Source organism: Pongo pygmaeus, chromosome 6 (assembly GCF_028885625.2).
Source record: "Pongo pygmaeus isolate AG05252 chromosome 6, NHGRI_mPonPyg2-v2.0_pri, whole genome shotgun sequence".
Taxonomy (NCBI): Eukaryota; Metazoa; Chordata; class Mammalia; order Primates; family Hominidae; genus Pongo; species Pongo pygmaeus.
In genome coordinates this window covers 138,400,628-138,977,343 of record NC_072379.2, presented here as the reverse complement: position 1 = coordinate 138,977,343, position 576,716 = coordinate 138,400,628, and the positions used below count along the sequence as shown (strand labels likewise).

General features: G+C 45.9%; 4 protein-coding genes, 1 long non-coding RNA gene and 2 pseudogenes across 14 annotated transcripts in view; 2 read left to right on the top strand and 5 right to left on the bottom strand.

Annotated features, from left to right (window-relative positions):
- Positions 1-189,413, bottom strand: part of TBXAS1 (thromboxane A synthase 1) — a 190,096-nt gene extending 683 nt beyond the window's left edge. The window contains exons 1-12 of one of the 3 annotated variants that reach the window (XM_054493971.2): positions 189,197-189,413; positions 146,894-146,987; positions 143,575-143,627; positions 108,384-108,480; positions 83,581-83,697; positions 66,769-66,857; positions 64,636-64,784; positions 62,478-62,608; positions 57,985-58,299; positions 13,446-13,537; positions 3,705-3,842; positions 1,764-1,926 (exon numbers count right to left, since the gene is read on the bottom strand). In XM_054493971.2, the coding sequence (XP_054349946.1) occupies positions 1,764-1,926; positions 3,705-3,842; positions 13,446-13,537; positions 57,985-58,299; positions 62,478-62,608; positions 64,636-64,784; positions 66,769-66,857; positions 83,581-83,697; positions 108,384-108,480; positions 143,575-143,627; positions 146,894-146,987; positions 189,197-189,288 (1,530 nt within the window). In that variant the 5' untranslated portion in view covers positions 189,289-189,413. Of the gene's footprint in view, positions 1-1,763; positions 1,927-3,704; positions 3,843-13,445; positions 13,538-57,984; positions 58,300-62,477; positions 62,609-64,635; positions 64,785-66,768; positions 66,858-83,580; positions 83,698-106,585; positions 106,640-108,383; positions 108,481-143,574; positions 143,628-146,893; positions 146,988-189,196 lie in introns of those variants that run through there. The other 2 variants (XM_054493972.2, XM_054493973.1) reach the window with 2 other exon arrangements.
- Positions 189,414-218,583: 29,170 nt separating this feature from the next.
- On the bottom strand, positions 218,584-237,642 carry LOC129040085 (uncharacterized). The gene is made up of 3 exons (XR_008503542.1): positions 237,578-237,642; positions 227,387-227,475; positions 218,584-218,843 (listed from the first exon to the last, which is right to left on the bottom strand). It is a non-coding gene; the product is annotated as an uncharacterized LOC129040085 (long non-coding RNA).
- On the top strand, positions 236,789-457,339 carry HIPK2 (homeodomain interacting protein kinase 2). 5 transcript variants are annotated; one of them, XM_054493968.2, is made up of 15 exons: positions 236,789-237,213; positions 297,459-298,542; positions 383,340-383,463; positions 383,781-383,900; positions 386,031-386,117; positions 388,253-388,437; positions 394,483-394,645; positions 404,561-404,687; positions 405,650-405,771; positions 414,755-414,894; positions 418,381-418,560; positions 421,977-422,258; positions 434,868-435,115; positions 443,662-443,822; positions 445,566-457,339. In XM_054493968.2, the coding sequence occupies exons 1-15, from the start codon at positions 237,195-237,197 to the stop codon at positions 446,034-446,036; spliced, it is 3,513 nt and encodes a 1,170-aa protein (XP_054349943.1). In that variant the 5' UTR covers positions 236,789-237,194; the 3' UTR covers positions 446,037-457,339. The 5 variants fall into 5 exon arrangements, with proteins under 5 accessions (XP_054349943.1, XP_054349942.1, XP_054349941.1 ...); XM_054493967.2 differs by having other exon boundaries at positions 414,752-414,894; XM_054493966.2 differs by having other exon boundaries at positions 404,480-404,687.
- Positions 457,340-472,168: 14,829 nt separating this feature from the next.
- On the bottom strand, positions 472,169-493,475 carry CLEC2L (C-type lectin domain family 2 member L). The gene is made up of 5 exons (XM_054496903.2): positions 493,043-493,475; positions 480,792-480,866; positions 476,660-476,826; positions 475,028-475,128; positions 472,169-472,915 (listed from the first exon to the last, which is right to left on the bottom strand). Exons 1-5 carry the CDS (start codon positions 493,230-493,232, stop codon positions 472,804-472,806), a joined length of 645 nt encoding a protein of 214 aa, XP_054352878.1. The 5' UTR covers positions 493,233-493,475; the 3' UTR covers positions 472,169-472,803.
- Positions 482,602-482,947, bottom strand: LOC129041388 (enhancer of rudimentary homolog; annotated as a pseudogene).
- Positions 493,476-512,626: 19,151 nt separating the features above from the next.
- LOC129040963 (hsc70-interacting protein-like) lies at positions 512,627-513,983 on the bottom strand (annotated as a pseudogene).
- An 18,081-nt stretch (positions 513,984-532,064) lies between these two features.
- Positions 532,065-564,483, top strand: KLRG2 (killer cell lectin like receptor G2). 4 transcript variants are annotated; one of them, XM_054495561.2, is made up of 5 exons: positions 532,065-532,852; positions 535,192-535,293; positions 535,667-535,812; positions 561,473-561,576; positions 561,980-563,487. In XM_054495561.2, the coding sequence occupies exons 1-5, from the start codon at positions 532,096-532,098 to the stop codon at positions 562,098-562,100; spliced, it is 1,230 nt and encodes a 409-aa protein (XP_054351536.1). In that variant the 5' UTR covers positions 532,065-532,095; the 3' UTR covers positions 562,101-563,487. The 4 variants fall into 4 exon arrangements, with proteins under 4 accessions (XP_054351536.1, XP_063523950.1, XP_063523951.1 ...); XM_063667880.1 differs by lacking the exon at positions 561,473-561,576 and adding an exon at positions 561,350-561,421 and having other exon boundaries at positions 532,079-532,852; positions 561,980-562,031; XM_063667881.1 differs by lacking the exon at positions 561,473-561,576 and having other exon boundaries at positions 532,079-532,852; positions 561,980-564,483.
- Positions 564,484-576,716: the final 12,233 nt, after the last annotated feature.

Sequence of the window (576,716 nt, the reverse complement as noted above, 5' to 3'; positions counted from 1 at the left end):
CAGTGGCTAATGTGACAGCAAAGAGTCACCAGGGTCTTAGTGCTTGGGGCTGCATGTGTCTCCTGTGGGAACCACAGCCCTCAAAGGCATCTGAAAAAGCTGCAGGCCCCAGCACTCGTCTGAGCAGACAAGGAAGAACGGGGAGCCCTCGACTCCTGGCTGGTTCTTAAGCCGGGGAGTGCCAGGCATAAGCAGCGTTTTGGGAGACTGGTCTGGCTGCTGTACTGTACGTTGAGGTCATGGGGAAGTGAGACAAGCCCCGCACATGTGGAAGCCCCGATGCAGTGGGGCTGCTGCTCCGTCTGCCCCTTGACCTCACTTGGTTTGGCTCTGCTCTGCCCATCTGCCTCCACCTGTCTCCAGCCCAGAGTGTGTGGACGTGTTCAGTTTCAGTTCACTTTCAGTACCTCAGACTCTATGTCCCCCATCCAAGCTCATTATTCCTCCAGGACCAGCAGCTGGTCCCAGGTTCTCTGTCAGAGGCACTGCCGGTCTCAATCTAGAATTGTTGCTATCTGTCTCTCTGTCCTTATGCCTTCCTATGCCTGCGTGTCCAGGTCTGCAGCTGAACAGTGGGTTCCGGGTGGCAGGACCAGCATGAGGATAGGTGCAGGGGACAGCAGTGGTCAGGATGGGCAGGGAATAGCTAACGCTGTGCAGAGACGTAGCCAGATGTCAGGAAGGAGGGAGAGCTTGGGAGTGAGCAGGATCTGGGTGAGGACCCCCATTTCTCTCATCTCTGGCTGCTTATCCATTTGCTCATTAATGTTTGTTGAATGAATGAGTGAGCACTGTCATGCGCCTGGCATTAAGCTAGATGCTGGAAAGTCCAACAATGAATATGACAGGCTGGGTCCCTGCCATCATGAAGCCTGCAGTCCTGCTGTGTGGCCTTAGGCAAGTTATTTAACCTCTCTGAGCTTTCATTCCTCATCTAAAGAATGGGAATAGTCACTCCTACTCTGCAGGATTGCTGTGAGTGTGAAAGGGGGGGATATAAGCTCCCTGACCTGTTGAGGAATTGGTCTGCTGGTTCTGGAGTGTGTGATGTGGGGGGGAGATAGGGCTGGAAAAGTGGGTGAGGCCCCATTTCAGGAGAGCCCAGCTCTCTGGGTGAGGACAGGGTCTGTGCACCAGTCTAGGACCTCAGGAATGAAGGCATATGTTGTTGGGAAGAGGCTGTGTCACCACCTGTGTGGCCATGGGGACATGTGAGTGTCTGCACGGGGGGGAAGGCAAAGTTGGGGGTACCCTTCAAGGAGCTGAAACCCCTCAGCTTCCCCTCCAAGCAGACAGCACCTTGCTCTGTCAGGAGGAGCCAGAGGAAGTGTCCCCAGCTTCTGTAGGACCAGCCATGCACACCCCACCCCGTAAAGGCAGGCACATGTCACAACTGCAAATGCCATTGTCTGTGTGCCCTTTGTGGGAGTGGGAAGAGCTACAGCAAGGTGAGGTCCAGCCCTGGTGTGCAGAGAACAATACTAATAATGGTTAGCATGTGCTCGGGTTGGCATGCCAGGGCTTACTTGAGTGCTGTGTGAACTCACTGGATCCTCACAGGATGTTGAGAGGTAGAGGGTGTTATTATTATCATCCTCACTTTACGAATCAAGATACTGAGGCCAAGAGAGGTTAAGGAGCTCGCCCAAGCTCACGGAGGCAGAGCCTGATGCTGCCCCCAGGCTGGCTTGCTCTCACGCAGAGAACTGGGGTGGCCCTCCCACCCCCACCCCTGCCCCTGCCTCTGAGCAGTGGGGCCTCACCTGGGTCTCAGGGCAGGCTTGGAACCGGAACTTGTGCAGCACGTGGAGCAGCGTCAACTTGACCTCCAGCAGCCCTAGCCGCACCCCGAGGCAGCTCCGTGGGCCGGCCCCGAAGGGCAGGTACGTGAAGGGCCGGTGCTGCTGCCGGGCCTCAGCCGTGAACCTGCAGGTCCGTGTGGTCAAGGCTGGCTCAGAACACCCGCTCCCTTCCCTCCGCAGCCCTGTGCTCCAGCTGAGCCACCCCTGCATCTGAGACAAGGATGTCCCCAAGGCTCTGGGAGCTGATGGCTGCTCAATCCTGAGCCTCAGTCCCTCTCTGCTCCTGACCTGTCTTCCTGCACAGCCCCGGAAGCAGAGCTGAATTCACAGAATCACCTGGAATGTCCACAGCGCCCTCCCTGCCTCTCCTTAGGAATTCGGTGTGTGGCTAGTAAGCCCACAGACTCACCATCACCCACAATCAGAGTCTAAACACGGCATCCCTGAACCCCAGGGCTTGGTGATCACCCTCACCTGGGCCCATGGCAGCACCTCCCCTCCCATAGGATGCCCCAGCCACCACCTGCTTACTTCCTTGGCAGGGTACCGGGCACCTCAGCACCTCCCAGGCCCTCCCTGGGGGGCGTGTCCTGTTGGCTTGTCCTGCAGGTCTCTTGAGCCACACTGGCAGCCCCTCTCCTGCCCATGCTTGCTTTGCAGGCCCCTGCACTGGACACTTGAACCATTGGAAGCTGCAGTACCTGGAGAGCTGGAGGCCCTTCCTCAGAACTGCTGAATCTCCTACCAAGTAGTGCATGTGCCTGCAGCGTGTGTCCCATGACAGTGAAGCTAGGTGGCACTCACTCTTCTGTAACAGCGAGCTCACTTTTTACTATCCCTGGGCTTTATTGTGAGGCTGTAAGCCCTGTGGCTGCAGCGTGTTCAGGAGCTGCTGACTGTGGAATATTGTTTGTGTAGATCCCATTGCTCACACTTTCCCAGTGACTGGGTCGTAGACTTGGGCTGAACTGGTGCCGGGCCAGCCCTTCCCTTGCCAGATCACACACACACGGGATATTGACTGGTTCTGATGAGGACCACAGTGTGGGCCGCCTTCTCAGATGTCTCCAATCACGGAGCCCAGAAATGAAAGGAGACAATGAACCAAAGCCAGGTGGTAGAAGGAGGGGACCCAGGTCAACCAGCGGATCACATGAATTTAGATTCATGGAGACATTAGCTGAAGCTGCTGTTTTGGCATAGATGCCCGTTTTTTAAAAAGGAAATGATGTTCTGTTACTTTCCAGTGCAGACCTGAAATACAATCCTGTATCCCATGTCCTGGCTTGAATGAATGGAAGACAATCATTTGAAATTGCCTTGTTCCTTGCATGCAGGGCTGCTGAAATGCTAAATCTCTGGATTCAGTTTGGACCTTGAAAAAATGGTATAATTATTTATTTATTTATTTTTATTTTATTTATTTATTTTTTTTGAGACAGAGTCTCGCTCTGTCACCCAGGCTGGAGTGCAGTGGCACCATCTCGGCTCACTGCAAGCTCCGCCTCCTGGGTTCATGCCATTCTTCTGCCTTAGTCTCCTGAGTAGCTGGGACTACAGGTGCCCGCCACCATGCCCAGCTAAGTTTCTGTATTTTTAGTAGAGATGGGGTTTCACTGTGTTAGCCAGGGGGGTCTCGATCTCCTGACCTTGTGATCCGCCCACCTTGGCCTCCCAAAGTGCTGGGATTACAGGCATGAGCCACTGCGCCTGGCTAAAAAATGGTATAATTATTTCCATTGGAAATTATGTCTTGCAAACATCTATCTGAATTGCCATAACTTTTGACTATTTGGGGACAATTTTGCTAAGTCTGTGCTTCCCGGTTGCTGCCTCCACTGGTAAATTTCTATCCCACACACTCACATCCCTTCAGAGCTTTTTAAAAGGGGCAGCACTCACCTTTCAGGGTTGAAGGTCTGCGGGCTTGGCCAGTGCTCAGGGTCATGGTGCAGGGCACCCACAGCCATCTCTAGCACAGCGCCTGCGGGGATGTGCTGCCCCAGCACCTCGCAGTCTTGAGCCGCCTCCCGTGTGAATCTGAGGGAAACACCAGGTCGGGAGGTGGGTGCAGAGTAGAGACGAGGAGCAGAGCTTGGGGCGTGCTGGGCAGGCAGAGTCTGAGTGTGAAGGGGATCGGGGCAGGCAGCATGGTGTGTGGAATGAGGCTGGGGACAGAGGACCCCCTGCTCAGCCCCCTTCCCAGGGTGACCAAGCCCCCACCCCATTACCACTCACTGCCCAGGAGCCTGCAGCCCCGAGGCTAGGCTCGCTTGGTCCTTGATGAAAATGTACTCATCCATCTCTTCATGCATCCATTTGTCAAGCACCAAAGGGCCCCTCTTGTGCCCCATGTTGGGGTGCAAAGTGCTTTGGAAGGGTTGCTTTCATAGTGGGGGCTTGGAGGGTCATTCCTGGGCCACAGCCTATCCTATCTTCCCATTCACAGCCAAGCCTCTTAAAATTGCCCTTGCTCACCCTCTCACTCCCTCTCCTCCCATTTCACTGACTAGCCCTGCTGCCTGGCATCTGTCCCCTCCCTCCTGTGGATGGTCCCCATGCCAAGATCCCCAAAGAACATTTATGGGTACGTCTGATGAATACTCCTCAGTCTTCATCTGACTTGGTCTGTCTATGTCATTGACTGTCTTCCTCTTGCACATTTCTTTGTTTTGTTTGTTTTTCTGTTTTAATTTTCATTTGGAAATAATTCTGAACTTACAGAAAAGTTGAAGAATAGTACGTAAGATACCCATGTATCGTTTACCCAGATTCACCTGCTGTTCTTGCTGTATCCTCCTCCTCCTCCTCTTCTTTTTCTCCTCCTCCTCCTCCTTCTCTCTTCTTCTTCTTCTTTTTTTTTTTTTTTGAGACAGGGTCTCTGTCACCCAGGCTGGAGTGGCACAATCTCTGCTCACTGTAACCTCTGCCTTCCAGGTTCAAGCGATTCTCCTGCCTCAGCCTCCCGAGTAGCTCAGACTACAGGTGTGTGTCAACAGGCCTGGCTAATTTTTGTATTTTTAGTAGAGATGGGGGGCGGTGTCACCATATTGGTCAGGCTGGTCTCGAACTCCTGACCTCAAGTGATCCCCTGCCTCGGCCTCCCAAAGTGCTGGGATTGCAGGCATGAGCCACTGTGCCTGGCCTGTGTCCATCATCTTTACCATTCTCTGCGTGTGTGTGTCTCTCTCAGACACACATACACACACACACACGCACACACACATTTCTTTCCTTGATTTCTCCCTCATTGGCAGGCTCTTCTGCATCCACCAGCCTCTTAAATCCTGGCACTTCCCAGGGATTTCGTCCACACCCCCAGATTCAACTTCCATTATCTCCTAAGCCTCCTACCTCAGCCCCAGCCTGAACCCCAGGTTCCAATTTCTACCCACAGACCTGGCCTCTTCCCTGGGCGGTCCACAGAATCCTCGAAGTCGGCCTGAGCAGCAGCAGGTCATCAGAATCTTCTCCTCCTTCTGTTTCCCACATAGGCTTGAGAAAGCCAGAAACCAGAAGCCATCCTGTACTTGTCCCTCCCCGTCTGCAGATTCATCACTGGTCTTTCGTATGGTGCCATCTCTCCAGTTTTACTGCCATCTCCTTAGTTTAGATTCTCGTCTCTCCTTGACCTCTTTGCAATCCAGTCTTCTCATGACAACCAGAGCCATGTCTCTGACATGCAGTTTTGTCTGCTTCTTCCCAAGGATGGGCTGCCTAGGACAGGGAGCTGGAGCTGGGGCGAGACCCAGTGCTTGAGGCTGTGTGGCCCCAGAGCTGAGGCTAGAGTCGCAGTTAGCTGGTGAAACCTGTAGCTCAAAGTCAAGGGCAATCAGTGGGTGAAGTGAGGCCATGAATCGGAGAAGGAAGCAGATCAGAAGTCAGGAAGATGGGCAGTGACTTGCGATGCACAGTGAGAGGTAGTTTAGGACCTGGGTTTGGGATTAAGGCCATGAGCAGGTCAGGTGTGTTGGAGGCTGCTGGTGTTGATGCAGTCTCCAGGTTTGCCTGGTCAAGCTGCATTCAGGGCTGAGCCTCAGGCTGGTGTTCAGGGCTCCTGGTGCTGTGAGATCACACCCCAATCTGACTGCTGGAGCCACTGCAGCTTGTGAACAATCTGAACCACCTTCCAGTCCCCCAGCTTGGGTCTCCTCCGTGAGGCCTGCCAGTGAGAGCCGTTCCTGGTTCCTGGGAGAGTTCTAGCTTCCTTACCTCACCAGTTTCTTACAACTAACATCCGTGACTCAAGAAAGCACCACTGAATCTCTCTTCCTTGCAACTTGAAATCCCGGCATGGCTCTCTTAAGCTTGTACCTTGTTGATTATGGCCCAGCAGGTGACCCTGGGAAATGAGTCTGCCTGGAGCCACACAACTCAACTCTTGGACTGAGCATTGAGACCACCTGTGTCAGTGACTTCCTCTCTGCGCCAGAAAATTCTTGCCGAGGAAGATAAACCTCTGAACCAAGAAATAGCTTCACGGTTGGCTTCAGGAAATTAATGCAAACTAATTTGTCTGAGCAAACCGCTTTCCTATCAGGACAATGGTTTGCTCGCTTGAGCAAACAGTTCACTTACCAGACAACAGTCTTACCTGTCAGAACTCCCTTCAACTCACCTACCTGTATTCACTCATTCCTAAATTGTTATGTCATACATCTTGCCCCAGTTTCTTTCTTTCTTTTTTTTTTTTTTTTTGAGACGGAGTCTTGCTCTGTTGCCCAGGCTGGAGTGCAGTGGTGCGATCTCAGCTCACTCATCTTGCCCAATTTCAAACATTCCTTGCCTCAAAAGACCTACCTTAAACCGCTGTAGCCCAAACTCCAAACCTTATAAGTGTCCTTTCCTGATCTGCTGGCTTTGAGTTCCTGTTCAACAAACGTGCTGTCACTCTTCAGACCTACATGCAACATTCTAGAAACAAAATTCGAGGTGGAGAGGTGAAGAACTGCTCTCTTCCTGAACTTGGGTAGACTTTTGGACTTCGAGTGTTGAGCACACCCTCTTAAGAGTTCTGGTCATGGCCGGGTGTGGTGGCTCATGCCTGTAATCCCAGCACTTTGGGAGGCAGAGGTGTGTGGATCACCTGAGGTCAGGAGCTGGAGACCAGCCTGGCCAACATGGTGAAACCCCGTCTCTACTAAAAATACCCAAATTAGCCAGATGTGGTGTCGTGCGCCTGTAGTCCCGGCTACTCAGGAGGCTGAGGCACGAGAATCGCTTGAACCTGGGAGGAGGAGGTTGCAGTGAGCTGAGATCGCACCACTGCACACCTGAGCGACAGTGCGAGACTCCATCTCAAAAAAAAAAAAAGTTCTGGTTACAGGTGATTTGGGATTTTAAAGGATGAGATAGAGCCTTTTAAGACGAGGGCAGAATTACAGCCCCAGCTTCTCTTTATCACCTCCTGCACCTCTCAGCCCACCCCCTTCCCAACTACTTCTGTGACTATAAGGTTCGACTGAGAAATCTCTCTCTGAATTCAGCATTATCACACTCCAACAGATCTGGCTCACAGCAAGAAAACCAAGCCCCACTTCCTGCCTCCTACCTTCCAGACTTCAGGCCATTTTCTATCCCAGGTAACATGGGGGTTGGGAGGAGATGCTGGTCACACCCTCTGTCAAGGCTTGTCCTCGAGATACCCTCCCTACATAGCAAAGTTCTGTTTCCCTAATGAATCCTGTACACGGGCTCCCACTCCTGCTCCTGTCTGTACCACTCCCACGTGCCTGGAATCCATGAAAAATCTTCTGAGTCTTAAGTCCTTAACACAGGACATGAGAACATCTAATGAGGACAGGCTCAAACCGTCCATCAGCTGCCATGATAATTCTGGAATATTGGAACATCAGAATTGGTCCTGGTGAGGCTGGGTTTATTTAGTTATCTGCTCATCTATCTGTTTATTATTTCATTGTGGTTATATATATATATATATAAAACATAAAATGGACCATTTGAACCATTTTTCAGTGTGCAGTTCTGTGGTTTTAGTACGTTCATTGTGCAACCAGCACTGCCATCCATCTCCAGAACTTTTTCCTCTTCCCCCACTGAAATTCTGGATCCCTTAAACACTAACTCCCTCCCCTCCCCTCTCCCTGGTCCTTGGCAGACAGGCTTCTACTTTCTGTCTTTGTTAATTTGGCTCCTCTGAGTGAGTCCTGGTGAGGGAAGGAAATTTGGGTTTGAAGATCTGTTCCCTGTTGTCTATGTCTCTACCGATAGCTTCTTCTCCCCGAGAGGAAAATATTTGATCAGATTGTTCATTTTACCCAAGGGCAATGGCACAATCTCATTTATGCTTTACTTTTAAAGGGTAGACTATATATGCTTGTATATGAACATAACATTTCTAGAAGAATTCTTAAATTTCTATCTTTCTCTTCTCTAGGGGATGGGATTGGGATGGAGAATGGCAGGGGGCCTTTATTTTTTTTTTTATTTTTATTTTTTATTTTTTTAATTCTGCATTGTTTAGGGAACTGTTGTTTTTTTTTTTGAGACAGAGTCTTGGTCTGCCACCCAGGGTGGAGTGCAGTGGCACTATCTTGGCTCACTGCAACCTCCACCCCCCAGGTTCAAGCAATTCTCCTGCCTTAGCCTCCCGAGTAGCTGGGATTACAGGTTTCTGCCACCGTGCCCGGCTAATTTTTGTATTTTCAGTAGAGATAGAGTTTCACCATGTTGGTCAGGCTGGTCTTGAACTCCTGAACTCAAGTGATCTTCCCTCCTTGCCTCCCAAAGTGCTGGAATTACAGGTGTGAGCCACCACGCCTGGCCGGGACTGGGTGGTTTTTTTGTTTGTTTTTTTTTTGTTGTTTGTTTGTTTTTTTGTTTTTTTTAGTATAAGCATGCTATTTTGGCAATATAAATAATTAAAAATTAAAAATAATTCTATGCTGGATTTTACTTCAAGCTGTAGGATTGGACTTCCCTAAATATCCTAGAGGAAATGCAATGATTACATTATGTCCTGTTCCTGCCCGTAAGAGATTAAGAGCAGCCTGTGGCTTCTTGCTGCTCCCTCTCTCTGTTATGAGCCTTTCATGTAACAGAGAGGAACAGAAAAAGGCCAGGGCGTGGAGAACCCATTGAGATGCTAAGCTGCTAATGCCATTATATGTGCTTGGAGCTGGTAGCAAACACCAGCACTGAAACCAGGACAGGCAGCTGGGGGTTGTGATGTCTGTACCCTCAGTTCCAAAGGGGTCAGATGAAGCTGTTCCCTGGCACCCTGCTTTTTCATCTTTTCTGGAAACAGCCTGGACCTGGAGGCAGACCCCCAGGAAGCTGGAAAATAGGGCCTTCCCTTCCCCATAGACTGAACCACGTAAGAGATCAACAGAAGCTTCAGAACTGCACCGCACAGCATCCCGGAGTCACCTCAGTGGCGCTCAGACAGGGCTGCTTTGCTTCCCACAAGGGCGATTCTCATTTTCTTTTATGAATAAGTCCAAGTTGCGTCAGCACTTGGGAAAAGTCAACACACTTTTTGAGATGAAATAAAATAATAAAAATGCTCACTCTCCCTACATTCACCCCCAAATCCTTTGAGCAGAAGCAGATTGTCCTCTGGTCTGGGTGAGAATTGTGACACCTTGTCTCTCTCATATCTGGTGATCAATAAGAAAAGCCAGCAGAGCTGACAGGATGAAAAATGCCCATGGAGCAGGTGTGGAGCAGCTGTGAGGCAGGTGTGGGGCGGGTGTGGGGCGGGTGTGGGGCAGGTGTGGGATGGATGTGAGGCAGATGTGGAGCAGGTGTGAAGCAGGTGTGAGGCAGGTGTGAGGCAGGTGTGGGGTGGGTGTGGAGCAGGTGTGAAGAGGGTGTGGGGCAGGTGTGGAGGTGTGGGGGTGTGGGGGTGTGGAGGTGTGAGGGTGTGGGGCAGGTGTGGGGCAGGTGTGGGGGTGTGGGGGTGTGGAGGTGTGGGGGTGTGGGGGTGTGGGGGTGTGGAGGTGTGAGGGTATGGGGGTGTGGAGGTGTGGGGGTGTGGGGGTGTGGGGGTGTGGTGTGGAGGTGGGGTGTGGAGGTGTGAGGGTGTGGGGGTGTGGGGGTGTGGGGGTGTGGCAGTGTGGGGGTGTGGGGGTGTGGCGGTGTGGAGGTGGGGTGTGGGGGTGTGGGGGTGTGGAGGTGTGGGGGTGTGGGGGTGTGGGGGTGTGGAGCAGGTGTGGGGCTGTGGAGCTGTGTGGGTGTGGAGGTGTGGGGCAGGTGTGGAGATGTGGGGGTGTGGAGGTGTGGGGGAGGTGTGGGGGTGTGGGGGTGTGGAGGTGTGGGGGTGTGGGGGTGGGGGTGTGGGGGTGTGGGAGTGTGGGGGTGTGGAGGTGGGGCAGGTGTGGGGGTGTGGGGGTGTGGGGGTTTGGGGCAGGTGTGGGGGTGTGGAGCAGGTGTGGGGGTGTGGAGGTGTGGGGGTGTGGAGGTGTGGAGGTGTGAGGGTGTGGGGCAGGTGTGGAGGTGTGGGGGTGTGGAGGTGTGAGGGTGTGGGGGTGGGGGTGTGGGGGTGTGAGGGTGTGGGGGTGTGGAGGTGTGGAGGTGTGAGGGTGTGGAGGTGTGGAGGTGTGGGGGTGTGAGGGTGTGGGGGTGTGGGGGTGTGGAGGTGTGAGGGTGTGGGGGTGTGGGGGTGTGGAGGTGTGGGGGTGTGGGGGTGTGGAGGTGTGGGGGTGTGGAGGTGGGGCAGGTGTGGGGGTGTGGAGGTGTGGGGGTGTGGGGGTGTGGGGGTGTGGAGGTGTGGGGGTGGGGATGTGGGGATGTGGGGGGGTGGGGGTGTGGAGGTGGGGCAGGTGTGGGGGTGTGGGGGTGTGGAGGTGGGGCAGGTGTGGGGGTGGGGGGATGGGGGGGTGGGGGTGTGGAGGTGTGGAGGTGTGAGGGTGTGGGGCAGGTGTGGAGGTGTGGGGGTGTGGGGGTGTGGGGGTGTGGGGCAGGTGTGGAGGTGTGGGGGTGTGGAGGTGTGGGGGTGTGGGGGTGTGGGGGTGTGGGGGTGTGGGGGTGTGGAGGTGGGGCAGGTGTGGGGGTGTGGGGGTGGGGGGGTGGGGGTGTGGGGGTGTGGGGGTGTGGGGGTGGGGCAGGTGTGGGGGTGGGGGTGTGGGGGTGGGGGTGTGGGGGTGTGGAGGTGTGGAGGTGGGGGGGGTGGGGGTGGGGGTGTGGGGGTGTGGGGGTGTGGAGGTGTGGAGGTGGGGCAGATGTGGGGGTGTGGGGGTGTGGGGGTGTGGGGGTGTGGAGCAGGTGTGGGGGTGTGGAGGTGTGGGGGTGTGGGGGTGTGGAGGTGTGGGGCAGGTGTGGAGGTGTGGGGCAGGTGTGAGGAAGGGGCGGCTCAGGAGAGCGAGGCTGGATGGAAGCTGTCCATTCCACTGTCTGACCAGTGCCGGCGCTCCTCCCTGCACACCTCATGCTGCATGCAGCTGAGCGGGCACTGCAGTTCCACCTGTGCCACCCACTGCCTCTCGCCCGCTTCTGCAGGGCCAGCCAAGCAGGTGTGTGTCCCCATTTAACCTGTAGGAAGGAGAGGCACGGAGCAGCATGAGGCTCACGATCACGCAGTAAACCAAGGCCAGGGCCGAGATGGTCTTCTGATATGCCCTCTAGACATGTTACATGAATTCTAACTACTTCATCCAGGTTCTCTAGTTTCTGTCTGGTCCTCAGGTGAGATCACCAGCTTCCTGGTCCACTTGCACTGACTTCCTTTTCTGCTCTGCTGTTTATAACCGGTCAGTGGAGAATCGGCCACCGCATTGTCATGTTGAAGAGCCTAACCCCTTTGTTATTCAACATGACAGCTATATAAGGTCTTGTCTGATGGATTCGTGGCTGGGTTTAGGTCCAGGAAGTACTGTGTCGATTGATCAGTTTCTGTGCTGTCCTCTTGCTGGAGAACACACCTGTTTGGCTTGGCTGCTCTCCCTCTTGGCCAGGAGCCCTGGTCACCAAGCCACAGCTGGACCCCAGCTACCAGCCAGCTCTGGGGCCCTGTAAGGCCTTCTTTCCTTTAAATGGCCTTTGTTCTATTTGAGCCCTGAATGCTTTATCTTCAACTTCATCTTAACATGTACACCAGCTGCCCACAATCCCCTTGGAAGAAAGCTGGATATCAATTATGAAAAAAGGCTGGGAGTGGTGGCTCATGCCTGTAATCCCAGCACTTTGGGAGGGCAAGGCAGACAGATCACCTGAGGTCAGGAGTTTGAGACCAGCCTGGCCAACATGGTGAAACCCCGTCTCTACTAAAAATACAAAAAATTAGCCAGGCATAGTGGCGGGCACCTGTAATCCCAGTTACTTGGGAGGCTGAGACAGGAGGATCTCTTGAACCCAGGAGGCGGAAGTTGCAGTGAGCCAAGATCACACCATTGCACTCCAGCCTGGGCAACAGAGCAAGACTCCATCTCAAAAAAAAAAAGAATAAAAGAAAGAATTGGATGACAGTTTGCAAGAGGCTCCGAAGGAGATCAGGGAAGGGCTGCACATCAGGTCTTAATGCTGGCATGGGGAGAGGGGGCACAGAGCCCCTGAGTGACTGGCCTGCTTCCGCACTGAGACCCAAAACCTTGCGTGCTTGAGGACAATGCAGTTCAAATCACACCACCGGAATTTTCTGTATTTGCTTCTGGACTTGAACATTTGGACAATATCTACAATTGCACTCTTTGTAATGCTTTTGTGTTGAAATATCATTTTGAGATACCCTCAAATCATCCACATATTGTCTTTAAAAATGGCGAAAGGTATTTCCATATGGTTTATGTGATCTGTTAATTCATAAAAGTGTTGAGTGGAATTTATCACATACGGTTAATGCTTTGTGCTGCTTCTGTTTCTAGAGCCTGAAATCTGGCTGTTATTTCACTCTCTGTAAGGGTCTGGGGACATGAATTAAGATGCCCTTCTCTATGGAGTGCCTTGTTTGGGAGAGTTTGAACGAAGCACAATAGTTGGTTTTGTTATCAAGATACCCACAGGTTGGTGTGACCGGTTGGTTGGTGTGTACATTAGTGAAATGTCATGGAATGGCAGACATGCGTCCAAGAATATAACATGAAGTATAGTTACAGCTCAAAGTGCTGAGGAGGAAGGACAGGGAGGACCAGGTGAGGCAAGCCCAACACAGACGTCTTGAGGGGCGGTGAGACGTTTTGGAGGGTGAGTCGTGTTGGAGCTCCAGGATGGGACAGCTGGGGGTGTTGGATGGCAGGAAAGAGCTCCCAGGACTCAGACAGTCCCCTACTGTCTGAATGCCAGCTCCAAGATCGGTCAGGGACTTTTATCTGCTTTATATACAGCTGATTTCCCAATGCTTGGCACAGAGTAGATGCTCAATAAACAATTGCTGAATGAATGAATGAATGAACAGGCAGGGGAGATGGCAAAAGCCAGCAAAGGCTAGGAGACCAAAGGGCCGGCTTGGGCTGGGGAGGAAGGTGGTGTTAAGAAAAGGCCAGTGAAGCTTTGAGAAGGTTGTTAACCTATAGGAAAGCAGGCCAGATATCTGAGGTGCCCTGGGGGATACAAAGGAAGCCAGGACTCAGGCGTTGCCCTCCAGAAACACATGTGGTAACTGATGGAGGAGGGCCCTGACCTGCAGGATGGGGCAGGGGGTAGGGGTAGGGGGTGGGGACTGGAGCAGGGGAGGGGGCTGCCACACACCTGAAAGCTGGTGGGTACATCCTCAGCGTCTCTGCAATCACCATGTCCAGATAGGGCAGGCCTTCCTCGAGGCTGCAGAACTCAGGGGCCATCTGATGGAGGGGTCGTGACAAAGGGAGAAGTTCGTGTTAGCCCAAATCTCACGGCATTTTGTCTTTTCCTTAAATTTCAATCTCGTTTCCAACTTTGGCAAACATTTAAACAGAAACCCCACAAAATGGAAAGTCAGCATGACCCAAATTGCATCTGATTGGCGCTCAGTGTGTTCTATTGTACTTATATTTCACGGTGTTAGCCTGGGGCTCAGGGGTCTTTGTAATACAGAGAAGTTTGGTTATAAAACTGCAGTGGCAACCACAGCTGCCAGCATTTATTGGGAGCTGCCTGGGATCTCAGCCAGCTCTCAAAGTGAGCTCCGGGATGGGCAAGGGTCGGCAGCAGCAGCGTCACCCAGGAACCTGTTAGAACTGCATCTCAGGTCAGAGGGGGTGGAAGGGCAGGGGCCAGGACACGTGGAGTCTTGAAGTCTATAGCCAGTATCGTAGCTAATCTATGATGACATAGCCATTCAATATAATGCAGCTGTTTAATGATGCCCATAAGCCAGGTTGCAGAAATTATATGTAGTTTAATCTCATGTCTGTGACTATTTATGAATTTAGAGAGCCAGGGTGGCATTCCTACTTTGTCAAAAATAACAAGGTTTGGATGGTTTTCCCAAAGCTCTCCTATCTGCATTTCTGGGAACGGTTCTAACTTTAGAAGGTTATCACCCAACCCCACACTTCCCACTCCCATCACAGGCCACTGGGGCAGCTGGCTGAGCAAGTGACCAATGAAAAGAGTTCTGTGCGCGGGGGTTAATGCTCTGTGGCTGCTGTCTTGAGAGTCTTCATAACTTTATCTTTTTTTTTTTTTGAGACAGTCTTTTTCTGTTGCCCAAGCTGGAGTGCGGTGGTACAATCTTGGCTCACTGCATCCTCCGCCTCCCGGGTTCAAGTGATTCTCCTGCTTCAGCCTCTCAAATAGCTGGGATTACAGGCATCTGCCACCATGCCTGGCTAACTTTTGTATTTTTAGTAGAGATGGGGTTTCACCATGTTGGCCAGGTTGGTCTCGAACTTCTGACCTCAAGTGATCCGCCTGCCTCGGCCTTCCAAAGTGCTGGAGTTACAGGCGTGAGCCACTGCACCCGGACGTAACTTTATCTTTGAATCTGTGCTTTGGAAGCCTGGCTTATGCATGGTTCTACCTGTGGCGGCTTCCCACGACCAGCTCTCAGCTGCCTGTGCTCTCCACCCCCGTTTCTGCCGTGACCTATGGCCACTGTTGCTGTCCACACTTCACAGGGTCCTGGGTACAGGTACAGAGAGGGCCAGGATAGGGTGCATACACCCTGCAGCATCTCGGGTGGGCATGGTGGTGGCCCTCCCTGCCCTAGGCTGGCAGCACACAGTGTATGTGGCGGGGCCGGCCGGAGGCTGTATCTCGATGGGGGCAAACCTCTGCCCACCCCTAGCCCAGGTACTGGGTGTGTCATAGCACAGAGGTTTAGAGATCCTTGGAGGTTAGTCTGCTGTGGCTGGCTGGGGAAGGCTGTGGAAAGGGGAGACAGCTGGACCAGTTTCCCTAGACCCTGCCTCCCTGGCTGGGTCTCAGTGCATGTGTCTGGTGCCTGACAGGGCCCTTGGATGCCTGGAAGGGTCTGGACTCCCCCAGCTCATCCGGTATGTCCAGGCCTGAAAGAGCATCCCCCTTGGGCGAACCTGGAGGCACCCTGTCTTCCTGCTTCCAATCTTTATGAGTTTGGTTTGTGTTTGTCTCTTCTGCCCAACAAGTCACAAGCACCAATTGTGTAATTTCAGTGGTTCTGCATATGAGTTAAACGCTCTGAAATTTACATTTAAAACTGGCATTGTTTGATATAAAGATGAATGGTAAAATGCTTGCTAATAATTTAACATTGAGTTTTCTTTACTTAGAACAACAGTAAATGGAAAATAAAAAGAACCATGACAAGTCGAAAAAGACTGCAGAAGAAACGAAGAACCTCGCTGAGTACCACGATGGACACGTCCCCCTGCTTTGGGAATAAAGGCTACCACACTTTCATTTCTCACTCGGCCTCACAGATCCTGTAGCCGGCCCTGCAGGCCAAGATTGACTGGCCCAAAGGGACCAGTCTGGAAATTTGGATCTGGGACAAAGAAAAAAGTTTTTCTCCAGCAGGCGGCGATTGAACACAGGGAAGTGGAGACCCATTGTTGGCCACATTCGGCCTTGTGGATTAATGAGCAGAAAACAGCAGCTGGCCTCAGGAAAGAAGAAATGAATCAGATGTATACAACAAAGCAGAAGCAAAGGACGGAGAGACCATTTCTTGGTGCCCCATAAAGTTCCAGTTCCTGTTTGCCATCTGCTCCTGGCAGGTAGCCCTGTGGGTGGCATCTTGGTACCTTCCAACAAGTTCTCACTTGTGGCTGAAGTTAGCAACATTCTGAATTCCATTGTCTGCAACCAAACGAATCTTAACAAATGCAGGAATATACATGTATCAAATAAACAGAGGTGCGGTACACAAAAATAGGGAACTGTATCTCAAAAAGAAAAACTGGATCTGGAAGCAGCATCCCTAATGGGTAAATGGTGTTGGTTCCCCAGAGAAAACTGTATGGCTTGTAAGTTGTCATGGTTTGTCAAAGAAAGAAAAAATTTTTAAGATAGGCTAAGCGAATTTTGTATTAGAAAATCAAAGTCTTTATTTACTCTTTCCCTAGATGGGCTTTTATTTTTTTTATTAACTGTGCTTCTAGGCTTTTAGATCAAGATACACATGTAGGCCAGGTGCGGTGGCTCACGCCTGTAATCCCAGCACTTTGGGAGGCCGAGGTGGGTGGATCACCTGAGGTGAGGAGTTCAAGACCAGCCTGGCCAACATGATGAAACCCTGTCTCTACTAAAAGTACAAAAAATTAGCTGGGCATGGTGGTGGGTGCCTGTAATCCCAGCCACCCTGGAGGCCGAGGCAGGAGAATCGCTTGAATCGGGAGGTGGAGGTTGCAGTGACCTGAGATCACAGCCTAGGCAACAAGAGCAAAACTCTGTCTCAAAAAACAAACAAACAAAAAGATACGTATGTAAAGATCATCTTGGTTCAGCAGTTCTCCATGTGGCTGCATGTTACAAACAGCCAGCTTCTTTTTTTTTTTTGAGACAGAGTTTTGCTCTTGTTGCCCAGGCTGGAGTGCAATGGCCTGGTCTCGGCTCACTGCAACCTCCGCCTCCTGGGTTCAAGCAATTCTCCTGTCTCAGCCTCCCAAGTAGCTGGGATTACAGGCACCTGCCACCACACCCAGCTAATTTTTGTATTTTTAATAGAGATGAGGTTTCACCATGTTGGTCAGGCTGGTCTCGAACTCCTGACCTCAGGCAATCCACCCACCTCGGCCTCCCAAAGTGCTGGGATTACAGGCGTAAGCCACCGCGCCCGGCCAGAAACAGCCAGATTTTTATATGTTTTAATATAGATGGATGCTTGGGCCCTACTCCCCAGTGTTGGTCTGAGGTAGGGCCTGGGCACCAGCTCTCCCTTTATTGCTCCCTGGCTGTCCTAATGTGCACTCAGGGGCATAGGTCTTTCTGTCTGTCTGAGACCTACCCTAGCGCTTCTCCACACCTGAGAAGCGAACGGATGAGGCGGAGGGACGGACGCACACACCTCCATGTCTTAGTCGAACCAGCGAGACAACAAAACTCAAGTCCCTATCCCACTCACTGGCTGGTCCACCCAGCAGTTGCTGGCTTTGTCTGCAGCTTTCAGGAATAGCGGAGACAGAGCGGTCCTGAGCAAATTCTGCCAGCAGAGGGCAGCAAGCGCACACTAAATGAGGACTCCCCGTCCCGGGAAAGGACCTTGGAAATCCTCGCTGCCATCCTTCATTGACAGAGAGGAGAAAAATGTGGCCCAGAGAGGAAGGCCTGTGAATCCAAAGTCTCAACATAGAACTTATTCTAAATGTCCTCGTTCATTCAGCTGTCCCTCAATGGGCACCTTGGATGGGTCAGGTGCGGGACCAGGTGCTGGGGGTCCAAGAAGGCTCTGCCCATTGAGGAAACTGATTCCTAAACAAATCATGACATGGATGTGTAAAGTGTTATCGAATGTGCTTATGAGGAGTGCAAAACCAGTTCTGTTTAGGAGATCCTTCGTTTACATACTCAGGGAATACATATGGAATTGGCGAGCGTGATTCACCAGGCACTGTGTTAGGCCCGGGAGACGTAACTTTAAAATGCATGGACATGTCCCAGCCTCTTGGAGCTTCCAGTCTATCAGGATGCAAACAAGTGGATAAGGGTGAGATGGGAGAACAGATGAGGGACACACATCGCCCACATTTGGGATCAGGGACTCTGCCAGGAGGAAGCGACAATTTCCAGGCTGAGATTTTTAGGATGAGTGAGAATAAGCCAGTGAAAAGTGGATGGGCTTGTTCAGAGGCTGCTGCAACCAACCTAAAACAAATATGAATCAATCAGGGAACTGTGAATCCAACAGGATATTTGATGCTCTCAAGGAATGAACATTCATTTTGGTTTTAGTTGATAATGGTATTGTGGTCACCTTTAGAAAAGAGTTCTTATCGGCCAGGCACGGTGGCTCACGCCTGTAATCTCAACACTTTGGAAGGCCGAGGCAGGGGTGTCACTTGAGGCCAGGAGTTTGAGACCAGCCTGGGCAACATGGTGAAATCCCATCTCTACTCAAAATAGAAAAATAGCCAGGTGTGGTGGTAGGCGCCTGTAATCCCAGTTACTTGGGAGGCTGAGGCAGGAAAATTGCTCAAGCCTGGGAGGTAGAGGTTGCGGTGAGCCGAGATAGCACCACTGCACTACAGCCTGGGCGACAGGCCCTTGGCACACCCGGTCCTCTGTCAGCACCTCCAGGCACCAACATTACCAACAGCTAGTGAGGGTGCTGTGGGTCTGCTGGGCCTGGAGTGTCACGAAAATGTGGGGGGACTGAGCAGAATATTCTCTTATTTCAAGCCAGGAAGCACCTGAAGCTTCTATGTTTCCAAAAGATAACATGAAAAGCCATCCCCCAGGGTTCTCTCTGCCTCCTGTTTCAAAGGCCAAATTACTGAGAATTAGAGTTGGGGGGAAATCTCAAAATCAACCTGTGCTGTCCACACCCAATGAGGAAGCCCCCCCTGCAGCCCCTCCCCCTGACCTTTGCCTGGCCTTGGGTCCCACAAGGGAGGCAAAGGGCAGGGTTCTGTTCCGGGTCTGTAACCCTTAGCCATGGCCTTGGGCCAGTCATCAGGACAGTATCGACAGGTCCGCTCGTCTGTAATGCTGTCCCACCCACCTTGCAGAGTAGGGTGAGCAAGAAGATGAAGGTGGAAGTCTTTGGCAACTGGAAAGTACCTCATAAGCAGGTAATATTTCTGTTTGAACACATTCAGTGGCGGGAAAGCTTATTTCAACATGAGGCCCTCTGCTCTCTCTATTGAACTAGACTAATAGGATGTGTTAAGGGAGAAAGAAATTCTAAAATCCTATCAAATTCATTTCAGCTGGGACTTATTTTATAAAATAACTGCTCTTAGAGGATTGAAAATTAAATATTGGGAAACATGGAAATAAAGGAATAAATAGAATCTTTACCTAGTGGTTTACATTCTCAAACCAGAGTTTCTTCATTTTGGGGGAGACTTTTTCATATATATTTGATTTTCAATGGGCAGTAACTTCTAATTTTATTCCTAAGATTCTTGGTCTCTTAGTCTTTCCATCATATAGTTTAGGATCTAGAAACCAATATGTGTTTGTTTATTTTCTTGCTCTGTGGCCCAGGCTACAGTGCAGTGGTGCTGTCATAGCTCACTGCAGCCTTGAACTCCTGGGCTCAAGCGATCCTCCTGCCTCATCCTCCAGAGTAACTGGGACTACAGGTGCAAGCCACCATGCCTGTCTAATTGTTTTTTGTTTGTTTGTAGAGAGGCGGGGACATCTCACTATGTTGTCCAGGCTTGTCTTGAACTCCTGGACTCCAGTGATCCCCCAGTCTCAGCCTCCTAAAGTACTGGGATCACAGGCATGAGCCACTGTGCCTGGCCCAATATTTAAATACATTTAAATACAATAGATTAACCTGATGGTTTAGGGAACTAACTCTATGGGAAATCTATTGGTAAATCCTTTTATGTAGGAAATAACAGTACTGCCCTCTCCTATTAATCTCTTTTCTATATTTATCACTTTGTGTATCATTTTCTCTGAAAGCTAGACACATACACAGTCACACACCTACACATACGCCACACATTGGGTGTGTGTGCAGATGTCATCTGGAGTATAAATGAGAAAAAGAAAATAAAAATGTCATTGCTTTCACAAAGATTTTTCCTGGAGATTCACGGACCTAATAGAAAAATTATCATTTTCTATGTTGTTAAAGGAAATAGAAGCAGAGGTGGCTTCAGTTTTGTTCTTCAGAGCAGTAGGAACAGCAGCATCTGTAGTAGTTATACTTACCCAGCTGTCACTAGACTTGGTCTTACACTAAGAAGTGGGCCAAGTGATGCTGGCCCTTGCCCTCTAGAAGCGGGAGCTGGAAATCCCTTAAGCACAAGGACAGCTTGGGGCAATACAGCCATATGAAGAATAAAGATTTCCATTCGCTCTGATTCTCCAGGGACCGTGGGACTATAATATGAAACCAAGCCGTGGAAAATGGGATGACCTTCGCTTTGCCCTTCTGACCATAAACCAGAGGCAAAGCCCCTCACCCTTGCAACTGGTTTCCAAGAGGAGCCCTGAGTTCTATTTTTTTTTTTTTTTTTTCTGGAGACAGAGTCTTGCTCTATCCCCCAGGCTGGAGTGCAGTAGCACGATCTCGGCTCACTGCCACCTCCACCTCCCGGGTTCAAGCGAGTCTCATGCCTCAGCCTCCCAAGTAGCTGGAATTACAGGTGCCCACAACCACGCCCACCTAATTTTTGTATTTTTAGTAGAGACGGGGTTTTACGATGTTGGCCAGGCTAGTCTTGAACTCCTGACCTCAGGTGACTCACCCACCTCGGCCTCCCAAAGTGCTGGGATTATAGGTATGAGCCATGGCGCCCAGCCAGCCCTGAGTTCTTATGGCAAGGCTGGGAGGGTGCTGAGGTTCTCTGAGCTCTGACAGTTCACCTTCTAGATCTCATAGCTCTGTTGTCTGAGTGGGTCCAGTGAGCAGTTTCAAGGCTTGCAGGGAGATACGATGGAGGTTTGGTTACGAGAGGGGGTGATAAATCTTTCCATCCGCATTGCTGGCTTCCCTGGCCGATGCCCAGAAAGTCCTCCGTGCTAGCTTCAATAATTTGGCAGATTTAGATGTTGAAATTCATCCATACTCGAGAAAAAGTAATTAAGAGAGTGTACATGGCATCTATTTATACCTGCTTTAGAAGGGGACAGAACCCGTCTCATAAAAACACAGTGATTATTCCAGGTGTTTTTGTACTCTGAGGCCCAGGCCATTAAGGGATTAGGTGCAGAGATGTAATGAAAAAACATAAACCAGGCTGCGTGTGCACACAAACACACACCCCACGGGGTGTCAGTCCTCTCCACGATGGCTCTGGCCTGAGCTTCACTGACAGTGCTGACCTGCTGCAGAAACTGCTGTCTGCAGAGATCTAGAATAATAATAGTGTTTTGCCTTGTGAAGCACTTTATTGCTCACCAATGGATTTTTACATCCATTATACCATTTGGTCCTCACAACCACACGGTGAGGTAGGTAGAGCAGCTTTTGTTGTCTGTTTTGTAGACGAAAAAGAACCAGAGGTTTGGAGAGGTGAAGTGACTTGTCCCAGGTCGCACGGCCGGCTAACGGTAGAACTGGAACTGAATCCAGCTCTTCAAATTCCAAGCCTTTTCCATTACCTGGGCCTACCTGGTCTTATCTTCCCTCCCTCCAGCCTTCCCTCCCTTCCTTTCCTCTTGTACATTTTATGGAAGAATAACACGCATATGGAAAAATATGACACAAACACAAACGTAGAGCTCAGTGAATTTTCACACCGTAAGCATTCCTGTGTAACTGGCACCTAGACCAAGACAGAACCTTCCAGCACTTGGAAGCATGCCCGTGGCCTCTCCCGGTCACACGCCCCTTAAGAGTAACCACTGCCTTGACTTCTAACACGAGAGATTACTTTTACCTCCTTGTCTTGAACTTCCTATAAATGAAATATTTCCATGCAGGCTTTTTGGTCCGCCTTCTTTTGCTCAGTTTCATGTCTGTGACAGTCATCCATGTTGTGTGTTGTGGTGTGTTCATCCTCATGATTTGGTGCTCCATTGGGTGAGCTGCCCGGATTTATCCATCCTTTTCCTTGTCAATGGACATTTGAGTTGTTCCCAGGTTGGGGGCTACTGTGAATAAAGCCTTATGAACATTATTGTTTATGGCTTTTGGTGAACAGAGTACAGGTTTCTGTTGGGTGTACGTCTGGGCATGGCACTGCCGGGTCATGAGGGATGTGTGTGTTCAGCTTTAGTAGATATTGCAAACAGTTTGACAGATAGGTTGTTCACACTGCCTAAAATTTTAACAGTGAATCAGTTGAAAAGCAGCCTGTTGAAATCCTGGTTTCTTCTATTTACTCTAACTGCAGGCTCCTCCCCAATTTCTTCTCCCTCCCTTGCTAATATTCTGAAATGTAACCACTATCTCTATTCCAGGAAAGGACTGAGAGAAAGAAATAGGGCATTGTTTTGGGAGCTGAGTTATTTATTCATATAGTGTGTGTGTGTAGTGGGGGGAGGGGGAAATAGGAACAAATAAAACACATCTAATTACCTAATTTTAAAAAATTGCCCCAATTATCTGACACAAGCACTCAGCACTCATAAGCAAAAACGCATTCCAACATCAACTAGATTTGAGTCTTTGAATTATCTGCTGTTTGGTAATATTTAGGATTCTGTTTTTTCCATTAGTATGGAACATTCACAGCTGACCGTATATGATGTTGAAAGAAATAAGCCTGTAAGTGATAGTTAAATCACCTAACCCACTTTCTCTGCACTGGGAAGTGAGTGGACCACATTTAATTTGCAGAGAAAATGCTTTTGTTCGCTCACCCCACAGATCCTGGTTCCCTCTATTTACTCTGATTAGCAGAGTGTGTGGGGTGAGAGGCAGGGAAAGAGAGGGGATAGGATACGGTTCTATGCCATGTAGAACTTACTCTGTATTTGGGAAACCATTTATTTGTTCATTCACAGATTTATTTTTATGGTAATAGGGAGCCACTGAAGGTTTTTGATGAGTCAAGATAACATACTGAAAATGGCTTTGTGTGATCTGACAATGACATGTAGGATGGTTGGGGTAGAAAGAGTTGGGAAACAGGTCAATAAGACAGGAGGTTCTTGCAATAGTCCAGGCAAAAGTGAGGCGCTCCGATCACAAGGCTAGTAGTCAGAATGGGAAAAGGGGCTGAAAGAGAGAAGCTGTATCAGCAGTGGCTCTCTATCTTGGCTGTTCCCTATTGATGCTGGGGCCCATCCCAAAACATTTACATTAATCGGTCTGGATTGGGGTGCAGGAATTGGTATTGTTTTAAAAGTCCCCCAAGGGATTATCATATGCAGCCTGGATTTCAGAATCACTGTCATAAAGGAAGCTCTACCAGGGGAGGTGAGGGTCTTGGGATTTAACGGGTCAGGGAATGAAGAGAGATGAAAAGGATTCCCTGGTTTCATTCCTAAGTGGCTGAGAGAAAGACAGAAAGAGGACCACATGGGTGGGGCAGCATCTTCCAGGGGAAAGAGATCAGCTTTTGCAGGATTTTGCTGGAGACCCCACCACCACCCCACTGTGAGCAGCTTGGTGTAGAAGTGGGGAGATGGTGTCGGCACAGAGGGGGATGAGTCCTCTGGAATAGGGGTAAGAAAAACAAGCACAGAGCCAAGCATTAAACCTTAATGCTTCCCAGGGGAAGGTGGCAGGGCAACTGGAAAGTAAGGGACCTTGGACAACATCTCAGATCTCCTGGACAGTGCCTGGGAGATTCAAGATTAAGAGAGACCATTGATGGCTGGCACGGTGGCTCACGCCTGTAATCCCAGCACTTTGGGAGGCTGAGGTGGCAGGATTGCTTGAGGCCAGGAGATCGAGAGCAGCCTGGACAACATAGTGAAACCCCATCTCTAAAAAAAAAAAGCCAGACATGGTGGTGTGCACCTGTAATCCCGGCTGCTCGGGAGGCTGAGGTGGAAGGATCACCTGAGCCTGGGAGTTTGAGGCAGAGTGGACTATGATTGCCAGTAATAATAATGATAATAATAAAGAAGAAGAAGAAGACGCACCATTATATTTGTCAACTGTGGCAGGGACAAGGCCAAAACCAAGTCAGTGGGGTTGCAGGATGAGTAGTTAGAGAGGGGATGAATGAGAGGGAGCGAGGGGAGACTGGCAGACTGCTTCTACCAGGCACACTGAAAGAATTTGGGAGAACAGAGCAAACCGAAGGGAGGCAGGAGAGCATCGTCATCCATCTGCAGGGCAAGCCCATGGCCAAGGAGAAGGCAGTGCTGTGCCATGCAGGTATGGGGGTGGAGCCAGGCCCCATGGCATCAGTCCCAGAAAGAAAGATTCTGACTCCACGTGGGGCAGGATTTTCAAAGGACTACAACTTCACAATGCAATAGGCAAGCCCAGGTCCACCCGGGCTTTTCACACGAGGTTATGGAGCATCTGAAAAGGTCGCTGTAGGATATTCATAGGTCCCTCATCAACAGGAGAGCAACACGAGGGACCCCAAGGTGCCCTCCACCTCTGGACTGGTCTGATGCAGCATGGCTACGCCCCCACCCACCCAGGGACAGGCTCGTGACCTTAGCAGATCCTGGTCACTCTGCCAGGCCAAATAAACGTGACGGGAAGGCGGAGAGCCGCCAACTTGCCCTCGCCACGCCCCTCCTGCATTTCCCATCCCTCATCTTCATGTGCATCTCGTTGATGATTTGCTGTAGGAGTCAGAGAGCAGGTCACTAGCTGTTTGGGGAAATGGTAAACAAAGATAAGAGCTTTAAGCACTGGAATTTATTTTTTATCCACTGGCCTAAAAGCAACTGCATGTTAAATTTAGAAAGCTGGTGCCAGACCCCTCCCCGCCCCTCCTGCTTCCTGCTCCTCTTACCGCCCATGCTCAAAGCATGGTCTCAGCTGACTATGGAATACGAGATGTGTTTGTAAAGCCCAGGAGTCTTCAGAGGCTGCCTGCCTGGATGTTTATAAAAATGTATCATCTGAGGGCCTGGGAGAAAGGGGCCATTTCCTCCGCTCCCCGGCTCTGCTCACCATTCTAGCAGCAGCCATCTCTGCCCAAATATTTACCCAAACGTCCTCCCTGGTCAGGGCCCTGGATGCATCAGTCCCCCACTGTTGTCAGGTGGGATACCCGCAAGGGAGGGGGCAGCATTTTCAGCAGACCACCGATGGATTTATTAATAAGGCCTCCCTCACGCCTGGGAATCTATTATTGAACAGCTCTCTTTTCTCTGTGGGTTAAATCCCTTTGCTACCAACTCTAAGAACCTGCAGAAATCCTTCTATTGACCTGGAATTCTGTTGTATTGAATATTGTCTGAAATAAATGAGCCATTGTCTGGGCTCAGAATTTTCTGGTTAGAAAGAGATCTCCACTGTGATGCAATTTATTGCAGCAGGATTTTTTTTTTTTTCCAGCTCATCCTGAATTCCCTATTGCCCACTCGGTCCATTTTCACAGTCCAGGATATAAATGCGGAGGGCTAGGCCCAAGCTAAAAAAAAAAAACCTCCTTTGCCCAAGGATGATGTCCGGAGGCCTAAATGGTGACTGGTACCAGATTTTAATGGCTGCTGAGTAACTGAGGTCCATTTGTGTGACCAGCTTAGAAGAAAAGAGATCGGACCAACACTCTCAGCTGGCATTGGGAGACCAGTCATAGGACAGTAAAAAGGGAACAGCAGCTGGACACGATGGCTCACGCCTGTAATCCCAGCACTTTGGGAGGCCAAGGCAGGCAGATCACTTGAGGTCAGGAGTTTGAGACCAGCCTGGCCAACATGGCGAAATCCTGTCTCTACTAAAAATACAAAAAATTAGTCGAGTGTGGTGGCAGGTGCCCGTAATCCCAGCTACTCAGGAGGCTGAGGCAGGAGAATCACTTGAACCTGGGAGGCAGAGGTTGCAGTGAGCTGAGATCACGCCATTGCACTCCAGCCTGGGCAACAAGAGAAAAACTTCATCTCAAAAAAAAAAAAAAAAAAAAAAAATCAGCTGGGCATGGTTGTGCACAGCTGTAATCCCAGCTACTTGGGAGGCTGGGGCAGGAGAATCACTTGAACCAGGGAGGCGAAGGCTGCAGTAAGCCACTGCCCTCCATCCTGGGTGGCAGAGTGAGACTGTGTCTCAAAAAAAAAGAAAAAGAAAAAGAAAAGAAAAGAGCAGTTCAACCCTCCCATTGGATGGATGAGGAACCACAGCCCAGAGAGGTGAAGTGACTTGCCAAAGCTGCACAGCAAATGAGGGGGCAGAGGCAGCGTTAGACCTCAGGCCTTGGGACGCAGGTCCAGAGCTGTGCTCACTGCTACAGTGCATTGGAGACAGAAGGGTTTAACCACAAAATCCAGGAGGAGAAACTAGGCATCCCGTAGCCAAATGGGGTTTTTAGTGTTCAATTGATAAGAAATTGTGGAACATGCTTCTCGGGTCACGCTGTGAGAATCTCAAGGAAGACAAGGCCTTGTGGAGAAGGGGGTCCGTTCTAGGCCCAGGCAGCAGGGCCGCAGGGTCAGCAGGAGATGAACTTGAGCAGTGAGCTTTGGCATTTCTTAATACCGTGTATTCACTGATGGGTACCTTGATTTCTCCAGCCTCAGGGACTTCGCTTACAATCGGGCAGTGTAGGCTTGCCCAATACAATTTGAATTTTTGATACGTTGTGCAATGGACTGAATGTGTGAGTCCGGCCTCCCCCAGGTTTATGTGTTGAAACCCTATTCCCCAACATGATCATACTTGGAGATGGGGCCTCTGGAAGGTTATTAGGGTTAGATGAGGTCGTGAGGGTAAGTGGGGACCTCATGATGATACGACTTCCCATTTATTTATTTATTGAAACTGAGTCTCACTCTCTCCCAGGCTGGATCAGCTCACTGCAACCTCTGCCTCCCGGGTTCAAGCAATTCTCTTGCCTCAGCCTCCCAAGTAGCTGGGACTACAGGCTTGCGCTACCATGCCCAGCTAATGGTTTTGGTTGTTTGTTTTTAATTTTTTTATTTTTAGTAGAGACGGGGTTTTTCTATGTTAGCCAGGCTGGTCTCAAACTCTTGATCTCAGGTGATCCACCCACCTTGGCCTCCCAAAGTGCTGGTATTATAGGCGTGAGCCACTGCACCAGGCCTAATTCCCTTTTTAAAAAGAGGAAGAGACACAAGATCCGCTCTTTCTGTTTCCTTTTAACTCTGAGAGGGAGATACCTTCAACGACTTCTCTACCTTACGTGGCTTCTCGTGAAACTACCAGGTTTGTGCAGAGCTAATCACTCCCTGTGCCAAGAACCGAGCTGAGTGCTTCTGAGGGCAGCTCCTTTTGCAGGGAGGAAACAAAGGCCCCCAGGGCTTGGGGAGCTTGCAGACGACACAGGCAGATGGTGGGAGAGCTGGGATGGAAACCAGGCCTCTCTCCAGGGCCGCCTCCTCCACCTGATGCTATTTCAGCCCTTTGCCTTCTTCTGCAGCTGATGGCTTTTAGTGAAAAAGGCTTCTTGCCAAGAGTGGCCTCTACAGTGGCAAAACAAAGTAAAAACGGCCCCCAGAGACATGGCTCCGCGAGCTTCCCCGCTAGTGTGGGCTTTTGTACACAAGAGAGCAGCCCTCCCCTCTGCTGGGAGCTGGCAGGGTGGATTAGGATACATGAGAATGAAGTTCTTGAGGAGGGAGGTTTTTTAAAAAATTAAATTTGGGGGTGGGAAGAGATTTACTTAATCACAGATAGCACATGCCTCAGAGCCTTGATAGCCAATTTCTTATCTTCCACGGACCTGGAGTTTGCATGATTTCTCAAAGCAGTGGAGATGCTGGTCCATGCCTTACCCCCTGGCTTGCTAGTTGTGAGCAGGTGAAGGGGGGCTGCCAGCTGGCCTGCAGGTGGTCCCCACCAAGCCTCTTAAGGGAGAACTGGCAGATCATACCCCCTTGTGCCATATTGCTAGAGCAGACAGGGAGGGCTCACCTCCCTTGGCTGGGCGTTGGAGGAGAGAAAGGCCATTCCATGCCATCCTTCTTCTCATGTGAGGGGTTCCCACGAGGCTCCCCTGCAAGTGAGACCCACACTCCAGCTCTCAGGGAATGGGAAGGGTCTCCCCTCGAGCTCTAGTGCCTAGGCTGGGGGCCAAGTGCTCCCAGCTAAAGTCCCTCTTGCCCCACCTGCTACAGAGCTGCCTGTGCTCTCCGGGGCTTCAGTCCAGTCCTGACTCTGTGCCCAACTTTTGTTACCCTTTTTTGGTTTTCTTATCTCTGCTATGGGGCTGCTCTTCTAATGTGGGACAAAACCCCAAAAGGGTGATTATGGCCCTATGAGGCCAAGTCACCACTCCCCATCTTCCATGTAAAACGATTCTCTGTTTATGCGTTTCTAGGTCTTTATGCTTTTATTTTATTGATTGATAGATTTTTTGAGAAATCAACACTGACTCTTTCTAATAAGAATTTCATCTGTTCTGCAAGGGTCCCCTTAGCAGCCTACGTGCCTCCCTTGATATTCATAAATGACCTCTCCCTTAACCTTGACAGTCATTCCATTGGGCCTGTGTCACCTGCTGCCTGCTATCTGCTGTGTACAGAGCATTGTTCTGGGGTGGGGTGGAGACAGGCGATGCGCAGTCCCTGGGGGCGGAGAAGCCAGGAGGACACTGGTGGTGACAGGGAAGTGTGGGCACCATGGCAACATAGGGGGGCAACATAGGGGGGCAACATAGGAGGGCATCGTGGGAGTCACGGACCTGCATGGGGTAGGGATGGGAGGGATCAGAAAGACTTTCTGGAGAAGGTGAGGCTTATGCTGAAGCAATTTTCAAAAAGCATTTGTGTTCTTTCGCACAGAAACAATAAAAGCACTTAAACAAGGTTTTGGAACAAAATCGAAACGAGTTCCATCACAGCCGTGCCATTTATTGCCATTTTATTGGAGCGTACGCTCTCTGTGGTTTCTGCTTCTGCGTCGTTCCAGCCACGTTTCAGCCCATAGATCATGGCAGTGGCACGTGTTAATTGCGGCAATTTGTTTTGGCCGTGGATCTTAAGGAATCATTTGTTTCTTTTGTCTTCGTGTCTCTGCTCCTGCAATGTCCTGCTGGCTCTGTGCCCCCCCTGCCTGCACCGTAGGGAGGCTTCTCCAAGGGGGTTAGCCTGAAGGTGGGGACACACTGGACTGGAGTCCCTCCAGGTGTCACAAGTGACTCTGCCGCACCAGGGAAGTCCTGAGGGGCGGGGCCAGCTGGTTGGAGGGGTTTTTGCAGGATCGTAGGCCGAGGCAGCCAGTGGTAGAGGTCAAGTTCACAATCATGGACTGGGCAACCAGATGCGGGTGGTAGTGAGAGCAGGGAAAGCACAGTGTCGGGGGTGGGGAGGGTGGCAGCAAAGAAGCCACCAGAGCGGCCCTGAGAGGGGGCACAGCTGAGCTGGACCCTGTGGGCTCCAGGACAAGAGGTCTCAGGGGTCAGAACCAGGGGTAGTAGATGACTGCCCAGCAGAGATGAGGAGGCTGGGGTCCCTGGAGGACAGGAGGGTTCCTGTGCCCCCAGACAGGAAACAGGTGCTCGAGGCTGGCTGGCTCTGGGTGTGGCCAAGTCAAAGCCGGATCCCTGAACTCCACACTCCTGAGGCTGCCCCTTCCACCAGGAGACACAGGTGGCTGCAGCAGTCGTGTTGGAGTGAATCTGCTGCCCTTCAATACCAGGCCCTGTGCAAGCTTAGGAAGGAGGAATGCTGCGCTGGGGCGAATGCGCCCTCACGCCCCCTGGATGCCAGCCGCCACCGCCAGCTGTGCTCACCCTTGCAGATGGCCTTGGGGTCTCCCTTCAGAGCCAAGGCCCTGAGTGAGGGGCAGGGAGGTGTGGGTATAAGATGAGGACTAGGGAGGGGAGGCCTGGCCTGGGGGAGGAGCGGAGAACAGAAGCAATGGGCCATTTATGAGAAGAGGGCAGGCACCAGGTGAGTTTCACTTGTGTCATTTCATTGAGTTTTATTTTACAGACAAGCAAACTGAGGCTCAGAAGGGTGTGTGCTTAAGGCCGGTGGGCAGGCCTGTGGCGTTTTGCATAAGGAGGAGCTCATAGTGTTAAGGCAGTGAAAAGCCAAGTCGGCTTGATTCTAAAACCCATGACGATGATGAGCAAAGATGGGCAGGACACAAATAATTGTCTCTTCCTTATAAGGCAGGACAGGCAGGGATTCACTCAGCACCCTGATTGCTATAGGACCATGGCATCGGAGTGACCGAGGGAACAATCAAAGGTAGAAGCCAGATAGGCAGGACATCCACCAATCTAGGAATGCAGAGATGGGCCCGCATGGGGCCAAAGATCTCAGGAACAGGAAGGATCTGGGTGGGCCACAGAGGACAGGACTATGTGTCTTGAGTATTCTAAACCCAGGCCAGGGAGATGAGGAGGATGCTGTGAGATCTCTTCCCAGCTCAACTGGGTGAAGCCCTTGCAAAGACCACAAGGGTCCTCCCTGTGTCTTGGGCAAAGTGAACAAGGTAGATTGCTCTGGCTAGTGAGGGCAAAGCAGTGGGGCAGCCCCTTGGGAAAGAGGAGGAAGCCACGTGGGAGGTCTGCGGCCGTGCTCACGATGTCATTAGACATGGGGAGTTTCAGCCTCGTTATTTTCCTTAGCCTTGGCCCTTCAGCCCTCTCTGAGCCTCTGTGGAGCTGTCTGGCACTGGGCCCACAGAAGTGGCCACGACCCTTGCCTGTCTTTGCAGTCTGATTTGGGGGTAGCAGCTCCCCAACCTAGTTTGCTTATCCCTCTTCTCTGACTCCCACTGATGCTGACTTCTTCTCAAAGAGCAATCGCTCAAAAACTGTCCCCAGGCCAATGGGGGCAACCCCTGAGGGTCTTGGCCAGACCCATGAGTCTCTTTGGAAAGTTTCTGGAAAATAGCACAGTGCCCACGTGTTGTTGATTTCTGCTAAGGGTAGGGCAGGAGCAGGAGGAAGAACACCAGGAGGATCTTCTAAAGGTTTGCTAACCCTGCGATGCGCTGCCTCCTTCCTTAGAGATCACTGAGAGCTCTGCCTCAGCCCACTTCGGGAGTTGCCCTGCGCAGGCACAGACAGCTGGGTGAAACTGCCTCTCCCCTCACACACCAGACCTGCTGGAACTACCTACCAATGGCCCACCGCACAGCACCCTGAGCAAGAGCGTTCCTGCTCCCGCCACACGGGATGCCTGCTCCTTGTCCTCAACTGTGCCTTTTGCCCTCCGGCCTTGACTACGGATTTTCAAGTGGCTGGCTGGGGTCTGGAGTTGATTGGAGGTGTGGTGGGACCACTGGGGCAGACTACTTTGTAAACCAAGACCAAGAAAGTGCTGTATGTGTCCTGGGCATCCATGCAAGCTGGACTGACGGTCAAAGGAGGCTTTGGAGGGGCCAGGCAGCTGAGGCGAGCAGAGGTACCCCATCCTGCAGCGTGGAAAGGTAGGAAGGAGAAGCTGGCGGGGAGTAGGGAAGAGAAACAGCCCTCAGGGGTCTGGGCAGGACCACGGCAGAAGTCAAGATGCAGAAGCAAGGAGCTGGGGGCTGGTCAAGGTGAACACAAAGGGAGCTGGTAGGCCAAGGAGCTTCTCTGTGTCATTAGATGACGGTGCAAACCCGAATGTCCACGGGGCCAGGTGGGACCATGACTGTGAGTCTGTGATCAGAACAGCACAAGTGTGATGGGTAAGGGCCACTGCATCTGAGCCTTGACGGGGCGGGTGGAGGCGCTCGGGCTAAGCTGCAGCCACGTGCTTGGCAGGTGACTGCCAGAGGTGATGGCCTCAGGGTGGCCTGAGCTTCCGTTGTCTTCAAGAAAAGCTGGTACCTAGATTTTTGTGGAATTCCCCTGCGTTTAAAAGTTTGGCAATTAATTCAAATGTAGTAAGCAAGCTAAAACTCCTGCAGCTGTGCTCAGCTTGTGGGCTGCCTCTTTCTGACCCTGTCCCCTGGCGTCCTGCTGGGACAGGCCTCTTTGGGCTGGGCAGTTCCCCGCAATATTATTTTGATGTCTGCCCACTTTGGCCCAGTCCATAGGATGCCGTGATTATTTTTCTAATGAGCTAAGAAAAGAAGGACCTTTCCCAAAACCTATACTAATACTAGTTACTGGTGGAGTTCCGTTATTTTGTGGAACTGGTGATCTGCATGGTGGTGCCACTGCCCCCCAGGGCCTGGGAGGTTCCCGTGGCACCCAAAGTCTTTTGGGCCCCCAGATTACTTAGTGTCCCAATGTGGTTTTTCAAAAAGTAAATTAAAAATAGGGCAGCCATCATACAGATTTAAGGCAAAAAATGTCTGGAACTAATTTTAGAAAGCTCTTCATATCCCTGCGAATTAGCTTCCTCTCTGATGATTAGTCTTGGCGGGAGGGTTCCATTAGAATAGAATCAAACAAGATTTATCATTAGGTGACTGTTTTAGGGTCGGGGGTCCTGACAACTGATTTATGGCAAGCGAAGCTGGAAGACACAGGGTGAGATGGGACATGCGTTGTGCTGAGGAAGGGGCCTTCGGTCCTGCACGTTCCTGCAAGAATAATGGCCAGACAGGCTGGAAAGAGTAAAATGCAGTTAAACCAAAAGGCCACGTCCAGTCCCCACCCCAGGGGAACAGAGCTGTTGGCCAGTCTTAGCCAGAGCACACTCACTCTGGTCTGATCCATTCTGGCCTCTCAGTGTGTGGGGATGTGAAGCTCCCGTCTTGGTTGGGGGAATAGAAATAGACCCCAGCTTTAGTCTCCCCGGGACCCTGGGGCTCTGGTGTGGAAAGGGCAGGTGAGAACAGCTTCCTCTTGCTTTTCTATTCCCAACGGTTCTCAACCTCGGCTGCACCCTGGAGTCACCAAGGAGCTTGTGAATATCCCAAATGCCAAATGCCCAGGCCGATGACACTGGAATCTGTGGGGAGCCCCAGGCATCAAGCTCCCCAAGGTGGCTCTAGGCTGCAGCCAAGCACGACAAACTCTGTGACAGAGACCCAGGCAGAGTGCTGGCTCATGACTGCACTGCTAAGCTCTCAGGGCACTGCACAGGCCGATTGCTTCTAGAACATCATACCGATTCTAGCTCTTAAAGATAGCCTGGGGGATTCTTCCAGGGCCTGACTCTGCTTTCCACATCAAACTTCCACCTTGAGAGCCAAGATCGCATAATGGTTAAAAGCGCATTTGCACACAAATTCGCAATTGCAAAAATGTGGAACCAGCCCAAATGCCCATCAACTAGTGGATAAAGAAACTATGGTGTGTGTGTATATATATATATATATATATATATATATATATACACACACACACCATATATATATATATACACACACCATATATATATATATACACACACCATATATATACACACCATATATATACACCATATATATATACCATATATATATACACCATATATATACCATATATATACACCATATATATACACCATATATATATACACTATATATATACACCATATATATATACATCATATATATATACACCATATATATACCATATATATATACACACCATATATATATATACACACTATATATATATACACACTATATATATATATATATATACACACACACACATACACCATATATATATGATGGAATACTACTCAGCCATAAAAAGGAATGAGTTAATGGCATTTGCGGCAACCTGGATGGAACTGGAGATGATTATTCTAAGTGAAGTAACAGGAATGGAAAACCAAACATGGTATGTTCTCATTCATAAGTGGGAGCTATGAGGATGCAAAGGCATAAGAATGATACAGTGGACTTTGGGAACTTGGGGGGAGAGGTGGGAAGGGGGTGAGGGATAAAAGACTACAAATTGGGTTCATTATATACTGCTCGGGTGATGGGTGCACCACAATCTCACAAATCACCCCTAAAGAACTTACTCATGTAACCAAATACCAACTGTTCCCCAATAATCTATGGAAATATTTTATTTTAAAGTATATGGGAGTCAGACTGCCCAAGTTTCAATTTGTGCTTCACCACTTCTCAGCTGTGTGGCCCTAGTCAACTTAACTCTGGCAGCCTCAGCTTCTCACCCAGGAAAATGGGGATAATCCTAGTCCTACTCCACAGAGTTGTAGTCAGCAAAAAGCATGGCCCATGGACCACACTTAGAATAACACTGGTGCATAGAGAGAACTCAACGAACATTCACTACCTCTGCTACTACAGACCTTGTAAGGCCTCCCCATGTCCGTTCTGTGGTACTCCTCTGCCTGACAGCCTGTTTAGGTGAGCCGCTGCTCCGGTGGGCCTGGCCAACACTTTGATTTGGTTTCTCCCTGAAGATGCTCACAGAATGCTCATGTAGCACCTCATGCCACACCTGGAGACCAGGCCCTGCCATGGGGCCATGTTGGGAACAGGCTCCTGGGTGCTACCAACCAGGACCTCAGTTCTAGGCTCCCTGATGGTCCACACACTATGGGGGAGGGCATGGAGCTGGACAAGAGGAAGTGGCACCGGAGTCTGTAAGAGCCGTCCACCCATTCATTCCTCAGGGCACCTGTGATGCCCCAGTTCCGTGCTGGACATTGGGGGATGCTATAGTGGGTCCCACCCTACAGGGAGCTTCCAGTCTAGTGGAGGGGGACAGATGAATCCCATCGACAGAAGTGAAATCACCAGTGCTGAGTTTTGAAGATGTGAGGAGGGTAAAATAGGAAACTGGTCACCAAACTCTAGATTACTTGAAGGAGTTAATTTTTTAGAACAAATAATAGGAAGTAGCTTTTTCATCCAGTGTATTTTATACTTTTAGGGCTTATCAGTCTACATGGTTACAATAATTGAGATAAATTTAGATACATTCAGAGATGACAACCCGATAATGGGTTATTAATGATGCACTAACGACCACCCTGGCCTTTGGAAGCAGCTGATAACAGGGCAGTGGCTACCGTTCTGTACTCCACACCATCAGCCCACACCAGGATTTGCTGGCATTCAAGGCGTGTCACCCTCTAGAGGGACACAGACAGTCGGACTAGAGGGGTGGGGGGTGGATGGGCAGGGGAACTGAAACCCTGCCACACCAGGAAAAGCTGCAGAAGCCAGAGGGATATAGCCTTCAGCTTTGTAAAGGGCTACTGTGCTTTGGGGTCCCAGAGTTTGAAGCCATGGATGGAAGCCATAGGGAAATGAATTAATGGGAGGACATTGGTCTGGTCTAGCCTTGTGGAAAGTCCTGCCTTAGGAAGAGGTGAGCCCCTCGCTCCTGGAGTGACTGGCAGAATGATCTCCAGCAGAATCCCGGGGAGGGCATTTGAGCCTTAGTTACTGGGACTGACCAGCGATTTCTGAAATCCTCCCAGGTCCTCAGATCCTGGTAATTTGGTCTTTTCTTTCTTTCTTGTTTCTTCTTTCTTTCTTTCTCTTTCTTACTTTTCCTTCCTTCCTCTTTCTTTCTTTTTCTTATTTCTTTCTTTCTTTTTCTTTCTTCTTTCCTTCTTCTCCCTTTCTTTCTCTTTTCTTCTTTCTTTCTTTCTTCCCTTTCCTTCCCTTCCCTTCCTCCCTCTTCCTTCCTTTCTTTCCCTCTTTCTTTTTCTTTCTTTCTTTCTTTCTTTCTTTCTTTCTTTCTTTCTTTCTTTCTTTCTTTCTTTCTTTCTTTCTTTCTTTCCTTCCTTCCTTCTTTCTCTCTCTCTCTCTCTCTCTCTCTTTCTTTCTTTCTTTTCTTTGTCTTTGCTTTTTGATTTTTGATCCCTAAGACAAAATAGTTTCCTGGGGAAAAGGGACACATCAAAAGGTCATTTTGGCTGGAGGGGCGGGAGGGTAGACAAATTTCTGAGTTCAAAAGGAGAGAGCAACCCAGGAGTGGCAGGTGAGGGACCTGGTTACTGAGGGGCCAGAACGCAGGTGCTGAGGCTCTGGGTGGAGCAGAGGCATTGTGGCAGGGCAAGGAGGGACATGTGGAAGGGACACATGGAAGGGACACGAATCTAAGGTTTCTGAGATGGCTCTGTAAAAAAGGAATAATAGGAAGATCTGAAGATTTGAAACAAAGTAGCAAAATAAAAAAATAAGTGGGTACCAGGCTATGTGCTAAGTATGTTATTCCACTTAACCAGCCCTCAATCTAACAGAGCAGATGCTATTATTATCCCCTTTAAACAGTGAAGAAGCGAGGCTTAGGGGGAATTGTGTCATGCCCCAGGGCCACATGGCCGGGTAAGGGGTCCAGCAGCTTTAAGCCAGGGAGGTGGGCCCAAAGTCCATACCCTCAGCCATCTTCATCCTACTTCATCACAGGGAGGGGGAAGATACAAGTGATGAAGGCGCTGTGGGACCTGCAAGATGCTGTTTGTGCATCTCACTGGCCCTGAGGGGTGCTGAGCCTAAGGGTTGGAGAAGACTTTCTCCACTGGCAGCTCAGGCTGCAGCTGAAGGACCAGGACAGACAAAAGGAATGTGGTTCCCTGGGAGGGAAGGGGAGCTCCAATCCACTTCTCTGTGTAAACTGATCGACTGCTAAACTAATAAAAACATTGGAAGGAAGCCCTGAGTTTGGATACTGCAAACCAGGATGAACTGTGGTAGAGTCACAAGAAAGGGCTCTGGAGAAAATGGCTTTCTTTGAAATTTGTTTATGACAACTAGAAAAAAAAATGTGTGTGGAGTGGGTGGCTCCTGGAGAGGATCCAGAGGACAGTACACTGAATGATGACAAGATCCCAGAAAGTTCTGTATGTTATTTGAAAATCTAGACTGAGTAGGTGAGAAAAATCTACAAAATACATGGAGATCTCTTGGATTGGTGTCTTTCTTCCCACCAGTTTACTCATCTGCAGGCATCTCAGCTTAGCAGCCCCTGCATCCTGATGACAAAGGGTAAGAGACACAGCAAGAAGACTGGAGTTCTGTATTTGCTGTGTGACCCTGAGAAAAACACTTAGCCTCTCTGAGCCTCTGTTTTCTCGACTCTAGAAGGGAATCTTTATAACAGATACCCCACCGACTTCATAGATTAGGGAGAACAAATGACAACAAATAATAGTTTTTCTTATGTTTTTATGTTTCTATGTTTTTCTTATGTCACGGATGGCGCCAATCCCAGTGAGAGCACATGGAAGGTTCATGGTTGAGACCTCCTGAGGCACCAAAATAGTGAGCCGAGGTTGGAGATGGGGCAGGGCAGTAAGATGCCAAAGATCAGAGGGTGCGTACCAAGATGATTTAGTTTAAATGTTGATATCGGTCAGGAATGTGCTATAAGCAATGATGTAATCAGTTTGGATCAGAAATGATATAAAACATGGAAATTTGAGAAGAATATGAAGTGATAAGGAAATAGTATACAAGTAATATAATTATGTAAAATAAAACAAGTAAATGTGGATCCCAGAATGTGTATTACAACGTGGAGACAGGGAAAATTGATACTAGAAAGAGTGGTGGAAGGAAACCAGAAAACGCAGGCTTGGGAGTTGGGGGACCTAAGTTTTATTTCGAGTTCGGCCACAAATGAGCAAAAATTGTCCTGGAAAGGCTCTTAAGGGACCCGATACCTTTCCTCGTTTGTAAAGTAGATTAAAAAAACCTCCTCATTCATTTTCCTGCACTGTGACCCTCTAACCCAGTGTTTTTCAGCATGTGGGCTGTGATCCTTTAGGGGACCATGAATTCAATCCATGAATTCAATTTAGGGGGTTAAGAGTGGCATTTAAAGAAATGAAATCAACTAGAACAGGATGTCGAGCAGATTGTACATAGAAGGTGACATGTTTCATAAAACTTTTTGTTCCATTTACAAGGAATGTGTGTTCTGGGTTGAATTATAAATTATATTTCTTATGATGAGGTTGTAGTCTAAAAAATCTGAAAAACAGGGCTATAATACCCCTGGTGCTGTCAAGAAAGCCCAGGCATGCTGCCTGCCTCAGTTTCCCCCTTTGCACTGGCACCTCTCTTGTCTGATCTCTTTGACTCTGTTAGTGTTCCTAGGAGAGCCAGCCTCCCCCACAGTCTAAAGATATCAAGGTCCCAGCAGTAAGTGCCTTTCTGCATAAAACAGCCCCCCTCTGCCCTGCCAGAGAAGAGCCAGTAGAGAGAGGTTAAGCTGCTTATGAAATACAGAGTTGCCTGATTTATCAAATAAAAATATTAATATAACCATTCAGTTAAATGTGAATTTCAGATATACAATAAGATTAACTTTTTAGTATAAGTATGTCCCAAATATTGCATGAAATACACTAAAAAATTATTTACAGTTTATCTGAGATTCAAATTTAGCCAGACACCTGTATTTTATCTAACAACCGTAAGTAACTCATAAACAAATAACAAACAAGAGGGAAATTTTCAGAAGATTAAGACATTTAACTGCTTCAAACTACAAAACTTTGTGTTTTAATATGATCATAAGTTAACAGCTGTATTGTATTATGCAAATTTATGTTAAGTTATTCACTATCTGTCATCACGCTCCAATAAAAATTGTATATATGACATTTAGGGGAAAAAAATGACATCTTTCTGATAAGAGTTTTCTCTGCATTTTGGTGGCACTGACACCTTTGGCTCGCCTGGATGCTGCAGCCACAAACCTTCAGGGCCAGGTCCTTTGCGAGCGACTCAATGAATTACTTATGGTCTGTCTGGAATCCTCAAGAACAATCCCAGTGAGGGGCCAGTGGTTGCTTTCCCTCCATTTTAATGCCTAAGAAACACAGCTTGGTACCGAAATAACAAGGGAGACTGTCTCTGCCTTTCAGCTAGAAGTTGGCGGCCTCCAACCAATCAACCCTGTGCAATAGGAAGGTGAGCTTGACCAGACGAGCAAGGGGAACGCATTGTATTTTGAATCTCTGTGCTGTCCCGCGTCTTGATGATCACACACAAGGGATAAAAAGCCATTCTACTTCACTTTTCCACAGCACAGCTGATGTTCACCGGTCAGCTAGTTTAATATTCAGAACATCCTGGCCGGGCACGGTGGCTCATGCCCGTAATCCCAGCACTCTGGGAGGCCGAGGCAGGCGGATCACCTGAGGTCAGGAGTTCAAGACCAGCCTGGCCAACATGGTGAAACCCAGTCTGTACTAAAAATACAAAAATTAGCCGGGCATGGGGCATGGGTGGTACATGCCTGTAATACCAGCTACTCAGGACGCTGAGGCAGGAGAATCTCTTGAACCCAGGAGGTGGGGGTTGCAGTGAGCCGAGATCACGCCACTGCACTCCAGCCTGGGTGACAGAGCAAGACTGTGTCTCAAAAATAACAAAAACAAAAACAAAACAATAACAACAACAACAAGCCATCTGTAGATATGTGCTTTCAGCCTATCTTCAGGCTGCTTTGCTTAGTTTTGTTGTTGTTGTTGTTGTTTTTACTGATGATTGTCATTCTCTTGAAGGGAAAAAAATATACTACCAGTATTTTTGGTTTCACTTTTATAATTTTTTTGTTTTTTTCATCTGTGGAATACTGCTTGTGGAAGAAATGCCTGTGTCTGTTCTGGAAGGGAGGGGTAAAATGTTGCTGAGGGCACATGACAGTTTCCACTCTGGTGCAGACAGTGAAGCCTAGAGGCAGACCGGAAGCCAGGTGGCCTTAAGGAGTCTTTGAAGAATGCCAGGCCAGGCTCAGGAGACAGGCTGGCTGCAGAAATGACAAGGGGGAAGGCAGGTGAGACCCGTACAGGTAAGAGGGACTCTTTGTTTATCTAGAACAGAAAATAGAGACATTGATGAAGGACTAAAAGGAGAGGACGGGGAGGAAATGAGGGGAGGAAGTGGAGGAGAGATGATAGGAAACTCCTTCTTAAGGTTGCCGACTCCCAACTTTCTGAAAATGACTAAGGAAGAGAAATTCCAAGGGAGAGAAACGTGTTTCTTTCCTGGTCTCTGGTTATCCCACCTGAGGAGAGAGGCCTCTGATGACCAGACACGGACAACAGGGAGGTGCTCGTTTCTGGAAATGTGTAACCAAGATGGGGCACCAGCCGGGATGGATTACAGCCACGGGCCACCTCTCATTTCAGACGATTCGCTTTGATTCTCAACTCATCAGAGAAACCCGCCTTGCATCTCCAAGGGCTTTGAAATTTGATACAGGAAATAAGATGTGGAGGTATGGGTGATGTTTCATCCCTTCTTCTAGTTGTAGGCCATAACTTTAGAAAAGAAAAGCACGTATGGAAATTTAACAGGATACCATTTAGGTGCCCGCAATGAGCAGGATTTGTTTTGCTAAATTATGGCTCATATCAGCAGAAGTCTCATGGAGTCTGAGGACCCGCACAGGCCTTATTAAGTGGTCTTTAAGCTAAATTTTGAGGGCAGGGAGAAAAATGCTACTAGGTACAGCAATAAATCAATAAATGACAGGTTTGACATATGAATTATTCCCAAGGGAAGAAATCCAGGGGACGGAATAAATAGAGGAATTCCTGATATGTGGATTTTATGTGAGGGGGAAAAAAAAACCCAATGTTACATGGAAATATTGATAGAGTTTTATTTTAAGGCACCCAAGGCAGACAAGGAAAATGTAAACTTGTCAAACGTTACATAAAAGAACCCCAAAAAACACAATAGTATACTTCTTAGCTGAGGGTTTTTTCTTTCTTTTGCTATTTATTTATTATTATTATTATTGAGATGGAATCTTGCTCTGTTGCCCAGACTGGGGAGTGCAGTGGCATGATCTTGGCTCACTGCAACCTCCACTTCCCGGGTTCAAGCAATTCTCCTATCTCAGCCTCCTGAGTAGCTGGGACTACAGGCTCACACCACCAAGCCTGGCTAATTTTTGTATTTTTAGTAGAGGCGGGTTTCACCATATAGAGGTCAGGCTGGTCTCAAACTCCTGACCTCAGGTGATCCACCCACCTCCGCCTCCCAAAGTGCTGGGATTACAGACGTGAGCCATCAAGCCCTGTAGTCTTTTGCTATTTATTTTTCTGTTGTTTGATCTGTTTATTGGTTATTGAAGCCAATTTTTTTTTCTTTTTATGGTAAAGATGGACACATCTTGACTTAATAGCATTTCTTTGTTGCTTAAAGCTGAATTTAAAAATGCCATTTATTCTGCTCTAATGTCGTTAGGGATTTAGTGGCAGCAGACAGAGAGGAGACACTCTAGAGAGGAGAAATGACTTTGGGAACTTCTCATCACCCTAACAGAGACCTGGCTCCTGTGGTGGTAAGAAAATAGAATTCCTAATGGTATGTCAGTGTGTGCCATTCCACTTTAGATAAGCACCTGCTCCTAAAACAATCTACCTCAGACCTTGCAGTCCTTCCCAAGATAACTCCCAGGAACTCTGGGGCCAGAGGATTGAATTAAAATCTAGCCTCTGTTTCTGCCTCTACCTTGAAGTCACTTACTCTCTGAATTTCAATTTCACTCTAGTCTCTTTTTGTTTTTTTGAGACAAGACTATTGTTTTGTCACCCATGCTAGAGTGCAGTGGCACCATCATAGCTCTCTGCAGCCTCCAACTCCTGGCCTCAGGCAATCCTCCCACCTCAGCCTCCTGAGTAGCTGGGAGTAGGAGCACGCACCACCAGGCTCAGCTAATTTTTGATATATATATATATTTTTTGTAGAGACAGGGGTCTCACTATGTTGCCCAAGCTGGTATTGAACTCCCTGCCTCAAGTGATCCTCCCACCTTGGCCTCCCAAAGTGCTGGGATCGCAGATGTGAACCACTGCGCCAGCCGCTTTAATCTTTAAACTGGGGGAAAATATCTCATTGGTGTTAGAATTGCCTGAAATAGCACCAAGAGCACCAAGAACAGAGTGCGTGTTCAATGAATGCTAATTCTTCTTCTTATTCTTTCTTTCTTTTTCTTTTTCTTTTTTTTTTTTTTTGAGACAGAGTCTCACTCTGTTACCCAGGCTGGAGCACAGTGGTGCATTCTCAGGGAACTGCAACCTCTGCCTTCTGGGTTCAAGGAATTCTCCTGCCTCAGCCTCCCGAGTAGCTGGAATTACATGCGTGCACCAGCATGCCCGGCTAATTTTTGTATTTTTAGTAGAGACTGGGTTTCACCATGTTGACCAGGCTGATCTTGAACTCCTGGGCCCAAATGATCCACCTGAACTCTGCCTCCCAAAGTGCTGGGATTACAGATGTGAGCCACCGTGCCTGGCCTCTTATTATTTCTATCATAATTATTATCAATATTATTTGATATTGAAGACTTGACCCCACAGGATCACTGCTTGAGAAAAACATGTTAGAAATGAGATGTTTCTGCAGCAGGCCTTAACACAGCCAACACAGACCCCACAGAGGAACAGCTGGCCACAAGCCACAGACTGAGCACTGGGAGGTGGACAATACCCCTGACATCGTTCAAGTGACCCACAGTGAATCAAGCCCAGAAACAACACCACTGAATGGTCTGTGTGTTATGGAACTTGAGATCCTTTCATCAGATGCTTCTAGGAGACTTTTAATTTATCCAATATTTTTGGTTAACAGGGCCTATTTCTTTATAGAACTAGGTCAGATTTATTTAACACATAAAAATTATTATGAATAATTATGGAGCTCCATAAATGTTTACTGTTACGATGGTTGTGGTGGTGGTGATAACTATCATTAGCATCTTTCAGGTCTACAAATCTTTAATTTGCAGCTGGACTGCGGAATCATCAAATGAGATTTTCAGAGAAAGGGGAAAGGATAGAGGTGGTGGTGGGGGGAGAGACTCTGCACCCTACCCCACCCCGCCTCTGGCAGCCAGAAGCATTTCCTCTTAATTCTGAGACAAGGTGTGGGCCTGTGATGGAACATCCCTAGGCTTCAGTTGCCTTGTCTGTAACATGGAGAAATAGCCCCTCACCCTCTGATATGGTTTGGCTGTGTCCCCACCCAAACTCATCTTGAATTTTAACTCCCACAATTCCCTTGTGTTGTGGGAGGAAACTGGTGGGCGGTAATTGAATCATGGGGGCGAGTCTTTCCCGTGCTGTTCTCGTGATAGTGAGTAAGTCTCATGAGATCTGATGATTTTAAAAAAGGGAGTTTCCCTGCACAAGCTGTCTCTTTGCCTGCCGCCATCCATGTAAGATGTGACTTGCTCCTCTTTGCCTTCCACCATGATTGTCAGGCCTCCCCAGCCATGTGGAACTGTAAGTCCGTGAAACCTCTTTCTTTTGTAAATTGCCCAGTCTCGGATGTGTCTTTATCAGCAGCGTGAAAACGGACTAACACACCCTCCTAGAGTGGATGCATAGACCAGATGACCTCTTGGGTTTGGGTCTGGTATGATTCTGAGATGATTTCAAACAGGCTTGTCTGCTGAATGTTATCAGAGCAGTCATCTCGTGGGGCTTGCCAGGGATTTGGGTTTTGTTTGTTTGTTTGTTTTTGGCTCTCTGGTTGGGCTGGATCTGACCACAGCATGATCACAGAAAACCCACAACTTCCTGATAATCTGATGAGGGACTCTTCTAAAAAGCAAACAGCAGCTCCAGTAAGGATGAAGAGGTTTATAAAGTCAGTCCTGCCATTGATAATGCAACCCAATGTCACATGCACATTTGCATCTGTGCCTCATGGGATTCTGGCAACCGTTCTTCCTCCTGGCTGCATTTTAGAATCCGCTGGGGCTTTTAAGAAGCCCAGGCCTCACTCCAGACCCACTAAATCGAATCTCCAGGGGCGGAACCCAGTCAGCTACAGTTTGTAAAAGTTCTTGAGGACATGGAAATACCCCTGGCTGCTCTTGGGCCTTGATTGGCATGTGGCCTTTGGTCTGACTGGTGGCATGCATAGGAGAAGGCATATACGGGAGTTTAAGCTGTTTTAGAGTCTTTTGCTGTCTGAAGTCAGATTCTACCTACAGGAAGGCTGGTGACTATTTTATAACCCTGAGTTGATTCCCCATTCAAACCAAGGACTGGCTTGCTTCAGTCAGAGAATCTGGGAATTTGGTGAGGGTGGCCGATCCGGTCTCCTTCCAGCTGGGAGTGCAGGGAGCGCCTCCCTGATCTTATGATCTCAGGATGCAGGGCTGTCCCCCGGCTCCCAACCACTTCCCAGGGACTTTTCTCAATGGAGATGAATATGTCACTGGGCAGCAGTGAAGAGCTGGCTGGTGACAGCATCAAGCCTGGCCCCTGACAGAGGCCCCGGAGTGGGAGGAGAGTGACTCCTCTGTGCAGAGGTAGCTCTGGCAGTGAGCAGAGGGGAGGCCGGGGGCAATCAGGCTGCATGCCAATGTCTCGGGTGCATGTTGAATGTTCCCTTACAAGGAACATGATGAAAATGAACTACAAGGAAATGCAATTCGTGGAAAATCCCAGAGGGATGGAACCCAAAGAGAAAGCCTGGAATGGCTGAAAAACTTTCTAGAGGAAGGAGATAAGATCATTTACAAATGGAAGTGAGAAAGGCACCAAGCAGGGTGCCTGCTGTGGCAGAAAGCAACCCTGGGTGACGTCTCTTTTTCAGGAATGTTCTTCCCTATGTGGGTTAAGCTTCAGGGAGGTAGGGGTGTCAGGGGAGAAGCTGCCCATGCACTCTTCATCTTGTGCCCCATGGGCCACGAAGAAAGATAATTCACAAACTCAGAGGATGGACCGTGAAAAGGACACGGCAAGAGGGAGAAAAAGCTCCAACAAACCCAGGACCTTCGAGGGAAACTTATTATCCTCAGGGCTCAGAGCCTGGATGACAGGTCACCGATGATGCCTGCAAAGGTGACCAATGAAGATGCGGGCACTGTGGCGAGGACAGGGCTGCTCTGTCCTCCTGGATGACTGGCATTTTCTCAGTGCTGTGAAGGTGCAGTGCAGACACAGCTTCAAGCCTCCCTCCCCAGCAGGCAGCCCTGATATCCCCTTTATAGAAATGCCAGAGCCACCATTGATCCAATTGGTCAGGCAAGAATAGCAGAGCACTGAGGAATGGCATCAGAACCATGGAATCATGGAATATTAGAGACAAGGTTGAAAAGAACACAGACTAAGGAGTCGGGAAATGTGAGTGCCAATCCGACCTAGACCCCGTCCTAGGGTATTACCTTATGTTCTCAAGTTATTTAGCATGGTTAGTCTTTTGTGTCAATTTGGCTAGGCTATAGTGTGCAGTTATTTAATCAAACATGAATCCCAGGGTTGCTGGGAAGGTCTTCTGTAGATATGGTAAACACTTAAAATCAGCTGACTTTGAGGAGATTACCCTCAATAATATGGGTGTGCCTCATCCAATCAGTTGAAGGCTGTAAGAGCAAAAACTGAGGTTTTCTGGCGAAGAAAGAATTCTGTGTCTAGACTGTTGCATTGACTCCTGCCTGGGTGTCCAAACTGCCAGCCTGCCTTGCAGACTTCACACTTGCCAAACTCCATAAATTACATGAGCCAATTCAGGAAAATGAATGTCTTTCTGTCTCTGTCCTATGAGTTCGGTTCCTCTGGAGATCCCTGACTAATCCAGCCTTTCTTTCCCCACTGATGAAATGGGGATGGTGATGACTCCCACTTCATACAGCCATTGTGAGGATCAAGTTAACTTTTGTTTAGTTTAGGATCTGGTACAGAAACATTCATTTATCATCATCATCATTAAGAACAGTGGAGAAGAGGTCTAGTCCAATCTTTTTCTTTTACAGATAAGGAAACTGAGTCACAGAGAGGCGAATGAGAGTAGCTATATGTACGTAATGCTGGCGCTGTTCAAACATTGCACGTGTATTCTTAACTCATTTAATCTTGGTGACAACCTTATGAGCTACACAATGTTACTATCCCCATTTTACAGACAGAAAAACTAAGGAAGGGATTATGTGAGTGATCCACATCACGTTGCCAGTGGGTGTCAGCTCAGGGGCCCCGTGTGCTCTCATGGCGGGGGTGATGCCAGTACCGAGGTCTCGGGGTTCCCTGCCAGGATCTTTCCACCTTCTCGCTTGGTGGGAGGCATGTGCTCTTTGGTCAGAGAGAAGTCCAGGTTGGCCCAGTGTGAGGGGAACCATCCCTCAGCACAAGCTTCTTTGCTCTGGTGCCAGCTGAGTGTCCCAGAGAGAGGCAGTGCCTGCCTCTGGTGAGGGGTGAGAACTGCCTTAAGAAGTGGGACTGCAAAAACAGTGACTGACTGGGGGCCGGGATATCTAGCTATGCCATTTTCATGAAAAAGTTGGTTCATTTTAAGGAACCACCCTCCCTCTGGACCTCCCTCCTTCTCAGCCACTTGAACCAGTTACTCATTCAGTTGAAGTTCTTGCCTATAGCTAGGGAGGTGAGGAGTTTATCCCCTTCCTTCCAGTCTTAAATTACTAATTAAAATGTCTTGGAGACTAAGCCCATTGCAAAAAGAGCCTGGGTGGCTTTCTAAAGCTTCTTGTTCATAACCAGAGGGAAGTTGATTCTCTTCTCATCTTTATAATAAGGATTCTTTTGCAGGATATCTGTTTTATGCTCCCTACAGCTCTGGCCCCTGTTTGGTCCCAGCAGGGGGAGGCCAGTGGAGTTTAATTACATTCCTCCTATAGGGAACATTCAAGGAATGAGGCTTTGAAAAACAGCTTGTGCGACCAAAAGAAAAAAAATCAAATTAAGTGAGTGAGAAACAGGAATTGCCTTTTGTGTCCTAGCGACCCAATCTAAATATTTAAATTTTAAAGACAGATTTCTAAATGCTTAACTTTATAAACCTTCCGCATTGCAATTCACAGGGGAGTCACACCTCCCTTGTGATCTGGAATATTCATATGCCTGGACTAACAGAGTCTGGTAGCTGATATTTTCACACATGCCATATTCAGTTATAAAATATAACCTAAAAAAAAAAAAAAGAAAGCTCACCAAACAAAACATAATGCTGTCCACAGTCCTGGAGCAAAACAGACTTCCCAGAAAACCTAGGGTTAAAGGAGTGTCTGGGCCATAAGCTCACATTTTGGAAAGGCCCCTTATTGTAGACTGATTTTCCAATTTTCCTTCCTCTCTCGGCTCTGAGATGCCCAGCGATTGGCTATTAGTGGAGTGTGGAAGTAGCCCCCAGGCAGAAGCTATTAATTTGCTGATTTAGTAGGTGCTCAAATACCATGAGCTGACAGAGGAAGCGGACCATAGCAGCGGTAGGGGACATAGGTAGTAAGTTTCTTGTTGTCAGCAGGATTCAAGCCCAGCCTCATGATCTTTCAGATATCTGTCCTGGATGGGAAGCTGCCCTAGATGTCCCCAGAGGTCTCCTCGGAGGCCAAGAGCTGAGGCTCCCTCCTTTTCTTAGCATGATATCTTCTGGGCAATTGCACTGCAATTGTAGGACTATAGGGACTCCAAGTGTTGCCTTCAACCTGCCTCCATCTCCCCCCGCAGTGCCTTCTCTCCTGACTCCACTGACTCCTTTCTCGCTGGGTGCAGTAACTCACAGGCTTTATCTGCTGTGCCTCCCTGCTTGTCCCCCCTCAAATCTGTGCTTGGAGTTAGTCTCCAGTTAGAAAAGAAAGAGTGAAATAACTTCTCTCAACACCTATTTCTCACGTGCCAGGCACTGTGCTCGGCCCTGGGACCTACCAAGGTACCCAGCGGATGAGGCTTCCTAGTCATGGCGTTTACATCCTAGCTGGGACTTGAAGATATTCCCCTCCCAAAATTAGTGGTGTGTTAATAACGGATCATGTGTCAAAACAAAGCCAGGGCCTCCCAATGGAAAATGGTTAAGCCTAGTGATGAAAAGATTTTTTGGGGACAAGAAGTCTTTAAATTCCCACCAGATGATACCATTTTGGAGCTTCCACTCCACTGGTATGAAAGTGACTTTGGTCAACAGAGTCTGGGGAAGTTAAAAAAAAAGTATGTTTGTTCTTTTATTTCAAGAGCTAATTGTTGGGAATAAAACCCATTGTTTTGATGTTTTAAGAGCCCATAATGTGTGCAATAGTTAAATAAATGAGCCATTCAGTTGCGAATCTAGCTCCATGCCAAGCGGGTGCACAGAAGGTTGAGCTTCACCTGTGGAGCTGACTTTCCCAAGTTTATTTTTCATTCTTGCTTTTCTGGATGGATGTGAACCAACCCCACAAGCTTATTTGCTTAGCAAAGCTTGGTTCCTCTAGAGGCCCAGCTATTGAATATGAAAGATTTGCTACATGAAAGACACCACATACATGCTGATTGGTGTGACCCATTCCTGGGAGAGACTTCTCTTTGCAGGTGCCCCTCCGTCTGCTCTGCAGGGACTCAGGGGGAGGGGGACTTGGGGCATTAATTGCTAAAAATTCAAAGTGCTGGAGTGTTGCACTTGATGAAGCCAGGCAGCCCAGAAAAAACACCTGCAAGTCGGTCCTGCTCTCCACCCTACCTCCCCCGTGCCACCATGTCACCATGCCACCCCCATTGCAGGCATGTGGGTCTTGGCTGCTGCGTGCACTTACAGGCTTCTGGGATGACCAGGGGCTCCCAGGGGGCAGTGGGTCAGGAGGTGGAGCAGGAGCAGGGAAGATTCTGGGCCTCTCTGGACCTGGGAGTAGAGTCAGAACAAGAATAAGGGAAGAAAGAGAGGAAGGAGACCAAATAGTGCTGTGAACAATGAAGAGAGGAAAGAGGAAAGAAAACAGAGAAATGGGGTGGGATGAGAGGGAGAGGGCGGAGAGGGCGGGCAGGGAGAGGCGCAGCAGGTCTCTAAGCTCCTGGCTGCCACTGCTGAGGCTCCTGGGAGCAGCTCCCAGGCAGAGCGGGTCAGTTTCCCTACGGGTTACTGTGGGCATGGGCTTTGAGTATCTCCAGGGAATGTGGAGGAGTCCGGAGTCCTGAGTAGTGGCAGAGGAAGGTCTTGGCACCCATTTGCAGCCCAGATGACCTCTGGGAGGCACAGCCTGCCTTCCCGCAGGTGTCCCCAGGACAGGAACGGGCAGATGGCCCAGATCTCTAAGATAAGTTTGTATGCATAACAATGAAATGGATAGTTAAGATCCGAGGCCCTGCCACCTGATCCAGATCGATTGGTCACCCTGCTTTGGGAACTTGTGAGTTGTCCACTGATGGGGCACAGAAGTCCCTAGTATCCTGTGTCCTGGGAGTTGGTGTGTTGGTAGCAGTGACCACAAATCTTAACTTCCAAGATAGGGTTTCAGGTACACACCCAGAGAGGCCCCTCTTCACGGGCTGGGAAGAGGGGCCTCTCTGATATTAGTGGTCGGGATGCGACTTTTCCTCCCTTTGCCTGATATTAGTGCCCTGATATTAGTGGTCGGGATGCTACTTCCCAGGGCCAGATGCTTCCAGAAAGAAGGACAGGAGGTGGGTACCTTGGATACATTTCCAAGGCCCCCTGCTGAAGCTCCTATTCCTCTAGTGAAAATAGCACAGATTCTGTTCTAGGCCACCAAAGAAATGGCATCAGAGACATTCTCTTTGGCTATAGTTGTTTGGCATGGCCTCCCACCTGGCACCCGAAGCTACTGTCTACAACCAAGGGGCGTAGGGGAGTAGGGAAGCTAAGGGGCCGGGTGGAGCTCCCTGCTTAAAAGGATTGGCCTGATGGGTCCCGTTGGATGTGATAGGTCACCAGTCCACACACATGTCCTGACAGAAAGCTCAGGTTGCCATCTTCATCTGCTTTGAAAATGACTTTAAATAAACTCAAAAGCTCCCCCTAACCTCCCGCCATGGAAACAATTATTGAAGGAAATAGATGATTTTAGGCTTTATTTAGGATTAATATACTTCTAAAATGTATTAGGATTGGCTCATTCCTGCATCACTTCATCTCCCACTCAATAAAGTGAATGCCTTCATGATTATGGAATAATCCGGAAACCATTGAGATTTATTAGCAAAAGGTAAACCACTGCAGAACATGAGCACGTTAAATGTCATGAGGAATACATACTTGCCACATCCAGCACACGTGAGAGAGACACAGTACGTATGGTTCAGAACCTGGCTCCTTGTACATAGTGTGGGCTGTGGACCGGCTGTATCAGCATCACCTGGGAGCTGGTTAGAAATGCAGACCCTTGGCCAGGCACGGTGGCTCACGCCTGTAATCCCAGCACTTTGGGAGGCCCAGGTGGGCAGATCACCTGAGGTCAGGAGTTCGAGACCAGCCTGGCCAACATGTTGAAACCCTGTATTTACTAAAAATACAAAAATTAGCTGGGCATGGTGGCGTGAGCCTGTAATCCCAGCTACTCGGGAGGCTGAGGCAGGAGAATCACTTAATCCTGGAGATGGAGGCTGCAGTGAGCCAAGATCGTGCCACTGCACTCCAGCCTAGGGGAGAGTGAGATTCTGTCTCAAAAATAAAAAATAATAATAAAAAATAAAAATATAATAATCACAAAAAAGAAATGCAGACCCTCAGGCTCGTCCCAGACCTGCTGAATCAAAATCTTCAGACTTAACGACTCCCAGGTGATTCCCATGTACCTTAAACTTTGTGACGCCCTAACCAAGGGCCGGTGCCGCAGCCCGTTGCCACTTTTCTCACGCTGCAGTGTCACTGTTCTTTGTTTTAGATTTCAACATTAGGGCTGTAAGGCGTTCTCTGTTTTGCCTCTTCCCTCGTCCCTGTGGCTTTGTGCTCTGTTGTCCTGTTGTGCTGTTATGGGGTCTGTCAGAAGGCAGAGACTCAGCAGCACCTCTGACCGCTGTGTGGCTGGGGGACTGAATTGATGGGGAACTCCTGAACTTACTCCTTTCCAACTGTGGGTAGCCCGACCCCAGCAGACCTGGGCAAAGGGGAGGAAACCTTCCCCATGGGGAAAAACCCATTTCCAGTTTTTTACTTGTTCTCAAAGTCAACCATGCCCTACTCCCTGGGTGAGATCCACATGGGAAGACATTTTTTTTTTCCATAGTGAGGATAAATTTGTGTTAAGCTATTCACTTTTTTTCCTGCTCAACCCTTCCTCTGTGACAAAGGATGTGTATTCATGAAAAAGCTAGTTGAGGGTAAAATGGCTTTTTTTTTTTTTTTTTGTAAGCACATAATGTGCTTTTTTTTCTTGGAGATCCTCTGACTGCTTCAAGGAACAAATCCTCAACGTTGCTCACACAGCAGCATGAGCTAATAAGCTGAAATAACCAGCACAGAATGTTCTTTTATCCTTAAGAGAAAAAGAAAGAGTAAGTTGTATTTTAATTAGATATTTATAATGGTTACAAAGCAGCTCTTCAAGAGAAGTTTTAAGAATTTGGCCTTCCTTCTAAGGCATAACTGTGTTCAAATTATCCTAAAGAGAGGCTGTATATCAATCCAATCCAGTTTGTGATAAATTTACAACTGGGTTCTGCACAGCAGATTTATAACAACAATTAAGCAGAAGGAAAATGGGTCATAAATTTTGGCTGGCACAGTCCGGCACCAAAGAGAAGAAAAGAGAATGGTTTAGCCAGATCAAAAGTCAATAATTTCAACATAGAACACTAAAGCTAGAGAAGACACAATTTATATGAAAAGAAGTTGGTTTTTTTCCTTTCTCATCCTTTTCAAAATTACATGAGAACACAATGAAGCATCCATATAACAAAGGTCTCATTAAATAGATGGTGTGGTTTTTTCAGCTTTACGAGTGGTACAAATGGTACAAACCTTTTCCCACCCATCCACTATTGAATTTACTGAACGTACTACCTCCTTTTCCATAGACCAAGGCAACGTGGGAAAAGAGAGACTTCTCCAAGAGATTGGGGGACTTGAGAAAGAAGATTTTACACTGAATTTTGATGGTGGGACAAGAGGAGGGGAGGCCAGATAAAATTCCCAAACAAGACGATTTGGAAGAAAACGCATGTGGCCCAGAAAGAATCAGTCTGGGGGCATGAATTAAAAAGTGGATTGAAGCTGAGCACGGTGGCTCACGCCTGTAATTCCAGCACTTTGGGAGGCTGAAGTGGGCGGATCACTTGAGGCCAGGAGTTCAAGACCAGACTGACCAACATGGAAAAATCTCATCTCTGCTAAAAATACAAACATTAGCCAGGCATGGTGGCACGTGCCTGTAATTCCAGCTACTCAGGAGGCTGAGGCAGGAGAATCACTTGAACCTGGGAAGTGGAGGTTGCAATGAGCCAAGATTGCGCCACTGCACTCCAGCCTGGGCGACAGAGCAAGACTCTGTCTCAAAAACAAAACAAAACAAAACAAAGCAAAAACAAACAAAAAAGTGGATAGTAACTGTTTTGGAAGCTGGAACCAAAATCTGTACCCTGAAAGGAGAACTGCAATCAAGGCTGTATGAGATGAGAGATGGGATGTTGCCCGACAGGATATGCGGAGGCAAATCCCCGATAGTGAGGGAGACCTTTGAGTATCTTTATATGCGCCAGGGGTTTAGAACTGCTAACAGCAGAGAATCTGAATTATTGACTTTCATGCCTGACATTTTCACTTCTCAAATGGTGAAGGATGCAATAAGGCAAAACTGCTGAGCTGGACCGACTGGTCCTGCAGAAATCACAGAAAACTTGGGATGATTTGCAAGAAATAGGCAAGAGCAGGCTGTTCCAGGCACTGCCGTACTTATACCTTCTAATTTGGCAAGCTGGATTTTAAAAGTTCAGAGGGAAGGTGAACATGATCACATAACAGGAAAATTGAGAAGTGGGAGCTTCTAATCTGGGGGCCACGGATTCTATGTACAGGGGTGGGCAAACACACTGTTTCCTGGCTACCCAGAAGCCATTTACCCCACTTTTAGTAAGAGCGATTTGGGGATCCACCTCTCCTCCACTCGAGAGCTCAGTGGTTTGGGTAAGGCCTCACCTAGACACCAACTCCAGGGATGGGGCACATGACCCAAGTCTAAGCCAATCAGGGGATCGTATTCCTCTGGGGTCCAGAGATTGGTTGAGAGGCAGGTGCATGACCCTCTCGAGGTCACTGGGATGCCAGGAGGCTTTTGCTGAGACTTCCAGGAAAGAGACTCTTGCTTCTTCCCGTTGAACTTGAACCTACTCTCTCCTACCCCCGTCCTCAGCCTATAAAGACATTAGAGGGATTTTAAGAAAATTTAGAGCAAGGAGTCATTGGCCTAGGGAAGAGGGTCCTCCCTACTCCCAAGCCAAGGAAGAGGGTCTTCAGCAGAGCCACTCATAGAGGTGGGCCATTCTCCTTGGCCATCTGCTTATGCAGCATAATTGCTGATGTGCCCTGTCTGCCTATTTGAGCAAAGGAAAAGTACTTGGAGAGACATGACAGGGTGGAGGGAGGAAGGGGAGGGCAGAAGGTGGCCACTGTGGGTGTGGCCCAGTTGTGTGTTTCCCATAGGCTGGGCGGACACTGGGGAAAGCATGGAAGCTGGAGCCATTTAGCTGGTATCCTGCTCAAGATTCCCCACCAAGCAGCCTTGGGGCAGGAGCTGGTAGTAGGAGCTGGAGCCTGTCTCCCTGGCAGGGAATTATGCAGTGAGGACTTCAGACCTGGGAGCCATCCGAATACGTCTTGCATCTACCCCACGTCAGAGGCCCCCCGGGGAAGGCACTGAGGGCAGTTTCAGGTAGGCAGGATTTGGGGATCGGTTCACAGGCTCCACTTCTGGAGGAGAAAGGGGCCCAGCAGGGGTAGGGGAGGGGTAGAAGGAAGGGAAAAAACACACTTCTCCTTCCCAGAGTAGCGTCCTCAGGCCACAGGTCAGCCTGAGCTAAGAGAACAGAAGAGCGCTGATTGGATTTGAGACTGAAGTTTTCATCTGGGCCAGACTGGCCTGGACTTTTTAATGCCCCCCAAAATGACCAGAAATCATCGAGATCTGTCCAAGGTATCATCACGGACAGGGAAAGGAGATTCATCAGAGCACATTTAAAGGAAAAAAATGAAACAAAAAACGCCAAATGGTTTCAAGTTGGTACCTCACTGAGTTCAGACTGTTCAAAACACTGGTTACACAGCTGTCTTGAGACCCCTAGGGGAGATCTGCCTGAGAAGGGCGCATGCCCAGAGAAACTGGAGCTGAGAAATGGGGGGAGAGAACAACTTGGACAGGGCTTGAGCCCCTGAATCAAGCCATACCTGAAGGCAGCTCTGCCCTCTGGAGTTTTCAGTTATAGGGGTCAGTAAGCTCCCTGAGACAATCTGGGCTGAGTTTTTTATCACTGTCCACAGAAGAATCTGAACTGATGCCATGCACATATCTGCTCTTTCTTGGAGGAAGGCATGTAGCTCTCATCAGATTCCCATGGTGCACTGCTATGAAAGAAATTGCTCAGGGAGAAGAAACTCTAGAGCTCAAATTAAGCAATCTCATTGACAAATACAAGGGAAGGCCATCTAATGAGGCATGGGGATGCTCTACAGGGATGTCACAGAAGAGCTAGACCAGAACACCCTCGTGCGTAGGGCTGGAGCCCCAGAGTCTGGCATTAACTGGCACTCAAGAAATATTTGTTGAATGGAAACCAGCAGGAAAATTATAACAAGTCATACTTTACATGCAAATTTTCAGGAATATTTTCAGGAAAATATCTAATGTGTGAACATCTAATCTGCATTTCCATGTCCTGACAGATGGCCCATATTAACAGAGCTCTGATTATAGTAAAAAAAAATTAAAAAAATAAAAGGAGGAAAGAAAGAAAAGAAAAAAAGAAAACCTACCAATATTCATTGAGTGGGTGCCATGTGCAAGGCTATGCAAAGCAACATTATTGTGACTACCAAATGTATGTTTTTAAAAAGACAGCTGTAGATATTCCCATTTTTCAGAGACTCCCCCCCACAACCAGCTATTACATACGGGAAGAAAATCACCTTGGGGCTTCCATGGCTTAGGAGGGCTTTGGACCCTGATTTTTTTTCTTGGAAGGGGAACCAGGGACCACCTGCATCAGAATCACTGGAAACATTTATTTAAAACGTGGGTTCCTCAGGCGGCGGAGGTTGCTATGAGCCAGGATTGCGCCACTGCACTCCAGCATGGATGATAGAGCAAGACTCCATCTCAAAAAATAATAAATAAATAAAATAAAATGCGGGTTCCTGGGTCCCAGCCCAGACTTATGGAATCGGAACCCTTGAGGTCAGGACCCTGGAAAGTGCATTCTAAGCAGTCTTCCCATATGGTTTTATGCACACTAAACTCAAAAATTTGACCTGCTGTAATCTGTTTATTTGACCAAGGGGTCCCAGTGCTTTGCAACATTCTCTACAGCCCCATATGTGGTCCTTTTTTTTTTTTTTTGAGACGGAGTTTCTTTCTTATTGCCCAGGCTGGAGGGCAATGGCACAATCTTTGCTCACTGCAACCTCCATCTCCCCGGTTCAAGTGATTCTCCTGCCTCAGCCTCCCGAGTAGCTGGGATTACAGGCATGTGCCACTACACCCAGCTAATTTTGTATTTTTAGTAGAGATGGAGTTTTACTGTGTTGGTCAGGCTGGTCTTGAACTACTGACCTCAGGTGATCCACCCGCCTCGGCCTCCCAAAGTGCTGGGATTACAGGCATGAGCCACTACTCCCGGCCTAACATGTGGTCCTCTGGGAGGAGAAGCCCTGCTCCTAGGCTGGGGGGATTGAAGGAGGCCAGGGTTTGGTAAGACAACACCCTCCTTGAGGTCATGGCCAGTTAAGGCCGTGCCAGAGGTAAAGGGTGCCTACATGAGGGCCTTTGAATGGAAACACTTGCTATGTCCTCCTGGCAGATTGACATAACTGGATGTGACTATGGTTATAGCTGGTGGGACAGACTCCTATGGCCCCGTGTCTCTCTAAATGACACCACACATTCTAGACCTGATTATCTGCTGCCTTCTACTGCAGGCCTGTGTGTGGAAGGAAGATATTGTTTCATAGACGTAACATTGCTTCTCAATTGGCGATTGAATTCCTGCAAGATGAGGATCTGACTTCTGTCTCTTAGAGCTTCTGCCCCCTCTCCTAGATTCTGCTGTGTCTACTAAACTGCTGGACACTCATTAGACGCTTCAAAGCCCTTAATTTGATGTGCTTTCTGGTTTACTGAGACCAGAGTGCTGGGCTTCCCTCTAATGCCTTCCTGGGATAGCATGCTAAGCTTCCCTTGAGAAGTCACCTTCCCAAGTTCTCAGTCATGTAACTTGAGCATGATTGACTGAGGGCTGGAGTCTGATTGGTGTAAGCCTATCAGAGACCCCATTCCCCTTGCTTCAAGAGTTGGTTCAAGAATGGGCAGCAGGCCAGGCGTGGTGGCTCACGCCTGTAATCCCAGCACTTTGGGAGGCCGAGGCAGGCGGATCACCTGAGGTTGGGAGTTCGAGACCAGCCTGACCAACATGGTGAAACCCCGTCTCTACTAAAAATACAAAATTAGCCGGTTGTGGTGGTGCATGTCTATAATGCCAGTGACTCGGGAGGCTGAGGCAGGAGAATTGCTTGAACTCGGGAGGTAGGGGTTGCAGTGAGCCGGGATTGTGCCAATGCACTCCAGCCTCGGCAACAAGAGTGAAACTTCATCTCAAAAAAAAAAAAAAAAAGAATGGGCAGCGACCTAAACATTCCTGTCAGAGTGACCCTCATGACTCTGTCTGGGAATTTTAGGCCACAGACCCTCTCTCCTCCATTGGTTACAAGCAAGGAAGTGTGGAGTCCCAGACACTCTTGACAGGCTTCTTGGGGCTTTGAGAGGAGAGCATGACGGAGGATGGGGCCAATATAAGAGAGCACAGCCAAGAACTGGCGAGAGAGAAACAGACCTGTGCACCAGTTTGAGACCTAGACAAAGATTTGCCTGGAGCCACATCTATTCCTGAGCTGCTCAATTAAATGTACTCAGAAATACACATTTATGAGTCTTTTTGTTTGTTTACTTTTTGTTTTTGTTTTGCTTAAATCAGTTGGGTTGGGGTTCTGTTATCTGCAACTAAATGTATCCTAATAGATTGCCTTGCTTCCAGCTCCTTTTACTTCTTTTGCACTAATGAGCCCCAGTCACTGTTGGTCCCTCCCTCTCCCCTTCCCTCAATTTAAGAACAAATACACAAACCACTACGTATAAAACAGAATAAGATGGGTGGCAGGGTTATTTGGATTCATGGCTTGTTGAGATTCCCTGCCCAAAGAATATTGATTAATGGATCAATGTCAGTCTGGAGGGAAGTCCTGTCCTGTTCAACATTTTAATCAATGACTTGGATGAAATAGGAGACATGCTTAGTAAGTCTCAGATGACACGAGGCTGGAGGAATTGCTAATATAACAGATGGCAGAATCAAGATTCAAAATTATTTTGACTGACTTGAACAGTAATAAGGATAAATATAAACTCTTGCGTCTAGGCTCAATAAATCAATTGTGTAAGCTGGGTTTGGAAAGGCCCAGCTTGGCAGTTGTCATAACTACTTAGAACTTGAAGTTGACCATAAGCTCATGTTGAGCCTAAAGTTAAGACAATTAATTAGTAACACAGTGAATGCAGTTTTCAAATATTTAAAAACTGCTGTGAAGAAGAGACACTGACTCCTTTACTTCCCCAGTAGAATAAAGAAGTAGAATTTCCCGGGAAGTGGTTTTCAGTTCATTGTATGAAACATTTTTTTAATGGTTCCAGTAACAGAACAGACCACCTTTCAAAATGGTGAATGTAATAGCCATCATATCAGAATGTAATAGAAAGGATTCCATTGTGGTGGTCTTCCTTTTAAAGCACAGATTTTAGAAATGAATCTCTTTAACAACTCATGGGTCAAAGTTATACACACACAAGCATCCAGAGGAAAAAAATGAGGTGATAAAGTAGCCTTGCTCAGCACCCCCGTTATATCTGCTACAAACAATCGAGAGGGGCCTCATCTAGAAGAAAATGCCCAGAAGCTGGCCTGGGCGCTGACGGGCCCCATCTTCCCTTATACCATTTGTGAGCCTCCTCCTCAGCTTCCAGTCTTCAGTCCAGCTTCAGCTTGGCCTGTCCTTTTGTCCACTCCTGCCTTCTAGCTTGGCGTTCTGTTCTGGCTCACACCTGCCTCCCTCCGTGTGAAAGCTCCAAGTCAGATATTGGGAAGCCATGACTCCTTCCCCATCCCTGCCCTTTGGGCCTGACTCCTTCCTGGGCTTCCACAGCTTCCTGGAGCCAGGCCTGGCTTCATGGACTACCCCAGACAGTGAAGGTGCACACACAATTTATCTGTTTGTTGTGGTTATTGTTCTCAACATTTCATTTCACTTCCTAACCCGGAGAGCAGGAGAAGCCGAACAATGACCCTATTTCATCTTATAAGCTTAGAATGTGATATTAGCAAGTTATTAAAAATAAGTTTCACTCCCACAAACACCAAATCAATTGTCCTATGGATATCCCATGGGTAACTGGACCCAACTTGTACTCACGTGTTTCTCCTTAAAAAGGTCCACCTCTCTCAGAAGCTTCTCTTGGCAGTCAGGGTTGGTGGCCAGTAGGTAGGTGGCAAAAGAAAGTGTGTTGGTGACGATTTCATAGCCAGCGATGAGGAAGATGAAGGCCTGGCCCACAATCTCATCCACAGTCAAAGGCCTGGCCATGGGTCTGGGCTGGTGTTGCCGGGGAGGGTTCGGCTTGCACCCAGTAGAGGAGAAAACGTCTCTGACGATGTCAAAGTCTTGCACGCCCATGGGACTTGCAGAATGTCGGGCATCCAGGACCATTTGGAGGAAGTCTCTCCGCCTCTAAGGAACAAAAGGAGAAAAATGCACATTTTGACCTTACAGTCATGAAGAGTGAGGCTTCTTGGAGAACAAAGGAGGGAGATACGTGGGCATAGCTTTTGAAGGGCTCAGTAGCAACAAGGTTCCTCATTGTTGGGTTATCTGGGACGGTGAGAACCTGGAAGCCACCTGAATGTCCCTTAGTATAGCACTGGTCAGGCAGGTTCTGGGGCAGTGAAGAGCAGCCTGGGCTGCTGCCCTGAGCAAGGCAGAGGCCATTCTATCTGGGCTGATTTGAAAGTCATTGAGCCACTTTGTTAAGTAAAAACAAAGCAGGTCATGGAACAGTATGCACTGTGGCTCTTGTTTCTGCAAAAACAGCAAATGTACTAAATATATCATCACCTATATCTGTCTACACATAGACAATTTTAGCAACGTCCACACCCAACAGTTCATAATGAGCTGGAGGAGGTGGGAAAACCAGGAGGGGGGCTTTTATTTTTTACTTTATACATTTTTGTACTGTTGGTTGGTGGTTGGTTTTCCAACAATAAAACAATGGAAACATCACATAGTTTAAAACCAAGCATGTGCTGTATTGCTCACTTCTGTGCGGCTTAGGGCTTAGATGAGCAGCCACCAGTTTTTCTCACACAGTAGAAAGTTAACAGACGTGAGGGCAAGGGGGAGGGGACTAGTTTGGCGGTGCCTGTCTTCAGAGTCTCTGGGCTTTGCCTTCTTCAACCCCTAGCCTTCATATCAGATCTTCACATCGGTTCCCTCTATTTCTTAGTAATCCCCTGCCTCCATTTAAGAAGTTAGAGCTTTCTTTCCATTTCCCCCTACCTTCTTTATCAGTCATTTGCATATTCTTTATATTTTCACTATTGCTAATTGTAACAATAGCAGTGTTTCTATATCGCCTCTGTGTTGACAGAGCTTATTCCTAGAACATCCTTTCTTTGAAATGCTCTTTAATGTCATGAAGGACAACCAACACATTTCCATTTTCTGAAGTTTATGGGACTAAAATGGCAAAAGGAGAGTATCAGAATCACCAACAGAAAAATATTAGAATTTCATGCAAAGTACTCTGCTAGCTGCAGCATTTTCTCAGTTCACTGGCTTCTGAATTTTGATTGCATTAATAATCTATGCCACACACATGAGCGTCTGATTTCATCTTTTTTTTTTTTTTTTTTTTTTGAGATGGAGTCTTGCTCTGTCACCCAGGCTGGAGTACAATGGTGTGGTCTTGGCTCACTGCAACCTCTGCCTCCCAGGTTCAAGTGATCTTCCTGCCTCAGCCTCCTGAGTAGCTGGTACTATAGGTGTGTGCCACCACACCTGGCTAATTTTTGTATTTTTAGTAGAGGCGGGGTTTCACCATGTTGGTCAGGCTGGTCTCGAACTCCTGTCTTTAGGTGATCCGCCTGCCTCGGCCTCCTGATTATTCCGTCTTTTAAGATTGTTGTCGTTTCATGTGTGGTTGCTTTTCCTCCTCCATAAGATGATAAGGAACTCCAGGGCAGTACCCCACCCTCAACCCCTGACACCAAGCCTAGTTTTGTGCTGAGCACATGTTAGATGTGCAGTCCATGACTCAACAGATAAAAATGTAATGCAGTGCGTGCATTTGGAGGATGGGTACGCTGAATTTGATGACAAGTGCATGCTCTTTAGAGCGGGAGTCTTGGATGCTGACACCTTTGCAGCTCTACTGTGCCCTAGCCTTGTGACTTTGGAAAGTGCCTACTGGGATCCTAGCAGTGCTCAAGGTTAAGACTACAGGTGCCACAGACCTTGAGTCTAAGGAAGCAAGGCCTCAGCTTCCCATCAGCCTGCTGGGTTGTAATAGCTGAGAAAATGGTGAAGGGTCGGAGGTAGTTGGTGACTTCATTCCACCCTGGCCCTGCTCGTTCTGATTTTCAAACAGCATCCTCAAGGGCTGGCTTTCCCCAGCTTCCTTCCTGCTGCTCGGTCAATGTCTGGGCGCTGGTGTGGTCCCACTGCTGGCCTTGTTCCCATGGAGCAGAGCTGGGGCAGGGTCAGACAAGATGGCACACAGGAGAAGTGAGCATCCCCTGCTCCCTCAGCTCTGGGACACCAGCACAGGACCCCAGAGCACCCCCAGACCTCTCAGTCAGTCCCTCTGAAAGTCCTCGGGGTGTGATATCGTTGTGGTCTCCGAGGCTTGGCTATGGCTTTGTTGAGGTGGTGTAGGAGTAATGATGGGAGGGAGGGCACAGCCACCTCTACACCGGGTATTTTTCCATGGGCAAAACTGCAGCCAGCATCCTTTCCTCTTATCCCAGCCCAGACAGACTGCTAAAGGGCTTTCAGAGTCTTGCAGAAATCTATCTTAACCTCCAGCTACAGAGGCCAGAGGAAAGGCCACTCTCCAGGGCCCCTGCACTGGACAGGAACGTTAGTATAGATGGGTTTCTTTTATTCACATGGCATCAGGGAGGCTATCTGAACACTGCCCGTTGAGGACTGAAACGGTGCTGGTTTATGGTCCTATCCAAGGAAAATATGCACCCTGATAGATGTAGGTGTCTAATCCACCCATCGGCTAGAGCTTAGAAAAATATTTACCTTTTAACATCTGTGCCGCATTTTCACTGCGCAAACACACATCTGCTTGATGGAATGTATACAGACTTCAGATGGTTTTAAAGCAAGTTTTCTTAGTAACCGTATAGCTCTGTCTTGACATGGCTGTCCTGGATTTGTGGTTGGGAGGTTTTTCTCAGATCAACTCATTGTTTGAAACAAATAGCACTAGAGTTTATAAAAAGAAAAGCTCTAGGCAATCCCAGTAATTGGATCTTTAATAACCTCTCACCTCTTAGTAAGTCATTCGGTGCAACAGCTTTAAGATTTTTAGCCTGATTCCACAGCCAGGCTAGGGATGCGTGTGTGTGTGTGTGTGTGTGTGTGTGTGTGTGTGTGTGAACACTCTCAAAAGGTGGCCCTTAGTAGCAATGTTGAGGGTTGAAAATGGTTCTTTCTTTATCCCTTCTCCCCCTGGCTCCATCCTCACTCTGCAGAGAAACATGAACCTGGATCAGAATGTTCTGTCCTTTTAGGCTTCAGAGCCGGGGCAGGGATGCCAGTTAGCTGCTTCTTCCCACACCTCCAAGGACATGCGAGTTGAGTTCACAGTGTGTGGGCCGAGGGGGCTGCAAGCTTGCCTATACCTTCCCATGCCTTCTGGATCTAGACACGTTTGCTGCACAGTTCTCAGGGTGTGAAGCTGCACAGGACACGGTTGCTGCCCAGGGCCGCTCAGTGTATCAAGCCACTAATTGACCCCTGATTTCATTCCAGGCCAGTGCCTTAACAATTGGACCTCACCAATTCCTCTGAGCCATCCAGTCTTTGAGACAACCCTTTTAAAGTGGCATCTTGCACGAGTCAGCTAAGGAAAAGCCATTTCAGCCCTGTTTTTCCTTTTTAGTAACTTTCTTTAATGTGACAAGGGCTTTAAAGCCCAGATTTACATATGCATATGCATATCCAGTATTGAAATGACCTTTCTTCCCACTGAAAACTCGTCTTTCTATTTTAGCCAAGTTCAATCAACAAATATTTACTTGATTCCTACTATGTGCCAAGCATAGTGCAAATCTGCAAGGAGGAAAGAAAATGCTAGGTCTCACATGAATCGTGCCAAGGAGTCCAGTGGGCCCTCAACCACGAGTTTTGTAGCAGCATCCTCCATGCTGAGCGGGAGTGTGGGGTTGACTGACAGTTGCCGAACTCTCTAATAAATATGCTGTTCATGCTGGAGAACTCCATCTTGCTGGGTTTTCAATATAAAGAATATGCTCATGAAAATTGCATGTGGGCACATTTACCCAGAAAATTCTTCTGGGCTAATCTAACCTGTGCTTGGGGTGATGCTTGCATTAGAGAGACAGTTTTGGGGCGGCTTTAATTCTACCTGTCCGTGTCAGAGGACGTACACATTGCTTTAGGCTCCTCTCTGCCATCCCACCCTCCCTTTCTTGTCTGACCTTCCTCACCCTTCCTCTGTTCTCTCCACTGTCCCTGGAAGCTGTAAGTGGTGGGTTGCTGAAGGACAGCACGGAGTGATGTGCGGGGCTGAGAGGGAAGAGAAAGAACAGAGACAGTGATGCCAAAGTTGGCTCCATTCCATTTCAAGGCTGTGTCCTATTAAAATACGTTACCTCTTCGGCAGCTTGCTGGTCCCGCAAGGCAATCACATTCCTAATGAGTTCGTTAAAAAAGCCATTCAGTTCATCTCGGTTCTTATTGGGCAAAATCCGGGCCAGTGGGACCATTATGGATGGAAATGATACTTGAAAGAGAAAAACAAAAGTGGCATTGAAAAGGGGGTGATAATAAACCAGGGCCATTAGACGCCTGTTCCCGGGAAGCAAACGCGGGCCTGGAATTGGAGCCGTTTTGGAGTCCTGCCCTCCCCGCCGCACTGCTACTTCTGAGAGCAGGGGTGATGTCTCACTCCCTCTCGGTACTCCTCACCATTCCTGGCACATAGTAAGCACTCAATAAACGTCTGTGCAATTAATCGAGTCTGCACTTCCATCTGGCCCTCAAGAGGTCAAGGTCACCCTTATAAATTAATGTTTCAGGTCCTGGGGATGAGAGCTCAAGGTCTTTGTACTTCATTAAGAGAGAAAGGATTACAGGCTGTTTCAAGCCTTAGCAAGTGGTAGAAGCTGATTTACTTTTTACAAACTTTCTGGTCATTTGAATTTTTTTTCTGGTGGATAATTGTTCCCAGAATGACCTCCTGAATTGCTCCCAAGAGCTGCCACTGCAGCTGCTGACAAGGATACTGACTGTTGCTGCTGTGGGTGCCTCCCTTGCCAGCCCCTGGGTGCAGCATGGGCCCTTGCTGCCATGTGCTGGGGATCGGGCTGCCAGAGTCGGGAAACCTTCGTCTCCCCTGGAGAGGGGCACTGGCTGGGTTCAGCTTCTCAGTTTCCATGGCGGGTTTACCCTGCACCGGGCTCTATGGGAGCTGGGCTGGGGAGAACATCTCCAGACACACACGCTCTCAGAATGTGCAGGCCCATTTTCAAGAGCCAGAGTCCGAACCAGTGTGATACAGCAGCAGGAGGGCCCTGCAGAGGCAGAGAGGAGGAATAGAAGGGATGGCACAACCGAGCCACCTGCCCCACAGGCCTGGGCCGTGGTTGAGGCACAAGGGGCAGACACAGCCTGCGCTGCCTCCAAGATCAGTGGAAAGGGTAAAGGAAGAGACTGCTGGACACTCAGAGTGACTCTGCCCACGATTTCAGGGCAGAGCCAGTGGGGTGACAGGGGCTCCCGTGAACATTGGCTCAGAAATGGGAATGAAACTGGTCAAGGAATGAATGGAATTTACCAGCTCAGCAGAATGGTTAGAAATCATGGCAATAATCAATACCAAGCATAACAACACGTCAATGCTCCTATAAAAGCAAGAAGATACTAGAATTGGCCAGAGGGCAAAATCTCACTTCTACAATAAAAATAAAATAAGGCCTGGTGTGGTGGCTCACACTTGTAATCCCAGCAATTTGGGAGGCCGAGGTGGGCAGATCACCTGAGGTCGGGAGTTCGAGACCAGCCTGACCGACATGGAGAAACCCCATCTCTGCTAAAAATACAAAATTAGCTGGTCGTGATGGTGCATGCCTGTAATCCCAGCTACTCGGGAGGCTGAGGCAGGAGAATCACTTGAACCCGGGAGGTGGAGGTTGCGGTGAACTGAGATCGTGCCATTGCACTCCAGCCTGGACAACAACAGTGAAACTCCATCTAAAAAAAAATAATAATAAAAAATAAAATAAAATAAATAGACCAGTCCCTGTGTATTGGGTAACCTAGTCCTCATCCACCACACAGGATTTCTGTGTGTTGGGCTTCAAGCGGAGAAGTCTGGTGAAGAGGATTTTGCTGAAGGAAAGAAATATGCCCTAGGAAATGAAAGGCTTTGGGTTCCAGTCTCAGCTCGGCCTTTCTAGGCCTGTTTCTCACCTGAGAAATAGGGACAAGAATATTTTTCTCATAGGGTCATTACTAGGACTAAGTGAGGCAACGCACACCCAGTGCCTAACACGGTGTGTCCCCACTGTTCTCACCATGGCGGTGGGGCTGCTTATTACCAATGCCAGGGCTACAGCATTGCTAATAAGTGGCCCTAGGCGGGTGACAAGAGGAACCCGGTGGCTCCATAAGACAAAGCCTCTGCAGGGGAACACCCCGAGTGCCCTTTCCCAGTGGCAGGGACAGAGCCCCAGAAGCCACCCCAGGTGTCATAGGGCCTGCCCAACTTGCTGGAGTCATCGCAGCGCCCCGGGCTGCAGCCGCACTTACAGAGTAAAACCAGGATAGGTCTCGGGATGCAGAATTCGAAGAAACGCTTGCAGTGTTTCACAAAGGGATCCTCAGGGGCCTGCCAGGAGTCCACCGGGGTGCCAAAGGCAAGGCTGGCAACCACATCTGTGGTGTAATTGCAGTAGCACCTATGGGAGATGGGAAACAGAGATTTGAAAGGACTCTGGCAGGGGCTACCTGCAATGCCCCCGTCCAGAGGAGGAGGGCCTGAATTGCTTACACTGGCTTGCCCAGCCCTGCAGATGTGCCCGGAAGAGGAGCTTCTGCAGATCTGTGGGGAGGTGGAGGGAGATGGGCTCCTGGATGGGACACTCTGAGCAGTGACGGCAGAGGGCAGGAGGAGACACGAAGACCTGGCAGCCAGCTCGTCTAAACAAAGACCTGGGAGGAGAGGAGGGCGCTGCCTCTTCCACCTTCGAGCCTCAGGCAGCCGTGGTCAACCAGAACACAGCCAAGTACTAAGAAGGATACTTTATATTTTCCTCCCTGGGAAGGAGAGCAGACAGGTGACCCAACGCCTACATGCTGTACCCAAAGCTCTGCACAGCCCAGCTCAGGCCAGTATCTAATGATTAATGGATAGACATCAAATTGTCCTTGATGAATTAACAACCTAATTATCTAGTTTTATTAACTTTCTCTCCCTCTTCCTCTTAATGATTTTACAGTTTTCTTAATAGCAACAAACAAAAAGCAAGGGCTCTTAGCACGCAAATAAATACAAGACAAACTTTAAGGCAGGCTTCATGAACATCTGTATATTATTACAGAAAACATACATTGCGCTTTAGAAACAAACAGAAGGAAAAGTGTCTGGCAGGAGCTCCAGAAAATTTAACCTCTTAGGCTATAGGAAAGCTGCCCCCTCAAAAGGCCATTTTAAACTCGAATGATTCCTTTTTGTTATCTTATAGGAGTAGTCAGATTAAGTTCTTTTCCAAAAAGCTAAAAACTGGGTTATTAATATCTTTTTATAATTAAAAAGCCAGTTTTTGTTCTCAATGTAGGCACACACTTAACTCCTCTTGTACGTAAGTTCTATAACCACTAACTTATCATTAAGGAATACATGACGTTTCCAGATGACTTTTAAAATTCGCACTGCTTTTACTGAAAACATTTCTACAATTGATTACACATTTCCCTGCTAGAGTGAAAACAAGAATGAGACTACTGAATGTGATTTCATCTGATCCTGATGGTTGAAGATTTAAGGGTCTTGAGGGTTATTTACTTTGCTTTTATAGCTGATGAGACCACCTTATCTTTAGCCAACTCATGCATCCTATAATAATCAGAGAGAATGTGGATGAAAAGACTGTGTAAACTGGTGCAATACCAGTGTTGGTGATGATTATGTTATTATTTTATTAGCAATGATAATAATGAGTCAATTTCTGGATGATTCACCATCCCACTTTATTCTTTATCTGCTGTAAGCCATGATTTGGCATAAAATGACTAAAGCAAAGGTGGCTAAATCTTTTGGCTTGCCTGGGCCCCATTGGAAGCAGGAGCATTGTCTTGGGCCACACATAAAATACAGTAACACTAACGATAGCTGATGAGAAAAAAAAACTGCAAAAAAATCTCACAATGTTTTAAGAAAGTTTATAAATTTGTGTTGGGCCACATTCAATGCCATCCTGGGCTGCTTGTGGCCCGCGGGCTGTGGGTTGGACAAGCTTAGACTAAAGATGTTTTTTTAAAGTAAAAACCTTTTAGTTACAAAATGACGAAAAGCCAGATAATCAGTTATTTAAATTTGGTGTCCACCACTAAGTTACGGCTTCTGGGCTGAGGTGCACCACAATTTTTCTTGAAGTGAAAATGCTTGAACCTTCCCCCCCGTCCCTGTCCTTCGGCGCACGCCTGTCCTGCCCGTTCCTGGGCCTGTGTTCAACAGGACGCACGTACCCTGGCTCTGCTCACATCTCTTTCCCATGTTAAGTGGGTTTCTTTTCTTTTTATTAATCAGTCCATCCATGCTTTTATGAGCTTCTAGCGTTTCCACAGTTTGCTAGTCCCAAGGTAATTGTCAGCAATTATGGACAGTTACAAGAAGCAGTGATTCAAAAACTCGATTTCTCATCTGTAGTGCAGCAGCCTTACCTCTGGATGTCAAATGCGTCCCCAGATTCCGCATAGCGTTTTAAATGAGCCAGGAGAAGGTCGCAGGCTTGGCTGATGAGGGGAACCATCTGATAATGGATAACAAAGGTGTAATTAGGACACCATGCCGGGAGTACACCTAAATTGGCTGCAGATGAAGAGGTTATATGTGGTGCTTTCTGGGAAGATGAACACTGTTTGGAAGATATTTTTCACACAGCTAAGATTCAAGAGGAAGATTCTAAAATTCGCAAATATTCATAAAATACAATAGCTCTAAACGTCTATTTTAGCTTAAGCATTTTTTATCTTTGGAAGCAAAAAAGAAGAACAGATTTACAGTGAATATGGTGAAATAATTATGAAAATGATCATTAAGTGCTTAGACAAAACTGAGAATCAGTACTCAGTTTCATGACATTTGGTTAGCATTAGCGAGTAAATAAAGCCTAATCCATATGCACGATCCCTGGAATTAACCCAAGTCTATGCTTGTGTATTCCGATTGTATTTTAGATCTTTCACTAGAATATTGAATCTTAGTATCCAAAGGAACCTGAGGTCTTCCATTTCAACTTCTTATTTAACACAGAAATTATTTATAGGGCATTCCTGATGGATGGTTATTCATTTGTGCTTAAGCCGCTAAGCTTTCGAATACTGGGAAAACCTTGACTTCAAGATGCCTCCTATGCCCACATGGGGCAGTTGTTGGGTTTCTTTTTTTTTTATAGGAAAATACTTTTATGTTAGAAAATTCCTAACCTACACGGAAAGGTAGATGGCATAATGAAGATTCACATAGATACCACTCAGCTTCAACAAACAGGTGGCTGGAATTCTTTGTGGAGCCTGCTGGCCACCCATGTGACCTTTTATTCTCTCTTGCATGATTCAAAGGCCAAGCTGAAAATATCGAGCAGAATCATTTTATTCGGTGCCCATTCTAGAATAGCATCACAGCTAAAGCAACGTGCTCTAATACATCATTCTGAGCATTTCTCATGAAAGACATAAAATGTAACCTATGTTTAGATTTGATGATTTTGACACTAGAATACTGAGTTCTTGAGGTCAGGGAGATCTTAGTCTGTTTCTTCATTTTTATAAACCCAGCACCTAGAACAGCGCCTGGCTCATAGTAATTATTTGTTAAGTGAATGAACGAATCATGGAATCGTACTGATTATGTAATACCCACTCTTTCCTCCTAAAGTCTTGAGGCACTGGGAAAAGTTATAAAGTTAATCTGCTTATCAGAAGGTATGTTGTTGTACTGAGGCAAAATCTGACTTCGTCTAACAATCTTTTGCTGGTTTCATTTCTGTTCTCTTCTTCGTGACAGTGCACCCAACTCTCAGACAGCAAGTACCTATCTGCTCCCTATCTTCTCCTAGACAACTGTTCCCATCCTTCCTTCCTTCCTTTCTTTTCTTTCTCTTTCTTTCTTTCTTTCTCTTTCTTTCTTTCTTTCTTTCTTTCTTTCTTTCTTTCTTTCTTTCTTTCTTTCTTTCCTTCCTTCCTTCCTTCCTTCCTTCCTTCCTTCCTTCCTTCCCTCCTTCCTTCCTTCCTTCCTTCCTTCCTTCCTTCCTTTCTTTCTTTCCTTCTTCTTTCTTTCTTTCTTTTTTTTTTTTTTTTAGACAGAGTCTTGCTCTGTTGCCCAGGCTGGAGTGCAGTGGTGTGATCTTGGCTCACTGCAACCTCTGCCTCCCGGGTTCAAGCGATTCTCCTGCTTCAGCCTCCCAAGTAGCTGGGATTACAGGTGCGTGCCACCATGCCTGGCTAATTTTTTTGTATTTTTTTTTGTTAGTAGAGACGGGGTTTCACCATGTTGGTCAGGCTGATCTCAAACTCCTGACCTCGTGATCCACCCACTTTGGCCTCCCAAAGTGCTGGGATTACAGGTGTGAGCTACTGTGCCTGGCTGCCCCCATCCTTTCAATGGGGGACTGAACCATATGGCTTGCACACACCTCTCCTGCCTTATTGCTCTTGTCTTTATCAGGGCCACTCCTAAAGGTGGCCTCATAAGTGGAATACAGTATTTCAGGTGTGGATTGGTGTATGGTAAATGAATCACTTCCTGAGATCTGTACCCTACACGTCAATCGCAAAGCCAGGTTTATGTTGACTTTTCTAGAAGACAAACAATGCAGGCAAATATTGAGGTTCAGGTTAATGAAAACCACGAGGTCTTTTTCCATGGATGATAACCACGTACAATTGCTATTTCGATTTTTTTAGGGACCATTCATTACAAAGGCATTAGTTGTCCTGCTGTGTGTTCTGAGCAGAATGATCTCTTATCTTCTCTGGAATATTCAGTTGGTTGGAGACACCTGGTAGAGTGGGACAGCTAGGTGGCTATTGACAGGATGTTGGGAGGACATGCAATTTTATAGGACCCCTCTCCTCTGCAGTTTCCTCTGAGTCAGTCCTGTGTGCTCTGGGTGTAAGGAAAGAATTGTGTCACCAGGGGCCCAACTCCTCTGCTGAAGGAGTGGGTCCTGTAGATGGAGGGTGAGGGGGTCCTGCAGATCAAAGCTGCAATGGCTCCATGAAGGCTGCCACGTGGAGGCAGTAACCAAGGCAGGGACAATGGCCTGGACAGCGCTATGGATGGCTGCACAACAGCTCAAGGAGCAGAATGTTCACAGCATAACACACCCAAGTGGAGAGATGGCAGAGCATCTGAGACCCATGAGTCCCCTGTTGCCAAGGCTCATGGAGGGAGAGCCATCTTGGGAAAATGGATTTGCTGTTCATAAAGCCACAGGGCTTAGAGCGCTGGGGTGTTTGAACACTGTGGGGAAGCAAAAGATGTACTCACTCATTAAAATCTCATTACCTGGCCAGGCGTAGTGGCTCATGTCTGTAATCCCAGCACTTTCGGAGGCCAAGGCAGGCAGATCACTTGAAGTCAGGAGTTCAAAACCAGCCTGGTGGGCCAGCAGAGTGAACCCCCTCTCTACTAAAAATATAAAAATTAGCTGGGCGTGGTGGCAGGCACCTGTAATCCCAGCTACTCGGAGGCTGAGGCAGGAGAATCGCTTGAACCTGGGAGGTGGAGGCTGCAGTGAGCCAAGAATACATCACTGCATTCCAGCCCGGGTGACATCACCCGCAACACTGGCTATTCTTTCTTTGTTCTATCGGCAATGTAGTAAGTGTGGCTTCTAAGCCTTCCTTCAGTTCATCGGTCTCTAGACAGGCCCTGGTGCAGAGCCTTGTGCCCCTCCACTGGACAGCTATTTTAGGTAGCCACAGAATCATTCATCATCACTGTTTTTGGATCTTGGGCTATATGTGCATGAACCTAAGTAAATAGCCAGGCACCGCTTTACTGGTGAGTCAGCTGGGGAAGGCTTTGTCAAATGATTTGCAGAAACAGAAATGTGATTTACCTCATCTACCTATCTGGAAGTCCACTCAAAAAAGAAAAATAAGTATGACTATCCTGATTTATTCTTAGTATCTCTGTGTTGATGCTTCATGACTACTGCATGCTTTTCTAAATTCTCACAAACCATCGATTTAATAATCCATCAGTACCAAAGGGTGTGCAAATGGGTCACTTAAAATCGTCTCTGGGCCCCAACTTCCAAGAAGTCTCAGTCTACCCTTAACATTGGAAAAGTCAGTACAGTCTAAGCCACATTTTTATGACTAGCTTTACTTGCTATCTTCCTTCACTTATCTTAATAAGTTCAGTGGTACAACTGAACCCTAGTTTAATAAAATCCCACAAACCTAAATACCTTTTAGATTTATTTCAGAGGAATAGTAACATGGTAAAAGAAAATCTATCTATCTCTATATATGTACTGTTTGAAAGGAAGTCTTTTTAGATATCAAGCTTGAAGCTTTCTTAACATAACAAAAGAGATGGAACACAAAATTTGATTTACACACAACTCTTCAGAGGCATGCCCTGTGTATAAAGAGGGGGCCACCCATTCTGAATCCAAACATATTCCTGGACAGTGCGAAAGGGATCCCAGGCCAGCTGCCCACCATCGGGTCTTCTACGTGCCTTTGACTAGAATCCTTTGTTGCTGCCTGACGTGATTGTAATTTTCTGCGATACTCTGCCTGCTGTCTGTTGAACTGAATAGATAATGACATTTTTATTTGGGTTAATGTGATATGAGATGGGGCATGTAATATGAAAAATGTTTTAAAAAGCAATGCAGAGAAAATATTATAAGACAGCGGAGCATAATCTGTATGTTGGCCAATAGCCATCATTTCAGGTTTTCTTCCTTGCATTTTACACAGCAGTTACGGAATATTTACTTTTACATGAGTTGCATACAAACAAAAGCTCTCTTTGATGGGCTTGCATAATCTTTATACAATCCACAAACCCTGCAGTTCTTCTCCTAGATTTTTGAACAAGCAGGCAAACGTGGCATGTGCACACACACATGCACAGATGAATACACAATACTATTATCACTCAGATCTTACTAAAAGACTCATTTGGTTGTTACATTTCATCTTCTTCATGGGATAATGAGTAATTTTTTTTTGTTTTATTCCAAATTTTTCACAATGCACATGTATTACACTTATAATAAGATAAAATGTTAATGTTATTAGGTTTATAAAAAGTGATTTATTGGGAGTTCTTATAGACTGAATGTTTGGGTCACCTCAAAATTCATACATTGAAGCCCCAACTCCCAGTGTAGCTGTATTTGGAGATAGGGCTTCTAAGGAAGTGATTAAGGTTAAATAAAGTCGCAAGGATGGGGCCCTGATCCAATAGGATTGGTGTCCTTATAAGAAGACACACCAGAGCACTCATGCTTATTCTCTCTCCCTCTCTCTCTCTCTCATGCACAAAGAACAGGTCTTGTGGGCACAGAGCAAGATGGCGGCTACCTACAAACCAGAAAGAGAGGCCTCCCTGGAAACCAACAACACAGGCACCCAGCTTCCAAAACTGTGAGAAAATACATGTCTGGGCCTGGCACAGTGGCTCGCTCCTGTAATCCCAGCACTTTGGGAGGCCAAGGCAGGTGGATCACTTGATGTCAGGAGTTCAAGACTAGCCTGGTCAACATGGTGAAACCCCATCTCTATTAAAAATACAAAAATTAGCCGAGTGTGGTGGCCCGTGCCAGTAATCCCAGCTACTCGGGAGGCTGAGGCCAGAGAATCACTTGAACTTGGGAGGTGGAGGTTGCAGTGAGCCAAGATCACGCCACTGCACTCCAGCCTGAGTGACAGAGCAAGACTCCATCTCAAAAAAAAAAAAAAAAAGTCTGTTGTTTAAGCCACCCACTCAATGGTATTTGGTTATGACAGCCCAAGCTAAGACCAGGGTTACGGTGCAGCAGCCAAGCTAGGGGAGAAAGTTTCCCATTTTGTTTCTCTCGCCTCTCACATTGGTTGTCCCTATAGAGGTAATGCCGAGTGTGAGGCTGAGCACCTCTCTGGTAACCAGTGGTAACCATTCAGGGGAAATCACTATCCTCACCCTGAGTAGCAAATTCCCCAAGGAAGGAAGGTTCTGCGTAACCTGGAGATTATTATATAATTAAAGTATCCAGTTTTTTAAAATTTTATTCTATTTTAAGTTCTGGGATACATGTGCAGGACATGCAGATTTGTTACGTAGGTAAATATGTGCCATGGTGGTTTGCCGCACCTATCAACCCATCACCTAGGTATTAAGCATTAGCTATTTATCCTGATGCTCTTCCTCCCTCTTCCCCCAACAGGCCTTAGTGTGTGTTGTTCTCCTCCTTATGTCCATGTGTTCTCATTGTTCAGCTCCCACTTGTAAGTGAGAACATGCAGTGTTTGGTTTTCTGTTCCTGTGTTAGTTAGCTGAGAATAATGGCCTCCAGCTCCATCCATGTCCCTGCAAAGGACATAATCTAGTCCCTTTTTATGGCTGCATAGTATTCCATGCCATATATGTACCACATTTTCTTTATCCTCTCTGTCATTGATGGGCACCAGTTTTTTTTAATGGATTTTCTACCAATTGTGTCTGTGAAATTTTGAGTCAAGGTGCAGACAGAGGGCAACAGAGTGAATTCTAAAAGGAGGGAGGGCCTGATGAGTGGGCAAAGAGAGTAATGACCAAGAAGGGCTGAGAGCTTCTGCTCAAAGGTCTTCTTCACCTCTCCTTTTGGGTGACTCCTAGAATCTCATCACTGAGTTTCCTTCCTTGAGTGTAAGATTCCGACCTTGTTGGAGAATACTTGCCCCAAGCATAGCAAATACTCAAAGTCACTGCAAATTAGTAGGTTTCCTCCCCCTGACACTTTATAGCTGTGTGATCTTGGGCACATTGCCTAACCTCACTGAGTCTAGTTCCTCGTCTGCAAAAATGAAAATAATACCTCCTTTGAAGAGTTGGGACAAAGATTAGAAACAAAATATGTAAAACACTTGGCAAAGAAGGCAGGGAGTGGTGTAAACATGGTAGTTGTCCTCTGGAGGGATCCATCCTCCCAGGCTGGTTTGGACTACTGGAATCATTCTCTCCTCTTTTCTTGTTCCTCAGGGACAACTCCCCATTGGAGCCATCTGTTCTTGCCTCATCATGTTAACATTGCTTCCTTTCTTTCATCTGTTCTTTCATCTTTCTCTCCCCAGTCACCTCCTAGTTCAGGTGTTGCTACCTGTCACCTGGAATATGGTTGTCATCTTCCTTCTTGAGAAAAAAGACTATAGCTTAAGCATCTTTGTAGTCTTAGGACTTTGACAGTGCCTGACACCCAGGTGTACTAAAGAAAGTTTTTTGAAAGAGCCTCCTGGCCTCTTTTCTTTTCTTTTGAGACAGGATCTCACTCTGTCACCCAGGCTGTAGTGCAGTGGCATGATTATGGCTCACTGCAGCCTTGCCCTCCTGGGCTCAAGCCATCCTCCCATTTCAGCCCCTCAAGTATTAATATCTGGGACTACAGACACACACAACCACAGCTGGCTAATTTTTTAAATGTTTTGTAGAAACGGGGTCTCCCTATGTTGCCCAAGTTGGTCTTGAACTCCTGGGTTCAAACGATCCTCCCACCTTGGCCTCTTGAAGTCCTGGGATTACAGGCATGAGCCACCATGCCTGGCCGGAACTTCCAAAAATACTTGTTATTTCAGTGATGCTTTGCTGAAACCTTTGTAGATCCCCACTGACTGAAGGACACAGTACAAGATTCTTATCTTATCTTCCAAAGTCCATTACAAATTGAATCCTGCTAATAACCATGTGATGAGGCTTAGAAGCAGATCTTCCCCCAGTCAAGCCTTCAGATGAGACCACAGACCAGGACAGCCATTTGACTACTACTCCAAGACACCTTGATCCCTCTGGACTCAGCCTTCAGTCCCTCTGGACTCAACCTCTGCACTCAGCTAAGCCATGCCAGGATTCCTGACCCACAGAAACAATGAGCTAACAAAAGTTTGTTTTACGCCACTAAGTTTTGTGGTAATTTTGTTACACAGCAATAGATAACTAATACACTCTCAATATTGCTCTTTTGTGGTAACTATTGTATGTTGTCATGGATTAATGAAGTTTTTGGTATTTGTTATATCAAGAATGAGCACAGCACACCCCATTCTGTTGATTTTCTAGAAATACCTGTGTGATGACTGATTGACCAAATGTTCCTTGAGAGCCTTGACACGAACAAGAAACACGAACAGATTGAGGCACTGTCTCTTAGCATGAATACAGTGTGGTTTGCTGAAAACTGGCTCTGAAGGAGAAAGCTGAGACTCATGCTGGTCCTATGTGTTACTTTGGGCCTGGCATTTGAATCTCTCTGAACATGGGTCCTCACCCCTAAATGAAGGGCTGATCATAATGAGCTATAATGTCCCTTTCCACTGACATTTGAGGATTCCAAGGAGGTCACAAAGCGTCAGGTTGAGACAGTTGCTTGAAGCCATGGAGAGAGCAGCCAAATTCTTAGCTCAGTACAGGGAAGTGTCAGATCATTGGTCCATGTACTTTCAGCAACACATCCCATTCCCAAGAAAGCCTTTTGTCATTTCTTTGACACATCAACTTCAGAATACATAGGGACCTAAAGGGCAGAATCTGGTTATTTTTGTGTTCAAATGAGAATTGGAACCCCAGATCTCCTGACTCTTGGCTTGTTGCTTTCCCATAAAAATCAGGCTCCACATTTCCTTTGCTTTAGTTTTATTCACTTCTAGGTCATTCTATGCAGATCTTATGTCATAAACTTGAGAAAGAAAAAACCCACCATCTTTAGGCCTTTGGAGTTCCTGAAAGTTTGGACAATGCTGAGTGCTAGGGAAAACATATTTCCTACACAGAGAGAGGGAAGGAGAGGGTCTCTTTTGCATAACCCTATCTATCTAAACAGAGATAAGCCCCAAACGTTGATGGTGTGTAGCTTGGGTGACTTGTTGATCCACACACAAAGAAGGACTCAAAACAGCCACAGTGGACACCGCTGCCTTGATGTCATAACATGGCCCCTGGGAGCCTGCCCCTACTTGGGGCTACTGCAAAGAGGAGACTCCTCCAGACAATTCACAGTTCCCCTCATCTGCACCAGAAAGATTTGCCCCATGGGTCTGGGAAATGGCTGGCTTGGGGGCTAAAGAGCTGAAATGAAACTCTTTTTCCTAACACAGAGTTCTGAGCAGGTCACTCCCTCACTTTCAAGTATTTAATAGCTCCTCGAGCTCTAGTGAAGTGTGCACCAAACACTCCCTCGGCACAGAACAGTGAACTCTACGTGCCTCAACCTACTTTTTCAGCTTTCTCTCTCACTAATCCCTTACATGTACTCTGTGTTCCAGCCAATTTGTACTCCCCTATTCCCTGAACACACCCCGTACTTTTCTGTCCAGATGCCTTGATTCCTGCAGCTCATTCCACCTGCAATGCACCTTCTCCCTCTGTCAAAACAGCAAAATCTTCAGGGCTCAATTCCAGTGCTACTCGCTGCTCCCTCCCTGCCAAAGCGGCTTCTGATGCTCAAAGCAGGACCCCAGCTCTGTCACCACCTTCCACGATTGGTAATAATGCAGTGATTTATGTATCTTGTTTCTCTTCTGCATTATAAACTCCTTAAAAACAGGAAGTAATAAATATTTGTTGACCTTTATAAATTGAACATTTCATCTGATTTGGCCCTTGGTGGACCTGGGGGCAATATTTTGGGGCTGATGTCAGAGGATGGTTTTCTGAATAAGTAAGGGTCAGCTGCTGGGGGTGGGGGAAGGTATTTAAACGTATTTCTGGTTTTTTTAAAAAATGAAAAATTAATGCCTTAAAGTGCTCTAAACTGGTGACCAACAAATGAAAAATTAATTCCCACTAATGAAACTTATCACTTCCTTCTTCCACTACACCATTGCTAAAAGCCACCCAGATATTAAAAACATCCACGACTCATTTTTATGCAAAATTTCCTGCTGCTAAGTATCAGCTCTAGCCATCTAGGTGAATAATCAAGTGTCATTTCTAATAAGTCAGTGGCTCCTGTCAAGACTTGTGACCAATTAGAAGTCACCCCAATGAGGAGGTGGCTGCTGGCGTTGCCAAGCAACAGCCAAGCTGTGAGGCACATTTAGATGCTCTTTTAGATTTAACCAGCAGCAAGTCAGAGTGACATTATAATTCTGGCAAAGGAAAGCCAAATTATAACCCAGGCTGGGGTGCCCATGATGAGGAGTGTGTTTTCTTTTAAATGCAAATGCAAAAGGAACATTTAAACCAGAATTTAAACAGTCCATCATGATACTGATTTTAATTAGCAGCTTAGGTGTCAGTGGAACACGACTGTGTCTCAGGATAATGGTCTCTCGCTGCTAGATAAATACCCAGCTATTCTGGAAAATGGGCAACTGGTCAGGCAAGGCCAATGTATTTTTGGACTCTGAAGTATTGATGACTACAGCCACACTTGGTTATAATGACGTTCATTTTTATTGTTCAGGAGGATTAAGAAATAAAAGCAAATATTAAAAATAGACTGCTGGAAATGGATGCCGCCTAGAGAAGGCTGCTTGCTCTAATGTTATTGGGAAGCGTGTTCTGCCTTAGAAGCCCCTGTATGTGACCGTCTGGACAGTTTACAGTGAAAATTTAAAGGCCAAACTGAACTGTGATGATGACTGTAATTCTGAAAAGACTTTTGCACTGAAATGCATTTACTCATAAGCGGGCTATATCAACTTAAATTTTTAAAAATTGTAGTCATTCTCGAGTAACATGTCGTCTCCAAGTCAGGAAATGCCTACAGGGAGTAATAACCACATCTGCCTCTGCCTTTAAGATTCATACATTATTGACTGCGCCTTCTTGACAAGGAACATCTGGATGAAAAGTGAAAAATTAGGCAGAGAGCCGGATCAGTGCTGTGCGAGATACCAGCCTCCCAGTTTATCTGACTTTTCTTTAACTGAGTCCCTATGCATAGCAACGTGATTGGCTCATTTACTCTTGAGTGACACATACATCCTTAGGCACTCTTCTATGAAGATTCATTGTCTCCCATATCTGCTCAATGGGGTACCATCAGCTCTTAGTTATCTGGGTAAATGAAGAAAGCCCATCATTTATATTGGGCTTTGAGAATGGAGAACATACAAGCTGCCATATTGGATTGGATCCACGGTTCATGCGGTTTGAAGCTTAGTCTCTGCTAGAGGCACTCAAAAACTGGATTCTTCATGGAAGCTACCTGCAAAGGATAATTGCTCAAGAGACTCATTTCTCTCAGTAGCCAACCAGGAAGTTAACAACCCACGTTCTCTCCTTTTGAAAACCTATTTGAGCTCAGAATAAACAAAGTTAAGCAGGTTTCTTTACTGCAGGCCTTTCTCAAACCTTTCATATGCTCAGGTACATGGTGAATCTTGAAGAATATAGTTTGTAATATTTCACCAAATTATTTGACTGTGGGGCCTTTTCAGTCCTCCATATTTCAAATCCTTTTCCCTGGTAGTAATTCATAGCTTGAAATTCATCATCATATAAGTACAGTTTAGATGCCTTTCTCCTAAATGTATTCTTTTATTCTTGCTTACTCTGAAGGTTACCTGCCACTTTTGTGCTGACTTACACAATCTTACAAGAGTCTCAGAAAGTTATTCCTATTGATTTAATATCTTTCAAATAAGAACAGCTTAAAGGAATATACAAATATATAGATCCCACTGTGTTCTCTCTCTTTCAGGTGAGTTATAAAATTTAAAAATAAAGCTAGTGCTAACCTGGGTCCCCAGGGGATCACATTATTTATACATTTTCCCTCAGAGAAGTACTAATTTAGCCCCAGTTTTATTTCCTGAGATGAAACCTATTTATTCCCTGATCCTTAATAAAGTTACACACAATCCCAGGGTTACTACTCGCTAATAGTCTTTGGTAAAGAATCTAGCAAAAGACTGTGAAAATCTAAATCTACAGTTGTGCTTTTTTAAAACGTTAATTCTTTGGGGGATGGAGTGAAAACTCTGGCCAGTTAAGCAGACAAAATCTTCCCTAACAACAACAACAACAAAAAGTCAGTTGTTTTTCCAGGAATGCTCAGCCATCCTTTTCTATAAATCCCAATAACTTGTTTGTCACTGGCTATGATTCCAATAGTCTCTTTTTCCTGACTTGGAGATGCATGAATCACATTTTCCCTGGTTTTCTGTCACTCTACATTATCCCTTGTATGACATAAGCAAAAAAAAAATTTTTTTAATTTAAATACAAATATGGCTTCATGATATGATGCTCATTTTAAAGCAATTTTCAAGTATTGTTGACTGAGGCAACCTAATATCCACATAAACAAAGACAACACCATCCAAAGCTTTTGAATATTGACCATACTTAAAGACACAGGTAGAGAGGGACTTAGGCTGCCAAGATTCTAAAGGAGAAAGCCTCAGAATTCCAAGGGGAAACAAACTTTTGTTTCAAGAATAAACTCTGATGTTTGATAACAAAAGTCCAAAGGCTACTTACAAATTCAGAAAGACTAGAGATGCTGGTATTTCAAAGCTATTTCCAGGAAAACTGACTCAGGTACCCACAGCCGAGTATCTGTGGCTCAGAGTCTCTGAGCTATCTCCTAAGCCGTGGCTCATTTCCCTCTTTGTGTATGTGACTTTGTGTATGTGTATACATATATGTATGTATATTGGTGACTCTCTAAAGGAAAAGCCAGTTTGCTGTATCCTCTTATTTAATTTTTTCTCAATAGAATTATTTCCCTTTCTTTTTTTAGCTTAGTTTCATCATGTATCCTTAGGTAGAATAGGTAGAAAGCTTCTCGGTTCTTTGATTCTTCATACATCCATTCATTAATTGTCCCTGAATGTCTATTATGTACCTAGTGTGTGCAGTTAACAATAAAGAAAATAAGAAAAAAGCAAAAAGACTTTGTCCTCCTGAAGCATCCATCTAGCAGAAGGGGACATACAATAAACAGGTAAACAAAATGGAATGTGAGCTGGTGATAGTTCTACAGAGAAAAATAAAGCAGTGGAGGGTGGGGGTTCAGGGGCCAGGTCCTTCGAGCCTGGAGATGCAGTCGGTCTGAGATGGTCAGAGAGGGGACCAACAGGAACACTCACAGTGCCAGGGCTTTCCACGCTGGCTCTCAGCAGAATCTTTCCAGGGAACTCGTGACATGCGAATTCTCAGTTACCCTTAGAAATTCTGATTCTATAGATCTTGGGGTGGCTGAAATTACGTATTTTTAACAAGGGTCCTAGGTGATTCTCATGCAGCCCTTGTCCCACAAGGTTTGAGAACCAGTGACTTAGAGAACAAAGGCAGCTGGGAGGTTGAAGTTTGAGGAAGCATCCAGAAACCAGGAGGTTTTGGGGAGGAAGATAGGACACTTCTCATTTTGTCACCTCCACCCATCTTCCACAGCCCAGAAGCAGCCCCCCCTGTCATTTCCTGCATCCTGCCTACACCACGGCTTACAGCCTCAAACCCTCTGCTCTTCATATGCAAAGGGAAGCTGCTTTTGGAATTAGGAAAACTCTTTTCTCTCCTAATAAAGCTTGCTAACGTACAGTTCAAAATCAAGCAACTACTTCCTTGTTCTGGATGGCACCTACTGTCTTCCTCAGAGGCACCTTCAGGAGCAGTGGGTGCCATTGATTCCGCGGGTGTGGGAAAATTACAGGGAACACGATCTATGAAGCATGAAACAGACATACACTGGTTTCACGTTTCAGAAATATTATCTTTGCTGTGCACTTTTCTGTCCTCGTGTTTCTTTCCATGTGAGCAGCATTTAACACCTCTGGCTGCTCCTTCCTCTTTGAAATGCTTTCCCCTTCCACATTCTGCTGGTTTCCATTTCAGGCTGTTCTTCCTGAGTCTTCTTTATAGGTTTCTCCTCCGCTCCTCCCTTAAATATGGTTCTCCCCAGAACCATATCTAACACATATGCTACACGTCTCTGTGTTTTGAAGACCATCTTTCTTCCCCCTCCCACCTGAGCGCCATCTGCACGGCCAATTTCTTCTTGAAGGGTCTCCTTAGGGGCCTTCCAGTAAACTTCAACTCGCCAGTTCTAAAATCTCCAGAGGTGGGGAAAAAGTTAACTCCTCCTGCCTCTGGGATGGAATCCTTTCAAATGGAAACCCAAGAACCTAAATTGAACTATATGGAGTAGAAAAAAATGCCTTTCAAGGGAATTTCAAGGTTATTGATAGTGTATGGTAAATAATGGGCTCTATGAAATCTCTCTCTACCTCTTGGCTTTTTTTTTTTTTTTTTTTTTTTTTGTGAGATGGAGTCTGGAGTCTCACTCTGTCACCAAGGCTAGAGTGCAGTGGTATGATCTTGGCTTACTGCAATCTCCGCCTCCTGGATTCAAGTGATTCTCCTGCCTCAGGCTCCTGAGTAGCTGGGGTTACAGGTGCCTGCCACCACACTGCTACTTTTTGTATTCTTAGTAGAGACAGGGTTTCACCATGTTGATCAAGCTGATCTTGAACTCCTGACCTCAGGTGATCCACCTGCTTCGGCCTCCCAAAGTGCTGGGATTACAGGTGTGAGCCACCTCACCTGGCTTCTCTTGGCATCTTAATGCCGTGGACATATTGAGGAACTGTATTTTCTGCAATTAATTCAGGCACTATGCATTTGATTTCTGGACTAGAGGGAGAAGACTGGACCCCAGGAGCACTGGATTTGCTTGGGAAACGACAATGTATCACTTTCTGAAGTATCCCCTGTAAGGGATTAAAGGAATCTAGACCATGATAAAATTCCTTATCAAAGAATCATAGCCCAGGACTGCTAAACCTTATTTTCCTTTCCTTGCTTCCTTTTCTTCTTTCTCTTTTCTTATTTTCTCAGATACTCTTTACCAATTTCTTTTTCACACATGAGGTTCTTTCTACTCCTATAGTGCCACGAAGCCATTGCTTTTGAATAAAGACATATACGCTAGTGATGCCAGCCCTAGGCTCACCTACCTCTCCTCTCTTCCCCTGGCCTTCTCTTGGCTAACTCAACCTTTTAGTGGCTGGGTGTGATAAAGGGGCACACTCCAGGCAACTAGTCTACATGGTTTAGAGCAGTGGTTTCTAGCTTTAAGATGCAGGCCCTTCCTTCACATTCTCCCGTGAATCCTCAATAGATAACAGAGATCAATGTGAGCAGGGCTAATTGCTGCAGTGGAAGCAGGTGCCCCTTTCCTCGCGTGTCCTTGTGGGGAACTTCTACTGGTGGTGGTTCCCAATACTGGCTTTACATGACAATCACCTGGGGAGCCTAAAAAAAATATCCTCAAACCCAGGCTGCATCCCAAAGCAAACCAAGCGAATCAGAATTTCTAGGTGTGGGACCCAGGCAGCAACAGTTTTCAAAGCCCCCCAAGTGATCCCTGTGGGCCCCACTGGCCAACGGCTGCATCTAAGTCACTCTCATCTCCTGCTGTCTACGCTGTATCAGACCCAGTCTTGGAGGAAGGAACTGAGCACATGTGGGCCGCGGGCCAGCCCCGATGGCATCTGCCACCCCCCTGCAATTGTCCAATTCTGGGTGAAGTATTAGCATAGCAAGCCCATGTGATCAGATGCGGACTCTATTTTTCAAACAGCTTTACCTGTAAGATAAGAGAAAATTTTATTTCCTTTGCCTAAAACCTCTTTCCATACCTCAGTTGGTTCCAAACTTAGGCAGAAAATAGAGAAGTGTTGCTTCTGACCCTCCCCAACCCCCCAGCTTTCCGCCGAGGCCCCATTTGCTACACTTCCCCTTCCTGCACCCTCCAGACAGCCCCTGGCACAGTCCTAGGTGGCCTCCGAGCACCACTGGAAAATCACATGGAGGTAGCAAGCAGTCAGGCAGAGAGGTGAAGAGCACTCCGGAGCTGGATTCTGATTTTGGCTCTGCTGCTTACTAGCTATGAGACTTGGAGCACACTACTTAATCTCTGTGTGCCTAGTTTCCTCCTCTGTAAAATGGGATGGTAATAATAAGGATGATAGTATCTGTCTTGCAGGAATGTGGTGAAGAGGCAGTGTGTTAGTCTAAACAGGCGGCCCTTGGCACCTGACTCTGAGTTGTGTGAGTGTGAGCTGGCGCTGCATACAGAGACAGGCTCTGCCCCCAAACACCAACAGCTACCCATGGAAATGCAAATCAAAACTTCATAAAAATTGGGGGGATCACTAGTTTCTCAGTGAGTTTAATCAGATATTATGAGGTGTGGAACCCCCTCCTCTTCTGGGGGACTTCAGAAGATTAATAGGAATTCAATCAGGACCATATGGGTGAGCATCTTGAGCTTCAGCTAAAAGTAGCTTTCATTTTTATTGAACTGAAGACAGGCTACTCTGGAACATCCAGACAGGGTGGATGGCAGAAGCCCAGGGCACTCCAGCCAAGCTTTGGAAGCTCCCTTGCTCTAGAGATGCCTGTGTACCTGAGACTGGAACTAAAGAAGCCCTTTAGCCCCTTCACATCATAAGGGCTCAAGTTCTCTCTCCCTTGTGGTTGCACGATTCAGAACAGCAAACACCAAAGCCAGACCAGCAATTGAGGGGGCTGTCAGGCTCAGATACAAAACACAGCAGTCAGGATCTGTTGTGTGAGAAATTGGTCTGGAGGCTGTACAAACACCCAGTTTTGGGTGCACAGCTGATAGGACAGAGTGAGTCACTGAGTAGGGGAGGTATAGTGTCCAGGGCCTTAGAGAGCTGGTAGCATCTTGTGGAGGCTGCCCTTCTCTTGAACTTGGCCTAGAGGTTAACCTGGGTGTTCCTGCCTGACACAATCGCCCACTCCTCCCCAGTCATTCACTGCCATCACCTCCCTATTTAAGATTCGATTGGTAGCTCACCTTTGTTTCATGCTGTTCTCTAGTTTCTTGCTATGTAAAGTGTGGTTCACTGTCCAGTAACAACAAAATTACCTGGCAGGGTGTTATAAATACAGATTCTTAGGCCACCCTGGCCCTCTTGAATCAGAGCCTGCATTGTAGCCAGATCCCTAGGTGATCCATTATGAATGACAGTCCAACAGACACTGTTACAGTTTTCTCCTGGGGCCCCCAAAGCACCTCAAGCTCTGTCTCTGGACACAGGCAAAAGCCCTGTGTACTTGTTGACTCACAATTCATTTATGGCAACTGGGGATGTGGGAGGCTGGAGAAACGAAAGAGACTCAACACAGAATCCGGTGCTTTCTGCATAATAGAAGACCTTCCACTGAAGGTCCCAGTGGGAAAGGCATTTTGATGTGTCACCTGGGCAAGTGATGCAACATGAACTGGCTCTCATCACGATTTGGAGAGAAGAAACCTGCTCCGTAAGAGAAGAGAGTTTGCATTTCTCATGTCTTACCTCGTTCAGCTTTTCAGGACTGAAAGCAGACATCAGGGCACCTCTGACTTCCTCCCATCTTTTGTCACGTAAAAACAGAACGCTGTCGGCTACCGACTTGAACTCCAAACCCGACGCCTGTTGGGAAGTAACAAGCAGAGGGTCAGGACTCAGGGAGCCAAAGCCATCTTGGTGGCAATACAGGTCCATGACAAACACCCTGGTTAAAGTCCATCAGTGGCCAAAAAGTTAGGAGGTTTCTCTTGCAAGGATACAGAGGAAGACTATAAAGGCTCACAAGCAATGACAGAAAGAATCATGGCCGGGGCCCAGAGGGAGCAGATGGGCAAGCTCTGGTGGCTCAGCTGTACCCTGCTGCGATGTGTTCATCATCACAGAGACAACTCAATGGCTTCTGTGTGTTCTGCAGTCCCCCTACTGTGCGAGGGTTCCCTGAAGACAAACAAGGCAGGCTTCCTGGAGATGGCCTAGTCTTTCCTGGGAATTAGTATCATGTCTGAACTTCGTGGCACAGGGCTTTGTGTGACTGGATTGGTTAGGTTGGACCCGAAGTTGACAGACTCACTTGTCTAGACCCTTGTATGGGTGGAGGGAGAGGGAAGGGGGAAAAAGGAAAGGCCTTCAGAAGCATGTGCCAGGAGAGTTGCTTCCAGGAGCATGCCTGCCATCATGTTTCTGTGTTCTATTGGTCATTCATTTTTTTCTCAGTCGGCAAACAGTGGTTGATAGCCTAATATTGTGTTATGGGATGAATTCGGCCCCCCACCCCAAACTTCATATGTTTAAATCCTGACCCCAAGAACCTCAGAATGTGACGGTGCAGTCGGCCTTCTATATCTGGGCGTTCTGCATCTGTGGATTCAACCAATCCTGAATCAAAAATATTCAGAAAAAATTCCACCAACTTCCAAAAAGCAAAACTTGAATTTGCCCTGTCCAGAGAACTACACTGAATCCATGTACATGAAGTGATGTGTAGGCATTGTATGAGGTATTATAAGTAATCCAGAGCTGATTTAAAGCGTACAGAAGGATGTACGTAGGTTATATGCAAATACTATGCCATTTTATATCAGAAACTTAAGCATCCACAAATTTTGGTGTCCTGAGCAAGGGTGGGTCCTGGAACCTATCCCACGAGCTACTGAGGGATGGCTGTATTTGGAGATAAGGTCTTTGAAGAGGTAATGAAGGCTGAGAGTGGTGGCTCATGCCTGTAATCCCAGCACGCTGGGAGGCTGAGGTGGATGGATCACCTGAGGTCTGGAGTTCGAGACCAGCCTGGCCAACATGGCGAAACGCCCTCTATACTAAAAATACAAAAATTAGCTAGGCGTGGTAGTGGGTGCCTGTAATCCCAGCTACTTGGGAAGCTGAGGCAGGGAGAACTGCTCAAACCCAGGAAGCGGAGGTTGCAGTGAGCTGAGATTGTGCCACTGCACTGCAGCCTAGGCAACAGAGCGAGAACTCCATCTCAAAAAAAGAGGTAATTAAGGTAAACTAAGGTTATTAGTGTGGACCCTAATTCAACATGACTGGTGTGCTTATTAGAAGAGGAGATTGGGACACAGACACACACAGAGGGAGGACCATGTGAGGATATAGGGAGAAGACAGTCATGTGCAAGCCAAAGAGAGAGGCCTCCAGAGAAACCAACACTGCTGACACCTTGACTTCAGGCTTCTGGTCTCCAGCACTGTAGAAAAATCAATTTCTATTGTTTAAACCCCCAACCTATGATTGGTTGGTATAGTAGCCTAGTAAACTAATACAGGGTTCAAGAAGTTGTCTATACCATGTTGAATGAAAAAGACTTTGCTGCCGGGCATGGTGGCTCACGCCTGTAATCTCAGCACTTTGGGAGGCCAAGGCAGGCGGAAGAATCACTTGAACCTGGGAGGCGGAGGTTGTAGTGAGCCAAGATCACACCACTGCACTCCAGCCTGGGGGATAAGAATGAAACTTCATCTCAAAAAAAAAAAGAAAAGAAAAAGACTTCGCTTTGGCCCTTATGGAATTGGCAGTCTAGAGGGGAAGCAGAGAATAAGCTCATAAGCTAACAACTAGACGGAAAGTGAATTTTCCTGGAGGGAAAGTGTATTTCTTGGAGAAAGTATATTTTCCTGGAGGGAAAATGGGGCAAGGTGGGACATCGGTGGGGAACATATTTGGGAGGCTTCTCCGAGGTGAGGACTTTGGTCTCCTCATCCCTTCTTCTCAGGCCATTCTGTTTCTTTCTAAAACCAGCTGTCCCACTAAGTGGTCAAAAATGGAGCCCCCACCATTGGTCAGAGTGTCCCCAGCCTGCAGGTTGCAGGGTGTGGGGAGACAGGCGGTTGGGGGACCAAGCAGTCTCAGAACCACATGTGATGCATGGTGACGCTATTTCTTTTCACTGTTTTAATTATAGCTGAAACATGAAGCCAGTCATCAGAATTCAAAAGCCTTGTAAAAACTCCTATTTAGAGGAAAATTATAATTTTCTGATAAAATATGAACTCTCAAAATAAGCCATAAAACGTAACTGCAAAGTATCTAGAGAGGAGTTAATTATATATTAGAACCAAGATGCTGGGATATTTTTTTCTGCAGAGGAATACCTCTCTATATTTAGAAAGAAATTCTTTGAGAGCGCCATGGCCACTCAACAGAATTATGGTTTTATGGAATTTGGGGAACATAATCCATTTGTTTAGGTTCCAGAGTTGAAGGAGGAAATCATACATTATGTGTATTTATGTAGTGGCAAGATGCAGTCCTGTGGCACACTACATGGAATAAAGCATTTAACTCCAAGGAAAGTGCGGTGATGGTTTCTGGTTCTGATAAGACAGAATAAACTAGAGATAAGAGTGAAGACTGATTGGATCTTGTACCTATCCTTAAGACTTAAGGGTGAATTTACGCTATTTTTTGTCTTGCTCCTGAAAGGCCAATGTAGTCCTCCTTGCAATATGTCAGTGTGGCCTTCAAGTATCTTTCTCACCAGCGTGCCATGACATTGTGCTCACTTAGGCCTGGAAATTCCATTAGAATCCTCCATTTTTTGATGAAATCATTTGGGGCTATTGATACTGTAATGTTTTTATTTCTGAAAACATTTTATTTATTTATTTTTTGAAACAGGGTCTTGCTCTGTCACCCAGGTGGTAGTGCATTGGTGTGATCGTGGCTCACTGGAACCCCAAACTTCCGGACTCAAGTGATCCTACTCTCTCAGTCACCTGAGTAGCTGGTACTAGAGGCACATGCCACCATGTCAGAATAATTTTGAAGTTTTTTTGTAGAGATGGTGTCTCACTATGTTGACCAGGCTGGTCTTGAACTCCTAGCCTCAAGAGATCCTCCCACCTTGGTCTCCCAAAGTGCTGGGATTACAGGCACGAGCCACTGTGCCTGGTCTCTTTTCATTTCAGATGTCCCATGATAAAAGGAAATTGATCATTTCAAAAGAGCAATCAGATGGTGAGGGGACATTAAATCATGTCATATATGAAATAGTTGTCAGATTTTGGAATTTTTAACTGGAAAAGAGAAGATTTGGAAGATCAGATAGTGGTACTTAGGCATGTGCCTAATAAATATTTATTGAATACATACTGCATGGGAGAGGGAATTTAGGTTTTTTTTTTTTGTGACACTAAGAAGTGGAATTGGGTTTAATAGAGGAAGCTATGGGGAAAATTTCAGCTCATCTGAAGGAGAACTATCCCAATAGTCAACAGACAAAATTATTCAAAGATAAGATAACCTGCCTTGAGCGATGAACTCCACACCCCTGGAGACTGTTCCACTTCTTAGAAATCCTGTACCCAAGGCTTGAGCATGCAGAGGGGTTTGGTCTAAAAGCCTTCCAATTTCAAACCTGAGACTTCATGTCTGGAAAGCCACTCCAGACACTCTTTTTTCTATTAGTTTGCCTACATATTGATTTAAAAAATTGTGGCAAAATACATGTAACATAAAATCCACCATCTTAACCATTTTTTTTTTTGAGATGGAGTCTTGCTATGTCGCCCAGGCTGGAGTGCAGTGGTGCAATCTTGGATCACTGCAAACTCCGCCTCCCGGGTTCACACCATTCTCCTGCCTCAGCCTCCCAAGTAGCTGGGACTACAGGCGCCCCATCTTAACCATTTTTAAGAGTACAGTTCGGTAGTATTAAGTACACTCACATGGTTGTGCAACTATCACCAGCATTCCTCCACAGAACTTATCTCATCTTGCAAAAGTGAAACTCTGGGCCTATTAAACAATATATTCCATAACCCCTCCACACCTCCCGCTTGTCCACATATGTTCATTGATGAGACTTACTGAGAGATACCTTGAAAGAGACAAAGGATTTTCCCCATAGGAATGAGTGATATGGTTTGGCTGTGTCCCCACCCACATCTCATCTTGAATTGTAGCTCCCACAATTCCCACATGTGGTGGGAGGGACCTGGTGGGAGGAAATTGAATCATGGGGTCACGTCTTTCCTATGTTGTTCTCGTGGTAGTGAATAAGTCTTACAAGATCTGATGGTTTTATAAAGGGGAGTTTCCCTCCACAGGCCCTCTTCTCTTGTCTGCTGCCATGTGAGGCGTGCCTTTCACCTTCTGCCATGTTTGGGAGGCCTCCCCAGCCACGTGGAACTGTGAGTCCATTAAACCCCTTTCTTTTGTAAATTGCCCAGTCTCAGATATGTCTTTATCAGCAGTGTGAAAACGGACTAATTCAATGAGTAACAAGACTGGTAAGTGTGATGGGAGCCAGACTGTGTATGTCGTACAGGAAGGGGACTCTGCAGAAAGGAGGTCCAGGGACATAGCTTTCGAGGCTCCTGTCTGTCAGCCTAGCTGTGTCCCAAGCCTCCAATCACTCTCTGGTCAGGGGCTTCCAGACTGCAAGCCATGGTCAGTCATGAAATCAAATGTCATGAGTGGCAACCAGCATTTAAAAAAAGCAGAGAAAGAGACGAGATAGACAAGATTAGGAAACACAGAGGAGCATTTAACGTCAGGGAAAGTATTTTGTGGTTGTTGAACTTGTTCAAGATGTGTGTGTGTGTGTATGCGTGTGTGTATGTATGTGTGTATGTGTGTGTGTATGCGCATGTATGTGTGTGTATTTCTGTATGTGTGTGTGTATATTCTCTGTCAAAATGTGAATGTGTTTCTTACTGTAGATCATAGTCAAAAAAGTTTGAAAAACCAAAACTAACCCAAACCCCAAACCTGGGAGTTGTTCTCTCTCTCTCAACTACAATCCTGTCAGTCACAACTATTAAATCTCTCTTTGGCCAACTCTTTCCATCCCCACAGCTGCCACCCTGGCTAAGGTCACCATTATCTCAGCCTCTAACTGATTTCCCTGCCCGCAGCCTTGTCACACCCATCCATACTCCACCCTGTAGTCAGTGGGATCTTCCTAAAGACAAATCTAGCCCTATCCTCATGCAAACTCCCTAACTTGTTTTATGAGGCCTGGTATGTGCTGGCCAGTTCCCCACCCTTTCTGAACACAAAGCCTGAAGGAGTGCCTTAACTTCCCAATCCCTTATATAGTCTGAAGTCACAGGGCCTTCTGGAAGCTCGGGTTGCATTTGCTACTTTGGGCTTGGCAGGGTAATGCAGTGGTTAAGAACATTGCCTCTAGAGTCAGATGCCTGGGTTCAAATATTGGCTCCATGTAACTCTGAGAGCTGACCTCTCTGGTTTGACCTCTCTACAGTTTCTCAATCTGTAGAATGGGGATAATAACGCTACTGACCTCTTAGGATAGTTGTGAGGCTTCACTCACTTCACAAATATTTATTCAGTGCCTGGTATGTGCTAGGCCCTGATTTAGGTGCTGAGGATACATCTGTGAACAAAATGAAGCTCCGTGTCCTCACAGAGCTTGCATTCTAGTGGGAGAAGGTGGACAATAAGCATGAGAAGTACACTGGACGGTACAGTGGGATGGGGCGAAGCGTGTTATTAAATTGGTCTGTTGGCACTGGGCTCCTGCATAGGTGAGATTTGTGCAAAGCCTTGAAGGAGCTGGGGGTTTGGTGGGCGTGGGAACCATTACAGCAAAGGCATCATATGCGTGAGGACCCTCAAGGACGTGGCACAGCTGGAGGGGAGGGATGGAGGCAGGCCAGAGAGGGCATGGGGGCCTGTGTGTGGAGGGCCTCCAGAACCTTGGTAGGATTTGTACTCCACAAGACACAGGTAGTCATAGCAGAGTTTTGAACAGAGACATATCTTGAGCTGACTTCTGTTTTAAAGAATCTCACTGTTTGGTGTTGAGAGTCAACTGTGAGGAGCCAGAGTGGAGGCAGGGAGAGCCGTCAGGAGGAAGCACAGTGGCCAAGAGAGAGTGGGGGTGGAGGCTCAGGCCAGGGAGCTGGACACAGATACGGGGAGAAATGATCAGCTTGGCATGCTTTGAAGGTAGAGCCAACAGGATTTCCTGATGGATTGGATATGAGGTGGGAGAGAGAAAGACAGGAGTCAAGGATGACTCCAAGGGTTTTGGACTGAGCAATTGGAATGATGAATGCAGTTAATACATTTATAGCTGTTAGATATGAGTTCTAAATTTCTTTTCAAAGAATCAATATGTCAGTATGTTTAATTCTCTGCCTTCTACTTTTAAATTTAACTTCCTCATAAAGCAACATTTTTCGATTACCTACTCCACCCTGACTCATTTCAATCACCTGCTCCACCCTGACTCATTCCTATTACCTGCTTTCTCATAGCCATTTTTTTCACCAAACCACTCACTCCATCACTCTCTTTAAATTAGCCAATCGGAATTAGTTTAGCCTGTGTGGTCTAACCCCAGCCAATAGGGGAACGACACAACAGCAGGGGCCACGTGCGTCAGGGATAAGAACCCCTTCCCCTCCCTTGTCCAAGTGTGTGCTCACCATTGCTCCATCTATAAGGGCGCACCCTTCTATAGAAGTAACTTGACTTGCTGAGAATTAAAAAGAAAATTTTATATTCGAGTGCTATTTCTTTTGCGGCATCAAAACTTTATTTATAACACAGCTTTCAGGACAGTCCTTGGCACATAGTGTTGAGATGATGTCACATTATTCCGTTAGACCCTTGACCATGTCATCTCTCTAGGGTCTGGTCCTTCTCATGAGCTGTTTTTCTCTTTCTCTGAAACTCTAGATCCCTCTCCAACCCCCTTTCTCCTTTGCCTGCTAACTCCTATTCACTTACATGAACACAGTTTAGAGAACATCTCCTGAGGGAAGCCCTATTGACTGAACTTCACCCCAAGGTCTTTGTGCAGATAACAGCTTACTCCCATTTAAAAAAGATTTTTTAAAAAAGTGATCCTTAGGAACAAATTCACTGATAAGTTATGTTTACTCATTCTTTTCTTTCCCCCCCATAGGGACAGATCTATAGATGTGGGAAACAAAACATTTTGTGATTTCCAAGGACATTCTTATGGGGAAAGAGGAGAAGCAACTGGTTGGTGGTTTCATGGCTGACAGAACACCAAAGACAAATAAAACTCTATTAATCTGGAATCAAATAGAGACCCACAGATTTCTACACTTATCCCAGTCGAATTGAACATTTTATTTGTTATTTTCATAATGAACTACTGATTTGCAGAAATCACAGCTGAGAATAATTAATGTGCACAGAGTCACGATTTAACATTAATCTGGATCATCTCATGAGCCAGCATAAACTGAGCCCCAAACCAGATAAAGACTTACAAGAAAGAAAAATTATAAGCCAATGTCACTCGTGAACATAGACACAAAAGTCGTAAACAAAATATTAGCTAATATAGCTCAGTGATAAATTACAAGAATAATTCATTAACACCAAGTGGGACTTATTCCAAGAATGCAACTTTGAAAATCAATGTAACTTGTTGCATTAACAGAATAAAACAGAAAAACACATACAATCTCAAGAGATGCAGAAAAAAATTGATAAAAACTGACACCCATTCATAATAACAACTTTCAGTGAACTATCAATACAAGGAGACTTCCTTCACCTAAAAATGACATTTACAAAAACACCTGCAGTTAACATTATATTCAACAGTGAAATAGTTAACACTTTCTGAGGCTGGAAACAAGACAACTATGTCCACTAGTACACTTCTATTTGACATCATAGAGAGGTCAATAAGGCAAGAAAAATAAATAAAATTTGTAAAAATTGGAATGGAAGAAGTAAAACCCTATTTATTTGTAGATGACATGATTGTATAACATAGAAAATTTGAGAAATCTCTATAAATAAACTTCTAGATTCAATATTGAGCTTAAAAATATTGTTGGATACAAATTTAATATACAAAAATGTATTTCTACACAAGGGCAACAAACTACTGAAAAATGAAATTTTAAAAATATAACTTACAATAACAGTAAAACTATTAAATACCTACAAAAACATTTGACTAAGGATGTACAAAAGACCTGTAGTCTGGAACTACAAAATATTGCTAAGATAAATTTAAAATACCTAAATATATAGAGGTTCCACATTCATAGTTTGGAAAATTCAACATTGTTATGATGTCCATTCTTCCAAACTTAGCAAGATTATTATAGTACTGTAGTTGTGTTGTGTAAACTACTCATATCTTAAGTAGAAAGATGAAAAGATGAACCAACTGAAAATAATAACTACAACAACTTTTCAAGATATAGACAGTACAATAAGATATAAACAAGAAAAAGTTAAAAAGTGGGAAGATGATGTTAAAGCGTAGAGTTTTTATTAGTTTTATTTTTGTTTGTTTATGCAATCAGTGTTAAGTTGTCATCAGTTTAAAATAATGGGTTACAAGATTATTTGCAAGATATGATAACCTCAAATCTAAAAACCTACAACAGATACACAAAAGTGTGTCTTTTTCATGCCTGTAATCCCAGAACTTTGGCTGAGGCAGGCAGAGCACTTGAGGCCAGGAGTTTGAGATCAGCCTGGCTAACATGGTGAAATCCTGTCTCTATGGAAAAAAAAAAAAAAAAAAAAAAAAAAAAATAGCCAGGCGTGGTGGTGCACGCCTGTAATCCCAGCTACTTGGATGGTTGAGGCATGAGAATTGCTTGAACCCAAGAGGCGGAGGTTGCAGTGAGCTGAGATCATGCCACTGCACTCCAGTCTGGGTGACAGAGTGAGACTGTCTCAAGAAACAAAAAACAAACAAACAAAAAACAAAAAAAAACCTAGAAATCAATAAGAAGAGGAATTTTGGAAACTATACAATTTCCAATTAAACAATGCTCCTCTATGACCATTGTGCCAATGAAGAGATTAAGAGGGAAATTGAAAAATTTCTGGAAACAAATTATAATGGAAACACAATGTACCAAAACCAATGGGATATGGCAAAAGCAGTACTAGGAAGAAAATTTATAGTTATAAGTGCCTACAGCAAAAAAGTAGAAAAAATTCAAATAAACAACCTAATGATACATCTTAAAGAACTAGAAAAGCAAGAGCTAAAGCCAAAATTAGTAGGAAAAAAAAGAATAAAGATCACAGCAGAAATAAATGAAATTGAAATGAAGAAAACAATACAAAAGATCAACAAAACAAAAAGTTGGTTTTTTGAAAAGATAAACAAAATTGACAAACCTTTAGCCAGACTAAGAAAAAAAGAAAGAAGGCTCAAATAAATAAAATCAGAGATGAAAAAAGAGATGTTATAACTGTTACTCAAAGGATCATTAGCAGCTACTATGGGCAACTGTATGCCAATAAATTGGAAAATCTAGAAGAAATAAATTCCTAGACACATACAACTTGTCAAGATTGAATCACTAATCCAAAACCTGAACAGATCAATAACAAGTAATGAAATCAAAGCCGTAATAAAAAGTCTTCCAGCAAAGAAAAGCCCAGGACACCATGGCTTCACTGCTGAATTTTATCAAACATTTAAAGAAGAACTAATACCAATTCTACTCAAACTATTCCAAAAAAGAGAGGAGAAGGGAATGCTTCCAAAGTCATTCCAGGAGGCCAGCGTACCCTAATACCAAAACCAGACAAAGTCACATCAAACAAAACAAAACAAAAAATCTACAGGCCAATATCCCTGAAGAACATTGATGCAAAAATCGTTAACAAAATACTAGCAAACTGAGTTCAACAATACATTAAAAAAATCAATCACGATCAAGTGGGATTTATCACTGGGATGCAAGCATGGCTCAACATATGCAAATCAATCAATGTGATACGTCATATCAATGGAATGAAGGACAAAAACCCTATAATCATTTCAATTGATGCTAAAAAAGCATTTGATAAAATTCAACGTCCCTTCATAATAAAAACCATAAAAGGCATAGATGGAACATCAATCGGCATAAAAGCCATTTACAACAGACCCACAGCTAGTATCATACTGAATGGGGAAAAACTGAAAACCTTTCCTCCAAGATCTGGAACATGACAAGGATGCCCACTTTCACCACTGTTATTCAACATAGTACTGGAAGTCCTGGCTAGAGTAATCAGGCAAGAGAATGAAATAAAGGTATCCAAATTGGAAAAGAAGAAGTCAAATTATCTTTGTTTGCAGATGATATGATCTTATATTTAGAAAAACCTAAAGACTCCACCAAAAAGCTATTAGATCTCATAAATGAATTCAGTAAAGTTGCAGGGTATAAAGTCAACATACAAAAATCAGTAGCATTTCTATATGCCAACAGTGAACAATCTGAAAAAGAAGCCAAGAAAGCAATCCCATTTACAATAGCCACAAATAAAATGAAATACTTAGGAATTAACTTTACTGAAGAAGTAAAAGATCTCTACAATGAAGACTGTAAAACACTGATACAAGAAATTGAAGATACAAAAAAAAAGGAAAGATATTCTATACTCATGAATTGGAAGAATCAATATTGTTAAAATGTCCATATTACCTAAAACAGTCTACAGATTCAATGCAATCTCTATCAAAAGAGTGACATTCCTCACAGAAATAGAAAAAACAATCCTAAAATATGTATGGAACCACAAAAGACCCAGAATAGCCAAAGCCATCCTGAGCAAAATGAACAAAACTGGAGGAATCACATTACTTGACTTCTAATTATATGACAGAGCTATAGTAACTAAAATAGCATGGCTCTAGCATAAAACCAGACGCATAGACCAGTGGAATGAAGAGAAAACCCACAAACAAATCCATACATCTACAGTGAACTCATTTTCACAAAGGTGCCAAGAAGAAACATTGAGAAAAGGACAGTCTCTTCAATAAATGGTGCTGGAAAAAGTGGATATCCATATGAAGAATAATGAAACTAGACCCCTATCTCTCACCATATACAAAAATTGAATCAAAATGGATTAAAGACTTAAATCTGAGTCCTCAAACTATGAAACTACTAAAAGAAAACACTTGAGAAAATATCTAGGACATTGAACTGGGAAAAGATTTCTTGAGTAATACCCCACAAGCACAGGCAACCAACACAAAAATGGACAAATGAGATTGCATCAAGTTAAAAAACTTCTGCACAGCAAAGGAAACAATCAGCAAAGTGAAGAGACAAGCCACAGACTGGGAGGAAGTATTTGCAAACTACCCATCTGGCAAGGGAATAATAACCAGAATATGTAAGGAGCTCAAACAACTCTGCAGGAAAAAAACCTAATAATCCTATTAAAAAACATGCAAAAGATGTGAATAGACAGTTTAAAAAAAAAGACATACAAATGGCAAACAGGCATATGAAAAGGTACTCAACATCACTGGTCATCAGAGAAATGCAAATCAAAACTACAATGAGATATCATCTCACCCCATTTAAAATGGCTTATATCCAAAAGACAGGCAATAACACAAGCTGCCAAGGACGTGGAGAAAAGGGAACCCACATACACTGTTGGTGCAAATGTAAATTAGGACAATCGCTATGGAGAACAATTTGGAGGCTCCTCAAAAAACTAAAAAAACTAAAAATAGAGCTACCATATGATCCAGCAATCCCACTGCTAGGTATATACCCCAAAGAAAGGAAATCAGTATATCAAAGAGATATCTGCACACCCACGTTTATTGCAGCACTATTCACAAGAGCCAAATTTGGAAGCACCTAAGTGTCCATTAACAGACAACTGCATAAAGAAAACGTGGTACATATATACAATGGGAGTACAATTCAGCCATAAAAAAGAATAAAAGCCTGTCATTTGCAACAACATGGATAGAACTGGAGGTCATTTTGTTAAACAAAATAAGCCAGGCACAGAAGGACAAAATTGGCATGTTCTCACTTATTTGTAGGAGCTAAAAAGTAAAACAATTGAACTCGTGGAGACAGTGGAATGATGGTTACCAGAGGCTGGGAAGAGTAGTGAAAGAGTGTCGGGGGAGGTGGGGATGGTTAATGGGTGGGAAAAAATAGAAAAAATGAATAAGATCTAGTGTTCGGTGACTATAGTCAATAATAATTTAATTGTAGGTTTTAAAATAACCAAAAGATCAGCACCATAAGACAGGGCAAAAAATAAATGATTATAATTGTATTGTTTGTAACACAAAGAAAGGAAAAATGATTGAGATGATGGATACCCCATTTACCCTGATGCAATTATTATACATTGCATGCCTGTATCAAAATATTTCATATACCCCATAAATGTATACACCTACTATATACTCACAAAAATTAAAAATTTAAAAAATTTAAAGAATTGACAAGCTGATTCCTGTAAACAGGTATATGGAACCAAAAGAACTAGAATAACCATGAGAATTTACACTACCATCTCTCTCTGTTTCTCTCTCTCTCTCTCTCTCTCTCTGGGACAGGGTCTCGCTCTGTTGCTGAACCTGAAGTGCAGTGGCAGAATCATGGCTCACTGCAACCTACACCTCCTGGGCTTAAGCAATTTTCTCACCTCAGCCTTCTGAGTAGCTGGGACTACAGGCATAAGCCACCATGCCTGGCTAATTAAAATTTTTTTTTTTTTTTTTTTTTTTTAGAGACAGGGTCTTGATATGTTACCCAGGCTGGTCTCAAACTCCTGGCCTCAAACAATTCCCCCACCTTGGCCTCCCAAAAATTATAGGTGTTAGCCACCATGCCTGGCCACACTGCCATCTTTCAAGATCAATGATAAAGCTATACTATTTAAGAGAGGGTGATATTGGTGCAAGGATACACAAAAAGACCAATGAAATGGAATACAGTCCAGAAGTAGACTCACACATATGATCTCTTGATTTATGACAAAGGTGCTATTCAGGGGGGAATGGGTGGTCTTTTCAACAATGGTACTGGGGCAACTGGATATCAATACAGAGGGAAAAAAAATCAGCCTTGATCCATACCTTACTCTATACACAAAAGTTAACTGGAGATAGATCAGTCTCAATAGTGAAAGGTAGAACCATAATGCTTCTAAGAGAATATCTTTGTGATCTTGTATATAAGGCAAGAGTTCTTAAAGAGAATGCCAAAAGCAATACCACAGAAGATTTTGATAAATTGGACTGTATTATCAAAGGATATTATTAAGAAAATAACACACAAACCATGGACTGGGAGAAGATATTCACAACACATTTATCTGACAAAAGACTCAGGGCAGAACATACAAAGAACAACAAGTCAATCAGAAAAAGTCAAACACCTTAAAATAAAAGTGGGGGAGGGGGCAAAGAATCAACAGGCACGTTGTTAAAAAGGAGACTATTCAAATGGCCAGAGAGCATATGAAAAAGTTCTCAGCCAGGCGCGGTGGCTCACGCCTATAATCCCAGCACTTTGGGAGGCCAAGGTGGGCAGATCACTTGAGGTCAGGAGTTCGAGACCAACCTGACCAACATGGAGAAACTCCGTCTCTACTAAAAATACAAAAATTAGCCAGGCAGGGTGGTACATGTCTGTAATCCCAGCTACTCGGGAGGCTGAGGCAGGAGAATCGCTTGAACCTGGGAGGCAGAGGTTGTGGTGAGCTGAGATCACCATTGCACTGCAGCCTGGGCAACAAGAGCAAAACTCCGTCTCGGAAAAAAAAAAAAAGAAAAAGTTCTCAATGTCATGGTCACCAGATAAATACAAATTAAAACCGCGCTGAGATACCACTACTACCCAGCCCCTGGAATAGTTACAATGAAAAATAATGGCAAGATGAAAGTGCTGGCTAAGATTGGAACAACTAGAACTCCACTTTATGGGAGTATAAATTGGCTCAACCACTTTGGAAAACTGTTTGGCAGTATGTACAAAAACCCATCATGCACCTACTCTCATGGGCTAGCAATGCCACTTCTAGGTGTTCATAAATGCCTGTTGATATAATAACCTAATTCATAATAGCACAAAACTGGAAACCTAAATGTTTATTGACAGAGGAATAGATTGTGGTGTTTCTATACATTGGAATGCTACACAGCAATGAAAAATGCAAACGATGTTCACGATCTTGCTCTGTCCCCAGGCTGCAGTGCAGTGACATGATCATAGCTCACTATAGCCTCAAATTCCTGGGCTCAAGGCATCCTCATCCCTCAGTCTCCTGAGTACCTGGGACTACAGGCACACACCACAGTGCCTGGCTAATTTTTAAATTTTTTTTTGTAGCGACAGGGGTCTCACTTTGTTGCCCAGGCCAGTCTCAAACTCCTGGGCTCAAGCAATCTTCCTGCCTCAGCCTCCCAAAGCGCGAGATTACAGGACTGAGCCATCACACCTGGCTATATTAATCTTAATACGTGGTATGGATGACTCTTACAGACATTATGTTGAGCAAAAGATGCCAGAACAAAAGGATACATACTCTAAGTTTACATTTACATGAAGTTCAACAGCAGGAAAAGAGAAATCTATACAAATCAATGTCAGAAGAGTGGTTTCCTCTGGATGGTAGGGATGGGTTGACTGAGAAGAGGCATGAGGGAACCCTCTGGAGTGCTGGAAATGTTTGTATCTTGATCTGGGTTGTGGTCACATAAGGGAATACATAGACGATAATACATTGAGCTTTACACTCAAGATTTGTGTATGGAAGTGACTTCAATTTAAAAAATACTAAGGAATTATAAACATTTAATTTGGACAGACTTGAATGCTGGATGAACACCAACAAGAACACCAACATCAACAGATGTAACTACAAGGCTTCATATTTAGGTTTAAAATTTAGTTGTTCAGTGCATGTGATGGAAGCAACCTGACCTGCAAAAAGTCGCATTAAAAAGATCTGGGAACCTTCACTGAGCACACGCTTGTTGGGTTGTATTGGGGTATCATCGTCAGGAACAGAGGAGGTCTGTCCTACTGCACTCATGGGAGCAGTGCCTGCTCTCAGGAAAGAGTGTCCTACGGTGATGTGTAATGAAGTTAGACCTCATCAACTAAACGATGGTTTTCATTCAGTGGCCACATTTTAAGAGAGGTGTTAAGAGCTGGCAGGAATCCTTTGGTCCTGTTTTAATTTGGGTTTTTAATCTCAAGCTGGTAACTGTTGTTGCCGCCCTTTGATGACCACATGTTGTGGGTGGATTGCAGTTTCTCTCTCACAGGCTCCTGTTAGGCTGCCTGATTTGGGATGATCACACTGCCTTCCTTGGCATCCCTTGCAAGTGTCCTCTGAGACCAGGTTAAAAACTTCCTTTTTTAATATGGATCCCATTAGGACGTCAAAGGGTGACATTTGTGGTGATGTCTCCTCCTTCAAAGGGTGGCCCCTTTTAGGGCCTATGGGCCCTTTGGTTCCCATCTCCTAAAAGAGGCAGGAAGGAGAAGGTGAACAGAGAAAGTGAAAAGTCATTAGAGGAGTGACAACAGGTAAGAGAGGAAAGTGTGGTTTAACTTTGCCCCTTCTGCCCCTCTTCAAAGGGTAGATTAGTGCTGGCAGCCAGAGGGGGACAGAAAACCCAGCAGAGGGGCCCCTCGTTGTCTTTACTTGCTCTGCTTCAAAGCCATGCCTTGGGCATTTAGGAAGATGTGGATGAACCCCACACAGAATGTGTCAAGACCACAGTCTCTGGCCCTCCCTGGCAATCCCACAGCAGGAGCTGAATGGCTGCTATTTTCAATGATCTTGAGCTGGGTTTGCTGCACTTTATGTTTAGGGCTGAACAAGCTCTGCTCTGAATGGTGTCTGTGATTATGCTGTGAATAATCATGGAGCAACTACTGTGTGCCAGGTGCTGTACTGGGACTGGAACTATCAAGACAAAGAATGGAGGGTGGAAGTGGGGTGGCCCATATCACCAATACTTGTCCATCTTACAGCAAACACAGTACTTTTCATATTATTTCATCAACTCTTGGGTCATTCTCCAGCAATTAGGAAACACTGTCCTGAGGAGCAGGTTATTGAAGAAAACCAACACCTCGGCATTCCATGGGTGCATGAAGACAGCAGCCACTTATTGAAGGTTTCTCATGGGCCAGCCCAGTGATTCTCAACTGGCCTGGTAAAGCCACACAAGAACCACTGGCTCCTTCCAGAGTGTTGCAAATGCATGGAATGCATTTCTGCTGTAACCGAGTTCATGTATTATCGGGAGAAAGGGATGAAAGGCATGATAGAATATGAAGCTATAGCCAAAAATGTTTTCTTGTGTTCTGGAACATGCAAGAAATGGACTCAAGATCTAGATGATCTCTGGGATGCCTTGACAGATGATCAACAGTTCTGAAACAGCCACACAGGGCTGAGGGGCCAGCTGAATAGAGCGAGGTGCTTCTAAGGACTCCGAGAGATAGTGTTGTACCTCTGGTTGTAATGTGAGTAGAGAGAGCCAACTTGTTTATGCCAACTAGGCTGCAAAAATATTAATATCAAAAAGAGGACCACAGTCACAAAGACTAGGTACCACTGTTACAAACATTGTTTCTAATTCTCACACAATCAGGCACAGATGAGGACAGCCACTGTGCAACTTGTCCCCTTCCCACCTGGAGATGTGAAAGACCGGCACTGCCCACTCATTGTATTATAATCAACTGAGACTCAAGAATTCTGTCACTTGTATAACCCCAAATTCTATACTTGAGGCTATTTTCAATTTATGTCTATTGCTATCTGGCTGTACAAATATTTGAACCAAATAGGGCTTATATTTTGGTGGTTTGAAATAGTAAAGGTGTTCCTTTTACTAAAACTAGAGTATAAAAAAATTAAAATATGAAAAAAATACCGAAAATGAAAACAGTAGTGGTCTTACTATTCTACATGTCAGTTTTCATTCATTCCCTCTGCTGGTAGAATGTGGCCATAGACATAACATCATCTTCGCTCTCTCTGCGGGAGAGTGTGACTGGCCTGAGAGAATGGCCTCCGGGTGAGGTTGTGAGATGTGTCCACAGCTCGAGGGGTCAGCTCAGAGGCATGTGGTGGCTAAAAACAAATTTGGGCTCTATCTGCCTAGTCAGCTTCAGCCGCTGGAAAGGGGCCTCTTCTAATTATGGCAGTCTTGCCTGACAGAGTCCCAGCATTTTATCCACTGGGGAGGAGGAGGAAGCCAGGCGCTTGGAACTGTGCTTCTATCAGCCCCAAAGCTGACAGTGAGGGCCCTTCCTGAGTGGGGAAGGGAATCCGGGGGCTTGCTAACTCTTATCTTTTGAGGAAACTCTCCAACAGATCTCAGCAGAGTTTCTGGCCAGAAGCAGTGTTCAAGAAGGACAAGGGTGTTCCTGATATCGCACTTGACATGCTTGGCTGCGAGAATAAATTTTCCTGAGGGGGCCTAATAGGGAGCTTGTTCCCTGTACCTGAAGCTCCAAGTGGCTCTGTGGGACTCTGGTGGGACTCTGTGGCTCCCTGTGGCTGCCAACAGTCACGTGAACTGGGCACCAAACAGACCTTAGGGATTAGCTAGTCTAATGTATTTTACACAGGAGGAAACTGAGAATCAGGAGGTTAAAGGATTGTCTGAAGGTCACACAACTAATAAGAGGTAGCAAATCTGGAATCTGATTTCATTTCTTTAAACTAAAATCAAAGACATTTCACCATGCTACTGAGCTATGGCTTAGAAGAGGGGAAATGGGAAGAAGAAAAGGAATGTCATAAGGAGATTGGGGCAGAGAAAGACAGGGAGGATCAGGACTCAGTGACTTGATTTCCATGGAATGTTCTGGAATATATCCATTGAGAGACAAGAATTGATTTTATGGTTTATTTCTCTATTCTTATGCCTAAATTGTAGATATTAATCTCCTGGTTTACACGCTTACTTCTACTTCTGCCACCACAAAAGTTAGGGAAATATGGCATAAATATCAGAGCAAGCTTTTACTAATTTCTTTTTGTTAAAAAAATATATAAAGATAGCTTCCTGCTGAACCAGGAGTCTAGTAAGACAAAAAATATGAAATCATTTTCAACAAGGTCTTGAAATTTTAGAAAAACCTCTGCAAGGCAGAGAGAGAAGTACATTTGAGCATTGAGAATCAACACCACTTAACACTATTCCTGTGTTCCCAAGGCATCACAAGACACTCAGTACTTTTAAAGATGTTAGAATTAAAACTTAGCTACCATGTTGGAAACGAAGCTCAGTGTGTTGTACTGATTAAATGTAATGCCATGGATCTGGCTTTTCTAGGACTTAGCCATGTCCAGACATTAGAAAAGCAGGTGAAATGGGAGACCCGCAAGGGACAGGCATCCCATTGCGACTGTCACCTGGGAATTCCAATAGGGCAGCCCATCCTGCAACAGGAAGCTTCCAGTTCAGACTGGAGGGTTTCCTATGCACAGCAAAGACCTTTCACCATACCGCTGGGCTATGGCTTAGAAGAGGGGGAAATTAAAAGAAGAAAGTGGGTGTTAGAAGAGAAGATTGGGGCAGAGAAGGAGAGGGAGGTCACATAAAACAAAGAGGCCTCAAAATAGAGACGGGGGCAGGCAAATGAGGTTGCACACCTGTGTTTCTGGTTTCACTGCCCTCTGTAGTCTGTTTATGCTTTCAGGAAGAACTTCTGCCTTGCTCAGAGCTGTAGACCTGTAATGTGAGTTGACCTTTCTCAAGAAATGCACAGCTAAAAAAAGTTGGCAAAGTTTGACTGAAGCCATGAGAGCTTCCCTAGGTCATGCACAGCAACCACTCTCACAACTTAAATCTTGATGCACGTGTTTGAACATCTGACTGTCTTCATTTACTCAATGTTTGATTTAAGAGAAAGAGAACCAGGAACTCCAGGTGAATAGTTTTCAAAAGCTGTCAGTGGAGAAGTACTGGTTACAGGTGTAGGAATGAGTTCAAGGGGGGCGGTTTCAAGTCTGCCAAGGCCCCCTCTCTCCTCAATGGATGCCAGCAGGCGGGTCCCTGTGGCCCCCACACAAGGGGGTCTGACCCACCTGTAGCCCTGAATTGAGCTTTCCTTGCCAATTAGCTCTGCAATGAGCCAACATGCTATTTTCTTCCTTCAATAGGAGGCTGCTGCAGATACAGAGGACAGGAAGGTTTCCAGTGACTAATTTGCCTATAACTTTAGTCATCTTCACCAATGCCAAGCAGTTTGTGGTTTCACAGTGACTCATCCTGCAATGTTCACAGCTGTGTGGACAGCGAGTGAAGCAGCCCCTGAGAGGCTGAACCTGGGGCAGCCAGGGTGCCGGGTGTTGATGGTTCGGGATAAAACCACCCACCACGTCCATCACATGGCTTTGGATGTGACTCTTGTGTGTGTCAATGGTGTGGCTCAACCTGTGCCTGGAGACGTGACCTCTGTGTTGCTCATGAGGACCTGAGGGATGGCACTCCATGCTGCCACTCCAGACCAGAGCCCACATCTCCAAGGCAGTAGGCTTAGTGTTTTGACACATCCCTGACATGCCTATCTGACCAGACCAAGCTAACATGGGCCAAAGACTGGTCTACCTCTTATCACCCTTCCCATAGCTCCCGAACTTTAGGCCTTGATAGGAGGCCAAGAACAAGAAGTTCTGCCTCTGGTTGTGACCATTTCTGCTGAGTCATGTGGACTCAGCTCCATTTCCCACAGATATTTAAAAAAGAGCTGCCCTGTGGTTTCATTAGGTACCGTATCTAACAGCAAAGAAGAGCTCATTGAAAATATCTAAATAGAAACATCCAAGTCCTGACGTACCAGGACGACTGAGCTTCTATAAGTGCCAGGAAGATTGATTTGGGTTTAATGATAAGTTGTGGTTGCACCACCATGGAGCAGTTTCAGGAAGCACTGAGGACATTGATAGAGACCTACAAGGTCCACGTGGAAAATGAGCAAGATGAAGCAGAGACATTGCACAGACTCCACAGGCCCAAAAAACGGTGAATGGGAAAGCATGACGTTAAAAACTGCCACTCTGGATCCAACCCGTAGTCTGCTCCAGCCAGTGTTCTGGAGTTTGGAAAAGAATATTTCACAGGATGATATTTGAATTCACACATTTGTTCAATGTTGATGTATGTCAGGGAGCTCCCTGTTGCATCACCCCCACCTCCAGTGAATATGCTCTACGGAACCCTCATGGGATGCTTACAGCTCATGTCAAATTTCAGAGCTAAATCCAGCTTCCCAAATCAGGGCCCTTCTCCACCAGGCTGTCCAGGGACAAAACTCACGTAACTCAAGCCTGAATTTGTGAGCAGAGATGGGCTCTCCCTGTTGGAGAATGAGAGCATGCATTATTTAAGTTCCTTTTCACTTAATTTATCAAACTAATATGCCGAGGTATTTTCTGTATCACAAGGGACCGTTTGGTAGCAGCTTGCATGGAGTAAGCGTTTAATGTTTACCGAGTGAATGTATAATAAAGCTGAATTGCTGAACGCTTAAGTAAACATGGCCTATTAGAGGGAAGGCAACGTGGTGTCAGTAAGGAGAAATCACGTCTCACTAATCTCCTTGAGTTCTTTGAGCAGATAAATAAGCATATGGATAAGAGGGAACCACAGAACCCAATTTAATTTGACTTTCAAAAACCTGTGAGAAAATCCCACTTTAAAGACTGTTTTTTAAAAAATTGAGTCACTAAGGGTTGTTTTACCATCGATATGGAATTGGCTTAAAGACCATAAACAAAGCTACACATAAGTGGATGCATTCCCAGATGGAAAACTGTAAACACTGGGGTTTCCTGGAGATCTTATCTACGATGGGTCTTTTTACATGTTTGTGAATGACCGAGACGAAGAAGACTATATTGCAACTCCAGGTTCAAGTAATACCTCATTCTTCTGGGAGGAATGTCAAGTTGATGGAAATTCCATTCAGTTGGAACAAGAATATATTGGATGCTGAAGAGTCAATATGTGTTTATGTCATGGGGTTTAAAAAAAAAATACAAGATACAGTTCTTGGCCTTGAAGAGCTAATAATCAAGCTAGAGTGAAAGCCATATCCTCCTTTACTGTAAATAGTGGAAGGCACAAGGGGATCAACTGTGACAATGAGTGACACACATGGTGAGTGCTGCCAGAGTTCAGGGAAGGGGAAAAGTGCATGTGGATGGAGGCAGGGAAGGCTTCCTGGAGGAGGCAGAATCTGAGGAGTGTCTTGAAGAACAGCAAGAGTTTGGATGGGTGTGGAAGAGGTGGAGGGTTTTCTTGTGAGAAGCAGTAATGTGTCACCTGCCAAGTACTGTGTAGAGGGAGAGGTTATATGTATGATTCCATCTGGCTTTACGACAGCCCAGTAAGGTGGATCATATCCCCCAACTCCAGGCCTTGAGAAGAGGCTAAGAATAAGAAGTTCTGCCACTGGTTGTGACCATTTCTGCTGAGTCATGTTGATTCAGCTCCACTTTCCACAGACATTTTTAAAAAGAGCTGCCCCAGCTCTTTTTTAAATTAAGAAATGTGGCCAGGTAGTGGCTCAGGGCTATAATCTCAACAATTTGGGAGGCCAAGGTGAGAGGATCACCTGAGGCCAGGAGCTCAAGACTAGCCTTGATGACATAGTAAGATCCCATCTCTGCCAAATATTTTTTAAAAAATTAGCCAGGCATGGTGGCACACACATGCAGTCCCAGCTACCTAGGAGACTGAGGTGGGAGAATCACTTGGGCCCAGGAGTTTGAGGCTGCAGTGAGCTCTGATCACACCACTGAACTCCAGCCTGGGTGACAGAGCAAGACCCTGTCTCCAAAAAAAAAAAAAAAATGAAATGTGCTCAAGCTCACGTCATAATCAATATGAGCCCCACTGTTACACTGCCTTCAATTCTGAGGCAGTGTCAGCGTGAGCAAGGCAGAGGTCAGGCCTCTCCAGAGCAGGTGAGGGTGAGCAGGGAGAGGCTGGAGTGACGATTTGTATTGGGGAGCAGTGAGAGACAGGGTGGAGCACACACAATGGATCTAAGTCACAAGGGCCCTTAAATATTGTCTGGGGAACTTGGACTTAGTCCTGAAGGCTTAATCCTGTGCTGAGTGGAAGAGGAAGAAAATTGGAACTATACTCTGGAGTTTGGGGCCCTGGACCTAGTCTGGGTGGAGGGGTGGGTGAGGGGATGGTGAAAGAAATTAGGAACGGCAGACAAATGGCTTGGAGGAGAAATTGATCAAAGCTGAGGGCAATATTATTGGGTCCTCCCTGCTTGAACAGGTGCATTGAGTATGTCTGCCCCTAGCAGGCCAAATCATTGACCTCTTCTAGGTCAGCTCTGAGGGTCACATGTCCTGGTGTCATGGGAGGAAATATGGAGACACCAGTTGGCAAGTGCCATCTCATGGCTTAGGGGCTCAGATAGTCTCAAGCACTATGGCAGGCTCCTGGGAGTGCCCTTACTGCTTGCCAGGATGTGGCTTGGTGGTCCGTGCACTTTGACTTACTGGCTTCTCCGACTTCTTTAATCAGCACTCCTTGCTGAGGCTGATGGAATAACAAGCTACAGCTACAGCTGCATTTAATCATCAGAATCAGTTTCTTGACAGATGGCTTCCAGGGGACTTTGAGCGGGGAGATAGCAATGCAGTGTTTGGGAAAGAGAATCTAGAGGCGGCAGAGAAGCAGTTAAACTTCTGCAATTCCTTCGGCCATCCTGAAGGGATGGAGGTAGCAGGCCAGCCGCCTCCCTCCAGGTCACATCCCTCTAGAGGCCATGTGATGTCTGGAGTTGGGCATAATGCTCTGGGGCTGGAAGAAGATGAGCAAATTTTGGGTGAGTGGCCAATTACTCCACTCAACCTTGACATCCAGAAATGTCACTGAGGCAGCTGTCACAGCTGTGGCAGTAAAAAGAGCTCTAGACTTAAGTTGAGAGATGGCACATGAATCCCTGCTCTTCCTCGTGTTAAGCCATGTTACCAGGGTTGATCATTTAACCTCTCTGAACCTTAGTTTCTTTGTCTATAAAATAGAGATGATAATTGTACCCATCTCATAAGTTCTTGTGATGACGAGGACACACTCTGGATGGCCCACTTAGTTCGGAACACAGGGAAGGGGACTCTCTCTAATTTCTTTAAGACTCAGCCCCAAGCACCTCACACCCACTAAGCTTTCCTCTGTCCACATCCTGGTGGCCTGGGTTCCCCACCTCAGGAGCACTCGCCACACTACATTGTGCTGGTCCTTTTCCTTGTCTGCCTCCCTCACTAAACCGAGACTTCCTCGAGGGACACTGTCTCTTTACAGTCAGCACCTACACAGTGCCTGGCATATGGCAGGTATGAAAAAGTTTGCCAAATAATCAACAAAAGAATGAATACCTACTTCCCTAAAAGAATGAAAAGTGAGGTCTAATTGGAGCCCCCAAAAATGGTTGGCACGGTGATTCTCTGAGTTCTCACAAACATGTTTATTAATTCACTTTAGACTTTTTCCAAGAATCAACATAAAGGTTACTGGTCTTCTCTGCTAGAATGCCTATCTCCCTATTTTTGGAAAATGGATAACACTGATATCTGCCATTTTTTCATTATTTCTTTTATTTATTTATTTATTTATTTAATTTTTTTGAAACAGGGTCTCTGTCACCCAGGCTGGACTGCAGTGGCGTGATCTCAGCTCACTGGAGCCTCCCACTCCCAGCCTCCCAGATTCAAGTGTTCAAGCAATTCTCATGTCTCAGCCTCCCAAGTAGCTGGGACTACAGATGTGTGCCACCACACCCGACTAATTTTTGTAATTTTGTAGGGACAGAGTTTCTCCAAGTTGGCCAGGCTGTTCTTGAACTCCTGAACTCAAGCAATCCACTCTCCTTGGCCTCCCAAAGTGTGGGGACTACAGGCATGAGCCACTGTGCCTGGCCTGATCTCTGCCATTTTCTGTCACCTCTCCCATCCTTTGGGATTTCTCATCAAAGATAAATAGTAGGACATTTACTTTCCAAAAACAAAGGGATATGTATGTGCATGTAGGCTGGAGACTTGAACTAATATAAAGGAGCCCTCTTAAAGATTCCTTCTCTTACTAGGGGACAAATTTCTCTCATAATTTTGCTTGACTTCCCTTTCCAGCCTTAATACTCTTATACTTTCTGGGAAAGACGTAGGTGCAAGAACCTCAAAATTTTGCTTTCCAACTGATATTTATTAGCCTAGCTCATTCTCCGTCAGTTACTTGGCCTGTGCCCTCTGGATTCCCCCGGCTTTGAACCCAGCTGTAGAAAACTCTCTTGGTTTTAGCATTTTTAATAGCCTCGGCTTCCCTTGAGCTTTAGCTTTCTTGAAGCATTTCTTAAATGTAAATGCTACTCTTTTGTACCAGTCCCATAGATCTCTTTTGAAAAACTGAGTTCACTGAGGAGCTTAGTTTTGAGTGGAACTGACATAAACCTGATCAGAGGCCTGATTGCATCCCCATTGGATCTGACATGCAGTGTCTCCATCTGAGAACGATTCCCCATCCATCTATATGCAGAAAGAAAACTACGTACCATTCTGTTGGTAAAGTTACTGAAGTTCTCAACCAACACCTGCTTGATCATGTCTGGCTCAGAAACAACAATAAACATCCGACGACCAAGATAGTACCTGGGAGGAATAAAAATGCTTTAAAATGTGTTGCATTACCCATTTCTCCTTTCCAAAAAAGAAATCACAGTGGCTTAGAATGAGGGATAAAAGGTAACTAGGAAGTAAAGGTATGGAGACGATGAGGAGATGTATGTTCCAATCATAAGCAACCATACAGTTGTGATGATCTAACATCCAATTTCTTTCCATCAGCACTCATGGAATGCCACCTTGCACCGATCCCTGGAGACTCTGGGTTGAATAAGATACACTCCCTGCCCAAGGAGCTTATTACAACCTAATAGGAAAGACAGAGCTATACATGTAAATGCAATAATAAAGGGTTCATGAGATCCAGTAGTAAGACAAAGAAGGAAAATGGCAGAGGTCGGTGTTATCCATATTTCCCCAAAACGGAAAGATAGGAATTCTAGCAAGAGAAGACCAATAATCTTTATAACAATTCTCAGAAAAAGTCTAAAGTGAATTAATAAACAGATGCTTGTGAAGAAAGATTAAACCTGCTTGGGAAGAACTGAATATCTGGTTGCCACACCTATATATAAAGGAGCTCAACAGGTACTTTTTAAAATTTTATTTTTATTTTTGTGATGGAGTCTTGCTCTTTTGTCCAGGCTGTACTGCAGTGGTGCTGTCTCAGCTCACTGCAACCTCCCCCTCCCAGGTTCAAGTGATTCTCCTGCCTCAGCCTCCTGAGTAGCTGGGATTACAGGCACCCATCACCATGCCCAGCTAAGTTTTGTATTTTTAGTAGAGACAGGGTTTCACTTTGTTGGCTGGGCTGGTCTTGAACTCCTGACCTCAAGTGATCCGCCCACCTCGGCCTCCGAAAGTGCTGGGATTACAGGCATGAACCTCCGTGCCCAGCCCTCAACAGATACTTAATGACATTAATGAAAATGTGGATGAAAGGCTCAGTCAGTCAGCTGGTGGCGTGAACTCTACCTGGAGATAGTGCGTAAACACATGTCATATTATACTTACAAAAGTACTGGGGGCACGAAAGCAAATCAAGACCCAGTCACAGTTTCCAACGGTCTGACCATCTGACAGGAGAGACAATTAGGCAATTAACATACAGCGTGGTGTTCTGGCAGGCATGAGTGACCCTGGAGGCACACCCAACTCAGTGCTTGGAGAAAAGAGAGTGAAGGCTTCCCAGAGGTGGTGCTTCCCAAGCTGAGTTCTGGAAGATGAGCAACAGTTAGTCCAAGAAGAAGGGGTGACAAAGGAGGTGAGGGTGTGCTGGCTGGAGGAATTAGCTAGAGCAGTTGAGCCAGGGACAACCCTGCTTGGGGGAACCGTGAGTGCCGGACTACCAACTGTGCAAAGCAAGCCAGAGTGATGACAAGAGGCCCACTGTGTAATGACATGTTTTCAGTGTATGAAATTATACTTTCAGGGATGTAATTTGATTGCTGGTGTATCCAGCTCAGAGCAGTAAGGAACAGATTTTAAAGGGGAAAGTCACACTGAAAAGCAGCCAATTTTACTCTGACACTTATTTACCAAGAACTTTTCATAAACCCAAATGACATTAATTGTTTTAAATTCTTCTCCTTCCCATTAACTATGGAAAACAATAAAAATATTTGTCTGGCATATATTAGGCACTGGAAAACCTTTACCTGAGTCATCGTATTTTCCAAAATTGTCAGGAAAATCTTTGGGAAACAGGAATTCAACAGATGTGGTACAAAGAAAGAAAAGAATACTAACTACTTTTTGTGTTTGTTTGTTTGTTTGTTTTTACTGATTTTAACCAAGAAAACAAAAAACAACTCAATAAGGCCATAAACCAATTCTTTTATAAAATGTATGGTGAGGGTCATGGAGTCTTTTGAGAATCTAATGAAAGCTGTGGACACTTACAGCATTCTGCATACAATGTGAGAAGTCCTTGGATCTCTCAATCCCCCTCCAGAGCAATGTTTCTCAAATATACAATGTGCTTAAAAGTCACCTTGGCTTGAAGAAATAACAGCTGAAAATTTCTGTATTTTGCAAAAGACATAAACCTACATATTCAAGAAGCAGAGTGAATCTCAACTCAGATGAACCCAAGAAAATCCATGCCAAGACACCTCATAGTTAAACTTCTGAAAACCAAAAAAGAAAGAAAAACATCTTGAAAACAGCCAGAGAGAAATAATGTATTATCTATAGGGAACACCAGTTCAAAGGACAGCAGATTTTTTATCAGGAACCATGGAAGCCAGAAGGAAGTGGCACATTTTTCAAGTGCTGAAAGGAAATAACTGTCAATCACAAGTCATCTATTTGGTGAAAGTATCCTTCAGGAGAAAAGTGGAAATAATGGCATTCTCTGATGAAGGAAAACTAAGAGATTTTGTCACTCACATATTTACCCTTAAAGAATGGCTGAAGGATGTTCTCCAAACAGAAAGGAAAGGGAGATGATAACAGAAGAAAGTTTGGAACTTCGGAAAGGAAAGAAGGACAATGAAATGGATAAAAATAATAGACTATCCTTCTCAGGAGTCTCTTAAATCATACTTGATGGTCGAAGCAAAAATTTCACCACCATATGATGTGGTACTCAATGTACTTAGAAGATATACTTAAAACAATTATATTTTAAAAGTAAGGAGGCTAAAAGGACCAAAATGGAAGTAAGATTTCTACGTATCACTCAAAATGGCAAGGCATTTACACTCATAGATTGTGATAAATTATATATGCATATTTACACAAGAACTAAGAAAAACTATTTTAAAATTATAATAAGCCAAAATGGAATTTTGAAAAATGTTCAAGTTATCCACAAAAAGGTAAGAAAAATGAAACAAGGAGCAGAAGGAATAAAAGAGAACAAATACACTACTATAATGGTGAATATAATGTAATAACTAGATAATAATATATCAAAATGTGTGGCTGCAGCTAAAGCAATGTGGAGAGAGAAACTGATAGCACTAAATGCTACTTTAGAAAAGAGGAAAGATCTTAAATGAATAATCTATGCTCCTATCTCAAGAAACTAGAAAAAGAAGAACAAAGAACCTTATCAAGCGCAGGAAAGGAAATAATTAAAAAAAAGTGCAGAACTCTACGAACCTGAAAACAAAAACCATAGAAAAATTAATGAACAAAAAACTGGTTCTTTGAAAAATATCAATAAAATGGATAAACCTGAAGCAAGACTAACAAAGATAAAAGAGGGAAGACACAAAACACCAACATCAGGAATGAAATGGGATATCACTACAAATACTGCAGCTATTAAAAGGATAAGGGACTACTACAAACAACTTTAGACTAATATATTTAAAAACTAGAAAGAAATTGACCAATTCTGTGAAAATTACAAACTACTAAAGCTCAACCAAGATGAAGTGGGCAATCTGAATAATCTTACAACCACAAAACAATTAATTTTAATTAAATTTCAAAATTTAATTATTCATATTTTTTATTTGAATTCATAATTTAAAATTTCCTGAAAAACACACCTCCAGGCCAGGATATCTTGGAGTCTTTTAAATCATACTTGATGGTTGAAGCAAAAATTACACCACCATATGATGTGGTACTCAATGTACTTAGTACAATTCTCTAATATAGAATTCTCAATGGAGAATTCTACCAAATATTAAAAGAAGAATTAACACTAATTTTACAATATCTTCCAGAAGATAAAAGAGAAGGGAACACTTCAGAACTCAATTTATGAGGACAGGTTTACTCTGATACCAAAACCAACCAAAGATAGTACAAGAAAAGTATAGACCAGTATCTCTCATGACCTTAAACACAAAAATCTTCAACAAATCAAATCTAGCACTATATAAAAAGACTTATGTACCAAAACCAAGTGGTATTTATTCTAGGTGTCCAAGGCTGATTCAATATTTTCAAAGCAATCAATATAATCCACCATATTAACTGCCTGAAAAATAAAAAATTATGTGATTATATCAGTTGACATGAGAAAGCATTTGACAAAATCCAGCACTTGTTCACGATAAAAACTCTCAGGAATAGAGAGGAGTTCCTCAACTTGATAAAGGGCATCTACAAAAATCTTACAGCTAACGTGATACTTAATGTGAAAGACTGAACGCTTTTCCTTAAGATGGGGAACAAGGCAATGATGTCCTCTTTCACTACTCTTATTTGACATAGTATTAGAAGTTCTAACCAGTGCAATAAGGCAATAAAAATAAATGAAAACATATAGACTGAAAAGGAATAAATAAAATTGTCCCTATTTTGAGATGACATGATATCTACAGAAAAAATACTAAAAAATTAAAAAACAATCTTAGAACTAATAAGTGAGTTCAGCAAGGTTGCAGGATTCCAGATCAACATACAAAAAAAAATCAATAGCATTTCTATATGCTAACAATGAACATGTGTAAACCAAATGAAAACACATTGCCATTTACAATGTTGATGAAAGAAATAAAAGAAGACCTAAGTAAGTGGAGAAACATATCATGTTCATGGATTGGAAGACTCCACAATGTAAACATATCAATTCTCCCAAAACTGGCATATCAGTTTAATGCAATTCCAATCAAAATCTCAGCAAGAATATTTGTAGGTGTAGACAAACTTATTCCAAAACTTATATGGAAAGGCAAAGAACTTAAAATAACTAAATCAATTTTGAAAAAAGAGTAAAGTGGGAGGAATCAGTCTACTAGATCCCAAGACTTGGCTATAGTCGTCAAGACTGTGTGGTATTGGCAGAAAGACAAACACATAGATCAGTGAGATAAAATAGAGAACCCAGAAGTAGACCCTCATATATATGCTCAACTGATAATTTTGACAAAGATACAAAAGCAATTCAATGCAGGAAGGGTACGTTTTTCAACAAAAGATGCTAGAGTAGGTCAGGCATAGTGGATCATGCCTGTAATCCCACACTTTGGGAGGCCGAGGCAGATGGATAACTTGAGGTGAGGAGTTTGAGACCATCCTGGCCAACATGGCAAACCCCGTCTCTACTAAAAATACAAATAACTATCCAGGCATGGTGGCACATGCCTGTAGCCCCAGCTTCTTGGGAGGCTGAGGCAGGAGAATTGCTTGAACCTGGGAGGTGGAGGTTGCAGTGGGCCAAGATCAAGCCACTGCACTACAGACTGGGAGACAGAGTGAGAAAAAAAAAAAAAAAAAAAAAGATACCAGAGCAATTGACATCCATAGGCAAAATATGAACCTCACACCTTATGCAAAAAATGAACTCAAAATGGACTACAGAATTAAATGTAGAATATGAAACTATAAAACTTTTAGAAAAGTGAAAAAAAATCTTTGAAATTTAGAGCTTGGCAAAAAGTTCTTAGACTTGACACTAAAACATAATCCATAAAGGACAAAAATCAGAAAGTTGAACTTGATCAAAATTAAAAATTTTTGCCCTTTCAAAGACACTGTTAAGAAGATGAAAAGACATGCTACAGGCTCGGAGACAATATTTGCAAACTACCTACCTGACAAAGGACTTGCATCTGGATTCACAGCAGAATTCTACCAGACATTCAAAGAAGAATTAGTACCAATGCTTTTGACACTATTCCACAAGATAAAGAAAGAAGGAACCCTCCCTAACTCATTCTATGAAGCCAGCATCACCCTAAAACCAAAATCAGAAAAGGATGCAACCAAAAAAGAAAACTACAGACCATATCCTTGATGAACACAGTTGCTAAAATCCTTAACAAAATACTAGCTAACCAAATCCAACAACATATCAAAAAGATAATCCATGAACATCAAGTGGGTTTCATAAGAGGGATGCCGGGATGGTTTAACATATGCAAGTCAATAAATGTGATACACCACATAAACAGAATTAAAAACAAAAATCACGTGATAATCTCAATAGATGCAGAAAAAGCATTCAACAAAATCCAGCATCCCCTTATGATTAAAACTCTCAGCAAAATCAGCATACAAGGGACATACCTTAATGTAATAAAGGCCATCTATAACAAACACACAGCCAACATAATACTGAATGGGGAAAAGTTGAAAGCATTCCCTCTTGGAACTGGAACAAGACAAGGATGCCCACTCCCACCATTCCTCTTCAGCATAGTACTGGAAGTCCAAGCCAGAACAATCAGACAAGAGAAAGAAAGAAAGAAAGAAAAGAAAGAAAGAAAAGAAAGAAAGAAAGAAGGAAGGAAGGAAAGAAAAGAAAGAAAGAAAGAAGGAAAGAAAGGAAAGAAAGAAAGAGAGAGAAAGGAGGAAAGAAAGAAAGAAAGAAAGAAAAAAAGGAAGGAAGGAAGAAAGAGCATCAGTATCGCTAAGGAGGAAGTCAAACTGTCACTGCTGACAATACAATCGTTTACCTTGAAAACCCTAAGGACTCTTTCAGAAAGTTCCTGGAACTGATAAAAGAATTCAGCAAAGTTTCCAGATACAAGATTCATGTACACCAATCAGTAGCTCTTCTATACACCAACAACGACCAAGCAGAGAATCATTTCAAGAACTCAAACCCTTTTACAATAGCTGCAAAAAAATAAAAATACTTAGGAATATACCTAACCAAGGAATCGAAAGAACTCTACAAAGAAAACTACAAAACGCTGCTGAAAGAAATCATAGATGAAACAAACAAATGGAAACACATCTCATGCTCATGGATGGGTTGAATCAATATTGTGAAAATGATCATACTGCCAAAAGCAATCTACAAATTCAATGCAATCCCCATCAAAATACCACCATCATTCTTCACAAAATTAGAAAAAAGAATTCTAAAATTCATATGGAACTAAAAAAGAGCCTGCATAGCCAAAGCAAGACTAAGCAAAAAGAACAAATCTGGAGGTATCTCACTACCTGATTTCAAACTATACTATAAGGCCATAGCTACCAAAACAGCGTGATACTGGTATAAAAACAGGCATATAGACCAATGGAAGAGAATAGAGAACCCAGAAATAAACTCAAATACTTACAACCAACTGATCTTCGGCAAAGCAAACAAAAACATGAAGTAGGGAAAGGACACCCTTTTCAATAAATGATGCTGAGATAATTGGCTAGCCACCTGTAGGAGAATGAAACTGGATCTTCATCTCTCATATAAAAATTAACTCAAGATGGATTAAAGACTTAAACCTAAGACCTGAAACTATAAAAATTCTAGAAGATAATATTGGAAAAACCTTTCTAGACATTGGCTCAGACAAGGATTTCGTGACCAAGAACCCAAAAGCAAATGCAACAAAAACAAAGATAAATACCTGGGACCTAATTAAACTAAAGAGCTTTTGTACAGTAAAAGGAGCAGTCAACAGAGTAAACAGACAACCCACAGAGTAGGAGAAAATCTTCACAATCTGTATATCTGACAAAGGACTAATATCCAGAATCTACAATGAACTCAAACAAATCAGTAAGAAAAAAACAAACAATCTCATCAAAAAGTGGGCTAAGGACCTGAATAGACAATTCTCAAAAGAAGATACACAAATGGCCAATAAACAAATGAAAAAATGCTCAACATCACTGATGATCAGGGAAATGCAAATCAAAACTGAAATGTGATACCACCTTACTCCTGCAAAAATGGCCATAATCAAATAATAATAATAATAATAAAAAACAGTAGATGTTGGCATGGATGCGGTGATCAGGGAGCACTTCTACCCTGCTGGTGGGAATGTAAACTAGTACAGCCAGGATGGAAAACAGTGTGGAGTTTCCTTAAAGAACTAAAAGTAGAACTACCATTTGGTCTAGCAATCCCACTACTGGGTATCTACCCAGAGGAAAAGAAGTCATTATTTAAAAAAGATACTTGCATAGTATGTTCACAGCAGCACAACTCACAATTGCAAAATCAGGGAACCAACCCAAATGTCCATCAATCAATGAGTGGATAAATAAACTGTGGTATATATGTGTGGTGGAATACTATGCAGCCATAAAAAGGAATGACATAACAGCATTTGCAGTGACTTGGATGAGATTGGAGAGTATTATTCTGAGTGAAGTAACTCAGGAATGGGAAACCAAACATCGTCTGTTCTCACTGATATGTGGGAACTAAGCTATGAGGACACAAAGGCATAAGAATGATACAAGGGACTTTGGGGACTTGGGGGGTGGGGAGAGTGGGAGGAGGGTGAGGGATAAAAGACACAAATATGGTGCAGTGTATACTGCTCAGGTGATGGGTGCACCAAAATCTCAGAAATCGCCACTAAAGAACTTACTCATGTAACCAAATACCACCTGTACCCTCAATAACTTATGGAAAAATAAAATAGAAAATGGGCGAAAGACATGAACAGACATTTCACTATAGAGGATATACAGATGCCAAGTAAACACATGAAAAGATGTTTAACATTATTAGCCATTGGCGAAGTTCAAATTAAAACCACAATGAGATATCATTTCACATCTATCCAGAAAGGCTAAAATTTTAAAAGAATAGTGATAACATCAAAGGCTGGTGAACATGTGGAGAAAGTGGATCATTTATAAGTTGTTGATGTAAAGGTAAAACCATAAAGCCACTTTGGCGATTTCTTATAAAACTAACCATGTATTTATGATATGACCCAGCAATTGCACTCTTGAACATCTGTCCCAGAGACATGAAAACTTACATTCACAGAAAACATGTACATGAATGTTTACAGCAGCTTTGTTTGTAATAGGCAAAAACTGAAAACAATTTAAATGTTCTTCATTGGGTAGATGGGTAAACAAACTGTAGTACATCTATACAACGGAATACTATGCAGCAATTTAAAAAAGAACAAGCTATTGTCACATGCACAAATTTGGATGAATCTCAAGGGAATTTTGTGACTGAAAAAACAAATATCATTAGATTACATGCTATATGATTCTGTTTACATAACATTCTTGAAATAAAATTATAGAGATGGAGAACACATTAGTTGTTGCCAGGGGTTAGGGATGGGGGTGATGATGGGTGCATGTGGCTATATAGGGGTAGCTCTAGAGAGCTTATGGTCATAGGATAGTCTTTATCTTGGCTGTGGTGGGGGTTACACAAATCTACACAGGTGATAAAATTGCATAGAACTACACACACACACACACACACGAGTGCATATAAATCTGGAAAAAATATGATAAGCACTGTGGGTTGTACCACGGTCATTCTCCTGGTTTTGATAACGTGCTATAGTTACGCAAGAGGTTACCATTGGGGGAAGCTGGGTAATGGGAACATAGGACTTCCCCGTACATATTTTTTTCAACTTCCTGTCCATCTATAATTATTTCAAAATTAAAAATTTTTAAAAAGTCACTGGGGAGCTTAATAAACTCTAAATTCACAGCCCTGCTCCCCACTGAGACTAATCTAGCAGGCCTGGGTAGGGCCCAGGAATCTGCATTTTAACCAGCTCTCAAATTCTGATGCAAGAGGACTCTTTCCATACTCTGAGAAATGCTGTCCTAGGGCCATGGTTTCCAGCCTCGAGGGCTTGTCAAAACCAACTGCGGAGCATTCAGAAATAATAATGCCTGGCCCTACCCAGACCTACCAGACCAGAGTCTCTGGGGTGGGACCCAGGCACCTCCTACTTTAACAAGCTCCCAGGGGATCCTGATGTGATTGACTGTAACCAGATTGTGGACCCAGTCTGATTGGGTAAAAATCTGCTCTATATTTAACCAAAGTTCACACCCATTCTCATTTCCCTAAATTCTTAGATCTAAAAGGAAAGCAATTACACGGTAGGGCACACACATCTTTTGGTAATATATTTGTATTGATTTAGTTATTATCAGAATAATCTTACACATAATCTAGATTTTTTAAAGAAACAAAATAATACTTCTACTGTCAAATGAAAGTTGTCCTTCCAAGTAGTCACCTTGGGAGTCTTCCTGCTTTTTTTTTTGTAGTAATATTGCTAATGCTAAAAACAATTTTGCAACAATTCCTTTAGAATTGCTTCAGAGCTGGTTTATGAATCTCCTGAGAAAACTGGTCCCATTTTACATGTAAATTGTGTAATCTTGTGAATTTATATTTACAAAAATGCTCATCTGTAGTTTGAGGAGCTCCTGAAAAGACCTTGAATAGAGAAAAAATGTAAGGGAAGTGTGTCTTAGGCACACATAGCTTTCCTTTTGGGTGCCTGGGATGGCTTGCCTGCTTTTGTCTGCCCACTACGTCTTGGGGAACCACCCCCCACATTCCATGCAGTTCTGAAGGAGCTCTCAGTGATAGAACCCTGCCCCTCTGGTCATGGGGGTGGGCTCACCACCCAGGCATGGCCAATCCTAGTATCTCATCTCCTTGGCAACAGTGACTGGTCCAAGGGGTGGACACATGACCCACTGCAGGCCAGTATGGATCCTTCATTGGGATTTCTACATGGATGCTGGGGTGAAAAGCTCTGACTTTCTCCTGGAGCTGCTAAACAGAGAATATATTAATCTAGGGCTGATGGTGGCCATTTTTCTACCACATGGAGAGAGCCTGTCTGCAGAAGGAGCTAGTAGAGACCAGCAGAGATTTCAGATAGACAGACTGCCTACGAAGCACAAGATAGAGTCCAAACTTTCCTCCTGCAGCTCTTCATTCCATCCTCCTAGCTTACATTAGTTAGTTTGTGCTAAAGTTAGTTTGTGTTGGGTTTCCCATAATTTGAAATCAGGAAGTCCTAACTAGTATGGTGCCCCTTTTTCTTCTCAATCTTGTGAATTCCCAGTGCCATTCTGCCTCTCAAAGCTTACTTCCCTAGAAGGGCCTGATCTTGGTATTGCACAATGGTGTGAATGTGAGGCAGTGTCTTCCTGCTCCCTGAGATGGCGTGGGTCCTGGAGATTAATACGCAACAGAGCTTAGCAGGTGTGATCCGGGTTCATCCAGCCATACCACCCACACAGAAATCCGTTCCAGGCGCAAACTTCTGAAACTGTCTGGGCCATTGCTGAAATATGGGAGTGAAAACTAAGTTATCTCTGTAGTTCACTGGAACTGTAAATCCTATAATTCCTACAAATTTGAAAGGAAATTAAAGTATGGGGTGTTTGAATTTTAGATCTACTTCCTATAGGGTGCAAAGAAACTTCTCATACTAGTGAAATATTTGCAGAGGTTGTAGATTCTTCTCAAACCTTTGAGATTAACAACAACAATCGTTAGCATTTGAGTGTTTACTATTCACCAGGCTTCATTCTAAGTGCATTGCATGTATTTCCTCATGTAATTCTCATAGAAAATGGATAAGGCCATTATTTTATCCACTTTTCAGAATAAGAAACTGAGACTTAGAGAGGCAAAGTCACTTGCCCAAGACAGGGACTTGACCCCAGCCCAGGTCCTTGGTGGTGAGCATGCTGTCACCTATTCCAGTGACTGCTCTTAGCTCGGGTGGCCTGTCTTTGAACCCGCTCCAGTGCTGGGTAGGTGTGCAAGGGAAAGCAGGCAGGCTCCCAGCTATGCAGACTGTGGCTTTTAAAGGTGGAGATTTAGAGCATATTCTTGCTTAATGGAGCAGAAAACTCCCAGCCCAATTAAGGAGGTAAGGCCTTGGTTCACTCTAATCCAAACTTACATATAGACTCCTTTCTGGGCAAGAAATTCTTAACCAGTTATTCATCTATACTTAGCTATGCAATTAAGAATTCACTTATTCAACTCCAAAGCACCTGGTTGAAGAGAAAATGTAGGCAAATCAGTGAAGTATTGTGTAGACAAAAATAACCACTTGTTTGACTTGTTTAATTAGTGGTTTTCTCTCTTTTTTTAAACTGACCAGTCAGTTAAACCAAAATAGTTCACAGCCGCCTTCTGGGAACTTAAGTAGAATAGACTGTTGGGATTAGCCTGGGGGCTGCCTGGCCTCATTCCAGAAGGCCTGTCCCTGTTAGGGGTGACCGAGCTATAGACTGTTCCTGGTGGTGGTGGGCAGGGGGTCACCTACAGGCACGGACATGAAAAAATGTCCAAATGACACAGCCGAATGGAAAAGCACATTGTAAAATAGTATGGGGAGCTCTGTTAATAAATAATTGTCAGTCTTTCTATTAACTAGTCCCTTCAGAGAGCATTTATTGAGCACATACTCTGTGTCAGGCCCCCGGCTCACGGGGCATAGATCCGGAGCGGGAAATTATGGGGCACTTTCCTTTTCATCTTATCTATTTCTTGAATGTTCAGTGTTTTATAATGAGTGCATGTGACTTCTACAATGAAAAAAAAAAAAGAGGACAGGGAGAATTTGTCACTGGATTGGTCCCCCGAGACTGTCAGAGGCAGAGTGGTGGTTGGCAGTGCCAGAGTTGCAGGTGTTAGAGAGTCTTAGGAACTTGGGCTCAAGGCTTTGTCCTGTAATTTAACATCTGTATCACCTTAAGCAAATCAACCTTCTTGAGACTGTTTCTATGCTTAAAGAGTCCGTTATGAGGTCAGATGAGAATAGTTTGTCCAAACAGTAAAGTTTAATTAAAATGCTGGTAATGGTCACCTCCCATGGGCCACACCCTGCTGCTGCCACTTTGTCAGGGACGAGGAAGCTGAGCGAGGAAGTGCCCCACGGGGGCATCAGGAGGCCCCTGACAGGAGCCCAACACCCTCCACATCAGCAGAAGGAACAGAAAGGCATGCACAGGCCAGGCGTGGTGGCTCACGCCTGTAAACCTAGCACTTTGGGAGGTCGAGGCAGGCGGATCACCTGAGGTCAGGATTTTGAGACCAGCCTGGCCAACATGGTGAAACCCTGTCTCTACTAAAAGTACAAAAATTGTGCCATTGCTTTCCAGCCTGGGTGACAAGAGCAAGACTCTGTCTCAAAAAAAAAAAAAAAAAAAAAAAAAAAAAAAAGCCATGCACATTGGGAAACTTCCGATTTTCAGGTAGAACTGATGAGGGCTTTCAGCTCCTCTGACAACTGCTAAACGCCAAGCATCTGAGAACTTCTTGTCTCCTTGACAGTTTTATTTCCCAGCAGGCTAAGGATGCTAACAGGGTAGCTGCTGTCCTACCCTCAAGTCTGACCTTTGCCATGGAATGTCCATGTGGAAGTGGCAGGAGGCTCAGTGAGGAAAGGGGTAGACGCTACTGCAGATCACAGTTGTGAGAGTCTGAGATTCTCGACTTCCAGAAAGTTCAGAGAAAGCTAAGGAGAAGTCCAGTGCTGGGAGTACCTGGGCATTTGACTCACAGGCGCTCCTCCGGGGCTGGACGGTCCACAGGGTGCCATGGAGAAAGCAGGGTCCCCAGAGTCCTGGGGCTCTGTCCCTGCTTGGCTCATGGGGTGTCTTTCCCTTTTGGGTCAGCTCTCCCATCTGTCATTAGAGCAAGAGGCTTGAGTCAGCTGAATGACAGAGCTGACTCAGCTACCAGGGAGAGTTTTCTTGAGGAGCCAGTGACACAACCATAGGCCATGGAGTCTGGAGTTGCTTTCCCAGGGCTCCTGTCTGTCACTCTGAGTAAGGTCAGGCATCATCTGCCCATGTTATCCTCAGAGTACTCACGCCTGGGGTCCACCCTGAATTCACAGAGCCCTGCAGAGATCAATGGACTGAACCAGCCCTTTCTCAGCCCCTCCCCTTTCAGGGGTTTGTAGGGCCTGTTCAGCAACTTTCTTTTGCCCTTTTCAGGCTGGTACAATCCCTGGTCCTCTTCCTGGCCAGACTTTGGACCTCCCACTAGAGGTTTCTGTCTCCATCATTCTGGCCTGCTGCTTGTCCACATGTGGGTCCCAACTCCACTTATCCACCTAGGACTTGGTAAAGTGCAAATCTGAGTCTGCTGCTTCTTTACTGAACACCCTTCAATGGTTTGCCAAGATCAAGTCCTTGGGGAGTCTTTAGCATGTGGTACACGACGTCCTTCACACCCTGCTCCCTGCCTTGTTCTTTGGCCTTGTGCCTTCCTATTCCCCCCGTCTGCCCGCCCCTGGTCCCCCTCCCCACCCCACCGCCAAGAGCCAATCCTGATCATACCAACTGAAACCCTCCATGATCTCTCACTCCCATGCCTTTGCACATGCTGTTCCCCCTGCCTTGCCTGGCACAGCTCCCCTTTTCTTGCCTGGTTGACTCCTAGTGGTTCTCTAGTAATTGTAATTTTTTTCCTGACTGTCTTTCTGCTTGTTTGTAAGTGGTGGAAACACATCTTGTCTTCTTTTCTTTGATGTCTAGTGTTCATTATGGTGTTAAGCATGCAGTGGGAATTCCATGATGTCAATGCAGTGTGCTGTATTCCAGCTCCAACTTCTAATGCCAACTGGCTTCAGGCCCTGTCTGTCTCACCTGGACCACTGAGGAGCTCCCAGTGAAGCTCTCTGTCTCCAAACCAACCCTCCCGCCAAGGCCAATCACCTTTGTAAAACAGAAGCTGACTGTGTCGTTCTATTCCCTATAAATCTCTAGTGGTTCTCCATCATTTGAAGCAAGTTTAAGCTTCTTCACTTGTAACCAACCAGGGGCCCTTCAGGAGCTCCTGACTTCCCTCCTTACCCCATTCCTCTTATACCTGTGTTTCCAAATGTTCTCAGTTCACGGTGCCCTTTAGTGACTCAGTAATTTCTTCATAGCGCTCCCCCGGCCAAAAGAAGAACCCCACAGTCTCATTCCTAAGTAGATAAGTTCAAACAACTTTATAAGTATACATGTTCTAGCAAGTTAGTGGACATTTGAAGAAATAATACACATAAACTGAAAGCAGTTCCTACAGTGCCTGACAGATGTTGCCATATTTGTCATGAATGTTCAAAAATCCCATAGCCCAGGAAGCCCCTGTGAGTTCACTGTGGCACCCTGGGGTGTCTCAGCACACAGTTTGGGAACCACAGCCTTTCACTCTTGCTGTGAAAAAGTTATTTATGGTTCCCCAGATGTGCAGTATTCCCCCTGCTCTGCCTCTTTGCATGTATTTACCCTCTAAAGTGTCGGCTGCCCTCTTGTTAGTTTGGAAAACTTCAGACAGTCGGGTCACCTGTCCCCTCTTTGTGGAGGCTTCATGGACCCTTTGCTCCTTGTAGTTTCTGTGGCACCTGGTCCTTTCCTCTACTGACCTGGGTGACCCTCTGTTTATTGATAAGCTCCTGATCGCTCTGCAAGTTCTCTCAAGACAAAGCCCATCTTATCTGTCCATGCATCCCTGAGAAGCTAACAGAGCGCCTCACCCTTAAGAGCAAATGTAAGGATGGTTTTAAGCTGCCTTTCCAGGACTGGGAAATCATTTTATCCTCTTGGCTTCCCTATTACTCCTCCTGGCAGAAGGAGGTTTCAACTCTGAAGCCAGACTTGAAACTTCAGAATCCTTTTTTCTCTTTATCCACATTTATCTTGCTTCCAAAATTCACCCAGCCCCTGGTCATTTTCTAAAACCTGGCGCCTGCTCTATTTCACTCCTACCACCCTGGAGAGGTGCCCCCTGCAGAGGTGCCCCGTTGGCTTCATCAGCCATGGGCCTGCCTTTGTGGCTGGCCCCAGCCAGTCTCAGGTCTAGCGGGGCAAAAGAGTCCTCTGTGGGGAAGCTGAGCATACAGAACCCTCAGATCACCTCCCACTTCAACCTGGTTATTCTGCAAAAAACTTCATTTGAACTAGAGTTCCCATGATGTGATGACATCAAGACATGTCATCCAGATCCCCCTTCTGAGAAGGACGTGCTGTCCAGCAGCCGAGACTGTGGTCAGCAGAGAGCCTCCAGCTGTTAGCTCCTTCAGGGCTGGCCTCAGCTGCTGAGATCCATGTCACTGGGGTCACTCCCTTCCTGGTAAAGCCCACATCCAGTGGCCAGGCTGAGTAGGAATGCAGAGAGTTGGAATTTGTCCTACTGGGGGACAGACTGACAGCTTTCTCCTCCTTCTCTTCACTGATCCCTAGTAAACATCTCGCCCCTCAAACTGCATCTGTAGAAACTGACCTGCAAGACATGGTTTTAAGCAGCTTACAGGCCATTAGCAAGGATAACAAAAGGATAACAAACACGTCCTCAGCCCGGCAATGAAGGCTTTCCGGTGTGTGATGATGACCGGCCAATCCATCTGTGTCCCCCTCTCCAGCCGCAACTTCCATTCCCTGAACCATTCCCACCTCAAGGGCTTTTCTCTGACTGTTTTTACTGAGTGGAACGTTCTTTCCCCTCACCTCCCCCTTATTCATTCTTCAAGACCTGCTTCCACCTAGAAGCCTTCTCTGCCTTCACTGGTCCATGATTCTACCCAGAATCCTGTTTCCTGTTCTTTCTGGGTTTCCTATTCTTCTGGGTTTCTTTCTGGGTGTCCTGTCCTTCTCTCGTAGAAGTCAGCCGCTTTACTACCTGGCATTCTTGAGCAACTTGGCCCATGTCTGGGTTTTTCTCCTAAATTAGATATCAGCTTTCTTTGGGAAAAGAGGCATGAATGATACATTTTCTGGAGGGGATGGGTAGTCTCTCCCACCGCCATGAGTTCCATGCTGTACGCGTAGCAAAGACTGAAATATCTGCTGAGTGGACAACATCTGGAGCAGGGCCAGCAGTGAGCACTTCAAGACATGGGGAAACCGTCCCCTCTGTCTTTGTGCCATTGGAAGACATGGACATAGACCCCAAAGAGTGTGGGAAAGGGCAAAAGGAAGAAGGGGGACACGTCTCCCTGAAAGAATGGAGAACTGATGATAGAAAGAGCATTGCATTTCGAATTACAGCATGGTGAATTTGGACCAATCCCTTGAATATCTGGGTCACTGTCTTTATACCTGGTAGATTTCCCAAGTATCAGGGGAAAAAAAAGCAGGTCTCACTGCCCTTGTTTACAAATCTTCTTGCCTACTGCTGGGAATATTCTTGGTTGGTCCCTGGGTTGGTTTCTAAGTGGTGAGAGCAGGGGGTTAATGAGGGCTCCGGTCGCACGAGCCAGCCTGAGGGAGGCCAGAGAATCAGCTCCACCAGGAGAGTCCACAAGCAGGAAGAGACCCCACTGTGATTCTCCATGCCCTGCCCTTCTCCCACACCATCTTCTGCACACTTTCCTAACCACCCCAACCCAGCCACACCCATGGAAAACATGCAAAATGCTTGCTGTGCAAAGGACTGGGTCTGCAGCAATGGTGTGGTGCGTAGATGGTGGCAAGGTAGTCCCAGGAGGCCTCCTGCTGCTAAGGAAAGCCCCCAGGCTTGGCAGCCCAGAGAGACAGGGTCAAGCTGTGCTCTACTTCTCAAGAATGGTGCTGGGGCAGCTATTCTCCGTCCTTTCTGGAAGCAGGCAGGAAGATAGCCTCTCCCCTGGCCCTCAGCTTCTTCATCTGTAAGATGAAGTGGTCCTTCTCATCCTGGTGAGTTATGACTCTGTCAAGCTACAATAAAGCTTTCTTCAAAACAGAGCTATGGCTAAAGGAGAGAATTGGGCAGCAAGGGGGAAAAATATCTGAAAGAAACCTGTAATGATAAACCTCCCTACTCTATTGAATATACCCGCCCATCTAATTTATTCAGTTAATAAAACTTAGTCCCCAGAGGGGGACAGGCAGAGGTAAGCTACAAACCAATCTGCCCGTGTGAGCATGGATATATATGCATATCTCATAACAATAAAAAAAGAGTAATTAAGAGATGTATTGAAGTGTGCAGAAATCCTGAAGGACACTAAAGATTACAATTCAAGTTACTGTCCTTGGTGCAAATGTAATTCAATGGGGAACAGATAAATAAAAATAAAGAAAAAACAAATTCAGAACAGATGTTAGGCGAGCAATTTTTTTCACAGTGAGAATCATAAACATGAAGAACAGCCTATAAGGCAAAGTTGTTGATGCAAACAACATCAAGCTACTAAATAAATAGTTCGATGGCCCTGCAGGGACAAAGGAACATTGAAATAGTCATTTGGCTGTCCCTGAATATTTTTGCCCACACGTTATGCCCAGGCATGTATATTCGGCGGTATTGAAGGGAGCTGTGTGTGTGTGTGTGTGTGTGTGTGTCTATTCCATAGAATATGTGCAGGACATATATTTGTGAGAGTACATGGCAAAATCATCTCTCCCCAAATGATGTGTGGGCTTAGAATAGGAATACAGGGGCTGGGAAAAAGCTAATGTCACTCCTGAAAAGACAGTGAGGCCAGGGGAGGAAGCCCAGTGCCATAGGAAGAATGTGCCGTCCAGGACTAGGTATAAAAAGCCCAGATATGCGACTCTGAAAAAAGGGAAAATTTAATGGCAAAAGAATTTCAGACACAGTGGGAGAGAAATCAGAAGCAGGGAAAAAATAATAAAGCACTGATCATAATACTTTAGAGATGGAGGGAAGCTTCAAGATGATCATTCTAGCCCAACCCCCTCATTTCATAGCTAGGAAAATGAGGCCCAAAGAGGGGAGAAGACTGGATGATGTATGCTGTCTCCCCTTACCCAGGCGGAGGATTCCCTGGAGACATGAGGGTGAGAAGACCCACGTGCAGGACTCAAGAAGCTCACCCCGAGCTGGTGAGGTATGGGGCTTCTGAATTTGGCAGACTCCCCAAGATGCAGGCTGGCTATAAGAACACCAAGGAGCAGTGGAATCCCAGTTGGAATCCCTGAAACTTGGACAGTCTGCCCTGGGAGGGCTCTGAGAGCTCCTTTGAGTCTCGTGTCAGACCTGTGAGATAGGTAGGTGCTCAAGTTTTGTTGTTGTTGTTGCTGTTTGTTTTGTTTTTGAGACAGAGTCTCACTCTGTCGCCCAGGCTGGAGTGCAGTGGCATGATCTCAGCTCACTGCAACCTCTGCCTCCCAGATTCAAGCTATTCTCCTGCCTCAGCCTCCTGAGTAGCTGGGATTACAGGTGCACGGCACCACACTAGGCTAATTTTTGTATTTTTTTAGTACAGACAGGGTTTCGCCATATTGGTCAGGCTGGTCTTGAACTCCTGACCTCATGATCCACCCGCCTCGGCCTCCCAAAGTGCTGGGATTACAGCGGTGAGCCACTGAGCCTGGCCTCAAGCATTTTTTAAAGGGAAGAAAATGGTAAATGACTCATTCATTCTAGTCCCATCAGTAGGGATAGCTGAGCTAAGACCAGAACCCAGATCTGGCTCCTAATCCAGTGCTCTTTCTGGTATGGCCAGCTGACCCTGAGAATGAGGTTATGGGAGGTATCAGCTCTTCAGGAGTAGGATATGAGGCAGTAGCCCAATAAGAATCCAATTAATGACTTGGGTGAGTGGAGCCCAGCTAGTGTATCAAGAGAACATGTCCCTTATCTTCTCTTTTATCTTTTGGATCCCAAGGTGGCCTTACACAGTGTAATTCAATTTTGTACTTTGATGGGCTAACTACTGAATTGATAGAGCATAAAAGCCACCAATGGAGAAAGAGTATAAACTCCCCTCATCCAACCCTCTATTTTAATATGAGACCCTCCCCCTAATTCCTTTTATTTATCTCCAATAAAATAATACCATTACCAAAATTAGCCAAATAACAAGACCTTCCTGTTTGAAGTTTCCTTGGAGACAAATCTGACATGAAAGACATGTACTTAGAGATGATTCTTCTGTTCACGCAACAGATATTTACTGAGCATCTATTATGTGTCAGGCACCATTCTAGGCACTAGGAATAGCAGCACAAACAAGAGAGCAAGTCCCTACCCTCGTGGAGTTTGCATTCTACCAGGAAAGCAGGTCAATCAACAAATAATTATGTTATGTATTGTTATGGCAAACGTCCTAAGACAGGACTGTTTGGAATGTTGAAGAAATATCAAGAAGAGGCAATGGAATGGAAAGAACTTTGGATTAATAAAAAGAACCTGTGCAACTCTGCTCACACCTCTTACTAGCCACATGCCCTTTTCATTCTAGTCACTCATGTTTCTGTATGATTGAGGATAATGCAACTAGCCTGGCCAAACTCTCAGGGATGTTATTGGGATGGCCATGGGAGATACTATATTGGAGGGACATGATCCACACTGAGTGCTGGAAAACACTTTCAGATTATTAGCAATTAATATGTAAGTGGCCTTAGGGAACAAATATATATATATATATATACAGTACAATCATAGGGCAAGATGGATAGCCCACAGAGTTCCCCCATAGGTCCGTAAAGTTCCCATAAAAGGATGCCCACTGCAGGGATGCTTGCTGAGGGCCACTGGGTATCTCCTCCTGGGACAGTGGACAGGTGAAGTAGGTAAAGGCATCTGTGGAGTGTCAGGCAGCTGTGAGAAGCAGCAGACTCAATGGGAACTCTGTGCTGGACCTTGAAAGCACAGTGCTAAATGAAAAAACTAAGGAATAGAATGAGATCTACGGCAGTACTATTGGCATAAGCTAAAGATAATACCCACAAAATGATAATGCACAGTTTGCAAGAACATGTGAAAAAAACACATTAAACACAATTGGAATGGTTGACTATTGGGGATGGGAAGGGGAATGAGAGAACATTGGGGATAAAAGGAAATAAATAAACAAGCAACACAGACAACAGTGCTTTCCCAGCCTCTCCATAGCACTGCAGGATAAAAACATCCCCCAAAACATCAACTCGAAATGGAGGTAATTAGTAATTACTGGTTGTAATGTTGATAATTCACAATGGTGAAGTAAACTATTTCTATTAATGGTTGTCTTTTATGGGGAATTCTTTAGGAGTAAAATGCTGGTATTTATTAGATCAGTGTTTTCTCTCAAAGCCTGTTCTCCATATCCTAGTCCCAAGAGATACTCTGGGGGGAAAACTGTTCTGTGGTCAAATAAACACCACATCCTAAATTTCTCGCTTGGAGATTGTCGAAGGACATTGTTGCATGAAAGGTTCGGAGTCATTCTACACTGAAGAGACCTGTGTTCCTTTTGCTATTCCCCATGTAACAATTATTACTGTCAGTGGAAATGATGGTCTCAAGGACACACTGCGGGAAACACCCCATTCGATTGTTGGAGGATGGGAGGTGGAGATTCTGGATTCCAGGCCTACCCTGGAGCTCCCATTCCTCTCTCCTTCCTAACGCAGTTTCCTGATCCTCTGAGTGCTTCATTCCTAAGTCACCTTGGAGCCAATGTCTCCTTAGCAGCTCTGCCATGGTCTGAATGTTTGTATCCATCCCCCCGACAAATTCATATGTTGAAATCTTAAACCCCCAGATGACAGTATTAGAAGGTGTGGTCTTTGGGGGGCAAATGGGTCATGAGGGCAGAGCCCTCTTGAATAGGATTAGTGCTCTTATAAAGGAGGCCCTAGGGAGCTCTTTCACCTCTTCCACCACGGGAGGGTGCAGTGAGAAGGCACCATCTATGAACCAGAAAGTGAGCCCTCACCAGACAGTGAATCTGTTGGTTCCTTGATTTTGGACTTCCCAGTCCCCACAACTATGAGAAATAAATTTCTGTTATTCATAAGCCACCCAGTCTATGGCACTTTGTTATAACAGCTTGAACACATGAGGATGAGGATAAGCTCCAACGGATTACAAAAAAGATAAAACTATCTTTGTCTTTGCCCTGTTCAACCTCCTAATTATGGTGGAATAACCATGTTGTCTCCAGGATTTGAAGTCAGCCTCAGTGATTAATGTTGACTCATCTCTTATTTGTTACAATCAATGACTTGCTGCATTTTTCCTACAGGACATTTTCTTTTCTTTTTTTTTTTCTTTTTTTTAGACAGGATTACAGTGACATGATCTCAGCTCACTGTAGCCTCTGCCTCCCTGGCTCAAGTGATCCTCCTATCTCAGCCTCCAAAGTACTTGGGACAACAGGCGCATATGCCACCACACCCAGCTAATTTTGGTATTTTTTGTAGAGATGTGGTTTCACTATATTGTTCAGGCTGTCTCAAACTCCTGGGCTCAAGCAATCTTCCCACCTCAGCCTCTCAATGTGCTAGAATTACAGGCATGAGTCACCACACCCGGCCACTACAGGACATTTTCTCTATAAAATTCTCCTTCTTTTCCTTCCATTTCTGATAATCTAAGTCACTCTTCTCTCTCTCACCTGTGCTATTAGAATGTTTTTTGCTAGTTTTTTTTTTAATCAATTCCATCCTCCCCCTGCACCCCTTCTCCAATCTATACCTGCACAACTTTCTTCAAATAACCCACCTCCTTAGCACCAGTCCTGAGGTCTCTCTCATCTGCCACTGCCAAGGTTGTCCTCTCTACTTGCGCCCCAAACATCACATTTTCCTAGCACACATTTGGCCTCTACTCTTCTTCTTTCTATCTCAGCCAAAACCTCTGAACTTTCTCCCATGCATATGTGCCTGGATACACTCTTCTCCACAGGCCACCTGCCATCTCTCCTTTTTTGGATAGGTATAATGTGAGCTAACCTTTCCCAATGAGCACACACTCAGTGCAGAGACTGTGGGGTACAAGAGGGGAATTCAATATGTCATGAACAGTCAGGAAGCAGGAAGGTATGCCCTGTGAAATCGTGGAAAGACTGTGGGAAAAAAACCCAGAGGAAAAAAATTGAGAAGCCACCAATTGCAAGAGCAGGATTTTGACAAATTACTCAAGGTAGGAAGCCCAGAGATCGAAGGGTCAGTTCCAGGAAGAGAAGGAACAGTGCAGACCCAGGGAACAAGGAAGCAGAAGTCAGTAAGAGTTTCAGACACAGAAGACAAAATTTATGTGAGACACAAAGGCCACAGTGAGCTGGTGGGAAAGAGGAAACTTGGAGGGGGCTGAAGGCAGAACCGAAAGGCAGACACATAAATTGTAAAGGGTTTGGCAGCAAGGAGTGAGATAAGAGGAGAAGGAGCTCTGGGTGAGGACTACTGGGAATTTATTAAAGCAAACTGAATTTATCGTGCAGTGCAAGCATTTGTTGATAATGGGGTCGGTTTGGTTAAAAATGCACTCACTGGCCTAGCCAAAAGGAAGTTACAGGCAAAGTCACTGGGGTCATACATTCCAATTACAAATGTGTGGTTCACCTTGACCAGTTGGGATCCAGGGCACAAGGGGAAGTGTAAATTTCACCTGAGTTCACTCTCAAGGTTTGAAAACAAGAAGTAATGGCCACATAATCATGGTGAAAAGGGGACAACAAAGCATTGCTATAAAATGTCCTCCAAAGGTGAAATGGTATGGTCACTATGGGAAACAGTATGACGGTCTTCAAAAAGCTAAAAATTGATTTACTCTGTGATCTGGCCATTCCACCTCTGTATGTATGCCCAGAAGAACTAAAAGCAAGGTCTCAAAGAGGTATTTGCACATCCATATTCAAGTAACATTATTCACAGTAGCTCAATGCTGGAAGTAACACACTCTGCCATCTACAAACAAACGAATAAACAAAAGGCAGAATATGCTTACAATGGAATATTACTCAGCCTTAAAAAGGCAGTAGTTCTCCCATGTGCTACAACATGGATTAACCTTGAGGATATTATGCTAAGTGAAATAAACCAGTTACAAAAGGAAAAATACCGTATGATTCCACTTTATTGAGGTACTTAGAGTAGTCAAATTTGTAGAGACAGAAGGTAAAATGGTGGTTGTCAGGGCCTGGGGGAGGAGGGAAGGGAGAGTTAATGTTTAATGAGGACAAAGTTTCAGCTTTGCAGGATGAAAAAAATTCTGGATGTGAACGATGATGATAGCTGCACAACAATGTGAAGGTACTTAATGCAACTGATCTATACAATGAAAAATAGGAGAGTACATTTTGTGTGATGCATATTTTAACACAATAAAAATAATGTCCTCCAGCCAAATGTCCTTCATGTTATTCTCAATACCTAGATCTAACCGAGAAGTGGGAGACCATCAATTCTGAAACCATGGGTCACAGTGTTCCTCCTGCCAGCCAGGTTGTAGAGGCATGAAAACCCATTCCACCTACTCATATGAAACATTTTCCTATGAGTGTTAGCTGTGGGTTCTCGGGCCCTGAAGCCCTGGTACTCATGAACAGGTATGGATGTTGAGCAGGGCAGAACTCAGGATGCTAAGCGTCCATTCCAGATTGGAGATAAAGCATCCTTGTGAGCTCCTACGCAGAGGAGGACAAAGAGCTGAGGCTCCTTGCTCATGGGATGCTCCAAAGAACTGAAACTCTAGCAGAGAGAAGGCTAAGCCTTTGGGGGAAGCAGCTAACAATCTTTAGACTGGAGTCTTTGGGAAGAACCTGGTGGCCATGTCAATCATCAGTCACAAGCTGTGGTCTGGCAGTTAGATGAAGAAGAGAACTTGAAGAGTTACAAGCAATCTTCAAAGGCAAATGGAAGAGCCATTCAACAGTTGCCTCTTTGTGGTGAATATGCACTAGGCATTACATTAGCCACGGAAAAGATGGAGGCGGCACAAGCCAGGGAGTACCTGGATTTCCTTCCTGCAGTAGCTCTGTTGTGAAGTGCAGTAGTTTTGATTCAATCCTGGATACCCACATCTCCAGTAGGTCAAGTAGTATCAAGAGGTGCTGGGGGGTGTTTTAACACAAAAGACCACAATTGCCTCATCAAACTAACATGCTATGACAAGCCATTCACCAGCCATAGATTCTGGGCAAAGGTTAATAGGTTCCTCTTTAAGCTGAGGCCAAAAAAAAAAAAAAAAAAAAAAATCATCTGCAAAGAGTGCCTCCTTAGTGGTTAATGTGGGGAGCCTGGAGAACATGTCAGAGAGTCAGACCTTTATAAATAGGCCAATAAACTGACAGCCTTACTCAGGGTGGAAAAACTTCATAGAGTGGGTTGCAAAGTTCTTGCAGCTTGAGGGTGAGATGGAGGAGAAGTTGTTAGGAGCACGGTCTTGAGATGCGAAGAATAATCAAAGAACTTATTTTCGTAGTTAAGTTGATATTATCTGCCTTAGGCAAGCAGGCATCATAAAACTTGGCGGGGCCTTGCTAAGGAATTACTTTGTGTGCATAGCTATAGAAATGTTACACATAAGAGTGATCAGGAGTAATTGGAATGCACAGTAAACAACCCAAACTTTAAAAGATTTAAAGATCCTAAGGAAGAAAGAAGAATATGTTCCAGTTTAAAGGCGAACGTCAAACATTCAAAATTTAGTAGAATTTCAAACATGTATGCGGTGGTGTGTGACTTTTTTTGCTTGAAAGTTCACACTAGTATCTGGAGTTAATTTGGTTTTAGACATTTAGATTCCTTTACCTTTTGCCCTATGTGAGTAACAAGATTTAGAACTGGTTTTTAATCAAGCAAGGATTTCTAAGAACTTGTTTGGAAAAAGTTTCTCTGCTCACAAAATAGTGATGAAAGAGGAACTTTAAGCTCTAAGTGAATTGGGAACTCATTGCTTCTTCAAATTTAGTAATAATTTCTTTTAAATTTTGAAATCAAAGATGGCTTGTCATTCTTCTTTTTAGGTAGAATAGGAATGCTATTTGCATTCTCAATCAGAGTGAAAAGCCCTAAGAATTGGGTAAATGTGTGCACTTCTTGAGACTGTCTGTGCAAAGTTCTTGACAAAAGATATATGCATACAGCCATGTGCTTTCTGGACCTACTTCCAGATGGGAGAGTGCCTTGACAAATGTCACAGTGATTCATGACTGTTTTACATACTCTATTATGCATTTTGGGTTGAACAACTTGGATTTGTTGCAGGTACACTTCAATTAAATATGGAATTTATTATTTGAAGATATTAGCTCGAAATAGAGCTTTTATGCAACTTTAATTGAGACATTCTATTGATTGGGAACACATCTGTGCACAGCTGTCACTTAGAGGATAAAGAAGTTACTGATGCCATATTTGATAGTTACTAATGAGGAATGAGTTAGTTCCCTTCCACCTTGAACGTGATATACAGTTCTCCATGGTAGATTTTGGATGTGAATATCAAGGAAAGCAAAATTAAAAATCTGTGGCTGATGCTCCAGCCACTGCAGTCCTCTCTCCTTTCTAGCCAGGTGCTCTGTCCCTCACATGCAGGCCCAGCCCTGGCCCCAGAAGCAGGAACAACCTCCAGCCGAACATCGTGAGACTCGATGCCTCTCCAGCATGGATCTGTTCCAACCACGATGGACCTTTCCTCCCTGACTGATATCGGAGATTAGGCCTGGCTTCTGAGTCCTGGGCCTCACATGATGCTGTGAGTCTTAGAACTGAATGTCAATCCCTGATTCGTCCCAGATCCTTCCCCACTGAGACCCTGCTGTACTACCTAGACTCCTTTCTCAGGGCTGGGGGCTTCTCAAGTTCTTGAACCACCCACTAGTGGGGCCCTGGTGTCCACTGACAGCCTCCTCATCGCTGCTTTACTGGGTGCCTGACTACTGTCCAGCTGACACCTTCCCAGTGCACAGCTCTCTCCTGGACTGTCCACTGTGGCCAGTGTTTGCTGGAATGGGGAGCACCATCTTACTTTTTAAACGCTGCCCTTCACTCGCAGCAGGAAGCGGCAGGAAGCTGCTCTCTCAGTACCCACAGCCTGGTCAGTTTTCCATAGCTAGCTTACCCTGACAAATGGGATTATTTCCAGTTTCCAGGCCATTCCTTCCTGCTGCTCCAACTCCCTGGGAATAAGTAATCAGTTGGCCACACCTACCTGGGAGAAGATATCCACATGAATTACTTGGATATTTACACCCAATGCAAAAATCTTACAGAGAGATGTCTTAAATGGTCGATTAATATATTTGTGTTAGCTTCTTAGCATGATTCTGAGTTAAGGCTTGGAAATAATTTCAATAATAGTTGAACTTGTGATTTCAAAGAACAAGAAGGTGCTATTGGGTGGGAGGTGCCCAGCCTGGGCCCACAGTCAGGTGCGGGAGCCGGTCCCTGCAGGAGGGGGGCTTCCGCTGGAATTCGGCTTCAGCTGTGAACGGTGGGCTCTTACTGATTTTGTCAGAGGTTTCTCAGAATCTTAAACCACAAAGAGGCAAACACAATGGCCTCTAACAATTTTCTGATGCACACTGATAGGTGCTGTCTCATTGGCTTGTAGTCACCCAGTTTGTAACTGGAAAGGACTTCAGATATCATCTGGCCCTTTGCTTCTCAAATTGCTGATTTTGACTCACTAGTGGTCATGAAATCAATTTAATGGGCTGTGACCAACTTGTAAATGTTTTATTTTTTATGGATAGAATACAATACAATAGAATAGATCAAAGTGGTTCTTATACTGTGAATAAGGTGTTCTTCTGTAAAACTTTTATTTCAAGTGTATGTGTGTGTATTAGATAACAATGTGGTTAATATATTATTTACTGAGGTTCATGATTAAACAGTGTCAAAGTCACCGACTTAGTCCAAATCCCACATTTTACATCTAAGAGAACTAAAGCTGGAGAGGGGAAGTGATTGGCCTAAATCCATTAAGGTAACAAGCAGTAGAGAGAAAGAAAGTTGAAGCTGGGATTTTAACTGCAGATTTCTATTGTAAGCTATCATGCCCTGTTGGATGTTTCTACCCAAAGAAGAGGGAATTGATACAGGTTCTTGATCTTTATGAGGGTGGGTCACAAAGACTTAGACAGCAGTAGTCATTAAAATATGCAGCAACCATCACCCATATGCTGTTATAGAAAGAGGATGGGGGAAAATGAACTGGTATAAAATAAATGGGCTGAAAGAAGAAGTTAGAAGTCCAGAAAATTAGGTAAACTTCAGAAGGGTCTTTGGATCAAGACTGGGAAAGAAGGTGGTCTTAAATCATAAGAAAGCACAGAAGCTTTGTAGCAATACACTATTTGGTATAATGAGATCATGCTGGTGGCAGATAAGGGTGAAGAGTCTATTAATGGTTCATTCAAGAAAAGTGGGACTCAAATCAAATTCTTCTGTCTCTTTGGTCTAAGCCACTTATTTATCTGTGGACAATTGTTCCTTTGATAATTCCACCTGTTGGGCAGTGTGCTTGGCTTGGTGATAGTTGTCCTGTGGACAACTTTCTTCCTATTCTCAAAGGCCTCCTAAAACATCAGCACACTATGTCAGGGCATTCACTTTTAGAGAACAATGGCCCCCTAAAATGCAATAATGCAGTTTAGTGAATTCCAATCATTTAAAAAATGTGCTCTTACAGGCTTAGTGTTCATGATTAAGCTATTTTGACCAGTGAGAATATTGATATTTCACTCACTGAATGATGCTCAATAATTATGACCTACAGACCATCATGATGGTCTCACATGAATTTTGCTTTCAGATTCACATTATTGGGAACTGCAATGCACAGCTTTGCTTTCAACGCTTTCATGAAAGCCAGCTTTCACCAACCTAGGGGACCCAAATATTGCCCATAGTTTGGCGTCATGGCCAGAGATGTTAGAATAATTCAGGACTTCTGTGATTAATTCCACTGTTTCAAGGGTATTGTGTTTTCTCAATGATCATAGTATATTTTCATTTTCATCAATTCCTCTTAGAATTGAGCCACATTTTTAGGTCAAACATTTAGCAAATGAGCCTCATACCAAGGCTTGCACTTTTATCAGCAGCAAAAACCTAAAGTTTGACTCCTTAGCATCAGTGTCTGAGAAGCTCTTCCACAACGGTGGCTTAATTTCCACCATTCTTCAACATCTATGATTCTACTGAGCTCCGTCCAGTTTAAAAACAAGTGCCATCTCCAGGTGTCAGCTGCCCAATTTGAGTCTAAATACTTGTCTTTTCTTGGACAAATCAGCAATAGTTTCCACCCCACCCTATCCTCAGCCACATGTTCAAGCCCAGTGTATTCAGATGTCTCGTATCTTCTAAGTCAAAGAACAAACATGTCCAACAGGTGAGTCTTTCAGAGCTCTTCAATTCCCGTGGTTCTTGATCCATGATGGTAGGCCAGGAGGTCTCACATAGCCACCTGCCAGTATTAAAGTAAACCATCTCTATGCTGTTCTTCAACCCCATCTAAATAGTACATAAACATGATGGTTAAGAGCAATTACATGAAAAGTGTTCACACCTTAGTCACTTCCGGAACACAGACTCTCCTAATGGATGGCACCATGGAAGCTGAGCTTTAAAAAGTGTTGAAACAACCTTGTTATTTTGATTGCTGATGCCACATGCTTTTCCTTATGTATCCCAAAGTTCTCAACTTCCTCACCGCCTGGTGACAAGGTGCTATTAGTTCATGCATGCTAGCTAATTAAATTTAAAAAATGGTGCTAAAAACTTCCAACTTGGAGGCATATGAGACACCTCCCCCTCCTGTGGTGTGAACTTTGAAGCTAAGTGTCAGGTCCTTTATACCAAAGGCTTATTTATTTGCTAAGTTGATTTTTTTTTTTTCAGTATGGGACCTAAGGTTCCCTGGGAGATAGATTGCTTCAGGCTTTGATACTTACAAAGATGTTCTTAGAACACCCTCCTGCAGCTAGGTACAAGAAGCTACAAATGTGACATCCAAATGAGGATATTCAGTGCAGCCCTGGCTTGTGATTAAGCAGTACAACAGAAGAGAGAAGTCAGAAATACACCTAGAATTTTATTATTAGAAATATTGGATAAAAGTGACATTTCAAATCAATTGGAAAAGGATGAATTTCCAGATGGAACTCTACCCTCTGGGGGAAAAATAAGGGTGTGTCCCTAACTCCATCTTCCAGACAAATTCCTGATATATCAAACATTCTACATTTTAAAAATAAAATTTAGAAAAACTAGAAAAATGAAAGTTTATGAGAAAATATCCTTGGTGGAGAAAACCTTTCTCAGTAAGAAGCAAAATGTAGACACTGTTAAAATCAAAGTCAACAACACAAAAACAAATATTTTCTGATTGGAAGAAATATACGATAAGCAAAGTCAAAGACAATAAAGAGGAGAAAATATTTAAGGCATATAAAAGGCTACTTTCTTTAATATGCAAAGAGCTTCTACAAATAAAGTGGGAAAAGATCAATAACCCAACAGAGAAGTGGCAAAGGATCCCTCAGAAAACAAAATACATTGCATTTTAAACATATGAAAAGATGCTCAAACTTGCTCACAATTAGAGAAATGCACATTGAAACTGCAGCGATATACCATCAAATGGCAAAGATTTAAAATTGTGACCACACATTTTAATGACAAGTATGGGAGGAACATATGCATATTTATGGGAATCTAAACTGACATAATCCCTAGAGAGAGAAATTTAGTCGTATTTATCAAAATTAAAAACATAGACCATCTTTGACCTAATAATTCCATTTCTAGGAATTTATCTTGCATGCTTACCCCAGGCATCAATGATGTGTATATGAAAATCTTCACTGCAATGGTGTTTGTAAAAGTAAGAGATGTTTATCAATTGAGAACTTGTTTTAAAAATTAGGATACATCCATACAAGGAAATCCTTAAAAATACTACCTAATTTAACAAGAATGAATGAAGCAAAATGGGACAATTTCCCAAATACCATTAATGAACAAAGCAAGGTTTTGACTTTAAAGAAATTTGACTATAAAGAAATTTTTAACAGAGGTTGCCTCTGTGAAGGAGCAGATGGGCCCCAGGGTGGGAGCAAGTGTACTTTTTTCTTATACTCATTTGTACTTTATGAATTATGTACAAAGTTCATGCTTACCTACCTACAACTTGATGCTCTGATGGGAGTATATGAGGTTATGCAACAAGGCCGGCATCATGAAGAGATCCAGGGATGCAGGTGCCACTTACCAAAATGGAGCAGCATAGGTGATGGATGCCAGGAAGTGTAAAAGTCAAGTTCAACAAGAGGGAGCCAAGATCAAAACTAAAGTGATGTTGGGGAAATGGGGATGAGGCTAAGTAAAAGTAGAGCTATAGAGCAAGCATTTAAAAGACAATGAGATAGGCTGGATATGGTGACTCATGCCTGTAAATCCCACATTTTGGGAGGCCGAGGGAGGTGGATCACTTGAGGTCAGGAGTTTGAGACCAGCCTGGCCAACATGGTGAAGCCCCGTCTTTACCAAAAATACAAAAATTTGCTGGGCGTGATGGCACATGCCTGTAATCCCAGCAACTTGGTTGGCTGAGGCACCAGAGAATCACTTGAACCTTGGAGGTGGAGGTTGCTATGAGCTGAGATTGTGCCACTGCACTCCAGCCTGCATGACAGAGCAAGACTGCCTCAAAAAAAAAAAACAAAACAAAACACACACACACATACACACATACACACACACACACACACAAAATGAGATAAAGGGAAAAGGAGCTTTGAATGGCGGCCTTTAGGAGTTGCTAATGACCTGAAATTAGGGCACTGTGTAAATATTTATTCTTACTTAACTATAAGTAATTAATAAAGGTTTATCATCTACTGGGTTACAAAGTCCAGCTACAAATTGGAGGGGATATAATCTCTATCCAAACAGGATATATTGAATATATATCAATATATGTTTATATTCAATATTGGTATATATTGAATATAAACCATATTCAATCACCAATGTATAACGATAATGTTGATTCTGTTCTTACAGAGTTTGGGAAGAAATATAAATCCAACTTGGGGCTCATTCTCAGCCTGAAGGAGATAACAAGTAATCATTAATTGATGAAGGTTATCCAAAGCAATAAAGCCTTGCCTTCTTTGTGTTACATGGCCAGGCTGCTGTGCAATTCAGGAGAGTTTTTTTTATCAAGTACCACCATCACTAATAGCTGTATAGGTATCCACGCCAGTCCTCCTGCTTTACATTAAAGTTCAAAGAAGGCAGAGACACCGTGTGTAGTTTTATTTACACAGAACCTGGCAAAGCAGACTACATAAGTAGACACTTGGTGAAGATATTTTGTTCTCGATGATGGTGGTGGTGGCAGTGTTGGTGGTAATGATAAACATTGATGTTGTCTGCCCATCTTGATGGAAACCTTCTTCAGCCCTATTGCCCCCATGGCAGGGAGTGGGAGGGGAATTGAGTAAGGAGTCAATTTCAATTTCCAGTTTTAAGCCTCAAACTCTTGAGTTGCTAGGGTGACAACTAGATAATAAATATACATTGCCATCATAGTTGGCTTTCCAGTCTCAAGCAGTGAGGAGATTTGCCCTGCCCATTTTTCTCCCAACATTCAGTGCCAAGCTGTCATCTAAAGGCCCAATACATCTCTACATGGCATCAACAGTGTAGAGTGTGGCATTTCACTTGTCAAATGATGAATCAATCTATTATTTCGGTTTTTAAGAGGACCAAGCTGGGATTGATTATACTTCCTAGTAATAAAAGTAAAATAAAAAATAAAATAAAAACTAATGTAATTTAAATTGTTCTCTGCAAGAAGGGTCTTTGTTGTTCATTGAGCATAGTCCATTCCCAATCAGTGAAACTGTATTGCTAAAATTTAAGCAGTAAGAAAATAACATTTAGAGTTAGAAAAGACATTCGATTTAGATTGGTTCAACCCTTTCATTTTTACACCGCTACCATATTGCCTCTAAATCTGGGAGTAGACACACTTAAAAAGAAGTCAGCGTTTTATGGCTCATCTTTTTTTTTTCCAAAGGAGAAAAGTTGATAGCTTTATAGGAAGAAATTATGCCATCACCTTTCTTTTTTCCTTTTCACTAGAAGTGGGAACAAAGGATGGAGATGATACTGCAATTTTGATCTCCATAACCTCATTTGAAATCATTCTCTATGATTTAGGTTTTCTTGAAATGAAAAGGATAAATTGTGTTAACTTAGTTAAAGTTGGAGGAAAAAGTTGATTGGATATCCTGTTGTCAAGGAAACCAATTCGCTCCACCTCTCTCTCTCTCTTCCCCCCCTTCTGTCTCTCTCTATCTCTGTCTCTTTCTCTCTCCTTTTCTCTCTCTGCCTCTTTCTCTCTGTCATTTTCTCTCTCTCTCCTTCTCTCTCTCTCTCTCAAACACACACACACACACACACCCACACACACACACACACAATTAGTTCATACAGTGCCCTTTAAACCCTTCATCTGGCATTACAAATTATTTTTAAATACCCAAAGGCTCTACTTTGGATATCTGCACAAGAAGCACTCAAGAAAAGTGGTTCCTAGAAATCAAACTCAGTCAGGACTTTTTCTGATTCTGGTGAAGGCACTGTCATTCTGAGTCAGTGCTGTGTCTCAGAAGCATATGAGACAGTCTCCAAGTCATTGCCAAGTCAGCTGCAGAATGAGACTGTTGGAAAGAAAGAGCTGGAATGAGAACCTTTAAAAAGCAATAGACTGGGTGCAGTGGCTCATGCTTGTAATCCCAGCACTTTGGGAGGCCAAGATGGGTGGATCACTTGAGGTCAGGAGTTTGAGACTAGCCTGGCTAACATGGCAAAATCCCGTCTCTACTAAGAATACAAAAATTAGCCAGGCATGGTGGCGGGCGCCCGTAATCCCAGCTGCCCGGGAGGCTGAGGCAGGAGCATCGCTTGAGCTCAGGAGGCAGAGGTTGCAGTGAGCCGAGATCATGCCACTGCACTCCAGCCTGGGCGACAGAGCGAGACTCTATTGCAAAACAAACAAACAAACAAACAACAACAACAAAAAACAAAAACAAAAAGCAATAGAACCACACAACAGTAAGAGAAAGGTAGACAGTTCAATTTCTTGAGCCTTTATCGAGCACCTATCACGCTTAAAGCAAGAAGCTATGCACTAAAAAGTGAAAATGAAAAAGTAAGTGAAGGCCAAGTTGAAAGAGATCTTAGGGAGTCAAGCAGGGTTGCTTGTTATTTAAAGACACGCCTTGCCTCCCCACTCGTCCATCCGAGGAGTACACCTCCCTGCTCCATCAATGTCAGGCTGGGCCAGGCGTCTTGCTTTGGCCTCAAAGTGGCCACAGTGCCCTCCTGCCCACATCTTGGGTTTAGCCATGTGACTTGGTTTAACCAATAGGGTATAAGCAGAAATGATTCAGCAGAAATGTATAATGTTCTTGCACCATCAGGCTTGCTCTCTTGAGTCTTTGCCTTTACGGTGAGAACCTGACAGCCGAGCTTATACTTCCAAAGAGGATGAGAGACATGCAGAGCCTTGGTGCCCCACATGAGACCCTCCCTGGCAGATACACCCAGAAGTCCAGCGGAGCCATCCAACCAAGTGCAGCTTAGGCCAGCCAACTCCAGCTGACCCTTAGACACATGATAAATGATAAATTATTGCTTATGTCACTGAGTTTTGGGGTAGTCCATTATGCAGAAATGACTAATACAGAGAGCATCTTAACAGCTTAATTTATTACTTTTTCAGGACCACATAGCAAACCAAAAAGTAGGTAGTAGAACTTGACCAAAACTGTGGGCCTCCTAGGAGGGGCCATTTCCATAAAGAGGACAAGCCAATCCCTTTCAAAAATGGGTATCAGGAGAACAGACATCATGAATCCTATGGAGATAGGACCCCCAAATCACTGGAGCCCATTGGAATGTACATCAGCAACACAGGAGAACTTTAATGCACCTACAAAAGTGATCACTGACCCAGAGGTCTACGAAAAGCTGCAAAAAAAATCGCTCAGTGGCTGAAGAGAAGCTGTGTGAAAACCAACTAAAATGATTAGAACTTCAGTGTGGAAAGACACATGTTGAGAATCAATACAATTCAAGCCTGTTAAATCTTGAATAGAGTAAGTGGTCTGAACGTGGATTTGCTCACCAGAATCTGGAATTTTAGAAACAAAGGAGAAATTCAGAGAAAATAAAGAGAAGGGTTATATTACTTTACACAGCCAAGAACTAGGGTGACCATATGCCCCAGCATATCCGGGATAGTCTTAGGTGACACGATCATCCTGGGGTAATTATTAATAGCACTTCCTTTCACTTTCAAAAGGGAACTGGACTGGGTGATAAATTACATGGTGATGTTGCTGGCAGCACACTTTCCCCATGGGCTGAAGGACACGAGTCTGAGTAAGGTTCAGATATGCTCATGGGGTAAGACCCGCTGTGCACTGTCAAGGCAAGTTGGACAGTTTGTGCTCTGAGGCAAAGAGGCCACCACATCCCATGGCAACACCCCTCAGCACAGCAAGGGGAGATAATGCTGTGCCCGGCCCAGCAAGGCTGCAAAGCCTGGAAAGTGGTACTCTTTCAGGCCAGCAGAGTCCCCCCGTGGGCAACCCCAGGGTCTTCTCTAGAAGCCTTGTCTGTACGGCAGGACACCCTCTTTGTGGGCCCTTTGAAAAATAGAAACACATACAACATTCCTAATCTTGGCATTTCTTCCATATCAGTTCAACAGGTGAAAATCAAAATATCATACATAATAGAAATGTTGAGTTTCCTTCTTACCCACACAGAGGTCCATACAGCTTTCTGAGCTCCATTTGACTTTCCCAAAAACCCTGAAGGAAACACAGCACTATAGTAAGAATAAGATTAAGCAAAATTCCAACTATTCAAACTTATTCAGAAAAAAGTCTGGAACAGCAAGAATACAATTACAGAAACAATAAAAAAGAGTGGAAGTTATGTTGCTTTCAGGCACTTTGAAACATTAGAATAAACAAAGGCTTTAAAAAATTGCCATGTAAAAGTCTTGGACAGGAGAGATCACCAGTTCTTAAACTACTTATGTATACTTGCTGTTAAATATTCAAAAAGTTTGCTTTCTCAACTATAACATTGCCCTCTGAAATTTGATTTAGCATTATCATATGGCCCTTTTTACTGCCACTATATGTAACTTCTACTGAGTCTATCAAAATTATCACAAATTCTGAATTATCATGATCCATTCAAGTTAAACTTTAATTCAATTCAACATGTTTAAGATATATAAGACAAAATGCTAGACACTTTGTTGTTGTTGTTGTTGTTGTGGTTGTTTTGTTTGTTTTTTTGAGACAGAGTTTTGCTCTGCCACCCAGGCTGGAGTGCAGTGGTGTGATCTCGGCTCGCTGCAACCTCCACCTCCCGGATTCAAGTGATTCTCCTGTCTCACCCTCCTGAGTAGCTGGGATTACAGGCATGTGCCATCATACCCAGCTAATTTTTGTATTTTTAATAAAGACAGGATTTCACCATATTGGCCAGGCTGGTCTGGAACTCCTGACCTCAGGTCATCTGCCTGCCTTGGCCTCCCAAAGTGCTGGGATTACAGGTGTGAGCCACCGTGCCTGGCTAGACACATTTTATAATGGGAAAGAAGTGTAGCTGGGTTGAAGGAGGGGTGGAAAATGCTAGATCCATTGTGTGGTGGGAATGGACTAGACCTGAAAATACTCATGAGTTGGGGTGGGGGTGGGGGGTGGCAAATGGTAGATTTGTGTTGTGAGAATGGAATATGGGGCGGATACATAAGGGGTGGAATGAAGGTGGAAAGTTGGGGGTTAGAAGTGTGGATGTCCTGCATGGAAACACATGCCTTTCTCATGAAATCTACTGAATTCTGCAGCGTAAGCTTGCCATACATCAAGGAAAGCATATATGAATATAAAAATAGTCAGCAAAATTACTATGTTCTAAAAAGAACTTGGCAGGGCTTGTAGCTGTGAGGATGGCGGGCTGCAAAGGAGCATATGTGGAGGCTCTCCAGAGGTGGGAGCACAGCGTTCTCCTCACATCGACAGCTATGCCGTTTTCCTCAGAATGTTAATACCAAATTAATTATTCCACGGAATACAACTGATCATTTCCCCCCAGAAATGTGTGAAATGCATTTTCTTTAGCTTTCCGATCTGGTTTGTTGTTCCATCTTGACACTTAAAAATTTCTTCACACTTGTTTCAAGGGGCTAACAGGAAGCCTCATTGAGACTGTTGTTTGTGAGCTTAAAAGTTGTGAACTGCCCACCCCAGAGAGACAGATGAGAGGAGAAGGTGTTTAAAAATGCTAGGAAGACGGAAACAACAATGACAAATCATGGAAAAGGTGATGGACACAGAAAGGAATGGAAAAGAAATAATTGAGAAGGTGGGGGCAGAAAAGGACAGAAAGAGCAGCTTTCTTTTCTATCTAGTGCCAAAGGCCAGCCTTTCCGGAGGTAGGGATGGGGGAAATTCTAGAGATGTTGAAGGGATATTATCAGGATTGTCCCAAATTTAGTCTTCCTGCCTTTGTTTGGCTTGGTGGTTCTTCCCATGCAGGGTCTTCTGGCTCCTGGTGTTGGGTCTGGAGTCAGTGTCCCCGTGACTTAGCAGAATAAGCCATCTGGCTTCTGAGAAAACCCAATGTGAGAAAAAATAACTGTAGACCATAAAGTCCTGACCTATATCTACAAATGTCTGTTGGCCGTTTCCACTGGCATGTCACTCTGGCAAATCCCAAGCAACATACTTAAAATAAAACTTGTCTTCTCCCTGAACCACTCCCCCACCCAACGTTTTATTTCTGTCAACCCATGGCCATTCTCCCTGTTCCCCTGGTTCAAAGCTTAGACTTATGTTTGACTCACTTTGCCTTGAACTCTCTACACTAATTTGTCACAACAGTTCTTCATTTTGCTCCCAATTATCCATCTCTCTTCACTCTCATCACCGACCAGACCGAGCCATCGTGGCTTCACCCCTGGACTTCGGCAACAGTTGGGTTCTACAGCTCTAACCTATGTTCTTCTCTCTTGCAGAGTGTTGCCCATTTCAATGTGCCTCTCCTCAAAATGTTAACACACAAATAGTTCTTCACTTGCCTTCCTACCCTGTAAGCATCTAGTGCCCCTTTCTCTCACCCAACTACATTGCCCAGTATACCTTAGCATTTGGCCTCTAGTCAGTCCAGGCTGCTGGTCAACCTGTGCAGTCATTCTCATGTTGGTGCGCTCACATACATGGTGCTGCCCACCTGGTGTGTGTACCCTCGTCTCTATGTCCACAGGCCCTGAAGGACCTCCTTCTTCAGGAAGTTCCCTAGGATGATTCTAGCCCTGACAGATCGCCCTCTCCTCTGACGGAAGATTACAGCTACCATCTATACCACCCTATTTAGTGCTAGGGTGTATCTCATCTGGTGTTGCATGCCATCATTTGACAGTGCACTTGAGGGCACAAGTAACCTCTTCTACACTCTAGGGTCTGGTGTATTTAGACACGCAATATATGGGGTTTGGGGGAAATGGGTAAGTGAATGGATGACAGGACTCAATACATATTGATAGTGATGAGAGATGGATTCTTGCCATCACATAACAATTCATATAAGTAGAGGAGGGCTCATGGCATCACAGAACACCTTTACCGCTCAAGGTGTGGGGACCTGGACAAGACCAATGTTTCATGCAGAAAGCCTGTCCTGGGCTCAGCATATTTTATTTTATTTTATTTTATTTCATTTTATTTTATTTTTTGAGACAGATTTTTGCTCTTGTCGCCCAGGCTAAAGTGTAATGGCACAATCTCGGCTCAGTGCAACCTTCACCTCCTGGGTTCAAGTGATTCTCCTGCCTCAGCCTCCCAAGTAGCTGGGATTACAGGCATGTGCCACCATGCCCAGCTAATTTTTTTGTATTTAGTAGAGACGGGGTTTCACCATGTTGGTCAGGCTGGTCTTGAACTCCTGACCTCAGGTGATCCACACGCCTCGGCCTCCCAAAGTGCTGGGATTACAGGCATGAGCCACCGTGCCCGGCCCTCAGCATATTTTATGATGGAAGTCAATGGAACACAGCCCTTACCTGGCGGAAAAATGTCAAGTTCCCAATAAAAGGAAAAGGCTTGGGATGTCTGAGGCCTAACTTCTCCAGTCTTGAGAATGCTGACGTGGAGTACCTGGAGGGAAAAGCAGATTTCAAAAGCTGAGAAATGAAGTTGCATTCATGCTTTAGGCTCTATTAGGAACTGGAATTACTGAGCTCTCTGGAAGTAAAGGCAAAAGAATAGGTTTCCAGTCCCCACATCTAAGAACCAAAAAATTGGAGGCCTAGAGTTGAGTGAGTAGAATAGGAGTCCAGTCAACCTCCTGTTGAGTGACCGGCTGGAGATCAAGGAATCCTGAAACCTCTGAGCTGGAGATGGCTTAGAGATGATGTAGTCCATCTCTGACCTAGAATTCCTCTTAATAAATTGTTTTAAAAATGCCCCTCTCTCCAATTCCTTTCCTTTGCCTCTAAATCTATCATGAGCAATTGCTCAGAGGGCAAGGTAAAAAAACTAACAATGGCAAAACTCCCTGTGCAAATGTGTGTATTTTCACGGTCAAGACTAACCCCTCCCTGCCACACACATAATTTGTCCCTCACCATATTCCCTGGCCTTATAGAGAATATTAAAAATAGGAACGGAGGGAAGGCGCCATGAGGAGAAGACCTATCACCAAATGCTTACAACCTCTTTAAGTCTTTGTTTTCTCGGCCCGCAACCATATGGGAAGCATATTTTCTTAACCAAAAATCAGGAAGCGTGGTCCGACAGATTTCTGTGCCACTTCCCAGGAGAAAGCGGCAGTCTGAGAAGTGCAGTGTGGCTGTCAAAACATCGGAATTACTATGGTATTTCAACAGTTTATAGGAACAGAGGGATAACACAGTTAAAGTCAGAACTGGCTTAGAAAAACCTGCACATATGGCTCTGATCCCTAACCAGCAGCCAATTAGGTCAAAAGTTCAGTTAGTTCAGCAAAATTAATGAGTCAAACTGGTTGTTTAGCATCACGCAGAGATCAGCCAAATCACAATTTAAGGGCAAGGAAAAACATGGAGACTATCAGTACAATCTAGCTTTCTGTGTGTATTGAAACTCAAACGATTACTGCTATAAGAATCACTCTTTTTCGAAGGACAGAGTATTTGCTATACTCTTTGATCTTTCCCACCTGCAGTCAATAAGGAGCACTTAAAATAAAAATACTCAAATATTCAGGGAAAGGAAACACAGCTTAAGCGCTGGTTTGCATTATTCTGAGCAATGTGCTATTTATTTCTTTAGAGACAGGGTCTCTTTCTGTCACCCAGGCTAGAGTGCAGTGGAGGCTCGCTGCAGCCTAAAACTCCTGGGCTCAAGTGATTCTCCTGTCTCAGCCTCCCAAGTCGCTGGGACTACAGGTATGTGCCACCACTCCCAACTAGTATTTCAGATTCTATGTAGAGACAGGGTCTCCCTGTATTGCCCAGGTTGGTCTTAACTCCTGGCCTCAAGCGATCCTCCTGACTTGGCCTCTCAAAGTGCTGGGATTAAAGGCATAAGCCACCACACCTGGCCAATGAGTCAATTTTTAAAGTGGTCACAAGGGAGAACCAGGGCCGAACGGGAAGGCAGGATGTTCTCTATCCCAAGTTATCCTAAGATTTCCACCGTAGGGCTCCATTAATAGGTTTGAATGAATTCCCAGGACGTCACATTTAGGTCCATGTTCAAGTGTGATTACAAACCACACTCAAGAGCCACGCGCGAACGCCAAGGATTAGTCATACCAACACTCCTCTTCATTAGTGTGAGTACCGAAGGTTGACAGCACAGTTGGTAAAAGTTATTCTTTCAAGTGGACCACAATGTTTTAAATAATTCCCCTTACAACGGAGAGGAAAGACCAAAGGAAACTTAGCAGCCCACTTAACACTTTCTTTAACATCCTCAAATCGACGTCTATGTTCATTTCTTCATCAGCTTTTTTGAATTATTTTCTAAAAGTAATCTCTAATGGGTAGAAAAAAAGATGTAGACCTTGGACCACATAATTACATCTTAATTTTGTAATTAGATGTCTTGATTGTCTAAAGGACAAGAAGTCTGTGCCTAATTATACATTCTAATTATTATGCAAGTCCATGCCCTAATTATGTAACTCCACTTACGAAAATACTGCTAGTGTGTCTATGCACAAAATTCAGACATTTTCAAACATATGGCATCAGCAGAGTGTCCTAGACACCACCACAAACTTCCCTTTGTAGCCTCGACTCAAATCTGGAACTTGAGCATTTGTAGCCTCGACTCAAATCTGGAACTTGAGCATCTTCAGCTGGAAACTGGCCAAATATTGCCATCAGTAACTCAAGTTCCTGCACCCAAATCTGCAGGGACAGATCATTGCCACCAAATTTATGGGCAAAATAGCAACATGGGTTCCATTTGTCTCCCTACCACTTCCTTCTCTGCACTCTTGTTTCATATCCTCTGGTCTCAGGGTCCCCTTGCTGCCCTCTGACTGTCCCAACACGTTCTTAATCCAAAATCCATGAACCTCAGGTGTAATGGGTTGAATTGTATCACCACCAAAAAGATAAGTTGAAGTCCTAACCTCCAGAAGTCCTAATCTCAGAATATGACCTTATTTGGAAATAGGGTCACTGCAAATGTAATTAGTTAAGATGAAGTCATATAGGCTGGGCACGGCGGCTGATGCCTGTAATCCCAGCACTTTGGGAGGCCGAGGCAGGCAGATCACTTGAGGCCAGGAGCTCAAGACCAGCCTAGCCAACATGGTGAAACCCCATCTCTACTAAAAATGCAAAAAATTAGCCAGGTGTGGTGTTGCATGCCTGTAATCCTAGCAACTCGGGAGGCTAAGATAAGAGAATCTCTTGAACCTGGGAGGAGGAGGTTGCAGTGAGCCAAGATTGTACCACTGCACTCCAGCCTGGGCGACAGAGTGAGACTCTGTGTCAAAAAATAAATAAATAAAATAAAGTCATACTGAAGTACAGGGGCCCCTCAATCCAGTATGACTGGTGTCCTTATGAGAAGATGGCCATGCGAAGACAGAGATTCACAGGAAAGTGCCGAGTGACTATGAAAGCAGAGATTGGTGTCAGGCCACTGCAAGCCAAGTTATGTCAAAGAGAGTCAGCAAACCACTAGAAGCCAGGAAGAGGCAAGGAAGGATTCTCCCCTACAGATTTCATAGGGAACATAGCCCTGCAGACACCTCAATTTCAGGCTTCTGGCCCAGAACTGTGACACAGTAAATTTCTGGTGATCTGGGTGTGGTGGCTCATGCCTATAAAACTAGCAATTTGGAAGGCCAAGGTAGGGCAATTGTTTGAGCCCAGGAGTTTGAGACCAGCCTGGGCAACACAGCAAGACCCTCATCTCTACAAAGCATAAAAAAATTAGCCGGGTGAGCCTGGTCATGGTGGCTCATGCCTGTAATCCCAGCACTTCGGGAAGCCAAGGGAGGCAGATCACTTGAGGTCAGGAGTTTAAGATCAGCCTGGCCAAAATGGCGAAACCTCATCTCTACTAAAAAAAAAATACAAAGGTTAACCAGGCATGGTTGTGCATGCTTGTAATCCCAGCTACTCGGGAGGCTAAGACACGAGAATCGCTTGAACCCAGGATGTGGAAGTTGCAGTGAGCCAAGATTGTACCACTGCACTCCAGCTGGGATGATGAAGCAACACCCTGTCTCAAAAAAAAAAAAAAAAAAATTCGCCAGGTGTGGTGGCGCATACCTATGGTCCCATCTACTTGGAAGGCTGGGATGGGAGGATCACTTGAGCTCAGGAGTTTGAGGCTGCAATGAGCCATTTTTATACCAGTACACTCCAGCCTGTGTGACAGAGCAAAACCCCATCTCAAAAAAATGAAAATAATAATAAAAAATAAATAAATAAATAAATAAATAAATTCTGGAGTTTCCAGCCACTCAGTTTGTAGTACTTTGATATGGCAGCCCTAGGTAAGTGGTACACTAGGGATACCTATGAGTGAGTCTTACAGGGCCAATGAAAAGTTGTTTTAAAATATCTACCTATTACTTTAAAAATTGTCATTGTAAAAAAAAATCCTTTTATGTCAAATTGTGTTATTAAGTCCTGTGCCATTTTAAAAAGTGCAGGTGGCCAGGGATGCTACTGTGTAATGCAGGTAATATGCAATGATCAGATGATCACCATGTTCTGATGTTTCCAATGGGTTTCCTTTGATGTGAATTAATGCAAATGTATCCCACAATTATGGTTATGGACACCTGTTATTGTTTACATCAAGGATACTTAAGTTGGAAAATGACAACAGAAAGTATATATAGCTTCAGACAGCATCTTTCGGTTTTATTTTCACAACCAACGAGGTCATTAAATGCTACAGGACACAAATACTGCTGTGCCAGCAGTACAACTTACTGTCCATTCTCAAAATAAATCAGGCCGTTGGATCATTTTCAAAATCAGGTTCAATTTGTAAAGGCTGGAAAATGTCCTGTATTTTATCTTCCTCAAGGCTTTCTCTTTGTTTATTTATTTATTGTTTATTTTTGAGGCAGAGTCTCACTCTGTCACCCAGGCTGGAGTGCAGTGGCACAATCTCAGCTCACTGCAACCTCCTCTTCCTGGGCTCAAGCCATTCTCCTGCCTCAGCCTCCTGGGTAGCCAGGATTACAGGCGCCCACCACCATGCCAGGCTAATTTTTGTATTTTTAGTAGAGACGGGGTTTCACTATGTTGGCCAGGCTGGTCTTGAACTCCTGACCTCAGGCAATCCGCCTGCCTTGGCCTTCCATAGTGTGGGGATTACAGGTGTGAACCACCACACCCAGCCTAAAACCTTCTCTTGATGGATTCAACACGGGTGCTTAGCCCATTGTTTAGCCAAAGAAGCCACTCCTGATAAATTGGGGGTATTTTGATGAATCACATATTAAGGAGATGGTCAAACTGACTGACGTTTGGAACAAAAGAAAACAGAAATTATCTACCTCCAGGAATTGGCTTCTCCTGTAGTGTGCAGGAGAAGGATACAGCCGGCCCCTCCGTTTGGTCATTACATTCTCACTGTCACTACCGAAGAATTCCTACTCGGTGCACTGCTTTCAAAAACTTCAGTTGATGTATTTCAAATGGTGAAAGGTTCCCTTGGCAAACAGCGCTTCTCCAGGGGTAAACACTTGTGATGCTCCAAGAACAGGTGAAGCCCAGTGGTGCCAGGTAACCCACTGTCCTGCACATTGGAGAAGAGAGGCCCTTTGCTATGGTTACTCTATGGTTTCAACATGCACGCCCTCATGGGCTTTGCCAGCAATTCCATTAAACATCATGGCCACATCGGAAGCTTTATTAGAAACAGATCCTTAAATAATTGCCTTTTCAAAATGTTTTATTAAGAAATGGAAGCAGAGTGTGAGGTTTGCTGGCTTTCCAAAACACATTTTGAAGTGCTTCACAGAAATTTGGGCACAAAAGCTAGAACTATCAGGGAGAAAGCCTACTCTCTTTCTATTGTCATTCTCTTGTTTTTTTCCTCTGTGTATTTTTTATATGTTTGCTATTATACTCTCTCTATATTTTTCCTATGTCTCTACTTTTTTTCTTTTTCTTTTTTTTAGCATTTTCACTCTGTGGCCCAGGCTGGAGTGCAGTGGTGTGATTTCAGCTCACTGTAGCCTCTACCTCTCAGGCTCAAGTGATCCTCCCACCTCAGCCTCCGAAGTAGCTGGGACTACAGGTGTGCGCAACCACAAGTGGCTAATTTTTGTTTGTTTTTTTTTTTGTAGAAACAGGGTCTCACTATGTTGCCCAGGCTGGTCTCAAACTCCTGGGCTCAAGTGGTCTGCCTGCCTCAGCCTCCCAAAGTGCCATGATTACAGGCAAGAGCCACTGTGCCTGGCTTATTTCTCTACTTCTATTTGTCCAGATTTCTACTTTCTTCATTTAACATAAGGAAAAACATCTCCATGTTATTAATCCTTTATAAATATCATTTTTATGGCTGCTTAATAGTGCTCTTATAGACATATTATAATTTACTAAACCATTCTTATTGTCAAATACTTAGGGTGTTTTCTATATTTTAGCTACTTGGTGTTAATGCTGCTACAGTTAGCATTTCTGCACAGAGGTTTTCCCACACTTTGTGCATGAAGATTTTCTTGACCTGAGATCCATGAGTCACTGGTTTTAAACACTGGTATGTAATATCTAATTGCTTTCCTTAAAGTTTGTCCCAGCTAGTCCTACTGTCGGTGTATCCTTTGCACCAAATGCTCTCATAAAACTTTTTTCTAATTTGGTAGCTACATCAATGTATTTTGATGTCTGCATCTATTTTCTTACTAGAGAGAGAAAACACATTTTCCTATCATTTCTTCTTCATTCTCAAAAATGTTTCCCAACTTTTGACATTATTAACTAACTTCCTTCCCTTCTTCTCTCCTTCCCTCGTTTCCTTCCTTCCCTCCCTCTTTCCTTCCTTCCTCCCTCCCTCCTTCTTTCCTTCCTCCTTCCCTCCCTTCCTCCTTCCCTCCTTCTTTCCTCCCTTCCTCCTCCCCTCTCTCCCTCCTTCCTCCCTTCCTCCTTCCCTCCCTCCCTCCTTCCTTCCTTCTTCCTTTCCTCCCTCCCTCCCTCCCTCCCTTCCTTCCTTCCCTCCTTCCTTCCTTCCTTCTTCCTTCCCTCCCTCCCTTCCTTCTTTTCTTCCTCCTCCTCCTCCTCTTCCTCCTCCTCTTCCTCTTCCTCCTCCTCCTCCTCCTTCTTCTCTCTCCCTCCCCCTCACTCCCACAGTATGGTTTATCTAGGTGGCAGGTAGAATTGTGCTCCACTAACTGATTTAAAAATTAGTTGGAAAATGAGCAGTCATTGATAGGTGACTGCAAGCTGACTCCACGCGCATATCTGGGTGTGAAGAGGAAGATACGCAGATAAATCTGAATAGTTTTCATTGACTTAGCTAATAACTAACCACAGCCTTGTTAGTTGACTGTAAATTCCATTCCCTTTATCCTTGTCCCATTTCTCACCCACACCCACAACAAGAGAAACTGTAAGGATTGAAACTGCTTAAATCATGCCTCAAGGCTGATGTTCCTGTGGGGTCGGCGGGGAAATGGTGCAATACAGACTTTACATGTGAGATCTTCTCAGTTTCCCTTTTAGCACCTCGTGTCCATCCTGGCATCCTCACCCTCATGTTCAGCCCCCTCTCCATTCCCTTAAGACCTCCATCTCAGTTTGCCCTCAGGGCTGGAAATCATCTGATGCACACTCACTCACATGTCAGTAGTAACTAGGCTATCTCCTAAAATACAACCTGCAAACAAGACTGTTCATTTACAAATTTATAATAATGAGTATTTTTTTTCCAAGCAATAAGAATCAGACATCTCCTTCTTAGAGTACCTCCTTTCCAGGTACTTGAGAAGCCAAATCAATCATCAGAGGGTGTGTTGAGCCAGATTCTACAATGAGAGGTGGCTCAACAGAATCGGTATCTCAGTGAGACCCTGGTAAAGTAATCTTGTCCCACAGCCGATTACATCCCTCCAACGGGTTAGCAAAGAGATGGTGTGCCTGCTGCACTGCTCCCTTTTTCCCACTGTTTCATAATGTCACTTCTATTGTGCTTCTTAGTAGTATAGGTGCTTGGATCTATTCTGATCCATTTATCTAGCTTATGCTTATGCTTCACTATTTTAACTGGTATAACTCTAAAACACACTTTTTGTTTTTTTCTCTTTTTTCTATATTACTTCTTTTTATTCTCTTTTTTGTCTTTTTTTCTTACTCAAATTCCTTTTACCATAAAATACATTTTTATAACTTACTTTTTCATATTAATTTTAGAATTAGTCTGATTTGATGAAAAAATGCTATTTGGATTTTTTTGGAATTGCATTAAATGTATACATTAATTTAGAACATACCAACATTATTACAACATCAATTTGTCTCATCTATGAATGTGTTGTATCTCTCTGTTGATTTTATTTTCTCTGTCCTTCAGTAACATTTTATGACTTTGTGCAGAGAAGAGTATCTTTTTGCTATTTACGTACATTTGTTTTGGTGTTGCTCATGTATAGGAGCACCTTTTTTTTTTAATGCCAGTGTTGTAATCAATGATCCTTCTGAACTTTCTAATTAGTTTTATTGGTTTACATGTGGAATTTCTTTGATTTCCTATGCTGATAATTACGTTTTATGCAAATAATATCAGTCCATTCTCTTTCTTTTTAATCCTTTTGTCTGACTTCTCATTTTCTTTTCTTATTACATTGGCTAAAATCTCTAGTACAAAAAGGAAACAGAAAGAGTAAGCATCCTTTTCTTGTTCTTGACTCTGCAGGAATGCAGCTAATGTTTCAAAATTAAGTGTGAGGTTTTGCTTTAGAGTTTTCATAGATATCCTTTATTGGGTTGAAGATATTTCCTTCTATGCCTAGCTTGCTTGGAAAAGTTGTTCTTGATTAGTCATGCTATGGGTTTATCTATTTTATTTATCTTTTCAAAGCACCAACTTTTTCTTTGTTGATCATTTCTGATTTTTGTTGTTTTCTAGTTCATTGATTTATGCTCATATTTTGATTATGGACTTCCTTCTATTTTCTTTGGGTTGACACTTTGTTTCTTGTTGTTTTGTTTTAACTTCTTAAGTTAATAGTTTAGTTCACATGTTTTCAATGAATGCATTTAAAGCTATAAATCTTCCTCTAAGTAGTTCTTTATCTGCATTCTGTATATTTTTAATGTAGTGGTTTTATTGTCTGATAGTTGCATTCCAATAGGAAACTTCTGAATATCAATATGCTATAAGATGTACACATGCAAACCTCAGAAGAACAGATATGCTGGAGTTACAAGACCTTCCTATTGTTTTTTCAATTCTGTCCCGCCCTATATACAAGATTTAGTGAATGACAGCCATTATAATTTGTTGCCTAAGGAACCGCTTATACTCTTTACTCCTCTGGAAAAAAAATAGAAGACTACTCAATAAATACATAAATATCTGGCTGGTGTTCAGTTCTTTCACCAATAATGTAGGTACCACAAAGACATAGTCATTGCAGTCATTAGCCTGACAATAACTTTGTCACTGCACAAGAAAAATATATTATACATGTATATTGACATACAAGAGTTATACAATCATTACTATTATTGTAATTTACAATAGTTTTTAGTTTCCTGTGTCTCAGGCACTATGCTTAGTACTTTTTATATACTGTCTTGTACAAGCCCTCCAACAATCACATAGGATAGAAAGAAATACCATTCTTATATTACTGATTAGGAAATAAAAGCTTAGAGAGGTAAATAACGTACCCAAGGTGCTGCTAAGCAATTGAGTCAGAGTTAAAACCAGGTCAGCCACATTTCAGACAAGTGCCATTATTCACTAACCCTACTTACTGTCCCTTTCTGTCCTCTAGGCTAAGACTTTGTGGATAAACCACCACAAGAGAACATGTAGACAATATGCTGAGAACAAAGGCAGCCTGCTTAGAAACCAAAAGTGTATTAATAACATATACTAATGAACTGATGATTGTGATGAGAAAGAGAGAGAGAGAGGGAGCCTTTACCTACCTAAAGCCAATCTTGTTAGTTTTGCTCCTTGTCCTTACTCATTATTCTCAATTATTGTTCCTTCCTGTTGCATTGCTTTCTCCATTTCTACTGGATCATTCCTATCAGCATCCATATTCTAGTGTCTTCTATCTTAAAGGAAAAAAGGCAAACTCCTTGGATTTGGCCATTGCCTTATTTTTCTTCATTCCTTCCCAGTAAGTTTCCTTGAAAGCATTGTCTAGACAGCTTTCTCCCCTTCTGTGCCCTTAGTCTGTCCTCCCCCCACTCCAACTAAGCTTCTGTACCCACAGTTTCCCCGGGGCTGCCCTTGTCAAGATCATTGATGATTTTGATCTTATCAATCCCATTATTTCTTTACTGATCCCTCAGTAGGATTTTGAGAGAGATAAACATTCCTCCTTCCTGAAGCACTCTCTTCCCTGTTTCCATGATACCACTCCTCCTACCTCAAAGATTGCTCCTCACTGTCTTTGCTGGGTCCTTTCCTTATGTTGAGTCCCATCACTTCAATACCATCTATATGTCAATAATTCCACATTTTTAACTCTAGTTCCATTTTCTTCACTGAGCTCCAGTCCTCCTTATCCAACTTCCAACTTGATGGATGCTTTGAATGTCTGTTTGGCATTTTACACTTAATCTAAATCTGATTTTAATTTTCCCTCTAAATCTGTTGTCTCCCAATCATGTCTACATCACCATTGCAAACACAATCCACCAACTCCTCAAATCAGAAACACTTGAGACACAGTACATTGCATAATGGGTTAAGACATGACTGTCCCTCCCAGTTGGAGGATTATACATCCCCACCTCATTTACTTTGGGCAACGTGATGCCTGGAAGCAGAGATTAGAGTGAAGCAACCGTGAACCAAGGAGGCAAGAAACCAATATTCCCCTGGATCCCCGAGAAGGAACCAGCCTGCCTGACACCTTGACTTCAGGCCAGCAAGACTGATACATGGACAATTTGCTCCATAAAATAATAATTGCAATGGATCAAAACACATCAAATATATTTTGAATCCATGAGTTCACAATAATACAAAAATAGCATGTGTCACCATTGTCAGATGTTATGCACTTAATTCATGATACCATGTTTGGTACTTCAGCCACGTGATACCTGTGCAAAACTTGCATTGATTTTGAGACTTGTTAATTGAATCCTTTGCCATTAGAATTATTTTAAACAGGCCAGGCACAGTGGCTCGCTCCTGTAATCCTAGCACTTCGGGAGGCCAAGGCAAAGGAGGTCAAGGATCACTTGAGGTCAGGAGTTCAGACCAGCCTGGGCAACAAAGTGAGATCCTAAAAAAAAAAAAAAATTCTAAAAAGAAAAAAAAATTAGCCAGGTGTGGTGATGCATGCCTGTAGTACTAGTTACTTGGGAGTCTGAGGCAGGAGGACTGCTTGAGCCCGGGAGTTCAAGGTCACAGTGAGCTATGATCGTACCACTGCACTCCAGCCTAGGCAACAGAGCGAGACCCTGTCTATATGTATAGTAAGTGTCTTACATAATAGATCAAATGCAGAATCCTGTCAGAAGTGAAGAATTTTTTTTTTTTGAGACAGAGTTTCACTCTTGTTGCCCAGGCTGGAGTACAATGGCATGATCTCGGCTCACTGCAACCTTTGCCTCCCGGGCTCAAGCAATTCTCCTGCCTCAGCCTCCCAAGTAGCTGGGATTACAGGCATGTGCCACCACGCCCAGCTATTTTTTGTGTTTTCAGTAGAGACGGGGTTTCACCATATTGACCAGGCTGGTCTCGAACTCCTGACCTCAGGTGATCCGCTCACCTCAGCCTCCCAAAGTGCTGGGATTACAGGCATGAGCCACCGCGCCCGGCTGTGAAGGAATATTTTTAGGTAAACTTATATTTCCCAACTGTATTAGTTTTCTATTTCTGTTATAACAAGTAGCCACAAGCTGAGGGATTTAAAACAACACAAATTTATTCTTTGACAGCTCTGGAGGCCAGAAGTCCAAAATCAACCTCACTGGTCTACAGGCAGGGTGTCCGCAGGGCTGGTTCCTTCTGGAGACGGCAGGGGGTGTCCCCTCCTTGTCTCCCTGGGGTCATGGTCGTAACCGTCCAGTTCTGCTTCCAGTCCTCACACTGCCTTCTCTCACTCTGACAACTCCTGTGTCCTTTTTATAAGGACCTTGTGATTACATTTAGGGCCCACCCAAACAATCCAGAATACTTAACCCCTTTCATGATCTTCAACTTAATCACATCTTCAAAATCACTTCTGCCATCTAAGGTTGCATTCACAAGTTCCAGAGGCTAGGACGTGGACATTTTAGGGGGCCAATATTCAGCTACCACACCAACTTATATTGTATATAGATCCTGATTTTATTTTGAAGTGTGCCTGAAAAGAAGAAGTGTCTGGGGTGGGGACTGTGAGTTACCCTGAGCTTCCTGTTTCTACAGAACTGAACAGTACATGGTACAGTTGCAGGGGGTGGGGTGGGGGAAGGCCAGCCTAGAGCTCATCCAGTACCCAGCCTCTGCCTTGGGCAGCACTGAACCAGGCTTTGGTAGCCCCACCACTGAAACAGCCAAGAATATATATTTTTTAGTTTTGTTGTTGTTTTTGAGACGGAGTCTTCCTCTGTTGTCCAGGCTGGAGTGCAGTGGCACAATCTCAGTTCACTGCAACCTCCACCTCCCAGGTTCAAGCCATACTCGTGCCTCAGCCTCCCGGGTAGCTAGGACTACAGGCATGTACCACTGTGCTCAGCTAATTTTTGTATTTTTAGTAGAGGCAGAGTTTTACCATGTTGGCCAGGCTGGTCTCAAACTCCTAACCTCAAGTGGTCCACCCACCTTGGCCTCCCAAAGTGCTGGGATTACAGGTGTGAGCCACCATGGCTAGCCAAAGATATGTTTTATAAAGAAAATATTACAATTCTTTTAAAAAGGTATCTAGTTGATGGTTATTGTAATTCAGAGAGTTAACTAACTTCTCCATTTTTATCCTAACTTTTCAGGGCAAGAAAGCCAATTGAGTCAGTAAGTCTCAACGAGTATTAAGGCCTTAATCTTCTAAATTCAGTTATTTGTATAGCACCTTTATAATTTTGGCCATATCTGCAAGTTGCCTGTACATTTACTTACTTCCCAATTTCTTTTAGATAAATTGAAATGAATTCATTTTAAAAGGAAATTTTATGTCATGATCATAAGTGAAAATCAGTATCACTTACATAAATTAAAAACTAATGATAGGCCGGGTGCGGCGGCTCACGCCTGTAATCCCAGCACTTTAGGAGGCTGAGGCGGGCGGATCATGAGGTTAGGAGATCGAGACCATCCTGGCTAACACAGTGAAACCCCGTCTCTACTAAAAATACAAAAAATTAGCCAGGTGTGGTGGTGGGCGCCTGTAGTCCCAGCTACTTGGGAGGCTGAGGCAGAAGAATGGTGTGAACCCAGGAGGCAGAGCTTGCAGTGAGCCGAGATCATGCCACTGCACTCCAGCCAGCCTGGGCGACAGAGTGAGACTCCATCTCAAAAACAAACAAACAAACAAACAAACAAACAAACAAAACTAATGATAAAAAATGAATGCTTTGGGCCGGGCACAGTGGCTCACGCCTGTAATCCACTGGCGTGAGGTCGGGAGTTCGAGACCAGCCTGACCAACATGGAGAAACCCCATCTCTACTAAAAATGCAAATTAACCGGGCATGGTTAATTTTGGTGCATGCTTGTAATCCCAGCTACTCAGGAGGCTGAGGCAGGTGAGTCACTTGAACCCGGGAGGAGGAGGTTGTGGTGAGCCAAGATCACGCCATTGCACTCCAGCCTGGGCAACGAGAGCAAAACTCCTTCTCAAAATAAAAAATAAAAATTAAAAATTAAAAAATAAATAAATGCTTTATAATGAAAGATTTTTAAAGTCCATGTACCTTCTAAAGTGATCTCACTCGCCATTCAGTCTATGGAACACTGCCAAGAAGACATGACTCTCAAGGATGGTCATAATCAAAATGTGGTCTGCTAGGTTGCTTGGGCTCAGCTGATAGTTTAAAACCATGGCCAGAGAGCAGATACCAAGCATGGTGCTGGGGGAGTGCTGAGTTCCGGATACCAGGATGCTGCAGGGACCATGCCTATATGCCCTTGCCCTGTGGCACTTACAGCCTAGTGGACCAGACAGACATTCAATGGCTACTGACAAACAGTTAATTAAGCATTTACATTATGATCGTTGTGGCTAAGAGGCATCCCCTGTCACCTGTCAGTTCCAGTTTAAATACATGCTTTCTATTTTGATCACTCTTCTGTCTGACTACTGGATATTTGTTGAGCCTTAAAAAACGGTAAATGGTCTCCACTTACTATATCCCCCAAAGTTAATCTGGGAAAAAACAAAAACAAAGCAGGACCCTCCAAGAAGGACCCATCCCCAGAAAAATCATTAAACTGAGAACAGAGGTGTCAAAGCTGGCACAATAAATGAGAGCCGTGTTGTGGCACCATAGCAGGTGAAGGCACTGGAAAGGCTGCTGCCTTGGAACAGATGGGTCACCTGGAGGCCATGGGGAAGAGTGAGCATGGGGTTGATGTGTAGGAAGAAGCACTGCAAAGAAACTGCCTTAAAATGGAGTATGTTCTACTTTCTCAAGAGTGCTTTAAAATGCCCCTCCCACCCCCAAGAAAATTCAGCCCAAGGCCAGGAGTGGTAGCTTACACCCGTAATCCCAGTGTTTTGGGAGGCCAAGGCAGGAGGATTGTTTGAGGCCAAGAGTTTGAGACCAGCCTGGGCAACATAGCAGGACCCCACCTCTACAAAAATTTTTTTAAAAAATTGCCAGGTGTGGTGGTGTGTGCCTGTAGACCCACCTACTTGGCAGGCTGAGGCAGGAGGATCACTTGAGCCCAGGAGTTAGAGGCTGCAGTAAGCTATGATCAAGCCACTGCACTCCAGCTTGGGTGACAGAGAGAGACCCTGTCTCTTAAAAAAAAAAAAAAAAAAAAAAAGTTGAGAAGAAAAGAAAATCCAGCCAGTCAATCCCAGGATTCTGACCCTGGGAAAGTGTCTTGCCCTTCTGTCCCAGTGAGAATTAAAGGAGAAGAATGATGAAGGTACAGCAAACAGTAGTGCCACCATGCAAACACACACACAACCTGTGTTTCTATTGTAAAAACAGAACAAAGCAATTGACGTACATCATAAAACTCTTGAAGTGACTGATATTTATGAAACACTTCAGGGGTGGCTTTTGTTTGTTTAAGTATTGGTTATTTGACTGAATTTAACCAGACAAAGTTCCTCCACCTTTCACCAGAAAAACCAATGACATATATCCATGCAGCATAAAACCTTCCCCCAAAAACTCTTTCCTAGGATCGAGAGAGAAAAAAAAAAGAGTAATGGCTTAGTTAAATGTACAAAGATAAATCTATTTAAATAGAAGATTATATGATTATATATTTTAAAATGTAAAAAGCAGCCTCTTGTATCTGGTCCTTGAATTCTTTATGTGTCAGGGGACAGTAAGCACAGATGTAGCATCCCATGGAAGCCCAAGGACAGCTTCCAGGGGCTGGAGAATTTGCCTCTTGAGTAGGATGTTTGCTTCTAGAACTTGTAAACTAAAAATAAAATCCTAAGCCCCCAACTGACTGAATGGACCATCTCTTGGCCAAGGGGTCCCCAGAGTAAACTTGGAAACTGAGTTCTTGGCCATGATGGGATGGGGGGGTCTACCCCTCCCTCACTAGCCATGATTATGCTTTCTCCCCTAAGGGCTAAACAGAAAGCGGCCTTTTCAAAGCCTCCATTAATGTTGACACCATACAGCCCTGAAAGCGTCTGATCTTAAAAGCCTCCACCGCTGACATCAACCTGCCACCTGATGCTGCCCCTTTCTTTTGCCTGATAAGAGACCACCGACTATGGAGTGATTCTGGCCATTGTATGGAGGATGCTCAGTGAGGGTTTTCCTGTCTTCTGCTTCACCTTTTGAAGTCAGAGGCTCGGAAACTCCACCCTCAGATTATGCTAAGGCCGCCATTTTTTCTACATGGGCCCCATGAAGGTGCATGACTCTCAATTGCGCATGCACATGTTTCTTCTTTCATAAATATTCATGACTCCTCCCATAGCTTATTGAATATGTATATTTGGCCTCCCTGCTCTGCATAAATTCCCATTCCCTTTTCCACTCCATCAAAGTATCTTCCTAGCCTGTCAGAATGGCCACCCGAAGGCTGCAACCCTTTATAAGAAATAAAACTCTCCTTTCCAATTTTATGAACCTCATCTCTCTTCCGTTGACACACTCATCCCTCAGTTCTGAGTTCTGTGTCCTGGCCCATGAGAACGCCAAGTCAGTGGAATCACAGGCAGCTTCTTGGTTCTAGAGATGCAGGTCACCCAGGCTGCATTTTGCCTGGTGGAAAAATAACTCGATCACCCCAGAACAGCAGGAGCATTGCCACAAAACATTTTAAAGGACTCTCGCTCCTCCTAGAACAATTAAGGGTTGAAGCCACAACCTGGTAGTCCATTTCTGTCTCTCTGCCAATTAGTAGACTGGGCCTCCCCAATAATTGTGATCTCAAGATAATGGCTTGTTTAAGTAATTGATGACGTTGTCCTCATTGGGGGATCTTAGCACATCAAAAGATGTTGAGAAAGCCAAAATTCACCTAGAGTCTGAATTAATCACTTTGTCAAGCACAACAAAGGCTCTCTGCTTTGCTAATAATCCCAGATGAGGTAGCAACCCTCAGTTAAATAAGGAAACTGTGGTGCCTTTAATTAATGTTTCAAAGCGCTCAGACTTGCTTTTTTTACTCGCTTTATTTTTATGAAAATGGAGGGTAGTGAAGGCAAAGCAGATATTTTCTAAACTTCTCAAGTTCAGGAAGAATGAGGCCTGGCTTCATTGGAGTTCACAGAAAAGGATCTGGGGGCTCTGGTTGACCACGAGGGCGGTGTGTCGTTGCCTGGGTCAGAGGAAGTTAGTCTCAGTGTGTGGCTCCAAATGCTACCCTATGGTCTTAGTACTTCCCCTTGCTCCAGATATGGCTTCTGGGATGACAAAACCTCCCACTTCCTCCTAGCACTGCTGAATCAGCCTTTCTAGGCTGCAGCTCAGAAGCCAGCTGCCTTCTAGCCTGCTCTCTGGCAGACATTCTGATCCCAAATTGTCTTTCATGAGGCCCACTTCACCTGGCCGCCCAAGTCTCCCCAGCTTCCTGACATCCCCCACTCTGCTTGACCTTCACCTCATCCCTCTTGCTACTTCCCAATGCCCCAGGGCAGCCCACGCCTGACATCCAGTCACACTTCAGGCTTCAACTCAAGACCGTGGGGCCAAGTCAGAGCCCCAGGTCCTGTGTGTTTAGAATGGGAGTTTGAACACATTGCTGTGTTAGTCTGATCCCAGCTACACAGCCATCTTTAAAAGGACTTTGATACCTGTCTTTGTTTGTTTTCTGTTGCTTATAACACAATACCTGAACCTAGATAATTTATAAAGAAAAAGAATTTATTTCTTACAGTTATGGAAGCTGAGAAGTCCAAGGTTGAGGAGTTGCATCTGGTGAGGGCCTTCTTGCTGGTGGGGACTCTGCACAGAGTCCATTTATGATAGCTTTGCCCTCATGACCCAGTCACCTCTTACAGGCCTCACCTCTCAACACTGCCACATCGGGGATTAAATTTCAACATGATTTTTGGAGGAGACAAACTTTCAAACAATAGTAACACCCCTAAGGCCACTTGAAAGCCAACGAGCAGGATGCGGAGGTGTGAAAGCCACTTAATGCAATTCAAAGACACTTACAGAGTAGATATCATACAAAAATGAATAAGATACATCCTAGCCTCCAGAGAGCTTATCCTACAGAAAACAGGAGAACTAAGGGTTTACCTTGGACTTGGGGAAGCTGAAATCACTGTCTTCACATGCTTGTTATCTTGTCTAATAAACCCCCTTGGCTTCTAAATTGATGACCATCTTTGAAACTTCATGCTATCTTTGACTCTTTCCTTTGATCCTCATCTGCAATCAATCACCAAGTCCTGTCAATTCTGCCTTCAAAACATGTCTTGAGTGAGTTCTTCATTCTTACTCCTAACTGGCACTGCCCTATATCAGGTCGTCGTCTCTGCCTTGGGCATAGAGTTTTCAGTAGGGTCCTGAACTGGCCTCCCAGCCTCTAGTTTCTCCTATCATCCTCCAATCAGTCCTCCACACCAAGGCCAGAAGAATCTTGCTCATATGCAAATCTCACCATGTTGCAGCCCTGCTCAGAAATCTTCCTTGGCTCCCTGTCACTTTCAGTTCAAGCACTAACCTCCTTTATTTGGCACCTAGGGTCTTTGGTGACCTGGCCGCAGCCTGACTGCTAGCCTCACTGTAAGTCATCTCTGTCCCTAAATCAGGCTTGGGCAATCTTGCATGACTCACACATTCCTAATTACACCATGTCGTTTCACCGTTCTGGGCTTTTTCCCAGGCTTTTCTCTAGGGCCAAGTTAAAGGAGAGGCAAGAACAAACCTAGGGTACAAAATTTAAGGAGGCCCTCACTCTCAGGGCTGTACGAGTGCCACCCCTACTCTTGTACAACCCTGAGAGTGAGGGCCTTCTTAAATTTTGTGCCTAGGTGCTTGCTTCCTTCTCTCACCCTTGTCCCAGCCCACTCTCCTCTCTGCTGATGCATCCACTCTTTCTCCATTTGCAAAGGCCAGATTGCTCTTCGGCTTTCTGCTCAAGGGCTGCCTCCTCCAGGAGCCCACCCAGGCTATCCCGGGCACATGGAGATGTTTTCCTTGGCCACTCAAAGAGTTCCACTGATTCCCTACTGGGGATGATTGCCAATGAAGAGCAGGAGAACACAGTGTATTGTTTGTAGGAATCTAATCCTGTCTACGTTCATTATTTACTGTACCTGATTCTGTTTCCATCATGTGGGCTTAGTCATCTGCAGTTAATCCTTTGTTTTTATGAAGTCCTTAAAGAACCCTTGAGACTTGTGGTGAAAGAGGGACATCTGCCTCCGGTGAACCCCAACAGATAGTTAAATTAGAGCCCAGAGGGGTCAGCTGGGGCTGCCCCTGCCTCTGGATCCTGCGTAATAGAAGGAAACAGTTACAGGATGCTTCCTGCGAGCCAGGAGCCCGGCTAAGTGCTTCCCACATATGAGTTCATTTACTCCTCCCCACATTCTGTGTGGAACATGCTGTTATTATTATCTCCGTTTTGCAGATGAGAACACTGAGGCTCAGAGAGATTAAGTAAGTGGCCCAAGGTCACACTGCTAGTGAGTAGCACAGCTAAGATTTGAACCCAGGCTCTCTGGCTCTGGAGTCTGTGCTCTCCATTACCAGGCCCTACTGTCTCTCACTTTGCATTTGCAGAGCAGCCAGTTGCCCAGAATCCAACCTATCTGTAAGACGGGAGATGTGAAAAGCCGCTCTTTGTTCAAGTCTGTGGGTTAAGGGCTCTGAGTCCCCTGTGAAAAGGCAGATGCCATTTTACAGGACTCTATCCCCAGGGTTCAAATCAGTTGATCAGATTAACCACTAAGTCAACAGGGCTTCAAGACTCGAAATAAGGGCAGATAAATCTGTCGTTACCTCCTCTTCACAGGCCAGGTCTTCACTTCAGTAAAGTTTGAGCCCAGAGGGGTCAGCTGGGGCTTCAGTAAAGTGAAGACCTGGCTTGTGCAGAGCAGATAGGTTGCTTCTTTGGCCAACTGTGTGTGTGTGTGTGTGTGTGTGTGTGTGTGTGTGTGTGTGTGTGTATTGGAGTAGCCAAGGTTGGTACACAGGGGCATTGAGCACTGGTAGTGGGTGCTCAGAATAATTCTAGGTTCTTTTGTACCCAGCCGAATAGGCATTTTAAAAATGTTTGCCAATTGGATAAGAAGTTATGTCTTCATAAACCCAGCCAATACTTCCACCTTTCTATTGCACTATGACCCGTCCAAAAGGCCTGGGAAATACCAATTTAGTCTTTGAGCTTGGCAGACAATTTAAAGAGCTTGGGTAACTCAAAGTAACAAAAGAATATTGTAAGTGTTTCAAAAAAATATTTATAATCCCCTTGCATCATGTTTGTTCCTGTAATCCCCCAGATCTTTGTCTTGACCTAATTCTTAGCAAGTTTAGCCACTGACATTTGATCATCTCTTAGCTACAATGATCAGTTGTGGGTCTAGCTGGAAATTGCACAGGACAAAGTCAAAAGGCAAGAGTTCCAGTCCAAGAGCCCTGACTCTCAGTGCCCGTTGTTCATCAGTGTGTTTGGTTCTGGCTGTCACCTCTCTGGGTTCTGGAACAGAGCCACAGGTGGAGACCCACAGAACCTGCCTGACCTTCCGAACAGCCCACTTTTCTGGGTTTGGCCTCTTGCCTGCTCCCTGCAACTTATAATCCCTTCCATTATTAGAGTCCTCAGTCCTGGCCCTGGCTGGTCCCCGCCATTCCTATCTCAGCACCTATATTAGTTATCTACTGCTGTGTCAAAAATTGCCCCCAGACCTAAGTGACTGAAGACAACAAACATTCATTATCTCACAGATTCTGAGGGTCAGGAGTCTGCGAGCAGATCAGCTAGGTGCTTTGGGTTCAGGGTCAAGCTGGAGAATGGTGTCCATGCTTGCTTATGGAGCTGTAGCTGGCTTTGCCATATGAGCCTCTCCCTATAGGGCTGCTCAACATGGCTGCTGACTTACCCAAAGTAAGCAATCCAAGGGAGAGAGCGAGCCCAAGATGGAAACCCCAGTCTCCAATAATCAAATCTTGGAAGTGATAACACCATCACCTCTGCTGTATTCCACTGGTCATGCTAACTGACCCTGGTACAATGGGGGAGGGAGCTATGCAAGGGTGTGAATTCCAGGGCAGGGATCCGGAGGGCCCTCTTGGAGGCTGTCTACCACATCACCTGTGCCCTATTGTGAACAAATGTGGTGAAATTACATCCTTTTCCAAAGTTTCACCTTGGGCGTATCAAGCTGGTTACTAAGCCTCATAAAATCTGTAAGCTATTTCCTCCTTTGATTAGATATTGAAACAATGTAGTTGTTCCATTCTTTATTCCATAAAAATATATTTAGTGCCTACTCTGTGTCAGGCACTAGCCAAGATGTCATTGTGCATCACTGAGAGAGTAGATAGGATCTGCCATGCTTTTGCTGGAAAAGAAAAATCAGGGAAACTTCACCCTGGGGTGGATAAAAATGGATTTAAAGATTTCAGAAAACTGTATGTTTAATAATAGCTAACATTTATTATTAAGCACTTGCTATGTATGGGTCAGGCATTGTACTGACCCACAAAATAAAATTATAAACACACTTTATAAACATCATGTCCTGTAATCTCTACCAACATCCCTGTTGTGTGCATTATACAGATGGGGAAACTGAGACTTAGAGCCCAGTCACAGGAACTGGCCCAGCTACAATCCAGGCCTCCTGAACTGTCTGAATGAAGGGCCTGAGCCTCCAGCCAGGCCTCTGGCTTGTCTGTCAAGTGAAGATTATTGCAGCTAAAAGATGATCAAAGGCCAGTGGCTAAACTTGCTAAGAGTTAGGTCAAGGAAAAGATTTGGGGGTTACAGTAACAAACATGATGCAATGGGATGCTTTGGCTCAGTAAGGCCAACGGGGACAAGGAGACCAGACTAGTTTCCCAGGGCTTCTCTAACCAATTGCCACAAACCCGGTGGCTTAAAACAACAGAAATTATCCTCTCATCATTCTGGAGTTCAGAATTCTGAAATCAAGGCATCAGCAGGGCCATGCTCCCTCTGAAGACACGAAGGGAGGGTCCTTCCTTGCCTCTGTCCATCTCCTGGTAGTTGCTGGCAATCCAAGGTCTTTGGCTTGTAGATGCATCCCTCTAATCTCTGCCTTGGTCATCACACAGTGTTCTCACCTGTGTGACTATATCTAAATATCGTCCTCCCTCTGTCCATCTCAGCATCCAAATTTCACTTTTCTTATAAGGACGCCAGTCACTGGATTAGGGACCACTGTCATCCAGTAGGACCTCATCTTAACTTGATTACCTCTGCAAAGACCCTATTTCCAAATCAGGTCACATTCAGAGGTTCTAATGGACATGAATTTGGGGGCGGGGGACACTACTCAGCCCAGTGCAAAGACCATCAGAACTGGCAGAAGTCCCTGGAAAAAGCCCAAATAATACCCCATGTGTGGGTGTGGGTGGGGAAGGATCTTCCACACCACCCTAGGGTCACAGAGGATGTGAGATGGAGAGAAACTGACCTTGATGAAAGAAGACACTAATTCAAAAACTTCTTTTTTCATGTTGTGCTTTGTTTTTCTATTTTGTTTTTGCTACTTATTGTTATTACACTAACTAGTCTATATTTTAGTTGTTTCAGTCAGCACATCTTTTTTATTGGAAAAAAGGAAATGGGATTTTGTGGCTGATTCTGGATTGCAAGAGACCTCCCTGTTCAGATTCCAGATCAACTTACTGGAGGTGAGTGGACAAATGTGCAGGACGAGAAGCAGCATGGAGGCAAGACAAGTGTCTCTTTTTATCTTTGAGAACTCAAGTTAAATTCACCATGTGTAATAGCCCTTGTGATACAGGGATACACCCTTTCTTCTGACAGCCACTAGCCAGCACCAAAGGGTGGTTTCCGGAAGGGCAAGAGATAAACATATTTTTTCCTTAATAAACCAGAGGACCTCCAGCACCCATAAGAATATTTAAAACAATTCTGGAGCGATTTATGTTTTCAGCCATGTTCCTTTCTTGGCATAACAACATCCGTAAATTTACTGCCCAGTATAGAACAATGAATTTGTCCTAAGCAGTACAGCTCACAATCTACAACAGTGTCCCCTGGTTGCTGTATTTCAGGACATGGTGAGCAAGCTGCGCTTTCTGCATTCAGGTTTCCCCTGGTCTTCTGGACTTCAGACATGCCTTCCCTAAGTCCCGCTTTTCCAGGCTGGAGTTGAAATCTTAGGGCCCCACCCCATCCCATCCCACAGATCAATTCTTTGCCCTTCCTAGAGTGTGCTCCTGCTCTGTCATCAGTCAGACCCTTCCCTCTATTGCTTATTTGGCTAGAAATTCCTAGGTACGTCCACAGGTTCAGCCCAGGACCAACCTGGCCCCTACACTGAGCTCTGGACCCTGCTTCAACATTCTTGAAGCTAGGTTATCACTTCATAAGCAAGATCACCATGACCCACCATGTCAGTGTCTCAGCGGGCAAATTCTGCATCACTATCTGTTGTTTCTGTTTTTTGGTGGTTTTTTTTTTTTTTTTTTTTTTTTTTTGGGAACAGGGTCTTTGCTGTTGGAAGTGCAGTGGTGCGATCTTGGCTCACTACAACGTCCACATCCTGGGCTCAATTGATCCTTTCACCCCAGCCTCTTGAGTAGCTGGGACCACAGACGCATGTCACCACATCCGGCTAATTGTTGTATTTTCTGTAGAGACAGAGACTTCCTATGTTGCCCAGGCTGGTCTCGAGAATTCCTGTGCTCAAGTGATCCTCCTACCTCAGCCTCCCAAAGTGAGCCTCCCAAAAGAATTATAGGTGTGAGCCACCATGCCTGGCCTGTTGTTTTTTTCCCCAGAGAGTCACTGTTTTCACTTACAATAAAAGTTAATATGTCCACTCACTTTAAGTTTTTGTTCATTTATTTAGTTTTTGTTATGGTTTTATTTTGTCTTGTCACTTGTGGCCCCTAGATTCTGCTTTGCCAAAGATCAGAATCCAGCTGTGTAATCTTGGAGCATGGGGTAGAGTGAATCACTGCTCCTGATGCTTCATGCCCCATCTGTATCAAAATTCTACATCAATGCCCCTTGCTCCATGACTGTGCAGTGCCTCCCGCTACAGTGGACAGAGTCTTCTTCCCTGCCCCATTAATGTTAAACTTGGGCATGTGGATTGCTTAGCCAATAGAATGTGGGCAGAAATTATCTTAGCAGTTTCCAGGCTGAGGCCTCAAGAGATGTTACTGTTTCATTTTACATTTCTTGCATCCCTGTGACCTGTCAGGAGTAGCACTTCCCTAATATTTTCTTCAGCCTGGGTCCCATTACAAACATGTGGAGCAGATCTAAACCCCACTGTCAGACTAGAACAGAGCTACCCCAGCGAACATACAGACCATGAGAAAAATAAACATTGTCATTTGCCAATGAGCTTGGGGTGGTTTGCTACACAGCATTATTGCAACAATAGCTGACTAATACACATCAAATCACGTAACTTCTCTGGACCTCCATATTCACATCTGTAAAATGGGGCCATTGCATTATAATCAATGATGCACAACTTTTTTTCTACCCCTACATAACTGACAGCTTTGACATATACCCAAAATTAACAGAATCAAATGTTGCAAAGCGGCCAGGCATGGTAGCTCTTGCCTGTAATCCCAGTGCTTTGGGAGGCTGAGGTGGGAGGATCATTTGAGATCAGGAGTTTAAGACCAGCCTGGGCAACATAGCAAAATCCTGTCTTTACAAAAAAAAAATAAGTAAGTAAAACATAAAATTAGCCAGGGATAGTTGCATGCACCTGTAGTCCCAGCTACTTGGAAAGCTGAAGTAGGAGGGTCACTTGAGGCCAAGAGCTTGAGACCAGCCTGGGAAATATAGTAAGACCTCCCTCTACAAAAAATTTAAAAATTAACTGGGCATGGTGGCACATGTCCGTAGTTCTAGCTACTTGAGAGGCTGAGGTGAAAGCATACCTTGAGGTCAGAAGTTTGAGGCTGCAGTGAGCTATGATTGCACCACTGCACTTCAGCATGGGTGACAGAGCAAGATCCTATTTCAAAACAAACAAACAAACAAACAGCAAATATTGCAAAGTGACAAAGAAAGAGAAGGATTAGAAACTGTTAATTCAGTTTAGGTACTAGAGACTTACTGGTGGCCTTGAAGAAAGCCGTTTCAATAGAGAATAGAACAGAGACCCTATTGCAGGGGTTGGGGGTAAATAGGAGGTGAGAATGTGAGCAAATACAAAGTCCTCTTTCAAGCCACTAGGCTGGGAAGAGAAGGATAAGTGGAATGGTGCCTGGGGTAGAGTCAAAGAAGAGGCAGTTAGTGAGTTGGTTGGTTGGTTGGTTAGTTGGTAGGTTAGTTGGCTGGCTCAGTTGTTTGTTTTATGATAGGAGAGAATTGAACCAGCAAAGAAACATTTGCAGTGACACCATCATTGAAAATGATGTGGGTAAGGGCTTGGATGAGAGTGAGCAGGAAACAAAAGGTCTGGTCAACGGGAGAGAGTAGAGTATGGCTTAGCGGGGCTTCTTTACTGATGTGCTATGCCTCGTTGATACTTCAAGTTCTCAAGTCCAAGGGCAAGGCAAATGTCAACCAATGAAGCAAAGACCAAATGAAAATTAGAATGGTACTCTTACTGTTAAAATCAGAACATAAATGTAAATTTTGTCATGGGAAAATTTGAAAAATTTCTGGAAAGCAAATTGAGTTTAAAGCTTGATTTATTGTGCACTTTTCAAGAAATAGATTTTCTTTAATTTTTAAGCACCTACAACTGAGAGGTAAACAGATGCCATCAATAGACTAATAGCAATATATATTGGTGTAAGGCTTATTGCTCACAAGCCCTCATACTCCTTTTCAAGGAGGCAGGGAGAGATTGACTATCTCCGCTTGACCGTATGGAAAAGTGATCAAGCTCAGAGAGGTGGCTGACATCTCTGACCTTCTTCAAAGAAAAGCCCACGGTCTTCTTTTCATCTGCCCTCCTTCCCCATCATTTCTAAACCTGCCGCACTGTGGCTCTGTCCCCACCACACCATCGGTGACCATCCCCAACACCCCTGAAGACACCTCAGCTACTAAGTCTAATACGCATTTTTAAAACTTCATTTCACTTGTTCAAGGTCAAAAGCTACCTAGTGGTATAAGTCCAGGATTATTCAAAATGAGGCCACTTGTTTGAAGTACGCCTTGCCTCACTTTTCACTGCAATGCATTCCTGGGGATCAGGTGAGAATTCAGAATGATGTTTACAAAATAACTAGATAAACAAAATAAAAACAGAGATCTAGCTGCCCAGCGTCTATGCAGTTTTTGTTGAATATAAGCGTGCAGTTATCAGATAACACTAAGGGCTAATGTTTATTGACACTGAGCTGTGCCATGCACTGCTGTAATTCCACCTTATGTTCTTACTCATGTAATCCTCCCAACATGCTAAGAGGTAGGTACTATTGGTATCCCTATTTTACACATGGGGAAACTGAGACACGGAGACCTGACATCTATTGCTTAAGGTCACAAGGCTAGCCAGAGTCTGAATCCAGGAGATCTGATTTCAAAGCCTAAGCCCTGGGCCATTATAGAAAGTGTGGAAAGGCAGAAAGAGTGAAGTGTTTTTAGTGTTTTCAAGGGATCGTTGATAAACTAGCAAGCTGCTGAAGTGCTCGGGAGTAGTTTATTTTCCTAAATGGGTTGAGCTGTCACCTTTGCACAATGATTTTGGTTAGCAATCCCTTCCTTCATAAATAGCACAGAGATGAACTTCAACCCACAGCCCAGCCTAGCCTGACTTCTAAAGAAAAAAATATTTTATTAAGATCCAGAGTTCCCAGCCTGGGCAACATGGCGAAACCCCGTCTCTACAAAAAAATACAAAAATTAGCCCGGTGTGGTGGTGCTCGCTTGTAGTCCCAGCTACTCAGGGGGCTGGGGTGGGAGAATCCGCCAAGCCTGGGGAGATTGAGGCTGCAGTGAGCTGTGATTGTGCCACTGCACTCCAGTCTGGGCAACAGAGTAAGACCCTGTCTAAAAAAAAAAAAAAAAAAAATTAGAGTTCAATTCAATGATATTTTGTTATATGATAAGTCGCGGTGAAAGCTGGTTGCAGTGGCACACAGCCAGAAATTAATAGAAATTCTCTATGATGATACCCATAGTGGCAAAGAACAATGCATATGCCACACAAAATCCTATAGATCATCTCTTCTAACGCAGTTTGGTTCAACAAGTAACCGGGTGCCTATTACTCAACAGAAATAGCTATTACTGAGCTAAAGCTGAGGAAGGACCAATCCTGCCCTTGGGGAGCCAGGTAAGTGATGAGAGACAGGGAAGGTACCAGGTACATTGGGGCAAGAACCCAGAAGATGCAGAAGAGGCTCCTGGAGAAGTTCTTACCCAAATGAAGGGGGAAGGACACGCAGGTAGAAGGAAAGAAATTGGCACTCAACTGCATGGTGTGCGGGAGGAGCTATGAGCACCTGGGAACCAGGCACCAGGTGAGAAGCGAGGAGAGTTAAACTTGCAGAGGGGCAGGGGACCAGGTCAGAGGGGGCTTCAGGAGCCAGGCCAGGAACACTCACTTCCTTAGACAGGAAGACCAGGAAAGGGTTTTATGCAGAGGAGCAGTGAGCTGGAGGCTGCAGTTGCAGGACAAATTAGGGGAGCACAAGATAGAAGGCAGGGAGACCCGTGGGAAGGCTATTTCCAGCCAAGGAGTGATTTTGAAGTCCTCAACTGCAGCAGAAGCAAAGCAGATAGAGAGAGGAACACTTAGGAGTCAAGACTGGCCAGACTGTGGAGGGTTAACATTAGGGTGAGAGCCAAGAAAGATGTGCGGCTGATTCCCAGCATAGCCTGGGGGGCTAGGGGGAAAATGTGCCAATGCTGAGAGGCAGGTGTCCCAGCCCTCTCTCACCAATGAGGAAATGAGCAAGGAGGGAGTGGCTGGCCCAAGATCACCCAGTGGAAAATGTGTGTCTGTCCCTACACTGTAAAGGCCTGGCTGATTTCCACAATGCCACACTTCTCCTGAGAACCTCCCAATTATCTCCTTGGATACGCTCTTAGATCATGAGATGATGCTACTGATTTTGGTCACTCTCTGTGTACAGATGGAGTTAAATCCTTAAATGTACAACTGACTACACTCCCTCTTCACTGCTTTACAGCCTGGGGTTCCCAGGTGCCTACTGATTTGTGAAGGTAGGAAGAGGGTACATGAGATATGTTCAAAATTTCAAAGAGCCTAATGTAAATTGTGCATTTATTGACAATGCGATGGTTGTGCAGGTTAACGAAAATGTCGAGTTTCTTTGCTTTGGAGTAGAATTATAATTTGGTACACTAATGCTGGTTATCTCATTGATCAGCTATTCTCAACTGGCAGAGTTTTCCAATTAGCTTGCCTTTGAATAATTAAAATGGGAAAATTAATCAATCATTACTTAAATATACATTGTTGCTGGGACAACAGAACACAGGATCTATGGGGAAAATCATATCAGTGGATGGTGGGGAAGAGTTGAGATACCATTGCTTCAAACTGTGGGGATTTGTGCTCAATAGAACAGTGAAGGAGAAAGTGTCTGTTCTTTGATGCCTCTGCTGGCTGTTGGATGCCTCCTGTCCCCTAGTCTGGTGTCAGGATACCCCACTCAGACTTTGAGTGCTCTACATACCCCCATGTACTACATATTCTAAGTGGCTGGGTCCTGCATTCCATCATCCCCTCCTTTTGCAGTCTTGCTCTTCAATTTCAAATGGGGCAATTCCTCTATATATCTGAATTCATGGGAATGTTATCCATAGCACACCAATGAGGTAGAACCAGCTCACAGCCTAGAAAACCTTCAGCATTCGATGATTGCATGAATCAAGATTTATTTCCCTTTTCAATAAGCCTTGTGCAAGGCATTCTGCCAGGTGCTAAGAACACAGTACCGCTAGTGTGCAATTAGGGGGAGACTGATTCTACCTTCTTCCATACACAGGCATGCACACACACACACATTGTCACAGTAATCATTTGGAAACAGTGCTGCTATCTCGGTTACCAGAGGCGTAATCATGATCATTAGCATTTACTGAGCAGGTACTATGTAGAGGGCACTCACCGGCTTAAGATGTGGGCCCTGCCCTTAAGGACTTACAGTCAAGCCAAGAAGATAGGTCACATACATAAGCTATAAAATAAAGTGGGCCGGGTGCCGTGGCTCATGCCTGTAATCCCAGCACTTTGTGAGGCCGAGGTGGGCGGATCACCTGAGGTCAGGAGTTCGAGACCAGACTGGCCAACATGATGAAATCCCATCTCTACTAAAGATACAAAGATTAGCTGGGTGTGGTGGCATGCACCTGTAGCCCCAGCTACTCAGGAGGCTGAGGCAGGAGAATCACTTGAACCTGGGAGGCGGAGGTTGCAGTGAGCTGAGACTATGCCACTGCACTCCAGCCTGGGTGACAGAGTGAGACTCCATCTCTAAATCAATCAATCAATAAAATAAAGTAAAGTAATAAGTGCCGAGATAGCCAGAGAGATAGGATGAGTCCACAGGAGGCAGGGCTGGTTGAGGGCTGGCCTGGTGGAGGAGACCTTTATGGAAGAGTGACATTCAGACAAGATTTTGAAGGTTAGGCAGGAGTTCAGTTAAACCAAGAGGGGAGAGCATTCAGGCAACAGGGACTGCGCTGTGCAGCTTGGAGGGAACAGGCATGTCCGTGCAGGAAGGAGGGAAGCACATGCAAGGACTTTAGGGCACCTTTCAGATCAGAATGTGGAGGCAGCTGCTGGTTTGGGGGTATGGCGCTTGCTCTCCCAGGGGATCTGTGTGCGGTGCTCAGGGAAACAAGGCATTGGCAGAAGCCACTATTGGTAGAGCTTGACTTTGCTTTCAGATCATCTCTGACACAGTTTTTTCTAGATACCTTCGAGGGGAAAAAAGGGGCCCGCCTCTTTCTGAGATTGTGTTGAGGAACTGGCTGACTGCTCAAGCGAAACCTAAGAAGCACACCTTTGCAAGGACATAGCGGAGGTTTAGGAGAGCCCCACAGCGCGGGCCAGGGCCAAACTCTGCACTGAGGGCTGAGGCTGAAAGCAACAGAGAGAGCCAAGGGCTCCAGGGCTCCCCTATCAGCTGACACCCCCAACCCTATCCACCAGGAAGTTGTTCAACAGCACCTATTTGTGGTAAACCAGGAAAGATGTGGCTCTTAGTAATTGAAGCACCAACGAATACCAGTGTGAGCATCTGCCCTCTCCCTTTCTCGCCAGTCTCATTCCCATGTCCAGATGCATGTTATTCCGGCAAGCAAAAAACAAGTCCGTGTAAGGCTACCAGGGTTCCCATAGACAGCGTACTTCCCTTCAGTGGTAAGCGATAGTTGTTAGGTTTGTTGTTATTATGGCACTAGGGGTAGGGGAAGAGTTCATTCAATCATTTTATTTCTGGGAGGGTCACTTCCTCCCTGGGAAGGCAGCGCTGAGCACCCACTCACACAGCTCAGTAATGGACACACATCAATCTGATGTTTCGCTTTGTTTATACAACAAATAAGATTCTTCTTTCATCTCTGCCCCCAAAACAGATGCTACCAGAAGCCTGAATTCCTTACTAGATGAGAGAAGGTATGACCATAAATATTAAGACTGTTACTATTGTTTTCTTTAAAATACAAAACCAAAACCAAAAACCAACTCCTATGCCAATGATTGTGGCCCCTCAGCAAAATTCCCAGGCTTCCAGAACTGGTTCATACACCTCTTCTGCAAGCTCTGTATTATTTTATAATCACATTTTTTAAAAATTGCAAATAATATTACTCTGTTTAATCATCTATTTGCCAAAATATGGACTGTTTTAAAAAAAATCAATCTGTTCTTCACAAAGATGTGTTGCCTTGAGGGCTTTCAAAGGACCGCATCTAGGCACCAAGCACCATTCCCACAAAAAGTGCTAAGAATGTGTTTTCTGATAGTGGCATATCTGCAGTAAGGGTTTAGCCTATGAGGAAAATGCCTTTGAAGGTCATAAAATTCATTTGGCTGTATAAGTACTGGAGTGTATGCTAAAATAATCAGTCACGTTACTTTATAGTCATACCTCGTACTCTCATTCTGGAAAATCAATAAAGTGAGGAGAAGGAGAGGGATATTGTGTATAACCATTTAAGCGAGAGAAAACAAAAAAATAATGTTCTGTAGAAATGGTCCTCAAGGAAGCCACAGACCTAGTTTTCACAGCAGGCTCAATTTTATCTCCAAGCTCATCACTGAGTTATTAAATCGAAGTACCCATCATATCCTAGACAAAAATACAAAAAGATAAAAAAAGGGAAATAGCATGTATCCCTCTCTAGATGCTTGGAGGCACTGAAAATTATCCACGGCCTTTAAAATGTATTTCTAAACTGTGTCCATTATTCACACTCCTAATGTTTTGTTCCAGCAAATGTTACAAACTCTAATGTTGCCTTTGCCTGGGATACTTCTCCACCTGAAATTTTCCCTTTCCTCTCCTCTGCCAAGTCAATTCTTCCCTGTATTTCAAGACCCAGCCCAAGACCTTCTGCTTCTCAAAGTAGAGTCTGACTGGCTGGCGATCCAGAAAGGCCAAGAGGCCAGGCCGGAAGAGGAGAGAAGAGAGTCAGGCATGAAGCTACCATGAGGCCCCTAAATGCTGCTTCTGTATTTCTGGGCTCCTCTCCACCCTCACACCTAGGAACTACTGCTGGGGATGATGAGGTGCCCAGGCAGAAGTAGCAGCCGCCATTGGGTCGCTGGTATGGCACCTGACTTGCTTTTCCTGAGCGGCAGCACAGACTGGCCCATGCAAGAGCGCCAGTAGGCATAGAAGTCATGGAGTCCAGATCGGGAAGGCACTCGGTGGCCTTCTGTACCAGCTGCTCATGCCTGGCAGCAAGGGCTTTTGTGGAATTCCTACGGATGGTGAGGGACACTCATGACCTCCGAGGCGCTCTCTTGCAACCTTGCCAACCAGCTGTGGGTAGTAGTCATTTTCTTTGGTGTAAACCTGGACCACCCCTACGCATGGGCCCTGCTTCTGTTCACTAGACTCCACATTTTCTGCGCCCTGAAGGAAACAAGACGTCAAGCCTGGAACCTCAGAGCTTGCAAAGGGTCAATTTGAATGTTTTATTCCTCCGTTTTGTGGCCCCTCCATTTCCACTGGTTGTGCAGCTACCAACGCATCCGAACGCCCTTTTCAAGGGACCATCTCAGCAGGTCTAGATTGCCCAACCCACCACGGCCATATGCAGCAGTACTTTAGCAAAGACGTTGGGAAAACACTGGGTTAAATAAAGCTGAACAGGTTTCTTTATTAAAGAACCTTTCAGGGCCTTTGATATGCTATGAATCTCCAAGAAGGGCTTGATTTAGACTTAATTTCCCAAACACTTTTAGGAACCGAAGTTGGGAAATGGTGGGCAAATTGATCTTCAGTCCCCACATGCTGGAGGCGGGATACCTTTTCCAGAGCTCACCTCTCATTGTGCCAGGGAATACCTACATGGCTTCTTCCTCTTCAGATTTCTCATCTTGGCTCCCATATTCCATCCCAATGGTGCCTTTAAATATAGTCTGGAGTAGATGTGGGTCTAGAATTAGAGTCCAGTTCTCGCATGTAGAACAAACTCTCTGGGAAAGGAACTTCCAGGCATAGTGGTAAACTTAAGTCTTAATAATCTGTGATAGTCTTAAATCTTAATAATCACCAATCACATTTCAATTTAAACCGGTCTTAGAATGAGACTTGATCAGAACACTAACTCACTCTGTATCTGAAATTCCCCCTTTTTTTTTTTTTTTTTGAGACAGAGTTTCACTCTTGTTGCCCAGGCTGGAGTGCAGTGGTGTGATCTTGGCTCATTGCAACCTCCGCCTTCTGGGTTCAAGTGATTCTGCTGCCTCAGCCTCCCAAGTAGCTGGGACTACAGACAGGATCTTTCCCTGTCACCCAGGCTGGAGTGCGAGTGTAGTGGTGCAATCACAGCTCATTGTATCCTCAACCTCCTGGGCTCAAGAGATCCTCCGACCTCAGCCTCCCAAGTAGCTGAGATTACAGACTTGCACCACCACACCTGGCTAATTTTTTATTTGTTTTTTTTTTTTTTTTTTTTTGGTAGAAGCAGGGTCTCTCTTTGTTGCCCAGGCTGGTCTCAAACTCCTGGGCTCAAGTGATCCTCCCACTTTGCCCTCTCAAAGCCCTGAGATTACACGCATAAACCACCACACCCAGCCTGACTTCCTATTTTTGATGTTGAATTGATTATGTACTTCTGGGTCTTGGTACCTGAGCTTTAAGCGCAGCTTGGTACCCTTCCAGGCTGTGTTCACATACTTGCTTAGATAGCTACTCACCTTCCTCGCTGCTTCATCAGCCCTGTTACTCCAAATCGTTTCAGGCATTCCACTCCACTGGAAGAAATAGTTAGACTACAGTCCCGAAACCTCACGCCTAAAGCATGAAACTGCTTTCCCCTCCACCACTAGAAGGGAGCAGTTTCCCACTCTTTTTAGTAAAATTTCTCTTTTTTGCTAAATATTCACACTCATTAAAGAAATACAAAAGATGCAGAAAGACTAAAAGAAGGGAAAAGAAATCACCCACAACCCCATCCCAGAAAGAAATCCACTATTGCTATCTGGGCTATTTCTTTACACTGGTTCTTAAAGAATAAAGCAATCTTTATCCTCCCCACAGGAACCCAGCTGCCAGTCTTTAGGTGTTGCTTGAAAGATTAAATACGCTAGGACTTAACGGTTGCCTCGAGCAACGTTCAACTCATACAACTCATTTCTCGTACATCAAATCTCTTCCAGAAGTAAGAATTTTAAACCATTTTATATGGGAAAAAATTAGTTTTTAAAATATGTTATCTTGTGTGTTAATCGTCTTAGCATGTGCTCCATGTACTTCCACCTAATACAGTCTCTATCCCCAGCTCCATCTCCAGCCCTGGTGGTGCAGCCCTGATCCCCCGATGCCCCAGTTCACAGGGCTCAGCCACACACTGGTCAGTTTAAATCAAATGATCATCATGGAAAAATGGTGTCCAGTGCAGTTTTGGGAAAACGATCGAAGTGTACTATGCCTAGTTTGAAACAGTGTCTTTTTAAATGAAAGACTTTTTTTTGTCTTTTTTCCAAATTCACGCATACACCTAATAATTAAGAAGTGTGCATTAAGTACATGGCATGGTGTCTGCTCTACAGGATAAGAAGGGATACAAAAACAGTCCATCTGCAACAACTGGAACAGTGCATGGCAAATTGACACAAACTGAAAACACAGCAAGCTTTCAGGAAAGGGAGTGGGTCACATGGGCAAGAGAATTTAGATTTCTATGGAACTGTGAAGGCCAAGAGAAGAACCACAGGAAGAAAGCAGCAGGCAGAGCTTAGAGGTTGGAATTAGCCTTCAGTCAGCATTTATTAGGCACCAACTATGTGCCAGGTATTGTGAGGGACAGAGATGGGATAAAAGTAATGCTGAGAGGGGGCTCCTAAGTGCCTTTGGAAACAGAAAACACTTCCCTGAGGAAGCACCCCTGAGCTTGGAGTTGAAGGAAAGAGGAGGCCTCATGCAGCAACAAAGGACCATTCACAGCATCTCAAACAGCGTCGCTCTGACCCCAGCCCAGGGTGTAGGGGAGAGAGCGACAGGGGGCCCGCTGAAGGAGCAGGAGCCCCACAGTGAGTCCTGGGGCGGGGCTGATGGATGTGGACTTCTTAACTTTACCACCTTCAACCACATGCTAGCAGAGCATCCCTGCCATTGGCAGAAGATTCCAGAACTGTAACGAGATAGGAGACCTGGCCCTCGCCCTTAGACAACTCACAGGCTGGTTGAGAGCACAAGAAGCAACCTTGGTGTGCCTTTTGCTTTTTTGTTTTTTTATTTTTCCATAAGTTGTTGGGATACAGGTGGTATTTGGTTACATGAGTAAGTTCTCTAGTGGTGATTTCTGAGATTTTGGTGCACCCATCATCCAAACAGTATACACTGCACCATATTGGCAGTCTTTTATCCCTTGCCTACCTCTCATACTTCCCCCCAAGTCCCCAAAGTCCATTGTATCGTTCTTATGCCTTTGCATCCTCATAGCTTAGATCCCACATATCAGTGAGAACATATGGTGTTTGGTTTTCCATTCCTGAGTTATTTCACTTAGAATAATAGTCTCCAATCTCATCCAGGTCACTGCAAATGCTGTTAAGTCATTCCTTTTTATGGCTGCATAGTATTCCATCATATACATATACCACTGTTTCTTTATCCACTTGTTGATTGATGGGCATTTGGGTTGGTTCCATGATTTTGCAATTGTGGGTTGTGCTGCTATGAACACGCATATTCAAGTATCTTTTTCAAATAAAGACTTCTTTTCCTTTGGGTAGATACCCAGTAGTGGAATTGCTGCATCAAATGGTAGGTAGTTCTACTTTTGGTTCTTTAAGGAATCTCTACACTGTTTTCCATAGTGGCTGTACTAGTTTACATCCCCACCAGCAGGGTGGAAGTGTTCCCTGATCACCGCATCCTTACCAACATCTACTGTTTTCTTATTTTTTGATTATGGCCATTCTTGCAGAAGTAAGGTGGTATCACATTGTGGTTTTGATTTGCATTTCCCTGTCATTAGTGTTGTTGAGCATTTTTTCATGTTTGTTGGCCATTTATATATATATAAAGAAGGTATATATATATACCTTCTTTTGAGAACTGTCTATTCATGTTCTTAGCCCACTTTTTGATGGAATTGTTTGTTATTTTCTTACTGATTTGTTTGAGTTCATTGTAGAGTCTGGATGTGAGTCCTTGGTCAGATGTATAGATTGTGAAGATTTCTTCCCACTCTGGGTTGTCTGTTTACTCTGCCGACTGTTCCTTTTGCCATGCAGAAGCTCTTTAGTTTGATTAGGTCCCAGCTCTTTATCTTTGTTTTTATTGCATTTGCTTTTGGGTTCTTGGTCATGAAATCCTTGCCTAAGCCAATGTCTAGAAGGGTTGTTACAATGTTATACCTAGAATTTGTATAGCTTCAGGTCTTAGGTTTAAGTCTTTAACCCATCTTGAGTTGATTTTTGAATAAAGTGAGAAATGAGAATCCAGTTTCATTCTCCTACATGTGGCTAGCCAATTATCCCAGTACCATTTGTTGATAAAGGTGTCCTTTCCTCACTTTATGTTTTTGTTTGCTTTGTTGAAGATCTGTTGACTGTAAGTATTTGGGTTTATTTGTGGGTTCTCTATTTGGTTCCATTGGTCTATGTGCCTATTTTTATACCAGTACCATGCTGTTTGGGTGATGATGGGCTTATAGTATAGTTTGAAATAAGGTAATGTGACACCTCCAGATTTGTTCTGTTTGCTTAGTCTTGCTTTGGCTATGCAGGCTCTTTTTTGGTTCTGTATGAATTTTAGAATTGTTTTTTCTAATTCTGTGAAGAATGATGGTGGTATTTTGATGGGGATTGCATTGAATTTGTAGATTGCTTTTGGCAGTATGATCATTTTCACAATACTGATTCTACTCATCCATGAACATGGAATGTGTTTCCATTTGTTTGTGTCATCTATGATTTCTTTCAGCAGCATTTTGTAGTTTTCCCTGTAGAGGCTTTTCAACTCTTTGGTTAGGTATGTTCCTAAGTATTTTATTTATTTATTTATTTATTTTTACAGCTATTGTAAAACGGGTTGAGTTCTTTATTTGATTCTCTGCTTGGTCACTGTTGGTGTATAGGAGAGCTACTGATGTGTGGATGTTAATCTTGCATCTGGAAACTACTGAATTCTTTTATCAGTTCTAGGAGCTTTCTGGAGGAAGCCTGAGGGTTTTCAAGGTAAGCGATTGTATTGTCAGCAAACAGTGACAGTTTGACTTCCTCTTTAGCAATTTGGATGCCCTTTATTTCTTTCTCTTGTCTGATTGCTCTGGCTAGGACTTCTAGTACTATGTTGAAGAGGAGTGGTGAGAGTGGACATCCTTGTCTTATTCCAATTCTCAGAGGGAATGCTTTCAACTTTTCCCCATTCAGTATTACATTGGCTGTGGGTTTGTGATAGATGGCTTTTATTACATTAAGGTATGTCCCTTGTATGCTGACTTTGCTAAGAATTTTAATCATAAAGGGATGCTGGATTTTGTCAAATGCTTTTTCTGCATCTATTATCACATGATTTTTGTTTTTAATTTTGTTTATGTGGTGTATCACATTTATTGACTTTTGTATGTTAAACCATCCCTTCATCCCTGTTATGAAACCAACTTGATCATGGTGGATTATCTTTTCGATATGTTGTTGGATTTGGTTAGCTAGTATTTCATTAAGAATTTTAGTATCTATGTTCATCAAGGATATTGGTCTGTAGTTTTCTTTTTTGGTTGTGTCCTTTCCTAGTTTTGGTATTGGGGTAATACTGGCTTCATAGAATGAGTTAGGGAGGGTTCCTTCTTTCTCTATCTTCTGGAATAGTGTCAAAAGGATTGGTACCAATTCTTCTTTGAATGTCTGGTAGAATTCTGCTGTGAATCCTTATGGTCCTGGACTTTTTTTTGTTGGTAATTTTTTAATTACCATTTCAATCTCACTGCTTGTTATTGGTCTGTTCAGGGTATCTAATGCTTCCTGATTTAAGCTAGGAGGATTGTATTTTTCCAGGAATTTATCCATCTCAACTAGGTTTTTTAGTTTTTGTGCGTGAAGGTGTTCATAGTAGCCTTGAATGATCTTTTGTATTTTAGTGGTGTCAGTTGTAATATCTCCTGTTGCATTTCTCAGTGAAGGTATTTGGATTTTCTCTCTTCTTTTCTTGGTTAATCTTGCTAATGGTCTATCAATTTTATTTATCTTTTCAAAGAACCAGTTTTTTGTTTCATTTATCTTTTATTTTGTGTGTGTGTGTGTGTGTGTGTGTGTGTGTGTGTGTATGTGTTTCAATTTCATTTAGTTCAGCTCTGATCTTGGTTATTTCCTTTCTTCTACTGGGTTTGGGTTCAGTTTGTTCCTATTTCTCTAGTTCCTTGAGGTGTGACCTTAGATTGTCCATTTGTGCTCTTTCAGACTTTTTGATGTAGGTGTTTAGGGCTATGAACTTTCCTCTTAGCACTGCCTTAGCTGTATCCCAGAGGTTTTGATAGGTTGTGTCATTATTGTCATTCAGTTAGAAGAATTTTTTAATTTCCATCTTGATTTTGTTTTTTACCCAATACTCATTCAGGAACAGGTTATTTAACAATTTCCATGTGTTTGCATGGTTTTGAAGGTTCCTTTTGGAGTTGATTTCCAGTTTTATTCTGTTGTGGTCTGAGAGACTGCTTGATACAATTTCAATTTTCTTAAATTTATTGAGGCTTGTTTTATGGCCTATCATATAGTCAATCTGGGAGAAAGTTCCATATGATATTGAATAGAATGTTTATTCTGTGGTTGTTGGATGAAATGTTCTGTATATATCTGTTAAGTCTATTTGTTCCAAGGTATAGTTTAAATCCATTGTTTCTTTGCTGACTTTCTGTCTTGCTAACCTGCCTAGTGCTGTCAGTGGAATATTGAAGTCCCCCACTATTATTGTGTTGCTGTCTACCACATTTCTTAGGCCTATTAGTAATTGTTTTGTAAATTTGGAAGCTCCAGTCTTAGATGCATATATGTTTAAGATTGTGATATTTTACTGTTGGACAACGCCTTTTACCATTCTATAATGTCCCTGTTTGTCTCTCTCTTTTTTTTTTTTTTTGAGAAAGAGTCTTGCTGTGTCACCCAGGCTGGAGTGCAGTGGTGCAATCTCAGCTCACTGCAACCCCCACCTCCCAGATTTAAGTGATTCGCCTGCCTCAGCCTCCCAGGTAGCTGGGACTACAGGCATCTACCACCATACCCCTCTAATTTTTTTTTTTTTTTGTATTTTTATTAGAGGTGGGGTTTCACTGTGTTGGCCGCACTGGTCATGAACTCCTGACCTTGTGATCCAAAGTGCTGGGATTACAGGCATTAGCCACCACACCTGGCCCCTCTTTGTCTCTTTTAACTGCTGTTGCTTTATGGTTTGTTTTGCCTGATATGAGAATAGCTACCGTTGCTCTACTTGCTTTTGGTTTCCATTTGCATGAAATGCCTTTTTCTACCCCTTTAAGTTTATGTGAGTCCTTATGTGTTAGGTGAGTCTCCTGAAGGCAGCAGACCGTTGGTTGGTGAGTTCTTATCCGTTCTCCAGTTCTGTATCTTTTAAGTGGAACATTTAGGCCATTTACATTCAGTCTTATTATTGAAATGTGAGGTACCATTGCATTCATCAGGCTCTTTGTTGCCTCTGTACTTTGGTTTTTTGTTGTTGTTGTTTTTTGCTTTTGCTTTTTAGCTTGTATTTTTGTTTTCTAGGTCCTGTGTGATTTATGCTTTAAAGAGGTTCTGTTTTGATGTGTTTCCAGGATTTGTTTCAAGATTTGGAGCTCCTTTTACCAGTTCTTGTAGTGGTGGCTTAGTAATGGCAATTCTCTCAGCATTTGTTTGTCTGAAAATGACTGTATCTTTCCTTCATATATGATGCTTAGTTTCACTAGATACAAAATTCTTGGCTGATAATTGATTTGTTTGAGGAGCTGGAAGACAGGGCCCCAATCCCTTCTAGCTTGCAGGGTTTCTGCTGAGAAATCTGCAATTCATAGGTTTTCCTTTATAGGTTACCTGGTTCTTCTGTCTCACAACTCTTAAGATTCTTTCCTTTGTCTCAACTTTGGATAACCTGCTGACAATGTGCCTAGGCAAAGATCTTTTTGCGATGAATTTCCCATGTGTTCTTTGTGCTTGTTGTATTTGGATGTCTAGGTCTCTAGCTAGGCTGCAGAAGTTTTCCTTGATTCTTCCCCCAAATATATTTTCCAAGCTTTTAGAATTCTCTTCTTCCTCAGGAACACCAATTATTCTTAGGTTTGGTCATTTAACATAATCCCAGACTTCCTGGATGCTTTGTTCATATTTTCTTATTTTTTTTCTTTGTCTTTGTTAGATTGGGTTAATTCAAAGACCTTGTCTTTGAGCTCTGAATTTCCTTCTTCTACTTGTTCAATTCTATTGCTGAGACTTTCCAGAGCATTTCACATTTCTAAAAGTGTGTCCAAAGTTTCCTGAATTTTCGATTGTTTTTTCTTTAAGCTATCTATTTCATTGAGTGTTTCTCCCACTCAAATTGGGGGAGTGTGTTGGGAGAGGAGGGTCTCCCTTTCCCACTCCCGCAGTTGGGGCACTCACAGTATTTGGGGTGTCTTCTGGGTCCTGCAGGAGCAATCTGCTTCCTTCAGAGGGTCTGTGGGTCCCCTCAGAATTGCTGGTTTATTCTTGCAGTTGATCTGGAGCTAAAATTCACCATGGAAGCTTCCAGATGCTGCTTTGTCTGGAGCTGCAATCTAGTCCTGCCTCCTGTCCACCATGATCCCCTCCATCCTCCCATCCTTCTGTTTTGTTTTGTTTTGTTTTGTTTTGTTTTGTTTGCAATAGAGTCTTTCTTTGTCACCCAGGCTGGAGGGAAGTGGCATGATCTCAGATCACTGCAGCCTCTGCCTCCCAGGTTGAAGTGATTCTCCTGCTTCAGCCTCCCAAGTAGCTGGGATTACAGACACCTGCTGCCATGCCCAGCTAATTTTTGTATTTTTAGTAGAGATGGAGTTTCACCATGTTGGCCAGGCTGGTCTCGAACTTCTGACCTCAAGTGATCTGTCTGCCTTGGCCTCCCAAAGTGCTGGGATTACAGGCGTGAGCCACTGTGCCCAGCCCATTTGATTTCACCTTCTCAGGGTTTAGGTTCTCTGCTGCCATCTCACCTGGCTGGATGGCACATGTAACACTTAAAGCAAAGACTAATGTGCTGCAGTGTTTAATTCACTCCCCCTGCCAGTTTCTCCTGCAAGTGTCTCTACACCTGCATCTTTCCTTGCCTGTGAATCCTCTCACTGGAGGAAAAGCACCCCTGTCTCTTCCACACATATCCTTTCAAGAGAATGAAGCAGGAAGGGGGCTTTGCCTCATTCAAGCTGGTGGCTGTTGCTTAGTGGCTGACTAGAGTCTCACCCGGAACAGAAGGGTTGAAAGCCCAAGGGTGGTTCCCCTTGCACTGAATCAAGGGATGGACCCAAAAGCACCAGAGCCAGGGCCGCGACCTCTCTCCTGCTGCCTCCGCTCCTCCTGCAGTATGGACATCGAGCTCACCCCCAGAACCTCTGTGTCTCCCCTGCCTTGGGCACCTGCTCCAGATCTCCTGCTTCCTGACCTTGTACCAGGGCCTCCTCCAGACTGGGCACACATTAACAGGTTAATAAATATTTTTGCAATAACAAACAGAAGTCAGCTCTCACTTCCTATTTACCACTTCTGCTTGGTACATTTATCTTAATCTCTGCATCTTTGAACCGGTTATTAATATGGCCCAAGAATAGACAGCAAACACACAGCTGCCCTGCTGAATGGTGTGGTGTTCCTACATGCCAGGCACTGAGCTGGAGGCTCAGACACAACAAAGACTGAAACAAAAATGTAAAAAAGTGTCCACTTTGAGAACCACAGTCAGAGCATAGCTATTGATGAGATTAATATGAATAAGCACATTAGTAAGAAATTAAAAATAAACCTAAACCACTAAAGACTTATTTTCTTTTAGGTTACATAGATGATAGATAGTTAATTATAGTGGCTAACATTGACTAAGCACTTTCTGCATGTCAGACACTGTGCTTCGGGCTTCCCTGAGCATAAAAACACATTAAGATGGATTATTGGGGGCTGGGGGTAGGGAAGGAGCTACCATTTGCTCTTGGTTTTACATGTGGCCAGTTTCAATCCAAGATAAGCTACAATGAGATAAAAAAGTTCAAAAAAAATAATTAAACCAGTTAAAAAGAAAAACAGCACTGGGACTGAGGCTGGGTTTCAGAGCCAATTTCCAAGAAGTAATTTCATCATCATAGAACATCAAACGTGAATTCCACTCTCAGCTATGCAAATTCCAAAAGAATAATACCTCACATTTGCATAATGCTTGATGCTTTTCAAAGTGCTTTCCCAGTTATTAATCTAGAGAAGGCTTTATTACTACCGAAAACATAAATTAAAATTCTGTTCGGACTCCAGTTCTCCATTATTTTTTCCACTCACTTTGCCTTCAAAAGCCAGAGCCATCTAAATCCAGGTGCTTTTGATTGAATGGGTAACTCTAATAAGTTTAACTGACAGGGTGAATATGCATAAATGTAGCATATTATGAGGCCTTCGATCTACAGACACCAGAGTCAGGCTTAGGAAAATTTGCTGTTGAATTAACAAAACCACAGGGGAGCAACTCGGAGTTCAAGTTTGAGATCCTTTCAGGGTCTCAAATTTTGTCAGAGCTGCACACACTATGTTCATCAGAATCCATCTCCTTCTATCAAATATGAGAAATTAGATCTACCACTTTGTCCTTAACCCTACAGAAATCCCCCTCGATGACTTCCCGCAAAGAGGCCCACATTTGCCAAACAGCTCCTAAGTCTTGTTTTGTTTTGAATGTAAGTGAACCAAGAGGCTGAATTCACTGTAAATCCAACAAGGACAGAGGATTTTAGAAAAATGAGGTGAGGAGATATGACGGGGTTCGAGGAAATACTTCTACCCAAACCTAATGCCTTTCCAATTTGTTTCTTTTTCCATCTCTTTCAAACTTAATTATGTGTAGCATTCTCAGTCACTGAATCACCAGCCTTTCCTGACACTTCAAGCTCATGCATTTTAGCAAAAGATTAACCTGGCTGTTTGCTTTTAATTCTGAAGCTGTGTTAATACTCACTCCCGCTAGATTAGAAAAGAAGAAAAACACACTCCCACATACCCCGCCATGGCACCAGCAAGGCTCCAGGGTGAGACTGCTGACGCTGTCACAGTCCCTAGGGCTGGCTGCACTTACCACTTCAGGAGGGCCAAGAGAGCCACTGACAGGGCCACCGTCACCATGGGGCCATTCACTTCCAATTTTAGAAACCCCAAGGCTTCCATCATTCCTCTGAGACCCCAGAGTGGTGGTCTTCCAGATGAGACAGGAGGCTGATCCCGCTGCCCTTATGGGAACCGTGCTCTGCAGGTAGAAAAGGGAACAGGCAACTAAGCAAACATCACATGGAGTGGGCCCCCACGATGTGCTCTTTCTCAGAGTGTCTCCCTATAAAGAGGAAGGAAGAGGAGGGCACAACAAAGGGTTTCAGTGTAAAGGAATGAATCAGCAACTTTATTCCTTGATGACTGCACTGTCAATAAACATTTATATTAACTTCCTCAGAGAGGAAAAGCAAACTTCCCCATGTTTGCTGAGAAACAAAATGGTTGTAACCATGGACTTGTACTCTGAGAGGAAGTCTTCAAAGAGAGACTCTTCTCCAAAATGTCTATCTTTATCTATGTCTATATCTATCTCTATGGCTATATCTACATCTATATCTATATCTACATCCATCTCTAATTTTTAAAATTCACAGTTAAGTGAAGATACATGTCAAGAGACTCTGAATAGCCCAGAAAAATATGACTGGGCGCCAGCCTGATAAAAATGCTGGCTGCTTTGAGGACAACCATCCCACCAAGTCCATTAGTTGCTGGGTCTGAGGACCTCTCTGAGTGTCTGGCTGTTGGAGCAAAGCGAAGATCCCGATTGGGGTCAGCGTTCTCACGGTGAGTTGGAGGGCTTCTGAAGTGTTTGAAGGCAGATCCGTAGGCTCATATATGGGTCCTTTGTCCTAGCTTTGAGCTTATCTGACTAAAGTAGACAGAGAGATGGAGGAGATCATAGTGGACGGGTGGCAGGACTAGATTGCAGCTCCAGACAAAGCAGCATCTGGAGGCTTCCATGGTGAATTTTAGTCCAGATCAACTGCAAGAAAAAACCAGCAATCCCAAAAGGAGCCACAGACTCTCTGAAGGAACTGGACTGCTCCTGCAGGACCCAGAAGACACTCCAAATACTGTGAGTGCTCGAATTGCGGAAGTGGGAAAGGGAGACCTTCCTCTCCCAACACACTCCCCCAGTATTGAATGGGAGAAATATTCAATGAAATAGACAGCTTAAAGAAAAAATAACAGAAAATTCAGGAAACTTTGGACACACTTTTACAAATGCGAAATGCTGTGGAAAGTCTCAGCAATAGAATTGAACAAGTAGAAGAAAGAAAATCAGAGCTCAAAGACAAGGTCTTCAAATTAACCCAATCCAACAAAGACAGAGAAAGAAGAATAAGAAAATATGAACAAAGCCTCCAAGAAGTCTGGGATTATGTTAAATGACCATACCTAAGAATAATTGGTGTTCCTGAGGAAGAAGAGAATTCTAAAAGCTTAGAAAACATATTTGGGGGAAGAATCAAGGAAAACTTCTGCAGCCTAGCTAGAGACCTAGACATCCAAATACAAGAAGTACAAATAACACATGGGAAATTCATTGTAAAAAGATCTTTGCCTAGGCACATTGTCATCAGGTTATCCAGAGTTGAGACGAAGGAAAGAATCTTAAGAGTTGTGAGACAGAAGAACCAGGTAACCTGTAAAGGAAAACCAATCAGATGAATTGCAGATTTCTCAGCAAAAACTCTGCAAGCTAAAAGGGATTGGGGCCCTGTCTTCTGGCTCCTCAACAAACCAATTATCAGCCAAGAATTTTGTATCCAGTGAAACTAAGCATCATATATGAAGGAAAGATACAGTCATTTTCAGACAAACAAATCCTGAGAGAATTCATCATTACTAAGCCACCACTACAAGAACTGGTAAAAGGAGCTCTAAATCTTGAAACAAATCCTGGAAACACATCAAAACAGAACCTCTTTAAAGCATAAATCACGCAGGACCTAGAAAACAAAAATACAAGTTAAAAAACAAAAGCAAAAAACAAACTAAGAAGTACACAGGCAACAAAAAGCCCGATGAATGCAATGGTACCTCACATTTCAATACTAAGACTGAATGTAAATGGCCTAAATGCTCCACTTAAAAGATACAGAACTGCAGAATGGATAAGAACTCCCCAACTATCTGCTGCCTGACTCACCTGATGACACATAAGGACTCACGTCAACTTAAAAAGTAAAGGGGTAGGAAAAGGCATTTCATGCAAATGGACACCAAAAGCCAGCAGGGGTAGCTATGAGCTTCCTTTTCTGTGCCCCCACAGGTCTTAGGATGGTCACAGGTACATTTGTTACAGAAGGCTGTGGTCACAGGTGCAGATTCCCTGGAGAGGAGTGAGAGGAAAGACAGGGAGGGCACACAGAAGGGTGCTGCCTTCACCCAGAGAGAAGGGATGCTTGGCTAGAGGAGAGAGGGAGGTGGGAAGAAGTAGATGGACTTGAAATATATTTTGGGGGTGGGCTCTTGTGCTCAGCAGAAGTTCCTGGTGGGGCGCATACGAAAGGGAAGGGGAAAGGAGGACCACACCTAACCCTCAGGTTCCAAACTTGAGCTACAGGTATATTGGGTGCCATTCACTGAAACAGGGAGTCTGGGAAAGGTGGGGTATTGTTGGGAAAATCAAGAATTCTGATTCAGTTTTGTTAAGCCTGAGATGCCCTGGAGACATCTGAGTGGAGGTGTCGAGCCAGAGAGCACTGATAGCTGAAAATATGAATCATAACAATTGATCATGATCATGTCATTTATGAGTGCTTACTACACACTAGTTATGATTCTAGGAGATTTCCTATGTGTCAACTCATTTAATCCTCATACACACACCTAACCGGTAAATCTTATGGTTAACCCCATGTTACAGAGGAAGAAACTGAGGCATGGGCTGTGTGACTCTAAAGCCCATGCTCTTCCTCGAAAGATTATATTCAAACGTGGAAGCCATCAACATAAATTTGGTATTTAAATCCAGGGGAAGCTGTGAGTTACAGCCACAAATAAGATAGTGAACCGCACAGGTGCCAAGAACCTTCCTTTCCTTCTGACCATTTGCCCTGCCTCCCTGTTTTTAATAGACGTATTATGAAAATTATTCCTCTGTAGTTCCCTGCTTATTAGTGTCCCTCCATGTTATTCCTACTTAGTGTCCCCCAACTGCACCACCCCATCTGGCTGCTCCTGGCTGCATTTCAAGCCCTTTTAGACTTCCCACCCCTTTGTCAGTAGACTACCTCTCCTTCATCCCATTCCATCGGGATCTGTACCGAGAGGCTAACCCATCCTCTCTCACAAAACAGAGCTTCGTTTTTTCCAGGGGTCACCTGAAATAATCCACGTTCAGCTACAGGAACACTGCAGGATGATGGCCAGGCAGCATGGAGGGGGTGGCATGGAGGGTGACTTATCGTGGTCACGGATTCAGGGAGCGAGAAGTGACTGTCGATAACACTTAATTCAGTGTATGTATAACCAAGATGCTCAGAAAAAAAAATATTTTAAAGGATGCCAAGGTGAAATAAACATGGGAATTGCTGGTATAAGCATCAATAAGTAAGTTTATTTACTGCCAGAACTTGGAGACTCTAACCTGCTAATATGCATTGGAAATCTCCAAGAGCACGATGCAGAGAGCTGCATTTCTCAAGTGTATTTTACCACAAAGGCCTCTTCAGGGACATTTATAACATATCCCAGATGTAGTTTTCCAAGGAGAGTGCTTTGAGAAACATTGACCAAGACTTACTCTTTTTTACAGAGGTGAAAATGGAAATCCAGAAAGGGAAAGTGACTGGTGCACGGTCCCATAGTTGTGTAGGGATAGGATCTAGGTCTCCGAAGCCCTTCTCAGGCACTTGATTTAGAACGTGTCCCTCACATCAACCTGTGGACATGGCACTGTGCACCCAGCACAGCTCCCACCCTGCTCATGGAGAGGCTATAGAATGTTGGTGGCCAGCTTGGAGATGTCCGGCTTTCTTGGGGAGTTGCCAGTTCCCCCACGGGCGCTGAGTTAACTCGCTCATTCCTCTAATATTCTTGCAGCCCTTCCTGTGTGATTTGTGATTTGTAGAAACCATAAATGCCATGGAGAGGTTACCACACCCATTCTGTGACTGCACAGAGTGGAGACAATACTCTGTGAATTGTGGACAGTAAATTAGCCAGGATGGAGTGGAAGGGAAGAAATGAGAGATGCTCAGGGTTTTCACTGGGACAGTATCATGATGAAGGATGTATTACAATTTTGGTATCTGTGATGCAATACAGGGACACTGATCAGGGTTTTTCTAGGATGAAGGTCAGACAGTTGCCATATTTCCTGTAATTTCACTGTTTTCTGTATATTTTTCTTTTACTAATATGTCTATTAAAAACAATCAACTCAGTCTGGGCGCAGTGGCTCATGTCTGTAATCCCAGCACTTTGGGAGGCCGAGGCAGGTGGATCACCAGAAGTCAGGAGTTCGAGACCAGCCTCGTCAACATGGCAAAACCCTGTCTCTACTAAAAATACAAAAATTAGCCAGGCATGATGGCAGGTGCCTGTAATCCCAGCTACTTGGGAGGCTGAGGCAGGAGAATCATTTGAACCCAGGAGGCAGAGGTTGCAGTAAGCCAAGATCACACCATTGCACTTCAGCCTGGATGATACAGCAAGACTCTGTCTCAAAAAAAAAAAAAAAAAAAGGAAAAGAAAAAGAAAGAAAAGAAAAAATCAACTCTACAGAACTGTACAGAAAATATCCTATAATCCCAACTCCCACTGACAAAATCTGGTCACAAATTAATACCTATCCTCTTATATTTTTCCATGCACGCACAGACATATGTATATTTTTAGTTTTTATGGAAACAAGATCATCATACCTGTGCAATCCTGCAACTGGTCTTTCTCACTTATTGTATAATGAATATGTTTCCTGTTCATATTTGGAGACATACACCGTTTGCTACTTCAGTCCACTGTACAGACGTGTTGTAATTTGTTTATCCTATCCTCTGCTAAACAGCATTCGAGTTGTTTCCAAGTTTTCTCAACTTCTAATGAGGCTTCAGTGGACATCCTTGTATATATTATTGTGCCCTTGCATGAGGCTGTCTCAAGCGACATTCTTAAAAGTGGAACAGCTGGGCCCAAAGATGTGCGTTTCCAAAATGCTGGTAAGTGCTACCCTGTGTACAGGCAGGACCGACTTTCTGTCTCGAGCCATGCAGGGAGGTGCCCACTTGCCCCACTTTGTAGGGCTCCCCACAGAGCTTTGCTTCCCCTGTCTCCACTCACTCCAAGTCTATCTTTTTCCCCCACTCCTACTTCCAGGCAGACATCTCCCCTAGAATTGAGTCAACTGTTTTGACTTCAGACTTGTGTTTCTTTTTAAAGCTTTCACTCCATAAATTCTGTGGTATTTCCTTCATGTTCCCTATGTTTAAAAACTGCCCGTGCAGATGTCTAAGCGGTGCCTTCCTTCTCTGCTGAAGGCTCCCAGCTGCTCTGTGCTAAGCCTGACATCTCTGGCGAGGACTGAGGCAGAGGCTGAGACAGAGGCTGAAAGAGGTGTCAGCAGGCACATTCTCTTTGCCATGAAGGATGCTGGGTAAAGGGACAATGGAGCTTCCTCAGCACCATACAAGTACCAAGAAATTCTCTAACTTTACTCAGCCTCAGAGCAACCCCAGGAAGTAAGTGACCAATAATTTTCATTCCCAGATTGATAAAACTGGAGCTCAGAGATGTCCCACGACCACCCGAGGTCATACGTGTAACAGAACCTAGAGGCCAGCTCAAGCCTGAATCTTTTGGCTTTACATGCAGTGTTTTTTTCCCGCTAAATCTAAGATCACATCTTGGTTTAGAATATTCATAGTTCACGGAGCCAGCCCACGGTTATGATATCGTTTATTCTGATATTTACCTCCAGGGTGCAGAGTGGCTAGAGAGGGAAGAAAGAGGACGGGTGGTATGATCTTGGGATCTGCTTCACCTCCTTACAAAAGATATTAGGGGCCCTTTGGAAGCATGAAAACGTCGGCTACCCCCAATGCAGTCCAGTCTCTTCAATATGATCCTTCTAAGGACTCTGTTCCATTTCTGAGAGCGGGAGATCAGGTTAGGAGGACTCCTCTGTTCCTCCAGTCCTTCTTCTAGAAAACACTTATTGAATAATCACTGGGGACCTGGCAGTAGATGAGAATCCCAGTGTATAAGCCCCACATCTCTCCAACAAGGAGCTCACCTTCCAGGATAAGGAAATAGACATATAATCACCTAAGTTCCATCCGTCTTATAGATATGATGGCACAAATACATGCAGGGCACAGAGCGAACACAAACAGGAGGACAGGAGTTTGGCAAAAGGTTTGACTCTAATGATATCTGAGCTTAGACTGTGCAGATGAATTCACCAAGCAGAAGAGAGTAGGATAGATGTGCTTGTTGGAGGGAGCATGGCTGAGGCTTGCTCAAAGGCATCAGAAGCTGGGGTGAGTGGGGAGGACGGGGAGATACACAGATCTTGCAAGGCACTGCGGGCCATACCAAGAAGTTCATCCTTCATTCTAGGGTCAGGGAAAGCCAGAGTAGGAGGTAAAATTGAGCAGCAATGTGATCAGATTTGCTTCTAGAAATATCACTCAGGAGGCGGATTGGATGCTTTCTACCTGACATGAGGACCAGCCAGGAGGCTGCCGGTCAGCTGGGGGGGAGATGACAGCCTGAATAAGGCAGTGGATGTGGAAACGAGCAAGAGAGGGCTTGTTTTTAAGACCACTAGAAAGGCAGAATCCATAGTATTTGGTCGCTGATTAAGCGTGGGGATGAAGAAGAGGGGGACGTCAAGGATCGCCCCTGAATGTCCGGCTCTGTTGAGTGAGCCCATGATGGTACCATACAGCACGACAAGGACTCGGGGAAGGAAGCAAGTGTTAGGAAGCTATTGTGGCTTCAGTGTTCTGCACGCTGAGCACGAGGCCTCTCGTGGCCCCACAGATTAAGATGCGTGGGAGGTGGCCAGATCTGTAGAAGTCAGGAGAAAAGTCTGAAGTAGGGAAATGGTTTTCATTTTGAGAGCCATTTGCTTGTGGATGGGGCAAAGCCATAGGGATAAAAGTGGGCTACAGAGAACAGGTAGAGTGCTGAGGAAGGAAGCACGGAGTTGGGGGTGGGGGAACCAACACCAAGAAGAGCAGCCTTGCAATACCAAAGAGATGTCTGGAAAAAGATTCAACAGATATAACCAGAGACAGAGAAAGAGTACAAGTGAGAGCGAGCAGACAGCAGGACCATTAGCTGAGGGACCTTATTTTACTGCTTAAGGATGCAGCTTTTTGTTTTCAAATGACCTGTGTTCAAATCCTACCCCTTCCATACTTTAGCTTAGACAGTCTTAGAACACAAATTGATCTCTCTGAGCCTCGGTTTCTCATTTATGAAGGGTGATAACTGTCCACACTGCCTAGGATGGTTGAGAGGAAAATGAATTCCTTGTGTGGCCTCATTAGTGGAGCTCTGGCTTACAGGGAGCACTCAATACACGAGGTCTGTGATTTTCACTGAAGCCACTGGCGGACAGTTGCAAGAAGCAGGAAACGACCTACAGCATTCGTGCCACAGAAAGACCAAGGGAAAGTGGCAATGTGGTCATTACGGCCACCTCCTTCCTGGCTTTGGCAAAGTGGAGGGTGTAGAGAGATAAGACCTAGAGAAAAGGGGGTTTGGACAGAAAGGGCTGATTCTGACGTCCCCCTCCCTCTCTTCGGCCCCATGGCTGAGACGTGGAAGAAGACTCAGGTTTGGACTGGCTAGAAGAGTGGAATTTGCAGGTGCCACTCATTGTGGGTCCCACGGGGGAGAGGGAACATCTCCTGCAGTGGGAGACTTGTGGGAGACAGCAGCCATCTGTGTGTTTCCCCTGCCTGTGATAAGGGCAGAGCTATCACTTTGCTTCAAAGTTGCTATGGAGATATGGATGGGCTCATAAACAGTTTTAAGGTCTATGTCAAATCTTGATTTTGTGTTAGTCTTGAGGGCAGGGACCATATTTTATACATCATTGTACAACCACACCACCTATCACATTGCAATCTCATCCACTCACTTGGCTTTCGTTAACATCACAGGCTGTTCACTCCCAAATCTATTCTCTCCAGCCCAATTCTCATTCCTGAGTTTCAAACCAATATATCCAGCTGCCCACTGGACCTCCTCTGACAACCAGCCTACAGATGCCACAGACTCGAAATCTCTAAAGCTAGATTCATTTCCGCAGCCTCCTTCCTCCATTAACCTCATCCCATCTCCCCCGTCTCAGTAAATTGTACCTTCTTCCCTTCAGCCCCAAGCCAGAAACTTGGGATCATCCTTGACTTCTCTCAGCCCCCTCATCTCAACATCCAGTTAGTCAGCAAGCCCTGCTGGTCCTGCCTGTGAAGTCTCCCTCATTCTGGCCACTACTCCCTTTATCCATTCATTCTACTTCATTTCGTTGGTTCAACAAATGCCTTGGCATCTATTCGGCGTGGGAAACTGTTCTAGGCAATGGGAAGACACTAGAACAGTGAACGAGCAAGGTTTCTTAGGGCTTAGATTTAGAGACACCCACCCAAATATCAGCTCCGTGGTCTGTCACTAGATTGCAGCCATCTCCTGATTGACCTCTCATTCATTAATCCAAGAATTATTTATTGAATTTGTACAGGGTGCCTGGCACTGTGCTGGGTGCACATGAAGAATGTAGAGAACACCAGCATGGCTGGGAGGCATTAAGCAGAGGAAAGGGTAGGACTGGCCTACACAGGAGAGATAAGGAAGGGTCAGGACATCTAAGACCCAGTGGACCATGTGAAAAATGCACTACTTCCTTCCAAAAGGAAAAGGAAGCCATTGAAGGGCTTTATGCAGTGGGGTGACTTGATGCTATTTAGGGTAACTGTAACCCATCTATTTTCATTGTTAAAATTAATACAGAGCTCCTCCGATGATAGCCCAACATTGGCGTGTCAACATCAATCAGGTGCCCCCATCACACAGCAGTGAGTTGAAGCAATGCCACCATTCAGACCTTAGCTGTACGTGTCAGCAGAAGATGAGCAATGAGGTTGTCAACTACAGGTTGCTCTTGATGTTGCTAACCACACATGGCCCATCCTATCTCCTTCTCATTTCAGCCTCTCTATCAATTTATGACACCCATGATCTCAGCTTGTCGGATGTTAGCACTTCCTGAGTTATTATCAAATCTCTCCCGCCCCTCCTCATGGCTGGATGCGGCTACATGTTGATGACTAGACATAGTTCTCCTTGAAAAAGTGGAGAGTCAGCAGACGGCTTGACTGCCTTAAGGCAAGTCTTGGAGCTTTCAGGCAAGTTGGTGCCTGGAACAGTCATTTTTTCACCTCCTAGTCACTGGGAGTGGGAGTGGGAGCAGGCATAAGGAGACAGACGGCATGCTCAGAAAGCAAAAGTTAGAATCCAGAGTTTGACAGCAAGATCACAAATGGCATTCCAGGCAAGTTGTCAGGACCAGGAAGTCCCACTAAAGAGCAAAGGGGGCACTGTCACCCAGGCCCAGGCCCAATAATAGAAACTCTCAAGTAGAAGATAATTTGAAGGTTTGGCAGCAGATTCCTCCAAGGAAATATGTCAGCAGGTGGTAGGGCCCCAATCTCCACCTAGAATGGCAATATAGAAATAAGAACTGAGTCAGGGAGGCTGGGCGTGGTGGCTCATACCTATAATCCCAGCACTTTGGGAGGCCAAGGCAGGTGGATCACTCGAGGTCAGGAGTTAGAGACCAGCCTGGCCAACACCTTCATACCTTGAACATTTGGCCAAGTCCCTGTCTTTACTGATCCCAGTTCCATCCCTGTCTGTACTGGAGGTCTCTGTACTGAACTCCAGCCTGACTTGTACCTGCACCCACCTGAGTTACAACAGGCCCTGTGCCATCCTATACCTTCACCCTCCCCTAACAAGGCAGGCTCCTTTCTGTGCATTTTCAGGACTTAGAGTAGCCATCACCTCCTCAAGGAACCCTTCAGGGCCTCCCAGAGATGATCCATTGTCGATCTGTGTCCTGCCACAGCACCCCAATCCTACCCAGTGAGCTTGCCTCTACCAACACTCTAGATGTAAGCTTTTTGAGAAGAAGAGTTATATCTGGTTCAACAACGTATCCCCAGTGACTGGGAGAATGCCTGCTTGTCACTCAGTAGGTGATCACGAAATGTTTCTGAAATGAATGAATGTACTACTGCCTGTGTTTTAGGTAGCTGCCATCAGGTAGCAATGGTGCTCTTCAGGTTATGAAGGTAGGTGACACCACTCTTTCTGCGAGAACACCTGACATAAATTAAGGTTTGTTTCCATAATCCAAACACCTGGCTCATTTTCTATAAAATATATCAGTTTATTGAAGTAACCATAAAATCATTTCTCAACCTAGATTTTCCAAGAAGGATATAAAGGATATAATGAGTGAAATACCATAAAGAAAAGAAGAGGTGCAGAGGAAGCAGTGAGTTCTTGAGTCCTTGAGTCCTTACTTCAGTTCTCCACATCATCTCACTTTCATACTATTTAACTCAAAGACTGGAGTATACCTATTCCCACCCCTGAGCACTTGAAGTTACTAAAGCTGTCTCCACTGGACACCCCGTGGCTGCCTGTACCTGTTCCGGGTTTATGGGCTCTAATTTTACTTGCTTATCTTATCGGGGTTTTACCAGTAGACCAGTTTGGCTGGAGCACAAGGTTCATGAAGCAGGATGGTGAGAGATAAGGTTGAAGTGGTAGGGAGGGGCCAGCAGCGGGGGGACCTCTGGATATCAGGCTGAGGAGCGTGGACTTTGCCCACAGGACAGGCCACAGGACTTGCTGGTGGCGTCTTGTGGAGCAGGCATGTGTGCATGCATGTACAGGTGGGCAGCATGCCTGTGTCAAGCTCACATTGGAAGCAGGGTGGAAGAGGAAGGGATGGGTGCCAAGTGGTGTTGAGAAAGACAGCTGATGGGGGGCTGGGGCGGGGGGAGACAGCAGCAAGGGAGACCCACTGGGAGATCCCTAACGGAATCTAGGAAGTAGGGCTGAGGCATGAGACTAGTGAGAAAATGGACAGTGATCAGTGGAGGAGGATTCAGGTATTTCTTAACGAAACAGCTGGGGGCTTGGCAACTGATTGGGAAGGACAAGGAGAGGAGGGAGTCCAGGAAGCCCAATCGTTGAACTAAACCCTGATTCTGTGCAAATCAAACCTTCCCCAGGACACTTGACTTCTACTTGCTGGAAAATTCTCTTGTCTACTCAGCTCACAGGTGACTAGGGCTGTGGAGTTGCCCTCCCCACCTGCTCTACGCAGCTGTACGAGGAAGCCTCGAGGGTTCCAAGCCTGGAAGGGGGAGCCAGAGACAGGATTTCTTGGAGAACTAAGGAAGGTGGGGAGCAGGGGCAGGAGTGGGAGAATCCTGAGGTTCAAACATCTCTATTGTAGTAGTTCAACTTCAGCAAATATCGGAATCACCTGGAGAACTCGTTAAATACAACACAGATTGCTGGGCCCCACTGCCAGAGTTTCTGATTTAGTAATTCTGGGTTGGGGCCCTAGAATTTGCATTTCTACCAATTTCCCAGGTGATGCTGATGCTGCTGGTCTGGGACCACTCTTTGAGAACAGTGTGTTTCTCAACCCTACCTGTGCGTTAGAAGCACCAGGGAGATCTTTTAAAATTCTAAAGCCCAAACCCTACCCAGACCAACTGAATAAGAATCTACACATTAGATTCAAAGATGGCACCTCTGGGAGACGCCTGAGGTCTGAAGAAGCTGCTGTATTTGGGCAGCAGCATGTCAGCAACTCTTTGGATTCTGTATGAACTTCTTCCTATTCTGTCTCAAGCACACTCCTCTGTCCCCCAGGAGAGACCCTCGCTTCCCATCTGTATTAGTTGATTTTCAGACAGCTCTAGAGATACTACCTGAGATTGGGTAATTTATAAACAAAGGCGATTTAATTAACTCACAGTTCTGCATGGCTGGGGTGGCCTCAGGAAACTTACAATCATGGCAGAAGGGAAAACAGGCGCCTTCTTCACAGGGCGGCAGGAGAGACAGAGAGCATGTAAAGTGGGAAGAGCCCCTTATAAAACCATCAGATCTCATGAGAACTCACTCACTATCATGAGAGCAGCATGGGAGAAACTGCTCCCATGATGCAATCACCTCCCACCAGATCCCTCCTTTGACAAGTGGGGATTACAATTCGAGATGAGATTTGGGTGGGGACACAGAGCCAAACCATATCACCATCTTTCCTGACAGGTGTACCAAATTGGCCAGAATTGTCCAAACCTCTCTGAGGATTGATGTGAACTGTTTCCAACTTGGTTCTTTCACAATAAGTAGCCATCACTTTACTGCTTTCCTGGTCACTTGCTGCCTGGGGGTTGCCTCTTCCCCTCTCCTCCTCCTCTGAAGTGACCTCCTCCTACGGAAGCCCTGATCTTACACCTGCACTTCACCACCACCCAACTATTTGGAGTCAATGTCTGCCTTATCTCCCAATAGGATTCTTCAAGTTTCTGCAGGAACTGAGAAGTGTTCCTTTCTTTCAATATGGCAGTGGAAGATGAGGTAACATAAGGTGTGTGTGGGATGGAAGCAAATATGGCTCTGAAACCTCACATAATTACATCATAGAGAGGTATTGCCAAGGTAAACTAATAAGAAAACAGTTGGGTGGTGTTTACCAACAAAATCAGTTTGGGTTATGTTATTCACTGCCTTTGCTTTGATGAATGAGCTGCGGATTAGAATCATACATTTCAAAAGAGAGAACCTCTTCATGGAATTGACCAAATTATTCTTCCTACTTGGTCAGGCTGCCTAGAAACTTGGAAAATTGCTAAGATAAGTTCTGGGAGCTCCACGGGGGCTCCTCTGCCCACTGGCTGCTTTGCAGAGCACCCTGTTTGTCTGTCTGTCTGTCTCCCTCTCTCTCTTTCCATCTGTCCTGATCCCTGTGCTTTTCGTAAGGCCATGTAACAGCAAGGCCGGGTTTTAGTCTCAAACTCACAGTCCTAATGTTGGTTTTAAGTTTACATTCTTTTACATCAAAGTCCTTGGGTAGCAAAATTGAGATTTGAATCCTATTTCTTATCAGTATCATGTAGACAGTTTGGATTTGAGACAGGGCTTCAGCTCATAGCTGGGGTTGGAGGAGCAAGCATGCCACCACCCCTTTAGGAAACACTTGTAGAACATCCTTTAGGTGAAAGGCTCAGAGACAGGTGCTAGGGGAGGATGATGGACAAGACCAGTGCCCTGTGCTCAGGGAGCTCACCACCTAGGGACCAGGACACCAGACCCAAGTTGAGACCAAGGATGCAGAAGCTGTTGAGGACTCCAGGTCAGTGCCAAGAACTACAATCTTTGGAAAAGTCTGATCACCACACAGAGACTCTGGGCACCTAGTCCTGTCTTCTACCTTCATAGCACCCCTGGTACCTAGGCACCTGGTCTCTGCTTGAAATCCTCCAATTCTGGGGAGCTCACTTCCTCATTAGACATACTTTCTCTTGTTGCTCAGCTCCAGAAACTGTGTCATATTTCCCCAAGGCCCTAATTCAGTGAGGCCTTGGAATTCTCTCATTGGAACTCCAGAGAACTATATTTTCCCACCTTGTATGAGGGCTTCCACATCTGTTCTTTCCTCTGATGGCAACAACCACCTTGTGATTCCAGCAAAGTCATGTTGAGTGTCCACTTGACCAACCGGATGCAATCAAGCTTGGTCAGTTCAGTGAACTTAGGCCAAGATAAGGCTACTCAACTCCTTACCTGGCACTGTTTTCATCCCAAAGCTCTGCCATTTTGGGGAGGGCATCCCAGAGTCCAGCTTTTTGAATCTGAAATGTATCATGCCAGCTAATTTTCCCAGAAAAACTGAGTGAGAGGGTGAGGGTTGGAACCATGTACTCCATACTTTAAACCCTCGTGGAGAACAAACCAATTGTCTGAGCCATACACTGAGTTGATCAGGAAGTGAGCTGAGGGTCGATAGAGACTGTTCCTCCCAACACTACACAGCAATGCGGCTCAAACTCTACTTCTTTCTACTTAGATGATTTTCCTGTAATGAAGAGATGGTACCATCTGGACAGTGGGGTGCTTCATTTAGGAGAGGCAGAAGCAAAGGCGATGCTGGGGGAAGGCAGCATCAATGCCACACAAACAGTCCAAAAGAAAGCCAATCCAAAAGGGCCAGAAAAATGAAAACCACATCCACATAACATGCAAGCAACAGAGACTTCTGCTTTTGTAGAGAGGAAAGGAGGTGGCACCTGAGGGCTCCCGCTGTGCCTTCTTCACCTCATTCATCCTGGCTGTTTTGGGTACCAGGTCTCAAATGTGCTAACTGATTCACACCTCATTTTGGCAGAAAAAGATACAGACACGTTGTATGCCTGTCATCCCTGAACCTAGTATTTCTTAATGCTTAATACAGTTACAAAGAAGATCTGGAAAATTAACAGCCCTGTGTTCTAGAGTTGCTGAGTTCTAGAGCCATAGGTAAGGTGGATTTGATGACGATTACAGAAAAACAGTTACATGTAATTCAGGGACCCAACCAAAGGTCCGAGAACAGGTGAACACAACCTATAAGTCTATGATGGATGTTATCATTCAAAAGAAGCAGGATATAACATAACCAAACATTTGGACAAACCTATGGAAACCTGGACTTATTCTTCCATGTGAAACATTTGTCAGGAAGCCATCCTCAGTCTAGCGGACAACAGATTTTCTTCAGCCCCTTGACCAGAAGGGTGTTTCCTCAGCCAGGCAGCAGCCCATCTTTTGTGGCTGTGCAGAGCGAGTTACACTAAAGGAAGTGATCAGAGGTCTGCAGTAGTCAGTGGAGGTTACTCACATCCCGAAGGGACATCAGTGACCCAGTACTGGAAGGTCTCTGGAAGGCCAGATACGAAAGGTCCAGGGCTTCCCCAAAATGTTCTTCTCCACTCTTAGCCTCAAACAGGAATGAGTGCCTCCTCAGAGGATGAACTGAGTGACCCACCATGTTCTTCTCAAGCATTCAAAGCAACGTTATTTTATTTTATTTGAGACCGAGTTTTGCTCTGTCATCCAGGCTGGAGTGCAGCATCATGGTCTTGGCTCACTGCAACCTCCGCCACCTGGGTTCGAGCGATTCTCCTGCCTCAGTCTCCTGAGTAGCTGGGATTACAGGCACCCACCACCGCACCCGGCTAATTTTTGTATTTTTAGTAGAGACCAGGTTTTGCCATGTTGGCCAGGCTGGTCTTGAACTCCTGACCTCAAGTGATACACCTGCCTCAGCCTCCCAAAGTGCTGGGATTACAGGCGTGAGTCACCATGCCTGGCTTCAAAGCACTTTAGGTGAGGTACAATGACTGTTCATTTCTCACAGGAAACTCTCAGGTGCTTCTCAAGTTATCAATGCAAGACACAGAGGCCCACCACCTTTCCCCAAAAACTGGGGATAGGAATGTGGAGAAATGAATATATCCCACTCATTCCTTCTTGCAAGTCCCCTCAACTCATTTTGATACTGGTCTCTAAGAAGAGTACTGTCTTTAATTAGGCATAATCCACAAAACACGACCCAAGGCAAAGGATGTTTTTCCACGTGTACATGTATAGGAAAAGCAAAGGAGATTTTCTTCCTTATGTTTGTCTGAACTTCCAAAAATCTAGAATGAATGTGTATTACTTTGGTAACAGAGAAAAAAAAGTTCTGGAAAAACGTTTGGTTCAGGGTGAAGCATCTGATATGAGGATAACTGCACTGAGAGTGTTTGTTTCTTCATCTGTCACCGAGGAGTTCACCCCAACATTGTGGGGTTGATATTGTCTCCCCGCATTTGTGTGTATTTGCTCAGTCGGAATTCAGCCTCAACCACAAAGTGTAGAACATTTCAACCTGATTTTCTTCGCTCTGGGAAGAGTTTCTATCTAGCTATTTTTATGGCACACAAGAAAAAGAGAGGTCTTTTACCATTCCTATATACTGCTGCTTTTCAAGGACGGCAATAAGAACTAAACATAAGATGCTGAACTACCACCTGTGGAAGACTGTTCCATGGCATGGATGCCAAGTTGTGCCAAGGCCAGCATTTCAGAGCCTTGAATTTGGGAGCTGGAAGACATTGAGGCCCGGATTTATGATCCTTCCCATGTCTCAACCATCTGCTCCAGGCATGCTCCTGAAATTTATGAAATGCAATTGCTCGAAAGGGTACAGGCCAGGAAGAGCAGGGTTGAAATATTCTACCTGGCCAGAGTCACTGTCAAGTAGACTAATTTAAGGCTTTGCTCATTTTAAAGGGGGCATTTCTCATTCACAATAGAGTACATTCCATGCCATTTGAAGTGTTATAAAGCAGTCAAATCCAGCTTTGAATGTTCAGAAAATATCCCTCACCAAAGGTCATTTTCTATTTCCATCTTTAGGGTTAGTCACTCATGTGGTTCTTGTCAGAGTGAAAAACTCCTTTCCTTTTGTCTTCTTTCCCTTCTTTATTCCCTTTATCTGTTATTGAGCCTGCAGCTCATGTTAGACTTTCCTTCCAGAAGTTAACTCCACAGTGTCCTTTCTAAGACACCCAGTCATGCCAGGGAACCATTTCTAGTCCAGAATCATCAAAGACAGGTACAGACAATTTTCATAAGCAGTGTCTGTCCAAATACAGGAAAGAAGAGCTTGCCCATGCCATTTTGTCCTTCTTCAATAAGGATAATTTGGCTTTCAGACTAATTGTAAGCACAGCTCTTTTTGAAGCATCCAGTGAGAACAGCTCATCCCTCTTACCCATATCACGGCTTTGCTCATGAGTCTCAGACTCTCAGGAAACATCTGTTCACCACAAATGTGACCCACTATCAAGTGTGACAAAGAGTGACTGTATGTGCAGAGTATATATAGATTTGTACCCATCATAGGCAAGAAATAATGTTTCCCTGTGGAAGGAGATATTGAGAAATCACAATATATTTCAGGTTGAATCCAGTCAAAAAATAAGTTATTTCAAATGCTACTTCCTCGAATTTGAATTAAATTCAGGTGAACTCAGTCTTCTGATTTTGCTTTTCAGACTGATGTGTGTGTGTATGGATAGAATAAGACCCTAAACTTTTCTTTAGGGAGAGAATAAAATCTCTCTCAGTTTTCAGAAACATATAATTCCTACAAAATATGGACCCAGACTCACTGGCATAGTTTGGGTAGATGTGGTATTGTTGGTTTTAGCTCTGTTATGATTTGCTTTTAAATATTTATTTTTGAAATATAAATCTTGCTTAAGATTGAAGTCTGCTCTGGAGAAGTAGCTGTTTCTTTTGCTGTTGCTTAATAGAACTGTTGAATCTTTTAGGAAAGCAAAAAGATTCTGTTCTATAAATAAGTCATCCTAGTGAAGTATAAAATAATCCCAGAGTGTGCACTGCTATGTCTTCCTAGTGAGGCTTGAGCTAAAGTTCTGTCGATGTCTGGTAAGTTAGGCATTCTAAGAAAGAAGACTATCCAGTTAATAGTATACAAAAATATGCATCCCTCTAAAAATGCTTAGAAATTAGAGTCTGTGTCATTAAAATGACAAGCATCCTGTTTAAAAACTTAAAAAACATTGTCAATACCTTTACAAATTCCTTTCCATTCATCTATCCCCATGGCGAATACAGCACCTGTCACACCAGAGACACTCAATCACTGTTCTGTTCAGCCCAAGAGGTAACTCTTCCTGGTGGACTACTCTGATTTCCTGGCAGTCACAATGATGACTTAGAATGTTAATTTCCAGGCTGGGCACAGTGGCTCACCTCTGTAATCCCTTTTGGAAGGCCGAAGTGGGAGGATTGTTTTGAGCTCTCAAGTTTGAGACCAGCCTGGGCAACATGGCAAAACCCCATCTCTACCGAAAAGAAAAAAAAAGTCAGGCATTGGTGGCTCATGCCTGTAATCCCAGCTATTTGGGAGGCTGAGGTTGGAGAATTGATTGAGCCTGTGAAACAGAGGTTGCAGTGAGCCGAGATCGCACCACTGTACTCCAGCCTGGGTGACAGAGCGAGACCCTGTCTCAAAAAAAAAAAAAAAAAGTTAATTTCCACTCACTGAAAACGACCAAGCCTGGGCTTAAATAGCTGCAGGACATGAAATGATGTCCTTAATGCCTTAAATTATCACTGTGATGGTTAATTTTAGGTGTCACCTTGATTGGCTCAAGGGATGCCTAGATAGCTGGTGAAGATTCTTTCTGGGTGTGTCTGTGAGGGTGTTTTCAGAAGAGACTGGCATGTGAGTTGGTGGACTAAGTGGAGAATATTCACCCTCAACATGGATAGGCACCACCCATTCAGCTTTGGACCTGGATAGAACAAAAAGGCAGGTGAATCCACACTCACTTCGGAGCTGGGACACCCTTTTTCTCCTGCTCTTGGACATCAGAATTCCAAGCTCTCTGGCCTTTGGACTCTGGAACTTGTACCAGCAGAGCTCAAGTTCTCAAGCCTTCAGCCTTGGATTGAGAGTTACAGCGTGAGCTCCCCTGGTTCTGAGATTCCGAGGCCTTTGGACTGGGACTGAGCCATGCTGTCAGCATCACTGAGTCTCCAGCTTGTAGATGACCTATCATGGGACTTCTCAGCCTCCATAGTTTATTCCCCAAATAAATCCCTTCTCATATATCTATAACTCTCTATCTCTATCTACCTATCTATCATATATTTAACTATGTATCTATCTCCTATTGGTTTTATCTATCTATCTATCTATCTATCTATCTATCTATCTATCTATCTATGTATCTATCATCTATGTATCTATCTATCTAATCTCCTATTGATTCTATCTATCTACCTATCTATCTCCTATTGGTTCTATCTATCTATCTATCTGTCTATCTATCTATCTATCTATCACCTATCTATCTATCTCCTATTGGTTCTATCTATCTATCTATCTATCATCTATCTATCTATCTATCTACCTATCTCCTATTGGTCCTGTGTCTCTGAAGAAGTCTCATACAACACTTTGCCAAAGTGATTAATTTGCATTCTATAGCCACAGGCAGTATATGAGTAAACTATTTATACTTAAAACTGCTCTAGTCAGCTTGGTGAGTTTATCCAATCAACAAGCATTTTTTTTTTTTTTATGAAGCCCTGGCACTCTGTTTCATCATGCAGCCAAGAGCATTTCCCAAAGTGATTAGAAATAGAGATAGATGAGAAAAGAATAGTGCTAACAGAAAAGGCACCATCAGTTCTTTAAATCATAATTCACCAAATGTGTACTATGTTCCAGGCGCTATACTGGGATTGCAAAGATAAATGAGACACAGCCTCTGACCTCAAGAAGTTCATGGAATAGGAGGTGAGACAGGTGTGTAAATAGATCATTGCAATGTGGGGAGAGCAGTGATGGAGTGGCAGAGGGACACACTCCCAGTGTGAGCAGAGCTGACTTAAGGGAAGGATAAGTATTGACCAGATGTCGGTGGAGACCAGGGTTCTCTGGGAAGGGGAGCCAGGAGCACGCTGGAGCTAGCTCAAACCGGCTCAGGAGGGCTGCTCGCTAAGTGTTCAGGAATTTTGCCAGCAAGCTGCTACATGTGGCCATTATTAATAATTAAATTATGTAAGTTTACAATTAAATAAATTATATTAAAAATAAAGGTTATAAATACTAAAATACAAAATACTAAAGATAACAAATGATAAAAATATATCACTCCCTAATTATTGTACTACCATTTACTATTATCTATGCCCTTGAGGGTTTTGTTTTTGTTTTTTTGAGACAGGGTCTCACTCTGTCACCCAAGCTGGAGTGCAGTGGTGTGATCTCAGCTCACTGCAATCTCTGCCTCCCAGGCTCAAGTGATTCTCCTACCTCAGCCTCCCAAGTATCTGGGACTACAGGCATGCACCACCACATCTGGCTAATTTTTGCATTTTTTTTTTTTTTTTAGAGATGGGGTTTTGCCATGTTGCATAGGCTGGTCTCAGTCTCCTGGGCTCAAGCAATCCACCTGCCTCAGCCTCCCAAAACGCTGGGATTACAGGTATAAGCTACCACACCTGGCTTAGGGTTCGTTTTAGGTCTATTGTATGGGAAGGGCGCAGCCAGAGACCCTGGAAAGAGTGAAGCAGAATGGCAGGCAAGGCAGAAGAGTGTTTCAGGAAGCAAGAGACAGAGAGGGAGACAGGGCAGAGGGAGAGACCTGGAAAAAGGGGAACAGAGCATAGGTGTTCAATCCCCAGCTCCTAGAAACTCCTAAAAAGACCAAAATAAAAATAGGCCAGGCACAGTGGCTCATGCCTGCAATCCCAGCACTTTGGGAGGCCAAGGCGGCTGGATCACTTAAAGTTAGGAGTTCAAGACCAGCCTGGCCAACATGGCAAAACCCTGTCTCTACTAAAAATACAAAAATTAGCTGGGCATGGTAGAGCATGCCTGTAATCCCAGTTACTCAAGAGGCTGAGGCATGAGAATCACTTGAATCCAGGAAGTGGAGATTGCAGTGAGCCAAGATTGTGTGCACTCCAGACTGGGTGACAGAGTGAGAACCTGTCTCTAAAATAAAATAAAATAAAATAACATAGGCCAGGCACAGTGGCTCATGCCTGTAATCCCAGCATTTTGGGAGGCTGAGGCAGGTGGATCACTTGAGGTCAGGAGTTCAAGACCAGTCTGGTCAACATGGTGAAACCCCGTCTCTACTAAAAATACAAAAAAAATTAGCCAGGCATGGTGGCGGGCACCTGTAATCCCAGCTACTTGGGAGGCTGAGGCAGGAGAATGGTGTGAACCCAGGAGGCAGAGCTTGCAGTGAGCCAAGAGAGCACCACTGCAGTCCAGCCTGGGCAACAGAGCGAGACTCCGTCTCAACAAAAAAAAAAAAAAAAAAAAAGCAAAAATTAGCTAAGCATGGTGGCGCACACCTGTAGTCCCTGCTACTCGGGAGGCTGAAGCAGGAGAATTGCTTGAACCCAGAGGTGGAGGTTGCAGTGAGCTGAGATCGAGCCACTGCACTCCAGCCTGGGCAGCAGGCGGTTTCAAAAAAAAAAAAAGAATAAAGAAAGAAAGAGAGAGAGAGAGAAAGAAAGAAAGAAAGAAAGAAGAAGGGAGGGAGGGAGGGAAGGAAGGAAGGAGAGAGAGAAAGAAAATCTAGGGATTTCTTCTAGACTTTCATTCTAGATATTAAGACAAGGAGGAACTAGAAGGAAGACTCACAATTCAACTCACTTCAAAGAGTTGTGTGTCATGGGATGAAAGTGGAGGGTTCATCCCACTGAACCCTCAGGTTGAGCCCACTGAGGAACAGGAAGCATTCCTACCTTGGGGGCTGTGGCACTGGAGCCCCAGGCCCAGGAGCAAGTGAGGCAATATAGCATAAAAATGAAGACCATGAATTCTGGAGTCAGATAGTCTGGGTTTGAATGCTCATTCTGCTAATTATTAGCTTGGATAATTTTCTTAACTGAGCCCTCAGTTTCCTCATCTATGTAGTGGGAATGACGATAATATATATACCTCATAGAGTGATTGTGAGGATTAAACAAGAAAACACACATGCAATGTTCCGAATCAGGCCTGGCACCTGGCTAGCGCCACTGATGGCTGTGATCAGGATTGCTGTTAGGACACCCCCAGCCCCAGGCTCCCTGCTACACCCATCTGCCTGATGGATCACTGAACTTATCTCATTCCATCCTCCAATTCAAGATGGAAAAGGATTATTCTAATTGACTTCAGGTAAGCCATGAAATCCATTCACATTACTTTTGGGGGAATGCATAGTCAAGAGAGATCTTTCCTCATTCCAAAATATATTAAGAGAGAAAAACAAATATGTTGTATTAGTCCATTTTCATACTGCTATGAAGAAATACGAAGACTGAGTAACTTATAAAGAAAAAGAGGTTTCATGGACTCACAGTTTCACATGGCTGGGAGGCCTCACAATTATGGCGGAAAGCAAAGGAGGAGCAAAGGCATGTCTTACATGGTGGCAGGCTAGTGAGTATATGTAGGGGAACTGCCCTTTATAGAACCATCATATCTCATGAGACTTACTCACTATCATGAGAATAGCACAGGAAAAACCCACACCCATGTTTCAATTACCTCCCACTGTGTCCCTCCCATGACACGCAGGAGCTACAATTCAAGATGAGATTTGGGTGGGGACACAGCCAAACCATATAATTCTGCTCCTGGCCCCTCCCACATCTCATTTCCTCACATTTTAAAACACAGTCATGCCTTCCCAACAGTCCCACAAAGTCTTAACTTATTCCAGCATTAACCCAAAAGTCCAAGTCCTAAGTTTCATCTGAGACAAGGCAAATCTCTTCTGCTATGAGCCTGTAAAATCAAAGGCAAGTTAGTTATTTCCTAGATACAATGGGGATACAGGCATTGGGTAAATACATCCATTTCAAATGGGAGAAATTGGCCATAAAACAAAGGAGCTACAGGCCCCATCCAAGTCTGCAATCCTTAAACCTTAAAGTTACAAAATGATCTCCTTTTACTCCATGTCTCACATCCAGGGCATGCTGACACAAGGGTGGGCTCCCACAGCCCTGGGCAGCTCTGCCCCTGTGGCTTTGCTGGGTATACCCCCCCTTCTGCCTGCTTTCCCAGTTGAAAGTCTGCAGCTTTTCCTGGTGTATGGTGCAGGCTGTCAGTGGATCTACCATTCTGGGGTCTGGAGGATGGTGGCCTTCTTCTCACAGCTCCACTAGGCAGTGCCCTAGAGGGGACTCCATGTGGGGATTCCAACCCCACATTTCTTTTCTGCACTGCCCTAGCAGAGATTCTCCATGAGAGCTCTGCTCCTGCAGCAAACTTCCACCTGGACATGCAGACATTTCCATTCATCCTCTGAAATCTAAGTGGAGGTTCCCAAACTTCAATTCTTGACTTCTGTGCACCTGCAGGCTCAAACCATGTAGAAGCTGCTAAGATTTGGGACTTGCACCCTCTGAAGCCACAGTCCAAGTGGTACCTTGGCCCCTTTTAGCCACAGCTGGAGTGGCTGCGACTCACAGCACCAAGTTCCTAGGCTGCACACAGTGGGGGCCTGGGCCTGGCCCAGGAAACCATTTTTTCCTCCTAGGCCTCTGGGCCTGTGAGGGGAGGGGCTGCTGCAAAGGTCTCTGACATGCCCTGGAGACATTTTCCTCATTGTCTTGGTGACTAACATTGGGCTCCTTACTTATGCAAATTTCTGCAGCAGGCTTGAATTTCTCTCCAGAAAATGGGTTTTTCTTTTCTATTGCATCATCAGGCTGAAAATTTTCCAAACTTTCATGCTCTGCTTCCTCTTGAATACTTTTCTGCTTAGAAATTTCTTCCACCACATACCCTAAATCATCTCTCTCAAGTTCAAAGTTCCACAGATCTCTAGGGCAGGGGCAAAATGCTGCCAGTCTATTTGCCAAAGCATAACAAGAGTCACCTTTTCTCCAGTTCCTGACAAGTTCCTCATCTCCATCTGAGACCACCTCAGCCTGGACTTTATTGTCCTTATCACTATCAGCATTTTAGTCAAAGCCATTCAACAAGTCTCTAGGAAGGTCCAAACTTTCCCACATCTTACTGTCTTCTGAGCCCTCTAAGCCTCTAGGAAGTTCCAAACTTTCCCACATTTTCCTGTCTTCGTCTGAGCCTTCCAAACTGTTCCAACCTCTGTCTGTTACCCAGTTCCAAAGTCACTTCCACATTTTCAGTTATATTTACAGCAGTACCCCACTTTACCAGTACCAATTTGCTGTTTAGTTCATTTTCATACTGCTATGAAGAAATACCAGAGACTGGGTAATTTGTAAAGAAAAAGAGGTTTATTGGACTCACAGTTCCACATGGCTGGGGAGGCATCACAATCATGGCAGAGGGCAAAGGAGGAGCACATCTTACATGGCAGCAGGCAAGAGAGCATGTGCAGAGGAACTGCCACCGCCTTCTTCTTTCTTCTTTCTTCTTCCTCTTCCTCTTCTTCTTCTTTTCTTTTGAGACTGAGTCTCACTCTGTCACCCAGACTGGAGTGCAGTGGAGTGATCTCAGCTCACTGCAACTCCACCTCCTAGGTTCAAGTGATTCTCCTGCCTCAGCCTCTGGAGTAGCTGTGATTACAGGCACACGCCACCACACCCAGCTAATTTTTGTATTTTCAGCAGACATGGGGCTTCACCATGTTGGCCAGGTTGGTCTCGAACTCCTGACCTCAGGTAATCTACCCACTTCAGCCTCCCAAAGTGCTGGGATTACAGGCATGAGCCACTGCGAACAGCCAGGAACTGCCGTTTATAAAACCATCAGATCTCTAGAGACTTATTCACTATCACGAGAACAGAATGGAAAAAACCCACTCCTATGATTCAGTGACCTCCCATTGGGTCCCTCCAAAAACATGTAGGGATTATGGGAGCTACAATTCAAGATGAGATTTGGATAGGGATGCAGCCAAACTATATAACATGTAACCTATGCAACTATTCTGTAATGAGAAAATGGATACACACAGCACTCAAGAAGTGTTAAAATTGCATATTTTAAAGAAAAAATTACTGTAGAAAACGGAAATACATTTGAACAACACTTAAAACAACATTTAAACTACATTTGATGGAGGGACAGATAAAAATCTCAGACTCATGAAATAAAAGGTAAGAATGAGATAAGCCAACAAAGTGATATGAGAGAGTTGACACAGTTAAGAAAATAATGTGACTGGACATGGTGGCTCACACCTGTCATCCCAGCACTTTGGGAGGCCAAGGTGGGCGGATCATCTGAGGTCAGGAGTTTGAGACCAGACTGGCCAATGTGGTAAAACCCCGTCTTTACTAAAAATACAAAAATTAGCCAGACACAGTGGCGTGCGTCTGTAGTCCCAGCTACTTGGGAGGCTGAGGCAGAAGAATCGCTTGAACCTGGGAGGCGGGGGTTGCAGAGAGCAGAGATCAGGCCACTGCACTCTAGCCTGGGTGACAAAAGGAGACTCTGTATCAAATAATAATAATAATGAAACATTTAATGACATGGAAGAATTGTAAATAAACTTAGCAACCACAGTGGCTACAACTGGCGATGGAAGATAATTCAATCAGTGAAAAGAAAGCTAAGCATGGGACTGTATTCCATAACGCAAAAGAAAAGGAAAAAGATTAGCCGGGCATGGTAGCACGTGCCTGTGGTCCCAGCTACTTGGGAGGCTGAGGTAGAAGGATTGTTTGAGCCTGGGAGGTGGAGGTTGCAGTGAGCTGAGTTGTGCCACTGCACACCAGCCTGGGTGACAGAGCAAGAACCTGCCTCAAAAAAAAAGAAAAAAAAGGACAAAGAGATCAAAACTATCAGAAACAAGGTCTAGATGTAGAAAGACAGGTGATAGAAATCTAGTTTTGAAGGAGAGAGAAAAAAAGAACAGAAGAGCTATTTAAAGATATTAGAAAAGAAAATATTTTTAAGTTGAAGCAAGACCTGCATTTGTAGATCAAAGCTTATCATATGTTAGCCAAAATTAATAAAAAACAGACCTAGATTTAGACATATTGTAGTGAAACAGTTAAATGTTGAAGGGGAATTTAACAATAATGTTAAAAAGCCAATACAAAGAAAACATTATTTTATTTAAAAACACATAAATGGAAAAATGTGGTCTGTCCTTGATTAGGAAGAGTTTTGATATTGCAAAGATGCTGATTTCCCTCAAACTAACTGATAAGATTAATGTCATCCTTAGTAAAATGCCAGTGGCATTATTTTTAAAACTGTCTCAAACTGTTTCTGAAATTATTCTGGAGTAATAAAAGATATTGATGGGGAGACACTGAATACAGGGAAGGAATAAATGAGAGTAAGGAAATATAGTTAGCTATAAACTATTTTGTAAGAAGAAGAAGAAAGATTGGATGGAGTTGAATGAGTTTTTAAAAGTGAAAACAACAACTAAGCAATTGATAATTGATAGGAAAAGATTGAAAATTTAGGTCAGGATTCCAGAGGACATGAGGAAATATGAGAAGGGCAAAAACACCCTCAGATAGAAGGGAGAATATTCTATCCAAAGAGTCTGAAATCATCAAGAAACAGTAATATTAAAATAGTAATTATAATAGCTAATATAGAGACCACTGTGTCGAGAGCTGGAGAAACGATGGTTAACAAGACAAACACTCCAGGGTCTTTTGGAGCTTTAGGTCTGGGGGAGGCAGAAAAAAGATGAGGAAACAAACACAATCATTGCAAATGATAAAAAGGTATGAAGGAAATAAACAGGTAATAAGAATAGTGGTGGGAAGTGGGAATGACACTACTGAGGGAAGTCCAGAAGGGCTTCTCTGAAGATATTTAAGCCAAGACCTAGGAGATGAGAGATGGAATGGATCAAAAAGCAGGAAGGAGGGTCATTAGGTAGAGAGCCTGGCCGGAGGTGGAAACGTGCTGAGATCAGTGCAGTCAGGTGCATTGAGGTCTTCAAGGAGGGAGGCAGAGGATAAGCCATGCAGGACCTTGGAAGCTACTATAAGGATTTTGGATTTTACCCTAGGTGCAATGAGAAGCCACTGGAGGCATGATACAACCTGATTTGCATTTTTAAACATTCTGGGCCACTGTGTAGAAAATGGATTGGAGGGGCCAGAGGGGAGCAGGAACTGTCAGGAGGTTCTTCCAGAGTCTCAGTAAAGGGTGGCATTGCCCTAAACTAGGGTGGTGAGCATGGAGAAAAGAGCTACAGGGAAACTCTGGAGATCCAGTCTGTGGGACTTGCCGACGGGTTGTTTAAGGAAGTGAGGGAAGACAGAATGATCCACACATTTCTGGCTTGGAACCTAGAAGTGGAAACTCCCCACTGGATAACAAGATGTGGATAGAGGGTGATGGGATATGGGCAGATAAAGCGGTAATGAGGCTTGTGAGGTAGGGCCAGGCCTACTGCCCTAGGAAATTAGGAGACCTCATACACTCTGAGTCAGAAGCCAAGTGAAAACCATATTAAGGAAGTTGTTCTACAACATGTGTGCTGGCTAAAATAGAAGGAGTCAAGTGGGAAGCCAATAAATGAGGACCTGGGCTTAACTCAGGGCAGCAAGAATGGCAAGGAAGGAACTAGGAAGTCATTTGAAGAAAAATTTGGCAGCATATTTGGCTGGGCACGGTGGCTCATGCCTGTAATTCCAGCACTTTGGGAAGCCAAGAGGGGTGTATCTTTTGAGCTCAGGGGTTCAAGACTAGCCTGAGCAACATGACAAAACCCCCTCTCTACAAAAAAATTAAAAAATTAGGCCAGGCGTGGTGTAGTCCTAGCACTTGGGAGGCCGAGGCAGGCAGATTGCTTGAGCTCAGAAGTTCAAGGCCAATTGGGGCAACACACTGAAACCCCGTCTCTACTAGAATACAAAAAATTAGCCAGCATGGCAGCGTGCGCCTATAGTCCCAGCTACTTGGGAGGCTGAGGCAGGAGAATTGCTTGAACCTGGGAAGCAGAGTTTGCAGTTAGACGAGATTGTGCCACTGCACTCCAGCCTGGGGAACAGAGCAAGACTTCGTCTCAAAAAAAAAAAAAATAAATAAATAAATAAATAAATAAATAAAAATTTAGCTGGGCTTGGTGGCGTGCAACTGTGGTCTCAGCTTCTCAGGAGGCTAAGGTGAGAGGACTGCTTGAGCCCGGGAAGTGGAAGCTGCAGTGACCAGGGGTTGCACCACTATACTCTGGGTGGCAGAGTGAGACTGTCAAAAAAAAAAGAAAAAAAAGCAGTGTATGGAAGTAAAGAAGAGACAATCAAAGGTGACAATGGGAGAGGAATGGTGCTAATGTCTGAGGGCAGGTGGAGAAGGAGGCTGGTTCTGAGAATGTTTCAGAGTGACGACAAGGCTCCCAGATGGAAATGTCTGGCAGGCAACTGAAGTTACAGAACTGGACCTAAGATCTGAGGTCCAGGCTGGCTGGCAAATGGGCCACATCCTAGATAATTGAGGGTAACTCAATCTTTCACACATGGAATCAGAATCTTCTAAAAAATTAGAATACACACTTAAAATTCAAACTGCGTTTGCTAGTCACACCACTCTACACAATTCACTTTTCTTTGAAAATTCTGAAGCTTCCTTGGGTTCTTGTGCTTCAGGGTCACCATCAGGAAAATGAATTATGATTGGTATGAGACAACTTTATCTGAAACAGAACTACCATGGTTTGGGAGCAAATGTTCTCTTTGAGCCTCGGTGTAGGAAACAGACAAAGACACTGATCTCCTGCATAGAAGGTCTCTATTCTCACACTTCTCAAAACTCACACAGATCACTATTTTTCAGTGTTAGCCCAGCTGACTTGCATTTTGTTTCCTGCTCTCGCTTCCACATGTACCTTGTGAGCCATATGTTAGGCTGTTAATAATGTAGTTTCAGGAACAATACACCTGGCTTCCTCTGCTCACAGCACAGTGGAAACTTGGCTCCACCCATGCGGGAATCTCCCTGTTTTCTCCCCGGTTCGCCTCCCTTGCTGACAATCTCTTTCTCCCCCTCCTTGGCATCCATTTCTCATCTCCTACTCTTTCGTGTTTTCTTCTCTTCCTGCTTCACTGGCTTCTTTCTTTTCCTTCTGGCTGGCGTGTCTCCTTCTTCAAGCTGCCTGCTTCATCCACCTTCTCTCCTACAGAGCTCAGAGATTTAGAACAGCACTTGCTTGAATCTCACTGTCTAAGCAATGACTGCCCTCCCTGACTTCTGTCTGTTAAAAAAAATAAAAATAAAAATTCTTGTCATTTGAGCTTCATGACTGCCTGAATTCTTGATACACTAGGATTTATTGTGTGTACACAATGGCAACCCCCAGGCTAAGCACTTTGAATGCATATCATGAGTGTTCCAAGGAGAAGAATTTCACGAAGCATCTCTTTGTTCTATTTGGAAAACATAATTTTTACAATTATTCAAGGAGGTAAAGCATGGAATCAAATGAATGCTGTGGCCAGATCCATGGCTGGGGTCCAAGGAGTCACTGTGAGGGCAGTGTGGCTTTTTTGGGGGAAGTTTGAACACCGTATCTCAGCTGTGAGTGGACATTACAGTGATCAGCAGTACTTACTGCCTGTGCACTGACCCTTTACTTCATTCTTCTACGTTTTCCTCCATCCCACTCCCAGCCCCTCATTCTAAAGATGACACAGGAATGTAAAGAGTTGGTGAGAGTTGGGAGATTTGTTTGGGATAGGAAATGTTGGCAGAATAGGCCATCTTACAAGGTACTCTCTAGCCAACCAGCTGAGTCACTACACGGTGAAGTTAGTTTATAGTCTTTGTGAAGATGGATGGAATAACAAGACTTTGCAATGCTTCATTGCAACAATTCAGCCACTTTAATAACCAAACAAGATGTTACTATGTGAGGATCAATGCAGGGCCAATGTCTAACACTGTGGCCAAACCCCTGCCTGACCTAAGAATGACCAATGCAAGCAGAGGCACAGGGGAGAAGTAACCCGGTCAGCCACACAAGTGTGTTCTTTCCGAGTTGAACACACAACACTGAATCTGGACCCACTGCTCCCTAAAATGATTTTCTGTGGCTCCAAATTATCATTCTGCTCCAGGTAGTTATGGCTCTTCCTCAAAGCTTCTGTGAAAAATACAAAAACAGACAAAGAAGAAAGAACTCTTAATGGCAGCGAGGTCTAGGTAGGCCTTCTTTCTATTTATGTGTAAAACTCATTAATTATATTTTAATGGATTTTCTTCATGTTGAAACGTGTACATTAAATGTGGAGCCTTTCATTGACATTAGAATTGGCTGAGTCTCTATCATGAGAGCATATCTTACCAATTCTGTTAGTTCATTTAAAAATGGACATTGTGTCGACATGTCAAGCAGCAAGTTTAACTGAGCTTAACAATGACGGATACAATTTTCAAAAAGTTAAAATACATGCATTGTATTAAGGCATTGCCTCTTCTTTATCTCAATGGTCATTAGAGGCTGCAGCCAAAATCGGAAACTACTCTTCTTTTTTTAGATTAATAGACTTTATTTTTTAAGAGCTGTTTTACATTTTCAGAAAAATGAGCAGAAAACAGCATTTCCGTATAACCCTGGCCCTCCTTCCAGTTTCCTCTGTCATTAACATCTTACATTAATGTGGTACATTTATGACAATCAATGAGCCAATATTGATAACGTTATCATTAACTCAGGACCATAGTTTACATCAAGGTTCACTCTTTGTGTTGTGCATTCTATGAGTTTTGACAAATTTAATGACATGCATCCACCATTGCAGTACCAGACAGGATAGTTTCACTGGCCTGAAAATCATCTGTGCTCCACGTGTTCATCTCCTCTGTCTCCCCCAGATCCTGGGAAACCACTGTCTTCTTCATGTCTCCATAGTCTTGCCTATGCCAGAATACCATAGTTGTAATCATACAGTATGCAGCCTTTTTGGATTGGCTTGTTTCACAGTGCAGTATGCATTTAAGGCCCCTCCATGTCTTTCTGTGGCTTGATAGCTTACTTTTATCACTGAATGCTATGCCATTGCATAGATGAACCCTAGTTGGTTTATTCATTCATTTTCCATTAAATACCGCTATGTGCTCTACATTTAACCAAGTTCTATGAGGATGCCAAAAAATTCTACAACAGCTTTCTCCTCAAGGTTAGTCTAATTATGAAGATATATATTAGGCAAAATGATATAAAAGTATATTTTAAGACATTGAAGTATATGGTTCGTTCTAAACAAATGTGATCTAGAAAAGCAATGTTTTCAGGGGAACATGATCCCCTGAGATCAGACTCATATTTTTTGTGTATATGTGTCCAGGGTCCAAGGCATTCATCACATTCTTAAGGGGATATAGTATGTCCCCCACGAAATTAAGAACTACTGCCGAGATGAAGAGGGTGCAAATGATCATCAGTTGCATTTGTAACTGGAGAAGAGCTCATGAGGGAGGTAGGGCTTGGCCTGAAAACAGAAGGGTGGTAGTAGGGCCTGGTTAGGTAGGCAGAGGAGCGGACAGCACCAGGAGAGGTGTGAAAGGGAGGCGGGGCGGTGAAACAGCGAGGAGGAACAGGTCTACTTTGAGTTAAGAAAGGGAGAAGACAGAAGATTGGCTAGAAAAGGGAAGTTCTTCAAAGTCCAGAAGATATCTACACTGGGATTATAAAGCACAAAATATCTTGTTCATCCCATATAGAAAGTGTTGGCCGGGTGTGGTGGCTGATGCCTGTAATACCAGCACTTTGGGAGGCCAAGGTGGGTGGATCGCTTGAGGTCAGGAGTTTGAGACCAGCCTGGCCAACATGGTGAAACCTCATCTCTACTGAAAATACAAAAATTAGCCAGCATGGTGGTGCATGCCTGTAATCCTAGCTACTTGGGAGTTGAGGTAGGAGAATTGCTTAAACCCGGGAGGCAGAGGTTGCAGTGAGCCGAGATCATGCCACTGCACTCCAGCCTGGGCAACAGAGTGAGGCCCCATCTCAAATAAGCAGACCAAAAAAAAAAAAAAAATTGCAAGTGTCTTGTGCCAACTGTTAGCAGACACACATACATGCACGTGCACCATACACACACCCATACAAGCATTAAGATGCATTTTCTTTAAGAAATGCAGCCTTCTCATTCTCTTTGCCACTTCTTTGTAGAAGAAATCCCCCATAAAAGGGCTTTGGATTAAAAAGTCAATATGAAACCATGAACCCTGATGAGGAAAGAGAAGACAGGAGAGAGAGGTAAGAAGGAATGATTACTTTCTACTAAGTCAGATTGGTCTCGACACTTGGCTCTGAAAAGCTTGGCTTATTTTCACTCTGAATCATGAATGAGAAAATGCTCTACAAACTGTAAAGCACTTTGTAAATGTTCTCATTATTATGCTATTCCATCTCATATGAAATATGTTTCCTTTTCCTCTCTGCTTTTCTAAATCAAATCCATCCCTAAATGCCTGGCTCAAAATGTAAGCTTTCTTTGACTATTTCAGCAGACTGTGATCTTCCCATCCCCTAAAAGTCCATCAAATTTATAACAAGAGTCTTTCATTTGGCCCCAGCATCACAAACTACACTCCCTTGTTTGTTTTTTCTGGGTCTCTGTCTTGCCTTTTAGTACAAAGGTGTTCACTGTTGTTTGCCACTCACTAAAACGGTGTTTGGCACAGAGTAGGTGTTCAATAAATACTTTTTTTTTTTTAATGGAGTCTCACTCAGTCATCCAGGCTAGAGTGCAGTGGTGGATCTTGGCTCACTGCAACCTCCACCTCCCAGCTTCAAGTGATTCTTCTGGCTTGGCCTCTTCAGTAGCTGGGACAAAAAGAGTGTGCCACCATGTCCAGCTAAATTTTTTTGTACTTTTAGAAGACAGGGTTTCACTATGTTGGCCAGGCTGGTCTTGAACTCCTGACCTCAAGTGCTCTGCCCACCACAGCCTTCCCCAAAGTGCTGGGATTACAGGTGTGACCCACTGCACCTGGCCCAATAAATACTTTTTAAATTGTATTAATGACACAGGATTTCTAGAGAGATGTTTTGTAATATTTTTAGTTTATGCCATTCCCATAGTAGATAACCATTCAATTACATATCTAAAAACTGGTGACCTGGTCTGAACATCTTGTCTATTTAGCCATGAATCAGTCAGGCTGCAGACAAACAGCCACATGACCCTTCTTCGCACCAAGCATTCTTATTGCTCTTCTTTTCCTTTACCATCTTGCTTTGTTTCCTATTGATGTTCTCTTACCTGGGCCTCAAATGATACTTATGACTTTAAAAGTGGATTTTCCAGGATATCTCTTTTGGAGGACACGGGTGAAAGTATACCCTTCTTTCCTCCCTCATTCATCCTTTGTAGTAGGGTTGACTTGGAAGTCTAGGACCCAATGAAGAGCAAACTCAGTCTCCTATGAGTAAAAACAGACAGGGAGTCTGATTCCTGTCCCTGCCCACATCCCTGCAGATAAAGAGGACTGGCTATTTGTCCAACTGTGCTTCATTCAGTCCCTCAAGAATAACCACCTGTATTCCCATCACTGTGTTCTATATCTGTTTGTTTTGTTTTCATTGTCAATAAACTGTATCTAGATGCTGGGTGAAGTTCCACAGAATAATTTGACTTAAAAGGCAAACCTCTGGGACCTGCAGAGAGAATAAAGACAAGTAGGTAGGTGATAATGCAGGCCAGTAAACAAACCACCAAGCTGACCATGGGTGAAGCTGGCTGGCTCTCCTCGGAAGGGGTGGATATTGGATGAATCTCTGTAAAGCCAGGAGTCCAGGTCTTAGCCTTGTGGTTTTGGTAACTCTATTTTACCAGTTTACTCAAGAGTGATCAGGATCTGATGAGCTGATCTATTCGTACAAAACCCCAGACTGGCTTTATCTTTCCCAAATCAGAATATCAATATATTAATTTAGAATGAGAATTATATCCTTTTAGGACAGGAATATTCAGGTTCAGGGCACTTATGTGCATGACATGATATGCACGAAACTGATAAATTAAAGTTTTAATGTGGAGATAATTTGCTAAACATGGAATCAGTCTTAAGGTGTGCTTTCTATGGGATATAGCATACCCTGGAACACACACAAGCTCTGCTCCACTTCAAAAAATATCTTCCCACAGGAAAAAAATATTACAGTGTGGAGATGCACAAACACATTCTTCTTCACTTCTTTTTTCTAAATTTCACAAAAACTACCATCCATACTTTAAAATTATACCTAAAAATTTAATTCCAAAGTAAGTACGAGATCACTGCAAGAAATGAAAAGAAAAAAAAAACCATTCCAAAGATATGTAAAGAAAAAGTTAATAATTTCATGTCTCTGCCACTGCCTCCATACCCAACTCTGTGATAATAGATGTGCAGGGTCTGGGGTATACAGCCACCTGCACCTTTCACTAGGATTATGCAAAGACATGCAGTATAGTTAGGGATTTTCACATTTCTTTTTATAAATATTACACAACACAACATACTCTGAAACTTACTCCTCTCACGAATATATCACGGACACTTCCCCTTGGCCAATGGGTATAACTCAGACATTATTTTTAGTAGCTGCATCATATGTGATCATTTCCCAGCCTGCCTGTGGTTAGAGGTAGCCATGTCACTGAGTTGTGGCCCATAGAGTGTAAAGGGAACTAGCACTCCACACCTAGGCCTGTCCTGTAAAAATCTCCCGTGGGGGTATCCTCCATTCTCTCCTTCTATCTGCCAGCTGGAAGCGAAGGCCTCTGAGGCTCCCACTCACAGGTAGGGGAAGCCTAGTCCCTGAATTACCATGTGGAAGGCCACTCGTCAAACCCCTATGCTGACTGTTGTCAGAATGAGAAATAAACTTTCATTGTGTTAGGCTACTGTTAGCATTTATCTGTCACTGCAACTTGTGTTACCTAACTGAGGCAATGGCTTCCACTATGTTAGTGTTTCTGGGTTCTTTTTTGTGGATAATCAGATATAAGATCCAAAACCTAAGCCCAGGCACAGTGGTTCATGTCTGTAATCCCAGCGCTTTGGGAGGCCAAGTCAGGAGGATGGCTTGGGCTCAGGAGTTTGAGACCAGCACGGACAACATGGTGAAACCCCATCTCTACAAAAACATATAAAAATTAGCTGGTGGTGGGTGCCTGTAGTCCCAGCTACTCGGGAGGCTGAGGTGGCAGGATTGCTTAAGCCTGGGAGGCAGAGGTTGCAGTGAACCAAGATCGTGCCACTGCACTCCAGCTTGGGTGACAGAGTGAGACCCTGTCTCAGAAAAATAAAAATAAAAATCCAAAACCTGTATCAGTCAATCCTGCAGTCACTTATTACACATTCCCCTAATATCTATTAATTCATACAAATGTAATATGGAGTCCTAAGCCATCTATCTTATCCATCAGAATGAATTCATAGGTGCAAGAAAAACATGGTCTGCCATTCCACTTTTTGCTTATTACTATGTACATTCATTTAGTTTGATCACAATGCAAGCTTGATTTCTTTTCTCTAAGAGTTTAAGGAGCCATTTTTCTTTTTGACCACTCTCCTTTTGTCAACTGTCCTTGACTAATCACTGAAACGATATAGGTTTTGTTGTTTTGACAGAAATGAAAAAACTTTCTAAATAATTATTTCAGTTTTTCTTGCTTTAAAGTAGAATAAAGGGTGAATAGACAACTGTTGGGAAAGTGAAAGAAATGGGAATTTTAAAAAATACGCCAGACTTGGATTGTTCTAGTTTTCAAAAATCATATAATGCATTTAGTAGTAATAGCCATAGTAGGAAGAGCAGTTTGAATGTTTCAACATGAAACCCAAGAGATCCTCATGGTCCCCACTTGCATTTTAAACTAATGCTCTATCAGCTTTATGGCTGAGGCAAATATTTAGTAAGCCTCAGATTGTGCTGCAGCAGTTTGGGATAGAATGATTGCCACATGGTCACAGGTATGTGTGATAAAGGGAAACTGTTCTATGTATAATGTATGGAAAAGAGGAAATAACAGAACATGGAAACAGATGACTTGGTATTTTGTCCTTGGGCCTAACTAATGATGTTGCTCAGATTCCATAGTTAGGGCTCAGTGTGAGTTGGTGACGGCATGACCTAGGACTCCATGTGCAGACCTAAAAACACTCTAGAAGAAAATATGTTTAGGCCGGGTGCAGTGGCTCACGCCTATAATCCCAGCACTTTGGGAGGCCGAGGCAGGGAAAGAACACTTGAGGCCAGGAGTTCAAGACCAGCCTGGCCAACATGGCAAAACCCCATCTCTAGTAAAAATGCAAAAATTAGCCAGGTGTGGTGGCAGGCACATGTGGTCCCAGCTACTCGGGAGGCTGAGGCAGGAGAATCACTTGAACCCAGGAGGCAGAAGTTGCAGTGAGCTGAGATTGTGCCATTGCACTCCAGCCTGGGCAACAGAGACTCCAACTCAAAAAAAAAAAAAAAAAAAAAAAAAATGCTTACAGGATACAGTGATTTGAGGCCATACTAAAAAGAACATCAGATCCTAGCCGTTGGGTCAGATATTTCACTAATAAAAAGATTAAAGGCCAGGTGAGATAGTTCGCACCTGTAATCTCAGCACTTTGGGAGACTGAGGTGGGAGGATTGCTTGGGCCCAGGAGTCCTAGACCAGCCTGGGCAACACAGAGAGACCATGTCTCTACAAAAAAGTTTTAAAACTTAGCCAGCCATGGTGGTGCATGCCTGTAGTCCCAGCTACTTGGGGGGCTGAGGCAGGAGGACTGATTGAGCCTGGGAGGTTGAGGCGGCAATGAATTGTGATTATGCCACTGCAACTGCACTCCAGCCTGGGCAACAGAGCAAGACCCTGTGGAGAGAGAGAGAGAGAGAGAGAGAGAGAGAGAGAGAGAGAGAGATTAAACGTATTAAAGGTATAAGTATTTTCTACAACTTCTCAAGTTATTATAAAAAAGGCAAAAAGTGAATATGTATGTCTGGTGGGGGTGCTAAACAAAGTAAGAATGACACCCCATCACACTAAGGACCTCCATTTACCAGATTGGTGGGTGTCACCCATACAGAATTGGAGAAAGGGTTATATTCTGCTTTTGCTAACGATTTATAAGGTGGGCACTTTACACTCAAAATCTTATAGCCCTTATTTCCAGCCCTTCTTTCATTCTACCAACTTGGCCTCCTACTCAAAAATATTCAGTGCTTCTCCATTGCTTTTGGAAATAGCTGTAAATACTTCTGCTGGGCACTAAAGGCCCTCCCCAGTCCAGGCCCGATCTGTCTAAGCATATTTTGTATTAACTGTTGTCTAACACCTGGCCCCAGTCTGGGGCAGGCCATCCCTAGGGCACGGCCATTCCATGTGCCATGTCCATTTTTCATTCCCAGCCCTAAGCCTTTCCTCTTCTCCTCCACACATCCAATCCCAATGGTGCCATGGGCAGAACTCAGTGTCTCCAAGTCCACCTCCACATAGCAGTCTGGCTCCCTCCAAAGTACAAGAGAATTGGCTGGTGGGCGGTTTGATGGGTGCAGCTGCATGGTGCCCCACATTCAGAAGGACCATGGGCCTGGCTCCTCTGTCTAGACTCAGATGCTGGTGCATTCTGGACTTACTCATGTAACAAGTATTTATTGAGCCTCAAGTAAGTGCCAGGCACTGTTCTAGACACTTGGAATATATCAGTGAACAAAACAGACAATGACTTTGTGAAACTTACATTCTAATAGAAAGAATGAGACCATAAAAATGAACTTTAAAAATAAGTAAATAATAAATGATGTTAGAAGAGAATAAATACTATGCAGATATAGCAGAATAAGATAAGAGCAGAGATTCTTATCCTGGAGTTCCAGACTTAGAGCAGCTTCATGGATAGAATTCAGGGGATCTGTGAACTTGGATGGGGGAAAATGGCACATTTATTTTCATTAATCTTAAACCTTCAAACCTGACTGTAGGCTACCAACCTCAGAAGCCACAGCAATACCTATAACTTTGTTACCAATTGAAATCACAGATATTTTGTATCAGATTGACAATTGTTGCAGATTTCTTGAACTGTTGTTTACATTCATCACTACTTTGTAGCTATCCGATCTGTGGTTAAATCTTGTTATTTAACGTATCAATAAAGAAACACATTTAGTAACTGTTTCTCAAAATTGTATCAATAAAGAAATACACATTTAGTAACTGTATCTCAATATAATTAGCTTCTTTTGTAGTCTTATGTGTTTTTATTCAATACATTTAAAAACATTATTCTGAGAGGGCAATCCCAGGCTTCACCAGACTGCAGAAGAAATCCAGGGGAAAAAGAAAAAAGGTTAAGAACACCAGGTAAGGGAAAATAGGGTGCAGTAGAGGACAGCGTGGGTAGAGGGGCAAGTTGCAATATTAAATAGGGTGATCAGGTTAGGTTTCATGCCTAATGCCCTTTGGACCTGAGTTTCTACAGCTTGCTCTCCTTGGCCATCCCAGTCATTGCCCTGGCTTTACCCAACCCTCAGACTCAGGAACCCGGTGGTGCCATCTTGTTAGTCACCACTCTCCCAGCTGCCCACCATCTTCCCCTCTCTGTCTATTAAACACAGGACTTAATATCCAGAAGTTTGTAATGAATGTAATAATGTCAATAGAGCCCAAAGAAATTCAAGGATATTTTTAAAAATCTTACCTGTTGTTGTTCTGCCTTCTATTTAAACATCCAACTCAACCAGACAAACTAGCTCACATCAGCCAGGAAGTCCAGGCAGTATATGTCTCCTAAAGAAAAGATAAGCAAAACAAATCAGCAGCTTCTGAAAGTTGATGAAGTGTACCACCTAGGGCAAGTGGAATGCAAGCTGAAGATATTGCCATATTCCAAAAGAAATTCTTTAAAAATTCAAATTCATCTCATACATACAAACGAAAATCCTCAGAATTCTATGACAAAAGATTCTTTGTTTTTTTCTTAACTTACACTTTGAAGCTGTTGAATTATTTTTAAAAGATCTATACACAGACTGTGATAAAACACAGTGTGATGCTATTAGCTGTAGGTAATGGGATCCTTGCTAAAGGTGTCTTCATAAAGACAGCTCTCCTCTCAGTAAGGCTGGAGGTCAGTGGTTCCAAGGCCAGTTTACTTCCTTACTTGCAAGATGTCATTCTAATTGATCCCACCTAAAGCATCCCATCCTACTAGGATATGGCTGAAGAAGAGGGAAAGGAAATGGACCACCTCTTCCCATGGAACACACCTTTATGAGAAAGGAGACGCTTTCTCAGAAGTCTCCAAGTTTTACCTTTTATCTCATTGGGCCACATGACCACCACTGGAAATGTGACTGATTTGCTGCGACTGATTTAGACCAATCATAATTTACTTTCTTGGGCAGGTACATTACTGCCTAAATAAAATCAGAGTTCTACAACTGAGGAAGAAGGCACCAGAGATAGGCAGCAGGCAACCACATGTGTCTTCCACATAGAGTGAAAATCTTCAGGATTATATGAAAAAAAAAAAAGAAAGAAAGAAAGAAAGAAAGGAAAAAGAACCCTAGGCTTAAAAAATAAAATTAAGCTTTGAAGTTGTTGGAAGTAAAAGGTCTATCTGTGAAACTTTTCACTAAAAAACAGGTAATCCCAAAACTAAATTCTTCCTTGAATTCTGTCACTTAATTATTATATTCCCAGAACTGTTCAAAGCTGTCTAGAAGTATATCCTTTCTCATGGATTCAATACAGATTTATTAAGTGTCTCCTTCATATCTGACACTACGGTGTTTTGTTGCCTTGTGTAGTTTATCTTCCCCTTCCTTCACATGAATAATTTCTACTGATGAGGTAGACATTATTATCTCACTCTATAGATGAGAAAACTGAGGTGTAGAGAAATGAACTCATTTCCCTTATCATCATCAAGTTAAAAGTTATGGACCTAATTTTCCTGATGGTCAGTCCCTCTTTCATTGCTCCCATAGAGGGAAATGTGAGACATTAAAACAAAACAAAACAAAAAACCTCTAATACTAGATAGGAAAAAAATGAATGCAGCAGAAACAGACCTAAAATATGCTTTGGGGAGAATAAAGGATAAATTACCTCTGGGGATGTGGGCTGGGGAATAGGAAAGGCTTCATGAAGGAAATAGCATGTGAACTGGGTCTTAAAGGATGGGGAAGACGTGGAGTTCAGGACACTCTGGGCAGACAGGCTGGCATGTACAAAGACAAAGATGTGCAGCTATTGCTTAGGATGCATGAGAGGCAAGAGTGGGAAACGAGATTGGGAAGGGAATTTTGGGCAGATCATGATGGGATTTAGGTGTCAGGTTAAGGTGATGAAGGTTATTGTGCAGTAATATGGTGACTCTGAACATCTCTGAGCAATGGTATGCAGTGTGCAGGAAGACAATGTTGTCAACAATCAGTTATGTGAATTAAAGAAGAGGGAGAGACTGGAGTCAGGGACACTTGTTAAAAAAAAAAATAGCACAGCAGTCCAAGGAGGAGGTAGAGATAGGCTGAATCAGGTACTGGCAGTAGAAATGAAGAGGAATGGAAGAATGTGAAAAGCTATCACACAAACAACAACAACAACAACAACAACAACAATGAAACAATGAGTCCTGGCAGTTGACCAGCAGTGGCTGGAGCTGAAGGACTAGGAGGTGGTTATTGTTTACCAGAAGCAGGTTTGGGAGGAGATGAGTTCCATTTGGTAGAGGTGTCTGGAAAGCAGGTGGAAATGTGGGACAAAAGCCAAGGAGACTATGTCAATTCAAATACCAGCCTCAGAGATCTAGAGATGAGCTTGCCAAGAGAACAAGCAGAAAGGGAACAGAAGAGAGCTTAGATCCAGTCCATCAAGAAACAGGGTGAAGGGAGAAGGACATGGCCCCTAAATGATCAGGTCTCTCTCTTCTTAGTTCCCTCCTTTAGCCTCTTAGCCTCTCCCTCCACACCTGTAGTTATGGAACTGCTTTGTGTAAATGTATCCCCTAGGGAGTAAATTCAAAATGCAGATTTCCGGGTGCCACCCCCAGAGATTCCTGAGTCAGCGGGTTTTGGGTTCTGCCTGAGGAGTCTGAATCCTTAGAAAGCCCCTTCAATGCAGGCAGCCCAGGGACCACACTTTGAGAAATGCTGCCATGTAACCTCTCCCTGTGTGATCTCACCTCCTTCTATGGATCAGCCACCCATTATATACTTACTGATGACTCAAAACAATCTCTATCTCCTATTAAAAACCCTTGGCTGAGCTCCAGTCCTGTACACCCACCTGGCAACTGAGCATCCCTATCTGAATATCTCATAGGTACTTTAGACTCAACATGTTCAAAATTGAATTCATTTTTCCCCACACCTGTTGCATTCAGAATAAAGTACAAGTTCTTCAGCTTGGCATACAATCTCCAGCGTCATTCTTGACCACTGTCTCGGCCTTGCTTTGCATGTTTAGCAATATTATAATTTCTTACATATCCTGGACATTCATACCTTTCTATCCTATTTACTGTCACCTGCCAGAACTCACAGTGCCGGGCACAGACGTGCCACCTCCCCCACCCCAAACACACTCCTTGCCATTTGTCCCTCTGTACTATCTTTTGACCATGTGCATCCTTTTTACTGCTGCACTCATTATATTGTATCATGCTCCTTGCTTGGTGGTTTTTCTTTGAACTTGAGCTCCTTGAAAGCCAGGGCTACGGCTTATTCCCTTTTGTACTCCCAGGTCCTGCTGCAGAATCTAGCACATAGTAAGCTGTAGCTGAACATTTGAAGAATTGATTTTCTCAGGAAAAAAAGAAAGAAAGGAAGAAAGAAAGGAAGGAAGGAAGAGAGAGAGAAAGAACAAAAGAAAAACAGAAAGAAAGAAAGAAAGGAAGAAAGAAAGAAAGAAAGAAAGAAAGAAAGAAAGAAAGAAAGAAAGAAAGAAAGAAAGGAGGGAGGGAGGGAGGGAAGGGGGAAGGAAGGAAGGAAGGAAGGCAGTCAGGCAGGAAGGCAGGCTAGGAGTATTGAAAACAAAAACAAAAACCGAAACAAGCATGTGAAGGGAGGAAGGACTAGGAATACTGGGAAAAAAACAAAAAACAAAAAACTAAATAAGCATGTGAAGGATGTGAAGGGAGGGGAGTGATTCAAGAAGAGTGAGGTGATTAACAGTGTCAAACTAACTCATGTTTCCTTAGAGATCAAGCAGGGGAGGGGCTGAGAAAGAGCATGCGATTTGGCATCTAAGAAACCACTGGCAACCTCAAAGCAAAGAGTCAGTCCTAACTGCCCTCTGCCCTGACAGTCAAGCCCCTCTAGGGGTTGCCACATAGGAGCAAGCTCTTTCATGTCAGTGGGAGGAAACCTTAGAATTGAAACTTCACAGTGTACAGAAATGCACAGGTCCACTGATTCATGGCTGAGGTAGGCTTAACAGGACCTGCAGGCTTTTAAAAGAGCTCTCCTCAGTCTACCTTTATTTCTGCCTCCACCTCAAGCTTCTTTCTGCACCATTTCTACCTAGTCTGTCCAATTTCAGCCTGGACTGCAGGTCAGGGAAACCAAGCTATTACCTACCTCCCATAATCACAGAAATTTCTCTGCAGGGTTGCGTTACTTCTCTGACCTGCTTCTCATGTGCAAATCCATCCTAATCTGCCATTCCCGCAACCTCCAACAAAATTGCCCTACCTTCTGTGCATCTACATTACAGCTTCTTTTCATTCATAGGCTGATAGGCTGATTGCATTTTTTTTTTTTTTTTTTTTTTGCCGTATTTCCTTTCTGCTGAATGCTCTTATGGCATCGCTTTGCTTTTCCTGCACCCCTGTTCAGGTGTCTGATCATTTTTCTTCTAAGAGCAGAAGCAGAAAATGAATGATGTTTCCCTATTCCCCTGATTTTGCCAGTGTAATTTCTCCAAGACTGCCATTTCCACAGTCAGATTCCCTTCACCCTGCCAAGCCTCACTCTCCCCTTTGCCCTTAAAGCCACGGCTCTGTTATTCCTCATTTGAATGAAATGTCTACTCTTTTAAATTCTCTGTGAGTGTAATGTCTTGTTACTGAAGCTTTCAGTTAAAGAGTTTTGTTATTAAACACTACTCTGTTACAAATTGTATCATTGAAACCGATCAAAGGTTTAAAGCAGAAAGACAAGGTAATTTCTTAAGAATAATCCAAACAAAAATAGGTCTCTATTATGACTTGTTAAGAAACAGAATTAAAAGAAAAAGAGAGGAAGAAGAAATAAAGAACGTGTGGAAAAGATAGAGAGATACAGAGAAAAAGAAAATTAGACACACAGTCAGAAAGAGAGGAAAATAGAGATAGAGCAAGAGACCAAAAGAGAGGTGTGATATCAAAAGACAGAACTTGAGATAGTGACCTACCTCCCTCAGGCACAGCCTCGAGAGATAGACCACAGGCTCAGACATGGAAAATAAAGAGCTGTCAGGAAAATAAGAGCAACATACACCAAATGAGAATAAGATACAAGCCACACAGACATCATGCTAAGAATACCCTGAGAGAAACAGAGACATACACACCTAAATGCATACACCAAAAAGAGGGTTATCTCTATCCTGTGGCCTTGAAGATATCGTGATGTTGTGCAGTTTCACAACTATAGGCATACATGAAAAAAAAAAAAAAAGACCTTTCATTCCATGTCCTGTAAGCAAAATGAACTTGGAATGAGGTCAAACCTCCCCCATGTTCACTCTACCAACTCCTGAGAAAGATGTGACTTGCACCATTTTGTAGAAAGGCAAATTAAGGAGAGATCACTGGTATAAATGGTTACTAAATCCTTTCCAGTTTTCTTGCCTTTATTATTGTTCTTCAATGCACCCTGAAGTTAAATGGTATTTTGGCAACCTAGAGTTCCATGTACTGTTAAAAAAAAAGTGATTTTTTAAATGATTGATTAAACTCCTTAGAACACTGACTGCTAATGTGCTTATTAAATAAATAAAATACAATGCACACTATCTCTAGCCAAATGGGACACCTCCCAGACCCCTCTCATTGTCTCAGGCCCATGACTGGCAATGCCCTCTCTGCTTGGAGCAATCTCTGGTGCTCTTTTCTGGTACCTCCTTAGCCCTCCCCATCCTTCTACCATCTCCACCCATAAAACAGGACATATATTCAGGTGGAATTTAAGAAACCTGTATTTCCCTCCAAACTAGTTTCACCAAAGTCACTAATGCAACTCTTGTTGCTAAATCCAATTGATGCCTTTCTGCCTCTTTTTTTTTTTTTTTTTTTTTTTTTGAGATGGAATTTAGCTCTTGTTGCCCAGGCTAGAGTGCAATGGCACTAACTCAGCTCACTGCAACCTCCACCTCCTGGGTTCAAGCGATTCTCCTATCTCAGCCTCCCAAGTAGCTGGGATTGCAGGCGCCCACCACCACATCCGGCTAATTTTTTGTGTTTTTAGTAGAGACGGAGTTTCATCATGTTGGCCAGGCTGGTCTCGAACTCTTCAGGTGATCTGCCTGCCTTGGCCTCCCAAAGTGCTGGGATTACAGGCGTGAGCCACAGCACCCAGCTGCTTTGCTGCTTTCATCTGATGTAGGCCTCTCAATAGCATGTAGCACTGTTAACCTCGCTGGGATGTTGAGGAATCCCCCTGTGCTGGCTGTCCTCCAACTTCTCTGCCCTCTTGTCCATGGGGAGCTCTTTTTCCTCTTCCCATGTCTCAAATACTGGTACTCCCCAGATTCTGTTGCAGATCCTCTCTCCTCCCAGCTCCCATGCTCTCCTTCAGTGACATTTCACTGTTAGGTTTATACCTTGCTGCCACTTGACTGCAGTCACCGGAAGGAAAGGAGACAATTAGTATACTCAGTCTGCCAATTCATGAAAGAAAATCTAAGCTCATTTCAAGAATATTTTTCCGTTATATCATACCAACTTCGCTAGCTCAATTGAATGCATGTTTTGCATCTCATGGATACAGATTCAGTCATGGTGGTCTGAAGAGAAGGTGGGCCTCTATCTGTATGGCTCCATCTTGTTCCCCTTTCATGGGACTCTATTTCCTTGCCCAAGATGGTTCCCTTCTTACGGGGAGGAGACTACCTGTAAATGTTTTCGGTTGACACAAGTGATATTCATTTTAAGACTGCCTAGAATCACTCACTGCTAGACAGCAGCTGGGATGGACTTAGAGGCAGTTACTGAACACTGGTCAGTGCTGAATTCAGGGGCAGTCCTATAAAGCAGGGCCTTGCTCCAAGATGCTGCCAATCCAGTTTTGAGCACAGGGAACCTATACAGAAGACAAGAGTCAGCCATCTAGGGTGCGGGTATGCTGTGGACAACAGAGTGTGCGCAATAGGCAGGAAATGTTCTGTGAGCCTAAGGGAAGATGAGACAAAAGTCAGTGGGGCTGGTCAGAGGGAGGAGTTAGAATAATAATAACTTTTATTGAACCCCTACTATGTGTCTGCCCTCTATACAAAACTCTCTCTCTAATCTAACCCAGCCTTAGAGGCTGTGATGAGGACTATATGAAATGCCTTTTATCAAGTTTTTAGTGTTGTGCTGGACACAAGGGAGCATGCAACAAATTGCCCCTCTCATCCATTCAACAAATATGTGTACAGTACTCACCATGCGTTAGGCAATGCACAGTTACTGGACATACAATCCAAAGCAAGAAAAACATGGTTTCTGTCCTTACTGAGGTTACGGTCTAGAGATGCCTTGTCCAAAATGGTAGCCACTAACCACCCATGGCTATTAAAATTAAAAATTCAGTTTCTCAGTCATACTAGCCACATTTCATGTGCTCCACAGACATAAGTAGCTACACTGCCATTATGGCAGCAAGTTCTAATGGCCAGCACTAGAAAGGGGCAGAGAGACATGCATGTAGGGTATGTATGTAACAGGGAGTTACATACCTGTGTGGTGAAGGCTATGATAGAGATTTACAGATGCAAAAGGAGAACATTACTATTGTTCTCCTTCTCATAATCAAAATACAGACACTGAGGCTCAGAGAAGTTAAGCAATTTGACCAAGATCACATAGTTAAGTGGAAGAGCTAGGATTTGAACCTAGGTCTGACTTACTCCCATGCTATCTCAGGCTGTTTTGTGGAGGAGGTGAGCCAGCCACAGGTAGAATCTGGTTAAAGAGAGAAGATGGAGAAGGCACCCCTCTGGGAAAGTGGGTGGGAAAGTGACAGCTTGGGCAAAGGCACAACGACAGAGATGGGTGAAGCTGGCAGTGGGCTACAAGTAAACCAGTTTGGCTAGAGAAGCAGTGACTTGCTGAACCCATGTCCTTAGAAAGCTAAGTCAGGACTTGCCTGCCTTGATGAAAAGCCAAGGCACTAGAAAACTCAGCCCCACCTGCAGAGGTTGAGTCCTTAGAGGATGTTAGCCAGGAGCATGGCATGGCCAGAACCACGTATTATGAAGATGGCAGTATTTAGGATGACCTGGGCCAAGACTAAAGTTAAAGATTGCAGGGAGGATAGAAGGGAAAGAGATAAATGACCGGTGTGGAGCAAAGAACACTAGAGTGGGAGCCACGAGACCTATTCCTAAGCTTCAATACTGTGTGACACTGGGCAACAGATTTTACTTCTCTGGACTCCATTTCTTCAACTCTAAAAGGGCAGGGCTGGCCCAGATGACCTCTGAGGTCCCTTTTAGCAACAGTAGTCTAGAATTCTGCAAATGTGAATGGCATTAGGTTAAGAGAAGGAGTAGGAAGCGTAGCATTGATTATGGGAGCAAGGAAGACCGCAGAGTACAAGATCACACAGAGGAAGGGGTCGTGATGTGCCACTAAAAAAGTGTGAAAGGGCTTGCCCTTTTTTGGGGGGGAATGGAGGATGGGAATGGAGGATGGAGACCGGAAAGGATAAGAAGTAGTGAGAACATCACGAGGTTGTTTTTAAGAAAGTTATACAGTGTTAGAGATCATTATTTTACACAGATAGCTTTTCAACTTTTTTAAACCCACGATTCACAGTCGGAAATAAAATTGACATCATGGTCCAGTACACTTGTCCAGTACCTATAATCGAAACAAAAGGTTTATGAAACAATAGTTGCCCTTACTAAGGGCAATGGACTCTAATATTTTCTATTGGATTCCATTTCATTCTTTTTGAAAGCTGGTTGCCTTCCGCTGCATTTATTTTATGATCTATTACTGTGTCACGACGCACAGTTTTAAAAACAGTGCCTAAGAGGAGACTCAACAAGTCTTCCTAAGTTGGAGGGGATGGCAGGGCACCCTATCCCAAGCATCCGGGAAGCAGCTGGAGAAGCAAACCTGGAGAGGCTTCGGGCTGGGGAGAGTTTGGAGAGTGTTTAGCGGAAGCCCTGATAGGAGAGAGCGCTGAGAAAAGCGAGGACCCAGACAGTTGTGAGCTCCCATTCAAGTGATGGAGTGGGGACCCTCGGGACAGCGTAGACGCGAGGAGAAGATCAGGGTGGCGCGGAAGCCAGACTCCGGCAGGAACCCAGCGACCACCCCGGGGGCTGCATTTCCGCGGAGTGCACGGCAGGGCTTCGGTGCCTCTGACCTCGTGTGGCTTTCCGAAGCTCCTCCACTCGCCCGCCCTCCTCGGGAGCACGGCGCGCGCCCACTCCTTCATTCATTCATTCCACTCCTACCTCCGCGAGCGCCAACGGGCTGTGAGATGGGCGAGCCACTTTGCCAGCCTGGGGCTCTCTTTCGGGTCGGTTCCCTCCCCGCCAGCACACGCGCGCACCCTCGCACCTGGGCACACACACGCGCGCGCGCGTACACACACACACACACACACACAAAGTTCTGGGGGACCCTCTGCAGACCGGCTCGGCTGCGCTGGGCTCGGAGCCGTGCGCCCGCCGGGTCCAGGCCGGCCCTCTCACCCACTACCCGGCGCCCGCCCCTCGCCCAGTCCCCCCGCGCCGCGCTGCAGCCCCTCCCGGCGCGGTCCCCTCCGGCCGCCGGCGCGGCTCTGCCCTTCGGCTCGGCCTTCCCCGCCTCGCATCCGTGCCATCGGCGCTCGATTGCGCGCGGACTCCCTGTGGCTCTCCCGGCCCCGCGCCCCGCCCCCGCCCGCCGCCCCCCTCCGCCAGCAACTTTTGCGGAGCCCCCGCGCCCAGCCATGCTGAGCTGAGCCCCGCCGGCCCTGGCCGCGCGCTGCCCCCGGCTCCCGCCCCTCCGCGGACCCGCTCGGGGGCCGCGGCCGCTCGGCGCCTCGGCCTCGGCCGCTCCGCCCGCCCGGCCGCCCCGAGCCCCGAGCCCCGAGCCCCCCGCGCCGGGCCCGGGCGGCAGCGGCGGCGGCGGCGGCGGCGGCGCGCCCGGCCCCCTCCCCCGGCGCCGGCCACGGGAGGCGGTGATGCGGGCGCGGGCGGCCTCGGCTGCGCCGAGAGCGGAGACACAGGCTCAAGATGGCAGATTCCGACTGAGGCTGGGGGGGCCGAGCTCGCGCGCCGCTTTCCCGTCCCCGTTGCCATGAACCGCGGACACCCCGGCCCGGATGGCCCCCGTGTACGAAGGTAAGGGGCGCCCGGCCCCGCCGACCCCGCGCCCGCCGCCCTCCGCGGCCCCCGCAGCTTTGTTCTGCCCGCGGCCCCGCGCCCGCAGCCCCCGGCGCCCGCCCCAGCCCCCACCCGGGGCCCGAGGGGGCCGCGACCCCCTCCCTCGCCCGGAAGATGACCGGGACCCGGCGCCGGCGGGGTCCTGCTTCCAGGGCGGGGAGAGGGGCCGGGGGCGCCGGAGGGGAGGGGGCGTGTGCGAGGGTGGGCGGCTGCCCGGGGAGGGCAGGGACGCCGGGGAAGGCGGACCGGTGACTGTGCTTTTTATTTATTTGCGATAAATGAAGGTGATGCGGCTCAGCTTCCACCGACCCCCCCACATTACCTTTCGGAGCACCTCCTTTCCACTTCGCTCTCCGCCCCGCGCCCCTTCCCATTTCTTTCCGCGCCCACCCCACGCTCCTTTATTCTCCGCGAGCCTCCGATTTTGGGGGGGCTGTGGAATCGGAATGCACGGGGCTAGGTGGGGAGAGAGGAGAGAGATGAAAAGTCCATGTCAGAGCCAGGCAGAACAATGAAATAGGCGAAAATCTCCCCGCATTAGCGTGTGGAAGGGGACGTGGACTTTGGGTTTTCCAGCCGGGGGAGCGGCGGAGACGTTTTTCTGGCTCGGTCTGGGTCGACCTGTGTTGTGCACCTTCACCTGGCGTCGGGGTATTTTTTTCCCATATGACTGCCTTTAGCAAGAAAGAAAAGAACGCAAGGCAGAGAAGCAGTAGATCTGCCTCGCACACTGTCTTTCGTTTCTCTTCAGTCCGTTCTGTCAGCTTCCAGCCAGAAAGCAACCTAGAATCAACTAAGTTTTTACACTTCCATGTGTTTTTGTGTGCTTGTAGTAGGAGAAATTTTAAACCCAAGTGTGTCTGATTTTTTAGTCGTTTCATCGTGTAAATGTTTGTCTCATGAAATCATTGAAATCGCAGCCTTCACATACTTTTAGCGTGGGTCCCCCTGGCTTTCTTTCGGTTTTGTTCAGATATTCTGTGGATGAAATCGCAAATGAGAGGGGACAGGGTTTGTGTGGCACAGAGGAGGGCACGAGGGGGGAATGTAATCCTCCTGTAAATCCGGAGAACAGTTGTGGCCAGTGAAACAGGGAAGGCATTAATAGTTTTATCTCTGTTATAAGAGGCTGATTAAAAAAAAAAAACTTATCTGAAAAGAAAATCTGTTATTAGTTTCAGGGCTCCAAATGAATTAGGTTTCTGGCCGGAATAAAGTTACCAGTCAGGCCCTGGATAACAAGGCTGTAAATAACCTATAGACTGTAAATATTTTTTTTCAGACTCTCTTAGAAACAAAGGGGCTGTTTAGAAGGCAACAGAGAGATGTTATTCCAGGGGCTTTCCTCTTTGATTCTGAGGAACACAAGGTCCATTTAACCATTCGACAAAACAAAACGAAATTTCTGATCACTCCACCACGCAGAATAGAACATGCCGGTGGACATGTGAACATGCGGGAGAACCCATGTCGGGCGTTCATTGTTCATCTGCGTCTACAGGAGGGGGCTACAGTCAATGCTCCCACTGTCTAGAGTGTTAAAATGAAACAATTTTCTCTTTATTAAGTACCTCCTTGAGACTCCCTCTGCTGGACACTCCCGGTGAGTTGAGAGAAGGAACTTGGCATTGAATTCAGAACTATAGTAAACGGCTGGTTTCCCTGTTACTAGGGACCGGGTATGTGAGTTGGGGTGTATTTTGTCAACTTTGTGGAAAGCCATCTTGGGAACTGCACTGTTCTCCTCCTGCTCCTTTCATTCTAAATCCATATGGAATGTAGGCCATGCCCCCGAGGCTGAGACTTGGCTCTCCCAGTTCCTGCTACATCGCTCTTCCAGTTCCTTACACCAGATAAAGAACTGCAGGTGTGTAGGGTGTTACGGTTTAAGAATAATCATGGATCTGAAAAGTCTCATGAACTGTTTTTATTTGCCAGCCTTCCTTCCCTGTCTCAGGTGACCTCCGTGGTGGCCTCTTTCAGCTCTCGGTTTCCCTCCATCTTGTCCATGTGCCCTCTTCATTGTTCCTGCGCTGTGCACCCTTTTATTCCGGATGTTTCTCTGTGCATCTTTATAATTATTTTTCTAATCTTTCTCCCCATCCCACCTCAACTAGCCCACATCAGTCTGCCAAAAGCCCAGGCCTGGGTGTTTTTGAAAGAGATTGTTGAACATGCTCTAAAACAGACAGGTGACTTCTAGAATCAAGGATTAGGTTGCTAGGACCCGCATTCACTCACTGTGATGAGTGTGCCAAGACTCTGATGACCTCCTTTCTCCCGCCGTGGTGACATCCGCTGGGTTCAGGAAACCTGATTTTTCCCCTATCTCAGTCAGAGCACATGGACTCCCTGTGTGCATGCTAAACGAGCAGAGCTTTTCCTGTAGATTTCTATAAGAAGAGGGATTCCTCGTGGGTTTTGAGCTCCTAAAGAGTGTGCATGATTCTTCTCAGGAAAAGTATAACGACACGAGGGGGAATTGTTTCAATGGGGTGTTGCTGCACCAAGTTGGAATACCAGGTGAAGGCCCAGATGCATTAATGGAGCGTTCTGAACCACCAGAGATTTAGACAGAAATGCTGTTTTTGAAACAAGGGGTATTTGATAATACCAATTAATGGGTGGCAAAGAGAATCAGTCTTCCAGGGCTTGCTTGAAGGATAGGTTTATAAATAGCATGTTAGTTTTTGGTGGTTTGGAACTGAACTTCTTATAAAAAGGTTTATTTTCTTTAGAAGGTTAAACATTTGCCTTATGATTGTATTTCCATCAACTTGCTTGGCAAGGCTTTTCAATATCTAGTGCAAAGGCCAACCACCAAGGTCTCTATTGTGGGTTCTGAATGAGAGGAGCCTAAATTCCAAGTTATTTATGTTTTCCTCTCCCTGAGATATGCTGTGTTGATTACTATTGGCTTATGTAAAGGAACACTTCACAGACTTCCAAAAACTGTCTGCTGCATTTCATCATCAGATGGACCTGAAGATGCGTATCTACCAAGCTGTCTACCAAGAAATGAGATTCTGAATCATCTTGGGTTAGCAGAGTTTGATGATACATGCCCTAAAATATCTGTTCCTGTGTTTAGGTTTTATACTTTAAAAATAAGTATAAATATTGCTTTTCTTCTCGCCACATTTGAGTAGTGAGTAAGGTGCCTTAATTTTATCCTTGATTTCAGACAATGTGCTATGATACTTGAATCAGAGAAACCTGAGTTTGAATCTAGTGATATGACTTTGGGCTTTATTGGACTGTGCAGGAACTCCATTAGAAACTAGTGCACGTAAAGTCCCTGGCTGTAGTAGGCATCTTCTCAGTGTGTGTTAAATCCCTCTATCTTCTGAGATGCTTACAGGCATGATGACTCCAGGGAAAGAATAACCCACAAATAGTTTAGAAAACCAATAATAGCAACATTTCAATTATTAATCTCCTGCGATTCCCTTTTCAGTTTGGGCACCAGCAACAATAAACCCCCTATAGCCATGGAAGAAAGAACCTTGTTTTTACCCCCTCTGTGACCTTTCCAGATTCTTTATTTGCATTGAGCTTCTGCTGGTTTCAGGTGGAGAATTTCTCTTCTATAGTGGCACTTTCTGTGCTACTTGAAAAATGTGGAAATAAACTGCTGGGGCAGAGTTTCAGGGGCTGTAGCTGTGCCTCTTGGAAAGTATCCCCAAGTATGAAAGATAACCTTTGCCATTAACCAAGATCCATTCCTAAACAAGGCAGCAGGCTGGGCAAGGGAGCACCCAGAGGTGGTTCACCAAGGGCCTCCTCCAAGGGGAGGCTCCTCGCCCACCACAAGCCAGGGTCTGCCTCACCATGCATTAAACATCATTTTCCTACAAAAGACAATTTGGTGCTTTCTGTAAGTTACAGGAGCTCAGATTCTTTGTATTTTATGTTTTATATTTTTCATCTCTCTCTCTCTCCCTTCCTCCCAGAGAGACCAGTCTTGGGGAACCACCTTTGAGGTTTGTATGGAGCAAAGTAGTGATGATCAAGAGGGTGTGATATGTGAGCATTTCTTATTGTTCTCTGAACATGTAATTCGCCCGTGCTTTCTGGTAGTCTTATTGATGACAATTCAAGGACTTTGGGTTGGTATCAAAGACGGGCTTCAGAATAATGGCAGCAGACTTTATATAACCACTGATGGGATGTGAACTTGAAAGGCCCAAACTCGCAAGAGTTCCATTTCATATGGCAATTCCCTTTTGGGGGAAAAAAGAAAAGCAAAGCCTAGAGTATAGGAAGATCTTTATTTTTCCTCTAAAAGAAACCCAGATGCTTGAGGGTCACGGTGATCACTGTGACTTAGGCCATGTTGACTTTGTGCTGTGCACCGCCCTGCACCCTTCACCCATGTGAACTCACGTGTTCCACCACTTGACAGACGAGGGCCTATCTTTAACGCATTCATTCAGCAAACATTTATGCGGGACCTGCTATGTGTCAGGCCCTGTGGCAGGTTCTGGGTTTGTCGAAATGACAAAATCTTAATCCCTGTCCTCGACTTTCCAGGGTGGGGGGAGTGAAAGAAGCATAGACTCACTAGACCATGGGTCTGATTCAAGATGGAATTTTTTCTTCTCCTTTTTTTTTTTAGTGGCAGTTCATACTTCTGACATGCCTATGTTTTCTTCAGCTAGAACGGGAAGACTTGGCTAGGCACAGTGGCTCACACCTGTAATCCCAGCACTTTGGGAGGCCGAGGCGGGTGGATCAGGAGTTCGAGACCAACCTGGCCAACATGGTGAAACCCCATATCTACTAAAAATACAAAAAAAAAAAAATTAGTTGGGCGTGGTGGTGGGTGCCTGTAATCCCAGCTACTTGGGAGGCTGAGGCAGGAGAATTGCTTGAATCCAGGAGGCGGAGGTTGCAGTGAGCTGAAATTGTGCCATTGCATTCCAGCCTGGGCAATGGAGCAACAGTCTTTTTCAATAACTAAATAAAGAGTGGGAAGACCCCATTTTCCTATTCTCTCTTGAAGTATTTTCTTTACGTGGACTCAAAAAAGTGTTTCTGAGTATAGAAAATACTCATTACAAGCTTTCTTAGAAATGTCCATAAATATTACTGTCTCTAACTTGCAGAAGATCCTGTCTTCCTCTATTTGTTACTTAAATTTTATACCCTTGCCAATGCAAATACGTTTCTTATTTGCACAAGTTCTCAGAGATTTTCGTTTGCGATATTTGGTGTGTCGTAGGCTCTGTTGCGAGTGAACTCTTGCATCATATGTGGCTGTTGGAGAATTGATTCCCAGCCTTTTTGCCTGGCTGAGACCTTGTATTCCAGGTAGTTGTGTGGCACTTGGTGGTGGGGATATAGATTGGGTGGTCACTCCAAAGCATTCAGTGGCTACTTACCCAGAGCAGATCATTCCAGGAATTATGGAAAAAGAAAAGCCTGGCTTAGCTTCAGGGGCATAGAGCCCCAGAGCAGAAGACCTTGACAGAGATATAGTTCACCCCCGTCTTCAGGAAGGTGAATGTCCATGACTTGAAATTGTCAGTTCATTATTTATTTATTTATTTTTTCCAGGAAAGGGCAGTTGGAACTCCCTGAGTGACCAATTCCAGTATTCTATTAACCTGATTGTCAAGAAATTCCTGGGCCTGGCTGAAATCTCGCCTGCTGTCATTCAAACTTGTTTTCTTTTACTCAATTCCTTTCTCTAAAACCTTTCATATACTTAAAGATAATAGCTGGGTCTCTTTAGCTTTTTCCTCACAGAGCCTGTTTTGTGTCACTGAAAGCATCTCCTCTCTCTCCTCTGAACTCTCTCTAGTTTCTCCCTATTTAAAAAAATGGTGGCAGTTAAAACTGAATACAGCTCTTTAATAATGTTCTCATTAGTACCGCGTATAAGAGAAAAACGACTTCAGGGTTCTTGCATCATCGTGAACCCCTGGAGGGCAGGAACCATGTCTGATTCATCTTTGTATCCCCTACAATAGCCGTGCAGTTCCTTAAACCTAGTAGGCGCTTCATAAATATTTGTGGAATTGACTGTTCCTTTTAATGCATCTAAGTTATAACTTACGCAGCCCTGGATTGGTGACTCATCTGTAGCTCGCATTCATTTCAGCCGTGAGTCTTTATTTTTCTTGTACTTGTATCTGGCATCCCTCACCCCAACAAAGCCACCTTCTGCTTGACTCCACTGATCACTTTGCATTTCACCCCTCAACTTCCAACTCTTTAGAATCTTGCTTAATTATCTCCCGTAGATCCGACAAACAGAATGCAGAGGCCATAAGTATAAAAACTTGAACTACACTTGAAAGAAGAGCGAGCACACAGAAGAATCTTGATGATTCAGAGCAGTGTCAGGTCATCATTTAGAAAGGACCGTTTGTCAAATTCGTTATAGATTCTGAGTCAGCTAAAGCCATACCTGTTTTACTAGGTTCTCCAAGGTGAGTGAGCTAGATGTTTGTGAGAGTGGTTACAAGTCAGACTTTCAGAGGGTAGTCCTCCCTCTCTTTGCTTTAAAGCCAATGGAAAAGGCAAAAGATGTAATGAATGACATCACTGCAGCTTGTGTTTTTTCTGACAGATATCTTTGCCCTTAGAAAGCAAGGCAGCAAACCTTTAAAACTCCAAAATAACTTTGTGGTTTTATAGCCACTTATTTCTGAATACAGCATTGAACAAATTTGTAATGTTGTTGAAAGTAGTCTGTTTTAACAATTCTTGACTAAATACTTTTGCCTTAGTAGGTTCTGATCAATTAAATGCCACTGTGTTTAAGCAGAATTAAGATTGATCAATTCTTCTGCATGTGTTAATGCTGTCGACTTTATAAAAACCTTTGTCACAAAAAGAATGCAGTCTAATATGTGAGTGGACAAGGGTATTTTTCCTCCAGGTGGTTCTGTCCATCCACAGTGAGAGATCACCATAGAACCTTCCATAACATTGACTACAAAAACACTTCTGGCTTCACACAGTTACAGATTTGCATCTTGATGAACAAAGGGTTTGTTTGTGTATTTTTACCATTTTCCTTCATACTAATATTTCCCTGTTGATTCAACCTATGGAATCGTTATTCCCAAGTAAAATCATTCGTCCAAGGGCTTATGATAAGAAGCCAGCTCTATACAATATAGAACTTACAGTTTCATAGCATTAAGGAAGCAAATTTTAATGGTGTTTGTGCCTGGATTTCTGTTAAAAGTCACAGGGTTATAATGCCAAGGTTGTGAGTATTAAATTTAAAAATTTTAAAAAGTCACAGAGCCGGGAGATTTGGAAAACTCCAGCTTATTGCCAGTTGTGGAAATGTGTTCTTTTAAAATTTGTTTATTTTGTATCTAATGAAAGATTTATAGGGCTCTGACAAAAACCAGCATGTACATTTTTGAAATTGTACAGAAAGACAGCAAGTTACACCTTCCTGAAGTCTGTGTCACGGCATCTACTCACCAGAATCTGAGCGGATAGCAGGGACTTCTGGAGGAAAGTAAGTGTCAGGGAAACTCGTGACAGGGAGAAGAAGCACCAAGAGAGAATGCACACGTGCTTTTGGCCTTTTCCCCTGAACCACTCACCTCTGCAGCTCCAGCACAGTATCATTACTATTATTCATTAAGTGTGACCTGTACCATCAGGAAAAGATTCATCAGTTTCATTATGTTCTGTTAACTGAGCCTGGGAGGTTCTCTAATGTATTACAGAAATGCTTCCACTGGTCAGTGGTTAAAGAAATTCTTTCATTTGCTTGTTACAGTGACTTACTCCAAAGAGGATTTAAGGCTGCTTAAATGGTTAAGTTTCCGATAGAGAGGGAAATTAATTTATGTAGATGAATTTTGTGGATAGCTTCTTTCCAAGGATGTCGGATAAGAGGTATTCCTATAGAAAGAGACAACAGCAAAGGCAAAGCTCTTGTGTTAGCTTAACAAGGTGAATAAGCAGAGTGCATAATGGAATTCATTTGCAATGTAATTTTTGCTTGGCTGGAGTGGTAAGCACAAAATAGACTAGCAGATGAGAATGGTAAGTGTTTGGGATCAGTTGTTAAAAGGTTTAAAAGGGGTTCTAATTCAAGTGACATTTTGTGGTGTGGAGAAGGGGACCGATATTATCAGAATGATACTTGAACAAGGTAATTTTTACTGGCCTGGGTATAATAGAAGGAACCCGACAGCCAAGGGTGGGCCATGCTGGGAGGCCTTGTGGTGCAGTGGAAGGCACTGCGGCCATGGAGATGGGGCAGGGCTGCTGTTGGGGTGGTGCAGGAGAACACGCATCGAGCACTTGTCAGCTTGCCTGGTCCAGGGGTTCAATAAATGTTGGTTTCTTTTTGCTTTCCTCCCCACACCTTATGGCAGTGATCTAGGATCAGGAAAAGGTGCTGGGATTGGCAATAGCTTGATGTTCTGTTTTTCTAAAGAATCTCTTTTTGTAGGCTCACTCGCATTTCACAGAATCCGACTGGGTCATAGTATAACCCTGGTGGGGTCTTCATGCATTGATATTCAGTCTTTGACACATGAGAATCGGAGGCCAGAGCAATGAAGAGGCTGTTCCAATGTTATGTGTGCTGGGGGAGCAGAGCTAGGGCTCTTCCTCTCCCTTCCCCTGTAGCAGTGTGCACAGAAGCCCCAGAACACTCCACAATGCCGAGTGGAGCTTTGCTAGGCTGCACTGCCAGGTGGGGCTCCAGGTATAGTGGTTCCTACCAGGCTGTCAGAGCCACTTCCTTTTTCCCCAGAGGCATACGGAAGCTCCTGAGTTCTGGTTCTCCTGGTCCCCTTGCAGCCCACAGTGCTGCACTGAGCCCCTCCTGCAGGGAGTGTTTCCCTCTGTCCCAGGGAAAGCAAGGCCACAGTGCCCTCAGTGGTTCCTTGTGTTTCCCTGAGAAAGTTCGCAGCTTGTCCCCATGAGCTACTTAACAACAACAACAACAACAAAAATCACAGGAGAGAAGTCAATACAATCATGATGAGTTTCACAGAACCTCAAAGCACTTTTAAGTCATTAAGCAGCTTTAAAAAAAAAAAAAGCTGATTTCCCAAGGTACGGTTTAAAGTCATTTTATCTCTTTGACATCACCAAAACTTGAGCCCTGCCTCTTGTTTCCAGGCATGACAGTCTGACCTCAGATAGGCTTCTGTTGTTGTAGTCTCTGTCTGGGGCTACTCCCCACCTGCCTGGGAAGCATTTCAGTCCAGATGAGCAGCATTTGAAATTAGTTGAACACTCAGACTTTCACGCTTATAAGACACAAACTAGGGAGTGAACTTGCCCTGACATTTGTGGGTCTTGGGTCAAGAGTGTGAAGCGAGGCCCCCAGTCTGCCATCCACCCAATTCTCTGTCTACTCCTGGTCTGTGTGTCCAAGCTGCGACCACTCCCGCCTCCCCTTGGACCTGGGGTGCCTCTTGCCCACCTTCCAGGTCTACATGTACACCCACAGGCCCTGGGAAAGGGCCTGGAAGCAGGCATGAAGCCTTTTGGGCAGGGAATCTCATGGCCCCAGGGACCCAGAGCCTGGTCTTGAAGAAGAGGGTGGGTGCTCAGCCTATGAATGGGCACAGCCCCTTTGGGGAGGGGTGAGCTTGGGCCTTGACCCAGTGAGGGTCAGGACTTGAGCCCTTGTTGCCCTGTCCTAAAGGCAGTACTGATAAGGGGACACCTTGCTTCAAAAATTGAAGCAACAAAGGAGGCAACTTGAAATGTTTCCTGTTTGTATGGCTGGTGGTTGCATTTCTGCATCCTCTGCTCTCCTTTTCCTCCTCAACCTTGGTCTCATACATATGATTGTTTCCTAAAGCAAAGTTGATGAAACTGACCCATTTCCTGTTGCTTGCCAAAGTAGTTCAGTAACCAGTATGTTCCTTCTGCTAGTGAAACCTGACAGAGAACCTGGTAATTCTGACAGCTGTTATGTTTTGTGGGTTTCAGCCACTGACTTTCATGGCCTTTCCTACCATCTTTCTTTGATGGCGTCTCTCCTCTCTGCTTCCACCTATTTATTTTTTCCCACTTGTCTACTGACAGAGCCAGGCTCCCTTACCTACCTGTTTATTCTTTGACTGTGTGTTCCTTGAGTGTGTATTTGCCTTGTTTTACTTGTAGGTGTGAAGGTCTAAGTGGATGTACACACAGAACCTTCTTTGGGGTATATTTGTGTAAGGGACTGTCTGGAAGAAGTGGTTCTTCAACCTTTTTGCCCTTCAGTTCTCTGGAGGGCGTGTTACAACAGATAGATGGGTTTCACCCCCAGAGTCTCTAATTCAGTAGGTCTGTGGTAGGCCTGAGCATTTGCATTTCCAGTTGAGGACCATTGTTTTGGAGGAGTACATTCAGAACAAAAAGTCAGAAATATTTAGAATCAGATGGTGGTTGTTTTGGTGAAAGCTTTTCTTGGATGTGAAAGAGTCAGGGACCTGGCCTTAGCATTCTTCGCAATTCTACTGCCTTTTGTGGCTGTGACTTCCAGAAGCCATAGGCTCATGCAGATCCAGCCTCCGGCCTTCCTCTCCTCTCACCTGCCTTCACGTCTTCTCAGGGAAGGTCACAAAGTGCAGGAGCCACTTTCTCTTGTTCATCCAGAGCCAGCTGGTCTGTGTAGTTCATCCAGTTTGGTCTTGGGGCCCCAGAATAAAATGGGCCAAATATCATCCTCACAATAGTAATACACTATTATTAACTAATATTTAAGAGCTCTATGATTTTCTCCATTTACAGAAGAGGAAATTGAGGCTTAGAGATATGAAATAACGTATGCAAAGACTCATAACAAGTAATTGGTAGAGCCAGAGTTTGAACTTCAGTCCACTTGTCGCCAGCGCATGCCCTTATCTTCACTGGCAGGTCACCCTGCTTCTTGCAGGTAAGTTAGAGTGATCCATGCCATGTACAAGACTGACCCCAGTAAGAAGGATCTGGGATCCTCCTTGGAAAAGAGGCAATCAAGCTGGAGACCAAAGGTGCTAACACAGATTTCTGTGACACTCCTGTTCCATTTGTCCTGTTCATCAAACAGGGTCAAGTGAGGTGGTGAATAGACAGCACTTGGACCCATGGCTGGCATGTAGGAATGTGGTAGAGGGCAGCCAAGCCACGAGTCCCCTTTGAGAGCAAAGCATATCAAATATTCAGGAATACTCTTACTGAGACCTCTAAGGAAAAACATATTATGGGAAGATGATCGTAACAGCTAATACTTACCACACACTTGCTATTGCCAGTTCTGCACTAAGATTTTACATGTGTGAATTCATTCAATCCCTGTAGTAACACTCAAAAGAGGTTCCACTTCCACAGTGTTACACAGAGGCACAGGCAGGTGAGGCAGCTCCTGAGTGCAGAGATGGGATCGACTCCAGGCAGTCTGAGTCCAGAGCTGACTCCTGACCACCAGCTGCACAGTAGAGACTCTTCCTCATCCCTCCTAGATGAGAGAGGGAAACTTGTAAATACATTGGTTCTTCTCCAATATAAATGATCTTTGTTTTCATCAAAATCTGGATAAGTATTTTAAAACTTGAGAGACCAATATCTGTTGCTTTTCTTAAAAGATAAGGTGATAGGACACAGGTTAGGCGTGGACCATAAGAGTGGTGAAGGGGTTAGCTCTATCCAGTGTCAAACCATAATGCTTCAGATTTGGGACAAAATTTGACAGACCCATCCATGGGGCAGAAGAGGGGAGCCAGATTTCAGGTTCCATAGTCTGTGAGCATTTAACAGAAGATGGAAGAGGTGCCGTGAGGCCATGGGGAAAGGAAGGCTGATTACCTGAATGGGAATGGCACTATATGAGAGCAATCTGAAAAATCTCAGTGGGTATCATCACCTTGCATCATTACACCAATGTAAATTCTGCCTGATTAAAATGTGAAGTTTGACAAAAATATGTTCAAAATACATTCAGTGTTCTGGGGACTCTCCTAGGTGCCAAGTGTACAGCATTGAGCAAAACAGATAAAACTCCTGCCCTGAAGCAGCTTGCGTTTTAGCAGATAAAGGCAAATATTCCACTTTTTACATAGCTTTTTTACAAAAGCTTGAAGGAAATGGAAGTGGATATTTATTAAACCTCTGGAGGAGTTGAAATTTCTAAGATTAGAAGCTATAGATGAACTCACAGAGGAAAATATTATTAGTCTTGTCAGCATAAACATTCCCTAAATGTTAAGGTTATTTACTATCATGAGTTATTCCTCAGTGTAATTCTATGTAACATTGAGGTTTGTCTAGATGTTAGGATAGGTCCTCCAAAGTAGATATACTAGGTCAAGGGATTTGAACATCTGTTGGGTTCTAGATACATTACCAGGTTAATTTCCTTGCCCAAGTTTAATACTTTTTTTTTTTTTTTTTTGAGACAGAGTCTCGCTCTGTCATCTAGACTGGAGTGTAGTGGCATGATCTCAGCTCACTGCAACCTCTGCCTCCTGGGTTCCAGTGATTCTCCTGCCTCAACTTCCTGATTAGCTGGGATTACAAGCACCTGCCACCACGCCCGGCTAATTTTTGTATTTTTAGTAGAGACAAAGTTTCACCATGTTGGCCAGGCTGGTCTCAAATTCCTGACCTCAGGTGATCCACCTGCCTCGGCCTCCCAAAGTGTTGGGATTACAGGCGTGAGCCACCGCACCAAGCCTAAAGTATAATACTTTTATATTAAACAAATCAAACCACCAAGATGAAAAATTGAGTTAACCCACCTGTTTGTCTGGGTGCTGCTCTCAGGCCTGGGCCCTGCTGTCATTCTACTCCTCTCGCCAGGTGACATATCATTCCCAGGTTTTCAGTGCTCCCTCTATCTGTTAGGGACTCCTAAAGTTGTATCTTTACCTAGACTTCTTTTTTGAGCTCCAGAGTCATAAAGCCATCAAGCTACTGGACATCTCTCTTTGGATATCTCATAGGGATCTCATCCTTAACACGTCCAAAGGAAATATCTTGGTCAACCCCCTGAAATATACTCCTGTTCTGGAATTCTTTATTTCCATAAACGGCACCTTCTGTCACCCAGTAGTTCACATCAGAAACCCAGAGTCATCCTTGACTTTGTTTTACTTAACATTTAATCCATCACCAAATTGTGTTGATTTTTGCCTCCCAGGTGTAGCCATTCTCATCATTCGCCATAGCTGTGTTCTCTAAAGTCACCAGGAACACTGAATTAGCGAATACTGATTCATTACTCCTAAGGGAGATACAGCGTTAGGTTCCTGTGAGCCTCTGGTCATATTTCCATTGACTGATCAATACGTAGTATCAGTTTCATTGGTGTAATAATGTTGTATGTTGGTAGATGTTGTACATTGGTATAGCATTACATAATGTTGGTGAGATGATGTTGTATGTGTGTTTCTGTTTAAACGTATATTTTAGCATATAGTTTTGATTAACATCAGACTCATGCCCAACAGCACTATAACTCATGCCTGAACGAGCTTATCTAACACATGCATTTCTCATAAGGCACATCACAGTCTTCTTGTGCTTAGGAGCACTAAGCAGCACTTTAGCACTGTGCTTGGGGACCATTTAAACAGCAAAATCACCAACAAAACACACCAAAATGCAAAAAAATGTGGCACTATATAGACAGTTGAAAGGGTACTTGTTTATAGTATAAGAGCTGAAACAGGAAGGCAGAGTGTCACCATTGTGGAGCTCAGCTGGGAATGTGTATGTTGGCCGGCTCAACTTTTTTGCTGCTCTGAGCATGCACAGCCATGACCAAAAGTGCCCTGAGTATTGACTTTGGGGTTACAAACACCTTTTAGTGAGTAGGTGAATTTGCAAATGTGGAATCCAGGAATAATGACGACAGACTGTTTATCGTGAAGCCATCCATTTCTGTCTCCACTGCCGTCCCTTGTCTGGGGGTTGGCAAACTTTTTCTGTAAAGGTCCACGTGGTGCATATTTGAGGCTTTGCAGGCCATCTGGTCTCTGCCGCAGTTACCCAAGTTGTAGAGTGAAAGCTGCACAGACAATACATACACGAGTCACATGGTGGGGGGGTGGTGTGAGGGGGGTATGCTCCAGCAAAATCTTATTCTTTTAGGAATAAGGCTTGGGTTTGAATTTGGTGTCCAGTCTGTAGTTTGGATCCCCGTAGCTAGCCTAAGCCACCATAATGTCTCATCTGGACTGGCTTCCTGACTTGTCCCTCCATGCCTGTTCTTGACCTTCCCAGCCAGTTTCCCATAGTGATATTAAGTGCACATTAGATCCTGTCACTATCACACTTCAGATGTCCAACTGCTTTCCATCACACTTGGAAGAAAATCCTGAATCCCAAACAGCGTGGGTCTCAGCACAGTCCTGGCTTGCTTCTCTGATCTCCCTGGACACCAGTCTTCCCCTCTGTTTGCCCCATCCTGGCCTCTTTCAGTTCTGTGACTGTTCCCAGCTGTTTCCTGCTTCAGCACCCTTTCCCACACAACAGTCTTCCCTTCCTGGAATGTTCTCCTGCCTGGCAGCCTGGTTAATTCATGCTCACTCTGTGGTCACACCTCAGATGTCACTTCCTCCAGGAGGCTTTCCCTGATCCTCCAGTGTAAATCAGATTCCCCTCTTCTCATCTCAGAGCACCCTCTTCTTTTCCTTCATGACACTTAACAATTTTCATGAACCCACTCATTTGGGCATATTTGTTTTCCACCTGCCTTCCCCATTAGGCTGCAAGCTCCATTAAGATAGAAACCCATCTGTGGTTGTCTCTGTGTTCTCTACCCCGTTACCGTCACGCACATTATAGACACTTCCGAAAACTTGGCAAATCAGTGAATGATTGTACAACATGCTTTTGTTCATACAGATTTTTGTATGAAACTGCAATCGAGGAAATTGCCACCCTTTTAGAGTGTATAGTATATCTTCAAAAATTGACAGTGATGATTAAAAGCAAAAGACATCTTGATAGGTGAGTTTGTAAATGGGTGTGCATGTGTATCCGTATTGTCAAAGGGTGATTCTGAGACAGACACTCTGCCAACAGGTATATCTGGTGTGAAGTTTTCTCCCTGGGACTTGAGTGCTGCATTCAATCCTGCTGGTCTCCCTTTTCCCCTAGAGCTTTGGAACTTTGCTGGTAACATTTTCACACGAGGAAGTGGAGGTAAAGTTTGCTTGAGGAGGCATTTCAGCACCCCTCTTAAAAATTGACTTTGCTCATTTCTTCTCTCAAACCATCACCTCATCTCTCTTAGACTTTGTCGGTGCTGGTTGTTCTTTCCACAGTGTTGCCACCGTCTGGGGAAGAAATCTTTGATTTGTCAGAGAATCATCTAAGCAATGAAGTTCCAACTTGGGGGTTGTTCCCAAGTCATTCCAGGAATCCTTCATGCCACTGATGGACAGGCCACTTAGCATATTTTAGAAAGGTAACAGATCATTTCTAAGATGACCTTCTTAGTAGTGAAACCTAAAGCCTTATGTAACTGCTTTTTTTATGTATTTAGTACAGAAATAACATTTTCTAATTAAAGGAAATCAGAAAACAAAGGCAAGCAAAACACTCCACATACACACAGTTAGTCTCTCTCTCTCTCTCTCTCTCTCTCTCTCTCTGTCCAGAAATGACCACTGTTACATCTCTTAGGTCTTTTTGTATGCATAGATATGTGTACATTGTTTTAACCAAAATGGTGTATTACTGTTTTGTTATCTGCTTTTTTTGGATGACAATCTCCAAGTTTGTATTTAATAAAGTTCATCTTATTTAATACCTTGTTTCTATTTGGATTTCCGTAACTGGCCCTCAAATACCCTTCGAGGCTGGTTTGTCGAAATCACCATCTAATCGAGTATCATGCCCTGTGTCTGGTTGTAACTTCCTTTTAGTCTCTTAATCCAGCACAGTCTCTTATTGAAGCAGCAGACCAGTTGCTGGTCTTGCCTCCAGAACCTCTGACCTGCTAGAGTGTGAGGTTGCTTCCTTATGGTGGGGTTAAGCTTATTTCTCCATCCTCTGATTTCCTGTATGGAAAGGCTTGCAGGATTCAAGTTGTTTTTGACTAGACCTCACCAGAGCTAATTCATTGTGCTTCACTCACTGTTACTAAAAAGGCCCACTACTGGGGATGCTGAGATTGACCCCTGGTCTAGGGCTATGACAGCCTGAACCCACCATCGTCCAGTTACACTTTCCCCCTAGAGACCAGCAAGTGACTTGTGTGGTATAACTTTGCATACAAATCGTTTACTTAATGGTTTTGTACCCAGTGGTCATTCTTGCCTGAACCATACCTTCCTTGGGTTTTGGGAAATGTTTCTGTAATTCTTTCATTTCTTCTATAAAGTAGAGCTTTCCTGCACTGCCTGGGGCCATCTGGTTACTGTGACACGTGGTTCCCACTGGAAAGGCAGGATCTGTGCTAATGCTTTCCCTTTCCCCATTAACTTTCACAGTAAGGAGTTTAATAACCACTTCATGTAGTGACATGTGGTTTTTTTTCTATCTTTCTAACATTGTACATTCATGGATTTTTATTGATTTGGTGTGTTATAATCATTACTCTTTTGTTATAACTTTTAGGCAGTGAGACCCCTTCAGCTAGCTCCTGTGACCTTTTGACAGAACTTCTATAATCTTGAAAAGCTGTGTTGATTCATGGCATAAATGCCCCAAGCTCATCTTGTACTTTTCAGTGGTATGGGACAATGGTATTACAGACTACAGTCAGGGTATTGGGGGTGGTTATTGCTACAGAGGTGACTTGTTTCTAGAGAATTTCAATGGACAAAGCTGGAAAATATATACTGTTAAAATTTAAGAGTTCAGGTGGACATGTCCAGTTTAGTTTTAAAATCCTTGTGCTCTCACTTTCCTTAGTAATTATTTTAACTCCCTTTTTCTGGTATGGAAAAATCTTTATTTTTTCTTTAACCTATAAATATAAAGAATATAGTTTCGAAATACCAATATTTGTATTACTACCAATATGAAACTACAGAGGAAAGTTTAATACTTCTTTGTAATTTTTGTTTTTTTCTTAAAATGCATTCCACTAAGGGTATGTATTAAAAATACTGTGTTCTAAAATTCCTAAAAATAAATTCTTCCTCAGAGAGTATGTCACCCAGTTTGATGTATGGTTAGGCTCATATCACTCAGTTTCTTTTCAGTTTAGGAAATTTTGAATGGAGCTTTTTTAAGATGGGTAATGCATTACGTGGCTGAAGGGTCAAAACTATGTAGATGTGGGCCAGGTGCAGTGGCTCAAGCCTGTAATCCCAGCACTTTGGGAGGCCGAGGTGGGTGGATCACGAGGTCAGGAGATTGAGACCATCCTGGCTAACATGGTGAAACACCGTCTCTACTAAAAAATACAAAAAAATTAGCCGGGCGTGGTGGCGGATGCCTGTAGTCCCAGCTACTCAGGAGGCTGAGGCAGGAGAATGGTGTGAACCTGGGAGGTGGAGCTTGCAGTGAGTCAAGATCGCGCCACTGCACTCCAGCCTGGGCGACAGAGTGAGACTTCGTCTCAGAAAAAACAACAACAACAACAAAAAAAACAACAACTAGGTAGATGTTTAATGTAGATTATGGGTATGTGAAAAATTGTTAAATCATTCTCTCTACATTTCTTTTGATATTGGAAAGTTAAAATAATTAAACAATATAGGGAAGTATACACAATGAAGTCTTAACCTGTGAACTTTGTTTTTTTTCTTTTTTATTATTTCTGTTTTGCAGATGAGCCCCATGCACTTTGTTCCCTCGTAGATAACCATTTTTCTTAGTATCTCGCTTAACCCTTGAGTCTTTCATTTTTAGAGCTTCTAGTGTGTGTATGGGTGTGTTCTTATTCCCTTACACAAAGGATAACATAACACATACAGTCTGTTGTTCTACGTCTTAACTTTTTTCTCTTAATAATACATTCTGGAACTCTGCATATTTGTACATAGAGTTATCTTCAGTCTTTTTTTATAACCTTAGAGTACTCCATTTTGTTGATGTGTGATGATGGCACAACAACATAATCTTGGATTGTGTCTAATCCTCTGTCTTTTCAAATCACCTGTAATAGATAACCTTGTAGACATGTCATTTAATACTTTTGTAGGTGCATCTGTGAAATAAAATCCTAGAAATGGGATTATATAGTCAAGGGACAGATACATCTGTCATTTTTTAAAGTTACTGACAAATTCTTCCTGTAGGGTTTATAACGTATTTTACTCATGCAAGCAGTATGTGAAAGTGCCTGTTTCCCTAGAACATCACCCATGGAATCTGTTGTCAAACTTTTGGATTTTTGCTGGTAGGTGAGAAATGATATTTTGTTATAGCTTTAATTTATATTTCTTTTATAAGTGAGGTTGATCATATTTTCATGTATTTAAATGTCATTTTGTGTTTATTTTTATGTGGACTGTGTTTTGAATTTCAGACATTTTCCCACTGTGTTGTTGGTCTTTTTCTTCTTTATTCTGAAAGCTCTTTACATATTGTCTTTGCTATGAGTTGCATTTTTTTTTGCAGTTGATCATGCATGTTTTGATTTACTTAGTGGCGGTGGTTTGCCCTTTGGAAGTCTCTTTCATTTTATGTAGTCAAATTTATTTTTTTATGGCTTCTTTATTTTTAGTCAAAGTTGGAGAGGCTTTGCCTGTCTCATATTTTTTAGTTCCTTTGGGTACTTTTGTAATTTCACTTTTTTCTGTTTACATCTTGGTACGTTTGGTGTTTCTTCTAGAGCAGCAGTTCCCAGCCTTTTTGGCCCTGGGGACTGGTTTCGTGGAAGACAATTTTTCCATGGACTGGGAGTGGGGGTGGTTTCAGGATGAAACCGTTCCACCTCAGATCATCAGGCATTAGTTAGATTCTCATAATGAGCGCACAATCTGGATCCCTCGCATGTGCAGTTCACAATAGGGTTCATGCTTCTGTGAGAATCTGATGCCGCTGCTGATCTGACAGGAGGCGGAGCTCAGCCGGTAATGCTCACTCACCTGCCACTCACCTCCTGCTGTGTGGCCTGGTTCCTAACAGGCCAGAACTGGTACTAGTCTGCGGCCGGGCCAGGGTGGGGTGGGGAGTGGTTGGGGACCCCTGTTTTAGAGTATGTTCTGAGGCTTGGATGCAACTTTATATTTTTTCAATACTCAATTGTCCCAACATTATTTGTTTAAAAGTTTGTATTTTTCCCATAGTATCATAATCCCTACTTTATCATGTACTAAATTCCTATAGGTCTGGGAGTCTATTTCTGGACTCTATGTTTTTCCATGGGTTGATCTGTTGTTAATGATTGAAATGTATATCGTCTTTTCATATCTGAAAAGACTAGTTCTCCCTCGTTGCTCTTCTCCTTCAGCCTTGTCCTGGCTATTCTCCATGTTTGTTATTCCATATGAACTTTAGACCCAACATTCTTGATTCCAGAAAAAAAGCCTGTTGGTATTTCCATTGGGATCACGTTAAATTTACAAATTTCTTAGGAGGAATTAACATCTTTACAAGGTTGAGTCTTCCTGTCAAATATCATGTTTTCTATGTGTTCTTTTTTTGTGTGTACTTTAGTAATGTATAAAAGTTTTCTGTATATAGATTATATACATGTCTTAAGTTAATCCTTGTAAATAATATCTTTCATTATCTCCTCTTGTTTGCATATGAGGACTACTTATTTCCACATGTATTTTTGACAGCTTTATTGAGATATAATTCACGTAATTTACCCATTCAAAGTGTATAGTTCAGTGGTTTTTAGGATATTCACAAATTGTGCAAACATCACTACTATCTAATTTTACATTTTTGTCACCCCAAAAAGAAACTCTGTACCCATTAGCAGTCATTCCCTCTTCTCAACCTCCCCCAGCCCCTGGAAACCACTAGTCAACTTTCTATTCAAGACGTTTTCTATAAATGGAATCATGCAATACGTGGTCTTTTGCAGCTGGCTTCACTTAGCTTGTTATCAAGGTTCATCCATGTTGTAGCATGCCTTTTTTAGGATAGCCATCCTTGTGAGTGTGAAGGGTACCACTGTGGCTCAGATTTGCTGATTTCTATATGTATTTAGTTCTCTTTTGTGAGATTTCATGAGTGCAGGAGGCCGGCTTTCAATTCCGGATCCCCAGTGCCTCCCAAAGTGTTGGCAAATATTTGGAACTCAATAAATGCTTATGGAATGAATGATTGGATTCAGTATACTTCTAGGCCACCTCTACATTTTAAAGTTAAAATGTAGTTTGGCATATATAAATTAATTTTTATCTTTTTCTAGGTGAAACATAATTAGAGGGTGAGTTTTTCCTCCGGGAAAGCCTGGTAAAAGCAGTTTTGTCTGATATGTGGTTTGTGATGGTCAATATTCCTTTTTCTTACATTAAAATGAATGATTGAGAGTTGCTGGTGCATATGTCCAAGTGTCTGTGTCTCATCTTTTCAGGAGGATGATTTTTAGCTCTAGATTCTATTGTTATTGAAAACTACTTAGTAATATGTATAAGATAGAGGTGAGAAATTAGGTAAATTTCTGGGCCTGGGAAAAGGGAGTTTTGAACGAGATGGATCAGTTCATATGTATTTTACAAGTTCTAAGTTTACCAAGGGCTGTGTTCCAAAACTACTTTTGTAAGCTAGTTGTGTGGACACATCACAGTTAACAATAAAGTGCTATCAGCTAAGATTTGGGTTTCAAGCTTGCCTTAAAGGAGATAGAGTATAGTTGATGCATGTGTGAGAGCAGGGAGTGTATGGGAACTCCCTGTACCTTCCACTCAGTTTTGTTGTGAGACTAAAACTGCTCTACAAAAATAAAGTCCGACTGGGTGCAGTGGCTCATGCTTGTAATCCCAGCACCTTGGGAGGCTGAGGCAGGTGGATCACCTGAAGTCGGGAGTTCAAGACCAGCCTGACCAATATGGTGAAACCCCATCTCTACTAAAAATACAAAAATTAGCCAGGCATGGTGGCATGCACCTGTAGTCCCAGCTGCTTGGAAGGCTGAGACAGGAGAGTTGCTTGAACCCGGGAGGCAGAGGTTGCAGTGAGCCGAGATTGCACCACTGCACTCCAGCCTGGGTGACAGAGCGAGACTCCGTCTCAAAAAAAAAAAAAAAAAAAAAAAAAAAAAAAAAAAAACTAAATAAAGTCTAGTAATTTTTACAAAGAGTGAGAGAGAACACAGCTGAAATAAATATACTTTTTAGGAAAAGGGAAATAATTAAATATCAGAAAAATAATATTGAAGAAGAAATATTTCTCTTTAATGTCAGTGTTTGAAGAAAGGTCTTTTAATTAAATCAGATCATGTGTGTGCACACACATGTGTGTTTGCAGGAGACTTTTGAACACTATCCAAGGATTTTGAGATTGACAATACTGGATTTTTATATTGCCCCAATTTTCTTTCAAAATATGTGACTGTTAAGATTATTATTACTCTTATATTATTAGACATGTTTGGGTTGGGGATAGGAAAAAGACAGAGGGAGATTGATTGGTTGACTGACTCATTCGTTCATTGGTTAAATGGGACAGACTGATTTCTCTAACTGTCTGAGCCTGAGAGATGGGGAAGGTAGAACATGGCTCCGAAGAATATGCATTTCCTGTAAGAAAACATTTGTCTGAAAGGAATTATAATAATTGGGAATTAAGCTGTATGATACAGAAGCAGTATCTGAAGGGTAGATGGATAATAGAAGGTAGCTGTGGTGCAGCTCGAATCCATGGCTGGAAAGCCACAGGAGGCAGATTTCCACCAGGCCGTAAGGAAGGATACTGTACCGAAGCCCTCCATATGTGGACACCCATGGGGCCTGTGATTTCTCTGGTACTGGAGGTATTCCAGATGAGTGCCTTGTGAAAGGATTGCCGGAGACTGGGATCCAGCAGAACATGGATGTGGGACCAAAGCATCTTTAAGGCTTCTTCTGAGAGAGGCTGGTAGTTCTGAGCATGTTTACAGTTCCATTGAGGGAGAAGAAAGGAAGAAACGGGGAAAAGAGTTAGGTGGGGATTTTCCCTGTCAGCTCAGGAGACCTTGTTTCTCTTCAGAGAGAGCAGGATGGTAGAAAACAAATTGTTTTTTGTTTCACGGTCTGTTTATTAGTAGATTATTGGTTAAGATGCTTGTAGCTGCAAGGGACAGAAACCAACACAAAGTGTGTAAACAAAAGGGAAAACTGACTGACTGGTTAACAAGAAGTTCTGAGGTTGTCAGCTCCAGGGTTGGTTGTAAAGAACTGACGTTCTTTCTGTATCTCTGCCCCATGGTTTGTGGTATGTTGGTCTGATGGCTGCCACAGTTCTAGGCATCACATCCAACTCAACAATGTCCATGGGAAAAAGAGCATCTCTTTAGAGCAAGAAAACCTTTTCCAGAAGTTTCTTGCAGACCTCCCTTCACACCTCATTGACCAGGCTAATGGCATGTGCCAGCGCCTAAGTCAAATCATTGACAACAGAAAGAAGATGAGCCCTGACTAAGTTAAACTGACAAGGATGTGCGTCCCCCCATGCCGGAAGTGAGGCCGTCTTCCCTGAGAGTCAGTATCTGAACAGAAAGATCACCCAACGCATGTTGTTTTTAAAGTACTTATGGAGATCTCTGTGCCCTGGTGGTATCATCCGTATGAACCATCTAGGCTGTAGTCAGGGAATCAGAGACTCGCTATGTGATCTCCAAGAAGCCGTATCACCTGTGTCCTCCGTAGCAAGAGAGCGCATTGGAAGGCCCTCCTAGCTTTGGAATTCCGTCATCATCTCTCCTTCTCTCCCTTTCAGCTCCCCTCCCACTGCCCACAGAGGCTGCCGTGTGGCAGAGGAAGTTTCTTATCAAGTCCTCAGTGATCTATGTAAAGAAGAGATGGTGTTTTCCCAGGCCCTTAGCACTTTGTTCTGTTGGTTTCACAAACTAATTATTGTTCAGAATTTAATTTTTAGAAAATTTTAATGACTTTTTTAAGAGGTTTAATTAACATACTGCACACACACACTCTCTGTCTATCTCACACACTTAGCTTTTCTATGTGTATATACATGTACATGTATCTATATTCTAACCTGGCTTTGGTGGAACCAGCTTTCTTGCTCTGTACACAGACCCCTTCCTGCTGCTCATTTCAGCCCTGATGTGGTGGAATGTGTCTGAAGCATGCGTTTCTAGGTCTTTTCCTTATGGCCTCCACAAAGTGGTCTCGATGGCCCTCAGTTCTGTTCAGCAGTAATGCAAAGTGAAGATGTTTCTCTAACTCAAAGTGAGATGACATTAATTGAGCGCCTACCATTTATGCTCCTTCTATCGGAGACTTAGATACAATATTTATGCTTAAAGTGGCTCTGAAATTAAAGGGCAAGGCCTGAGGTCCAGTATCTCCTCTTTCTAGCCCTCCTGTTCAGGCCTGTTTAGCTGCTTTCTCCCCACTTCCAAAGGGTGTCTCTTGGGAAGAAGCAGAACTGTCCCCTAAATTGGAGCAGATAGCAGCCCGGGGCCTCAAGCCCCTGCTTCCCTTTGTGTTGTGCACTGGCTCCGGCGTGGCGCCCGTCTTTGAAGTCAGGTGGAAGCCCCACAGGCAGGGCTTCTGCCCTCCTGCTCTCTGGCCATTCAGCACAACCTTTAGTCTAGGAAAAGTGCCAGTCTTCATTTCCAAGTATCATATCTCCCTAAATGGGGCAATCTGCTTTAAATGCCTTCTCCACTGGCGCCTTCCCCATCTCACAATTGGCATAATTAAAGGGAAAGGCTCACCTCCTTTGCTGCCTGTGTGTGCTGGGTCAGGGCGTTGGCTGGGGGCCGCTGGTGTGTATGCACGCCTGCCCTCGCAGAGGCACTCCCGCCCTCGCAGAGGCACTCCCTTGGCCCTCCAGCCCTTGAGTGGTCATTTTCAGAAATGTTCAGAGCCACTTTGCAAGCATACACTTTACCTTTGCGTTTTCCCTACTGTGCTCAACTCAATAACAGGCAAACTGGTTACTATGATCCATGAAGCTTTTTGTATCTTGTTGGAAAAAAATGCACTCTGAACTGAAAGATAATATCCCTCGATGTTTCCCAGTCAGAATTTGCTTTATGACTCATGACATTTGGTGTTTCTCCATGAAGATTTCCCCCTTCTCCTCGTCCACTCCCAGCTTCAGGTGTGTGTGATGGTGTGGTTCATCCTTAGAGAGTCACCACTGGTCCCAAGGAATGGTGTGACATGTAGGAAGGCTCCCGTGGTTGCTGGTCCCCTCTGATCTCCAGTTCAGCTGCCACGCCAGCGCCCTCGATTAAGCTCCTTTGGAACCTGGGTTTTTATTACCTGCCACTCAGCTTAAAGCAGAGGCCTCTCAGAGGGCATGCCTGGTAATGCAGCTGCCCTCTGTTCTGCGGAGGCAGCCTCAGTCTCCATCACCTCCCTCTCAGAAGTCAGTCTCTCACCAGCATTGGGGGGCCCACTGTGTGCAAAGCCCTGGGCCCAGTGGCTCAGCCAAGAACAGAATAGAAAACAGCCATGCCCATCTGACTACTGTAAAGAGGGACAGGAGAACCTTGGGACAGAGGCACACCTGTGCTTGCCCAAGCCTACCTAGACCAACCTCTTGTGGGATGTGCACTGGGAATTGATTTCCCAATGGTGGGGACAAACTTGTGCTCATTTCTGCCTTGTTTATCACCTAGATTCTCTTTACAATGACATCTAATGTGCAGAAGTCCAGCCCGTAGCAGCAGCATTGGAGTAATGTGGGAAGTTCAGGAATTTTGAGCCTGGAAAGTCCTGGGAAGGAAAATCCCTCATGCTTCAGCAGGGCTGTGTGGCCGATTCTCCATGTGCTTCAGCAGAGTTTTCTTTCTCTTTTTTTTTTTTTTTCAGCTGTGAGAAAAGCAGTGCCAGCTGTTTGGTAAAATATGGGTCAGTGAGAAATAGGATTTGCTTTATAGAAGTTAACTTTGGAGAATCGTGTCCTCAAAAAGAAAAGAAGTCTAAAGATAGGAGGACTGAGGGAATCCTGGGTGTGGTGGTCCTAACCCCATAAGTTAGTCTGGGGTGCTTTCAGGAAGATTTTGGTTTCCAGCAGTTCAGAAGGGAGGTGGGCATGATTTGGTGCAGAAGAGGGAGAGGTGAGGGAGAAAATCACCTGCAGATACGTTGAGTAGTGATAAACCATGAGACAGACTCTGCACAGCCGGACAGAGGGCATCTTATTAGAGTAGAAAAGAATAGTATTTTATTTTGCCGTGGACAAGACAGTTTGGGGAGTGGAGAAGAGCTCCCAGGGTGGGCGATGACAGGCGTCTGGGGGACACTGGAGCCAGTGGATGCAGCAAGCAGCTTGGACTTCAGTCCCTTTTCTAGCAAAGGAGCTGCCCCTGTGGGGTGGGGAGCTGAGGAGGTTGGAGACCATTTGAAATAGCTTCTGAGCATGTGTGTGCACACAGGCACGTGCACGGCTGGTGTCTCTTAGAGAAAAGGCATTTAGAGAAAAGCAAGGTTGTGAGTGGCCTGAGAGCAGTTACAATTGATTTTGAATATGGAAGGAATTCTACCTAATCCAGAGAATACACAAAGTATACTTTGGAAAGGGGCAGTAAACTTTTCTGGCTGGCCTGCCTTCCTCCCTCCCTTTCTTCTTCCCTTTCTCTCTTCTTCCCTTCCTCCCATCCTTCCTTCCTTCTGTGATCTTTGTGGAAGAGCAAGAGCTATTTGTATGTAGTAATTATAAATTTGGTACTTACATAGAATTTCTCAACATGTTTCTCAGAGAGTAACATGATCCCTGGGAGAATCTGGAAGGTCTATCTTTGGGGTGTCTTGTGAAGAAGATTGTGATTCTTATGACATCTGCCTCCTCCAGCCCTTAGTCATTAATTATTTACTCTCATATCTCTCAATGCATGCAGTTTAGTGCCTAGCACTAAGTGATGGTTAGTGTGCATGGTTGGCCCAGCAGAAGTATGTTTGTTCATCCATCCATCCATCCATCCATCCATCCATCCATCCATCCAACCATCCATCCATCCATCCATCCATCCCTCCCTCCAAATAAACCATTCATCAAATAAGGGAAACTTCCCCAAAGGTCCCAGCTGTTCTCTCTCCCCTTCTCATAGGCTGTAACTGGGTAACATGCCTAGCCCAGATCGTTCACTCCCAGGCACAGCAAACAATTAGCTTAGACTAGCCAGGATTGGTTCTTGAGTCACACAAAGGGGAGGTGGAAGGTGGTTGGAGGTGGTAGTGGGGAGAGTGACATCCATCTAAACTAAATCCTGTCTCTCCAGAAGAGAAAGAGGGAATGGCTATTAGGAAGGCAACTTATAGTGTCGCTTCAACATGTTCATTTTTTTTTTAATGTTTCACTCTGGTTGTATAATGTTTTTTAACTATGCTATTCTCTAAATTTGGCTATGTTTGGTAATTATTTTAATTAAGTTCTATTTGATTATTTGTAATTCACCTTGTTCTACAACTTTTGATTGATTTTATAGTATAAATACGTATACTGCAATAAACCATATGATACATAAAAGAATTTAGGACAGGATCAGGATAAATACAAATAAATATAGAAGTTCAAAGTTAGGAAGAAAAAGAATTACAGATATGCAGACAATAAGTCCCTTACATTGCTACTTAGCTGAGCTTCATAACATCAAAGAGAAAAGGCAAATGTGGTCGCTGCGGTAATTCTTGCTGTCAGAGAAGGAAGGCGTACCAGGTCCCCAAGAGGAGCAAAGATTTTTTTAGTTCTTTTCAACTAAATTTTGCATGTGGACTTTTATCTAGGAAGCACTGAGAGGTATCATGAACAGGGTGTTTGGCATCCCCACAACAGATGAAAAACTGGGTTCTTACAGCTCTTCTCACAGCAGTCCTCATTGGAAGCTCAAGGCCTAACATGAAAATGCAACTCAGCAAATGTCATTCCCCGGAAGGCCAAAATAACAGGTCTGAGTACTTCTTCTTATCCTTCTACTGGTTTGATGCAACACAAAGACCCAAAACACCCAGCAGAACTGCCAGTCTACGTGCCTATCAGACAACCTTCAAGACCATTACTTTTTATTAACTGGCGTGTGCATGCATGTGTGTGCCTGTGTGTGTAAATATATCTGTATATTTATGAATAGATATATACATCCAAAATACTATATATATAGGAAGAGATCATTTGAGGGTAGATTCCATTGCCCACCATGCTGTATTCTAGCTCACCAACTGAGGCTTTAGGAATCGACCTGGTAAGGTTGACATCTGTGGAAATTAAGGCCTCTATTTAAAATGCTCACAGAGGAGAGTTCTATTTTTGTAAATAGGATAATTGGGTGGAAAACTGTGCTAATGTCTGTCTTTATTTAACCACTCCAAGGGACAAAGCCTAACTGCTAAAACCATGAGGCCATAACCAAGACACCACCATTTACCCAGGGACACCGTCATCTCTATACCGCAATTTTAAAAGAGTACGGAGGTCAGAGGCCAGACAGTTGGTTTCTGTATTAATGTCTCCAGGGGATGAACAGAGGGTGAGAAGGAGCAGATAGAAAGAGGCAGGTCTGGACGGGAGGTTGGAGAGCGGTCAGCGATGTTCTCCCAGCTGTCAGGAATGTTATGTGGGAAGAGGTTAGGGAAGAGAGTTAGGGGAAATATCAAATGAGGGAATGACTGTGTCCTGGCAGAGGTGTTATTTCCTCTAAACCACTTTTGATGATCTTCTGTCCTTGTGAAGTTGTTGGGAGTGGACAGTGCCAGGACAGTATGAACTGTTGTGCGGCATGGCGGATACCAGAGGAAGGTGCAGGGAGCAAGCATTTATAGAGCCTGCCACTATTTCACCTGCTGACCTCCTTTGAGAGGCAGTATTAGGAAATGGTTAGAGTGCAGCTGTGTAATCAGAGGCTCTAAGCTCGAGTCTTCTCCCAGCAAACGAGGATAACAGTGGCGTCTTACCTCAGACCTGTTGGGAGCTGTCGTGAACACGTCATCCACGCCCAGTAAATGCTAGTTAACACGATGGCCATCCAGAGAGCTTTCTTAGCCTGAAGTGAAGTAGATCTCAGGCTCTGCATTTTCCAGCAGGGTAAACTGAGGCATAGAGCGACAAATTCACTTGTGCAAGATCTTTTATCTGGTAAGTGTCAAAGCTAGGATTCAAGCCAGGTTTTCTAGCACTAAAGCTTATTGGTTTTTTCTGTTCCATGCTGCCTGAATTTATAGGTAACTCACCTGTGTCTTATAACCCAGACACGTGACATGGGCCGTGAACCACAGCGCCTTTCTGGGTCCACTGTGCTGGTGGATAGCTTTCTGTTCATGATAATCACGTCTGATGAGCTTGGCAGTGATTTGTATGATGACAGTGACCATCCAGCAGTATGTTAAGGAGTCTGGGTCAGGAGGGACTTTCTTCATTTGTTTTTGCCACATCACCCAGAAAACATCCCTGTAAAAGAAGGCGGTTTGATGAACTTGGAGGAACTCCCCAGCACTCTAATTGTGACCATGACAATTGTGACAGTTTTTCCTTCACACTGTATTCAAGGTCAGGTTTTTGTTCTTGGACCTTGTTAAATCGAGGATAGTGGGCTTGAATGACTTGGTGTATCATGGAAATAGCCTCATGTGGTGTAAGCTTCTGCCTGGGGTCACCAGCTGCTCCCACAAAGCTGAGTAGCCAGTAATTTCTTACAAATCTTTTCATATTAATAGAAAAATGGAAAGCAGATGGTGGGCCAGGAGGAGTGCTTTTTCTTTGAGGCTTTGAGGGCCTGTCAGGGGATGAATTTTGTGCCCCCTCCCCACTCACATGTTGAAGTCCTAACCCCCAGTACTTCAGCATGTGACCTTATTTGGAAATAGGGTCATTGCAGATGTGGCTAGTTAAGATGAGGTCCCACTAAAGTAGGGTGGGCCCCTAATCTAGTATGACTAGTGTCCTCATAAGAAGGGGAAATTCAGACACAGACACGCCCACAGGGACCATGGCTCATGAGCACAAAAGCAGAGACTGGGTTAATAGGCATAGAAGCCAAGGAACAGCAAAGATTGCCAGCACCTACCGGAAACTAGGAGAGAGGCATGGAACACATGGTCCCTCACAGCCTCAGAGGGAGCCAGCCCTGTCGACACCGTGATCTTGAACTTCTGGCCGCCAGAACTGTGAGATAATAAATTGTGTTGATTATGCACCCCAGCTTGTGGTGCTGTGTTATACTAGGCCAAATAAAGTAACGTAGGGCCCATGGAAAAACAGTGACTTACCAACTCCAGAAGAAAAGCAAGAGCCCCTCCTATGCTTTGGTTAAAGTTTCCATCGGAGCGTGGGAGTCTGGATGTAGGGCTGAGGGTTCCAAAAGTGTCATAGAAAGCAGAGAAGTGGCTCAGATGGGCAGACCAGCTTCCAAAGAACACGGGTGTTCTGTGAAGGTCATTGTGTGGAGGTGACCTTTTCCCTCACTGAGTTTTTTAGAGAAAGCAATTTTGTCCTTTCAGGTTGGAAAAATATTTTCTTCAAGACCACAAAGTGACAGTTAAAAAAAAAAAAAATTGGCCACCTGCAAGTTTAAATGTCACCATCTAGAACAGCTCTGCCTGATAGAGCTTTCCGTACTGATATTTCTCTTGGTCCACCCTCTCTCCCATGGTAGCTACTTGCCACGTGACCAGTAAGCACTTGAAATGTGGCCAGTGGGGCCGAGGAACTCAGTGTTTTATTTTAATTAATTTAAATGTAGCCACTTGTGCCTGCTGGCTAATTCTATGTGTTGGTCAGTATGGCTCCAGATCACCAGAACAGTGGTGGAATGGGGCCCAAAGGAAAAACCAGGGGTGCCTGGATATCCAGTGGAGGCCACAGGAGGGTTGGGGCTGACGGGTCACCCTGACTTGGCTAGTGCCCTCGTGTGTGGTCTTGTCCTCAGCGACAGGGACCTAGGTGGGAGTAAAAGTGAAGTAACACAGGCAGAATTTTCTGGATGCTTTACTAAAGAGATGCTCAATGTGAGGCTTTGTCTGCCGTTCCTTCTCTGAGCCCAAAGTATCTTCGACTGGTTTAGGGCTCGGTAGAGATGGGGTAGATTAAGACACTTGAAGAGAAGCGAGGAAGCTGGGTCTCTGGATATGGGCAGACCCAGATGTTTCTTTACAGGTTTCAAGTGCCGACCCTTGATGTGCCCAGAGGGGCCGCTAGTCCTAACGCTAGGAGGGTGGGAATGTCCAGATGCAGACCACCTTTTCCGAAGCTGGGAGGGTTTCCCCTGAGTCTGTCGTACTAGACTTATTGATTGCAGATGCCTGACAAAAGCTACTGAGGCTCACCCACCTCTGCGTTCTTCGCAGTTGCCACCCTGCCTCCAGCCCCTGAATCAACAGCTGCTGCAGGGAGTGTGACCGGAGGATGCCGTTTGGAGAGCATTCCCATGGGACATCTCAGAATCTGAGATGGAACCCCAACTGGGCAGTATTTAGTGCAGTTTCACACTGAAAAGGGGTCCCTGTGACTGATTTGGCCAGCCCTGGACAAATGAGTGTTGTCATTGTATCACCACCGGCTTTGGCTCAGCGCCCAGTATAATTTAAAAATTGCCTCTTTTTCTAGCTCTACTTAGTTATCATTCTGATTTCAGAAAGAAACAAATGGTTCACCAAGTCTTATAATATCTCTAACCCTGAGACAAGCGAGGGGTGTGAGGCAGAGACACACTATGTCAGGCTAGAGCCTGCCTGTCCCCTGGCCCACGTCACCCTGGCTGTCTGGACTCTGAACAGTGAAGGGATGGCCTAGAAGGAAGGAGCTGAGCCACCTGACTGAGTGGCGAGGCTGGTGGATGTGCAGCGGAATTCCTGGCATTGAATTGGAGGGCAGGAGTTTTAGTTTGAGTAGAGGTTAGGAAGATAAAAGAGGTGCGAGAAACCTGTTGTCAACCTCCAGCAGATTTGGTAGCTTGTGCCACATGTGCAGCATCATGCTTGGGGACTCAGGGGACATCAATAAGTAGTCAGTAGCTGATGCTTATATTGGTAGTGCCTACAGTGTGCCAAGCCCAGTTCTGAGCTTAATACTTTACATACATTAGCCCACTTCAGCACAATCTCTGTCTTTTCCAAGCACTCTTAAAGTCATTGCAGGCAAGATTAAACCAAGCAACAAAAGACATCAAGCGATGCAGGGTAATACGTAATGAGCACTGTTAGGCCCAAAGAGAAAACCCTGAGGTCCCCAATGACGAGGGATGCATCATTTGATCTGGGGTTTGAAGGATGGTCTTGATTTGGAAAGGTGGCCAGGGAGCAAGCTCGAGGTTGCCCCACACAGGGGTGCACAAGGCCCGGCTGGGGGACAGTGGGTGTCTCACTTGGGCTGACTGGAACAAGTTACAGGTCACAGGTTTTTTCATTTGAATGTAATTATTTGACTGTAGTAGCCATCAGCAGATGGAGAGTTCAGAGGGACTGCACTGAAATAATGAATAATTTGCAGATGCAGTCGGTAGCCCTGGTGTCTTGGTGTGCCTTTCTGTTCCAGCAGGATGCGTGCGAAGAGTGGCTCCCAGCCCCATCTGCTCTGCTCCTCCTGGCTCAAGCTTTGCTTTAATAACCTGTCTGTCACCTATTTACACGAGGTCATCCAGCTCCTCTTTTTCTCCTTTTCTGTGTTGAAATAATCGTGGCTGCTACTTGCTGTGAAAGACTTAACTAGTAGTGGGTAGGATTGACCTCTCAATTCGGTAAACATCTACTGAGTCCCCAGGACAATGCTTGCAGTGAGCGTGCAGAGGAGGAGGTGATTCCAGCCGGCAAGTGGAGGCAGAGCTCGAGCCAGCAGGCCTGGCCACTGCCTGGAAGTTGGGGGGTGAGGGGAGTGTGGAAGGCGAGCCAGGGTGCTTAGCCTCAGCCGCTGGGGAATGCGAATGATATTTCTGGGGGAAAGAGAAAACAAGAGGAGGAATAGATTTGTGGGATGGAGAACAGTGGGGGAATGAGCTCCATTTGGGACATTTTAAGTTTGAGACAGGACATTCCCTGGAGACATTAAGCAGGCAATAAAAAGACCCCTAACTTAGAGTCCTCGAGGCCCTGCAGTTGCAGTGTGAAATAATCCAGCTTCTGCTTCCTTCCCTTTCCTTCTCAAGTGGTTCCCCATGGAGTCACTTTAGACTCGGGAGGAGGATAGTTGCTTCCTCAGTCTCCCTAGCCTTTATCCTCACACTTGAATGCTAAATCCAGAACTCCTCATTCCTGCTAAGTAGTTCAAAAGCTCCAAGGGATCCTTGGAACAGTCGCACCCTGGTGGGACTTTTCAGAGCACTCCTAGGGTTAGAAGAGAAATTTCAGGGTAACCGCAGAATAATGTGAGCTATAACTGGCCCGAGTGATCTTCTAGCTGGGACCTGGATGTGAGGCTGGCATGTTTGAAGGTTGGTGAATGTCTGTTGACCTGCATGCCCCAACCAGGTGAACTCCTTCTACCTTTTGATTCCTAACTAATTGCAGTGAACAATACGCCAGCTTGTCTTCTGTAAAATGAGAGGGTGACTGTGCCCACCAGCCTTGCTGCTTTGGTTGGACAGGTCAGTACAGTGCCTTGAAACTCACTTATTCATCTGTGAAATGAAGGGATTTGGCGAGATGCCGCTTAACGTGACTTCCAGCACTAGCATTTTATGTAGGTCAGTGATCCTTTGTCCAGGGAGTGATCTTTTTTCCAGAGGAACCGTTCTGCAGTTGCTGGTTAGCTTATCATCTTGGCAGGGAGCAGCGTGGTGAAGCGAGCAGAACGTGGCCTCCGGAGTCAGCAAACCTAGTTAAAATCCACTTGCCGTTAAGTCCGTCACGTGGCTTAGCAGCGGGCCTCTTGGCAATTAGCTGCTTTTCACCAGTCCTCGAGTTTCCTCATCTGTAGAATGGGATGATGATATGTATTTCAGGTCTGGTGGGTGAGAATATGTATCAGGCATCTACTTTTGTGACTATTTTTAAAATGGCTTTATTGAGGTATAACTCCCATACTGGAAAGTTCACTTTTTTGAAGTGTACAGTTCATCAGCTTTTAGCCTGTTCACTAAGTTGTACATCAGGCACGACTATCCAATTCCAGAACATTTCATCATCCCAGAAGGAAATCAAATTCCTGTTAACTCACTCCCTATTCGCTTCTCCCCCTAGCCCCTGGCAACCACTAATCTATTTTCTGTCTCTATGGGTTTGCCTGTCCTGGACATTTCACTGAAATGGAATCAGACAATGTGTGATCTTTTGTGTCTGGCTTCTTTTGCTTAGCATAATGTTTTTGAGGTTCATCCATGTTGTAGCAGGTATCGGTTCTTCATTGCTTTGTGTTGCCAAATAGTGTTTCACGGTAGGAGTATACCACACTTTGCTTATCTGTTAATCACTTGATGGACATGCGGGTGGTTTCCACTTTTTGGCTGTTATGAATAACCCTCCTGTGAACATTTGTGGACATGGTTTTGTGTAGACATATGTTTTCAGTTTTCTTCATATCCCATTGTGTTTTTGATTTGCATTTCCCTAATAATTAATGATGATCATCCTGTGCTTATTGACTATTTGTATGTCTTCTCTGGCTAAATGTATATTCAGTTCTTCATTCATTTAAAAAATTAGGTTGTGTTTTTATTGTTGAGTTGTAAGAGTTCTTTATATACTCTGGATGTTGTGCCTGGCTTTTAAATAGGCATACAATCAATGTTAGTTCCTCATTCCAGGTCTCTCGCAGAACCCTATAATCTTTCAGGTGACCTCTAGAACTAACTGCCCAGATACTTAATCCTCAGCATCCTGAGTCTTAAACCATCCCCTTATGTCTTGTTCAGAGCTCTTAGCACAAAGCCCTGAGCCATTTTGATCCTGGAGCCCCGGTCTGGAACTTGGAACAGCAGGGAGATAGCTGGGGTCTAGAGATGGGCTCTGGCTGAATCCACAGGGCAGTGGCTACTACCAAGTCTCATTTTTTTCTAGATGGAGGACTTAGGGGGTAACCGCACAGATTTTTGGCTGCATGGAGTCCTCCATCCTGTGCTGTGGACACCTGCATGTTGGGGCTGGGGTCCACAAAGAGATATGTCTAAGGACACTGGCTCCTTTCCACTGCCACTGCCAAGATGAGCAGTGTATTTCCAAGAGTGATCTGGCAGTTGTATATAAAAAGTTGTATATAAAAATGTCCGAAGGAAAATCATGTGTCTGTTTTAAAGAGAAGGGAGTTTTCTGGGAAACCTTTGACCTGGACATTCTTCTCTGTTCTTAGAACTGTACCCTGTGTCCCCAAGACGTGATCTATACCTTGTTGCCCCTCTGCTTTTGTGCCCATCATCTTCTTCCTCCATTTCTCCTCCTTGATGTGTGCAGCCCTCCCTTTCAGCCAGTAAAGATCCAACCCGCAGGGTCTGGCAGGGTCTCCTGTTCCTCCCCAACAAGCCTCTTAGGTTTTCTTTGGCTGGGGCCTCTTCCTACACACCTGGGGAAGAGGTGCCTGCAAAGCAGTGAAGGCCTTGGGACTCCCACCTAGACTGTCCTCCAGAGAGCCATCTCCACTAGTTTGTGAAACTGCCATGCCACGTTTCTGTCCTAAAGACTTGGCCTGTCCTTAGACATGGATTTGATGGGTCCTGGACAGATGTTATTGATGGTTCCTCATAAGTCAGTCAAGACAGTTTATAGTCTCTGTTAACGCCCAGGAAATTTGTTTTGGAAGACAAAGCCAGCCCAATGGCATTTGGATGATGCTGACTTATTTTAAAGGAGAGAAGATACCCCTAGATGTGCAAGTCTTTTATAGGAACAGCTGTCTATGATGAGTCTTCATGCTCCTTTTGCTTCTCTGAACATTCTGGCATGCCCCTACCTAGCTGCTATTTTCTTGATTTCGTAGAAAAGCACATTCTACCCTCAGAAAATCTGCTGTCCATTTGGAATGATAAGATAAATCAGAAAATTACCCATGGTTAGAGCTAAAAGATTCCTTACGGATTATCTGATCCATTATTTTTCAGTCTCCTATCCTGACAAAAAAGAGTGTTTTGTATGGAGAAAAAAAAAAAAGTTTCCCTTTGGTAAATAAATTTGGGCTTCAGAGCACATTGTACGTCCCTCTTGGAGCTCCACAGTGTGCACTGCGATATTAAAGGCTCTGAGAAGTCCTGCAGAAAAGAAACCGCTTTATTTGATTTAACCCAGCATTTCTTAAACTGTTTTGACCTCATTTTTTTCTTCTTTTTTCATAGTAAATATTAGCACCTCACAGGACACTAAGCCCAGTTTGGGAAACATTGCCTCCTTCATGGAAGAGGAAATCTGTGTTCAGAAATATTAAGTGACTTGCTCAAAATCAACACAAAGCCAGACTTGAAGCCAAATTTTTTAACTCCCACTCCATTGTTCTTTCTGCACTTTATAACCATGTCATGGCTGAGTAAGGGTTTATGACTTTTAAAAATGTTGTCATTTACATTCCTAATGAAAAATGTAAAGGCTTTAGGGTCATACTGACATGTGTTTGAATTCAGGTCCTCTGATTTTACGAGCTCGTGCCCTTGGGGGAGCAAATCCTGCTAGTCTCTCTGGATCTCTTTCTTCTGTAAGGTGAGGATGATAATAATGACCTCCCAGGGTTGCCGTCAGGCTTAGATGAGAAAGTGTATGTAAAGATCAAGTTCATGTTCTTTTTTTTTTTTCTCTTTTTTTTTAAATTAGTATTATACTTTAAGTTTTAGGGTACATGTGCACAATGTGCAGGTTAGTTACATATGTATACATGTGCCATGCTGGTGTGCTGCACCCATTAACTTGCCTTATCTTTGTTTTCTCTGACGTTTTTCATCATACCAGGTTCTGTGCCACTTACCTATGATTTCAAAAGACGAACCGTATTACAGACAACAAAACGTGAATAGTGGTGATCATACTGAGTATTTATTGAATAGTGACTGAGAAAATGAATGCACAGGAGACAGGAGGAATTACCTGTGAAAATTCAGAGCTATACTGAACTGATCAATATTCACGGAATTGGAGAAATAACAAAGGTGGGACTGGCTAGAGTGTGGAGATTAATGGGGGCCGAGGGGACAGGCTGTGCACTGGTAGGACATATTCAGGATCTCAAGCTACCTGCCTGCCACTTCTGCATCCCCACCGCGTCAAACTGTGGTTAAGCTTTCTTTATTAAATATGAAGCAGTTTGCTTTTGAAATACAATATCTTCAAAAACAAAAATAATGCCAGGCCTGCCAACAAAGTTTGTCCCGAGGGGGCAAAGGTGAAGGACAAGTGAAATGTTGCAAGAGGACAGGACGATACAAAGGATGGGGTCCAGAGTGAAAGAAGGGGCCTACGGGGCTCAGCACAGTGACTCTAAGATGAAACCGAGTGTCTCCCCAGGGCGCACACATGGACGAAAAGTGAAGGGAACGAAAGAGAGAGCCAGCCATTCCAGGACTTCTGCTCTTCTCTGCAGAAATCCTCCTTTCCTCACCAACTCTTCACCAACCTCCAAGCTTGCTTGACTAGCTTTGGAATTTGTACTTTGTATTTTTTGAGATGGAGTCTCACCCAGGCTGGAGTGCAGTGGCGCGATCTCAGCTCACTGCAACCTCTGCCTCCAGGGTTCAAGCAGTTCTCCTGCCTCAGCCTCGTGAGTAGCTGGGACGACAGGCATCTGCCACCATGTCCGGCTAATTTTCGTATTTTTAGTAGAGGTGGTGTTTCACCATGTTGGCTAGGCTGGTCTTGAACTCCTGACCTCAAGTGATCCGCCCATCTCAGCCTCTCAAAGTGCTGGGATTATAGGCATGAGCCACCGTGCCTGGCCAGAATTTGTACTTTTGCCTGGTAATTTAGTCTGGTGCCCAAACATGAAGTGTGAGTGTTTGTTTACTGCCAGCTTGGAGGGGACACATGCCTGATACTGACTCACCAGTTGCATTGGTGGTGGAGTTGGCTCCTTCCCTGGGCTTCAGCCCATGTGTGTACCAGTCTGATCCCTTGCTCTGGAATATATTAGGACTAACAGGTGTGCAGGCCTCGAAGGACCCGTCTCTTTTGATATCTTCCTTGTCTAGTTGCTCTCTGATTTCTCATGGTCCTCACCCCCTCCAGGTCTTCTCCCTGACAGTTTCTGAGCAGACACTTTCAGGAGCACAGTGTGTGGGTGACAGTAAATAAGTCCTCCGAGGCTTTGACCAGGAGCACAGACAGCTTTGCCCTGGTGAGGGACGGTAGAGAGGGCACCAGTTTGCGTCCTGCTGCAGCTGCACTTTGCACAGAGCGCCTCTTCATCTGGCAAGCAAGCATGCATTGTGCCAACCCTCGTCTGCCATGCCAGGTGCTGGCTCTTTCTCCGGGGCGATACCAGGCTAAGCATGCTGCTGGCACCGAGCGAGTCACAGCTTCTCTAATTTATTTACCTCAAATCAAACAAACCCTGACTCCTGCTTTGAATTTAGGCTGGTATTTTACCGAAGGACAGAAGGGCAGCATCTCTGCAGAAGGGCCTTCTGTGCGCTTTGCCTGGGACCTCTGGGGGACTTTGCATGACTCCTGGGGACTTCAGGAGGCCACTTGGGAAAACAAGTGTCAGGTCCTCAAAAGGTTAAACATAGAGTCGCCACGTGACCTGGCAGTTCCACTCCCAGGTATGTACCTGAGAGGAATAAAAACACGCGTCCACATGGTTGTATCGCAGCGAAAAGTAGAAGTAGCCCAAATGTCCATAAGCTGACAAGTGGATAAACAAAGTGTGCAGTAATAGTCCACTGAATATTATTTGGCAATAAAAGGGAATGGAATGTTGATACATGCTACCACATGAGTAAACCTTGAAAATTTTATGTTAAGCAAAAGAAGCCAGACAGACACATACATATTGTGTGATACCATTTAGAAAGTAGAGATTCATGGTTTCCAGGGGCTGTGGGAAGGGGGAGTGGGGAGTGACTGCTAATGGGTATGGGGTTTCTGATCATCAGAGTGATGATAATGTTTTGAAATTAGATAGCAGTGATGGTCACACAATTGTGTTCAAAACCACTGAACTATACCTTTTTTTTTTTTTTTTTTTTTTTGAGAGGGTCTCACTCTGTCACCCAGGCTGCAGTGCAGCAGTACAATCTTGGCTCACCGCAACCTCCGCCTCCAGGGTTCAAGCAATTCTCCTGCCTCAGCCTCCCGAGTAGCTGGGATTACAGGCGTGTGCCACCACACCCTGCTATTTTTTGTATTTTTAGTAGAGATGAGGTTTTGCCATGTTGGCCAGGCTGGTCTTGAACTCCTGGCCTCATGTGATCTGCCCACCTCAGCCTCCCAAAATGCGGGATTACAGGCATGAGCCACTGCACCCAGCCTGAACTACACATTTTTAAAACATGAACTTTATGGTATGTGAGTTGTTATGTCCATAAAGCTGTTACTTTAAAAATTGCCCTGCTGGGGATGGTGGCACATACCTGTGGTCCCAGCAAATAGAGAGGCTAAGGCAAGGAGGATCATTTGATCCCAGGAGTTTGAGCCTGGACAACATAGTGAGACCCTGTTTCAAAAACAAAACCTGCCTGAAACTTACCTTTGTAGCCAAGTCCTTCATGGACATAGACAGGCTAGAGGTCAGATGGAAAGAAGTGAGAAAATTTATTTTGGGTGAGGGCATTTCTTCTGCCTCTGTGGGGGAAGCACTGTGCCATGGGTGTGGAGAAGCAGTGTTCAGAGAGGAGTGTCCTGTGGCCTCCACGATATTCGTTCAAAATTTGCAAATGTCTTGGACATCCTGGGTTCCATTCCCTGCCCAGAAATGAGTTCCACTTGTTGCCTGGTAGATTTCAGTGATTAATAAATAAATGTTCATCCTTATACATTTAAAAACATTTTATTTGGAAATAGTTTCCAAGTTACTAAAAAATTGCAAAAATAAAAATAGTACAAAGACTACCCCTATACCCCATACCCAGATTCCCCTCCCCTATACCCCGTATCCAGATTTTCTGTTATCACTTCACCCCATTTGTTTTGTCATGCCCTTGAATGTGCTGTCTCTCACTGTTGCTCTTTTGGTTGTCATGTGTGTGCCTGTGGTGTGTTTGTATATACAGACACACTAATGATCGTTATATGACTTGAGGGTAAGTTACAAATATCATGGCCCTTTATTCAGGCACCATCCAGAATGGTAGCTACTAGCCACAAGTAGCTATTTAAATTAAAACTAAACAAAACTTTACATTCAGTTCCTCAGTCACACCAGCCACATTTTCAAGGGCTGCATAGACACATGTGTGGCTGCATCAGACAATAGAGACTACAGAACCTCTCCAGCAGCACACAGAGCTCCTCTGGACAGCTCCGTGTTACCCCCGATGCTTCAGCATGTGTTTCCCAAGAATAGTGCACTCTCATACATGGTACAGAGATCAACTGAAGAGAATGTAACACTGATACAATATTTTTATCTGAGCCACTGTTTGCATTCCAGTTTTGTCAGTTGACCTGGTGGAGTTCTCATTTCTTTTAGAATGGAGGTCTTGGGTCTTTTTTGTGAGCCCAGATCTGCTGGTCTGTACTCGGGGAACATGTATAAAACAGGACTGCTAAGTCTTGAATTGAGCCTTTGCCTTTCCTATGCCCTTTCTTTCCATAAACTCAAATCCTTTCTCTAACTCATGTGCAGATGGATCGGGTCTGGACCCTGGAGCCCAGGTTGAATTTCCTTAGCTCAGAATTGTTTTAATGCTTTTGTCACTGGTTGAATAACTCAAGGTGCAGCTTCCTCCTGTGCTGACATTTGGTCTGTGAGCAGGTGTGGCTCTGCTCTTAAATCAGCAGAAAAGATTTCCTGTGAGTAAAAGGAAATTGGCCTTCCCAGCAACCGCACTGTTTTTCTTTTTTCTAATCACTTTCCCCAAATTTTAGCTTGCAACTAAGAAAAGGCTCATTTTGTTCTTTGTTTCTTATTTTATGGCTTAGTCGTGACCCTGTAGCTCTGAATCACTTCATGCGGCCCAGGACCAATGGGGCACTGGGGAGCTTCCGGCCCCAAACTCCTGGTGTAGCAGAGGCCAGATGTGCAGGGCCCTTGGCAGCTCATTTTCCTGCAGTCCAGGAGAAAGGTGGGCTTCTAGCAATTTTCAGCCATGGTTTGGGTGAAAAGCTGGGGTAATGAGCAAATTGCAGAGTGATTTTTATTCTTTCACTAACTGGTGTTAGAGCTTATCCTCCAGGGGATTTCTGGTGACTTAATGGGATTTCATGGCATGAGTAGGTATGGAAAACAGATTCCTGGGTCACCGACTTCACTTCCATAGACATTTCCCATCCCTTAATAATTCTTAGGATTTTGTGGGTGTAAAAGCTGGGAAACAAGAAATCAACAGGCTTATTATTCTTGTATCCTTTTCTATATTTCAAGTTGCCCCTTAGAATGTATCCTCATACTTCCTCCCACCTTTTTGTTTGGATTCAGCAAGTCTTAGAAGAGAAGAATCTTTAGCAAGGTAAGACCTCGGTAGGAATACTATATGAGCCATATAGTTTGAGCCAGGATGGAAAAGGGAAATGAATTCATGCGGAGCGAGTGGAAATGGAGCTGATAGCTTCATTTTCTGCTTAACTAAAACGAAATGAAAAGGGCTTGGCTGGCAAGGTCAGGACCACAAGGCGAGCTGCTGAGAGCTGTATGGTGCAAGACGGCAACAGAGTTTCTACCCCTTGACCATCTTTTGAGAACTGACAGGGAAGACTCTTAGTGCTGGGCCTGCATGGCTTGTTTGGAGGAGTAAATTGAGTATACTTGATGCTGGTAAAAGAACCAGAGAGCTTCCCTGCATCCAGCCGTTGGAAGGAAAACATACATTCAGACATTCTCTGTTAATATCTTACGCATAACATGAGACACCCTAGTTGGGTAAATGGCTTTGATTGGCCTTTGTGGTTCCGCAAGGGTTGCTGTGTTTTGTAGGATTATAGTTCCTGTTGTACTCCACAGCTCCAGCGTAGGGATTAAGTTTTTATGTTATTCGATAGCATCCTCCCAGCTTCAACAAAGGGTATTGGCCCAGGACAGTAACTCCTAGGAGTGCGTGAGAGCTGATTTTGTTTCAGGTCAGCTCTGGCCTTGGAGATGCCCTCCCTGGGAATCAGGGCAGAGCAGAGGGCGTCTTTGCTTTGAGTGTGTGCTCTCTGCGTCCTGCTGTGGGAGTTCCCTCAGGGAAGCACCTTGGCCGCCCTGACACTGGTGTGTGTGAGCCCCTCCTGGAAACAGAGTTGCAGTGCCCGGGTGGATGCTTTTTCGGGGCATTGGCCCGTCCGCCTACCAGGGCATGCCTTCCTCTGTCACTTGAAGTCAGCAAGGGCGCCAAAGGGACCACCTTCCCTTCATTCTCCTGTCACCTGATCCTGCGGCGTCCACATTGTCATGGTCCCTTTCCCACCTGTCAGTGCCGGGGTCTTTGGGTCACCCGTCGAGTTTCTTGTCTGCACCTTCCCTGCGGGTTCCCGTCGCCTCGCAGATGCGCCTCCATGGTGGGTGCCAAGCCCCTGGCCACGTGCTTTCATTTCCCATTCAGAAGTGGTACCGTTCCTCCCTCCCCTCTCAGCCACCTCCTGTGACTCCTCAACAGAACAAAATCGAAACTAGGCACCAAAGACCTGCCACGCTGACTCCAGCCTTTCCAGACCCTTTTGCCACTCGCTGCAATGCAGAGCCCTCAGCCACAGGCACGGTTTTATTCTTCCTGATGTTCGCTTAGATGGGTTTGGTCCTGTTTTATCTTATTTTCATATTGTGCTTTGTATTGTATCTGCACACTATCCCAGGTCCTGTAGGCAGTGGATGGCTTATGAATCTTAAATAAAAATAGGTCTCATCTGTCCCTGGAACCCAGTGCTCGCCGGCCTCTGTGTTTCAGCTCACCCCTGGCTTCCCCTTGGGGTGCACTCTCGTGTGTAAAGGGGGCGCTGACTCTGAGAGCACTCCATCCACTCTCTGAAGCCTGCACCGTTCAATGGGCGACAGTTGTGACTTCCTTCTGTGGTCAGTTATCTCTTCTCCCCTTGGCCCGTCTCGTCATGTTGACCTCCTGAAAAGCAGGTAGCCCTTTCTTTCACAATGCCAGTGGTCACCTGCCACTCTTGGGGTGGTGCTTGGACATCGTAGGTGCTCAGCAGATATTCCTGGATGCTGCTCACTCTGTCCTCTACAGTCCTCAGCTTAGCAGATTTTGAAATTTGACTCCATAAATTTAAGGATTATTGGGTTCTAAAAGAGTGGTTCATACTAACTAATTCTATAAAAGGCTGATGGATCAATCTGAATCATTTAAAGAGAGATAATCCTAGTATCCAGAGAAGCTAGGCCTACATATCAAGGTATTTTCTCCTTGGTCAGAAGGTCCTTTCTGGAATCCCAGTAAGAGATGAGAAAGTTGCTTATTTAGCACAGAATTTAAGCAAAAGGCTTAAGTCGTCATGTACTTCTAAATGTATTTATAAATCATGAAAACATTCTCTGCTCATGGGATACTTCTCTTAAAGAACCTGCATGAGATATCTAGAATCAAATATTCCCTTCACTCCTCGACAGTGAAAAACCTATGACTTATTTCTAGACTTCACTAAGATTAGTGTCAATTATCTTTGTAACATCATCTCTATTTAGGTATGACATATCATAGTTATGCCAAGTTGGTAGATACTCTCATTAATTACATTTTACGTCATTTTGGAGTCACAAATCATATGGCTTGTCAAATCCTGGTTTTGTAATTTTCGAGGGTTCCTTCTTTTAGGATCTGCAGATCTCTATTTATAAATTAGTACAGCATAACACTCCTATGAGGGAAATAATAAATATGTGTGCCTTGATTCTAGAAATCACAATCGAAAACACCATACAAGTTAGGAGTCCACAATAGTGTATATTTGGCCATTAATGAATCAGTGGTCCCCTGGGTGTGTGAGCCATGCTATTTTTAAAACCATTGCTGACTTCAGTGATAAAGAGAGTACAGAATGTGCCTTCCCAGGCTTGTGAGCTTACCATGAATAATACCCATGGTTATTATGATGTCAGAACTTAAATATTCTTTACCAAGAACACAACCGTGGCGTCATGGAGCATGGGAATGCATTTAGGGGGCAGGGTGTGGAAAGTCCATTTTTCCCAGAGAAAACATCAGCCCAGGGTAAAAGCTGATTCTCCCATGGGGACACTTAGGCCTGTATGCAGCAGTGCCGGACTCCTGTAGGGCATCTTCCCATTTTAGTCACCAGAGAGTGATTTGCGTCAAAGTTTGCAAACCAAACCAGAGCATTTGTCACTGAAGATCCCGTGCCTTCCACTTGTTCAGAAAAGTTATTAGGTGGGGGATTAGTACGTGCACACTTGAAATCACTAACACTGGTGGTGATGAGAGTAGTTTCATCATTTGACACAGTGATCTCCTGAAGCATTCTCCTGGGGAATGGAAGTGATGCTAAAATATGGAAGAAAGGGACTGAACTATTTCGGAATTTTAACGTTGTCTTTAAAAACGTGTGCTCTGGTTTTGCTAGGTGAGCATGCTGTGCGTCGCAATAGAATTACACTAAACCACGTTAATTGTGACTCATTAGGGATGGCAGCATTAAGGAATATTCCAGCACTGGTTAGGATGGCCTAAGTTATACAGCAGTAACAAACAACAGAGGTTTGTTTCACACTTGCGCCACATCTTGGGTCAGCTGGGGTCTCTGCTCTTTGTTATCCTCTTTCACTAACCAGGCGAAGGAGCTGCTCCTCCCCGGACCGTGGTTGGTTACCGTAATATAAGGGAAAGAGGAGTCACACACTGGCCGGAAAGACCTTTGCCTGGGAGTGCTACTTCTTGCGTACTTTTTATTGTCCAAGGTGGATCATTTGGCCAAGACTAATTCTAAGTTACATGGCTCAGCTTACCTGAATTACAGCACAGCTTTTCAAAGTAAAGGGTGCGAGACAACGTATTAGGATACAGAAGAAAATTTGAATATGTATATTTTATCTCACTTTATCCTTTAAATTTTTCTATATTTGTGTTTTTGGTTAACAATACTGTATTTGAAAGTAAAACATAGATTATTTTTAATTATAAAAATCACGTATATCAGGAGTGTTCTTTTTTCCCCTGATTAAGTGCTCAATCAAAAAAGTTGAGATCATTATTTATACAGTAGATACAAATCTGCAATAAGCATATTGCACATAGAAACTGGGTCTCAGTTATGACCAAGGATAGTGCTTTTGGTTAAAATGTTACATGGAAAAGAGATGCAGAAGCTTTGAAAGTAAATTCTATTCTGTGTTAGCTAGGCCTCGGGGAGCTAGCTGACCACCCTCCCCTCAGTTTTCACTAAATGCTTGTTTAGGACTGTATTAGTCCATTCTTGCATTGCTATAAAGAAATACCTGAGTCTGGGTAATTTATAAAGAAAAAAGGTTTAATTGGCTTCTGGTTCTGCAGGCTGTACAGGAGGCATGATGCTAGCATCTGCTCAGTTTCTGGGGAGGCCTCAGGAAACTTCCAGTCATGGTGGAAGGTGAGGGAGGAGCCAGCCTTTCACATGGCCAGAGCAGGAGCAAGAGAGAGCGAGGGGGGAGGTGCCACACACTTTTAAGCCACCAGATCTCACAAGAGAACTCACTCCCATTGCAAGGACAGTACCAAGATGAATGGTGCTAAACCATCCTTGAGAAACCACCCCCAAGATCCAGTCACCTCCCACCAGGCCCCACCTCCAACACTGGGGATAACAATTTAAGATTTGGGTGGGGACACTGATCCAAACCATATCAGGGACTCACTATTTTATACACACACACACGTATATAAAGATATGTTATATATATTATTTGTTATATAATGTCATATATATGTTATATATAGTTATAAATATATGTTATATATAGTTATAAATATATGTTATATATAGTTATAAATATATGTTATATATAGTTATATATATATGTTATATATAGTTATATATATGTTCATTTACTCCTCACAAGGACCCTATGAAATATGATTACTGTCTCCACTTTAGAGATGAGGGGATTGAGGCAGAAAGGGGTTAAGTAACTTGCTGAGATCACACAGCTAGAAAGGGCAGCACTGGCATCTGACCTAGTTGTTGAGAATGCAGAAACAATCTGAAAATGAGCTCTTGGAATACAGACCCCTATGAAGATAGGGATGGCCTACATCACCAAATGCCATCCTGTCTGTTTTAAAGCAAGACATAGGAGAGCTATCAGACATCTTAGATGTACGTGGGGAAGGCGCCCCACTGCAAGAACCAGTATTATCTGAGTGGGCACCTCCTCCCAGCACTGGGCGTAAGTGGCTCGGTGCCATGGAGTTGTTGGGTAATAACGCCAGGACTGGCTTGATGACAGTGATTCACAGTAGAAAAATGTCCTTGCAACAGACCAAAGAACCCACTTTAATTTGCACAGCTTAGAATGGGCCACTGGTTGCCCTGCCAAGGGATCCCTGTACCAGCTGATTTTCATATCCACAAACACACACACAAAAGCACCTATTTAAATATTGCAAATAATACCACATTGCATTTTTATTGTGCTTTGTAGTTTACAAAGCACATTACAATGCTACTTTATTATTCTGAGTGTGCTCCCAATATGATTTCACTTGCCTTTTCTTTTCTCACCTTTTTCTCATCTTTAGTTTCTTTTTCCTTTTCCTCTCAGCATCCCTGCCAACTTTCCCCACACTCCAGCTTTCTTCCTTTCGTTTCTTCCTGCTCTTCCGGCTCTCCCTGCGACTTGTGGAGGTGGTACCTTTCCCAAAGTGATCTCTAATTGAGTTTAGTCAGATGTCAGTTAAAGGCAACTGAGGGGAATGAAACAATTCTCCAAGGAACAAAAGAGTTGTAACATGAAGCTCCTGTTGTAAATAGCAGTTGCTATTTAAATCAAGTAAAAAGGATGGATTATTGTGCTTTAAGAGGGCGATGAAATGAATCCTGTATTTAAAGAGAGCCCGGGGGAAAGGGTTATCTGCATCTCACATCCCCGGCATCACTGTGTCTGCAAAACATCTTTCACAAAGTTTTCTTTGCAGTTAGAGAACAGCCTATGAGAGAAATGCTCAAAGAAATACATAAACATGAGTCCAAGGGGTGTGCAAACAGGTGTTGCACTGAGCGCAGAACCCAGATGGCGGCCCTTTGTCCTGCTTTCTTTGTATAACTCAGTAAGAAGTTAAGGTTTAGAAAAGGCAGGTTTGAGGAAGTGTGTCTGTGGCCTCTTAACTGTGGATGTCGCTGATGAGAACAGATCGAACTTTAGATACCTTCCTTAGAAATTTTGTTGTTTTGAAGTCAAGCCTCAATCACAATGAACAAATATATTTGCATAAGGAGAGGAGGTGTATAGTGTCCTGGCAGGAATTAAGACTAAAACGTGGGAGTAAAGCTGTAGATGCTTCTGTTGCTTTTCAACCAAGAGGCCGCAGACACAGGCCGGGAGGCTGAGAGGGCAACCTGCCATTTGGCCAGCATCACTTTGTGATTGTTATAAATACTTTATCATAGCTTGAGTACAGACATGCCTTTTCAACGAAATACATCCTGACTTATTTTGCAGAGGGTACTAGTTTCATAGGGTGACTGTAACAAATTAACACAAACTATTAATAGGTGGCTTAAAACAACAGAAGTGTCTTCTCTCACAGTTTTGGAGGAGTCGGCAGGGCCACGTTCCCTTGAAGACTCCAGGTAAATCCCCTTCTTGCCTTCTCCTGGCTTCTGATGGCTCCTAACAATGCTGGGCATCCCTTGGCTTACAGCTGCATTGCTCCAGTCTCTGCCTCTGTCGCTGTGTGGCCCCCACCGTGTGTATGTCTGTGTCTCCTCTTATAAGGACACCAGTCATATGGGATTACGGCTCACCTTAATGACTTTATTGTAACTAGATTACCTCTGAGAAGACCCCATTTCCAAAAAAGATCACATTCACAGGTACTGGGGGTTGGGACTTAACATATCTTTTGGGAGGACACATAGTAATAGAATCTACACAGTTTTTAGTTTAAATGAAAATTAGGGCCAGGTGCGATGGCTCATGCCTGTAATCCTAGCACTTTGGGAAGCCGAGGCAGGTGGATCACCAGAGGTCAGGAGTTTGAGACCAGCCTGGCCAACATGGTGAAACCCCATCTCTACTGAAAATACAAAAATTAGCCGGGCATGTTGGCGCATGCCTGTAATCCCCCCTACTCGGGAGGCTGAGGGAGGAGAATCGCTTGAACCTGGGAGGTGGAGGTTGCAGTGAGCCGAGATCTCACCACTGCACTCGCTCCAGCCTGGGTGACAGAGCAAGACTCTGTCTCCAAAAAAGAAAAGAAAAGAAAAGAAAAAATTAGCAGTGACGTGGTAACAAGAACACCAAAATGGGAAAGAACAGGGTAGATTTCCAGTTCTGATTCTGTGTGCGGCAAACATTTCTGAAGTAGAACCTGAGGTAGCTCAAAAAGGCACCTCAGCTGTGGACTGGGCCGGAGATGGGTGTTCGGTTAGTAAAATGCATCATTTTACTTTACCAACATAGTACCAGACATTTAAGGATAACAAATTCACTTTTGCACAGAAGAGAAAAAGCCTACCAGATTTTTAGTCTTGATTTAGACTTTACCAAACATTTCTAAAGGATAGGAAAAGTCCATCTGAGGCTTACCTTCCATTGCCAGGCACACACCTGGCCTCCTCAGTATCTGCTGCAGGTCTGGTTTACTTGTCTCTTGAGGTGGTCAGTGAGGATTTTGAACCAGTAGTGAATGGAGGGACATTGGTATGTCATGTTAGGAAATGGCTGAAAAATTCAGGGAAGGTGCTTTCGTAAAGGTTTGTGACTCAAACACCTGAAAACTGGTACTGCTGAAACTTTAACCGTCCTTATTTAGAACATTTCAGGGACAAAGTGAGCAGCCCTCTAGATCTTTGAAAAAATGTGGATTTAAATGGAATTCCTCTGGGTTGAAACCAGAAGTACAGCTGATTTTGCTTTTATAGTTTGTGGGTGTTTGCCTTTTTCATCCCACCACGTTTATTTAAAAGGTTGTCTTCTTGAGATCCTCCATTGGAAAGAAAATGCAGTGTTGAAAAACGGAACAATGTGGATGGCAGGTGAGAGAGGGCACATGAGGAAGAACCAAGCCAGGGCTCCTCCTCGATGCTGAGGGGCATGAAGAGGGATGGCCTGAACTTGTCCGCCCGCTGCCAGCCACTCTTGAGGTGGCTTTTGGGGCCTACTTAGGTTCTGCCTCAGACACACACAGAATCAAAACTGGAAACCTAGTTTTTGTGTTATTAATAAGCCACTCCCAATTCTCTCTCTCTCTCTCTCCATCTCTCTCTCTTTCTCTCTCTCTGTCTCTCTCTCTCTCAGACAGGGTCTACTCTGTCACCCAGGCTGGAGTGCAGTGTTGCAATCACAGCTTGCTGCAACCTCTACCTCCCAGCTTCAAGTGATCCTCCCACTTCAGCCTCCCGAATGGGACTATGGGTGTGCACCACCACACCTGGCTAATTTTTTTTGTTTTTTGTAGAGACAGGATTTCACCATGTTGCCCAGGTTGGTCTTGAACTGCTGGGCTCAAGCAGTCCACCCACCTCAGCCTCCCAAAACATTGAAATTACAGGTGTGAGCCACTGCACCTGGCCCCAATTCTCTTTTATACCAAAGTGACTACAGTTGCTCCTCAGTAGATTGAGAGATACATTCCTATATGGCCTTTTTCAGAAGCGTAACATCAACTCATGCAGAGCTTAATTTAAAATAGACAGTATGCTTTTACTTGTTTCCAGCTATGATATTAGACTAATTAAAATGAACTTATAGGTCCTCTAAGGTAAGATGTAGGAAAGCACAAAATGAAATGTCTTATCTCCAAGAAGGGAAGACCAAAGAGACTTCTTTTGGAATATGGTAATTATTTAACCTGAGAAAATTATACTTTAGTAAAATGCTTTTGGTTTCCTTAAAACTATTGTTATGGGTTAAATTGTGTTTCCCCCCTCCCAAATTCATACCTTAAATTCCTAACCTTCCATATCTCAGAATGTGACTTTATTTGGAGGTAGGGACGTTATAGAAGGAATCAGGTTAAAGTGAGGTCATCAGGGTGGGCCCTAACCCGATACAACTGATATCCTTATTAAAAGGGAAATTTGGACACAGATACACACAGAGAGAAGATGATGTGAAGAGACACACAGAGAAGACAGTCATCAGTGAGCCAAGAAGGGAGGCCTAGAACAGACCCTTCCCTTCCAGCCCTCGGAAGGAACCAGCCCTGCTGACACTTTGGTTTTGGACTCCAGCTTCTTGAACTGTAAGACAGCATCTGCTGTTTAGGCTGCCCTGTCAGTGGTGCTTTGGTACCCCAACCCTGGCAGATTCATATGCTGTGTTTAGAAAGTGGTGTTTTGTGTTTTTCTAAATAATTAAGGTTCTTAACCCAGCCAGGCACAGTGGCTCATGCCTGTAATCCCAGCACCTTGAGCACATGAGGCAGGAGGATCGCTTGAGCCCAGGAGTTCGAGACCAGCCTGGACAACATAGGGAGACCCTGTCTCTATAAAAAAATAAAAATAAATTAGGCAGGCATGATGGCGCACACCTGTAATCCCAGCTACTTGGGAGACTGAGGTGGGAGGATCTCTTGAGCCCAGAAAGTTGAGCCTACAATGAGCTATGATTGCACCACTGTACTCCAGCCTGGGTGACAGTGAGACCCTGTCTCAAAAAAAAAAAAAAAAAAAAATTAGCCAATGCCACTCTTGTTTCAAAAAGGGTTCTTTGAATTGTTTTATTTTCTTTTCATTGATCCCATTAGTTTCCTGGAGAAAGAAACTGAAAAAGCGTTTGTGTCTTATCAGTGTTTGCTTCAGCACTGGATTGGATTGGGAATTTTCAGATTGCTTATGAGCTCTTGACACCATGTCCTGTAGATAAACAATTATGGGTTGTCTGTACTCACCCACTGCAGGGCAAGGCTGGCTCACCCACAGCGGTTGATGGCTTCATTCAAAGCAGTATAGCAGAGTTACCAAAAGGAGTTATTTGGGGCCAAGTTAGCAGCTTGCAGAAAGAGAATTAAGTCCGAACATGTAACTCTGACAAATAATGAATCAGTAGGTAGATAGATGTGTGGAGAATTTGCAAATGTTAGGAAAAGGATGTTTTCTCAATCAAAGAAACACAGCCTATGGTAGCATTTGCAGATTCGAGGCAGATGACATAAAAGATTTTGAAAGTTCTTAAGAGAACCACATTTCTTGGAAGAGCAGGAGGCATGACACGGTGCATTTGGTTCTCTTCCCAGGAGACCACCCTTCTTTCCCTGCTCCTGACCCTGTGGGAAAAGAGGGCTATTGGCTCATTGCCAGCCAGGCTCTGCCGCTCTTTCTCTGTTTTCATTCTCCTGGATCAATCCCTTAATTGTGTTTATCATCATTTCATCCTTGATGTTTCCCTGTGACTCATATTGTCCTCCTCATGCTATTTGACAATGTCTCTGCCCCCGAGGATTACTTGATTTGCCATCTGCTCTACTTTCTACAGCATTTCTCCTGGGAAACAGCTTTACTCACGGGGACTCCATTTCCACCGAGGTGTTGATGACAGCCTTCAGGTCCACATCTCCAGCCATGACCTTGCGCCCATTCCCTAACCTGGCTTTTTTCTTGTTGCATATAGAACATTTCCTCTTTGTTGTTACTAATGCCTAAAATAAAATCTGCCCCAAACCAAGCTCTTCTAGCTGGCCTGTGCTCTTACCATCAGCAGCACCATTCTGTTAGTCCCTTTGGGGCGTGAACCTTTGATTTAGATCTTTTCCCCATTTGCTATTTCTCATTCTGTCCTCTGGTCTTTTGGCTGTGTCCCTCTGTCTTTGGCCTTACCCATGAACTAGTTCACGGTCACCTTGCTGTCTTCCCCTTCCAGTTAATCCCATGCAGGCTCAGCCCATCCTATTGATTTCCATTCTCTTTCCAAAGTGGGTGATCGTCATTCACAATGCAACCTAGCAAGTAGGAACTGGGTGCTGATTAGGAAAGACCATTAGCTCCTGACACTTCAGTAAATTAAGCAATTTCTTGCCTCAGAGTTTCAGTATGAATAGCTGAACACTGGACATTTCAACGTAGATATGCCCTTAGTGCTCGTAATTCAACTTGTTGAAAACAGATTCCATTCTCCCCTCCCCCAACACTTTAACTCCACTTCCCATCTTCCTTCTCATTCATGGAGCCCCACTCCTTCTGGCCCCCCAAATGTGTTCTAGTCCCCTCTTTCCTTTGCTCTCACATCTCATCTGTCAGCATGTCTTACCTTTTCTCCTCCTCAGAGTCTTATATTTCTGCTGCTTCCTATTTTCTCAGGCAGTTCCTTAGTCCAGGTCCTCCTTACCCCTTACCCCTCTGGACCAGCCTTCCTATTGGCTGAGCACCTGCCCAAGGTCCCTTAGCCCGGCTCTACTTACTCAAGGCCAGTTCTCTGCACTAACCCCCTATGCATCAGATAAGCAGTGGTTACCTCTTTAAATAGGTAAATGTATTTTATTTTAATCATTTCTTATGGTTATATTTCTCAGATGTCATAACCAGAAGATACAGAAATGAGAGATGACTTAGGGTCATTGTTGTTGACATCCACTATTTTATCAGGTGACGTATAGTCAGGTGTGTCCTGTAGTTTCAATCTGTCTTCCTTCACTTATCAGCCTTCATTTTTCCTTTGGCTGGTGTGGGACTCATCTCGTTGTTTGGTGATTCTAGTCTGAGAACCTAAAGAATGAAGAAGTTTGGCTGGCGGCATGGATTTGGGAGTCAGGCAGACCTCAGTTCAAATCCCAGCCCTGCTAGCAGAGGCAAAGTGACTTTGGACAAATTATAGCTCCATTTACTCATCTCTAAAACAGGGAACGCTGTATTTTTGTTGTATGGAGTAAACACCTGGAGTCTGACATATAGAGAGCAAAGGCAATCAGGACAGTCACCTACCACTTGTTGATGTGTTAGATGGCAGCCAGTGAGAGAGAAGGCGAAAGGAGAAATTAGATGAGCAGCTCTCATGGTTGGGCTTCCCCCCAGCTCTCTGAGTATTTAGAAATTACTTCTAGAAGATAGAAGTTATCAGAAGATGACAATTCTGTATAACTAGGTAGTTGTGTACACAGTACATACTGGTGGTTATTTATTGCTTTAGCATTTGTTATCGTATTGCCACTATGCAAACACACCTCAGTTGTCTCCAAGCAGAGCCTGAGCTTCCTAGGACAGAGACCGCAGTGCTGGCCGCTCCGCCATGAGTCTTACTCTCCTGATGGACTGAAGTACACCCTGTTTGCAGGATTTAGAGCACTAGCCTTCTGCCCCATCTCTCTAATTGCAGCTTGAGTCTTAGCTCTGCTGTGAAACTTTGCCTGACCACAACACATAGTGACTCCTGCCTCTAAACTTCTAGTGTTTACTTTGGCAAGTTGTTTATATTGCCTTAGAATTACCAGCTGTCCTTTTTAATTTGCATTGTACTTGGCAATCCCCATGAGATTCTAAGCTCCTTTAGGTCAGTGACGATGTCTTAGATGTCTTTGTGTTTCCTGTTATGCTCAACCCTAATCTTTTTTTATGTACAGGACCCTTAATACAGACTTGATGATTGATTTTATTTCGTGTTTTTTGTTTTTCAAATGCCCAGTGCTGCAATCAGTAGTATTGTTATTGTCATTATTGACAAAAGAATTCTGTAGAGCTTGTGGTTGATCCTAAGCTGTCCTCTGGTGGAATATACTATATATTTAACATTGCACAACTAGTGGATAAACAGATGTTGATTGAAAATGGTATAAAAGCCCCAGGGACGTTCAGTATACACTGTTTTGGAAATGTATCATTTAGAATGGGCTAACCTGAAATTATCTGTATACTCCTTGTGAAATATAAACTTAATAAGCAGGATTATTAAAACTTTATGAATATTATTTAGTATGTCAATGAAGGAAACTTTCCAAGTACTTTTTGACCTCCTGAGGTATTAGATCACCATGTCATCCAGGGTTCTCAAGGGTTATACAGATTAACCCTTTTCTAGATGTTTAAAAATGTTCATTTAGATGCATATTTCCAACATTCATATATCTTTGACATATTCTATAATTTTATTATGTCTTATGTTCATAATCTATATTAGACAGATATGGCATTTCATTAAATATGGGAATTAATCCTTCCTTTGAGTTCTTTATTATGAAAAAAAAAAGATCTGTAGCATCTATTAAGTACTCATTATTCAGCCAGAGCATGTGTCCAGAAGATTTTAGGAAGTAAGGAAGTTAGTACCTCTTAAAATCAGGTGTTCATGATTCCATTCTCTTGAATAATATAACTGGATTCTGAGCGGTAATCTGTTTTACATCTGCCAAACCCAAATTAAATATTATATACCGATAAAATTGGTGCCACTATTTTAGAGATCACCTCCCTGGGAATCAGGGCTTGAGCTTTGCTAGAATTCAGTGAAATTGAATTCAATTTTTTTTTTTATTGTAGTTGAACCCTCACTCATCCTTGTAGTCTGATCTTCCAGTAGATAATTTATTTAGGGGTGGTGAAATGGAAAGGAAATGTACTCAGATGTGAAGCAACTTTTCAGTTCATCTAATTGTGAAATATAAAGTTATGAAGAAACTAAGTAAATAGTGGGGGAAAAATACACTAAATGAGCCAGTCCCTTAACAAATGTCATTTTTTAAAAAACTGTGTGAGTTGGCCGGGCGCGGTGGCTCACGCCTATAATCTCAGCACTTTGGGAGGCCGAGGCAGGTGGATCACCTGAGGTCAAGAGTTTGAGACCAGCCTGGCCAACATGGTGAAACCCCATCTGTACTAAAAATACAAATATTAGCTGGGCGTGGTGGCACACGTCTATAATCCCAGCTACTTGGGAGGCTGAGGGAGGAGATTCATTTGAACTCAAGAGGCGGAGGTTGTGGTGAGCCGAAATTGCACCATTGCACTCCAGCCTGGGTGACAAGAGCGAAACTCTGTCTCAAAAAAAAAAAGAAAAAAGAAAAAAAGCCGTAACTGTGTGAGTTAAGACTTCAAGAAATCATGAAGATTTTTAGGTATTCTTATTATTACATTATTTGTAGCCCTAGACAAATGAATTTCTCATTAAACCATTAAGACAAAGAGAAACCAAAAGGTGCATAGAATTACGTAGGTTTGAAGCCGGGCATGGTGTTATCCTCTTATAGTCCTAGCTACTTGGGAAGCTGAGGCAGGAGAATCATGTGAACCCAGGAGTTCGAGGCTGCAATTAGCTATGATTGCACCACTGCACTCCAACCTGGGCAACAGAGAGTGAGATCCTGTCCCTAAAAAAAAAAAAAAGAAGAAGAAGAATTAGATCTAGGTTTGACCTCTGGGGTCCGGGTCTGATTTTTTTCACTTATCACAGAAGCTTAAACCCATCACATGACTTCCCAGTTTTCAAAGTAGGACCTTTGTGAGAATGAAAGTAGGGAGGGTGCTCTGAATAATTGAATTGGCCTAACAGGGTAAGCATACGTCCAACTGGCAGTAGGACGTATGCTTACCCTGTCCATAAAACATCTGTCCTGGAGCCTGGTATGTACTTAATACTCAAGATTTTAAAACCTGGAGACTCGTAAGTGTTTTAAGAATCCTGAGGAATAGCAGATGAAGTCAAGTCTAGCATTTTATAGACATAAATGGCATCTATAATTAAGGCTAGAAGGCAGATGTTTTAAAAATAGTATTTTGAAATGCAGACTTACATACATGCTTTTTATAAATGCAAAATGAGAATTTGAATAAAGTAACTAAAAGAAGGGTCAGAACCCTCATTGCCTTTAGCATATCAAAGTGCACCCTAAGTCTGGGTAACCTGGATTTGTTTTGGCATGAGAGACTTTGTCAGCTTTATGGTAATAAGGAATAATGTCTTACAAATAATGTACTTTAATTCTTCTAACTATAAGATATATTTTAATGTCAGTTTTATAGGTGCTATTTTTCATTTGTCATGTGCAATGAAGAGTTTATTATATATAGTTATGTAATAGAAGTTGTTTTAAATTTTAATAAATTTGTTCTTCAGTGCTTTTTACTTATCACTTCTGTAGCATCCACATGAACTCGTGTCTGTGTAATTAACAAGCATGTAAGAACCCCATGCATATCTGAGGTTCAGTGTTTATGACTTCGGCCTGTTTATGAGACAGAGTGGTATGGTAATAGGCATGCTACTTGTTAAAAGCTTTAGTTCTAGGTTACGGTGACTCCCTGTCCTTTAGTGAATGAAAATGTGGCCATTTTGACAGGTTTTATCTTGGGAGGCCACTAAGGCTTTTGTGGAAAAGTCTGGGTCAGGTCATCCCTCTAGGAGCAGGTGCGGTTATGGCAGATTTATCCTACCGTGACCTCCTGGGTTCCTCTTACTGCTCCCCGTGGGCTCAAAACTTGCCCTCCCAAGTACAGTAGTCTCCCTGGTCTCTCACCTAGAAAGAGTAAAATCCGCCTTCTCTTTCAAGAGCCAACTAGGAAGTACAGAGATAACTTAAAAAGCAATTGAGATTTTGCCATTGGATCAAACTGACAATGTGCATTAAGCCTCTGTTTTTCCTGAAAAGGATATTGACAAATGAGGCGGGAAGTAGCCTTGACTAGTCCAGAGGTGAATACAGAAAGAAATGAGAGGAGACATTTAGCTTTTGCTTTCAAGTGAAAAAAAAATATTGAGTCCCCCTCTGCACCCCCACTTTATTGTCCCTCACTTTAGGATCTGAATAAATAGAGAAGTAATATGTTGTAGGCTCGACTCTCTGAGAGCTAAACTAATAGGGAAGGTTTGTTCCAGAGAAATAATCTCAAGGAGAAATATTTGGAAATAAGTGTGTTGCCATAAGATTAAGATTAAGCTACAAAACCACCAGCAGTGTCTTATTCCTTATGAAGATATTTCAGGGATTTAAAAAAGTATTACTGTTAAAGACTTTCTTTAACTATATCTTGTTTGAGCATTTTGCTGCCTGAAGCATAGTGGCCTCTGCTACAGAACAAAGGTAACACGTCTGCACTGGGCGTTGGGTCTAGTCGTTGGAATAGCGGCTGTAGACTTCATAAAGGGGCAGCAGGGGCCACACCAGGCCAGGCCGGAGTCTGAGGCAGCCGGCCGTGGTGCAGGGTGTTTCCAGCCATGCAGGCCTCCTCTCTGATCCTGGGCATCTGTCACCAGAGGCAGCCAGTGATGATTTCCACAATTTTATGACCCTTGGCTGTCATCCCAATAACAAATAAGTCATAAGCCACCCTCTTCCCCTCTGTAAAATTCCACTTCTGCACTGTGGACAGCCTTTCCACCAAGATCTTTTTGAAACAGTGAAAACAGAGACTAGTACCTCACCTTCTTTATGTATGAACAGCGTATTTCTGCTGTTGCCCTCTCTGACCGCCCTCTTCCAGATACTTAAAGACTGAAAAATAAGCAGCAGGCTTGACACAAAAGGATGAAGGAAATGGCTGTTTTGCTTTGACTCTTCAGCGGCTAAGTTACTGAAAGCCAAGTAATTGGTCATTTCTATATTGTCTACAACATCTAGAACAATATGGATATTCACTTGATACTGATAAATAGGGAATGGCCATATTCTATGTTGTTCTAGAATAAGGGGGATTTTGACTTAGAATAAGGGGGATGTTGACTTGAACAAAAAGAACAGTGGGAAGAAATGGGTGAAGTATGGATTCTGAATAAGCAAGCCAGAATAGTCTTGTCAGGCACGAGGATTCCTACAGAGGTGCAGTCACAGTGCGTAGGTGGAGGTCGGAGTTCAGGATTGAAGCAAGAAGGGGACACCCTCCAGCAGATCCATGGACCCAGGTTGGAGGTGGGGCTCCGAGAAGGTGCTGGATGTTAGCAGAACTGCCCCTAGGAAGTCAGAGCTGAAGTCAGATGGTACATATGCTAAGTGCTGTAGGAACAGTGAGTCGGGAATGATCACTGGGTTAGAGTGGTCTGGAAAGAGAAGGAATCTAAGCTGGCTGGTCTTTGGATAAGTTGAGAAAAGCAGCAAAGGCATGCCAGGTAAAGGAATAGTGTAAGAGTGTGAAGGTAGGAAGTATAAGAGACATTCTAGAAACAGTGAATAGACCAGCTTCTTTCAAGTTGAGGACCCAGGAAGGTTAGTAGAGCTGAAGCTAACAAGGTAGTTGGAATCAACACATAAATGTGTCAAGTTCTCAGCTTTATCTCCTTGACACTAAGGAGCCCCTGGAAGTTTGGAGAGGGGAGTGGCATGCTTAGAGATGTTTTAGGAAGATTAATCTGGTAGCCAAATATAGGCAAATTAAAGGGAGACAGAGTGCTCAGGTAGATGAGATGTCTAGATTTGCTTTAGTCCTTCTAGAAAGTGATAAACGCATTCACTATGGAAGTGGCAGCAACAGCAGAAATAAAGAATTGGATGCAAGAGATGTTTTGAAGGAAGGAGAAATTAATAAGGCTTAGCACCTTCTTGTCTATGAACGTAGAGAAGAACCATCATAGTTCATAGTTTTGGAGCCAAGTGACTAGAACAGTCATGGAGATGTTAGGATAGAGGGTGAAATGGCTAGATTTTTAGGAAAAAATAAGGGGTTCAGCTTTGGAAGCGCATTTTTGATGTTGTAGCAGGAGGCAGCAATATATCACTGTAACCTCTGAGGGAGAGCCCAGCCTGTGATAAACATGTGGGGGTCACCTACACAGAGGTGACAGCTTAAACTGCTTGAATGGATGATAGCTGCCAGAGAGAACAGAGTCAAAACGGTGGAAATGCCAACATTTGAAAGGAGGAAGAGGGCTGGGTGCCATGGCTCACACCTGTAATCCCAGCACTTTGGGAGGCTGAGGCGAGTGGATCACTTGAGATCAGGAGTTTGAGGCCAGCCTGGCCAACGTGAAACCCCGTCTCTACTAAAAATATAAAAAGTACCTGGGCATGGTGGTGCACACCTGTAGTCCCAGCTACTCGGGAGGTGGAGGTTGCAGTGAGCCGAGATAGCACCACTGCACTCCAGTCTGGGCGACAGAGCAAGACTCTGTCTCAAAAAATAATAATAATAAAATAAAGGAGGAAGAGGAACCACCTGAGCACACAGTGTGTAATCAGACACGGGATGGGGAGATTACAGATTCACTGAAGTCCAGAGAAGAGCATCAAGAAGGAAGTCGTGGTCAGCAGTATCAGATGTTGCAGAGGTTAAGAAGAACGGGCTGAAACAAGGCCATTGGATTAGGCAATTAGGAAGTCATTTACCTTCAAGAACACGAGCCTATAGTGCATTAACAAGTTGGGGGAGATGGATTAAGATGTGGGCATTGAAGAAAAGGGAGCATAAACCATTGATCACAGGTGAGAGGAGGGAAAGAATTAAGAGGGGGGAATGTGGCTGTTACTCCTTTTGCCTTCCATGTTGGGAGTTTGTGTGTGCACACACATGAAGGCAGAAGAAAAAGATGAGGTGACCGATTCGTTTGGCCAGCCATATTAAGTTCCTACTAAGTACTTAGATCCAATTAAGTACAGGGAGAAATGGAAAGCTACAAGAGAAAGAACAGTGGTGGAAGCAGGTTCAGGAGAAAATGGGACAAATATTGATCATGAGAATCGGGAACTTTTTTAGTATTGGAAAAGAGCAACACCTCTTTCTCTCAGACTGGAGAGAAGGAATGAAGGATGGAGGATGATATAGATTCAGGAATGTTCTGAAATGAAGAAGGAAATAAAGGAGGAAAGTAAGGCCGACCTCAGGCTTCTGGACAAAGTGGAAGTTGGGTCATCTACTGAGAGAGAAGGTGGACTAGGGTGATGGTTGTTGGAGTGGAAAGGATTACCACTCTAGGTAATGCCAGGGGCTCAGAGAGACAGGAACACTAGGTTAGCCAGCCACCAACAGGGCTTGCAGAAGCTGCACTTCCTTGTGCTTCTGTGAGAAATGTTTGTTGATTGTGGCTTAGAAGATGGGCAATGTTTGTTACTCTTTTAACCTTTAAGGAGTTATCCTTCTTCATCACCTTATTATTTTTGCTTAATACATTTTCTATGAATTTTTGTTTCAGTATCACCATAATTTGTACAAGTGTTCCAGAGTAATGGTCTTATAGGTTTCTAAGTTTATCTAAATTGTGGATGAGATATTGGTATGAAATAATAGTACTTCTGGCCAGACACGGTGGCTCACGTCTGTAATCCCAGCACTTTGGGAGGCTGAGGCGGGTGGATCACCAGGCTGGCCAACATGGTGAAACCCCATCCCTACTAAAAATTCAAAAATTAGTCGGGCATGGTGGCACGAGCCTATAATCCCAGCCTTTGGAGGCTGAGGCAGGAGAATGGGAGGCAGAGGTGGCAGTGAGCCGAGATTGTGCCATTGCACTCCAGCCTGGGTGACAAGAGCGAGACTCGGTCTCAAAACAAAAACAAACAAAAAAAACAAAAAGAAATAGTACTTTCTAGAGAAATGTATTGATGTATGAATTTAGCAGGAAACGTGAGTGAATGGAGCCACGAATTGTGCTATCCAGTCCCCACCAGTAAGGCTGATAAAATGTTTTATGCTGTTGAAATGAAAAACGTCAGACCCACTGCTGATCCACTCAACCCTACAGAATCGATGACTAAGCTGCCAGGTGGTAATTAGGGTTCATCCAGGATCCAGAAGATCCTGAGTGGCCTGGTGATGGGGCCTGTGTGGGAAGATGTTTCCTCAAACCAGTAAACCTGACAGGGTCTGTGGACAAGGCTGAGCTGATTATGTGGGCAACGAAGTACGTGACAGTTAGCAGAGCCTCCTGAGTTTCAGTAGAAAGCAACCCAGGGAGAACTGAGGAAGAATCCATTTCTGTCACAAGTAATGTTTATAAAAAAAATGATGACCTATGTCCTGATATTGGAATTCTGTTTCTGATTCTCAGCTGTGTTGCTGGCACCTAATGGTGGCAGGTGGCACCCTGGAACCACTTGGTTCCACAAACTCAGTGACCAGAATGTGCTTCTGGGTGGAATAGATTCACTTTTTCAACCTTGTTTTCAAGTGGGAAGAAAATATTCTGTATGGCCCAAGCCATAGATGAGAACTGAAGGGGATCTGTTGAGTTTACTTGTACCAAGGTGACTCCGATACTTACTTTTCGTTTTCCTTTCCTTGTAGGTATGGCCTCACATGTGCAAGTTTTCTCCCCTCACACCCTTCAATCAAGTGCCTTCTGTAGCGTGAAGAAACTGAAAATAGAGCCGAGTTCCAACTGGGACATGACTGGGTACGGCTCCCACAGCAAAGTGTATAGCCAGAGCAAGAACATCCCCCCGTCACAGCCAGCCACCACAACCGTCAGCACCTCCTTGCCGGTCCCAAACCCGAGCCTACCTTACGAGCAGACCATCATCTTCCCAGGAAGCACCGGGCACATCGTGGTCACCTCAGCAAGCAGCACTTCTGTCACCGGGCAGGTCCTCGGCGGACCACACAACCTAATGCGTCGAAGCACTGTGAGCCTCCTTGATACCTACCAAAAATGTGGACTCAAGCGTAAGAGCGAGGAGATCGAGAACACAAGCAGCGTGCAGATCATCGAGGAGCATCCACCCATGATTCAGAATAATGCAAGCGGGGCCACTGTCGCCACTGCCACCACGTCGACTGCCACCTCCAAAAACAGCGGCTCCAACAGCGAGGGCGACTATCAGCTGGTGCAGCATGAGGTGCTGTGCTCCATGACCAACACCTACGAGGTCTTAGAGTTCTTGGGCCGAGGGACGTTTGGGCAAGTGGTCAAGTGCTGGAAACGGGGCACCAATGAGATTGTAGCCATCAAGATCCTGAAGAACCACCCGTCCTATGCCCGACAAGGTCAGATTGAAGTGAGCATCCTGGCCCGGTTGAGCACGGAGAGTGCCGATGACTATAACTTCGTACGGGCCTACGAATGCTTCCAGCACAAGAACCACACGTGCTTAGTCTTCGAGATGTTGGAGCAGAACCTCTATGACTTTCTGAAGCAAAACAAGTTTAGCCCCTTGCCCCTCAAATACATTCGCCCAGTTCTCCAGCAGGTAGCCACAGCCCTGATGAAACTCAAAAGCCTAGGTCTTATCCATGCTGACCTCAAACCAGAAAACATCATGCTGGTGGATCCATCTAGACAACCATACAGAGTCAAGGTCATCGACTTTGGTTCAGCCAGCCACGTGTCCAAGGCTGTGTGCTCCACCTACTTGCAGTCCAGATATTACAGGTAAGACCGTCCACAAGGAGACAGGAGCTGCTGAATGCCCAGTGGCACTCACAGAGAATGTGCCACCTTAGTCATTGTGGTAAGATAAAATTATATGTCTACAGTTCCTGCCTTCAAGTGATCTTAATGTACTTAGGAAATTAGGACATGTGCACATTGCGATGTCAATTAGAAGTCACATTAGAACGGAGCCAGGTAAGATCTGTGGCACAGGTGTTCAGCGTTGGAAGGGCTCCCTGGGACCTGGGGTGCAGAGCAGAGAAGTTCCGTCCTCCCGGATGGGTAGGATCCAGACAGGTGTTGGAGAGAGAGGGATGTGCCATCCACAGTCCGCAGTCACACTAGTGGGAATTTACAGGAGACAAGAAGGACACCCGCCTGGCCAGAACAGTTTGTGAGTGATGGGAGATGTGAGTGAAAGCCTGGTTGGAACCAGGTCACTGGGGGTCTTAAATATCAGATCAAGGAATTGCAACTGTATCCTCAAACCCAGAGCAAGCCCTGGAAACCTTGAACAACATAAGGTAACAGGGTGAAAGGGATGTTCTGAGAAGGTTCCTTGTCTATCCACGTGCAGAAGGGCTGGAGGAAGGGAGAGACTAGTCTGGGGCCAGCTGGCTGGTTCCTGTGGTGAGGTGACTCCAGGCTTTGGGTCAGGATGATGGAGGAATGATAGTGTCCGTGGCAGAGAAGTGTGTTCAGTCATGGACTCACACATGCAGTCATTCAACAAGCTTTGATTTCACTTCTAACATGTGCCAGGCACAGTGCTAGGTATAGGGATATAGACAGGGCCCTTGCCATCCTGGGGTATCTGGAAGCTTTTCAGGGACCCCTGTATGCAGTCAGGATTGGAACCGCTGCCGACATGAAGCTGAGATCGGAGTGCTGGCTTTGGAGTCAGGAAAGGCCAGAGTGAAACTAGTCCTTCCTCTCCTAATTGCCTGATTTGTCCATGCCTTCATTTCCTAACCCATGAAGTGGGAGAAATCCTCTCACCAGCCTCGTGGGCGCCTGGGAGGTAACACGGCTGTAACATGGCTTAGGTATGTCACTCCGTGGCCGGCCATGGTGGGTGCACAGCGGGGAGGCGGCAGGGATGGAAAGCAAGATCCTGCTCTGTGGAACCAGCCTGGGGGTGTGTTTGGGGTGGTGCCGAACAGTGCAATGGAGATAGAGGTCACAAGAAACAAAACTGAAACTCCCATGAGAAGATGGGACGGATGCACATTTAAGAGCGTGCCATGTAGGCAGGAAGACCAGGGTCCCTGGGGGCCATCCTGCTGAGACCTCCTGCCCCACACTTGCCCGTGTGCTTTCTCCACGCGCCTTTCAAGGCCACAGAGAGAAGGCTGGAACATGCCCCAGGGCCGTGTCGACACAGCTGACCTGTCACCCATTCCTGGGGCTGACCTGGGCCAGCTTCCCCTTCTTGCTCCCTGTCCGGGCCCCCAGCCTGGCTGCAGGCAGAGCTGTTGCAAGTCTCCTCCCAGCCCCTCCCTCAGCCTGCTGGGCACCAGGCCCTCCTTCCCTGGGAGAGCAACAGCCCCTCCGCTCGGGTCCCCAGATGCCCTCCCACCTTCCACCCCGTCTCCTTTCATCCTAATCCTGACTCACACAGGAGGTTTCGAGGCCTCTCCACCCATGCTGTTTCTGTCTCTTCCCTCTTCCTTTAGGAGGCATTTCCTGAGTTAGAACAGCTCTCTGCGAGCCTCTTCTCTGCCCTGCCCTGAGGATTCCTTTCCCGCTCATTTCCTACGCGCAGAAAGGTCTCCACTGGCCTGTGCTTTCACCACCAGGTCTCGTGTGGACAGACGGGTCTACTGCTGCCCCTCCACTTCCTCTCCACTCCCTCTCCACTCCATCTCCACTCCCTCTGCATTCCATCTCCACTCCCTCGTCCTGACTAGGCCATCCACTCTCTGCCCCGCTGGCCCCAGAGCCAATGGCAGGGAGAAGTAAGCCCAGGGCAGGAGCCTCCAAGGAAGTTGGGCACCTCCTTGTCTCCAGAGGAAAAGGATGGGCAATGGTTGAGTGAATCTGGAGGGTTGGGTGCCTGGTACCGGCAGCACATGTTCTCTGTAGAGAGTGCCTGGGCCTCTGAAAGCCAGCTCTGGTGGCCGTCCCGGGTACCAGCCCCACTGGGGGCTAGCTGGTGCTGTGCTGGCTCTGGGAGGCCACTGTGCCACTTCGTATTTAGGTTGGTAAATTCAGCATGCCAAAGGCTGGCTCTTTCTAGTTCTTGGCCTGAATTCAGGGTGAACAGCCCCTGACTTGGCTGCTAGGGCTTTTATTTAGTTCATCTGAATTGCTGCATCATGAACACATATCAGTGTTATTAACATTTACTAAAAGCTAGCATGGCGACTTGTAAAAAGACTTCGACAAACTCTGTTTAAAAGGCAGCACATCCTTAGAGCAAAACTTGGCGAATCAAGTAAGCTGAATTGGGGATTCTTAAGACCCCCTTGTCATCTTGCCTTCTGGTGCCCACATGATGCTTCCTGGAGCCCTCCCTGCCCATCCCCTTGGACTCTGCAGTTTTTCTTTGCTTTCCTGCCTGGTGCGGGTGCCCCTAGTGCTGAGGAGACACGTCGCAAAATTGGGGATCCTAGCTCAGGAAGCCTGCGGCAGCAGTAAAAGTTTGCCCGTGAGGGCTGGGGAGGGCTGACTCCTTCACCTGGACTCATAGCGATCCTCTCCTGCCCTCCTCTGGGTGAGATCAGGCCTTTTGGACGCCTCTGGTGGGTGTGGTAGGCTGGTTTGCTGGCCGTTCCTGGGCCCTCAGGAGCCCTCTTCTCCCCACTTCGTGACAGGCACAGTCACATCTGGCCCCTGTATCCCCACATCCCTCTGAAGGACCCTCCGCTTAGTTGTGATAGTACCCTCTTTTCACCCCTGAAATCACCATTGCCTAAAATTCTGAGCAAGAAGGCCTCTTTCTCCTTTCTGTGGTCACCTTCAGGCCCTCATGTCAGCCTCCCTATGCCCAGCCCTGGTTCCAAAAATACGGTCAGCAGGAAAGGCAGCCGCTCTTCTGCCTGAAATGAGGCTTCATTTCTAAGTTGGCGCAATGTTCTATTTCTCCCTCAGGCCTTGTCTGAGCCCTGCAGTGGTTTGCCACCATACAGATCGATCCGAGTTTTCGAGGACAGTCTCTAGTGCTCTGTCTCTGTTCATCCCAGCTGTGTGGGACAGCCAGCTCTAGGCCACGTTTATCAAGTTGATTTTCCTGATGGCTTTGCCTCTTATAGGAAAGAGAGGGGGCAAGAAAAGCTCTTTAATTGTCCATCATTAAGGCCCATGTCCTAGAAAGAAAACGCTTTCAGACGCTTTCAGCTATATCTGCATCTTGAGAGAATGGCTGTGTGTTTGAGCCGCCTGGGCTGGAGAAGTCATTGCATGCCATGCATCCAGCCTCCCAGCAGGTTGGCCTTTGTCCTGCAGGCAGTGGGTGGGGACTTTCTCCCCGCAGCCCCCTGTATCTGAGCTGGGCACATTATCGTCCCAGGACATCTGACTTTCAAAAGGTAGGGTACTTATGTGTCCCTGTGTCATTTTGCATGGTACTGGGCTAAGTGTCTCATCCCACCATTGTCCCCACCTAGTGACACAGAAAGGGTGTGAGACAAGGGTATGTTATCCTCGCCTGGGGGACTTGGAAAGGAGGTGGTGTCCCCGGAGCCAACTGTTTTCCCCAGCTCTCAGGCATGTGCCTGGCCGCAGTGGCTGTTGGTATTCTGTGAGGCAAGCCCACTGGTGTGTTTTTCAGGAAACAAAGGCTGCTTTTTAAGTTTTTTTCTCGACTCTGAAGCAGGGGTATTCCCTTCCAATTCGAAGGTCAGTTATGTCGTTAACTGTCAGCTGCCCAGGTTCTCAGGCTTCCCTGTGCACAGGAATCTCCTGGAGAGGTTGCTGGGAACAGATTCTCCCTGGGAGTGCCCTGGGAGAAAGTCCACACCCACCTCCACAGAGACCTGCCTCAGAGAACTGGAGGTGAGCCAGGCAGGGGGTCTTAGGACCAGTCTTTGAGAAACACTATTCTGAGGGACAGAGGGATTTTCTTAATGGTGTCACCTTTCAGGTGTTCACACCCAAAAGAACAGAGTTGCAGGTAATCCTTGCTTGTATTACTTCACCTTGGTCGCCCCTGCCCTTTTGTTATTTAATTCTACATTGATGCCAGTTCATTTTGTTTGTTTTTAGTTTTTTTTTTTTTTTTTTTTTTTGAGCAGGCAATAAATTGGTACTGGGGTATTTCCATTATCAGCAGAACCAGTAAACTACAAATAAGACCAAATGTTAAACTCCACTCTCAGAAAAAACACAAACAAAAAGACATGCCATTCAGGCAAAGGGTAATCAGTGATTAAAATATATAGATTTTTTTTGGTTTCTACTCTGGATTATTCAAAATATTCTTGTCTAGAGTTTTTTGAAACACGTAGGACTGTTACCAGCACCCAAAAATTGAACATAAAAAATTAGGACATGAAAAATAGCAAATAATCCACTTTTTCAGAACAATCTAATCTTTTTTTTGAGACAGAGTCTTGCTCTGTCGCCCAGGCTGGAGTACAGTGGCGCAATCTTGACTCACTGCAAACTCTGCCTCCCGGGTTCACCCCATTCTTCTGCTTCAGCCTCCTGAGTAGCTGGAACTACAGGTGCCCGCCACCATGCCTGGCTAATTTTTTTGTATTTTTAATAGAGATGGGGTTTCACTATGTTAGCCAGGATGGTCTCAATCTCCTGACCTTGTAATCTGCCTGCCTCGGCCTCCCAAAGTGCTGGGATTACAGGTGTGAGCCACCATGCCTGGCCTTTTTTTTTTTTTGTCTGATTCTTTGGGGTGCAGAGACTGTCTTCAAGTTGATTTCATGGTGGTTTTAGGTGGGGGTGTGTATTATTCCATTCTTGCATTGCCATAAAGAGCTACCTGTTACTGGGTAATTTATTAAAAAAAAAAAAAAGGTTTAATTGACTGACAGTTCTGTGGGATGTATAGGAAGCATGGCTGGGAGGCCTCAGGAAACTTACAATCATGGAGGAAGGTGAAGGGGAAGCAGGCACGTCTTATATGGCTGGAGAAGGAGAAAGAGAGAGGTGGGGTAGGTGCTACATGCTTTTAAACAACCAAATCTCATGAGAACTCACTATCACAAGAACAGCAAGGGGGAAGTGTGCCCCCATGACTCAGTCACCTTTCACCAGGCCCCTCCTCCAACACTGGAGATCACAATTCAACATGAGATTTGGGTAGGGACACAGATCCAAACCATATCAGGGGGGAGATTAATTTTCAGTTCAATTCATCAAACATTCATTACTGAGTGTCCCGTAGTAGATATGTGCTCCAGAGTGCAGAGGGTAAGGCATGATCCCTAATCTTGCAGAGTTCACAGTCTCTTTGAGGAGGTGGAAAACACAAACCAACTGCCAAGACTGTCATTCTGATGCTTCAATATTTTAAATGTTTGGTCGTTCAACAGAGATTTATTGTGAACCTACTTTCTGCCAGACTCTAGGGAAACAATGATGAACAAAGCCAGTTCAAGAAATTAAAAGTCAGTGAAAGATTTTGCAAGATGGGTTAATAGGAAAGTTAACATGAGATAGGGATGGGGAAGTCTAGGGGTCATGGAGACTGGAATAAATAAGGAAAGATGGGAGAAATTATGGTGACTCCTTAGACAGTGACACCTGGCGGGAGTCGAAGGCCTGTACTGGAAAATAATAATCCGGTGAGTGAAGCCTGACGATAGAGAGTTTTGAATACAGGCTTGAGGGGCTTGGGTTGAGCCAAAGTGCCAGAGCTGAGAGCCATTGTAAATTCATGAACAAAGGAGAAGTTTAATGAAAATTAATGATGGTATAAATCAATTGGAATGGCAAGGAAAAAAAAAGTTGTGGGGATGTGTTGAAAGCCAGAGGCTAGGAGACAACTGTTGTTACTCAGGAATGAAGGGTCGAGGCCCTAGATTATAACGGGGGGTTCTACCCCCCTGATAGTATGAATGTGGACATTGTTAGTGCATTTAACTTTTCCGATGCTTTGATTGCAGAATTGACTTAGAGGGAATAGCTTTTTGTTTATTTTGCTTTCTTTTGTTTAATGACCTTGCCGTCTCTAAGGCTCAGTTCTGAAGCTCCAGTCTTTCGGAACCTAGTTTCAAATCCCACCACTGCTATAAAGAAATAGGCTCTGAAAGGAGAAACAAGAGACCTTAGCACCAGTCCTAGCCCTACCCCAAGTTAACTGCGTTCCACTGAATCACGGTCAGTGGAATGTCAGCTGTGACTGTCCACACTCCTCCATCTGGATCCCATTATGACCAGGGCCTGTGTTTATGAGGCGGTTGGCCAGAATTGGTGGTTCAGTCTGTGGCCAGGGAGCAGTTTTCTCTCCTGTGGGTTGACCTTGGCCTCATTAGCTGAAACTGGGAACCCTCCATGATCCCCTGATCAACAGAGAACAAGGCATATTCTAAAATGCCATGCTCTGGGCTGGAAATATCAGTCATTTCAAAAAGGGGCATAGCTTTATAAAACCATAAATATAAGTCATTTCAAAAATTGCATAGCTTGTGCAGATTACAGCATATAGAAAGTGAGTGACTAGAAGTTAGGTTTGATTGAAAAGAGGGTCTCTGAAAGCAAGTGTATCGCAGGCATGAACTTTTTAAATTAATTTATCTTTTACTAATAGAAACAACAGGAGAAGTTGTTTGCACTTGAAGATATGAAATGAACTATTCAACCCACTGACAACTGCATTTGCCCAAGGAGACTGTTATAAATACATATGTGTATGCGTTTCGGGTTGCAGCTTCTCTTTTGAAGAGAAGTAATCAATAAGTTATGTAGGCTGTTAGGTTATCTTCAAGTTTCCCTTATTCATCTCTGGGACCTCCAGCTGTATGGTAAAATACTTTGCAATTAAAATTTCTCTTAATAAGTATTATTATTTAATTATAAGTATGAAATAACTGAACTGGAATGCTCTGGGTATACTGTCCTGGTACTGCAGTCCCCTCTTCACACACACACAGGTGCACACACACACATGCACATACAGACTCAGGCGACACAGTTTAAGCCTATGCGTGACATGCAGGCATAGGTGTGCTTATGAGAAGCGTGGTGACCGAGAAGCTGACACTCAGCCCTCCATACAGAGCTACTGATAATGCACACACGCCCACCATGTAGTGAAAGACACAAGGCACACGCGGCAAGCGTGCATGGACATGCAAGGGCACACGCACACACTTAAAGACATGAAAATACCCCAGTGTTCCCAGAGACTGAGGGCCCAGGTGCAGACGCAGTGTTCACGCCCTGGAAACTTGGCCCAGTTTTCTGCCTTGCCACAGAGCTGCCAAATACATGTCTCTAACCTGAGGACAGCAGGGTCGGAACTACTCTTGGGCTCAAAGTAGAGACCAGTCATTTTCCAAGTGGGATCTAAGGACCCTCCTGCCCCATCATCACCCAGGGTACTTGCCGAAACAAACCTAATGAACAGGCCCTCTGGGGGTGGGGGGCCAGGTGACATGCATTTGGACAAGCTCTGCAGCAAATTCTTAAAAACACACACACAGTTTATTGAAGTATGATTTACTTACAGAAAGCTGTACATACTTAATATCCACGACTTGATGGGTTCGGGGCTGAGTATATACCCATGAAACCACCACAGCCTATGCCATAGGCATATCCATCACCTCCGAAAGTTTCTTCCTGCCCTCTTTATTTTATTATTATCCTTTGAGAATTGTTGCTTAGATGGCATGGGCTCCAGAGTGTCAGCCCACCAGGGTGTACTGTAGACCCTGTGGAGGTTAGAGGGTGCGGCTGGCATGACAGCCTGGCATTGAGCTGTCCGTCTGTCTCCCAAGTGGTTGAGAGCCCTTCTGCAGGCCCTGTTTGTCAGATTCCTTGTGGTCAGACCCCTTATGCCCCAGGGGTGGCAACAGAAGAGATCCAGAATAATTGGGAGGTACCATAGGAGGGGTTATGTGGGTTGGTGAACTGGCAAGCAGTGGGTGGTTAGGAGGGGAACGCCTGGAACTGGGTGGGAATAGAAAGGTGAACAGCAGAGGAGACATGAACGTGCCTTCCTTCCTGCATGACTTATGATGGATAGCGCACTCACTCCCAAGGAGCTGCTGAACTCTCCCTGTAGCCACAGCTGGGTTTGGAGCTGTAACTCTCATGTGTGCATCCAACAGGTAATTTTTTGAATTCCGAAGATGTGCCATACACTGTGTTGTGCTGAGGTTTCAGAACGTGAGTAGGAGTGCCCTCGGCTGTGCAGTATCTGTCCCCAGTCTGCGATGGAAGAGGCTGTCCCCGGGTAGGCAGCCAGCCCCCACTGTCCTGGCCCACCCTGGTCTCCCAGCTTGAACATCTCTCATTAAATTGAGAAGGCAGAGTTTGTCACCTTGAATCATTTTGCCAGTTCCCCCGGCTTTTAGGGCCACTAGCATGTTCTGAGTCCTAGATGCCGCCCTGTGACAGCAGGTCCCTGCGTCGCAGCGGTGCAGACCGGGCCACCCTTCTCTCGCTCACCAGTCTCCCCTGCAGGGTCTTATGGAGGGTGATTGAAGCCAGCAAACCCACGGCCAGTGCCAGATGGAGCCTCAGGGCTTTGCGGGTATTGGGCTTGTGGCCCTTGTTCCGGGACAGATTGAGATGGTGCTGTTATGGAAGCAACTGTCTCGGATTTCCCCAAGAGCAAGGGCTTGGGTGCAGATCGCCTGTTTGGGAGATGATCACAGGCATAATGGAATCGGGAGAGTGATGCTGAGAGGAGTAAGCCCCATGATTCTGGGCTGCTGTACACACAGGGCTCCATCCCACCTCTGAGGAGCCTGCCCAAGGCCTCCAGGAATGTGCCTGGGAAGGGCCAGAGGCCGGGGCTCTGGTCGCAGGGGTTGAGGGCTCCCCAGGGTGTTAACTCCCCTGTGGCTTTGCTTGGGCAGAGCTTGTGCCAGGACTGAGTGGGCTTGAGCAGGGTCAGAGGTGGCTCTGAAGCAGAAAAGCAAAGCGATGCAAGGTGCACCTGACTGAGGCCACAATGTGGCCGAATCAGAGAAAGTGTGACCCCCAGTGTGCCGGGATGTCACTCTTTGTCCTTCCCACCAATCACATGTGTGGCATTTGTAAATGGAAAGGGAATAAAAGGAAAATGCCTTTATAGACAAATCTGAGAATGCAAGCTAAGAATTCACAGTTGAGCTCTAAACGTTTGCGGGGAGTTGGGGATCTCCACCTCCCGTGTGAGCAGGCAGGAGCCAGGCTGGGCTCTGAGATAGAACTCCGGAGCAGGGGAGGGGCTGAAAGCTGAAATACAAGCTCCAGAAATAGTAGAAGCAGGTGGAGCTTAGTTACTCTCTCCCATGTTTTCTCCCTTAATGCTTATTAAATGTTGCAGACACCATTTCCTAAGGCTCATCCGTGGAATGAGTGAATGACCGAATGCCTGCATGCATTAATGAATGATATGCGCGGCCTCACATGCCTTGTAGCTCAGCTCATCCCGTCACCCACCAGAAACCCTCACGTGCCCAGTTTCTTGTCATCTTTCATGCAGGAACTTTCACTGCTGCCTAAGTCCTGGGCCACGGCATCTAGCATCTCTGAACCCTGAATCACAGGGGCCGCCTGCTTCCGCCTCTTGGGGAACATACACATCTCACCAAAAACACTTATTCCCATCTCGTCTTTCCACCTGTGTGAAGTTTATATTTAAGGCCTGCAGACAGCTGATTCAGCTTCGAACAGATCAGTTCCCTGAAATCAGCCAACATCTGTCTTGTCCCATTATACCTTCGCAGAGAATGAGAAGCGACTTCCCCAGCATAAAGAAGGGGCCAAATGCAGCAAGACCTGGCTGAGTCAACTTGAGGATAGAAAGACAGCGTCATCCCCGGGGCCTCGTAACCTCCAATCTGCTTTTCTGTTTTTGAGGCTCTGTGAACATGCTGCTCACGTTCCTTGTAACTTTGTCTTCGTACGTAAGACCTGCGTGAACAAAGGCTTCCTGGAGAGAATAAGGCCAATCGTCAGCTGCTCAACCCGTGCCTGGCACATAGTGAGCACTCAGGAAATGTTAGCTGCTCTTTTTTTTACTAATCTTTTCATTCTTGTTATTATTTGTATTATCATTACTATCATCTGGCAGACAGAGCTGGATTTGAATTCCAGATCTGCTACTTTACAGCTGTGTGACTCCAGGCAAGTTCCCAAACCTTTCTGAGACTTATTGTTCATTTTTCTTAAAAGGGAAAACTTCCTCACACCTGTAATCCCAGCACTTTGGGAGGCCGAGGCAGGCGGATCACGAGGTCAGGAGATCCAGACCATCCTGGCTAACGGTGAAACCCCGTCTCTACTAAAAATACCAAAAAGTCAGCTGGGCGTGTTGGCGGGCACCTGTAGTCCCAGCTACTCGGGAGGCTGAGGCAGGAGAAGGGCGTGAACCCGGGAGGCAGAGCTTGCAGTGAGCCGAGATCCCACCGCTGCACTCCAGCCTGGGCGACACAGCGAGACTCTGTCTCAAAAAAAAAAGGGAAAACTGCTAGCAGCTGGTAGTAGTTTTCCCTTTTAAGAGAAGATGAGGTTGGTAGGGACTGAATAAGATAGCCGCCTGTGTGTAACTCGCCCTCTACCATGTCTGGCACACAGCAGCTCTGTCACGAATAAGCACCATGCTTTCCCCAGCCTCCCCGCCCAGATCCATGCTTCTGTGACAGCATGCATTTTCCTTGGCCTGGTGTCATCATTCATGATTTGGAAGCTGGGCATCCTCAGTATTCCCAAGCTTCTTGGGGCTGTGCATCATTTCTTTTTCATCTTATAGACGCCTGGAGGCCCAGCATTGTATATCAGACTCATTAGGTCCCAAAGGAACAAGGGCCTGGACGTTGGGAGTGTGGTTAGTTGGTTTCCTCTGGCACCAGGAAGGGACAGGGCCCAGCATTTGGGGAGAGAGGAGACACCTCTTCCTGAGTCCAGAGGGAGGAGGACAGATCTTGGTTGCTTGGGGAGGAAGGTGGGGGTATACTTCCTGACTTGAGAGCTGCACCTCCAGGCTGCTGCTGCTGGCCCAGGAGCAATGCTGGAGTCCTGTAGTCTGAGGGTGGAGTGCAGGGGCCTCCGAGGAGAGTGGTGGGATGGGGCGCTGGACGCCTTGGGGGTTAAACTGCCTTTGACACCTGCCGGTACCTCCTGCAGCCACGTGTATCACTACTGACATCACTAGAGTTAAAAAGCCAAGGCTGGAGTGATGCCAAAGAGCCTGTTTAAGACTCCCCTGAAGACAGAGCACGTCTGTGTGTATGGGGTGTGTGTTGGGTGTGTTTATGTATGGTAGGCATGTGTATGGTGTGTGTGTATGTGTTCACATGGGGTATGTATATGTTGCTGTGTGTATGGGGTGTGGGGGTATGTTGGGGTGTCTGTGTATGTTGGGTGTAGTGTGGGCACATGTAGCATGTGTTGGGTGTGTGTGTGGTATGTGTTGGGGGTGTGTATGTTGGGTATAGTGTGGGTGTGGAGGGGGTGCATGTGTTGGGTGTAGTGTGTGTTGGGTGTGGTGTGTGTGTTGAGTGTGTATGTTGGATATAGTGTGGGTGTGGAGGGGGTGTATGTGTTGGGTGTGGTGTGTGTTGGGTGTGGTGTGTGTGTGTGTGGTGTGTGTTGGGGGGTGTGTATGTTAGGTATAGTGTGGGTGTGGAGGGGTTGTATGTGTTGGGTGTAGTATGTGTTGGGTGTGTGTGTGTGTGGTGTGTGTTGGGTGTGTAGGTTGGGTATAGTGTGGGTGTGGGGGAGGTGTATGTGTTGGGTGTAGTGTGTGTTGGGTGTGTGTGTGTGTGGTGTGTATTGGGTGTGTTGGGTGTGTAGGTTGGGTATAGTGTGGGTGTGGGGGAGGTGTATGTGTTGGGTGTAGTGTGTGGAGTGTGGTGTGTTGGGTGTGTATGTTGGGTATAGTGTGGGTGTGGAGGGGGTGTGTGTGTTGGATGTGGTGTGTTTTGGGTGTGGTGTGTGTGTGGTGTGTGTTGGGTGCTTATGTTGTATATAGTGTGGGTGTGGAGGGAGTGTATGTGTTGGGTGTGGTGTGTGTGTGTGTGGTCTGTGTTGGGTGTGTATGTTGGGTATAGTGTGGGTTTGGAGGGGGTGTATGTGTTGGATGTAGTGTGTGTTGGGTGTGGTATGTGTGTGGTGTGCATGGGGGGTTGTGTATGTTGGTTATAGTGTGGGTGTGGAGGGGGTGTATGTGTTGGGTGTGGTGTGTGTGTGGTGTGGGGGGGTGTGTATGTTGGGTATAGTGTGGGTGTGGAGGGGGTGTATGTGTTGGGTGTGGTGTGTGTGTGGTGTGTGTTGGGTGTGTATGTTGGGTATAGTGTGTGTGTGGTGTGTGTGGGGGTGTGTGTATGTTGGGTATAGTGTGGGTGTGGAGGGGGTGTATGTGTTGGGTGTGGTGTGTGTGTGTGGTGTGTGTTGGGTGTGTATGTTGGGTATAGTGTGGGTGTGGAGGGGGTGTATGTGTTGGGTGTAGTATGTGTTGGGTGTGGTGTGTGTGTATGGTGTGTGTTGGGTGTGTATGTTGGGTATAGTGTGGGTGTGGCGAGGGTGTATGTGTTGGGTGTAGTGTGGGCACGTGTAGCATGTGTTGGGTGTGGTGTGTGTTGGGTACGTGTGCTGCTGTGTGTGTATCCAGTGGCAGCAGGTAGACTGGTGCATGGTGTTCCCTGTATTTAGAGCCCCTTCCTCGTCCTAATTCTCATGACTGGGGAAGTGTCATCCCCAGTCACAGCCTTATATATGTGGACATTTGCCATAAAAGTTATTTGGCCAGAACACAAGGGACAAACTATTGGTGCCACTTCTTTGTCATCCTCTGACCTCCATGAAGGATTTCTCGTCCTCCTCTTTTTGTAAATTAGAACTTACATTGGCAAATAAAATGCACTAAGTACGAACCCCCAGAATATAAATAGATCTGGCACCAAGAGAGCCAGATGATGTCCGCACTTGTGAAAGTCAAACATTCACCCTGAGCAGCAGTGGGAGGTTTTAGGATGATGTGGCTGTTCTGTATTCTCAGTGTGGTGGTAGTGACACAAATCTATACATGGGCTAAAATTCATAGAACTTTCCGTTTTTAAAATATTTAATTTTAAAATATTTTCAAAATGATTTTAAATCTATTTACCCCTAATGACCTCTAGGGACATTGTTGATAATATTAAACCCATAAGCCTTACTGTGCCTAATTTTTCTTCCTGTTTTTGTTTTGTTGTGCTGTGTTTGGGTAGAAAAGATATGTTTGTTCATCCTGTCACAGGATGGCCAGGAGGGTAACCAGTCATTTCTGGAAACGGCCGGACAGGGGAACCTACGAAAACAACTCTGGGGCATAAACAGCTGCTGATGGCGGAAGCATTGACAGCAGTTTCTTTAGTTTATGTGCTGTTTTGTGTATGTGGTTCATCAATTTGTCCTCCAAAAGTTAAGGACCGACCACTAGAAACAGAGAAGTGACGAACTATTACGGCTGAAATAGCAGGACTTTGCAAGTCCAGGGAGAAGATGAAGCCTGAGTGGGGTTGTTGATCCAGCCTCCATGTACGCAGGGGTCCTCCGTGTGCCCAGGAGTCCTCCCCTTGCTTCTGACATGATTATTTACGCCCATGGCCTGGGCATAAACAATGCATGAGACATCATGGTTTTCCCTGTAATCGTTATCTCAAAACCAGCTTTCCCCTGTGGCAGCCCTCCCTCCTGAGGGCATTTTCAAGCTTACTACAGAGAAGCAGCTGGCTTTGCAGGAAAGGTCTCCCCCCAGACCCCAGGGAGAGCACTCCCTTTGTCCTGGATGTAATGGGGTACGTATCCTCATTCTAAGTGCTGGGCCTCGGTGAGGGTCCCTGTGCCTGGAGTGGTCCCAGCAGCTCGACCAGGGACGTGCACCCCAGTGACTGGGCTGTGGCCCAAGGCCACATGCTGGGCTCGGAGCCAGGATGCTTCCCTGTCTCCACAGGGGCATTTGCTTGTTTTTTTGGAGGAAATAAGAGGGTCAACAGCCTGTAAATGTCCTTCCACAGTGTCTTCTGCAGCTCAGAGCAGCCAGTATAAGATATGGGTTTTCAGGGCCGCTCCTGGCAGCAAGAGGCCCCAGTATTTGCAGAGCTGAGCTCACGATCAGGCTGCCCAGCCTCTCCTGCCACTGTCTCGTGCCCCGGCCTGCGCTGCTGGAGTCTGGAGCAGCACTGGGAGGGACTGCCCTTCCTTGCTCTCAAAAGACACCTCCTAAAGCGTTTTCTTCTTTCTCTGCTCCTCGTGTGCTCCCTGTTTGGCTCCCATGTCCAGATCCCTAACCTGGGATTGGAAGGTCTGGGATTTGAAGTCCTACTGGGTAGCCCCAGCCTGCCCCTCTGCCACTCTCTCCCCACGTGGCCTCCGCAGCAGCCTGACCTGCTCACCGTCCGTTCCAGTCTGCACAGTGCCTTTGGCATAAGGTGCCTTCGCTGCCTTCCTCTGCCCCCAGGCCTCCAAACCCAGTTCTGCCCCATTCCCCTTGTGAAACTCAAGTGCCACCTTTGCCATAACCAAAAGAGATTTCTCCCTCCTCTAAATATTTGTGTTTAGTATAATCCATCTTCTTATTCATTTATCCATTTGATCCCCAAAGAAATGATACATTTCTTAGGCCCTGGGTCTGGCTCTTAGACCATTGTATCCACTGGTTGTATGGTGAACATGAATGGCCTGCCACCCTTGGCTTAGGCTAGGGTAACGAGACAGAGAGACCTAGGTCTCAGCGTCCGGCCAGCTGTGTCAGTTGGGCTAAGTCTCACCACCTCTCTAACATGACTTTCCCACAGCTCACTGGATGAGAGCTGACGTTCTAGGTGAGGGCTTTGGGAACGGGAAAGGTCTTGATAAGTTTTAAGCTTCATGTCTAGCCTCACAGCCTCTTCACATCCTGCAGGTAGCCGAGACTATAAATACATTATTATTTCTCACCGTGGCCTCTCTGTCCCTAGCTTTTCCCTGTTCTTCTCCTCCTGCTATCTGTTTGTGTTTCTAAGGTTCTCAGACTAATCCAGGTGGACACGTCGGAAGTAGATAGGGAATCTCCAGACACCACCCGACTTGGACACTGGGCAAAGAGGAGAAATTCCAGCCTCTGGAGCAACGCCGGTTCACTGCTTCACCTTCCTCCATCGGGGCTGCCCTTGCAAGAAACGCATTCACGTGGCTCCCCACAGGACGCCATGCAGGTCCCAGTTAGTTTGGTGCTGGCGCTGACAGAAACAGAAAGATTGAAGATAGATTTTCTCTGAGAAATGTGCTATTTTTAAATTTTTCCGAACTGTTTCTCTTTCTATTGCATGTCAAGTTTTGTATAGAAAAGTCTGTCTTTTCTTTCTTCTCAGTGCTTGGCTTCGTAAAGTTTATTCTGCAAGTGATTTTGAATACCTACTATGTGCATGGCTCTGCAGAAGGAGGAGGCCGCTCTGGGTTTGAGGAATGTGCTGGGGCTTCTTTGGAAAGAGACCATCTCTTCTGGGCACACCCCATTTGAGTGAGAGCATAGGAACAGGAAGGCCCCAGAAAAATGAGCCGCAGTGCTGCCTGCGAGACTTGGTCCCACACGGACCAAGAGGGGAATTCTGCTGAGAAAGCCTCACGAGAGAAGTGAACTGAGGAGAGGAAATATCATTTATAGATTAACCAGAGTGGGAGGGTTAACTGTAAACGTGCAGATTTCAGAAACTACAGCGTGGATGTACACAAAGGAAATACCCATTTAAGAAGTTGGGTGCATGGCTCTCTATTTGAACTAAACATAACAGTTTGTATTGAAGCAGGCCTTTGCTGATGATGGTGACTCACGTTTTCTGAGTATTTCCAGGAACGGGCTTTTTGTGACCGTCATCATAGCTCTGAGGGTAGCTCTTGCAGCCTTATTGTCCCCGTCGCGTAAGGTACTGTGTGGTCAGTGCCTGGCCCAAGGTCACCCACATGTTGGTGACCACTACAATAGTACAGCCTCTGTGTCCCACTCTGTCCAGATGATTCCTTGCAGAAAGCAGGCATGTTGAGGGTCCCCAGGCTGTGGTGTGCACAGCAGGAAACCCCCAGCTCCTCTAGAAAGGCCTGGCCTCAGGCACCCTTGAAAACACGTCTGATTTCAGCAGTCTCACGTCAGCCCTCCCCCTCCCCCACGTCGCACAGGCGAGTGTCCTGCCCTCTAGAGAGCGCCACTGAGGATTTGTTTTCCTGTCCCATTGGGAACCGCGTGCTTGGTTAGCACAGACGTCGTGTATCTGCATCACTACTCAGTTCTGTCCAAGGCAATGATGATGCTGACACCACTGCACACAGCAGCACTGCCCCTGCTCCAGAATTAACGATTCAGTGCCCCAGACAAAGGCGGCGCACAGGAAGCATGCGTGTTTTCACGCATGTGCCTCCAGCCACAGGAAGCATGCGTGTTTTCACGCATGTGCCTCCAGCCACAGGAAGCATGCGTGTTTTCCAGGGTGTGCCTCCCGGGAGGCACATCTGTGCATTCACTCCACACACCCCTGGCGTGCGCAGATTGTGACCCCCAGTGCTGTAAGGGATTCAGACCTGGGGCAGCCTTGAATTGACAGCCATGCCAGCTGGACAGCAGTCATCTCCTAAGATCACCAAAGGTGAAGGGTGAGGGGTTCTGCCATGGGAAAGGCCACCTTGTGCCTGGTGCAGAGGGACCCATGCCAGCTCCACCCTCCCCAGCTGCAGGCCCAGCCTTCCCTCCTGATAGCAGGGTGTACCTGAGGGGCTTACACTCTCCTGCTCCTTGGTGAAACTTCTCCTGGACAAAATGTAACTTCTTGCCGGGTTGGAGGCTGTGGATGGCACGTACATGTGGCCTAAGCATGGTCTTGTTCCCCAGGTGATAAAGAGGAGGCAGGGAGGGAGCCTATACATATTCACGTTATCCTCCTTTCCATCTAGCAATCGAGACTCACCACACTTAAATACTTTCCATTTCGCCTGCACAGCGTGAGGATTGCTGAGTTTGTTTTGCCATAGAAATTGAACATTTCTAACGAAACATGACAACATCGCCTTTCCTAGCAGGTAGGAAGGGAGATCTTTTTCAGGAGATGTACTCCCTGCGGCCCTGGGGAAATGAGATACTGCCCCAGGTTGGTGGGAGAGATGGCGGGTGCCACTCTCCAGTATCTCTGTCTCACGGTTCTTGCTGCCCAAGCTACTGTGCGTTGGCAGCCGGCTGGGCCACCCTCAGTCAGGCAGATTGTTCGGATCGTGGCAGCTGTGGTGCTGTGTGCTCTGCGTGGGTCGTCGTTTTTGTTATTTATTATACCCGTCCTTCAAGGTCCTACTCAGGTTTCATTTCTCTATTCATCTTTCTTTGGGCACTCTGCTCTTTGCTGTAAGTTCTTGCTGCATGTAAAATCTGTGGTATAATATATGCCTCCTTGCATCTGATGGAACTTTTGAGCTTTGGAACTTTTGTTCTATAGCTGTGTCCTGGGTGTTAGTCCTGGGCAAGGAGCTAGACTGGAACCGTTCTGGGTATCTGTGCTGGTGATTAACATATTCTCTGTACTTGATTGTGGCGGGAGGTGGGTGGGTGGTAAGGATTAGAGATTTCACAAGGCCTGTTAAAGGAAAGCTGTTATATAAATCGCCCAATCCTTTCATGAGCTACAAAGGTCAGTGTTAATGAAAATCGTTTCAGGATTTTTTTTTCATAAATTATGTTTAAAATAACTTTTTCAGGAACGCTCTTACATTGCTGGTACGAATGTAAAATGGTACAGCCACTGTAGAAAACAGTTTGGCAGTTCGTCAAAAACGTAAGCATAGAATTGCCATATGATTGCTGCAATTCCATTCCTAGGTATACACCCAAAAGAAGTGCAAACAGGGACTCGAACAAATACTTGTACGTGCATGTTCATAGCAACACTGTTTACAACAGCCAAACAGTGGAAGCAGCCCAAATGTCCATCAGTGGATGAATATATAAGCAAATGGTGGTATAGACATACAATGGAATATTATTTTGCGATAAAAGGGAAAAATGTACTGATACGTGCTACAACATGAACATACACCCAAAACATCACGCTAAGTGAAAGAAGGCATACACATATCGTATGATACTCTTTATATGAAATACCCAGCATAGAAAAATCCATTAAGATAGCTGGGTGCAGTAGCTCATGCCTGTAACTCCAGCGCTTTGGGAGGCCAAGATGGACAGATCACTTGAGGCCAGGAGTTCAAGACCAGCCTGGCCAACATAACGAAACCTTGTCTCTACTTAAAAATACAAAAAACTAGCCAGGCATGGTGGTGTGCACCTGTAATCCTCAGGAGGCTGAGGCACGAGAATCACTTGAGCCTGGGAGGCAGAGGTTGCTGTGAGCCAAGATCATGCCACTGCACTCCAGCCTGGGTGACAGAGCAAGACTCTGTCTCAAAAAAAAAAAAAAAAAAAAAAAAATCCACTAAGACAGAATGCATATTGGTGGCTGGGAGGCGGGGGTAATAGGATAAATTCTTAATAGATAAGGGATTTTACTTCCAAATGAGGAAAATATTTTGGAACTAGATAGACATGATGGTTTGTACAACATTATGAGTGATGAGTGTACTAAAGGCCACTGAGTTGTTCACTTTAAAAAGACTAATTTTACGCATGTGATTCACCTCAGTAAATTATTTTTTAAACAGAAAAGGGAAAAAGAACTTTTTCAGGCTAAGTAGGAATGGGATGAGATTTTTACCAGGAACTGAGATTCGGGCCCTTTTCGGTTTATTTGTTCGTGGGACCTAGCATTGTTAGAGATGCCAGGTAGAATGAGAGTATCTTTGAGAGCCGTGTTTGTATCATCGCTGTAGGAGCTGATTTTATAAATCCTGACAAAAGCAGATTTGTGAAGATGATTTATACTTTTCCTGCTGTAGGCTGAAACACTAAGGTAAATATTTTGTTTTCTCCTTCACTCGGAGAGAAAAGGAGCAGCTTTTCTGCAGCTCTCTCTGAGGCCCCTGGGCACCTGCGTGTAAGCGGAGCTCGGCGTTGCCCTGATGGAAGTGGTGTTATCTGAAGAACAGGTGTAGTGTGCACAGCGAGGCAGGAGGTGAAGCCAGGCCGGCTGCCTCTGGGTGCTCTCTCTGTCTTACAAGGACTGATGCCTGGCAGGGGGTCGGGGAGGAGGCGAAAGGGAGAGTATTTTGTCTATGATATTTCAATAATTCTAAAGTCTATGGTATAGTTGGCTTTAGAGATGGTAAGCCTAAATAAAATTCCAGTTCTGCAACTGACTACCCTCGTGTGTCCTTGGCAAGTTACTTAACTTTCTGCAGCACAGCTTTCTGACCCCTAAACTGGGGGTCATACTGCTGTCTTAAAAAAGTTTTAAGGGTTAGATGAAATCCACACATGCAGTGCCTGGCCCGTGGGGATGCACAGAAACATTCACCTCTCTGAGGAGTCGATGCTCTGAAACGTGTCACCTCTGAGTGTTGACGCCAGGAAGATGTGAGTGTTCCTTTCAGCCTGTGTGACTCTTCCCCCTTTACCCTTTTCACCCCGCCCCCTTTACTTTTATGTCCCTTTCTTTGTGCTGCCATTTAGAGGAAGTGAAAAGTATCTGGGTTTGGTTTTGTTTTATCATCAACTATCTTCCCTAATCAGAAAAGACTGCATTTTTCTTTTTCTACGTTTTTTTTTTTTTTTTCAGACAGGGTCTCATTCAGTCACCCTGGCTAAAGTATAGTGGTGCACTCGCAGCTCACTGCAACCTCAAACTCCTGACCTTAAGCCATCCCGCTCCCTCAGCCTCCCGAGTAGCTGGGGCTACAGGTGTGTGTCACTGTGCCTTTCTAGTTTTTAAAATTTTTTTAGGGATTGGTGGCGGGGGGGTCTCACTATGATGCCCAGACTTGTCTCAAACTCCTGGCCTCAAGCGATCCTCCTGTCTCCACCTCCCAAAGCGCTGGGATTACAGATGTGAGCCACCCTCCCCAGCCACGACTGCTTTTTTTCTCTTCCCATTCCTGGTTTGCCACATGGATAATTATATTTCATTGTCACAGGCCTTTATATAAGAAAGAAATCTGCATCTTACCACTGTGTATTTACATAGTTGCATCCCCCACCCTACTATCAACAAAATCACAGACCTTCAACAAACATCACGTTATCAATGGCTTTCTGGGTACATTCTCTTTGCCTTGGTTTCCTTCTGTTCATCTGCAGCACGCTTTTTCTCCCTCTGGCCAGTTCTCCGAAGTCTTAAACATTGATTAGAATGTCTATTCTTCCTCAAATCCTGATTTGTTAATACTTTTCTTCCCCCCTTAATTCAGGAAACATTTATTGGACACCTGTTAGGAGCAAGGCAGTGTGCTACGATGAATCAGAACTAGGCCCTTCCCCCAAGGAGAGTCCAGTGCAGAAAATTAGACAGAAATCAGTCTGATCACAGTTAAGCTGTGGGACAGGATTTCACTGAACTCTGGTTTTGTAGCCATTTCATCCCTGAGTCATGCTTCTTCCATAGTTTTGGGTAATTTGTCTAAAACATCTTTTGCAGATTATATTTTGGAACTATTGTAAATCCTCCTTTCCTAAATTTTCATCTTGAGTGTGTGTTCTTTCTACTCTTGGAAGTTTATATGGGTTTTAATGAACTGTTTGTCCTGTAAACCATTCTGTAGAGCAGTTCTGATTTGTTCTGATTATTTGCTTTCCCCTGGCCTCTTGAATAACTTTTTAATGTCCTCAAGCTCCAATATATCTACTTCTATTCTCAAGTACAGAAGTTTCCTTCCCATGTAGCATTGATGTCAGGCAATCAGGTTGGCGTTCTCAGCCCCATTTCCCAGTTCATGGTGGCCCCAAGAGATGGAGTGGCAGGCCCCCAAGGCTGTCTAACTAGTGGGTGGTGAAAGGCAGCCCCGGGCCACACAGTAGTCGTGCAGTTCCAGTGAGGCCTAACCCTCCGTTCTGAGCCGCCCGCTGTGATGGTCACTTTGATGACGAGGACCACAGCTCCCTGAGAATCGGCCTGCAAGCAGCCTGCTCCTCTAATGATGGAACACATATGGCTGCTGGCAGTGGGAGACAGTATGAATATTAATAAACTATATTTCACTTTTATTACTTTTTCATGGAGATGGTGTTTGTGAGTGAAGTCCGTGCACTGAGCTACAGACAGGCGTTTTGTTTTCTTGACAAAATGGCGAACCTCGCAGCCAGAGGCAAGAGCATGTTTAGGAGCAGCTAGCTAGGAAAAATGCCAGTAAACATTAGCAAGCCATATAATATGGGGCGAGCCTGTGGATTTCTGTGTTTTAACATTTTTCTGAGGCAGATAAATACCACAGGTTCAGCAGTTTTGCAGGATATTCCTTGTTTGACTGTTCTTTTTCTATTGTAATGTCTGCATGCAACTGTTAGGCCACTGCCCTGTCCCATAAGTGGTTCGCAGTCACCTGTCCTGGGGTTAACAGGCAGAGCCTTGTCCTCCTGCCCACTCACTCTGCACCTTCCAGCCCTCATCCTCCACCTTCCTCTGTTCAACTGACATCTTTCCGCTAAACCAAAGCGGCCACTACCTCCCCCATTTATCATAGCTGAGTGCCCCATCTCTGTTTTTATGTGGCCATGGACCATGCGCACAGCAATGATCAGGCCACTGGGAATGGTGGGCTTGTCTCCATCAGTGAACCTTGGCAGGTGGCGAGAACGCTTTGAGACCCATGCAGACCACAACAGACTCCCCACGTAGTTCCAGAGACCAGAGGTGGATCTGGGCTGGAGCAGGAATGACCCCTCAGCATGACAGTGCCCCGTGCCTTTGGTCCTGCTTTGGGAGGAGACACCTGTCGGAGCTCTGAGCTGTGTGTTGCTGGGATACGTCATGATCATCAATCTGAGGTATCTTTGTGTTGGTGATGGGTGTCTGTCACTGGGCTAGATGACAGAACCTTGCTCTGTTGATGCATATCTGGTGTCTTGTGGAGCATGTAAGGACACACGTGTCTCTGGCAGAGTGGAACATGGCAGACTGTGAGAGTTACAGGAGGATGGATTAAAGTTCATCCGTTTATTTCATGAGTCAGAAAGAGCAGATGAATTTTTGCTAATTCAAAGTGTGTCTATTACAGCCAGGTCAAAGGAGAAATCTGAGAAACCTTCTGTACGAGTAATGCAGACCCTTCATACTTAACCTTTCTTGATGATTTATTGAATAGGGAAAAAAGTATATTTCTGCTTTTGCAGTTCCAAGTTTCTTCTCGGTTTAGAATTAATCACTTCAAGGAAAGACTGCACTCTTTATGCACATAGAAGTGGCTTGTTTTTAAGAGTTGGATTATCACTCCTTTCATGCGTTCAGTTTGCAGCCAGCATTTATTGAGTGCCTACTGCCTGCTGGATACTGCATTTTAGTATCTGATAAGTGCACATGTTTTTAGAAATGTTTACCTGAGTCACACATTATTGGAGAATAAAGATATCATGTGTATATACATTTTCCAAGTGACTAAAACTTACCCATTTCAACACCATTCTTAAAATGTTTTATTTTTTCTGGACAAAAATTTAACAGAAAGACATCATAGCATTCCACACCTTCTGATATAGAGTAGAGGACGAAGGGGAATGAATGGCACTGGCATTTTCATAAGTATCTGCTAAAGGCCAGAGGCCTACATTTAATCTTTGGGACAACTCCCCATTTAGTGGGTGAGAAAATTGAGTCTGAGGAAACCAACTGCCAGGTGGCACAAGGCTAGAAGTAGTGCTGCTGGGATTTGAACCAGGTGTGTCTGACCCCCAGTCACACGTTTCTTCCACCAAGTGCTGCTCTCTCTCCAACTGAACCCCTTCCTAATCCCTCAGGGTTATTATAAATGTGATGAAATGTGTTCAAACACAGACATGCACTTAGGTGCTCTATTTAGATGTTTAATTCTCTTTGCTCCAGTTAAAAGGCTCCTTGTATCTGTGTTCATTGAGTTAAAATTCTAACTCTAGCAGCCATTTATTAAGTGCCTATTATATGCAAGGAATTTTACATGCATTTTCTCTGTTCTTCACACCGTATTTTTTCCATTCTGTAGATGAGGAAACAAGCTCAAGGAGGTTAAGTAACTTGCCCCAAATCCTATAATCACTAAGTGATAGAGCCGTTGGAGTCTTTCTGCCTCCAAAACCTTTGCATCTTCTCACAGTGGTTGGTCTCTGTTCCTCTCGGGGTTGGGAACTGTTGTCCGTATGCCAGCCCCTTCCTGCAGTGGCTCTCTCCTGTTCTAATGTCGTGTTCCCATCTCTTCATGACTGCAGAATCAAGTCACCAAACCTGTTGGAGGTAATGGAAAAAATATTGGCATAGGAACCAAACGACCTGGCTTCTAGCCCCAAGCTGGGCACGTGGCCTTAAGCAAGCCCTTGGCTCCTGGAATTTGGAGCCGTACTTCTTCCCTGCCTGGGATGGGCATTTATCACGAATGTGTGAGAATCTGCATATGCTCCACCCACATAATGGGTACTGACGAAATTATGTTTGAGACGTAAGCACATAACTGTTTTTTTTTCTGATGCATATAGATGCTATTGTGATTAATAAATTGGAAAATGTGACTTGCCTGCTGTGACTTTTTGGTATTTTGTATTTTCTCAATTGGAAGATAGTAACAATGCAATTACTATCATGTGGGATCTAACCATTCCCCCACCCCCAATTCTACAGATGAGAATAGAAACCTACTTCATGTCAGCGAGCCACAGTCACCCCTCTCTGTACACAGGAAAAGAACATGTCCTGCTCCCTTAGTAGGATTGCTGTGAAAGTCTAGGATGTGGGAACGTAGTGCAGGGTGTACAGAGCTAGCTCTATACCTTTGACCTTGGCATTAAGCAGGCTCTCGGGGAGGGCCTGACACCCTCTCTGTAGCCGGTGTGCATGAGCTTAATGCACAGATTTTACATCTATTTTCGGTGCTCAAAGGCCTTTTTGAGTTCACTTCCAGGTTCTGGGTTATGTTCTAGGTAGTTGTTGGTGCCAAATGAAAATGAGCTCCAAATGTTATTAAATATATATATTTCTTTAAAAAAGAAAATACTGTTTCAGATACTTCAGAATTAGAAACTGTACCAGGTTGGTCATTTCTTTGAGCACTGGCCTATTTAAAATTTTTAGAAAACCAAAAAACTTTCTGTCTACTGTCAGTCTACTGATATGCATGTAATGTTATATCAAAAACCTGTTACCTTAAGTTTTATTTTTTAATATATGAATGTGTAAAAATCATCTTTTTATAAATATCCTGGTTTTGGTGGATTTAATACCTTCGCTGAAAGGAGAAATAAGTATACCACATATATTTCTATTCCCCAAAAACTCTGGATTTTTTTCATAGGCCACGGTTTTTAATGTATTATTTATTTTTGAGGTATTAATACAATTTTGTACTTGACAGAGCACCATCATGTATACAGTTTCATTTAATCATCAGAGCAGCTCCGTTTCATCCCCACTTGCACAGGTGGAAACTGAGAATCTGCCCCGTCCCTGGACGCAGCGCCAGGAAGGAGTCAAGTCAGCTGGTCCCCAGCCAGCTCTCTCCACACCAGGCTCACCTCCTTATCCCAGCTGGTTTTGCTGCTGTGGGGCAGCTCGCTGTGCCACACTTATCCCACGTGGTTTATGAGGGCTCATGAGGTGAAGGGTCAAGCTTTCATTTTGGTCCAGTGTTTCACATAGAAACTGTGCTCCATGCAGCAGTGCCAGGTCAGAGTGTAAGTGATTCCAAGCCACATATTACTCTTGGGTAGGCAGGGAGCAGGATTGCAAAAGAGCAAGACTTAATGACATTGGCTATCTGCTATTATTGTCTTATTACATGAAAAGAGGGCCTAAGTTTGTTGTCACTCTTTCCGCAGATATGAACACCGAACTTTCTTAGTCGTAATGGGGAGGGGCTCGTCAGAGTGCTAAATTACCAGCAACTGCAGTGTTATTTGATGTTCGGTTTTATCAGCAAGGGTGCCAGATGTTTGCACAATCGAAACTATGGAACTATAGGGACATATAAACCAGCTCTGCAGCTAACCACATATAGAGCCAATACCACACTGTGATAATAAGGGTGGGTGGGGGGGGACCGTTTTCCTTTTGTCCAAAGAAAAGAGGTTTCCCACAGAATCTCAACACTGTGTCCCCGAAAGTGATCTTGGCAATTACCTAATCTCACCTCCTTCATTACAGATTCCTGTTATTTATGTCAAATACATTTGAGGCTTAAGGCTCTTGGCCAGATGCTAAAGGTGAGCATTTGCAGGCTTCCCAGGCCGAGATTGGCCAGGATCAAACACCTGGTTCGTAGGATGTCTGAGTCCCTTTAGCGTTGTTATCAAGGAATACCTGAGACTGGGTAATTTATAAAGAAAAGAGGTTTATTTCGCTCATGATTCTGATGTCTGCAAAAGTTCAAGATTGGTCATCTCCATCTGGTAAGGGCCACAGGCTGCCTCCACTCATGGCTGAAGGTGAAGGGGAGCTGGCATGTACAGATTACATGGCACCGGAGGAAGCAAGGCAGGGGCAGGGGAGTGCCAGGCTCTTTAAATTTGTATTTATTTTATTTTATTTTTAAAATTTATTTCTATTTTTTGTAGAGACAGTGTCTCACTATGTTGCCCAGGCTGGTCTCGAACTCCTGGACTCAAACAATCCTCCCACCTTGGCCCCCCACCCCAAAGTGCTGGGGCTGGCTCTTTTTTACAACCAGCTCTCGTGGGAACAGACAGAGCAAGAACTCATTTATTACTGCAAGGACAACACTAAGCCATTCATGAGGGATCTGTCCCCATGACCCAAATACCTCCCATTAGTTCCCACCTCCAACACTGGAGATCACATTTCAACATAAGATTTGGGGGGGGGACAAACATCAAAACTGTAGCACAGGGAAGCCAGCGTCTGTCCACAGCCTGCTGTGTGTCCCTGCTCTTCTTGGCCCTCTGCCCTCCCCTGACTCTGTGTGCAGTGCTCATACCACTAAATGGGGACCGATGATCTAGCAAATGGCCCTTGTGTTGATGCATTCACCAGCCCTTTACACTGATGTAGTTGGGCAAGCAAGTGTTCAGGAATGGGTCTGAGGGCTTTCTGGGTGCAGCTCATTTCCCAAGCGCTTTCCCCGGCATCCCTTTAAACCTGCTGTGTTAGCTGTCCCTCCCCGCCCCCACCGCTCCTCATGGACCTGCATAGATTGGGCCCCACCTTGAGGCTCCCCCAGTCCCCTGTGCACACCGAGGTGCCCTGCACCCTGTATGAGCTCTCACTGTGGATGGTGAGCAAGGACGTCCACCCAGCATCTTTCCCCCTCACAGGCTGCCTGAGGCCTTTGTCCCTGTCCTGTCAGGGAAGCTCTGCCGCTCTCCTGTTGATTGACTCACTACCTGACTCCTTCCCACTCCTCTTTTTCTCATTTTGGAGTTAAAAGTCTCCAGACCCCAGTTAGTCCTGGCTCCTCTTCTAGCAAAGCGCAAGCCATAGCTTGGGATTTCTGAGCCACACGATTACATGTGGGGCCAGATGTGACCCTTGGACCAGTGGGAAGCTGTGTGTGGCAGAGATGGGCAGGTTTGTAATAGGAAAGTTCCAGGCTGGGCTCATCAGGTGAGAAACATTTCTGCACACCTCCCCCATAGCAGACCCAGTATTCTTCACCATCAACAGACATAAGGTAACTGAGACAGGAAGATGTTACCTATGAGGAACTTGCAATTTAGCTAATATATATAAATGATGTTGTGTGAAAGTAATTCTGGGCTGTTTCACAAGAAATATTTATTTTCATTCCAAATTGGATAGCAAGCCAGCTCTTTCTTATAAGACAGCATATAACATACATAACTTCAAAATGACACACTTGTACTGCCTAAATCTTAATCCTGAGAACTTCAAGGTTCCATTTGGTATGTGGGCTTCATTGTGATGATTGAATTAGGCAGCCCTGTTAATGCCAACAAAATGTGACCGCTTTTCTCTGATTGCATTTCCTGACTTCTAAGTTTTCCCCATAGCAGTCTTCCCCGCCAGCAGTTCATTTCCCCAGCTCTTGGAGAGGACTCCATGGGGTCCGTGGCTGCATTTACACCCCAGCCAATGTGGCACTCATCGGGCGTCTCCGGGCTGCACGAAGATTCAACTTTAGCTTTGGCTCTTGGTCCACCACTTGGCAGTTAGGAAAGTTTTCATTTTGAGAGTTTCTCTTCATTTGCCTTGTTAATATTCAGGTTTGACTTGTAGTGGTGCCATAAGGTATAAACTCTTAGTAAGACTGGAAATAAAATTGTGGTATTTTACTGTACATAAGCCCCTGAATGTACCCAGAAGTCTTATACAAGTTGTTGGTCACTTTGACTTTTTTTTCATCATGTTCTATACTGGTGGCATTAAATTCACATGCAGGCAGAATCTGTCTTATAATGAACATTAGTATTTTTAAGTTTTGCTGTCTGGATTTTGGTTAGGTGGGAGGTGGGAAGAGGGAAAGTGATTTTACATGGGAACTCATCTCTGGTGTTAAAAATAGTCCATGGAGGCATATGATTGATACACAAATATTATCCTGTGCCACCTTATTCAGGGGAGGACTTGATGCTAAAATTGTAGGCTGTAGATGGAAATAAATAGCCTACCAGCCCTCTTAAACATCTACCTTATCTGGGATCATACCCCCAACCATAGCCCTTGGAAGAGAACCAGGCAGCAGCCATCAGCTCCTGCCTTTTGGGCCTTGACATTGGCCCAGACTCTTGAGGGAGTGAGAAGCCCGTTCTTCCAGACCTTCCTGTGTCTTCCAGTCTCTAGCTGTCCTCAACTGCTTCTGATATTCAGAGGTCAAGTTATCATTTACTTGACAATCACTCCCAGTTAGGGGGAGCGGTAAGGAGAGAGGAGATTGAAAGGGAAAAAGTGGGAAAGTGGAGGAGACTGCCAGACCAAGAGAATGAGAGGAGGGAGTGCCTCTTGATCTCGATGAATGAGTCATCAGCTCCAGATTCACGTGATCACGAAAGAGGAGGAGCTCACACAGGCCTGGTCTGGCCAGGCTTCAGAGGGCAAGAGGAGGGACGGGGTGTGTATGTGTGTGTGTGCCCAGTGGATTGTCCCTGCAGGCCAAGTGGGCTGCACACGCGCGCGTCTGTGTGTTGGCCCAGTGGATTGTCCCTGCAGGCCCGATGGGCTGCGTGTGTGTGTGTGTGTGTGTGTGTGTGTGTGTGTGTGTGTGTGTTGGCCCAGTGGATTGTCCCTGCAGGCCCAATGGGCTGCCTGTGTGAGTTGGGGTGACAAGAATCCATGCTGCTTGAGAACAAGGGTGAGCTTATCAGACCTGGATGTGCTCAAGCACAGCTTTGCAGATCTTGGCTAAGGAAGATCCTAGAATCTGGTTCTTCCCAAGGATCTTTGCCTTCTCTCTGGGAAATTTCATCTACTCTCATATCTGGATCCTTCTCCCACTCACCCATACATCCACCAGCCCCCACACTGCCCCAGAATATTATTAAGCACAAATCTAAGCTGTTTCAGCCAGAATTTTGTTTAGCCTGGAACAGGAAGAGCTGGTTCCTCTGCCCTGTACTGCCTGAGGTTTGCAAGTTTAGGAATCCAGGAGACGAGCATTTTCTCCCAGGTTCTTGGCATAGCGATCCTAGTGAGGGGTGCCTGCTGAGGGACTTGAGACATGGGATAGGATGAGATGGGATGGGATAGACTGAGACAAGAATTGAGGGCAGCTTATCACCCATACCCTGTGTTAAAATTAAAACCAAAATTTTTAAGCAACTTTAAATATCCTGTATTTACTATGTTAGTCTGTTTTCTTCACCAATGTACTCTATATCCCAACCACCTAATAATGCCTGGCATATTATAAATACCTCAGAGATATTGCGGGTTTGGTTTCAGACCACCTCAATAAAGTGAATATTGCAATACAGTGAATCACATGCATTATTGCGGTTCTCAGTGCATATAAAAAACTGTAGTGTAGTCTTTGTGCACAATCGTTTGTACTTATATCATTTGTATGCTATATCATTATGTCTAAAAAATTGCACATACTTAATTTTAAAATACTAGAGCTAATTTTAAAATGCTAGAGCTAGGCTTGCACCTGTAATCCCAGCTACTTGGGAGGCTGAAGCAGGAGAATTGCTTGTAGTCATGAGTTGAGACCAGTCTGGCCAACATAGCAAGACATCATCTTTAAATAAATAAAGAAATGAATGAATGAATAAAATACTTTATTGCTAAAAATGCTAGTGATCTTCTGGGCCTTCAGTGAGTCATAATCTTTTTGCTGGTTGGAGGGTCTTACCTCGATGTTGATAGTTGCTGACTGATCAGGATGGTGGATGCTAAAGGTTGGGGTGGCTGTGGCAATTTTGTTAAAATGACAACAGTGAAGTTTGCTGCATTGCTTGACTCTTCCCTTCACGAAAGAGTTCTGTGTAGCATGTGATGCTGTTTGATAGCATTTGAGCCACAATAGAACTTTCAAATTTGGAGTCAATCCTTTCAGACCCTGCTGCTGCTTTATCAACGAGGCTCATGGAATATTGTATTAGTCTGTTCTCACGCTGCTGTGAAGAAATACCCGAGACTGGGTAATTTAAAAAGGAAAGAGGTTTAATTGACTCACAGTTTCACAGGGCTGGGGAGCCCTTAGAAAACTTACAATCATGGCAGAAGGTGAAGCAAACACATCCTTCTTCACATGGCAACAGCAAGGAGAAGTACAGAGCAAAGAGGGGGGAAAGCCCCTTATAAAACCATCAGATCTCATGAGAACTCACTATCATGAGAACAGGATGAAGGCAACTGCCCCCATGATTCAATTACCTCCTACCAGGTCCCTCTCACAACACGTGGGGATTACGGGAACTACAATTGAAGATGAGATTTGGGTGGGGACACAGCCAAACCATATCAAATATTCTAAATCCTTTGTTATCATTTCAACAATATTCACAGCATCTTCACCAGAAATAGATTCCATCTCAAGAAACTACTTTTTTTGCTCATTCATAAGAAGCAACTCCTCAGCCCTTTAAGTTTGATCATGAGAGTGCAGCGATTCAGTCACATCTTCAGCTCCACTTCTCTTTCTGGTTCTCCTCCTATTTCTACCTCATTTACAGTGACTTACACCACTGAAATCTTGAACCCTTCAAAGTTATCCATGTAGGTTGGAATCAACCTCTTCCAAACTCCTATTAATGTTGACATGTTGACGTCTTTCCATGAACCATGACTGTTCTTAATGGCATCTAGAATGGGGAATGCTTTCCAGAAGACTTTCAATTTACTTTGGCCAGATCCATCAGAGGACTCACTGTCTATGGCAGCTGTAGGCTTACAAGATGTGTTTCTTAAATCATAAGACATGAAAGACAAAATTACCCCTTGATCTATGGGCTGCAGAATGGATGTTGTGTTAGCAGGCATGAGATCACATTAATCTTGTACATCTCCATCAGAAATCCTGGGTGATTAGGCACATTGTCAATGAGCAGTCATATTTCGAAAGAAATCTTTTTTTTGTGAAGTAGGTCTCAACAGTGGGCTTAAAATATTCAGTAAACCAGGCTTTAAACAGATGTGCTGTCATCTAGGCTTTGTAGTGCCATTTATAAAGCACAGGCAAAGTAGATTTAGCATAATTCTTAAGGACCTTAGGATTTTCAGAATGGTAAATGAGCACTGGCTTCAACTTAAAGTCACCAGCTGCATCAGCCCTTAACAAAAGAGCAAGCCTGTCCTTTGAAGCTTTGAAGCCAGGCATTGACTTCTCTCCTCTAGCTGTGAAAGTCCTAGATGGCATCTTCTTCCAATAGATGGCTGTTTCATCTACATTGAAAACCTGTTGGCCAGGTGTGGTGGCTAATACCTGTAATCCCAGCACTTTGGGAGGCTGAGGAAGGAGGATTGCTTGAGCCCAGGAGTTCGAGACCAGCCTGGGCAACATGGCAAAACCTTGTCTGTACAAAATATTAGCTGGCTGTGGTGCTGCATGCTTGTAATCCCAGCCACTTGAGAGGCTGAGATGGGAGGATCACCTGAGCCCAGGAGGTTGGGACTGTGGTAAGCTGAGATCGTGCCACTGCCCTCCAGCCTGGGCGACAGAGTGAGACCCTGTCTCAAACAAAAAAGAAAATCTGTTGTTTCGTGTAGCTACCTTCATCAATGATCTTAGCCAGATCTTCTGGATAACTTGCTGCAGCTTCTATATGGGCACTTGCTGCCTCCCTTTGCACTTTTATGTTATGGAGATGGCTTATTTCCTTAAACCTTATGAACCAACATCTGGTAGCTGCAAACTTTTTTTCTATAGTTTCCTCACCTCTCTTAGCTTCCATAGAATTGAAGAGTTAGGGATTTGCTCTTGATTAGGCTTTGGCTGAAGGGAGTGTTGTGTCTGGTTGGATCTTCTATCCAGACCACTAAAAAACCTTCTCCATATCAGCAGTAAGGCCATTTTACTTTCTTATCATTCGTGTGTTCACTGGAGTAGCACTTTTAATTTCTTTCAAGAATGTTTTCTTTGCATTCACAACTTGGCTGTTTGGCACAAGAGACCTAGCGTTCAGCCTGTCTCAGCATTTTTTATTTTATTAAGACAGTCTCTCTCTGTCGTCCAGGCTAGAGTGCACTGGTACAATCATAGGCTACTGCAACCTCATACTCCTGGATTCAAGTGATTCTCCTGTATCCAGAGTACCTAGGACTACAGGTACACATCCATATGTCCAGCTAATTTTTTAAAATATTTTATTTGTAGAGATAGGGTCTCACCATGTCACCCAGGCTGGTCTCAAACTCCTGGCCTCAAGCAGTCCTCCCGCCTTAGCCTCCCAAAGTGCTGGGATTACAGGCATGAGCCACCACAACCAGCCCTGTGTCAGCTTTTGACATACCTTCCTCACTAAGCTCGATCATTACTAGCTTTTGATTTAAAATGAGAGATATGCAACTCTTTCTTTCGCTTGAGCACTTAGAAGTCATTGTAGGATTATTAATTGGCCTAATTTCCAATCATTGTATCTCAGAGAAGAGAGAGGCCTGAGAAGAAGGAGAGAGATGTGGGAACAGCTGGTAGATGGAATACACACCACAAGTTTGATTAAGTTTGCCCACTTACATGAGTGCAATTCATGGCACACCAGTACAATTACAATAGTAACATCAAAGATCATTGATCACAGGTCACCATAACAGATATCACAATGATGAAAAAGTTTGAAATATGGTGAGAATTACCAAAATGTGACACAGAGACATGAAGTGAGCACATGCATTTGGAAAAATGGTACTGATAGACTGGCTTGATGCACGGTTGCCACAAACCTTCAATTTGTGTAAAAAAAAAAAAATCACGGTATCTGCAAAGCTCAGTCAAGCTAGGGGCAATATAATGAGGTATGTCTCTCTCTATATGTGCCCCTCCCCAAATTCCAAGCCCATTCAGTATTTAAAACTATTTTCTAAAGTATTTGCAGCCCTTCAAAACCACAGGAGAGTAAGACCTAACTGTTGGTGTAGTACAGAATAATGAATCTATCTATTTTACTCTGGAAAGGAAATAGCCAACCCTCACGAAGCTGTATGACATGCCATTGCCTGCCAATGGTATGAATGCCATTGCCAGGGTATGACAGTGGCAGCCAACCTCCAGGAAGGCCCCTAATGACCCTCACCTCCTGGTATTCACCAGGATTGGTCTGTGTGACCCAGAGAATCTGGCAGAAGTGACGGTGTTTCACTTCCAAGATTAGACTCTGAGAGGTTCTGCAGCTTCTGTCTTGGTGTGCGTCTGTCTCTCTCTCTGGTATTTCTCGCTTTCACTCCCGTGTTGTGAGCAGTCCTGTGGAGGCCCCCGTAGGGAGGAGCTGAGGCTCACAGACCGCAGCTGCCTTGGGGAGCTTGGAAACATCTTGGTCGCAGCCTCATGAGGGACCCTGCACCAGACCCGGCTAGGCCGCTGCTGAAGCACTGGCCTAGAGCAACCGTGAAGTAATGGTTATTTTAAGGCACTAAGTTTTGTGGTAGCTTGTTACACATTAACAGGCAGCTAATGCAGTCTCTGTTCGCATTTTTATCCTCGTGTGTGGCACGCGTGTTATACAGATAAGCATGAAGCAGGTCACGTCCAGGCTCCGAGGTGAGAGCCAAGCGCTTCCAGGTAATGCTAAATATTGTACAAACAGCAAGGTTTTATTCTTCAACCCAGGAGTGACTTTACTGAGTGGCATGTTGGTGGTAAAAATGCCTTATATTTAAGAGAGAACACACATTCTCCTTTCTCTCCCACCAGAAAGTCTGGTTCTTGCTGCTCTGTCATTTCCCAGAAAGGACCAGCCTCTCTTGCTCCACCCCACTTCCTGTCTGTGGCCCTGTGATGCCAGGGGGCCCTCCACTGTCCTGCAGAGGAGGGGACAAGGGGCAGGAGGGGCCAGAAGCATCTCTGGAATGCACACAGCTCATGAGCAGCTAGGCTTGCTCCAGCAGTCACATGTCCTGACTACAGTCTTCCAGCGCCTTCTGTCCCCTCCGTTAGAAGAAAGGGGAACGCGGGTCCTTAACACAGTGCTTTTGGGAGATTGCCATTGACTCAGAGTCTGGGATTTACCATTAGGCGCATTTGAAACAATAAATATGCGTGGAGCACTTACTCTGTGGCAGGACATGGTGCAGGGTGCCGTGGGGAGGAGATGAGTAAAGCAGTGTTCCTGCTCTTGAGGAGCAGTCAAGCACAGTCATTACGGCCCCACCCACCACAGGGACCCAGAGGAGGGCACAGGTACGCAGCCGGGGGGGATGAGGGAAAGCTTCCCGTAAGAGGTGGTGTCCGCACTGCACCTGAAGAAGGTGGAACTGACATCTCTGTCCTTGGTGCCTCAACAGAGCCCTTCATTCCAACCCCTCATTGCACATGTATAGTTACAGGTCTGGCTACCCCTGCTCATGGATGAGTTTCTTGAGGCTAGAGATGGGTTTTACCCAGTGTTCCTGGTGCCAAGCCCAGGTCTTGACTCACTATGGGCTCTCAGTGGATGTTTGATGAGTGAGTGAGTGAGGGCAGGTGGTGGATGATGAGGCTGGAGAGGTAACAGGATTGAATCGTAAGGACCTTGCCTATCGTGAATATTGAACAGCTTGGCAATAGAGGGGGTTTTTCTTCTAAGGAGTGGAAGCAACGTGGTCTATGGTATGTGCCAAGTGAGGGCAGAAGCTGGGGCAGTAGCCACATTGGCACCTCACCATGAGTCCTCTACATGGCCCAGGGTCTGTACCAGCATGACATAAGCCGTGCGCCAGTAACAGGAGTGTCAGCCAGATCCGAGGGCTCCACTGTGATGCCTGCCCTGGAAAAGATAGAGCCCACTCAGGCCAGGCCATGGTGGTTTGAGCACCTCCAGCACCAGGGGAGACGCTGTCCTAGAACCAGGGCCCCCAGTCAGTGAACAAGGAAATGTAGGAAGATTCCAGCTCAGAGAACATCAGACCTCCCGCTCCCTGGAGCAGTGGTGGCTGCGTGGACCCAGGGCTTGGTGCATGGAAAGTCCAGGCTCTGCGCCCTGTAACTCTCCTTAAAGTGAGAATATTTTTCCCAGGAGTGCAAGGGCCTTTCATGTGAGGAGCTTTAAATGTGCTCTCTGGTGGTAGCCACAGCATCCTTAATTTTCTTGTACAGCAAACAGTCAATTTGGAATCGCAGGAAAGGAGGCTTTGTTCTCAGGTGATGTTGAGCAGCCTCTTTTGTGGTCACCTCTTGACACCCACACTGAGTGGGAGGAGGCGAGGGGACTGCAGCGCTGGCGCTGATTATAGAAAACAGCAGGGGATCTGGAAGAAGCCTTTGGCTTTGGAATTGGGTTTATGCTTCCGTTTAAATGTAGAGGTGCCAGGTGTTCTGATAATTCACTGCAAAATTTTGAAATCGGCTAATAAAGACCGTTTAAAAGGACCTGAGAAGTGGGCTGTGTCCTCCCTCCTCTCCCACCCACCTCTCTCCTGCCACCAGCTCTGACCTGGGATGGATGGCAGCATGCTTCCGTTATCAAAACAGGCCAAAGAGAAGAATGAAAAGCTAAAAGCAGGGAAAACTTCACAAGTTTAGATAAACTTTTCAAGTGATTAAGTGCTGTGGCAGTGAAAACATTGACCCAATTGCAACTTGTAGGCTCCATCAGAGAGCTGTAGTTGACGGGCTCTCCTGTACATTTATATCAGGAGAGATGTGTTACCGGCTCCCTCAGAGTGTAAAGTGTACCCAAAATAGAGCTTGAAGAGTGGCTTTATCATGGAGTGACTCAGCGCCAGCTAAGAGGAAAGATGAATATAGCGTGACGATGTTCTCCACAGGAAACCCATGGCACGAAAACCAGGGGCGGGGAGGGTGCTTGTAGCACAGTGGCCCTGTGGCCTCCTCACTGGGCCCATGGCTGAGTAATGGGCTGACTGATGGCAGCCCTGTGGAAGCTGGCCTCAAACAACACAGGAAGCACGCTCAGATTGTCTCTCAGAGCCTGTTCCCAAATGGGAAGCCACCAGCAAAAAATCCCAGTGGGCTGTGCTCTTCATGTCCTGGTTGGGAAATTCAGGAAGCACACGTGAACACACACATGCCACAGACATGAAAAAGGTTCTGTCTTCTGAAGGCTGTTGGCCGATCTTCACATGAATTTAAAAAAATGATTTGCTACATTTGAGGCATTTCTTCAAGCCAGTTTTGGACACAATCCCTGGTTACTTTGTTCCTGGGGACATTCAGTACCCATGTCTGCCAAGCTCTGTAGTTTTGAAAACATCCCTGGCCCTCACAAAAGCCCTCATAAAACAGCATCCCCTCAAAGCCCAAGGCACCTGGTAAGGAAAGAATTAAAGCCAGTGACATGAATTTAATGTTCGATCCCAAAACCAGAGTTGACTTGGCTTGTCTGGGTTGTTCACCTGAGGGAGGGCTCTCCTCCACAAGGCCCAAGCCCTACTGGGGCTGCTTGGGCACCAGCCACGCTGTGGGGAGGGTGTAAATCGTGACTGAATCGTGATTCCATGTGGGAAACAGTCCTGCAGTCGGGGGACAGGAGGAGCCAGGCTGGAATCCAACACAAACAGTCCAGGGGCAGAGGGAACATTCCCGAGCACCTGTGTCCCTGAGTGACTTGAAAATGCTGAACTTATGCTAAATTCTGTCTAATGATTATTTGCGGGAGGGGAACAGGCATTCTTAAGAGATCAGTTTACCTTAGGAAATCCTGTACTCCCCCTGCTTTCCGGCCTTCCGGCCTCCTTGTATCCTGCACACGCTATTCCTTTGCATACATTTGCAGCGAACTTTACTCCCCAGAGTATCTGGCTTTTGGGATAAAGACTAATGTCCATGTCAAAATGATTCTTGATAAAAGCATCCTAGATGTTAAATATTTATTTTAAGCTAAATGTTCTACTTCTGAGAGGTTAAAAAACAAATGCCTTTTCATGCAGAGCCTTTTGCCAGTCAATGTTTGAGTTTCTTTAGGCTTTTTTATTTGGCTCTGCAGCAGCTAGCTAACCAACTGCATTCCTGAGATGAGCTGACAAGGAGGCAGAAATGAAGAAATAAACAAAAAGCCATGTTAATTTCAAGCTTCAGTAGGAATACAAAGAGAAATATTAACATTTGCTGAATGACAAATAATGAAATGGCTGGAAATTTTTAATGCTTCTAGCATGCTTTTATAAGCTCTCCTGGAATTTTCCCCCCATCAGGTATTGCACATTTATAACCAGCAGTGCACCATGTGAAGGCAGTTCGATAGGTTGTTTAATTTATAGATTGGTACTTCTGAGCATATAGTGTTCCTAATGCAATTCCTAACCCCATTTACACTTCTCTGTCTACCCGAAGTACCCACATCTTCTTAGCATAATCTTTATAATTGTTTGTTGCTATGGTTTTAATGGGTCCCCTTCAAAATTCACGTGTTGCCAATGTGAGAGTATTAAAAGATGGGGCCTTTAAGAGGTGATTAGGCCGTGGGGCCTTTAAGAGGTGATTAGCCGTGAAGCCTTCTCCCTGGTGAATGGGTTTAAGGCCCTTTAGAAAAGAGGCTTCATCATTCCCTTTGAAAACTGGCACAAGACAAGGATGCCCTCTCTCACCACACCTATTCAACATAGTATTGGAAGTTCTGGCCAGGGCAATCAGGCAAGAGAAAGACATAAAAGGTATTCAAATAGGAAGAGAGGAAATCAAATTGTCTCTCTTTGCAGATGACGTGATTGTATGTTTAAAAAACCCCATCGTCTCAGCCCAAAATCTCCTTAAGCTGATAAGCAACTTCAGCAAAGTCTCAGGATACAAAATTAATGTGCAAAAATCACAAGCATTCCTATACACCAATAATAGACAAACAGAGAGCCAAATCATGAGTGAACTCCCAGTTACAATTGCTATAAAGAGAATAAAATACCTAGGAATCCAACTTACAAAGGATGTGAAGGACCTCTTCAAGGAGAACTACAAACCACTGCTCAATGAAATAAAAGAGGATACAAACAAATGGAAGAACATTCCATGCTCATGGATAGGAAGAATAAATATCGTAAAAATGGCCATACTGCCCAAAGTAATTTATAGATTCAGTGCTATCCCCATCAAGCTACCACTGACTTTCTTCACAGAATTAAATTTCATATGGAACCAAAAAAGAGCCTGTATAGGCAAGACAATCCTAAGCAAAAAGAACAAAGCTAGCGGCATCATGCTACCTGACTTCAAACTATACTACAAGGCTACAGTAACCAAAACAGCATGGTACTGGTACCAAAACAGATATATAGACCAATGGAACAAAACAAAGGCCTCAGAAAGAATGCCACACATCTACAACCATCTGATCTCCGACAAACCTGTCAAAAACAAGCAATGGGGAAGGATTCCCTATTTAATAAATGATGTTGGGAAAACTGGCTAGCCATATGCAGAAAACTGAAACTGGACCCCTTCCTTACACCTTATACAAAAATATAAAAACCCTGGAAGAAAACCTAGGCATTACCATTCAGGATATAAGCATGGCAAAGACTTCATGACTAAAACACCAAAAGCAATGGCAACAAAAGCCAAAATTGACAAATGGGATCTGATTAAACTAAAGAGCTTCTGCACGGCAAAAGAAACTATCATCACAGTGAAAAGGCAGCCTACAGAATGGGAGAAAAATTTTGCTGTCTATCCATCTGACAAAGGGCTAATATCCAGAATCTACAAAGAACTTAAACAAATTTACAAGAAAAAAACAAACAACCCCATCAAAAAGTGGCCGAAGGATATGAACAGACACTTCTCAAAAGAAGACATCTATGCAGCCAACAAACATGAAAAAAAGCTCATCATCACTGGTCATCAGAGAAATACGAATCAAAACCACAATGAGATACCATCTCACACCAGTTAGAATGGCGATCATTAAAAAGTCAGGAAACAACAGATGCTGGAGAGGATGTGGAGAAATAGGAACACTTTCACACTGTTGGAGTGTAAATTAGTTCAACCATTGTGGAAGACAGTGTGGTGATTCCTCAAGGATCTAGAATCAGAAATACCCTTTGACCCAGCAATTCCATTACTGTGGTGGGCTAGGGGAGGGATAGCATTAGGAGAAATACCTAATGTAGATAACTGGTTGATGGGTGCAGCAAACCATCATGGCACATGTATACCTATGTAACAAACCTGCACATTCTGCACATGTATCTCAGAACTTAAAGTATAATTAAAAATAATAATAATAGAAAAGTGGCTTCATGTAGCCATTAGCTTAGCTTGCTCTCTTGCCCTTCTGCCTTCCACTGTGTGAGGGCTCAGCAAGAAGGCCCTCCCCAGACACCAAATGCCGGCACCTTGATCTTGAACTTCCCAGCCTCCAGAACTGTGAGAAATAAACTTTATAAATTACCCAATGTCGGGTGTTCTTTTATAGTAGCACAAATGAACTAAGACATTTTCTCACTAAATGAAGTCACTTCACCCAGCTAGAAGGACGGTCACAGGATCGTTATTGTTGTTTAAAAACTGTGTGTATATATGTGTGTGTGTGTGTGTGTGTGTGTGTGTGTGTATGTCAGTCTCCATATATATATATATAAAATATATATAATATCAGCCCCTCTCTCTCCACACACACACACACACACACACACACACACACATATTCCACATTAGAAATACTATGGTTTGGCCAGGCGTGGTGGCTCACACCTGTAATCCCAGCACTTTGGAAGGCCGAGGTGGGTGGATCACCTGAGGTCAGGAGTTCGAGACCAGCCTGGCCAACATGGTGAAACCCCATCTCCACTAAAAATACAAAATTAGCCAGGTGTGGTGGCGCATGCCTGTAATCCCAGCTACTCGGGAGGCTGAAGCAGTAGAATCACTTGAACCTGGGAGGCAGAGGTTGCAGTGAGCCGAGATCACACCATTGTACTCCAGCCTGGGCAACAAGAGCAAAACTATCTCAAAAAAAAAAAAAAAAAAAAGAAATACTATGGTTCTAATACTTGTATTCATGTGTCAATTAGATGTATGACACTATTAATTTCAATTTAATTCAGTTTAGTACATGTTTTTCGAGTACCTACTGTGTACAAGGAACTGTGTGGGGTACCTTCTGAGCACTTCACCTGCTCTCCAGAGATGTCTACTGAGTGTTTCATTGCAGAAAAGAAGTGCTATGGCGTGTTGGAAGAAGGGTAACTCATATCTAGCTTTGGTCTGTTGAACCAAATAAACAGATGTGTCTGTTCTTCCCTACTAGATCTTAGTGCTCACAGAAAAAGGGCTGTCATTCACTTTGTATACCCAGGACCTGGGAGGTGCTTGGCACATGGTGGGTAACCAACAAATATCTGTTAAATGGATCACATTGGGTGAGCAGAAAGATGTGATGGAAGTCTGTGAGGCGGGCAGAGGAGAGTGTAGGGCTCTGACTGTCAGTGATGGGTGTGAGGATACTTCTGGTAAGGAGACTATTGTGTAGGCTCAGACACCTGCAGGAGGGCAACCAGAAGTTCAGCATGGGTGAGCCCAGGGATTCCATTGCCAAGGTTAGCAAACTAGGGTCCACAGGCCAGCCACATCCATTCATGTACCTATGCTCTGTGGCAACTCTTGTGCCACGTCAGCAGAGATGAGTAGATGCAGCAGAGAGGAGTGGCAGTATATAGATAGCCTGGTAAGCCGAAAAGACTTAGTATTTGTTTCTTTATGGAAAGTGTTTGCTGAACTCTGCCATCGAGGCACAGAACAAAAATGAGCGCAGTTACCTTAGGGGGCCCCATTGCAAAGTGACGATGCATACTTGGTTCTCTTTTGATCAGGAGACTGACCTGATTGGAGATATGTGTGGTTTAGGAAAGTTGACATGAGAGTGATTCAGTGGACTGGAGCTTTTGGGAAAGGAACCAAGTATGAGAAAACCAATTAGGAGGATATTACAGCCATCTGTTCAGGCATCATTGAAGAAAGAGCATCATTTTGAGTCTTATCTAAGCGTTGGGGTTGGCAAGTATTACCTCCTAGGCTAGAAACCCTTGTCCTTCTCCCAGTCCCAGTTCATGTCACTAGATTGGGGGTCCACCTCACAGCTCCAGAAACCTCAGGTCAACCCCACCCAATCAGTCACATGCTAACTTCCTCTCTGGTGATCTTTGCACAAACATTTAACTCACAGCATGGTGTCTGGTTCTTGCTGACATCAACTTTGTAACTGTTTTCAGATTATTTTTTCTTTTCTCCGCAATAACTCTCAGGCTTCTTGAGGTCAGAACCATGCATTCTTGTTTTGCTGCCACCTCCCCACCTGCCTGCCCCTCATGCTGTGTCGAGTCCGCACGTGAGAAATAAGATGAGAGTCACTGGCAGCAAAGTGAGTGCTGACATTTAAATATGGAAGCAAGTCTGGGCCCCCAGACTCCAAGCGCCCAGTGCCTGTGGACTTGCTCACTGTTTTTCATATGCTGTCCTCTGGTCTTGTTTGTAAAGTGACCTGTTGCACAACCTGTCAGTACCCTGGAGGGCAGTGACTGTGTCCACACCTCTCGGTGGTTAGCATAATATTTTTAACATAACGGACTCTTTTTAAATGTTTGGTGATGACACAGTCACTGAGCAGGATGTGCTGTAAGAAGAAAACATACTCTCCCTCATTCTGTGAATTAGTCAGAATATATCAGGTTAATAACGGTAAGAGCAAGCATCTGTTGGTCTGATGCACCAGCATCTATCGGATCAAGCAATTAAACCTATGTCAGTCATTTTGGTACAATAGAACTAAAATTAGACACAGCATAAATACAATCAAGACGTGAGCACGTTTCCCAGCATTAGCCCTACGATGACAAAGGCAAATGCAGAAGCGTGTGAACTTCCAGGACAGGTCCTGAGATGGCTGTTCCAGAGAAGAGCCAGGGTGGATGGCAGGAAGCGGTGGCTGGGATGGAACCTCCAGTCCATATGTGGCACCTCTTTTACATCTTCATCGTAAGCCCTACCAGGAGTTTGAAATGCAAAAGTTTTAAAACTATAAACCAGGTTTTACTTAGTAATATTCATTAATGACCTAAACCAAGAGAGAATCTCCTACTTAATGAAGTGATTAATTAGCTCTGGGAATTGAAGTTGAAAACAGAAGACTAATTGATTAATAGATTACTGTGTTCATTTTTCTTCCTTTCGTGGAAAGGAGCCAGAATTTGGTCCATGCCAGGTTTGCTGCTTTGGGCTAGCACCATGCTGCCTGGAATCTGTTCTCGCCTTTCCCACATAGCCTGTCTGCTTCCCATCCTCATACCTTTCTTCCTGCCCTCTCCACAGATGGAAGGCCCTCCGTTTAAAACCTTGCTCTTTCAGGCTCAGCGCGCATCTCATCCCCAGGATGGATTTGCGCTCTTCTGACACTACCGAGCTCTCCTTTAAGTCACCGTTTTACCTAGTCAATACCATACGGCTTAGCATTTAATTTTTCTTATTGCTTTATGTGTGGAATAATGGAAAAGAATTAAAAGATTGAAAAACCAAACACCCAACTCACTCCACATTAGGTGTGTGAAATCTGAGCTGATGAGAGGCCTTCCCCAACACAGCTCTGAGCATCAAATGAGATGATGTAGGGAAGATTCCTTATAAACTAAAAAGTGCCGCACAACATTTAGTTATTGGCATCATTTTTTTTATATATTAATCTTAGCTTCTCTACTACATTTGTAATTAAAATCTCCAGCCAAAAGTCAGCAAATTTTTCTCTTTTTTTTTTCTTTTTTTATTTGAGACAGTCTCACTCTGTCATCCGGGCTGAAGTGCAGTAGGCTCATCTCATTGCAACCTCTGCCTCCTCAGCTCAAACGATTGTTCTGCGTCAGCCTCCCAACTTGCTGGGACTACAGGCGTAGTCTGCAGTCTGCCTGGCTAATTTTTTTTTTTTTTTTTTTTTAGTACAGATAGGGTTTCACCATGGTGGCCAGGCTGGTCTTGAACTCCTGACCTCAAGTGATCCACCCGCCTCACCCTCCCAAAGTGCTGGGATTACAGATGTGAGCCACCACACCCTGTCAAAAGTCAGCAAATTTTTTAACATTCCTTAGGAATGGGCTTTGCTCTGTGCCAATTTTAAAAAGCCAGACTTCTTCAGGTTACCTACCATCACTGTAGGTAGAAGGATAGGGAAGACCCCACATGAAACAGTTAGAGAACTTACATGATAATGGTAAGCACCTGGTGTCAGCCCAGTCTCTGTGTCCCTCCTCACAGCTCCCTCAGCCCCTGAGAGTCCTCACACAGATGGCCTATGACAGCCCTCAGCCTCCAGGGGCTTCCCCAACCCACTTAGTGTTACAAAAAGAAGCAGAAGCTGATCAGAGAGGAGGTTGGGGGAATTTGGCCGTATGCTCAGAGGCACCGGTAGCTAAGTGACTTTTTCCCAGACAAGCTGGTCTCCTGTAAGAGGGAGAGAGAACTGACAGATTATGCAAGAGAATGAGGCTCCGCCACCATCAAGGTCAGAAGCCTGCCCCTACTCTCATTATGTGTTGCTAGCCAACACACTCCTTCGGTTTGTTTCCAACTGATCATCTTTCTGTCTTCTGCATTCCCAGTTCGTAATCTGCTCTGTCTTCTCTCTCCACGGGCCCCAGAGCAGATGAGTCACTTCTGTTGGTTTCAAATACAATTTAGTGGCCATCTTCCCTCCCATCATTTTCATTAAAAAAAAAAAAAAAAAGTTCTAACCACTGCTTTTCTAATCACCACTGTTCTAGCCACTAGGACTTTCTGTCCTCCACAAACCTATTGCTGTTAAAATATTTGTTTTGATTGTTCCAGGTGGTAAATGTTACCTTATGGGCTTTGTTCCAACTTGCATTACTTTTTGCAAGGAGGATACTAAGTTCTAAAACATTGAGTCATACCATGACTGAGAATAGTGAAAGTGCAAATTCTTTATTAATACAGAAGTTAAAGATGAGGTAGTCATATAGAAGACAACCTGCGATGATTAAATAAACTATGATTCTGGTTCAGTGATTCTAATTAATCACCAGAAGTTAATAAAAATGTTACTTGTGGCCAGGCGCGGTGGCTCAAGCCTATAATCCCAGCACTTTGTGAGGCTGAGGCGGGTGGATCACCTGAGGTCAGGAGTTCGAGACCAGCCTGGCCAACATGGCGAAACCCCATCTCTACTAAAAATACAAAAAATTAGGCAGGCATGGTGGCAGCGCCTGTAGCTACTCAGGAGGCTGAGGCAGGAGAATCACCTGAACCCAGGAGGCAGAGGTTGCAGTGAGCAGAGATCGTGCCATTGCACTCCAGCCAGGGCTATAAGAGTGAAACTCCATCTCAAAAAAAAAAAGTTACTTGTAATTATTTTTTTTGAAGTCTTCATGTTCTAAGTCAAGACTTAAACTGACCATTTGTTTTTACAAATAGTTAATGGTTACTTGGTATGACATATTTAGAACGTTCCCAGTAGTTTTTATCATCTTGACTGGTCTTTGGTATGAAAGATATTTTATAATTTCATGCCAACTTACATAAATGTAGCATTTGATTTTCAGGTAACTAAATCACTAGCTAATCAATTCTACTTATCTTCAAGTGTTATGAGGTAGATGTAAATTCCATGAGGGCAGGGAGTCATCTGTAGGCGAATCATCTATTTTATTCCCTGCATTATCTTTAGCATCTAAATCAGTGTTCAGCATACACTGTAGTCACTAGATAAACATTGAACAAATGAATGAGTGAGCTATAGACATAAACTATAAGAAACTCAAAATCTTTTATAAAAATCTAGAATCATATATTATGTTAAACTTCAGATGTATCTTTTTAAACCAGAGGTATAAGTAGCAAACAAATGGGAGGAATTAAAAAATTCTTTGCCTTGAATCTGAACGATCACATTCAAGGCTTAGATTTTAGTGATGCCCATTTCTCATAAATGCATTAAAGTCACTTCATTAAAACTTGATTCTCAGCCAGGCGCAGTGGCGCACACCTGTAATCCCAGCACTTTGGAAGGCCAAGGCAGGCGGATCACCTGAGGTCATTCGAGACCAGCCTGGCCAGCATGGCGAAACCCCATCTCTACTAAATATGCAAAAAAATTAGCTGGGGTGGTGGCGTGCGCCTGTAATCCCAGCTACTTGGAAGGATGAGGCAGGAGAATTGCTTGAACCAGGAGACGGAGGTTGCAGTGAGCCAAGATCATGCCATTGCACTCTAGCCTGGGTGGCACAGCGAGAAACTCTGTTTCAAAAAAAAACTTTATTCTGAACTGAAAGTACTACCAATGAGTCTAATCCATTTTGGTACACAGATCATATAAATAGTTCTTAATCGTCTTCAATTTTCTGATCTACATTCAGCAGTGTTTATGGAGACTGATGTAAAGATAGGTGCAGGGCAATTACAATGTTAGAAAAAATGTCACGCTAGAAGTTCTTTTTAAGTAAGTCTGTAAATACAAAGTTCACCAGTGTTGTTTTCTATAAACCTATCTTTGGTATAATTACTATTTCTTTTAATTATTCTGCTTTTTACCTTTAGAATCTTCTATTATTGTTTGATATGCCGGTTTCAATTCCCTGAATTCCGGTTGTAATACTTTGTTTTCAAGTATTATAAAAATATCTTAATGTTCTTTCTGTAGCAGATCACGCTTTTGGTTCATTGTTTCCAGTTGTGGAGTTTTAAAGTGTTATTTTTCAAGTTGTAATGAGAACTAGAAGGTATTTAAACTTGGCTTTAAAAACCTATTTTGGGCCGGGTGTGGTGGCTCACACCTGTAATCCCAGCACTTGGGGAGGCTGAGGCGGGCAAATCACTTGAGGCCAGGAGTTGGAGACCAGCCTGGACAACGTGGCAAAACCCTGTCTCTACCAAAAATACAAAAATTAGCCAGGCATGGTGGCACATGCCTGTAATCCCCGCCACTAGGGTGGCTGAGGCAGAACTGCTTGAATCTGGAAGGCGGAGAGGGCAGTGAGCTGAGATTGTGCAATTGCACTCCAACCTGGACAGCAGAGCAAGACTCTGCCTCAAAAAAAAAAAAAAAAAGAAAAAAGAAAAAGAAATAAAACCTATTTTGAATGATTGGGAATGCAAAGGTGGTAGCTACACACTTCCCTTTTTAATTGCTGCAGTCAACAGGAATCATAAATAATGACACAATTTTTTTTTCTTTTTCCTTCACTTTTTTTGTTCTTTCTTTTTTTTTTTTTTTTTTTTTTTTCAAGACAGGGTCTTGCTCTATCACCCAGGCTGGAGTGCAGTGGTGCGATCATGGCTCACTACAACCTCAGTCTCCTTGGCTCAAGCAATCCTCCTGAGTAGCTGGGACTACAGGTGTGTGCCATCATGCCCAGCTAATTTTCTTTTCTTTTCTTTTTTTTTTTTTTTTACTGATTTTTTGTAGAGATAGGCTCTTGTCATGATGCCCTGGCTGGTCTTGAACTCCTGGCCTCAAATGATCCTCCCTCTTCAGCCTCCCACAATGCTGGGGTCACAGGTGTGAGCCACCATCCCCAGCCACAGTTTCTTTAGACATATGAAGAGCTGGGTGGCAATGTCCAGAATCTCAATTCAGAATGCAGATCAGGGGGACTCTGAGTCTGGCACCCCCGACCTGCCCGGAAAAACGACTGTGGTGTAGGAGAACAGCCTTGTAGGACTTGAACCTTCTCAGGCCCGCCTCTCAAAACAATATGACTTGAAAATGTTTCGTTTTTCTTGTATCGTCTCACTTGCCAAACCTCCGAAAGCAATTTGAGAGTAATTTCAACCAAATCTTTTAGCAGGCCTTGTGAAAAATAAATTTAACCAGTTAATTGTGTGCCGTTTTGATTTGTCTTGGCATCTCAATAAGTAAAAGGTTAAAATCATGGCCACAAAAAGTAAATAAAGCTTGATTATTCCAGTTGAAAATTCATCCATGGGAACGCTAGTGCCTGGCTTTCGTGTTGACCTCATTGCCTTATGACCACCATCAATAGCTCTTTATATTTAATTAATTTCCTAAAAAAGCCACTCTCACACATTTATAATGTTTGTAGTCTTTTTGTTCCATGATAATTGATGTAGCCTAGCATAATTGTAGTTTTTTTGTGTGTGTAAAATATCTGACATTCTATGCTTTAGTACTTTTTAGTTCATCACTTAATGTGTCCCCCCCACCCCCCCACTGACTGTGACAGTGTTTTTGCGAATGAAACAGTTCAGTGAGACCTGGGAATTTCCTATGGCATTTATGTGGTCTCATGCTCATCTCTGTTTGCCAGATAGCATCCGTGTAAGAACCATGCTCAACAGATACATTTTGGAGAACCAGATGTCTCATTTTCTCATTCACCAATGAGTCTTGAAAGGCTGAATTCAAGAAGACAACTTTTTAAGATCTTTCTCAGTCTACAAAAGAAAAAACGGGCTTATTACTGTCACTGCTGCCTTTAATTATGTACAGTCACAATACAATTATCTGCCTATTTGGGTGTTATCTCCCCTGCCAGATCACCAACGCCTCAAAGTGGGAGAGCACGGCTTCTGTTTATTATTCATCCTTTGAAATGACTTAAAAGGAAGCTGAGTACACAGTTGACCCCCTAGCCAAGGGGATTGATAGTGGTCTCGGGCTGGGGAGAGGACTCTGTGATTCTTCCCGAAAGGTCACTCCCTATCCAGAATGATAAGTCCTCAATTTTTAGAATGTAGTTGTTAGGTAAAGGGATTAATTCAAAGGAAGAGATTTTAAGGCTGCATCATTGATTTTGTTGTTTTGGATAAGAACCTAGAATTGGTTTTTCTGTAAATTGACTACATTATATAAGGCACAGGTTAAAGTGATCCTTCCACTTGAATTCTTTCATGGTTATTTGATTATTTTCAGAATATCTTGACATTTGAAAGGCATACAGACAAAAGCCAATCATGTAAATAATTGCATTTCTAAAAGACAGTCATCAGTCTTTTTTTACTTCACCATTTTTAACCATTTAGATTCAAAACTGGATTTTATCTCAACTAAATAGAACAGCTAATATCCAATTTAATGTGCAACTGTAACCAGTCAGACCCAGAAATTTTGAATAGCATTTGTAACTTTTAATCACAAAATTAATGGCATTTAACTCTAACAGAATAGATTCCATTTGTTAATTTTTTCTAATCAAACTTCAGATATTTATCCATGCCTCAGGTGAGAAATGTCTCACTAGGCACCCAGTTAAATGAAAAGTAAATCATACCTTTTTTTTTTTTTTTTTTGAGACGGAGCCTTGCTCTGTTGCCCAGGCAGGAGTGCAGTGGCGCGATCTCACTGGAGCTTGCTCACTGCAAGCTCCGCCTCCCGGGTTCACGCCATTCTCCTGCCTCAGCCTCCCGAGTAGCTGGGACTACAGGCACACACCACCATGCCCAGCTAATTTTTTGTATTTTTAGTAGAGATGGGGTTTCACCACGTTAGCCAGGGTGGTCTTGATCTCCTGACCTCGTGATCCGCCCACCTCGGCCTCCCAAAGTGCTGGGATTACAGGCGTGAGCCACTGCACTCAGCCAGTAAATCATACCTTTTTAAAATAGCATTTCACATTAATTATACTTATTTAGTTAACACTGAGGTTATCTATTATTGCATAAGATACCGTTGATTTTAGTTGTATATCATATGCAGGTAACTGCTTACTTGCTTTTTTTTTTTTTTTTGAGATGGAGTTTTGCACTTGTCACCCAGGCTGGAGTACAATGGTTTGATCTCGGCTTGCTGCAACCTCCACCTTCTGGGTTCAAGTGATCCTCCTGTCTCAGCCTCCTGAGTAGCTGAGATAACAGTGCATGCCACCACGCCCGGCTAATTTTTGTATTTTTAGTAGAGACAGGGTTTCATCATATTGGTCAGGCTGGTCTCGAACTCCTGACCTCAGGTGATCCACCCGTCTCAGCCTCCCAAAGTGCTGCTGGGATTACAGGTGCAAGCCACCGCTCCCAGCCACAAGTAACTGCTTTCTTTGTTCTTACCTAAAAGATAAGCCAAAGTAAAATAGAATATATTTGCTACTTAGTACCTATGAAACTAGATTGTTCTAATGTATAAAGGAAATTGACCGATATGTTTTATATATTATACAAATGTACAAATATTTTCCTGAGAATCTGACAATGTTTCTAAAAAGCAGCTCATTCTTTGTTGTTGTTTTCTGATTATAAAAGCCAGTGAGTCAGTACCACTTCTGAAATGGCAGTCACTACATTAGGATCCTGCAGCAGTGATTCAGCACCAGATTAATGACACTCTGCAGTGTTACTAGTTGTTACAAAGGGTAGATCAAAAATTATAAAATTAATTAAAAACCATGTATGTGTACAGTTCTTCTAAAGGTCAGTTTTTCAAATCATATCCGCAGCCATGAATATTTTTATATCCTTTTACCTAATCTCATTCCTTAAAATTATAAGTAATTAATTTTTTAAAAGCTATATGTATATATGTGATTATCCAGCTGTTTCTAAAGATTAAGTATTAAAAACAACCAAAATCAGCAAATGAGCAGTGACAAAGTTTCTAAGATGGAATATTAATAATTGGTGGACTTGATTATAAGTAGAAAGACCAAAACTATGCAAGGGTAACTATAGGCTATCAAGTGACAAAAAGAATGCAAAATTATATGATACTATGATTACAACTATGTATTTAAGGAGTTAAATGAAAATTTATTGTGTTAGAGTTAGAATGTGGAGGTTTTTTTTGTTTGTTTGTTTGTTTTTAAGAAGGAGTCTCGCTCTGTTGCCCAGGCTGGAGTGCAGTGGCGTGATCTCGGCTCACGGCAACCTCTGCCCCCCAACAAGGTTCAAGCGATTCTTCTGCTTCAGCCTCCTGAGTAGCTGGGATTGCAGGAGCCTGCCACTACACCCAGCTAATTTTTGTATAGCAGCAGAGACGGGTTTCGCCATTTTGGCCAGGCTGGTCTTGAACTCCTGACCTCAGGCCGTCTACCTGCCTCGGCCTCCCAAACTGCTAGGATTATAGGTGTGAGCCACTGTACCCAGCCAGAATGTGGATTTTTAAAATTTTGTTTTCTTCATGTTGTTATGAAGTTGTGTAATACATTTCTAACATCTTTTTGTTGTATCAGCACTGTATGGAGGACTAGAAGGCATCAGTCCATATCCCCAAAATGTGGTGTCTTGTTGTACTGTGGTGCCTCTTAACAAATGATTGCATTCATTTGTGGCATTCTAAAAGAGTGACTGCTTTTCTGAGAGTCTCTTACCTACTCTCAGAAAGTTATTTACTCTGTGGGACAGTTCATTCTGTTGCATCTTATCTGAGTACTTAAAACCCCAAGGAAGAAGATGATATTTACCAGTACATGAATTGACATTTTGGCACCTAATCTTTGACTTTAAGAAGAACCAGAGGACCCTTGATGGTTCCAGTGAGCCCTGGGTCATCTGTGCTTTCATGGAGAAGGCCTCTTTCAGAGGACACACCATGGCAGCCCCTGCTCCTCAAGTCTCAGAAGGCCTGAACCCGTGGTAGCTGGAAATAATAGCTTGGCATTCCTACCTCATTTTAAACTGTGATTTTTTTTTTTAAACACTCTTCTTGACTTTTTCTTTGAAGGAGGACCAAAACAGGTAAAACATTGCTCTTCAGTACACCAGTGAATTATTTTGACAATGGCAATCTCCCGAAACAGGCTACCATGTCATCCCTACCCTTTTCTCTTGTGTATCTTTGATTGGGTGTCATTGCCAGTCCTTACAGAAATTGGCTTCTGACCACCAATAGTCACTGTCTATCGGCAGGACCTATCACATAATTACTATCTTGAAAGCACCATCTGGGCAGCTCAGTGTTTAAAAAAAAAAAAAAAGCAGACCTCCTTATTGACTTGAAAGAGCCTACAGTCTACTTGTAAACAGAAGACATGAAATGACTGAAGAATGTTCTCAAAGCTCAACATGAACAAGTCACATTACAGACATTTGAACTGAACTGAATGCCGAAGGACCTTAAACAAATGAGCATCTGGGTCAGATTAGCTAGGCAGATGGCACTGGGTGCCCAAATGGAGTGAGCGTGCATGGAAGAAAAAGTGAAGGGCCAGGACTCATTTAGAGGGGAGGAGTTTGGTAATATAATGAGGATAAAGAATGCTTGTAGATTTCTGGTTAGTGGGTAGTAGAATAAAAATTGTGACTAAGCACCGTGGATGGATGGATGGATGGATGGATGGATGTGGCCAGGAGGCTGAAGGCAGTGCTCTATCCAGGAGAGCCAGGTCAGTGCATGCATAGCTAGGGCATAAGCTAAGAAAATGGGGAAGACACAGCAAATTCCTGATACTTTACATAAAAGGAGTCTGTTGGGTTTTATTTTAAAAGTGTTGAATGTGAGATAAAAATGAAGAAGGGTTGGGATCCCTAATGTAGATGAATAGCTTTGTTTCAAGTCTGCCCTTCTGGGCACAGCGGGTCACACCTCTAATCCCAGCACTTGGGGAGACCAAGGCAGGAGGATTGCTTGAGCCCAGGAGTTCAATACCAGCCTGGGCAATATAGTGAGACCCCCATCTCTGTAAAAAATTCAAAAATCAACCTGGCATAGTGGCATGCAACTGCAGTCCCCACTACTCAGGAGGCTGAGGTGGGAGGACCACCTGAGCGCAGGAGGTCTAGGCTGCAGGGAGCCATGATTGTACCACTGCATTCCAGCCTGGATGAGAGAGCAAGACCCTGTCTAAAAAAAAAAATAAAAGAAAGAATGAAGAAGGGTAACCAAGGAAAGAGCTGGAAGGAATTTTAAGCCTTTGGAAACTGTTGTTATGGTGGTGTTAGGGACATTCTGTATTAAGGTCAGAGGAAGGAGTCTGAGCTGCTTGTTGCTATGTTGTAAATAGCTGATATCTGTAGGATGTCTATGCAAATTATTAAGGTAAAAAATTAGGGAGCAGTTAGGAGCAGAGATCAGGTTTTTGGTCATTTCTGCTTTGGCTGAGTTAATATGCAGAAGGAAAAACTAGTTGAAAGTCAAAGGGGCGCCTAAGTTAAAGGTGGAGAGTGAGAAAAGAGACAGCAGAGCAATTTAGGGCTACAGTACAGCTCAGAGCCACTCACTACCAAAAGAAGAGACCAGTGGAGGTGGCCCTCGTTGTCCCCTGAAGGGGATGTTGCGCCGCAGCAGGAAGGGTGGAAGCCATGTAGAAGGAATAAAAATCAAGGGTTTGCAGGAGAAAAATCCTCAAGCTACTTTTTTTTTTGAGACAGTCTCACTGTGTTGCCCTGGCTGGAGTGCAATGGCGTGATCTCGGCTCACTGTAACCTCCACCTCCCAGGTTCAAGCGATTCTCCTGCCTCAGCCTCCCTAGTAGCTGGGATTACAGGCACCCGCCACCATGCCCGGCTAATTTTATATTTTTAGTAGAGACGGGGTTTTGCCATGTTGGTCAGGCTGGTCTCGAACTCCTGGTCTCAAGCAGTCCACCTACCTTGGCCTCCCAAAGTTGCTGGGATTACAGTCTTGAGACACCGTACCCAGCCCCTCAAGCTACTTATTGTAGTTGAGAAAGAAGGGTGTGGATGACAGGAAAAATAAGTAGATGAATGCAAAGTGAGATTAAGATGAGATATTTGGTTGGTTGGTTGGTTGGTTGGTTGGTTTGCTTGCTTGTTTGTTTGACTTTAGGAGAAACCTGGATCAGATTGGGCATGAGGGGAGGACACTGAAGCAAGATGACCAAGTGTGAGAGGAGGGTTGTCAGGGACTCAGGGGACCAAGCGTGGGGGCAGAGTCCTCCTTGAAGAATGGCCCCTTGGCCCAGGCCTCTGGGGTTTGATCCCTGGTCAGCCTGTATGTGGACACTGGCTTGGCAGAAGTCGAGGACAAGAATATTTCTGAGAGCTGGTGAAGGAAGACTCTTGGGCCGGCATTATGGGTGGGCTTCGGGAAAGCAGGACATAGAATTGAGGAAGTTCCTGGCTAGTTCCTTCTCCTTGCTCAGTCTGTCTCCAGCTTCAAAGGTCAGCATTGTGGAGAGTGCTAAAGTCTCAAGGTTAAATTTTACCCCAGAGTCTAATTGAATTTAACTTTTACATTTTGTTTGTTTGTTTCTAATGTCTCAAAAGCCCGTTTTACCCAAAGCTATTTATAGTTTCCATTGGGTTGGGATCCCTAACGTAGATGAATAGCTTTGTTTCAGGTCTGCCCTGCCTGAAGCCCCTCCTTCCCACCAGTTACCTTTATGGTTACATATGGTTTGGCTTAGAATACCAGTAAAACACCAGTAGACACAGCTGAGGTGCTCTTTTTTGTTTCTGAAGGATTTTCAGTATAGTGTCATATCCGAACATCAGGACAGTGGAGGAAGCCCACGAGGCCTCCAGCTCATCAGTGGCAGAGCCAGCATTCAGGGCCCCTGTGGCTCTCCAGCTGCATTGCACTGCTTCCCCTGAGCTGTAAACCCCCTTCCTAGTTAGGAAGAAAGCTGAATTAGGTGATCTCCAGTCGAGCCTTCCAAGTAAGGCTTCTGTGAATCCATGGCTGTAAGCATTTGAATGAATGTCGTATAAAGAAGGTGAAGGTCAGTGGAGACCAGAACTGGGAGGAGAAGCTTCATGGTGGAGGGGATTTGAAGTGCACTTTGAAAGGCCAGTGGGCATGAGAAGGGCAGGATACAGGGAGAGTTCCTGGGCTGAGGGAAGTGTGAGCAGGAATTGGTGTCGAAGGTCATGAACAGAAAGGAGCTGGCCTGAAACCCAGTCAGAGGCCATGGTGGCCAGTGGGAAGGTGGGGTCTGATGATGGAGAGCCCTGATAGTCAGAGACAGGACTTGGATAGTATCAGGAATGTCTGAACAGCAGGCCAACATGAAGAAAGTGGCATTTTAGGCCAGACACGCCTGTAATCCCAGCACTTTAGGAGGCCGAGGCAGACAAATCACTTGAGGTCAGGAGTTCAAGACCAGCCTGGCCAGCATGGTGAAGCCCCATCTTTACTAAAAATACAAAGATTAGCTGGGTGTGGTGGCGTGCGCCTGTAATCCCAGCTACTTGGAAGGCTGAGGTAGGAGAAACGCTTGAACCCAGGAGGCGGAGGTTGCAGTGAGCCGAGATGACACCACTGTGCTCCAGCCTGGGTGACAGAGTGAGACTCCATCTCAAAAAAAAAAAAGTGGTGTTTTAGGAAACTTCGCCTGGCAGTCATACACAGGAGAGAGAGCTAGGGACAGGCTTGTACAACCCTGGTCTATGGCCCGAGTGGTAAACTCAACCTGAATGTGATTGATTCCCAAGGAAATTTCTTACAGGATTTCTTTGGCAAGTGGTTTGTAAGCAACAATAGAAAGACCACAGGGTACCCATGTGACCTCGCTGAGGAAAAAGGAATGCCAAATGAACCCCATTTATTTTCTTCATAACATTCTCAGAGAGTTCTGGCAGGGAAATAACAGACAAATCCTTACCTTTATACAGTGCTTTCCTGCTAAAAGTACATTCTAAATTTCAACTACGCCATTGACAAGTGTGTGAAATTCTGTGAACGAGATGGAGAAGCGTAGATTGGAGAGTGGTGCCGCCGGCTGGATTTTAGCTAAGGACTGTACTCAAAGAGCGTGGATTAAAGAGGGTGAGGTCCCTTGTAGATGCTGCAGAAATCTATGTGAGTGAATTGAATGAAGACATGAAAGGCTTTTTAGCACGTTTGTGGGTAACACCCTTTGGAAGAATAAATAAGATCCCGGATAAGGGAATCACAATTGAAAAAGATCTTAATAGAGGACAGAAGCCAAGCTGAACATATAACATTTGGTGGGAATAATGTAGTCTTAGCAAGTGTATTTTAATAATCAATTAATGTGAAAAACCTGAAATAAAAGACTCTGGGAGGAGGGAAAGGCTTTGGGGGAGATAGTTATGTAAGGATGAATGGTTAGTATCAGATGGCTGTCAAAAGGGTTAATGCAATCTTAGGAGAGTAAGAAAAGCGTAGTATTTGGAGCAAGCTTGTCCAGCCTGCAGGCCACATGCAGCCCAGGACAGCTTTGAATGTGGCCCAACACGAATTCCTAAACTTCCTTGAAACATTATGAGATTTTTTTGTGCGTGATTTTTTTTTTTAACTAATCAGCTATCATCAGTGTTAGTGTATTTTATGTGTGATGCAAGACAATTCTTACTCTGATTAGCGCAAGGGAGATAATGGCCCCATTGTGTTGTGTTACATTTGGGACATTTTTATGTTCATTTTATTGTGGGATGGCCGTTATACTTTTGATGTGAAGGGTAGTAGAAGGATCTGGGGATGTGTTTCAGCATGGACAAGAAAGGAGAAGACCCCAAGGTTCATGACCACTCTCTTCAAGTATGTAAAAGGTTGCCATGTTGAAGACACGACAGATGGGTAGACTTATCCTGCACTTCTCCAGTGGGCACACTTAGGGCATTCTAAACTAGGCAGATGTTTGACTTCATGAGCAGCTCATCAGTGGAGAGCAAAACAGGTTTGGTGTACAGCTGTCAGGGATTCTGTAGAAGAGATGGCTTATACTGGGTGTCAGATTGTTCTCCAGGGTTTCTAGTGTGTTAAGTATTACCTAGTGGTGTGCTGGAGCCAGTTCATACCAGCTTGCAGAGGCTGGTTGTTAAATAATCAGGATTTTTAAGGGCTAGTAGTTAAAACGTTGTTTGCTTGAAATGGGCCATGGAGGCAGTATTTATACCAAGGAAATTGGCAATAGATCAACCCCACCCCACCCCTACCCAGTGTCAGCATGCCAGCATACCACCAGTATTATCCATAATAAAAAGGTGTCTATTAGAGGCCGAGAGTCTCCGGAATGTGGAAGAGCAGACGGGAGTGGGAATATCGACGTGCATGTTCTTTGGAGTTTCCAGATTCTGTTTCCTTGTTAATGGTGCGTAGCTCCCCTTTGGTGCTCATACCACTTCCTATCTCCTGCCAAGATCTGGGGCCTGTGAGTTTCTCTGTCTCTGGATCTGCCAGGAAAATGCAGATATCTTCTGTTGCTTGGAATAATTCTTTCCTTGTTATGTATCTAGACTGGCTAACCCTCTGTGAGAGGTGCCTCCCACCTCATTCTCAGCACTAGCCTCAAGGACTGTGAATATCAGATGAATTCAACCAGTGAAATAGGATTTGGAAACACCTGGGCTGTTGAGAACAAGTGATTATAGGAGCAAGGTCCAACCCACAAATATAACAAAGCCCCGCAGGCCGTATGGCAATAACAGCCCAAACGGAGGGGCCTTTGGGTTGACCTCAGATCAGCCTCTATCCCCATGCTGCCTGGGCAGAGAGCAAACAATGACTTTATTTCTGTCATTTTTATCTCCCTTATTTCTTTGTAAAAAGGATTTAAATAAAGTCTGAGTCATGATGTAACCAGGAAAAGCAATTGTCCTGTGGTATACATGATAGGCAAATTCAGCTGTGGTCATGCAAACTGTATTTGAGTTTGGTTGAGGCTCTAATTAAAAACAACAACAACAACAACAAAAATTGGTTGTTTTTACTTTTCTTAGTTGCCTACTGTGTTCCATTTGAAACCCTAGAGGCTTTGCCATTTTCCCCAAGGGTGCCTACTTCCCACTCTTTCCTTTAGTAGTTTCCCAAGAGACAGGCAATAACACCCTTGACCAGTTGGGCTACAACCAGATATGAGCTTCTCAAACTGTGGGAGGCCATTCCAGTAAAGTGTGTATTGCCAGCCAGTGAACTGTTTGTTTTTGATAAAAGGTTTTCTTGGCAAAACAACCCGCCCAAAGGTGATTTTTGAACCATGGAACAACTCCGAATTTCAAAATTCAAATTATAAATAAGAGAGCTGAAGTATAGGTGTTGCATTTAACATGCAGTTATATATTGGGAAGCTATAAATAGGTCTGTTTTTGAAGAGACTAAACCCAAGTAAAGATTAGCTATATGCCTGTATGATGGTGGCATATGTAGAGGGATCAGGGAGAAGTGAATAAAGGAAATCAAGAAATAACCCTAATTTTCTAATAGGGTGTCAGGAAGAAAAGAGCAGAAAAGAGAGAGAATGCAGCTCTAGCCAGCCAGAAGTTCGTGGGCTGGAGACACACCCTTTAAAGGAAGGGTCTGTGGCATGGGCCAAGGACAGAGAATAAAGAGAAAACTGAATTCCTACTGCAGAGACTACAGGATAGCAGCAGCAGAGGTGACAGTGACGACCATATTAACCAGAGTCCAGACCTGGGACACTAACAGCCCAAGCAGGAATCTCTCTCTAGCCGTGCACAAGCTGCAGCTGTAGCTGGGGGTCTGTGCTGGGTCTTCTGGCCAGAGATCTGACCCCGCGGCTCAGGGCCAGGGAACCTACCGAAAAGATGGACTCAAAAAAGGCTGCTACTACTTGCAGGGTGCAGAAAGAATCGGATGTCATTAAATTATGCCTGTTGAATCTTCAGCTGCATGAAATGGCATATCTGTGAATGCTTTTAGAGTAGAAAATTTGGTTTGAATGGCCTAATTGTGATGCGTGGCAGGGAAAAGGTTAAGACGAGAGACAGTCCCAGGAAAGAAGTAGGGCAGTGAAGGAAATGTGGACACAAGGGGCATAGAAAAGCAACTGAGTTCATTAAGGTAGTGCTCCTCAGTGAAAAAATCCCTCCCGGCCCCCTTGCAGCAGAGACAGGGCCCTATTGTTTTTGGTCAGCCAATACCAATACCACATGCCGTCGGCCTCAGCGAGAAATATGTCCATCAGTCAGTGTTTAGCCTTCCCCAACTAGGGTTCCCAGGGAGAAATAAGCCCTCCTCCTTTAAGACATCCATTGTAATGAATCGACTCCTCTCCTGGCCACTGAGAGTGGTATAGGAAGGTTACAGTCACACAGATCATTTTCTGTGCTCTGTAGTTCAGATAGAAAACCCTGGTTGAGAAAGACTAGTAGTGCAGTGACCCAGAACTGGCCTTCCAATATAAAATTAGCACGCACTTCAGCAACCTGGGGTTTTGCCTGAAGGAGATGGCAGAAAGCAGTTGTAATAAAAGGGCACTCAGAATTAGGATGTACAAAACAAGATCTTATCCCCACCTTCACAGCGCCTCCCAACTCTGCCGTACCTGCCAGAACTCTGATTGTCCCCTCTTCCTACCTAGGTTATATATTGTCAAAGACTTTTCTCTGTCCAAATTTCTGGTATTTGGTTTATAAAATAGGTTAAACTAGTGTGGGCATTAAATTAGTTTCTATGGAGAAAATTTTGGTTTCGCTTTCCTACTTCTCATGAAGTTACTTTCCCTGAAAATAATTCGGTGGAATTGAAAACTCTTGGCTCATCTTCATTTCATAACATGGCCATTTGTGTAGCATACATACGTTGGATGATTTGAGTGAGTGAATGAGTTAATTAAGCGTACAATGAAGTTTGTCAAATATGTCAACACTCTGTTTGTCTTTTCCCCTGTTCATTCTTTTTTTTTTTTTTTTTTTTGAGACCAAGTTTCACTGTTGTCACCTAGGCTGGAGTGCAATGGCACAATCTCTGCTCACTGCAACCTCCGCCTCCTGGGTTCAAGTGATTCTCCTGCCTCAGCCTCCTGAGTAGCTGGGATTACGGGCACACACCACCCCGCCCAGCTAATTTTTCTATTTTTGGTAGAGATGGGGTTTCACCATGTTGCTCAGGCTGGTCTAGAACTCCTGACCTCAGATGATCCCCTATTAATTCTTAAGGTGATCAGGTAGGAATGGTTGCTACCATCTTACGGCTGAGGGAACTTAGGCTCATAACATTTAAGTGACTCAACCAGGAACACAAAGTAGATAGTGACAAGGTCATGTGGAGAACCCAGGTCTCCTGATCCCTGTGCAGACCTCTTAAAGGGCATCTGGAAGGATGGTGGCCAGTCACATGGTGTGACACAAAATAAGTCAATCAGTTGTGTTTTCATGAGCACTTATTATGTAACACTGTGTTCAGTGATGGCTGTCCAAGAAAAGAAGGTGTCATGTTTCTGTTTTTTTTTTTTAATCAAGAAGCTTATAGCTTAATTGGAGAGATTAAACTGCTACACCTAGAAACAAGTGCCTGGCATGACTCTTATAGTTTAATGGAAGGTGTGTGAAGGGAAAGAAGAGCCTTCTGGAAGGCAGCAAAAAGTTCCTCAGGAAGAACTGAAACTGAACATTGTGCAGAGATAGCACTGGGTAAATCCAGAGGCCAATGAGAGTAAAGGTCTACCCAGGCAGGGGATGATGGCCAAGAATCATTTGGGTGGAGGCAGAATGTGCCAGTCCTGCCTCTGTCTAGAGATGTGCAGCTGAAGGTGAAGTCTGATAAGCTCAGCATAGATAAGGCCTGGGGATTTGGGACCAATACAGTGAAAAATCGAATGGACGAGGTTTGAAGGGACATTTGGGTCAACACAAGCCACCCTAACAGCGTAATCACTACCTAGGATGGTAAGCGAACGCTAACAGAAGACTCTGACTGACGTAGTACCTCCCACGGAGGGTCAGCGTGCAAGGTGGACACAGTGCAGTCCAAGGCTCTTGACTACAGCAGAAGCCTGGGTGAGCTGTCGGGGGACTGCTAATAGAAGTGGAGGTAGAACTGGTAGGCTGGGCATGGGGGCTCACGCCTGTAATCCCAGCACTTTGGGAGGCCAAGGCTGGAGGATCATTTGAGGTCAGGAGTTCGAGACCAGCCTGGCCAATGTGGTGAAACCCCATCTCTATTAAAAATACAAAATTTAGCCAGGCGTGGTGGTGCAAGCCTGTAACCCCAGCTACTTGGGAGGCTGAGGCAGGAGAATTGCTTGAATCCGGGAGGCGGAGGTTGCAGTGAGCTGAGATTGTGCCATTGCACTCCAGCCTGGGTGACAGAGCGAGACTCCATCTCAGGAAAAAAAAAAAAAAGTGGAGGTAGAACTGGACTCTGAGGACGTTTAGGATTTGAATAAGAGAAGGAGAGAGCATCGCAGATGAAAAAAGCAACATGCGCAGAAGTGTCGAGTAAGGAGAGTATTGCCATGGTGTGCACAAATGACAGGGAAGGGTCAGACCTAAAAGAAGAGGATGTTATGAACTGAACACAGAAAAACATGATGGGGTAAGGGAGGGCAGCTGTGGGGCCTTGGGAGCAATTAGAATTTGGATTCCATGTGATAGGCAAGTTGGTTCTTGAGGAAAGCTGTGGGATGATGAAAGTGAGTCAGGCAGCAGGCTGTAAATTGGATTGGACGGAGGGAAAGATTAGAGGCAGAGAAACTAGCCAAGAGACTATTTCAGTTATCGGGCCCAGGCCAAGGGGGTAGTGGCATTGAGAATAAAGAAGAAAAAGTTACTATGAGGTACATCCCCAAAAAAAGGCAGAAATTCAAGAAATAAAGGTAAATGTGATAAGCAAAGATGACTCTTTGAGCATCCTAATTTTAGAGATGAAAAAATAATGGTTCTGCTGGAATAAGTGGGGTGAGTTGGATAGGAGCCCCGTTTTGTGGGGGTGGAGGGATGTGATGACTTCACTTTGAGGCATCCAATTAGAGATACTTAAGTCAATGAGAATATGGTCCTAGAACCCAGGGAGAGATCAGGGCTGGGAATGCATCCGCCTGGTGGTAGATGCCTGGCAGTGAATGAGTTCACCATGGAGGTGGACCAGGGTACAGAGTGAGGGAGCAGGAGAAGGAAGAGGAGAGAGAAGAATGATGGGAGAAATGAGCAGAGACAAGCAAAACACATTAGCAACCCTAAGGGGACTTGGAAAGCGAGTTGAGGTCAACAGGGTCAGTTATCAAAGAGAGGCAAGGCTGAGGATGAGAACCAAGGGAAGGCCCGTGGGTCCCAAAAGCAGCTTGGTGGTGATGTGTGAGTGCAGCCTCTCCAGCTTCCCTGGCACGAGTCTCCTCATCCATGGTTAAATGATCATCCAATTATCATATAGGCCTCCTGACTTGCCTCCCCACCCCGAGCCTTCTTGACCCTAATTCAGTCTCCAGTTGCCCATTACAAGAGTGCCCTTCCTTTAAAATCATAACCACAATCAATCGTTATGTTTCCAAAATGCAAATGTAATCATACATCTTCACCTGGACTTGTGGGTTGCTTAGGAAATGAAGGAGGGATGTGTAGACCCCTCACTTGTGCGTCCATCAGTGCAGGGCGGGGAGCAGGGACAAGCAGTGCCCCCTTAAAGGAAGAAGAAGAGAAAGGGCCAAGGAGAAAAGAAAAAGGAAGTGAGCATGTTCAGAAGCAAGAGCCAAGAAGACCCTGCCACATCGGATAAGCGGAAAGACTCCAAAGGAAGACAGAGTTGCTGTGCAGGTTCCCACATGCCTTCTGTCTACAGCCACCTGCAGAACTGCAGGCAGCAGCCTCCTTGCCCGGCGGGAGCCTCTTGCACAGGGCCTCCCCATTCACTCTCTACTGGCTCCACTGCAACTTACATCTTTGTCCCAAAGGGAAGACTGACATTTGTTTGTTTATCATAACTAGCTTCGCTTGCTCTGAATTTATTTGTGTGCCTGCTCAACCCTTCTCTGAACTATTTCCTTGTTTGTATTTGTCATGACTACGATCCCTTAACTGACTGTGATCCTTGTCATCAACTCTGCACCTTATGGGCACTGAGAATTCAGTAAATGGCTCATCAATACCTCAGCTCCAGGCTGGGGACCCTAATTCCTAGAGACACTTTCTTATCTAAGCGAATTCCCCCCACAGTCAGAGCAGCCCTTCATGTGAATTAGCTATTTTCTATTGCTCTTTGTCGCCTGTGAATATGTAATTGCATGGGATCGGGAGGAAAGCAGTGATAGAATCCTAGAATCGTGTGTTGGCAAGGACTTTAGAAATCACCCTATTCAACCTCCCACTTGCAGGAATCCCTTCAACAGCTTTTATTTAACTTATTAATAGCTTTTCTCTTGATTTAAACTGTTCCCAAAAATAAATATTGGGTAGGTGATCCAAGGAGTAGTTTGAGAGCTGATATTACCAGGAATATCATAATGAACAGGCCTGTTCTTAAGCACTCAGAATTTGGCTGGACTCGTGAGCATCCATGTTGCACTTTGTCCTTCCCGTCTGAGTTTTGTTATTTTGCTACTGACTACAACCCTGCCATGGAGACAGCACTTGGAGTTTTCATAGAGGCTTGGTGAAGCCTCAAACCCATAACAGACCACCATAAGGACTCCATGCTCCCTAAATGCATTAAGCAGTTCCAAAGATGTGTTTTTCGCTTTGGGGTTTTTGGGGGGGTTTATGTTTGTTTGTTTGTTTGTTTTTGAGATAGGGCCTTGCTCTGTCGTCCAGGGTGGAGTGCAGTGGTGTGATCATGACTCACTGTGGCTTGAACCTCCCAGACTCAAGCAGTACTCCTGCCTCACCCTCCCAAGTAGCTGGGACTATAGGTGTGCACCACCACGTCTGGCTAATGTTTTGATTTTTTTGTAGAGACAAAGTCTCGCTATGTTGCCCAGGCTGGTCTCAAATTCCCGGGTCCAAGCGATCCTTTTGCCTCAGCTTCCCAAAATGCTGGGATTACAGGCATGAGCCACTGTGCCTAACCTCAAATATGTGTTTTTAATGATGTTTAAGAGCCTCACTTGTATAGCTGCAGCTTTTATGTATATCTCATGCTGTTAAACCTATAGGAACAGGGGCCTGCCAGCCCCTGTGTCATTGAGGCTCTGTTTTGCTGCTTTATCATTCAACAAGCTGGGCTGCACATACACAAACCTGTCTCTGTAGTAAAGAAACAGTTTTGGCTGGGCACAGTGGCTCACGCCTATAATCCTAGCACTTTAGGAGGCCAAGGCGGGCAGATCACTTGAGGTCAGGAGTTTGAGACCAGCCTGGCCAAGATGGTGAAACCTTGTCTCTACTAAAAATACAAAAATTAGCCGGGCATGGTGGCAGGCACCTTTAACCCCAGCTACTCAGGAGGCTGAGGCAGGAGAATGGCTTGAACCTGGGAGGTGGAGGTTGCAGTGAGCCGAGATCATGCCACTGCACTCCAGCCTGGGCAACAGAGCAAGACTCCATCTCAAAAAAAAAACAACAGTCTCGAGGAGGACAGAGGAGCATGTTTTGTTCCCCCCATCTTTGGAAAGAAAAAAACATTATACAAGTGGAAAATCTTCACTAATGCAACATAAAACTTGGCGATTTTCATCATACCAGGTCAGGTAATCCCAGGCTGTTCTTGAAGCAGTGGAAGCTGATTTCCTTTACTCACTTATCACCTGTGCCTCTCAATGGCCTGTCTCTAACAGGAGGCAGAGGCCTCCTTCCCGAGGTCCATGGGTCAGACTTTCACCATACGAGGTGGCGGTGTGGGAGGTGTGATTTGTCCCATAAGATCTCTAAATCTCACCACCCATTCTGTAACACTTGATAGTCCTCAGCACTGCATTTTCCAGTTACTTATGTTTACAGACAAATGTCCCTTTTTCTGTAGCTACTCTCTGAAGAAATCGAAGAACGGCTGTTGTCCTGCCTCAGCACCGTGACATAAGAGGTCCAGAGTTAGCATCGAGGATGACAGTGACACTGTTTCTGCTCTGGTGTCACTTGCCCCTTGCTCCTACTACCCTAGCCCTTGTGTCACTTCCTTGTTCTCCTGAACAGCCTTTTTTTTTTTTTCTTTTTTTTGAGACAGAGTCTTGCTCTGTCACCCAGGCTGGAGTTGCAGTGGCGTGATCTCGGCTCACTGCAACCTCTGCCTCCCAGGTGCAAGCCATTCTTGTGCCTCAGCCTCCCGAGTAGCTGGGATTACAGGCATGCGCCACCACACCCGGCTAATTTTTGTATTTTTAGTAGAGGCGGGGTTTTACCATGTTGGCCAGGTCTCAAACTCCTGATCTCAAATGATCCACCCACCTCGGCCTCCCAAAGTGTTGGGATTACAGGCGTGAGCCACTGTGCTGGCCCTGAACAGTCTTCTTTGTGTTTTCCTGCCTCTGTACCTTCGTTAATGATGTTTTCTTACCTGCAGTGCCCTCTCCTTTCTCTCAACTCTGAAGTCGGTGGTCCCTAACGATTCTATTTAAATTCTGCCTCCTTGAATTCTCTCCTGTTCTTCCCAGCCTGGAGTGGAGTCCACTGAGGTCTACTGGAGTTCAAGTTCCATGAGAGCAGAGACTGTCTTTTTTTGTTCACTCTCTAATTAGTGCCCAGCACATAATGGATGCTCAATACATGTTTATTGAATGAGAGAGATTGCTCCCTCTAAATGTAGCTGGCATCTGACATGCATGATTTCTGTCTGTATTACTTTTTCCATACATGTACACGAGATGATAAGCTTCTTGAGAACAGAAACCATGACTTTGTATCACCCTCTAGCAGAGTCTTGAACATGCTGGGAGCTCAATAAATATCAGTGATTGAACTTACTACATAATCACTCAATAATCCAATCATGTCCCCGAGCTCAGGGGAAGGGGGAGGCAGGCAGAATGCCTTCCTCCTGCTGTCTTATATAAAGCCACTCGTGAGCAGCGTCTTATGCAAACATAAGGCCCCATTCTCCCCCAGTCCAGCACTTGTCCACCTAGGAAGGATATTCTCAAGAACATGAGGCTGTTGACATCACATTCCTTTTCCAAAAATGTGCAAAGGACTATAGAATTGTTCAAGAAGCAGTGATCCAGTGCTTGGCTAGTTAATTCCTGAGTAAGCCACTCTGAAAACTGATTATAATCCTGTTTCAAACGGAGAATTGGGAGAAGGCCAATAAAGGGTATATTATTGTATCTTGTAGGAGGGAAGAATCCGGCAGATATTCACTGAGTTATGGCGCCAGAGCCTTCCTCTCTAATGTTATTGTAAATAATTGTTAGAGTAGAAAGCCAGATCAGCAAAGTGAAACTCCAGCATTGCACTTCCTCTCCACGGAGGTCTTATATAACGAAGACCTCCATAAACAAATATTGCAGAAACTTAACATCGGATCTCTCCTATTAAAGTTCACACTGTGTAATGTAAAGTGGAATAATCATTTTACATTCCTTGTAAGTTCTAAGAAGTCCCTTCTGGGGCAGCTGTTTACTAAACCTTTTTTGTTTGTTTAATAAAAGAAAACAAATTGTGTACCCCTCCACAGTGCCCCCACTATAGAGCTAAAAACAGTGATTTCACATAAGTGTTTCATTTGTCCCCCTCCAGCTCGCCTGTCTCCTAGGAGTCACGAACTCAAGTGCCTCCAGGGCCAGGCAGGTGGTCAGTGAGCTGGTAATGATTAAGGTCTGCATCTGGTGACACACACGTGCAGAGGGCAGCATTATTCAGCCCCAGGTCATTGTGACCATGAACTGACAAGTGGCCCAGAGTTGCCAGAGCTTTTGATTTTCAGCAGGAAATCCAAACTTTTAGGAATATCACTTGAGTTCTAAATGTTAATAGCTAGTTGAAAAAATTTAATATCTATGCAGGCCAAAGAGTGTCTGTCTCTGTGCCGGGTTCATCCTGTGGGATAGCAGCTTGCAAACTTCATGCCATCCGTTCAGTCTTGCCTGCATTTGGGTGCTTGGAAGTCCTCCTCAGGCCGTGTTTTCCTTGTGCCTCCTACCTTTTTAGAAAGTGCTTCATTGGTTCCCATCAGGGCAGGGCAGGGGCTGGATGGAGGACCCAGTGTTGTGTTTGGTATCAGGGGGTGCTGACCTAAGGCTTGTTGGAAGCACAAGTCCAGAGCTTCTCTGCATGCTCCCTCCCCTCTTAGAGACGCCCAATCAGTATCTGTCACTGCATAACGAAGTACCTCAAAATTCCGTGGCTGACACAATAAACATTATCTCACAGTTGCTGTGCTCCAGGAATGTGGGAGCAACATGACAGGATGATTCCCACTCCGGTTCTGTCATGAGGTGGCGGTGAGCTCTTAGCCCGGGCTGCAGTCACCCAAGGGCGTGACTGGGGCTGGAGGGTCTTCTTCCCAGGTGGGTCACCCTTGTGGCTGGCAAGCCAGAGCTGGCTGTTGGCCAGAGGCCTGGGTTCCATCCATGTGAATCTCTCCACAGGGCCATTGAGGGTCCTCTTCCGGAGTAAGTGATTCAAGACAGAGCAAAGCAGAAGCCACATGCCTTTTACAGCCTAGTCTCTGAAGCCACATATTGTCATTTCTGCACTGTCTTATTGGTTACACAGGTTTGCCCTGCTCAATGTGAGAGGAGACCACACCAGGGTATTGACTTCCAGGAGAACTGCATCCTCAGGGGCCATCTTAAGGGCTGGCTGTCACAGCTGTGATCACAACCCTCAGTCGGTCCCTTATGAACAAATGGTCCAACCCTGAGAATAGTTTAAAAAAAAAAAAAAAACCGAAGGGAATGAAATATATGTCATAGTGATTTGCACCTAATATTCAGCCCACTTACTATTGTGTTCCCCAGATCAGCCTCAGAAATTAAATATCCTTTTTTTTTTTTTTTTTTGAGTTAGGGTCTTGCTCTGTCGCCCAGGCTGGAGTGCAGTGGCACAGTCTTGGCTCACTGCAACCTCCACCTCCTGGGTTCAAGCGATTCTCTTGCCTCAGCTTCCTAAGTAGCTGAGATTACAGGTTCATGCTATCACACCCAGCTAATTTTTGTATTTTTAGTAGAGATGGAGTTTGACCATGTTGGCCAGGCTGGTCTTGATCTCCTGACCTCAGGTGATCTGCCTGCCTTGGCCTCCCAAAGTGCTAGGATTATAGGCGTGAGCCACCATGCCTGGCCTAAATATTCTATTTTTATGTCCCATCTTGGAACTGTCTTCCCTGAATGTACCTAAAGTCACTTTTTAAAAATATTTTTTAAAATCCTACCCATACCACCTCTTCAAGCGATAGACTGAGGTGTACCAAACAGAAGAACCCTTGCTTCTCAAGGGAACCCTTTCGCTTGCTGCTTACCCCTGTCTGCTTCCAGGGGTATTCCTAGGTCTCTCAGTTGCTTGAGCAACTAAACCTAACCAACTTCTCTACTAAACCTAACGTTTTGTAAAGATTTGAAAGGAAAATCACTCTGAACAAAGAGTAGTACCTGCTTTGGTATACCAGTAGCACCTGTGAAGACAGGTGGCCGCAGAAGTTTTCTGGGACCCTCTGAATTGGTAGGAGAGGGGCACCAGTTAATCAGAGGCACAGACAGGGAGGAACAGGGTTGCTCCTGTTCCTGCAGCGGTATCCATTTCTGGGACCCACTTTCCAACCCACCCCCCCAAATTCTAACAGCAGGAGACACACACACACATACCCTCAGGATCTACATCACCTCTGTCTCCTTCAAGACCACCCTTAATATTCATTTTAACCAGATTTCACCTGAATAAAAACGTGAAGGGGAAGAAAAGGTGCCCCAGTGTGTTTTCCCCTAGGAAAATCCCTACTGGTAACTAGTCTTATTTGCTCAATAAACAAAACCTTAGGCTGGGAACTGAAGGTCAGCACGAGCAGCATCTGCGGGTGTGCACCGGGGCTCTGGGGCCATGTAACATTTGCGCGTGTACCTGGGGGAAGGGGCGCTGCATCGGCCCGCCCCCCGCAGCCGCCCGCCACGGCAGTGGTCACCGAATCGGGGTGTGGGGAGGTGGAAATGAAATGCATAATTCATAGGCCTCGGTGGCGTCCAATCTGTGGGAGGGGTGGTAATTACAGAACTGAGAAATGAGGCTGCAGTGGGCAAGTCACCTCTAGGTTAGAGGCTGCTATGATAGATGGCCTGCATTGTTCTCTTTCTGACCTTTTTCTGAACTTCCCCTTAGAAGAACAGAGGAAATACAGTGCTGCCTTTTCCCATATTGTTTTTGAATAATACCTTCAGACGCCAGCTTTTAGAGTTTCTGTTCTTCCGTTTGGGGTTTTGCTTCCCCCTCCACCCGCCCCATGCCTTGCTGCTTTCCATAGAAAAATCAAATCACTTTATCCTAGTATTAATGGTAAATACAGACTACACAAATATTTGTCCACACTGAACACAATACATATGGGGAAAGGAAAAAAAAAACCCGCAGCACCCTCTCCCTCCCTCTGCTCCGCCCTCCACTGCCAAGCAAGACAATCCCAAGAGCCGTCCTCCGTTCTCCGTTCTCCGTAATGATGCAGACTGGGCTGATGAGAAGAGTGGGGGACGTTGCTCGGTAGGAAAGATGATGGAACCTAAGCTCCGGCTTGCAGAATAGAATCGTTTTAACCAGACGTGAAGGTGCAAGCAGGAACGATACTCACTCCCATGTAAGCTATTGATGCAATCCCAGGGGGGATAAAGTAACAAGGCTGGGGACTGTGTGCCGTATTCCCTTCATCAGCCTTTCCACTGTGTGACCCGAAAGCCGCAACGTCGTTTCCCTCCACACTTCTCTCCGCCCCTTGTGATTTCCTGGTCTGAACTGTGACTCCCTAGTGACGGCCTGTGACTTTGGGTTCTGTGATCATCTGAAGTCTATCAACCTCTATACAGTCAGGGAAACCCAGAAGAGGGAAGAGGGAAGATTTCTGTTTGATTTTCACACAAGCAAGAATTACTAAAGAGTTAGGCAGAATTGTTCACTTAGCCTTCAATTCAAAATTGAATCTCAGGTTGAATTTTGGGGTATGTGGGGTTGTTTTGTTTTTTGAAAAATGTACCCTTTTTGAGGCCAAATGAAAAGGAACTAGACAGTTCTGTGTCAGAGCCTTTCAGACTGGGGGTGGAATTTGGTTAGCTCCATTTAGTGGGTTAATGTTGATTGAACTCCTGCTGTGTGCATCACCACCCTGAGCTGTGTGGCAGCTGAGCACTTCCCTGGGAAGCAAATATAGGTTCTGTCTCCTCAAGGAACTTTTGATCTCTTGGGGGAATCCAGGACAAGCCTAAATACAACCATACAAAGACCTACTTACACAGCTGACACTACAGAGACAGGCCTGCTAGGCAGGCCCTCGCTGCTTTCCAGTGATGCCGCAAAACTTTTCTTCTTTGGCAAAAAAGAAACTAAGCTGTTCATACCAATGATCACTGTCATTCTTTCAAACATCTTACAGGTTTTTTTTATGGATTTAATTGCTTATGGGTTTTTTTTAATTGAATTTTCAAAATCTCCCTAGCTGCCTCCTCCCTATCTCCACTTATTCTCTCTTCTTCTTCAGGTAGATAAATAGTATCTCCTTTTTCACCCACTTTTCACTCACTATTCCTCAGCATATATATAGATATCTAGATAGATAGATATAGATAGATGGTAGATAGATAGATACAAACTCCCTATGTCAAGCTTCTCCTATTAAAAAGTGGAGCTTTATAGGTTTCTATTCAGATTTCACCATTGAAATCCTTATTATCAGAGAAGAACTAAAAGAGCCACTTATTTCCTTAAAAGTAAATAAACAGTAAGAAATCGCAGTTTTCACTTCTTCTTCACACAATCAGCTACTCAGTTCAGCAAACATCTGTGTATTGGGTATTTACTGTTCTTAGCACAGTGCTTGGCGGTAGGAAAGAAGATAATGAAACCACAGCCTCTTCCAGCTCATGAGTGTGAACAATGACACCCAGTGTCTGCAGACACCGACCCTCTTACCCCGGTAGACAAGGCTCTATGCTGGATGCTGTGAGGTGTACAGAGATCAGTCATGCACAGGCCATGGCCTCGGGATGCTTCCAGTCTAGGAGCTGATTATAGATGATTCTCATTTAAAAAAAAAAACCAAACTATCAGTGCAAGGATGAGTGAAATAGCTGAATTGGCAGTAGAGACATCGTTAGCATTGTAGGAATAGAGCACAGGAGGGAGCCTCAGTCAGCAGGGAGTGCTAGAGCAGGTAAGGTTTGAGTAGAAAGCTTCAAAGGCTTTCCATGGGAGCCAGGCCAGACATGCTTTCCACAGGGCCACAGACAGAGGTGCGGAGGGGAAGCCTGGGTGTGCTCAGGGAGAGTCCGGGACCACCAGGAGTCTCAGGTGCTGCCTCACCGCCCCTCACTCTTTCTTCTCTGGCTTCCCTCAAGAGTCCCTCCCTCCCTCCCTTCCTCCTGCCTTCCTTTCTTCCCTTCTCCACCCGAAGCCCCAGTTGATGTGTGACAGCTCCCTGATTCCACAAGCTGGTTAGCTCAGTTGGCTGGAGTAGTGTTTGGGGCTCACGAGAACAAAATGAGCATTCTCATCTCTTTTGCTGAATGTTGCTCCGTTCCAAAGGCACTGTAGGAGAGTCCCTGCTCTTGGACTACAAAGAGGCCCCATTGTTAGGATAAGAAAACTGGTTTATGAGAAGATGGAGCAGTGGTATCCTCATCTGAAAACTTTCTTTTCTTTCTTTCCTTTTTTTTTTTTTTTTTTTTTTTTTGTGACAAGGTCTTACTCTGTCACCCAGGCTGGAGTGCAGTGGTGTGATCACAGCTCACTGCAGCCTCGACTTCCCAGGCTTATGCCATCCTCTTACCTCAGCCTCCTGAGTAGCTGGGACTACAGGTGTGTACAACCACTCCTGGCTAATTTTTTTAAAATTTTTTTGTAGAGACAGGGTCTTACTATGTTGCCCAGGCTACTCTTGAACTCCTGGCCTCAAGTGATTCTCCCACCTTGGCTTCCCAAAGTGCTGGCAGTACATGAGTGAGCCACCGCACCAGCCTTAAGGGAACCGTTTATTCCCTTACCCAGTGGGTCGTGTCCCTCTGTCTCCATAGGAGTTGAAGGTTCAGGTGGCTTTCGGAGCCTGTGTCTGTTGCACTTCGGCGCCCCCTAGTGGGAGGTGTAAAGAGCCAGTTTAGTATTTCCTCTGTGACCCAATCACAAGAAGGCAAACTTTGGTTTGGTTTGGTTTGTTCTTTTTCAGCTCCTTTAAGAAAAGTTGAGTGTTGGAAGGTTTTCCCTGAGTAACCTGCCCTTGGCTGGAGACCTGGAGTTTATGCCCATTTTGTTTGGCAAGATCTTCTTGTTCCTAACTCCTGCTGGAATAACCAACCAGTCACCATGAGAGCTCGCTCTTGTCCGGACCACAGCAGGTCCTAACCAAGAGTGCTGTGAGCAGACGGGCCGTGGCCACATTTACTCTGTGGATGCTTCCTGCTCTAAAATTGGGTAAAAAACATACCCTCAGTGAGTCCTGTTTTGCTGGTATGCACGTCTCCAGAGAGCAAGGCCAGCCTCATCCACCTGGCTCCCTTCACCGCACTCACACCTGCCTGCTTAGAGTCAGGCCGCGTCCTGTACTTACAGGATCAGGGCCTACTCCATCAGCCAGGAGTAGTGGCTTTATTTGGAAACTTGCTTAGGTAGGGTATTAGTGGGTTTCGGCCCTGCTTTCTCAGTAGTTTTCCACCTAACACACAATGCAGTGGGGGAGACCTCCTCAGACGATACCTGTTTTATTGGAATATCCCTCAGGCTGCAATGGAAATTCACTCTCTAACTTGTGTTTGGCATTTTTACTCAGTGGGTTCCTTTTCATAGCTCAAGTTTCTGGCTTCTGTTCTCTTAATTGGTATGTCTCCGGCTGGTGACACTGAATGTATCTCCCTTTCAAAGAAGGAACAAGTTTCTGTCTTTTATCCCAGACTGTCAGCCATAAAGACTGGCTGTGACTTAGCTCCACAAGCCACATGATCAGATGGTGCTGTAAGAAAAGAAAATACCCCAAAGATGAGCCTTGTCTATGGCACAGTCACTCGTCTGAGAGTTGGGGATTCGGGGCTTCTCCAGTGGAGACACCGGGAACCTTGGAAAGGAAAGCATGGTGTTTCTTCTGCCTGTTGTTGGTTCATTCATTCATCCAGCAAACACTTACTGAGTACTCATCATGAACCAGTTGAAGCTAAATGTTGAAGCAATGAGAAGTTTTGCATTTAAATCAGTAAAGTTGCACATAAGTAATGTTACTTTCTTAGTATGCATCCATCTAGAGTAGAGGGTGAACCTTGAATTAATATGTTAGTGTGGAAGAGACCAGTCTTTTCCCCAGCCTCACATCTCATGATCACTATAAGTGGGTAACATCACCAGGCTGAATAAAATGAAGATGCCACATCTGCACTTGATCCACAGGAACTGAAATTCCAAATCCCCTGCCAGTGCAGAGAAAAGAAGAGTGGTCCTAGAAAGCTGACAAGTGACAGCAGGTGACAGTGGGACTTGGGTTAGGCCTTCCCAGAATCAGCAGGCTTCCCAATACAGCTCTAAATGCCCAGTTTCAACCCTCAGCTTCAGTCAACAGACTAACAATGAGTCGGAAGAAAAACAATCAACAAAAGGATCCGTGATGAGGACCATCATAAAAGAATGGCTGAGGCCTGGCTCCTTCCTCAGCCACTGTGTTAGGATTCTCAACCTCTGGCCTTTGCGCTCACCTGGGCAGGAGCCTCATCTGAGCCAGTGGCAGAGCACAGCTGAGGCATGGGGGCCGCCCCACCGATGCGCACCCATACCCAGGCTTGAGTGTGCAGGCTGCATGTCACCTCCCACACACGCTGACTTCAGAGCCCCTTTGAGGAGGAGGGACAGTGCATGGGAGGAAATATGACAGGGCTTTTATGATGTTGACAATGCTCTGTTTCTTCACCTGGCTGGCAGTGACACTGGTCTTTGTTTTCCAATAAGTTGTTAAGGTATACGTTTTTGTTGTATACTTCTTTGTATTATGTATTCTCTTTCATAATTAAAAAAATAAATCAAAAACATTTAAAAAGAGCCTGGAGCAGTATACATATGAAAAGATTACATAGATAGGCACCTGCAGAGACACATGGCTCCATTTCTGTGTCTGATAGGTGCTTCTGCAAACATTTGTTGAGCACATTCTTTGGCAAAAGTCACCAAGCATAAAGCGTGGCCTGGTGACCCTGTAGTCTGGTAGAGTGCTGGGAGGCCAGAACAGGCTTTCTTCAGCAACGCAGAGCTTCATGGTATAGCACCAGAGACCAGATTGGGGGATATTGGGCCACCCAGGCTGGGGATGGGTAAAGCAGGCACAGCCCGTGTCAGGAGTATAAGGATCTCAGGAATTACAGAGCAGCGTGAGTATCTTTGAAATACTCATCATGGAGTCCAAACTGGTTCTTCTGGGAACCTTCCTCATTGACATTACAATTCATAGTTTTCTTTTTTTCTTCTCTTTCCTTTACTTCCCTTCTTGCTTTTCTTATTTCACCAAGTCAAGTCAATATCGTTTAGGTGGATCCATGTCCCTGACTGTACTTTCTTCACTTTATTCTACATGCACAAGCACATAACCACAAATTTAGAGGCCAGTATGCTCTGGACATCTGAGAACTGGTTTCCAGTTTGCACCAACATCACCAGAAGCCTTTGGAGATTATATTCATTTCAGTTGCAGATGCAACCTTCTCCTCTGGCATGTAAAAAGTGAGTTAGATTTTGGTGCTACGCTTAGCAGAGTTGGAGGAGGACTAAGAACGAAGGATCAGCGTGAAAAGTGTGTGTGTGTGTGTGTGTTTGTGTGTGTATTTAGTACATATTCAGAGCCAAGATGTTCACTGCCAATATGAATAGAAAAAAACGCCAATCTGGTTCTAACATTATACAGGGAATGGCCAGTTGAATCAAGGAAGCCTGCATCCTTTAGGAGACTGTCCAAGTGTGGCATGAGAATGATGTCAACATCTAGACCCAACTGCAATTATGTCAACCTCCATATGGATATGATGGTTCATTCTGAAGTCTTCAGCACTTATATTGGTGATAGCTGAAGATACTCAGTTATGACAGAATCATCAGTGAGGGTCTGAAATGATCCTCCTTAGCACACACTTTTATGGACATCAGCAGCGGCCCCTTAGGTAGAACATCTCTGCAACAGTGGTGCTACGTGTGTTACATCAAGCTGCAACCACCCAGAAGTTTGGGTGTCATGTCTGTCCCCCCAGCTCTCCTTCTGGGGTCAGAACCTTGTTCCTTTGCAGCAGCTCTCCCCCTTAATTTCTTCAGCTTATAACCAAGCAAAAGTACCCTGCTGCAGAGTGCACAGAGATCTTGGGGTCCACGGTGTTTGGCTTGGCCATTCCAAGGATGGCTCCATGGAAGCCAGCACAATGGGTGGGCCCCTTGTCAACCTCCCCCATGTTTTGCTCCTAGAGCTTCATCTCTGGGTCCCTTTTTCCATTTGCTTGTCTACCTATCACCCTAATCAAAGACAAAGCTATTTCTCTCTGATCTCCTGTTTGCCTAGGAAGCTGTGTGTCTTTTTAAGAATCATATCACAGGTTGACCTGGGATTAGCTCACCTCGATGACCATCTACATCTCCACTTGGACCTTCTGGATCCCCCCATGCATGGTGTGGATTCATCCTGTGGGGAGGCTGCCTGTGTTTTCCCAGCAGGCTTGCCTGTGGTCACAGGGCATGTTGTCTCTCCATGCAGCTGCCCCGAGGTGCTTTCCAGCCCTTGCCTTTCTGGCTGTCTTCTGTGCAGCTCTCTCTTACCTCTGGCTCCAATTCCTCTAAAATAACCTCCTCCTCCTCCCTGCTCTTCAGATTTCTGCCACTGTTTCTTGGGTCCTGTGCTGCTTCACTATAATCCCTCGCCGCCCACTCCTGGTCACCAGCTCAAACAGAGGCTCAGAGCTCAAGACAGCAATGCAAGTCTCCTTATTTTTTTGCAGTGGAAACATAAGATTTAACAACCCATCTGAAATACAGTTTTACATTTTGATTGCTTCTGCCCCAGCCATACTGAGGTTACTTTCAATCTACATGTATTTGTGGGAACGGACTTTTTCTCTGCAGTTCAATTCGAGTACACCTTATAATATCAGTGATTATAAAATACCATGGACTAATAGAGTGTCTTGCTTCCAAGGAGTTCAGACTGCTTTATAATTCTGCCAACCATAATTTATCTTCATAAGCTGCCGTAGAGACAAGAGAAAAAGCGAGATTAATAATCACATTTTATAGATGGTGAAATAAAAACTCAGAGAAATTGAGTAACATTTTTCCAGAAATGCACAGCTCCACCTATGCACTCCGATTAGCACTGCAGATTTATTACCCAAGTTCGAAGTGGCAGTGAACCCTGCCCTTATTTTATCAGTGAACTATGTAAATGAGCAAGACATTGACTCTGGTCTCAGACTTGATCAAAGTGTTTGGGGTGAGCAAGGGACTATACCCTGAACCCTGCGTCCCAGCCCTTGTTGCCGCCGACGCCATAAGCAGACACAGTAATACGGGTTGACTCTGCCCGCCAGGGTCCTCAGACCCATGGGACCACCCTCCCAAACATGTTCCCCGGGCTGTGTTCCCTGGGCATCACTCTGACCTCTAGCCTGGCACACTGTTAGGACTCCAAGCAGCCCAAGGGCATGTCTGTCTTTTCAGTCTTCATTACTGCATGTACCCAGCATTCATGTGAGATGAAATAAAAGGAACACTAGGTTACGGTAGTATTTCTCTACACAAGGAAGAAGCAAGAGGATTGTGGATAGGGAGTTTTATTCCTTTTTTTTTTTTTTTTTTTTTTTTGAGACTGAGTCTTGCTTGCTCTGTCACCCAGGCTGGAGTGTAGTGGCGCAATCTTGGCTCACTGCAACCTCTGCCTCCCGGGTTCAAGCGATTCTCCTGCCTCAGCCTCCCAAGTAGCTGGGATTACAGGTGCGTGCCACTATGCCTGGCTAATTTTTGTATTTTTAGTAGAGACGGGGTTTCGCCATGTTGACCAGGCTGGTCTCGAACTCCTGACCTCAGGTGATCCACCTACCTCGGCCTCCCAAAGTACTGGGATTACAGGCGTGAGTCACTGCGCCCGGCCAGGGAGTTTTATTTCTAAAGCTAGGTGGTAGGTACTTCACTGTTGGTTATATTAATCTTTTCACCTTTTTGTGTAAATAAATGAAACAGTTGTTTAGTGGATATGCTTTAATATATTTCAACAGAGTGTTCCATATCAGAAAGAAAGTGGCTTTAAAAAATGAGGAAGCTGGGTGCAGTGGCTCATACCCATAATCCCAGCACTTTGGGAGCTGAAGAGGAAGGATCGCTTGAGCTCAAGAGCTCAAGAACAGCCTGGGCAACATGGTGAAACCCTGTTTCTACCATAAAATACAAAAATTAGCTGGGTGTGGTGGTGTGTGCCTGTGGTCCCAGCTACTCAGGAGGCTGAGGAGGGAGGATTGCTTGAGCCCAGGAGGTGGAAGTTGCGGTGAACCAAGATTGTACCACTGCACTCCAGCCTGGACAACAGAGCGAGACCCTGTCTCAAAAAGAAAAAAAAAAAATAAGGAAGAGGGATGATCTGTTTATTTCATTGCTTTCACATGGACTTAGACGTGTTATAGATAAGTGGTTTAGTATTGTTTGGCTGCCTACTCTGTGCCGGGCCTATGTAAGGTGCCCCCTATGATGCTCTGTTTAACCTAATCTTCATACCTGTACCCAGAAGTAGGTACACAACCAGTACCTGACAGGGCTGGGATTCAACCCAGTGAACACTGGGATCCCAAGTGCGGGCCATGCCCTCTTGACTTCTGCAGCCTCTACACCTCCACTGGAGGCCATTCCCCTGCAGGGTCATATGATCTGGACATGACCTGGAAATGCTTCTCAGTGTATGCAGTCAAGAGAGCGAGTGGAGCTAAATCATCAAAGCTTCCATATTGATGGTGTCCAAAATGACAGTTGTTTTTCCTCTTTCTATAGAAAGATAGAATTTTCAGTGTCTTGCTATGAGAATGTTGGAAAGAAATTATCCCCCTCTTTCTTAGGTGCAGATTTTGTCTGACACTTCATGTGTGTTTAAAGTATTTTTGATGTCCCAAAATAGTAATGAGGCAATTCTTTAAGATGGTTCCATGGGGTGGAGCTGTAGCAGGGAAGGTGAGGAACAGCAAATGAGAGATCAGTTATGACAGAACCTGGAAATGCTCACTCACAGTATTCAGGAACCAGCAGCCCTACCTGCCTGAAACCGAACCGAGAACAGGAACAGCCCCCGTGGAAGCAACCGAAATGTGATGATCAACCCAAAAAACCATGTAAACTCTGAAACAGAAAGGCCAAGCTGTCTGCCTCTCACATAGGAGGTACTGACAAGGTGGCATTGCCAGCTCCGGGGAAAACTGGCAACTGCTGGGGGTGTGCACTTGACGTAAATTCATTCCTTCTACAAATGTGTATGGAGCACCTACATGCCCAGGCTGTGTGCTAGGCACTGGAGATACAGCAGTGACATGGGGGTTGGGGGACTTGCACTGCTCTGTGTGTGATAGCCACCCCTGCCTGGCCACTTACTAAGGCTCAGCTCAGACTTCTCCTGGTCTTCTTCTTCTTCTGCTTTCTCCCTCCTCCTCCAATTTCCCCTATCTTTGTGTACTATGTACACACTTCACACATTGTATGTCAGATGTCGCTATGCTGCTATCTTGGCTAGATGGTGAACTCCTGGAAGAGCCGCGGGGTCTGGTTTACTTTTTGATATTTAGCACCCAGCACAGTACTTGGCACAGAGGAAACACTTAGTAAATGGTGGTTGAATATTCTAATAAGTGAGTGAGGACAGCTTGAAACAAATTCTGGCTCAGAATGACCATCAGTAAGAATGAGCTTCCCTGAAGATTAAGCATGCTTTAGCAACCATCCAACATGCTTCAGGTGGGCTGGATGAAAAGAAACATTTTGGACTTGACTTTGAACTTCTAGGACCTCCGAGCCTTATAGACTAGCAGAGCAGGGGGACAAGGCCTCTGCAAGATCAGATCACAGCAAAATGGTCTGAAGTCCCCAAAGATTCCCGTGGGCCAGATGGGGAACTACCTCCCTTACCTGAGGGTTTATGGGCTGGGTGTTGAGCAGCTGTTTACAAAGCAGCTTCTGTGTGCCAGGCTGAGGATCAAGGACAAGTGAGATGCAGACCCTGCCCTCCAGGAGGTATAGTAGAGGCAGATATGCAGACGTATTTGTGTGTCAAAAATGACAATTATTGGCCGGGTGCGGTGGCTCATGCCTGTAATCCCAGTACTTTGGGAGGCTGAGGCGGGCGGATCACGAGGTCAGGAGATGGAGACCATCCTGGCTAATATGGTGAAACCCCGTCTTTACTAAAAATACGAAAAATTAGCCGGGCGTGGTGGCAGGTGCCTGTAGTCCCAGCTACTTGGGAGGCTGAGGCAGGAGAATGGCGTGAACCCGGGAGGTGGAGCTGGCCGTAAGCCGAGATCGGCCACTGCACTCCAGCCTGGGTGACAGACCGAGACTCCGTCTCAAAAAAAAAAAAAAAAAAAAAAAAAGGCAATTATTTACTCTCTTTCTCCAGAACAAGAATGTTTAGTGGCTTGCTTTGGGAGTGTTGGAAAGGAATGAGTCCTCTTTCTTAGGTGCAGATTTTGTCTGACACTTCATATATATGTTTAAAGTATTTTTGATGTCCCAAAATAGCGATGAGGAAATTCTTTAAGATGGTTCTGTGGGGCCGGTGGGTGCTCAGTTAGTATTTATTGGACCAATCTGGTCTGAGTATGTCATTGATCTTTGTATGCTTGTCATCTGGTAGAGCCAGCACAGATACAGTGGGCAGTGTCTGTTTGAATAAGGAAGAATGGAAGCGGGCAGGGATTGGGGCAGGCTGTATCCGAAATATGTCTCATGAGTGCAGAGAAAAGGCTGCACCCTTAGGGATGGGAGAGGGATCCAGAGTGGATTGGAAAAGGTTAAAACCAAAGGCAAGAGAGCAGCAGGTGGCTGTAGTGAGGCCCAGATGGAAGAGCATGCGATTTAGCATGTTGCAGTGGGACTGCGCGGGATAAAGGCTTCAACATAAGAGCTAAGACGGAGGCTCTAGAGGGCGTAATGACAATGGCCATAAAATAAGAGGTTTGGGCTAAATCCCTGAGGTCCCAAGTCCTAACCCTGCATGACCCAGGTGCCACTTCTAGCCCTCCTGCTCCTCCTCTCTGTCACTTTTGCTGTAATTCTTTTGTTGGCCAGCTGCAAGTAGGTGTCTTCGGCACTCCTGCTGTCTGCCCTGCCCTAGTGAGCGTGAGCCGGGATGCTCGTGCCCCTCTCTGGGCCTCAGCTTCTGCTCCTCCTTGGGCTAAATCCTGCCCCCTCATGCCCAAGCCTTGATTGCTGCATAATGATTCAGCCGTTCTACTCTCTTTTGTCTGCACTGCCTTAGAGCTTTGTCTTAATCCATATTTTAACACTTTCTTATATTTAATAAAGGTTTATTTGATCAACAAATACTTAATGAGTGGCTACCGAATGCCTGCGCTGCCCTCATAGACTTGGTCAGGGAAGACAGACAGTGAGCAGGTTAAGAAAGTGCTGTGAAGTGGCATTTATGGCACCCTATATGAAGACTAACTGGTGTCAAGGGAGGCCTGTCTGTAGCGTGACAGCTGAGCTAAGATTTGAGGGATGAGAAGGAGGCAGCCATGTGACAGCCAGCAGGGAGAGCATTTAAGGCAGAAGCAACAGCATCCCACAAAGACTCTAGCTCCAAAGGAGCTCCGGGTACTCTTGCAAATGGAAAGAAACCAACAGGCCTGCAACGTGTTAAGCTAGGAGAGTGGTTGGCAGTGACGGTGGAGAGGTGGGCAGGGTCCCAATCGTGGAGGCCCCGTGGCCATGGAGGGGTTTAGATTTCATTCCAAGTCCAGTGGGGAGCCCCTGAAGGCTTACGGCAAGGGCGGGGGGGGTGCCATCTGTTCCCTGTGGCTGCCATGGAGGAAGTGGGCACAAGGAAGGGAGAGACAAGTGGAAAGGCTGCAGTGGAAGCTCCAGGTGATGCAGGGGTGACCAGCGCCACTGCTGCGGCAGGGGGGATGGAGAATCAGGGGCTGACTTGAGACTTTGGAGCTGGCCATGTTAGTGGATAGACGGTGGGGATGAAGAAATCAAACATCTTTCCTGGATTTCTGCCTAAGCAGCTGGAGGGTGGTGATTCCATTTCATAAAATGAGGAGGACAGTGGAAGGAATATGTTTAGAGAGGGGGATCAGAGAAGAGTTCCCTTCTAGACGTATGGAATTGGAGATGACTATGAGACATTCCAGAGGCAATACCAGGCTTCCAGAATGTAAATCTAGAGCCAGAAGGAGAATTCCAAGATGGAGACAAACCTGGGAATACAAATGGAATTTAAACCTATGGAGGGAGTAAGATGACTGTCAGTTTCCTAGGGCTGCTGAAATAGGTACCACAAAATATCTGGCTTAAAACAAAAGACATCCAAAATCAAGGTGTCAGCAGGGCCATGCTCCCTCTGAAGGCTCCAGGGGTAGAGCCTTCCTTGTCTCTTCCTGCCTCAGGTGGCTCCAGGTGTTCCTTGGCTTGTGGCAGCATCACTCCAATCTCTTCCTCCCTTTTCGCATGACCATCTTGCTGCTGTGTCAGTATCTATGTCCAGATTTCCCTCTTATACGGATGTGAGTCACACTGGATTAGGGCCCACCTACTCCAGTATGACCTCATCTGAGCTAATTATATCTGCAACAACTCCATTCCTAAATAAAGTCACATGCCAAGGTGCCAGGAATTAGGAGTTCAACATAACTTTTAGTGGGACACAATTCAACCCATAACAATTATCTAGGGCAACGGTGGAAGGAGAGAAGACGGTGGGCTTAGGACTTGGCCAACACACAGCAGTTGGATAGAAGAGGGTGAGCCTACAAAGGAAATGGGCAAGCCACAAGCAGAGAGGCGGGACACATATGGGGAGCGAGCGATGTCATGAAGACCAAGAATAAGTGTTTCAGGGCAGGAAGGAACGATCACCCGCGTGAAAAAAATGCGGCTCCCGGGTCACAGAGCTAAGAAGTTGATCAACGGGTGTGACAGCATGGAGATCACTGCTGATCTCAACAAGTGCAGCGCGTCAGTGACGCAGTGTCCAACTCCAATTAGAGGAGGCTGAGCAAATGCTGTGAGGTGAAGAGGTGGGAACCGCAGGGGGAGATGACTGTCTCCAGAGAGTGGGCCTTGAAGGGGAGCCGAGAACTAGGGCAGCAGCTGCTGGGAGACGAAGGGATTAGGAAAGGTTTGTGTTTGGGGCTTTTGTTTTGTTTTTTGTGTTCTGTTTTGTTCTTGTGTTCTGCTTTGTTTTCTAACGTGGGAGCCGCTAGAGCATGTGGTGTGCTGTGTCGGCTCGATTTTTATGTCTGTGTCTTTCTGTGACACACGTTTTGTATTCAACTCGAGTTGTCCTGTGTGCTTTGATGTGGCTTTCCCAGCATCAGAGGCCTTCACGGACAGTACTGTCTCCCAGCCACCTAGCCAGATGCCTGGGCATTTGTTCTTTATGGTCGCAGCAGGAACATTCTGCGGCACGTATCGTGGTACCGTGAATGGCTGCCATTTCATTTTCTTGGTGTACTACAAGCAATTTTCCCAGGCCCCGTTCATGTCACGTCAGTTGTCTAAATCTATGTCTGGTGTTTTCTGCTAAAGAACATCACTAAAGTGCCTTTGTGTGGCCGTTTTAGTTGCTGCAGTCTGCCTTGTTCATCACTGGGGAATGGAAACTGGAAAACGAGGTTCCCGTGGGTTAGGAACCACCTTCCGGGCCATGAGAACCACGTAACTAACCTAATAGGAAGGGCAGGCCCATAGTCAAGTTCAGAGAAGTCCCCTGGGGCCAGACCAGCCTCTTCCTAAGACTTGAGTGTCAAACATCCAAACCTACAGACTGGAGCGTCAAACATCAAACGTCAGGCTGCAAGAGGGCAAGGGCCAGCCAAGAGGCCAGGTGACAAGAATTGGGGGACAGAGGTGAGAATGTGCTTGATCCTTGAGCCAGCAGTCCAGGCCAAAACTCTCCTCCCATGAAGAGGCCTAGATCCACGTGAGAGGAGGCAGGAGGCCACCCCTGACTCTAGAACAGGGAGGGTAGAGAGAAAAGCAGGTTCTGACACCATAATACTTTTTTTGGTAGTGTTCTTTTCAGATATTCCCTTCTTTTCTGGCCAGGTATGGTGACTCCTGCCTGTAATCCCAGCACTTTGGGAGGCTGAGGCAGGTGGATCACTTGAGATCAGGAGCTTGAGACCAGCCTGGCCAACGTGGTGAAACCCCGTCTCTGCTAAACGTAGAAAAATTAGCCAGACCCGGTGGTAGGTGCCTGTAATCCCAGCTACCTAGAAGGCTGAGGCACGAGAATCGCTTGAACCCAGGAGGCGGAGGTTGCAGTGAGCCCAGATCATGCCACTGCACTCCAGGCTGGGCAACAGAGCAAGACTCTGTCTCAAAAAAAAAACAAAAAACAAAAACAAAAAAAACCTGAAACAGGTAGTCCCTTCTTTTTTCTAAGGGATGTGATGTTTTAAATAAACTGAAACGATCTCTAAAGGCAATGCTAGAGGCAAACTGGCAGTAATCTCATCAGTTACACACAATGATGAGTGAACCTGGGGGCCCTGGTGTGCGGCCAACACTGACACAGGTGGCCTAGGCAGGTGGTGGGCTTGTGGTCACATGGAAGACAAGGGTGCAGCAGGGACATGTTTTGGAGCCACCACAGGCATCCCCAGCTCATCAGTGCCAGTGAGTTAGAGTGGCCCCTGACACTACACGCGCAGTCCAATGTGGGGACCAAAGGAGACAAAGGCCAAAGAGGGGGTGAAGTGGCAAGCAGAACACTGGCAGCTGAGGATGCCCAGCAGTGAGTGATGGGGACAATGGAAGGCTCATTAAATAGCAACAAGGCAACTCGTTCCAGCCCCCAGCGGTCACTCCTTCTGCTGCCCAGACCAGCAAGTGTGGCTGGTATTCTAGAAGCACCTAGTAGCCAGTACCCAGTCTCCAGTTGTGAGGAAAGGAATAAACTCCTTTTTTTTATTTTGAGACAGGGTCTTGCTCTGTTACCAGGCTGGAGTGCAATGGTGCAAATCATGGCTCATGGCACCCTCAAACTCCTGGGCTCAAGCGATCCTCCCACTTCAGCCTCCTGAGTAGCTGGGACCACAGGTGCACACCTCCATGCCTGGCTTTTTTTTCTTTTTGCAACGGACTCTCGCTCTGTCACCCAGGCTGGAGTACAGTGGCAAGATCCTGGCTCACTGCAGCCTCTGCCTCCTGGGTTCAAGCGATTCTCATGCCTCAGCCTCCTGAATAGCTGGGATTACAGACTTGCGCCACCACGCCTGGCTAATTTTTGTATTTTTAGTAGAGACAGGGTTTCACCATGTTGACCAGGCTGGTCTTGGACTCCTGACCTCAAGTGATCCTCCCACCTTGGCCTCCCAAAGTGCTGGGATTACAGGCCTGAACCACTGCGCCTAGCCCTTTTTTTTTTTTTTTTTTTTTTTTAAGAAACAGGGTCTCACTCTGTTGCCCAGGCTGGTCTGAAACTCCTGGGCTCAAGTGATCCTCCCACCTCACCCTCCCAAAGTGCTGGGATCCCAGGCATGAGCCACCACACCTGGCCAAACTCCATTTTACATGTGAAAAATCAGAACTTTGTAATAAGACATTTTTGGGTTTTGTTTGTTTTGTTCTTTTCAATACTATTATATAAAGAAAAAAGATTAGCAATGAGAACAAATTTAAAGGGGGAAGAGGAGGTGCTTTTTCAGTAGAGAAAAATTCAGCTGGAAGATCCAAGACCAGTGGGGGTGTTTCTGATCGCCCTCTTCCTCCCCACTCTTATGCTAGGTGGGTGAAAGGTAACCAAGAGAAAGGTCTCCCCAGCTCCCTTCACTCCCATTCCAGGCTGCAGAAAGGGTAGGAAAGTAGCCTCTTCTAGCATCGCTTAGTCAAGTGGAAAATTTATAGAGAAAACAAAAGTCAGGCTAATGCATTTCATTATCAGCAGAATGCCTTGAGCCACTTTCTTTCTTTCTTTTCTTTTTTTTTTTTTTTTTTTTTTTTTTTTTTGAGACAGGGTCTATTTCTGTTGCCCAGGCTGGAGTAGAGTGGTGCAATCTCAGCTCACTGCAACCTCCGCCTCCCGGGTCCAAGCAATCCTCCCACCTCAGCCTCCCAGGTAGCTGGGACTATAGGCACGCACCACCACACCCTGCTAATTTGGGTTTGTTTGTTTGTTTGTTTTTGGTAAAGACAGGGTTTTGCCATGTTGCCCAGGCTGCTCTTGAACTCCTGGGTTCAAGCAGTCCACCTGCCTCAGCCTCCCAAAGTGCTGGGATTACAGGCATGAGCCACCGTGCCTGGCCTTGAGACATATTTTTTAAAAAAACATAAGCTGTGTTCATATCTCAAACTTTGAGCCTGGTTTTGTCCAAAACATACCCCTACCTAATCATGACAGAGTCTTAGAAAAGAAGATGTACCCTGGTGGTCTCTTTAGTGTTGATTACCAACTCCCTGTGAAATGTTCTCTTGGGGTTTAGGTGATTTCCTTGAAGGGACAGAACTCCTACATTCAGGAACAGGTTGTTCATGGAGTTTACGCTAGAATCCTGGTTGATGCCAGACTCTATATTGATGAATGGGGTTCTATAATTGTAATATTAGGTAACTTTTAAGAAGATTAGCTTTTTAGAAGCTAATTTAAAAAATAGCAATGTTTCCTTAAGAAAGTGTGATGTAAATTCTTAAGAAAGGATAATTGGCATAAACAGATATTGGACTTAATCCCATTATTTTGGGAAGAGGACAGCTTGTTTTACATCTTCCTGAAAATAGAATACCTCGAGTTAGGTGTGGTTGTGCATTCCTATAGACCCAGCTACTCAGGAGGCTGAGGCAGAAGGATTGTTTGAGTTCAGCAGTTCAAGACTATAGCGAGCTATGATCATGCCTGTGAATAGCCACTGCACTCCAGCCTAGGCAACATAGTGAGTTCCCATCTCTAGAGAGACAGAAGAAAATAGAAGACCTGCATTTCAGAATTCCTTTGTAAAAACCAGGCATTCTCTGAAGATAAGTTTCCCAGACTTTCAGCTACAAAAGATAACTTCAGAATATCTCTAAAATGGTTGTTAGCTCATCTGATTGGCGTGTGAAAGTAATGAAGTCAGTAGATGTGGTTCCCTGTAGGTGTGTTCTAAAGACACAGACTTATCCTTCACCTCACCCAACCTTCTAAGTGGGTCCTCCACTAATGGAGGGGACCAAGCCAAAGAATGGAAGGGTTGTTGTAGCACAGCACCTCTCCTGAGAGCCACAGGCCCTTCAGAGGAGAAGTCAGTAATGGCACCCCAGGTTTGAAAGATAGTATTCATATAGAAACAGCTTCCTGCATTTCCAACTTGCTAATGGTTTCTTCCATTCTTCCTTTTCAGGGCCCCTGAGATCATCCTTGGTTTACCATTTTGTGAGGCAATTGACATGTGGTCCCTGGGCTGTGTTATTGCAGAATTGTTCCTGGGTTGGCCGTTATATCCAGGAGCTTCAGAGTATGATCAGGTGGGTCCAGATGACACAGATATTCACAAGACCTCATTCTTCATCTGGAAAATAGCCTGGATTAGCATTTCATTGATTACATGACAAATGGGCGGGACTGTGGAATGTCATGTTGTCTCCCAAACCTTGCTTCCCTTAACTTTGCTATTTTTTCTTTATTCCTTTCTCTTTTCCCTTTTTCTTTTTTCTCTTTTTTGTTAACTTCTTTCCCTACAAAAATTGTCATTTTCATTTTTCTCAAAGCCAGCAGAGCCATTAGTATACCATATGTATAGTGACAGGAAAAGCCCTGACCTCATTCTTATCTTCTCTTGCAGATTCGGTATATTTCACAAACACAGGGTTTGCCTGCTGAATATTTATTAAGCGCAGGGACAAAGACAACTAGGTTTTTCAACCGTGACACGGACTCACCATATCCTTTGTGGAGACTGAAGGTAGGAAGAGCGTCTCCTCCACTCCTCACAGTGGCCCAGCGCTTAGGGAAGAGGGCCATAGACCCATTAGTGGGGAGCTTTTGATTCAGTCAGCAAAATGAGGGCACTGGGGGGCGCTGTTGTTAATACATGGTGTGGGCTGAATCTGAATGCTCAGAAGCCCCTCTTTCCCTTGGCCTATCGCCACCTGTGAGAGTCCCATGTTATGATTGCTGAACTCCCAGGATTTAATCCGATAAGCCTTGATGACTGTCTGATTTGTGCTAGGGAGAGAAACAAACCCCACTCTGCCCTTGAGAGCTGGCAGTCCAGAGGGAGACGGGACCATGTGCCACAAGCTCCCGCCCACTGTAATAAGGGCCCTGTTCCTGGTCAAGAATGGGTGTGGGTGCCAAGGGGAAGGAGCATTTAATTCTGCCTGCAGCAGAGGGGCAAGGAGGAGCATTTGAACTGGGCCCTAAAGAATGAAGAGGGAGCGTGGTGGCTCATGCCTGTAATCCCAGCACTTTGGGAGGCTGAGGCGGGCGGATCACTTGAGGTCATGAATTCGAGACCAGCCTGGCCAACATGGTGAAACCCCGTCTCTACTAAAAGTATAAAAATTAGCTGGGCGTGGTGGCATGCGCCTGTAATCCCAGCTACTCAGGAAGCTGAGGCACATGAATCGCTTGCACCTGGGAGGCGGAGGTTGCAATGAGCTGAGATGGTGCCACTGCACTCCAGCCTGGGCGACAGAGTGAGACTGTGTCTCAAAAAAAGGAAAGGAAGAATGAAGCGGGTTTGCCCAGGAGAGAAGTGTGGGGTGGCGGCTGGGATGGTGGGGGTTAGGGAGAGGGGTTCCAGGCAAAAGAGGCTGCCTGATGAGCCCATGGGAATGTCCTAAGGCCCAGGGAGGTGTCTGGTTCACACAAGTAACCATAAACCTGAAACTCGGAGGCAGGGGCTTCACTTTAACAGAAATATAGTTTGCTTTCACTTTGATCTGTGCCTAGCAATTAAAATCAAAGTATTTTCCTGGTAAAAAAAAATAATAAAGTCTTAAATATGTTTCATTTTAGGTATTTCTTTTTTTGCAGCAGGGTGGGTGGGTGTTTGTTTTGTTGTTGTTTTGGGTTTTTTTTTTTTTTTAATGGAAACTGCAGCTAAATTCTAATATGGTTTAAAGATAATGTACATCCACTAGTCACCAAAGACTGAGAAAAGAGATTTGGGAACTGAGAAAGCACTCAGGCTATTGATGGGAGGCCTGGCATTTGGCAACTGTGAGGGTGAGTGTCAAGGTCAGGTCCAGTAAAAAAAAGTCCTCCGGTGGAGGAGGGTGAGGCTGGAGTTTGCTGCTGTGTTTTATTGAAGAGCCTCAGTCCCACATGTCCAGCTGTTCCAAGGACTTAAGCCGCTCCAGGTGTGCTGTCCTTGAGTAAGATTTTGAGGATTAATTACCTCTGGATTACCTCATGGATGAGTCCAAAAATCCATAGTAATTGGAAACAGCAGTTTCCCCAGCCATTTGGGGAATGTATGTCTGTGTCTCAGCCACCAATAGAGGGGCAGCCCAGCCACAGACTCTGGGGCCAGCTGCCACCTATTGGCCATATGACCACGGCAAGTGCCTTGAGCTTTCTCTTCCTGTTTCCCCATCTGGAAAATGGGGATAGTAATTGTGCTACCTAATGTGGTTGTCAAAACTATTAAATGAATAAATGTGCTTTAGAACAATGTCTGGCACATAGCAAGAGCTATGTGCATAAGGGTTTATTAAATAAAATTGGAAAATGCATGGGAAAGCCCTTTGCTTTTCCACAATGGAATCTTGTCTTATTCCTTAGACTCAGAGAAGGCTGTAAGCTGATCGAGGATATGGCATACCTTGATCAGCTTGTGGTATGGAGCAAGACTGCTCCGTACCTGACTCAGAGCCAGCCCCTGACATGTGTGCATGGGAAGGAGGAGGGATCGGTTGGTGTGGATGAAGAGAGAAAGGAATTGCAGGTGTGCAGGTCATTGAAGAATCAAAATCTCTTCCGAAATGTGGGAAAGAGACCCTCTGTAAGACACAGGAATTCCAAGGCTTGAGTCCCAGTGATGAGGAGCTGAGTCACGTTACCAGTCGGCTTTTGCCTCTCTTGACAGACACCAGATGACCATGAAGCAGAGACAGGGATTAAGTCAAAAGAAGCAAGAAAGTACATTTTCAACTGTTTAGATGATATGGCCCAGGTAAGCTTCATGGGTGAGTATGCAATGTAAGCCCTTTAAAACCAAGGGCAGCAAGACTTCTGCAATAGTAATAGAAGATAATGGGTTGAAATCCACATTATTCAACTGCAGTGGTTGACCTTGACCTTAAACAGTTATAGCCAGCCTTAGTAAGAATACCATTTGGTGTGTGAAACATTTTTAAAACTTCATACCAGCTCCTTTAAAATCGTTCCAGTTGGCCGGGCATGGTGGCTCATGCCTGTAATCCTAGCACTTTGGGAGGCCGAGGCAGGTGGATGACCTTAGGTCAGGAGTTCGAGACCAGCCTGGCCAACATGGCGAAACCCCGTCTCTACTAAAAATACAAAAATTAGCTGGGCGTGGTGGTGAGCGCCTGTAATCTCAGTTACCGGGAGGCTGAGACAGGAGAATCACTTGAACCCAGGAGGCAGTGAGCCGAGATGACACCACTGCACTCCAGCCTGGGCAACAAGATCAAAACTCCATCTCAAAAAAAAAAAAAAATTCATTCCAGTTTATTGGTTCCCACTTGTAATATAGTACTGGCCTATCTTCCTGATGTTATCATGAGAAGAATTCCAGCCCATTAGTACCCATGGGTTTAATGCCCATAATTTAGTGTATATGTTTCCTGGGGCAGCCGTTAGAAGGTGCCATGAACTGGATGGCTTAGGACAACAGACTTTCATTCCCCCACAGTTCTGGAGGCCAGAAATTGGAAGTTGGGCTTCAGCAGGCCCATGTTCACTATAAAGGCCACAGGGGAAGAGCATCCATGTCTGTCTCCCAGCTTCTGGCAGCTCTGGCAATCCTCAGCGTTCTTTGACTTGTAGCAGCATCCCTCTAATCTCTGCTTCCTTCTTCGCATGGCTTTTGTCCTGTGTCTCCTCTGTGCCTCTGTGTCCACATCTCCCTTGTCTTGTCACTGGGCCCACCCTAATCGAGTATGACCTCATCTTAACTCAATTTGATTACATCTGCAAAGACCCTATTTCCAAATAAGGTCACATTCACACCTACTGGGGACTGGGACTTTAATATATCTTTTAGGGGGATACAATTCAATCTGCTACACAGTCTCAGCTCACTGGTAGGGACCACAGGCTCTCACCTTTGTGCCCCAGAGAAAATTCTAGAACTTCAGCTATTTTTAGTGTGAAAACTAGTCTGAAACCAGGGCAACCCAAAGTGAATTTTCTCTTTAAAGCAATGAGAAACAAAGCTATACACCAGTAAACACTTAGCACCCCTCTTACTGTAGATGACTATAACCAAAAATTATGATTCTGAGTAAAGTGTGCTTGTCAGTTGATTAGCAGCTTAGATTGTCTGAGAAAACTGAAATTGGTTTCCAGACCATGTCCTGGAAAATACAGAAATCACCACAAAACAAGACTTTTAAAGGCGATCCCAGTATAGACTCACCCTTGGAAGAAAAATCCTTTGTTCAGGTATCCTGCCTGTCTTGGCCAGAGGTGACTCCATTGAACACAGGGACTAAAATAATTCTGGCCCTAACTGGGGAAGCCATGAGAAGGATGATACGCTGTAGGTGGGGGACGGGCACACTCAGGCCCTTCCATTTCCCTCTAAAGGTTAAATACATACATACATACATAGACTTTTTTGCATCTTATTTCTACTGTTTGGCCGTGACTCTTTTTTAAAAATTGTGGCAAACACACACATAGCATAAAATTTATCATCTTAGCCTTTGTTAAGGGTACAGTTCAATAGTATTAACCCTCCCATTGTTATGCAACCAGTCTCCAGAACTCTTTTCATCTTGTGGTTATTTTTAATGAGGAGTGATGAAAGCTGCATTTCAACTTAACTGATGAAAGCAGGAGCAGTTTACATCCTGTCATTCAGATATATTTGCAGGTCCCAGCAGTGGCCCTCTCCCCTTCCTGGGGCACAGCCCCTCTCTGCCTTTCCTGCAGAGAGAAAAGCCACATCCTGTGGGCAATGACAACATGTGGGTGGTGCCTCCCATAGGGGCAGAGTTCCTGGGAACTGAGAAAGGGGGCTTGAGAGATCAGGAGGAAGTTGCAGGGCAAAAAATAAGGGGAGCCAGGAGAGGGGAGGCACGCTGGGATCTTCCTTGGTAACCTGTCCTTACTTGCGTCCAGGTGAACATGACGACAGATTTGGAAGGGAGCGACATGTTGGTGGAAAAGGCTGACCGGCGGGAGTTCATTGACCTGTTGAAGAAGATGCTGACCATTGACGCTGACAAGAGAATCACTCCAATCGAAACCCTGAACCATCCGTTTGTCACCATGACACACTTACTCGATTTTCCCCATAGCACACAGTAGGTGTCCTGCTTGATGCTTCGTACCAGGGATCGGCAAACTTTAAAGGCCCAGACACTAAATATTTTAGGTTTTGCGGCCATAAGATCTTGGTAACAACTACTCAGCTGTCACTGTAGCTGAAAGCAGCCACAGATGCAATACATAAACAGATGAGTGAGGCTGCATTCTAATAAAACATTTACGAAGAGGGCAGGGCCGGGCGTGGTGTCTCATGCCTGTAATCCTAGCACTTTGGGAGGCTAAGGCAGGTGGATCACCTGAGGTCAGGAGTTTGAGACCAGCCTGGCCAATATGGTGAAACCCTGTCTCTACTAAAAATACAAAAATCAGCTGGGTGTGGTGGGGCGCACCTGTAATCCCAGCTATTTGGGAGGCTGAAGCAGGAGAATTGCTTGAACCCGGGAGGCAGAGGTTGCAGTGAGCCGAGATCGTGCCATTGCACTCCAGCCTGGGCGACAGAGCGAGACTCCATCTCAAAAAAAAAAAAAGAAAAGAAAAAAAAGAAAGAAAGTGGGCAGTGGCTGGACTGGGTCCCTGGCCTGCAGTTGGCTTCACATTGAAAAGGAGGGAAGAGGAGAGCACAGAGCTGGATGAACCTGACTCTGGGTATCTGTGCAGGAAGAGAGGTGCCTGAAATGGTAGTCTCTGTAGTGCAAAACTAGTCTCAGGGCCAAAGATTGCTCCCAGAACCATCCCAAGTGGACCCAGTCCAGTTTGGGTTTGGATTTTCTCATTGATTTCTTCAGCGTGCTGTGTGCCAGGGTACAGTGGTGAGCAGAGCAGACGGCACTGCCCACTGGAGCTTGCAGTCCGTGAGAGAGAATGGTATAAAACAAGTGATGCCCAAATCACCAGGCTGCTACCAGGACAAGTATCAGGTGTGATGAGAGCATACCCACAGGGGAGCCTCATTTGGGGGCAAACCAGGAAGACTCCCAGGAAGTGGCCTGTGAAGGATGAGGAAGAGGATGGGCATAAGCAGGCAGGGCATTGCCTGTATGGACAGGACACTCCCCCATGGGCAGGACCATGCACCCATCCCAGAAGGCAGTAGGTGAGACAGTGACGCATCCAGTCAGCCAGGGCAGGCCGTACATGTTAAGGTTTTTAATCTTGATCCAAAAAGCAATGGGAACTCATTAAATGATTCTTCAGCAAAGGAATAGCTGGTTAGATCTGTGTTGAGCAAAGATCTGTCTGCTGCCACACAAGTCAAATGAGTCTGGAAAAAAATGCCCATTCGGTTTAACAACTCACAAGTTGTCAGTAACGCAGTGGCAGCTATTCAGCGGAGTGGTAAAAGCAGAAACCAGTTTAGCAGGTTGAAAGACCAAGTGAGAGGTGAAGAAATAGCAACCTTTCATGAAGTGAGGCTATGCAAGAGAAGAAATAGAGGGGTGACTGGGGCGGGGTCAGGGAGATTAAGACGGGGTTCAGAGCACAGGGATGGGCCAGTGTCACTGGAAGGATGGATGGACGAGGGGCGTGTGGATGGCAGCGTATGTGCTGGTCTCATGGAGAAAAGTTGAGGGAGTCCTGTCAGACAGCTTCTGCTTCTCAGAAGTAGGCAATGAGGTTATCTGTTGAGAACGAGGTGGAGGGTGGTTTAGAAGGGTAGAAAGTTTAGGTAGCTGAAGCAGAAGGTGGCAGAGCAAACTGACCAGAGAAATACGGTGGAATTCTTGAGCCCTGAGGTTCGACATGAATCGTTTATAGTGTAACTCATCTCCCCAGGTGAAGGCATAGAGAAGACAGATCAGTCTTCTGATCTAGGTTTGTCCAGGTGGAATTTTTGCCAGACTGATAAGAGAAGAAGACAGATTGACAAGGAAGCTGATGAGGCTAGCCAGAGAGTAACTGTAATCCAGAATGATGGCTATTGGAGGCTTTGCCCAAAGGGAAAGGAAGTGAAGATGGGAGGGGATCCAAGTAAACGTGGTGTTCTGGTCAATGCAGAGAAGGGTTATCATAGTCATAGTGGAATGAGCCGGATGGAGGAAGAATGTGGCTGGGAAAACAGGATGCTTGAACTTGTAGTTTCTGGAGGTGGAGCAATTTCAGGTTTGACGGTCCAGGGAATGAGTGGCTGTACTGGGTTGAAAACAAGAGTCACTGGACATGAGAAGTAAGCGGGAAGCCAGGGTGTTTGAAAACGGACCTGTGACTTCTGAAGCCTTCCTGGCAAGGCAGGGAATGGCTTGGAGAGGAAGATCCAGCCAGTGGCAAAGGCCTCAGTGAACGAAGGGGAGACGAAATGAAGTCATGGCCGGTTGCAGTGGCTCACACCCGTAATCCCAGCACTTTGGGAAGCCAAGGAGGGCGGATCAGCTGAGGTCAGGAGCTCGAGACCAGCGTGGCCAACATGGTAAAAACCCGTCTCTACTAAAAATACAAAAATTAGCCAGGCGTGGTGGCGCACTTCTGTAATCCCAGCTACTCGGGAGGCTGAAGCACAAGAATCGCTTGAACCCAGGAGACGGAGGTTGCAGTGAGCTGAGATAGTGCCACTGCACTCCCGCCTGAGCGACAGAGCGAGACTCCGTCAAAAAAAAAAAATACGAAGCCGTTGGTGGATGGGAAGGTAATGGAGGGTCTCACTTCCGCCTCTCAACCCTGAGGTACTTGGGATGTGAAAGAATAAATAATCACATCCTACATCTGCAGGGAAAAGGGGTGTGCTCAAGAGAGCAACAGAGTCTATAAGGATCAGGAGGGGAAGGGAATCCTGTGAGAAGAGCCTGGAGATGTGAGAATTGTGTGTATCATGGCAGGCCCTGCTGTCTCCAGAGTCAGAGGGGGCTGGGTCTCAAGGCTGGACCCGCCCCTTCCTGGCCTACAGGAAGTGAGTGGATGGCACCACCGTGGATAGTGCTGCCTCCATTTGAGTTCCGTGCCTTACTGTCAGTGAAGGAAGTCAGATGGCATTGCAACAAACAGATAGTGCCTCTTTAATGTAAAACCATGCTTGAAACAACTGAACTCCGGTACAAAGAAGGAATCTGGACCCATCCCTCCGCTACTCTTGTTACGGGATTTGTCCTTTTTTTCTTTTTTTCTTTTTTTTTTTTTTGAAGAGGAGTCTCACTCTGCAGCACAGGTTGGAGTGCAGCAGTACGATCTTTGCTCACTGCGTCACTGCAGCCTCCACCTCCCAGGTTCAAGCGATTCTCCTGCCTCAGCCTCCCGAGTAGCTGGGACTACAGGCACATGTACCACGCCCGACTAATTTTTGTATTTTTAATAGAGACAAGGTTTCACTATGTTGGCCAGGCTGGTCTCGAGCTCCTGACCTCAGGTGATCTGCCCGCCTCGGCCTCCCAAAGTACTTGGATTACAGGCGTGAGCCACCGTGCCTGGCCTGGATTTGTCCTGTTTCTGAGTGCCATAGGGGTCAGCCACAGAGCTGTCCATCTGTACCTTAAGAAGAAGAAAGGCAAACTTGGAAATTTACTGGATAGGGCTCCCATGAGTTCAGTCTTTTGATATCACGGGTAAGATGGGATGACTGAGAAACAGCTATGGATAGGAGACTGAGGAAGGGGGTGCCCTCTACAGAGGTCCTCTTAGCCGTCTGCACCAAAACAGTCAGACAGTCACCCCCATAAAGCCTGGGGATTTAATGACCTCAGAGTCCTTCCACCTCTGGGTTCTGTAAGGAAGCATCAGTAGAGTGTTTCACGGCTTGGTCACATGGAGACCGTGAGCATCAGCAACCAATTCAGAACTTCATCTGGGACCCAAGAGGGGCACTGACAAGTTAGAACTCAGAAATTAGCCTAAGAAGGAAAGGTGTGTCTCTGAACACAGCTAGGCTTGCCTGAAAGGAGGCCTGATCCCTAAAGTTCTCTAGAACTTGCTGGGAAGACCTTGAAGAACTCCAGGGCAAGCATAAACCTCCAGGCCCATGCAGCTGTAGCGCCCCTGCCCTGGGAGCTGAGCCACAGCTACTGGATTACTAGGTGAAAGAGACCCCACTCCTTTCTCCATACCAGGATTCCAGTGCACAATTCTTTTAAAAACCAATCTTCTTATAAACCTAAAGTGAGAGTACTTGCCCTTTCCTAAAACCCAAAACTTGGAATATTTCAGTTAGAAAATTCCGAAGGATTATGAAAATTTTGTGTTGAATTGTCACAAAACAGTCAAATGCTTTAAACCCATTCCAAAAAGAATACAAAATGCATTGGTTTTATGCTACAGCCTCCACGCGCAAGACCTTGGTACTTAGTAGGAGCTGAAAACACACTGGCATTAACAGCATTATTAGGAGTATTTTTAGCTATTGGATACCGTAGAATATGTTTTCTTTTCTCTTCGGCATCATCAATCGGTAAATGGTTATGTCATGTGCATGACGCGGCCAGTGTAAGTGGTCAGAATCTTAGAAAGAAGTAGGACTCTCTAAGTCGCGTCTCAGTCAGTCGTTTGAAACTTGGAATGCATTTTTCACAGGATGTTTGGGAATAGCCCACAGACACCAGCTTAGCCCCAAAGATAGCACACCCACAGAGTGCTGAAGTAGTACACGTTTGTAATCCTAAAATAGTAGAAAACTTTTATTTTACTCATATTCAGTTATTACATTTTTTATAATTAAAATAGACATTTTGAATTGAAAATTAAATGGGATTTTTTTTTCTTTTTCTTTTTCTTTTTTCTTTTTTTTTTTTTTCTGAGACAGGGTCTCGCCCTGTCACCCAGACTGGAATATAGCAGCATAACCATGACTCACTGTAGCCTCGACCTCACAGGCTCAAGTGATTCTCCGACCTCAGCCTCCTAAGTAGCTGGGACCGTGTGCGTGTGCTACCACACCCAGCTAATTTTTATATATTTTTTTTTTGTAGAGAATGGGATCTCCCTACGTTGTCCAAGCTGGTCTTGAGCTCTTGGACTCCACCCACCTTGACCTCCCAAAGTGCTGGGATTAAGGTGTGAGCCACCCCACCCAGACTAAAAGGGATTTTATTATCTTGAATATTAGCATTTGAGGAAAAGTAAGTTTAACTACAAGAAATGAATGAGAAGCGCTGTATAAATTCTGAAGGACACTTTTTGGTCGATTTTCAAGAATTTGGGTGGTTGAAGCCACTTGTGGCTTTCCTTTTCCTTGATGCTGGTTTCAGCACCACTTTCATACTTTACTTTTGTAGTTGGGGTTTTGTTTTGATACACAGATGCAATGGGGGAAGAAAAGGAGAAAATTCCTATTTCATGTAACTGGACAAGACTTAGACAAGAAAATGAAGGCTGAAGTTGGTGAAAGAGGACGTATGTGTATACATGAAGGTAGCCAGTGATTACCTATCCTCGGGAAGCTCCCTACCTCCCTAAGCTTCAGCCTTACTCGTGAAGTAGGGACGAGAATCATGTCTCCGTCTTACGGATGTCGCCGGACCGAGTGAGAGGTTGCAGAGTATTATTATTAGGACACTAATAAATGTTAACCACTATTATTAATTGTTAGTATTATTACTGTTTCCATTACCTACCTGCACAACCCCCGTGGGAGAAAGTGTGGCAATAGGGTCACCATACTGGGTTGGAGAGTTCCTTGGCCGTCCCCTAGGTGGTGCTGGTGACCCAGGGTAGCTGAAGAAGGTGAGCACAAGGGTTGTCTTTGGGAAAGGTGGAGGCAGGTTATAAGTGACTAGTTAATGTTCCCATTCAGAGAGCTTATAAATTGGTTTATGGGCCAGAAACCAGGCTGAGAGTTGAGAATGAGCAGTGACGCTGTAGGCGGACCTGATGTGAGAATGCACTGTGAGCAGTCAGTTTTGTTGTGATATATAGAACCTATATGGAAAAAGGGTAGTAGGGCATTGGAGAAAATTCATCTGAATAACCGTGCCTGTTGCAAATGCACAGGCTTTGCACAAGCAATCCAAGAAACTTAGACCTAAAGTTTAGTTTCCCTGCTTGTCCTGTTTACTGAATTAACCCTTCTCTCCTTTTCTTTCTGTGTTTTCTCCCCTTCATCCCATGTTACCCTCTTCCCCTCCCCTTATGTCTCAATATGCCTCTGCCTTTTGCGCGAACAGCGTCAAATCATGTTTCCAGAACATGGAGATCTGCAAGCGTCGGGTGAATATGTATGACACGGTGAACCAGAGCAAAACCCCTTTCATCACACACGTGGCCCCCAGCACGTCCACCAACCTGACCATGACCTTTAACAACCAGCTGACCACTGTCCACAACCAGGTAAGTGGGGAACAGAAGGGAAAGAGAGGCGGGGCGGCACAGTGTGAGCCTCAGGACTTGTATTTTCCATCATACCTAGTCAGGAGGCAAAATTCCTGCTGTCGTATTCAACAACTGAACAAAGTATTTGCGTCCAAGGTTATTTCCTTTGAGGGACCCAGGCACATTTTGTGTTGACTACTGGCCCCATTGACAGGTCCCAGAAAGGACTGGTGAGGGGCATTCTCTCTGAGATGGTTCCCCTTACTGCTTCCTCTGTCCTGATGTGGGAATAGGGGGAAGGGGGTGCTATGATCCTTTTATGCCTCATATGTGCCTGGTAAAGAATTCCAGAACTGGCCAGGCACAGTGGCTCATGCCTATAACCCCAGCACTTTGGGAGTCCAGGGTGGGAGGATCACTTAAAGCCAGGAAGTTCAAGAGTAGCCTGGGCAACACAGTGAGACCCCGTCTCTACAGAAAATACAAAAATTATCTGGGTGTGGTGGTGCATGCCTATAGTCTCAGCTACTCGGGAGGCAGAGGTGGGAGAATTGCTTGAGCCCAGGACTTCAGGGCTAAAGTGAACTATGATTATGTCATTGCACTCCAGCCTAGGGGACAGCGTGAGACCCTATCTCAAAAAAACAAAGAAAAAGATCATGGAAACATGGATTTAATCTAAAAAAAATAAAGATTCTAGAACTGGGAAGGACTCAGGGAATCACCCAGTTCAGGCCCTTCCCCTCATCCCCACATGGGTGGATCTACCTGATCTCCTTTTGGGACAGATAAACCCTGTCCTTTCTCCGAGTCATGGAGAAAATCAGTTCATCAGCCTGTCACCAGAATCCCAGCAGCTGGAACTAAATGGGATGGGGAAGCTAAGGTTTTCTTCCCACAGATTTCCAGGAAATTGGCAGAACGAGCAGCTAACATACTGCTTGAAACTTGGATGACACCCAGGCAATATTTATTGAATGAATAATCTCCAAGTCTGAGCTGAGACTGCCTCTAGTGTCTAAGAAACTGTAACTCCTACTCCCATCTTTCAATCTTCCTGGTTCCCCCAAAGAAGGGTCCCCAGATTTTTGGTCTTAATATCAATCTGGAATGACAAGACTTCTGTGTAGATGTATGTGTACCTGAAATGTGAATACCTTATGTCCACTCTTTTTGAAAGGTCCCTCCTGTCACTGAAGAGTCACTGCCCCCTGCTTTTCAGCCCCTCCCCTTCCCACCCTTTTCCCCTAGGCCACCCGTGTGGCACATTGGCCTGCTCAGGCCTAGCTTTTCTTCCCAGCCTGCCATCTCCCTTTGCCCAAATTCTAGGAGAGGCCACCTGGTATCTGCTGCCCTCTGGGGACCGTTTGCATTCTTGAAGCTCTCCTTAGGGTGAAAGAGCTGTTGGGAGTCTGAAAACTAACCTTGCCCAGCCCTAAGGCTAAGGCATCCATAGCCAGACCTGTGAGCTTCTTGATAAAAATCATCATGGTTTTGTTCATTACCTCCTTGAAGACATTTATTTCTCCCACCAGCCCTCATGAGACACCTGGTCTTAACTCCCTAACCCCAAACTACCTGTCCCCATCTGCCATCTGCCCCATCAGGTATCAAAGGCATCTGAGAAACAGAAGGAAGGAGCACCCCTCCAATGCAGGCATCATGTCAGGTGGAGGCTCCCCAGCAGGCTGTCCTTCCCATGGATGTCTTTCTGCCAGGCTGGAGAACTGTGGTCCCTGACCAGACGGTGGGGGGGGGCCACCACCATCTTGCTGGTGATATGACAGCCAGCATATCCACTCCAAAGGGTGTTGCAAAGACTCTGCAAAACTAAAAGGGTTGCTCATCAAAATGCAGTTGTCAAATAAGAACACCTGTCTTCTCCACAGCACTGAGACCATCCAGATCTGGCTTGGGACTGGGGTGAAGCAGAAGTAGCTGGTAACTTAGTGTGATGCCTGGGCCAGAGTTGTGGGTAAAGGAAAATGACATCCCACAAAAGCAAAGGGTCCAAGAACAGGATTTCCGTTCTCTTGCATTGGATTCTACTACTCCCTACTTTTAAATACATCAGAAAAAAAAAAAAAAATTACTCAGGACACACCTAGCCTTAACTACTAAGGCATGCTTTTCCTCCACTGATACAGTTGTTATTAAATAACATCATTACTAATAGCTAACACTTATTATGTGCCAGGCTTTACTAAGCGCACCATAACTGTTAATCCTCCCAGCAACGTTCTGAGATAGGTTTTTTTTTTTTTTTTTTTTTTTTTTTTTTTTTAATTTCTGAAGTATTTATTGATCATTCTTGGGTGTTTCTCGGAGAGGGGGATATGGCAGGGTCATAGGATAATAGTGGAGAGAAGGTCAGGAGATAAACACATGAACAAAGGTCTCTGGTTTTCCTAGGCAGAGGACCCTGCGGCCTTCTGCAGTGTTTGTGCCCCTGAGTACTTGAGATTAGGGAGTGGTGATGACTCTTAAAGAGCATGCTGCCTTCAAGCATCTGTTTAACAAAGCACATCTTGCACCACCCTTAATCCATTTAACCCTGAGTTGACACAGCACATGTTTCAGAGAGCACGGGGCTGGGGGAAAGGCCATAGATCAACAGCATCCCAAGGCAGAAGAATTTCTCCTAGTCAGAACAAAATGGAGTCTCCTATGCCCACCCCTTTCTACACAGACACAGCAACAATCTGATCTCTCCTTCCTTTCCCCACACTTCCTCCCCTTATCTTCAACAAAACCGCCATCGTCCTCATGGCCCGCTCCCGATGGTCGCTGTCTCTTCGGAGCTGTTGGGTACACCTCCCAGACAGGGCAGCCGGGCAGAGGCGCTCCTCACCTCCCAGACAGGGCGGCTGGGCAGAGGCGCCCCTCGCTTCCCAGACGGGGCCGCCCGGGCAGAGGCGCTCCTCTCCTCCCAGACGGGGCGGCCGGGCAGAGGCGCTCCTCACTTCCCCGACGGGGCCGCCCGGGCAGAGGCGCTCCTCGCTTCCCAGACGGGGCCGCCCGGGCAGAGGCGCTCCTCAGTTCCTCCCAGACCGGGTGGCAGCCGGGCAGAGGCGCTCCTCACCTCCCAGACGGGGCGGCCAGGCAGAGGCGCTCCTCACTTCCCCGACGGGGCGGCCGAGCAGAGGCGCTCCTCACTTCCCAGAGGGGGCGGCCGGGCAGAGGCGCTCCTCACTTCCCCGACGGGGCGGCCGAGCAAGGCGCTCCTCACTTCCCAGAGGGGGCGGCCGAGCAGAGGCGCTCCTCACTTCCCAGAGGGGGCGGCCGGGCAGAGGCGCTCCTCACTTCCCAGACGGGGCGACCGGGCAGAGACGCTCCTCACTTCCTCCCAGATGGGGTGGCGGCCAGGCAGAGGCGCTCCTCACCTCCCAGACGGGGTGGCGGCCAGGCAGAGGCGCTCCTCACCTCCCAGACAGGGCGGCCGGGCAGAGGCGCTCCTCACTTCCCAGACTGGGCGGCCGGGCAGAGGCGCTCCTCACCTCCTAGACGGGGCGACCAGGCAGAGGCGCTCCTCACTTCCCAGACGGTGTGGCGGCTGGGCAGAGGTGCTCCTCCCTTCCCAGATGGGGCAGCCAGGCAGAGGCGCTCCTCACTTCCCAGACGGTGTGGCGGCCGGGCAGAGGTGCTCCTCCCTTCCCAGATGGGGCAGCCAGGCAGAGGCGCTCCTCACTTCCCAGACGGTGTGGCGGCCGGGCAGAGGTGCTCCTCCCTTCCCAGATGGGGCAGCCAGGCAGAGGCGCTCCTCACTTCCTCCCAGACGGGGTGGCGGCCAGGCAGAGGCGCTCCTCACTTCCCAGAGGGGGCGGCCGGGCAGAGGTGCTCCTCACTTCCTCCCAGACGGGGTGGCAGCCGGGCAGAGGCACTCCTCACCTCCCAGACGGGGCGGCCGGGCAGAGGTGCTCCTCATCTCCCAGACGGGGCGGCCGGGCAGAGGTGCTCCTCATCTCCCAGACGGGGCAGCCGGGCAGAGGTGCTCCTCACTTCCTCCCAGACGGGGTGACGGCCGGGCAGAGGCACTCCTCACCTCCCAGACGGGGCGGCCGGGCAGAGGCGCTCCTCACCTCCCAGACGGAGTGGTCAGGCAGAGGCGCTCCTCACTTCCCATATGGGGTGGCGGCCGGGCAGAGGCGCTCCTCACTTCCCAGATGGGGCAGCCGGGCAGAGGTGCTCCTCACTTCCTCCCAGACGGGGTGGCAGCTGGGCAGAGGCGCTCCTCACCTCCCAGACGGGGTGGCCGGGCAGAGGCGCTCCTCCCTTCCCAGACGGAGTGGCCAGGCAGAGGCGCTCCTCACCTCCCAGAGTGGGCGGCCGGGCAGAGGTGCTCCTCATTTCCTCCCAGACGGGGTGGCGGCCAGGCAGAGGCGCTCCTCACCTCCCAGACGGGGCGGCCGGGCAGAGGCACTCCTCACCTCCCAGAGTGGGCGGCCGGGCAGAGGCGCTCCTCACTTCCCAGAGTGGGCGGCCGGGCAGAGGCGCTCCTCACTTCCCAGAGTGGGCGGCCGGGCAGAGGCGCTCCTCACTTCCCATAGGGGGTGGCAGCCGGGCAGAGGCGCTCCTCACTTCCCAGATGGGGCAGCTGGGCAGAGGTGCTCCTCACTTCCTCCCAGACGGGGTGGCGGCCAGGCAGAGGCGCTCCTCACCTCCCAGACGGGGCGGCTGGGCAGAGGCACTCCTCACTTCCCAGACGGGGCGGCTGGGCAGAGGCGCTCCTCACCTCCCAGAAGGGGCGGCTGGGCAGAGGCGCTCCTCACTTCCCATATGGGGTGGCAGCCAGGCAGAGGCTCTCCTCACTTCCCAGACGGGGTGGCGGCCAGGCAGAGGCGCTCCTCACTTCCCAGATAGGGCAACAGGGCAGAGGCGCTCCTCACTTCCTCCCAGACGGGGCGGCCGGGCAGAGGTGCTCCTCATCTCCCAGACGGGGCAGCCGGGCAGAGGCGCTCCTCACTTCCTCCCAGACGGGGTGGCAGCCGGGCAGAGGCGCTCCTCACATCCCAGATGATGGGCGGCCGGGCAGAGGCGCTCCTCACTTCCCAGATAGGGCGGCCGGGCAGAGGGGCTCCTCACATCCCAGACGATGGGCGGCCAGGCAGAGAGGCTCCTCACTTCCTAGACGGGGTGGCGGTGGGGCAGAGGCTGTAATCTTAGCACTTTAAGAGGCCAAGGCAGGAGGCTGGTAGGTGGAGGTTGCAGAGAGCCGAGATCACACCACTGCACTCCAGCCTGAGCACCATTGGGCATTGAGTTAGCGAGACTCCGTCTGCAATCCCAGCACCTCGGGAGGCCGAGGCAGGCAGATCACTCGAGGCCAGGAGCTGGAGACCAGCCCGGTCAACACGGCGAAACCCCGTCTCCACCAAAAATACAAAAACCATTCAGGCGTGGCGGCGCGCGCCTGCAATCCCAGGCACTCGGCAGGCCAAGGCAGGAGAGTCACAGGAGCCCGAGGCAGGAAGGTTGCAGCAAGCCGAGATCCCGGCAGTACAGTCCAGCTTCGGCAACAGAGGGAGACCGAAAAAAGAAGGAGAGGGAGACCGAAAAAGAGGGGAGAGGGAGAGGGAGAGGGAGAGGGAGAGGGAGAGGGAGAGGGAGAGGGAGAGGGAGAGGGAGAGGGAGAGGGAGAGGGAGAGGGAGAGGGAGAGGGAGAGGGAGAGGGAGAGGGAGAGGGAGAGGGAGAGGGAGAGGGAGAGGGAGAGGGAGAGGGAGAGGGAGAGGGAGAGGGAGAGGGAGAGGGAGAGGGAGAGGGAGAGGGAGAGGGAGAGGGAGAGGGAGAGGGAGAGGGAGAGGGAGAGGGAGAGGGAGAGGGAGAGGGAGAGGGACTGAGATAGGTTTTATTATTATCATTTCCATTTTAGAGGAGGAAACTGAGGCACAGAGTGATTAATTCTCTTACCCAAGGCCCTTGCTTGTTCATGAGAGATGGGCTTAGGCTTTGCAACCAGTAATCTGGCTTCAGAGTCTGGACTCTTAAAATATACATACACAGCAGCATAAGTAAGTCTTAAGTAAGTCTTATGGAGGTCTCCAAATGCCTTTCCTAGGTGATGTCTGCTCTTGAAATCCAACAAGACTTCTTTTGTTCACTGCTGGTTTTAGTAGCTAGCTTTCTACATGAGCTCCTTGGAGCTGTTTGCCCATTTAGATATTTAGAAGCAATAAAATATAGGCATAGTTTTATGTTAGAAGTTGAAGGACATTAAACTACTTAAAGAATCTCTTGCCACCTTTAACATATATCCAGTAGACTAACCAAAGAACCACTTCCCAAATGATCATGAATCTACAATCCTTTAGGTCTCAAGGAAGCTGGGTCAATAATTCATAACCCGTTAAGTCTCAAGGCAGCTGACTTCCTCTACTTTCTAAAACGTTCAGGTTACCCAGTTGGTAACATATTGAAAAATAAGTCTTCTCTCAGCTATTCCTTGTTTATCATGTGGATCAGCCACTTCTCTAACATTTCCGTGGAATTCTATTATTTGGACCTAGCCATCTACCAAGAATTTGAATTTGAGTTTATAGACCAAGCTCAAACCCCTTCCTTCTGAAACCATTTGAACATCTACTACAACTGCTTCCAGGAATCACTTCTTCCATTTTTGGAAAACCTGTGTCATCAATAAACTTGCTTTTTCACTAGGCACAGTGGTGCACACCTGTAATCCTAGCTATTTGGAAGGCTGAAGTGGGAGGACCACTTGAGTCAGGAGTTCAAGTCCAGCCTGGGCAACATAGCAAGACCCCAGTCTCTGATTTTTTTAACTTGTTTTTTCTTGTTATTACTGTCTGTCAGCTGCAAGAGCTCTTCCCAGTTCTCTGTGTGCTCATCTCTGGCAAGTGATAGGCTAGTTACCTTTCTGAGAGCTAAAGGAGGATATACAGAAGTAGAAAGCTTTTTGTTGCCCTCACATGGGCTTCTTCAACTGGTCCTTAAGCAGGATTAGAAACTAGGGGAAAACCTTATGCATGTCTGATGGTCACACTGGAGACTGGGTCCATATCAGGACACAAGTGCCATTCGTCCTTGAGTCTACAAAGACCTGGAAGATTCAGCCTCTCAAGGAGCTCATGATCTCCATGGTGAGACACGCTGTAAGCAAAAATAGTTTAATCAAAATGCAGAATAGCATGCACTAGGGGCCAGGTAGACAAACAGGTTATGTGTTACAGAATCGAGAGGAAGGAGAGACCACTGCAGGCTGGAGGAAAACACCACTAAGACACAGCCCCTCCCTCCCAGGAGACTTTAGGCTGGAAAGACCAACTGTACTGTAAGGCAGATTGTGACAGGAGCTGGGCTAGAAGGCTATATTGTACTGTGTGACAGCAAAGGAAGGAGCAATTCATTTCCATTAATGGTGTCTGAAAGGGTTTCACAATGGGGCATGTGGGACCCAGGCTAGGCCTTAAAGCACAGAGGCTTGGAGAGAATGCTATGGGTCAGAGAATTTGTATGAGGGGAAAGGCCTGTGCTCACAGTATGCTTGGAAAACAATGAGTAAACTAATCTTGGTGTCAGAAGAGTGGAGAGTAGAGGGAGATAAGTCTAGAAGGTAAGGTCGGCCAAACCAGGGAAAACAGGGCACTAGACCAAGGCGCATACCATGTTCATCAAGCCATAATTGGGATTTTGGAGCAGGGGTGCTGACATGCACAAAAGTGTCTTTTGGAAAGAATGATCTAGCCTCTGTGCTCAAGAAGGCCGGAAGGGAAGTAGAGACCAAACATTTCTAGTCAGGGCCTTATAAGTCCCAGGCACCAGGAAGTCACAACTGAAAAGAGTCAGTGGATTCCAGGGACATCAGGAAGGAAGCAGCAGCAGGAGCAGTGGCTGGCGAGAAGGTGGAACCACCGAGTACAAGGGAACCTAGAGGATACAGGTGCCAGGACCCTCAGCAGGGACACCCATAGGGGCTAAGGGCTGGGGGAAGTCTAGATACGAGCAGACCATGGGGAATGTGGAGGGTTGAGGGGGAAGAAGCCTCCGGAAGAGATCGTGATATGGAGAAAACAGGAAATACAAGTCATGTCATCTGACAAAACACAGACACTGATGCCCACATATGTGCACACGTGTCCCAAGCAGACTATGCGATGCTGCAAAAGCACACCCACTTTAAAACATGTGGCTTAAAATCAGACATCTGTGCCACTCAATTTCATGATTATTTTCAAACAAATCAATTTGCTTTGCAATGAAATTTAGCACAAAATCTTTCTAAGTATAGAAAACATGTAAAATAAGACTTTGTCCTTTTTATCAAATATGACATCCATACACACCCTACTTGAAATTCTATTTGTGTCCAAGATATCTTCGTGGTTTCTTCCTATATATTCCCTGGTCCTTGCAACTTCTAGAGGCAAAACCTCTTGTAGACAGTGCTGAATGTGAAACCACTGGTAACCTCCACCTATCTTGCTAAAGGATCAGTATGAAGGCTAAGATAGGGGAAACTGGAGAATTCCAAAGTTCGAATTTATTTTCCTTATACAGCCTCATTTTGCATGCAAGTTCAGTCTCAAGTGATGTCTTTTTCTGAAAGAGAAAGGCGAGAGGACATAATGTCAATGGCTTGTGTTTGTCAAAGCCACCTCCATTTCAGTTATCTGGACTCACCAGCATCTTTTCTATCTGCCAGGCTTTGTCACTGCATACCAACATGAATGCATGGGATGCAGACACAAAGCCCCAGGCTCAGCATGTCCCCCTCCCTCTCTGCATACATCTCCTGTACTTCTCTTAGCAGTAAACTGCTTTGCAGCCATCTAAGGACATCTATAAACAGTACTGCCAGGCTGGGAGCGGTGGCTCACACCTGTAATCCCAGCACTTTGGGAGGCCGAGGCGGGCGGATCACGAGGTCAGGAGATTGAGACCATCCTGGCTAACACGGTGAAACCCCGTCTCTACTAAAAATACAAAAAATTAGCCGGGCGAGGTGGCGGTCGCCTGTAGTCCCAGCTACTCGGGAGGCTGAGGCAAGAGAATGGTGTGAACCCCAGGGGGCGGAGCCTGCAGTGAGCCGAGATTGCGCCACTGCACTCCAGCCTGGGTGACAGCAAGACTCCGTCTCAAAAAGAAAAAACAAAAAACAAAAAACAGTACTGCCCATAGACCTGAGCCCCTCCTCGGCCCTGCTCTCCGCCTGTTGCATGTGCTGCTGTGCCAAGCTCTGGGTACCTGAGACCATAGTCCTTTAGGGCCTGCAAGAGCCTTCCCCTGGATTTGTCCTCCCACATGTGGACTGCACCCACCAGGTCCGAGGGGAGTGTGAGCAGAGCTTGGACGTGCAGGCTGGCAGGTCCAGGCACCCAGAGCCCATCGTGTTGTGGGATGGAATGGGGCTCAGGCAGAGAGAAGGAGGGCAAGGTCCAGCTCTCTCCCTGTCACCATGTGTCAGCACAGAACCCAAGGAATCCCAGAGTCCTCAACTCACACCTGGTCTTCCCGGTTATTGGGAAGGTGTATTTGTCAAAATGAAAAGGCAGAACATTTTATTAAACAGTTTTCTAGCCTAATTTTTAGCTTTTTCAGCATTTAGACATATGGTAGCAGGCATCCGTGTGTCCTCTTGTCCGGGCCTCACAAATGCCAGAAGCAGGTCTGAATGTGAACACCAAGGTGACTGTCTCCCATGCTTTCAGGGACCTGCTTTTCCCTGCGACTTTCAACCGTGTTTCCACTCCTCTCTGCTTTTGCCTTTCTGCTCTTAGTTTTGTTTGTTTGTTCTTCTTTGAGTTCATTTATTTGATTTAGATTCGTGTCTCCCAACATGCCACCTCCCTCATTTTTTATTTTTGTTTATTTTTGTTTAATCCCCATCACTCCTTTAGGCTCCCTCCTCTACCAGTGCCACTATTTCCTTAGCCAATCCCGAAGTCTCCATACTAAACTACCCATCTACACTCTACCAGCCCTCAGCGGCATCCATGGCTGCAGTGGCCCAGCGGAGCATGCCCCTGCAGACAGGAACAGCCCAGATTTGTGCCCGGCCTGACCCATTCCAGCAAGCTCTCATCGTGTGTCCCCCCGGCTTCCAAGGTAAGGTTGAGCAGCCACAGCCTCTCACCTGCTTCTTACAGAACGGCCTCTGGGGCTCCGGCACCTGCAGTTTTCTGTCACGCTCATTTTCATGGAGAAAGGCCCTCCTCATTTCTTCCAGTGAGAGTGCTGGTATCACTGAACTGGAGGGCTCCTCGCCTACTGTGGCCAACCTAGAAACAATAGAGCTTATGCCCCAGCACCAAGTCAATCCTTTGTGACTGTCACACCTGCCAGGGACTGTGTCCCTGGCCAGCTGTCTGTAAATAAGTACATTGTTTGTGCTTTCATTGTTATGCTGATGTCAGCTCTTGCTTTTCCTCGCATGAAATATCCTCTGTGTGGGTTATCTATAGAAAACTGCCAATCTCTGACAGCCGACATAGTCCCAGCTCCCATGAAGAATATCAATCAGTCTGAAAAGTACTTCCCTGGGACCCCTCCTCAAAACGATTCTTTGGCCATGACCCCAGCACTTGTCTCCTGTAGACTCTAAGAAGCTAGACTGTGTACTTTGTTACAGTTTACCCAGAAAGCTTAAGAATTTATTTTTGCAAGCCTCATGGTGTAAACTGTGTGGTTACAGTCAATGCAATTCCAAATGGGTTCATATATCTCCCCAACACCCCTTATTTTGACATACACAGGTACATCTTGATGGTCAGAAACCCTTGTTTTCCTGTTGTAATCTGCCAGCATAACTGTCCTACTTTTGGCCTTACAGCCTCCTTAATTTGACCTTCTAGCCTTTGAAGACATTCAAGATTTTAGGAGGAGTTTTATTTTTTAATTTGTTAGAAGCCAAAGGGGAGACTTCCAAGGACCAGGCAATACCTGGTTGTTGTCGGTGACCAGTGCAAAGGGAAGCTGAAAGATGATGTAACTGGCCAGGAAGGTTCTCTTCATCCAGCTGTTCACAGCCTCTCAGCTAACCCTTCTCTCCCTCACACTGTCTGGAACAGGCTTGCAGGCCTCTCCCTCTAAGCACGCTGGCTACTCGGTGCGAATGGAAAATGCGGTTCCCATCGTCACTCAAGCCCCAGGAGCTCAGCCTCTTCAGATCCAACCAGGTCTGCTTGCCCAGGTAATTCTTTCTCCTTTATTATTACTGGTATTACCATTACCTGTGTTAATGTTGTTCACAAAAGATATATATCTCCACTCCCTCTCTCCCTAGTAATGAGTTAGGTGCTTCTAGTCATTGGAATGTATCTGTAATATTCTAAATGGTCCCCAAGTGAATTACCTTCCTAAGTATCTGCTTACAATTCCAAGAAGAAATTTAGATACAGGGAGAGTCTGGGGAAATTATTATTATTATTATATCTTTGAAATGCAAATTAATCTGGGAGACCTAGGTTTTAATCCTAACTGCTAGTAACTCGTCTATGACCTAAGGCAAGTCAGTTAATATCTCTTTGCCTCAAATTTCTTTCTTGTAAAATAGAAATGGGTTTTTAGAGCCAAAAGGAGCCTTGGTGATTATCCTCTCATTTTATAGTTGAAAAACCAGGCTCATGGTAACTGTAAGCTGGAACCTTCTATCTCTCTATCCATGTAGGTGCTCTGATGGTAGAATGAGATGGCAGAGATGAAAAATGGTTGAAAATTTGTAAAGTGTTACGTAAACGTAAGATAACAGTAGTGATGCAATGATAACAGTAACAATCCTTAATGACACTCGAACCCTAATAACAAATACATCATCATTATACCAGGGCACTTTACAGTTGTTAATTGATTTAATCCCCATAATGCCACAATATTTGTCTCCATTTGACAAATAGGGAAACTGAAGCAGAATAACTTGCTCATCAGAGTCACACAACAATTAGGTAGCAGAACCAGGACACACACCCAAGAAGTCTGATGCCAGCATCTGTATTTCAGCCACCAAGCTATACTACTTTTGTATAATCATTTCTACTGTTGAGTAGCTTGACCTAAATGTTACTAGTTTAGAAGCAACTTTATTTTTAAATAAGGTAGGTTCACAAAGGCTTTTCCCAAAGACACTATTTGTCCTGTCTTGTTAAATGGAAGTTGTTTTTGTTGTTTAATTTTTAATTTAAAAAATTAAAAATTTAATCTTTATGTAACCAAATTGCGTAGGTTTGTTCTGCGCTCTCTTCTATTCCATGGGCTTCTCTAATATCCTGTTGTCTTAACCATTGTAACTTTAGTCTGTCTTGGTATCTAGTAGGGAAGCCCTGTTCCCATAGAGTTCTTCAAATTTTCCTTGTCTGTTCTTGTCCCTTCACGTTTTCAAGTGAATTTTAACATCACTCTTTCATAAGAATTTTAGTTACAGAAACAGAAAATCTGCTTTATATTTACTGGATATACATTGAATTTATATTTACTTCAGGAACAACTGACATCTTTAAACATGTAAGTCATTTTTATCCATGAACATGGTATAACACTCTGTAATGGGTGTGGTGGTGCACACCTGTAGTCCCAGGCCTGTAGTCTCAGCTACTCAGGAGGCTGAGATGAGAGGATCACTTGAGCCCAGGAGTTCAAGGCCAGCCTGGGCAACATAGTGAGACCCCCATCTCTACAAAAAAAAATTAAAAATTAGCTGGGCATGGTGGCACATGCCTGTAGTCCCAGATACACAGGAGGCTGAGGCAAAAGGATCACTTGAACCCAGGAGTTTGAAGCTGCAGCGAGCTATGATCACATCATTGCACTCCAGGGTGGGCAACAGGGTACAACCTTGTCTGTAAAAAAAAAAAATTAATAGAAACACTTTATCATGTTTAAGTTTTGTAATGAATATTGAATTATATCAAATGTTCTTTCTGTATCTATTAAGACACTCATATGCTTTTTGTTTCTTAATCTACTAATGGGGCAAGTTATATTAATATATTTCGTAATATTAAACTGCCCTTTTATTTATGATATAAACTCCATTTGCTCATGTGCTTGATATGATATGCTTTTTAATATTGGATTCAGTTTGTAAATACTATAGTTAGTATTTTTATATCTATGTTCATAAGTGAAAAATGGCATGTAATTTCCCTTTTTATAAAATCCTTATCTGATTTGAGTACAAGGTTACACCAGGCTCATAAAATATCTTCTTATTGTTGTTACCCACATGAGTGGGTTTGGTCACTTGACAGGTACCAACCCAATGACCATAGCCAAGGAGGATTTAGCAAGGGGATTTTATTACTTGTAACAAGTAAGGAGAACACTGGAGATAGTTCCCAAAGCAGTGTCTCTGAGCGAAGGGCTGGGTCAGGTTTTATAAGCATAGGGTAATGAGGCATGATCTGATTGGATCTTGCAACGAATTGATATCAGAGGCACGATCTGACTGGATCCTGCCATGCAGTGATGCCACAGCTCGATCTAATTGGATCCTGGATCCTGCCATGTGGTATCCATTTCTAAATTCCATTCACTCGCCTCAATCCAGGCACTTAGGTTCTGCCTATGGTTACATACCTGGTTCCTCTGGGCATGCTCAGGTTATGTGACCTTTAACCTGTGGATCCATGGCAAATGGAAAACAACTCACAACTTTGTTACATAAAAGTTGAACCAGACTGCTGTGGTTACATTATTATCTATTCTGTTTTCCGGAACAGTTTGTTTAAGATTGATATTAAACATTCTTCATCTCTGTGCTTACGTCCAGAATGACACTGTGCAGTTGACCACTAACACCAGTGACTGGTAGCACACAAACTTTTGTCTTATTGAAAGTTTATAAACAGAGAACTTTTTGTATTTAAAACAGGCCTTCTCTTCATTCCTCTCTCTCCAATGGGTCCTTGTAGCTTCCTTTTATTTGCATAGTTCAGTAGCGTGGAGTTCAGAAAAGGCCAAGATAGATCAGAGAAAGAACTACAGCTCAGTCCGGGGCAAAAAAGCTTCTTCATACTTTATCTGAGTGGCAAAAATCCACACCAGTCTCCCAGTGCTCCATCTTTGTGAGCCCAAATCTACAGAACTCACGTGTACTTTTAAAGGATAATTACAGATCTTTTTTATGTTTGCACACTTAACCCTAGTAAGCCAGGAACCATCTCTGAAAGAAATAATAATTAGCATCTCTTATTAGCCAAAATAGGGATTCTTCATTGTTCAGTTTGGTGGAACCAGTAGACTCAGCAGTCAGAATTTGTTCAGTCCTTTAATCGTAGCAGGGGAGAACTTTACCTGTTGCTTCCTTGAAAGAGAGTCCCTAGAGTGTTGTAAATCTCCAAGTGGATTTAACCTAAAGCTGTAATTAGGAAAGTGAACAAAAAATATATGTGTAAGGATTTTAATTGCTACTGTGTTTATAACTGAGATTGTTGGAAGAAACTTGAACGTTCATCAGTAGGGGATTGGTTAAATAAGTTGATGCACACATAAAATGGAACACCATGTAGCCATTAAAAGAACATGGTAGACCTTTGTGTCTTGACATGCAGAGATTTCTAAGATATATTAAGTGAAAAAAATCCTGCCCTATCCAGTATCGTGTTGTGTCTTTTTGTCAGTTGCTTTTTATTTTTCTCTCTGCTTGTCACTTAATCCATGCCAATATGTTAGCCTGTTGAGATGGGCTCTCTTCTAGATATTTTTAAATATTCCCTTCAAAGGACAAAAATAAGTTAATTTATAAAACTCTTATGGTGGCTATAAAAAAGCAACAATTAAGCATTTAAACTGAAGCCTTCATTTTTCTACAGTTAAATTTCTAGGCACCAGGCAGAGGCATTCCAAATCCTATTATTTGACATAAATGTATTCAAAAAGTTGACATTGTTCTTTTTCTCTAAATACTGAAAATCTTTTAAAGGATTTTACTTGTGAACACTTAGAGATGGAGTCTTTGAATCCACTCCTCATGTTAATTTCATTTTCTTTGCCCTTCTCCTCCCCCCGCTCCCAGCAGCATCACATAAAACTTTCATGAAAACAGGCCTCTGTGGGGCACCCAGAGGATGTGTGCATGGCAGGTGGAAATGGTAATCATTCTGCTTATGTTAGTGATATGGGAGTGATCTTTGTGGATCACCTTGCAACGAAAGCTTTTTTGGTACTGCCTAAAAGGAGCTGTCAACTCCATCCTCCCAAGCCCCATGCCACAGCTAGCATCTTGGCCACCGACAGAAATTGTGAATGAGTAGGTAATAGTGGAGAGGTGGGAAGCACAGTTCTTGATTGAGACAGTATTGAATTTATCTCACTTGTCAAATGTCAGGATCTAAAATCTCCTTTGACTAGCAGGGTTAGAGAAATCACTGTAGACTCCACCCTTCCATGAAGTGTTTTGCATTCTTCTAGCCAATCAAATCATATCACCCGAACCTCTTTATTTTTTACTTATTTACTTTATTTCTTGGGCTCATATTTGACCAACTGAACCTTTAAATGTTTCCCTAAAAACAAAATGTTGGCTTGAACCCTTTAAACTGTTCAAAATACAAAACTTTAATGTTTCTCACTCAAAAGTTCCTCTGATAACATTTTCAGCAACCAGTCTTTCCAAGCATTGTCCTGCTGTCTGCCTGTCTCTTGACTGGCACCTGATATTGTTAGAGAATAAGGAAGACTTGTTCATGCCACCTTTATGCAGTTACCACCAATGCCTGATCCTGAATAGGGGCCATTATTTTTGTGTATTATCAACACAAGGAGAGGTGTATATTGGCTGAAAGCATGGACGCTGGAATTAGGTTGCCCACATTCAGATGGCTGCCTCACCACTTACTGGCTATATGGCTTTGGGGAAGTTATTTTTGAAATTTAAATTTAATTCCTTTTCAAAGTAATACATGTACATAATTTTTAAAAGGTAAATAATACCATAAACTTATAGGAAAATTATAGTCCTCTGCTCTATCCCATCCTCAATGTCTACTCCCCATAACAATATATATAGTTACATTATATATGTATATATATGTGTGTATATATATACACACATATATATTATCCCTGTTATATATATATTTTATATGTATAATATATATTAGCCCTAAAAGTTTTTATTTACACACACACACACACACACACACACACACACACACACACACATTTTTTTGAGACATCGTCTTGCTTTGCCACCAGGCTGGAGTGCAGTGGTGCAATCTCAGCTCACTGTAACCTCCGCCTCCTGGGTTCAAGCAATTCTCGTGCCTCAGCCTCCCAAGTAGCTGGGATTACAGGCATGTGCCACCACACCCCGGCTACTTTTTTTTGTATTTTTAGTAGAGACTAGGTTTCAATGTGTTGGCCAGGCTGGTCTCAAACTCCTGGCATCAAATGATCCACCCGCCTTGGCCTCCCAAAGTGCTGGGATTACAGGGGTGAGCCACTGTGCCCTGCCCATAACGATAATTTTTAACTTAACTATTTAATCTGTTCTTTAACTCTGTGTTTCTAAATAACATGCTTAGACTGCTTTTTATGGATTTTTTTTCCATTTTAGGTATTATCCATTGACTTCCTACTATGGAAGATGAAGATTTAGCTTTCTAACCCGCTGCCATCCCCATAACACACATACAATTTCTCTCCTGTTCCTCCTTCCACTCACTCTTTTCTCCTATTCCTCCTACATAATTTTGATTCAACTACTTTGTAATATTTACATAATTATCAATATTATATAATATTATTCCTAGTTGAGCCTTATAATATACTGTGATTATGTTTTCCTTCTAACACATCTTTTTGTTTTTCCTGGAGTTAATGATTGCCTCATTTTTCCCATTGGGTTAGTTTTCTGTATATCTCATTATACAGCCCCAAACCCTTCCAGAGCTATAAAAGGTTTGTATGTTTGATGTGTTGATGTGTTTGAGCACACTGATCTCAGTATGTTGTTTTTTCTTTCTCTGAAAGCTTTTAAGACTTTCTCCTCATCCACAGTGGACTCACATTTCATGACTACATGCCTTCTTTTGGGTCTTTTTTCTTACATTGTCCTGAACACCCTATTTGCTCTTTTAATCTGGATTTTTTTTTTCTTTGATAATTTCTTCCCCTCCATTTTCTCTGTTTCTCCTTTGCAGAATTCTTATTAATTGAGTGTTGGTACTTCTAAATTGATCTTCCGATTTTCTTATCTTTTTTTCCCTTCTATTTCCTATATATCCTCTGTTTGCACTACTTTCTAAGAGATTTCTTAAACTTTTTTGAAACCTTCTTTTGAATGGTTAATTTCTGTTGTTGTCGTTCTCATTTCCAAGAGTTTGTTCTCTGCTCCCTCCACACCAAAAAAGAGCATGTTCGCTGAATATAGATATTGATTGTTTATATGATCTTGTTTCATGGATATATTTTTTAACTCTGTAAAGGCATTAATTATAGATTTTAGAAAATTTTCTTCTGATTCCCACACTGTTTTTGTTTCCTCTTTCTTTTGTTGGCTTATTTTATTCTCTTTCAGGTTAGAAGCTTCCTTTACTGTCTGGTGTTCATTAGCTATTCATTCCTATTTACGACTAAAGCACTAAAAAACTAATTGGAAACCTGGAGGGTAGGGGAGAGACTATTGAATGTGGGCTCCTCTATAGGCTGAAAAGAGGCAAGTCCAGCATTTTCACTGACAGATCCCCTGATCCTTAAATGTCATATCTGTAGTTATTTTCTCTTGGACTAGTCATTTCCCCTAGAGAGAATCGTCTAGCCTCCTGCTCTGGGGTGGGGAGTGGAGGGTGGTATAAGCATGTACACCAAGGATCTGGGAACTAAGGGGAAATGAAGACCTGACCTTAGATTCCTTCAGTCTGTTAATTCACTTAGTAATTGTCCATCAGTTTTTCAGCTTCTAAAATTTTATTAATGGTGATTGCCTCTCTCCTACTCTCTTTGCCCTTATGAGTCTGTATTTTTTATTCCTTTACTATCATTTTAGTTGAGTGTAAAGAAGGCAATAAATGTGTATGTTTAATTTATCATATTTCTGGGCAAGTTATTAATATTATTAACCTCTCTGTGTCTCAATTTATTAATCTGAGAAATGGAAGAAAATAACAGTCCCTACCTCACAGAACTGGTGTTAAGTCAGAAAAAAAGTAGTCAGAAACCCATTTATGACTTAACTCTGTGTTTGGCATACAATATGCATTAAGAAATGTTTGCTTCATTCTTGTTAGTAGTAATAAATTATAAAAATGTCTGATGAAGTGTTGTCGCAAATGAGCCAAGCATATCAATCAGTGAAATAAGTCAAAAATAGTCTTTCTACCCCATCTCTTTGAGGTAAAATATTAATATCCGTTTTAGGGAAATAGAAGAAAAATGATAACCTTAGCTTGATGTCAAGATTTATTTTTTTAAATGACATTAGTTAAAACTAATGCTTTTCATGAAATCTGAAATGAGTTCCAATTGGGTAAGTCAGTAGAAACCTTACTGCAAACGAAATTGTTATTTATTTAATATTTGGAATTTGCAACTGTTTTAATCAATTAAATTATGTTTCCGCTTTCTGTGAATTAAGTAAACCTGAAATACAATTAACTGTAGTTAATAGCCTTGGTGGAGTTGCTTCTTTCATTTTATCAACAGATATTAAGCACTCATGGTATGAGCTATGGTCCCTGAGCTTCTGCCTATATCAAAAGCAAACAAACAGTATCAAAAACATCTAAGAGATCTCACTGGGCCTCAGGTGCAACATGAAAATAATGGAACAGGTGAACTGGTCCACTCAGCTCTCAAATGTGATTCTCTCATTTTTATAAGCGTCAATGTTTTTTAGGCCCTGACCCAAATCTGTAATCCATTTCCAGAAGTGCTTATTTGTACATATAAAACACCCACATTGAGCACATGCACAGTTTATGAAGCACTGCATTCGATAAATTACCCAATGTTAGTCACACCCACTCTGATAGAAAGAGAGATAGCTAAGATATCAAACCTTTAAATATTTGATCTGTCCAGAAGGTATTTTACCTTAGTGACTATGCTTTAAGTGTCCAACTTTAGGCAGTGGTGTTCAGTCTGAATCATCTAATGACCAAAGACAAGCAGAATAGTGATCATGGATTAAAAGAGCTTAAAACACAACATACACACACACACACACACCCCAGTGAATCAATCAAGGAAGAATCACAAACGTTCATTTTAGATTTCTTAGAAAAATTAGATTCAAGCAGTGACTTCTGCCTATCTCTCATTTTTGCTTTGAGAAATCAAAGTAATTCTCAATTAAGCTATAGTCACAGCTAAGAATTTTATTTCATACTTGCTTGCTCTCAGATGTAGGTTCCAGATATTTGGTGATCTTAGAATTGTGTAAACTTAGATTCAGAAGATAACACAAGCTGGAACGTGGATTCTAATTGATAAATCAAAAGTAAAATGTTAAATAAAGGATACTAGGCACAAAGCTTCTTCAGGGCCAGCGGTCACCCTCATCTAGCCCAACTCAACTACCCTAATCCCCTGTACATAGTTGTGGGACAGAACAAGTAAATAAATAAACTTTCAGAAACTTCAAACATTGCTCATTAGAGCAAATTTATAAAGAAATCACTCTTCAACATGAATGAATCCCTTCCATACAGCTGTGTCCCTGTACTTAATTATCTTCTACTTAGTTCATATATGTTCTTTTTTTTTTTTTTTTTTTTGAGACGGAGTCTCGCTCTGTCACCCAGGCTGGAGTGTGCAGTGGCGCAATCTCGGCTCACTGCAAGCTCCGCCTCCCAGGTTCACGCCATTCTCCTGCCTCAGCCTCCCAAGTAGCTGGGACTACAGGCGCCCGCTACCACGCCCAGCTAATTTTTTGTATTTTTAGTAGAGATGGAGTTTCACCGTGTTAGCCAGGATGGTCTGGATCTCCTGACCTTGTGATCCGCCCGCCTCAGCCTCCCAAAGTGCTGGGATTACAGGCATGAGCCACCGCGCCCAACCCGTATGTTCATTGTTTATCTCCCCTTACTTTAGTTTTTGAGGCCAGAGACCAGGCCCTCACTCTCCCACCCATAAGAATGTCTAGCACAACCCCAGGCACAGAATAAGTGTGGATTCATGCAAATCAATTATGTGATTAGCAAACATGGTCATTGCACATGTCCTGTGTTCTACAGCAGGCATGGCCAAGTGGGACCCAGCAGATCCTGCTTCCCCCAGCGTGGCAGCAGCTGACTGGAGTGGCCACCCACACATCAGTGCAGCACGCCACTGTGATTCCTGAGACCATGGCAGGCACCCAGCAGCTGGCGGACTGGAGGTAAGCAAGAAACCCCTCTAGGGTGAGTGGGTGTGTCTGGGATGGGAGGCACGTCCACCGCCAACACAGGGCTGCCAGGCTGGCCTGTACTTCAATTCCCTGGTTTGTAGAGAGCTTTTTAAAGCTTTTAAAAATATTGTGTGGACTATGAGTGCAGGGTAACAAGAAGCAATTTTTAAATAATATACCAGGATACAAGAAAATCAGCTTCATTAATTTATGCTCGGTTGTCATTTCCACCCAAAATTCAGTTATGTCATTTAATCATCAGTGTTATTCACCAGACTTGGTTCTGGATGATGTTTGGTAGTTTCTCAGAATTAAATTCTACGTTCAGAAAACAAAGATCTGTCACCAGTGAAAGAATGCAGAAGAGGGTCCCCAAAGCCCTAAGCAATTCTAGAAAGTGTTCTGAAGATGTTTGAGACGAGGGTACTCTGGAGTCTATCTGACCTCCCACGGGAAGGCTTGACAGAATGGGGTTTATTTGGAAGGGTAAATGCTGGCATGTTTGCTGAGTGTGTCTCTTCAGTTAATAGTCATATCTTACAGATCAGAGTCTACTTCCCACACACCCCAGAGGCGTCCACCTGACTGCCTGCCAGCACAGCATACCCCCTGCATCTGTTTCCAGAACTCCACCCTGCCCAACTCATGATTTCCTCACAGCTGCGCTCCTCTGTTATTTTTATGGCTAGATACCCTTGTACCTTCCCCCCAACACCACCACAATGGCCCCCTTCACCAGTGCAGAGCCAGATGGCAACCCTCCAAGTCGTCCCCAACTCCTCATGGCCCTGTTGGGCTATCTCTCATTCTGCACAAATATCAGGACAGGTCACTCCCCTCAATCCCCTGACAGCCTCCATATCACCCAGGGAACCTTCCACAGTTCTTATTCTGACCTACAAGGCTATTGTGAATTAAGATCTCTCAGAGAAAAGAAGAAAGGTGGTGATATAAACACCCAGTCAGACCCCTACTGCAGCTTCCTCCATTCCTCCACTTCATTTTCTGCCCAGTACAGAGTACCTGGGCCCTTCCCCACAGTCCCACTCACTTCCCTACTGGCAACGCCCTCATGCCACCACTCCAGCCTGGGAAACAGAGCGAGACTCCATCTCAAACCATGTAGAGCTGAGTTCAATCCTGGCTCTGCATGACCTGGGGCAAGTTAACCTTTATGCACCTCAGTTTCTTCTTCAATAAAGTGGGGATAGTAATGCCTACTTCACAGGATTGTTGGGAGGTTTAAATTAAGATAAAATACAAAGCACTTGGCCTATATTTAACATGCACCATCGCAGTGCCCGGTACATGACAGGCATTAAATAAACCTGTCATCTTCCCTCCCCACTATCACATCGGCCCATGTTTAGCAAGATTGCCTTTCCTCCTCCAGCTCATTAGGAGCAGCCAAGTTGAAAGCTGTCTAACCAACTGGGTTTTTTTTTTTTTCCCTCGCCCCTTTTTCTCCTAAAAGACCACACACATGACATATTCCTTTTTTTCCCCTTTGTCTTTCAGCTCATCTAATTTCAGAAATACACATACACTTACTAATTCCTACATATTTTCTTATTCCTCCTCCCTCCTTCCTTTCTTTTTGACATCTCTTACCTAGTGACCACAGAAGACATCTAAAGCCAGCACACCGTCTTCCTGGTCTCTCCATTTCATGTGTGAGCCAAAGAATATCTATTATTGTGGCTAACAAACAGAAGTACCAGTGCTAGGCCTGACTCAAAGGAGAAAGAGTGCCACCTGTCTGTAGGAGAAAGAGCTACAACAAAATAAAGAAGCCATAATATCAGTTTCTTGGTCAGATGCAGTGGCTCACGTCTGTAATCCCAGCACTTTGGGAAGCCAAGGCAGGCAGATCACCTGAGGTCAGGAGTTTGAGACCAGCCTGGTCAGCATGGCGAAACCCCGTCTCTACTAAAAATACAAAAATTAGCTGGGCGTGGCAGTGCACACCTGTAATCCCAGCTACTCAGGAGGCTGAGGCAGGAGAATCGCTTGAACCCAGGAGGCAGAGGTTGCAGTGAGCCGAGATCGCACCACTGCACTCCAGCCTGGGCAACAGACTGAGACTCCATCTCAAAAAAAAAAACAACAAAAAGAAGCCATTATATGAGTTTCTAAAGTCCATGTAAATGCCCAAAAGGCGCTATCAAAATCCCTACAAAAGTGTTCATCTACTTCTTTTTTTTTTTTTCCTGTTCATCCTTTTCCCCATGTTGCAACAATAGGTTCTTATAATTTTTTAAAATTCAAATGAATTATCCTTTAGCTTTGAATTTTATTATGCCTTAAATGAGCTCTTATGGGCAAATCTCTGAGTCGGTCACCACCTTTAACATTTCTGTGGGAAAACAAGGCTTTGAGCTTCATACAACCCAAATTATAAGAATTTTGAAACATAACCCATTTTTAGGATGAGGGCTGCCAGTATTTCTATCATGACTGTTATTAATTTTGATTTAATACCAACTTTATACTTGTCTAGTCAACCTTCAGTTAATCTAATTATTCATTCAGCAAGCGTGTAATTAATTGATCAGCTGCTATATGCCTGAGCATTGTTCCAGCCACTGAGGGAATTCAAAAGAACATTAACACTTCCTAACACCAGAAGCATATGGCTCCCAGGCTTCAAAGTTTGTTTTTCACGTAAAGGATAATTTCTTCTTTAATAAAATGGTATTGCTAAGATATCCTGCCTACGTCACAGAGTGGAATAAAATAACCCATTGAAGACACTGTGTAAATTCCGCTTTTTCTTCATTAAAAATTTTTTTTTATAAAATTAAGGTGAAACTTTTTTTTTTTTTTTTTTTTTTTGAGACAGTGTCTCGCTCTGTCACCCAGGCTGGAGTGCAGTGGCACAATCTCAGCTCATGCAACCTCTGCCTCCCAGGCTTAAGTGATCCTGCCACCTCAGCCTCCCGAGTTGCTGGGCCCATAGGTGCACCCCAACATGCCCAGCTAATTTTTTGTATTTCTGGTAGAAAGGGGGTTTTGCCATGTTGCCCAGGCTGGTCTCAAACTCTTGAGCTCAAGCCATCTGCCCTCCTCGGTCTCCCAGAGTGCTGGGATTACAGGTGTGAGCCACCATACCTGGCTTGTAAATTCTAAAATAGAATATTGTTCAGGATAATCACCTAGGTGCTCAGGGACTTTAAAAGTTGGAGGGAATATTTATCTCCTGTCCCTAGAACTTAAAATCTCGGAGCTGGTGCACTTGGCATTCTTCCCACTTGAAAGTCCTCTTTCTCACAACCAGTTATGTTTCTCCTACTCCTTATGAGTAGAAGAAACCCACCCGATGAGCACACATGGCCAGGCTCATCCCTTCAGCAGCCGCACAGCTAGTGAGATAACCAACTGCAGTCGGCGTTTATTTGGGGAGGAAGCTTGATCTTATAGAGGAGCTCTGCTTTTAGAACACCTCTAAGGCACCTTGTTGTCCCGGTTCCCTTTCAGGAACACGCATGCTCATGGAAGCCATTACAATCCCATCATGCAGCAGCCTGCGCTATTGACCGGTCATGTGACCCTTCCAGCAGCCCAGCCCTTAAATGTGGGTGTGGCCCACGTGATGCGGCAGCAGCCAACCAGCACCACCTCCTCCCGGAAGAGTAAGCAGCACCAGTCATCTGTGAGGTAGGTGTTGAGAGCCACCCTAAGGAAGAGAAATCCCAGGGAATGTGAGTGCTAAAGAAATGTAGTTTAGGATTAGGGAGTATCAGCACCCACTCTGAACATGGGACAGTTGCATGGGATGGGGGCACTCCTCTTCCTGCAGTGGCTAGCAAAACATCCTGTACCACCTGGATTGGCCCAGGGTTTGCAGGAAGCACTTGGTTTAAGACCGTGGTAATAGTGTAGGGATGGATGCAATGGAATCTTGCAGTGGGCGAGAGAGATTGGGCTCAACTCCATACAGCGTGGGCAAGTGAAAATTTATAGCCAAGGCAGGGTTGGGGGGCGTCGGTGAATGGGAAGTTACTAAGAGGAAGTATCAGGGGTAAGGGAGGTACTGCCTAAACTGACCTAACAGGATTCTTGCTAATGACAGGCCCGGGTGATCAGACATCACACCTGGAGGATGAGGAACCTAATCAGATATCGAGGGTGATCAGATATCAGGGATGGTGGGTTCTTGCTAAACTGACTTAGCAAGGTTTTTTGCCAAAAGTAGATTGTACAGCAGAGTGCACAGTTAGACCCAGGAGAAGGTTCACAAGCCTGACTAAAGTTTGGTGAAGCAAATTATCTTTTGTCACTTTCTACTTGTCCGGAGAATACTCAGCCTCACCTGAAGTTTCATTTTGGAAACCAATTACCATAATAATTGTTTAAAAATGTTTTAAAATGTTGAAGTTGTTAAAAAATGTTTTAAAAAATACTAAAGAAATGTGCTTTCTTTGTATCTAAGATCAGAAGTTTAACTGATTTAGCACCTTGCTTAAATATAAGCAATAGCTTGTTTAATCCCAGACACTAACCAGCAGAACACGAATCTTTCCCATTCCCTTTAAATCCATTCTCATCTCAATGAACACTTTAAAAAATAAAGGTCAACAAAAGGCTGCATGCTGTATGATTCCATTTATATGGCATTTTGGAAAAGGCAAAACATAGAGACAGAGATCCGATTAGGGCTTGCCAGAGACCAGTAGGAGAGGAGGAGATTGACTGTGAAGAAGCCTGAGGGGAAAAGCTCTAAGTCTGGATTGTAGTGGGGGGTTATGACTGTGCGTTTGTCAAAACTCATCAAACACTTCAAAGGGAGAAATGTTGCTATATGTCAGTTATACCTTAATAAACCTGACTTTTTAAAAAATAGAGATTCCCAGGCCAGAGAGAGATGGTGTGACTACAGGATTGCTCCTACATCTCTTCCTAATGGCACAGCTTTGAGGTGTTTAATTGCTTATTTGTGATAAGTTAATCAAGAGACATCTGGTATACAAAATGTCCAGTGATTTTGGTTTTCTGCTTCCTCATATAACCAGATACCAGAAACTAGGCCTTCTTCTTTTCATTCTCATTCAAAAATTCATCCAAGGGCTGAAGTTGTCATCCTCCAAGATTCCTTATTTGGGTATTTCTGACAACTCAGGGAAATTTATCTCAGATCATTGGCAGCTTTCCAGAATGCTTTTGTTTGGCAGCCTTGTGACAGCTCACCCATGTCATTATTAGACTGGGTGGCAACAAAGTCCACCGTCTCAATCCTCATGGGCTGTCATGCCCAGCAAGGTCACATGGAGCACTGCTCTGTCCCAGAACTGAGCTTAGCATCTTTGTGGTTCACCTTGGCTGAGTAGGGGCAGTAAGAACCCTTAGCCTCCCAACCTGTTTAGCAAGTCCCTCCTTTTTGTTTACTCACCACCCAGCTGGCTTCATGAAGGTTCATTGCCAGTACATTTCAAGATCGATATAATTATAGTGAAAGGTATGTATTTGCTTATTTTTAAGACCAATGTCTTAGGCAAAACAGTCTGAAAGACCAGAAGTCTCTCCCTTGTTGGTGATGTGGCCAGGCGTACTTTTCCTTAACAATGCCAAGTGGAGATACTAAAACCATTGGTAGTGAAAAACATAATCTTAAAATTGTAATGTTTTAGCAACAACAAATACATAGGTTTATAGTAAGTACAAACAATGGTACAATCACACCAGTGAAACATATTACCAGTCCCTAGGAAGGAGCAAGCCATGTATCTGGCACTAGCTAGATAGGAAAATAAATCCACCTTTATTGAATTATTTTCATTTTACTGCCATCCCTTTAGCTAGAAGGTGCTAGAATCTCTAAAGACATATAAAAGTCTGAGTTTCATTATACATTGGTGTTAGTCTCTCACTGCATAGATACTACAGGTTGAGCATCCCTAATCCAGAAGTCCAAAATTGTCCTAAATTCGGAACTTTTTGAGGATTGACATGGTGCCATAAGTGGAAAATTCCACACCTGACATGTGGTCTCAGTCAAAACTTTGTTTCATCCACAAAATTATTTTAAAATAATGTATAAAATGACCTCAGGCTATGTGTATAAGGTGTATATGAAACAAAAGAATTTTGTGTTTAGACTTGGGTTTCATCCCCAAGATGTCTCATTATGTATATGCAAATATTCCAAAATCTGAAAGAAAACAAAAATCCAAAATTCTTCTGGACTAAGCATTTCAGATAAGAGACGTTCAACCTGTGCCAGAGTCAGTGAGGATCTAATAGGGAGGGGAGAAAGTATTTTTCCCCTAATAAAGTTACCAAAAATCACGTTGGTTAATTTAGTAAGGAATTTCAAGTTGATCAAAATTAAGATTAAAAGTTCTCTTTTTAAGAGTGCTTTTTCCTCTTGCACTTTTCCAAATTTTCTATTACAATTTAGACTAATGAGCCTCCCATGAGGCTCCACAAGGCAAAATCCAGAAAAATCATTTTTAAGGTTTTTAGCAATTATATGCACACAAATACTTTGGTCGTGTTCTTTTTCCAGAGGAGGAAAGAAGGAAAACTGAACCACTGGTCACCAAGGTTAGGTCCTTTATATCCTGAAACTCTTAAGGAATAAATGTTTCAGTAGAATAACCATTAGCAAGGAAACCAAAGCTTGATGTGGCAAACACCAGTTCTTCCACCACCCCCAAAACAAGACTTAAGTACCTTTGAAGGGATGACACAAGACAGAGCTCAGAAGTAGGGCCTTGACCCTGAAGGCGAGGGGGTGTGTTGGGGCAAACACAGCTGGAATCCTGGCATGACATCTGCTCCTACAAGACCTGTAGAGCCTGGGGCACAAGAGCCCCCTCCCTGCTCCGAAAGCCCTGGCTGCTCCCTTTGTCCTGCTGGGAGCAGGCATGTAGATCCAAACCAGAGCCCAGAGAAGGCCTGTGTAGCCGCTCACTGAGTGATCCCTTTCCCAGTCACAGACGGAGACTCATTGGGCAGCCACTGACTTGTTTTACAGAGATTGGCAAAGCAGGTGTTTCTAGGCAATTGGGCTCCTTCGAAGGAGTTGTGGGGCCTGACCTTCCCCTGTGTGAGAGTGGGTTTTCTCATTACAGAAATGTCTCCACCTGTGAGGTGTCCTCCTCTCAGGCCATCAGCTCCCCACAGCGATCCAAGCGTGTCAAGGAGAACACACCTCCCCGCTGTGCCATGGTGCACAGTAGCCCGGCCTGCAGCACCTCGGTCACCTGTGGGTGGGGCGACGTGGCCTCCAGCACTACCCGGGAGCGGCAGCGGCAGACAATTGTCATTCCCGACACTCCCAGCCCCACGGTCAGCGTCATCACCATCAGCAGTGACACGGACGAGGAGGAGGAACAGAAACATGCCCCCACCAGGTGAGGCAGTGCCACCTTAGCCTTCCAGGAAGGAGCCGAGAGGGTTTGCATTGTGTGCGGATCTGACCATCTTCCATCATCAAACATAAGGATCCCTCTCTTCTGACCCCTAAAGTTTGGTTTTGCCATCTACTATGGTCCTAAAGTTATTTCAAGAGAATGTCAAACAGTTTTTCCATAATTGTTTAAAACCAAAATAATGTTGAATCATGTTGGTCTTATTATAGGCCCTATACATTTGGGGAACTTGAGACCATAAAAATCGGGCACACAATGCCAATGTATTTCATCGTCTGTAAGTTTAAAAGTCTCTGCCTCAAGCTAGTGAATTTATTCCCAGTTGGTCAGGATATTTCTCTAACATTGCCTTGGCTCGCTCAGAATACGAAGTAATTGTCCAATTAATCAGAAATTTCCCTGTGTCTGATTAACCTAATCTTTTAAAACTGCCAGTTGGCTCTTCACCCAGAGAGCATTACTGTTTATCCCAAAGTAATAATAATTCATTTTAGTCTTTGTGTGCTTCCTGGGGAGAGGGAAGAAATCTTTATTATATTTACAAAACTACTAACTGGCGCCAGAGCCTCTTTTTCTGTACTGCCCAGCCAGACTTCAGCAAAATGTGGTTTTTGTTTGGGCCACTCAGCTCAGGTTCTGAGCCACCCCTCTAGAACAGTTGGCCTCCTGGCCTCCTGCACCCCTAGAGTGCGGCCTTGTAGAGCCCAAAATCTCATGGCCCCACCCTGCTGGCTCCTCTGCACTGGGACCGAGAGCCAGGGAAGGGAGGCCTGCCCCTCCCAAGCCCAGCGCTGCCAGTCAGTACGCATCCTGCAGCTGGATATGAAGCCTAATTCACAATTAGGCTTGAATTATTAATTCCTGATTGGATACAATGTAACTACTTAGTAATCACAAATCCTTTGATTAGATAATAAATTCTCACATTTGAAATCATTACAAAATGTATAGATAGACTGATGAAAACATTCTCATTATAACTATTCCTGCATGGGACATTCCCTTCCCTCTTTATAATGAAGTCCAGTGGTTTTAGTTTGTTTCCGGGTGGGGTTAGTACATGTCTGATTCAAGTGTCCTCTTCCCACCAATTAGGTGCAGCCTAATTGTCATTGTATTTCGGAGAAGAATGTAGTGGAGCACTTGTGGCCGTAGCATTGTGCCAGGTGCCAGAGGGGACCCAGGTCAAAGGTCCAGGCATAGCACTGAATACTTTGGCAGCCCAGGACTGCCTTTTACTCCCCATCTGCCTAGCCCAGAACTGGCCTCAGGTCCCTTTTTGATGACAGCCTCAAGTTGAGTCAATGGTCCATTCCCCGCAGTGCCCCAACACCACCACCCAGGAATACTGTCGGTTCAGTCCTCACGTGGGCTCAGCGGTCTCTTCACAAAGGGGACGGCCCTGCCCAGCCCCAGACTGAAGCCTGGCCTGGAGCAGCCACCCACACATGGGTAGCCTTGGTCATCAGAAGGGCCCAGCAGCCTTGCCCGGCCCTTTGCCACAAATGGAAAAAAGCAAAAGCAATTTAAAATCTGACAATCAGCTAGATTGGAATCTCATTCCTAACGTATGAGATCTGAGTTGACACAGACTCTCAACATCTGTGCCCAGGAGAGAATTGAATAGCGTGTCTGAGAAAGAGGATGAGAGAGCCGTCTCTCCACCAGTCAGAGAGCTGACAGGGCTGAGAGTGGAACGCAAAGCCAGAGCATGTCCCTGCCCCTGTGGCAGCCCCTAAGGCCCCCAGAAAGAAATGATAGAACCGAGAGGCTGGGCAGCAGATGAGGACCTTCATGGGAACAACTCAAAGAAACCTGGGAGAGGGAGCCAGGTGCACAGGTGAGGGGCAGCCACAGACAGACAGTAGCAGTGGCTACTGAGTCCCACAGCATCCTGCAGTGAAGAGTGGCGGGGACTGCCAGCCTGCCAGGGTCATGAAAATGCCGGACACATCAGGCTGAATAGGGAAGCTGCAGACTGAGGCTAGGGAGTCATCCAAAAGGCTTCAGCTGTCCACAGTTGTGACTGGGAGCTCCCAGAATAATGTTTTCTAGAGAGATCTAATGGCTATTGCCTTAGAAAATGTCTTTGCACTCAAGAAGGTAGGAAAGTGTATGTGAGTCTGAGCAGGAGAAAACAGAAACCAGTAGCTGTTTTATTTATAGAGAAACCACTGTGTAATTGTGATCACATTATTGTGACTACATTTTGGAATGAGAAAAAAAAATGTGGGGAAATATGATTACTTGTTCTTAGAAGTCAGAATTATCATAAAATTTAACACAGTCAGTATTTATTGGCCCCACTAGTGTAAGATATTATGCTGGGAACTGCAGGTGTTACATAAATAAGGTAGACAGTCTGTGTCCTCATGAGGTTTGCAGGGTAATAAGCAAGACGAAACACATACAAATCATTATAACACAAAACAGAGTATCAGTCCCATAAAAATGAGCAAAGTACCATGGGAACTCAAAGGGAAAATAGCTTAAGGGAATAGCAGGGGAGGGGGGCTTTGAAGGCCAAAGGTCTGGGCAGGTCCACACAGTGGAGGAGATGCGGTTGCAAATTCAAGTGAGGTGATTGATGGGGCAGAGCCTCCAAGGCAGGTGAACAGGATCAAGAGCCCCGTGCAGGAGCTTACCCAAAAGGGGCTTCAGGATGGAAAGGGGGTTGGGGAGGGATCTCCCCTTACATGGGGGTGGTCAGCTTTGTCAGGAGATACTGAGGGGCTCAAGGGGAAGCATCAGTCCTGGGAAAACAAGGATGCACCCCCAAGTGCAGCCACGTGGAGGGGTCACCTGGTCCCTCTCCAGCTGAAGAGCTTCCCCAGCCCTTCTATGTCCCAGCTGGAGCGATGGAGACCTTCCCTCCTACACATTGATCATCCTTGTTCTCGAGCCTGATTTCTTCGTGCTGTGTGCATGTTGATTCCCACCTTCTGTGTTCCCAGCCTCGTTTTCTATTTGCTACTTACCCCAGTGCCAGTCCTGTAACTTTGCCTAAAATGCTGGTCAATTCCCCTGACATGGCCCAGCCTCAGCTTGGCAGCTAGAGTCAGGCAGCCGATGACCTTCAGAGGGATGGCAGTGCCTCCTCCACCAAAGGGGCTTTTAGACCTGATTGAGGATGTCACTAAACCTCTAGGACTAGATGATATAGCCTAGAATTTTTAAAAGAAAGCCAAGGCAAAATCATTATTCCTGACCCCACGTATGTGGCACTGTTAGTTGCACAGCAGATGGCTGGCCAGCAGCTCCACTCGTAAGAACTCCAGGGCATGTTGGAGGCAGATGCTGGGAGACGCTGAGCTAAAGACAGGAGAATCATAGCAAACATCCACGGGGTGTTCCACCCGCACTAGCTCCTCCATCATTTGATGGGGCACGCAAGGCTGATACTTCTATTCCCATTTGATAGATGAAGAAACTGAGGCTCAGGAAAGGTAGGTGACTCACCCAAATTGATACAGGTTCTAAATAGCAGAATTGGGACTCAGGTGCCATGCTCTTGAAGAAATGGCAAACTTAATAACTGGCAAAAATAACTGATTTCAGTCATTCATTCAACGAATACAAATCCCATCCTGCTCCCTCCTCTGACTACCACTGTGCCACTGTGTGCAGGGCACCATGCCAGGGCCACAGGGAGTCTAGAGTATTGTCCACTGAGCTCCCTCTTGGTGCTGGGCATTTGTCAGGGTGCTGGAGCTATGGCACTGAGAGGGGCGGAGTCAGCTCTTTTTAAAGTAGGAAGGGCAGGGCAGAGCCAGGGAACTTTTCAGTGAATTACTGTTGGACTAGGGGACTCTGGTCATGGCTGTAGAATTGGCCAAAAGATGAGACAAACAGATATTGTTCTGGGTTCCCCGGGATTAAGTAGTAGAACTGGTCTTCTTTTAAATATTTACAGACAATTTCGATTAGAAAAGCATTTAATTGTCTACACATACTGAACAAGCCATCTTTTCTCTCCTGGACTCTCTTGATCCACGTCTCCTGATCCAGACCCCCCTGCTATCTTTAACTTGTGTTGAAATGGTCCTGTAAAGGCTATAGCATACAACCTTTAGTCATGAGGGTACTTTCTTTTTTTATTTTTGTAAGAACTAGAGACAGTATCTCACTATGTTGCCCAGGCTGGTCTTGAACTCCTGGGCTCAAGCAATTCTCCTGCCTTGGCCTCCCAGAGTGCTGGGATTACAGGTGTGAGCCTCCTTGCCTGGCCGAGAGTAATTTTTTAAGTGTGTAAACCGAAGTGGCTCACGTCAACTGATCATATAGAAATGATTTTGTCCAGCTCCATTATTCATTCACGCATTCACTCATCAGTTACCCAGATATTTCTGGTAGGTGGGTTGTTCTGCTTAGGTCATCAAGGCCCTCCTGCAGGCTGCACTTCACTGTGCCTGTGTAAGCAGCCACTGTTTCAGCCAACGTTACCAAAAATGAAAACTTTAAGAAAATTGATTCACAAATATCATTCAGTATTTTAGATATAGAAACAGTTACTTAGCTCACTCTTAACATGTTTATATATAAAAAAAATTTGACCCGAAATGTTTTCCTTCTTTTTACCAAGTTGAAAGTCTAGAGAAATCATTATAGATAAAGCAAGGTTAGAAAACTGATAAACTGCAGCTCAAATTACTTTGGCCTGAAAAATTAACATCCACTTAACAGAGGGAGCAAAAACCACACACACTCATTTATTATTGCGTGGGCAAAAAGCCCAAAGTGGGATTAGCCTCCGTTGCTACCTATAACCATGTAGCTTGCTCCATCCTGCCATTGGTTGAGAAGCTACTACAGCCAGCCTCCTGCCATGCTCATGGGGATGTGGGAATCAGGCTTGAGTGAAGGAACAAAGGAACCCAGACACTCAGTGCCATTTGAAGGAGCTTTGGTGTCTCTCCATTTTGAGTACAATACATCCCCAGTTGAAAGATATTTCAGTCATGTGACTCATCTCAAGAGACGATGGTAGAATCTTTTGTCCAGCTGACTTCGCCACACCCTCTTTACAGGGCTCCATTTAAGACACTCCAGTGGGCTGAGTGGAGTGGCTTAGGGGTGTATTTTGAAGAAGAGACACTTTACCCTACTGTCCCCAGCTGCTGTCACATTACAAAGCTGTCACTGATGTGCCACAGCTTCCTGGTTTGCTCCTTGCTTTCCACAGGGAAGAGGGAAGAAGAGGGGTGGGAGAGGGTTGGATATCATAGGGCAGAGTGGTGCTCAGTGGATGGACCGAAGGTGATTAGGAAAGATGAGTCAAGACTCCCAGGCCAGTTGGGAAGAGAGAGACTGGACTTCAGAAGAAGATGGAAGGAGAGCAAACACTTCCTTCCACTGCATCTGATGGGACAAGGATGAGGTGACTACTCATGGCTCCTTCTGCGACCCTGTTTCTGATTTCTCTAGAAAGTAGTCATGTAAAAATGATCTTAAGGGTGATATATGTGTGTTTATATACACACACGTGTAGACATAGACATAGACATAAATATGCAGATAATACAATTTGAAAGGAGGAGCCAGGCATGGTGGCTCACACCTGGAATCCCAGCACTTTGGGAAGCCAAGGTGCAAGGATCACTTGAGGCCAAGAGTTTGAGACCAACCTGGGCAACACAGCAAGACCCTGTCTCTACAAAAAATTTTTTTAAATTCACCAGGCACAGTGGTACATGCCTGTAGTCTCAGCTACTTGGGAAGCTGAGATGCGAGGATTGCTTCCACCCAGGAGTTCGAGGCTGCAATGAGCTGAGCTATGCTCACAACACAATATTGCAGTCTGGATGACAGAGTGAGACCCTGTCTCTAAAAAGAATAATAATAATTGAATGGAATGTATGTGCCATATTAAAATGAAGATTTTTTTTTCTCTCTAATGATTCTAAGTCAGCAGCTATCAGGAAGGAGCACGCTGGTCTGGAGGCACACTGGAATTACCAGCATGAGCCACTGTGCCCAGCCAAAAGTAGTCATATTCTTTACCACATCATCTTGCCATGATGATTAAAGGAGATAAACATGTAAAGCACTTTAAGCTGTAGTTAGTATGCATCCAATAAATGTTACCTGTACTTAATAATCAGCATCATAGTAATAGAACACATAGCATTGACTATGAAATCAGAAGGGTGAAAGAAGTTATTGGAGGAGATGAGTTTTGACCCCGGTCTTGAAGGATGAAATGGACTCAGATTAGCAAATAGAAATCAGAGACACATTCCAGATAAGACCCTACAGGGAAGGGGTCACAGGTTATATCTGATCTTCTGCCAGTGCTTTCTCCTTTAGGGATTTCTTTACTTTTTAGCTCCTTATTTATTTTCATCATTTTAAAATGATGAAAATTATCTATTGCCATGACAACATAATGCAGTTGTGAACTCTGACAGTTTTGTTCTTTATTCAGAAGTGATGTTCTTTCAAGGCCATTTCAGCAAATATTTCTCATTCTGCCCCTATCGCTGTCTCTCTCACTTGCATTAACCAACTCATAATGGGATTGATAAGCTGTCAATAATAATTAGATGCAATCATGGAATGAATCCCAGTAGTATCGATAGATACGAGCCTAAAGAATCTGCAGTAGTCATCTGAAATGTGTGCTGATTTCTAAAGTGACTCATTTAACAGCTTCCCATTAGTTCTCTAATCTGCATAGTGTGTTCAGGTAGAGCACAGAGCTTTCTAACAATGGAAGAGATGAAAAAAGCTAGCAAATGAATTCACCTTCTGCAAATAAATGTGTCATTGTAAATCCAAAAAGGTAGGCAAATCAGCATCAAGCTGTGCCGTACATATTTGCTCATTAAGCTAGGGGCTCCCCAGCTACAACAAAGGGATAGGACCCGGGAAGAGTTTATAAAGGTTTTATCCCACACTCCTTGTAGATAATTAGACACTGACATGCAGATTCTTCAGTCTCTTCGGTGGGAGGCTCACTACCTGTTGGGTTTCCATCAAGGAGTTGGCCCTCAGTTCTCACAGGTCACCCAGGCCAAGCTGTCAGCTCTCACAAGACTCATGCCAGAAAGCCATTCTTCAGTGACAAGAAGCTCAGTGACTCATGAAGTGGCTATTGTGTCTTGAGATAGTTCTAGTTGTTAGAAAATTCTTATTCATATTAAGCTGAAGCTTCTCCACAATTTCCACATTTGAGTGAAGAGCTCCAAATATGCCCAATTTGAATTTTACTGGAGGACAGATTACAGTTTTGCCAAAATTAGTGTATGTTTTTGTCTTTTTGTTTTTTTTTTTTTTTTAAATGCTCATTTTCTAAACTACTCAGATCCTAAGGAAGATATGATCAGCAAGAACTGGGCAGATCTGGGTCTATAGGTAAGGTACATCTACTAAAAGGATCTCTTTCCTCTCCAGATTAGAGCTAGACCATTCCTATTTTAAAATGTCTCTAGGAATCTTTCAGAGATCCTCACAGTGGCTCCTTTAATGCCATAAGTAATCTCTCTCAATGAATTTCAGAGCAGGTTGGAGCTGGATGGATGTTACAGGTTATCCAGGCCACTGTCCAGAGCCACACCAGTAAAGGAACAGCAGAGCTAGGACTGCAGTGCCAGCTCCCAGGACACATTTGGGAGTCAGCCTCCATCCTCACCTGGGGTCCTCCACCCACAGAATGGGCACCTGCAACAGAACATGTCTGCGTTTCATGAGATGACCAGAGGCATGTTCATCATTCAGGAGTAGCTGTGCCCGAAGCTGAGAGTGAAGGGCAGGGCAGCGCCATCTCCTCACCTCCCCTCGGGAGCCAGCAGCTGCTCCCAGTCATGGCTCCCAGCTCTTCCCCTGGCCCTCAGAGTACTTCGAAACAGTGTGAGGTAGGAGGAGTTCCCTTATTACACAAGAGACTGCAGCAGACCAGTTGTTTCCCTTTACTCCCCCCCCATTCATCCCAGAAGACAGCTGCAGGTTTCTCTGCCCTTGTCTTGTTAAGGCAGCTCTCCTTCCCTCCTGCTCCCTCCTCGTCCTCAGCCTCTGGCATCTCCCTGCTCTCAGATCCTTCCTCCCTACCTCCTAGCTCAGAGACCTCCTGGAGTCCCACTTCCTTTTTTTGCTTAATTTATATTTATAAAATATTTCGAGATATTCTTTCTTGTTGTTATTGGTAGACAGCAATCTTTTTTTTTTTTTAAAGACAGAGTCTGGCTGTGTCATCCAGGCTGGACTGTAGTGGTGCGATCTCGGCTCACTACAACCTCACCTCCTGGGTTCAAGCAATTCTCCCACCTCAGCCTCCCAAGAAGCTAGGATTCCAGGCATATGCCACCACACCCAGGATTTTTTTTTTTTTTTTTTTTTTTTTTGCGGCAGGGGGCTAGCGCGGTGTGGGGGCAGAGTCTCACTCTGTCACCCAGGCTGGAGTGTGGTGGTGTGATCTCTGCTCACTGCAACCTCCGCCTCCCGGGTTCAAGCGATTCTCCTGCCTCAGCCTCCCTAGTAGCTGGGATTACAGGTGCACACCACCACGCCTGGCTAATTTTTGTATTTTTAGTAGAGACGGGGTTTTGCCATGTTGGCCAGGCTGGTGTCGAACTCCTGACCTCAAGTGATCCACCCACCTCGGCCTTCCAAAGTTCTGGGATTGATTACAGGTGTAAGCCACTGCACCCAGTGGATTTCTTATTTTTAGTAGAGACAAGGTTTCACCATGTTGGCCAGGCTGGTCTTAAACTCCTGGCCTCAAATGATCTGCCTGCCTTGAACTCCCAAAGTGCTAATTACAGGTGTCAGCCACCGTACCTAATTATTTTTATTTATTTATTTATTTTCTTTAGAGTATAGGTCTCTTTGTCACCCACATTGGAGTGCAGTGACATGACCACAGCTCATTGCAGCCTCAAATTCCTGGGCTCAAGCCATCTTCGTGCCTCAGTCTCCCGAGCAGCTAGGACTATAAGCACACACCACCATGCCTAGCTAATGTTTTTATTCTTGTAGAGGTGGGATCTCACTGTGTTGCCCAGGCTGGTCTCAAACTTCTGGCCTCAAGTGCTGGGATTACAGGGGTGAACTACCACACCTAGCTCCCACTTTGTAATTCTTGTACTGGATCTCAGTGCCCTCCCACCCTCTGGGTGTCTCTACTGAGCCCTGATGTACAGTGGCGAAGTGCCCAAGACTGTCAATCTCTTTTGCTTTTTTTTTTTTTTTTGAGATGGAGTCTTGCTCTGTTGCCCAGGCTGGAGTACAGTGGTGCAATCTTGGCTCACTGCAACCTCCACCTCCTGGGTTCAAGCGATTCTCCTGCCTCAGCCTCTGAGTAGCTGGGATTACAGGCACCCGCCACCACTCCCGACTAATTTTTGGTATTTTTAGTAGAGACGGATTTTTACCATGTTGTTCAGGCTGGTCTCAAACTTGTGACCTCAGGTGATCCACCCGCCTCAGCCTCCCAAAGTGCTGGGATTACAGGCATGAGCCACCTCACCCAGCCTGGACTTTGTTTTTGATGGAGATATAATTCATGTACTATACTGTACAGTTCACCCATTGAATGTGTATAATAATAGTCTATTAATTTTTAATTGTGGTCAAATATATATAACATATAATTTGCCATTTCAACCATTTTTAAGTGTAAATTCAGTGACATTAATTATATTCATAATGCTGTATAGCCATCACCATTATCTATTTTCAGAACTTTCCCATTACCCCAACCAAAAACTATACCATTAATCAGTAACTTCCCACTCTCCTCTCTCCTAGCCCCCAACCTCTGGTAACCTCTAATGTATTTTCTGTCTGTATGAATTTGCCTGTTCTAGATATTTCATATATGTAGACTCAAACAAACTATTTGTCCTTTTGTGTCTGGTTTATTTCATTTAATGTTTTCAAGGTTCATCCATATTGTAGCATTTATCAGAACTTTTTTTTTTTTTTGGAGACACGGTCTCACTCTGACACCCAGGCTGGAGTGCAGTGGTGTGATCATAGCTCACTGCAGCCTCAAACTCCTGGGCTCCCACCTCAGCCTCCCAAACAGCTGGGAGTATAGGCACGTACCACCATACTTCACTTATTTTTTTAACTGTTTGTAGAGATGGGCTCTTACTGTGTTGCCCAGGCTGGTCTTGAACTCCTGGCCTCAAGCAATCCTCCCACCTCAGCCTCCCAAAGCGCCGAGATTATAGGCATGAGCCACCCCACCCAGTGTTCATTCATTTTTATGACTGAACAGTATTCCACTGTATGGATACACCACATTTTCTATTCATTCACCAGCTGATGGACGCTTGGGTCGTTTCTACCTCTTGGTATTTTGAATAGTGCTGCAGTGAACATTGGCTTACATGTATCTGAGTACCTGTTTCCAATCCTTTGAGAACGTACTTAGGAATGGAATTGCTATAGGGTAACTCTGTGTTTAGCTTTTTGAGGAACAAGCATATGGACGTTTCACATTTAAACTGTCATAACTGGGAGGTGTGGGTCTTTATTAATTAAAATTTATCTACTTTAAGTTAACATGAAGAGCCATAAATATATGCAACCAATTCATTCCTTACCTTCTTTTGAGTTCTTAACAATTATCATCTGTACGATTCATCTGACAGTTAATCACGGAGGCTCTGTGACATCCATTATTCTCTCTAACTGGTTATTTTAAAGCTTTTACTATTTAACTTGTCATGTTTTTATACAGTCCTCCACTGAGATTTTAATCTCCTCGAGGGCAGAGACACATATTTCTTTGTATAGGTATTCCCTGTAGTACCCCGCATAGATCTCCAAGATATCATGAGTTTTAATTTTCTTTCATTTCAATCTTCTGGTTTATTCATAGACTAGAAAAAAGGAAACTTTTCCAGCAAGTCCTTACCCTGGTAGAATTCTCTTTGCCTAGATAAGTTTTTTGCAAACCTGTTTTCACATGTTAAATAAGGTAACACAACTTGTAAGAAGAAAAATAATAGCAGCTCTTATGGAATACTTACCATGTGTTGTGTATCATTGAAAGCCCTTGTATTTTCTCACTTAGTTCTCAAAACAAGCCTATGATATAGTTACAATTATTACCTACCTTTTACTGATGAGGCCACTGAATCACGAGAGGTTAAATAGCTGCCCACCGCCCTGTCACCAGCACATGCTGAAGTTAGACAGCTGACTCCAAGGTTCATGTTCTCAACTTCAAACACGGTTAGGCACCCTGAACCAGAGAGGACAGTGTCCAGCCACTGGAAGAATTATCCAGCCTAGATGTCAGGAGTGCTGGGTGTTGGGGAGCAGGGCCAGCGCCTCCTGGGGACTGCACCTCTCAGATCCCCCAGCCTTCTGTAGCTCAGCAGCTGGGCTCTTCTTCTGTCCCTCCTGCCTGGCTGCTGTGGGCTCTGGAATTTGCCCACTTCCCTGCTGCCTCTAGGGTGGTGGAGATCCATCATGGGAAGAGCCTGGCCTGGCTGTGTGGCCTCAAGCAAGATACCCGGGAGGTGGCTGTGACACTATGAGGCTCTAAAAATACCAGCTGCTTCTCTCATCCGATTAGCTGGAAACTGACCAGCTTGCCTAGGCAATTTTTATTTCTTAAAAATAAATGATCAATATATAAAAATAGATGCACATTCATTTTAAAGCCTTAAATAAGCACACAATAAATTTCACATCCATCATGCCAGCAACCTCTCACTGAGTTTGAAGACAGAAGTAGTTCCCAAAGTAACCACACTAACTTAAATATCTCTGAACAAACATGCCGGCCAAGAGCTATCCAAAGCCGGTGCCTCCCTATTGTATGAAGTTCCACGTGTAAAATGAAGGCCAGGGCTTCAGAGTGGCTTTCACACAGCATCAACCTGGCAGGGGCCTTCCCACCAGGCCCCGGTGCAACACCATCTCCCCCGATCCTTGGCCCAGGCAGTGGAAAAGCCGCAGGTGAGCCTGGCTCCTGAAAAGGGGACTGCGGAGGTCGTAGTGGCCTGCACACAGCCCACAGAGCACACTCAAAGCAAGGAGAGGCAGAGGGTGTCAACTCCAGCTCTGCATTCTCCGCAGCATGTCTGCACTGTGCTGTGTGGGTGCAGCCCCCTCAGAGCCTCACGCTGCATCCCATTCCTTGGACATTCTGCTCCCTCCTGCATAAGCTTTGCCAGGCCACAGGCACCAAACCTAAGCTTATGACATTCTTTTCCGAGCCAGGTTTACTCCCAACCCAGGTCCCCAGGTTGCTGGGTTCTTGCTGGTTCTCTCCTTGCTCAGATGTCCCATTCTGGCAGGCCCACGGGGGTTGTACCCAGCTCTGGGCTGCAGGTGCCTTCTCTGCAGCTCTGCTGAGCTCTGCTGCCAGCCTGGAAGCATCTCACTCCCTAGTTTCCAGAAGTACTTGTAGGTCCAGCACCAGCCCCTTCTCCATATCTTCACATGTCCCCCTGCTGCCGGCTACACAGGGGACATTTGCATGCCCAGCCTCCCCATGGGGGTTAGGGAGAGCAAAAGCCCTGTTCCTACCCTCTCCCCTCTGCCTCCCTCCCCTGCCCCAGGGCATGAAATGCTAGTTGGGTGTCTCACCTCACGGCCTTCTCCCACCTCTGACTTCTCCCTTTGCATTTTCAGCACTGTCTCCAAGCAAAGAAAAAACGTCATCAGCTGTGTCACAGTCCACGACTCCCCCTACTCCGACTCCTCCAGCAACACCAGCCCCTACTCCGTGCAGCAGCGTGCCGGGCACAACAATGCCAACGCCTTTGACGCCAAGGGGAGCCTGGAGAATCACTGCACGGGGAACCCCCGAACCATCATCGTGCCACCCCTGAAAACCCAGGCCAGCGAAGTATTGGTGGAGTGTGATAGCCTGGTGCCAGGTAATTTGGGGCCAGGACAGGACAGGAACATCTCCCTGGAGAGCGGTTTTCCTGTTTTTCTGCTGCTAGAAATGTTGCTGTATGGGAGCTAGTACAATAGAAAGTGCCCAGTGACTGCAGGCGATCCTTACCGAGGATTTTATTCAAGTAGCCAGGGGAGGCTTCTGCTTAACAGCACATTGTATAAGCAGTGTTTTCCTTCTTTAATTCTGTAATCAATACTTCTCTGCCTTTACAATGGCTCTGCTTCTAACTAGGTTGATTAATAGAAAATAAAAGCCTCCTGGTTCTTTATGCCTGAGCCTGGAAGAATACCTGGTCTGGGGAGTTCCGGGCTGACATCTAGCACCACTCTCTTCCAGGAAGCCCTGGTGGTCAGATGGGCTTCTTGTGTAGGAAGAACCTCCTCCGAGTCTTGCTAGGGAAGGGTGAAATTGGCCCCTCTCAGCCCCTCCTTGGAATCGGCTGCTGGGTGGCGAGACCAAGCCATGCGTGTTTCTCTGCTCATGCACTGCTGTCTTCAAAGGACTCCTCCTGTCCCGCGAAGGCTTTTCCTGAAAATTGGGCCCTGGCATAAAGGCTGAGAACGTAACCTTCTGAATAAACTCAGTGGCTCACTGTAGATTTTGTAGCATCTATTTAGCGTTTCCCTTGCTCGTGCTCACAGTGGAAGAATGTGGGGACTAAACCAGAAGAAATCTGCGTGTCCCGCTATCCCGCCACAAACCACACCCAAGCCAGCCTGCACCTGCGTGACGGCACAACTGAATAGGGAAGGAAAGGGAACGCCAGGAAGCTTTTGTCTAGATGTGAGAAGCTGTTACTTCTCAGGAGGACCTCATGTCTGTCACCTGAGGTCGCTACAGGAAACTGGGGACTCTTCCTCGGTGGTGACCACGTGTAAGACCCAGCGGGCGCAGGACCCATTCAGGGGCTGCCACTGAGGGCGAAGAGTAGAGGCAGGAAGGGGTCATTAGGGCTTTTCCAGCCCAGTGCCTCAGGCCAGCCTGCATGGTGAGGGTCAGCGCCCTGGGACGCTCTCCCAAGAGCTCATGGCATTGCCTGGGATGGGGCCCCTTTTGCTGAGAGGCTCTGCCTAAAGGGGAAATGGTGACAGCCACAGGCTTGCGCTCCCCGCCGCCCACTTCCCAACCCAAGGCAGCATCACCCTTTCCAACGTTTGTGGCGGAAGCTCTTTTTCCCTGACTTTGGAGTTACCCCAGCTACCTTTCCTCTGAAGAAATGCTTGTGAAACGCAGCTTCTCAGCACCCTGCTAAAACGTCTCTGTTTTCAAGTCCTGGTCCGTCCCCAGCAGTATCGTCACAACGATGCAGCCTCCAAGCAGCTTTGACGACAGAGCCAGCGCTCCTGTGGGCCTGGGGGCAGGGGGTCGTGGTGCCCACAGTGTCCTGGCTGCTCCACGAGAAAGACACACAAGCAGCATGCAGCTCACGCTGTGCTCTCTCGGAAGAACGAGACCTTACCTTCGGGAAGAATAGAGCCACAGCAGTGCCACATGCCAGGGCGAGCATTCTGGTTGACAGGGGCCAGACTGTACTTACTGCTAGGGTCTGGTGACCTGGGGCCAGAGAACCAGGCTGGAGCCCTCCCAAAATTAGGCACCTCTGTGAGGAAAAGAAAATGAAGCTGTCCCTTCCACAAGGCTACAAGGACATCTCTCTCCAAAAACCATCTTTTTCCACCCAGGCAAATATTTTGGTGGAAACCCTGCCAGGAAGCAACATTCTCTAGCAGTAACCAAAGGGCCCTGGGAGGCACCTGAAGTCATTCACACCAGGAGCCAGGATTCCTTAGAGAGAGCTGCATACTTCTCAGCTCAGCTATCCTTTAAATGTTGTTTAAAGCTATATGCAGCACACATTTTTAAGTTTAAATATTTGCAAAGGATAGAATTTGTCTTGTATCATTATTTAAGTTCCTTAAATATATGTTTGTGCAAACCTCGAAGCTGCAGACTGAACTCATTCCATATGCGGGAGTGCTGTCTGTGCCCTCACGAGCAGGGGCATTCCTTGTCTGGTGCCTGCCCTTCCCCAGCCAGTGGCGTTCAATACTGATACCACCTTTAGCTGCAGAACCGACCTAGGCTTGGAACAGTCAGGAAAGCAGCCTTCCTCAGCTCCCTGGGGCCCAGTGATGCATACAGGCCAAGGTACAGCCAGTTAACAGCTCCCCCAGCTACAGCGCCCAGAGCATGAGAGAGTTCAGGGCTCCCCCAGCCCTCTTAGGCCAGGCTATGTGCTGCTGTTTCCCCACCATACTGACCCTCTGCTGTGGCTCTCAGCCTTTCAGTCCTTCTCAGGCTGGGGTTAATGAAGTTTCTTTTGGAAGCAACAGAATGAACTCTACACTGGCTTAAGACAGACAACTTATTGGAAGGATGCAGGGCTAAGGGAAAGTTCAACAACCAAGTTCCAGGCAGGGCAGGAGCCAGATGCCTGCTCTCTGAAGCTGCCTTCACCTGACTCACAGCCAGCAGCTCCCAGGCTCCTGATGTCCCATTTCCAGGAGACCAGAATTGATTGTCCCAGCTTGGAGAGATACTTGGTTTTTTTTGTTTTTGTTTTTGTTTTTGTTTTTTTCAGAGAGGCATCTCGCTGTGTCGCCCTGGCTGGAGTGCAGTGGCGCGATCTCGGCTTACTGCAACCTCCGCCTCCCGGGTTCAAGCAATTCTGCTGTCTCAGCCTCCCGAATAGCTGGGACTACAGGCATGCACCACCACGCCCAGCTAACTTTTTGTATTTCGGTAGAGATGGGGTTTCACCGTGTTAGCCAGGCTGGTCCCGAACTCCTGAGTTCAGGCAATCCACCCGCCTCGGCCTCCCAAAGTGCTGGGATTACAGGCATGAGCCACCATGCCTGGCCAAGACACCTGTTTTTTGAGCCTCAGCTTTAACCAGGAGACAGAGTTCAATAATGACACCAACAGTAGCTAACACTAAGTACTTAAATGCCAGATACTCAATACTTAAGCCCTTAGATGCCAGATACTAAGCATTCTACACATGTTAACTCATTTAATCCTCATCACAGCCCTACATGGAGCTGCCATGATTTTCCCAGTTTCCCAGGTTAAAAATGGAGGCATAGAGGGGTCGACCAACCTTCCCAGAGCCATGTGGCTGGGCCTCCCAGAGGTCTGGCCCTGGAGCTTATCTGTGCTGTAAGCACCCCCCCACTCACTTAATGTAGACAGGGCCACTGTGGCTGTTCTCAGGACAGGGGATCACAGAGAGTAGCTGGACAAGGCATGACTGGAAAACTCTAGAATGTTTCCTCACTGTTCCAAAGTATACATTAGGAGGTTGACCAGCATTAGCCCATTGTTGCTTTGTCCGTCGCCACAGGAAGAGTTACTGTTATACTTTAATCTCTTGGTCCCCTTCAGGATGTCCTCCCTTACTCGGGGCTCTCGTCTTCTGAGAGCTTGGCAAGCTCTGACTCTACCCCCATCTCCTGTCCCCATGATGACGGTAGTATCAGGGCTGCATTATGCCCATTTCATCTAACATTCCCTAACCCCTTCACTGATCCCTTGAGCTCAGTGTTTCTCCCTCAAATATCATTACCACAAAATGCCCAGGAAGTTGGAATAGAAGAAGTAGGTGACATGCACAGCAGGGCCCAGCACAGTCTGCGACCCGCCGCAGAGCAAGAAGGAGGCTTCCCCCAACACAGCCACAGTGTGGCTGCGGAAGGCGAGAAGCAGGCTCTGCAGAGCCAATGTTTGCAGCTTTCTATTTTTTTTTTTTTTCTACATTGAGTCCACAAAAATCCCTCCATCCCCCAGGTTTTGGGGGACCTTTGAGTCTAACGGGTTTGGCTTAGGCACAGTGTTGGGTGGCAAGGCCCTGATTCCCAAATGCAGGTCTGTTCAGCCAGGGCTAGGAGGCTCTGGTGTCCTAGGAAGCTTGCTAAGAATACTGATTCCGGATCTCCCGCACCCGAGGGATTCTGATTCAGTGGATGGGGTGGGAGGGGCCCCGGGCACAAATGCACGGTTGGATTTGCGGCCTCTGAGTAGCACCCACTGCCCCCATCCCCACTGAGGCGGCTCACCTTTCACTCAGGGCAGGGGGCTCTGAGTTTTGGGGTCAGGAAGGCCCCCTTCCACCTGTAGTGTGCACCAGAAACTCCTGTCCCCAGGTTTCCCGTTTTCCTTTGACCTTCTTGAGAGGCTGAGACCTCTAGAGGCACATCTCTCTTCATCAACAATTAATCAGCATTCTCTCTTGCTGGCTCCAGCCTCAGGCGTCTCCTCTTTGTCTTTGATTTCATCGCCCTGGGATTTATAATAGAATTGATCCAACCAAATTCAATCAAGGACCTGGTCGTTTCCATGCGTGGCTCATTAATATTTAGCACCTCTGCCCCAAGAATGAGCAGATTCTCTCCTTTTACACTAACCACGCACAGGATACTTCATTGAGATGGTATGAGCCTTCCAGTTCACCTAAGATGCTCAGGCCCCAAAATGAATGCTCCGAATTCTTGCGTCTGAACGTGAGGTGTAGATCTGTCTTTGGACATCTTGCAATATGTTCTTGCTGCCTCTCCCTTCATATGAAACATTTTACCTGATTCGTCCTTTGAGCACCCCTACTTTGGGCACCTTCCTCAAATGTGGACCACTTTAGAGTTGGGGCTCTGTGGAACAACAGCACCGCATTTTGGCGGATGACTGGATTCCCTGGCCAAAGCTCTTTCCCATACTCAGTTATTTCATCTTTCCTCTCCTAGGGCTTCCTTACGCTCTTTGCTGTCACCAGGCAGTAATCCTAAAGTCCAGCAAGGTTTCCAGAAATCACAGAAATATAGCTGTCCGGCGCGGTGGCTCACGCCTATAATCCCAGCACTTTGGGAGGCCAAGGGAGGGGGGGCAGATCACCTGAGATCAGGAGTTCGAGACCAGCCTGGCCAACATGGCAAAACCCCATCTCTACTAAAAAATACAAAAATTAGTCAGGTTTGGTGGCACGCACCTGTAATCCCAGCTACTCGGAAGGCTGAGGCTGGAGGATCACTTGAACCCGGGAGGCGGAGGTTGCAGTGAGTCGAGATTGCACCACTGCACTCCAACCTGAGCGACAGAGCGAGACTCCACCTCAAAATAAAAAAGGGAATTTAGCTGTCCTCCATAGAAAGTCAAGGTGATAAAAATATTTCAAGCACATTCCAGAAACTTAATGAAGAAAAATAACTGAGTACAAGATACAACACATGAAGTGCTCAAATCAACAAAGGATGGTGGAAAGGAGGTTACTCATTACCTTTCTCTCTTAAAATGCGCTCCCTTTTTCCTGGGCAAAGTCTTCCTCAGTCTGGTTCTTAGACTAAGAATGAGTACCATGGCTGGGCACAGTGTCTCACGCCTGTAATCCCAACTCTTTGGGAGGCTGAGGCAGGCAAATCACTTGAGGTCAGGAGTTCACGACCAGCCTGGCTAACATGATCAAACTCTGTCTCTACCAAAAATATAAAAAGTAGCAGCTGGGCGCAGTGGCTCATGCCTATAATCCCAGCAGTTTGGGAGGCCGAGGCAGGCGGATCACAAGGTCAGGAGTTTGAGACCACCCTGGCCAATATGGTGAAACCCCATCTCTACTAAAAATACAAAAATTAGCTGGGTGTGGCAGTGGGCACCTGTAGTCCCAGCTACTTGGGAGGCTGAGGCAGGAGAATCACTTGAACCCGGGAGGCAGAGGCTGCAGAGAGCTGAGATCATGCCACTGTACTCCAGCCTGGGCGACAGAGCGAGACTCTGTCTCAGAAAAAAAAAATTAGCTGGGCATGGTGGCGCATGCCTGTAATCCCAGCTACTCGGGAGGTTGAGGCATGAGAATCACTTAAACCTGGGAGGCAGAGGTTGCAGTGAGCCAGATCACAGCACTGCACTCCAGCCTGGGAGACAGAACAAGACTCCATCTCAAAAAAAAAAAGAAAAAGAATCAGAATTGTTTCTGTGCACATCTCACCCCAGCAGGACCGGTTGCCCAAGGAGGCAGGACAGCCCCCAGCCCCAGCGCCAGGCTCTTGTTCATTCCCTGGTCTGCCCTGCCCTTCTTGATGGGGGACCATCTGCCTGTCTTTCCACCTGGAAGATGTTTTCTTCTCCATTAACTCTACTGTTCTTTAGTGTTTAAGGAACAGAAGCAATGCTTGTTGTAACTATGGTTTCTAACTATACAACACAAACCTCACAGTCTTCAGGCTGCTTTGTCATAGCCTTCACTTACTAAACCCCTCTTTTTCTGCTTCCGTTATCATTGAAGTTAGAGAAAGGTGTCTGGAATTTTCTCCCTCCCACACTTTCCTAGGCTATTATGCAGGTTTGCTCCTAAAGAAGCCCAGTGTCGGCCCGGCGTGGTGGCTCATGCCTGTAATCCCAGCACTTTGGGAGGCCAAGGGCAGGTGGATCACCTGAGGTCAGGGGTTTGAGACCAGCCTGGCCAACATGGTGAAACCCCGTCTCTACTAAAAATACAAAAAATTAGCCAGGCATGGTGCCGGGTGCCTGTAATCCCAGCTACATGGGAGGCTGAGGCAGGAGAATCATTTGAACCTGAGAGGCAGAGGTTGCAGTGAGCCGTGATCGCACCATTGAACTCCAGCCTAGGCGACAAGAGTGAAACTCCATCTCAAAAAAAAAAAAAAAAGAGGAAGTCCAGTATCTTCTCACTAGTCTGGGTCTGTTTGTTGCTTTTGCCATTACAAAAGTGCTTGCATTTAATGAATGGCTATGACTGGTGCATCTGGGTGCATTTGATTGGAAATTTCACTTAGGTGTGTATTAATACTGCGCTGTGTGTTAGGCAGCCCCCTCCTGGAGGAGAGCTGAGGCACAGGGACATGGGGGCCTAGTAAAGCATCTCTTCTGCTTTTATCAAGGGGTGATGGTCCTGTCTGCAGAACTACCCAAGCTGGGGTGGGGAGATGGCCCCCACTCAACAGCAGAGCTCCCGCCCTCTGGGGCTCTTGCCCCTGCTGGGCTGGACACTCATGCCCTGTCCTGCCCTGTCCTGTTCTGGTGGCCTCCTTGGACTTGGGCTGTCCCTGCCTGTCAGTGTCTTCACGTGGTTTATCCTCTGGCCTCACCACCTCATCTATGTGATCTGTGATGCCTCCTCCTTATTCACGCTCTCAGCCTTCTCCCTGCCACCCCCGTCCCCGGTGGTACACAGTCATCGTCCTTAGCACACAGCAGGAGCTCAGAAAATACTTGGATGAGTTAAAACCACTTGGCTCTGAAGAGGCTCCTGGCTCCTGTGGCTCTCTGGCTGGGTAACATGGAAGCCATGCAGCTCAGGGTTTAACCTACCTCTCTCAGAGCCCCTGGCTACTCAGAGCGTGGTCCCCCAACCAGCAGCACTGGCACCCCCTGGGAGCTTGTCAGAAATGCAGATGCTCAGGCCTCCCAGAGCTGCTGGCCAGAGTCTGCACTGAACAAGATGCAGGAATTACATTTGAGAAGTGTTGATGGAGCCACCTGCTGACCATGAGGTCACCTCTGGAGGGTTGCAGTGTTTTTTCCACTCTTCAACCCCCTTGACAATAACATGGAGGCAGTTTTGTGCTTGGCCATGTTTGGCTTACAGGGCCATTCCCTGGATGACTCAGTCTCATCCTGCCTAGTGGCAGGTAACTAGACCAGGTGACTCTGAGGGTTATTTTAGCTTCTAGTAGTTCATTAGGTCCCACCACAGACACTGTCTCCTCTGATACTCATAGTCACCCATGGTGGGGACCAAGCAGGGATCCTGTCTTAGTCTATTTTGTGTTGCTGTAACCGAGTACCTGAGACTGGGTAATTTATAATCAACAGAAGTTTATTTGGCTCACGGTTCTGAAGACTGGAAGTCCAAGAACAGGGTGCCAGCATCTGGCAAGGACCTTTGTGCTGCGTCTTCCCAGCACAGGAGGCAGAAGGACAAGAGAGCATGAGGGTGCGAGGGCCAGACTTGTTTTCATCAAAAAAGCCAATCTCTCAATAGCTAACCCACTCCCGAGATAACATTAATGCACTGATGAAGTCATACACTCATGAGGGCTCTGCCCTCAGGACCTAACATCCCTTACTGGCCCCACCCTAAACACTTGCACTGGGGACTAAGTTTCTAACACAAGAACTTTGGGGAACACATTCAAATCATAGCAGATCTCTCCTACCCATTTTCCAGATGCTGGAAGTAACACCTCCAGGAGCGGCACTGGGCCTGGCTTTAGGCCGCCAGCCCACCTTGCCGCTCCTGATTCTTTTCCGCTTTCCCTTGCTTCATTCCCTCATGCAGCCCCGACTTTGTAACAGCCCCGACCACCCTCCCAGCCGAGGGAGTGAACCAGAGCCCCACTGCATCCAGAGTCAAGGCAAAGTCCTAGTGGGTCCAGGGGAGATGAGGCTGATTTATGACTGCCCGGCCTCAGGCACGTGTTTCTTCCTAGAAGACCACTGTTCTCTGGTCGGGTAGCATCTTCTGGGCAGCTGGGACCCTGCCACCGATCTGACCTCTTTCTCCTCCTGCCACAGTCAACACCAGTCACCACTCGTCCTCCTACAAGTCCAAGTCCTCCAGCAACGTGACCTCCACCAGCGGTCACTCTTCAGGGAGCTCATCTGGAGCCATCACCTACCGGCAGCAGCGGCCGGGCCCCCACTTCCAGCAGCAGCAGCCACTCAATCTCAGCCAGGTAAGCCCCACAGCTGGTGCCCCAGGCTAGGCAGAGCCCCCATCCCCTCATCCTTCTGCTTCAGAGAGGATTGCTGTGGAGGCCCCTCATCCACCTCACAGGGCTGCAGTCCTGGCCACGGGTGGCAGCACATGCCCTTGGTGACCTCTGGTGGCTTTTTCTACCACAGGTCAGCCTTGGGGAAGTTGATATCACTGGTGCACAGAGAGCTGGCCCAAAGCAAAGCGACTTGTCTAATGTTACAAAGCCCTTAGTGACATGGTGCCAGAGCTTAAAAATAGGATGGCCCACATATTGCTGTTCCAACCCAGCAAAGGATAGAGCACTGTGTCCCGGCCCTGTTGGCCTGGGACATCAGGGACAGACCTGCATCCACCTCATTGCAGGGAGGGCCCGCACACCACAGCCCCCAAGTCAAGGGTAAGAGTTGTCCCAGGACCTGGAGGAAGGGGGGTGGGTTGAGGTGAAATGTGAGGGACCCGAGTTTCTGTGGGCGCAGGGCTGTGTCAAGGGCTCAGCATCAGGCCTGACTCACATGGTGGACTCAGGGCCCTGTTTCTCTAGAAACAAAGTGAGATAAATGGGGTGTTTGTGTTCAGAGCCCCTCATCTGAAGTGCTACCCCAGGTCATCAGTGGAGCCCATATCTCTGTCACGTGGCTTAGGTTCTCCAGGTAGAAGAGGGCTATTTTATTTGGACTGAGAACTTCCAACAGCAATGCTTCTGAGAGCCAACTTTTTTTTTTTTTTTTTTTTTAAGACAGGGTCTTGTTCTGTCACCCAGGCTCAAGTGCAGTGGTACAGTCATGGCTCTCACTGCAGCCTCCGCCTCCTGGACTCAAGTCATCCTCCACCATAGCCTCCCGAGTAGCTGAGACTACAGGCATGAGCCACCACACCCAGCTAATTTTCAAAATTTTTTGTAGAGATGTTGTGAGAGCCAATAATTTTGAGAACAAGATTTTACAGTGAGTAAGAAAGCAACTGCTGCTCAAAGAGAGTGTCCTGGCCGAGTGCAGTGGCTCACGCCTGTAGTCCCAGCTTCTCGGGAGCCCAGGGCGGGGGGATCATTCTAGGCCAGGAGTTCAAGGCTACAGTGAGCTAGGTTCATACCACTGCATTCCAGCCTGGGGCATCCTGATACTTCACAGCTTCTGTACATCCTTGGGAGAAATATGTTCTCCTGTAACTTTGCAGCTGGCTTTATCCGTGTATCATCCCAGCCCAGTGAGTGGGAGGCCAAGTCGAGACTTTCTCAGTCCAAGTGAATTTTTTTTTTTTTTTTTTTTTTTTTGAGACAGAGTTTCACTCTGTCACCCAGGCTGGAGTGCACTCGCGCGATCTCGGCTCACTGCAACCTCTACCTCCCAGGTTCAAGTGATTCTCGTGCCTCAGCCCACTGAACAGCTGGGACCACAGGCAAGGCACGCGCCACCATGCCCGGCTAATTTTTTTGTATTTTAGTAGACACGGGGTTTCGCCATATTGGCCAGGCTGGTCTCGAACTCTTGACCTCAGGTGATCCGCCCACCTCTGCCTCCCAAAGTGCTGGGATTACAGGCATGAGCCACTGCGCCGGGTCCCAAGTAAATTTTTACTTTCTCAACACACAGAGGGAAGCCCCTCCTATTACTTCTGGCCTCTTTCCCTTCTCTTCCTCCTCCCTGCCCTCCTGCACCTCCTCCCATTCCTTCCTCCCCACGTGTCGGCCCCTGACGTCTCTCTTGGTGCCTCTCCTCCCCAGGCTCAGCAGCACATCACCGCGGACCGCACTGGGAGCCACCGAAGGCAGCAGGCCTACATCACTCCCACCATGGGCCAGGCTCCGTACTCCTTCCCGCACAACAGCCCCAGCCACGGCGCTGTGCACCCCCATCTGGCTGCAGCCGCCGCCGCTGCCCACCTCCCCACCCAGCCCCACCTCTACACCTACACCGCGCCTGCGGCCCTGGGCTCCACCGGCACCGTGGCCCACCTGGTGGCCTCGCAAGGCTCGGCGCGCCACACGGTGCAGCACACTGCCTACCCAGCCAGCATCGTCCACCAGGTCCCCGTGAGCATGGGCCCCCGGGTCCTGCCCTCGCCCACCATCCACCCGAGTCAGTATCCAGCCCAATTTGCCCACCAGACCTACATCAGCGCCTCGCCAGCCTCCACCGTCTACACTGGATACCCACTGAGCCCCGCCAAGGTCAACCAGTACCCTTACATATAAACACTGGAGGGGAGGGAGGGAGGGAGGGAGAGAATGGCCCGAGGGAGGAGGGAGAGAAGGAGGGAGGCGCTCCTGGGACCGTGGGCCCTGGCCTTTTATACTGAAGATGCCGCACACAATGCAAACGGGGCAGGGGCGGGGGGCAGGGGCAGGGGGACGGGACGGGACACCAGTGAAACTTGAACCGGGAAGTGGGAGGACGTAGAGCAGAGAAGAGAACATTTTTAAAAGGAAGGGATTAAAGAGGGTGGGAAATCTATGGTTTTTATTTTAAAAAAGAAAAAGGAAAAAAAAAAGTCAGTAACAAAAAACACAGCTCAAGAACCCATTCTACGCCAAACTGGAAAGGAGAAGAGAGCAACAGGAAGATTCCAGAAGCGGGGGGCCCCAATTTTTGAAGAACTTTATGAACTTTTCAAAGATTATTTTCATATGGCAGCAAATGATACGGAAGACTTTGCTGTCAGGGACACCTGATATGGAAATCAAATAGATTTTTAATTAATTGAACATAAGATTTAGGGATTTTTCCAGAACTTGAAAGGGTCAACAGCCCTCCAGAATGTCAGGCTGCAGCCTGAGGAGGCTGATGTTTGGAGCTGGTGTGGGATTGGTGAAGCCCAGTCCGGGCTCCCTAGTCAGCAAAGACAGGGGACGGCCAGGCTGCTGGGAGGCCCCCGGGGGCGCGGGGCGAGTTTTCTTTTTCTGAGCACTCTGGATAAATCCCTAAGCAACGTTGTTCCTCAAATGTCATTAATAATGTGTGTTGCAAACTTTAGGTTTTTTTCTTTTCTGAAAATGTATTTTCTCTTTGAATCCACCCCTAGTCGCGTAGCGTAGGGCTAGCGGTCGTCAGACACCCTAGTAGAATGTAGCACTCAGCACCCTTGTCTCCTACCTTGTGTTCAACTCCAGTGATACCAATAGAATATTCCTCAATGTAATTGCACAAAAAAAAAAGCGATATAACATAGGCATGTAACCAATGTGGCGGTGCAGGTGTGCGGGTGAGCGAGCACGTGTGGGTGTGCACGCGCCGCCCTCCCCGCGTGGCCCTCGGCTCCGCCACCCTAGCTGGCGCAGTCTTGACACTGCATCCTTCCCTCCTAGTGCCTTACCAAGCGACAGACGCGGCGTGAGGGTTTACTTCCACTGGTACTCCAAGAAACTGAGGCTAGTCAGACACAATCTCAGCTCTTCTGTTGTGCTGTTGTAACAGTTTACTCTGGCCTTTTTTTTTTCTTTTTCTTTTTAAAATGTTAATGCCCGTTGTCTTTCCTGGGCTGTTTGCTAGCGGAAGGATGCCAGGGAAGCCAGCAGGAGCTAGGAGAGAGTCCGTGGATCTTGAAAGAAATATGGGAGACAGATGCCCGGCGGGTGCGTTTGGAGATGGGGACGGCGGGAGTTGAGTTGTGGCAGTAGTTGAGTTGTAATTTGTGGGCGGAGGCCCAGAGAGACTCCCCACCCTTCACCCCTGCCCCACTCTGTCCCCAGCTCTGCCATTTGTGAGGCCAGAGGTTTCCGGACTGTTGGCCTCTCCAGGCAGCCGTCTCCTGCCCCAGGCGGCATCCCCCAGTCCCTCCCGCTGCCACGAGAGCCTGGAGCTCTCAGCCTCACCCGGGGCTCCACTCTCTCCTCCGGCTCCCTGGGCTGTTTTGCTCTAACGATCTTGCCAGATCCCTCCCTCTGTAGACAACCACCAACCTCTGTTTGCTGTTGAATTCTCTCCTCATATTACCTAGGTCTGCTCAAGACATGATTTTGGTTTTGGTTTCCGAGGGTTCTAGTGGGCAGAAGGTTGGAGGGACACTTATGAGGGTGACCGGGGGTCTGACGCTGCACTTTGGAAAAACTCACACAGTTAAATTTCCAAAGAAATCTGCCCTTTGCCCTCTTTGCACCTTTGATACATTCTAGAGGTTTTCTCAGGCTTCGGACACTGCTGGGGATGGAGGTGTGGAGAAGTGGGGAGTTCCCTCTCTTCATAGTAAATAACTCTGAAATATGTGAATGTGAATGGCAGGAGAATCTGGCCAAGGATGGGGCCGAAAAGGGTGATTCTAATTGTTTGTTTCTGATGTTGAGTCTTTAGCTGACCCCACAGGCAGGTTTCCAAGGTGCAAAGAGATCTTTCCCGAGTTAGCGGCCCCATCCTCATCCTCCTGCCCTTTACTTCCTCACTGTGCAGTCTCCCTCAAGGATCTACTGTGAAAGGTGTGTTTGTAGTGATAGCCAACCTAACTCAGTAACGAAGCCGTTACTTAGCTCTTAGCTGTGAAATAACCCTGGAAACTTCTCCACCCCAACCATAAATTCTTACTTATAAAGAAACAGGTCCCCAAACTGGAAACAGCTTAGTCCAGGCCTCAGCGAGAAGGAAGGACGCCATGACTGCTCAATGCTGGGCACAGCCGGGCAGTCTTGCCAAGTGCCTGCTGGAGGCTGAGCCGGCAAGAGGCCTGCAGCAAGGAGATTCCCTCCCCTCGGGCCATTATCAATACTGTCTTTATCTGGAGGTGCAGAAGTGCAGCCTTCTGAGACAGCAGGACAATGATCAGTTCAGAGAGGGTGAGGGCAGCAAAGGTTTCAGAGGACACAGAAGCCAGAGGACCCCCCCCACCGCCCCACAACTGGGTCAGCCTGGAAAATCCATCTGTTAGGGACTTTTTGGCAGCCAGATGGCAGCAATAGCCCATTAGGTCTCATCCCGAGTTCCAAGTCTTGGCTGCAAATGAGCCTCAGTTCGCCTTACTGGAGAGCACCCCAGATTCCCGGGCACAGTTCAGTTCCAGCCCTTTCTAGATCTGATCTTTTAGGGGGAAAGACAGCTTAAAATGTTCTTTTCGTTTTAAAGAAAATTCTTCTGTCGCTTAAGTTGGAGGCTACTTACTCTTTCACCTGACATTTTCTTTCCTTTTATTCTTCCAGATCAGGAATGAAATTTCCATGCTGCTCATAAAGATAATATTATTGTACTAATTATTTTTATTACCATTGTAATTATGATCATTATGTTGATATTTTAGTCAGGGTTCTAAATGCACATTTATTCCAAGTATCTTTGTGTTTTCTCTTTAATATTTAAACTTATTCTCTCTGTGAGTATATGAGTAGACTGGAGGGACATCCAGATGTCCAGTTTTGTCAGGCAAAAAAAAAGGAAAGACTTAGGAAGTAGGAAAATTGTTTCTGTCATCTCTCTCCCAACAAGAGACGTCAAGAAAGATCCACCACAGAACAAAAGTTTAAAGAAGAATCAAAGCCTTGATTGGGCTTCTGACAACATGGTCACCATCAAGGTTGTCATTTTCTAGATCCCAGAGGCCTGGGATGCAACGTCAGGTGGCATCTCATGGGCTCAGGGAATGTCGAGTCACTGACTGTCCAGCCCTTAGCCGGCTTCTCTCCCACATCCTCAGAGCTCTCCCATGCTTCTGAAATCTGTTAACTAAATCTTTGGCTTGCCTCTGATATTTAAGCAAGAAAATTCCCTCCCAGAGGTGACCCCACCTGCTTCCCCACAATCTACCCTTTTCCCATCAGCGCACCTGGGGCGTGGCTTAGATTCTTCAATGCAGAGACATTTGCCCCCTCCCAGAAGCCACTGGGCACAGTGAGGTGGCGTAAGAGTGACTGGCAGGTGGTACCTCCCCCAGGAAATTTCACCACAACACCCAGTTCCTCAGCCTGCCCCCTCCCCCTGTGATGCATGCCCCCAGCACCCAATTCTAGCCAGCTGGAAGTGGGTGGAGGGATGGCAGGAGGCCAGAGAAACCCTGAACAAAGCTGGGCGGCTGCTCAGGCATCACAGGCTGTGCCCCCTCTGAAAGCATCCCCACTGGGCTCCGGCCACATCCTCAGTGCACTGTGCTGTGTGTGCTGGGTGCTCACACGCTGTCCCCAGACCCACAAAGTGCTAGGCCCCAGGTGAAGAAAGGGGTGAAATAGCCGGCTTCACCGAAGGGAAGGGAAGGGAGGTATTGGGCGATGCCAGCCCCACAGACGCTCAGCAAACATTAGTGCACATTCTCCTAGTCCTCACCCGATGGCCTCCTCTACCGCCATGCAGGGAGCTGCCACGTCAGAAGCCCCAGGAGAAGCTCCCTGCAGGAGAGGCCAGCTCCCTGGATGCCCAATTGCATACCTGGCCGAATCTGCCATTGAGTCACCTTGGCAAATAGGCTGCTGTCACTAGGACCAAGCTCTCAAGCAGAGGGATGCCGACGTAGTCCTTACTTAGCCCACGAATCATCTAGAGCATCCTGTAGTCTTTCGTGGGATCCCTCCTTCCCATTTGAAGAAACATCGTTCAGAGGAAGAGGGGAAGATTTGAAATGTCAGGTCATGGACGAGTGTTTAACTGGAGCCTGGTGAACCGCAGGGCGATTTGCTTCTGCTCACTGGGTTCTGACTGGCCCGTCTGGATGTGGGCCCCCATGTCTCTGTGCTTAGGGCCTCTTCATGATGTTTTGGATGTTTCCAAGGGAAGTGGGTGAGCACATCAAGGGGTGGGAGAGTCGAGGCTTGATGCCAGTTAATACTGTGAAGTGGAGCGTGCGGTCAGTGGAATTCAGAGGAAAAAGAAGGGTTGGAGCAAAGCGGCATTCATCTCCTGGTGGCTGAGGTGTTCACAGGCTGGGGGACCCAGCTGACCTTTGTCCTCTTCAACCTAGAAGACTCAGCCTGCCCAGACACCAACGTGTAAGGTGGATGGACATCAGGAAGGGAAGGGGAGATTAGCCCAACTGCCGACAGAATGATTTCCCTTGGTTGGACCTTGGGAGTGGCAAACGCTCATATTGGAACAAGCTTGGGGTGGAAGATTTAGGCCGTGTGAGCGTGTGTGAGTGAGTGGAACAAACTTTCTTGGAAATTGGAGGAAGGAGATGAGGAGGCTTCGGGAAGTATTACTGATGGCTCATGGTTGAGAGAGCGACGTGGGGCCCCAGCTCGCCCCAGCTTTCGTCCCAGGTTCTCTTTGATGCTGAGGGCAGGGTGGGGTGTGGGACCACCACTCTTGTTGGCCTGTCAAGTAGCCCCTAGGACAGAAAATGGAAAGAAGGAAATGGCTCGGTGCTGTCAACTAGCAGAGAGAATTCAAGAGAGGCGAGGGTTCCTTCTGCAGGCCAGCCTGGGACTCCACAGTGCCAGCAGGAGTGACTTTGCCACAAGACATTCCAGCCCCAGGGACTTTGTGGGCTTCATTCCCTGTCTGTGTCTTTTCCTTCTGATGTGTTTTACAGATTTCTGATGGGGAAGCTTCAAACTTGAGCAGGCCAGAGATGTCCTTACCAAATTGGAAAGGAAGGTGAAGCTGTTCCTTTCTTTAGCCAAAGAACCCTTCTCAAAGACGCCTCCAGAAATGGACAAAATGGCCTTCCCCTCATTCCTTTCCAGGCAATAATGACATCATTAGTGATGCAATTCTATTTGTCTTTCTCTTTCCTCTCTGTCCTTTTTTTTTAAAAAAAAAAAATTGCATTTATTTCAAAACTGTGCTATTCTTTTAAGAGGAGTGGAAGAGACCCCTTCGATGCTGCTGCTATCGGGAGACAAGGTGCCGTACCAATACGTGGGCTTGACTAATCCCAGGCTACCATGGGAGCGAGCAAAGCAGGGCTGCCAGGAGTTCAGTTGCATCAAGGGTGTAGAGCACGCGGGGGCTGGGCTCGGAATAGCAGTACTTCTCCACTTTGATGCCTTAGAACTCTCACTTCTCATCTCCACAGACCAGACTCAGTAAAATCTCAGGCTACTAGAGAATGGAAGGCGGTGAAACAGGATTTAAAGGCAAAAAAAACCTATTGGAGGCTTTTGGCACCGTGGCTCACTAGAGGGACCCAGCATAGTAGAGGTTTCTCTTGTTGCAGCTTCTGAAAAGTTCAAAAAAGAACTCCAGGCCGTTCTTCCCTCAGACCCAGTGAGAGTTTGCAGAGAAGTGCCCCCCTGCAGGGCTCCTGTCCCAGAACACCAGCACCAGAGAGGGTCTTCCTGATGCCCCCCGCTGGACTTGTCCAAGCCTCTGGGAGCCCCTCATCTCAGATCCGTGTGTTGAACATGACACTGACTGTCCCTTATTTGTTAAAATTCGCAATATCTCTCAAGTAAATAATAGCCAACATTTGTTGAATGCTTTCACGACTCCCAGGCTAAGGCCTTTATGAGCGTTGTCTCAAGGGGCCCCCCACAGCCATCCCACAGGGAGGGGGATAACAGCCCCCATTTATAGATAAGGGAGCTGACCGGATGCTCTGAGAAGTGGCAGGTGTTGGAAGGATAAAGCAGTGATGGGCCAGAATCCCCAAGGTTCCCTTTTTTGTTAATCAGGCCCTTCCTGAGATGTGGTTTTTAATCTTTCAACTTTTTTAATTAATAGCAACGCGTGGCCTCATATTTCTATGAACCATTTAGTGATACTTCTGCTTCCTGCATGCCACACACTGTGCTGGAAATTGCTCATGGGTTGTCCTGTTTCATCTTCTCGGTAGCCCTGTGAGATCCGCAATATTAGTCCCTCTACAGCTGAGGAAACTGCCCAGAGCCACACAACTCATGAGGGATGAGGAGGGCTTGAACCTGAGTCTGCCCAGCTCCAGAACTGAGCTTGCAGCCATTAGCCACAGCTGTCTCCTGCGTGTCTGAGCAAAGAAAGGCCTTTACACAGCATCACCCTGTGCCATCCCGCGCACTGTGGGACTCAGCTAAAGGACTGTGCAAAGAGGGGGCTCCTGAGTTGGATTTAGGCAAAAGGGGCAGAATTAGTTTGATGTTTAGAGAAAATCTCTGGAGAGTTTCTTTTGATTCATAGAATTCCTTTTAGATTTCTTTCCAGCATACCAACTAGCTTTAGTAGTGCTGCTACAACCAGCTCTTATAAGTAAGAGTGAAAAAGAAGTATTCTTTTCTTCTTTAAAAAATAAGTTTTTCTTGCTTATAGTTAATTCTAGAAAGGCAATACTAAAGGTATATATTTTTTTCAAAATGCTATTTTTTACTGCACTTGATAATTATCCTGACAGCTCTGATCTCTGTAATAGATTCACTCTTCAGCTCTGGGCAGAACCAGAGGCAGGGTTCACACCAAATTTGTAAATACCATATGTGGGTCTGGTTCCAGGAACTTTTTTCTTTCTGTTAAAAAAAGAAAAAAAAAAGAAAAAAAAAAAGAAGTAGATGTGGAAGAAAGACAAGACTTAGAGGAACAAAAGAACGTTTTCTTTTGAGATAGATACTCTTCTCAAAGAAATAGCAACAATTGTATAAACAGGAAAACCAGCCAGCTTTCATGATAAAAGGAAGGAGTGTCTCTTGCCCTGGTATGAGATTAACAGAAATACAGATGCATTTTTATTTGGTTGAAAGATGGTGAGAATTTAGAAATGCTTAGGACTAGATTTTTAATTTTTAAAATAACTTATCATTTATTATGAAATATTTGTTCAGTTGTTTTGAGTGGGTTTCTTGTTCCTTTTTTCATTTAAAACCTTCTTTGTTGACTGGCTCCAGGCTTGTTTGCCTAAATTCTTAGGTAGTTTACACAAGTTCTAGAATCTTTTAGAACTTTAACTCCATTGGAAGCAAACCTAACTAATCGGAGTTTGAGATCCTGGTTGGTTTCAGTAGGTATTCTGGAATTCTGGCAGAACACCTAAAGAGTTTTTTTTTAGAAGGTTTTAGATACATTATCTTACACAAACTGTGACCTAATGGCAATAATTACCTCAAATGTGGGCATTCATCCTGGTTTTAGCCTTTTTTGAAATCATGTAGCCAGCTTGATCTTGGAATTTAAAGACTATGAATTCTCTGTGGGCTGAAAATAATGATTACTTCATACCCCCGGTCATCGTTGCTTAAGTGAATTCTGAAAATAGCTCATCTTTACAACAAAAATTAAACCAAGGAAGAGATTATTCTTTGTGTGTTGTACTCAAATGCGATGTTCAAATGCACATGTTAAGTATATATGTTTTTAGCTACTGTAAAATGCTGTTAGCCTCTAAGCTATCAAGACAGTCACATTTTAAATGAGTAAACTAAACAATTGACTGTGGATACTTAAGCATATTTCTGGCTACGTTTTATAGTTGAAGTGTTTTATAGTTTACATTTAGACTGGTACTTTTTAAAGAAAAGTTCTGTTTATAACTGACATCCGCAAACCCCAGTGAATGCCTCTTAGTTGGAGGCTGTGTCTCCCCCAAGGCAGGTGTGTTGTCCCAGACTCTCCTGTAGTCCGGCATGTGCACTTCCCTCTGGATTATTAGTTTCCATGTGAACTCGAGAGAACATGAAAGGCAATCCAGATGGAGGGAGAAGGTGTGAGTCCACAGCCCGGGCCAGATGCGAAGGTCTCATGCGTGTCGTCTAAACACTTGTCTTCAAGGTCTTCTCTCTGACATCTTAGAAGAGTCATTGAGAACAGATAACCTGGTTCATTGATTTTTGTCTTGATTTGAATATTTAACTTTTTATTAGATCCACTGATTTCCAGGCACCAGGCAGTAGAAGAGACTGGGATTCAGGTGACCATGAAGGCACAGCTGCTACTTCTGGGCCGGGGGTGATATTTTGATCAGCGTTTTATAGGGGAGGACCATATACCCCTATTCCCATGGTCGCTGGCTGGGTTTTCCATATATCTGCTGTCATTTATTCGTTTTCCCCTTGAAAGCAAAATCAATGTAAAAGGCTATGTTTACGTTTTACTCATTGTCCAGCTTAGACTCAAAGTCTAGTTCGGTGGGAGGGGGACCTTAGCATCCTCTCAGAGATGATCAGGGCTGAGCAGGAGGAAGTGGAGACAGAGGGGCAGCTCAGCCTGGTCCACTGAGACGCACTGTAAACAGACGTCGTATTTGGAACAAGAGAGATGCTTCGAGACGGGAATGGGCCCCACTGTCACGCAGAAACAGACTGGGGGAATGGCAGTTTCCCTGAGTCTTGGTTTCTTTTATGTTTTCTCTTGTGCCACCACCAAACTGCAGAGGACCTGCTGTGACCTAAAGGGCATTCCTTTAGCAGATAAGACCTTGAAAACTGCAAAACACCTGGGACCAGGGAGCTTTTAAAAAATACAGAAAAATACCACATTTGCTTTTTCCTTGTGAACTGCATTGACAGCGTGTTCTTACGACAGTCTTTTGGTGGAAATGTTACTGTACAATAGTTTTCATCTCACCCTCCTAATCATACTGCCACTTTCCTGTTTGTGTGGTGGTGTTGCTGTTTTTTCCTTTACATGAATTAACCAAATGAATTTTGTGTCATTGTTTTTGGGGCTTATATTTTTAAAACATAGAAATTGCCTTTTGTTCATTTGAAAAGTAAGTATGTTGTATCTGAAAAAGGGCTCTGCCTCTGCTCTCCCTAGCTTCCTTGTAACCAATCTCCAAACGAATCTCTCCTGGCACCGCCCCCTTCCTTATATAGGGTCACTGTCCCCAGGGCCACCTCTGCCTCCACCCTGCTGTCACCACTGCCCTGGGCCAAGGCACCCAGGACTCCCAGAAAGCGGGAGAGCCGGCAAGAAGGCCCCACTCAGCCTTGAGACTGGTGGTCACACCTCCCTGTCAGAGTCGCCTGCTGGGCTGAAGGGGCAATGGATTGTCATTGTTGAAATTGTTTGGCTCAGGTTATAAGGAGGAACTTGGGAAGTAGAAAGTGACTTGACCATGCGCATCCTTGGTAGCTTCCTATAACTAACGAATGGAACAGAGAGCGCACCCCCACCCCGCCCCGCCCCACCCAGCCCCGAGCAGATGTTCCCGTCTGCGCTGCCCTGAGTCAGTCGGTCCCCCGTTTCTGCTCTCCTCCCTTTTGTGTTCCTGCTCACTTCAAGCTTCTTCATGGACTTTCCAGGGCACAATCATCTCTAGCCCCCAGATCATCTCTTCATCCTCTTTGTGTGCATTTTTTTAACCAAATGAAATAGACAAGAAAGTCATACTTTGGGGCAGCAGAATTTCTAGTTTAGTAGAATCACTGTATAGAGATAGATGTTGATATATATGTTTGTGTATATATATCAAACCAAATTTGATAGGAGAAGTATAGCTTTACATATGAGGAGGAGGAGGAGCTCTTTAGAGGTCGGAGTCAGCACTGGTGTCTTGGATGTGCACGGGCTGTGTCCCAGGCCACTCCGCACACATGGGGCTGATGCGTGGCGCCGGGCCCTTGTCATCCACCTCACCACGGCAGAGCCAGCAGGCCCTGTAGGGTGCCACTGCTCTCACTGGGTCCCAGCTTCAAGCGCATCGGTGGGTGACGGGGGCAACAAATCAGAGTGACTGGAATTTTCCATCCCGTTTTGCTTTGACCACATGTATTGAGCTGTAGCCTCTGATATTCTATCACATTTCCAAAAATGGTATCCATTAGGATAGAAAGAGAATGGATCTGTAGAAATGTTTACCTTTCAACTGCTCATGAATTCAGGACACTGGATAGAAAGACTCACTCCCCAAAATGAGAACAGGGAAGAGGAGACCTGGCGACACTAAGTCACCAGGTCCAAGGAACGTGGCTCCCTCCCCAGGGTCATCTCACCTAGATCTTTCTCTCCCAGGTCATCTCAGCTCAATCTCAATAACCCTATGAAAGCCCTGGTCTGTTGTGTTCCTTCACCGTACGGTTTCTGTAATAAAAAGTGTTAATCCATGTTAATCTGTGTGAAAATTATTGCGTGCAACAGTATTTTCTCGTGTACCTCTTTTTCCTATGTGAATTGTCCCTCTTTTTTATTTATAAATGTCTACTTTTGTTTTTTAAAGACAAACCAATGTGTTGTAGACCTATATGTAACCTATTCCTTAGTCTCATATTATAGGTATGTTATAAGAATGGATATTTTACTTGGCTTTAGAATGTTTTACAAGAAAACTAATTCTTAACTGATCAAGTCCTTGCTACTAAAATGCTTGTGTTTTTCATCATGACGTCGTGTGCTTCTAAATTAATCATTTTCGTTGTAGAAAAATGGAGTGAATTTATATTAGTCTTGGAAACTAATAATAGCATTGTAAATTTATGAGATGATTTTAACAGAAAAAAATATAGAAGAATATAGTTATTTTAATTGTAATATTACTAACTGTAGGGTGAGAAAAAGGGGGGGTCCCATTGTGGTGAACTATGTTATAGCTTGTTACTCACAGTTTCTTTTTGATCATTTTTTCGGTCTCCGAGGTGAAATGACTTATTAATTAAAATTTGTAAACTCACATATGCATATTGTATATGTGTAGAAATGTAATCACACTTTGTCTTGGAATTACATTAAACTGTTTGAAATCACTGTACACCTGCCTGGCATGCTTATTTATCCTGGAACCAGACCTGTCATAAAAGCAAAGAGGTTATTGTTACAAGTAACATATTTTGGGTTTGTTTGTTTGTTTGTTTGTTTGTTTAGACGGAATTTCGCTCTTGTTGCCCAGGCTGGAGGGCAATGGCATGATCCTGGCTCACTACAGCCTCCGCCTCCCAGGTTCAAGTGATTCTCTTGCCTCAGCCTCCCGAGTAGCTGGAATTACAGGCATGCGTCACGACGCCTGGCTAATTGTGTATTTTTAGTAGAGATGGGGTTTCTCCATTTTTTGGTCAGGCTGGTCTCGAACTCCCGACCTCCCGACCTCAGGTGATCCACCTGCCTTGGCCTCCCAAAGTGCTGGGATTACAGGCATGAGCCACCGCGCCCGGCCGAGATTATTTAATGGCTCTGGAAATGTGTAGAAGCCACCACTGCATTGAACATTTGCAGAGAGAGGTGGGGGGCTTTGAGATCACGTTACTACCAATTCCCATGCAGCTGAGTGGGGCTAAGAGTCTCCCAGCTTCCTGCTGCCTCTTCCAAGCCATTTCAGCCTCATCTGCTCCCAATCTCTGTCCCTGACACCTAAGGTGTGGCTGTCACCTGCTGTCCTAGAAGCTTTCCAACATGCATCCCGGATCCTCCGCACCCAGGCCCTGCCGTCTCACCAGACACCATCAGCACCCGCAGCATCGTGGCTTGCTGGCCCATCGCCAGGGCCCTTGCCACTCCGCACTTAAGCTATGTGCTCCACAGCCCCGTCCAGGCCCTGTGCCTGCAGCAGCTCCACCTCAGCAAACCTAAGAAACTCCACATCCTGCTGGGACTGGGGTTTCCCAGCCTACTGACACTCTTTTTGTCTTAAATTATGGTAAAATATACGTAATATAAAATTACCATTTTAACATTTTTAAGTGGACTACTAGCAACGTTAAATACATTCACATTATTGTATAGCCGTCACCACTATTTCCAGAATTTTTTCATCATCCCAAACACAAGTTCTGTCCCCATTAACAACTCCCGATTTCTCCCTCCACCCAGCCCCTGGCAACCACCCTTCTACTCTGTCTCCATGAATTTGCCTATCCTAGATATTTCATGTAAGTAGAATCATATATTTGTCCTTTTGTGTCTGATTTATCTCACTTAGCATAATGTTTTTAAGGTTCATTCATGTTATGGCATACCTCAGAACTCCATTCCTTTTCATGGCTGAATAATATTCCATTGTATGGAGAGATCACATTGGGCTGATCCATTTATCTGTTGATGGACATTTGAGTTGCTTCCACCTTTTGGTTGTTGTGCAAATGCTGCTGTGAATATTGGTGTGCAAAAGATCTGTTCAAATCCCTGCTTTCAGTTCTCCCGGGAGTGTACCCACAAGGGAATTGCTGGATCCTACAGCAATTTTAAGATTAACTCTTTGAGGTCCCATCATTCTGTTCCCCACAGCAGCTGTACCATTTCACCTTCCCACCAGCAATGCATAAGGGGTTCTGTTTCTCCACCCAGCACTCATCCTGGCTTCCATTTCCAGGATTTTCAAGTCTGGGGAGCTCTGGGTTCCAAGCCCTCGGTCTTCTGTGCCTCTGGGTTGGCCAGACTAAACTCCACAGCCCTTCCCTCCACCCACCTTCTCCCCTACACCCTCAGCTCGCTGCCTTTTGCCTCTTCCACACCCCCTTGCAATGGCTCAGTGATTCTGCCGTCCACCTCTGCTCCGAGGGCTGCTGGGGAAGACCACCAAGCCCTGAAAACGAATAACCTCCAGCCTCGCCAGGTCTTCTGTTCCAGCAGCAACTTCTGTGGCTAATGGGAAACACCAATCTCTCCAGGCCCTGAGCCCCACTCTCATGAGACCTCTACTCCCCAGGCAACCCAAAGAGATTAAGGCTGCTGGACAGAGTGCCCTTATCCCCCTCCTCCAGTCCCAGTGGCATCTGCCTTGCCACCTCGGATCCCGTCAGCCAAAGGGGAGGAAGGCCCTGTCCTTCCCCCGTCCTTTCCTCTCTCCCGAGGGCCCTTTCTCCTTCAAGTGTCCCCGCCCTCTTTCAGACCTTCAGCCATGTCTCCTAAATGTCCTTCAAGAACCAGCCTGAGTGCCCTCTCTGGGGAGCTTGCCCTAATGCTCCTGACTGAGGCAGTCAGCCCTGGTCTCGGTTCCCAGCGCCTTGTGCATTGTTCTCATTAGGCCACACTGTCAACATTGCTTCCCTTATTTTCCTTCCCCACAAAACCCTAACATTCTTGCAGGTAAAGATCTGTCTTTCATCTCTTTCCAGGGCATCTATTATGATGCCAGGCATAGAGTGGGTGGTCAATGAATCTTCGGGTGAATGAACAAACCCCTCAGCCCACCTTCATCCAACCCCCAACCCACCTTTCCACTCTCCAAATTCAGCATCTCCCAGAATTCCAGTAATAAAAACAAAACCCTGAATGTGGCCCACACTTCAACTCGGATGAAATTCAACTCAGGTAAAATGTAAACTACATAAAATCCATGCAACACATTTGGACAAAGCTTCAGAATTCTTCCATCATGCATTTTGTCATTTTTATGACAAATGCATTGAGAGGAATCACATCGTGTGGAAACGGAAAGGGAAGTAGATTCTGCACACCAGTGAGATACGAGTGGGCCAGGCTGGCGCGGGGGTGGAGGGATCACCTGAGGTCAGGAATTCGAGACCAGCCTGGCCAATATGGTGAAACCTCGTCCCTACTGAAAATACAAAAACTAGCCAGGTGTGGTGGCACACACCTGTAGTCCCAGCTACTTGGGAGGCTGAGGGAGGAGAATGGCTTGAACCCAAGAGGTGGATGTTGCAGTGAGCCGAGATCATGCCACTGCACTCCAGCCTGGGCAACAGAGCCAGACTCCATCTCAAAAAAAAAAGAGATACGAGTGGGTCAAAGGGGAAGGCAGTGTAGCTGTATCCAAGGAGCTCACACTCATGCACCATAAAGTTGCTTAAGTCTAAAGTGAAAAGACAAACTTACTGTTGTCAATATTTCCCTTAAGCATATTTAATATTGGGGTAATAAAAATGATAAGCTGCTTACTAGCCAAGGCAGCCCCTAGAGAAAGACCAAGCAAACAAGTAAACGGCGCCCTCACTTAGCAGCCAGGTTGTGATGGTCCCTGTTGTGGCGTTGGCTCTAGAGGGCATGCTCCTGCATCACAAACCCCTCCTTGCTTTTAGGGCACATGGCTGGGTGTCAGCAGCTATGCCCTAGCCTGTTCCAAACAAGTGTAAAGTTTTTTATGACAGTCTAGCTTATATGTGCTTTCCAACCCTTTACTAGAATAGCTAACTTTAAGCAAATATTAAGTATAAAAGCAGAGCATACATTAAGAACAAAGTGTAGATGTAACACTATTAGGGTTGGATGTCCTCATGTCTCTTAACTTTCATTTTCAGTCGTTCCTTTTTGCCAGCATTCAGTTTTAAAGAAGGAATCTGTGCCACGCGCGGTAACTCACGCCTGTAATCTCAGCTACTTGAACCCAGGAGGTAGATGTTGCAGTGAGCCCAGATCATGCCATTGCACTCCAGCCTTGGGCAACAAAGCGAGACGGTCTCAAGAAACAAAAGCAATCTGGGACTCTTTCTTTCACCCACCTCACACATTTTATATCCAACTTGGACCACACAAACTTCCTCTTAGGAAATTTATTTCCTTCATGGCTTCCCATACACCATCTTGCACTACCTGAGGATGAAAAAAATCCACTGTTCAGCATCAACCCCAACCCTCATTCTATACGGAAGAAACTGATAGCTAGAAATTAGACATTTCATCCAGTATTGTAAGACCATCGATTCCATTTTGTAAATGCTTGTTTTCCATGTACAGAGATCTCTAGGTCTAAGGTCTCTTCTACAGGGTCACTCCTCATTTGCTGTCACTTCTAAAGCAATGCTAGATTACAGGTAACCTTGAAAAAGATCACTTGACATACACTTTTATGTCTTCGTATATACTCTGTTTCTTTTTTGTTTGTTTTTTGTTTGTTTGTTTGTTTGTTTGTTTGAGACAGAGTCTCGCTCTGTCGCCAGGCTGGAGTGCAGTGGCGCGATCTTGGCTCACTGCAATCTCTGCCTCCTAGGTTCAAATGAGTCTCCTGCCTCAGCCTCCCGAGTAGCTGGGGTTACAGGCGTGTGCCACCACACCCAGCTAAATTTTTTGTATTTTTAGTGGAGACAGGGTTTCACCATATTGGCCAGGATGGTCTTGATCTCCTGACCTTGTGATCTGCCTGCCTTGGCCCCCCAAAGTGCTGGGATTACAGGCGTGAGCCACCGCACCCAGCCTCATTACTTCTACTCAACATTATTTATAGAAGTTAAAAAAATCAACAAAATACAAGATTGTATAATATGAAACACCATATAATAAAAATATTGAAAAGGGAGAAGTAAAACTGTCTTTATTCAGAGAAAACATGATTGCATACAAAATCCTAAGCAATCTACATAAAAATCTACTAGAGCTAACAAGTCAGTCTGGCAAAGTTACAGGATAAAAGGCCTGTGTACAAAAATCAATTGCATTTCTTTATCCTAGCAAAAACAATTGGAATATGAAATTTTAAAAACAATACCATCTATAATAGCATCAAAAATAAAAAATATTTAAGGATAATTTAATAAAATATGTAAAAGCTTATCCTTAAAACTTGTAACACATTGCTGAGAGAAAATTTTTTAAATTGTAAATGAATCCAGAGAACCACCTTGTTCATTGAAATACTCATTGTTAAAATTACCTCTCTAAACTGATTTATAGATTCAATGCAATCTCAATCAAAATGCTAGCAGACTTTTTTTTTGTAGAATTGACAAACTGATTACAAAAATGTATATGAAAAATCAAAGAACCCAAAGAAGAGTCAAAACAATTTTGAAAAAGAATGAATTATAATATTGTTGTAAAGATAAACAAATAAATTAATGAAACAAAACAGAGTATGAAAGTAAATCCAGGCTGAGGAAGGCAGATTGCTTGAGCTCAGGAGTTCAAGACAAGCCTGGGCAACAAAGTGAGACCCTACATCTACCAAAAACACAAAAAATTAGCTGGGCATGGTGGCACATGCCTGTAAGCCCAGCTACCTGGGAGGCTGAGGCATGAGAATCACTTGAACATGGGAGGTGGAAGTTGCAGTGAGTCAAGATCATGCCACTGCACTCTAGCGTGGGCGAAGAGCCAGACCCTGTCTCAAAAAAAAAAAAAAAGAAAAGAAAGTAAATCCACACTTATAGGGTCAATTCATTTCAACTAAAGCACCAAAGCAATTCAATGGGAAATAGAAAGTTTCTTTAACAAATGGCTATCTATATGGAAAAACTGGCTGTCTATATGGGAAAAAAAGGAACCTTGATCCATACCTCACAACATATACAAAGACCAATTCAAGACAGATCATAAATCTAAGTGCAGAAGTTAAAACTATTGAGCTTCTAGAACATATAGCAGAAAAGTCTCCACAATCTTGGATAGGCAAAGATTTCTTAGGACATAAAAAAGCAAGGTGCGCAAAAGAAAAAACTAACAAAATTGACTATCAAAATTCAAATCTTCTGTTCATCAAACATCATCATTTAAAAATGAATAGATAAGTAGCAGACTGAGAGAAAATGTTCATATACAAATACCTTGGAAAGAAATGTATCCAGAATATTGCATAAGTTCACAGCTCCTATGAATCAAGAATAAAAAGACAAACAACCCAATTTTTAAAAATGAGTGAAATTTCTGAACATTCCCTTCACAACGGAAGATAGACAAATGGCCAATAAGCAAACAGAAAAGTACTCAACAATGCTATTCATCAGAACAATGTAAATTAAAAGCCTAATGAAACACCTCTACATACCCTGTGGAGCTGACAACAGTATTTGGAGCAAATGAAACTCTGATTCTTTGCTGATGGGAGTGTAAAATGGAATAGCCACTTTGGAAATTGATCTGACAAATTCCTATAAAGTTCCTATGAACACCCTATGACCCAGCAATTCTACTTCTAGGCATTTATTCAAGAGAAATGAACACATACATACATAAATACACTTCTAAAAGAATGTTCATAATAGCTTTTTCCTTTTATACTTTATTAGTCCGTTTTCATGCTGCTGATAAACACATACCTGAGACCGGGCAATTTACAAAAGAAAGAGGTTTATGGGATTCACAGTTCCACATGGCTGGGGAGGCCTCACAATCATGACAGAAGGCAAGGAGGAGGAAGTCACATCTTACATGGATAGCAGCAGTCAAAGAGAGAGCTTGTGCAGAGAAACTCCCATTTTTAAAACCATCAGATATCATGAGACCCATTTACTATCACAAGAACAGCATGGGAAAGACACGCCCCCGTGATTCAATCATCTCCCACCAGGTCTCTCTCACAACACGTGGGAATTATGGGAACTAAAAGATGAGACTTGGGTGGGGACACAGAGCCAAACCATATCATTCCACTCCTGGCCCCTCCCAAATCTCATATCTTCACATTTCAAAACCAATCATGCTTCCCAACTGTCTTCCCAAAGTCTCAACTCATTTCAGCATTAATTCAAAAGTCCACAGTCCAAAGTCTCATCCAAGACAAGGCAAATCCCTTCCATCTATGAGCCTGTAAAATCAAAAGCAAGCTAGTTATTTCCTAGATACGATGGAGGTACTGGCATTCGTTAAATACAGCCATTCAAAATGGGAGAAATTGGCCAAAACAAAGGGGCTACAGGCCTCAGCCAAGTCCAAAATCCAGCTGGGCAGTCAAATCTTACATCTCCAAAATTATCTCCTTTGACTCCAGGTCATGCTGATGCAAGAGGTGGGTTCCCACGGTCTTGAGCAGCTCTGCCTCTGTGGCTTTGCAGGGTATGGCCTCCCTCCCGGCTGCTTTCACAGGCTGGCATTGATTGTCTGTGGCTTTTCCAGGCGAAAGGTGCAAGCTGTCGGTGGATCTACCATTCTGGGGTCTGGAGGATGGTGGCCCTCTTCTCAAAGCTCCACTTGGTGGTGCCCCAGTAGGGACTCTGTGTGGAGGTTCTGACCCCACATTTCTCTTCCACACTGCCCTAGCAGAAGTTCTCCATGAGCGCCGCCTGCCCCCACAGCAGCAAACTTTTGCCTGGGCATCCAGGCATTTCCATACATCTTCTGAAATCTAGGAGAAGGTTCCCAAACCCCAATTCTTGACGTCTGTGCACTCCCAGGCTAACACCACGTGGAAGCTGCCAAGGCTTGGGGGTTGCACCCTCTGAAGCCACGACCCAAGCTCTACATTGACCCCTCTCAGCCACAGCTGGAGCAGGTGGGACACAGGGCACCAAGTCCCTAGGCTGCACACAGCACAGGGACCCTGGGCCCACGAAACCATTTTCTCCTAGGCCTCTGGGCCTGTGATGGGAGGGGCTGCCATGAAGACCTCTGACATGCCCTGGAGACATTTTCCCCATTGTCTTGAGGATTGACATTGGGCTCCTCCTTACTTATGCAAATGTCTGCAGCCGGCTTGAATTTCTCCTCAGAAAATGGTTTTTTCTTTTCTATCACATTGTCAGGCTGCAAATTTTCCGAACTTTTATGCTCTGCTTCCCTTATAAAACGGAATGCATTTAACAGCATCCAAGTAACCTCTTGAATGCTTTGCTCCTTAGAAATTTCTTCTGCCAGATACCCTAAATCATCTCTCTCAAATTCAAAGTTCCACAAATCTCTAGGGCAGGGGCAAAATGCCACCAGTCTCTTTGCTAAAACATAACAAGAGTCACCTTTGCTCCAGTTCCCAACAAGTTCCTCATCTCCATCTGAGACCACCTCAGCCTGGATTTTATTGTCCCTATCACTATCAGCATTTTGGTCAAAGCCATTCAACAAGTCTCTAGGAAGTTCCAAACTTTCCCACATTTTCTTATCTTCTTCTGAGCCTCCAAACTGTTCCAACCTCTGCCTGGTACCCAGTTCCAAAGTCACTTCCACATTTTTGGGTATCTTTTCAGCAACAGCCCACTCTACCAGTACCAACTGACTGAATTAGTCCATTTTCACACTGCTGATAAATACACATACCTGAGACTGGGCAATTTACAAAAGAAAGAGGTTTATTGGACTCACAGTTCCATGTAGCTGGGGAGGCCCCACAATCATGGCAGAAGGCAAGGAGGAGCAAGTCACATCTTACATGGATGGCAGCAGGCAAAGAGAGAGCTTGTGCAGAGAAACTCCCATTTTTAAAACCATCAGATCTTGTGAGACCCATTCACCATCATGAGAACAGCATGGGAAAGACTCACCCCCATGATTCAATCATCTCCCACTGGATCCCTCCCACAACATGTGGGAATTATGGGAGCTACAAGATGAAATTTGGGTGGGGACATAGAGCCAAACCATATCATGCATGATAGCTAAAAATTGGAAACAACCCAAGTGACATCAAAGGAGAAAAGATTAAAGAAATAATATATCTGTACAGTGGACTACAACTAAAAAAATAGAATGCGCTACTAATATATGCAACAATATGCATGAATGTCAAAAATATTATACTGACTGAGCAAAGTGAAACACTCAAGAGCACCTATTGTACAAGTCCAGTCAAAACTAATCTATAGTGAAAGAAATTGTAACAGTGGTTACCTTAAGGAGTGGGGACTGATCTGGAAGGAACGAACATGAGCAAGCTTTTTGGAATGATGGAAATGTTCTGAAAATTGATAAGAATGTGGCCTTTATGAGTGTATGCAATTGTCAAAACTCATTAAAATGTACATAAGATCTATGCATTTCCATATATGTAACTATACCTCAAAAAATAAGTATTATAAGACATAGGAAGAAGCAGGAAAATAAATAATCAATATAAGCAGCAGAAGAAATAATGAGTAGAAACAGACCCACAGATATTAGCAGGTAAAGACTTTAAAATAACTATTATATCCATGTGGGGGCATAAAAAATAAAATAATAAAATAAAATAACTATTATGAATATGTTAAAGAAAAATTAAAAATATATTTGGTTAGTGAAAGGATAGATAATTTCAGCAGAGAAATGGAAACTATAAAAGAACCAAGAAGAAATTGAAGAATTGAAAAGTACATTATCTAAAATGAAAAATCTATTGAAAAAAATCTAACAGCAAACTGGACACAGCAGAAGAAAGTACCACTTAACTCAAAGACTTGTCAGTAGAAAATATTCAAACTGGCTAGGCATGGTGGCTCACGCCTATAATCCCAGAATTTTGAGAGGCCGAGGCAGAAAAATTGCTTGAGCCCAGGAGTTCAAGACCAGCCTTGACAACACAGGGAGAGTGTGTCTCTACAATACATTAAAAATTAGCAGGCCATGGTGATACATGTCTATAGTCCCAGATACTTGGGAGGCTGAGGCAGGAGGATCACTTGAGCCTGGGAGGTTAAGGTTGCAGTGAGCTGTGATCACACCACTGCACTCCAGCCTGGGTGACAGAGTGAGATCCTGTCTCTAAAAAAAAAAAGAAGGAAAAATATATATATATATATGTATGTATATACAGACATATACATACATACACGTATATAAGAGCCCTAATTGGAATCATAGAAGGAGAGAAGAAACAGAAGAGTATAGCAGAAAAAAATGTTTAAAGAGATAAAGGTGGAGAATTTTTCAAAATTGATGAAAGACATAAACTCACAAAATCAAGAATTTCACTCCACACAGCATACAGCTAGACTCTATTTCTCAGCCTTCTATGACCAGCCTGGCCAATAAATGTAGGCAGAAGTTTTGTGTGCCACCTCCAGATCTGGCCCTTGTCTAATATAGGTTAAGATATGCCATAGCAACAAACTCAAAATCTCAGAGCCTTTATTTCTCACTTAAATAGTCCAAGCCAGCCAGGAACGGTGGCTCACGCCTATAATCCCAGCACTCTGAGAGGCTGAGGTGGGCGTATCACTTGAGGCCAAGAGTTCAAGACCAGCCTGACCAACATGGTGACACCCCATCTCTACTAAAAATACAAAAATTAGCCGGCCGTGGTGGCAGCTGCCAGTAATCCCACCCACTCGGGAAGAAGCTGAGGCAAGAGAATCACTTGAACCGGGAGGCGGAGGTTGCAGCGAGCTGAGCTCGCGCCACTGCACTCCAGCCTGGGAGACAAAGCGAGATTCCATCTCAAAACAAACAAACAAAAAACCAGTCCAAGCAACTCTTCAGGAAACCTGTCCCCCACATATTGGCTTAGCATCCCAGAATGCTTCAGTCTTATGGAAACTCCAAATCAATCACTACAATGGGGATGGAAAATATGAAGCAGACCTTGTTTCTTAAATGCTTCCACCTAAAAATGACATGTGTCACTTTTCCTTGGTAAAAGCAAGTCACATGGACACCTAACTTCAAGAGGCCAGGAAATACAGTCCTTCTATCTGCTTGGAGACAAAGAAAAGTGACAAATATTGGTGCAGAGCAGTCATACCTATCACATCCCTCAATGCACATGCTGTGTGAATGGCTCCTGATCGGAGCCAAGTGGTTCCTATCATTGACCCACAGTAGTCTGTGGTGTGAGCAAGAAATACAGTTATCCCTCTGTATCCATGAGGGATTAGCTCCAGGACCCCCCATAGATACCAAAATTCGCGGATTCTCAATTCTGTTTTATAAAATGGCATATGACCTATGCATATCCTCTCATACACTTTAAATAATCTCTGGATTACTTATAATACCTAATACAATGTAAATGCTATGCAAATAATTGTGGGGTTTTTGTTTTTTGTTTTTTGTTTTTTTTTTGAGACAGAGTCTCGCTCTGTGGCATGAGGTGGTGCCATCTTGGCTCACTGCAGCCTCCACCTCCAGGGTTCAAGCAACTCTCCCGCCTCAGCCTCCCGAGGAGCTGGGGTAACAGCGTATGCCACCATGCCCAGCTAATTTTCATATTTTTAGTAGAGACAGGGTTTCACCATGTTGCCCAGGCTGGTCTCAAACTCCTGACCTCGGGTGATCCACCTGTCTTAAAAGGCAGAGACTTTGGGCAAAGGGAGTGGTCATGAGTGCTGTTGCTGCCAGGGAGGCATCCCAGGGAGGCTGGAGCTGGGCCTTAAAGGAAGAGAAGGACAGAAGTCATTCTTCACATCACCCACTCTCCATGGGTAATTCACATGAATATCGTGTGATGAAGACAAAGTCATCCAGAAAAAGAATTGCCCGTGGGCACGCAGATGTCCTTTCCCAGGGTGGCCCCTTCTCAGCCACTGGCACACAAAAACACTTCCCGCTGCTCCATCCTCAGAGCTGGCCAGCACAGCAGGCAGCTCGCCTGCCACACATGCAGCTCGCCTGCCACACATGCAGCTTCCCGAGGGCCCTGTGGGGATGGGTCTGGGTTCAAATCCTGGCTTTGCCACCACCCAACAAATCCTGGCTTTGCCACCTCCCAACTGTATACTGTGGGGCAAGTCCCATAGCTGCTGAGCTAAGCTGATCATGCTGACCTGGCAGGGCTGTGAGGAAGATGCATACAACACTAGTTAATCCTCTAGGACAGCACCAAATGCTACCACCCAATAAAGCTTCTTAAAAAGTCTTTCCTAGGGCCGGGAGCAGTGGCTCATGCCTGTAATCCCAGCACTTTGGGAGGTCAAGGCAGGCAGATCACCTGAAGTCAGGAGTTTGAGACCAGCCTGGCCAACATGGCAAAACCCCATCTCTACTAAAAATACAAAAATTAGCCAGGCATGGTGGCACGTGCCTGTAATCCCAGCTACTCAGGAGGCTGAGGAAGGAGAATCACTTGAACTTGAGAGGCGGAGGTTGCAGTGAGCTGAGATCACACCACTGCACTCCAGCCTGGGCAACAAAGCAAGACTCCCTTTCAAAAAAAAATAAATAATAGGCCAGGCGCGGTGGCTCATGCCTGCTATCCCAGCACTTTGGGAGGACAAGGCAGGTAGATTAAGAGGTCAGGAGTTCGAGACTAGCCTAACCAACATGGTGAACCCCTGTCTCCACTAAAAATACAAAAAATTAGCTGGGCGTGGTGGTGCACCCCTGTAATCTCAGTTACTCGGGAGGCTGAGGCAGGAGAATTGCTGGAACCTGGGAGGCAGAGGTTGCAGTGAGCCGAGATCATGCCACTGCACTCCAGCCTGGGTGACAGCGAGACTCCGTCTCAGATAATAATAATAATAAATAATAAATAAAATTAAATAAAAATAAAAAGTCTCTCCTGGGTATCCTCCACTACGAAGTGCCTCTGTGGGTGGCTGTGTGTGTGCTCTGGCTTCTTCTAGCCCCCCTGCCTACTGGGATTAGGGCTCAAATTTGCTTAGGGAGCACCTTCCCCAGCTCTGAGCTCCAAGGCCAGTCACCCCAAAAAGGAACAATCTGCCCCAGGGGATAAGGAGTGAGACTTGGGGAGATGCGGTACTACAGACCCTCCTTGCTGAAGGAGACATGAGCTCTGGGGATCAGAAACAAGTGGCATGTCTGCCCTCAGTGCTGCCACCTCTAGCTGCTGAGAACACAGCACGGGATGCCAAGGCCATGCAAACTGAGCCTGGTTCAGCCCACAAAGGGGACGGGGAGGCCTGGCTGGTCTGTAACCTTTGGAAGGATTTCTGACATTTCTGAAGTTGGGTGTGCAGGGTTTTGTTTTTATCTTGTACTTCCTTCATTGGTAGAAAACAGATTCAAAAAAAATCTTTCTTTTTTTTTTTTTTAAACAGAGTCTCGCTCTGTCACCCAGGCTGGAGTGCAGTGGCGCGATCTCGGCTCACTGCAACCTCCGCCTCCCAGGTTCAAGCAATTCTCCTGCCTCAGCCTCCTGAGTAGCTGGGATTACAGGCGCCCGCCACCATGCCCAGCTAATTTTTGTATTTTTAGTAGAGACGGGTTTTCACCATGTTGGTCAGGCAGGTCTCGAACTCCTGACCTCATGATCCACCCGCCTTGGCCTCCCAAAGTGCTGGGATTACAGGTGTGAGCCACCGCACCTGGCCTGAAAAAAATCTTAAAACATTGATGACCCTGGATCAGGGCACATGCTCTGCCAAACTGATTTAGAATTGTTGCATGGTCCCAGGACAAACCTAAAGTTAAAAGAGCTTATTTGCCACTAGGCTTTAAAAGCTTCAGGCAGGGGGCTTTGGATCATTTAATAAAAAATAAAACCCAGGTCAGACGCAGTGGCTCACATCTGTAATCCCAGCACCTTGGGAGGCTGAGGCAGGCAGATCACCTGAGGTCAGGAGTTCAAGACCAGCCTGGCCAACATGGTGAAACCCTGTCTCTACTAAAAATACAAAAATTAGCCAGGCATGGTGGCACTCACCTGTAGTCCCAGCTACTCGGGAGGCTGAGGCAGGAGAATCACTTGAACCCAGGAGGCAGAGGTTGCAGTGAGCCAAGATTGCGCCACTGCACTCCAGCCTGGGCGACAGAGTGAGACTCTTTCTCAGAAAAATAAATAAATAAATAATAAAATAAAATAAAACCCGAACGGCACAGGTTACCCATTCCATGTCCTCTCACATTGCTTCCCTGAACTCACAGGGCAGGAGGAAAGCAGGGCTCTGAAGCCCTCGGCCACGTGGTTCTCAGGACCCTGGCAAGGTAGTTTACTCACCTTTGGCAGTATGCCCTGCCTTGGGCATATCTGCAAGAATTAAGGGAGCTGCCATATGTAAAGCAAAAAGTACTGAGGCTTTTGGACCTCGCTGTCTTTGAGGGGTGGATACTGGTGAGAAACACAGGCTTATACATAACTGAGAACAGGTGGGAGTGTGGGATTCCCACCGGCGAAGTGGCAGCAGCTGACCACTTCCTCACCCCTCAGCCCCTCACAGCAACACCTACAGGCCCACCATCACCAGCTGAATTCCCTTAACTACTTTATTGTATACTCAGGTGCCCCACTGGCTTCCCAGTGACAGCAAAATATAAAACCACAAACCACCTGCATTTTATGAAATATCTGGAAAGCACGCAGAAAATGTAACAAACCCAAGTTGGTGGTTTTGTCTGAAGACTGTAAAACCAGTACTAGGACTGCGCAGAGCACAGCAGGACCTGGTTTCTCTCTCTGAGCTATTTTCTGAAAATGGGCCAGGACCCAAATGCACACACTGGGCTCCCAGGCAGGCCACCCACATCTCATCCACCCCAGGGCATCAGGAGGCTGGAGAGGCCTGGGCTCCACAGCTGGAGCCTCAAGTGTGTGTGGAGGAGAGTGTGGAGCCCCCACAGTCCCGAGGGCACTGCCTGCCAACCCCATGCCCCCCACTGCTTCCTCCTCAGGCAGATGAAGGGGGATAGGAAGAGGCCATAAGACTTTCACAAACTCTTTTCCAGCCCAATGTGAACACCACCTAATTTTCCCGTTCACTTCATTCCGTCCTGCCCCGATGCAGAATAAACCATCCCTTGACTATGTTCCAGAATGTTCTAGCACTTTCTGAACTGTTTCCTCTGCTCCTTGCGTGCTTCTTGGGGGATTAAGGCCATAGATCCCCCATGCCTAGCATGGTGTCTGGCTTGTGGTAGATGTGAATAAACGTTTGTCATCTTGAGGTGACTAGCAATGAAGGAGCTAGAATGGCTACCTAAGAATACCTTAAAGGCTTAGCAACATGAAACGATGCCCTGAAGCCAGAAGGTGCTTTTTTTCATCCTCACACACTGCTATCTGCTGCGCTAGAACAGGTGCATTTTGTGGTGGCCCCCACAGACTGGCACCCAGAGATGTGCCCCTCTCTGCCCCTCCCCGAGCTCTGACTCTGGAACAAATGGCAGCAGACTTCCCTGGACACGAGTTATTAACTCTTTATTCCGTTAGTGACCAATACAACAGCACCACGGACACAGCAGGGGCCCTGCCTGAGAACCCAGGCAAGGCAAAGAAGGGGGATGCAGGGGACCTCTGGGGCCCGGGGCTGGCCTGGCCTAGGTGAGGGGGAAGCTTTCCCAGCCTACCTCCGCTGGCAGCCAGGAGAGAAACCACTGGGGAAGCGGGGCTGCTGGGTGAACAGTCAAACCACCTGTCAATGCCCCTCCTTCCCCAGAGCACCAGGGCTGCAGTGAGAAGAGGGCTTCTAGGGGGCCGGAGAGAGATCTGTGGGGTGGCTCAGGATGGACACTGAGCTTCAGAGGGGACAGTGTCTGTGCGTGCGTGTGCGTATGCGTGTGTGTGTGTAGGTGGGCAGATGCCCACACTACCTAGCATATGGGATTTAACTACTGAGCCACACGACCTGCCTGGAGACAAAGGAGGCCAGGAACCAGGGATTCAGAGCGCCAGGGCCTGGGAGAGGGGCCTGGGGCGGAGGCCACGCACCCACCGCTTCGCCTTGCAGAGGGCAGGCGGCTCCGCTGGAGGCAGGTCTTGAGCAGAAGCCTCCCACAGGCCTGGGGGCGGGGCAACCTCTGGCCCCACCCACCTCACGTATAGGCCATCTTGCTGCACACCCAGGGCCGGGTCATCAGACACTCCGTCGACACCAGCCTGGTGGGCTCCACGAAGACACACTCTCCTGGACCTGCGATGGTGAACCTGTGGCCAGGAGAGAAGACCAGGCGTTTATGATCTGGAACATTCAGCCCAAAACCCAGTGGCAGGGGAGGCCATGGAGGCCCTGTGGCCTATCCCTCCCTCACTTCATCACTGGAGCTGCCTTCTAGGACATTTGGGGGGACAGACTGTTCTAGCTTGGCATCCCATTGTCTCCCTACTCTGTGCACAGTAGCTCCAGCCACCCTGGCACGCCGCTCAGACATTTCCTGGACACACATGCACTTCCCCATTCTCAATGTCCCTGCAGGGTTGGCTCACATGTCCCAGGCTCCATGGCACCCAGTTCAGGGCCACTCTCTGCTCACTCTACTTCCCCACAGTCCCCTGCCTGCTCTGTGGGGGCACTCCCATAGCCCCCTGGGGCCTCTACCTGTCTGTCCACACAGGTCCCCAAAGCAGCCAGCTCCTGAACAGTGAGCTCTATGCCCTCTCATCTTGGCTCCCTGCAGTGTGCAGAGTCGAGCACACAGGAGGAGCTCTGCAGAGCTGGCTGAAGTCAGCTACCCCTCACAGGTTAGGGGCAGGCTGCAATAACCCCAATATAGGATAACTGAGGCTGTGTTGCCCAGGAACTCATTGACATCACACACAGATGTGTGTGGTGGGAGGCTTCTCCCCTACGTAAAATCACCCCTTTCCAGCCTCAGAGGTTTCTTCTTAGCCTTAGTTGTTCACCCGGACCTCTGATCCCTGCCAAGGCTGGAGGTAGACCCTCACAACAGAGGGCATTGGAAGGACCCCAAGAAGGAGTGCAAGGGAAAGAACCTCTGCAGTGTCTGAGAAATGTGGCCAACGGCCCCTTGGTTTCCAGGTGGTCAGCACGCCACAGACGCCAGCCTGCAGGGCTCTGAGAGCAAGAAGCTTCCAGAAAGGCAGGGAGAGGGGTGGAAAGTGCAAGACCTCCTCAGCCACTCTGAGAGCAGACCTGAGAGGGGGACAGGAAAGGGGGTGAGAAAACGAAGGGGCACTGAGGCCAGAGTAAGGGGCAAAAATGAAGAGTGCTTGAGATAAGGAAAAGGAGGAGGAGGAGAAGCATCATGAATGCCCCTGGCTCCAGGGCTGCCATGGGCGTGACTGCCTAAGTCATCCTCAGGTGGGAGGGCAGCTGATGGCCACCTCTGGCAACCAGGAGGATCCGAGGGTCTCAGATGCCCTTCTGCTTTAGCCCCTGCCTTGGGGACGCTCACGTGTCATCATCATCATCAGGTTAGGAGCTGTGTTCCCCACCCCACTCCATGCCCTCGGGCTGGCACCTCAGAGCCTATTCCTCCAGCCACAGGGTCTGTTCTGCGGGTCCCACTTCCCTGTGCGCACTTCCCTGCATTTCTCTAGGCCTAGACCGCTCCTTTCCCCACGCCCCACACAGCCACCACTGTACTGCCACAGCCACACATCTGCCAGCCACTCCACCCATGACCATCACCCCCACACCACACACCAGACCCGGCATCACACACTCACATCCACACCACTTGAGTCTTACAAAACCAGCACGGCACACACCACCACCTCAGCAGCGCTCCCTCTATCAAGAGATGCGTTCGCCAGTAAAATGTGGCCTAGAACACTCCCAGGTGCCTGCCTTCAGATCCCCTTTCTTCCACAGCTACAGCGCTTAGGTGGCACGTGGCTGCCCAGGAGGACAGAGGCGCATCTCCCATCCTCCCTTGCGGCCAGGTGCGGCCATGTGACTAAGTTCTGGCCAATGGGGTGAGGCCAGCCTGGGCCCTCCCTCCCGTTCGCTGTCCCATTCTGGCTGAATGGGATGTGGTTGTGCCACACTGAGTGGAGCCGACGAGCGCCAGGCTGCACAGATCGGGGACTCAAGGGTGGAGAGACCCTGGGCCGGACACCACGAAGCTCCGATGGCTTCGCAGGGCAGAGCCACCAAGCCAGGCTGGACTTTTATGAGAAAGGGAGAAGAACAGACATTTTCATGGCTGGGTCTCTGGCGCACACTGCTGGACCCCAAGACTAGTATCTCTAGCTAGCACAAAACAAGGGCTTCTCTCTTCGGGAGTTGTGTCCAGGGGATGAGTCAGGCCTTTCTCAGTCTAAGCTCGGTGGCCAGAAGATGAAGCCTCAGCTCACGTGTCCGGATCAAACGGGTCCCCGTTGACCCAGTGGAATTCGTCCCCAACTCTGCGTAGTCCAATCCAGGGCTCCCTCCGCGTGAACTTGAACATAAATTCCTGCACCGAGGAAAGAGGGACACCTCAGGGTCAGATGCGGTCTCCTGACTGCTGTCACATCCCAAGACAAACCTCAGCTTGGAAGATACTGGCTCTCGGGATGTACAGACGCCAGGAGAGTGACTGCTGTCTCGCTGCATCCCGAAAGTGAGGAGCTAGGGTCACAGGATCCTCTGCAGTCACGCTGCCTGAGTTCGGCTCCAAGCTGCTCGCTAACCTCACAGCAATTGCCTCTAACAGCTTGAAAGGGACCCTGGCTCTGTGTGCATGCCCACTGGCTAGGAAGGCTGTACAGGGCTTGTCCTCCTAGCTCAGCAGGCCAGCATTCCTGATTTGCAGGAAGCTTGGGGATTGCCCACTGGTTGGATGATCTGGGACAAATCTCATTGTTCAGGTTGGTTGTCCTACCTGCAAATTTCTGGGACTTTCCCTACAGACTGGGGATATCATACTGTGTATCAAAGGCAAACAGAAGTGATTTTCAGATTATCTTCTATTTTGGTTAATACCACTGTTAACCTCAAAATCCAAAATGGCCAATAGACTCCATTAATTGTGTTTCTTTCACGTTTCTGTTGCTAAAACTGTTTTGGATGTTAAATGAGAGACCATGTCCTGATTTGGATCTTTAGAAAATGACAATGTGTTTTCACATTTCACAATGCATTTATAATTTGTAATTCTTTTTTTTTTTTTCTTAAGAGACAAATCTTGTGGCTGGGCACGGTAGCTCACACCTGTAATACCAACACTTTGGGAGGCCTAGGCGGGTGGGTCAACTTGAGGCCAGGAGTTCAAGACCAGCCTGGCCAACATGGCGAAACCCTGTCTCTACTAAAAATACAAAAAGTAGCCAGGCGTGGTGGCGCGCAGCTGCAGTCCCAGCGACTCAGGAGGATGAAGCACGAGAATCACTTGAACCCAGGAGGCGGAGGCTGCAGTGTGCGGAGATTGCACCACTGTACTCCAGCCAGGGCGACAGAGTGAGACTGTCTCAAAAAAAAAAAGAGAGACAAAGTCTTGCTATGTTACCCAGGCTGGCCTCGAACTCCTGTGATCCTCCTGCCTCAGCACCCTAAGTAGCTGGGACTACTCCACCATGCCCAGCTAATTTTCTTTTTACTTTTTGTAGAGCTAGGGTCTCACTATGTTGCCCAGACTAGCCTCCAACTCCTGGGCTCAAGTGATCCTCCTGCCTCAGCCTCCTGAGTAGCTGGTACTAGAGGTGGCTACCACATCACCAGCTTTATAATGTGTAATTCTTATGGTTTATAATACTAAGTGACCTCAACCAGTGGGCCTTGGATTGAAATAGGTAGCCTTGACAATGGAAGTGGAAACTGGAGCCACTCATTGACCTGCTCAGACCGTGAGGTCTGCCTGCACCCCCAGTGGTTATAGAGCAGGTGGGTGGCTTTGGAGATGTGTCACGGGGAACACTGCATCCTTTAGTGTGTGGCTGTCCCCTAGAGTCAAGGTTGGGGGCCCTGAGGTTCCCTTTCCCTACCCCCCTTCACCTTGGCACACTCACCAGCTCCTTCTGGCTCTGAATCACAGCCAGCACCGCCTCGTGGGTGTGGCAGTACTGCCTGCCTGTGTTCCAGTCTCTGGGTTCCTCGGAAAAGAAGTAGCACTTCCTTCCGTAGAGCAGCCAGTCCTCCGGGCAGGGAGCTTCGCACTTGATGCAGCCCTTGGAAGCTGCAGGGAAGAGACCGGCTCGGCCCTGCCCGCCCCCTCGCCCGAGTCCCGCTCTGCTTTCTGTGGCTCCCTCCCCTGCCTCAGCCTTGGCATCCTGCAGGGACACTACAGACGTGGCTGTCCTCTCCTGGTGCCTGCAGGTAAAAGGGTGGCCACTAAATGAATGAGAAAGGGGACTGTGGGAAGCCTGGGAGGGGTGTCACCACGAGGGGAAGTGACAGCGGGGCAGCCCCTGGGTTAGGATCTCTTCTGTCTCCAAACTCCCAGAGGCATGGAACGCCAGAAACTCAGACAGGGAAGAGGCCTGGTGGCTATGTGTCCTCTCTTTCCAGCTAAGCCAGGTACCAACAGCAGGACAGACTGCCCGCTGTCATTGACCATGCCCACGTTAGCTACCAAAGCTGCCACCCCACCACTGAACTGCTGGGAAGTTCTTTTCATTTTTTATTTTTTTAACCCCCTTGCTGCCAGTGCGTATGGAAAGTTCTTAAATGTTGAGTCCCAACCTGTCCCCCTGTGACCTAGACCTGCTAGTCTAAGGCCTCTGGAGTGACCCAGAGACACCCGCTCTGTCTTCTACCCCCTACTCAAAGAAGCACACCAGCCTCCCTCATCCAGGTTGAAACAGATGCCATCTCTCCCATGATTCCTGACAAGGGTTGCTCTCCATCCTGCCTGCGCGCTGCAATGTCCCCATGTTACCACTGAATTGCTGCCACCAGGACAGACCGGGACACATCAGATGTGGCTCTACCAGCAGCAACAGTGACCACCATGCTGTCTTCCAGTTGTCATGGGATCTCCAGTCTGCAGACTGCTTCCATGAACAGATCGGCGGGTATGTGCATACATGGACTTTTCTGGGAAGGAAGCCCAGAGCTTCTCAAAGGGTCTCCTTGCCAAAATGAATTAATCCACAATCTTAGATTGTTTTCATATGATCTGATTCTAAGCCAGGTCTCCCCCAGTGTCAGAACATGTGAAAATAACTTCTTAAATCCAAATGCAGAACCTTATATTTATTTCTTCCACATTTATCTCATTCACTTTGGCTCGTCATTTGAGTTTTTCAAGATACATTTTAATCTTGATTTCTTTCACCCATCTGTCATATGGGATTGTGTTTTTGGATTGTGTCAGCTACAAATTCCATAAACATACTTTTTGTTTGTTTTCATACAAGTGATTGATTAAAATGTAGACCAGGACAGAGCCAAGAACAGGCCTCTGGTACTCAAGCCCCTAGGGATCTCCAGCCACACAGACACCAATTCATTCATCGACACCCCCTGGCATATATATCTGTTCAATGAGATGCAAGTCCGCCTGGAAGTACTGACCATGGTGTGGCTACATTTCAACTGCTTTTCCATAAGGATCTCCTAAGAGACTGTTGTGCTTTATTGAAATCATATTAGCTATGTCTACACATTCTCTAGCCTCCCAACCTAGTAAGAGGAGAAAAGGAAACTGATTTAATTTGTAGGAATTACTCCAGGTGAATTTAAGCTAGGCCCAGTGGTTGCCTTTTTTGTTTGTTTGTTTTGTTTTGTTTTGTTCTGTTCTGTTTTTTTGAGACGGAGTCTTGCTCTGTCACCCAGCCTGGAGTGCAGTGGCGCGATCTCAGCTCACTGCAACCTCTGCCTCCCAGATTCAAGCAATTCTCCCGCCTCAGCCTCCTGAGTAGCTGGGATTACAGGCATGTGCCACCACGCCCAGCTAATATTTTTGTATTTTTAGTAGAGACGGGGGTTTCACCATATTGGCCAGGCTGGTCTCGAACTCCTGACCTTGTGATCCACCCACCTGGACCTCCCAAAGTGCTGGGATTACAGGCGTGAGCCACCGCGCCCAGACGTTTTTTTTTGTTTGTTTTTGTTTTTTTTGAGACGGAGTCTCTTCTGTCACTCAGGCTGGAGTGCAATGGCACAATCTCAGCTCACTGCAACCTCTGCCTCCTGGGTTCAAGCGGTTCTTCTTCCTCAGCCTCCCAAGTAGCTGGGACTACAGGCGCACACCACCATGCCCAGCTAATTTTTGTATTTTTAGTAGAGACAGGGTTTCACCATGTTGGCCAGGCTGGTCTCGAACTCCTCTCCTCAAGTGATCCACCCACCTTGGCCTCCCAAAGTGCTGGGATTACAGGCTTGAGCCACTGCACCCGGCTGCCATATCCATTTCTAAACACTCAGAACCCCTCTCCTTGTCATACAAGCCCTACGGGGGAGGGTTTGGTAAGAATTGATAATATTGGTGGACTTTTCCCCCATTTTGTGGATTCCACCTCTGGTCTTATGGCATTTCTCAAAGATTAAAGACAGAGGGACTAAAATCATTTTTGCAAACCCTTCAGAACCTACAATACACTTGTATTTGAATCTCTTAAAAGTAATCAGATTCCCTGTTCATATAGCCTCACATGTTCTTAGTTGCAGTTTCTACCTTTTTCATTTATCCAACCCTTTCAGTTCCACACACACTCTATGTTTCTCAGGCCTCTCCCACTTAGAATGTTCTATTCCCTTGATGGGGTCCAGAATATGCCACCCTAAAATATGCCACTTTGACATATGGATCATTTTAAGCCGAAGGCAATTCAGAATCAACAGGAAGGGTTCTCTGCCCTCTCATCTGCCTAAAAGTAGGGCATAAATTTCCCTTTGGGGAGGGTGCTGCCCTACTCCCCATCCCTCACCCCATACCCTCTCATACCCCCACTGCCCACCCTAAACCAGGGAGGGAAGACTGACTCATCATCAAACATGTCAAGGAATCAACACCAGGATTAGTTTGCATAAGCAAACCTTACCAAAATAGCCTTTATCTCCCATTATTCCTCTATATATTTCGTAGTCACTTCCCTCAATTTACCAGCCCTTGAAACCCAAACCCCCTTTCATTTGTTAAAAAGGTATATAAGCCCCTGAGTCTAAATTCTTCTTTGAGTTTCACTTATTATCTGTGAACTCCCATGAACAAAAATATTAATAAACGTTGGTTACCTTTTCACCTGCTAATTTGTCTTTGATAGTTTAATTTACAGGCCCCCAGACACTGATCTTAAGAGGGCAGAGGAAAAGTTTTTTCCTCCCTAGCACTCTCTACCTCCTAATCTCTGGGAAACTCCTATTCATTCTCCAGGGTTCGGTGCACATGTTTTTTCCTTCTGGGAAGCCACTGGGCAGTAATACCTCTATTATTGCCCTTACCCCTGGACAGAGGAGACAGTGTCATATTCGTCTTTTTTTTTAACCACTTAGCCCAGAGCTTAACACACAGCAGCACTCAATAAATGTTTGCTGACTGAATGTGATCTTTTTTTTTTTTTTTTTTTTTGAGATGGAGTCTTTCTCTGTCGCCAAGGGTGGAGTGCAGTGGCGCGCGATCTCAGCTCACTGCAACCTCTGCCTCCCAGGTTCCAGCGATTCTCCTGCCTCAGCCTCCCAACTAGCTGGGATTACTGGCACCCACCACCACACCTGGCTAATTTTTGTACTTTTAGTAGAGAAGGGGTTTCACCATGTTGGCCAGGCTGGTCTCAAACTCCTGACCTCAGGTGACCCACCCACCTCAGCTTCCCAAAGTGCTGGGATTACAGGCGTGAGCCACTGCGCCTGGCTGAATATGATCCTTAAAGGCCCTTATTTCCAAACCGTCTCCTCCAAGAAGCACTGTCTTTCTAACCTACCCCAAGTTTGTTCTGAGTTCTCACAACACTTACAAAATAATACCTAAGTAACATCTCCACTCTACTTGCATGGCTTGATAGAGGGGACATGTATAGTCTGTGTGTGAATATATTATTTTAAGCTAAAATCTCAACAACTGACACTATGTATTTTCTACTTACTTGGTCCCCCACAGGATTCTTGGAATGTCTAGAATCTTTCTTTAACTAATTAGATGTGCTTTTAACAAGGAATGTGCAAACTGAATTTCATAAATGCTGTGACGTGCGTGCTCACCCAAGATGCTCATCACCACCAAGATGGCGAACAGAAGGACCGCGATGGCACCCAGCAGGAGGCGTGTGGTGGTGTCTAGGAGAAGAGAGAGGGGTTCAACATCCCACCGCCCATCCCACCGCCAGTCCCACCGCCAGCCCCATACCCTGCTAATGAGAAATAGAGGGAGGTAGAGCCCAGCAAGCTGCGTTTTGTTGTTGTTGTTTTGAGACGAGGGGGGGGGGGGGGCGGGGTTCACCATGTTGGCCAGGTTGGTCTCGAACTCCTGACCTCAAATGATCCACCCGCCTTGGCCTCCCAAGGTGCTGGGATTACAGGCATGAGCTACCACACCTGGCCAACAAGCTGTGTTTAAACAAGCCCTCCAGGTGATTCTGATGCAGGCTAGAGTTTGCGATCCACTGCTGTAGAGAGCAGCTCTGATTCTGTGACTCCCTGGCTTGAAACCCTCCCTGCCAGGCTACCCACTGCTCACGAAATCTTCAGTGATGGTCAGAGCTTTCCATCTTGAATCTCCTGCCGCTTCTCTATGCGGTTGCAGGTTTCAGCCACATGGGTTCCTCAAAATAACCCATTCAGCCCTCACAGCCCTGCTACTGAATCTTTGCTCCTGAAGTCTCCTTCTCCACCTCCTCCATAGACACTTCCTAAAATTCTCCCGCCTCTACACCATCCATCCTCTTCCTGATCCTCTGGGTTCTCTCTTCGTTATTTTCATGTATTTATTTTATTTTGTTATCATTTAATATTCTCATTCTATATTTAACGAGCTAACCCTTTTAGACTTTAAACATAGGGTATTTTAAGGATTTTTTAAACTGTGATGAAAATATATAACATAAAATTTGCAATTTTAACCATTTTTTAGTGTACGGTTAGTGGCATTAAGTACACTCACAATGTTGTGCAACCATCATCACTGTCTGTTTGCAAACTTTTTCATCATCCCAGACAGAAGTTCTGTCCCCTTAAACAACTCCCATCCCCTCCTCTCCCCAGCCCCTGGCAACCACCCTTCGACTTTCTGTCTCTATGAATTGGACCACTCTAGGAATCTCATATAAGAGGAAACATCCAGTATTTGTCCTTTTGTGTCTGGTTCCTTTCACAGATTGTTTTCAAGGCTCATCCATGTTGTCACATATGTCAGAACTACATTCCATCTTAAGGCTGAATAATGTTCCATCGTATAGCAAGACCACATTGTGTTTATCCATTCCTCTGTTGGTAGACATTTGGGCTGTTTCCACATTTTGGCTATTGTGAATAATGCAGCTATGAACATGGTGTATGAGTATCTGTTCAAGTCCTTGCTTTCAATTCTTTTGGGTATATGCTTAGGAGTGGAGTTGCTGGATCACATGGTAGGTTTTTTGTTGTTGTTGTTCTTTTGTTTTGTTTTTTTACTAAAGAACACTTATTTATTTTTACCAAAATTTTATCTTGAGGACATGGCTAAACTGCATTTCCATCTCCCACCCCATCTTAAAGAAGGGTTACTACAGTGAATGTTATAAAGTAGATATAAACAGTTGAAGGACTGGAACCAACATTAACTGAGGAAGAACAACTTCCATCTAAATCATCATAAAAATGTTTAAGTAAAAAAAAAAGAAAGAAAAGAAAAAAAGAGGGGGCAACGGGGGTTTCCGATTGAACAAGATCCTCACATTTCATCTAATACAGCCAATCTTGGCTAGAGTATAACAAAGTGGAAGCAGGATTACTATGATACAAAACTTCCACTACAGCACAGTGTACACACCTGTGTTCCAAGCCCACCCCCATCCCCCCAATGCTTCCAATACAATTATTTCTCAGCCTGTTGAGCCTGCCGACGAAGAAGCATGTAGATCTTCTCTTTAATCCAATCTTTTTTTATAAGGCTGGTATGTCTGGGTATCAGCTCGGTAAACCAGGCAGCTCGGTAAACCTGCCAGATCACTGATGAAATCAAACAACTGACTGATGTCATATGTGATAGAGGAACTGTTGGGATTCATTCTTTTCACGTCTTCATACATTTTACAAACGCCTTCCATGCATTCATTCACAGATGCGTAGTCAGCATAAGTTCTGCCTTCTGGCCTCTTGGTAGTCCGTACCAGCAAAATGGTGTGAGACATCGCGCCAAACTCTTCGCTACAGCCGCTGCCGACACCACCGCCGCTACCGGTATTTCTTTCTGAGGAACGGCTAACTCCATCATTTGTTGCATAATTTTACATTCTCACCAGCAATAGACGAGGGTTCCAGTTTCTCCACATCCTCACCAATACTTGTTGGTTTGCATTGTTTTGCATTGTTTTGATGACGGCCCTCCTGGCAGGTGTGAATTCCCTTTACAATTTTGTTTGGATTTTTTTTTTTACCGTCTTAATCATTAAGTGCACAGTTAGTACAGTTACATTGCTGTGCACCCATTTTGAAAGTGTTTTCTTAGCCAATGTTATACATAAATCATAGATGAAAACAGTGCCTCTGCGGCTCAATGTTTGTCTGTAAACTGTTACTTGTCCATCATGATATAAGCGCCAAAATTGAGAGGAAGAATCTGCAGCAATTCAGCATTACCCGACATCCGAGTGCCTATTGCTAGTTATTCATTTGTATTGTATTTTACAAAGGATTTTGAAAAGAAACCTGTTTCCTTCACCAAGGATAGTCTAAAAAGCATAGATTTAAGGAATCAAGAAATTCTAAAAGGCTTCATCTTAAAAATAATAGTGCAAGCGCAGTGGCTCACACCTGTCATCCCAACACTTTGGGAGGCTGAGGCAGGCAGATCACTTGAAGTCAGGAGTTCGAGACCAGCCTGGCCAACATGGTGAAACCTTATCTCTACAGAAATTACAGAAATTAACCGAGTGTGGTGGTGTGTGCCTGTAATCCCAGCTACTCGATAGGCTGAGGCAGAAGTATCGATTGGACTCAGAAGGCGGAGGTTGCAGTGAGCCAAGGTCGCCATCAGTGCACTCCAGTCTGAGCGACAAAGCGAGGCTCTGTCTCCAAAAACTAATAATAGTAGTAATAACATTGCTCCTTCCCCAAAGCCAACCACTTTCAACTCTTTTAGCTGACTCTTTTGGTATTAGCTCCAAATTTCTAAATGCCATGTGTATGTAAATACTTCTAGATTTTTTTCTGTTTTAGATATAATTTATTGACTTTCCATTATAATGATGCAGACTTAATTCTCTGCATTACCACTGTACCCCGACCACTCAGTCCCTGCCCTGTCAATATCATAGTTTGTATTAGCTTGATACTTTGGTATTATATTCTTAGCTCAGCGTAAACAGTACTCTCAGCAAAGCCATGCCATGTGCTATGATCATTTCCATAGAACTTCTTGTTTCTCTGTTAATCCCGGTCTTCGTTTCCCTTTGCTCAGTTTCTGTATGCGTATCATTATTTCAACGCCAAAACACCTCTTTCATGATGAGACAAAATCGGAATTACTCTTTCACTTTGGTCTTAGTTCAGTCTGCTATAACAAACTGTCATAGACTGGTGGCTTAAACAACAGACATTTATTTCTCCTAATAGTTCTAGAGGCTGGATCAAAGTGCCAGCATGGTCAGGTTCTGGTAGGGACCCACTTCCTGGCTTGCTGACGGCCGCTTTCTTACTGAGTCCTCACATAGCGGAGAGAGGAAGTTCTGGTGTCTCTTCCTTTTCTTATAAGGGTACTAATTCCATCATTGGGAGCTCTACCCTCATGACCTCATCTAAACCTAATTACCGCTCAATTACCCACCTCAATACCATCACGTTGGAGGTTAGTGATTCAACCTATAAATTTGGGGAGGAAACCAATGTGCAGGCCATAACGACCATCTTGAAGAAATGTCCCTTGGAACTTTCTGACCTGCTCGAATCTGACTAGTTGCCTTCTAAGCCCAGCTGCCATCCAGTGTCTCCCCACACCAGCAGCCTGAGGATTTCTCTGCCTCTCTCCTATGTTGGCTCCTCTGTTCCTTTTCTCCCATGTCTTCCCCTCCCTTGGTTTACTCCCTCATCTTGGTGAAGCACATCATCCAATGGCTGCCTGAGGAAGGGTAGAGCAAAACCACTGCACTGCACAAATCCAAGGAGCAAAGCTTCTCATTGTGTTCCATGGTGAACTGGTGAATGTTGCCCATGGAATTGTGAACTCAGAGGACTGAGTATTATAGACCGAGAATAATTTTCCTTCAGAATTTTGAAGGTATTACTTAATTGTCTTCTAGCTCCAGTGTTGCTTTTGAAAAGTCTAGGTCCATTCTCACCCATGATCCTTTTCAACTGCTTAATTATTTTCTTTCTAGATGCTTTTAGGGTCTTCATTGCACAATGTTCTAAAATTTCATCATTGCATGCCATGCCTTGGTTTGGTCTATTTCATCTACTCTAGTAGGCCCTTTCAATCTGGAAAGTGATGTTTTTCAGTTCCAGGAAATTCTTTTTCTTTTCCTTTTTTTTTTTTTTTTTTTTTTGAGACAGAGTCTTGCTCTGTTGCCCAGGGTGGAGTGCCATGGCATGATCTCAGCTCACTGCAACCTCCACCTCCCAGGTTCAAGCAATTTTCCTGCCTCAGCCTCCCAAGTAGCTGAGATTACAGGTGCCTGCCATCACACCTGGCTAATTTTTTGTACTTTTAGTAGAGATGGGGTTTCACCATGTTGGCCAGGCTGGTCTCAAACTCCTGATCTCAGGTGATCCACCCGCCTCAGCCTCCCAAAGTGCTGGGATTACAGGCGTGAGCCACCATGCCCAGCCAGGAAATTTTCTTTAATTATATTATTGATGATTTCTTCTCTTCCATGTTTTGTTTTCTTTCTGGAAGTCACAGTCTTCAAATGTTGGATCTCTTAGATTGGTCCTCCAAATTTCTTATCTTATTTCCCCCTCTTGTTTGCTATATCTTTGCCTTTTTGCTCTATTTCCTGGAACATTTTCTCAATTTTATCATCCTACCCTTCTACTGAGTTCTTAATTTCTGTGACTATATTTTTAATTTCCAAGGTTTGTTTGGTTTTGTTGCTGCTGCTCTATGAATACCCCCTCTTAAAGAATCCTATTCTTGTTTTAATGATGCAATACTTTCTCTTATCTCTTCTCTCTGAAGATATGACTAACAGGTTTTTTGGAGGGGTGGGGGAAATGAGCAGAAAGATTATTTCTCCCTCTATAACCTCTGTTTTGGTCTTGAGCTTCCATGTTAGAGACTTTCCTCAGGGGTCTGGGGACCACAGTTATCTGTTCATGATTAAGGCAGGAAGACTAATGAGTTCATTGGAGCCTCCAAGCCCATAGATAGGGGCTTATTAACTGTGGGGGACACAGTAGAGTGATCTGGCTGGGCTGATTCTTGGGATTCTCTGAATGCTAATTTCATTATGTTTTTCCTCTTGGATGGATGAGAGTCCATGGAGGAGGCTTTTCTGTTTTCTCCCCAGGAGAATACAGGGCTAGCTGAGGGAAGAGGCTGGGACGCTGTCCTCAGCATTCAGTATGTAAATGTTGGCTTAGTTGCTTGCTCTCAGTGTGATGATGTCTAGAGGCCCTCTTTTTTTTTTTTTTTTTTTTTTTTTTTGAGACAGAGTCTCACTCTGTCGCCCAGGCTGGAGTGCAGTGGTGCAATCTTGGCTCACTGCAACCTCTGATTCCTGGGTTCAAGCAATTCTCCCATTTCAGCCTCCTGAGTAGCTGGGATTACAGGCGCCCGCCACCACAGCTGGCTAATTTTTGTAATTTTAGTAGAGATGGGGTTTCACCATGTTGGTCAGGCTGGTCTGAAACTCCTGACCCCAGGTGATCTGCCAGCCTCAGCCTCTCAAAGTGCTGGGATTATAGGCGTGAGCCACCATGCCCGGCTGAAGCCCTCTTTCTTGAGAGATTTCACCTCAGGTTCCTGCCAGGGCTGGGGAGAATCTGTACAGAATGGGAATCTAAATCCTCCTTAAAGAAATTTTCAACCAGTCCTCCTGTTCTCAGCCTCATCTTCAAGCACTGCCACTAACCCCTGAGCCTTAGATGTCCTCCCATGAGGCTCAGGTGGCCCCTCTGCTCTCTGGACTTTCTCAGATGGGGTGAAGTCAGTTACCATTTATCCTCTTGTTCCCTAGCTCTCTATTTTGTTGCTATTTTCTCTCTTGGTCTTGTCCTTATGGCCTTTTAAAAATCCCCTTGCTGTTTGGTTTGGTTTGGTTTGGTTTTTTTTTTTGCGACGGAGTCTTGTTCTGTCACACAGGCTGGAGTGCAGTGGTGCAATCCTGGCTCACTGCAACCTCTGCCTCCAGGGTTCAAGCAATTCTCCTGCCTCAGCCTCCTGAGTAGCTGGGATTAGAGGCACGTGCCACCATGCCTGGCTAATTTTGTTTTTTGGTTTTTTTTTGCTCACTGCAACCTCCACCTCCCAGGCTCAAATGATTCTCCTGCCTCAGCCTCCCAAGTAGCTGGGACTATAGGCGCAAGCCACCACGCCTGGCTAACCTATTGTAGTTTTAGTAGAGTTGGGGTTTCTCCATGTTGGCCAGATTGGTCTCAAACTCCTGACCTCAGGTGATCCGCCCACCTCGGCCTCCCAAAGTGCTGGGATTATAGGCGTGAGCCACTGCGCCCAGCCCCTTTACTGTTGTATTAGTGGGCTTCTGAAGGAAAAAAGAAAAAATGCATGTGTTCAGTTCGCCATCTTGACCTGCAAGTCCAACAAACATTTCCAGTCTTTCCTATTGGCAAGGTCTATGTTGGCAAGTGACCAGGAGTCCTGGGTGGGTAGCTTCAGACATGGTAAGAGCAGAGGTTTCAGCCTGCACTGGAGGACTGCGCTCTCTCTGTTCCTGCTCTGCTGTCCTTGGTGGCAGCTTCATGACAGTTTCCTGGAGCTACAGGATGGCTGCCTATGGTGAGCATGCTGAGTGCATCCTTCTTCTCCTTTCTATTAACCTTTTCTCTATCATTGATGCTATAATCCTTTGTGCACTGAAGATAAGAACATAACATCTGACATCACTTTGCCTGGGTTCAAATCCTAGCTCTGCCACTTTCTAGATGTGTATGGATGGTAAAGTTTCTTAGCCTCTATTGTAGTTCATTTTCCTCATCTTGAAAATGAGGTAATGATAATATCTACCTGTCTCTTAGAGAGTTATAGGAATTCAGTGTACAGTGCTTAGCACAGTGCCTGGCGTGGTAAACTCTATTCAATCAACTCATGGTGATTATGTGGGCCATCAGTGTGATGATGACCATCAGCCCTAGGCTCCTTTGGGGTAAGGACTGTGCTTTACTCACCTTCAGATTCCCTGAAATTGGGCTGGGTCATTGCCCTGCAAGTTACAGAGCACCCACTGGGACTCAAAAACTATGGGAAAAATTTAGTTACACCAAATGACAACATCCTTGGTCTACTTTAAATTCAACTGACTTTGTAGGAAACACCACACAAAGAAGAGGGATCGGTACATGTATCTGCAGCACTGCCAGACCCGAGGTGCCTCTTCATTATGTCTCACGGATAATTTCTCTAGATGCTGCCCTGGACCATGCTTCCTCTGATCTCTGCAGAGGCTCCTTCCTTGCCTCTTCCTAGTGTCCAGTGGTTGCTGACGGACTTTGGCACTCCTTGGCTTGCAGCCACATCAGTCCAATGTCTGCCTTTATCATCACATGGTGTTCTCTCTGTGCATCTTATGTCATTCAACTATGTCCCCACCCAGATCTCATCTTGAATTGTAGTTCCCATAATTCCCATGTGTCACGGGAGGGACTGGGTGGGAGGTAATTGAATCATGGGGGCAGGTTTTTCCCAAATCATGCTGTTCTTGTGATAGTGAGTAAGTCTCACAAGATCTGATTGTTTTATAAAGAGCAGTTCCTCTGCACACACTCTCTTGCCTGCCACCATGTAAGACGTGTCTTTGCTCCTCCTTCACCTTCCTTCATGATAGTGAGGCCTCCTCAGCCATGTGGAACTATAAGTCCATTAAACCTCTTTCCTTTATAAATTACCCAGTCTTGGGTATGTCTTTATTAGCAGTGTGAGAACGGACTAATAGAGTGCCCTTGTCTTCATGTGACCATCTTCTTATAAGGATGCCAGTTCATATGGGATTAGGGCCCACCCTTCTCCAGTCTGACCTCATCTTAACTACAAACAATCTGCCAGACTGTATTTCCATATGCAGTCACATTCAGAGATACCAGAGGTTAAGATTCCAATATCTCTTTTTTGGTGGGGACACAATTCAACTTCTAACAAATGTCTAACTCATTACTTGTTCCCTACTATGCCATGGCCCATATTAGATGGCGTTTAAGGGTGCAGTTTATTTAGGTTTCTAAATGTGTGTGATTTCACCTAATATTAGAAGGAACAACTGAAAAAACCTGACTCCCAGGCCCAGACAAAGCTCCCATCATCCTCACACTCATATCCCAAAAAAGGCCCATGCTGCTATCTCTAAGTCATCAGGGACACAACCTGGCAAGAATAATCTTGACTGTTAAAAACTACCAAATGTGAAGTTTGGTAATTTTTAAAATTTTTAAGAGGCTAAAAGCATGTGTGTGGTTTTGATCAGGAAGTTGTGGGTTTATGCCTAATCAAGAAACTTTCAACATTAAAAATTCAGAATCGGTGAGCACTGAAAAATCTATAGGCTGAGGCATGCAGGCTCACTCTGTCCCCTCTCCCGTACCCCCAGGCCACTCTGCCCCACTGCCACTCTCAATGCCAGAAATATCCCCATCTCGAATCACCTCTCTTGTTCCCAGAACCCAGGCAGGCTCTCCAGGTCACCTTTTCTAGCCTTATACCCCAGGCTGGAAGGAAAGATTCATATCTACAGCGAGAGAAAAGATTTGATTAAGGCAACTTCTGTTTGGCTTCCTGTTTATAAAGCTAGTTATTCATCTCAGAAAAGTCTTAAAGACCTGGGCTCTAATCCCAGCTTTCTGCTTTAAGAAGCTCTCTGACTCATTTAACCCATAAGGAGGGAAACGTCAATGCTGGAGGTGGCAGGGTTGTCTGGGGAGCAGGGGGAGGAGAGTGTGTGTGTGGGAATTTGATGATCCCCAGCTAGCCTCACCAAGGCTGATGTCCTTGGCCATGCAAGAAGGGGTCAGAGGCTTCACAACACGGCTTTCATGTGTTAGCAACCAAGGATGTCCTTGGCCAAGACACTCAGGCTCTCAGTCTCGGCTCCCTCATCTATGAAACAGAACACTCACCAGCCCCCTGCAAGGGGAGAGGTGAGGACTGAGATGATGACTATGAAAGCCCCAGCATGGCTCCAGCACGTAGCGGGTGCTTGATGTGCACTGGGCACATGGTGATAAAGGAGCAGAGACTTCTTGGAGGGTTCAGCTCAGTCAAGTCAGAAAATGTCCCATTTCTCTCAAGACAAGTGCTTGGCTAAGCAGGGGCAGCATAACCCTGGGTCCCCAAAGGACAGATCCCTTCTCCCGTTGACAGTGTTTCATTATGTGAACTCTGGACTCAGGTTTGGGGTGGGAAGCAGAATCAAGGGAGGCTGACCAGAAGTCCAAGTGTTGCAGTTAGGCCTGAGCTCCCCCAGCAGGGGCTGCAGGAGGCCAAGTCCAGGCAGCTGGGAAGAGGAGTCACCATACACACAGCCCACACTCCAGGGCCTCTGTCTACCTGAGAGGGAGAAATCACGACCTGACTTAGCAGATGAGGAAGCAAATGGTCCAGGAAGTTGGAAAGCCCACCAGCCTGTGGCAATGGAAGGCTCTGCCCCAGCTTTACCAGATGCTCTGCTCCCTGCACCTCCCCACACTGCCTCAGTCCCTGTCCTGGAACCTCTGAGAGACCACAAATGTGCCCAGGGCCCAGAATGGTACCCGGATGTTGCAGAAAGAATGAATGCATGATGGAGACCAGTACAAAAGCCAGCACTGGGCCAATGCAGCAGCACCCTGGAGAGCACCAGCCCTGCTCCATGAGCTCCTTTCTTCTGGGTCCTTCAGAAGAGGACCTCTCCTTCCATCTGGGTCCTTCAGACCTGTCTCTCTCTACCCTGCCTCACCCCAGTACTCCAGGGCTCAGTTCCTACATGGGACAGACTAGCTCTGGCCACCTGGCCTGGAACACGTCGTGCTCTGGGTCTGGGACACCTTTCCCTCTGTCTTCTCTCAGCCTCCTTTCCCAGGCTTCTCTCAGAAGAGAGGAGCTTGGGGGCACCCAAGGAGACCTTCAGAGAACTGGCAGAAGGGAGGCCCCTGGCCAGATTCAGACTCCAGATCCTAAAACTCCTGTGGGAAAAGTCAGTAGGCCCGAGATGCTGAGTACCCAAGGACCACAGGCCATCAGGAGTGGGACTGCTCCTGGGGAGACCAGGGGAAGGAGGGGGAGGGGACTACAGGTGGCACGAGTCAGAGAGCAAGGCAAGGCAGGGGGCCACGGTGAGGCAAGGCTGGACCACAGGAAGATGCTAAGCATGGGAGTGGGCTTGACTCAGGGCCCCAGGCAGCCTCTGGGTGACCTTCCAGCTTGGTGTGTGGTCTCTTCTGCAGCCTGACTGGCAGGTGGGCAGCCCAGCCATAGTGGAGAGGAAGCACAAGGGGGTGGAAGTCAGGGCAGGAGGTGGACAGGAACAGCAAGCAGGAGGCATTAAATGTCCACAGCAGCCCAGAAGCAGCCCTACCATGGGGGCTGGGGTTAAGGTTAGGGCAGACCCTTCAGAAATGCTGACGAATAAATGAATGAAGAAACACAGGCAAGAGGAGGGAACAACTTCAAGAAATAGCTTTGGCAGGAGGGAAGCGTGGGAATACAAGGCCACTCCAACAGTAAAGCCGGAGACAGCGTCACAGGGGGTTGTCTGACCACCTCCATCCATTCCACACAACTCTTCACAACCCACAGCTTTGCTACAGCTCTTCTCCTCGGTGACGCAACATCTTCGCCTCCTCTGTCCCTGCCACTGTCTGGTGGTCCAGCTTCAGAGTCTGCACAGTCCTTCCTCGGACAGTGCATGTCCGCTGGCCCACAGCCTTTGTGCAGAAGGCTGGCATTACCATACCCATCTCGCCATCCTCAGCAGCCCCATGACCTGTCTTGGCCCAGGTGCTGGTTATGTCCCTCCTGGTCCACTGCCCCACCCCCTCCCTGACCTCGAGCCTCGGTCCCACCCCTCTGGGCCACCACCAGTCTTCCAAGGGCAAACCCACCGTCTCCACCCCTCAGTAGCCCCTTCAGAGCAAAGTCCAAGCTCCTGGGCAAGGCCTGGCTGGCCCTTCACCATGTGGGTCCTTCAGGCCCGTCTCTCTCCACCCTGCCCCCATCCCAGCACTCCAGGGCTCAGTTCCCACATGGGACAGAGTAGCTCTGACCACCTGGCCCAGAATACGTCATGCTCTGGGTCTGGAACACTTTCCCCTCTGTCTCCACGCTCGCTAAGAGGTCACCTACTCCTGGGAAGCCCTCCTTTTCTGACACTGCCTCCCTAAGGATGGGTGATCCAGGCTCCGGGCTTCCCTAGTTAATGCTGCCCAGGTCCTTCTTGTCCTTGGATTAAGGGTGCCAGGAGCACCCTGAGAAGCACCCAAAGGGCCAGCCACCCTCTCACCAACTCCTGCATCTCCCACACCACACGCCGCCGGCGGTAGCTAATACAAGTTTCCTAAAAGAGCTCATGAACTTGAAATCAATTCTCTACTTGGGTTACTGCCCCCGAGGCAGGCCAGGGGTCCCTCCCTGAGGCAGTCTGATGGGGGAGTAGGTGTGACCCCTGACCTTGCAAGGAAGAGCCTCTCATGGATTCTCCACCCCTGCCCTGCCCTCCCCACATGCCCCACCACCACGGGGTCCCCGCGGCTCTCACAGGGGCGGGCACCACCTCTGGGGTCTCCAGCTTTCTTACTTTACTCGAAGCGTGTTCACGGCCACAGATTCCGCCACCCTCTCAACACGCCTGTCAGGTGGGTGTCAGGCAGTGGCTGTCCCCTTCATGCCTGAGGAGACGAAGGCTCAGAGCGTGAAGCCCGCTCCAAGGTCAGACAGGGAGTCGCAGCAGAGGGGGGGTCGAGGCTGTGACTCGCGGTGGCCCCCGGTTCCCTCCCACCGCACCCCACGAACCGGCGTCTGGCCGCCCTGAAATGAATGACTCCGCCGCGTCCCGGCGCCGCGCTCCCAGCGCTCCCCTCCGGGACAGCGGCCAAGGTGACTCTGACCGCCTCCGAGTCCCGGGTCGGGCCTGGGCAGGGGTCCCTGGGCCAGGAGAGGGAGGCCGCTCCGCGCTTACCCTCCAAGGCCGCCTTCCAGCTGGTGCTGCCCTCGTAGCCCGACCCGGATCGCCGCAGCAGCCCCTCGGGGCCGCGGGCCTCAGCCTCTGCGGGCGAACGCGGCCTGGGGGCGGCGGGGGCGGGCGCGGGGCGCCCGGCGAGGGGCGGCGGCGGCCGGGCCCGCGAGGGGGGCTCCCGGGCTGGCTCCATGCGGGGCGCTCCGCCGCGCCGCGTCCGCGCTCCTGCACCGGGGTGCGGGGCCCAGCCCGACGCGCACTCGGCGCTCCGCGCGCCCTGCGGGCCCCCCAGACCGGCCTCGGGTGGGCTAGGACCGCGGCGCTCGCAGGCCGGGGCTGAGCCCGGCTCCCCGCGCCGGAACCTCTGCGCCGGGTGCCGCCGCCGTGCGCTCAGCGCCTGCCCCGCCGAGCCGCAGCTTCCACGCACAGCCGGGCTGGGGAGGAGCGCGAGGCGGCGCGCGGGAGCCGGGAGCCGTGGACCCGGGCGGGGCGGGGCAGGGGCGGAGAGGGAGGAGGCGCGGAGGAGCGAGGACAGCCGGGTCCCCGACCCCGCCACCTGGGCTGGAGGCCGGATGCCGCCGAGCTGGGAGTGCAGTCTTGGAGCCGGGAGACCTGGTTCTAACTCAACTCCACCTCCCCAGCCGCCTGCTCATCATCTGTGAAAATGGGAATAAAGTTCAGGGGGACAGTGCAGGGAGGCTCAGGGAAGATGAGCGCCTTTCTTCCAGGCTGCCCTGGAGCCAGAGCAGAGAGTGGTAGGGGCTGTGACTTGACCCCCAAACTCTTGATAAAGGAGAGAAACGTCCGAACGATGAGCACAGACAGTAGAATCTAAAGGAGCAAGCGAAGCGACGTTGCAGATTCAGTTAACATTTATTGAGCACCTACTAAGCGCCAGGGACTTTCACATATATTAGCTGACAATGCCCCCAGGTGAGGCTGAGAAGTGGAATTTTGAGGTCAAGGACATTTCCGAAGGCGGCGTCAGGCAGGTGTGTGCTTGGCGGGTGTCTGACTCCCAGGCCAGGGCTCCCTCCGGAGCCTTCACTGGCCCCTTGCCCCAGCTGACCTCGCGTCGCCTGAAGCCCCACGCCTCCAGCCCTGATCCTCTTTCCCCTCCACAATTCTCAGTCCCAATCTCTGGTTCCTGTCTCAATCTACAGTTCCTCATCCCCAGCTCCTCCTGCTCCCTCCCCCAAATCCAATAGGCCACTGACTCTTGTGAATTCTCCCTTTTAAAATATTTTTATTTTTATTTTTTGAGACAGGGTCTCGTTCTGTAGCCCAGGCTGGAGTGCAGTGTCTAAATCACGGCTCACTGCAGACTTGGCCTCCCAAGCTCAAGCGATCCTCCCACCTGGGTTCTCCCAAAGTTCTAGGATTGCAGGCGTGAGCTGCCGTGCCCTGTCCCTTTTAAACTCTTAGTCTGCCCATTGCACTCCATCCCTCTAGCCACTGGCCAAGTACAAGCCAATGCCTTCTCTTGCCCGACCACAGCAGCAGCCTTCTAAGGGGTCTCCCAGCCTGCATTCTTGCTCCCTCCTATCCAGCCCTTCCCCCTCCGCACCCGCAGCATCTCCCCAAAGTGCAAACTCACCACTCCTTCAGGGGTCCCTTTACCTGTGGATTAAGGCCATCTTTTTACAAGGCCTCAAGGTCCTTCATGGTCAAAGTCCTGCTCCTACCTAAGGCTTCATCTCCTCCCACCCCTTCTCTGCCAGCCCCAGACACACCCAACTATTCTGACTCTTTCCTCTGGGCCTTTCAACACTGTCTTCCTTCTGCCTGGAACACATCTCCTCCTTGGTCCTTCTAACCCCTCCTTGTAGCCCCCATGCACCTTAGTTTGCCTACCAAATTTCTGCTAATGCTTCTGATTTCACAGTCTCTAGGATACTGCATTCATTCAGAGTAGGTTCAGCAGACTACAACAGAAAACCCCAGTAAGAGTTTAACTAGAAATAAGGTTTTTGTTTTTTGGTTTTTGTTTTTTGGTTTTTTCTTTACCTGAAAGAAGTCTAGAGGTGATCAGCCCAGGGCTGGATTGAGAGCTCCAAGATCATCAGGGACCCTAGCTCTTTCTCTCATTCTGCTCCCATCATCCTTATTATATAGCCTACATCTTCAGGATTCCCTCATGGTCACACTATGGCCACTGCGGTTCCAGCCATCACACCTGCACGCCAGATTACAGAAAGCAGGAAGAACCAGGGGGAAAAGGGCATGCCTCTTGTTGAATCAGACTCCTTTAAAGAGTTTTTCTGGAACCCCCAGTGATTTCCACTTACCTTCCACTGGACACTTCTATCTCAAGTAAGTCCGTGGAATATAGTGGCAATTAGCTAAAGCCATTGCCACGCTCAATAATGCAGAGATTCTGTTAGGAAGAAGCGGGGAATGGAATACGTGCATGACCAGCAATCCCTGCCTCCTAAGCCTCCTGTGATCCCAGACTGTGGCACCTGTCCTTTTGGCCTGTGGAACACTCTCCACCTCTCTTCCCATAGCACTTGCCACATCCTACTGTCATTGTTTGATCTCCAACCTGATGGCCAGCTGTGGGGCGAGGGCAGAGGCACTGCTCTATCCCCCGTTCCTAGGGCAGTGCCCCATTGGAACACCAGGCCCAAAGCTTCAGACTTCATGTAAGCACAAGGAAGCATCAAAGATGTTTGAGCAGAGAAAGGTCAGGATCACACCATGCTTTAGGAAAATTAACTTTGGTACCAGGTACAAAGCAGTTTGGGAGCAGATCAGCAAAGAAACTCTTGAAATAAACCATTGAGATAAAAAGGAGTAACAAAGGTGTAATACCAACGCATCGGCAGTGGAGCTGACCTTAGGAGCCTTCCGACAGTCAATCACAATACTTCAGAACCTATCAGAGGTAGGATCTAAGCCTCCCAGAGTCCCCGCACGCCCTTGTCAGCTTCCCTGCTCCTCCCCTGATGCTTCCTGGGATCACTTCCCAAATAAATTACTTGTACTTAAATCTTTGTGTCAGGGTCTGCTTTGGGGGGAACCCAAAAGACAATGACCCTTAGGGCTGTGAAAGGGTCCGCTTCCTCAAGAAGGAGGTGCTTATGAAAATGGACACCACAATTGAGATAAAACCCATCAAGACCCTCCCGCCCTAGGCCGGGCGCGGTGGCTCATGCCTGTAATCCCAGCACTTTGGGAGGTTGAGGCAGGCGGATCACTTGGGATCAGGAGTTCAAGACCAGCCTGGCCAACATTGTGAAACCCCATCTCTACTAAAAATATAAAAAATTAGCCAGGCGTGGTGGTGGGTGCCTGTAGTCCCAGCTACTCGGGAGGCTGAGGCAGAAGAATGGCATGAACCTGGATGGCAGAGCTTGCAGTAAGCAGAGATCGTGCCACTGCACTCCAGCCTGGGCGATAGAGCCAGACTCCATCAAAACAAAACAAAACAAAACAAAAACAAAAACAAACAAACAAACAAAAAAACCTGCCCTCTATCCCTGAGCGACTGTAGAGTTTCTAAGACAGCCCTCCTTGAGGAGCTCGGGTGACGAAGGCTGCACCAGCTGTACTCCCAGGAGCAAGCAGGGGACATACTGCTTACCTTTCAGGACCCAGTTTTGTCCCACGAGGGTGTACCAAGTAGTAAACCCACCGCTTTCAAACCCCCTCAGATTCGCAGACCCTTATGATGGACACCTAAAATTCCCCAGGGAACTCCAGCATGTGAACCCCCATGTCACATGCTGTCAAGGAGGTCCAACAGGAAACTTGATCAGATTTAGGGTGAGCTTAAATAGAGGTCTGGGAAGATTTCAAACGCAGCCTGGCCAGCACCAGTCTTCCCTTGGTCTTCAGGGCAGGGTTTTTGGTTTTTTTTATTTACTACTTTCTAACAAAGTGCATGTCCCCATCTCTGAATGGCTCTGTCCTGCCTTCCCCTGTGTCTCAGGATATTGACTCTGTCTCCTTTTCTTAGAGTTATGGAATAGGTGTGACTCCTGGCCCACATATTCAGAGGCTGAAAAAATCATGACATGTTCTTTCCTTCTTTTAAGTCAACTGAATTGTAACTTCAGGTCACCACGCCATTCTGGGGGTAGATAATTCCATCAGGCTGGGCGCGGTGGCTCATGCCTGTAATCCCAGCACTTTGGGAGGCTGAGGCAGGTGGATCACTTGAGTCCAGAAGTTTTATACCAGCCTGGCCAACATGGTGAAACCCCATCTCTACTGAAAATACAAAAATTAGCTGGGTGTGGTGGCACGCGCCTGTAGTCCCAGCTACTTGGGAGACTGAGGCAGGAGAATTGCTTGAACCCGGGAGGCAGAGGTTGCAGTGAGCAGAGATCTTGCCACTGCACTCCAGCCTGGGCAACAGAGTGGATGAGACTCCGTGTCAAAAAAAAAAAAAGGAAAAGAAAATTCCATCAAAGTTTTTAAAACTTTTATTGAACTAAAATCTAAATAACATAAAATTCACTATTTTAACCATTTTAAAGCCCACAATTCAGACTTTTAGTATATTCACAACCCTCACCACTGTCTAATTCCAGAACATGCTCGCACCCCGTAAGGAAATCCTGTGCCCGCCAATCAACCACTCTCCATTTCCCCTCACCCCCAGCCCCTGGCAACCACTAGTCTACTTTCTTTCCTTTTTCTGTATTACTATTTTTCATTTACTACTTATAAGTAACCACTAATCTACTTTCTGTCTCTATGAATTTGCCTGTATTGGACATCTCATATAAATGGAATTGTACAATCCATAGTCTCCTGAAACTGGCTCCTGTCACTGAGCATAATGTTTTCGAGGGTCACATGTCATAGCATAGGTCAGTCCTTTATTCCTTTTCTTCTCAGCCAGTTTTGAGGACTCCTCATTGTTGTGTTTTTTGTTTGCTTGTTTGTTTTTTGTTTTTGTTTTTTTGTTTTGACGGAGTCTCACTCTGTCGCCCAGGCTGGAGTGCAGTGGTGCGATCTCGGCTCACTGTGACCTCCACCTGCCAGGTTCAAGTGATTCTCCTGCATCAGCCTCCCAAGAAGCTGGGATTATAGATGCCCGCTGCCAGGCCCAGCTAATTTTTTTATGTTTAGTAGAAACGGGGTTTTGCCATATTGACCAGGCTGGTCTCGAACTCCTGACCTCAAACGATCCGCCCACCTTAGCCTTCCACAAAGTGCTGGGATTACAGGTGTGAGCCACCGCACCTGGCAGAGGGCTCCTCATTCTTCCAAGGCTGTGTCAGAATCCCCAAGGCTTAGGAAGGAAGGTCTACCATGGCCATGGCTGACATCAAATCAGCATGTCCCTCGAAGCCCAGCAGGTCCTGCTTCCTGGCTTTCACAAGATATGGGGTCTTTGCTGGTGCTGGGGTTCTGGGGGCAGAGTCCTGCCTCTCCTGGCCACTCTGCCATGTGGTCCCTTTCAGGTGGCTATCATTAAGTGGTGGATGGCCTTGTGGCACTTGAGGGGCCTCAGATCTTTCTGCCCTTCTCAGGCACGGTGAGCCCCCTCACTTCACCACCTCTCCAAGGCTCTCTCCCTTTTCCTCTCCTTTTCCAGGATACTCTATAATCTCCTAGTGGCTTTAGGTTTTCAGTACAGACCAGCCTCATTCTCAGGCTGCTTTGCTGTCTGCCCCACTGAAATCCTGTAGGAAAGGAGGTACAAAGCCTGCCAAATTGCTTACAGTTAGGAAACATGTAGAGAGACAAAAAACTTTTTTTTTTTTTTGAGACGGAGTCTTGCTCTGTTGCCCAGGCTGGAGAGCAGTGGCATGATCTTGGCTCACTGCAGCCTCCATTTCCCAGGTTAAAGTGATTCTCCTGACTCAGCCTCCCAAGTAGCTGGAACTCTATAGCCATGCACCACCATGCCCGGCTAGTTTTTGTATTTTTAGTAGAGACAGGGTTTCACCGTGTTGGCCAGGCTGGTCTCGAACTCCTGGCCTCAAGTTATCTATCCACCTCAGCCTCCCCGCCCGCCTTGGTCTCCAAAAACTTTTATATCAATAAATTATCCTGCCACCTGCCAGAGTGTGATGCTTAGACCTGAATCCTTTGTCTTTTCCCAATGAGTCCTTGAGCATTTCTGGAATGTTAGTGTTTACTGGACCAGGGAGAGGACAACGCTGCAAGCTGAAATCTCCCTAGACATTTTATAGGAGGGAGTAAGTCCCCCAACCTCTGCTTATGTCAGCAGGTCATTAAAAACACTGCCCCACTATTACCAGAACTTTCCGTTTTCCCAAAGGAGCTGGGAATCTGAGTTGTTACGTGAAACTTCGCAATTTTTAATGCCGGCAAATAATTCATATTTTTAATATAAAATGTTATTTTGAGCCTAAACAAAACAAAACACATCTGTTGGATGGATTCAGCTCCCGAGCTGCCAGGTCACAATCCCTAATTTAAGCAACGCATTCAATGGCAGGGTGTAAGCGACCCCATAGAGCACAAGATGCCACGAGCCTGAAGTAAAATGGTCACTGGATGGGACTCCTGAAGACAAATGACTCCGAATCAGGTAAAGGCCTTATTGGCTGTCCTGTTCCTCCCATGTGGAAGGAAATGTTCTCACCGCTTGCTAGGCGAGCATAGTGGGTGGGCCGTTGGGATGATGAGGAGGCGCAGGATGGGGAGGATGCTGGGAAATATATTTGCATATGAATGAGAACTTAGCCATAGGTGGGTCATAGGTTTCTCAGTCTATTCCTTTGGACTGGGCTTGAGAAATCACAAAGCCTTCCCCCCAGTCTGCCACATGTCAGAAATTAATGAAGCCACCTAAGATCTGCAACCAGGCTGCCCTTGTCTTCACGTTACTGTGGGACGCCAGGGAGGACTTAGTTCTTGGGAGAAAGGGCTAGGAAGAGGTGACTTATAATAACAAATATATTGAACCCAGGAGGTGGAGGTTGCAGTGAGCCGAGATCGCGCCACCGCACTTCAACCCGGGCGACAGAGCAAGACTGTCTCAAAATAAATAAATAAATATTCACTACATTTTAATAAGTTAATCAAGTAAAACAAATTGTGAAACCAAGACAAAAAGCAGAAACACTAAGTACTGGAAGTGGAAGATGTTTTACTACATGATCATATTTTGACACATTCTCCTTCCTCAGTCTATTCTTGGCTGTTAACAATCCAATCCACAGGGAGTGGGGGACATAGAGAGTTGCTGGTCAAAGGGCACAAAGTTTCCCTTAGGAGAAATAAGTTTTTTGAGATCTAGTGCGCAGCGTAGTGACTACAGTTAATAATAATGTACAGTATTGTATATTTCAAATGTTACCACAAAAAAATAAGTATTTGAGGTGATGGATGTGTTCATTAGTTTGAGTTAATTATTCTACATTGTATACATATAATATCACTTTGTATCCATAAATATATACAATTATAGGCCAGGCCTAGTGGCTCACGTCTGTAATCCCAGCACATTGGTAGGCCAAGGCAGGAGGATCACTTGAGACCAGGAGTTCCAGACCAGCCTGGGCAACATAGCAAGACCCCATCTCTAAAAAAATACTTAAAAATTACCCAGGTGTGGTGGCATTGCCTGTGGTCCCAGCTGCTTGGGAGGCTGAGGTGGGAGGATTGCTTGAGCCCAGGAGTCAAGGCTGCAGTGAGCTATGACTGTGCCACTGCAATCCAGCCTTGGCAAAGAGCAAGACCTTATTGCTAAAAAAAATTATTTTTAATTAAAAAAATTCCAGCCTGGCCAATATGGTGAAATCCCGTCTCTACCAAAAATACAAAAATTAGTCAGGTGTGGTGGCAGGTGCCTGTAGCCCAGCTACTCAGGAGGCTGAGGCGATCATACCACTGCACTCCAGCCTGGGTGACAAAGCGAGACTCCAACTCAAAAAATATATATATATATGTATATATATATATATATACACACACACATATATATACACACATATATACACATATATATACACACATATATATACACATATATATACACACATATATACATACACATATATACACACATATATACACATACATATATACACATATATACACACATATATACACATATATACACATATATATACACACATATATATACACACATATATACACACATATATATACACACATATATACACACATATATACACATATATACACACATATATACACACATATGTATACACATATATATACACACATATATACACATATATATACACACACATATATACACACATATACACACATATATACACATATATACACACATATATACACACATACACACATATATACACACATATATATACACACACATATATACACACATATATACACATATATACACACATATATATACACACATACACACATATATATACACACATATATACACACATATATACACACACATATATACACACATATATACACACATATATATATACACATATATATATAATTTGTCAGTTTACAATAAAACAATTCAAAAGGCAATCAAATTCCCATTGCCAAGACCATGTGAGTATCACTATGTGACCCACTGCTCTGCTCAGAGCCACGGAGGCTTCAAGGCCCTTCTTCCTGGGGTTCAGGAGGACACTGTCCTTTCTGTGGAGTAGCGGTGGGCCCTGCTGTCTGTTGAAGAAATGCCTCTCCACTGGCCCAAGCCCGTGCCTCTGTAAAGCCTACCTCTGCTTCCCTCTGGACCCTGGCTCTTCTTGCTGGAACAAGTCTCCCCGGCAGTTAAGGACCACACCTGGGTCCTGCCTTTGCCACGGGCTCCCGGTGATGTAACTCTTCCTCAGCTCATTGCTATCATCCTCCTCCCGGGCCAGGCGAAGACACAGAAGCCTTTCCACCCTCAGCCCAACCCTGATACACAGCCTCTATGTGCAACCCCAAGTAGGGGACACAAATAGATCGCTCAAAGCAGAAAGAGTGGGGATCGTCAGAAGACTTGGGCCAAGAGCTGTTCAGATCCCAGAGCCAACTGTGGGAAATGTTGTCGGTGATATTATAGCCTAGGAAGTGAGCCTTGGCTGGTTGAGTTCTTGGTCCATGCACATCAAGTGGTTTGAATCAGCAGATAATTTCTCATGGTCGAATGTTTCCCTCAGCTGCTCCAATGATTTTTCTAGAGAAGGAAGAGTCTGGAGGATGTAAAGGGTGTGGGAATGAGGGAAAGATCTCCCAAGGATGGACAAGGTGACACGTCTTTTCTGCAGAGCCAGAGGCACAGCCTGCTGCTCGTTGGTGCCACAGGGCTTGGAGATTACTCTGTGAGGTTAGCAAACCCCAGCCTTTGTGAGCCAAATGCCAGTTCCTCTGCCAGCACAATTCCCTTAGGATTTCAGGGCTACCCTGGCTATTTGCTTCCAGTCAATGCACAAAGCCAGAGATCTTGCCAAGGGGCAGTGTTTGATTCTAGGATCTGCCGTGGAAACTTCCATGTCTTGAATCAGGTCTCAGTGCTCTGATCAATCGCTAAGTATCCCCATCTTGGTCTCTTCCTTTAGGTACTGGTAAGGAGGTGTTTAGAAGAAGCAGAAAGGGTTGGACACAGTGGCTCATGCCTGTAATCCCAACACTTTGGGAGGCCGAGGTGGGTGGATTACTTGAGATCAGGAGTTCGAGACCAACCTGGCCAACATGGCAAAACACCGTCTCTACTAAAAATACAAAAATTAGCCAGGTGCGGTGGTGGTGCACCTGTAGTCCCAGCTACTCTGGAGGCTGAGGGACGAGAATTGTTTGAACCCAGGAGGTAGAGTTCATAGTGAGCCAAGATCTCGCCACTGCGCTCCAGCCTGGGCAATAGAGTGAGACTCCATCTCAAAAAAAAAAAAAAAAAAAGAAGAGGAAGAGGGAGAAGGAGAAGGAGAAGAAGAAGAAGTGTGGGGAAAAGCAAGAGAGATCAGATTGTTAATATGTCTGTATAGAAAGAAGTAGACATAAGAGACTCCATTTTGTTCTGTATTAAGAAAAATTCTTCCGCCTTGAGATGCTGTTAATCTGTGACCTTACCCCCAACCCTGTGCTCTCTAAAACATGTGCTGTGTCAAACTCAAGGTTAAATGGATTAAGGGTTGTGCAAGATGTGCTTTGTTAAACAAATGCTTGAAGGCAGCATGCTCCTTAAGAGTCATCACCACTCCCTAATCTCAAGTACCCAGGGACACAAAAACTGCGGAAGGCCGCAGGGACCTCTGCCTAGGAAAGCCAGGTATTGTCCAAGGTTTCTCCCCATGTGATAGTCTGAAATATGGCCTCGTGGGAAGGGAAAGACCTGACCGTCCCCCAGCCCGACACCCGTAAAGGGTCTGTGCTGAGGAGGATTAGTATAAGAGGAAGGCATACCTCTTGCAGTTGAGACAAGACAAAGGCATCTGTCTCCTGCCTGTCCCTGGGCAATGGAATGTCTCGGTATAAAGCCCGATTGTACGTTCCATCTACTGAGATAGGGGAAAACTGCCTTAGGGCTGGAGGTGAGACATGTGGGTGGCAGTACTGCTTAACAAAGCATTGAAATGTTTATGTCTATGCATTTCTAAAGCACAGCACTTGATTCTTTACCTTGTCTATGATGCAAAGGCCTTTGTTCACGTGTTTGTCTGCTGACCCTCTCCCCACTATTGTCCTGTGACCATGACACATCCCCCTCTCTGAGAAACACCGATAAGTAATCAATAAATGCTAAGGGAACTCAGAAGCCAGTGGGATCCTCCATCTGCTGAACGCTGGTCCCCTGGGTCCCCTTATTTCTTTCTCTTCACTTTGTGTCTTTTCCTTTTCCAAGTCTCTCGTTCCACCCAACGAGAAACACCCACAGCTGTGAAGGGGCGACCCACCCCCTTCAAAGAAGAAGAAGAAGAAGAGGAAGAGGAAGAGGAAGAGGAAGAGGAAGAAGAAGAAGAGGAAGAGGAAGAGGAAGAAGAAGAAGAAGAAGAGGAAGAAGAAGAAGAAGAAGCCACATTGTGCAAATGTTAGAAGCTCAGACCTGACCCAGACTGACTGGGGCACCACCTGGCTCTGTCACCTACTTCATCAGGATGGATTCACTTAACTTCCCATGCCTTTATTTTCCTCATCTGTAGAACAGTACCAACTCCGTGGGGTGTTATAAGAAACAGATGAGGTCATGTACGTAAAAGTTTTGTATTTTGTTTTGTTTTGTTTGTTTTGTTTTGTTTTGTTTTTGAGGCAGAGTCTTGCTCTGTCACCCAGGCTGGAGTGCAGTGGTGCAATCTTGGCTCACTGCAACCTCTGCCTCCTGGGCTCAAGCGATTCTCCTGCCTCAGCCTCCTGAGTAGCTGGGACTACAGGCACATGCCACCATGCCTGGCTAATTTTTTGTATTTTTAGTAGAGACAGGGTTTCACCGTGTTAGCCAGGATGGTCTCGATCTCCTGACCTTGTGATCCGTCTGCCTCAGCCTCCCAAAGTGTTGCGATTACAGGCGTGAGCCACGGCTCCCGGCTGTAAAACATTTATAAGAGACAGTGAAATGTTATCATCCTTATTCTCCTAAATTCCACCCTTCTCTCTTGCTGTGTTTTCTGCCTCCCAGGCTTTGCTCACAGTAGATTTAGTGCAGATAATTCCACTGTTCTAAGGCAGCATCGCTAGACAGAAAGGGCCTTTCTTAACAAAGCTGCATTTTCTCCCTTCTGCGTGTGTTGTTGGGTTTTTTTTGTAAATTGTGATAAAATACACAGAACATAAAATTTACCATCTGCATCATTTTCAAACGTACATTTTAGTGGCATTCCTTCAGCATTTTCATATTGTTGTGCAACCGTCACCATCTCCTAAACTCCTTTCATCTTGTAAAACTGAAACTCTGTCCCTGTTAAACAATAATTCCCCATCTCCCCTTCCCCGGCTTCCTTGGCAACCACCCTTCTCTTTTCTCTCTATGAATTTGACTACTCTAGGGACCTTGCAGAAGTGGAATCAAACAGTATTTGTCTTTTTGTGGCTGGCTGATTTCACTTAGGATAATGCCAAGATTCAACACGGTTGTAGCACAGGTCAGAATGTCCTTGAGGTTTGTTTCTTTCATGTAAGATCTTACCCAAAGTGGCAGAAGAAGCTCATCAACTTCATCTCTTCAGCCTCCTAGCTCTCCTGTATTGGTAAACACCTGGTTTGAGGGGCAACAATTTAATTTGTTGCTGCATTGTTACATAACAAGAATCACCAGTGTGCAAGCCAAGGATAGATGGGTCTTCATCTTACCTTGACTCAGCCGATTCTATACTTTAGGGTCACTGCAATCCTCCATTATTTTATTTTTTTCTTATTTTTGGGGGGGACAGAGTCTCGCTCTGTCACCCAGGCTGGAGTGCAGTGGCGCAATCTCAGCTCACTGCAGCCTCCACCTCCCAGGTTCAAGCAAATTATCCTGCCTCAGCCACCCAAGTAGCTGAGATCACAGGCGCATGCCACCGCGCCTGGTTAATTTTTGTATTTTTAGCAGAGAGTGGGTTTTGCCATGTTGGCTAGGCTGGTCTCAAACTCCTGGCCTCAAGTGATCCACCCGCCTCAGCCTCCCAAAGTGCTGGGATTACAGGCATGAGTCACTGTACCTAGTCAATAATCCTCCATTCTTTATGCCAGTTTCTATATCAGGACTCTTCCCAGGGTAAGCAACAGAAAGCCTAACCCACGTTGGTTCTGGCAAAAAAAAAAAAAAATGGAATTCATTGTCTTATGTAACTGAAAGTCCAGTGTGAGAGGAAGGGTTCCGAGTACTGCCTGAACCAGGCACGTTGGCTGTGTCGTCAAGACAAGCACCAGGCCAGGCGCGGTGGCTCACACCTGTAATCCCAGCACTTTGGGAGGCCGAGGTGGGTGGATCGTGAGGTCAGGAGTTCGAGACCAGTCTGGTCAACATGGTGTAACCCCGTTGCTGCTAAAAATACAAAAATTAGCCAGGTGTGTTGGCAGGCGCCTGTAATTCCAGCTACTCGGGAAGCTGAGGCAGGAGAATTGCTTGACCTCAGGACGTAGAGGTTGGAGTGAGCAGAGATTGCGCCATTGCACTCCAGCCTGGGCAACAAGAGCAAAACTCTGTCAAAAATAAAATTAAAATTAAAAAATTAAAAAGAAATAAGGCGAGCACCGTCTCTCTCCATATGTTGGCTTTGTTCTTCACCATGCAAGCTTTACTCTTGGACTCCACACCATAAGAAATTAGCTTCCAGCACTCCAGGCCAGTATCTCGTCATGTGTGAAGCCAGCAGAAAAAAAGAGCTTCTCTTCCTTTAATACTTCAAAGTAAGTCCTGGTCATGATTGGCACTGCCCCAGCATGGGTTCTGTGTCCATCTCTGAACCAATCATGGTGGTAAGGCCTGGATCATCTGCCCAACCCTGGGTCACCTCCACCTAAATCAAAGAACTGAAAATGGGAAAGACATGATTCCCCCCCGAAAAATCAGGCTGCTATTATGAGAGGAAAGGGGAAAGCTTCCTGGGGAAGAAAAAGCCGCATATACGCTGGAATAGTATGCATCTGTTTAAAAAGAATAATGCTGATGTGTATATCCTGATTTGGAACAATCTCCAAGATACATTAAGTTAGAAGAAAGCAAGGTGCAGAAGACATGTGGGTGTGGATGAGTGTATGTGTTTGTATAGATTTTTGGAAGGATACGCAAGAAACAGTTAATGGTGTTTATCTCTATAGTGCAGACCTGGCAGTAGTAGGTCCGGAATGAAGGGTGGAATGAAGACTCTTTTTTCTGTTTTCTGTCTTTCTGATGTTTAACTGCGTACATGTGCATTTTCAGTGAATATCAACGAAGCAGGCCCAACTGTTTAGTTCCATTCAGAACATCTATATTAGAATTTTTATGCCTACAGAGAATGGAGAAGACCACTAGGTAGGTGTGTATAGGTGTAGGTGTGTGGAGTCTGTGAACTGGAAGAGATTTTGATAGCAAGGCCCAGGGGCCTAGAGCAGGAGCTGGGGCAAAGCAGAGGCCTCCATCACATTTTTTTGGTTGGAGGCAGAGGCTGGGGATACCTTCAGCTGAAAAGGGGAACTTGAGGCTCAGCTGTAAGAGCTCAAGACTGGGGATAGGGAGGGCTAGTCTCTGCGCAGGCCTGGATTTGGGGTCCAACGGGTCTTTGGAGGAGCTCAGAACAGCTGCAAGCCCACCCGGGCCCTTCCTTGGTACCCGGACCCCAAAGCTGCCCCGGAAGTGCTTATTTTGCTTTGGCCATTAACACCACTCACCATCGCTTACGCGAGGTGATTAATGTTTATATGTGAAGTGATTAATGTTTATGTCTAGCTATTGGGTTTTTTAAATAAAATTATTTTCTTTTTTGTTTTGTTTTGTTTTGTTTTTTTTTTTTAAGACAGAATCTCGCTCTGTCGCCAGGCTGGAGTGCAGTGGTGCGATCTCGGCTCACTGCAACCTCCACCTCCCGGGTTCAGGCGATTCTCCTGCCTCAGCCTCCCGAGTAGCTGGGACTACAGGCACGCGCCACCACACCCAGCTAATTTTTGTATTTTTAGTAGAGACGGGGTTTCACCATGTTGACCAAGATGGTCTTTATCTCTTGACCTCGTGATCCGCCTGCCTCCGCCTCCCAAAGTGCTGGGATTACAGGCATGAGCCACCATTCCCCGCCTATTTTCTTTAAAAAATGAAATAGAGACAGTGTCTCACTATGTTGCCTAGGCTGGTCTCAAACTCCTGGGCTCAAGCAATCTGTCCATCTCAGCCGCCCAAAGTGTTGAGATTACAGGCATGAGCCACTGCACCAGGCCTATGTCTAGCTATCATGTAGCAGAAACATTCTGGAAATTGCTCAGAAATGTCAGATCAATTCCTGGGTATTGTTTCTGAGCTCAGGCCCAGGCATGGCGTCTGCTCCTGTGTGCTGATGTCATAAGGTGCTTCTTGGGTGGCAGGACCCTCTGAGCATAACCTTACAAAACAGGGACCCCTGGAGGCAAACCTGGACTCACCAGCCAGGAACTGCAAGCCATCTTCACTGACACCCCACTTCCCCAGACACATGAGAATCAAGCTGACAGGACTCAAAGGGTCCTTCTTCCTTCCACAAATTCATTCAACAATTAGCGTCAGCTATGCATGAAGCACTGTGCTAGGTACCGGGAACGCAGAGATGAATGACGTACTCAGCTCAGTCTCTCAGCTCAGTCGCCTGGTAGGCTCTTGTTCTCATTAGAAGTTCCTGAGGCAGAGACCCACGCCTCACTCATCACAAAGGTAGACTAGGAACCAGCTCTGCGAATCAGAGGGGAATATGTTTAGCATTTCCTGATGGAAAGAAAATCTACAGTCAAGAAAAAGCTGGGCCTGGCTAAAACATTGACTTTTGGAGGAGAATGATGCCTTAGGAACCATCCTGCCAAAAACCACTGCCTCATGCATTAGCCTTCTCCCTGGAGGGTAACAGGACCCACGAGTCACAGAAAACTCAACTCACACCAGCTAAGGAAGAAAAAACAAATCTGATCGGATTTTTTTGTTTCTATTATAAAACAACAAAAATAAGCATTTTTTTTCTTATTGTAAAACTAACACGTAGGCTGTTTTCATGTAAACAACATGTAAATGTTTAAAATAATTTTTCTTTAGAATTTGGTATACTATTTACATGCTTCTAAGTACTTTTTAAATGTATACAAAATAAGTACTTATGACCTTTTTTTTCACACAAATGGGATGACTTAATACACTCTGCAAACTTGCTTCTTGTGTCATTTCATATAGCTCCATCACATTCTTAACCTAGAATTCCAGAGCAGGCCAGGGACAGTGGCTCACACCTGTAATCCCAGCACTTTGGGAGGCCAAGGTGGGAGGATCGCTTGAGCCCAGGAGTTCGAGACCAGCCTGGGCAACATATTAAGACTCCTGTGTCTATTTTATTATTAAAAATAAATAAATAGAGGGGGGAGGCGGGAGGGGGGAGGGATAGCATTAGGATATATACCTAATGTAAATGACGAGTTAATGGGTGCAGCACACCAACATGGCACATGTATACACATGTAACAAACCTGCATGTTGTGCACATGTACCCTAGAACTTAAAGTATAATAAAAATAAATAAATAAAAAATAGAATTCTAGAGCATGGAGTTACCACAGTTATTTCATTATTCTATTTTGTTTTTGTTGTTGTTGTTTATTTGTTTCCTGAGACAGGATCTCACTCTATCACCCAGGTTGGAGTGCAGCAGAGCAATCATGGCTCACTGTAGCCTCGACCGACCTCCTGGCCTTAAGCCATCTTCCCGCCTTAGCTTTCTGAGTAGCTGGAACTATGGGTGCACATCACCATTAGCCCCAGTGCTGATTTTTAAAAATTATTTTTTGTGGAGATGGTGTCCCACTATGTTGCCCAGGCTGGTCTCAAACTCCTGGGCTCAAGCAATCCTCCTGCTTCAGACTCCCAAAGTGCTGGGATTACAGGTATGAGCCACTGTGCCCATCCTATTCTTCTATTGATGGATATTTAAATTCTTTTATTTATTTATTTAGTTAGTTAGTTAGAGAAAGGATCACCCTCTGTCACCCCAGCAGTCTGGAGTGCAGTGGTGTGATCACAGCTCCCTGCAGCCTTGACCTCCCTGGCTCAAGCAACCCTCCTGCCTCAGCCTCCCGAGTAGCTGGGGCTATAGGCAAGTGCCATCATGCCCAGCTCATTTTTGTATTTTTTGTAGTGATGGGGGTCTCGCTATATTGCCGAGGTTGGTCTCAGACTCCTGCCTCAGGAGATCCTCCTGCCTCAGCCTCCCAAACTAAATTTTTACTACAACGCTGCAATGAACATCCTAGCACATACACTTCTGTGCCCTTGTGGAAGTATTTCTGTGGAAGAAATTTCCAGAAGTGGAATTACTGGGTCAGAAGCTGTCTGAAATGGTAGAATTTGATTTTGAGGTAAAGAATACCCTATGAGTGAACACTCTGCAGACCAGAGGGGCAGAAAATGATACACATGATTAATTATTCATGGTGAACTGTGAAGTGTGCTGTGGGGAGATGCTGTTGGCTGGCCTGCTCAGAAATGTTCCAGTCACTGCTTTCCTGCTAGGACAGGAAATCTGCAGAGAAGGATCCCAGCTCAGCATGTCCCTGATCCCATTGCTAGACCTCAGGAAGGCGTTTTTTGGTGGGGGGTTGTTCTTGTTGTTTTTGTTTTCAAGACAGAGTCTTGCTCTGTCGCCCAGGCTGAAATGCAGTGGTACCATCTCAGCTCACTGCAGCCTCTGCCTCCCGCGTTCAAACAATTCTCCTGCCTCAGCCTCCCGAGTAGGTGGGATTACGGGGGTGTGCCACCACCCCTGGCTAATTTTTGTATTTTTAGTAGAGACACGGTTTCACCATGTTGGCCAGGCTGGTCTCAAACTCCTGACCTCAAGTGATCTGCCTGCCTCAGCCTCCCAAAGTGCTGGGATTACAGGTGTGAACCACTGTGCCCGGCCTCGGGAAGGGTTTTGATGGCGGCCTCAGGAGTAGTCAAGAAGTGAACACACCACACACTGTGAGCACACAGCTGATGGAGAAGCCCTCGGACTTGCAGTAGGTGCTGCTCTGTAGAAAGAACAGCGCCCCCAGGTGTCATGCAGATGCCAGCAACTGTCCTCACGCAACCTGCGGCTGGCCTTTGCCTTTAGAGGAGAAAGCAGGGTTCAATTTCTCTTCTTCTGAAACTCGCCAGCAAATGTTTGCTGTCTAAACTTCTTCTTAACTAATGTTAATACAATATGACACAGTAAGACTCCAGGTGAGTCTTAGTGAGTGAGTGTTCTCATTTTGGGAGTGACCAAAGGCCCACCGAATGGAATGGTGTAGAAGGACACTCCCAGAGCTAGCAGGTGGGCCTCCCAGCTAGTCAGGGTCCACATCTCACTGCCGTTTCACTGTTGCACCCACATTACTGAACTCTCCGTGCTGCTCCAAAACTGATAGGAACTGGCACGATGGCTTAAAAAATCGTCGAGCAATTGGAAAGTTTGTTGGAAATGGAAATAGAAAGGTTACCTACTGTGCAGTAGGAGATCAGGCAAAGGAACAACTCTAGACTGCAACTTTTATTTTTATTTTTATTTTTATTTTTGAGACGGAGTCCCAGTCTGTGGCCCAGGCTGGAGTGCAGTGGTGCAATCTCGGCTCACTGCATCCTCTAACTCCCGGGTTCAAATGATTCTCCTGCCTCAGCCTCCTGAGTAGCTGGGATTACAGGCACCTGCCACCATGCCCAGCTAATTTTTGTATTTTTAGTAGTGACCGGGTTTCACCATGTTGGCCAGGCTGGTCTCGAACTCCTCACCTCAGGTGATCCGCACACCTTGGCCCCTCAAAGTGTTGGGATGACAGGTTCCAGCCATCACGCCTGGCCTGGACTGCGATTTTTTAAAGGAGCCAAATAAACATTCTCATATTTCAAGTTTCCTCAACTTCCACACTCTCCATATTTTGGACTAGAAACTTCCTCGTTTTAGGGGCTGTCCTGTGCATAGTAGGATGTTTGGCAGCATCCCTGGTGTCTACCCACCAGCTGCCAGTAGCAACCCCTGGCTTCCAGTTGTGACAACCAAAAATGTTTCCAGAACCACTTCCATATTTGAACATTTGGTTTAGGAAGGTCTTGAGAAATAGCTCTCTGGAAGACCAAGCAGCAGCTGTGTGTCCTGCCCACAGCTGTAGGAACCACTTTGGACTTTTGGTAACTATTTTTTTATGTGGAAATAATATGAAACATTTATTAGATATACTGGACAAAAACAGAACTAAGTAATCCAACTCTACCGCAGCATTACAAAAAAATCATCCCTTCACCACAGTGTAAGATTTAAGGGCAACCGCTGAAGGATGCATGTTTTCCTTTTTTTTTTTTTTTTTTTTTTTTTGAGACAGAGTTTCACTCTTGTTGCCCAGGCTGGAGTGCAATGGCATGATCTCAGCTCACCACAACCTCCGCCTCCCGGGTTCAAGCGATTCTCCTGCCTCAGCTTCCCAAGTAGCTGGGATTACAGGCATGCACCACCACACCTGGCTAATTTTGGATTTTTAGTAGAGACGGGGTTTCTCCATGTTAGTCAGTCTGGTCTCGAACTCCCGACCTCAGGTAATCACCTGCCTTGGCCTCCCAAAGTGCTAGGATTACAGGTATGAGCCACTGTGGCCAGCCGGATGCATGTTATATAAAACACAGCAAGATTGCTGCGGCCCTGCCAAGTACTTCCAGTCCCTACCCAGGTCCTACTGAAATACTGGTGTTCCCAATTAGTTTTATTGAAATAATTTTTTTTTTTTTGAAACAGAGTCTAGTTCTGCCTAATGCAATGATGTGATCTCGGCTCACTGCAACCTCCGCTTCCCGAGTTCAAGTGATTATCCTGCCTCAGCCTCCCAAGTAACTGGGATTACAGGCATGTGCCACCATGCCCGGTTAATTTTTGTATTTTTAGTAGAGACTGGGTTTCACCATGTAGGTCAGGCTGGTCTCGAGCTCCTGACCTTGTGATCCACCCGCCTCAGCCTCCCAAAGTGCTGGGATTACAGGCGTGAGCCACCGTACCTGGAGTAAGGGCTTTCTTTATCAGAAGGGCATTACGCTTGACCTCTAAATTTGGCTGACAATCTACTGATAAGATTCATAATCTTTGCGTTGCTCTGGTATTTTGACATATTTGCTGGGTCCTGAGCCACATCCTGGAAGGCCACCATAACTTCTGGATCCTGCATGGCTGCAAGAACCTCTGGATCACTAAGAATTTCACTGAGTCCAGGGATTCTGGCCATTCCAGCCATGCCCCCTCCCATTCCAGACATTCTTCCGGGAAAATTACCAGGCACTCCCCCAGGAAAGCCACTTGGAAAAGAGCCATACTGAGCTCCTGACTGTCATCTGGCTTCTTCCTCCCTCTGGGCTCTCTCATGCTCTTCTTGAGCCTTCTTAACTCTTTCTATTCTTTCTTTGATCTCTTGCTCTTCACGTTTTCGCTCATAGTTTCTCCGATGTTCTGCAATTTTCTGTGCCCCAGGTTGAACTTCTTTCAGCATTGCACTAGCATCTTCATCATAATCCAATTTAAGGGCAAGTCTGTGTGCTTTCCCTCGCCACTTATAAGGCTGAGCTGAATCAGGAATTATTTCTTTTCTTTTCTTTTTCTCTTTTTGGGATGGAGTCTTGCTCTGTCACCCAGGCTGGAGTGCAGTGGCACGATCTCAGCTCACTGCAAACTCCGCCTCCCGGGTCCAAGCAATTCTCTGCCTCAGCCTCCTGAGTAGCTGGGATTACAGGCGCCCACCACCACACCCAGCTAATTTTTGTATTTTTAGTAGAGACAGAGTTTCACCATCTTGGCCAGGCTTGTCTTGAACTCCTGACCTCGTGATCCACCTGCCTCACCCTCCCAGTGCTGGGATTACAGGCGTGAGCCACCGTGCCTGGCACAGTCTTGGATGGCAGCATTTGGCTTCTATAATTTGACGAAGACACTAGCCCTCTTGGCATACAAAATGGCCAAGTGAGGATTCAGCTTGATGGCATCTGTGAATAAGTCAATGGCTTTCTGCAGTTTACCATCATTTAGGGCTCAACAGCAGCCACTTTCTTATCATTTGCCTGATCCATCATCTCCTCTGTTATCTCTGCATTCCCATCTCCCATTTCTTAAGGGGCATCAGTGCCTGGTTCAATCACACCTTCTTTATCAATTTCTAGATCACTGTCCTCACTTGACGGTTCGTCTGCCTTTAAGTCTTCCTCCACCTTCTTACTATCAGGTTTTTCTTCCTTGGTATTTTCTTCTGATTTAGCTTTCTGAGTAGCAGGTGGTACTTTACCCCCCATGCTCTCCACCCTCTCCCTCAGGAAATGCATTTCCTCGGCGTGTGGAACACTCGGATCCTGCTTACACATTTTCACAAAGGCCCGAAGCTCGTTCACTTTGCGGGGGTCCATGGTCAGGAGGCGGTGGGCAAGGCTGAGGGGCTGCGGCCGGGTTCCAGGCCCAGGCGCTGGCTCGGTGTGACCGTGCAGAAGGCGACTTTTAGTAATTATTATTAGGTGTTTTCCCTCGTCCAGACCTGAGGCCTGAATTCAGCCCCCATGGGACAGAGTTAGGCACCATCGACCTCATGGAGATATTTCGGGGCTGACATTAAACGATACACGTGAACATGTACTGCGAATGAAGGTAAGAGATAAAGACTAGAGAAAGCTATCTCCAGATTGCTTTTCAAATATGCCCAGACCTTGATTCACATTTTAGGGGATAAAAGCGGGGTTCTTTTTTTCTTTTCCTCACATTCTATGATCCAATTAAATAGGTATCCAAAGTTGTATGAATAATCATTGTTTCCTGTAGTTTTAAAACTGTATTTTCATTTTGGTTCTTTTATTTATTTATTTATTTATTGGAGACAAGGTCTCGCTCTGTCATCCAGGCTAGAGTGCAGCAGTATGATCTTGGCTCACTGCAACCTCTGCCTCCTGGGTTCAAGTGATTCTCCTGCCTCAGCCTCTCGAGTAGCTGGGATTACAAGCACAGGCCACTAGGTCCAAATAATTTTTGTATTTTTAGTAGAGATGGGGTTTCACCATGTTGACCAGGCTGGTTTCGAACTCCTGGCCTCAAGCGATCCACCTGCCTTGGCCTTCCAAAGGCTGGGATTACAGGCGTGAGCCACCGCGCCCGGCCCTGTATTTTCATTTTGATTAGGGCAAAAATGCAACCTTTATATCTTTTTTTTTTTCCAACTTTTATTTTAGATTCAAGGGGTACATGTGCAGGTGTGTAAGCTGGACATACCATGTGATGCCGGGCTTTGGAGTACAAATGTTCCTTCCCCCAGGTGCTGAGCACAGTACCCAATAGTTTTTCAATCCTTGCCCTTCTCCCTCCCCCATCTAGGAGTCCCCAGTGTCTATTGTTCCCATCTTTATGTCCATAATTACCCAATGTCTAGCTCCCACTTATAAGTGAGAACATGCAACTGGCCAGGCGCAGTGGCTCACGCCTGTAATCCCAGCACTTTGGGAGGCCAAGGCAGGTGGATCACCTGAGGTCGGGAGTTCAAGACCAGCCTGACCAACATGGAGAAACCCCGTCTCTATTAAAAATACAAAATTAGCCGGGCGTGGTGGCGCGTGCCTGTGATCCCAGCTACTTGGGAGGCTGAGGCAGGAGAATCGCTTGAACCTGGGAGGCCGAGGTTGCCGTGACCTGAGATTGTGCCATTGCACTCCAGCCTGGGCAACAAGAGCGAAATTCCATCTCAAAAAAAAAAAAAAAAGTGAAATAATGCATATGTGGTTTGTTTTCTGTTCCTGTGTTAATTCACTTAGGATAATGGCCTCCAGCTGCATCCAGGTTGCTGCAAAGGACACGACACCTTTAAATCTGTATTTTCCCTGGTTTGGCTTTGGAAACAACAGGTTACAGCCTTTCTGAAGCCCCATCCCATTCTTCATTCTTTCCCAGTTTATTAACCCACAGGTGACACCAATGGCCTCTGAAAGCCTCGACCCTGGAACCCTGAGCAGACGCCCAGGAACCTCTGCCCGGCACATTCGCAGGGCAGAGCGAATTCACATCAAGCTCCCAAACACACATTGTTGTTGTTGTTGTGTTATGTAATTTTAGTTATTATTTAATTTACAAGCTGTGAGCACACAGAGCCACTCTGGTTCTGCCCTTGGATCGCCGCTCGCGCGCTGCCGAGGCCCACCTGAGCATTCCAAAGTGCTGGGATTACAGGCGTGAGCCAACGCCCCCCGCCCGAATTGCTTTTTTTTTTTTTTTTTTTGAGACGTAGTCTCGCTTTTTCGCCCAGGCTGGAGTGCACTGGCGCGATCTCGGCTCACTGCAAGCTCCGCCTCCCAGGTTCACGCCATTCTCCTGCCTCAGCCTCCTGAGTAGCTGGGACTACAGGCGCCCACCACCGTGCGGGCTACTTTTTTGTATTTTTAGTAGAGACGGGGTTTCACCGTGTTAGCCAGGATGGTCTCAATCTCCTGACCTCGTGATCCACCCGCCTCGGCCTCCCAAAGTGCTGGGATTACAGGCGTGAGCAACCGCGCCGGGCCCAGAATTGCTCTTAAGAGTCACACCTTCTGAGTCTCCTGCTCTCTCCAGCCTTGCGTTGCCTTTCTGGCCTCAAGGCCCCCGCCTTGGAAAAAGTCCGCGTCCCCACGCTGCCTCTGCAAGCCTGGGTGCGAGCGAGGTCCCGCCGCGCTTTGCTTTCCTGTTACGCGCGGTCGCCCTCTAGTGACAACAAGGACGCACTGCTACGTTCGGACGCGAAGCCTTCCACCGCTGCGGCTCTGGGGCTTTTGGTCTGCGCAGGAGAGCTCTGCGGCCCCGGAGTGCACCTCATCCGGGCCCTAGTGGGGAGCATCATTGGCTCTTCCGCAACACGCGGCCTGGGGCCGACTCCCCAGAGGAAGGCTGGTCTGATGAAAACACTGGATCATGTTGACTGAGCCCCCAGCGGCTCCAGAGCAGAAGACTTGTCTGGAAGTCCTGCAGGCTTAGGAAACCCCATCGTTTGTTGGCAGGTGGGAAAAGTGTTCAGAGATGGGGCCGGGTGCGGTGGCTCACGCTTGTAATCCCAGCACTTTGGGAAGCCGAGGCGGGCAGATCACTTAAGGCCAGGAGTTCGAGACCAGCCTGACAAACATGACGAATAGTCGTCTCTATTAAAAATACAAAAATTAGCCGGGTTTAATGGTGCACGCCTGTAATACCAACTACTTGGGAGGCTGAGGCAGGAGAATCGTTTGAACCCAGGAGGTGGAGGTTGCGGTGAACCGAGATCGTGCCACTGCACTCCAGCCTGGGCAACAGAGCCAGATTCTGTCTCAAAAACAAAAACAAAAGAAAACTGTTCAGGGAGACGAGGATATCAGAGGGGGCTCCACCAGTGACTACAAGGCCTGCCCCCTGCCCTCCCTGAGGGCACCTCCATTATAGACCCTGAAGACAGGGAGAGCAGAACTCCTAGGTCCCAGAACAGTCTCCTCAGAGCTATTCAGAACTACGTCACCCCCCACCACCCTTCCCACAGGCAGAGCCACAAGGAGCCAGCACCTTCTGCACCCAGCAAGCATCCAGGCAGGGGAGAGACTCCCAAGGGGAAGGAGGTTTTGGTGGCCAAAACAGACCCTGAGTTAGCTTAGTGGCCAGAGAAATTGAGGTCTGCAGAAGGCCAGGTGGGCCTGGTCAGTGCGTCTGAGTCGTCACAGTCTTTGCTGAGGTCACCCCTTCAACTTTTGAAATACATTTTCTCCATCGTCATTGTGAAGATCTCTCAAAACTGACAATAGCTTCAACTCCTGTTTTAGTTGATGTGTTTTGCTTGCAGAAATGTGAAAGTTTTCTGCCTGAATATCACAGTGTGCCATTCTCAAGTGCTATGATCAGACTAGCTCTCATGCTGGCTGAGTCAGGGTATTTAACTCTGGTATTAAATCTGGATAAAAGTCACCCATCATCTCAGTTTGGGGCTCTGAAGAATCAGGTGGAAAACAGCCCTCCCATGGCCTGTGAAAGCGTCCTGGGCAAAAATGCAGTGGAATCAATAAGCCAGCTGGTAGAGCTCCCGCTTGGAACCAGGGCTCCTTATATTGTTGTTCATGAGTGGGCTTCAGGTTGTGACCCCCTGAAACTGAAGTGTATAGGTATTTACTAGGGAGAGTGTTCCCAACTTTTACTGGAGTTTCCAAGGAATCTATATACAAACCAATTTGGAACTACTTCCCTAGAAACTCCTATTACCCACAAGTGAAATAATAAACCGATTTTTCCTGAAGTGTAAAATGTTCATCACGAAACTACAATTGTTAGCAATGAAAGCAAAAGCTTTAAACTTGACAATGGTCGATCTCCCAAGCTGGGCCTTGAAATTCCCGTCAAGGTTACATATGTGGATTTATAAAGTGCAGTCTGAGCCCCCGTGATCACAAAATGGCAAATGATTTTGTCCTCGGGGGCCTGGTGTCTCTGATGGGTACTCAGTAGTAGGAGTGTCTATTCCCTTAGGGAGGAGGGTGGACCTTGGTGGATCCATGGACTTGGTCCCAAGATTGTTAGAGATGTTAGATTTGTCCCTTAGAAGGTCACCTCTATATATCGGAGGCAGTGATTCATGCCTGTAATCCCAGCACTTTGGGAGGCTGAGGTGGGCGGATCACTTGAGCTCAGGAGCTCCAGACCAGCCTGAGCAACATGGTGAAACCCCGTCACTACTAAAAAAAAAAATAAAATAAAATGAAATAAAATTAGCCTGGTATGGTAGCACACACCTGTAATCACGGCTACTCAGGAGGCTGAGGCATGAGAACCATTTGAACCTAGGAGGCGGGAATTGTAGTGAGCAGAGATTGAGCCACTGCACTCCAGCCTGGGCAATAGAGTGAGACTCTGTCTCAAAAAAAAAAAAAAAAAGAGAAGGTCACATCTACAGAAGGTTTTTGTTCACTTCAGCCAGAGCTAAGTGAAGGCTGACAATTTCCACTTGGCTGACGCACTCATGATGTTTGTTTTGTTTTGTTTGTTTGTTTGTTTTTTGAGACTGGGTCTCGCTCTGTTGCCCAGGCTGGAGTGCAGTGGCACAATCTCGGCTCACTGCAACCTCCACCTCCAGGGTTCAAGCGATTCTCCTCCCTCAGCCTCCTGAGTAGCTGGGATTACAGGTTCCTGCCACCACGCCCAGCTAATTTTTGTATTTTTAGTAGAGGTGGGGTTTCACCATGTTGCCCAGGCTGTTCTCGAACTCCTGAGCTCAAATGATCCTCCCACCTCAGCCTCCCAAAGTGGTGGGATTACAGACAAGAGCCACTGCACCCAGCTTCAAGATGTTTATGATTAGGACCCAAACTGGTCCAACTTTCTTTCTCATTCTCCCATTCTTCTGACCCTGATCCTCCTCTACTCTTCACTCTTAAAATATTTATATCTGCTTAGAATTCAGCAAAGCGAAACTCTGCATCCTGAAAACCTGAGCAGGCATTTTGGGCCACATGTTCATGGCAACATAATCCGGATCATATTCATGGGGTCTATGGTAGTGAACATTCTCACTTTGCATTAAGAAAAGGACAACCAGATACCAATTTTCAGAGAATGAAATTAGGAAATTTTAGCAAAGCATTTAAACTATTTTGTTTTTCTTTTTTTCTTTCTGAGATGGAGTCTCGCTCTGTCACCCAGGCTGGAGTGCAGCGGCGCAATGTCAGCTCACTGTGACCTCCACCTCCCAAGTTCAAGCAATTCTCCTTCCTCAGCCTCCTGAGTAGCTGGGACTACAGGCGTGTGCACCACGTCCAGCTAATTTTTTTCATATTTTTAGTAGATATGAGGTTTCACCATGTTGGTCAGGCTGGCCTCGAACTCCTGACCTCAAATGATCCACCTGCCTCGGCCTCCCAAAATGAACCTCCAAAGTGGTTCATTATAGGCATGAACCGCCATGCCCGGCCTCAACTATTTTCTGAAGTAGATTTCCCCTGAAGCCAGAGGCTCCTCATCGGACATTTATTCTTCTCTAACTGATGAATGCGGCTTTTACTCTGGGGAGAAAAGCCTCTTTGTGGGCTGTGAACATCTTCCTCCAGCCACCTGGCTCCTCTTATTTGAGAGGCTGGCAATCATGTTATGCTTGTACCACAGAGGACTGTGCAGATACCTGACCAGATATTCTCACTGCTTGAAAAGCGCATGTCTGACTCAACCCCGCGTGGTGCCGTCATGAAACCCTCCTCCCCAGCCAAGCCATATGCATGGATGTTAGTGTTGATGTGTTGTAGTGTCGTTGTGTGCCCCCAATCTCCCTTAAAGGACATGGTTATTGCCAGAGTTATTAACCTGGGCCAAGGAGGGTCTGTCCTCACAACTCCCACTTTCAGAGGAATGAGGGAATTTCGGGCTTTTTCTGGGCCACAGTTGATTTGCACCCTTGAGGGTGGTCCCAACAGGTACAGAAGAGCTTGGCACAAAATGCCCATGGATAGCAAGTCCTGGCTGGGGGGGTCCCCCTGCCATTGCCAGTTTTGGGTTAATAGGGGCACTGAGGGCTGGATGTGTGGCGGGAGGTGGGGTGTGACCCTGAGCCCCTAGAGAAAACAGACACGTGGTTTGGATCAAGGTCCAAAGGAAGATCTGGCCTTGAAGTGTGCTGGTTTCAAGGCCTGCAGGACAGAGTGACTGCGATTTGGGAGCAGGGTGTGGGGAATCCCTGGATTCTAGGGCTGCTCCCTTTTGGGGTGTGTGAGTGTCCCTGGAGAGGCACGGTGGTCATGTGAGACCCCTCCTCTGTTTCACACAGGCAAGTCCTTGTGTGTTCAGAATCCTCCCAATATCCGACAGCTCTCAGGAAGCAGCCCCTCCTGTCCTGAGGTGGGCAGAGGAGATGGAGAGAACAGGTGAAGGCAGGTGAGAGGGAGCTGTCACAGAAGCAAGACAGGACTGACACGCACCAGGGCCTGGTTGGGCGGTGGACCTCAGACTGAGGACAGGCAGAGGGAGCAGGCCAGTTCAGTCCCGATAGAGCCAACTCCAGGGCCCGAGAGACCATCAGGCAAAACTAACCCCCCAGAGGGTTGTGGCGCCACTGAGGCTTTGCGTCTACCCTTTAATCCTGAGCAGCCCAGGCTGCTCGCTGCCTCCAGCCCTGCTATCTACCCTGACATCCAGCTTTACTGCAGTGGCCTGACTTCCGTGGGAGGACCAATCTCTTAGATCCAGGTGGAACCAGAATCTGGTGGGTTTGAAATGAATTCAGTCTCTTTGTCCTCATTGAGCTCCACACAGTCGGGCCAAAGTGGGTAGTCAGGGTCTTGTGAGGAGACCCCCATATCTTCCTCTGCAGTCTAGCAACCCATTGGGGCCCGGGCGCAGGCTCTAGGAGAGGGGCTGTTCACCAGGGCTGCACATTCAGCAGAGCAGGCTGTGGGCTGCTTAGCCCCAGAGGGTGCCATTCACCCAGTGCAGATGTGAATGACATCCCTGGAGTGGAGCAACTCATCATCCCTGCTCCTGACAGCAGTGACAAAACCACCCCGCTGATGGGTAGAGAGAGTCTGGTTTAAAATTAGCCCTTTCACTTTCCTATTGAGTCATTACCCAAAAAAAGAGAGATTTTCTGCTTCCTCCTCTGAAGAGGGCAGTTGGACTTTTTATCCTGAAAATGAAAGTGTGCCTAGCCCCAGGGGAGAGTTGAGTGTTTTGTTTTTAAAAGCCTAGACTCATAAAATAATAATAATACAGGAGGTTTGGAATCAAGGAAGCTTCCATGGACTGAGAGCTAAGAATAGCCCAAGGATGGAGGAGGCTGATGGGACAGGTGTTCCCAGAGGGTCTGGGGAGGTGGCAGGCCCCCAGACTGGGGAGGGTGTGAGTGAAGGATGCCTGTAGGGGGCGGTCCTGAGAGTGTGGGCAGGTGCAATGACTGTCAATGCCACATAAAGGGCAAGGGCGTCTACATCCTAAACAGTGAAAGACCAGTGCCCGGAGACTACATCTACATCAGAAAGAAGAAGCAGCAAAATTCTGACCCACAGCCCAAGAGTGAGCATCCTTTTTCAGGATGTTAATAAGCCCTGGGGTCCTTGTTTACTCTCTTGGGAGGAGGGGCCCCAGAATGCACACATAGTGAAGTTCTCATGTATCTTTACAAATGAGGGCTGGAGCTGGATACAGTGTAACTTGGGGAAATAAGGAAGGTGACATTTCTCATACCTGAGAGTTGAGAAGCACATTACTACTCATCACTGACTTTTAGGAGCCCTGTCCACCTAAGGGACAACAGTAATGCAGAAATAGGAGAGGAAGTTGATAGGATTCAACCAACAAATAGTTCATCTCCACAGCTGTTTCCTAAGGTTCAGTGGGGTTGGACTTTAAAGAAAATGAGATCAGGAGCCAGGCGTGCTGGCTCACGCCTGTAATCCCAGGCCTTGAGAGGCTGAGGCAGACAGATCACTTGAGGTCAGGAGTTCGAGGCCAGTCTGGCCAACATGATGAAATCCCGTCTCTACTGAAAATACAAAAATTAGCCGGACATGGTGGCACACGCCTGTACTCCCATCTACTCAGGAGGGTGAGGCAGAAGAATCACTTGAACCCAGAAGGCAGAGGTTGCAGTGAGCTGAGATCACACCACTGTACTCCGGCCTGGGTGATACAGCGAGACTCTGTCTCAAAAAAAACAAGGCCAGGCGCCGTGGCTCACGCCTGTAATCTCAGCACTTTGAGGTGCCAAGGCGGGCAGATCACTTGAGGTCAGGAGTTCAAGACCAGCTTGGCCAACATGGTGAAACCCCGCCTCTACTAAAAATACAAAAATTAGCCAGGCATGGTGTCACGTGCCTGTAGTCCCAGCTACTTGGGAGGCTGAGGCAGGAGAATCGCTTGAACCCAGGAGGTGGAGGTTGCAGTGAGCTGAGATCACACCACTGCACTCCAGCCTGTGTGACAGAGCGAGACTCCATTTCACAAACAACAAAACAAAACAAAACAAACAAAAAAGCCAAAGCAGATGGTCACCAAATCACACATATATCCAAATACAAGATCATTCACATAAGGTAGGGGAGATACTGCAGCTCGGCCTCTCCTTCTACCTGCAGGGAGTTTTCTGAAGGGAAGAAAGAGCCATGATTAGGCAGAACAGGAACTGGAGAAATCACAATAGATGAGGGGACCCTAGTGGTGAGGCAGTAACACTAAGACTACAGGAGAATAGTAAACTCTAGACCAAACAGGCAGGATCCGGTCTAAGGGGCAAGATGGCATGGATGGTTTTCAATGGCAGCTTTTCACAACAGGCTAATGGATTCAGCTTTAAATGAGAGGGAAAAGGGGAAGGGAATGGCCAGGAACCATGTTGGGACAGACAACTGGGCCAAGCTTCAGGTGAGACTGACCTAAGGAGAGTCTGGCCAGGGCAGACTGACCCTATGCTCAGGGGTTAGACAGGGAAGCTGCTGTGTGTTGAGTGTATTCACCAGAATTCGTGTGTTGGAAATTTGGTCCCCAATGTGGCAGTGTTGGGAGGTGAGGTTAGTAAGAGGTGAATAGATCATTAAGTGAAATCAATGCCTCTCTTGACAGCATAAATGGGTAAATTATTGCACTCACTTGCCCTTCCCCTTTGCTGCCATGTTATGATGCAACATGAAAGCCCTTACCAGAAGCTGCTGCTATGCCCTTGGACTTCCCAGTCTTTAGAACTATAAGAAATCACTTTCTTTTCTTTTCCTTTTTTTCATTTTTTATTTTTTTGAGACCGAGTCTCATTCTATTGCCCAGGCTTGAGTGCAGTGGTATGATCTTGGCTCACTGCAACCTCTGCTTCCTGGGTTCAAGTGATTCTCCTGCCTCAGCCCCCTGAGTAGCTGGGACTACAGGCATGTGCCACGACACCAGCTAATTTTTGTATTTTTGGTAGAGATGGGGTTTCACCACATTGGCCAGGCTTGTCTCGAACTCCTGACCTCAAGTGATCTGTCTGCCTTGGCCTCCCAAATTGCTGGGATTATAGGCGTGAACCATTGCACTTGGCCTTTTCTTTTCTTTATGAATTACTCTGTCTCAGAATACCTGGAAGGTATTCTGCTATAGCAACAGAAAATGGACTAAGACAGAAGCTGAGGAGAGACTCCCAACCACCTGCACATTAGTGGTGAGGGACCCCTGATACTTCCCAGGCCAGCTCTCCCTCCCATATTGGTTTAGGGTTTCAGTGTCAGGAGCCTGGCAGTGGGTGGCATGGGGCAGGCATGAGTCCCCTGCATCTCAGGGAATCAGATTATCTGGTGTCTCTTTATCTTGGGCAGTGCTAGAGAAACTTGCCAAATTCTTGTATTTGGGAGACCTTATAGTCTACTCTTTTCTCCACCCCTCCCCACTTTTCCCTGAAAATGATTGCTTCATGGCTTTTCTTTCCTGATTATAGAAATAATTACCACCTTTGTCTTAAAACACACATGAGCACATAGCTGTTAATATATTTGATGAGACTACAATTTTCTACATTTAGTCATGACTTTCTGGTGGTGTATTCTAGGCCCTTTAATTAGATTTTTGCAAGGCCTGTTTGATTTGAGGGATACCTAGGCCTCAAGACTCTTGGACTAGCAAATCTCATTCATAATGAGCTGATTTAGTTCAGAGGGGAAGAGGATAATATTATCCTTAAATCTGGGACCTTTTCACCAAAGTGCTCCTGGGCACTTGTGTCTCCTCCCTTTGCTACCCTCAGCCTCTGGTGACAGGAGTCCCTCACAGCCTGGCAGGAAAAGTCTGTTACACACCTGTGATGTGAGGAAGTGCTTTTCTTGGTCTCATATATCCAAGCCCAGCCCTACTCCATTGCTCCCCCAGGTCTCCTCATCCTTCTACCTGCTCCCATCTAGGGCTTTCCGACTGCTGAACCCCAGACTCAGCAAAGTCAGCTAAGGCTGGGGACACTAATCCAGAGGAGAGCTAGGTCTACCCCCCATATTCCTGAGTGACAGCTGTCTATCCACACCATTACAATCCCACAAGTGCTGCATTGGACAGGAAAGGATTCTGGGGATAGAGCTCCTAAAAGGGAGGGTTTTGTTTTGTTTTGTTTTGTTTTTTCTTTTGAAACAAAGTCTCACTCTGTCGCCCAGGCTGGAGTGCAGTGCTGTGATCTCGGCTCACTGCAACCTCCACCTCCTGGGTTCAAGCGATTCCCCTGCCTCAGCCTCCTGAGTAGCTGAGATTACAGGCGTCCACCACCACGCCCAGCTAATTTTTGTATTTTTAGTAGAGACGGGGTTTCACCATGTTGGTCAGGCTGGTCTCAAACTCCTGACCTCATGATCTGGTTTTTTTGTTTGTTTGTTTTGTTTTTTGGGGTTTTTTTTTTGTTTTTGAGACGGAGTTTCTCTCTTGTTGCCCAGGCTGAAGTGCAATGGCACAATCTCAGCTCACTGCAACCTCCGCCTCCCAGGTTCAAGTGATTCTCCTGCCCCAGCCTCCCGAGTAGCTGAGATTACAGGTGCGTGCCACCAAGCCTGGCTAATTTTTGTGTTTTTAGTAGAGACAGGGTTTCACCATGTCCGTCAGGCTGGTCTCGAACTCCTGACCTCATGTTCCTTTTTTTTTTTGAGATGGAGTTTCCCTCTTGTTGCCCAGGTTGGAGTGCAATGGCGTGATCTCGGCTTACTGCAACCTCCATCTCTAGGGCAAGTCTTTGTTTCAACACACAGATGTCTCAGGGAGCTGTTTTCCTGCTGGGCCATGGCTCTTCTCCAATTCTCCTGGGATAAGCTTGCGTGTATTCAGGTGGAATGTTTTCTCAGTCCCTGCCTTACCCACACTCTTGACCTAAAGCTACCTTTTGTTCCTCCCCTAGAGCTGCCTAGCTCTCTTGCCTCTGCCTCACCCAGCTGTAGGTGGATCCTCCACTAAAATGAGGTTGCCTTGTCACTGCCAATGGGTGGCTGATGTCTCAGAAAGTTACAGGGGATAGGGGTCAGGGGTGTGGTGTTGCTGAAGGAACTGGAAAGTGAGGCTTAGTCTGCTAGTAACGGGAGCAACATCTGTACCTCTGCCCAGCCCATGTTCTGCATGGACTCAATCAGCGGGAGACTGGGGATGAAACGTTCGGGGAACCAGGAGGACTAGGGGAGCATAAAGCAGCAAAAGGGGAGAAAAGATGTGTTTGGGAGCCAGAGCTGCCCAATGACATGCTGGCTTTCCCACTTAGGAGCCATGCAACCCTGCACTAGCTCCTCAACCTCTCTGAATCTGTTTCCTCACCTGTGAAGTAGGGATTTTAGTTATTATAAAGAGTAAATGGACCTAACAGCCAAATGTCATGCGTGAACCCTGATGGGAACCTGGTGGGAAAAAAAAATTAGAAAAATTTAAATCTGGTCTCCAGAATATCACCTAGCTTGGCGTTATTGCTCATTTCTTTGGTGTGAGAATGGCATTGTACTTATGGAAAACACGTGTATTCTTAGCAGATGCACGCTGAAATATTGAAGGGTGAGGCTTCATGAGGTCGGCAGCTCACACTCAGATGGTTCCATAACAACAGAGAGAATGTTTGCACAGAGATGGAGAGAAGGACAAGAATGATGTGTGAAATGCTAACTGTTGAATCAAGGTGGAGGGTGTTCACGTGATCACCATTTATTGTTTCCATTTTTCTTAATGTTTAAAAATGTGTCAAGTAAAGATTGAGGGGTGGAAAGAGAGACCAGGTGTGTGAAGCACTCTGCACAATGCCCCATTCAGCATAATTTACTTAATAAATATTCACTAAGGTCCTGGCGGAGACATTAGTCAAGAACCAGGGATGGCGTGCGAGATACTGATCTGGGGATGCAGTGAGGATTTCTAGGGGGCCAGAGACAAGCATTAAAGGATGAACAACCATGTGCACGTGTTGATCACAGACAGTGGAGGGTGCTAGGAAGACAGCTGACACGTGAGAGACCAAGGTGGGGGCTTAGGCGGGGTGGGGGGATGTCACACTGGCTTGGGTACCCTCTGAGCCTCTGAGCAGGTGGAATGTGAGCTGGGGATGGGCTGTGCCAGGGAGCTGGCTGTGCGGAAACCCCTCTCCTTCCTCATCTGTGTCTCCAGGGCCCCTAGAGGGACCCAAGATGCCATGTGGATGACAACAGCCAAGAACCAGGAGTGGGAATGTTTGCCTCCTCTCTGGGGAATTAAGCTGCAATTTAATTTATGCTTGTAGAACTCAGTCTGTTCGGACAGACCAGATACCATCAGCCACTCTTGACCGGTGAACTTCATGGTGTAGGCAGGAAAAATCACGAGGATTCCTGCAGGGCCACCTCCTGGAACCAGCCAGTGATTTGGAACTGGCATTAGAGGAAATGTTAGTAGTATTTTACCCAGGCCCTGACAGTGTCCAAGACACTTCTCAGTGGCACAATTAACAAATGAAAAGATGTTCAGCTTCATTCATAGTTAAAGAAATGCAAGCTGGAATTCAATATTTTTGCCCATCAGATTGGTAAGGACTAAGAAGATTGATGATACAGAGCGATGGGGCGGCCACGGGAACAGCCCTCTCATCCTTTGCTTGTTGAGCCTTTTGCGGGTAATTTAGCAGTATCCATCACATCCAAAATTCTGACCACCCTTTGGCTCAGCAATTTCATTTTAATGATTCTATTCTGAAGATATTTCAGAGATGTGATTTTTAAAAACAATATATACAAGGATGCTCACTGAGTTATATCTGTATCATGTTCAGCACTACAGTAATTATGTCACCCAAATGGAAACAACTCAAACGTCCCTCAGTAGGAGACTTCTTAAATAAATTACATATAGGAAAACATTTAATATGAGTGAAGTTTTGGAAATAAACATATTTATATATATAATAACAGTACAAGTTAGTGTATATATTTGTTTAAAAATCTTGAAGACTGTATACCAAGATGTTAATAACAGAAATCTCTGGGGCATAGAAAACAGGGGACCTTTATTTTCTACAGTATGCACTTCTGTAATATCTACATTTTGTATTGCAGACATGCATTGCTGTTGCAAGCAGAAAACAGGATTTTAAAGTGAGGGAAAGCGAGAAAAGGATGAAAGGAAGGATCACGGTAGATATTTGTTCTTTTTTGCCAGCCAACATCTGAACCCCCTTGAAACATTTTGGTAATTCACCTATCTTAGGATGTCCCAATTTAGAAGTTGTAAATGGCCTTCTGGTGCCAGGCTGCTGTGCTGTGTCACAGGGGTACAGAGAGACTCCATTGAAGCCTGGCCCTCACCCCAAGAGAGACGCGGAGCCCAGTGGGACTTGGGTTTTCGGCCACTTGCAATCACTTCCTCCTTCCTTCCTTTTATCCACCTTCCCTTCCCTCCCCCTTCCCTTCCCCCTCCTCTTCACCTTCACCTTACCCTTACCCTTACCCTTACCCTTACCATCCCCTTCCCCTCCCCCTCCCCCTTCCCCTTCCCCTCACCCTTCCCTTCCCCTTCCCCTTCTCCTTTCTCTTCCCATTCCCCTTTCTCTTCCCCTTTCCTTCCCTCCTCTCCCCTTTACTCTCTTTCACTCCTTCCTTCCTTCCTCGCCTTCCTTTCTTTTTTTGAGACAGGATCTCACTCTGTTGCCCAGGCTAGAGTGCAGTGGCACAATCACAGCTCACTGCAGCCTCAAACTCCCAGGCTCAAGCAATCCTCCCGCCTCAGCCTCTCTAGTAGCTGAGACCACAGGTGCATGCCACTGCGCCCAGCTAACTTTTTGCTTTTTTAGTAAAGACAAAGTCTCCCTATGCTGCCCAGATTCAAACTCCTGGGCTCAAGTGATCCTCCTGCCTTAGCCTCCCAAAGTGCTGGGATTACAGGTGTGAGTCACCATGCCTGACCCAGAGTCTTAAATGATAAGGCAAAAAATGGAGGAGGTATGAGAAGGATACTCAGGGTCTCATAAAATCCACAGAATTGAACAAACAAGCTTTAGGAAGGGCTGAGATCGGACAAACTCTGGGGCCCAGAGCAGGAGTTTCTGGGCTTTCTCTCTAGGGAGCTGCCCTACTAGGAGCTCTGACAACACTCAGCTCTGGGTCTCTCATATCTAGTGTCAAATTCCTGCAAAGAAGAACCTAAGCTCAGGAGAAAGATCTGGGCTTGAAGGTCACTCACATATGGTGGGTGAGAAGCTCTGCAGCAACTTTCAAAGGAACAGCCAGGGAGGCAGAAGAAGAGCTGGTAGAGGTAGTGTCAGGAAGGCCACAGGCCACAGATGAGTGGGTTTTTGAGAGGAGGAAGAAATGATCATAATGTCAAAACCTGAGAGATAAAATGAGCACTGAAGAGCATCTGCAGGCCAGGCACAGTAACTCACACCTGTAAGCCCAGCACTTTGGGAGGCCGAGGTGAGAAGATGGCTTAAGGCCAGGAGTTCAAGACCAGCCTGGGCAACATAGCGAGACTCCTCCATCCTTATAATATATATAAAATATAACATATATATATATTTTTTTTTTTTCCAAAAATGGAAAAAAAGCATTTGCTGGTTTTGGTGACTGGTAACCTTGCCAAGGAAAATTTTGGCAGACAAATGGGGGCAATTACCTTGTTAAAGAAGGTTGGTCATGGCCCGGTGTGGTGGCTCACGTCTGTAATCCCAGCACTTTGGGAGGTTGAAGCGGGCAGATCACCTGCGGTCAGGAGTTCAAGACCCTGTCTCTACTAAAAATACAAAAATTAAGCAGTTGTGATGGTGCACACCTATAATCCCAGCTACTTGGGAGGCTGAGGCACGAGAATTGCTTGAACCCGGGAGGCCGTGGTTGTAGTGAGCTGAGATCACGCCACTGCACTCCAGCCTAGTGACAGAACAAGACTCTCTTTCAAAAAAAAAAAAAAAAGGTTGGCCACGACAAGGAAGAATAGAGAGGATGTTAGCAGGAGGAGGGTACTGGGCCCAAAGAGGCATTTCAAACTTGAGCATGTTGAGTGATGCCCTTGACTGATGAGGAATGAACAGAAGCCTCATGGTGGTGGAGAAGGACCCTTTGGTGAAGCTTTCCCAGGTGATTTTCTGCTAAAGTTTTGGCTTTCTCAAAACACTCTCATAATAAGCAGATGTTATTGCTCTTTGGCCCTCTAGAAAGCCAACAAGCAAAATGCCTTGAGCATCCCAAAAAACGGTTGCTGTGACTTCTGCTCTTGACCTGTCCACTTTTGCTGTGACTGGGCCACTTCCACCTCTTGGGAGCCATTGCTTTGTGCTTTGTCTTCAGGATCCTACTGGTAAAGCCACGTTCCATCTTCTGTTACAACTCTTCAGAGAAATGCTTCAGGATCTTGATCCTACTTGTTTTAAATTTCCATTGAAAGTTCTGCTCTTGGCTGCAGCTGATCTGGACGCAATGGTTTTCCATAGAGTGGAAACTTTGCTCAACTTTAATTTTTCAGTCAGAAAAGTGTAAGCTGAACCAATTGAGACGTCTTTGGTGTTGGCTGTTGTTTGTGCTGTTAATCATTGGTCCTCTTCATGAGGGCACAAACAAGATTAATTATTTTACTCAAAAATTGATGTGGATGGTCTGCCACTGAGGGCTTTATCCTCAACATTGTCTCATCCCTTCTCTTTTTTTTTTTTTTTGAGATGGAGTCTCCTTCTGTCACCCAGTCTGGAGTACAGTGGCACAATCTCGGCTCACTGCAACCTCTGCCTCCCGGGTTCAAGCAATTCTCCTGCCTCAGCCTCCTGAGTAGATAGGATTACAGGCACCCACTAGCAAGCCCAGCTAATTTTTTGTATTTTCAGGCACCCGAGTAGCTGGGACTACAGGCGCATGCCACCATGCCCAGCTAATTTTTTGTATTTTAGTAGAGATGGGGTTTCACTGTGTTGCCAGGCTGGTCTTGAACTCTTGAGCTCAGGCAATCCGCCCACCTTGGCCTCCCAAAGTGCTGGGATTACAGGCGTGAGCTGCCACGCCCAGCCTAATTTTTGCTTTTTTAGTAGAGACAGGATTTCACCATGTTGGCCAGCCTGGTCTCGAACTCCTTACCTCAAGTGATCCACCTGCCTCGGCCTCCCAAAGTGCTGGGATTACAGGCTGAGCCACCGCGCCTGGCCTCATCCCTTCTTAAAACGAGTTGTCCATTTGCAAACTGCTGGTTTCTTGGGGGCATTGTCCCCATGAGCGTTTCATAAAAACATCAATGATGTCACCATAAATGTGATGATTATTCTTGCTTCAAATTTAGCAGAATCCTTGTTGCTCTGACAGGAGCTCTTTTCAAACTGATGTCTTATCCTTCTTAGTGCCTCAAACTAGATCTTGTCGAGACATGTGATAACAAGTTAGTACAAATTTATTTTGGTGCCAAAAAATTTTGAAATCCATGCATAGTTTTTTTCATAATATGAATTTTCCATGAATCGTTTGAAGACCGCTTGTATAGAAAAAAACAGTATATATAGGGTTTGGTGCTATCCAAAGTTTCAGGCATTCACTGAGAGGTCTTGGAACTATCCCAGTGGATAAGGGAGGACTACTGTGCTAAAAACTATCTCTTGTTTAACTGAAATTCAAATTAAATTGAGTGGCCTGCATTTTATCTGCCAACCCTACCCTGGGGGCACTTAAAAATATCAGAGGCCAGGCGGGGCGCGGTGGCTCACGCCTGTAACCCCAGCACTTTGGGAGGCCGAGGTGGGCGGATCACGAGGTCAGGAGATCGAGACCGTCCTGGCCAACATGGTGAAACCCCGTCTCTACTAAAAACACAAAAATTAGCCGGGCGTGGTGGGGTGGGTGCCTGTAGTCCCAGCTACTCACGAGGCTGAGGCAGGAGAACCGCTTGAACCTGGGAGGCGGAGGTTGCAGTGAGCCGAGATCCGGCCACTGCACTCCAGCCTGGCGACAGAGCAAGACTCCGTCTCAAAAAAAAAAAAAAAAAAAAAAAAGAATTGCTTATCCACGCCCTGTTGCTTTCGTCTTAGCGTTACTCAGTGGGGGAGTCCTCCCAAGTATGATGGAGAGTCCTTTCGAAACCCTGCTGGATTGTCATGACAACCAACTGGGCTACTTTTCCACAGGTCGCCCCAATTCCTTTGGATTCTGATTTCTCTGAGGTCCCAGGATCCAGACAGGCATGGCCAATCCTTCCCCGCCCAAACTGTAACTCTCAAAACCAACACCCTGGCATAGGGCTGGAGGGGAAAATGGGTGAGGTCTGAGACAAAGAAGAGGGAAGGGTCAGGCAGGGCTCCGGGTTCCCCGCCACAAGCCTCCGCTGGTGTTCTGCTTTTCTCCCGAGAGCTCCCGCCCACCCTGCAACCCTCGCCTGGCCCGCTGCCCTTCCCAGCTCCCTCCCAGTGCCTTGTGGAGGCCGGGGCGGTGTCCCGAAGGGGGGCGGGGCAGCAGAACGGCAGCCACAGCCAATCACAGCGGGGTCCTTCGAGGAGGGGCGTGGTCTGACAACTTCGGCGCCGCGGCTGGACCAATCCGGACGCAGGAGAGCGAAGCTCCTATGCACTGGGCCCAGGTGCGCTCCTCAGCGTCTCCGGGCGGCGGGGCGCGCGGGATGGAGCAGGCTTGGGAGGCTGCACCCGGAGGCCAAGCCGGGGCCGAGCTCCCAATGGAGCCCGTGGGAAGCCTGGTCCCCAGGCTGGAGCAGCCGCAGGTGCCCGCGAAGGTGCGACAACCTGAAGGTCCCGAAAGCAGCCCGAGTCCGGCCGGGGCCGTGGAGAAGGCGGCGGGCGCAGGCCTGGAGCCCTCGAGCAAGAAAAAGCTGCCTTCGCCTCGCCCCGGGTTCCCGCGCGTGCCGCCGCTCAGCCTGGGCTACGGGGTCTGCCCCGAGCCGCCGTCGCCGGGCCCAGCCTTGGTCAAGCTGCCCCGGAATGGCGAGGCGCCCGGGGCTGAGCCTGCGCCCAGCGCCTGGGCGCCCATGGAGCTGCAGGTAGATGTGCGTGTGAAGCCCGTGGGCGCGGCCGGTGGCAGCAGCACGCCGTCGCCCAGGCCCTCCACGCGCTTCCTCACGGTGCCGGTGCCCGAGTCCCCCGCCTTCTCCCGCCACGCGGACCTGGCGCACCAGCGCCTGCTGCGCGCACCGTCCCAGGGCGGCACGTGGGGCCGCCGCTCGCCGCTGGCTGCAGCCCGGACGGAGAGCGGCTGCGACGCAGAGGGCCGGGCCAGCCCCGCGGAAGGAAGCGCCGGCTCCCCGGGCTCCCCCACGTGCTGCCGCTGCAAGGAGCTGGGACTGGAGAAGGAGGATGCGGCGCTGTTGCCCCGCGCGGGGTTGGACGGCGACGAGAAGCTGCCCCGGGCCGTAACGCTTACGGGTGAGTGCTCACCTGCGCCGGCAGCCGACGCCGCCAGGTCGGGTGGACGTAGCCGAAACCCCCACACCCGCCCAGCCCTGGACAGCTGGGCAGCTGACCGACTAAGGGACCCAGTTGGCCATCCCGATCCCCCACCCGATCTGGCTTCTCGGGCTTACAATCAATAACATTCCTGTCTACGTTACTGTAATTCACATTGTTGCGGTGGCTGACGCCTGTAATCCCAGCACTTTGGGAAGCCGAGGCGGGCGGATCACCTGAGGTCAGGAGTTCGAGACCAGCCTGACCAATATGATGAAACCCCGTCTCTACTAAAAATACAAAAATTAGCCTGGCATGGTGGCATGCACCTGTAATCCCAGCTACTCGGGAGGCTGAGACAGGAGAGTCTCTTGAACCCGAGAAGCGGAGGTTGCAGTGGGCCGAGATCTTGCCATTGCACTCCAGCCTGGGCAACAAGAGGGAAACTCCGTCTCAAAAAAAAAAAAAAAAGAATAAAGCCACTCCCCTTCTCATCCTCCCCTACCCGCACTCCCGAACTTTCAAATTCCCTCTTAGCATGCGCAGCATCTTTGAGAAGTGGCAGTGGAAGGAACTCCAGATGAGGGGAAGTCATTCAGGATCAGGTGGCAGGGGTGGCAGCCCAGATTCCCCCATCCCTGCACTGCCAAGGACTTTCTGGAAGGTCCAGGCTGCTGCTTTCTTTCCACCACACTGAGGAACATTTAGCCCCAAACACTCATCCATTCAGTAGATACTGAGTGGGACCACAGGGTAGATGTGCCAGCAGTGTGTGTGGCTGGTTTTTTATTTTGTGGTGCGGGGGAGGGGGAGCTTGATACAGAAGACAGAGCCCACAAAAGATACAAACAGTCCTGGACAAGGAGCCTGGAGGGAGTAGTTGGTGAATTTGGGGGCATGGGAAAGCCAATTTTTTTTCTTTCTTTTTTTTTTTTAAGACCTAAGTTTTGCTCTTGTCGCCCAGGCTGGAGTGCAATGGCACAATCTCGGCTCGCTGCAACCTTTACCTCCTGGGTTCATGTGATTCTCCTGCCTCAGCCTCTCCAGTGGCTGGGACTACAGGTGCATGCCACCACACCCAGCTAATTTTTTATTTTTAGTAGAGACAGGGTTTCACCACGTTGGCCAGGCTGGTCTCGAACTCCTGACCTCAGGTGATCCACCTGCCTCAGCCTCCCAAAGTGCTGGGATTACAGGTGTGAGCCACCGGGTCAGCCAGAAAGCCACATCTTGAAAGGTGAGTAGGAGCAGGGGGTGCTAGGGATCCCTGCTAGGTAGAGCGACTGGAAGGAGCAACGGCCAGGAGGGTCAGAGCCCCGCCCAGCAGGCAAACTGGCAAAAGCTTGGCTGATTGAGAAGCAGGCCAAGCCCACTGGCAGGCACCAAATTCCCAGGGCCCCTAGTTGAGAGGTTCTTAGACAGGGCTAGGGTTCAGGGGCTTGGATCACTCAGGAACTTTTGCAGTTTGATGTGAGCACATTTCCTGTGTGATGGAATATTAGTTTTCTATTGCTGTTGTAACAAATTACCACAAACTTAGTGTCTTTAAGTGACACAAATGTATTATCTTACAGTTCCGTAAGTCAGAAGTCTATAATGCCGGCTCACTGGTCTCAAATCGAGTTTTCAGTGGGGCTGCATTCCTTTCTGGGGGTCTAGGGGAGACTCCCTTTTCTTGCCTTTGCTAGCTTCTGGGCACCACTGCTTTTCTTAGGTCAAGCCCTTCTCTATGTTAAAATCCAGCGTTGTTGGTAGAGTCCTCTTGCTGCCACCTCTGATGCTCACCACCTGTCTTCCTCTTCCATGTATAAGGATCCTGAAGCTGGGCACGGTGGCTCACGCCTGTAATCCCAGCACTTTGGGAGGCCAAGGCGGGCGGATCACTTAGGGTCAGGAGTTCAAGACCAGCCTGGCCAACATGGTGAAACCCCGTCTCTACTAAAAATACAAAAAAATTAGCCGGGCATGGTGGCACGCACCTGTAACCCCAGCTACTTAGGAGGCTGAGGCAGGAGAATTGCTTGAACCTGGGAGGCGGAGGTTGCAGTGAGCCGAGATCGCACCACTGCACTCCAACCTGGGCGACAAAGCAAGACTCTGTCTCGAAAAAAAAAAAAAAAAAAAGAATATCTGGCTTCTTTCTCCAGAATATAAAGTTGGAACTTAAACATTGTGGTTTATGTTGGCATCCCAGGCTGAGGGGGTGGGTGCTGGGGTGAGGTGGGTGAGATGCTGGTGTGCTGTGTGTCTGTGGTTCTGAGTTGGGTTGGTTGGGATGGTCTCCACTAATCTGATTGTCCTGTTTGCCCCCATCCCAGGGCTACCCATGTATGTGAAGTCCCTGTACTGGGCCCTGGCATTCATGGCTGTGCTCCTGGCAGTCTCTGGGGTTGTCATTGTGGTCCTGGCCTCAAGAGCAGGTATGGTGTCCCTGCAGTCCCCATCCCCTCTCCCTGCTGCTCCACTACTGGGGCTGTGTTTCCAGCCCTTAAAACACCTTAGAATTAGAAAGAGACACTGGGAGATGCAACATGAAGACATGGTGCTTGATGAGCAAAGTTAAGGAAAATTGGTGCCTTCCTCCCACTGGACACAGCTTATGCCCTGATAAGCAATCAGATGCCAGCTGCCACCCCGGGGACTTTGTGCACTGCACAGACTATAAAAGCTCCCTGGGGCCCTGCCCACCCTGAGGTTTGCCAGTTCCATGCCCCTTCATTTGAGGCAGCAGCCAGGCTTTGTTTATTTAATGCAGCTTACACTGCAGCTCACCAGCGGTCTCTGTGCTTGCAGGAGCCAGATGCCAGCAATGCCCCCCAGGCTGGGTGTTGTCCGAGGAGCGCTGTTACTACTTCTCTGCAGAAGCGCAGGCCTGGGAAGCCAGCCAGGCTTTCTGCTCAGCCTACCACGCTACCCTCCCCCTGCTAAGCCACACCCAGGTGAGAAGGGGGTGGCCAATCTAGGGGGTACAGATCCTTCTAGGCTACAGAATCCTAGCACTGGAAAGAAGCTTAATGATTCAGTCCAGCTCTTCATTACAGAAGTCACCAAGGTGTAGAGGAGTAGCATGACCATAATTTCGTGCAGCCTCTAACTCCTGTGCTCAGGCAATCCTCCTGCCTCAGCCTTCTGGGTAGCTACAGGCATGTGCCACCATGCCCAGCTTTTAAAAATATATATTTTTGGCTGGGCACGGTGGCTCACACCTGTAATCCCAGCACTCTGGGAGGCCAAGGCAGGCGGATCACAAGGTCAGGAGTTCTAGACCAGTCTGACCAATACAGTGAAACCCCATCTCTACAAAAATACAAAAATTAGCCAGACATGGTGGCGGGCACCTGTAATCGTAGCTATTTAGGAGGCTGAGGCAGGAGAATTGCTTGAACCCAGGAGGTGGAGGTTGCAGTGAACCAAGATAACTCCACTGCACTCCATCCTGGGCAACAGAGCAAGGCTCTGTCTCAAAAAAATAAATAAATAAAAATAAAAATAATTTTTTTTGAGAGACAGGGTCTCACTATGTTGGCCAGGCTGGTTCAAACTTGTGGCCTCAAGTGATCCTCCTTCCTTAGCCTCCCAAAGTGCTGGAATTACAGGCATGAGCCACTGCGCACAGCCAAGCACTTATGTTTTAATCGTTGGTCTTTGGGTCATCTTTTGATAGGCTGGGCTTGGCTGGACAGCTCAGCTTTAGAATGCAGATTGCCAGGGCTTGGTTTGAGGCTGCAGGTTGGGTTTGTGTAGAATATTCCATCTCCATGGGAGAGGGAGAGGAGTGGATGTTTGCTGAATAGTAATCCAGTCAGTGGGTTTGAGAGCATCTATAAAAAGGGACCAATAGACAGGATCCAGCCCTTGGCATAATTTTTATTTTCCTTTTTTATTTATTTATTTATTGAGTCTCACTCTGTTGCCCAGGCTGGAGTGCAGTAGCATGATCTCGGCTCACTACAACCTCCACCTCCCAGGTTCAAGGGATTCTCTTGCCTCAGCCTCCCAAGTAGCTGGGATTACAGGCATGCGCTAGCACACCTGGCTAATTTTTGTATTTTTAGTAGAGATGGGGTTTCTCCATGTTGGTCAGGCTGGTCTCAAAATCCCCACCTCAGGTAATCCACCCGCCTCGGCCTCCCAAAGTGCTGGGATTACAGGCATGAGCCACTGCGCCCAGCGTTGTCCTTTTTTTTTTTTTTTTTTGAAACAGGTCCTCACTCTGTTGCCCAGGCTGAGTGCAGTAGTGCAGTCATGGCTTACTGCAGCCTTGAACTCCCAGGCTCAAGCAATCCTCCCACCTCAGCCTCCTGAATAGCGAGGACTACAGGCATGTGCCACCACAACCAGCTAATTTATTTTTTGTAGAGACACAAGTCTTGCTATGTTGCCCAGGCTGGTCTCAAACTCCTGGACTCAAGTGATCCTCCCACCTTGGCCTCTCAGAGTGCTGGGATTACAGGTGTGAGCCACTATGCCTGGCTTTTTTTTTTTTTTTTTTCCCGTTTAAAAAAATTGTTTTAAAATACACATAACATAAAATGTACCATCCTAGCCATTTTAAGTGTACAGTTGAGTGATATTAAATACATTCATAATGTTGAGCACCTATCACCACCATCCATCTCCTGAACTCTTTTCATCTTGTACAACTGAAACTCTAACCCCTCTAAACACTAATTCCCCATTTCCCCTGCCCCCAGTCCCTGGCAGCCACCAAGCTGCATTTTCTCTCTCTCTCTTTGGTTTGGACTATTCTAAGAACCTCACACAAGTGGAATTGCACAGTATTTGTCTTGTTGTGACTGGCTTATTTCACTTAGTATCATGTCCTCAAGCCTCACCCATGTCGTAGCCTGTATGAGAATTCCCTTCCTTTTTAAGGCTGAATAATATTCCATTGTATGTATGCACCACATTTTGCTTATTTGTTCTCTGGTCAGTGGACAGACCCTTGGGTTGCTTCCATGTTTGCATTGTTGTGAATAATGCAGCTATGAATTTGGGTGGACAAATATCTCTTCGAGACCCTGTTCTCAGTTCTTAGAGTATATACCCAGAAGTGAGAATTGCTGGATCATATGGTAATCCTATTTTTAATTTTTTGAGGAATTGCCATACTGTTTTCCATAGGAGCTGTGCAATTTTACATTCCCAGCAATCCTTGGCTTAATTTTACCTGGGGGCAGGTGCCAGGAATTTGTATTAGCTGTTCTGGTATGTATGAAAATGCAGCATTCCTTCCGTCAGTGCTTTAATGAGCGTGTATTAAGCACTTACTCTGTGTTTGGCAAGGGGAGTTCAATAATGAGCCAGAATAGCACAGCCCCCACCTTGACAAAGCTAAGAGAGCAGTGAGTGAGGCAGACATCAATCAGGAAATCACAGAAATAGATGTTTAATGACCACACTGATCTGTGCTGTGAAGCGACGGTGCACAGTGCTACGAGAGTAAATGACAGAAGGATGTGACCTGAAGGTCAAGGAGAGCAAGGCAGCATGTGCCTTTCAAAAACATTCAAGAAAAGATAGTGAGGCCGGGTGCAGTGGATCACACCTGTAATCCCAGCACTTTGGGAGCCTGAGGAGGCAGGCGGATCACCTGAAGTCGGGAGTTCAAGACCAGCCTGGCCAACCTGGTGAAACCCCGTCTTTACTAAAAATACAAAAATTAGCCAGGCATGGTGGCATGCACCTGTAGTCCCCACTACTTGGGAGGCTGAGGCATGGGAATCGCTTGAACCCTGAAGACAGAGGACGCAGTGAGCCAAGATTACACCACTGCGCTTCAGCCTGGGTAACAGAGTGAGACTCCATCTCAAAAAAAAAAAAAAAAAAGAGAGAGTGACACTGGGCCAGACAGCCTCCTGGAATCCTCTAATCTCTGTTCCAGTCTGGACCTGTTGCTCACCAGGCCTGCTGCACAGCTGTTCTGCAATTTCTATTTACCTGCATCTTCGGTATGCCTTTTGCCTCCCTCCTCGGTGGGATTCCCTGTTTCCTAGATCACATGTCTTTTCATTGGTTTCACCTCAGTCTCCTCAGTGGAGTCAGAGTTTTGCCACCTTGCCCAGGCTGGTCTCAAACTCCTGGGCTCAGGCGATCCCCCTGCCTCAGCCTCCCTAAGTGCTGGGATTACAGACGTGAGCCACCATGCCCGGCCTCAATTTCTTGAGACCTTTCGTGCTTAAAGAACTTTTATTCTAACCTCCAAGCTAACAATCGCTTGGCTAGTGTGTAGGAAAAACACTCAAACTGTCTTTCCTCTGCTCTCACACAACAACAACAATCAACCCAGAAGGCTTCTGTGACCAAATGTGGTTTTTTTTTTCTCTTACGCACGAAGCAGTGGGCACCAGCTGGGTGTCCTGTAATTTAATTCAATTCTGATGCTGTTTTCCTGGAGATAGCTTCAGATCCCACAGTTTGAGGGCTCAGTCCCTAAGGCTGCCCAGCTTCAGACACCAGTGACAAGTCCAGGCCTCTGGAACTTCTGACTGGCTGGCTTCAAGTTTGGGCTCCCACGTTCCTTCTTTGGGTTTGATTAATTTGCTAGAACAGCTCACAAAACTTAGGGAAACACATTTACTGGTTTATTGCAAAGGGTGTTTTAAATGATACAAACACACAGCCAGAGGAGATGCACAGGGTGAGATCTGGAAGAGTGCCAAGCGCAGGAGATTCTGTCCTTATAGAGCTGGAGTATGCCACCCACTCAGCATGGGGATGAGTTCTTTTTTTTTTTTTTTTTTTTTTGAGATAGAGTCTTGCGCTGTTGCCCAGGCTGGAGTGCAGTGGCATAATCTCGGCTCACTGCAACCTCCGCCTCCTGGGTTCATGCCATTCTCCTGCCTCAGCCTCCCCGAGTAGCTGGGACTACAGGTGCCCGCCACCATGCCCGGCTAATTTTTTGTATTTTTAGTAGAGACGAGGTTTCACCATGTTAGCCAGGATGGTCTCAATCTCCTGACCTCGTGATCCGCCCGCCTTGGCCTCCCAAAGTGCTGGGATTACAGGCGTGAGCCACTGCACCCGGCCTGGGACGAGTTCTTATTCACCTTCCTGTTAGCCTGTATGTGTTCAGCCTATCCAGAAGCCCCTAAACCCTGTCCTGTTGGGCCTTTTGTGGAGACTTTGTTGGACAGGCATGACTAAAGCAGGGACGACTGTGTCAAGATTTGATTGGGCAGAAAGGATTTGATCTCATACTAATAATAGACTGGGCGGGAAACCCAGCGAGGCCTGTCTGCTCCAATTCTTCTTGGCCTGTCTCTGCAGCATTCCTTTCTTCAGAGATGGGCCAGGACCCTCCCTGGAATAGGGTCTTATGACCCACAGCAGATTAGAGTCCTGCCTTGGGCAGAAGGTCAGAGAGAGAGAGATTCTATTTCCTAGGTCTGGGCCTGCATCTGAGGCCTGGAGCACCACAGCATTATAACAAACCCTGTGGCAAGGGCTATGGGAGTTATGAGCCAGGAACTGTGGACAAGAAATTTATTTTATCTTATTTTATTTTATTTATTTTTTTGAGATGAAGTTTCACTCTGTCGCCCAAGCTGGAGTGCAGTGGCATGATCTCGGCTCACTGCAACCTCCGCCTCCTGGATTCAAGCAATTCTCCTGCCTCAGCCTCCCAAGTAGCTGGAATTACAGGCGTGTGCCACCATGCCCAGCTAATTTTTTTGTATTTTTAGTAAAGACGGGGTTTCACCATGTTGGCCAGGCTGGTCTCGAACTCCTGACCTCAAATGATCCACCTGCCTTGGCCTCCCAAAGTTCTGGGATTACAAGTGTGAGCCACCATGCCCAGCTAAAAACATTATTTTAGATAGAGATATGGAGATAGAGACATAGATATCATAATATCACATCTGGGTATAGAATTCTAGGTAGAAAATCGCTTTCCCCCAGGATTCTCCGTGACTGTCAGCTCTTAGTCTTGCCATTAAGAAGTCTGAGCCAAGGCGGGGCACAGTGGCTCATGCCTGTAATCCCAGCATGTTGGGAGGCCAAGGCAGATGGATCACTTGAGGTCAGGAGTTCGAGATCAGCCTATGCAACATGGTGATACCCTATCTCTACTAAAAATACAAAAAAAAAAAAAAAAATTAGCTAGGCCTGGTGGCACACGCCTGTAGTCTCAGCTACTTGGGAGGCTGAGGTACTAGAATTGTTTGAACCCGGGAGGTAGAGGTTGCAGTGAGCCAAGATTCTGCCACTTGCACTCCAGCCTGGGCAACAGAGTGAGACTAGGTCTCCAAAAAAACAAAAAAGAAGTCTGAGCCACTCTGATTCCCAGTTCTTTGTATGTCACTCATTTTTATTTCTTCTCTGGAAAATTTCAGTGTCTTCTTTGTTCTCAGTGTTCTGAAATTTAATAATATGCCCTGTAGGTCTTTTTCTTTTTCATTTACATTTTTGCTGCCTTGTTTCTAATTTTTAGAACTGTTTTGACCTTTCAAATGTTCCTTTTTTATGGTGTCCTGTTCCTGTTTCATGGATGCCATCTTTTCGGTCTTGAACTCCTGACCTCGGGTGATCTGCCTGCCTCAGCCTCCCAAAGTGCTGGGATTACAGGTGTGAGCCACTGTACCTGGCTGATGCCATCTTTTCTTATCTCATTGTGGATGCTGGTGTTTTTGAAATTTTCCTCTGCTCCCTGCATTAGCTCTGATTTTTTGTGTGTACTTTTTATTCTGTTTATTGTTTGTCTTTTTCATGTTAGAAAATTTCCTCAAATGTTGTGATCCTCAGCCACTGTCATTGAGAGTAAAGTACTAAATTACAGATTAAGTGTTCTATGTCGGGTGGGAGGGTGGGGGTGAGGCTGAGCTTTTTTAGAGGCAGGCTTTACTATATGGGAATCAGGCAGGGACTCAGTCATTTTTTTAATGATGCTGAGCTGTCATCATTCAGCGGATAGGAGGGGGTGGTTTCACCTCTAAGTGTGTAGCACTTAAATATCCTTCCCTTTTTATTTATTTATTTTTATCTTTATTTTATTTTATTTTTGAGACAGAGTCTTGGTCTGTCACCCAGGCTGGAGTGCACTGGAGCAATCTCAGCTCACTGCAACCTCTGCCTCACAGGTTCAAGTGATTCTCCTGCCTCGGCCTCCTGAGTAGCTGGGATTATAGGGCCAAAACACCACACCCAGCTAATTTTTGTATTTTTATAGGGACAGTGTTTTGCCATGTTGGCCAGGCTGGTCTCAAACTCCTGGCCTCAAGCGATCCACCCACCTCGCCCTCCCAAAGTACTGGGATTACAGGCGCGGGCCACCGCATCCCCTTCCCTTTTTAGTATAAACACCTTCACCCTTAGCTGAACCTGGTATCCTGGATTCTAAAAGCCTCTGTGGTTCATCTTTCCAAATAGCTCTGCCAGTTAGTTACCTCGCTGCATGGGGAAGATGAGTGGATCTTTGGGCTGGGGGTGGAGAGTCTTAACTGCTTCTTTTACAGACTTTCAACCGGTCCTTTTTCCCGTACATTGGCCTTCAGAAGGACCTGTTGTCTCTAATACTTAAGCTTTGGGGGCTTCTCAATTCAAATTGGGGTATTTCTTGGCTTTCTCCCAGCTGTCTATCTGTCCTTTCCTTGAAAACCACTGAGCTTTCTCAGCTCTATGAGGCTGTTACAGTTGTCCAGCTTCCAAAATGTTGATGTTTCTCATCTGATGTTGTCTCTTCCCATTCTTTTTTTTTTTTTAATAGACACGGGGTCTTACTATGTTTCCCAGGCTGGTCTTAAACTCCTGGGCTCAAGTGATCTTCCTGCCATGGCCTCCCAAAGTGCTGGGATTACAGACTTGAGCCACCGCACTCAGCTTCTCTTCCCATTTTTTTTTGTCCTTTTTTCTATTTTTAAAAAAATTCTATTCTCATTTAAGAGTTTTAAATATGAATGAGTTTAAATCATTGAATGCTTTTTATGCATCCAGTGGGATGATAGTATCTTTTTTGTTTCTCCTTTTAATCTCTTGTGGCGGTTTGTTTGTTTGTTTTATTCCTGGCTTCTCCTGGTCAAGTCTACTTAGTCATGATTTTTTTCCCCAAATATTTCTGGACTTGACTTGTTAATATTTCACTGAAGATTTTTGCGTGCATGACGTTTTGTTGGACTGTCCCTACCTGGAATCAAAGTTATTCTGCCCCCACACAATAGGGAGGGGAAGGAGTTCCTAGCTTTGTTTTCCTCTGGGATTGTTCCTGGAAGTGCCTGCCATGCATTACAGAAGGATTAGGTGTCCAGGCTCTGCCCTGGGATTAGGGGTCAGGAACTGCCACATGTCAGGTGACAGCTCCGAAACAGTCTGTGGCCTGGTATCCACACCTTCTGTATTGTGCTTCCCAGCCCTTTATCCCACCCACTTTGGCTGTCATACCCACACTTCTCTGAGACACACACCTCCTCTGAGACTCACCTCTGTTCGTGCCACCTTGCCTGGGGACAGACAATGAGTGAGAGTGGAGGGACAGAGCCCTGAAGAACTGGCCACTGGGCCTGTCCTGCCAGCTGCCTGCAGTGCCTGACGTCTCTTGCCCTGGAGGAGCCAAGAGGAGCCCTCCTGAGAACCCCTAGGGACCCTCGCGAGAGCAGGACAGGAAGTGAATTCTTTTTTTTTTTTGAGACCGAGTCTCGCTCAGCTGTCCAGGCTGGAGTGCGGTGGCACGATCTCGGCTCACTGCAACTACCGTCTCCCAGGTTTAAGTGATCCTCCCATCTCAGCCTTCCGAGTAGCTGGGATTACAGGCACCTGCCATCATGCCTGGCTAATTTTTGTATTTTAGTAGAGACAGGGTTTCACCATGTTGGCCAGGCTGGTCTTAAACTCTTGACCTCAGGTGATCTGCCCACCTTGGGCTCCCAAAGTGCTAGGATTATAGGCGTGAACCACCGCTCCCAGCCAAGAAGTGAATTGTTGAACACACATGCCAGTATCTCTTATTGCTGTATATTTTTCTCATTATTAAGTAATAGGTTCACTGCAAAAAGTTTGGAAAACATAAACATTTAGAAAGAAAATAAATTTTACTCATTATCTCGTACCCCTAAAGATAAGCACTAACAAAATATTTTGGAATATCTACTTCCAGGCTTTTTTCTGATATGTAACTTTTTCTTTAAAACAAAAATGGAAGGCCGGTCCCGGTGGCTCACTCCTGTAATCCCAGCACTTTGGGAGGCCGAAGCAGGTGGATCACCTGAGGTCGGAGCTTAGGACCAGCCTGGCCAACATGGTGAAACCCTGTCTCTACTAAAAAAACAAAAATTAGTCAGGTGTGGTGACGGGTGCCTGTAATCCCAGCTACTCAAGAGGCTGAGGCAGGAGAATCGCTTTAACCTGGGAGACGGGTTGCAGTGAGCCGAGATCGTGCCATTGCACTCCAGCCTGGGCGATAGAGTGAGACTCTGTCTCAAAAAAAAGGAATGTGCTGTTTCATAATCTGGTTTTATTTTGTTTGTTTGTTTGTTTGTTTGTTTTACAGACAGGTCTCTGTTGCCCAGGCTGGAGCGCAGTGGTGCCATCATAGCTCGCTGCAGCCTCGAACTCTCCTGGGCTCAAGCAATCCTCTTGCCTCAGCCTCCCGAGTAGCTGGGACCACAGGCATGTGCCACCACACCCAGCTAATTTTCTATTTTATTGTAGAGATGAAATCTTACTATGTTGCCCAGGCTGATCTCAAAATCCTGGCCTCAAGCGATCCTCCCACCTCAGGCTCCCAAAGTCCTGGGATTGTAGGCATGAGCCGTTGCACCTGGCTTTTTCTGTTTTTCTAACTTTTGTTTAAGTCTTTGTCAGTTTGACAGGGGAAAAAGAAGACTGGCTTTGCATTTCTTGTATTTCCACGTAAGGCCAGACCATGGCTCATACTGGTTTGGCTGCCTGGAAATAGTCTTAGGATTGCTTATCCATAGCTGGGCGCGGTGGCTCATGCCTGTAATCGCAGCAATTTGGGAGGCTGAGGTGGTCAGATCACGAGGTCAGGAGATCGAGACCATCCTGGCCAACATGGTAAAATCCCGTCTCTATTAAAAATACAAAAATATTAGCTGGGTATGGTGGCACGCGCATGTAGTCCCAGCTACTTGGGAGGCTGGGGCAGGAGAATCGCTTAAACCTGGGAGGCGGAGGTTGCAGTGAGCCAAGATCACACCACTGCATTCAAGCCTGGCAACAGAATGAGACTCCGTCCAAAAAAAAAAAGAATTGCTTACCCATGCCCTGTTTCTTTTCTCTTAGCATTACTCAGTCTTTTTCTTGTTGATGTGTAGGAGCTCCTTCCTTTGGTTGTCCGCCTGTTATGTAGGGAATATCCTTATGCCCTTAGGCACACTTGTGCTATAAGGAATCTCTACTCCTTACGCCCCACAGTGTCCTGACCTTGTGCTGGAGACTGGGCACGCAGGGGTGCGGAACGCATGGCCGGGCCTCAGGGTCCAGCGGGAGCCCTCAGATCTTCCTCCTAGTCCTGTAGTCTTCCATTTATTAAAGAAGTGAAACCTGTTTTCAAATCTTATTGTATTAGCCGGGCATAGTGGCTCACGCCTGTAATCCCAGCACTTTGGGAGACCAAGGCGGGTGGATCATCTGAGGTCAGGAGTTTGAAACCATACTGGGCAACATGGTGAAACCCCATCTCTACCAAAAATACAAAATTAGCGGGACATGGTGACGCATGCCTGTGATCCCAGCTATTTAAGAGTCTGATGCAGAAGAACACTTGAACCCAGGAGGCGGACGTTGCAGTAAGCCGAGATCGCGCTGATGGGTGACAGAGCGAAACTCTGTCTCAAAAAATAAATAAGTAGGCTGGGTGTGGTGGCTCACACCTGTAATCACAGCACTTTGGGAGGCCGAGGCAGGCAGGTCACTTGAGGTCAGGAGTTCAAGACCAGCCTGGGCAACATGGTGAAACCCCGTCTCTACTAAAAATACAAAACTTAGTTGAGCGTGGTGGCACACGCCTGTAGTCCCAGCTACTCGGGTGGCTGAGGCAGGAGACTTGCTTGAACCTGGGAGGCAGAGGCTGCAGTGAGCCAAGATCGCACCACCGCACTCCAGCCTGGTTGACAGAGCGAGACCCTATCTCAAAAAAATAAGTAAATAAACAAATCTTATGGTATTAGTTTACTGGGGCTGCTATAGCAAAATATTGCAGACTGGGAAGCTTCAACAAGCTGACTTTCTCACAGTCCTGAAGGCTGGAAGTCTAAGATCAAGGTGTCAGCAGATTCTGGGTTTCCAGAGGCCTCTCCTTGGCTTTCAGGTAGTGGCCCTTCTCCCTGTGTCCTCACGTGGCAATCCTGTACCCTCCCATCTCTAGTGTCTCTCGGTATGTCTAAATTTACTCCTCTTGTAACAACCCCAGTCACATTGGATTAGGGGCCACCCGAACAGCTTTATGTGCATTTAATATTTAATCACTCTTTAAAAGCGTGACTCCAAGTATGGTCACATTTTGAGGTACTGGGGGTTAGGGCACCCACATATGAACTTTAGGGTGACATAATTCATCCCGTCACACTTACGGAATCCCAACACTTAAAGACTGACATATGTGACATTTTGATTTGTATCAAATTGTTTTAAGTTCAAAAGAGAACACTATCCTTTTCACTCACGTCTGTGTGAAGAGACCACCAAACAGGCTTTGTGTGAGCAACAAGGCTGTTTATTTCACCCGGGTGCAGGTGGGCTGAGTCTGAAAAAAGAGTCAGCGAAGGGAGATAAGGGTGGGGCCGTTTTATAGGATTTGGGTGGGTCGTGGAAAATTACAGTCAAAGGGGGTTGTTCACTGGCGGGCAGGGGCGAGGGTCACAAGGTGCTCAGTAGGGGAGCTTTTGAGCCAGGATGAGCCAGGAAAAGGAATTTCACAAAGTAATGTCATCAGTTAAGGCAGGAATTGAAGGGATGGGTTGCCCCTCCACACCTGTGGGTGTTTCTCGTTAGGTGGAATGAGAGACTTGGAAAAGAAAAAGACACAGAGACAAAGTATAGAGAAAGAAATAAGGGGGCCCAGGGGACTAGCGTTCAGCATACAGACGATCCCGCCGGCCTCTGAGTTCCCTTAGTATTTATTGATCATTCTTGGGTGTTTCTCGGAGAGGGGGATGTGGCAGGGTCATAGGATAATAGTGGAGAGAAGGTCAGCAGATAAACACGTGAACAAAGGTCTCTGCATCATAGACAAGGTAAAGAATTAAGTGCTGTGCTTTAGATATGCGTACACATAAACATCTCAATGCCTTACAGAGCAGTATTGCTGCCCGCATGTCCCACCTCCAGCCCTAAGGCGGTTTTCCCCTATCTCAGTAGATGGAACATACAATCAGGTTTTATACCGAGACATTCCATTGCCCAGGGAGGGGCAGGAGACAGATGCCTTCCTCTTGTCTCAGCTGCAAAGAGGCATTCCTTCCTCTTATACTAATCCTCCTCGGCACAGACCCTTTACGGGTGTCGGGCTGGGGGACGGTCAGGTCTTTCCCTTCGCACGAGGCCATATTTCAGACTATCACATGGGGAGAAACCTTGGACAATACCTGGCTTTCCTAGGCAGAGGTCCCCGCGGCCTTCCGCAGTGTTTGTGTCCCTGGGTACTTGAGATTAGGGAGTGGTGATGACTCTTAAGGAGCATGCTGCCTTCAAGCATCTCTTTAACAAAGCACATCTTGCACAGCCCTTAATCCATTTAACCCTGAGTTGACACAGCACATGTTTCAGAGAGCACGGGGTTGGGGGTAAGGTTATAGATTAACAGCATCTCAAGGCAGAAGAATTTTTCTTAGTACAGAACAAAATGGAGTCTCCTATGTCTACTTCTTTCTACACAGACACAGTAACAATCTGAGGCCATTTTCACTTCTTTTGTGATTCTTCACTTACTTCAGGCCATCTGGATGTATATATACGTGCAGGTCACAGGGGATATGATGGCCTAGCTTGGGCTCAGAGGCCTGACATTCTTGTCTTCTTATATTAGTAAGAAAAATAAAACGAAATAGTGGTAGAGTGTTGGGGCGGTGAAAATTTTGGGGGGGGTGATACGGAGAGATAATGGGCGATGTTTCTCAGGGCTGCTTCGAGCGGGATTAGGGGCGATGTGGGAACCTGGAGTGGGAGAGATTAAGCTGAAGGAAGATTTTTTGGTAAGGGGCGATATTGTGGGGTTGTTAAAAGGAGTATTTGTCCTATAGAATGTTTGGTGATGGCCTGGATGCAGTTTTGTATGAATTGAGAGACTAAACAGAAGACACAAGGTCCAAATAAGAGGAGAAAAACAGATATTAAAGGACTAAGAATTGGGAGGGCCCAGGACATCCAATTAGAGAGTGCCTAAGGGGGTTCAGCCTAATTACTTGCTTGGTTGGCAAGTTTTTAGGCTCTATCTTTGAGGGTTTTTTTTTTGTCTTTTTTTTTTGATGTTGTCATATACCAGGCCAGATTGATTTAGGTAAAAACAGCACTGTTCATTTAAAAATATACAGAGTCCCCCCCTTTTTTTTTTTTTTTTTAGCAGTGAGTAAGTCGAGTCCTCAGCGATTTTGGAGGAAAGAGAAATGCAAAGCTAGCAATTGTTTGTTAAAGAAGGATTAGAAATGGCTAGAAGAGAGTGACTGAGATTGATAGTGTGGTGGAGATAGCTGGGGAGAGGTAGAGAGTGGCATAAGAACGGGAACGAGAATAAGAGTGAGTATAAAAGTAAAGAATAGGACTTCATCAGGGTGAAAGTATTGGAAAGTATTTGTCACTGAAGATCTTCTATCCACGTAAAGAGAGACAAGGATGGTGATTTGAGGTAAAACCAGGAGCCACTAAATACCAAGAGCCTGAGAAACTGCTTGGGTGATTTGACTAATAAAGGCCGGGTCCGTTATCAGACTGTATAGAGGTGGGAAGGCCAAACCAAGGAATTATGTCTGACAGAAGGGAAGAAATGACTGTGGTGGCCTTCTCAGACCCTGTGGGAAAGGCCTCTACCCACCCAGTGAAAGTATCTACCCAGACCAAGAGATATTTTAGTTTCCTGACCTGGGGCATGTGAGTAAAGTCAATTTGCCAGTCCTGGGCAGGGGGCAAATTCCCGAACTTGATGTGTAGGGAAGGGAGGGGGCCTGAATAATCCCTGAGGAGTAGCAGAATAGCAGATGGAACACTGAGATTTTTTTGAGGATAGATTTCCACAGTGGAAAGGAAATGAGAGGTTCTAAGAGGCAGGCTAACGGCTTGTAACCTACATGGAAAAGGTTATGAAATGATGACAGAATAGAATGGGCCTGTGAGGCTGGAAGGAGATATTTTCCTTGGTCCAAGAACCATTTGCCTTTTGTGGGAAGAGATTGATAGGTGGAAGTTTGAGTGGGGGAGTAGGTGGGAGTGGCCAGATGAGGAGAAAAACTGGGATAGAAGTTGGAACGCTAGCTGCGTTTTTAGCTACCTTATCAGCATATGCACTGCCCTGAACTATGAGAGGTCTGATGCCTTTTGATGGCTGCTTGCAGTGAATGACTCTAGCTTCCTTCCTTCCTTTTTTTTTTTTTTTTTTTTGAGTCTGAGTCTCGCACTCTCGCCCAGGCCGGACTGCAGTGGCGCTAGCTCATTGCAAGCCCCGCCTCCCGGGTTCACGCCATTCTCCTGCCTCAGTCTCCCGAGTAGCTGGGATTACAGGCACCCGCCACCAGGCCCAGCTAATTTTATGTATTTTTAGTAGAGAGGGGTTTCACCGTGTTAGCCAGGATGGTCTTGATCTCCTGACCTTGTGATCCACCCACCTCGGCCCCCAAAGTGCTGGAATTACAGGCGTGAGCCACCGCGCCCGGTGACTCTAGCTTCCTTTGGAAGTAAAGCGGCTTTGAGAAGAGTTTTTATTAAAGAGGCATTAATGATGGAGGACCCTTGCATAGTGAGGAAATTTCTTTTTGCCCATATAACAGCATGGTGGTGCAGGATATGGAAGGCATATTTAGAGTCAGTATAAATATTGATGCATAGTCCTTTTGCAAGAGTGAGGGCCCAAGTTAAGGCAATGAGTTTGGCTTGTTAAGAGGTAGTGGAGGGGGGCAGAGCAGTAGCCTCAATGATAGGTGTGGAAGATACTATAGCATAGCCTGCCTTTCCTGGTGAGTGGCGATTAGGCCTGGTGGAACTGCCATCAATAAACCAAGTGTGTTCAGGGTGAGGAACAGGAAAGAAGGAAATATGGGGAAGTGGAGTGAATGTCAGGTGTGTCAGAGAGATACAGTCATGGGGGTCAGGTGTGGTATCACGAATAATGTGGGAGGCCGGATTGAAGTCCGGGCCAGTAACAATGGTAATTGTGGGAGACTCAACAAAGAGTGAGTATAGCTGAAGGAGCCAGAGGGCAGAAAGTATATGTGTCAGGTGTGAGGAAGAAAATAGAAAATAGATTTTAGAAGTTATGAGAACTGTAGAGAGTGAGTTGAGCATAGTTTGTGATTTTGAGGGCCTCTGAAAATATTAAAGCAGTGGCAGCCGCCACATGCAGACATGAAGGCTAGGCTAAAAGAGTAAGGTCAAATTATTTGGACAGAAAAACTACAGGGCGCGGTCCTGGCTCTTGTGTAAGAATTCCGACCACAGAGTCCTGCATTTTGGCTGTGTGTAATGAAAAAAGTTGGGATGAGTTAGGGAGAGCTAGTGTGGGAGCAGCTTTTAGGGCTGTTTTTTAAGGAATGGAAAGGGGAGTGGGGAAAGGATTTAGGATTTATGGGGTCAGCCAGGTTTATCTAGAATAGAATAATGGGTTGTGGAGGGAGGTATTGAAGATAGGAGAGTATATGGGTTTGGCACCACGGGCTGGATAGGCAGAACAATTTGGTTGATAAGGCGCAGATCCTGAACTAACCTGTAAGGCTTGTCTGGTTTTAGGACAGGTAAAATGGGGGAATTGTAAGGAGAGTTTATAGGCTTTAAAAGGCCATGCTGTCACAGGCGAGTAATAACAGGCTTTTAAAGCATGCTGTGTGATGGGATATTGGCGTTTAGCGGGGTAAGGGTGATTAGGTTTTAATGGGATGGTAAGGGGTGCATGATCAATCGCCAAAGAGGGAGTAGAGGTATCCTATACTTGTGGATTAAGGTGGGGAGATACAAGAGGAGAATGCAAAGGAGGCTTTGAACTGGGGAAAAGGGCGGCAATGAGATGTGGCTGTAGCCCAGGAATAGTCAGGGAAGTAGATACTTTGGTTAAAATGTCTTGACCTAATAAGGGAGCTGGGCAGGTGGCGATAACTAAAAGGAGTGTATAAAAGAATATCGTCCAAGCTAGCATCAGAGTTGGGGAGTTTTAAGAGGTTTAGAAGCCTGGCCATCAATACCCACAACAGTTATGGAGGCGTAACAAACAGTCCCTTGAAAAGAAGGTAATGTGGAGTGCGTAGCCTCCGTATTGATTAAGAAAGGGACGGACTTACCCTCCACTGTAAGTTACGCAAAGCATCTGTGATGGTCCAGGAAGCTTCTGAGGTGATTGGGCAGTGTCAGTCTTCAGCTGCTAAGCCGAGAAGAGCTGGGAAGGAGTCAGTCAGAGAGCCTTGGGCCAGAGTTCCAGGGACTCTGGGGGTGGCTGCTGGGTGAGTTGGACAGTCTGATATCCAGTGGGGTCCCATACAGATGGGACATGGCTTAGGAGGAATCCTGGGCCTCCCTTGGCCCAGTGGCCAGATTTCTGGCACTTGAAGCAAGATCCTGGTGGAGGAAGTCCTGTAGGAATGCTTGACTGCTGCGGCTTAGGTGTGTGTGGCTTAGGCATGTGCGGCTTAGGCATTTTGAAGTTCTTGTGTGCTGGAGGTGCGGCTGGGTTTTGTCTCACAGCAGAGGCAAGTAATTGTAACTCAGAAATGCGTTGCTGTCTGGCTGCCTCTACTCTATTATTGTACACCTTGAAGGCAAGGTTAATTAAGTCTTGTTGTGGGGTTTGAGGGCTGGAATCTAATTTTTGGAGCTTTATTTAATGTCGGGAGCGGATTGGGTAATAAAATGCATATTTGAGAATAAGATGGCCTTCTTAGGCCGGGCGCAGTGGCTCACGCCTGTAATCCCAGCACTTTGGGAGGCTGAGGCGGGTGGATCACGAGGTCAGGAGATCGAGACCATCTTGGCTAACGCAGTGAAACCCCGTCTCTACTAAAAATACAAAAAATAAGCCAGGAGTGGTGGTGGGTGCCTGTAGTCCCAGCTACTCAGGAGGCTGAGGCAGTAGAATGGCGTGAACTCAGAAGGTGGAGCTTGCAGTGAGCCGAGATCGCGCCACTGCACTCCAGCCTGGGCGACAGAGTGAGACTCTGCCTCAAAAAAAAAAAAAAAAAAAAAAAAAAAGATGGCCTTCTTTCTGACCTTTCAGGGTCTAGGGCTGTAAAGCGTCTCAGGGTTGCTGCCAAACAAGCCAAGAACTGGGCTGGGTTTTTATATTTGATGAGAAAGAGCCTAAACGCTAACTGATTTGGGAGAGGTCGGATAAAGAAAAAGGAGCGTTAACCTTAACCATGCCTTTAGCTCCAGCCACCTTTTAAGAGGAAATTGATGGGCAGGTCGGGGAGGGCTAGTCGCAGAACGAAACTGTAAGCCGGATCAGGTGTGAGGAGAGGAGGTGATAAAAGGATTATAGCGTGGGGGAGCAGAGGCTGAGGAGGAATTGGGACCTGGCTCAGCCTGGTGAGGAGCAGCCTGGGGAGGAGAGGAGAGGTCAGATGGGTCTGTAGAAAAGGAAGATTGGAAAGATTCAGCAATGCTTGGGGTTGAGACTCAGGGGACCGGCGGGAGGGAAAGAAGCAAGACTTGGGACTAATTGCATTGGGCACAGAGACTAGGGAGGGACCGATGTGTAAAAGAATGCCTGGACGTCAGGCACCTCAGACCGTTTGCCCATTTTACGACAAGAATTATCTAGATCTTGTAGGATGGAAAAATCGAAAATGCCGTTTTCTGGCTATTTGGAACCATTGTCAAGTTTGTATTGGGGTCAAGCGGTATTGCAGAAGAAAATAAGGCATTTAGGTTTTAGGTCAGGTGTGAGTTGAAGAGGTTTTAAGTTCTTGAGAACATAGGCTAAGGGAGAAGAAGGAGGAATGGAGGGTGGAAGTTTGCCCATAGTGAAAGAATCAAGTCCAGAGAAAAGAGAGGGTAGAGACACGGAGAGAAGGGGTAGGGGGTGCTTGCCCCCCAGGAAAGTGGCAAAGGGGTAGACACACGGAGAGAAGGGGTGAGGGGTGCTTGCCCTCAAGAAAAGCGGTGCTTGCTGCTAAGGGTGAAGGACCAAGGGAGGCGTCCCTGCATGATCAGACACCTCTGAAACGTGGGTGAATAGTCAAGCAGGCATCCCCATGTGATTAAACACCAAGGGAAGACTGTCTTCCCGAGTCCGTAACTGGTGACGGAGTTTTGGGTTCACAGATAAAACATGTCTCCTGTCTCTACCAGAAAAGGAAAGGAACTGAAATTAAGAGAAGGGAGAGATTGAAAGATGGCACCAAGATTGAAAGGAGAAAGAGGTTGAGGGATAGTGAGAGAGGTTGGAGAAAAGCGTAAAAAGAGACCACTTATCCAATTTAAAATTGGTGAGATGTTCCTTGGGCTGGTTGGTCTGAGGACCAGAGGTCATAGGTGCAAAGAGCAGGAGGACAGGGGATTGATCTCCCAAGGATCCCCGATCCGAGTCATGGCACCAAATGTCACATGCATCCATGTGAAGAGACCACCAAACAGGCTTTGTGTGAGCAACAAGGCTGTTTATTTCACCTGAGTGCAGGCGGGCTGAGTCCGAAGGGAGATAAGGATGGGGCTGCTTTATAAGATTTGGGTGGGTAGTGGATAATTACAGTCAAAGGGTGTTGTTCACTGGCGGGCAGGGGCGGGGATCATAAGGTGCACAGTGGGGGAGCTTTTGAGCCAGGATGAGCCAGGAGAAGGAATTTCACAAAGTAATGTCATCAGTTAAGGCAGGAACAGGCCATTTTCAGTTCTTTTGTGATTCTTCAGTTACTTCAGGCCATCTGGATGTATACGTTCAGGTCACAGGGGATATGATGGCTTAACTTGGGCTCAGAGGCCTGACAATCCTAAAGTGCAAACAGCCCTGTGATGTGAAGATGATGATTCGTTTTTCTCTTTCATCGATAAGGAATCTTGTGGCAAAGAAAAGCTCAGTAACTTGCCCTTGATCAGAGTGTCAGAGAAGATATTTGCACCAAATGGCTGGCTCAGAAGCCCCACCCCAATACTGCTTCTATGGTTTCAGTGTGTCCCCCACATTTCTCTCTCTCTTTTTTTTAGATGGAGTCTGGCTCTGTCACCCAGGCTGGAGTGCAGTGGTGCGATCTCAGCTCACTGCAGCCTACCTCCTAAGTTCAAGCAATTCTCCTGCCTTAGCCTCCTGAGTAGCTGAGATTACAGGTCCCACCACCATGCCTGGATAATTTTTGTATTTTTAGTAGAGACAAAATACAGGCTGGTCCTGAACTCCTGACCTCAGTTGATCCACCTTCCTTAGCCTCCCAAAGTGCTGGGATTAAAGGCATGAGCCCCCTCGCCTAACCTCTTTCTCTTTTTTTCAATTGACAGAGTCTCGCTCTGTCACCCAGGCTGGAGTGCAGTGGCAGGTCGCCACTTGGTTCACTGCAACCTCTGCCTCCTGGGTTCAAGCAATTCTGGTGCCTCAGCCTCCCAAGTAGCTGGAATTACAGGCTCCTGCCACCACGAGCAGCTAATTTTTGTATTTTTAGTAGAGGTGGAATGTCACCATGTTAGCCAGGCCGGTCTCAAACTCGTGACATCAAGTGATCTGCCTGCCTTGGTCTCCCAAAGTGCTGAGATTACAGGTGTGACCCACTGCGCCCAGCCGTCTGTTTTTTGGACAGGGTCTTGCTCTGTTCCCCCGGCTGGAGTGCAGTGTGATGAGCATGGCTTGCTGCAGCTTCCGTCTCCTAGGCTCAAGCAATCCTCCCATCTCAGCCTCCTGAGTAGCTGGAACCACGCCTGGCTAATTTTCTTGATTTTTAGTACAGACAGGGTCTCACTCTGTTGCCCAGGCTGGTCTCAAACTCCTAGCCTCAAGCAACCTTCCCATCTCGGCCTCCCAAAGGGCTAGGATTACAGGCATGAGCCACTGCACCTGACCCAGCCTCCAAAACTGTAAGAAGTAATTTATTTTCCTTATAAATTACCCTTTCTGTGGTAATCTGTGACAGCAATAGAAAACAGACTAAACAGACCAAGATGATGACATTGGAGCCACCAACAACGTCAGGGCCAGGTCCCCTCTCAACCCCCATGGCAGGCTCAGGAAATGGTGACTGATATCTTCCCATTTTTCCCATGTAAAAATCTGCTGGAGGGCCGGGCGCAGTGGCTCACGCCTGTAATCCCAACACTTTGGGAGGCCAAGGCGGGCAGATCATCTGAGGTCAGGAGTTTGAGACCGGCCTGGCCAACATGGTGAAACCTAGCCTCTACTAAAAATATACAAATATGGCTGGGGGTGGTGGCTCACACCTGTAATCCCAGCACTTTGGGAAGCCGAGGCAGGCGGATCACGAGGTCAAGAGATCGAGACCATCCTGGCCAACATGGTGAAACCCCGTCTCTACTAAAAATACAAAAAATTAGCCGGGCGTGGTGGCGGGCGCCTGTAGTCCCAGCTACTCGGGAAGCTGAGGCAGGAGAATCACTTGAACCTGGGAGGCGGAGGTTGCAGTGAACTGAGATTGCACCACTGCACTCCAGCCTGGGCAAGAAGAGTGAAACTCTGTCTCAAAAATAAATAAATAAAAAATCTGGAGGTGATGTTTTACAGTGAGCACAGATTACTGTGTAACCAGGAATAACATTTATTTTCTAAATGTTCCATAAATAATATATGCTGTGAATGGGGGAATATGCCAGGGCACCAGTAGCCCGTGAGGGCAAGAGGAGCTCAGTAGAGAATGGGTTCTGCTCAGCTGCTGGGCTGGGCCCTGAGGTGTTGTCGTCGAGATGGGAATGGGCTGTGCAAAGAAAGCACCCTAGGCTCCTGTACCAAATGACCCAGACTGGTTGTATCTGCAAATTGAAGGCCTGTAGGAATGTAGGTGGGTCCAAAGGTTGTCTCTAGAGTGCCTAGAGTTAGGGCCAGGAGCCAAGCAGGGCAGGGATCAGATTGTTGCAAGGACATAGTTCATCCCATTACTTACTTACGGAATCCATAGCTTAAGACTGATGAACATAGCATTTTGTCCTGAGACAGACGGATTGAGGACAGCAAATGCCAACAGGAAGCCAGTAAAATGGGCCTCGCATCAAATAGGTTCACCTCAGATGACCTTAGACCTCCTTGTTGCCAACTGGGGGAGGTGGGTTTAACTATCCAAATTGGAAACAGAACCTGAGATAAAGAATTTAACAAAAAATGCATACAGCATCAATTATTTGAAACATAAGTAAATCTGTAGAAAACATATCATAGTCTGGGTAAACCCCTTCCCTGCCAAAAGACCAACGCTAAGATTCAAGATCCAGGCAGTTAAAATCTGGAATATAATGATTGTGGAACTCCGGAATTTTCCTGAATTCTGGACAAGGACCGGAAGCTCCCGCAGGTGCTGAGGCAGGGTGGGGAGGACAGGACACACACATAGAAGCAGCGCGCACAAACCCCAGGAATGCACCAGGGCCAGGGCGCCCAGAGGTACAGGATAGACGCGGCTCATCTTCCCCAGAAGCCTGTTTTGCTCGGGATTCGTGAAAAGTAGGAAGTTGTAAGTGCTCACCATTAGTTTAATAACAGCTTTGTTTTGTAGAGTGGAGGCGGGAGGAAGCTACCTTAACAGCACATGCTGAACTTGAGCCCCATCCTAATTTCAAAAAGATTAAACCATGAATACATATACATCCTAGGATTAAGAAAAGTAATTTGAAACTTTTTATTTATTTTTTTTTTTTGAGACGGAGTCTTGCTCTGTCGCCCAGGCTGGAGTGCAGTGGCGCCATCTCGGCTCACTGCAAGCTCCCTCTCCCGGGTTCACGCCATTCTCCTGCCTCAGCCTCCCGAGTAGCTGGGACTACAGGCGCCCGCCACCACGCCCGGCTAATTTTTTGTATTTTTAGTAGAGGCAGGGTTTCACCGTGTTAGTCAGGATGGTCTTGATCTCCTGACCTCGTGATCCGCCCGCCTTAGCCTCCCAAAGTGCTGGGATTACAGGCGTGAGCCACCGCGCCCGGCCGAAACATTTTAATATTAAAACAGACGTGGATGAAGATAGAGAGTAGAATGGCGGTTGCCAGGGCAGCGGGGGATGGGGAGTTGTTTAATGAGGACAGCTTCAGTTTGGGGAGGTGAAAAAGTTCAGGAGATGGATGGTGATGATGGTTTTATAACAATGTGGATATACTTCATACCCTTGAACTGAACACTTATCATGGTTAAAATGGTAAATTTTAGGTCATTAAACTTTTTCTTTTTTTTTTTTTTTTTTGAGACAGGATCTTGCTTTGTCACCCAGGCTGGAGTGCAGTGGTGCAGTCATGGCTCACTGCAGCCTCAACCTCCCAGGGTCAAGCCATCCTTCGTCCTCAGCCTCCTGAGTAGCTGGGACTATAGGAACGTGCCACCGCACCTGGTTAATATTTGTATTTTTTATAGAGACAGGGTCAAACTATGTTACCCAGGCTGGTCTCAAACTCCTGAGCTTGAGTGATCTGCCCTCCTCAGCGTCCCAAAGTGCTAAGACCACAGCTGTGAGCAGCCATGCCTGGCCATGAATCTTTTATCACAATTTTTTAAAAAGAAATGTATGAAGGCATAGGAAATAATTTTCTATAATTTTAAGATGTAAAATATGAGATTTTCAGTCCATTCTGCTCAGGATCGCATTCCCTCTCCCCATATTAGTGGAAAAGTTGGAGAATCCGCAGTTTAAGGAGGCCTCAGGATCTTTTGCACAGAGCAGTCCTTTTAGCCATAAATTACTTAGTAGTTCCCGGAGTTTATTTATAACTCTGAACAATGCCTTCCCTACACCACCATTTTTGCTAACAATGAGATCAGGAGTCTCAAATGCAAGGAAAAGAAGAATGGAATGGAGTGGGTGGGTCTAGGCGGGGCTGGGGCTGGCGGGAGGCCTTCAGCTCCTGTCACCAGGAGGCCCAGAGGGGAAGGGAGAGAGAGGCAGATGGCTTGGGGCTCTGACAGAAGGGCAGGGTCCTCTTGAGGTTGCTGTAAGCATCAAAGGGGCTCATGTGTGTAGGAGGCAGGTCACAAGCTTTGCCCACCACACATCAGACGCGAGAGGACATGGGATGAGTGTGTACTAGGTGGCCCTGGCTTTATATGTTAGTATCTTAAGCCTCATCACAAGCATCTTCATTTTACAGAGGACCACACAGCGGCTCTGAAAGGTTGGGTAACTTGTCTAAGGTCACATGGCTTACAAGTCATGGAGCCAGAATTTGCATATGGGGTAGCCTGGCACCATCTCAGCCCTGGAAGAGGCACTGAGCCCTGGTGTGCCTTCCCAAACAGGCAGCTGAGTGCTCCCGGGAAGACGGTGTTGGGCCACTCAGCCCTCTGACTCACACCTCAGAGCAGCCTGGGGCCCTCCCATCCTCTCCAGGGTTCCCCACCCAGCCCCACCCTGGGCCCCAGTGTGTCCCCGAAGCACCAGCCAAGGAACAGCTGCCCAGTGTACTTTCTCTGTTCCACCCACTCATCACTCTCCATTTTCCTATGCACTCTGGTCTTTAGGATTCAAGAAGGGTAAGATTAGCAACCTTCAGCCTGGAAGTTGCCCCTGGCTTCTCTCTGGGCTGTTAACTGACTGGTGCTAACCTTGAGGGGCAGAAGATGGGTTTTCCATGACACTTCTGGGATACACAGTGGCCTGATGGCCTGGTCTCACTGTGGCTCTTGCTGATTTTTGGCAGTGAGCGTGGGGAGGCAGTTTCACTGAGCTGACCTACTGTGCGCTGGGTTATCATAGTGCAATGTTGAGTAAGACAAGCTCCTGGCCTGCACCAGGTTCACCATCTAATACAGGAAAGCTACAAGGAGATAAGCCGTTAGAAGGCAGCACATGAGTGGTGGCATGCACCAGCAGTCCCAGCTACTTCGGAGGCTGAGGTGGGAGCATTGCTTGAGCCCAGAGGTTCAAGGCCGGCCTGGACAACGTAGTGAGATCCTGTCTCTTAAAAAATAAAAAAGAGAGGCTGGGTGTGGTGGCTCATGTCTGTAATCCTAGCACTTTGGGAGGCTGAGGTGGGTGGATCACCTAAGGTCAGGAGTTCAAGACCAGCCTGGCCAACATGGTGAAACCCCATCTCTACTAAAATGGGCGTCATGGCAGGTGCCTGTAATCCCAGCTACTTGGGAGGCTGAGATGGGAGAATTCCTTGAACCCGGGAGACGGTGGTTGCAGTAAGCCGAGATTGTGCCACTGCACTCCAGCCTAGGCAGCTGAGCAAGACTCCGTCTCAAAAATAAAAATTAAAAAAAAATAAATAAAAAAGAGGCAGCTCTATTCTGTGAAAGTTGTGGAAACCAAGGGGAGGGAGGAGCACCTATTTCACCTTGGAGAGGGTCAGCCCAGTGTCCGTTAAAAAAGCAACCTTTAGATCAGAGCTGAAGGATGGAGGAGGTGGCAGCAACGGGACAATCATCACTCTAATTCCCAGGGCTTGTCTTTGTTGACTCAAACCATTTTCTTAGGGAAGAAGAACTGAGCATATGCGAAATTCATTTATACCGCTCTGCTCCTAACCTGCCTCAGTGTGAATATGTGCTTCTTGACATTGTTGTGAGTGATATGTACTTGCTAGTGTAGTCTTTTTTTTTTTTTTACATGGCATGATTTCATATTTACATTTTCCTGCATAATGACATTTTCTATACACTTGTCATTTTTAATAGCATTATAATTTTCCATCATGTTGACATCCTATAATTTACCTTGTTATTTCTCGATTGCTGAGCGTTTGGGGAGTTTCCAGTTTTTCTTCACAAATAGCACCGTGTTATCTTTAGATAAGTTCATTTTTTTCCCTTTATATTCTTGGATTTATGTATCAGTGAAATCACCCATTTGAGCAGGAGTGGTGGTGCTGCTCTTGTCACATAGCACCAAACGACATTTCAGAAAGAACAAGCTGATGTGGGCTGCGCTGGCATCACTGCCCCCTCCACCACGTCCCCACCCTGGGACTTAAAAGATTTAAACTTTTTTTTCCAAGTTAAAAAATCGTGGCTGGGCGCGGTGGCTCATGCCTGTAATCCCAGCACTTTGAGAGGCCGAGGCAGGCGGATCACGAGGTCAGGAGATCGAGACCATCCTGGCTAACAAGGTGAAACCCCATCTCTACTAAAAATACAAAAAATTAGCCAGGCATGGTGGCGGGCGCCTGTAGTCCCAGCTACTCGGGAGGCTGAGGCAGGAGAATGGCGTGAACCCGGGAGAGGGAGCTTGCAGTGAGCCGAGATCGCACCACTGCAGTCCAGCCTGGGCAATAGAGCGAGATTCTGTCTCAAAAAAAAAAAAAAAATCTTGGCCGGGTACAGTGGCTCACGCCACTAATTCTACACTTTGGGAGGCTAAAGTGGCCAGATCACTTGAGGCCAGGAGCTCAAGACCAGCCTAGGCCAACATGGCGAAACCCTTCCCTACTAAAAATACGAAAATTACCTGGGTGTGGTGGTGCATGCCTGTAGTTCCAGCTTCTCAGGAGGCTGAGGCAGGAGAATCAGTTGAACCTGAGAGGCGGAGGCTGCAGTGAGCCAGGATCGTGCTACTGCACTCCAGCCTGGATAACAGAGCAAGGCTCCATCTCAAAAAAAAAAATCTTAAATATATACTTTAAAACATTGTCTTTTTTGCTTTAATTCATTGTTAAAAATAATGTGACATTGAGGGCAAATATTTAAAAGAAAAAAGTCTCCTCTAGTACCTTTCCAACATACTTACTTTGGATTTTGTTGTTCCTGCACATCCGCATGTATTATGATGATGATGATGATGATGAGACAGAGTTTCCCTCTTGTCAGCCCAGGCTGGAGTGCAGTGGCGCAATCTCGGCTTACTGCAACCTCTGCCTTCTGGGTTCAAGCGATTCTCCTGTTTCAGCCTCCCAAGTAGCTGGGATTACAGGCACCTGCCACCATGCCCAGCTAATTTTTTTTTTTTTAATAGAAACGGGGTTTCACTATGTTGGACAGGCTGGTCTCGAACTCCTGGCCTCAGGTATCTGCCAGCCTCGGCCTCCCAATGTGCTGGGATTACAGGTATGAGCCACCGTGCCTGACCACCTCCCTCGCTTTCTGAGCTTCCTTGTTTCTTTGCCCACTTAACGCCCACTGAGCATCACTTAGTGGTGTTTGGCGTTCACATCCCTTTGGCTGAGACGGGGTCACCCTCATTTTGGCCCCCAGCCCTGAGCACAGCACCTGGCACCCAGCAGGCATCCAATCCAGCTTTCAAGGTTGTTTTGTTCTGCAAGCAGTGGCTTGAGCGGATCCTTCTGGATTGGCCAGCTGGCATCCTGTGGAAGTCGCAGGGAACCCGTACGCTCCAGGTGAGCCACGCCAGTGTCCAGGGGAGTGACCAGCTTACTTTTCTCCCTCAGGACTTCCTGGGCAGATACCCAGTCTCCAGGCACTCCTGGGTAGGGGCCTGGCAAGGCCCCCAGGGCTGGCACTGGATCGACGAGGCCCCCCTCCCGCCCCAGCTGTGAGTGACCGTGGGCTTTTCTCCCTCCTCTGCTGTTCTGGATCCTCCATTTGTCCCCAGGCTCCACCTCCTTGCTGCTCCCCTAGCCTGGAATGCCACTCGGAAAGCAACCCACGCCTGTGCTCGCGGCCTGGTGCCTGATTAGTCCCTGTCGCTTCACTCTTTATTTGGGTTCCCAGCACGTTCACCCAAGCAGGGTTGTCACCCCCATTTTACAGATGCGGGGTCAGCTGCCCAGGGAGGTTTGGGGATTCATCCAGTGCCATGTGGCTGACCAGTGCAGTGACTCACTCAGTGCCCAGGCCAGTAGAGGTGACAGGCACACAGGCTGGAGGGTCTGGCTGGGAAGTGAGGCCCCGGCACCCTAAACACCTTTCTTCTTTCCCCTCCCACCCTTCCCCAGACTCCCTGAGGACGGCGAGGACAACCTGGATATCAACTGCGGGGCCCTGGAGGAAGGCATGCTGGTGGCTGCAAACTGCAGCACTCCAAGACCCTGGGTCTGTGCCAAGGGGACCCAGTGATCTGGGCTCTGCCTATCCTCAGCCTGCCAGGCAGATGCAGCACCCCCAACAGGGAGGCCAGTTGAGAGCTTGGGCAGCCTCTTCCTGGACCCAGGCATCCAGGTCTCCCTGCTCTGCTCAAGGGGGCCACATGAGCGAGCCTAGGAGCTGGACTTCAACCCAGGAAGATGCATCCGAGGGAAAGGAGATTTTCTATGGCCTCAGGCCTGAGTGCCAGTATTAGTCTCCAGCTTCTGTGGATGATTGGTTTGATGACATTGGGATGGTTGTTTAGCATTTCTGTGCCTTGGTTTCATTAAAATGACAATTTCTCTCTAGAGGAAAAAGACAGGGTTAACAACCACAGCAGATTCCAATCTGGGTTCTCATTCCGGCTCATGGAAACGAGTCTGCCATTGTTTGGTGGCAGTGGGACTTGGCAGGGATAACGTCATCGCTGTGAATTCTGTTTCAGGCAGCTGGGTGTACATCGGACACAGCCTACCGGCAGCCTCTGTGGAAAATTAATCAAGGAAAAGGAGCGGTCAGCTCTGGAAGGAGGGGAGAGCGAGGTTTTCCTTCCCCGCCCTGAGAGTTGGCAAAGGGTTGGCAGACAGGAAGGTTCTGGGTGGAGATCCCGCATGTGGGCTGGCCAGCCCCTGGCACGCTGATGCCCAAAGGTGAGACAAGGCAGACAGGACAGGGCCACCTGGCAGGAGAAGCCAGGGGAGCACCCCAGCTTGGTAGGTAGAAGCTGAGGAGTCTGAGTGAGAAAGGAAATCAGAGAAATGCGGGCAGGTTCCAGGCAGCTCTTCTACCCACAGCTGCAGAGATGACCAGCCTGAAGATGTCTCCATGCTGGGGTGCAGTGAAGACCTTCAGGCTGGAGGATGTGGCTGACAGAGTTGTATAGTCCCTTGAGTCCAGCTAGATCTCCAAACAGCAGGAGCCTGGGCCTGTGTGTTAGCTTGGTGTGAGCACCCACTCAACTGGCCCTTGCAAGCCAGCCTTCCCTCTAAAGTCAGACCACACACCCAGATCCCTCCCAAACAGAAATCCTTATTGGTGCGTTTGAACCAGTAATGGGCCGTCTGGGAGAATGGGATGGAGAGTCCTAGATGGGAGAAATTTCTCACACTCTATTTTTCATTAGTATTATTATACTTAAAGTTCTGGGGTACGTGTGCAGAACGTGCAGGTTTGTTACGTAGGTATACACATGCCATGGTGGTTTGCTGCACCCATCAACTTGTCATCTACATTAGAAATTTCTCCTAATGCTATCCCTCCCTTCTCACACTCCTGAAAGTAGTAACAAGAAGGGAAATGGAGGCTGGGCATGGTGGCTCATGCCTGTAATCCCAGCACTTTGGGAGGCCGAGGTGGGCGAATCCCAAGGTCAGGAGTTCGAGACCAGCCTTCCAGCCTGGCCAACATGGTGAAACCCTGTCTCTACTAAGAACAAAAAATTAGCTGGGCGTGGTGGTGGGTGCCTGTAATTCTAGCTACTCAGGAGGCTGGGGCAGGAGAATTGCTTGAACCCAGGAGGTGGAGGTTGCAGTGAGCCAAGATTGTGCCACTGCACTCCAGCCCGAGTGACAATGCAAGACTCTGTCTCAAAAAAAAAAAAAAAAAAAAGACATGGAAATTCCCTGGCTGGACGTGAAATGGATGGCTCATGTGGGGCAGGCGCCAATCAAAATACATCCTATGTGGGCAGGAAGCTGTGTATGTTACTGCCCCCATCCCCTGCCATGTGTTCCCAGGGTCTGTGCCTGGAGAAATGACACATCTGTAGGTTATGAGTATACAGAACCTTATCTAACCTTCTCAGTACCTTTTAGAGAAGGGAAGTGTTGTACTCAGTGTCGCCCAGCTAGAAAGTGGAAGGTCTAGAATGAAACCCACTTGCTGTCTGACTCCAAAGGCCACACTCTTTCCATCCCAGCATGCAGTAGAGGAATCTAGAAAGGTATTAGTGGCAGCCGAGTGGGAAGCCTTCAGGTGGAGTGAGGGAGAAAGGAGGTACCAAGTTGTTTCACACTTGTGATAATCCACTCCCTCGGTTATCTGTTGCTTTACAACAAAAAAAACACTTTTTTTTGAGGCGGAGTCTCGCTCTGTCGCCAGGCTGGAGCGCAGTGTCACTATCTCGGCTCACCGCAACCTCCGCCTCCCGGGTTCCAGTGATTCTCCTGCCTCAGCCTCCCGAATAGCTGGGACTATAGGCGTCTACCACCATGCCCAGCTAATTTTTTCATTTTTAGTAGAGATGGGGTTTCACCATGTTGGCCAGGCTGGTCTCGAACTCCTAACCTCAGGTGATCTGCCTGCCTCAGCCTCCCAAAGTGCTGGGATTACAGGCGTGAGCCACGGTGCACAGCCTGCTTTATAACAAATTGTCCCCAAACGTAGCAACAACTATTTGCCCCAGACAACTGTTTTTCCCCCTTCATTCTATGGATTGACCAGGCAGTTCTGCTGCCAAAAATTAGCCAGGCGTGGTGGTGGGCACCTGTAGTCCCAGCTACTCGGGAGGCTGAGGCAGGAGAATGGCGTGAACCCAGGAGGCAGAGCCTGCAGTGAGCCAAGATCGCGCCACTGCACTCCAGCCTGGGCAACAGAGCAAGACTCCATCTCAAAACAAAAACAAAAATAAAAACAAACATTAGCCAGGCGTGGTGGTGGGCACCTATAATCCCAGCTACTCGGGAGGCCAAGGCAGGAGAATCGCTTGAACTCAGGAGGCAGAGGTTGCAGTGAGGCAAGATTACACCACTGCACTCCACCCTGGGTAACAGAGTGAGACTCTGTTTCAAAAACAAAAACAAACAAACAAAAAAAATTGTTAATAGAAAAAAGCTTAAAGAATAACGAGGCACAGTGGCTCACGCCTGTAATCCCAGCACTTTGGGAGGCCGAGGCGGGCGGATCACAAGGTCAGGAGATCGAGACCATCCTGGCTAACAGGATGAAACCCTGTCTCTACTAAAAATACAAAAAAAATTAGCCAAGCGTGGTGGTGGGCGCCTGCAGTCACAGCTACTCAGGAGGCTGAGGCAGGAGAATGGCATGAACCTGGCAGGTGGAGCTTGCAGTGAGCCAAGATCGTGCCACTGCACTCCAGCCTGGGTGACAGAGGGAGACTCCGTCTCAAAAAAAAGAAAAAAAAGAATAAGGATATAGAGGAAGAAAATATTTTTGTACAGGCGTATAATATTTGTGTTTTAAGCTAAGTGTTATTACAAAAAAGTCAAAAAGTTAAAAAAATTTATGAAGTTACAGTAAGCTAAGATTTATTATTGAAAGAAAATTACTTTTCATAAATTTAGTGTAGCCTAAGTGTGCGGTGTTTATAAAGTCTCCAATAGTGTAACGTCCTAAACCTTCACAGTCACTCCCCACTCACCCAGAACAACTTCCAGTACTGTAAGTGCCCCATCCAAGTGTACCATTTTTAATTTTTTGAAGCGGAGCCTCACTCTGTCACACAGGCTGGAGTACAGTGGCACAATCTCTGCTCAATGCAACCTCCACCTCCCAGGTTCCAGTGATTCGCCTGCCTCAGCCTCCAAGTTGGGATTATAGGTGCCCGCCACCATGCTGGGCTAATTTTTGTATTTTTAGTAGAGACGGGGTTTCACCATGTTGGCCAGGCTGGTCTTGAACTCCTGACCTTAGGTGATCCACCCACCTCTGCCTCCCAAGGTGCTGGGATTACAGGCATGAGCCACCACACCCAACAATTTTTTTTTTTTTTTTTTTTGAGACGGAGTGTCCCTCTGTCACCCAGGCTGGAATGCAGTGGTGCAATCTCTGCTCACTGCAACCTCCGCCTCCCAGGTTCAAGCAATTCTCTGCCTCAGCCTTCCAAGTAGCTGGGATTACAGGTGCTCGCCACCACACCTGGATAATTTTTGTATTTTTAGTAGAGACAGGGTTTCACCATCTTGACCAGGCTGGTCTTGAACTCCTGACCTCATGATCCACCCACCTCAGCCTCCCAAAGCGCTGGTATTACAGGTATGAGCCACTGTGCCCGTCCAATTTTTTTAAATTTAATTTTTAAACAGCAGCCGTGCTAATCTCTGTATTGTTCCAATTTTAGTATATGTGCTGCTGAAGCAAGCACTATCTTTTTAAAAAATTTTTATTTTATTTATTTATTTATTTTTTTTTTAAGAAGGAGTCTTGCTCTGTCACCCAGGCTGGAGTGCAGTGGCGCAATCTTGGCTCACTGCAACCTCCGCCTCCCGGGTTCAAGCAATCCTCCTGCCTCAGCCTCGAGTAGCTGGGATTACAGGCGTGAGCCACTGCGCCCAGCCTATTTATCTTTTACACCATATTTTTACTGTACTTTTTCTGTGTTTAGATACACAAATACTTACCATTGTGTTACAGTTGCCAACAGTATTCAGTGCAGTATATTGGAGTCAACATTAAAATATAGAGACGAATCTCTAAATTTCTCATGTTATTTGGGATACCAGAATTGCAACTTCAGGCATACAAACAGACTGACTGGTCTTCAATATGTCCAAAGAACAAAGAGGAGGTTTTATAAAAAGGAGAAATGTTGGCCAGGTGTGGTGGCTCACACCTGTAATCACAGGACTTTAGGAGGCAGAGGCAGGAGGATCGCTTGAGCCCAGGAGTTTTAGACCAGCCTGGACAACATGGTGAGACCCCATCTCTACAAAAAAATTAAAAATAAGCTGGGCATGGTGGCCCCCAGCCTGTAGTCCCAGCTGCTTGGGAGGCTGAAGATGGAGGATCCCTTGAGCCTAGGAGGTTGAGGCTGCAGTGAGCCATGATTGTACGCCTGCACTCCAGCCTGAGTGACAGAGCCAGACCTGTCTGTCTGACAAGAAAAGAAAGGAGAAATGTTATTCATTGTTTTTCCAGGAAGTCCATTAGCACTCGTAGAGTGTTGGGGAGCTGGCACGCTCTGATTGGTAAGTGGCTTCAGTAGGTAAAACTAGATTTAGAGCTGCAGCAGGTTGTTTCAGAAGCCATTAGATAAAACTGGTTTCAGGTGACAGCAGGCAGCTTCGGCAGCCAGGCTTGCAGAGAATTACATTCTTGGAGCTGTGTTATGTGCCCTAAGTGCTTTTTCCCCCTAGCTTCTCAACTGTTTTAACTGGGTCTGACAAGAATGGCCCAATTCAAAAGGCCGAGCGCGGTGGCTCACACCTGTAGTCCCAGCACTTTGGGAGGCCGAGGTGGGCAGATCACTTGAGGTCAGGAGTTCGAGACCAGCCTGGCCAACATGGTGAAACCCCCAGTCTCTATTAAAAATACAAAGATTAGCAGGGTGTGGTGGTGGGTGCCTGTAATCCCAGCTACTTGGGAGGCTGAGGCACAAGAATGGCTTAAACCCAGGAGGTGAAAGCTGCAGTGAGCTGAGATCATACCACTGCACTCCAGCCTGGGTGACAGAGCGAGACTCTGTCTCAAAAAAAAAAAAAAAAAAAAAAGAATGACCCCAAGTCATATGATCAACTTTCACAAGTAACATGCTGTACAGGTTTGTGGCCTAGGAGTAATAGGCCATACCATATGGCCCAGGTGGGTAGGAGGCTCTAACCTATAGGGTCGTGTAATTAAATGATGTTTGCACAATGATAAAATCGCCTAACAACAAATTTCTCAGACATTTCCCTGTTGTTAAGTGACACATGACTATTTAAAATGTATTTGATCTGAAGCTATCTCTTTCAAATGCTATTTTATTGGGTTTTAATGTTATGCTGACTTCATTAAAAGAATAAGGACTTGCTGTCATCTAAGCTCTGGAGTAAACACCACTGATGTGTTTGGCAGGGAAGGCAAGGAAGTGCTCAGAGTCTACCAGGTCCTGTCAAAAGAACCGAGGACCAACCTGAAGAGGCTGTCACTGACCAAAGGCAGTTTTCTTTTTAAATTAATTAATTTTTGCTTTAAAAAAATCTTTTTTTTCTTAGGATTACTGTGATTAAATTAAGGGTCTTCAGATGAGATGGGCCTGGGTTACCCAGGTGTACCCAGTGTAATTACAAGCGTCCTTATAAGAGGGAGGCAGGCGGGTCAAAGGGGTGAAGGAGCAGGAGGTTGAATGTCAGGAGCTGATGTCGGAGGACGAGGAGGTTGGGTGTCAGAAGCCGATGGTTGGGGGAGGGAGGACTCAAAGATGCTACATTCTGTCTTTGAAGGAGGAGGGGGCCAGGAGCTATGGACTGCAGGACGATTCCAGAAGCTGAAAAAGAGGCTGGGGGCGGTGGCTCACGCCTGTAATCCCAACATTTTAGGAGGCCGAGGAGGGCGGATCACTTGAGGTCAGGAATTCGAGACCAGCCTGGCCGACGTGGCAAAACTCTGTAATACAAAAAATTAACTGGGGATGGTGGCAGTCACCTGTAATCCCTGCTACTCAGGAGGCTGAGGCACAAGAATCGCTTGAACCCAGGAGGTAGACGTTGCAGTGAGCCAAGACTGAGCTACTGCACTCCAGCCTGGGCGACAGAGGGAGACTCTGTCTAAAAAAAAAAAAACCTGGAAAATGCAAAGAATGGATTCTCCCCTCAAGCCTCCAAGGGGGAACGTGGCTCTGCTGACACCCTGATTTTGGCTCAGTGAGACTGCAGACTTCTGGCCTCCCAGTGGTAAGGTACAAATTTTGCATTGTTTTGAGCCTCTAAGTTTGTAGCAACACTATCAACTGTATCACAACTTTAAAAATATTTTAGACTGGCCATGGTGGCTCACGCCTGTAATCCCAGCACTTTGGGAGGCTGAGGCGGGCGGATCACCTGAGGTCAGGAGTTTGAGAACAGCCTAGCTAACATGGAAACCTCGTTTCTACTAAAAATACAAAACATTAGCCGGGTGTGGTGGTGTGCACCTGCAATCCCAGCTACTCAGGAGGCTGAGGCAGGAGAATTGCTTGAACCCAGGAGGCGAAGGTTGCAGTGAGCCGAGATCGTGCCATTGCACTCCACTTTGGGCAATAAGAGCAAAACTCCATCTCAAAAAAATAAAACTTAAAGAGCAGAACTCCGTCATATATATATAAAATTTAGGAAGGACTCTATAGGCCTCGCCAGATTACCAAAGGGGTCTGTGAAACCAAAAAAGGTTAAGAACCCTCGATCCATCTGCCCCCTGTGATTTCACCGTGTCTCACAGCATTAAATACCATCAATAAGCCGATTCCAGAAACATCTACAGGCTGGGCCGTTCTTCTGAACATTAGATCTGGTCCCCGGCCACCTGTCAGGCCTCATGTCCCTTCTTCCCTGGGCTCGCTCCCCTCCAGCTGTTTCTCAAGCCCACCTGTCACTTCTTCCCTCTTCATCTCCTTCCATGGCTGAAATCACCTGCTTTGAAATCATCCGTGTGCTTGGTTATGCGTAAGCTCCACGAGGACAGGATTTGTCTATGCATGAATTCACCCTTGGTGCTTAGAATGATGCCAGCCCAGCCTCACGCCTGTAATCCCAGCACTTTGGGAGGTTGAGGCAGGCGGGTCACCTGAGGTCAGGGGTTCGAGACCAGCCTGGCCAACATGGGGAAACCCCGTCTCTACTGAAAATACAAAACATTAGCCCAGCACAATGGTGGGCACCTGTAATTCCAGCTACTCAGGAGGCTGAGGCAGGAGAATTACTTCAACATGGGAGGCAGAGATTGCAGTGAGCTGAGATTGCACCACTGTACTCCAGCCTGGGTGAAAGAGTAAGAGACTCCAACTCAAAAAAAAAAAAAAAAAAAAAATAGAAATAGTGCCAGCCCATAGGAAATGCTTAATTCCCCTTAGTGGAAAGGAGGAGGAAGGGATGAACTGTCCTGAATCTCTCTGTGTTTGGGTGAATCTCGTCTCTTGTCCACAGTTTATGTTGGTTTTGCTTCATTATTCAATCTAAGACTTCATAGGAAGATTAGCCTATTTTTATACTTATGGATAGGAGAAAATATGTTTGGTTTTAGTGCTGTCTGCATATTTATGTTCAAAATATTTCACTATTTAATCTGTTTGCTCTGTAGGGTGTGTATCTTATAGTTGGGGAGTTTTGTGTCATTGTACTAGTGACTATTTTTATATTGCATTGGCTGCTCATGGTGTCATAACGATATACCATAGACTGGGTGCAAGGTAAACATAAACCACAGAAATGTATTTTCTTCCAGTTCTGGAGGCTGGAAGTCTGAGATCAGGGGGTCCACATGGTCCGTTCCTGGTGAGGGCTGTTCTCTTACCTTACAGATGGCCACCCTCTCACTGTGTCCTCATGTGGCACAGAGAGGAGGAGCAAGCTCTTTAGTGTCTCTTATAAGGTCACTAATTCCATCATAGGGGCTCCTCTTCATGACCTCATCTAAACCGAATTACCAGCTGGGCACGGTGGCCCACGCCTGTAATACCAGCACTTTGGGAGACCGAGGTGGGTGGATCACCTGAGTTCAGGGGTTTGAGACCAGCCTGGCCAACATGGTGAAACCCCATCTCTACTAAAAATACAAAAATTAGCCAGGCGTGGTGGTGGGCACCTGTAATCCCAGCTACAGTTAATATTGAGTGTCAACTTGATTGGATTGAAGGATGCAAAGTATTGTTCTGGGTGTGTCTGTGAGGGTGTTGCTAAAAGAGATTAATATTTGAGTCAGTGGACTGGGAGAGGCAGACCCACCCTCAGTATGGGTAGGTACCATCTAATCAGCCTCCAGCATGGCTAGGATAAAAGGCAGAAGAAGCTGGAAAGAGCAGACTTGCTGAGGCTTCTGGCCTTCATCTTTCTCCCGTGCTGGGTGCTTCCTGCACTTGAACATCAGACTCCAAGTTCTTCAGCTTTTGGACTCTTGGACTTATACCAGTGGTTTGCCAGAGGCTCTCAGGCCTTTGGCCACAGACTGAAGGCTGCACTGTCGGCTGCCCTATTTTTGAGGTTTTGGGACTTGGACTGAGCCACTGCTGGCTTCCTTGCTCCTCAGTTTGCAGACAGCCTATCATGGGACTTAACCTAGTGATAGTACGAGTCAATTCTCAGTAAACTCCCTCTCAGGCCGTGGTGGGCGGATGAGGTCAGGAGTTTGAGACCAGCCTGGCCAACATGGTGAAACCCCGCCTCTACTAAAAATACAAAAATTAGCCAGGCGTGGTGGCACACACCTGTAATCCCAGCTACTTGGGAGGCTGAGGCAGGAGAATCGTTTGAACCCGGGAGGTGGAGGTTGCAGTGAGCTGAGATCGTGCCATTGCACTCCAACCTGGGCGGCAGGGCAATACTCCATCTCAAAAAATGAACTCCCTCTCATCTATACATACTTCCTCTAAACATCTAGTTCTGTCCCTCTAGAGAACCCTGACTAATACTGTTTCATTTTTTCCTAGGATTTGGTATATAACTTATCAGCATGTTGATCAAGTCATTTTATTTTTAGAAAGCCCTCTTGGCTTATTTTATTTCTTTAAATATCTTCCCTGGCCAGGTGCCAGTGACTCACTCCTATAATCCCAACACTTTGGGAGGCCAAGGTGGGTGGATCACTTGAGATCAGGAGTTTGAGACCAGCCTGGCCGACATGGTGAAAAGCTGTCTCTACTAAAAATACAAAAATTAGCCCGGCATGGTGACATGTCTGTAGTCCCAGCTACTCGGGAGGCTAAGGCAGGAGAATCCCTTAAACCTGGGAGGCAGAGGTTGCAGTGAGCCAAGATCACACCACTGTACTCCAGCCTGGGCAACAGAGCAAGACTCCATCTCAAAAAAAAAAAAATTATTTTTTTCCTGTTCCATTATTTTTGTTTTTGCCCCCAGGAATATTAACTAAATGTATATAGTACTTCTTGGATCTTCATATCTATCATTTTCTGTGTGTTCATTTTAAACTTTTGTCCATTCTCTTTTGTTCTTTACTATTTTTCTCAATCCCAATGTATTGTTTTTTTTCTTGCTCTTCCTTTTTATGATTTCAGGATTACTTCTTTTCAGTTGTGCTGCATCCACTGTGCCTGGCTCTCTGTGATAGCTTTTGTTTTGTTTTGAGGCAGGGTCTCACCCTGTCACCCAGACTGGAGTATAGTGGCATGATATTGACTCACTACGACTTTAGCCTCCTGGGCTCCCTCAGTCCTCCTGCCTCAGCCTCCTGAGTATCTGGGACTAAAGGTGTGTGCCACAATGCCTGGCTAATTTTTGTATTTTTTGTAGAGACAAAGTTTTGCCATGTTGCCCAGGCTGGTCTTGAACTTTGGAGCTCAAGTGATCCGCCCACCATGGCCTCCCAAAGTGCTGGGATTACAGGCGTGAGCCACCACACCCAGCTAAGTTTTGTATTTTTTGTAGACATGAGGTCTCACTATGTAGCCCAGTCTGGTCTTGAACTCCTGGACTCAAGCCATCCTCCCACCTCGGCCTCCCAAAGTGCTGGGATTACAGGTGTGAGCCACTGTGCCTGGCCTATCAGTCATCTTTGAATGAGGCAAGTCTAGACCACCAGATGTCAGGAGTTGAAGGGCCTGGGCTATGCTCTAGGAGAGCAGCATCCACATGAGTGGATAACTTTCACTCCTCCTGTCCGCCGAGCTCATCGGATGCAGGCTCATGGTGGACAGTTGCTCCTCTCCGCCCAACCTCACTCGCAGATTCCTTCCTTCACACAAGGCTTGTCTGTGTGACTCCGCATTCAGCCTCACCACCTGTGTTCACTCCAGCTCCCTGCCTGGGTCTGGGCAAGTCCCCACCTGAGCATCCTGTCATGCTTTGCTCCCTGGTGTGTCACTGACCTTGGAGAATTATGCTCAGCTGGCTGCCTCCAGGACGTGCCCCTCTCCTTACATCCGTTTAACGTCCAGGGCAGTTGGCATCCCTTCCTCATACTTTCATGGCTGAGGGTTTCAGATGTCTCCTAGTTTCCTTAGTGCCAAGGTCTGGATTTCTGCTGCTTGTTCTCCTTACTGCTTTGGGGTAGATTTGGAGAGAAGCAGCAGCATTCTGACATTTTTAAACAGGAAGTCTTCTGCTGTGTTCTGCAGCCTGTCTAAACAGCCAGCCTTGGTTCAGAAAGTGGCAGCCAGAAGAGAGCCCTATTCAATAGATGAATCAAGAGATTGAATACACTTATTTTTGCTCTGTTGCCCGGGCTGGAGTGCAATGGCACAATCTTAACTCAATCCAATCTCTACCTCCCTGGGCTCAAGGGATCCTCCTGCCTCATCCCAAGTAGCTGGGACCACAGGTGTGCACCACCATGCCCAGCTATTTTTTTTTATACTTTTAAGTTCTAGGGTACATGTGCACAATGTGCAGGTTTGTTACATAGGTTTATATGTGCCATGTTGGTTTGTTGCACCCATCAACTTTTACATTAGGTATTTCTCTTAATGCTATCCCTCCCCCAGTCCCCCACCCACCGACAGGCCCCAGTGTGTGATGTTCCCCTCCCTGTGTCCATGTGTTCTCATTGTTCACTTCCCACCTATGAGTGAGAACATGCAGTGTTTGGTTTTCTGTCCTTGTGATAGTTTGCTGAGAATGATAGTTTCCAGCTTCATCCATGTCACTGCAAAGGACATGAACTCATCCTTTTTTATGGCTGCATAGTATTCCATGGTATATATGTGCCGCATTTTCTTTATCCAGTCTATTACTGATGGACATTTGGGTTGGTTCCAAGTCTACTATTGTGAATAGTGCCACAATAAACATATGTGTGCATGTGTCTTTATAGTAGCATGATTTATAATCCTTTGTGTATATACCCAGTAATGGGATTGACACCTAGCTATTTTTTGTATTTTTTGGTAGAGACAGCATTTTGCCATGATGACCTGGCTGGTCTTGAACTCCTGACCTCAGGTGACCTGCACACCTCGGGCTCCCAAAGTGCTGGGATTACAGGCATGGGCCACCATGGCCGGCCTCAATACACTTATAAAAGAAATATAATCTGCACAACTGATGGTTGTCAGTTGAAGCTGACAGACTGCTAGATGAGGGTCATATAAATAAGTAATATTAAAATAGAGCCTGCTGTTATAGATTGAATTGTGTCCCCCAAAATGTTGAAGTCCTAATTCCCAATACTTATTAATGTGACCTTATTTGGAAATGGGGTCTTTTAAGATGAGGTCGTGCCAGGCACTGTGGTGCAAGCTTGTAGTCCCAGCTACTAGGGAGGCCGAAGGGGAAAGATCACTTGAGCCCTGGGGTCTAAGACCAGCCTGGACAACATAGTGAGATCATATCTCTATTAAAAAAATAGATGAGATCATTAGGTTGGGCCCTAATCCAATTTGACTAGTGTTGTTATAAAACACACAAATTAAGTCGGCTATGGTGGCTCACACCTGTAATCCCAACACTTTTGGAAGGCTGAGGTGGGAGGCTCACAGGAGTTAGAGATCAGCCTGGGCAACATAGGGAGATCCAATCTCTACTAAAAATACAAAAAAAAAAAAAAAAAAAAGCCAGGTGTGGTGGCACACGCCTATAATTCCAGCTACTCAGGAGGCTGAGGCACGAGAATCGCCCGAACCTGGGAGGAGGCTGCAGTGAGCTAAGATGGTGCCACTGCACTCCAGCCTGGGCGACAGAGCAAGACTCTGTCTTTAAAATAAGTAGAAATTTGGACACAGAGGCAGACATGCCTGTAGAGAGCACATCATGTAAAAAAGACACAGGGAGAAGACAGCCAAGGGACGCCTGACGCTACCAGTAGCCAGGAGAGAGGCCTAGAAACAGATCCTTCCTCGGCACCATCAGAGGGAGCACGGCCCTGCTCATGCCTTGGTTTTGGACTCTGACCTCCAGAACTGTGAGAGAATAAATTTCTGGGTTTTTGTTTTTTTTAAATTATTTTTAATTATTATTTTTTAAACAAAAGCATCAGGTTGGTGAAAAAAAATTCTGTTGTTTAAGCCACCCAGTCTGAGCTACTTTGTTACGACAGTCCTGGGAAAACAACCCATCACCTTTGTGTCCGCTATTCCCAACCAACATCTGCATCCCCTCCTGTGCTGAGGCAGGGGTCCAGGAGGTTCACGTTACCCTGCAAGCTTTACGTTTCCAGAGTATCACCTGCCGGAAATTGGGGAGGAAGCAGGGAACTACTAAGTGTCTTGAGGGATGGCAGCTTGGGCAAAAAGAGGAAGACTGAGTCTCTGGCCCAGCCTGGAACCCCCATGAGTGTCGGCCGCTCTGCTCAGGATAACAGCCGAATCAGATCATGCACACAAGGCCCTTGCCACTTGGCCTCGCCCACCTTTCAAACCTCACCTCTAACTGCACGCCCTGGTCTCTCCCTGCTCCAACCATCTGAACTGTTTCCCCTTAACAGCACCCTAGAAAGCTCCCTCAAGGCCCTTCCCCGTGCCCCCCACACCCACTCCAGAGACAAACACTGTCCTGATGTGTTCCACCACATCCATCTTCCCTGTTGTAGAGTTCGTAGAAGTAGAGTCTCAGAGCATGTGCATTGCATGCAGCATAATGCTTCTGGAAATTCATGTTGCACATATGAGCAGCTCATTCTGTTGTATAGGTACACAGTACTACGATGTGTTTATCCATTCACCAGTTGATAGACATTAGTCTTGTCTCCAGTCTGGGGTGGTTATGAATTAAGCTGTTATGAACATGTCAGTACAAGTACTTGTATGGAAGTGTTTTCATTTCTCCCAGATTCCTGGGGCTGGATCACTGGGTCAGGTGCTAAGTATATAGTTCACCTTTTAAGAAATTGCCAAGCGGGGCATGGTGGCTCACGCCTGTAATCCCAGCACTTTGGGAGGCTGAGGTGGGGCCGGTGGTGGGGGGCGGATCACCTGAGGTCGGGAGTTTGAGACCAGCCTGACCAATGTGGAGAAACCCCATCTCTACTAAAAATACAAAATTAGCCGGGTGTGGTGGCACATGCCTGTAATCCCAGCTACTCAGGAGGTTGAGGCAGGAGAATCACTTGCACCTGGGAGGCGGAGGTTGCAGTGAGCTGAGATCGTGCCATTGCACTCCAGCCTGGGCAACAAGAGCGAAACTCCATCTCAAAAAAAAATTGCCAAAATGTTTCCCAAAGAAGGTGTATCATGTTCTATTTCCACCAACAATGCATGAAAGTCCAGGTGCTACAAGTCCTCGCCAACACTTGGTGTTGTCTTTTTACTTTCAGCCCTAGTGATCAGTGTATAATGGTATCTCATTTAAAATTGCATTTCTGATCCAGTGCAGTGGCTCACGCCTCTAATCCCAATACTTTAGGAGGCCAAGGCAGGAGGATCTCTTGGACCCAGGAGTTCTAGACCAGCCTGGGCAACAAAGCAAGACCCTGTATATACCAAAGAAAATAGCCAGGCATGGTGGCACATGTCCGTGGTCCCAGTTACTCAGGTGGGAGGATCACTTGAGCCCAGGAGTTCAAGGCTGTAGTGAGCTACAATCACATCACTGCACTCTAGCCTGGGTGACAAAGTGAGACACCTCCATCTCAAAAATAAATAAAATTGCATTTCTGAACAATACACGTTTGGCTGGCTCCACCAATCTCAGCTGGGCTCCCCTACATCTGCAAGTTGGCTTGGTTGGCCTTCTCTAGCCTGGCCTTGGCTGGAGCAGCCCTGTTCTGTGTGTCCTTCATTGTCCTCCAGCTACTGGGATAGATGGGCAT

What these genes read in the sequence shown, in the direction of transcription:
- HIPK2 (XM_054493964.2), top strand. An exon ending in TTGCAGTCCAGATATTACAG is followed by an intron (nt 298,543 to 383,339) that starts GTAAGACCGTCC and finishes CTTCCTTTTCAG; the next exon opens with GGCCCCTGAGATCATCCTTG. An exon ending in GTGTCCCCCCGGCTTCCAAG is followed by an intron (nt 404,688 to 405,649) that starts GTAAGGTTGAGC and finishes TGTCTGGAACAG; the next exon opens with GCTTGCAGGCCTCTCCCTCT.
- KLRG2 (XM_054495561.2), top strand. Translation starts at nt 532,096, where the DNA reads ATGGAGCAGGCTTGGGAGGCTGCACCCGGAGGCCAAGCCGGGGCCGAG. An exon ending in GGTCCTGGCCTCAAGAGCAG is followed by an intron (nt 535,294 to 535,666) that starts GTATGGTGTCCC and finishes CTGTGCTTGCAG; the next exon opens with GAGCCAGATGCCAGCAATGC. An exon ending in GCCCCCCTCCCGCCCCAGCT is followed by an intron (nt 561,577 to 561,979) that starts GTGAGTGACCGT and finishes ACCCTTCCCCAG; the next exon opens with ACTCCCTGAGGACGGCGAGG.
- CLEC2L (XM_054496903.2), bottom strand. Translation starts at nt 493,232, where the DNA reads ATGGAGCCAGCCCGGGAGCCCCCCTCGCGGGCCCGGCCGCCGCCGCCC. An exon ending in TTCAGAGCCAGAAGGAGCTG is followed by an intron (nt 475,129 to 476,659) that starts GTGAGTGTGCCA and finishes TCCTCGGTGCAG; the next exon opens with GAATTTATGTTCAAGTTCAC. An exon ending in GACCCGTTTGATCCGGACAC is followed by an intron (nt 472,916 to 475,027) that starts GTGAGCTGAGGC and finishes TCCTGGCCACAG; the next exon opens with GTTCACCATCGCAGGTCCAG.